The sequence below is a fragment of the Haemorhous mexicanus genome, chromosome 1 (genome assembly GCF_027477595.1).
Source record: "Haemorhous mexicanus isolate bHaeMex1 chromosome 1, bHaeMex1.pri, whole genome shotgun sequence".
NCBI classification, from domain to species: domain Eukaryota; kingdom Metazoa; phylum Chordata; class Aves; order Passeriformes; family Fringillidae; genus Haemorhous; species Haemorhous mexicanus.
The window spans coordinates 123,106,541-123,683,256 of NC_082341.1; the positions used below are offsets into that span (position 1 = coordinate 123,106,541).

Genomic DNA, 576,716 nt, shown 5'->3' on the forward strand with positions numbered 1-576,716 from the left:
GATGACAGATTTTTGTCATTCCTAACGTGTTAGTCATTTGTTTGGCCTAGTATTTCTGCCTAGGATACCAGTATGTTCAGTGACTGTGGGTTTTGTACATGACACACCCTTCATCATAAATCTCAGTGTTTCATGCCATCACCTGCAATATCTGTGTTTTCTATCAAAAAAACAAGCATTCAAAATTAACATTAAAATAACATTAAGAGCCTTGTTTTATATGGGGATGAAAATGAATTATGTATTTAGAACTTCTCTGTAAATTTACAGTTTGCACATAATTTTTATGTTTTAAATATTTTTGAGCAACTTAAAACTGGTTTCCTTTTGTCAATGCTGCTGTAAATTATTCCTTAATTTTAAAATAAATTGGTCTTTTAGACCCCTGTATACTCAGTGGAAAGATAAATATTTCCAAAGGACAGTGCTCTACACCTTCCTAAGCAATGTTTTGTAGATGAGAGAAAGTGCTGTGCTCAGGTTCAGCTGGTTTAGACTGGAAAATTACTGTCTAGGCGGTTTGAGTTCACACAGACAGACAACTATGCAGCTGAACACAGCATACCACAAGTCATCACACGTGGCAGACACTTTCCTGGCTCCTCATACCCTCCTGCATTGGTAACATGGCAAGTATTGAGTTTGAAATTTAACATGGGAATGAGAAAGGACGATTTCTTTATGAAGTGTTTCAAATACACACAAATGTGTGTGCGTATACATTTGCACAAATATGTGTAAAATGAAAAAAAACCCAAACAACAAAACCCTGAGTGGTCTTCCTAAGACTATGTTTTTTTAGCTAAGACTGCTTAATCCCATTTTGAGCATAAAACTGCACCTAGGAAAAACTCTGGATCGTTACAATCACAAAATGGAGTGTTCCCAGCTCTTTCTTGCTTTTCCTGGTGCAGCGCTCCCCGAGGAGCAAAGCGGGCCCAGCAGCGCGTGCCCTTCCACAGCCATCCCAAGGCCATTTCCACAGACTTCACCTCACTTCTGCACACAAAACAAAGGCTGCACCCTTCCCATGGGGAGAGGCACTGGAACATCCACACCAGCTAAGCTTTCTCACACAGCCTGTTTGAGCAGATAGCTCAAGGCTTGTCCTGCCAGACAGGTATCGCTGCCCGGATTTCAAATTTCAAAGATAAAACCCCTGGGGCAGAGGAGTGAGAAGCTGCTTGAAACAATGCGATGAGTTAGTGACAAAGCAGGTTTAGGAGGGCCATTCTTCAGTGCCTCAGCCCTCAAGATTATGGTTTTCCTGGTTCCTAAAAAGCCTTGGTTTGTTAATTATGTTATTTTTGCCTAATCATGTTTATGGGAGCTAAAATGTCTCTGTGTTACTACTATCATTATATATATATATATATATATATATATATATATATATATATATATATATATATATATATATATGAAAGCCTGAACACAGGGGAGCTAGTTCTACAGGCTAATTTGAGTTCAGTGAAATAAAGACATTAATAAAATAATTTCAGGGCTGTATCAGAAATTCCTTTCATGGGAAGAATAGGAATAAACCCAATAGTAACACATAGAAACACAATCTTTTATTTTTAGAAGAATGGTAATATTTCTCTGAAAGTAACACCTGATTCAGCAAATTTATTGAATAAGGTCCATTATGTCTGCTTGAAAAAGCTATAAGTTGAGATATTTTAAGTTAATCAGATTGTAAAACTGCACAAAATTCTTACCATTAAGCTACCTCACCTTCATTGAATCCTGAATTCTCATTACAGCTAATCATATCTCCATACAAAGTAAAAATAATTCAGGTACTTGAAACTCAGGTATATTCTGCTCTCAATAACCATATACATCTCCTACTAGCAGTAATGGTAGTTAGACACAAAGTGGGAAAAAAAAATAATATATATATATATACACACATACATATCTCCCAGGTTGGCAGGTACAGTGATTATATTTGTGAGAAGAAGAAACAGTAAAGATACCTATATATTCCAAACACCAGCTCATCTTCACAGTGGAGGTTTTAGACAGAGTTTATTTAGCTGCAATTGGCAGCACAACTTTTCAGGGGATGGGATTTATCTCATTTAACCTAAGCCACTAAAAGTTAGATTCTATATCTAAGCTATCTGTATGTAAAAACCTCTTTCTTGTCACCATCTTGTGAGCTGAGACAGTGGTTTTAAAAGGGGTTTTGGATCTCTCTCTCTCTTCAAAACATCTTAAATTTGAAATAAAAGTTAGATGAAGCACCTGCTCGCCTAGATATCCTTTAAAAAATTTAACATGCATAGGGGCATCTTCATGTGAAGTAGTGTAAGCAAAGAATGGGGGCAATCTCCAATTTCTAAGTGAAAAATAAGAATTCATTTGTATTTTCTTCTACTTATTTCACCAATTTCTGAAGACTGATAAAGGAGAGAAAGATATATCACTTGGCAGAGTCAAAAAGATGAGATGTACATAATAGCAGTTATATGTGTCTGCAGCTGTGGAATCTCATTTCCAAGGTTTGCCCTCATGTGGAGTTGGTCAAACAACTACTTGAAAGTCGGATTTATTACTAGTCTCCCTCTGGGAACCAAGTTGTTTCAGTCACCTTAGCTGGTATCAAAAGGAAGTCAGATACAACATTCTCAGCTGCCTGTAGCTCTTGTTTCCTTCATTTGTTACATATGACTGGTCAGTGAAACTATTCCTAAAGGGGGGATTCTTGAATCTAACCATCAAATTTGTTGAATTTCAAGTACATAATCAATCTTAATTTTAAAATGAATTTACATTTCTACCTGATATATTTCTATTACTTTTCTACTTGTTCCCCACTGAAGTCTGAAGCTTGGTCCTTCAATGGCATACATGATTTATCTGCTGAATGTATCTCATCATCCACTTAAGTTTACCTAATGTGTTTATTTGTTTGAGTGTTGATTTTCTCAGTTATATTTAGACTAGCGAAGGATTTATTTGAGCAGGTAATTTCAGCTGTCTCTGAAGAATTTATATCCACGTGATGATCTCATGTTTAATATTTTTCGGAAACTTTAACTTGGCAAGTGGGTTTTTAGTGACTTCAGCAAGGCTACCACACCAAAACCCAGTTTGGTGTTACAGGGCACTTTCAGGGTGGAACTCAGAAGGGAAGTTAAGATCATCTCTCAACTGCTGTAGTCCATCTTACTGTAAAAAGAGCTGCACTGTGTAGTCTTACAAATTCTCTGGTGGAGTTGACATGTTTATTTTTTTGGCTAAAAGGAAACATTTTTACTGCTGAAATGGAGCCTTCCTGTCCTGCAGCATGGCTGAAAAGAAAGCCAAGCTGGTTAAAACCAAAACAACACAATGAAACCAAACAGTGTGCAGCTGCCTCCTCAGGAATATCCCTGCAAGGCAGACAAATGGATACATTTATTTCCCAGATTTGTTTGCTAATGTAAACATCCCAGTGCAAGCATTAGCCCTTCAAATCATTATATAGTTCTGGGGCAGTCTTGTGAGGAGTTGGATTTCATTAAAACAAATCAGTCATTTGAGATTGCACTAACTGTATATATATTCTTGTTTCAATATATTTCATTATGCAGTGCCAAAGAAACCATCCTTCAGACAAACACTCAATAGCTATGCATCATCTTTCTAGATGAGCAAACTGGGCATAGTACACAAACAAAAGCTTGACTTCCTTTTAAGTTTGCACCTCTGTTGACAAAAAAAAAAAAAAACAGGTATCACTTTCATATTTTTGAAAGCTTTTGAAGTAGAAGATGAAATAATTGAATGTTTCTTAGATGGAGAAAACACCACATTTATCAATTTAAAAAGAGGAAATTGTATTTTCCCCTGCTATTTGCACTCTAACTTGCATGTCTGGCAGCAAGCAACCTTGGTGTGAGGTGTGTCTTGCACTGGAGCCAGAGGCAGTGGCTCAGCAGGGCATGGGCCAGAGCACCACCAAGGGCACAGCACCTTTCCCACCTCCCTGCAGCCACCCTGGGCTGCCTGTTGCCCCTCTTCAGTCCTTACAACCCATGGTATTGGCTCTTTCAATGACCCCAGCACAGCTTCACTTCCCAGATTCAGCAAGGTGCTGTCACTGGAAGGAATTGTGTGTCCAGGCTGGTGACTGGGACAACTGCACAAAGGCAGTTCATGCTGCAGGCAGGAGGGACATGGCCTCTCTGCAGGGGGAGAGGGAATCAGGCTTTCTCTCCACAAGCACTGAAGCTTGTGGAGTGCCCATGCCACAGCCTGGGCTTGTGTCCATATGCTCATTATAGTATAACCATAGCAAATGAAACTCATGTCCCTCCAGAAAACATGTTGAAGAGGCTTAGAAATATCCACATAAAACCACATCAGATTTTTAGTCATACCTTTTTAATGTACCATCCTCAAGCAATGGAACGCTGAGGGGCAAGATGGTTTTGCCACCACTGTGTGAGTGGGAAGGGCAGTTGAGACAACCAGTGAAATTTTGACTGCCCACATTCCCCATACTGGCAAGGCAGAGCCCTTCAGCCATCGTTTCTAATTAGGTTCTGGTGCCTTAATCTGGACAGTCTTTGTGGATAAATAAATCCTTCCCTGGGATATCTTTAACTTTGCATTGTTTGCTCTACATAGGTGAGACATTGCCTATGCTTTACCATTTTTTTTCATGTTGTTTTATGGCCTGTAACTCTGCAGTCTCTGAGACGTTGCATGGTACAACCTAAACTTCTGCTTTCTGTCCAGGGTGAAAGCTAACTGCATTCCTCAGTGAGAATGCAGCATGCAGCATGCTGCAGCATGCAGACAGACAGAGGCACAATTTTCTCTGACATGGGAACAACCATAGATAAAATAAATAGATATAAAATACATAGATAGAAAAAAACCTCAAACTTCTTCTATGGCTTCTTTTAGTGAATTAGACTGTTCATGTAGTGAATTTGTGAAATTTTACAGGGATTAAATTGTACAGGGATTCACTATGGATAAACCCTTTGGCTTAGACCAGGAGTGTCAGATCTCAATCTATGTTAAAGTGGGTTTTGATAAATCTACTACACAAATTTTGTGCTTCATTTCAAAACCTTGCAGAATGTCTTACTCTGCCTAAATTAATAAGGTGTAAACAATGTTTAAATAGATGGGCAAAAAAGCAAGCCAGTGACTAAAAACCAGGCTCCAGCAGAAGGACGAGGGAGCGCAGAAGTTTAGCCAGCTGTTTCCATGAAATGCAGAAAGAAGGCAGAATGCCACTTGACAATTTTTAATTCTTCTGGAAGAAACAGTTGGAGATCATATGCTCTCTAGCAGTTAGAATACCAAAATAAGTACTCCTTTTGCCAGCAGCAGTAGGAAAACACGTTTTTGTCCCTTCTGTACTTTGTGCTATGTTTCATAAAAATCACATACTGGTATCACAGCCGTGTTCAACCTATGAGAATACCATTAAGCTCAAATTTTAGGATACTGCTGTCTCATGGGCACAGTCTTCTTGTATCATTTAAAAAGATATAAAAAAATTAAATATCTTCTCTTTTTTATATGCCTGAAGTCCTTTGGAGGAAACAGTTCTTCAGAAGTGCTTTTTTTGAGTCCTGAGGGTTAGTCACATCTGGCAAGGATGGGGAACCAAATGTGGTGTTTTCATCCGTAAAAGGGAAATAGACTAGTTTGGGTTCTTGGAAGTTTCCAAGCATTCCCCCAGCAAATGACTGAGCTGGAGAGCCACAGAAATCCTCAGTGTGTGCCACCAGAGCTGGAAACTTCATCACAGCATCCTTTGTTTTATGTTAATCACATGAGAGAAATCACACCAGAGCAGGGAAGTGATATTTCTCAGTTGCTCTAAATTATGTCACCTATGACTAGGACCAAAAACCTAGCCCTGGAGAAGTCTTTCTTACTTTTTTTTCAGAGACAGAAAAGGTAAGTGAGCTGAGAATAGGGACAGAAACACTCCCTTGATTTTCAGGAACCACATGAAAAATCCAGATATTTTTCATCACTGTCTGCTGGGACCCTGTCATTACGGTAAGCAGAGGTTTGCTATATGAATACTTCCTGAAATTCCCCTGCTTTTTCAGACCTCATTCTGTTTCGGTGGGAGCAGTAAATTGCAGCCTACCTAAAGGAAAAACAAGTAAAATTGTACACTCTCTGATTATGGAAAATTAAAAATAAGGACATTTTCCCAACATTAAGCAGATAGTGCTTTGACATATCTTTTTGTTCATTCAGAAGCTGACTTTGTCCTCTGACTCATGCCTTGATTGCTGCTAGCAACTGCTGAAGCCCATTTAGCACTCAAGGTATTAGCTAAGGCAGAGAGGCATTGTAAGCACTACAGGGTGCTGCTTAGGTGGGACAGCTGATTCAGCCTGGAAGACCACGTGGGAGCATGGCAAATCTTCTAGCACAAGGAGAACTTTCCTAGTCTAGAAACTGGTCTCAGAAAATGTAGACATTCTGAAAGCCATCATGCAGCACAAAATCAGCAGGGAAGAAGGGAGCTCTGGAAGGTTTACGAAGCTGTGCGCTTGCAAGTGTCCTTTCCCACCATCCTTGGTGAAGGTTGGTATGAAAAGTATTTTCTTTCAAAAGATTCTTTCCATCAGGTAATGTGTTCTTTAAGCTTCCAACCATTTGCTTCTCCTTGACATTCCGCATGAGATGATATTTCAGGGTTAACAACAAAGAACAACTTCTAACTGAAAACATCTGTGGAAATGGACACAGTCTGCAAATACTGCACGATACACAATGGCTGATTTGCACCACAAAACTTAAACACAAGTCATGGGGAGCCACTTCTTTTAGTGCTTAAAGTCACAACATGAATTGTCCTTGTTCCCTGTCCAACAGATTGCCAAATGGTAATAGTACATGGCTTTTTTAATACTACCATGTTTAACTGTAAATGGATCAAAAGTGAGCATTTATTGTTTTGAAATCCATATTCTGGGTCTGGCTTGTTTTGTTTGTTGTTGTTGTTCTTGCTGTTGTTACTATTCCACAAACTAAAGAATTAAAGAAACAATCTCCTTTGATAGCATAACCCCCCTAACATCCCTCCCACCACTGCCTCCTCTTTTTTCCTAATTTTAATGCCATAACCCTAGGCCAATTACCTCAAATGGCCCCATTAGTTCCTTGAACAAGTCTTTTCTTTATTAAGCAGCTTTTGACAGAATGAAAAAAAAAAGCAATATTGAGGAATGTCACCATAACAATGTAAATTGTATGCCTGCATTTTTTATTAATAAGGTTGGGCTCTCTGAGGGACTAAGTTACATTGTTTTATGGGATTAAATTATTAGACCTGGAACTGAGAAGGGCCTTGTCCTATTGTTGAAGAGGCTGCTGGGGAGCATGGAACTGCAGGGAGCATTGGCGAGTCATGGTGAGATCTTATTTCTCCATAGAGAACTAATATCCCAGCTGCTCCAAATGCACCTGAATGGGTACTAGAGAGCTGAGGAAGCTAACTTGTGGCAGATGGGACCAGACCAAATGGTCAGTGAAATGAGCACATTCAACTAATGCACTAACCATCTCTAAACTGTTCTCCATCAATAATTTAGGGCCTTATGTCATAGTTTGTTAAAAATTATCTTTGATTAGTTATGTTATTAATACAATATGCACATTACAATAGTGTCACATTTTCTATTCATCAGAGTCAGAATAAGTCAATATGAGTGCATCAATAATTTATATTGGGTATACTAGTCAATTTTCTGCATGCAATAACATTGCCTGCTGGCAGTTACTGAATGCAACTGGTGCTTTTACCTCTATATTTTTAATTAGGTCATATTCATTTTCCAAAATACATGCAATACTGGAGTGTTTGGGGGTTGATGATGATTTTTAACAGTGGAAGTGGGGTTTTTTTAATGTAAGACCCAAAGGAAAATGAAAGAGAAAGTGCATTTCAAAAATAAAAGCAGACTATTTATGACTTCCTGCACTTTGCTTTCACAAAATCTAGAAAGAAGCAAACCCCTCTGTTGTTTTTTCTGGTGCAAGTGTAAATAGAAAGCAATATCCTTCATTTACATGCATTTCCAGTATCACAGAACTGAATCTGAGCCAGTGGTTTGTGACCCTTGCATATTTAGCTTAAATGTAGAATAGCAGCCCACTGAAAACCTTATTTGCATGACAGCCTCTGGGGAAAAAATAGTTACAACTTCTTTAGGGTTTCTAAATATTTTTTTTTTGAGTTTTTGGGTTTTTTCATCATTAAGGAAGTATCTGTGGAAATCTACCTTTGCAGAATTAGCCCCCTCAACTGGAAAGGTAAAGTCACTCTGTAAACCTGTAATGCAACGTGCAGAGTAAATAAGTTTATTCTGCTCCATCTAGAACTGAGGGTACTGCTGTCTGTGTCAGTGCTTGGATAATCTGAGACTAATTTTTTAAAAACAAATATTCTTTCCTTGTGATTCAACAAGTTGTGAAAACCTATTCCTGAAGGCAAGTTGTGTATGTTGATAAGCTCAGGCATTTTGTCTTCATGACACTTTTTCCTGAGTTTTGGATGCTTCTGTAAGGCTTTTCCCTTTTTCCACTCACTTAGACATTGATTTTTGGAAACTAGGAGCACTTCATATGGATTATGGTGGGAAGGTACTTGTGTGGTTCCATGTATTGCATACTAAACGTGCAGGTCAGTAAAACAGAAATCTTCCAGAACCAAATTCTTTCCTCTGCTTTTTCTTTTACTTTTTCCTTAGAAAAAATCAAGGGGTGGTTTGTAGAGGCAGAAGACACAAAGTCCAGTAGAAATGCTGCAAATCAGCAGGTTTGCCTGGTGGCATTACTCATGGATGATTGAGAATTCTCTCTTGTAAGGCAATGAAAGAATCTTCAAAAGCAAGTCCTCTGGGCATACACAACTGTATTACACAACTACACAACTAGTATTACCTGATCTGTTGTTTTATCTTTAAAATAGAAATATAGACTCAGTTATTGTCTTTCTTTTACCAAAGGAAAACAGGTACAGATGAAGAAATAAAAGAGGAAGTAGTCAACGCTATTCTCTTAAATGAAATAAGTTAAATTTACTCCAGAACTCTGTAGGGTTAGCTACTGAGACTAGTTTCTGGTCATTTCTCTCTAAATATACCTCTGTAGCAGGTAGCTCAGCAGCTCAATCCTTACCTGTAGCATAGGCACAACAGAGGAAATAATGTAACACTTTTATTGAATAAAGAAGATTTTTCAATTGTAACAGAAATACTCTGGCACTCACAGCCTATACCCCAGTGATAAGGGATCTACATGTCACTTCAGGAGCTCTGAGCTGCCTCAGGATCCTCTCTGGTTACAGCAGCCTTCTGCTGCTGGAGCATTCGACACGCTTGAAGTGGGGTTAAGGTGCTTGGCCCCCATAGATTCCCACCTGCTCCCTGAACATTTGTTTTCATACCATCAGCCCATTGCTTCCTGCTCGTGTTGTGCTCTTTTCACTCCGAATGGTCTTCACCCTCCCAGCCATGAAACATGACAGAGTTCAGGATACCAGCTGACACTTGCATGCCATGGAGCTTTGGTAACTCAACTTAAGGAGCTTGTTCTTGCTCTCTCTTTTACTGCTGGGATATGAAGCTTCCCAGAAGTCATCTCCTCTGTCTTTCTTGTGTCAGGTGTGACCTGAATTTCATACAAGCCACAGCAACCTGGTTCACGTGTTAGAATTCCCCAACTTAGGAGGACTGCATCCATAGCATATGCTATCAGCATCATGCCCATCAAAAGCAACATGTATTTCCCTATAAATGTAGACAAGTGGTGTGAAGCAGAGATGTGCAATGCAGCACCTCTCTGAGAGCTGGAGCCCCTTGGTCCCATGCTGATTGCTTTGATTACTTCATTTTCCTTGTACCAGAGTCATCCTGTAAATGAGTTGGAGGCCTTGTGGCATGAACACTAAGAAAGAAAAATGGACTGTTACTCTCTATATCAGACTGGAAGCACTATACTAAGCTTCCATTTTTGCACAAAAACATACTGCTTAAAAATATTTAAGCAGTTTTTAAAGCTTTATGACAGTCAATTTTCATTTCTGTTGATAACGAATGTAAAAAAAAAAAAAAAAACAGAAATTACCATGAAAATAAATGATGAAGTTTAAGGATTTTTAGAACTCTTAATTAAAACAAAGCTATTATCATCTAGGAAGTAGAAAGAGAAAGCTGAATCCAATAAATAGTTCCACATCAAATTTCTGTAATAAAAATTTTACATCATCATCCTGTTTTAGTCATCATCATGAAAAACCACTTAAATTGCAGAAAAATATCCACTCAGGTTCAAATTTTGGCTAAAGAACAGAATATTCCTGTACTTCTGTTCATTTCTACTGATCACCAGACAACCGGAGACCAACCTTTCCAAGGCAGAGTATGAGTATTTTGATCACGGTGGACCAGTCACCTTGGTCACAAATTCAGGATAGGGGCACATGCTCTGAAGCCCATTCTGAAATTTGCACTGCAGAGAAGAAGAAAAGTCCTATGAAGAAAGTAAATGATGTTGAGCAGAAGTCTGTACCTCTCCAAACCCCCTATAAAAGCAGATGGCTTCGTTGTTTGAAGTAGATGCCAGTTGTATTAATAATCTCAGAATTAACCTAATTAATTTATGATTACAGAATCAAGAGTTCTCATAGCAAAGGGAAATTAAGTCTTCAGTTGAAAACAGCCATTTCTATTTTTTATGCTTATCTGCAGAGCATACGATGCCAGTTCTGGATCTTAATCAACAGGTATCAAACACTGTTATTTCATCAGCATTTTATATTTAATGGACTGTGCAATGCTGGACAACCACAGAGATAACTGTAATGAAAATGCATTCTTAAAATAACTCCTCAGCATATACTATGAAAGATCATAGGGAGTATCAGAATATTTTAAAATATTTGGTTAAGTGATCAGAATTCATAAGCATACTATTCCTCTCTTCCACAAAGATGCTTCCTCTAAACAGCTGCTGGTATGAACCACACTATAAAGAGGAGCTATCAACAGAAGGGAATTTTAATAAACATTGTTCTTTGTTCCCTGTATTTTAATGACTGATATAATTAGAATGAAGGTTAAGGGAATATTTGTTTTCCTTCCCCTCAGGGCTACTTTGAAACAGTTTGACTTGCAAACAGCATTTCAAACTCTCGCAGTTATAATGCTTAAGCATTCTGGTGTTGTACAAGGGAAAAAATAAAAAAAAGAAGAAATGCTTACACAGCAAGAGCATCACCCAAACTCTTTGAATTTAGCAGAGGAATACATGGAAATTAGCACTCCCACACTCCATTGGCAAAATATCCCTTATAGATCCAGCATTGTAAATCTCCCTTCCACAATATAGGAAATGATGATACATGTTCCAGAAATGTCTTAATGCCTGATAGCTTAGGTTTTTGAGGAATTTCATAGTTAGAGATGAGCTGCGTGTCAATACTCATATTTACTTCCACTGGTAATTAAAATAAAATATTTCACCTAACAGCTTAAAGTAGACATCATCTTCCACTACTTCACGCAAACTGATATCAAAAAATGTGAAAATATTTTTTCTAGACTTCACCATGAACAGGTCAGAGACTGAAAATTCCTTCACAACAGCCATCTTCATGAGAGATTCAACCCTTAATAAAAGCTTGATCCAGGAGAAGTGTGGATTCACAACCACCTGTCGAATTAGTTACAACACAGGTTTTGTTTTGTCCATATTTTTTATGAAGGTCTGTGGCAGCTGGGGGAGACAAGATGATGCCTGATTTAGCAAGCTGCGTGCATAGACAGTGCTTGATCTGTCATAAAACCTGCTGTACAAAGACAACTCTTCAACAATTTTTTTGGGATTTTGAACTGGTTAGATCAGTTCATGCATCAGCACTTCTAGTATACCCAGAGTTTGCATTCAGTCAAGACCGAAATCCTTTGTCACTCCAAAAGTTGTGAATCACTATAAATTTGTAGAGAATCTGGAACTGGATCCAGCATCACACCTAACTTTGGGTCCTGGCCTGCAGAGTCAAAAGTTCAGGTTTTTCTCTTTTCTGGCTGAGATCTTCACCATGAAGGTATGAAGAGCTCCACACTTTTCTAAATGTTTTGAAGGTAGAGTTATGCGGAGAGAGGTATCATTTGGCCCTACCAAGTATTTATACTAAAGTACATCCAGAAACTGCCTGTAGGTATGCAGAGTAATAACAGTGTCTTATTCTAAAACTTTCAAGAACTTTTAGATGGATCTTGCATGTCAGATAGAGTTAGTGGGGACAGAGATATTTCTGGAGTGGATGGCGCAAGCAAGATCTACTGGTAGTTGTTAGACAGCTTGTCAGTGAGATCATCAGGGAGGTAAATAACCCTGTAAAATGCGGGGTAATTTTGAGAACCAAATCTACTACAAAGCAACTGGAATCAGCTGGCCAAGATGCACAATAAGTAAATACTTTTCCAAGGCTTTAAAATTACTGTATGCCAAATAACACAGCTGGACGCAGAAGCACAGAAAGGCAGCTTGTAGCACTGGGAACAAATGTAGCAGGATGCTCTGCCCTGGAATGTGCACAAGCAACTCAGACCATGTCCTATTTCCCCTTGAAGTGTAGAGATTCCTTCTTTGGGTAGGGGGTACCCCACAAGTATACTCCTCAAAGTTAACAAAAAGAGATCTGCCCACCAGCATTGGCATGGTGACTTCCATCAATCTCTATTTAAAACTTGTTTCTTTTTGCTAGCTTTAATATAATTGCTGTGATACAGTGCAATATGCTATACTCTACCCTATTAGTAGCTCTAGGTTTTATACTGTGCAGTAAATAATCCTGATTAAGACATTTGGTCTAATCATTTGCCATAATAATTCATTTTATGTAAACATATATGATTTGCCATCTGTAATCTGGTAGAACGTGGTAATTTAAACCGTTAGCAAACTTTGGGGCTAAGATTAGACCCAGCTGCCCCAGACTCCTCTCTGAGAAGGAATTTAGAAAGCAAGGAGGTCCACTCTGCACCTCATGGCTCAATGGCTGGGCTTCTCTAACAACCTTTGAAGCTCCCACTCCCAACCACAATAAAAGTCAACTTATTGTCATCATAATAAAGGAGGTGACAGGCTCCCACCTCCAGTAGGAGAGGAGGCAAGGATTTGGGAACATGAGTATATCATATTCACTACAGAAGGCTGGACATGTTGGGGTGGGAATGCTGTTATAAATAGGCTAGACAGGAGAGCAGGTGATTCCAGAAAGAATGTTTCTAACAGTTTTCTTCCCATACTAGGAATTTTAAGTAATTTGATAATTGAACTGAATATAGTTGACCCCTTCCCATCCACTCTGAAGGATCAAGCCCAGTGCCTTGCACTGGTGGTTGGCTGCTCCATAGAAAAAACCAAATGTATAGTGTATGTACAGGTCCTTATAGAGCATTTTCTTCACCACACCATCTTGATTCATATTGCCAGAGTTCCACTTCCTAGACTTACTTCTATGAAATTATATCCATGAGATGAACAGATGTTTTTGCTGTTGTTACAATCCTTAATCTGTAGAAATAAGAATCATTTGTTAGCTCACTCCTGGGTTTTGGTCATCACAATAGTCAGGCAGTACAGTACTTTACCTGATACACAGGACACAAACAAAAAAGATACAAGGACACAAACGAAAAGCTGATACTAACAAACATTTTTGCAAGGAAAAGAAAAAATGAAGTCCCAGGATTTTGGTGGCTCATATTGCTACAAGATTAAATGAGATAACCAGGAACCATACAGCTTTTGCAGATATCTCCAATTTTTGCTATCTGATACATATCTATAAGGTGAATTTTAACTAAATATCAAGAAATAGGTAGTGTGTTTTTTTCTTACTGAGGTAATATTCAATGTATCAATGACAAAAATGAATTGCTTTTGTTTCTATGGTGCAAAAAATGTTGTTTATGAAAGGGCTTGGTATGAACATTCCTAATCTAAAGTCATGTCCTTTATGTGTGATAAACATTTATATTTGAGTTTTGGGGTGAGGAGCAACATTTATTACTGAGAAATATAAAACAGCATGCACAAGTTGCTTCATAAAGGTGCTCTGAGAGCCTGCTGAAATCAGAACCTTCACTAGTTATGGAACAAATCTGATGTGGTTTTCCTGCTTGTTTTTATAGAAGTACTTCAGCTTCCCACCTCACTATCCATTTGAATCCATTTTTCTTTCATATTTAAGCAATCTATGGATTTGGTTTATGTGTTTAATCAGATATAAATTATTAGCATCAAAAATACAATTAAAAATTTCTCCCTCATATCAAGACTAAAGTGACTGCTGTCTGAAGTAAGAAAAATTAACTCCACAACAGCATCAAGGAATGGCAACTTTTGTCAGCATTTCCCTGCAGCCAAATCTGCTGGAGCACCACTGAGATTAGAGTCCAGAGCCACCTCACACCCCTGGGTGAAGCCACACACTTGGGGAAAGTGGAACCAAATAATAAATAAAGAGTGGCAATGCCAGGAGGAGCTCCAAAGAACCAGCATCCCCATGCTCGGCTGCCAGCTGCACATGGTTCATGTGCCATGTGCTTGAGCCTCTGTGGCAAGAGGTCTTTCCCTTCCAGCAAAGGGTTGTTGCTTGGGTCAAACCCTGTCACGGTGCCTGTGCTGCAAGGTCCCAGCAAATTTACAGGAAATTAACAAAACCAGACATAAACATAAGAGAATTAAATGACGGAGTTTAACTTCCTGGGTTTAGATTGCACTTGCCCTCCTGGCACAGACGTCCCTATTTCTTCTCTGGGAACAAAGGCAGCAATTTGCAGGATTCTTTCTTTTCCAATCTGCCTGAATCCTTTGCCAAGCAAGGCCCTCCAGAAACACAAAGGTTTCTCCAACTTCACCCCATCCTGTTCATGATCACACTTTCCTTGGTCCTGCAAAAATCTGGCCAAAACTCTATAGCAGGAGCAAACCTGGACTTCAGTAATTCCTAACTTTTAGAGATTACATTACATCAGTGAATCCCCACTGAAATATTTATGGTAGTGGTAATTTGTCAGTAAATGTTACTAAAAGCATGAAAAGGCTGGAAATACCTTCCAGCAAGATTCCATCAGTAATACCAACTGATTATTGCTATAACCAATGCTTGTACATTCTCTTGGACTTATTAATATATAATGCCTCCATTCAGATTCAGATTAATATTTCTACACAACATTTTCATGGGACATTTTACATTGTGTGAATGACAGATGTTGTTACATTTATAAGAGCTCAAGCCATGGCTGGATAAGTATAATTGCCACCCAGTATCTTTAAAAAGGAGTTTCAGCAACTCATCCAACGTCTGAATTTGGCTGCACACAAATACAACTTTATCCCAGGCCAGTGATAGTTTGACCCTACTTAATAACAATTTTAAACTCTTATCTCATAGCTGTGATAAGAAAACATAATTTTTGCAAGAACATGATGATCCACCCGGCTTATGTTCTGAAGGGTGTTTGGTAAACACAGCCTCCTACTTTAGATATTTTTTTTTCTCCTCCTACAGAGTGGCCTGAAAGGGAAATTCCAAAAGTTGCACAAGAAAAGTTGTCATTGCTTCACCAAAATGTAGCAGTCTGATCTCAAAAAAATGCAGTCCCACTTTTAATATTTTGTGGTTTGGATTTTTTTTATATGGAAGGCTGTAATTGGAATATTCCATTCATTTTGGGTGTTGTTGGAGACAATCTGCTAGCCACGATTTCACCTGGCGCAAACTCACATCGCTCTCCCAGGACTGATTCAGCTTCTCTGGTTTGTAGTGTCTGGAAATCTGGGGGATTTTCTCCATTATTCCATTCTGATTCTGCAAAGTGTTCTGCAGGGCTGCTCCCTGTGGGGACTTCTGTGGCTCTGTGACCCCCAGTGACACACAGCTGGCTGGATGTGCAGCTGGCCCCTGGGGCTCTCTCCCTCCCTCCAGGTTCAGCGTGGCTTGGAAGCACTGCTTGGATGGTGTCCAGCTCAGAGGTTTTCTTTGCACTTTGCTTTAAAGCAGCTCAGTTTCTGCTATTATTTATGCTGTAGCATCTTCCCTCATATACCTCAGGCTACTGGCATGAAGAAGCATCACTTAAAAAGTAATTTAGCAAATAAGTATACTTTCCCTAGGGTGCAAATAAGAGGAAAAGTTGTAGTAAATAGCTAATGTAAGCAAAAGGTGCCTTGGGGGAACCCTAAGAATCACTTCTTTGAAACCAGCAATAACTTCTGGTGCTATTGGTCCTGAGGCAGCAGCAGTCAACATTGTTTAAAAAAGCTCCCTTATGGTGTACTCATTAATTAACTGCACTGTTTGTTGATTCTAGATTGATTCAGTTTGTTCTCAGGAGAGCATTTTTGGAAACTCAGTAATGCCTTGATGCAGAATTTCATCTTCAGGCCCTAAATTCCCAGGATGATGCTTTACTGGGACATATAGGAGATGAAGTAAAAAGGAGAATTTGTTAGACAAAAATGATAATAAAAATATTTTAAATTCAGATGTAATTTTTGAAGATTTTCCCTACAGAGCTAAAAAATTACCTGCAGCAAAGTTTGACTGACAGGCAGGCTTTATCAAACAGAGAATAAGACAAATGGTATGCAAAATAGAGAGGAAGGTATTTGCTCCTAATTACTCGAGAAAGCATTTTAATTAAGTTGTTTGCCAATTAATGCCTCATTTTTAACATTCCATAAATATTTAAACACATTTCATAAACTTTTCTTCAAATGCAAACACTTGCAAATATCGTTAAGAGATTCTTGGGGCTCTCTTAATGCAGTACGCTTTACAATTTAGGTCTTATTTGCTCTTTTTGTGAATAAAAAAGAAAACAGAAAAAGATGTAATTACATATCATAAATGGCATATCTATATGTCTATATCAAGCCTATATCAAGAAGATATTTAAAATATCTTTATGTGAGGACTGCCTTGTATTTTACAAATGAGAAACTGGGAAACATTGGACTTGAACTAGACCAGTAAAATGCAAAAGCAGATAAATGTAGATACCTCTCTTTTTTTATACTCCTTCAAACTGATCACTCAGAGCTAGTTCTGCTGCTTAAAAGTATTTCTGTTCAAGAAAAGTTAATTAGGAAAAAAATAATAAGCAAGGGGCAAGGAGAGGAAATGTAATAATCTCAGTAGTGCTGAGGCTTGATTCAGCCTTCGTCTTAACACACACACAGCTCTACCCTTCATCCACAGGGACTTGCTCAGGCTGCAAATTGAGCCCTGGTGTCGTAAGAGCAAAAACCTGCTCCTACACTCCTGTGCACCAGGAGTGGAAATAAAAGTGTCAAAGCTCTTTTCTTCTGCATACCGAAAACAAATGCCTCTTTCTTCCCATATTTTAAAGGCTTCCTGTTTTTATAGAACAGCTGACTCTATTTAAAACCTCACACAGGCTCTTTATCTGTTTATTTATTCATCCATTTATTCTCCCCAGAACTTTCCTTACTCATCCAAGGTTTGTTTGCTCAAATGACCAGAACTTCCCTTATCTCAGAGCTTAACCTTGAAACCCAGATCCTGCCCCACCCCCTTTGCTGTCATTAGTCATTTGTGCCTGGATCCAGGCTCTGCCTCATTACACAGGAGAGACCCAGCCTGGTCTGAAACACCAGGGGTCTGGATCGAAGGGGGCACAGGTAGCGGGACAGGACAAGACTGGGGAGGAGGAGAAGGATGCAGCTGGGAAGTCAATCTTTGGGTAGATTCATTTCAAGGGCTTTCCCAGCCCTTCAGCATTCACTGGGTCAATTCTTGCAGAGAGTGGGTCCCTGGTGGCTCCCTGCCATCCAGAGCTGCTGCTCAATCTGTTTGCTCAACTCACAAACAGCAGCAAACTCTGACCCCAGAGCAGGAGAGGCCAGGTATGGAAGGAGGCACTGCAGTGTCCTCTCTGTCTCACTGTGTGCCAACAGGGATCTGCAGCTCCGCAGCCATGACTGGGCCATGGACAGCACAGACTGTCAGCTGTTCCTTCAACAGTGCTGGACTGAGAGTTTTCTTCCTAAAGGCTTGACAATCTATAGCAATAATTAAATTGGAGCACAGTGGAGCTGGCTGGTTTCACTGCACTCAAGTTTTTCTCAGACTCCATATCAGTACCTTGGATTGAAAGCCTGGAAATAATGTTTCCTTGGATGTCTCAGCCAAATTTATAACCTGCCCTCTCACACTGCAGTTTTGTCTCGTCCAGTTCCTTACTCAGACTTTGGGCAATTTATACCTGCAATGAAGCAGCCCTCAGCTGTCCGTGGACATAGCCAAGTTACAAAATGAGAATGAAGATAAGTTTGCAAAACAGATTAATAAGTTATTCATTAGTTCAGAGGGTAAGTTTTGCAACCAATACTCTCAATGTCATAAGGGAGTCAAGCAAAAATTTCCAGCTAAAATTGTTTATTCAGAAAATGCCTTTTAAAAGAAACAAAAATCACTGCTCATTCAAACAGTTTCCTATTACAAAAAAAAAAAAAAAAAAAAAAAAAAGAAAGATCTCAAAGGAAATTTTCCCTAGCAGGGGGTGTTCTTTCATTCTTTGTAACTTAGCCACCACATAAAATCCAGGAAACACATTACATTAAATATTTTTTCTATTTTCTCTACTGATTTTCAGAAACAAAACAAAGAAAGAGGTGACAAGCCCCTGAGAAAGAAATTATAAAAAAATCAAACAAAGTTGTAAAAAACTAAAAACAGGAGAGGAGACCTTTTAACAGGTAAATGGGATAAAGGACAGAGAGTGTTTGAATGAAGGTTAGCACAAGGGAGCCCTGAGGCTGACTCAGGCTCCTGGGTCCTGCCATACTATGAATATTAAGCAATAGCTTGTCTTTGTCTTGCAACACACAGCTCCTCTCAGAGTCCTTGCCAGTGGAGATGCTAGGGCTCTTGATCACACTTAGAGCCCAGAGAAGGCACATACCGAAAGAAGAAGAGCTGCTTTTTTTCCCCATGATTCCTAGTGGAGTGTTTCCCCTACAGAAATCAGCAGCTTCTGCCCAAATTGTCCTCAGAAAGGGACACAGATGGTCTCCACAAAGGGCCTGAAGCCAGGCTGAACAGAACACCTCACTTCAGAGCAGCAACACCTCCCTAACCTGGGAACTTTTAAATTCAGCTCTTTAGAGCTCTGAGACCAAGATCTGCAGGACTTCACCTACGCTTTCTAACTTTTCACTGCTGAACTTAGCCAGAAAATTATCTTCACATCTACCTACTCACAGAGCAAATATACTGACCAAAGGGCAGAAGCTCACAATACCTGATAACCTTGATATTTCACTGGGAATGTGAGTCTTGCTTCTCCCAAGTCTGTGGGAGGAACTTGGTGAGGCTGGGGAGATGGGGGAGAAGCAGCTGTGCTTGATCTCAAAAATATGCCTCCCCTTTGAAGACAATTAGAAATAGTAAAAATACATAATAATACAGCATTCACAATTTTTCTTTTACCAGGGTCATGTGGAGCAGCCAGCTGCCGCCAAGTGTACTGCAGAGCAGGGACTGCCCATCCTTGCTGTGTTTGAGGCAATCCAGCCTTTCTTCCATTTGCTGATTTGACCTGCAGCTCCAAGCAATGAGCAGACTCAAGAGAGAGAGAAGCATGGGGACATCCATATTTGTGTATCAAGCACAGATTTACCACAAGGCAGAGAAACAAGTTTTAGTGTCAGGCAATGCCTGTCTGAAGTCTTTCCTTCTCCTGCAAGAGCTGTATGAAAGTGACAAGTCTTTTGCTTAAGGACTTGTTTTTCTGAGTCTGGATTTTTCTCATGGCAATAAGCCAAGACTTCAGGTTTGGAGGACTGGTTTTGTGTGGTCCTTTGAGCAGAATGAAGAAAAGCCACACACAGTTTGCAAGATTTTGATAAGATACGTAGGAAGAACATTTCCTTCCTGTCACACACTGTGCTCATTGACGTTGGTTTTTTCAAATTTTCTTCAACCATTGGTTGGAATTCAACAGAATTCAAGGGGTTTAAGGAAAGAAAATTGCTGTGTGTCTTTGTCATCAAAGCTAACCCAATAATCAGTTTCAGAAAACCACAGAATATTCTGAGTTGATGGCTGAAGCACAGCATGGGAGCAAACACAGATCTTTGGCCCCTCTCACACATTTGTTACCTTTGCCTGCATTAAGGAAGACAACTATGAGAATCTGGAGTAACTCCAAACATTTGCCAGCTGGTTTTGAATGTTCTCAGCTGTGTGTGCTGTTGGATAATCTTAGACTTGTTGTGTGCTGTTTGTTGCTGCCAGATAGTGTTACTGTTTAATGACAGTGTTAGAGGAGGCAAAAGTAGGTCCAGCTTCTGAACTAGAAATAATCCAACATAGCTCTGGCTGAAAGTTAATGCAGTTTGAAAAGAGAAAAAAAAAATTCTCCAGTGCCTTCATTTGGCTGGTCCGCTTAATACTTGTGGGAAAATAAACAATTTTTAAACCCTTAGTTTTGGTTTTCTTCCCTGCCATTATCAAGGCCAGTACTTTTCTCTGATGTGAAAAAACTAAAGTACAGACTGAAAGCCCTTGCAGAATTTCTGTGAGATCAGTCTGCTCACCAGGAGAATTTTCTTGGTTACTTCAAAGATTCACAGACCCACGGAATTACTGGGGTTGGGAGGGACTCCTGGAGGTCATCTGGTTAAATATCCCTTCCTAAACCTTACCACAAATTTTAATGATTTTCCATCCAGGTTTATGGAATTTTTCTGATGTACTCCTAGATCCAAATAGAAACTTGATAGACAGTCAAATAGTCTTGCCTTTTGAACACTTTCCCAGCAGTTCAATGACCCACTATTATTCTCTCTTAAAAATAAGATGTTCTATCTTGACCCCTAAAGTCACAGTCAGCTTCTTCCCAGCACAAGGTCTAATTAAAGACACAAGTGATCTGATCAAAATTTTGCCAAGCTCTATGAAAACTGCATCAGGATTTGCTTAAAAAGGCAATGATTTTATTCAGTTAATTAATTCAAAACAGATTAAACTCTCAGTTAAAAATACCATGGGTCTGTTAAAAAACATATACTTTCATACTTCTTTTATTTTAAAAAATGTCCTGCTCAGTTTGTTTTTTTTTTAAATCTTTCCTTCAAATTCTCCTTACAGTTTCAGCTATCATTTTGCTTTGCCTTATAGAAATGCTCTACTCTCTTATTTTAAATATGGAAAGTAATCAATAATTTGGATATTATTGACCTGTTCACACCTCCTCAGTCAGTCTGATCTGGGGGAAATTCATGCCGCCAAAATCTGTAGTTAGCTGCCAATAATCAACTCACATTTCTAGAAGCGTCTAATAAATCAGCTGTGTTTTTGCTCTCAGAATCCAGAAGTAGACTGGACTCTGTTTTTCTAAACCTAAAACTTGTGGACATTTCTGGACAGCTAGCTTCTACCAGTAAATAAAAATATGTCACTTCTTTCCAGAAGAGAAACATTTCATTCCAGATCTCAGCTGTTTTGGGAATGCTGGAATGTTTATTTTTGTTCCTTGGAAACAAATAAACAAACAAATGTGAAGTGCGTACACATTTCAAAAGCCTTTTTGATTTCAAATATGTGATAAACTAAAAAAAAATGATCCAGCATGTGGTTCTGAAAATATCTTTTGAATCTATAGATACTATTGACCCTGAACTGAGATCCTGCTGGATGAGGGGCCTGTTAAGTCTAGAGAAGACTGAGAGAGGATCTCATCACTGCCTGTAAGGATTTCAAAGGTGGTTGTGAAGAGGATGGTACCAGCCTCTCTTCAGTGGTGCCCAGTGACAGGACAAGGAGCAAAGGCAGTAAACCAAGTCATGAGAAGATCCATTTCAATAGGAAGAACCTCTTTACACTGAGGATAGCAGAGCACTGCAATGGGCTGCCCAGGGACGTTGTGGAGATGTGGTCGAGTCTCCCTGGAGACATTCAAGTCCCACTTGGAGGCATTCCTGTGTCACCTGCTCTGGGTGACCCTGCCTTGGTAGGGGGCTTGGATGAGGTGATTTCCAGAGTTCCTTTCCAACCCTAAAAATTCTGTGAGATAGTTTTCAGAAGGTCTAGTGTGACAAGGTTCACAGGGGTCCCAGGATGAGGGAAGAGATGAGAAAGTTGACTCCATGTTCAGAAGGCTGGTTTATTATTTTATGATATATATTATGTTAAAACTATACTAAAAGAGCAGAAGAAAGGATTTCAGCAGACGGCTAGCTAAGAATAGAAAAAGAATGAATGACAAAGGTTTGTCTCTGACCTGAGACAGTCTGGACAGCTGGACTGTGATTGGCCATTAATTAGAAACAACCAGATGAGACCAATCACAGATCCACCTGTTGCATTCCACAGCAGCAGATAAGAATTGTTTACAGTTTGTTCCTGAGGCCTCTCAGCAACTCAAGAGGAAAAAATCCTAAGGAAAGGATTTTTCATAGAACATGTTGGTGACAGTCTAGAAGTGCCCTTACAACTGGCATTTCACTCTTACATCTAGGATACTGAACAGCAAGTAACCACCATGAAGGAGCACAGAGGGAGACTCTCTCAGGGAGACTTGAAATCGTAGTTGTGTGCTGTCCTCATCAGCCTGACACAGGCTTAAGAATTGAATAGTAGTCCTGTTCAAATAGAACAGGAAAATGGTTCAGTACTGAAATGTTCAGATCACTGCATAGACACCATGAGAGCTTCTGTGTGCATCTGGTGCTCGGGAGATGTGCAGCTGGTGCAGGGGGTAGGACGAGCAGCAAGCAGCTGCTCTCCGAGGTACATTCCCCTCAGGACTGGGCATATCTCTAGTCAGAAATATGTCAGGGAGTTATTCTGGCTGAACCAGAAGTCCCACCCTGCTGAAAGAGCCAGTGGGGACTGCCTGGCAGTGCTGCCAGGGGAGTCACATTGCATAGGGATGGAGAAGACAAGGAGCAGCACTGGATGTCTCTGTATGAGTGCAGCCCTGTGTTTCAGACTCTTCAGTGTGTTTCAGACTCTTCAGAGTGTTTCAGACTCTTCAGTAGCCCACCTAGACCATGAGGGACGGAAAGGTGCCAGCCCCTGTCTCCCCCCTAGGCTCTCCCCATTGCCCTCCTGCTAGTCCCTGGCACAAGGGAGCTTCGTGCCTGGAAGCTCAGCCCATTCAGCACAAACCCCTCATTTGAAATGGTCTCACCTGCTAAGAAAAAGCCCAAGCATGCACAGTGAGACAAGTCCACAAGAAAAATCCTGACCAGCCAAGCGGGGGAATTTAGGGATCCATCAAATGAAGGAAATGTGATGGACCTAAGCCTCACACTTGCCAGCTTCTACTCTGCCCCAGAAATAGGCGAGAAGGGAAGTGCCCCCTTCATTTGTTCCTGTCATTTAATAAACCGTTTGAAAGGAGACCAGGCCCCTGCTTTCATTAGAGACCTCTATAACCTGGTGCTCAGTATTATTTCCATCTGTGGTGTTCCCTTAGTTGTCTGGGCTTAAAATGTTGCACCATGTCTTCTCTCAGCTCCTTGCTTTGAGCTGTGTCCTTTTTAAGCCCCTCTCCAAGACTTCTGACTCATCCCACTTCCCACATTTGAGGCCAGTGTCTTCCCTACCTGAAGGCCTCTATCATTTTTAGATGCCATACTAGACTTGACCTGCAGGCCAAAAACTATAAACCATAAATAAGCAATTTATCCTTCACCTTAAACAGAAACTTCTTTTACGTTCCAAAGGAAGCTGGGTCTCCTACGGAATAAATGCAACTTTAGGTAATTGTAGTTTCCAGTTTAGATGTGCTTAGATTAGGGTAACAAAAGAACCTTTCTAAGGCTGTCCTGACTCATTAGCAAAAAGAACCCTTGTGCAAAGGGAAAATGAAAGTCCATGCTGTTGCATGTAGTTTTCAGTCAGTAACTCACAGAATTGCAATAAGGCTCCCATGCCCCAGCTCTCATTAGAAGCAGCTTCCAGTGGTCCCACATATAATGTGGATTTGCTTTCCACTCTTCTCTTCTTAAACTCTGGTAGATATGACTATTTGGTGTTGTCCATTTCAAAAGATACAAAAGACTGAGAAGATGTAGTCCATAGTTTCCTTGGCCCTCAGCATGTCTCCCATATCCTCCTGGTTTTTAAATTGCTTCACCTGTATCCATTGATATATGGGCAAACATATGTCAAGATAAATCTTTCACCTTACCCTCCACTGACACATTACAAAGGTAACAGCTGCCAGGAGATTTCGATTAACCTTTTTAGAAGATTTTTTACTAACCCATCCCCAATCCAAATCAACAGTAGGAACTGCTGAGTGTAATTTGTTCCACATCCAGACAGTAAAAATATATATGTTAATATATATGTTCTGTTGAAATGAGTCTTACATAAATTAAAAGTTAAAAATTTTCAAGTTGATTTTAAGAACTAGGTGTAAAGAAAAAATGCTGAAGCATCTGTAAGTGGAAAGGGGTCCCCCATCTGCATCATTGTCCTTTAAAACCTGTCTCCTGGGTCTCTTAGGTGCAGCTAGAAAGAAAATATCTTATGCTCTATCTGCATATATTAGATTGCTGTCTGGATTTTGCTAGTGAATACAGTTTTCATTTAAGCTTAGTTGAGAAGACAGGCATACATCCATTTTTATGTATGTCATCTACTTCTGCAGGGATAAAGATCAAAATCCTTAATATCCTTCTTCTAGCCCTCTTTAAACAGAGATTTACACACAGATTTATTTCAATTCCAGTTGATAATGACTTGTAAGAGTTTTGATGTCTTTGGAAAAATCAGCCTTGGCAGTTCTCCATTGACCCCCATAGTCAAGAGCACCACATCAGTTTGAAATGGCTTATTTCTGTGCCTGAAAAGAAAATCCAATCTACTTACATATTAGGTCAATTATTTAAATTAAATATTATCATAAGTCTTCCTTTTAAGTGTGCTTGGCATGTTTTGGGTTTGTTATTTTCACAAGATATCGGCTAAATATTTATTGCATTGTTATTTGTATTTAACATAATCTGCCATCAGCACCAGGGGTTAATGGATTTATGTTTTGCATTAGGGAAAACCAGCATGTGGGTTGTATTTCAGCTACAGTGAGTGGTACTATGCTCATGAAATACCAAAAATATTTGTGCAGCCTAAGTTATTTAGAGGAGAAAACAAATCAATACAGCGTAGAAAATATAAAGAGTAAACGTGCAAATTAACTCCTAGCACATATTTTGTTCTGGGCTGTAGTACTCCTTTTAAGATTGCCCCTTTTTAATAGCTTTCGAAAGAATTTCTTGCATAATGGCATTTTAGTCATCATGTTAATGTCAACAAACAAGGCAGATTAATGCTTATAATCCTGAGCTGTCTCACACTCTGCTTATTAGAACTGTAGGCAGATCTTCATTAGGATGAATGACATCTGAATCTATAAGCTCATCACAACAGAGGCACCTTCTTGCTGCGGTGTCACCCTGCAGATGACAATGTTGGCCATTATGAATGACACTCCACAATTCGTTGCTTCCTGCCTCAAATTGCAGTTAATCTTTCATCCAAACTGTACACATGTGCAGCTTTAAGTGGGCTATCACAGCAAGTACCCAGTAATGCTGCAAGCACATGGAGAATGACAGAAGGTAAATTGCTTGTCAGGAGGTCTGTATTTCAATTCACAGCATATTCCAAACACGTTGTGGTGAAAGCTCTCCACAACAGCTGCTTTCATTGCTAACTATTTTTGATGTAAATGTCAATAAAACTCCAGGCCCTTTCATATTTTTGGCCAAGACTGTCCATCTTTCCCTATGCAGGCTGGCAGGTTGAGCTCCATTTATCTACTCTTAGGAACATGTCCTATAATAATGATTGTCTCTGGAGACCGTTTAGAGTGATTGAAAGCAGTGATTGGGACAATAGGCTGCTGAATTTCATTGCTGGATTGGGTTGACAGGTGACTGCTTTTATACCCTCTGAAGGAGAGAAGGAAATAAAAACACAGTTATATCTAATCAACAGACAGGCATCTACCAATTTTAAATCTATACCTTCAGTTTACCCTTCTCATCAGAACAACTTAACCACAAATTATTACAGGACTCATATTTCTCCAGTGGTCAGAGTGTTTTCAGAAGAAAGGAAGATGGGGAAGATATGTGTTGCCTCACTAGAGGTGAGTCGTAGGGAAAGAACAAGTCACAGGCCATATAGCTCTACCAGTTTCAGCGCCAGCTGCTGCTTTTAGTAGCTGCAGTTAAGATCTTCATTTTGCTTTAATGAAAATCCCTGGGTGTTACAAAAAGAAGGAATTTCATTTTTAATCAAAGAGGTCATGAATATTATACATTGCCTATGAATTTTAACACACTCTAACAGTGTCATTTTTTTGTCTTGCATTTAAGCAAAAGTTCTGTAAACTCATTAAGCTTACTGTGTATATTTTTTCTTTTATGAAGCTGATCATTAACATACCACTGGGTTTTCCAAAGGAGATGGGAAGACGATCAGGTAGAATTCTGAAAACAGTATGGCAAAAAGTCTAAAAAATTCACTCTGCACCAGCATCTGGCTCTTTGGCAGACCCCAAAGACTGTTGTGCTGGCACCTTTGAAATTCCCTATGAGTCCATGTAGTTGCCCATGGTTACACAGCAGCTGGGATCTGGCTTCCTCATCTTCCCTGCTACCACATTACCCCCACCTCCAGTTACCTTTGCTTTTGAAAATCACATCCACTTCTGTCCGTCAGTGGTGCTCACTGCAGTGTTGCATCCATTGCCCTCTCTAATTTGCAGACCAGAAGGTAGAGGGTAAGTAGGAGTTTACCCTTGCCCATTTCCTTTTGCCTAAATCTGCATCGGCGTAGCTTTGTTCACATTTTACGCTGATTTTTGTTTACTAGAAACTCTACAATACTGAGCAGCTTTCTGTGGCTCTAGGCAATGCTGACACAAGTTGTGAGAATAATATGATTAAAAGCAGCTAACTACCCAGCTGTTAGAGTCACATCTCTAACAAAAACCTAATTCAAAAAACTCGGTGCTGTACTATCTGAGTTCTAGCATTCAATTAAAAAAACCCAAATAACTGAGTGCTTTTTGACTCCTGTAAGCCTTATATAACAGCAGTTTTATTTTGAAACTTTGGGGATATATTGGGTTTGCATGACAAAGTTTTGGTTGTAAGGGGACTACCAGTGTGGCTTCTGTGGGAAGCTGCTAGAAGCTTCCCTCACGTCCAGTGAAGACAATATCAGATGGCTCCAAAAAGGACCTGCAGCTGGCCAAGGCCAATCAGTGATGGTGGCAGCACTTCTGGGATAACCTGTTTAACAAAGGGAAAAAGAAAACCATGGAGTAGGAGCAGCTGGAGAGTAAGGAGTAAGGTTATGCAAGAGTAACATCTCTGCAGACCCCAGGGTCAGCAAATAAGGAGAGGCAGGAGGTGTTCCAGGTGCCGGAGCTGAGATTCCCTTGCAGCCTATGGGGCAGCCCATGGTGAGGCAGGGTGTGCCCACACCACACACGGAGATCCATGGGGGAGCAGAGATCCCCCTGCAGCTCACAGAAGACCCCACAATTGAGCAAGTAGATGTACCCAGAGTTGGCTGTGACCCGATGGGAAACCTGCACTGGAGCAGGGTACTGGCAGGACCTGTGGCTCTGTGGAGACAGGAGCCCACGCTGGAGCAGGTTTGCTGGCAGGACTTGTGACCCTATGAGGATCACACTGAGGCAGTTTGTGAGGAGCCTGTGGGAGGGAAGGACTGATGTTGAAGAAGGTCAGGGAGGACTGTCTCCCTTGGGAGTGATGCCATGCTGAAGTAGAAGCAGAGAGTGAGGAGGAAGGAGCAGAGACAGCGTGTGATAAACTAACTGCAGCTCCCATCCCCCTGTGTCACTGAGGGGGAGGAGGTAGAGAAATCAGGAGTGAAGTTAAGCCTGGTGAGAAGGGAGGGGAGGAGGGAAGGGGTTTGAAGACTTAGTTTTTATTTCTCATTACCCAACTCTGATTTGACTAGTAATAAATTAAATTAATTTTCCCCAAGTCAAGTCTGTTTTGCCCATGATGGTAATTGCTGAGCAATCTCCCTGTCCTTATCTCGACCCACAAATTTTCCATCTGATTTTCTCCCCACCTTCATCCCAGCCAGGAAGCAGAATGATAGAGCAGCTTGGTGAGCACCTCCAGCTGAGGTCAATCCACCACAGTGGGGAAAATACCTACTTTGTGACAAATATTCATAGAAACTTTTATTTCTCTGTGGGAATAAAACCAGCTCATTTGAATAAGGCTCACATTATAGATTCAATGCAAATTTTATTTGGAAAGAGAAAAAGAAGCAATTCTTTCCAATTCTTGAATAAGAATTTTATATACACTTTTGCTTAAATAAATGTAGCTGATATGTTGCCAAAAGAATACATTCTAGTTTAAGGCCCTGAAATAAGTTTTGAATGCTCAAAACCTGATTAATATTATAAACACTGGGCCCTTTGTATCAGATCCTCAATGCCAGATTACCAGTTTGTGCAGGCTTCCAAAATATGGGGGTAGAAATACTCGATGTCTTGCAGGCCATGTGAAGAGGCTGGATTGCCAAAGAGCCTTATGCTTTGCTCTTTTTATTGAATGTTCTAGTTTTGTCCAGGGCAGAGTTCATTTTCTTCTTAGCATCTGGCACAGTGCTGTGCATTTGGATTTAGTGTGACAATATTTGTAAACAAAGGAAATAAAGCACCTGAAACTTTGGTAAATCTATGCAAAGAGGCTAAGAGACAAATTTCTTTTAATATACTGGTTAAACTGACAGACTATAAGGATCAAAAATAAATTCCAAAACAAAAAAATAGATTGTCCCCAAAGAGAGGATACGTGAAACAAACGACCCATGCTTTGTTTACATACCAGTTTGAACCTCTGTGCAATGGGAGGTTAACAGTTGGGTTGAGAGAGTCTAGCAAGAGGAGCCCATTTCACACATCTGATAATGTAGCTGTCATTCAGGCTCTGTGTCTTTCCTCATCCTTACCCCAAAGAAAATTGTGTGAGAATCCAGGCCTTAAATCATGCTGCCTTTTCTTTGATTTTTCTTTTAAAAAGTTGTCATTTCTTCCTAAAAAGAAAACTGGATGCAAGATTGATTACATAGACAAGAAATGCACTAAAAGCCAGCAAATTCATAATATTTAGAAGTTAGGAAGTTTTCTGCGTGCAATAACATCCACCAAGACATAAAAATAGAAAGTTACTGAGTTTCACTACCTCACTACAGAGGCAAAAGCATTACAGTGAAAATGCAGAACCCTGTTCTAATTTATTTCTTAAAAAAATAGTTTTATTCACAGAAGTATGGAAATACATGATCTTGCCATCAGCTGGGACCAAATTGCCCTAGAAGGGCACTCAGAAAGAAGGAAAAGCAGGGAAATAAATATCAAGGTATTTAAACAGAAAATGTGATGTCATTTTGGTAATTTGTAGAAGTGTGATTTTTTTTTTTTTAAGTAATAGCTTTTAGAAAAATACTGTCCAACCATTTGCAGTAATTGTTCTCAAATTGTTTTTGTGGGCAAACTACCAAAGGAATATGGCCAGCTGAGGCAATTTCATTACTTGGAAACAACTTAAAAGTGAAGAAGCTGTTTATTTGCTTGCACTGTATTTTATGTAACCTGAATTACTGTCAGATGTCTTTTGTAACCAGCATTCACCTTTGATGCTCTCTGCTTATTGAGAGCGATATACAAAATATTTGACATATGGTCCCATGTACATTAAACAATTTGGTTTTGCTAGGATCTTGTGTAACTGTTTTGTATATTTTCCCTTCTTCGACATTGCTGTGGGTTAGATAAGCTCTCTCTTGAACTCTGTGCAGAAGTCATTCAAGTGAAGGCTTATGTTAAAATCATTATCCCGGAGTAAATGTCTACCAGGACTAGACAATACCTGTCATCTCTCATGGAGGTGTCCACTGGGTGGAATATGTTAGATAACGCATCTGTGTATCCCCATACCTCTGATAAAAGGTACCTGTTGAAGATTTTGAAATATCAGTGTTAGTAAAAGTCCAATCAATTGTCCTCCTCATCAGAGGAGATTTGATCTGGTATTTCAATTGTTAAAGGGTATTCTCCTTTAATAATTACAGGGTCTTACATTTTTTTTTCAGAATGTCGTCAAATTTTAATTTAATTTATCCCATGTAGCTTTTGGCACCTCACTGAGGCAAACTAGGCTCAGTGGAAAGGAAGAGAGGCAAGGGAAGGGAAGAGTTCAAGGACGTGAACCTCAATGCACCACCACAAAATTCAATCAACACTAAGTTGTAGGGCACCTAGACTGCTAACTTAGTCACTTCAATGACACATCCAAACTTAAACAGAATGAATTGGCCTCAGTAAGGACAGAGTCAATGTAGATATAAACACACTTTGCAGCTCCCTGGCCTACTGGTGTGTCACAGGCTAAGCTGATGTGAAACGTTGTCAGCCCTGAGGAGAGGGTGTTTGGTGAGTATTCCATACTCTGCCAAGCACTCTGTGAAACAGCAGCCTGATGCACCATGCCAGATCTATAGTTTCCTGCTAAAAACATTTCTCTGAGGAAGGCAAATATTTGTGTCCTTCCCAGGTGTGGAACCCCACCAGAATAATAGCCAGTTAATATAAAGTGATTGATTTAAACTTCTTCTATGTATTTTCATTCTTCACCAGAGTCTACAATGAAAAAGTTCAGTAAAAATATTCATCGTGTAAAATGAACTCTGGCTTATTAATATATTCAGTAAGCCAAAGAATGCTTTAGCAGACCAACTTGTAAGTCTGATAATAGTCTGTGTCACATCAGAATGCTGTAGCTGCACTGTGGTACAGAAAGAGCATTTGGCTTTTGGTGAGTGTATTTAGCTCACAATATTAGATGAATAATTAATCTAAACTTCTCTTAAAGAAAGCTGCAAGGCATAGCCTGGAAAATGTCGCAAGCAGTAAAGCAAAATTTTGATATATGAGGATATGAAAAAGTCTGTTAGGCAAAGTGTGTAATAAGGACCTTTTATTTAGAGTAAAGTGACTTTTTATTGTCTTTAATTTTCTCATTTAATTGTTCACAATGGAGGAGTTAATGTTCAAGAGAGGAGTTCCAATTAGCTCGCATCAAAAAGTCAGAGAGTTTGTCTCCAGAAAGGTGTATCACTGTCCTGCAGCTCCTGCAGTAATCCAGTGCGGTGTCAGACACGTGTCTCCTGAAATCTCAAGTCAGCTTACTGGAAACACGTCTACCATGCTCTTACAACAAATCATTGAGGAGGCAAATTTATGCAGTAGTGACTGACTGTTACACAATTAAATGTGATGGCATGAGGTATCAGAGTAACATGGAAAATTTGTCCATTGCTATACGTTATGTAAGGGATGATTCATCCCTGAAAATATCTCAGAGAAGAGGTGCAACTCAATCATCTTCATGCCAACTGCACCTCTGACATGATTATTGCTCCTTTGAAAGCAGCTGAGTTCTTTTCTAGTGGCATCATTAATTTGTGCTATTATAAGGCCAGTCTGAAATTTATGAAGAGGAGTTGGCATATAAATACACGTCCAGAAGGAATGTGAAAAGGAAATACATGGAAGTATGCATGATTTCAGGCATCTATTTCATTAAGTAGGGCATGTCTTGAAAAGAACATTTATGAAAATGTTCCAAATGGTGATTGCTAGGGCAATGGTGGCTTGGTGGGTTTTTTTTCTTTTATTTTTTTTTTTAAATTTTTTTTTTTGTTGCTGTCATTGGCATGATGATAAGGAAGAAAATGAAGAAATGTGAAAGGAGAAGCACAAAACTGACAGCCTATCTTTTCTAACACTGATACATGTATTTGCTATTCTAATACTCCATAATATATTGTTACAATGGGAATTTCAATTGGTTCCCCCATTCACACATGTGGAGTTGGTGGATTTGGACAATCTTTATTGGAACAGAACATTGTAAAAAAACATTATAAAGCCCGTTTTCATAACCAGGCAAAGTTTTAACTTTGTAAAGTCTGCAACTGGACTACAGTTTTTGACTCCAGCATAAATCTCTGCTGGAAATATGCTGGAAAACCAAAACAATGATTTCAACTGCTTTGATTGCAACATCCTAATGAAGTTTTCCTGTTTGGCTGGTTAGAGCCCTTATAAGATTACCCAGTCAGAGACTGAAAGTAGTAGAAACATTATCAGATAGAAAGCTTTAAGTTGTTAGTACTTTTTAGAAACATTTTATAAATGTTTTATAAGCAGGTCTCAGACTCCCATGACCCATTCACAGAAAATCTATGAGAGAGATTAAAGTCACCCTGTGTGAAGCATCAGGAAAAATGTAAACCTCAGAAAAATTCTAGTTAGGTCCTGAAGTTCACATGTCTCAAGAGGACTCTCTGCATGAAGCTGAATCACAATCCAAAAAAAAAACCAAAAAACTATGGCATGAATAGCACAGTAATTGACATTATCTATTTATCACTGCTTGCAAGGGCTTTTGTTTTCAAGAAATGTACTGAATTCTTATTAGAATCAGTGATAGAAATAGGAGAGAGTAGGCATATATAAATTTCTTTTAGGACATAAGAAGAGGTAAGACACACACTTTTTTCATCCTGCTGGGGTATTGATCAACCTTTCGCATCTTGAATGCTGTGGGCATCACAATAAAGCATTTCAGTCATTTTTGACTTGCAAAGCTTCTGGCACGGGTCAGAAAGACCAGGCAACAGATGCTGCATAGATAAGGTAGAATGTGTTCCCCACAAAAGAGTGAAAAAGTTTAAAAGCCACAAAGGAGAAGTGAGAGGAGAGAGCACCCTCCTTGCTCAGCGTATGGGAGTGGGTGAGTCAAGCGAGCACACAGCGGGAAGCTGACTCCTGATTTTCCCAGCACGCAGGATTGTGTTTATTAACAATTCCTCCTCACTTTTGTGCAGGCACCAGGGCTGGGCTCCGTAGCTGTCTGCCAGCAGGACAGTGACTGGGGAGGGAAGGCTGAAGAGGGCACGCAGGAGCCCTTGCCCTGGCATGGTGGCATGGGGCTGCCAGGAGCGAGCAGGCGGCACCGCAGACAATCGCGAGCAGGGGGAGAGTACCCGCTTCTCTCGTGGCTCCCTTTGATGCCTGGATCAGATCGTCTCTTGGACCAGCAAACTCTAACACCTCTTCTGAAATCAGCTCCAACTGGTGATGAGCTACATCTGGCCTGTGAAATGAAAATAGCAAAACCTTTGATTGAGTCCAAGTTAAGTGGATCTTCATCATCTGCTCAGTCAACTTTTGCCAAGATGAATGATACTATGACAGTATTCTAATAATTTCTGAGGTGGATTCCCTCCTTTTTTCATCCATCTGCAAAGAACAAACTGCAAACACTTTGAAAATTTACTGCTCTCTAAGGGAGAAATTTCACTCTTTTCAAACACATCCACAGCATTTCACTAACTGAAATGGAGTGTTATATTTAAGCCTGAATCAACCTAAAAACACAGACCTCAGTGCTGAAAGATGAATCACATTTTTAAAATTTTCGCGGTACCTGTTTTTATATAGTTTGTATGTCAGTGTTTTTCCCAGAAGCTGTTATATTTGACTGGACTTGGATATTTTCTTTTCAAAGAGGGCAAACTAGCCTGACAGAAACAATGGTCTTCCTTTGCCGCCTCTATTACAAAGCAAATAAAAATATATTTTCAATAACATGTTCACAATGGAGGTTTTTAAATAAACAGAAACTTTGGCACTTACAGGGCAGCAGTACAACAATCATTTGTGCTATTCTGCAAATTTTCTGGAAAGCACTGGATTTCTGCACTTGCTGTACAGTGCATTGACTCTCCAGGTGCTGAAGGTAACTATTAAATGGCTCCAACAATTGTCCATGTGTCAGTATTTCAGTTCATTGGAAGATATTCAGCAGCCATGCAAAGCAGACACCCATGGCTTGCTTGCTACATCTCCTGTCTGTGGCAGGCACAGAACACGCCAGAGCTCTGTTTCCCTCCTGGCCTTCCAGTTTCAGTGTAGGTCCTGGTATTTTTCCAGATTAGGTACCCAGATATCTACATACTGATAGGAAAACTCTGACACCTCCTAAATACAAGAGAGTGTGACCCCCTGGAACCTGAACTTGACTTTCCCTCTGAATTCAGGGAACAGTGGACTCTTCCCCTGCCTCAGTTCTGCAGAGAATGCAGAGAGCATTTGCTTCACAACACATTTTTTTAGGACAAGATTAAAGCCACAAGAAGTCAAGCAAATCAATACAGCTGTCTTTTTGTCATGGGACCATAGTAAGATCTACTTTCTCTCAGCTCCCCACCTTACTGAAAATTAAGAGTTTTACCATCCTGCAAAATAGCAGCCCAGCTGCTATCTCTTTCTCCCTGTCTCTCATGGTCTGATGCCTACCCTGACTGGTTAAACACTAGCAGCTCTTTCCTGACACAGGAGAGTGGAATAATGCTGTGGCCTGTCACAGATTTCAGTAATGGGATGTTTCTTTTGCCTGCATCAAACAAAATCATATTGAGCTTTGTTTTCCTTCAGCTGATGTAAGAGATCAAAGTTGTTATCTGATTTTCCAAATTGCTCATTTGACACTATCTTTCCCCGTATCCATCCTCTCACTGGCTTCAATTCCCTGCTTTCCATTTTTTTTTTTTTTTTCTGTGCTCCCTTTCCTTTCCGCTTTCTCTTCTTGTTCACTCTTTCTTAATCTCTTAATTGACTACTTTCACCTTCTCCAGCCCCACCTGCTGGCCCTGTCTGTAGGAGGTAATTCCCGAGGTGCTGCTGGCAGTCGTTTTCCTAAGGGAACTATAACCACGGCCTTTATTTACTTCCTCCTGCCCCAACGATGGACTGCATCTGACTTCCAAGCTTGTGCTATTTTCTTTCAAAGATGCTTTGCTGCTGCCTTATGTCAGCATTTCTCCGGGACCATGATTTTCTTATGCCATGAGCTGAGATGGCATCTCACCGGAGGGTTTACAGTTCTTTAACCACGTTAGATTTGACCCAAATTGCTTTTCAGATTGTGGGGACCAGTTGATAGATTTGGAGATGTGGATAAATGCTTTGAAGAAAGGAATGACAGTTTTGAACAAATCAGATTTTTGTTTAGTTCTGACCTGATATAATGCAGTCTCCAGCAATAGCCATACAAAATTGTCTTGTCTTTTCTTGTGTCTGGCCTTCAACACTTGGAAACAATAGTATTGATAGATGGTTAAATAGATAGTTATGCATTGTATTTTGTTATGGAGATGGAAAATACAAAGAGAAAAATTTTATCACTGGGATTATTCAGAGCCAGATTTTAGAGGGAAAGAATAGTAATTAGTCTGAGTTTAATCGCTGGTGGGAGATAGTTCCCATTACCAAATGATTTGATGTTTCAGCACAAATGACAAACTGTGTTCAGAGAGGTCCAAGACTCTGTCAGCATGGCTGGAGACTAAATCACCTCTCCTCTTTATAGTAGATTGAGTTGTCCTTCCAAATCAGGGTTAAGGTCATTGGCAGGGCAGTCTGAGAATGAGAGCATCTGTCTGAAATATACCTGGACTGCGGATGTATTCAGAAATTCAATTTCTGACACTGCCAGTCCCTTGACCTTCACAAGCAAAATAAGCCTATGAAAAGGAGAAAAAAAAAAAAAAAGAAAAAAAAGCCTTGATATTTTTATTTGACTTCAGGTTCAAACTCCTGAATGGGCCATCAAGATCTGCTGGATATATTAGAGCCAAAAATACTCACATGCCATGCAGAAAAAAGTACATGCATTTTATCTTAATTCAAACATAGCTGCTCTGTTTCCTTTCTCCACATGCACACACCCCTCTGTCTGCAAATTATTTCAGGTCCCCTCATGCTCCACTGATGACAGCTAGACATTTTCCTAAGTCCTTGAGCAATCATGCCTTGGAGTAAATACGGTGAAATCACCACACCAAATAGACCAGCACAGGAGCCCTAAACACATGTTTGAGTGTTTTCCCCACAGGTTGAGGTTGGGAGGGATGTTTTGCATATGCTGATGAAGTGCAGAGTTCCAGGCGCCTGGGGAACCCGTGTCCCTCGCAGCCGAGCGGCGGTGGCCGGTCCCGGGGGGCTGCAGGGCTCCCAAGGGCTGTGCTCCTGGGGACTACCTGCTTCAGCTCCTCACAGCAACAGTGAGAGCCATATGTGGAGCTGCAGGAAAACAGATGCTGTTTCTCCATTTGTGAAATCAAGTTGTTGGAAAGTAGTCAGCTTTCCGATGTACAAGAGAGAGCTCATCCGATCAACCTGCAGAGAACGCCTGAGCTTTATTTTAAAAGAAATATTTGTCAATATCTCCAAATTATTTGTGGATAGAATGGTGCAAGGAATAATGGTATGGAAATAATCGGCTGATAAATGGCTTTGATAATAGGCAGGTGATGATTTTGATGACCTGTGATTTTCATAAACAAAGGGGCTGTGTGACTTGTCTGCCAGATCTCTTCCAGGCGTACATTTCTAGAGGCACTGTAGGTTTCCTGTAGCATTTTGATTTATTATATAACAGACATAACCATCCAGTTTGATTTCTTCTTACCACCAAAACAATAATGTAATTCCTCTAGAATAAAATGGACAGTGTTGTGTTCTCAGAGAAGCTTCAAACATCTTTGTGTTAAAGCCAAAATAAATAGCTTTTCTTTTGTTATCAATTGAAAACCTGTGCTATAATAGCAAAACACCTAATTATTAAAAAAAAAAGCTAATAATCTGAAATTATATTCCAAGTCACTGTAACATAGTGAAACATAATTGTGTGCAATTTTTTGTCCTTATAATATGTGTTTTATCTTATCAGAAATGCAAAGATTTAAAGTATCAGCTGCCTCTAGAGACTCCAGAGCAGTAAAAATTGTCTTTTCTATTATTCTGGTTAACAGAACAGTTTAAGATACTAGACACAAATAAAAAAGATTTACTGGAAAGTAACAAACAAACAATTTTACCAGGATTATACTCTTTAAGACTCTCTGCCAAGCTCCCTAGGATATTCTGTCAGCATATTAGGATCCTTCACATTTCTCTGCCGTGTATCTATTTTCCACTGGTTCAGACCTATGGGAATCTGTCCTAATTTTAGCATTAGGTCGGCCTCTTTTCAGCAATAAAGCTCTTCTGTTGATTGTATGAGGAATTTAGGTTTATTAGTCGTTCAGACTACATCTTGGATATCTAAAATAGATGGGGTAGGAGGTATGTAATCAAAATCCAGACTCCAGACTCCTTTTGAATTTGTGTCAGAAGGCAAAAATTATGCCAAAATTAACTCCAAAAGATTGATCTGCATGAACGCTTTGTCCATGTCTTTAGAATTTCTTTAATTAAATAAACTCTGTTAGGATGCAATCCTTGTTAGAGGTGAGGATCACAGCCACACCAGTGCTGACTTTTGTGTTCAAACATGGGCTTTTTTACAAATCATAAAGGGTGCAACACTTCAGCTTACCTTGCCTTGGCTCCCAACCAACAATATTACACAAATTGCGTAAATTGCTAATTCAATGTTAGTGCCTGGTGTAAGAACCCACTAGCACAATAGCAACTTCTATTGAAAGGATAAAAATCATCTTTGCAGAGAAGGAAGTGCCTTCTCTGGTGCTGATCTGACACCAGAGAGCCTCAAAAGCAAATCCTTGCATTTGGTGAGCAAGGAGATTGTCCCTGACTTTGTCTCCTCTAAGCAGCAGTATGTGCACTCTGGGGAGGTGTGTATGGGACTGCACACATGAGTTCATCTGTTTCTCTCTCTTGAATACACACAGGGGCAAACATGCCTACAGCTAAACAAAGGGTAATGGCTTTCAACTGAGCAAGCAAAGGTTTAGATAAAATATTAGGAAGAAATTCTTTATTCTCTCTGTGAGAGTGATGAGGCACTGAAACAGATTGCCCAGAGAAGCTGTAGACACCCCATCCCTGGAAATGTTCAAGGCCAGGCTGAATGGGGCTTTGAAGAACCTGGTTAGTGAAAGGTGCCCCTGTCCAACACAGCTGCAACCTCAGTCATCAGTCTGGTTACACAGAGGTCAGGGGAAATGTGAACCAGTCACTTGCAGTGTAAGATGCATTTTCCCCTGGACAGTGTGATCAGGGCTCACTTAAAAGGCAGCCCATCTGTCAGAGTACAGGGCAAACGCAGTCTTTGTAGCCAATTACAAGTCACTTGTAAATGAAATTGTGTCCATCCCTAAAATGCATTTAAAAGATTTAAACAATCCCGTGAATGAGTCACTACCCTTGTGTGAGGCTACACAGGGTAGGTAGAACTGGTAACCTCTCAGTCAGAGCACTGCTCTGTGTGCTGTCAGTGCCAAGTTACTCCTGAGGATTAACTATGACTAATAGAAATATTCTTGACCTTGACTTAGATTTTGTTTCTTATTGTTGCGTGTGCATGGGGTTGGTTTTTTTGTTGTTTTTCTGTTTTAACTTTACATCATGTTGGTTTCGGGTATTTTTTTTAATCTAATATGAAATAAAGGAAAAACAGTTTGAATCATGTGTCCTGTTGTGGGGACCAAGTTAATTAAAATCCTGATGTATATATACAGCTGATACTCCTCACCCTAATGAAGAACATTAATTCTAGAACATGTGTGGCTGTAGTCACATTGCTACAAATTACTGGACTCTTTCCTTTATCTGTTTCCAAGAAAGTCTCCCCCGGTTAGTTAGGAAAAAAGAAAAATATGATGCCTTAGTTCTAAGCAGCATAAATTACATGCATCAATCAGAGGAAGCTTAAATTAAAATACACATTTGGCAAACAAATATGAATATGTTGATCTCATCTGTGAATCAAAATGATTTAATGCCAGTACTGACCCCCCACTGATCAACATGAAGGTCACTGCAAACTGCTTGATTCTCATTGAGAAATGTTGTCGTGCCTGTTAAAGATGCAGTTTTATACATTCCCTAATGCTCAATCTAATCGGTAATTCCAGTGTAGCAGAATTGATTTATTTTAGAAAGAAAATACTGAATTCATTTTTTTTTATTTATGTAATCCAAAACAGATAGCTAAATTAAAATGTTAAAAAAATACATGTGGCGGATGGGTCTGGGCTGAAGGCTTTCCAATGTGTTTATGATGTTTTCTAATCTAGAGGAATACTATTTGTTAAATAGAATGCTACACCTTTCAGATACCAAGTGACCATAAATCAGTCTTCCCTTATCATCCTGTTCATGTGTTCTGGCTATAGGAATAACTAGTTGTTTAACTCAATTATCAGGTGAAATGTGGCTCTGAAGGGATAATCCAAGGCCGGTTGGTTGTCATTGCTCTCCAAAGGTCTCAAGCAAACAGATGAGTAGGACATCGGTTTTACTGAAACTTGAACCACTTTTTGCCTTTTAAAATCTTTTTTCCTGCACTTAGGACTTTTTGGATTAGAGATGGAGAAAGTCATCATGGCCCCAGGGTAGATGGAAGTAGGAAGGAGAAGGGACACACTGTGGTGGAATGGTACACAAGATCAGGAGGTCCTGATGGGAGCAGAAGCAACAGGGAACCAGATCAGAATTCACCCATGGAGACAAAGTCAAAAGAAAGAGGTCGGTCCAGGAAATATTCTTGCAGCTGACACAGTGGATAGAATTAATGATGTTTAGATACATTCACACAAGTATGGAAATGGGGTTTTCCCATAGGTATGAATGTTTTTACATTGTCGTTTGTGAAAAATTGCACTTTCTAAGTAAACATTTCACACCTCTGCAACTGGGGACTACAGCAGTGATGAAAGCCAACTTCTCTGTTCTGCTAAAAAAGAGAGTCCTTTTTTGCTTACAGTGGAAAATTATGACTTTTGATGTCCAGGACTCAAAATTTTCTTTCTTAGATAATCCTTGCCAGGGTCTCTACTTACAAATTATTTCTGTCAGAGGATTTTTGCTATTTTTTTCCTTCGTCTTCTCCATGTACAGCTGACACATTCTCTAAGGATATTCAATAATCAGGTCTTACCTTCTAAAGCTCCCAAAAGCCCATCTATAGTGTGAAAACCTTTCAAAGCATATTCCAAATTAAACTATCTACTGGGGAAAAGCAGGAAGAGACATCTTAAGAATTCATTTTGACAGGAACAGATCAGATGTTCACTAAAGAAAAAAACCAATTTTGAAATTATTTTTCACCGTGAACAAAGCTTGATTCATGAATCTTTGGCATTTGGATGAGAGGAAACAAGAATTCACTCACCTTTTGTTCAAAAAAGAAAACCGTCAAAAGCTCGTGCCATTGTAAGATTAAAGTGCAAGACACAAATGAGATGGTTGCATCTTGGGGTTTATTTAGGTCTCACTGGCCCTGATGAAATTCTCAGGTAAAGTATTGCAGAATGCTTTATGGAGGGATGATATTTTTGTGCTCTTCCTACCACATAAATACACACTGCTTAATATAATAAACCATAAAATTATGAGAACTGCAGTTTATCACACATCTTTGATTGACTTTTCTAGCTCCCATTTTGTATTATAGGTAGATTTTTTTTTGGTCCATCAGTCAAAAATCCCTGAGAAACTTCTAATATCGATTGGATATAGAGATATTTTGCATCTCTTGATAAAGAGAGGATTTTGTCATTGTCAGCCCTGTACATCTGTACATAGAAGTCAAACTGGATGGCCACTGTTCAAGCGAGGCATCTCTGAGTTCTAGGGATAATGTTTGTTTTGAAAGTTGGAGAGCATATAACTATGGCTCTCAGGCTGCTCTCTGGCCCTCACTTTTAGACCAAGGCATGTTGAGATAGCAAGCCACTGAAACCTGGCCTGGATTACTAAAAGGCCATTGTAGACAGAGCTCAGCAACAAGAAGAGGATACACATGTCTATTCTGCCCCTTTAGGCAGAAAGAATTTTTTAGTAAAGAAATCAAACATAAGAATCCACACGCAATGACAGAATGAACGATGGCATTCTTGGACCACTCCAACACATCTCAAGTTGCTTCATATTAAAGCCTGCTGAGCCAAGGCAGGTATCAACTTCCCTCAGTGCCTCAGAAAATTTCAATGTCCATAAATTCCGACAACTTTGACAAACCTGAAGGTCGTGACTGTTATGTAAAGGAACAATTTTCTTATCTGAGTTTTGATCAAAACCACATATCATAAATGTGCATAATGTTATTTCCAGCTTTGTGCCTTCAAAGCCAAAGCTCCTCCATTACCAAGCTGTCAGAAAAAAATCGGGCTTTGATTATTTGCTAAAAGTCATTCTTTGTTGTCTATATGGAGCCACTTTGGTTCAAACTAATCCTACTTCTAACCCTGTGGAGTGAGCAAGCCTCACTGTTCACCAGCAATCACATGTAATTGACTTCAAATGAAGTGTGAAGACACAAAACCAACTCTAACAGGACCATGGTATGGACACACCAATCTTCTCTGCTGCAGTGTTTGCAGAGCCAAGTAGAGAAGCAGAGCTGGCAATCCATTTTTTTCTTTGAAACTTCACTTTCCTTCTCTGAGGAAGAGAGATGACATGAGAAAGCATCCCTGATACAATCATGCTGGAGCAGAAACTGATGGTACTTCTGCACTCTGTGCTGAAGTTTGGTGTGGTCACACATACAATCATGACAAACTGAAAGATCTGACCACTGAAAGTGAGACAATCCTTTGAACATCAATCCTTTGAACTGCACATGCAGAAACCTGCACTCTTTGCCACGGTTTACACTTTAACCAGCATCAGTACCAGATCCTTACAGGAGCTGTATTCTTGTTGAAGCTTAAGATAAAAGTGCCAGAAACCAGAGACATCGTTTCAGTGTATAAATGAAGAAAAAAGAGAGAAAAGAAAGTGGCAAGTCAGTAGTAGGTGACTTTGCAGGTGACTTTCCTCCATGAAATTCTACATCTTGGTCAAAAGTAAAATTGTTGTAATGTCAAATGTCTCTACTTTTGATCTGCTATGGTATGAAAAAGGAAAGAATCTTTTCCTCCATATCATTTTAGTTTCTTTCAAGTGGTTCTAGTTTAGCTATTATTCACTTTGTTAGCCAAATTTCAGACTACTTTCAAAGCAAGCTTTTCTGTCTTTATTTGCAAGAGGGAGAAGAAAGATAGATTTTATCTGTTGCAACATATCAGGGTTTTTTGCTGAACAAGAGCCACAGAACATCATACTAAGATCTCTTTACTCAGCAAGTTGACTTTGGGATGAGTTTTGAATGCTTCCTGTTTGCTATCAGTCATAGATTTAGTCAAGACGATAAATCCTCACAAAATAAACATTATCACTTGCAACATTGATGGATATTTATTTATCAGTAAAAGGAACATTGCGCTTTTATATATGCAGATTAGCTCCTAAATAATAAACAATTTCCCAGCTATGCAGCTAGAACTGGTTGATCAGAAATAGTTTTATGTTTTCGAGTGAGTTGACCTTCATCTATTGATCAAGGATAGTTGGCAAGATCTTAAGTAATAACATTCTTGGCTTCACACATCACTTTCATATTGATAGGGTGGAATTGTTTCTGAGTCCAATACTTATCTGCTGGTGAAATATGGGAACATATGAGTCTAGTCAGTCACACCCAAAATATTGTGGAAGCTAGAAGCAACATATGTACTTCCTTGAATTTCTCCCACTGGTATGGAGCATTTGGAAATGCAGCGACTCTTTGGAGAGGCACTTGCTTAGTATCTATCTGGTGTGTGGCATCCCCTGCTACAATCTGGAAATTGCTTAAGCCCTTGTGGAAAATCAGCTGGTTGAGTGACAACACAAAACAAAATGAGTGCCCCAGCTAAAGCTTCATTGCCGAGCCTTTCAAAATGTCTCTGTTAACTCTACAAAGGCAAAATGAACTCATCGTCCTAAATGCCTTAAAAAGAAGGAAATAGGACCACTCTTCTCTTAGGGTGCAAATGCATCCTGCTAACAAGGATCTTCTCTCATGGGTTAGCATCTTCATCCTCAAACAGACTGTTCTGTAGGGTGGTTTCTGTGCATTGCTTGGGAATAAACAAGCCTTCAGCATCCCACCTGGCACCCACACTGGGTAGTGGAAGAGAAAGAATTGCTCTCAGTAGAGTTAACTTCTTACCCCTTCCTGTCTTCTAGCAGAACAACATCACCCTCCTCCTTTAAATTATATAAAAAATACTTTTTTTATTTGTTCCAATCTCTCACTGAATACAAATCAGGGTAAATAGCTTTGCAATGGCTCTACAGCTAAGAGCTATTATCTATGTGTTTTGATCAGTTTTAACAGCAATTGTCTATAGACCTCAATTTCCTGTTCTGAAGTGCTAAAACTTATGAAAATAAATTCCAAGGCTTAGCAAGCATCCTTTAATCAAATAAAATTGTCAGTATGAATCTACCTATGCTAGCATAACCTTATAAAAATGTTTGATAGTAGCTTTTTGCACTGCAAAACCTATAACTCCGGTACACTACAAATTTTGCTGGATAAATTTGATACATCAGTGGTATTTTGTGGGGTTTTTTTTCTTATTTACACACTTTTTCTCCTTTTCTGCCTGTTTTACAGTGTTTTCTCATCCTTCTCTGTGTAATCCTCACAATTTTAATTATCTGTGTGTTTTATAAAATCATGTCTAATTAGAAAATTTTAAATTCCTCATTACGGCACATTCTCATACAGAACTTGAAATAAGAATGATTATGAACTGTTTTAATAAGCACCAGCTTTGCACTCTTTAAAAGATTGGAATTGTTGTTTATATCTGTATGCACATTAGTTTACCTCAAGATGTGCTAGATTACATTAATTATCTTTGCATCTGCAACAGAGAACATCAATGATTGATGCCAACCTCATTCTTCTGAAATTTTGAAAAGTTTTGTTGTTTTTTTTTCCTTGACAATGTGTATTTGCAATACAGGGAAATTTAAAAGGGATGGACAGAGCTTGCTGCTGGAACCTGCAAGACCACTGTGTTTCATTGTGCTGCAGACTAATTGCAAATACCTTTACCTTATTATGAGGTGGGAGAAAAACTCTGATTTTGCAACTAGCTGTACTTTTACAACATTTCAATCCTGATCTGTCTCAAAAGCAGGCAGATTTATTGCAGCAGTGTCCCCATGTGGACTTCTACCAAAACAAATGTGGCCAACTGAATTTTGGCTCCAGTTTTGATGCAAACAAATCCTTACTAAGCAAAATACAAATAAATGGTTTAAACAGTTTTTAACCAAAGTAGTTTAAGTAGGAATTTAGAGAAAATAACTGGCAGCCAGTGTCTGGAATTAGCTTTCTGGAGCCTGTTCTCAGCCCCTGCCTGCTTAGTTCAGGCTGTACAAATCCCTGAAGCTGCTGTTATCAGAGGTAGCATTTCTCTTATATGCACAGATCAGCTCACCTAAGGACATGGGTTTCACAGTCTTGGTGTAAGTCTTCACAGCACTTGCAAGTCTATAAACAGGCTCAAGATACAAGGAAAATAATTTGCTTTATGGCTTGTGAGAGTAAGGACATCTTGTCAGGTCTTTCTGCCCATGGCCAGAAACAAAGGTACTGCATCAAGATGTCAAAATATTCTTCTTTACTATTGTTGGGCATTTTCATGGCAAAATTTTTATATTGCAGATTGAACCAGTACTGATCATCCCCTTGAAACCAGTGGGATAAACTACAAAGGAACTTGCTGCTTATAGGATATGAGAGTACAGCAATCTAAACCCTAGTTAGCACTGAAGAATTTATTTAAATCATTTTACTGAATTTGCTTTTTTGTGAAAGTCTGCATTCAGACTGTAATTCCACAACATTTATTTGTTATTCAAAGCAATTTAATGAATAATTCTGTAATAATTTGTCTCAGCTTATTGTGAATATTCAGGATTTGAAACAAGAACTGTGATTGCTCTCCTAAATCAAATGCTATTTTATTATTCCTTCAGTGAATGACAGTCTTACAATCAAGTGAATGACTGGGGGAAAAAGAAAGGGAAAGAAGAGAATTAAACTTGAATATTATCCAGAATTTGCATAAATTAACTCATATGGTGGGCACTCCTGTCATGACAAAAGCAAGCTTGTTTATGAGAAGCAAGGATAAATGGCAGGCATATTGTTAAAATGCAATTGTTCAGCAATAGTGCATGCAACCTGGAATTATAGTATTTGTTTATTTATTAGCTAAGGCCTAAAATTTGGTGGGAAACAAAAAGGGGAAAAGACAAGCAACAGGTCTGAGAAGGCATTTAAAAAAACATTCTTGAAAAGGAATCCTCTGTGCTGATAAAATCTGTTTAGATATTTCCCCCAGGCTCTGGAAAACATTACAACATTGCACTCAGGAATTTCAGTGATTTATGCAAATGTAAACATATATGCACTCTAAATGCAATGACCTCAGAGGCAGAGTCTCCTGTTTGGCTGATTTTTACCTCCTGTTTGGTAAATTTCTAATTTCTGCATGCTTCTGCAGCGAGCCTTCCACTATTTTCCGGATGACTGAAAACTAAAGCTTGGCTGATCTCTCGTGAGTTTGGCCTTTGAGCTGTGATGTACTGATGCTTGAGCAGCCACCACTGCAGCCCCAGAGGCAGAGGTGCTCCTGTTGGGTGGGCATCAGGCTCAGACCAGCCTCCCACTACCCTCTGCCCTGGGGAGGAAACAAACTGTGTCTGCTTGTCCTTGAACATTCCTGGGCTGCACCAAAAGCACAATCTGGGGGTTTAACTCTGGTTGGATGCCAGGTACCCACCAAAGGTGCTCTGTCACTCCCCTCCTCAGCTGGAGAGGTGGGAGAAAATATAAGAAAAGGCCCATGAGTTGAGGTGAGGGCAGGGAGGGATCACTCACTGTTTACCGTCATGGGCAAAACAGACTTGGCCTGGGGAAATTATTGGAACTCATTATGAATCAAAGTCAAAGCAGGAAAATGAGAATTAAAACACACCTTAAAACCACCTACACATGACCAGCACATGGAGGGACGTGATCAACCTCCTCTGTTCTGCTTCTGCAAGACCCCGCTGGGAGTACTCTGTCCAGCTCCGGGACAAACAACATAAGAAGGATGTGGACCTGTTGGAGGAAGCTCAGACAGGGGCCATGAAGATGATGAGAGGGATGGAGCACCTCTCTTATGAAGACAGGCTGGCAGAGTTGGGGCTGTTCAGCCTGGAGAAGAGGCTCTGGCTTTTCTAGTACCTTCCAGTACCTAAAGGGGCAATGAGACAACAGGAGAGGGACATTTTACAAGAGCATGTAGTGATAGGACAAGGGGAAATGACTTTAAACTGGCAGAGGGTAGGTTTATATTAGATATTAGGAAAACATTCTTTCCTGTGAGGGTCTTGAATACACACAGAGCAGGCAGTGGGCAGAGGGGGTGGGTTAGAGGAGATGCTGGGTGTCAGGACTTCCCATGGAAGCCTATGAGACCAGAGTTGTGCAAAACATGCTGCAGACTGGATGTGGCCCAGGAGTTTTTGCACACAAAGCTTCACATGCTTTCAGAGCATATTAAGGCAAACAGCCTTCTCACAGTTTAGATGTGATTTACGGTCAAAATGATGAGAGCCACAGAAAAGGTATGACCAGGTAGCAAGTCCCTGCAGCAAACCAGTGACTCTGGGACTGCTGAGGACACAGAGACTGAAGAAACATCTCTGACAGCCTTTAAAATGTGTTACATGATGGTGCTTGTGACCCTGCCTTTGCCCCAGGCTATGCTATAGCTGCTAGAATTTCAAATCTCTTCCAGTGAGTGGTATCTGGGCAAAGAAAAGAAATAAATAGGTTTGGACATTATACATTTTCTGTTTGGGGAAAGTTAACTTTCCTCAACTTTTTTTCCCCTGTGCTTTATTTTCTTTCTTTTCCTTTTAATATTTGAAAGCCTTATTTTTTCACATTTAAAAAGTCCTGTCATTACTGGTATCTCAGATTATAGAATCCCAATGGCTTAAAATGGTTTCATCTGTTAAGGATGGAGACTACCACTTTGTCATCAAAGCCTGATAATATTCAAATATTTCAATTTTTCACACACACACACACACAAAAATGGGCATCCACATTTTTAAAGCATATTTTATTAAGACCAAAACACTGACTTTGAAATTGAAGGTCAAAGTTTTTCTGTTAAAAGCCAGAAGAGTGACACAACCAGCATGATGGTAGCACAGCATATCTTGAACCATGCTCTGATTTAATCCTGCCCCTTTTGTCCACACCTTTGGGTTTTGTTACATTAAGTGTTCTTGTTAGATGTGTGTGGAGAAGGGGGCAGGAGGCTGGAAGGAGTGTTTTTTTCATTTTAACAATAATATCCTTCTTCCATAAAAGATATGAAGCAGAAGACTGAACAGAAAATCTAGCTATTTTATTGCCCCAAGGCATTATTCATTTTCCTGACACATTATGTTTTTAATTAAAATTGCACATGAGTTAATTAAAATGTTCATTCAGCTTTTTTTTTTTTTCTTTTTCCCTTGCATGGGTGCCTTGTTACTCTCCTAGCATTTTAGTAGAAGGCCGTTACATTTCAACAAACTGCTGGCTTTATCAGCTCAGACTTCTACTGACAGACTGTCATGTTTGCTACACCTTTTTATCTCAGATGTTCTAATTTTTTTAAGTACCTTCTCTAGTCTGGGGTCTGGTTGTTTGGGGTTTTTTTAAATGTTATTACTATTATTATTATTACTATTATTATTATTATTATTATTATTATTATTATTATTATTATTATTATTATTATTATTATTAATATTATTATACCAGCACCTTCCACTAGTGGTTTGAGCTCAGGTTTATTAAGGAGACATTGTCAGGAACGGGCAGGAAGGTGAACAAGAACCGTGAACACTGTCAAAGCCCACTCTTATGGAACCTGCTCAGATTAACCTGCAATACAAGTGCACTGCAACACCAGTGCACAGTTCCTTGGGAGCAACATTGAAGAAAAGGAACATTCAGAGAAAGTAATCATCAGAATCCTGCAGACACCTTACTTATACTGACCGATGTGGAATCCTTCAGATTTATGGGTTACAGGTACTGAATTTTTGATCACTGGTTTGGAAAAAGGAAATTCTAGGAGATAGACACAGACTTTTGTCCATCTTGTCTAGTCTTAAGCTCTATTTTTAAAAGGTGTAGCAGTACTTAAACAGTTTGAGAAAGTGTTTCTGTTTTAGTTTTTTTTTGGTGGTATATTAGGAAGGGCAAGAGAGGTTTCTTAGGCTGTGGACTAGCAAAAGCTGCTTTACTCAGTTTTCAAGGAACCTGTTTCTACACTTAAAATTCCTAAGTCATGAGTGGAAGTCTGTCCTGCTTCCTTTGTGCTGGCTACATAGCATGGTGAAATCAGTTATTTCCCCCAACCAGATTCACCAGTGCTGACTTTGGGAATGGAGCCAGTGTAGGAAGAGTTCTTTGTCCCAGGGGTCAACCAGCTCTTAGAAAGAAACAAATTTCACAGATGGATCCTCTCTGCTTTCCACAGAGGTTGTAAATATACATGGTGCACTTGTTAAATTTACCCTTATTGAGCATCACAAGTCAGAAATGCATACAAGGCCAATAAACCAGGGTAAAAGGTAGAAGGCATGTCAAACAAATGTTTTCTGAAGAGGTGTACAGTAAGCTGCTGTGCCTTTGCTGAAGTCTTCAAAGCCTGCAGAAACACATTGATGTTTGTGACTAACACCTTGCATCCTGGCTGCTGCAGCGGCAGGTGCCTGGACAAACAGAGCCTTTGAGCAAAGATTTATGTCGTGTGGAAGTGCCACACATGCATTCCAACAGCAACACTGGAACCAAGTTTGAAAAGCAGACCTCAAAGCAACAGCTCCCATAACTCAAATAGAGAAGGAGGGATGGGCTATGGGGTTCAAACTTTGGGCTCAGCTAATATGCATTAGTGCCATTTGCTTTTTTCACACAGCATGAGTTAAGGACAGGCTGTCAGCTGTAACTTTGAGCTTCCTGGATGCTGTCAGCTCTTTTCACAACCTTCATATTACTGAAGTGGAGCTTTTTACATTTTATTCTTTGACTTCTTGTTGTATCTTCATGAGAATAATGTGATTTCGGGGGAAGTGTTGAAAGGTTTGAATGTGGTAACTAAACATTTACAAAAGATCTTTAGCCTGAAATATGTAAATATATTTCTCTCAATGGTTCAGATAGCAATGTTTAATTTTGCAGAAAAATTGCAAAGTTTTTTTAAATTTTTTTATACTGAATTTATGCTCTGATGAAAAGCCCTTCAATTCAGGAAGTAGAAGAAATTATTTATTTTTAAAACTGTCTTAATATGGCATCTTAGATATCTTGCAAAGGGTGTGAAAAATAAGGTTACCAGTCAGGAATAATGTTTTACAACATCATTACCCTGATATCACCCAAAGCAGCTTTCTTTGAATCATTTTGTTTGGTATATATCTATATTTTGATTCAAATAATACCCTCCTTGGTTATACTAATATTGCTGTGTGATATTTACTTAGGCATCAAGAACAACTTCACTGAAACTCAGCAAATAAACCCTATTGATTTCTAAAAGGTCCTTTAGTTTGAAACATACCTTGACAGTTTTTGTTGTAAGACTATACCTAGTTCACAGCTTATTAAAAATTCACTCCTTTATTACTTTATATTATCTACACATTGAGTAGGAAAAAAACCCAAAAGACACAGACATGAGAAACCTTGAATACTCACTGGAATTCTGGGCTCCATAATTTAACAAGGATGTAAAGGTTCTTGAATGAGCCCAGAGGAGGTCAACCAAGCCGGTGTGAGGGTTGAAAGGCTGTGAGGAGCAGTTGAGACTTTGGGTTTGTCAGCTTTGGAGGACAAAAGGAGGCTGAGGGGTGGCTCTCTCCAGATTCCTGAGGAGGGGAAGTGAAGAGCAGAGTGTGGATCCCTTTTTGCAGTGAGAGGACACAAGGGAATGGTTCAAAGCAGCACATGGGGAGGGTCAGACTGGACACTGGAAGCATTTCTTTACTGGGAGGGTGATCAGATGTTGGAATAGGCTTCCTAGGGAGGTGGTCAATGCCCCAAGTCTATTTTCATGGCATTTCCATTTTCCACTACTTTCTGACTTGTTCAGTAGAAGTGTTTTTTCTTTCCTGCCTCTATTTCCTACTTTTACTGCAGTCTTCTGGTCCTAGTAAATCCCTAGCCCATCACAGACCAAGTGCCTGTCCCTACCACAGACAGCTGTTTGAAATTCTTACAAATTTGTGTCAGTAAAATTCAAACATCTTGTTAAGTTGAAATTCTTACAAATTTGTGTCAGTAAAATTCAAACATCTTGTTAAGTTGCATTATTTTTACCAAATTATTCATTTAGGAATATTAAAATTATTTAAAGGCATTCTGGAGCAAACAGAAGTATTTTTCTTCATCATTTTTAAACACAAATTTGAGTTTGTGGGTTTGTAATTAGTTCTTGGTTTAAAATTTTGTTTAACACCAGTGAAAACAAAGGTTTTATCCCACAATTTTTGTAATAGTTCATCATGCTAACAACATTTCAAAAACAGTGGTTTTGAAATGGCCTGGAACATTTTTCCAACATTTTAAAAGGACTCTAGAATTAAAAAAAAATAAAAATTCCTTTTTATCCTTATTTTTACACCCTGTAATCTGTGTACCTTAAACTTCCCACACAGCATCAACCTTTTGTGCTTTCATGTAGGAAAAGTCAACATTTAATCATAAAAGGGTTTGAGAGTCTATATTAAGAATACAATCTAACTTGGTAGCTGCTGTTTGAGATCCTGCACGCTATGAATTTCATACAGTAGAAATTAAAATCTGGTATAATTTCATGACCCATATCACCTTCCTTCTCACAGATTCCAACAGTGTGAAGTTATTTCCATAAAGAAATGTGGGGATATTGTAGGAAGCAAACTGGATTTACCAACAGTTCAAAGCTGTGGTGAATATTACGTTTAAAGCCAACTCCTCTTATTATAGATACGTTTCACACTTCCCGAAAATTCCCTTCAAAGAAGTAACAGTAATTTTCATCAGCTCTGGGAAAAGAGTCATCAAGTATCTCCAGGTGTAATGTATTTTTAGTAGAACCACCCAAACTGTTAGCCACAGTTGTGAACTCGGCTGAGGAAGTCTCTCGGCGCTGCGGTGGCAAGCTATCTGCCCACAGGCAGTTTAAGTGCTCCAGATAGAGGTGCAAGACCTTAAAAAAAATCTAAAGCCATGCCATAAACAGGAAGCATTTTTAAAAATCATTTTCACCAGTTTGGAAAAGAATGGAATAATAGAAAGAGAAACAAATTGTTCAGAGAAAGGAGCAGCCTGAGGAGACTGGCTTTGCTGCAGATCATTGGTCCTCCCCTGCTCTACCTCTCATTTTCTCACATAGGCTCTTACCTAATTCTGGCCCCTTGGCTTTCCTCTGCTCACGCTCAGTCTCCCTCACTCCCTTTATGCTTTCCTAGCAATTCCCAGGAAGTTATTTCCAATAATCACCTAATTTCTTGCATGAAGCAGCACAGGACGCCCCAAGACTCCCATCATCTTGCATGACCACTTTTAGCCTGCTCAGACTTGTAAAGTCCTGCTGCTCTCTGCCCTTGCAGACACAAAGGTTAACAGAGACCAAGCAACTTCTCTTAATTGTCAAACTCCAGCCATTTAATTCCTGAGACTGGTAGAAGAGGATTTCTAAGAAGGATATTAACAGCTCTCTCAACATTTTCTCCCATTAAGGGGCAGGTCTGAGTTGAGAAGAAACTCCAGACTGACCCCAAAAGCTGAGCTCTGTCAGAACAGATTCCTTTTGGAGACAGTTTCCTCACCTAGAAATACAGGAGAGCAAGCAAGTAAGCAGGCAAAACTGCAGCCACCTTGGACACATTTCCTGCATGCTCACAGATCATCCTGCCTAAGCACAGCAGTACTGACAGCCCCTGGCCAGGCCACGGCAACACCATCCAGACCTCCTGGAAATGCAGCAGGTGGTAACCTCTGCAAGGGAGATAAAGACTTGGAAATGGCAGTGATTTGTACCCTATGGAGATAACGCAGACTCGCTGCTAAGGATGTATTTGGGTTTTTTCTCTATTTGCTCACTCAGCTTGAGTAAAGACATTTGGGGGGGCTTTGTGTTTTCTTTTTTCTTTTTATTGCTTTCATTCATCTACATCATTCAAAACTGAACCCTTGCTAGGAGGGAAAATATGGAGCTGAAAGCACTCTTTTTTTCTATGCACAGAGTGACAGATCCATGGTGCAGACTTGCAGCTGTTTCTACCTGTATGAAGATGCAGCAGGACCAAAGGAGAGCTGTCACCCCCTAAACTCTCAAGCTGTCAGTACAAATGGGTTTGCTTCTATACTTAGAGAATTTGGGGTTTCTGTGTATGTATTTTCATCTTTTAAGTTCTCAATAAATGTGGATGGCCTCAGACAAGTAGAGAAATAAGACAATAAAATATCTGGTTTGATGTTCTAAATTTCACTATGTATAGTTTTAAGGCCTTGCTGTATTTCTTACTCCCATTTATCCCCCCCCTCTCCTCAGTAGGTGTGGATAGCAGGTTTACTTTCTGACTTGCCAGTTGTATATGTTCAACAGCTCTAACTCAATGACATCACTTATTAGGGAGATAAATGAGGGCAATTAAGCATCATGGCCATAACTGGTGAAACTTTCTGCAATGAGAGCATTATTAAAATGACAGAGTGCTTGTCTGTGCCTGTCCGAGGTGTATGATTCAGCCTCTCTCTGGTAAAGTGACCCCCGGCAGCACTTCTCACGTGCATTGTTTCTGCAGGGCTATATATCACCTCTGGTGTAAACTGGCAATGTATATTGATTGATGTCCATTTCATTTTTAACAGCCATCTTCTTCTATGTTATTTAGAGTTAAACAGGACAGCTGATAAACATTACAATTTAGTTCATGTTTGTTAAACTACTCACTTAAATAACCTCCTCAGATGCTGATAAATGGCACCTTCAGAAAGAATAGCTGTTACTTTTTTGCATAACATACTGGTGTTTAAGGCTTTTTATAGTATATCACACACACAGCCTTGCTCTGTCATTCAAAACCCAAATGACATTTTATTAAAATGAGTCCTTTTAATCCTGTTTGGCTAATTTTTCCAACAATTTTTAATACTGGATTTGAGCAAAGGAGGGAAATTGCCATGAGAAGTGGAAAGTCCATTTTGAAAAAACAGAAGCTAGATTTCAAGTTAGAGCTTGTTTCCCTTAAAAATTAAGTTCTCAGTTTTGGGCAGAAATGTGGCTATAAAGATCTGGAAAAATAAGACCATTGCAGGAAAAAGAAACAAGTAGGAGTAATACATGGAGAGAAGTAAAGATGGTCAAATATAGTCTGAAGAAGCAAGAAAAAAATCAGTGAGAGAGGACAAAATCTAAATATAAAACAATTATGATGCAATGAGAAAACAAACTAGACAGAGTGCTCCCAGTAACACCAGGATATAGGACTGAGCTATGGGACAGCATCTTCACCAGTCTGGGGCATCCCTGCCTCTCCTGCCTGCCTGCAGGAGGGATGTGATCTGCATCCTCATGCCAAAAAACCCCACCATCTCACAAGGGTTATGATCCCAGCATGGAGCCCTGTTTCTCGGGAGCCCTGCAGACCTGCTGTCCATGTATGGAATACACACAAAATGCATATAGATGAAGCAGCTGTGATGGCAGATCCTTGCCCTTTTGAAATGTCATAAAGTAAATGTATTGCACAGGCTGTGATGTGGCTGGCAAGCAAATGGAGATGATGTCCCTCTACTCTTGGATCGAAATGCTTCGTTTTATAGAGCACATGATTTACCTGTGGTTTGTATCCTAGCACACACTGCCCAGAACACAGTGCCCAGAAGCCTGTTTCCAACACAGCTCCATCGCCAGGAACATCAGGGAGGGTGGAATGGGAGCCAGGAGCAGTGGGGTAGTGCAAGCTAAGGCCAGCTGCACCCTAGCCCCCAAGAGCTCCCTGGGAGAGGAAACCTGAAGCAAAGCATCACTTCTGAGGACTCTCTTCCAGGTGTGTAAAGAGGGGTATAACCCTGGGGTCAAAAAACAGAGAAGAAAAAGAGGCAAACCAAGGCTGGGTTTGAAAACAGACAGGTACCTACCTTGGAAAGATTTTGCAGATATGCTCAGCAGAAATTAGAGAGGCCATCCTCTTCCTCTGAATTGCTGCTCTGTCCCCTAGATATTAGGAGATTTGGAATGCATTTGTTGCCATTCTTTGCATCCCTGCCAAGTCTGCTACGGTGGCAAGCCTATGGAATTAAGGTGCAGAGAAAGATGAAAATGAGTTAATAATTTATCCTTTGGGCTGATCTTTAAATGTTGTTTCACAGAGTTGAAAGGTGTCAAGAGTTAAGGAGAAATATACAAAGGGACTCTAGGGAGAGGAGGTGGGTTCAGACTGTGACAGGAGGCACAGAGGGCAATGGGATAGGGGCAGCTAAGGTGTGTGAAATAAAGAATGTATTTTTATGTGCTCAAGAATGTACCTAAATTATGAGAAGGATAATGGTAAAACAGCCACAAAGTTAAGAACCATCATAAGGAATATAAGAATAACCACGCCACATCAGACCAACTGCCCATCTAGTTGGCCTCTTACATGTCACAGCAAAGTTTAAAAATGCATATTAAGCCATCTCCTGCACTGGAAATAATGTGCTAGCCAAAATGAGCAGGCAGTCAGTGTAGCTCCTTCTTTAAGAGAGTAGTGCTCATACTGCTAGAAAATAATTTATTCTAATGTAATGTGACTGAATGCTCTCAATAGGCACAGAAATGTTTTATACTCTTGCTTAATCCTGCTGATTTTTGGCTTAGTAATATCTATGGAAGGTGTTACATTAGTTAATAAGGAGTTACATAAAGACAACATTAAACATTAAACTTTGATCACTGTTAAACCATCTGCATTCATTTATTGCTCCCATTTTTTACTCTTGAGGAAAAGTAAGAAATAGATTTTTTTTTAAAGCCTGGAACAAATGTGTTTGTGGGGAAAATGTTGCTTGTCTAACCTCCACTTTTTGCTTACCACCCCAACAGTCATCTTTCTCCTCAAAGAGCCAGAACTTCTCTGCTGTCCATGGTCAACAGGTTTTTTTTACTGTTGACTTCAGGCAAATAACAAAGCCAATTCAACACTTATGTTTCTTGACAGGAGAAATCCATGAGGGTAGTGGTTGTTGCTATTGTTATTTCATTGAGGGTGCTATCCATATTTACCATATGGTGCTATAAAAATGCAGAATCCCATAATATGTATCTTTATTGTTTCCTACAGGAGATAATACAGTGGGAAAAAAAGTATTCTTCAATGACAGCAAATATACATGTTCTGTGTTTCCCTGAATCTGTGTTTTTTGAATTAGACAGCCTCTGTCACACAATGAAAACAGGATACTTGTGTCATAGGTCAACAGAATAATAAAGAAAATCTCTTTAGGGAGAAGAAGAACATATCTATTATTTTAAGTTTGCAAGAAAGTTGTCACCTGTTTACTTCTATCACATCTTTAACCTTGGTTGGTACCTGTTACATCTCACTTGACCTGCACTATAGATGAGTTCCTGCTCCCCAAAGACTGATGAAATTTCAACTTTCACATGCAAAAAAAAAAATTAATTTAGCTATATAGATGCTAAAGGATAGATACTACACTAAGTGCCCAGCTTTAAAATGGCAAAGTAGATAATGGGACCATTTCTCCTATGGACATCCTTCAGCTGAAAGTTTTATTCTTATTCCTATTAAAGGAAAAAAAAAGTTTGGATTATTCTCTTTCAGAAACAGATTAATACTGCAAGCCCAGAATAGGATGGTCTCACAACAAATTATAGCACAGGTTTTTCATAAGGAGTTTATTCAATAACAAAATATAATATGCTAGTACCAAGCCATCACTTTATCACATACAATTCTTTATGCAGTTAGAATTCACCCTGTGCGTTTAGCATTTGTCCTGCACAATGAATAGATTTTCATTAAAATATTTAAAGTAAATCTTATATTTTCTCAGGAGCAATGAGGAGAGGTGGGTGTCACATTTTGCATTTCACCTGCATCCTTTTGCATTTTGATGTAAAGGAGCAGAATGCCTGCTACTATTTAATTAAACAGGAATCTGGATTAACTCCAGCTGTGGGCCGTGTAATCAGGCCTGGTGAGCGTGTTCAAAAAGAGGTGTTTTCCCTGGCTCATATTTCATTCCTGCATGGAAATCTGCTCTCACTCAAACCTGTCCACATGCTGCACTAAATGATTTTATGATTTTCCCTCCCTTCTGAATCATATGCTTAGGCACCCCCACTACAATTCTTTGAAAAGAAACAAAAAGGCACAAACAGCTTGGCTGGTTCACTTACACTAACTACTATTTAATGATGAGAGGCTTTGCTTGTTCATGTATAAATCTACCATTTATTCAAGTTTATACCGTAATGACTGTAAGATCTATTAAATTGTTTTGTGCAGATTTATCTTATTCTCTCCAGATGATGACAATTTAATTGCTGTTGCCCATGACTTAAGATGAGCTCAATTCTCAGAAGTGAATTTACCTTTCCTTGAACATGCATATTGCCATCACGGATGACAAACACCCTTCCAATGCTTTCTACTTCTCTAAGTACTTTTGCTACCATTCAAAATGATAAAATATACATAAAATAAACATAAGTCTGGCTGAAACAATTTTTTTTTCCTAATAGAGGAAAATTATCCCAAACCCACATATGTAAATATATATTTTGTGGAGAGTTTACCCCATCTATGAACATCAATGTATTCAAGTCTGGGTATAAATGAGCAACAGTGAAAATGTGTGTATAAATTCACTAACTTGCACATCCATGAGAGTTTGTGATCATATTTTATTTTCAATAGTCTTTTCTGAGTATGCACTTTGCCTCTTTAGATGTCATCGTTGATCTATGGTGGTGCTTTTGACAGAGTCTATCTCAACCAATGTAAGAGACAATTGTCAAATAGATGTTGCTCATTGTTCATTTCCATAGGCTGGACATCTTTTTGTGGTAATTTGATATGGCAAGTTTTCTCAAGCTATCAGCAGAGATTCAGACTACAGATGATAATGAAAACTAAAGCAGAGCTCATCATGCATAAAAGATTCTGAAACTTCGAATTTTTTAAATTTTGTAGCTTGTGTGGATGTTACAGATGGGTAAACTCAAAAACATTTGGCCTTACCACAATATTAGATTTGCTGGCCAAACATCACCTGCCAAAACAAACTAGAAATAAATGGCTCTCCATTTTCAGCAGAACAGAGCCATTTTCCCTCCCTTTTTTATTTCTATTTTAGTCTTTCTTCCAATCCACCAGCATGAAAAGACTGTTGAATGTAATTCTGGAAAATACATCCAGATATTTTAGACTTTCTGATAAATTTTCTCAAGGAGATTGGAAGTGGCAATTTTGATCACTACAGATTGCATATTTGAGTTATACAGAGTCTTACAGGGACAAATAGTTGCATGTGGAAGGATGTTTCTTTGTCTGCTATATAGTCCCATAATCAGTCTCTGTGGAAAGTGAAATTTTAGATCTCAATCTCTTTCTGTTCCTAGGGATTTTTTTTAATTGAAGGAGAAAAATTAGTCTACATTTTCTTCAGAATGTTTTCTAATTTATTATCTAATGGTGTTCTTCACTTATTTTCCACCTACCCTTCATGCCAGTCCTTACAAAATAACTAGTATTGCAGTACTTGTCCCTACAAAGTTTCTCATCAAGACAGTGGGTGAGGAAGTTTTAATGTCAGTCCTAGAAACTTCTCTGATGAGATTCTAATTAGGTTGCCAGTATAGAGAAAATTAGAAAATCACAGCAGTTTAAAGCTTAACCTTCAAGGAAGCTTGAGCAGATATGAATAACAGTGTTTCTGAAGGATGGCGTGAGTGCAGTTGCAGGCGCTAATGTGAAGCGATGCATGTTCAGTACATCATCTTTCCACACTGCTAAGTGGAACAAGTCATAGTGCAAGTGTATGTTTAAGTCCTTGAGGATGTAAGATATACTCTTATTCTTGAAGGAAATAGTGGTGACCAAGGCAGTTTAAATGAAATCATATGGTCAAGAGTACTCTCTGTACTTCTTATTTCTGTCTCCAATCCAGGTCATGGTTTGACTATACCTACATCATTTCAGTGTTACCAGCTCTCACTTGCCATAAACAACCAGATAAGTTCGTATGACATCTGAATTTTTGCAGCAAACTCAGATTTATGATTACATGTATATCTAGTTTCTCATTCTGGATGGAGAGCTGTTTGTCTCAGATTTTATATTATGTTCACGATTGTAATATTTAATTGCATATGTACGTAATGCAACAACTGCATATATGCTTACATTTCACTCATTTGGCGATCAGGAAAGCAAATCTGAGGTGAAAAACTGCTCATACACATTTTTAGGTACCATCCTTTTATCCTTCTTCTGAGTGAATAAACACGGGGACTGCTCTGTGCAGATTTACTTCAGCAATAACTTGCAGCTTTAACAACATTCCAGATCTTTGCTTCCACCTCTGTTTCTAATACTGCTGTTCTTTTCAGCCTCAAAGGCAGCACAAGTCAGCCAGGCAATCCCGTGACAAACTCCACTAAGGACTTCACAGTTAACAAAACAATGAATGAAACATCATTCTGGCACACAGAACAGCTTTCTGCTGTCTTCTGCCGCCTTTGATTTTTTTTTTTCCCCAAGTGGAAAAGCAACTTCAAAAACAAGGTGCTGTCATTTTAGCAAAGGAGAATTAGGACTGTGAAAGGATGAAGTGTCCTTGCACAGAAAGACTGCAGCTAAAATTGTATCAATATTCCTGTTATAAACTGATAAACACAGAGCTCCGTGAGGTCAAGTTGTACATGCTTGAGCTGACATGCCAATCTGCCAGCAGTCATATGGTTCTCATATGGCGACACGCCACAGATGCCAGGAAAATGTGAGAAGTTTCTGGCTCATTTCATTTCACTCTCCTGAATGCCATGTTTGCCTGCACACACACACACACACACACACACACACACACACGCACACACACACACACACATACACACACTCACAGAGTAGATTTTCTGTTTTAAATAGAGCTATTGTAGTCCATGTATTTCCATTTTCTTAAAGGATTTGCAATAACTCACCCAAGCTGATTCCTGAGTCTTCATAGCAAAACTTGTCTTGGAAATGAGAGCAGGTTTGTTGTTTTCTTTTTTGGTGTGGATTTTTTTTTTTTTTTTGCAAGCCTTCAAAACACTCCTCTAGCCATTTTTAAATGACATCAAAAGACAGAATTAGAAAAAGAGACAGACAAGATAACAACACATCATATGTGGATGATTTATAATATACATTTAGGGAAAGAAATCTGAAAAGTTTCAGTCGTCTCAGAACATGACGTCTTCCATTCTCTAACATTAAAACAGCTCTTATTAATGCTTGAACAGCAGCAAGTATTTCTTTCTTTGGTTCTGTTTCTTCAATGTGCATTTTTGTATCAACAATATAATGCCTCTGTCTCATGGTCTGACATGATAGTACATTAACAATTGTCTATATTCATATTTGGTAAATAGACCCCAATTATTCATTGAGTATATAATGCACAATTTACAATTTGTTGAAATATGTATTTCCACATCAGACCATCTTTCAAGCTTTTACAGTCTTTTGTGTCAGGTTCAATTGTCTTCAAGAGGAATTGTTTTCCTTTTTTTCTTTTAAACTGTTACTAAAGGGAAAAGGCTGAGACAAATATAACTTCAGTTATTTTTAATGAAAAGGCTTTTTTCTATGACTGAGAGTGTACACTTCACCCTTGCCTCACCAAATCCAGATACGGTCATTTTAAATGAACTTACTTCTAATTTTTAATGAAAAAACATAAACTGGTCTTAGGCTTAAAACATGAAAAAGAAAAAATGCACAATATGTGTGTGTGTGTGTGTGTGTTTGTGTGTGCGCGCGCGCAAGTGTGCACCCACATATGCAACTGTGCAAGGAATGATGACTTCTCCATGCAGGACAAAGTTTGGAGTTAACTCACCTCTGGCAGCTCAGAAATCTCTCTCTTCAAGAGCATTAAAAATATCATATTTCTGGCAGCTTCAAACACATGAGGCTACAGGAAAATAATTTTTTTCTTTTTTGGTATTAAGTTTTACCTCCTTAGGCTCACACTTTATAGAAGTTTGAGATAAGGATACTGAATCAGGAGCAGGCAATAACTTTCTCATGTATAAAAAAGGGCAGATTTGGTGCTATTACCCCCTAAATTTATAAAACAAGAACAATAAATAACAGAGAATTTTCCTTGCTGTGAAAAGGTGTGCATTTAAAAAACACATTTAGATTTTTTTGGTTTTACTTCCATTTATACATCACTTGTAAATCAAGAGAGAAAGGTCAGCTCAGATAGTAGCCTACCTTTGAGGAAAACCAAGTTCGAGTCCTTGCTTGGCCTAAAGTTTCCTGCACAATCCTGTTCCTAAGTCTTTCATTAAAATACTGCCCCCCATCCCTTTCCTTAAACCTCTTATGTTTTTGCATTTGACCTCTAAATGTAGGGAAGCAGGAATGGTTCTGATCTTGTGGGTTCAAATGAATGTCCTTTCTGCATCCTGATGCTGGAGAGATGCTCATATTGCTGTCTCCAGTGCCCTAAGTTTCATGGGAAAGTGAGTGCAGCTGCCAGTGTGAGCACAGCTGGGCTCTGCTGTGGTCCCACGTGCTGCCAACAGGGAGCCCATGACCTCAGGACCAGCCATGGCAGAGGTCAGAGTACAAACACCAGCATGCCTCACATGGATGCTCGGACAAAAGACAAAAACGCGATTTAAGAGTTCTGCAAGCCCTCACATGACTTCTATTAAGTACCTGAAAGACAAATACTGATTGAATTAAAACTAAGCCAGATAACGTTCCTATTCAGAAAGGGAGCACTGATGGAATACGCTCCAGTGACAAATCCCTATTTTCCTTCCCTAAAACCCATGGGTTTAAAATCACTCCCAAAGGGCTTTCTATTTTTCCAAGGTGTTGCCTAGTTTCTCAGGCTTCAGTCAATGTAACTGGCCCATAGAGATTGCTTTAAAAATTAGCTATTCTCAATAGACTAATGAAATATTCCTGAAATATTTTGACTTTCAAGTGTCATCAAAAAATGGAGTCCTTAATACGTTTGGAGTTTCTTGTTCATCTTTTTCCTGAGGTCAATAACTGTGAAATATATCACAAACTTGGATCTATGTATTTTTTAATAAAGCTTTATTTTCCCAGGTGCTTTCACTCAAGGGACCCTTTTCATTGCAGTAAGAATAACAGAGAAGCTGAGGAGCAGAACTCCAGTTTGTTTGTTGCTCCATAAAACACACACATTTGCACAAATGTTTTTGAATAAACATTAGTGTTTGTGCTTGCACAGCAATTAACAGATTGTAAATACCATCCAAAGTACAGCATCCACTTAGACTTATTGTATATACAGCCCCTGCTTGGATTTTGGTACATAAGACCATAAGTGAGTCCCAACTGGATTTCACTTTCCTTTTTTTTAGATGTTAGCATAGGTAAAGGACTTCATAAATGGAGCCAGTCTGATTTAACTCAAGGTACTTGCTCTTGAGATTATATTAATGGAATCAAGACAGCAGCAGTCTCAAACATTGATTTCAGCATTGTAGACATTGTATATTGTATATATGCTGTCAATACTACGATCTCCTCGGAGTGATCAGAACAATTTCTGTCCCCAGACAAATTAAAGCATTAGAGCATAATTCAGATGACAACAAACATAGTACATGTAGCTCTATCTTAATACTCGAATCATAATTTTTTTAAACTTAATTTGTCAAGTTCATAACCATCACTTAGAACTTGCTGACAAGGAACCTGATAACACATCATATCAAATTCCATTTTACAACTGTTTCCTTGGAAACACAGGCATAAAAATGGGCCATGCACAATGGAATGCAATCAAACAAATTAAAATTAACCTCAAATAATTCCCACGAATCACAAACTCTTTGCATTGTTAAAATTCATGCAAAGCCAGGGATAATGATTCTTTCAATAAGAGCATCATTAGTCCCCATTTTGCCATAGACTCTACTTGCTTTGGCCCTGATCCATCAAATCACTTTAGCATGGAGGAAACTTTAAATGCATGAGGTATCCCACTCAATAGAATGAGTCATGTGGTTAAGGTTATTCATGTACTTAAGAACTGCACAAGAGGTGGCTTTGTCTCCAGAGGCTCACTAGTTATTAGTGAGAGCACACACACACACACACAAAATATATATATATGTGTGTGTGTGTGTATATATATATATATATGTATATGCATGCATGTATGTGTGTGTGTGTGTGTATATATATATATATATATATATATATATATATGCATGCTGCAGGCTATGCACACATCTTTGGAAGTCATGTTCAGGAGTGAAAATAATATATAAAGCACTCAAGTCTTCATATACCATAAGTTATGACTTCTGACTATATAAGTCATGTTCAGGAGTGAAAATAATATATAAAGCACTCAAGTCTTCATATACCATAAGTTATGACTTCTGACTATTTAAAACCATGAGAAGATAACTTGATAAAGGTAGGAAGACATTAATTTTGAGCAATCTGTTTATATAGGGGTATAAATTTTATTTATTGTGAAAATTACGTGTCAGTTCAAAGACGAAAAATTACTTTTTTTTGTTAATTTTGGGATTTTATTCCATAGGTTTGAAGTGAATTCAGAGTAAGATTACAGGTGATCTGATAAGAGAGCTGTCCTGAGATTTACAGCTCCCTTCCTAAAAATACCCATTAAGTTTGGTTTTTATAATTATCAAGCAAACCCACATTTTTCTTCCCTTTTATTGTAATAATTGAGTATGTAGATTCTTGTGCTTACATTTGAGACTTAGTGCATCAAACTTAAATGGCAGGACTATCAAAATTCAGACATTATGCTGGAAAAAGTATTCTTTCTCCCAGTAAAACACAGTACCAATGACCAGATAGCATTTTAATTCTACTACTTCTTGCATAGAAAAACAAAAAGCAATCTAGTCAGGAGATTTTCATTCAGAATATCACTCTCTTTTTTTTGGTTTTTTGGTTTTTTTTGGGTTTTTTGGGGGTTGTTTTTTTTGTTTTTTTTTTTTGGTCCCATCTACATTTAGGTAAAAATGTCATGGATAAAAAAGGAACTTGTCTTGGAGAGTTTATTCCAAATTGTACATCACACAACATCTTCTGTCTTACTCCAAGATAACTGCTACCAACAAGTCACTAACTGTTAACTAAACCTAGTTATTTTATAGTTAAGTACTTAACTAACTCTCATTAAACCTTTTTTCCCAATAATTTTGTCTCATTAGCAGAAAATGTGGGATATTTCAGTAACAATTTTATAACATGAGATTTCACAAACAGATATATGTTTGATTTTTTTTTGGTAGTACACATCTAATTTTTCAGAGTTCAGACCCAGTTTCAGCAGTTTTTTCATATGTCTGGAGTAAACCAAACTTCCATTCACTTTCATTCATTTTAATTTTTCCTTCAGTCTCACCTATCCTTTGCATAGCAAGTTGACACTTAAACTTCTGAGGATAAAGCTATTTCTCACTAAATATTTGTAATGTCTCCTAGCTCTCACAACATTTCCTTAACAAAAGTTAAGGCATAAGAATTCATAGAATCATTTCAAAACTCCAGAATGTCTCAATTTTTTTGTCTGTTGTTATGTTTACTTTCACTACAATAGCAGCTACCTGAGGGAAATCTGATTTCCAGAGCTTTAGGATAAATGATTAAAAGTGTAAAACATCTCAAATTCTCTTGAAATTGAGTTGTTTATAATATATTCCCTTATTCCTGTGTAGAGTGGTACACTATTATATGCTCTCAAATCTTTTTTACTGCTGTTTTCCTCTTATGATTTCTTGCAAAATTTGTACATGGAAATGGAATACTGTATGGTCATTGTGAAAGTGAAACTTAAACCAGGTATAAATAACATGAAGGAAATAATGAAATACACTTTTTCTCCCTACTGACATAAATTCAAACTGGCCAAGAAGGATGCAGAGAAAAGTGTTCTTATCCACTGCCCTCACAGCTAAATGTCACTTGAGTGTGGTTTGATTGTTTGCTACCCAAAGGTTTAGAACAGGATTTGAAATTGTTTTAATAGAAGTCAATAGGAATTCTTGCCAGCTATAGGGAGAATCCACAAGGTGCCCCATTTCTTTATTTCATGGGATCTAATTTTACATAGGATTTCATGGTCATTCTTGGAGATCTGCTATGAGCCAAAAGAATGTTATGCCACTTGCACATTAGAGCAATTCATTTGTATTTCTTGGTTACTAGTAGGTAGAAATAGCAGGAAAACTGAGGGCTCAACCCATGGATTTAATTTTAGCAGTTGCTAAAATATGGGTAGAAGCTTCAATGAGGAATGTATCTTTTCACAACTGTACATGGCTATCACAGTATTGCAACAAAAGTTACTGGTACTTGGAGATAATTTTGTGTTGAGAGTTGTGCCAAAATCAGCACGTATATTCTTGAATATTTCTGAAAAATTGCAAAATTGAGCCCAGTTAAATTATAGGATTTAATACAGAGCTGCCATTTCCTACCAGGGACTAGAATGGCTTTTTCTGGCATAGTGGCTTTTGGGCTGTTTTTAGTTATTGTCAATTTTGATCCTACACATTTGTGCAAATAAGTAAAATGATGTGTCAGGAGGCTTCAAATGATGTTAATTGCTACAAGTTGTGTACAGCAGGTCTCTGTAAACCTCATAAGGCCTTTCTGGAAAGCCTCCCTGTTGGAAGTCCAACAACAAAGGTTTTAGGGCTCCTGTTGCAGATTTCAGTCTTTTTTTGAGAATTAGTTTTTCGGATATTTCTGTTGGCCCTCTTTGCTCATGTTGTTTCTTCCCCTTCAGCTGAAACCACTGCATTTATATCTCAAGACCATGTGACATTCCTCACCTCTGTGGGCAGTGTTAGCAGTGTGAGGGCTGCCTCACACCTCCTGATCCTGAAAAATATTGCTTTCTCAAAGTCTCTGCAGGTTCTGCAAGGTATTGATGTGGCTGCCCAAAATTTGTAGTAGGATCTCCAGTGCAGGATAGAACACCAGCACAGTGTAGACCACCAGCAAAAAATCTTCCAGGGTTTAATCCAGCAACAAGACCCCAGACTTCTTGGCATGACACAGAAGATAACTGCAGTCACTGTCCATGAAACACTATCAAAAATCTCACCATGTAAAATGTAGTTAATATCAAATCACCAAAATTATACATGCACCTCTTTTTTTTTTTTTTAATAACCACTGCTTCTCACATCTCTTTTGTTACTTAATTTTTGAACCCTTTTCCTTATCTCGAGGTCCTTAGGCATTTATCTGGTCACACCTTAACGAGAGTGATGCATGGTGACTCAGAAAGCCAAAAGTCATTAAATTACTGCAGGACTGAAGCATTAAAATAAAATCTCCCTGAAGGTTGTTGATTTCTAATTTTGTATACAGAGAGGAGGAGCAGAGGGGAAGGTTTTGCTTTTCCCTTAATTCTGCCATATTGTCTGATTCACAGCCGGAGACAAACTGAAATGGCCATCTGGTTGATGTGCATACAAAAGGAGTGGTTTGCCAGACAAAGAAAGTACCTTTTATCATACAAAGCAATGCATGTCCTCTTATCAGGCTTCCACTCTGTGGCTCTGGTGGAGCTGCAGGTATGTAGGAGCAGACCCCACACAGCCCCCAGACGTAGCAGCTGCTGTTAAAATAGTAATGCAAGTACTGAGGGCTCTGTGGTATATTCATAACATAAAATACACTGCAATCATTCTGAATGTTTTCAGCTCCTGGTTTCTGATTTTAGCTAGACCATTTCAGTTCACTAATTTGCTCCCATCACAGAAGAAAGTACAGTTTTCTGCTTAAATAACAATTAGAAATCAGCAACCACTGTGTAAATGGACCTTTTTAAACAGGAGTATGGGTTTTGCAGCTATTTAATAGCATCCACAAATGTATCTGTCTACTTTTTGTAACATTAATTCTGTGTCCAAACGCCTGAAAGAAAAAATTGCTTGCAAAGCATCCCCTTTTTGCCCATATCAACTTTTGCATTCTTAATAAACATACCCAAACACTTCCAAATGGACACTCCATACCAGTTTGATTTCATCTATATTTCAGTTCAAAATGCTGATCCCAGTGTATCCACCACCCAGACTATGTTGAACATCCCATAAATGTTAAAAGAAAAATTTACAGTAGAACATTATGATAAACATTCCCCTTTCCTGCCCATAGCTGTTCAGAGGAATGCAAGAAATCTTTATTTCACATGCCCAAAATATCTGCTGTGTTTATGACTTAATTTTTCCCTTCCGTGAGGTACCTTCATTAGATGAAAGACAGTCATATCTATGAAGCACAGGCATTGTTGTTTAAAAGCAATCCTTTATTTCAATTTTCTCATCCTCTCTTCTCCATTGAAACCTCCTGCTCTTGATACTGGGCTCTGTTGACCTCCTCTTAAGGGGGTGTTTCATTGCCTTTGCTGCAATGATAACTATGGAAGTAGAACATCCTATTTCCCCATAAAGCTGTCCAGGGAAATGGAATGGAAATTGCCCTGAACTGGCAATGGAAGAGACTCCACTCCTGAGAGTGGGTTGTTCTATGCTGATATTCCCCTTCTCCTGATTTCATTCCATTTTAAATGATTTGTAAAAATGATTGAAGCAATATGGTTTTCTAACTAGAATGAGGGTCAAAGAGATAAAGCCAGCAAACAAAAGGAGGGTAAGGAGTGATCCCAGGTTTCTAAGCATCACTGGGAGGTTCATTTCCCTGGTATGTGGCAGGCATGGCAATATTATTAAATGTTCCCCAGGCAACGTTGCTAGGCTCCAAATTCTGTATTTTACTTCCAGAAAACAAAACACTTTCCTTTACAATCAGCTATCCCCTCCATCAATAAGTAACAAAATACCCAGTATAAAAGCTGTTTCATTTCAGACAGTGACTTTCACTGTATTTATGCTGTTGTGGTATAAGGTCATGTTAAAACAAGAAGCAACCAACTTAAATATTACTCACAGAATATGGAGGTGTAATTGTAGCAAAAATATTCTAATAAGGCTTTACAGGTCCAATACATTATTTTGAAATAAATGTGCACAAAGGATGCCTTGAAAGATGGTGCTGAACTCTAAGTATCAGTCATGCAAGAAGCAGAGATTTAAAAGCAGTCTCTGTATTCACAGGTCCATGACACAGAGTCCCTATTTGGAATAAGATGAAAGAACATTCAAGGACAAAAGCATTTCTGGCCCTAAATTTCCCTTCACTTCATTCAATTATCTAGAAACCTATCGTTTTTTCCTCCTCATAATATATGACATCAAATTTCTATGCATTAAGTGAAACTTCCCTCTGTTGGGCAAAGACCTCCAAATTTCTCAGCTGCGCAGTGGCAAATTTCAATTGGGCCAGGCATTTTTCCCATTGATCTAATGCACATGTGTATTGAAATGTACCGTGCATTATGTGTCGTGCATTCTCACCCACTGAAAAAGAAATAAAACCATTTGTTATACTCGAACCAGACTCTGAAGGTGATTTCACATTCATCTTCCCATGGAGGGAGCAATTCAAGCCTCTTCTCCAACAGGAGGTAAGAGTCCTTGTAGAGACCCACTGGAGATAATGGTAGGGGAAAACAAACTCTGTGACAAGGGGTCTCCACAGTGTAGCTGTAGACTGGGGCTTGTCAACTAAACCACCTGATCTGGTCTTTTCCCTCTTTACCACAGGAGCAAAGCAGATTTCCCTGTTAGTCTTTGTAATCAGCATGAGAAACAAACAGAAAATAAAACAGAGAGAGGAGGTAGCCCAAGACAGAAAGCTACCAGAGTTTAGCTACAATTTAGAGAGGTCCCAATTAGATTTTTCTTGGTGCAAGTGCATTAATTTTTCACAATGTTTGAGCTCCAAAATCTTAGTGTCCAAATGCCTAAATGTCTATGGTATGCTGTAATAAAGATGTCATGTATTCAGATATTTTGGCAAGGTCTACAGAAGAAACTCAAGCTTATAATACTTTTTTTTTTTTTTTTTTCTGTTATATTGCTCTGTTTTGGGAACTGTACTGTAGGAAATGTCTGTGCAGCTCTCCCGTTCTGGGAGAGGTTGCTATAAACCTGTTCTGTTGTGTTCTCTATTACCACATAGCAGAAAAAAAGCACAGCGGCACCTTGTAATCTCAAATCAAATTTTTCAACAGAGCGAGCAGAAACCCTCAGGAGTTTATCTGTAAAACTCCCTCCTCATTCTCCTAACAGCACCTCTTGGTCAGATCAAGGTTTTGCCACTACCTCTTTAACCAACTTCCAGAGCACTGGAGCAACAAAATACCATCTTGCCTGGTCAAAACAATAGCCTTACACTGGGCCATTTCTGTCACAGTGTCCTGGCACCTGTGTACTGGTGAGAGGGTGCACAGCTCTTTTCCCATGCATGCAAAGTCATATTGGTAGAGAGGAACAGAGGTACAAAGGAAACCTATTCATTTGTTTTGCAAGCATAAAATGTGCAAGACAGGATGGTCAGCTATATGTGCAAAATTAGTCAGATGGAACAGAAACTTGGAGTTCAAAACCTGACCCATACTGAATCAAAAAAACAAGATTTTTTAAAAATTGCCTTTGATAATGCTCTGTTTTACAGAGAAATGTGTGCCAAGAACTTACTCAAACACAGTGAAGTTGTTGAAAAGACTCACTGCTGTTGAAAGACTTTGAACCAGGCCAAAAGACTTTCCAGAATATTTCACTAGAAATGAAGATAAAAATGAGTAGCTGGAAAGGCTAAGGGCCATAGGGATCTTTTAAAATGTGGTGGTAGAAAAGCAAACATGCAAGCGAGCAAACCGAGAAAGACAGTGACCATCTGCCGCACGGAGCGGGGACGCAGACGTCCATCCACTCCTCACACCAAAGCAGGCCAGAAGGATCTTGGGGCAGGATCCCACGGGCAGGAGGAAGGCTGCCCATCCTCTGCCTCCTCTCAGCGTGTCCTTCTTGCTTCAGGCTGGCAGTAAAGCTTCAGCCTGGAAGCCCCCCATGTGCGAGCTTGAAAACAGCAACAAGCACGTTATTTTACCTTCCCTTAAAAAAAAAGAAAAGGGAGATGATCAAGACAAGGACACGATAAAAAATAAGTATAAAAAGTAGAAAGAATTAGGAAAAATAAAGAAATGGATATGTTTCTTCACCAGCAGTTCCAGAGAAGTTCACCTAGAACCCTTGGCTACTCATGCAGTAGGACAAATGACAGAAAACACCTGATGGGTGGGTACTGCCCTGCCTGACCAAGGGTAGAAATTGGGCAGTTGGGGCTGCTAGTGGTGTGGCTGGTGGCCAGGGAGGGCCAGAGTATTGTGAAGAGTCTGACCTGGGCAGGCTGATCCTGTAGGGCATGTTGGGAATCTTGCAGGATTGGGCTCTGAATGCCTGTACTTGATAAGCTGTCATGGCAAAAATGGTATACTGAGATATTCATCCAAAACCAGGGAAAAAAGAATCACTGTGGTTAGCAGTGGAATTTTTAGCATAAATGGGAAAACCCAGCATTTAATACATAACACAAAGTCCATTTGCAGCCATATAATTGCTGTCAGCTAATGTCTGATAAACCCTGCCTAAATTGGGATTTTATTATATCTATTTTATTATATATCTATATTTACTCTGTCAAAAGTTGGACAAACTTGTCCAAAAGACTAGGGGTCCATTTTATGTGCTTGGGTGTCCAAGCACCTGCCAGCTGTTTGTCCCTTGAATTGAGGACATCATGTTTTCAATTTCCTTCAATAAAGCTATGAATCTGGCAATTTGCTGGCCTGCTTCAGCTAAACAGAAAGGACAATTTGAGAAAGATCATAGTTCAGGCTCAGTCAGACGGAAACGATTGAAAACAGAGAGCTGGCTGCTATGTTTCCCCAATGCAGCTTGCTGTCGCAGTTTGACTGACAAACTGACTTTTTTGAGGTGCTCATGCCCATTTCAGTCAGAGTTTATTGAAGGTGATTTTGATCTTCTCCATGAGGCCACAGCAGCGGCCATGCCATCTGTCACCTTGATTGCATCGTGGATTCTCTGGAGAGAGTGCGATGGCTCCTGATCATTTACAGATTGTGCTGCTTTCGCCTCCATAAGGACCACATGCACAGAGCCAGATGGTGAACATACACGCTTATTATAAGTCTTTATCTCTGTGCAGGAAGGAGAGGCACCATTAGATCTCCCTCAGGAGCTCCGCTCCTCTCTACCATCATGCTGCTCTTCAGCAAATACAGTCTTCTTCAGCTGTCATCAGCCTACCTCTGAAAATTAAAAAAATAAACAATAATTCCATCAGCGCAGGCACGAGACGTACAGACAGTGCCACAAAGCAGCTCCCCCCGCCCCTTCCCCCGGCACACACACACGCTCGGGCTCCTGCGACTGTCAGCGTTAGGTGGAAACAAGTTTGTTCGCGAAAAGACAGTTAATGTGCAATTAGGAGAGACTTCTTTGTGAAAATAAAGCAACGCCATCCTGGTTGTTCTTGGCACATTTTTAATTCAGCGCGTTCTCTCTCTTTAAAGCAAAGCCTGAGCAGGCGATTGCTGTTTTTCCAAAGGCAGCTTTGTGTTTGTGTCTGTGTTTCTCCTGTCGGAGAGCGGCGATGGGGTTCTGGTTGCCACGGGTTGCGTGGCTGAAATCCGGCTGTCGGAGCTGGGGAAAGAGGAACCGGGGCTGCAGGGAGGAGGGAGCTGAGCCGGGGCCGAGGCCTGTCGGGCGAGGGAGAGGTGATGGCAAGCGCTGAGCCTATCGCTGGACCGCTGCAGACAGATTTGATGGGTGCTCTCAGCAGAGAGCTGCCCCGCGGTCCCTCCCTGCCCAGGAGCGGGGAGCAGCCGGCGCGCCGCTCGGACGCGGCTCCTTCCCCGCGAGTCCCGCACGCCTGACCCCGGCCCGGGCTGCCAGATTGCACGGTCTGAGCTCCTCTCCGAGAGCTCCCCTTGGTTTGTGCAGCTCCTGCATGACAAACACTTCATTGCTGCTAACGTGGTTGGGTTTTTTCCTTGCTGGATGCTATGCTCCCACTAAGCTGCGGTTCCTCCTTTAAGGAGCTGTAATTATTAAATTTCAAAATCTTAACAGAAGAGCCATTGCAGACACACATTTCTGGGCTTTGCCAAGCACAGAGCATCCTTCAGAGTGAAAACCTGGCCTACTTCCAGCTAGAGTGTCTTTCCTGAAGCACATGGAGATTAATTGTTTGTTTCTTTCTTAAAAGTGCTGCTTTTCTGAAGACTGGATGTCAGGGAAATAAGATTCAGACACGAGACTGACACCTTCCGAAATGCTTCAGGAACTTGTTAAGGTCACTATCCCAGAACTGGGGAAAAAAATCAGGAAAATTAAAAATAATGGCTTAAAAAGTAGCGGGTGATTGATGAAGATAACGTCACTTACACTGATTATTTTTTGATTTTCTTTTTATATGTAAAAACAGGGATCATATAAATGCTTTCCATGATTTCTGTCTATAAATTGTTCATAGAAATACTACAGTTGTCAAGCAACTTCTACTGCAGGAAAACCTCAGTTTCAACATGCAGAGATTCCACCCTACTTTTCCCTTTATTCAAACCATGTGGAAGAGAAATGTTTTCTTTTAAAATAGTAGCTTTCTCTACAGGTGAAGCCATGTTTAAATACTAGCTTTGGCAGCTCTCACAGATGACAGCAAATCCTTTTCTTTTTTCCTACTTCCAATTAATTTACTGTATCAAACTTCCAATTTTGCCACAAAGCTTTTAATATTTTACAGAGGTGTTCACAACACTTTGTGTTTCAGATCCTGGATGCTGTAGTATCAAAAGACAAAAAAAAAAAAAAAAAAGAAAAAAAAGGAAAAAAAAAAAAGAACTCCCCACAAATTAAAAACAAGGTTTCAAATATAAAAGTACGTAAGTAGAAACACACACATGTGTTTACTGTATACCAATATCTCAAGTTTATTATATCAGGGCATTATGCTATTCTTGCAGTATTGTATAGGCTACTGTCTGATGATAATGCTGTATTTTGTGAATTTGTAATTCCACTAGAAAATATAAAGTCTCTTTGCAGTATTACAAGTGCAGTAAGTAGAAAAATCCCTGTGATAACTAGCGATTTTTTCTACACCCTTTTGTCTGGGTCTGTCCATCCCTAGTATCCCTTCCCAAATTAGGCTAGCATGTGGCTATAATGTATCCCCTCTGTGGATAGAATTATATATTGTGTTCAAAATCTCTATTAATCTGATTAAGCTACTGAGTGACTAATCCTTTAATCTCCTTGAGAGCACTGTTATGTCTGCTGTGTGTCAGATTTGTAACTAGTAATCAGTTAAGTAAATGCTAAAAGTTAAGCAAAAACTACTTTGGACCCACTTTAACAGCTGTTTTTGGTTAGTGACCTTTATAGTTGAAACTGTATGGAGAACATGACTGAAAAGAAGAAATGGATGGTGGTGGCAAATCTGCTGCTCCAACCATGAGTTGTAAGGACCATCTTGCTACTGTTCCCCCAGTCTTTAGTTAATTACAAATGAACAGGCCATTTCTCCTTTGCTTTGTTTCTTTCACTCTGGAAAGAAAATACATAGAATGTTTTCTGTGTATTTATAATTTGGAAAGGAAATTCTGCTGCCAAATAATTTCCAACTCTTTGCTTTATTCCTTCTTTTCATTGAAGTCATCACTGCTGTGCTAGTTTTGGATAGCATAGAGTTAATTTTCTTCGAGGTAGCTGGTATGGAGCTATGTTTTCATTTGTGCTGAAGCAGTGCTGATAATTCAGGGCTGTTTCTGTTATTATTGATCAGTGCTCACACAGGGTCAAGGCCTTTTCAGCCTCTCACCCCACCCACCAGCCATGGGGCTGGAGGTGCACAGGGAGCTGGGAAGGGACACAGCCAAGACAGCTGTCCCCAGCAGACCAAAGGGATATTCCATTAAAATATGGTGTCACACTCAGCCTGTTGACGTGGGGGAAGAAGGAAGTGGGGGGCACTCAGACTGATAGTGTTTGTCTTCCCAAGTCACCATTATGTGTGATGAAGCCCTGTTTCCCTGGGAATGGTTGAACACCTCCCTGTCCATGGGAAGAGGTGAATAAATGCCTTGTTTTGCTTTGCTTGTGTGCATGCAGCTCTTGCTTTACCTATTAAACTGTGTTTATCTCAAATCACAAGTTTTCTCACTTTAAATCTTCTGATCCTGTCCTCCATCCCACTGTGGGGATAGTGAGTGAGCAGCAGCATGGGTTTTAGCTGTTGGTTAAAGCACAATTGCTAAACCTTTTCCTTGATCAAACACAGGCACATTTTAAAAGCTGCACTGAAAAAAACCCCACAACTGTTTTACCTTAAAAAAAGGAGACTGTGTGGAAGGAGATTTGGGGCAGGGGAAGGAAAATGTGCAATCTTCAAATAAAAAAAATGTGTAGACCTATTGCTGGCAGATGTAGAGGCATCAAGTCAATATGGTAACAAGGATCAATATGCCCTCAGGCAAGATATGACTATGACAATGCTGAATGCATGTATAAATTTCCCACTCCAACTAGCTGCCTAGGAATAAAATGAATTCAAAGCAGCCGTGCAGAGAGGAGTAAATCTTCAACCTGGGATCCAGCTCAGAGGTGACCAGGGCACCAGGAGACAACCAGGGGGACCAGTGGGAATACTTCCCAGATGAGCTGGCCCTTTGTCACCCTTCCTTTTGTCACCCCTGCAGCCTCAGGTCCACATTCCCCCCAGTAGCACCCATCAGGAATGCAAAAGATATGTTCAATTTGATTTTCACTGGGGCTACACTGTTAAGCTGGCTTTCCCTGGTATTTTATATTTGCAAATGACTTCTCTTTAGTCCCAGACTCCTTTACCTGAGTGAAGAGGAGGCATGTTCCTGAGTCACAGAGGCAGCAGAATTTTTACTGAATGTCTCTTCTCAGGCATTCTTTCAGAAGGGCAGCAACTGATGGGCAGCTGAGGATTAGCAGAATGAAACTTGTGAGGAAATGATCACGTTTGGTTGCTCTTAGGGGAGATCAGCCAGGCCTGGCTGATCTCAAAAAACTCAAAAGGCTGCAGAAACATTAGATTTCTGTAAATCCATTTATATAGTGATTTTCAAGGAAATCTTGGATAAAGAACATCCATTAATTATAGTCACAGATCAAAAAACTTTAGAACTAAAGGTCTTTTATACATTTTTTTTCTTTTTTGTAAGTTTATCTCTAAATGCAGTCATTTAGCCTCAATTAAAAAGAGAGTAAGTCAAGCAGACACGAGAAATATCTAAGTAAGAAGGAATATGGGCACAATAGGTTTTAGGCCAGATTCCTCTTTGGATGCACAAGCTGGTCTCCCACAGATTTCTATGACAGACACATTGACAGCAGTGGGAATCAGGCATACTCATCCAAGGGCATAATTTGGCCCATAATGTATGAGGTTTGTCCAGCTTATGAAAGCAGCAAGCAGTGTATTACAAACACTGCCTCTTTATAGCTTACTGGGGGTTTAAATCCTCAGTGGCATTTCCTGTGCCTCTAAAATGCATTTGATAAAAATAGCTGAGGCTGCTTGAATCAATACCTGTTGAAAGAACAGACCTGCTAAAAAAATTAAAATTTGTTGCAACGAGATTATCCATTTAACAGGTTTCTACTTGAATTACCAAGCAATCCTCATTTTATAGCCTACCTAAAGCCATGGTGCATCCAGTGGAGAAAGTCTGATATTTTCCACCCTTGATTCTTAAGCCTGTCTTTGCAAATGTTTTCTTGCCCTGCATGCAGCAATTTCTTTTCACCCGTACCATGGTAATGGCTTGTGTAATTATGACTTTGTACATGAGCTGAACTCCCTATGGGTGTTTAGATTCCTATTATCTTTAACCTCAGCCACCTCTGCCAGTGAACTCTCACCTTGGCAGCTTGTTGGAGGATCAGCTGGTGGCTGAGAGGGGAGCAGGGCACTCTCAGGGGCTGGGAACTGGTGGGCAGTTCCTTAACCCTTATGGGGCATCACTGGCAAGGAAGGGAAGGCAAGCAGCAGGCCTTTTCTCCCCAGTTCTGCCCAGATGACTGGCAGCACTAGAAGCCATTTGCAGCCATCTCTGAGAAACCAGTCCACTCAAATGTGGGATTGGAGGTTAAGCTCACCAGGCTCTGCTTTTTTTTTTTTTCCTAAGAGGTCCCATTTATTGCTTGGGACAGTTTGACAAGCCTATTTGAAAAAAAAGTTGACTATTAATTTCTGTTGCTGTTTTTTGCAGCACCCATAAAATTAATTGTTTCTTTTCCTTGCCCACATGCACTGGACAAGAGATTCAAGGAGCTCTTACTGGTAAAAAATGCTCACCCTAGGATGCTATTTGCATTCTACTTCACCCTTTCTTTCTCTTGCATATCCATTCAGCCTGTACTATTAACAGCAGAGGTAGAAGAAATCAGTGTCCCCATAGTGCAAAGGTAAGGCTTCCTTCTGGCTAAGAATGTGGTTGGGAAACTGGTGAATTCAGCACAGGCTGGTCCTTGTAACAGATGGAGAAAAGTCCTGTCACTGTGAGGAACTGACCCCCCAGTTTGACCTGACTATACTGAAGTCAATGAGAGAAAGTAGGTCTGAGTCTAAATAAAGCACAGTTTAAAGCTACTGAATGGAAACCCACAGAAAATTTTTCAAACCCTGCTGAAGCTTTCTGCACGACACAGTTATATGTTTAATTTCATTCTGAGGGTCATCAGTTCTTTTAAAATCATTTTCCCTTCTTACAGCCAAATTACCCATTATATGAAAAATAAAAATCACAGCAGAAATGTTACAGTAAAAGTTTTCTGAAACTGAAAAACCACAGGAGGTGTGATAAACCATCTGTAAAATTTTTGACAATTAATTTGAGATCTCAGTCCAATTTCTTCTGGCCATATTAACACGGAGCTAAGTAGAGATTTTCTTTCCCAGGAAAAAATTCACCAAGACTGAAAGACTGAAGCTTAGTTAACAGGGATCCAGACTGCTAAGATACAGCTTGTTTGCTGAGGCCATTTCTAGTCCCATTGAGCTGCTGGCATTTTTCAGTCACAATGTATTTGCTGGTAGGTTTCAACCCTCATCAGCAATTCTGTATTAGTGTATGAGTTCTAGCACTCATCCTTTTCCATGGGATTTTGAAACCGACACTGAATGCTGATTTATAACATTGAACATAAGCTACAGGCATGGTATGTTAAGTGACCATTGAACCAAAACTCACAGTGATTTAAGGTCCAGGATTTCACCAAGGTGTGCTCTCATCCATATGGGCAAGCAAGATCTAAAGTCAATAAAGAACTTGCTTTTTTTTCTTTTGGACATTACTAAGCTTTGGATTTTGTGTATGTCACCAGAAAATGAGATCCACAAGAGCAGTACAGCCTGCATTGTGTTTTCACACTGTTAAGGGTATAAATGACCTCTCTGTATGAGAACCACATGTTAATAAATTTTTGGTAGTCTAAATAACTACTTTCTTTTTTTGTCCAAAGCAAAAACAATTCAGCCACAGTAACAGAAGAATGAAGTCAAATAAACCTGTAATCACAGTATTGACCCATTTGGATATTGTTAGAGCAAACCCCCTAGATCAATTAAAAAAGCACAAGTTGGTGCCCCATTAAAAAACCAAAACCAAAGCCAAATCAAAACCAAAGAAACAATAAACCCCATATAAAATCAGATTATGCCTAGTTCCCTTAATCTAACAATTTACCTAATTTTTTTCACTACGATTTTTCTCATGACCTTTTTATTCATCTACATTTATGCAATTCCAACACTGCACTGAGTTCCCCTTGTCTTCTTACTCAAGAATGAAGTGTGCATACCAGTTTTGCATGGATGTGTGGGGATGGCTTGACAAACTGTTTTGGGAGGAACACAGATGCATTGTGTATAGCATGTTCTTTATGGTGGAATCAATAGTCATGTCTTTAGATTTGCTTTGTGCATCTCATTCTCTGATGAGATTAAATGCCCATCGCTGGTGCAGCAAAGATAGTTCATTTTCCTATGAAGTTCTGCTTTAATTGCCAGAGAGGTCTGCAGTTGCTTTTCTCAGAATTTCTGACCCCAGCAGGATTTCCTTCTGAAGCACTCACGATCTCCATGCGCCTTTTCTCTTTCCTATTAGCTGTGGCTGTTCTCTTCTGAACACTAGCTGGATACAAGAGCACTGCAGGGCGAGCAGTAACTCCAATAGCCAGTGCTGATACGTGGTGTCCATATGGACAGTATAACTTTACATTAAGGCCTTTCTTTACTGAGTTTGATCTTGGCCCCATGAGTCAGATTCTAGCTGTCAAGGGATTTGTTGTAAGTAATGGTCATTTGTGTTTCATAATTATCTTGAATAAACACAATTAGTTCCACATTCTGCTGTTTTCTTCCTAAGGCATCTGTAAACATTCTGTACTATTCTAGCAAATGGCTTTTGGCAATCATTAGAAAATAAAAAACCCAAAGCAAAATGGTTCTCAGTGGATCCTTTTAATTTATTCTAAGGAGTGTGCCCAGAGGAGTAATGAGACCTACTAGACAGTAATGGCAAAGGGATATTATCTTTCACTTAGCTAACCATCGTAACCCACTTTGAAGTGTCTCCAATCAGAGTCCTCATGTGGTTTAAACAGAACACACACTCAAGAGTTTTCACTTCAGGGTTGCTCCAATAAGCCAACCTAATATTAGGTATAGGAATAATGTGGGCATTTGCCATTCTTCAATAAAAGAGGATATCCAAAAAAGCTAGGTGAAAGTGTTAATAAAATAGCAACAAAAAAACCCAAACCAATCCCCTCAACAAAAAACCCAAAAACCAACCCCAGACCAAAAAACAATACTCCCCCTCCCCCGCCCCACTCAAAAAAAGGAGTGTAGAAATTTTTGACAGCACCAGGCATGCAAAAATCTGGATTTTTTTCTACATGCTACTGATTCTTTCTAGACTTTGGGCACTGGACAATTTACTTGTCCTCTCTGTGCCCCTTTTATTCTTTCTATGACATAAGGATGCGTAGCGTTTGCACACTTTTGCAATTCTCTTTAGATTAAAAGCATTGCAAAGTCGTAGTAATACCATTCCCTATATAATACTGGCACCATGTTTATGTACAAGTTAAGTTAATAGGATAATATTTCTTTGAGATAATGGATTCTTTTTATTTTTTTACCTTGTACATTAGAGAAACAGAAAATCAATAGTCCCAGTCTATTAAAAATAAATAAAACATTGAAAAAAAGGCTAATTGAATATGGAGGAAGAAGTGTTGTAGTTCTTGTTCTAGTAAACAGGCAGTTAAAACTAGGAGGAAAGTGTCAATTGGTAAAATTAGCTAAAAAAGTTACTTTGAGTTTTTGCCCTACATTTGGACTATCAAAACTGAGGCAAACTTTTCAAAGCAAATTGCTGAGGATTGCCAAGTTAACAAGCTGTTCTGTGCTGCAAGGGACATATTTATGGACATACTTTCAACAAGACGTACCTAGTGCTACCAAGCTGTGCTGTACTAAAGAGCAGTAAGTATCAGATAAACTGATTTTTTTTTTTTTTAATAAAGGATTTCACACATGAGAATGATTAAACACAGCTCAAATACTCAGAAGTGTACAAACCTTTCCCTCCCCCCAAACCCACTCATCTTTTCTGCTACAATAGAGTCTAAACAAAGTAAGAAAACCCAGGAAATTCAAAGGTAAGAAGATAGAGAGTTTTATAAGAATCTTATTAAAAGAAGGCACTGCAAAGTTAATTATGGGTGAGTACTAGGTCTTCAGTAGTAATTCTTACTTTAGTGGGGCTGTGTGTAGCATCTTCAATGACATTTCAGAATATGCCTTTTAAATCTATCAGTTCTTTAAGGACTGTGTTTTTAAAATGTTTCACAACCTCTTTTCCAAAAAAAACATTCTGAAAACTATTTCTAGCTTACAAGACCAACAATACCAAGATGGAAAGCAAGAATAGCTTGGCAAAGGGCTCAGTTCTGGACAATTTTCATAAGGAGTCCAGATTTTAATGATAATTTTCTTCAAAATCAGCCTTTTGTATGCAACAGGCCAAATTCCAGCTACCAAGGAAAATGCTATTTCCAGACACAGGATTGTTTTACACATTCAGGTTCCTTTGCAGCTCCCAGCCCTCAGGAACATTGCTGTTCACAGAAGGGTAAAGTCTGGATATGTGTACCTTTCCCATTGCTGGGAGCTAAGGATGTGCATGAGAGAGCCCATTGCTGGGAGGACACTCCTATTCAGAAATTGTATGTCTAAACCCACCTGTGGCATTGCAAAACCTGCTAGAGAAAGTCTACATAGCTCATAAAGAAAGAAAACTTTAGCTAAATACATAATTTGTCTTCAACTTCATTTCTGCTTCCTGGTTCAAATTAGAAATGGTGCAGTGAATAGACAAAGATTTGTGTCCGGGAATGTGTTTCAAAGCTAGCTGGGCATTTTGGATCTACTTTGTCCAGAAAGGCTGTGAGCTTCACTGGTATGTGTCAGATCACAATCTTTTTCCTAGAACGTTTTTCTGTCTTAGAAGAGACCTATTTTCTGTTGTTGTGCTTCTCAGAGTATTTTGCAATGTCCTTCACTAAAGTGCAGGAGCTCAAGATGAAGCTTATTCCAACCAGAACCAGAATGTCACTCACCAGGAGGTAACTCCAAGATATTAAAAATGCTTGTAGTAATTTTATTTTTCCTGTAGTCATTTTCTTTCATGTAACCTTAGCCATGTTTCCAAGTATCTGCATTCTCCCATGCCATTTGTACATTGGAAGTACCATATAGAAAACCTATCTGCATCTTCATTTTGTCTGTTTATCAGATGAAGTAACTCTATCCAGTACACCATTAAACGTTTCTGAAAGAAATAAGTCTATCAAAATTTGGGGGTTGTGAATGTATTTCAGGTTTAGTTTTCATTATTTTAAACCACAGAACTCCTAATAATTGAGAAGAAGCAAAAAAAGAAAAAAAAAAAAAAAAAAAAAAAAAAAAAAGAAAAGGAATTTGAATCACAGGAGTGTAAATAACAGAATTTAATCTAAGTAAGGGATCTGCTTGCAGCACAAAGCCCAGAAAATTGCAGAATGTTTTCACACTTTCCTTCTGGACTCCTACTGTTCTCAAAAAATGATTTAGTATTTACCTTTAAGAGTAACCTTAACCTTAGGGGCTTTCAGGGAGATATATTGATTTAACGATAGCAAACATAATAGTATCCCTTACTGAAACATCTGAAAATACATTTATTCCAGGGCCTGAAAGTCAGATTCCTTCTTTTTAAATACGAACTTGGGTTTTGGAGGATTTTTCCCTCCTAGTTCTGGTAAGAGATATTTAAGCAGAAAGAGCAGCTTGTTTCCTTGACAGCAGAGAACCAACTGTTTTGGTTTTCTTTGTTCCATGTCTGTTCAACATACTGTATCCATAGAAATAGCTGCTGTCCCAGAAGTTCAAGCATTTTGTATTATTTATACCCAAAGATTGAGTTAATGCTACCTTAACTTTGCAGAGTTTCTATCATAAAATTTCAGAAAGGAAAAAAAAAAAAAAAAAAAAGGGAAGCAAAAGTTCCCAAGGCAACGTTGTACATTCTGTATGTTTTCTGATTTATATTTAACATTTCAAAAATATCGATATCAAGCTATGCATTTAAGAAATAAAGACAAATGTAATGTGGTGCTTATAAGCCACGTTACTGACTGTGACAATGGAAACTGCTGCTTTTGCTTTTGCCATTTTTGTGACACATAATGTGATGAACTGCTAGTTTTCAGTAGACCTAATGCTTGGCTAAATATTTCCTCTTGTTTCAGAAGTGAAGAAAGGTGAAAAGAAGCACTCTAAGTTTTATATTTGTCTCACTTTTGAGACAAAAATGCCGCTGATGAACTGTACCTGCAAGCAATCCCCTACCTTCCCTCCCCCCTTCTCAGCCTCATGCACTACCCAGCTCCAACCCTGCACATAAAAACCATGTAAACTGCAGCTTTTTCCACTCTGTGAGCTGAGGGGACAAATATTTTGAAGACAAAGATTGGAAAGGTCTTAGCCAAGACAAGGGTGAGAGCCTTGGGTTCCATGTTCTCCTCTAAAATGGCATTTTACAAAGACACCTCCTACCACGTGACAAGTTTTTCAGGGAAGGATGACTCCCAAAGAGCTATGAAACAGTGAGAAGGGATATGGCAACGAGGTTATAACTGAAACAGATTTGTAACTTCTGCTCCCATCTCCTTTGCCCGTAGTTGTTTACAAAACACTGGGTGTGCATGTGGAAACCACAAAAGCAGCTCCTGCCCTCCTGAAGAACAAACCACCCTCCAGGTTTCAGAATTCAGATGGTTCCCTGTCGTGAGCACCCAGGCTGCTCCGTGATGGCTGGTGTATGGAAAGAGGCTTAATTAAACCACAAATCACACAATTCCAGGATGAGGCCTAACTGCTATTTGACTCAGGATAGGCTTATTTTTCATTTTTCTCCAGAAAACAAGCCACCTCCCAGCACTGCTCTACCCAGCTCAGAGTGGTTCTCTTGGCGACCCTCGGGTGATGAAGCAAGGAGGGGGATCTGTGATGGGGCCGGCTGTGCCGTGGGAAGTGTGAACCCCCGTGCACGCCTGGCCTTCCTGGGCTGTGGAATATTGATGAGCTGTGAAAAAAAAGCAGTGAGGTTTGCTCCTGTGATCTGCTGTGCCTGCTAGCTGCGTCTCTCTGTGTATATGTATACATGTTTACATGTGTGCTAGTGTGGGTGTAAGTACATATTCTCAAAATACAAATAAATATAAATAAGCATGCGTGCACGTATCTGCACAAATATTTATACAGATTTTTAAAAAAAGAAAAGGGAAACAGTGATGGAAATCAGTATTTTTGCAAAGGACCCCCTCTGCACAGTGGAAAATATATTGGCAATGGATTTTTTTTTCCCCTGAACCTCAGCTCAACTTCACAAAACCGGATTTCCAACACGGCCTTCATACAATTGCTTTTATCGCTTTCTCTCATTGTGTCCTTATGTACAAGGGTAAAGACTATTCTACTGCATCCAAGTACAGTGTGCTAAAGGGAGGGTGAGCAGTGGGGAGCCGTGCCTGTGCCACTGTCCTTTGCCTGTTCCTGATTCCATGGCCTGAGGCAATGGTTTGCATTTTTAGGACAACAGCCGGCTATCTGCAAGCAGGAGACCACTCGTCAGGCTTCATTACTGCACACAAAATGACACTAGTGAGCCTGTGGTCACAACTGTGCTTATGGTGCGCTGAAAAGCCATTACATCTCATTGCAACAAAAAACTGCACGAATGTACGGGCTGACCAGCCCCATAAATTGCCAAAAACCTGACAGGTCAGCTTATTTATGCAATGTAGTACCTGCAGTAAAATTTTCTGGATAGAGCAATAGTAAGGGATTAGGAATAAATAACCTTTTCATCTAAGGTGTTATAGTTTAATAGGCGATGCTTCTGTTTCCTTTATTGAGTACTGAGAAAATAAAGAATTTCATTCTGCTGCATGCTTGCTGCATTAGGCATGGTCAGCTGAAGTGTCTTCCCCTTCTTCACATTAACAACCCTGAAGCATAGTTAAAATCTAATGACTATCATGAATGGATTTTCATGTTTGATTTTATTTTTCATTGTTTAAATTTTTGGTATTTTACAGATCACATTGACATATCTGACATACAGCATTTTCCTTAACTGGTAACTGGTTTCTGCTACAATTACAGACATTATTACTTGTTTAAGTCGGGCAATGAGTATATCTAATAATGTTGCATGTAAAGGGTAAAACCAAAAGAGACAAAGAAAATGCAGCTATTAGGATTCTGGAACATTCCCTTCTAAAGGAAATTCATATTGTAATGTGGCTAGCATTTATTTATGTTGCACATAATTGGTACTCATTGGCAAGGGCTGTGAACAAAAGAATTCTGGGCCAGATTCTGATCTTGTGTGCATGTTTACGTACGCATATAAAGAGAGAGAAAGTATAATTTTATCCTGGTGAAGCAAGATAAGAAGAAAGACCAGTTGTGTTTTGGGAGGTCAGATGCTATATCTGGAGAAAGCAGAGGGTCTTCCAAGTCCTTGGTGGCTTTCTCAAGTGATCTTACTTCCTTGGCATAATTTGTTAATTGTAGTTATAACAATGTTGAGTAACTTTAGATCTGTGATGGAATTGTGTCAGTGCAAGGGCATTGTAATTGAGCTGAGCAACAGGATGTTTCCTTATCAATAAAACTGTTCCTGTACCCATCAAATGTTAATACTTGTTTTCCTTTCCTCAAAAATATGTTCCTCTTCATATTTTAGGCTACAAATGCTCCTAAACACGTGTGTGATAACTGGTGATTGTGATAGGAAAAACTTATTATTGTAGTCAAAAGTTCTAGCTGTTTCTTCCAAGTGGAGGGGTTTAACCATAAGTCTTGCACCCAGCTTCTTAGTGGATGGCAGAGCTCTGTAAAGCACATATTTCCATTGCAATAATATCTGGCCCTCAAGCTGAGCTCTTCACTTTCTTCAATGTAAAGGACATTGGGTATATTAAAATATGGGGGAGGGGAGTTGTCTGCAGAAAATACTTCAGGGGACTCAGCCATGTGGATTGAACTTTACCTGGAAGCTGCATTAAAGTTTTCCAGGGCCTCTGGGGTTCAAAAAATGTAGGATGCTGTCACATTGATTAAATATCTGGGTCTTGACAGAAGGTCCATCAGCTCTAACTTTGAAGGCCACGGACATGATGATGGAAGTATAAAAGCAGGCCATGGACCTGTGAATGGTAATACATTACTTTAAAAAGATTGATATACTGACACAGCAACACTTATCAGTAAGAGGGACTAACCTGTCAGAGATTTTTCTGTATTTGGTTATCGAGTTTCTCCTGTATTGACTCTTGTCACAGATACCAAGTCATGTAGACATTGGCATCCCGTAATGAGCTTCTTCACAGCACATCCAGAGCAACATAGAGGTAACTGCTTTCAGCAGTTCACACTACTGTCAACTAAGTGGAAATTCTGTTGAAAACTACAGTTGCTGTCATCGAACTTAGGGATCGAGGCTCCATGAACTGGAGATTTTATAGTTCATTCCAGCACTGCTTTTGTCTTGATAGCTTACATGCAACCTCTAAATAAATATCATCATTTCAAGAACCTGGAGTGTAGAATTGTGCAGTAGCTAGAAAAACTGGACTGACCATTTGAGAGCTACACTCCTATGACCTGCATTGGCCAGGGCTCACCAACTGTCCTTGGGGATGTGGAGAGCTTTGCTTTCTTTTTCCTGCTTACAAAAGGAAATCCCTTTTGTGCTTGACTTCACCCAGGAAAGTTGTTGCAGGATTAATTGTTTTTTAAGAACAACATTACACAAGTCTCTTGGCATGACCAGCTGGGCACATTTGCTCCTGGTTAAAAAGAATTTCACCAGCTGAAGATCCCTGGCCTGGCCGAGATGAGTAATAGAGGAGGTACCTGGGGCTAACCAGCAGCTCTATGAAAGAACAGGGAAGTTACCCTGTGATTCTGCATAAGCCATCTCCATGGCACCTCATTCTTATTTTCAACAGAGATGTGAGCTTACCCATTTCCCTTAGGTTGCACAAGAATCACATTTGAATAGCTCCACTGGCATGGACTGTGTTGTGGAATTAATGCAAGGCTAACAGGAGATAGGGACTCTCCTGGTCACAGCATCAGAATGTTTTAGAGCATGCTTTATAATGACTGTTTTAATTTCAGGAGTTTAAACATGGACCCAACTCTGACCTCAAAAAAACTACAGGTGTATAGACTGTAGCCAATTAGCCTCATCAGTTCAGAAGGGGAAACCTGCACCTTTAGCCACTGAATGTTCAGCAACATCTGAGATAGCTGCTGGGCAGTAGGATGTAATCCAAATGGATTAAACAAAAGAAATACCAGCAACTGGTCTATTGTAATTCTCCACCCATAGCACCTCCTGGAGCCCAGGATTCTGGAGTTTAAAGGTAGGGATAAGAGTAACAAATGCTTAGAATTTGCATAGTGCTGCATTTTATGTGGTACATATGCTGCCTGTATCTTACTTGAAAAGTGACTGCAACATCCCAGCGTAGGAAGTGGATTTCGAGATAAGGAAAACTAAAGTAGAAAGCAAGTAATGTGTATTTGCATGCAATAAAAGCAGTACTTCCTGGGCCTGCTGAATCTCTTTCCCAACCATCTTCCAAGGATCCTATTGCTCTAAAGCCAGCTCAACTGCAGGCAAGACCAATGATGACAGACAAGGCTCTTTTCACAACTTAACATCCCCATGGTTTCTCTTCTGGCATTTGTTCTCTATTCCTCACTGCTCTGGGGTATATGTTGGGATATATTTTTATGGAAAGTTAAGTTGATCTATTCAGTGAATTTAGGGAACAAACACACATGCACAAAGAGACATGATAATTTGATTTCTGTGTTTCTCAAGCTGCTGAGGTACTGGGCCTCTGGAACACCTACAATAAGGACAGCAGCTGAACTCCCTAACTGTGCAGTGGGATGAGCATTGATATCCTCAGCAATGCAAGTGGGGGGAAAAAAGTAGATTTGACAAGTCTTCTGTGCGGGTATTTGTGCAGTACTAGCCCATGTACTAATTATTACAGGTATTATTATCACATGCAGGGCTTGGCAGTTCAATCTCTCAGCTCAGCTGTGAGTTATAGCTCCCTGCTTCAAGCACCAGTCCCTCAAAAGCAAGTGCAGATAATTTTGCAGAAGAGGAAAAAATTTCAATGTGATTTTACTTCCCCTGTAGCTGGCAAACAAAGTATATCAGTTATGATGTGTGATGGGAAGGCCCCACAACCTTCAGTTGAATTCAGGATCTTTGCCCCATCAGGAGTCCTAGGTCACTAGAAATGCCCTGATTCCATTTAATGTAGTTATTTTTCCTCGAGCAGACACCCTTCAAGCACCACATGATTGAGTCAGCAATAGGTGGTTGAAGATGAGAGAGATATGCCCCACAGATATTTCCAGCAGTTGGCATGAAAAGAAGAACCCAGAAAAAGAGAAACGAGATGCTAGACCCTGGTATCCTCCTATCTCACTTCTACTCCTGCATCAAATCCTGAAATATTTTCTGCAGCCAAAAGGTCTGGCTGAGTTTTTGGTTGTCATCAGTTTTCCACTCATCCATGTCTTCAAAATTTTAATGCCTTAGGGATAAGAGGTTTTTACACTACCTACAGAAAATTATGACATAATAGTGGTGCTGTAGAAAACTCTCAAATATACAGATATTTCATCTTATTTTAAGTGTTCCATCTGGAATATCATAATGCACTATTTACTGCTGTTCCTATATTTAAAACTGATAGGCTCCACTTAGAGTAGCTGTTAAGATAACAACCAATGGGGGACAGATTGATGTATAACTTAATATGCCAGCCTTTTAAAAGCTCTTAAAATAGTTCAAACTCATTTCAACTTCAAGGTTTAAACATGTGCAGGCCTACAATTTCTAGGGCAAAAATCCTTCCTTGAAGCCCAAGGGTATGACCTAAAACAATCTGGCCTAGGAATGTTGTGTTTGCCAAATACCCTGATGTGTTGCCTTTAAAAACATGGGTTCCGGGAATGGCTTTTTTTCATCCTATCAAAAGTTATTCCTCCTTTCCCTTTTCCTTCCTACCCCTTTATAATTCTGAATAGCTAGTCTTCATCACTGGGATTGGTTTTTCACTCAAGATTACACTGAAAACTGCTGAAGTCAGCACAGAAGTACAGACCAAGACCCATGGTTGTCAACTCAAAATTCTTTGTTCTTCTCTCAGGGCACTAGTCTGCTTTCATGAACCAAATATGGGGCAAAACCACCATGCTGATATGAATTATATGAACACTAGACTGGCATGTAGAGATTTATCGCCCAGGAGACACCTGGAGTCATCTTTCTATGCTATCAAGACCTCAGAAAATGTGCAGAAGAGCAGCACTAGGAAAACCTGTCACCACCTTTTTCCATGGCAGATGAAGCATAAGGCTTTTCATGGTAGAAATGGAAAATTCTGATTGGATAAGCTTTATTGTATCAGGGGGCTTTAAAGAACAGATTAGTAAAACACTCCTTTGCTATCACTGCCACCTGCACTCCTCAGCTGCATAACCAGTCCTGTTTGAGGGCAGGCCACTTGGACTTTTGAACTCCTGTTTTCATTTGCATTGAAAACTATTTTGATTTGGGAATTTAATCCATTACTACATGGTAAAGAGAAATGTAAAACTGGAGATGATCAAATAGTGGAATGCAATAGTCTGCCTTCACTTCCTTGGTCCACAGCCCCCTTCTCTATCACTGCTCATCACTTTTTCATCTAGTCATTTCCTTCACCTGATTTTCAGGTGCTCTGATCTCTCACTTTCATCTCTGGCTTGAACGGGAACAGACAACATCCAGCCCTCAGAGTTTCTGATGAGACTGGCTTAAAAGGAATTACTTCTCTGTCAGTGAAACTGAAAGCACATTTTTCAGCTCCTTCTCTCTCGCACCCTCTTTTTCTCAGCACTCATCCCCCTCCTGCTTTAGGGTACTTTAATGTGATAAGGTGTGATGCACAGTTAATCTAAGCTGCTGGTTTAGTTATTAGTGAGGGCTGGCTAACACATGCACGGTATGCACATATTTTAGCATTACCTTTCCAGCACAGTCAAGTCTGTCAAAGGAAGTATGGCTTTATTTTACAGTTTTCCATTATGTTTAATGTTTTACACCTCAGGAATATTTTATAAGTAGGGCATAAGTTGTAAGAGCAATTGAATTCGAATCAGATGCACAGTCCAAGTCCCCTATTAACTTTTTCATCTCCCTGCAGAAGTTGTTTCTGTCCATATTTTTATTTCAGCTGGGCTGAGTGGGAGAAAGAACTCTAAGGGAGGTCTTAGCAGATGGTTGTCACAAACTGCATACGGCAATTGAGAATTAGTGTGCAAGCATATGCAACCTGGTACAGTATGAAACATTCCAGCATATGAACACTGAAGTAAATCAAGCTTGGACAGGATTTTTTTTTTTTTATGATGAAAATTAGGATTTAGTTTCTCTATTCATCTACGCATATGGATCTCAGGCTTTCGCAACATATGGGGCCAAACTCTGGACTTCGGCGTGACACTTGGAAATCTAGGTAGTCTAACTTAATATGAATTTGGTTCACTAACTTTAATGTAAAAACAAAACATGCACAAATACAAACACAGCCATTATGTTTGTGTGTGTGTAGGTACGTATATATGGGTATATATAAAACAACTAATTTAATCTTCATCATTCCCCCTACTCCACACTGTCTCTAAATAATCTGTGAAAGAAACCTAGTGAAGAAAATAATGAAGAGGAAGGTGGGTTCCAAAAATTATAACTTTGGTACATATGTTGTTGGGTCTCTTTTTCCTTTAGAGAAGCAGCACATTTTCTGAAAAAAAAAGACTAAAAGAGGAGAAATATCAAGTGGGTGAGCAAACACCCTTTTGTAGGTCATGCTTTAAACAAGCAGGAGAAAGCTTTTTGATATCCTGCCTTGAGATACAGCAGTGCTCAGGCAGGTCTCTGGCTAAACTGGGGTTCAGGTAGCATTTGTTCCCCTGTGCCCTGTTTTCCAGGCTGCAGGAGTGACCCTGATCCAGGCTGGTATCACTCACCTCCCCCCAGCTCCATCCCTCTCTTCTCTATGTGTTTGGGATGCAGAGCAGGGGAGCAGAGGAGGGGTTTCAGGAACAAGTTTTGCTCTGAGGGAGTCTTCTGGAAAATATGTCTTACTTTCTTAACCTTGCCACATGTCCTTCTTGCTCAGTTATAGAGGAAAAATAGAACTGAAATGGAGGCAGGAAAGAATGCAAATACTGGCACAAAAGGAAATACTGAATTACATATTGGTCGACCAAAACACAAATCAACTCAAAACTACAGGAGTCCACCAACATGCACATAAATCATTTATAACGATAATCCAAGGCTGGGTCCAAATCTCATTAAAGTATATGAATCCTTAATCTATTTTGGCAAAAAGAGCCAATACACATTTTTTCTTTTTATCATAAATTACAGTTCTGTGGCACTGTGCAAATATTACCAAGCTGTAAGACAGCTGTGCTCCATTAAAATGTGTAATGGTCGCTGATTTCTTACAGCACATGGTCATCAGGCTGAATCTACAGCCAGTAATTAGGAAGATGAAATGTTTAATTGTGCCTTAATTTTGATAAAATTTATCTGTCACACATCCCGTAGTCAAGCAGTATGCTCACAAATCAATGTCATCAGGCCTGAGCAAGAACTGAAGCACCACACTCTTGTTTCTGACAGATTCATTTGAATATCAAACTGCTCCGGATGAGCCACCAGACTAGCAAAACAAATAGAAACTTTCCTGATGAGCACAGCTTCTGTGGCCCATCTCACCACCTAGGCTAAAAGACACAGAGGTCAAAGCAAAAGGCAAGTAGTTGCCACTCAGCTCGTGCTCAGCAAGTTCCCTGGGCGCAGTAAACCACTTAAAATGTTTTAAATGCAAAAAAACTTCTTATTGACCTCTTAAACCAGGCTCAAGGGTTGTGAGCTGAAGGAGTCAGGCAGCAGTTCTCATTTCTTTTTTGCGCGCCTCCCCCCCTCCTTATTTGTTCTGCTGGAAAACCATGCAAGGCAAAGCCAGTGCCCATTGTGTAGGCGAGAGGCAATCACTCACTTCCCTGCTGGCACTACAGCAGTGCACATTACAGCAACCACTCATGTGCAGATTATTACCACACATATGCATTACTATTTTCTTTTTTTTTTTTTTTTTTACACCAGAGTCTGCATGGTATGTCAAAATGGCAGTGCCCTGCCTGAATAGTGCCCAGTTCCATTTTTAAAAAAAATGCATACTGTGTGTTTCACACATTCAAATATGGGACTCCTTTTCTTTCTCTTTCTTTCCCTTTCTTTCTTTCTTTCTTTTTCTTTCTTTCTTTCTTTCTTTCTTTCTTTCTTTCTTTCTTTCTTTCTTTCTTTCTTTCTTTCTTTCTTTCTTTCTTTCTTTCTTTCTTTCTTTCTTTCTTTCTTTCTTTCTTTCTTTCTTTCTTTCTTTCTTTCTTTCTTTCTTTCTTTCTTTCTTTCTTTCTTTTCCTTCCCAGAACCTTCCCGGAACCTTCCCTTCCCCTCTTCCCTCTCTTCTTGCTTTCTTTCTTTTGCTTTCTCTTTCTCTCTTTCTCATTTATTCCTCTCTCTCTATTTAAATCTGACTAATAGGAACAATACCCAAGATAGACCAACTACTTTACCATGCTGGTGGGCACATTTACCCCTGCTCCAGAATGTTTCTTAATTGTTTTCAAAGAATCATTCTTGATTCTTGATATTTCCCACCTGTGCTACCGAGGATACAGTTGCAATATTGCAATACCCCCACTACAGGTTAATGGACATAAGCCTTCCATTCCCTGAGAGAAAAGATAACCCATAACTTGAGATTGTGTAGGTGACCCACAGCAGAATGGTCCAGAGAAACTCAGGGAAGCAAGGAAAACATTGGTCTTCTTGTGGGTCACAGCACACCAGAGCCTACACAGTGACCAGGGTGGTGTGAGTGGGAGCAGCTGTTATCACCTCCTTGGTTTGGAGCAAAGCCACACCAATCCTCAGTTATCATCAGATTGTGCTGAGTTTGGAGAAGCTCACCTCCACTTGTTCATTGGAACAAACTTCCAGGTGTTTGGAATCTGGTTTTATCCCTTTTGCACCTACTGAAGCATAAGTTTGTGTGTCCAAGAAGAGGCCAAGTGTGCCATTTTCGTTATATCTGTGTACATACAGCCATGGAATGTGCAGAGAGCTGTAAACAGAAGGGTATTGAAAAACAGGCAAGAAAGACAGCTTTGGCAACACCTACAATTCTGATACTAACTCAGACAAAACCTAGGACAATATTCAGTCCATTTTTAAGACAGGAGATTGAATTTACTGGGTTGCTTATTCATTTTCTCTACAGTACAGTCGGGTATTTGTCCTTGTTTTCTTCAATCTGAGAGCAGGTTTTGCTAACTCTCTCCTGTTAACCTTCAAGCTGATTGCAGTGTCTCTACAGCTTTTCTACCATTCATACTCCAGACTCAGAAGATCATCTGGAATGATCGATCAAGTGTCCTGGCTGGGTTGTTCTGTGGTGCCTTGTTATCCCTCTCTATGCTTGAACTTCACATGAGCCTGATTTTGAAAAGTCTAAACATGAGGGACCAGAACTTCTCAGCAACCGAAGTCATAATTAATTGTATGAATACGTTACTGTCTTGTTTGCAATCATCTCTCTGTTGCATTTCTGCTTTGAATATAAAATGTGTATGTCTTATCAATGATGCCTCTGACACTGCTACAGTCTTACTCTGAAGCATGCCATTTATCTGAAATGAGAGGCTTTTTCTCCTGATAGAATTCTTGTATTCTTTTCCACAACCAGATGCCAGCTTCAGCAAATGTTGGAGGATCACAGGCTTGGACTCTGTTATCTTCTGTAACATATTACATTACATTTTGATTTTTCAAATTTTCAAATAAAATTTTATATAATCAGATTTGCAATCTAAGAAGAAGGTAAATTCTATGAAAATCATTTAGCTGCTGTGAGCAGGTCGGTTGTTGGGGTTTCTTTCCTACTTAGAAACATAAATTTACTGGTAGATACTAACTGCTTGCATCAAATAGAAAGCTCCTGCCTTTCTTTAAAAAACACACATATGGAATATTCAAAATATTGAAAATATTTTAAATTTTGTAAATATTGAAAAAATATCATGGGTGACAAAAAGTCCTAAAACCACCCAAGGATGTTATCTTCATTGAAAATCTCACAATTTTGTCTGCAAAACCAAAAATAACTGAAATATACAATCTAGTTAAGCTCACTAGCTCTTTCTACCCTGTACAAAAGCCTAAGAACAAAAGTGCTGATTTTGTGTTTCTAACCTATTAGGTAATTTTGATGTAAACAACAAGAATTTACTAAAATAATCATTTTATATTAAAAACCATCTAATAGATATGAAGGATTTTTAACAATGGAGAAAACTATCCTCCATTCAGTCCTCTTGGATTTTAGTAGTACTGTTATACATCATTTGGATACATCTCCTGTACTCCATGACAGAGAACTCTTAACAAACCTCAGTTTGGAGTAGATGTGATATCTTCAATTGTAAGTGCTGGAAAGGAAGGCAGAAGATAATTCACCACAGATTTCATTTCATCAACCTCTTCTGAAATGTTCTTGCTCTCCTTTATTCTTTCTTATATTTCACAACAGTACTGGAGGCTATAATAAAAAAATTATATCTTTTTTGAATGGTTTTTCAGTTTTGTTTGATTGGGTTCCAGTTCTTTGATGTTAATAAGACTACATATTTTAATAGTGATTATGACAGTGTTAGAAGCCTGTAATCTGTCAAATCCTGTAATCTCTTTTAGCTAAGGTTTCTTATATAATTGTCTGGTTTGCTTATTTACTTAATTATATGAACTTAATGCCTTTTTGTAACATCTCAAGAAATAAAGTTGGCAATCAAAATATTTTTGATGACTAATCTCAAGATCTTTGAGGTAGTCAAGCATAAAATTATAAATTCCATCTGAGGAAGACAAACAAGCGGGTAACTACGCTGCTACTGTTAGCGTCGTCGGAAGATGATAGTCCTTATTTTTCTTTTTTGCAGTTATTGGGATTTTTTTCTCCAGACAATCTACGACAGGGTAACTTTTCAACTCAGCATGAATAAAGTCTGTGGTACTTTTTTCATCAGTTTCTAGATCAATGTATATGATCTGTAGCCAGAATCTTAGTGCAACCTGTTCACACCCAAGCAGAAGTCTCACCACTTAAAAGTTCTGTTGCTTGAGGAGTGTCAAAGACCTTTCATTATTTATTTATTTTAGACTACCTACCCACACAGAAAATGAAAAATGGGTGCCTGCCACAGACAGTTCACAGCCTGGCTTCCTGAAGAGACAATACAGATGATGGAAAGAGACAAATAGTGTGGGTAAGTGAGGAAATGAAAAAAAAATGAAAATGTTTTGCTGCATAAAAAACAGACTCCTCTCTCTCTGCTTAGTCATTGTCAATGGGCATTCTTCTGCTGACACTGTGTTAAAAACTAATTGTAAAGGTGCAGTTACAGGAGCATAACATGGCAGATTTCTGGATTTAGACAGTAACTTTTCCCCAAGCATAACAAGAGTTATTAAGAAGAGAGTAATGATGCTCATTGTCGAAATCACTGAATTTCTGAGTCAATATCAGGACTTTCAATATAGTAGTCTGTGATTAACTTTTCAAATCCCAAAGTATGAATTCCTTCAGATAGCTTCCAACTAAAAGAAAGATTCCCCTGTAACCATAAATATGATCATTCTGCAATTTAAATAAGGTCAAAGCTAATGCCTTTAATTATTCCTTCACACCATTCTAGTCCAGTTCCAATTTGCAATGGCAAAAAACAGTATGAAATACATCAAATATGAACTTGGGTTAGTTTGTGTCCATCCATTTTGCTTGCATATTATGCCTCTTCCTCAGTCTTTTTCTCCCAACTTTGTGACTGGCAGAATATGAAGGTGACTGTCAGAATATGAAGATGACTGGCTTTCCCATGAGAAGATCCTTTAAGGTCAATCAACGGCCAGTGGATGAAGCAAGCTGCTCTAAATATTTCCAATTGCAGGAGTGCTCTAGGACTGCAAAGTTTGTGATGTTAAAAATCAAGTGCTCATCTAGTTTTGGTGTTTGCAAATGGGGTATCACAACGGTACCTCATTGATCTGCAGAAGTTACAAGCATGCAAATTGATCATCAGTAATATAAAGATGTTACACAAACCTACCTTTCACTTGGCAGCAACTGAACCAAAAAAAGTCATTAGAATTCAGCAAACATGCTAAAATAGTCTGACAAATTCTGTAAATTAACATATTAGAGGTCACAGCTACCACAGCCAATGTCATAATCTTTCTTCAGAATAGTTCATTGTCCTGCTAAGACACCAATGGAAGGAAAAAAATCTGTATGTTTTTAAATCCTCACCTACTGGGGATCTTTTTAACAACTTTTTTAAAGATCTCAGGAAATCGGTGTCCATGGGTCAGTAGAGAGAAAACTAAAATGTTCAGGAATGACTGCAAGGAGTAGAAAGTACACTTCAAAATTATTTGGAAGGAAAATAATGTGCTTTGCATAAAACTCAAACTAATCATTTTACAATAGCTTTTTAGCATGTTTTCCCTACCTATACCCTTTGGTCATTTCTTGATGCATAAAAATACTAGTGTTCAGCTATATATGTATATGAGTACCACTATTAAGAAACTATTGATAAATAATGCCTTTTTTGTGTATTAATTTTTAGCTCATCTGATCAGAGAGGAGGAATAATGCAGGACAGTGAAGCCCCCAAAGAGGGAAAAGACATTTCAAATAATTTGCAGTTAAGCAAATAACTTTTGCTGTTTGCAATATCAGGATAAAGCATTTCATGTGCTGAAAAAAATCTAGAAAACATCAACTGTTTTGAGGGAAGCCCTTAGAAAAGAAGGGTGAAGTCTGTTGAATACATTTTCAACATAAACTGTTCATCCATTTCTATTTAGGATTTATTTCTTAGCACCCTGGTTTAGAAGGCTACAAGCCAATACTTGGTTGTAGTCCAACAACATCCCACATCCCCCAGGCAGATGATTTTACATTATAATAAATTAATATATTTTAAAACCAAAGCCACACATGAACCTAAAAAACCATCTGCCAAATCAGGTGCCCCTACTCCTAGGGCAGTATTTGGAGCCTTGCACAGCAAGGTAAAGGGAACGCTAATTTTAAGGAATATGCTTAAATTCAGGATTTTCTGGATTATCAGAACCTGGCACAACCCCAAATTTCTGAAAGCTGCTTCCTCAGAAAAATGGGCTCCACAGTACTGACAGCAGGAACAAAGCCTCATCTCCAGCCTGCGTAACGCAGTGTCCATCTGGACAGTGGCCACGGCAGCGAGTGGCGGGGGCCAGTGTGGGAGTGGGTCCAGCTCCAGGTCCCCACTCCAGTGAGCCGGTGGTAGCACACCTCAGCAGCGGAGGCGAGGCTCGGGCCAGCCAATCTGCCTCTCTGCAGTTGTATGGGCTACATACCATGACACCACAAGCTGCCAGGCTGCTGCCCGCAATGCTCTTCCCTGGCCGCGCGTGCCCGAGCCCGGCAGCGCCTCTGCTCTGTGGATTTGCCCTCGCTGTGGAGGGGGAGCAGGGGCTTTGTCCTAGAAAAGGACAAAACCCCTCTCAGACCTGTTGGACCTTTTGTTACCAGCTGTAAAAAATGAAAGTAAGGAAGCAAATGCAGACATCATGGAGCAGCTCCACAGTTACGATAAAAAGACCTTGAATATATACCGTGTCTTAGGACAGGCCCGGTGTCTAAATTCTTAACCTGCCTGGTGAACACGACATTCCCCAATCCAACGGTGTGCTGGGGACATATCTGCCACGCAATCACAGCGTTGCTCCCTCTGACAGGGAGCACTGTTAGGTTTGTCGTATGCGCAATAATTGGCTTTTGTTTGAGCTACTTGGACCAGAAAAAAAACCCAACTTCTCCTGCGCTGACCCTGGGCGCCAGCCATATTGAAGAGTGAAGGGTTGTTGGCCTGCGGTGCCAACATACTCCACCTTCACGGGGAGGCCGTGCCCCTCACGCTCCAGCAATGCCAGACGGCGCTCGGATGAGGCGGGCTGGGTCTGGCAGGTGGCGGCACAGGAGGTAGTAAGTGAGAGCAGCACAGCATAACTGGCTGAAGCGAAGCAGTAGAATAATATTCTCGCGTCCTCAAAACTGTAGGAGTGTTTTTGACTTTGCTTCCAATACCTAACAAATATGAGATCATGGCTTCTGGCATAAAAAGGACGAGTTCGTTGCCATGCCAGTGAGACTGCCAGTGGTGGAAGGAGGTGTCACCTACCCTGTCCCAACAGGTAGTCCATTGACTCCAAATCAACATCAGCTCCTCCTCCTAATGCTGCCCCAAAGGGCTTTGTATTCACCCAGTCAGCACCCATGCAAGCCAGCAGCTCCCCCAAAGGGATCCTTCATGGAGCAAATCCCCTTTTCTTTTGGAGTGGGAAGGGCAGTGTGGTATGCAACCTCCTAGTCTGGCTTTGTTTGCTGTTTTAATTCTTTGAAACAAATAATTCTTTGCTTTCATAATGTGCTCCTTCTGAGGAACACAGACCTACAGAAGCAAAAGAGCAAAAATTGAAATGTGAGAGCACAGGCAGATGAGCTGACAAGCACTGGGACCAAACAGCCAGAAAACTTCACTATGCAATAAAAATCCATGAATAATTTATTTCACTAGTTGAAATGAAGATTAGTTTTTGAAAAGCTGGTTTTGGTACAAAAATAGAAATACACTGGACAGAAAAATGTTGCAGTGCAACCTTTTAAAAAGGTCATTCTCCAAAATGTATACAAACAACCCATTTTCCAGTTCTAAATATTTCAACACCTAAATTTTTTTTTTGCCAAAAAATTATTGTCTCTGCTAGATAATTTAAAGGAGAGCAAGTTTGAAGCAGGGTTTTGCACTGTGGAAGATCTATCTATTCCATCAGTAACTGTATCTGTGATTCATGGATGAGACTGCCAGAAGGTAGGATAAAGGGAATGGCTCTAAACTTCAGCAGCACATATTGTTCTGTTGAGTGCCCAAAACCAGATGTGTGATGTGTGTAAACGTGTGTGTAAAAAATATCACAAATTCATATCATTGTGCTGATATTCTGGGATACTATTAGAAAATAGGATATATTTTAATGCATTGCAGTTATAGTGAGATTATAGTAATGACCCATGCTTTATGAATCCTCCAGACCAATTTGGCCTTTCCTCTGGCTAAACATTTGGCCAACACAGTTCTGAGATGCTAAGAACAAGGACCCTGGTCACAAATGTGCAGGCACAGTAATAGGACAAATAATGAGACATCCAGTTTGCATCAGGAAGAGCATCAGCCAGTAAGGATTCTGGATGACTTCTACATACACCACCTGAATCAAATGAGCAGTCTGAAATGGGGGGGCTTTCCATTCTCTTATTTGGTGTTTAAAGCATCAGAGAAAAAAACATTGCTTGAAAAAGTAAATTTCTTGCCGTTCTTTTTGCAAAGAAATCTCCCACCAATGGAGTTTGGCCCAGGCACAAGAACCACAAGTATGCCAATGGAAGGTAATCTAGGAGTTGGCCAGAAAACCAATAAAGGGCCCACGGGAACTTGATCCAGAGAAATTTTGGGTTGTCCTAAAAAAATACTTGCAAAACAGAAACTCATTGCTATTTTCATGGATTTGCTGCTGATTTGATCCATTTTCACTTGCAAGCCTTCATTGGTATTGGCTGGACTGATATTTGCCTCTGAGATCAAGGTGCATGGTTCTCTCCTCTCACAGCTAACTTGGGAACATTCAGCAGGAAAGCCTGAGGAATGGTTTTGCACTTTTAGGAAGAACTAAAGGGAAGAGAGGAAGTGTAAGGTAAAACCAATGAGATGCATCTGTTTTGGAGAATGAGTCAAATGTGAACAGAGGAGAAAAAAGGTTAAGTCTGCAGAAATCAGAAAGCTGATGTGCAGCTCTGGGCACAGAGCTTGCACTTTATGCTTCTCTCATCTGAATCCTTCTGCTGGTAAGTGTCATGCATTATGGTCAACTTCTATGTTACCATGGAGAAAAAGAGAGACAGGGAGAGAATGAATGTAGAAAGACAATGATGAAAAACAACTTACCAAAAAAAAAAAAAAAACCACAAAAAAAGACAAAAAACTTTGCTTTTAGAAATACATTTCTTTGAAGGTGCAGTGAAATCACTCAAAACCAGCTCTTTACTTTTAATGGAAAATTGTCACTGAAGAGTATTTTTAAAGTAATACCACAGCAGAAAGGTACTTCAGAAGATATTCCTTGCAGCTATGGAGCTATGTAATTGTGGTTTGGGTCAAACTACACTTCTGTTCTGGGGAAATATGCTTAAAAAGTACACAATGATTTTCTGGGCTTTTCTTTTTTTTAGAATTGTCAACTGAATTTATTTAGTTCCTATGGAAGAAGGCGCCAGGCATTTGTTACTGATTATAAATACAATTTCTGCAAATGTTATCTCAGATCTGATAAGAAAAAGTGATATTCTTTCTGGATTGAGTATCACTTCAAATGGCAAAAGGCTCAAAAGGCATATTCTGTTCCTAGTTTACTTCCACGCAGTGCAAAAAAATTCAGATAATCTAGAATGCAAAATGAAAGTAAAAATCCATTTTGCACTGAAATCTGTGCTAATTCCTCGTTGAGTATGAAAAGAAAGAGAAATCAAAGTGCACCCTTCTTTTTGATAAAATATGTATGATTCTGATTCAAAGCAGGCAAAGATGTGATGCAAAAGAAGGTTCTTGATCTAGAATGGAATCAAGCTTTATGGTGCAGTGAAATTACCAGGTCAAAAACTCTATTACTTCCCAATAGGAATCATGCCTTCTCTTGTCAACATATTTTCAAACTATAGAACCATAGAATCATTTTAGCTGGAAAAGACCTTTAAGATGATTGAGTCCAAGCATTACCATAACAAACCAAGTTCACTATTAAACCATGTCCCTAAATGCCACATCTACAGGTCTTTTAAATACCCACGGGGATGGTGACTCTATCTCTTCCCTGGGCAAGCTATTCTGATGTTAAACATACTTTCATTGAGAAGTTTTTCCTAATAATCAATCTAATCCTCCCCGTGTTCAACTTGAGCCATTACCTCTTGTTCTATCTCTTGTTAGTTGGGAAAAGAGACCAACCCCCACCTGGCAACAACCTCCTTTGAGGTAGCTGTAGAGAGTGAGAAGGTTTCCTCTGAGCCTCCTCCAGGTTAAACAGCCCCAGCTCTCTCAGCCACTTCTCTAAGTACTTGTTCTTTAGACTATTCCCCAGTTCTCTTGCCCTTCTCTGGACACTCTCCAGTGCCTCAATGTCCTTCTTGTAGTGAGGGGTCCAAAACAGAACACAGGATTCAAGGTGTGGCCTCACCAATGCCTAGTGCTTGGGAGCAATCACTGCCCTGGTCCTGCTGGCCATGCTATTGCTGACACAAATGTTGGCAAGTACTTATGTTTGCCTGAAATTCCGCACCTTTTTTGTTTTTCTATTTATAATATTGCATTTGGAATAATAACTATTTTATTGGGAAATAAGTTCTGCAAGTTTGACTCAATCATTTTACTAAGGTTGGGCTAAGGAGTGTACATTGTTTATCATGCCACACACTGGAGCTTATAGATCTGGTCTGGTATTTTTTTTAATACACTACATTCGTTGGGTGATGAAGTCCTGCAATAAAGAGAAACTAATGGAAGCAATTAGGAAAGAACACCTGTCGGTAAAAGACTGCAACCCCTACATTGACCATAGCCAGAAATTGCTCCCAGTTGTTATTCACAACAATGGAAGACCTCTGGACTGTGAATACAGGCAATGATGGACTGCAATAAAATTTGCAAATGAGTTTTCATATTGTCCCATAAAATTGTATGACTTTGTCAATCTGTGTTGATATAGACCAACACATGGCTAAGCAATAAAATGATGTAAGAAAGGTGCTGGTCACTATTACTGGTGAAAAGTATCTTTGCACTTCTGAAGGATCTGTGACCAAATTTTCCATTGTTCAAAAAGAGGTCTGAGGATATCATTTCTGTCCTAATCATTGGTGGAATTTTAGCCTTATGGAACAGGCTAGGTCAGCTAGCATTCTCCATTCCAGATCCACAATAAAAAAGTTATTTGTCAGTCAGCCACAGCAGCAAAGCTGTAAGGAAAATGCCTTTCTGCACTGCATGGTTTAGCCAGCAGATGACACAGAAGTGCTCATTTTACTAGAAATACACATAGACATAAACTGTCCACAAAAGGATCCATTTTTGACTTTAAGAACTAGAGAGATTGTTAGAAGAAGTTATTCATATTATTCAACACATGCTTCTTTTGCAGTTCACAGTTGGACAATAAATATTTGACACACATTTTAATTACTCAGTTTTCCCTGTGAAAATAGGGAAGTGAAGAGGAGGGAAGGGGAGGAAATACAGCAGCAGCATTAGAGTGAGGAAGAGGTGTTGGAGAAAAGAAAAAGAGATGCTAAGAGGAGTCTGTTTGCAGTGACATCAGCATGCTGTGTGTGAACCACATGCATTTGCATGAGAACCATGAAAGACCTATGACCATCAGATCTCCATGTCCTTCAAATGACCATGGTGTCAGCAAGGAAGAGACTGGTAGGGTTGACACAAGATCTCCAGCAGAAACCTGAGAAGTCAATCAAATGCTACTTTTGAAATTCTTGTCACCAAAACATCCAAGAAAAATATTCCTTCTAGTTTATAATTGTGTGACTGGTTTTCAATTATTGCTATTCTCTTGTAAAACATGTATATAGCAATTGTTTTAAATAGAACAGGCTGTTCCCTTTCCCCTGCACATTCTTCCCCTTACTGCTGTAGTGTAACTAAATGAGACTATTTCATGCCTCCAAAAAAGCCCAACCACAAAATGAACATTTAATCAATAGACTTAATTTAATTCAATAATGATGAGCTGACTCTCTTCAGGGCCTAATTTTCTGTTCTCTACAAGAGAGTAAGACCAAATTTTTTTGTTATTGCTACTGTTTACATACAATGGAACACAAACCTATATATATAAATTGATCATTTAGAAAACTATTAAAGAACTATATATTGTAGAATATTTATAATTAAAACAATGCTGATTTTCCTCGAGTAGAATCTTGCACCCATAATTTAAATGTGATTTTTCAGAAGGCGGAAAGTTACTGCCACATTTCATTCTCTCTCCTCTTTTCTTCATCTTCTCTTTTTTCATTTCATTTTTCATGAATCAGGCACAGAAAAGGGTTTCTGCAGATGTGCTCACAGCCTGATATATTTCACAGAACCTTGCAGTTCAGAAGACTACTATTGGGAATATCTTTTGCTCACAATGTAGAACAGCATCAGAAAGAGGTAGCAAGACAGTTCTCTCTGTCTTATTTGTTCTCTCTTAATAATTTCTTGAAATCCCAACAGTGATTTGTAGAAGAAACATAACTCTCAATTCCAACCAGTCCAAAGTAAGCATGTCTGGCTATACCTGTCTGACAATTGTATAATTGTCACACAAAGAAATACATTTTACTGAATTCATCCAAAACTTTTCTTAAATTCCCACTCATACTGAAGAGGAAAACAAAAGATTAATTGAAATAAAATTTTCAACAACAAAGAATTCAAACAACAGATTTACTGAATGTTCTGTAGTACAAATGAAGACATCTGTAAGTTTTTTGCTTCCTCTATAAGGCTTTTGGTTTCCTCTGTCTTAGTCTTTATTTGTAGCAAGTTATGAAAATGGTAAATAGTAGAAGGGAAATTAACATGTTCAGCTTCTTCTCCAAAATGGGGAAATTTGTCACACATTTTGTGAGATGAGACAAGTGCACAAACAGTCAGCACTGCACCCGTTCTACAGAGGTTCAGCCACACACAGTCTGGAGAACAGATCTTAGCAGCACACAGAGAGTCAGCACTTGGGCAACAGGCGCAAGTTGTAACAAGGAAAACTGAAATGAGACACCAGGAAACAATGATTCACTGTGTAGTAGGTCAAACACTAGAACAAGTCAGCAGAGAAAATGTGAAAACTCCATCCTTGGTGATATTCAGACTTGCCCAGACATGGTGTCTGATGCAAATAGTCTTGTGTAGAGCAGGGCTTTAGATCAGATAGGTGACCTAATTTTCTTCCTAAATTTCTCTATGACTTTATGACCCTGTAGCATGACCTTGCAAGCTGCTGGACAGGGGAAAGCCCTTCCCCAACACTTCCCATAAACCTCCTTTTAAAAAGTCAGCAATATCACCCCTTTCTTGAGTCATTGTGAGACAAATGAAAATTATGTTTATGATGGTGCAATCTGCCTATAAACTATGGTCAGGTCCACAAATTTTGTTGTAGTTAGGAGGAAGATAAAGCCAAATTGCTCACTGCTAATTCTTGAAATAAAATGAAAACTGAATAGGAGGCAAGAAAAAAAAATACAAACCTCCCTTTTTCCAGGAATGGAAACCTGTCACATATCTCTGGACATGGAACTCCATAATGAGACCATGGTGAGAACACATGAGTCATGATTAATATCTCTGGGATTCATTTTTTTGTAAGAATGGTTCCCAATCCCAGATAATGGCAATCACATTTAATGATGATTTCACTAAATTAGACATTTTAACCTTTTCTTTGGTCTTTTTATTTTTCTTTAGGGAAATTCTTGGGAACAAACAAACATGAAAAATAGATGGATGGATAAAAGACTGCATGGGTGCCAATACCTTATTATAACCTTAAAATGAAAAATAACCCTTGAAGTTATAGGTGATTATTTTACCTGGGCCACATGAGACATTATTGTTCCTCCTGGGAATGTTTCCAGCATAAGCCTTATTCTGAGACATGCTTGCCATCTTTGCTCTTTTGTCTGATGAAGTGCTAATGAGGAGCACGGATGGGTCTGTTCACCTGGAGGTTGTTGGAGGTCATGTAAGAACTTCAGTCTTCTCTCTTAGGTTTGTATCTTCCTCGGCTTAATCTAGGTTACAGCTGAAAAACTAGGAATAGTTTCTTTTCAGTATCACAGGCTGGCAGCCTTATTCAAATTGAACAGTTCTTTGCTTTCAGCACGATCTCCTAAAATGTGGAAACTCAGCTTGTTCTGCACAGGACAAGGTGTGAGGTTAGAGCTTGAGGTGGGACATCTGGCAAGCAAGTGTGGAACACTGCAGTACTCATGTAGAGTAAAATTGTGTAGAGCGAAATTACTTGTGATCTGCTTCATGCACAGAAGTCTTCCTGCATAAAATCATCAAGAAAGGCCTCACCAGGTACTTGAGGAAACAACCAAAAGACTGAGTTTTTATTTTCACCACATATGTGTAAGTATTTAGAAGCATATGCATTTAGCATGCTAACTGATCCAGAAATTATGGCTAAGCTCTTTAGTTCAAAACAACAGTACCAAACTTTCATTTTAACTTTCCACTAATGAAAGGGAGTAGATCAGGTACGAGAAGGGGGAGGGAGAAGGGGACAGGGAATATGCAGAAAATCTCAATGAAAACTATTTCTTGAATAGGAAAAGATTTTGCTGGCTCAAAAGAGTAAAGAAATCTGGTAGCTGCATTGCAAAGCAGTATAAGAGATGTATACTAGGAATCAAAAACAAAAATGGTTGGTTATAATAATGGTATGTTCAGTGTAAGATAAGGTATTCTTATGGAAGTAACAGAATTATTGAATCTGTCTGTATTTTGAGGTCAGTATATAAATTTATATGCAATACCTTCTTCCATTTAAATCTCATTAGTTCTTATATTGCATTTCTGAATTTACTCTTTATGCATGATATCCAGGAATTATCTCAAAAAACAATACTGAGACATCCCCCTAAGTTCCTGATTAGAAAGTATTTACTAGGAGTTGGATTAATCTCATCTGAGCATTAGCCACGTCTAATCAGTCACTCTAGTAATTGGAGAGAATCCAGAATTTCCAGTGCATGTTTCATCTGGTCTCTAGGACAAGAACTTTAGAATGAGATGAACGCCACTAAAGTGCAACTTACCCAATCTGCTTTTGTTAGGACAGAAAGCTTAGTAGTCATCTAGTTCTCTTCAATGCCTTCAGAGAAAGTGTACACAATTATTTGTGATTCAGTGTCTGACTTTCAGGTGACTGAAGTATATGCATAGCTTAGTAAATATTCACCGAATGTTATCCCAAGAAAATCCTACCACTTACCAGCTGTGGTAAAACCAAGTTCTGTTTCCAGAGCAAAACTCATTATATCCTTAATATAAGCCTACTAGCATAATAAATACGATACAACTGAGCAAAGTAACATTAAGAGAGAAATAATTTAAATTTTGCCAGGAATGACATCCAGGTTTTGCATTACTCTTTCAGTTCCCTAATGCATGGAGCCCTTTCCAATACGTCTCCTGTCCCAGTTGCCACCTACTGCAATGACTGGCAGGCAGCAATGGCTCCATATGGCCTTTTCATTTCTTATTGTCATTTCTGGCATGTGTCACAATAATTTTTGGCCCACCAGAAAGGTGTGGCTGTGCTGGCATACAGCAGTAGGACAGGAAGAGATCACTTTTGTGCATGTTGAAAAGGCCCCTCTTTCTGGTCACAGTCACCCTGGGCATCTGTGATTAAGCAGGCTTTGTCAGAAGCCTTGGATCCACTTGCTCTGGCGTCCTATTCACTGTCTTAAAAAAATAAAAGCAAATTATTAGCAGTAGCAGCTCCACTATATTATATATTCACCCCCATAATAGCAAGATATAAATTATCAAAACCAAATTATTGCTCAGGTTTTGAAAATTGTTTGAAAGACTTAATATCCTTTTATTAAATTTAGTTGATGTATTTAGTTTGACCAAGAATAATTTTTAATATTTAGTAGAATAAAACTTACTTTTACATAACATGGGAAGAATTTATTCCAGACATTGACAAACAAAGAAATGTATGCAGGATATCCATGCACATGGCAAAATCTCAGTCTGCAGTTGGCCTAGTAATAGAATACTGCTGAGAAGTCAAGGTCATTTCCAGTGTGTTAATCTCAAAGCATCAGGACATGATCATGCTTTTAGTTTGGTAAATATGGAAAATCCACAGAGTTGTCTGGGTAATTAAAACATTGGATGCCCCACTGGTCATTCCTAACTCAGTTATCAGCAAGAATCTCACTAATCATAAGTCAGGGATGAGTCTGTGCATGTGCTGTACATGTGGCTTTCTGCATATGTCTGCACATCATTTCACAGGAAACTATTTCACACTACACCAGCTTGGTGAGTAGCTGTTGTTCACACCCACCAAGAAATAAGTACATGTGAGAATAATACCTTTACAACTTTGAAATGTCCTTAGACAGACTTTTAATCTCCAGGCCATCAACCTGCTGTGAACTCTCCTCCTGACTTTTCACACTTACAGAGAACAGGAGTCAAGCAACACACCATAAGGCAATATGAAAAGACAGAAAAATTCTGGGAAGTGCAAAATTAAGTGCAAATAAAAATATGTCATCTTTTAAAAATATGTGGCTGTTTTATCTTATATTTACACATAAGCATGCATATACTGATATAAATTTGATTAGTAAATTAGATTGCAGTACTCAAAATGCAAGATGATACTGATGTATTCTAACAATAGTCTTCAGTTCCATCTCCTTGGTGTCTGCTCCATATGTCATGGCTGGCACAAAAACACCAGTAGTTAAAACACCTGTGTTTTCACAGATTTCCTACCAACGGTTAAGTTTAACCTCTGAAGGTCTTTTCCTTCAGTCTGCTACTATTATTTGTATATTGAATGAAATATATATCTCAGTAAGGATATAGCACAACAAAGTTCTTGACCTCAGGGTTTTTTAGCTCAAGGCCTTGATATGGTGCTAGTATAAACCTTGGTATCAACACTGATTGATCATTTTTACAGACAAAAACTAAAGAAAAAATAAAAGGCAATGCCTACTTACATGCATCATTCTAAAGAGAGAAAATGCAAAAATGAAGGGCATATCATGCTGAGCAGGAGAGTTAGTATTTAATGATAACAGATGATAACATTTGCAAATCTTGTGTTTTAATTTATCTTTTTCTGGTTTTGTTATTTCCTTTGTGAGTGGTCTACAGTCCATGATATAGAGGAATGGTCACTGGCAGGTGAAAAGCAATAATGTGAGTTAAGGATGAATTTGAAAGGGGAGGGTCTTGATGGGTGGCACCGTGGAGGTAGAAGGTTGTTTCAAGGACATGGACAAAGCTCACACAAAGGATAATGGGAGGAGAAGAATGCATAGAAGGAGAAATTAAATAGAAGGCACACTTCTAATAGGAAACCAGAAGGAGGAGGAGAGAAGAATCCAACAATTTGAGCATGAAAAATCTGAGTCTTGTAAAAAACAAAGATTTCAATTGAAAAGGAAGAAACTTGAACAGTGTTTTAAGACCTTCAAAAATTGGGATAAAGGGAAAGGGAAATGGGAAGCAGAATACTCTGTAGATAGAACAGGAGTAACCACAGTATCAAGAGATGAAAAAATATGAGGCAATATATTTTAGCTAGAGAATTACTGAAAGACTCAATTGAAGAGTTATGTAGCTAAATTTCAAGGAAAATATTTGTGGGAAGTGAGTAGGAGTGTATGCCATGTCAGGTTAGCTTAAAACCTAAATTTCTGTCCGTGATGGTAGGGGTTTACAAAACTTATTTTCTTAGGAGGGAGAGTTCTCTGTTCCTTAGTTTGCTACAAGGGAGCTAATCCTTGACCCCAAGACCCTTGATTCTTAATATAATTTGGATTCATAAAACCTGCAGGATAACTTTAATCCCTTTAACACATTAACATTGTTTGCTAGCTAAATGGGGTTTTTTGGGGTGGTGGGGTTTTTTTAGTCTATTTACACAAGACAGCAGAAAGTTGAAAATATGATTACCAACCACGAGCAGCCAGGTAGAACTGTGTTTTGCACACACTACTAAATGCCCCAGATTCTTCAGATTTCTCATTTCCTTTTCCTCTCAAATTGCATCATAACACAAGCTGCATCATGAACAAGCCTGTGTCCCTAGATTTAGCAGATGTATAATACTTTCTAAATTACTCAGTTAACCAAACATTCTGTCTAAAATAGTTCTCACTCTTCCTTGCCACCATTGCCACTTGAATCATCCTGGTCTGGATAGCAGGGGAAGTGAACAGAACATCTCTCTGCACACAGTGCACAGATGGGACAGCCCATCCAATTTAAAGAAGTCAAAATTGCAGCTGTTTCCACTGGACTTTAGATATTTTCCTAGAATGCCACTTGGTAGGACAGTTTTGGTTTACTTTAAGCAATTCACAAAAATTCCACTCTACAATTGCCTGCTACAAAATGTCACCTCCCTGTAAAGAACGATTAAGACAGGCAACACTGAACTTCACAAACAGGCTGTCTGACAATCTTGCTCCATCAATACATGCTAGGGAATCATCATCCAAACAAACTAGACAAGCTGTCTCTTTTGACATCTGCTCCTGTTTCAGTACATGAATTATACTCTTGGGTTATCCCATTTTCAGCTGCTTCCACACTGGTGTCATCTCACAACTTACCTATTCCAACAATTTGTCCATCTTTTTAACTGTATGCATAAAGGAATAAATAGTATAGAAAGAATACCCAGAGACATATCACTGGCATTTTCAGGGATGACAACTATATAAAATGGGAGCTATGGGTTTACATGAATTTCTTAGAAAATCTGTATATGTCATTAATAAAAAATTTTAAGCAGACAGTACTAATAGCCTGTAAATATGTGAAACATTGAGATTATTCTGTTTATTGACATTGCACTAGTAATGAAAACCTCTGCCCTCCTTTTGGTATCTTTTTAAATTAAATAGTAAGGATTCTGATCAAGGACAGCATCTCTCTGTCAACTTGAACAGTTCCAGGGAATGATATTTCAATCTCATGTTGACTTTTAGGTTCTTTTAAGGCCATTGTTATTTACCTTCATTAGTGACATAGACAAAAGAATCACCCTCAGCGGATTTCCAGACGACAACAGCCTGAATGATGCAATTGAGACACCTGAACGACAAGGTGGAGAAGCTTGAGAAGTGGGGCCCATGGGAATATCATGCAGTTTAAAAAGACCAAGTCTAGGTGATTTACCTGGCTCAGAAAAACCCCCAGTATCAATCCAGCCTGGGGGATAAACTGATCAAGAGCAGCTCTGCTGAGAAGGACTTGTGGATGCTGGGGGGTGAGAGCCTGGACATGAGCCAGCAATCACAGGATCACAGAATCTATTAGGTTGGATAAAACCTCTGAGATCATGGAATCCAGCCTATGATCAAATACCACCATGTCAGCTAGACCTTGGCACAGAATGCCACATCCCGTTTTTCCTTAAATAAGGTGACTCCCCCATCTCCCTAGGCAGTTTATTCCAATGTCTAACCAGCCTTTCTGTGATGAAGTTTCTCCTGAGGTCCCACCTAAACCTCCTCTGGCACAGCTTAAGGCCATGTACTCTTGTTCTATCATTAGCTGACTGTGAGAAGAGGTCAGCCCCCACCTGGCTACAGCCTGCTTTCAGAGAGTTGCAGAGAGCTATAACGTCCTCCCTGAGCCTCATTTTCTTCAAGCTAAACACTTCCAGCTGCCTCAGCCATTCCTTACTGGACTTGTGCTCCAGACCCTCCACCAGCTTCATTGACATTCTCTGGACCCATTCCAGGACCTCAATGCCCTTCTTTTTTTTGCCCACTCTTTTTTTCCCCTCAGTTCCTGCAAAACTCCCTGCTCAGTCAGGATGATCTGCTCCCTCTCCAGCTCATCTTTCCACACAGGGATGACCAGCTCCTATGTCTTCAAGATTTCTTCCTTAAAAGATATCCAGCCTTCCTGAGCCCCTCTGTTTTTAAGAGCTGATTCCCAAGGGACAGTCCGAATAGATGTCCTGAATGGGCCAAGTCCACCCAGAAGTCCAGTCCAATGTGCTCGTGCAGCCCAGAAAGCCAAAGGCAGCTTGGCCAGCAGGTTGGTGATTCTGTCCCTCTGGTCCCACCTGCAGTGCTGCATCCAGGTCTGGAGTCCTCAGCACAGGAGGGATATTGACCTTTTGGAGCAAGTCCAGAGGTGGGCCAAGGGGATCAGAATCATGGCGTAAGTCTCCTGTGAGAAAAGACTGACAGAACTGAGAATGCTCACCCTGGAAAAGAGAAGATTTTAGGGTGAACAGAAAGATTCCATATCAAATTACAGAAGGGGCAGTTTTGCGTACTAAGTGAGATTTTTTGGGAGTAGAGTGATAATTTTTCTTAGGGCATGATCTAGTACAAAAAGATGGAGAATCTGTACATGATGCAGATGAAAAAAGTTTGGAGATTCCTTTAAATTTTTATCCATATAGATGTACAATGTACAAAGCGGTAACAGTTTCTCCCTTATTTAAAAATTAAACAAGATTATTGATCCACAGCTGAGTTCTGCAGGGCTACTTAACTCACTGGACAACTGAAAGATCAGGTCTGGAAGCTAAAGTTAGCAGCATCCAAAATTAAAAGCTTATCTTTTCATCGCAACACGATGTGCCTCACAAAAGGCACTGACAAGTGAAGTTTCCTCTAGCAACTGAATGACACAGCAAGCAGGGCTATTAATAAAATGTACTTTTGACCAGTATCTAAAAGGTCCTTTACCATTTTTACAAAGATTTCTGAATTTGAAGTTGAATGATAAGCAAAGGTAATAGATTGGTGAGTTTCCATTTTAACATACCTTAAATTTTCCAAGGGGAAAATGTTCCATATGCAAAATTGCAAGCACCAATTCTCATTAATAACCCTGCCAGGCCAAATGACCCAGCCAGAATGTCTTACCAAGAGTGCTCACTATGCAGCAAAAGTAATTTCTACACATTTAATAACACTTAAAGAGATGACTGATAAGTTACTTTCGTTTTTCACTCAGCTTTCTTATTCTGAGGCACTAAAGTTTGGAAAACACTGAGAGATGGAAAAATTTTCTTTTGTGCTTTTCAGGAGGTAATTTGTCTTCTTTCTTATTTTCCTTGAAGTAGCACTGCAGGAGCTAAAATACTACAATTATTTTTTGGCCGTGAAGCATACATGGCTGAATTAAGAGTTCAGGAGATGCTTTGTGAAGCAAATCCAATGAGAACCAATATTGGTCTATTATTTTTCAACTCTCTTTACAATGAAATAAAATCTATGTAGCAAAACTACTTTCATGTACATACACTTTACTCCCATAGTCATCACAGACCTGGAGGTGAAAATTAGGTTACAGCAAACCTTTCTGCTTTAGTATCTGTAAATTAATGCAAATGTAATTAATTCTGCAGCAAAAAAATTCAACAGGCTACAAGGCATTATGGAGAAGTAAAAATGGAAAGCATATCCAATGCACTCACTGAAATTTTAAGCCCCTGTGATGAGACTTTTTAATTTATAGCAACCAATTTTTTAGGATATTTTTTCCCTGCTTGGATAATCAAAGAATTTTTATACTAAAAGTGCGGCTATACTGCCAGATTTTAATTGTAAAAAATGACCAGATGAATGGTGGTCTTTATTCCCCAAGAAGTGACACAAGTTAGACAAGAGAAGATGTGACTGGTTTGGTGGATGAAAAAAACAAACACTAGAGTTAAATGAAAAATTGTGCAAAATACTGTCAGTTTCTCAGAAAACAAATGAATATTGACAATGTTTATTTTCCTATTTCTAACTTTTTCCTTCATCTCAACAAACTTCAGCTTCAACAAGCAAGATCTACCACTGCCTAGAGCTCATTGTCCAATCACTGAGAAGAGGCAAGGGAGCATTAAGCCTGGAAAGTGTAGCAGAGCTGGCAAACAATCCCCAAATCCCTTCTGCTGAATCCCCAAAACCCAATAATCTCCACAGAGCATAAATGAGAGATTCAGCAGGCTCTGACTACAGAATCATGAAAGAAACATCCTCTAAAAGTGGCCAAAGATTCCTATAAAAAGGGGTTTTTTAGTAGTGCAGTAGGAAATATTCCTAAGAGTAACAAATATTCGAGTATACATGAAACCACACTGTGTAGAGGAAAGGTTCAAAGTCACAGGTAGACCTGACTTAGTCCAAAACCAAAGATGTGAGTTCAAGTCCACGTGTATGACTTGGCATTACCATAAGCTTTGCCCCAATTCTCAAGATGCACAACCCCTGAAAAAGTCTCAACATCCTGTAACTGAGAGAAGTGTCATGATTTCATGATCTTCTTTATCAACAGGAAATGATTCTTGGTATTTCTGAGATGCAGTAACAATACAGGTAATAATCTCAAGTCTGAATGTTATCAGCCTCTCCATTTAATATTAAATTGTTAAAAAGTGAAGAGCTGCATTGATTTTTTTTATTGTGTCTGTCTAATTTCTTTATTATTTCCCCCTTGTAGATGGGGAGATCGGGCCAAACGGAAGAGTAAAAGTAGAGATCAATAGTATAGAATCAAATTTCCAAAGTAAATCACCCATAGGGAGCAGAATACCAATGCTCCTTTCTTCATTCTCTTAGTACGAAGAGATTTGTATTATTACAATTACAGAGCAGGACCAATTAATGGAATTAGACTGGAACAAACCCCACAGATAAACCACTAGTTTGTTGGGTTTTTTTCCTTCTCTACAAGACAGTTAATAAGCTGAGTATTCTTCACGCTCCCTTCTTATTATTTTTCCTCTGCAATGGCATAATTCCATCCAACACTAGGCACACCTTACAGTCTGAAAAAGGATCACAACTGGAGCTACATGGGATTAAGAGTTCCAGTGGAAGGACTGAAGCCAAGAAGTTGGGGTTTGCCACTTGTATTTTAGGTGGAGGTTGACATTGTCAGATGAGGGTTTCACGTTAGTGAGAGACAATTTCATTAGACATACAGATAGAGCATTATTCCAGCACTTAGCCAGAGTGCAACAAGGCTGTACTCTGCCCCCACAGGGAGGAGCACAAATAATAAAAGCTACAATGGAGTTGCACTAGTACACAAACTATTCTGGGGTCAGAATGGAGCCAGACTTTCATCAATATCTATAGTTTTTCCCTGTTGGGTGCAAATGTTTCTACTGGTTCACATTATCACATAACCTGCTAATGTTCTAGTACAGAAGAGATCATTGTTTTGTAGTGTTGCTTGGCTCCTGAAAACTTCTGTACTGCTTTCTTGTCACTCACCACAACTTGAGGTCTTTATTTAGCACTCATTCAATCATCCTATGGAATAGGTCACAAAAATCAACTAGAGTTTTCTTTTTACTCTTGAGCCAGAACACAGATTCTTGGACTGCTGTGTGGGTTGAGAGTTTTTACCACGCAGCTATAAATGATGCAGAGCAGTCAGTGTGCATCAGAACTAGCAAAGTAATTCTCTTTCACTGATCATTTTACAAATTACATCAGTCTCTTTCCAGGAGGCTCTGTGTATTTATTTATTTCCAGTTGACAGTCTCTTGAAGTCATTGCATGTGCAGTAGCTCTGGAGCACGTTCTGAGCTGGGTGTTAGCCCATGATTCCAGTGGCAATCTCTCACAAAGGAGATTTCCTCCCTTGGATATCACAATTTCCGTAACAAATCTATATATGTTTTAAATCTTTTACTCGATGACAATATTTCAGATTGAAAAACCAGAAGGTGAGGCCTGATGAAGGTTTGCATGTATCTCTAGAAAGGAAACAAGGAATATCAACAAAAAAATGCTCAGAGAGATACATGAACACATATATTCTGATTCAATCTTGCTTGAACAATACAGCCAAATATAGTGCTCCTGTCCTTAGTATAATTCAAAATCCAGCCTACAACTTGTGTTGAATTTTATATATTTATTTAATTACTACTTCCTTTTTATAGCACTGAAATCCTCTTTAATTTTTTCATTCCTCTCAAATTTCTGTTTAGAGAACTTTATAGGCAGTCTTTACATAAAATTAAAGTTTTCTTGCCGAAATCTAAAATTATGCTTTTTACCACCTTTTAATATCCAAGTTATATTTTTCCCTGTTAACCTGAAAATTTTCTATAATTATGATTTTTATTTTGATACTAACAAAGAACATCATTAATATGAACCCATAAACATGCTATTACAATGGAAAAGGCTACAGAAAATAAAAGTTGTTATTCCTTATACCAAAACTCTGCCTTAGGAAGGTTAATTATCATATTCTACTGAATGTGACATGTAGTGTTATAATGAGAGTGCCTTGGTACTAGAGGATTAGAGTACTGTACACAGCTCTAGCAAGCAGAATGAATAATTGAAATCCAGTGCTTTTATGCTTCACTGAAAAAAACCAATATTTCATGGCACATAAAGTTATTCAGCTTATTTGCATTAAGGTTGAATGATTACCACTGACCAAAACAGAAGCAATGATGGTACCTTGATGTAAGTGGCAAAGAACATACATAAATATTCTTAGGAAGCAAGATGTACCTACATTTAATCAGTACTTATTAAAATTTTATTCCCTATAGTTATTCAACAGGATCTGTGGTATAAAAACATAATTACAAAAATCAGATTTGAGCTCATTTGACAACAGAAGGGTTTTATGGTGACCTATCTCCAAATGTTCCTATTTGTAATTAAATGCAGCGATCAGCAGTAAGGATTTTGAAGCTGTTTTAGTAGTTCCGCTATTCTGCTTAACATGTGGCACCCGTAATAATTAAAATGATACTAACACATGCACAATTTTATGGCCCTTATGGTGCAACCCATTATGCCAAATAAGGGCCTCTGTTTTCACAGCATACTGCACATGGTCTCATTACACCCACTTTTCTTTTCCTGTCTTCACACTAACAACTGTTAAAGTGAATCAACACACGAAACGTACTATAACAGCTTAGTGTTTATGATATGTGTGCTGTTAGTCAGTGAACAGGAAAATCTAAACATTTACTGTTTATGTAAAGAATAGCGTTAGTGTTAGTGAATTGCTTGGGTCTGCTTCCTTTATTATCTAGATCACAAACATAATGATGGGTGTCAATGGTACCTATATTTCCCCTTTGCTTTGCTCTCCTGTGTAGATGTCTATAAGAATTAGAGGAACTTCATATTTGCAGTTCTAGAAAAGTTTTCTCTTAAGCAGTTTTCCTTTTCTGCATTAAAGTGCAGAAAAAATATTTCTATTATAAACTCCCACCATATAAAAAATATTTCCATACATTTTCTCTTCCTCTTCACCATATTGCACTTGGACCAGTTTGGTTTATCCAAGGTGTTACAAAGTTACACATTTTTTCTGCGGCACCTCAGGAAATTCAACAAGATCCTGTGAATTCTAGTTTAGTGCTTTTTTATCATGAATAATTTTGCAATTACGCAGCTACTCAAAGACCTCCTACACTCATTTTACAGTCATCAGTTTGGAATGGCTTTCACTCTCTTGGTCTGGGATTCATTCCAAGGGAAGTCCCATAGGTGGGACACCAATGGATTGGACTAAATCTACCCTCTGCATTTCATATTATAGCTTTGTGTGAACATTAGTTGAAAGTTCATATAAAGAGTAACAACCTGTCCTTTCATTTTCCCCCCTTATCCCCCGAGGACTGCCACTTACTCCTAACAGTTTCAGGAATTTCAGTGCTGTATTATCAGTGCTAAGGGGAAACTAAAGCCCCTGAATGCAAATGGCAGAACAACTCTCTTGATTTCAAAGACATAAAGTGAAAATCATCACAAAATTGCAGCAGTTGGGATCCAGATATGATGGAAACAGAGAAATCAACCAGAAAACACACAGGTATGTGATATATAGGGGGCACATACACACTGAAGTGCACCTTTTTAAAAAGTACGTTTGGAACCATGAGATTTCAAACACCAGCAGCAGTGCCATAATGCAGAAAAATGGAGTAAAAGGCAGCACTGGACTCCTTTCACTGTTCTCTTCATGCCCAGTGGAGAGTGATACTGAGCAGGAAACTTGCAGTTTTGCTCTGTGAAGATTCAGGGGGAGGATGTGGTGGAGGACATGCGAGGGAGAGGACCAAGGCAACGAAGGAGAATATCCATAATATTGTAACAGCTTCTCCTTGGCCTGTTCTGAAAAATCCTTGCTTAAAATAAACCAAAAGAAACAAAAAAAAAAAAAACCTAAAAAACTAAGCACCCTTATCACTGACATTCAAAAAGACTAAGGAAAAAACCCCACTTGATAATTACCTTCTGTCTGAACTTCAGGAAAGTTGACTTCCACGATCTCTTTTTCTTTGATTAAAATGAATGTTTGTTATCAGCATTACTATTTACTACCCCATGATCAAAAACAAATAACCCACTTTGTTTGTTTCTTACTGCAAATGAATTAAATTAGACGCCATTAGGAGCACTAGCTGTTTATATCCTTGTTTCAGCAGTGGTAGTATTTGAAGTTTCCTGCGGTAAGTTCATTACTCGTATTTTGTCCAGAATTAGTGAAGCGTGCTGAAAATTGCTAATGACAGATGTTTCTCCACTCTGTCACACTTCTTGTATCATTTGATTTGGAAAGCAACATACGGTGTTCTGCTCTATCAGTATGTCACAGACTGTCTGTAAACAGCTGGTCATAACTCAGTTCAGTGAAAACCATTACTTTCCAATGAAGTGCTGGACACCCTCCAAATTGCATTTTGGCATGGCCTGAGCTGCATAATGCACAAAGTTCTTCTGTTCTGAGGTTACCTAAGGAAGGATTTTTCTCCCCCTTCCACTAGTTTATTGTGTTTCAGGAAAAAAAGTATTTTCAAATCGTTAAATAAGGGATAAAAAGAACAGGAAATAAAAACATTTTTTCTTCTCTCAGGAGCCCATAAAAGCTATGACTGGAGCTGTGCTAACAGAAAAAAAAATGCAGCCCTACCTCACCATTTCTGTTTGTGCCTCAGGTTGAATGGGGTGTATTATCAGGGTCAGGGCACACAAGATGATGACAGATTGAAATGTCTCCTATCAAATAGTTGTGGCATTCTAACATTGCTATGACTATGGGGCTATTCCACAGCTCCTAATCACAATGAATCCTATTAAAAACACCACCCTGCGGTTTATGCATTGGTCAGATGCAAAGAAATCCATTTCACTTATGCATGTGAGAAGCACAAAATGCAGAGGGCAGATTTAATGCTGCGCACATGGGGATATAAGGGACAATCTGCTGTTTCCTTCTAACAAAACCACTGCCTTGGTTGTTTTAAGATGATATGATATGTTATTAGCATATATTTAACTGAATATATATATCATACATTTCAGGAATACCAGTATCCATTTCTGAGACAGAGACAGTCAGGCATATTTATGTTATTTATAAAGTATAAAGCATTTAGAGATCAGGTACTAATAACTGTGCTTACTTGACAATAACTACCACTTGTATTACATTTATGTGAAATCTTTACATAGATCTTCTTGTTTTAGAGCATGACAGTAGGAAAAGACATCAAAGCCAGCTGCAAACCCTGGAGACTTCTTCAATGCTTGTACATTCCCTAATGAAGAGCATCAGCATCTTTCCAACTACTATAAAATGATGATTTTGACACCTAAATTTAGGACAATAAAACAAACATTTGGAATCAAGAAATCTGAAACTCAAAGATCCCAGTGGAAAGGGTAGAGATGGATGTCTAGATATCCAACCATTTCTGCAGCCTATACCAAGGTTAACATCAAAAAAGATTGGGGAAAAGAAAAGCAACATTACCACTTAATCATTTGATAAAACAGCATAACATTCTGTCCAATCATAAGATGTTATCAAAAGTTATCCTTGAAGAGGAATCTACTCAGATAAAAAGAACTCTTATGTGAGAAATAAATTTTCCAGAACACTAACACTGAGAAAAAATTACATCTCAATGTCCCTTTTGTTTCTTCAAAATGCATCAATCTATGGGAAGAGCAAGGCCATTGTATTAGGTTTGGGTTTTTTCTTTACACGTTGAACACAGATGAACAGATGGGCATTAGTGAGATATAGTCTTACAGAAAATGTTCAGCTGAGTTTTGTTGGAGAGGATGCAACTTCCCTTTTGGTGTAGGAATTTTACTGGGCTCAAAGTATAAGCTTGCATTGAGAATCTGGAGGACTTTAGAGTCAGTAAAAAGAAAGTCACAAAAGTCTCTACCTATTTTTAAGCCTGTCATACATTACTTCTGCAGAGAAATCATGCAAAATGTTTCACAGGCCGGTACAAAACTAAGGACCCTGCCCTTAAGAATTTGTTATTTCAACAAAATAAGCAGCATAGGAAGAAAAAGGTCACACAAGAGCACCACAAAAACCAGAGCAACTCAGTTTTGCCATGTGTTAACATATTGACTAATGCCCATTACCAGCATCTGTTGATTTCAAAAAATCAACAATTTACAATTATCAAAAACTGCAATTTACATTAACAAAAATTTAAATAAATAAATTCACTTTTGCTTGTCAGTAAGTGGGTACCTGTTTTTAGCTTTACAGAGGCTGCCTAAAACAAGATTATTCACTCCTACAGCTTTTACCTTTTCAGAAAATGTCAGAAGTTTTTCATTTGTCATGGTATCCCATCCCACACAATAGGTTAGATATATCGTTTAACTTGTGTTATAGCTTATAACTTATGTTGTATAATAAAATCTAATTAAGCAACTTCATTTCCTTTTACAACTATTTTCCTCTTAATTTTGTGACTGTGCCCTCTGGTCTGAGCAAACTGCTGTAACATTTGTAATCCAAAAACATTGTAATTTCTGTTCATCTTTTCCATCAAAAATAATTAGTCATATAGTTTTTTGAAGTTTCACCAAAATTTGGGTTTGGGCAGAATATTTCATTCTTGTTTTTGGAACTGCAGCGAGATTTTTCAGCATAAAAGTCCAGTTCTATCAATTAAAAGAAGCTCAACATTCACAAATTAGAGAAACAGATGCCACAAACTCTGTCTTATACTTACCACTCAATGCACACTAGACAGAAGCACAAACCAATCATGGAAGACTTCTGTTCAAAAGAAATCAAAACTAAGCAAGATCACCCAACGAGAAGTCTCTTATTGCTTTACCAAACTATCCCTTTTTCTGTCCACTTAACTCCTTGGATTTCCTCGGATTTATGGCATCCTCTCACTTATTTAACCCTCCAAGACCAACCATGTTCTCTGAGGGTACTGAAGAGATCTCATTTAATGGCAGAAAATGCAAACGAACCTAATGATTGAGCTGTCAAACCATCGCCTGAGATCTCAGCAGCTCTCTCCTCCATGCTACCTCCAAGCTTGACTAAAATAACCTCCAATGCTACAGTACCACTGAGTCTCCATAAGTTTTGATCTAACTAGGCTGAACACATTTAGGTAGCCAGTACTATACATTACTGGGCTGAGTTTCAAGTTCTTTGTTCACCATATGGAGGCAATCATAACAAGACACAAAAGCATGCAGAGTAAGGGGGGGGCTGTCTCATATCTCCAATAAAATTTTGCCAAAGTGTGTCAATCTCAGCACAAGTTGCAAAGACACATAAAAAGGAAACATATTCATGAGTGCACCACAACAAGGCAAAGCTCGGATGATGTTGATACCAAAACAGAGGTCTTTGTTGGGTCTGTTGATCAAAGCAAAATTCTATAACAGATTGGCTTTGTGAAAATGGAAATAACCAGTCAAAGTAAATTTCAAAATAGATACTGGAGCTAAATACATTATCATCATTCTAAGCACATGCAAAATTAAGATTGACCTCCCAGTACTGCAAGCAAAACCTAAGTTTTCTTCATAAAGCAATCACAGAAAGTAGACAGGGCATAGAAAGTACAAACTCATACTGGCACAAGATATCTGTTGAAAGATATAAGATGAAGAGAAGTGGTATAACTGTCTACAAATCAGTGTTCAAAAGCTATTCTTAAAGAATCTGATGAGGCAGTTAGCAATCTGCGAGGCTCTAAGAATATAATATATCACAGTTGCAGAGATTTCAGTGTGCCATGAAAATGCTTGCTCTGTTAGTACTAGGAGATAGAGTCTGAACTTGAGTGAATGATAAAGTGAGAAGTTACTGGGCACATTCACACATCAATTGGCTAGAGTAGCAGTTATGTTGCCATAACAAACCTAACAGTTAAAGATTGTCAAAATCTATAAGATTCCAACATGATTATCAAATATTATCATTAGCCAATAATGACAGCTGATACAGAGTAGACCCTGACACTCAAAAATATTGTGATTTCCAAATCCAAGCCATAAGCAGTTCACACTGAGGAAAAGTCATCAAACTGAGCAACTTCCCATGTCCTCCTGGTATCTGCTTAAACAGAAGACTTTTTTTCAGACTTCTACCAGTCCTGAAGGTTGCTTTCTTACAGAGGCAGATTAAGCCCTAACATTTGTTGCCTGAAGTCTTAATTTATTGATTTTCATTTGTGTTGTGACCCAGAACACTTTATACAAATAATTTTTACAAAAATGTCCCTTACTCCAAAAATGTAAAAGCTTAAGCTTTTCAACACTTAAATAAGAAGATGCTTGAAATGCTTTAATAGAGAAAAAATAGTAATTTTGCATTTGTTGTGTCTATGGAAGTTTTGATTGTCCAAAGAAGTCATATATTTGACCCAATGTTGGATTCAAACCAACTTTTTGAATGCTGGACTTTTGCCATTCAGCCCTGTAATGTATACCAAAAAAAAAAAAAAATCTAAGAAAGGAGACCAATGCAAAACAAAAAGTCCGAGAACAATTCAAAAAATGTCATATATATATATTAGCTCATATTTATGGAACATGTCTAACTATGAAACTTGAAGGAGATTTTGACCCAGCCTTGCATTTATACCGGGAGAACAAACTGCATGTGACAGGTTCTACTCATATTATTTAATGCTCCAGGGGAAAACTCAGGTACCGTGGTGCTGTGTGTGGTAAAGAACCTGAACAGACTACAGCAGCTTTGAAAGATATTTGAATTACCTTTATCTATAACCATAGATTTTTAGCAGGTCCAGAATACCCTATTTACCTTGCAAATGCAGGTCTCGCCAAAAGAAAACTCAAAAAATGAATATTACACAGTGGGATCTGATTGCTTCATTACTGTGGACATGTATATATCCTTCTTGCACTCCCTCTTGGATTTTTACATGTTCCATTATGAGGAGGTCAGATGCATGAAATTCCCAGGTAGGGTTTTCTTCTGTCACTATGGCATTGTCTGAAACATGCAACAATTTTCTCAGTCTGAAGAGCTAGTGAATTTTCCCATAAATTATTTGTACATTTTATTTAAAAGCTGTCAAATGGTACTTGGCTCAAGAAAGGAACAGCAACTCATTTGAAAGTAACTCCTACTCAGAACATCAGGTTTTATCCTTTTATACCCTACATTTTTAAAGAGCAATGAAAAAAAAAAACCAATATAACTTATGGAAGAAAATATGATGAAAAAATCTGCTAGCAAATTTTTCTCTTTGCCCAAAAACTGAACAAGTTCTCTCAGTCCTCCTTACATTGCAGGGTACTGTTTCAAGGACGATTGCATTAGGCTGTTTTGCTCTCTCCTTAATTACTGTTGCATAGAGTTATAAATAGCAGACAGAAGGTGAGTGGAAAATGACAAAACAAGTTTATTCTGAAGTCTAACATAAAACACTACAGGCTAAATATGTACAGGGAATTACACAAACAAGTGTTGAACTATATACACATGTTATAACAGAAGGAAAGACATTTCATACATGCAAGGAAAATCTTCCCAAAATAACTTCAGCGAAAATGCCTACTTATCCTTAACTAAACTGGTGATCTGGGAGACCAGAGAAAGCAGTTTCTTTCTCTGGAGACTAACACCTTCCTGAAGGTAGTCTTTTGGTGGATTCCCAGCCTCTAGAGGGTTTTCTGCAAGCTTCTCTTCTAGTCTACCCTCTCAGTCCTTTTGACATGGCTGCAGTATCCAGGCGTCTGTACCCAGGTAAGGCTGTCTCATCTCGAGATAGGCAGGAAATATAGATGAGTTTGCCAAGCTGTGCTGAATCCTTCCTCAGAGCAACCAGTTGTACCAGCTGGTCTCTTCAGGCACCTTCCAGGCCCGTATTTCAATTATTCTTTTGCCCCTAGTAGAAGATTGTCATTTCAACTCAGTGACTCACAGCAATCAACCAACCTCTTAGGCTGGATTCCTGGTACAAAATAAATGTTACAAGATTTGAACTATCAGATACAATGATGCATTGAATCTGCCATCCTCAGTTTCCATAGAGATGCCATACGGATGCCTCCTCAGGTCTCCTGGTCCCAGCTAGAGCAGCATTCATATTGCAGAAAGAAAACTCTACTAAATTGGTGCCTTGTCTACACAAAAGAAAGCAAAGTCATTAGGATCTTTTTTCCTTTTGTTCAGGAGTGGAAGATCTCCACAGAGTTTTGACTACAGTACAAAATAAAATAGTCATAAACTAGCAGTATAAAGCTGCAGCACTCAAAAACTATGTAGAAAACCCACTGATTAATTTGACATTAATTATTAGGCTTGGAAAATGCCATGTCTTAGGCACAAAATAAAATGACAGAAAATTTCTTGACTAGGAATCAACTAGTGACACAGCCTTTGCAATGACATATGTGGATTTATTTCCTACACTCCAATTCTCTTTCTAGATGTGATTCTTTAGGTGATTGTATTAGGACCAAGGTCTGGATTAGACACCTCTGATACCTTGCCTGACAAAGTTTTCAGAAAACAGACCTCAGAAGAGAAGTTTCAGGAAACAGAGTAAAGCAAGTTAGGAAGATACTGTTTTAAGGAAAAAATTGGTTTCAAGCTCCATCAGATTTGGTGCTAGAGCTAATTTATCTTAAATTATGAGAATTTTATCTCTCAGTAGAAAAGGGCTTACATGCTTAACAGAAGTATTAAGTATTAATAGAAGTCTTATCATGTTTATATCTATAAACATGACTCATCTAAAATCCCAAATTTGTATGCCTACTAATATCCTGCACTTTTACAAGACCCTGCACTCTGATATGAGTGATGCAAAGAAGCTTCTTATGTCAGATTTAAATGCATCACTTTCCTTACCTATCTCTTTAAATATCTCTTTTGCTATTATGAAGAAAGACAAATGTGAATGTCTGGTTCACCTTCTCTTAACCATTCATGGGTTGCAGATACGTAATATTTTTGCTTCCATTCACAAACCCAGGCATCCATTCCCTTGTTAGATAGAAGTTTGACATAAAACTAATAATTTTCTTCATTTATTCCAAGACCTAGCATTTATCTCTTAGACCTTTTTTATAACAAGATTTATCCACTACCTTTGTGGCAAGGTGCATCAAGTGGTAGATATTTATATGTGGATGTAGAATGTTTCCCTTTTTTTCTCTCTTACAATTATTTTTATGTGCCAAAATTTTCCTTTGCTATAATAATAAGTCAATACCATATATTAAAGAGAATTTTTCATTCATCTTTTACAATTTGAGCCTGGATATGCAAATTAAAATTCTTATCATTCTTGGTGGTATATGTAACTTCACATTTACCAACACAGCTTAAAACTGGTATTTTTTATAATTCTTCTCAGATTGGTCTGTACTTGATCCATTTTCTATATTTGATTATCTAAATATCATCATCCTACTTACTCTCCAAATCTTGCCACAGAACTCAGATTAGATCTGACCTAGGCATGGGATGAAGCCCAAGGAAATAAGTGATCCCTATAATAAAAGACTGCATATTAATGTCTGCCCTTGGAGGTGCCACAGCTTGCCAGACAGCTTTAGTTCTGACATTCAAAATTCTACTTTGCTGTGCTAATAAAATTCTTTTAAGCCAGGGGGATTTTCCTGGAACTCTTCCAACCTACTCCCCCAAAAGATCTGAAGCAAATGCCACAGTGTGATTTCAGGAATGGATCCTGGGATGGGCTGCAGCCCAGTGTACAGACCTGCAGCTCACCTGAGAGTGATGGATGTGAGAGCAACAAAATCTTCCCTCAAGTGCATCAGCACAAGGATGGCACTCCAACAGGGACTCAGATCCTTCCCTCACTAGGGCCACAGATTCTTGCCTGTAACACAAACATGGTGATGCTCAGGAACCTCACTCCAAACACAGTTAAGGCACTGTAATGGGGGCTTCCTTTTTTAATTCCTATTATTATTATTATGTTGATTAGTTGCAAAAAAATAAATCTTTGAATGTAGCTTTTACAAGATATATGGAAATTATTTCCTGAACAATATAGTATTCAGGGTGAAATAATTTATAGTGCTTAATGTTCATGTTTTTTGTATTTTTTTATTTATGAAACACTATGTTAAATCATCTTTCCTGTATCCTAGATTGTGTCCTTACTCACATTTGTGCTTTTGGGTCGATAGCCAAATTCAATTAACAATGCAGAAAATTAACATTGCAGGTTTATGGTAGTGAAGTAAAATTATTTCAAATATGCAGTATAAAAATATCAATACTGACTTGCATTTCTAAATGACTGATTTTTTATAAAAAGTGTTGATGATCTGCAGTTATAAATCCTTCAAGACAAGATAACTTACTGTTCTTAGACTCTTAAACCAATTTTTAAATCCTCTAATAAAGGAACAAATTTTAACATTTCCCAGAATTACTTTTATTATATTTTCCTCTTCTAAATAGCTTTTCTAGTTTCCATTCAGTTATTCAAGAATTTTTAAAAATCTGACAATATTGAAGTCAAATTAGTAAAATCTCCAAAAAAGGGTACAGCTTTCCAAAGCAGGCAATTTTCCCCAGTTTCTTCAGAACTAATGATTTCTCCAGGTTTAATAATCTGATTTACTCCAAGAGATATGCTGTTGAAGTTCTACTGATCATAAGTTATTTAAACAGATTATTGGAAGTTATGTCTAAACATATGCTGTCATAGTTTCTAGTTTAAGTTTTAATATGTTTATATTTGCAAGGAGAGATGTATGCAAAGGCAGTCAAATTGCAGTAAAACACAAATCTTAAAAAAATGATTAATTTATTCTGCTCCACAGTCAGCAGTTATGACACAAACTTGCAATCAGTGGTGCTTGCACAGTGATGTATGGAAAGACCTCTACCAAGACACATTTAGTCAGATGGCCTCAGCTGTACATCAACTTCCCTAATGAAAATCTAGACACTAAAAATATTCTAGCTAACATACTTAGTATAAGAGGATATACAGTTTACATATCAGCTCAGTTAGTTCTGCAAAAGATAGGCTGTTTATCCAGGTTTTGCTATAAGATCAAAGGGTGTGACTGATAACAAAGCCATCTTGCCAGTTTTCTAAGAGGTCCTCAAAGCTATTTCCTGAGAAATAGTTACTAATACTGCTAACACCTAGGTGTAATGATTTTATGATCTTTTCATTTCAGGATGGGTAGTTACTTTTTCCAAAACTTGAGACTTACATGGTCTTCTTATTTAGAACCTTATTTTTGATGTACAAAAGCACTCAGAAATCAATCACAAAGACCAAAAAAGAAACTAGGACAGTAACACTGAAAGAATATCATTCATTTTAATTGTAGGCGATTTGTCCTAATTTATTCTTTCCCAAGCCCACAATATTAAGAAGAAAAAGCAGAAATCAAATGTGTCCTATAAAAGGCAATTTAAAGGACAAGTAGGGAGGTGTGGCTTCTGTTGGAATGAAAAAATGATTTATTATTTGCAATGAAGTTGCTCACATTATAGAAGTGCTATATAGAGCCCTTAGAAATAAATAATCAGATTTAGGGAAAAAGAAAATTAAGTTACGGAGGTGTGCTCCATGGTTGCTCAGTACAAGACATCTCTCTATTCAGTACAGATGATTTAGCACATAAAACCATGGCCAAAGGCTGAGACAGGTTGAGAAAAGAGCCCTTTGTTCGGTGCAATTGCAAGCACCTTCAGTGTGTCACCTCTTGGGCCTGGCATGCTAAAAGCAAATTGCAGTCACTGTCTCATGAGGCTTCTTAGGAGTTGTTGAAAATAAAAATTTTAGCCACTAACAAAAATAACGTGGCAAAGTGACCTTGGAGACAAGCAACAGGACTGCAAAAGGTCAAGATTTTAGTTCAGCTTCTTCTAAAATGTGGCTATTCAGCAGCTGCAGAGCTTGCCTTGGTATCATGCAGCTGCACAGATCTGGTGCCTACAATGGCAGCACAGGAAGTGTGAGTGATTCCTTGACCCAAAATTTGTGAGTTTCTCCATGACCCAAAATGAGAGGGGAGAAGGAAGCAAATCAATGCACTTTTTTCCCCTTCAAGAATCACAAAAGTCTGAATTTGAAAGAGAAGCATAGCTTTATCCAGTGGTTTGTTAACATATCTGTTATAGCAAATGGCAGTCAATATCTGGCAAATAATTGTGCTATCAGCCCATCCATTATGGAAGTGAATGCTCAGCTTATGTAACCAAATCCCTTCTCTGTTTGGGCACGTAGGAAAATCGAGATGATTGGAAGGGTTCCATTCTCTGTGTGACATCAAAGCTAAGAAGCCCTCACCTGTACCCATTACCACAGTACATTTCTGCTCGACCAAGAACCAAGGGGTGCTAATCTCACCTGTAAAACAAAGCTGCTTGTAAAATGAATGCTGCACTCCACCACCCAGAGGACACATTCCTGCAGGAGCCCCTGGAGCCTGGATCATATGACATCAAGCACGCCAATGAGGGAATGGGATGCTTAGGGCTCTGGCAGACCAAAATTTTAACTAAAATTAGCCTGATATGTTTGCTGAGGCAAAACAGATATATTGTAAAGCCCTTTGGTGTCGTTATCCAAAAATAATGGTGTCACTTCAGAGACAGGGTTGACATGGAGAGGAAAACTTTATGGTCACTGAAAAAACAGACACTCCTGGGATGCTGAGTAATATTAAGCAGGATAGAAGACAAGAGCTTAACTTTTGATAATCGTGAAAGCAAATGTGTAGTTTTGGGTGCCCCATGGAAATATTTTTTCATGCCTTGCATTGGACATATGGCCCAGAAAGAGGCTGTGCTCCCACGTTGCACATGGAGTGAAGGATAGCCCTGGATGTTCAGTGACACTTAGCACCCAGCTCACTCTAACTCACATGTTGGGGTCCTGGCAGGCTGAGAAAAAGTTTGAAAGAAAGCTGTGATCCTAGAATAACAAAAGCAGCATCTTCTAGGACACCTATATACAGTGGAAAAGAGAATGGCACAGATACCCTCACCCCATAAAACCCCAACAAAGAAGCCTGTATCACACAGTGGAGCTGAGCAATTGCATCAGCCTATGTCCAAGAAAAATTTAGTTATATTTGTGCAGCTCTGTGCCCAAACCACGAAGCTCTGCATCCCAGTATGACCAGATGGCTGAGAGTAGTCTGCAACCACCAAAGCCTTTACACACACTTGTTTTAATCATGCTGATGAGATAAGTTCTCCTCAGATTTTAAAGAGCTTCAAATTTGTCTGTATTTCCTGTATCTGCCACTTATCTTTTCACAAGACTATTCCCCCATGCCCTCCAAGGGCTAAATCCATTAAAATATGCAGATGGATTGAACTGATTCTCTGATATTTTATTTTCAAGGAGACTGCAGTCCCAGGTCACCCTGTAGCCATGGATATTCTAGGCTACTGGTGAGCACAGTTTTATGTGATAATGAAGATACCTCTGTTTGTCCAGAGATGCTCTCAAATAATGGAAATCAACACAGATCCTCATTCAATAAAATAGAAATTGTCACCATTTTACTGTGCTTCCGCCAGAGCAACATATGGTAGCACAGCTGACAAATATAATCTTTTCCTTTTTTTTTTTTTTTCCATTTCACATGCACATTTCATTTTGCAGAATACTAAGACTTTACATAAATTGCCTGTTAACCCCTTGTAGTCACAGCATTTGCTGCTTGGGCTCCCTTGAGCTCTCAAATATTTGAAAGATGGAGTTAAAATGCAGTCAACAGTCAGGGAACAGTTCATGCCTTCAACATACAGCCCACTTGCACTTTTCACAGGGAAAATCTGCTCTTTTTTACTTTCTATCCTACCTAACCATTCTTTTTAACCAGAAACAGTATACTCTGGCTGCATGAAAGCTTATTGATATAATAAATTGATACTCAATTCGCTTGCTGCTTTTTTAGGTGTTTTTCAATGCCAAAAGCCAAGTCACAGGTTCCCAAGCCAAGTCAGTGACTTTACACTGGTGGGACTCATTTACATGGGTTTTAGGAATTTAGTTATATAAAATTGAGCAGTGCCCGCTTTCCAGTGCCAGTTTAAGATACTTTTTTTGTTAATCATTGCATTCACATCAATATCAGATTTTCCCCATTCTGGGCAGGTACACCCCAGTGCAAAAATCTTCTTGGTGCTCTTAGGCCTTTTCGGCAGTGGAATGTCTACAAGGACTTCTGCGTCTAAAGAAATCTCATGGGCTTTCTTGACTCTTTGCCAGAGCTGATTCAATTACTTTACTCATGCCAGTTTGCAGCTCTTGTCCAGCCATCCAGGTGGTAAACTATGAAAGCTCCATTCAAAATTGTCACGGTCACAATCAGGATTCACTTGAGTTTTGCAAGGGGAGGGAGGTGTCTTTGCTTTTTCACAGGACTTTTTGGCACCCAGTAATAAGGCTTAGGGCTGCAGAGGGCATTGAGAGAAGGCATTCACGCTGTCTCACTGGAAGTAGTGACCTGGCTGTGTGAATTTGCCTAACCTAATTAACTTCTGCTCTCAATCACTCTATTGAGGATCCTTTCCTCTCTCTGCTGAACATGCAGGGAAACCAGATAAACTAGCCCCTAATTTCTGTGTTGTACAAGGAGCCTAAAGCTGAGCTAAATTAATGCCATCTAACAAGGATGGCTCCACTCAGAAAAGGTGGTTGGATATGGGGGAAGACTCAGAGGACTCTGAAATGGGCTAGTGTGACTGTAAAGAAGAGAAGACCAACATAAAGTGAAGCTGCTTGCCCCAAGAAGGATGACTTAAAAAGAATAAAACTCCTAATTTCTTTGATTTAAAGTCAGATTAACCCCAAGTAACATTGTTTTTCTTGGTGTATCCTTGTATATATACAAAAAGTAACGTCGTGACACAGATAAGGCATAAATCATAGCTCTGACCACTCCTTAAGAACATTTGCGTTCAATTTGCGAGCAGAAAAGAAAAACCTGCTTTTCACAAATGTCATTTGCTTCCTGACAGTTTGCAAAAGCACACTCCAACAAACAGTTGCTTTTAAGGACTGAGAGCACCTGCACAAGCTAAAAGGGAAGAGTGGGGGTTGAATAACAAACTTCTGACATGCATGCTAAGTATTCCACAATTAAAGGCTAACACCACACATTACAGGACTGCTATTAGGAAGAAGAAATATGAAGGAAAGTCTAATTAGGCTAAAATCAAGAGTCAAATATGACTTAACTGCTTGCCCAGATTAACTGAGTTTTAGATGCTTTCCTCCATTTAAGTATTAGCCAGCAGTGACACCATCATATCAAGCTGGATGGGACCTTTGGTCTGACTCACTGTGTGTACGTTCTTATGAAGTGCTACTCTTATGAATGCTTTGGCATATCCAAGAACTTGAGTTCTCTGTTCATTACCTGAATTTTCCCCTGCTGGAGCTAAGTTTTGCCTAGAGTAGGAAGGTCTCTGTCTCAGTAAAAAAGAGCCTCATTAATGGGAATCAACTTCAAGATATTAGACACTATCAAAAGGGACCCATTTTAAGGGAAAAAATATTGTTGCTGAGGCCTCTGATTTTCACTTGAATAAGTGTTCTTGAACTTGCCCTTTTGTTAGCTAACATATCCTGACCATTTGGTTACTTTTTGTGCTGTTCATTTCACAGACTGATACTTTCATATTATATCTAAACAAATTCCCATATCCCATCTCCATGAAAAGCTGTATCATATTTTATTACATACTGTAAGCAAAACCTTTGGGACAATAGGCACATTATGTCTTTTTCAAATAACTGCATTTTTCCAGATGTACGGTATGTTAGAAAACTGACACAAAAGATGTGAATTGAGTTAACGAGCCCTGCTACATTTCCACCAAAATGAACCATTGGTTCATTTGAATAACTTTGACCTTTTTTCTGTTTATTGTCTTTGGGAAAAAAAAAAAAAAGGAGAAGAAAAACATGAACCCAAAAAACTCACCAAAAAAAAAAAATCCACAGCCAATCATTATGATGACCACAAGTCTACTCAGGCACCTTGACAGCTGAATCACCATCTCACATCAAGAGATTTAGCCTTGGGCATCTGGCTGAGCTGACACACATTAGTTGTCCTTTTTACACATTAAATATCTTTACAGTTTTCATATTTCTTCTGTTTCTACACTCTCCGGCTCTGCATTGTTGTAGAAAGAAAACCTAACATACACATGCACAGTGAGTACCATTAAAATGTTCCAATTCTTTGTGGTCTTTAAAAAAACTAGATACAAGGGGGTTGCCTAAATTTTAAAAATACCAGAAAGTATATGTTACCATATATTTAAGCAAGAACAGAATGAAAACAGCAATCTGATAAAAGCTTAAAATTATACAATTCACTAGTTTTCTTTTTAGTCACACTTCAGGAAAGAAAATTGAGAGAAGAGCTGGAAGGATATTATGTTTTCTCCCCTCCTGTACTTTGCATTTCCAGGCTTTTGTTGTCTGGTGCTCTAGAAGTTTTTTTTTTGCTAATGAGTTGGAAAAAAAACCCTTTGGGAGACAGAAAGATTCACACATGGGCCTGATTCAGCAACCTGACTCACTTCACATGGGAATAGTCCCAACTGGTTTCATCTTCTAGTTATGACTTCAGTGATAGCCACTTTAGCTGGTTTACTCATGCAAACAAACATTATTCCAAGTGAGCAGAGACTGTAGACTGGAAATGTCCCCCTCTGAGATATGACCAAATAGAAGAGAAAATGGAGAGAGGCTGAAATATGAGCATTGAAAGGTATTTTTCGAGGCAAAATTCAAGGGAAATTTTCAATATAGTCAGAAATCTATTTAGTAGTCTCTTTGCATTTTAAAATCTTTGGAAGGAAAAAGTCACCTTTCTTAGATTCTACCTCCTTGCCAAGATTTGCATATCAGGAATTAGAGAGAAAACGGAGCAGATAGAAATAGGTGAAAACCCTAATGCATCAACTTGGTCAGGCCACATTTCCTGACTGTAATCATTCAGATTTTTCTGACCTTTGGAAAGTTTTTACTCTAAAACTCACAACAAATCTTTCCTTTTTCTTCAGTGCCATGGTTTTGCCATCCATAGCTGTGTCTTTTGCAGTCAAAGCTGGAGACTGCAAGCTGCAAAATGCATTGTGGTTTTGATTAACTGAATTAATTAACAAATATGAATACCAGGAATGAGGCTGGCAAATTTGTTTACCTGTTTATTAATTTAGGGGGAAGCCAAGCTACACTCTTTTTCTTGAAAGTTAATGTATCACATCCAGCTGATACGGCATGGTTTTTTCTTGGACTGTCTTTAATACTGGGTGTGTATGAGTGAGGCAATCTATATGGGCTTATTTCTTTTACTCCCACACATGGATGTGTCTCACAGAAGCAGGCATTTTAGACCTTTTCTGATTTTTAGTGTTTCAATCAAACTTTTTTCAGTTGATGTCTCTATTCTGTGTGAAAGATGTGAATAACATAAAATCAAACAACAAATTTTCAGAATTGAGGCTCATCCTGTTCCAATTTTAACTGTTCTGCTTAGATAAATGAAAAATACTTCCCTAATACAACATTTCTCAAAATCGACAGTATATTTTTCTTGACAGCATGATTACAAAATTACAAGATAATCAATCCAGGGCAGGACCAAACTGTCTTATTTTTCTAGCAAATTCCTCTGCTATTTTCCAGCTTGGTATAATTGCCAGAGAGAACTTCAGCAAAATAAATAGGTAAATAAATATAATTAAAATAAGCCATATAGACAGCAGGGGAGTATTTTTCAGGCACCACTAGAATCCTATTAAAATATTTTAAATGTCGAGGCCCAAATTATCAGCCAAATGGAGCAACAGGAAATATGTAAGACTGTATGAACAGATATCATTGTATGTTTGGGATAACGTTCATCTGTTTTGTGTACATCCACGTTGTTCTTCCCCCGTTTAACACCTCTGCAATACTAAAAAGTCAGTCACAAGTCATGCCCACTGGTGGACGCTCTGCAAGCACAGCCACTGCCTCCTTCCTGCTTCAGCCTCAGCAGGAGAGGCTTCCCAGCGCGGCCCTGCAGGGACCACCACCAAGGGTAATTGAATTTCCACGCCGATTCCGCCCCGGCTGACACTGCGGGCTCCAGCTCCGTGTGCCTCTGCAGAGCACTCGCCACGGCGGCTCCGAGGGCGGCTGCCCAGGGACGGCCGGGCCGGTCTCCTGCCAGGAGAGTGCTGAGCAACGAGGAGCTTAACCAGGATAACCACACATTGCAGAAGGGCTCTTTGGTAGGCTCTGTAGGAGCAGTCTGGCTGCTATTGACTCCAGCTCAGTTTAAGTCTAAAGGTTACATCTGAGGGAGCACACATTTATTTTTGGTTTCTGTGAACCATTTATTCCCATCTGTGTTGCTCGTCCCTGTGTACACACACCCCGTTAGATTTTCTTCTTTATTTTCACAAACCTGCTGAAAGATAATCCAAAAATTTAAAAGGGCACTGTCATTAGGACAGTGGAGTAATTCTCACTCGACAGGAATGTTTAAAGTTTAGCCCATTAAATACATACTTTACCTGCTAAATAAAAACATTCCGTGCAGATGAAAAGGGATGCCTTTCTTCCCCCTTATCACCATGGCTAAATATCCCCATTTTGTAAAACAGTTGAGCTGTTAAGTTCTATGCTAAGGCACGTACACACTTTGGAAAGGTAATTTGAAAGCGAGTTGAGCCATGACAAATAGGGACAGCTGGCCTAATTGAATCATTTGATCTAAGACAGCTCAACTTGGTTATCCTCACTGCAGCCCACATTGATATTAGCGAGTGAATCATTAGCCATGAAATCATGTCGACTTTCCCGATGCAGCGTTCTTGACATGACAGGGAACGCAGTCTGCCTTTCATTACAGCACCAATGAGTTCTTCAGTCTGTCATGAAGGGAGAAAAAAAAATTTAAAAAAGAAAAAAAAAGTGCTTTGAAAACTTTTAGGCTCAGCTACAGAAAGTAATTTACTCCTCCGTACATTGTAGAGCAGTTAAAGGAGGAAAGATCCTTTCTGGTGGGTCTCAGGTTAGCTGTCAGCCTCAGCCTCTCTCAGCCTCCTGAAGCAGGCACAATCTGCACTGGGACAACAGGTCACCATTTAGTAGCTGCTTCTTTATTTCCTAGGGCTTAATTCCTTTCCTTGTGGCTGTGAGGATGAGAGAGGCTGCAGTGGCCTATTCCTTTGTACAGGCTGTTTCTAGGAGCAACTTTTTATGTCATAATTTTGTCTAGATTAATTAATAGCAGGCCAAAGCTGCAGTTTTGCATTTGGGCCACAATTTTTGGCTATTCTGAATGCTAAAGAAATGGCTCCAAACCTAACTGTCATCTCAGCTATTCTAACAAAAATAATCGTTACCAAACGATTATTATTTTCCAAACATCTCCAAGGTATTTAGGAAGAGAGATCACTCTTTAAAGTCCTTACTTGCCTGGCAAACTAATGGGCTCATCCAGCTGCCATTGAATGGAAGGGAAATTTTCTATGGACACCACCAAAGCCAGATCCCAAGCTCCTTCAGCAGGCATAGGTGGACAAAATTACCTGATGGTCTAGGTCAGGTTACTGGCGGCAGAACCAGACAAACATAATTTGAGCAAAACTAGGAGCCTGATGAAATTTGGATAGTGTCCAACTAAGGAAGATAAACAGACACAGGCTTGTTTTTTGGAAGTCATAGAGATGCCAATACTGGAGAGGGATGAGACTCAGACCTTGGAAAAGAGAACTACCATATCATATTCTGCCAATAGTGGTCTGAATGGTATATCTGCAAACTACCAGGGAAAGAAAAGAAAGAAGGAATAAGCATGAGGACAGGAGTATTTATAAATCAAAGCTATACTGTCCTTAAGAAAATGTGAAACAAATTGCAAGCCTGACAAGATACCACAAAGTCTGATAATGGCCAAAAAAATCTTATTTTCTTTGTGAGGGGTTTTCCTTCCACTCAAAATATGAAAGATAAGTGCAAAGATTTCATTTAAGAATCTGTTTCTCTGTAACAAGTGGCTATCAGTTTTGTAAGTAGAGCTCTTTCCATCCCAAATGTGGGGTTACATTCTGTGTCATGACATAGGGAGGTGATCATTATTTACCAGAAGGGGAAAACCTTGTCAGTCTGCCTTCTGGAGAGATGGAAATATAACAGTAGCAAATGGGTAAAAGCCAGTCAACATAGAATTTAGACATACAGAAGGGGGACAGACCTTTTTTCAAATAAATAAAATAGTGAGAATCTTTCAAGTTGTTGACACCAGAGTTCTTCTCAATTTTTGCATTAAAATAGCTTTGTCAGTGTGGTTACTCGGGTTCAGGGTAGGATTTCTGTTCAGTACAAATCCCTGACTGCTTAGGAAATTCATTTCACTGAGTTAGTGTCCTAACTGCTTGGTTGTAATGGGGTAGTAACCCTTAATTGAGCTGTTTTGCGTGAATAACTATATAAATCATAGAGAAGGCAGCTATTTGTCTATTCTACTGATTAGACTAATCACCTGGGAAGTGGAAAACCTGTGTTCAGGCCTCCCCTGTGCCTGATAAACCATGCTTACACTTCAAATACCACTCACATATCCCTGTGGTGTTTCAGAGTGTGCATGGGAACAATCATGCAGATTTGGGAAGTGTTCCTGGTCTTGGACCTGAATTCCTAAGTCCTGCATAGGGGCTGTGCTCCAGCCAACAATTCCAGGCTGTGCTGGGGATCTCAAGCCTCCTTGGTCCAAGCAGAGATGCTGAAAGTCAGGTATCTGTGTGCCACATCCCACTGCATGCATAAACGTAAGGTCAGCACTATGGGAAACCACTTCCAAGAGCTGCGTGTCTTAAAAGCCTTCAGAATTTGAGCTACCATGTTTCCCATATGTATGTTATCCCATGCTTACCCATTTCTCTTGATAGAAAGATTTATTCACTCTGCAGCATTTGCCTTAGCTGTGCAACACCTTGAAGACTCTTGTATTTCCCCAGTCTTTCAAGTGAAGATGAAGACATCCCTTATTTTCCCAACTTCTTGGCAAAGATAGGGCTGAGGTAAGTTTGTAAATCTAAGTTATGCATTTTTAAAATAGTTTATTGTTCCGCTTTAGAAAAAAGATAGCATATATCTGCAAAGTTTTGGAAAAGGATTACTTCTTCACTCTTTTCAAGCCAGGTCTCTAGTGAGATCTACTTACAAGTTTCCTGTCGTTGCTCATACCTTCTAGCACCTGATTAGCTGATGTGGCATATTTGTTAGTATGTCTGCAAGAAAGGCACAAAGATTATATGTAGGTCAGCCCAAATGTGTGTCAATGAAACTTTCATGGCATCATTGTCTCGCATTCAGTAGATGTCAAGATGCTGGTCCTGAAAGATTTCATTAGTTCTGAAGTTTCTCACTAGCAGTGTATATGTGTGTGTCTGTAAAATATGTCAGATTCTCCTATTTCCTAGGGACAGAAAAACATACATACTTCAGAAATTTCTGGAATGGTCTCAAATGCCTTCTTTAAACATCAGGAAAGTGACAGTGGCTCTCCTGAGCTCTCCCAAAACAACCTATGCACAAACCTTTTAGTTTGAAAAGTAGATTTCCTGCCTTTCTAAAACACAAAGCAAGACCATTTTTTCATTTTGAATGTTCAGATGGTGATAGGCCTTAAATCCATCCAAAATCCCATTACTATTTCTGTCTCTGAGCTGCAGGATGGTTTTTTAGTGCACACAGCCAGCTGCAAGGAAAAACATTTCCCTGCCAACCCTTTCAAACCAACTGCTGAAGGAACCAGAATTTGGGTTAATTTATGGTGAATGAGATGTCTAGGCTGCATGGATCACATGACTCATCCACATGAAAGCTTTCATGAGTGCATGAACACATGTGTACACCTTCACAACACAGATTCCCACCATTACCAACTCCAAGCATTCAGGTCCCAGTCATAAGAAGAGCTAAAAATTAATAAATTGTATTTATGTCTAAATATATATTTGACTGTATTAGGGAAAAGAGCTGAAATGAGTGAAATTGCTTAATTGCTATTGACCTTTTTTGCAGATGTTGCTGTTGGAAAGCAGTTCCACCAATCCAGCACAGCCAGCTAAGCTCCTGCTGATTTTTCACCAATATAGAAGTAGAAAATAATTAGGGTAAACTATTCCCTTCATGCATATGCTGTAAAACTTTTTTGACACCAGCTAAGATTCCATTTGGTTTGTGTTTTCACTGAAAAACAGAAGTCATTAGTTTCCTGTACCTTTCTGCCCTCCATCTCCATCAACTTTCTGATTTTTAAAAGGTGTAAAAGAATGTCCTCAACAAATACAATTTTCACAGTATTTTCTCAAAAAGTACATACAGCTTCACTTTTTGATGCTAACAGTCAGCCATGAAACTCAGTCAATTTTATGGGTGTTCTTCAAAAACCTTTCAAAATTGCAGAGATAACACTGGCCCTGATTTCTTCCTCCGTCCAACTTCTTCTCAGCTAAAGATGCAAGGTTTATTTGCCACTTAAGAAAAGTGAATGTTCACTGTCTTGGAAGAGTCTGATTTAGTAGCTTGTTTCAGCATGAACCACAGTAATGTAATGCCTTTATTCACTGATGAATTTGAGCAGTATAGTGTTAATCACTCTCACTACCGTATGCCACTTGAATAATCAACAAACCCCAATGATACATGTTCCCAGATCTTGCAGAGTGCCATTTATCACCGACACAGAGCCTGTTTATTCCTGACATGTCTTATTTGTGCAGAATAAGCAGAGAATTTACTGCATAAATAATGTTAGGTTGGTATCATTTCAACCAAAATACAAGAGATAAGAGATTTGAACCTCCTCAGAACCAGATAAGTCTGAAAGGGGTAGAAAAGGTGGGAAAATGGATCTTCAGCAGTAATCATAAAAATACATTTAATTGATTTCTAACTTTCAGGAATAAGCTGGTGAACTCTTCAAGATGGTTCCTACAACTTCCATAGGTCATCAGATACCCCTGTGTTGACAGCCTCAGTCGTTATAGAGCACAACACAGCACAAAGTACCACGACTCCATCAGAAGGGTGCAAGAGAGATTTATTATAGCAACATGTTGCTTTTATACTTTTTCAAGATATTTACATTCACTTAACATACACATTCACTGCCCTTTGGTTATAAGAGAGAAACAAAGTTCTCAGTGGGTGACCAAGAGCCATGTCACTCTGTGAGCCAGCCAGAGTCCGTATCTCTTAGCTTTCTCTCCTTCATCACGTCTCCATGGTGACAACCTTGTTGTCTTCCTCAGGAGAGATATGGGACTTCTCTTTATCTTCAGAAGGCTTTTGCTAGCTCACAAGAACAGCACAAAATGTCTTTCCTATAAGTCTCAAACATGGTTCAGAAGAAAGTCTCTCACACAACCAGTCTCAGCTTTTATGCTTTGTTGTGCGGTTTTTTTGTAATGTCGTTTGCATATCTTTGCCTGCCTGTGTAAAAATGGTTTTATTCTTTGCACAGTTTTGAGATGGTGACAGGCAAGTTAAACAGGCACCAGATGACAGGATGGGGACAAAGGTGACAGTGACACTGCTGCCCACCTCTCGCACTGCCCGATGCACAGGGCTGAGTTCAGTCTCTGTGTCTGCCACCACTCCACCCTCCAACACAGACCACAGCAGATGCAGGATGTCACACATTCTGTGTGTGTTGTTTCCTAATCTCCTACTGGAATTAGGTTCCAGTCCCCAAACTGGAAATCTAGCTCCAGGCTTCTGTCTCCTAGAGATTTAAAATTGCATTTCAAGAAGAAATGATGCAAGATATAATAGTATCTGTCTTAATATTGAAAAGCAGCAAGAGAGGATTATGAAGCTTTGGCAAAGAGACAAAATTTAGGTAAATTTAGCCACTTGTATATGTGAGTGTGAAATCATCTAGTCTGGCAACAGGGAATATATAACAATGCTAAGGTGACCCATCAGATAAAGAACAGCAAAGATGGACAAATATTGAGACAACATGTTTTTATCACCAAACCTCTCTAAGCATCTGATTCAGGAATTGCCTTTAAAGAGCATAAATCAGGTACTCGGTAATCCCTCAGCATTTGTAACTCTCATATTTCTTAATGTCAAATATTTTCTGAGGTAAAAGCTGGTCCAAAATCCAAACTTTCTACGTCTGAATCATGCTGTAAGCCTAAGAAGGTTGCTTGCAGATAATGAAAAGGCAGAACTATGGAAACATGACCAGCCTTTGAAGGGGCAGCACCGAACTCCATAGTTTTACTGAAAAGTCCTTCAAATGGTCTTGAAGAAGTCTCTCTACAAGCTCTGCAGCCCAACCTGGGACAAAGTAGTTCATCCTGCCACAGATAAACAACTTTATTTGGAAATTTGAGGGCTATTAAACAAGGTGAATTTCCCCAGTGGATCAGCACAAATTTATTAATCCAGGTGTTACTCTAATTGTGATTCATTGGGGATAGAAACTCTGTTCAATGGTCCTCAAACTTGCTCTTCCATTTAGTGCTATGCTGGAAAGGCAGCACTGGGAGCTGCAAGCTGCCTTAAAATCTTTCACATTTTGTTATATTTTGCCATTATTGGTACTTAATTGTTTTAGCAATTCTATAGCAATTGTTCTAGCAATTGCGGTTTTATTTGCCTAGTTATGGAAAGGTTTTTCACAGTGAGGTTTGCTGCTGTGATGTCTTTTACCTGATTTTTCAGTATAAAGCAGTACTTAAAAAGAGGCAAATCAACACCCCATCACAAAACAGGACTGGGACAGACCTCAGTCAGTTAAAGCAGACTTTACTATCACAGACAAACATGTAACACTAATCCCATTGCACTTGAAAACCACAATTCCTATTCTTTCATTTGCAGTGGAAGACTGTTTTAAAAACCCATCCCTACTCTTAACATCTTGTCTGAGTTCCTGACTATGAGTTTTTTACCATGCTGTTGATTCAGTATAATCTGCATCTTCACCCTTTTAGCAGTCTTTTTCCCCCTGCACTTCTGTGCTGTGACAAGAAAGATGGACAAAGTGCTCACTTTCAAAAGCATCCTAAAATGCCACTTTACAGCTGTGGACCTGCAAAACAAAGCCCACAGACACCATAAAGTGGGACCAGATATCACAGATCATGATCACTCAGTGTGACACTGCTTCAGATCTGTGCAGTGACAGAGGGATTCAATGCCTTATTTTCCACATATGTGGAAAATGTTCAAAGCTATGGTGTTCAAGGGAGATGGATCTACCTTGCATATGCATACAGATATTTAAAAGAAACTTAAAACAGAGGGGAACACAACATACATAACAATTCTGCTCCATTGGCATCCCCTGTAAAATGCTGCACATAGCTACAGCACCATGAAAATGTGGAGCTCAGAAAAGTCCAGTTGGACAGAAACATTTACCCATTAGACTGCAGAAATCAGGCTACTGGATAAGCAAATACATTCCTGACAGTGGCCTTTCTATTGCTCACCATCCATTCACTCCCTAAGCACTGTGCATCTATGGGTTTAATTTTATTTGCTGAAATCATTAAACAGGCACATATCTGTATCTGGAATGTGTGTGAGGTCAAGAGAGACCTTGAGATTTAGCACCAATATGCTAAAGATAAAGAAGCATCACTTCTTTTAACAATGCCTCTCACTCTACTTGAATCTGTCCAGCATAGCTGTTACTTGCTGCTGTTGAGAATACACTTCCAGATGTAGATGTTTTGAGTCTCCAGTACAATTTTCCCTGGCTCAAATGGGAAGTTTATTTCAGTATTATACTTGTCACTCCCAATGATTCATCTATATTGCTTAAATGAGCTGTGTAGGAAATTTATTAAGAGTACAGACATACCTAGGTTCAGCTCTAGAGACAAGGCAAGGAAAACTAGTGCTCCCTGGTGAAATAACCACATGGCACTATAAGGTAAAATCTCCCATATTAATGCACTTAACTCAGTGTGTAATAAGGGACTCCAGCTCTCTGTACTTTCAAGTGGGTTAACACCTTCAGGTACTATTTTCCTTCATGTTTGCTTTAAAGTTGCTAATACATCATGAATATTCATAGAGTGAACTCTAATTTAATTCCTGGAGGCTAAAAGAGAGGGACTTCTGACAAGGGCATAGAGTGACAGGACAAAAGGTAGTGGTGCTAAAGAGAAAATAGGCAGGTTCATGTGAGAGACTAGGATGAAATTCTTTACTGTGAGGGTAGAGAGGCACCGGAGCAGCTTGCCCAGAGAATCTGTGGTTGCTCCTTTTCTGGAAACGTCCAAGGCCAGGCTGGGTGGGGCTGTGAGTAACCTGGTCTGGTGGAAGGTGTCCTTACCCATGGCAGGAGGTTTGGAACTAGGATGACCTTTAATGTCTCTTTCAACCCAAACTTTCCTGTGATTTTGTGAAACCACTTGCCTACTGCACGAGTGTGAGGATCTCTGCAGTGTCCACTCAATCAGCCAGGTATCCCATCTGCCAGCAGATCAGTGGCCTCACACTTCAGCTGAGAACCTCTTTTTCTGTTTCATCTCTCATAGTTATCCAAAAACCAGGGCAGGCCAGAGGGCTCTCTTACCCTATTGAAGAGTTTGGGGATTTAGAAGGATTTGTGAAACACAAAACACTGTTGAGTTTAGCCCAGAGCCTCGCTGGTTCCACCAGATTAAAAAAAATAAATAAGTGTTTCTAAAAGTGGCATGTGGTTTGACACATGGTTCCCCAAAGTCTAGGAAGAGGAAGAGGAAGGTGTTTTCAGAGGAGCTTACAAATTCATTTGTAAAATTCGAAAGCCAGAGAGCCTCAAGAGAGGAAGAGAGAAATAGGGAAAGGCTGTGAAAACTGAAAGTAAAATGAGACATATGATTTATCTATAATGTAATGTTGCCTTTGTAATTAATTTGCTTTCATGCATATCCCCAAAACCCCTATTGCAGATTTTTTCTTAAATTGGCAATTTTTGCTGTTTGTATTTCTTTGTACCTGATAAGGAAATGAATAGGATTTTTACTGGAACTACATTTCAGTTGTATTTTTTTATAAAGTTCCAAAGGAGATTTCTGAGCCTGAAACAGCCCACAAAGTCAGTCATGTGCTCATAGCTACTCAAGGAAGTCCAAATGAAATTTCTTTGTACAATATTAGTTAGCAAAGAAATTTTTATGCAACTGCTTCCACCTTCCATCATGAAAAATCTCCCAAAAAATTACATGTAAAAAAATCTTACCCACTTATACCATTCTCTTAAAGTGCAAATATTAGAAATTGGGAGGAAAATTCCTACTTTTATTGTCATTTTCCCTGCAATTTTCTGGGTAATATATGAGTGAAAAGACATTCACTTTCATTTTGTACACCAGACAGAAGCTATAGCTGGACTCTAAGCACATATTGCTGCAAAATTTTAGTTACTTTTATCAGTCACATATTTTGTTCCTTTAGAAAGTTACACTAGTTTACTAACACTTCAGGATCCTGCTAAGGATTCATGCAAGACCAAGAATGGAAGGGGAAAACCTGCTTTGCCTTCAGCTTAAAGGAAAAAAACAACCAGAAGTGGAATAAATTGATCCTGTTTTGAACATTTTTCACCACAGCTAAGATGAAAAGTTTGATACCACTGTGAGTGCTATAACATTAATGATTCACCATAACACACAAATTTTTTGTTATGCTACTTTAATTTAAAACTTTTCGTTTCCTTATCAAACTTACTATCACTGCAAAATCTAAACACCAATAGCTCTATTCAAATCTCAGCTAAATGCAGTTTAACATCCTAAAATTGGAGAGCTTCATTAAGTATTAATTTAATGTGGGGAGGTTTCCAGATTAATTTCAGATTAATTTGCATACAGGTATTTGTGTAGCTAAAGCAGTATCTTTTCTTTATGTCATTTCCATCATCTGATGGATGGTGGAAAGAAGAAAATGTATAGAGAAGATGTACAGTGATAAAGTAAGTTGAGTAAGATTTAATTACAGACTGTTATTACATATTCTGCCCTGGCAAGCACTCAAAAGGTAAGAGAGCAACATAAATTTGCTAATGACTAGAGTGATAGAAGATACTGGAACATTTTAGATAAATAAAGTGGGCAGTTTGAAATAGCATAGCAAGGTACATGACTATTAATGCTACTGCATTCTCTGTTGAAGTTTAAAAATGGTTTGACAACATAGGATGCTTTATGCACATCAAATGAATTGAATATTTCTACAAGCACAGTTAAAAATACATAAGAAATTTCAGAAAGTGGGTTTATGGGTGTCTGAGGGAAATCACCACAGATGGATATGGGAATTCTGAACTGTTTTGAAAATTGCTAACACTTGCAAAATACTAGCTGAAAGAAAACAGAAAAATATTCTTGCAGCTCCCAGCACAATCATTTATTTATTAGGGACATGGCATTTGTGTTTGGAACTTTTTCATATGTTTCCAATAGAGTATGTCTACAGGGAGGTGTTAGAATGAAGTAAGTCAGGGCTGAATATATAATGCAGTACAATTCAGCTCCAGAATCTTACTCATTATTTGTCTGGAGGCCCTGTCAATCTGATCTCCATACCACAGCTTGGATTTCCATTGGTAGCAGTAAAACCCAAACTAACTTTTGCACCACTTGCCCCCCTGCAGGTTCATACAATACAACCTTTTAGTTTTCTGCTAGGGAATTCATAGGTGGTCTTTTAGAACTCATTAAGCACGTCACATTCCCACAGCAGGTGAATGTAATTATTGTTATTGTTGCAAAAGTGATTATAATTCCTTAAGAATAACAAACTTAGTGCTTTGCCCACTGGAGATGTCAACAATGGACACCACCTGAGCCTCCTGTACAGAATCTGGGTTTGATGGTGGACCTCCACACTTGCACATCACCACTCATTTCATCTTTAACATCTTCAAGATCAGGGCACAGAGGAGAGCAACAATTGCAGCCCAGAGAGCCACAACATCCCTTCCATGTGAGGATATTGCAGACATAACACCAGGGACATGGGAGGGAGCTCTCTCAAGAGCAGATGATATGGTTTGTCCCTTAAAAAGAAAAACCAACCTTGTGCAATAGGAACAACGGCTTAAATCACCAACTGCCAAGAAAAATATTGTTTTGATTGGGGGTTATAAGAGAACATAAAGCAAAAATCATTAAATATCTAGTGTGGGGTGGTAACTACAGGAAAACAATCTGCTAAAAATGGAAATCAAGATAAATCATTCTTACCATTGTACCCTATGAGCTATCTCATCATAGCTCACAAAATAAAACATTGTCAATCTGAGAAACGATAAAACAAACAATGAAATCATACCAAAATATTGACAAAATGTAAGATAATCAACAAACTATTAGAATGGGCCTGTTGACTCAAGCAAATGGAATGTAGTAGAACAGCTGTTCGCTTTATCCTGCCCATAAAGGAAAACCTTGGTGACTCATTGAGGGCTTTATAAATTACTGGCTTCTTTTTTTTCCTTCCCTGATATAAATAGGATTCTTCAGTCCTGTCTCCTGTGCCCAGTCTGCACCTATCTCATCTCTTCTTGCCATAGCAAGTGCTGTTAAATACTCCCTACCTTCCACAAGGAATTCAGATAAGGAAATCACTAATCTATTTTCAAGATTGTTAACAGCGAGTTAAGTGATTTAGCTTCTACCAACAGGCAAAAAAGAGCCTAAGAGCTTTTGGGAGCCTTTTCAGCTTCCACATCAAAATGTAAAGAGGTCCAGTGGGAACAGAAATGAGGTTTCGTTGACTGATGCCAGAAAATATTCTTGTTCGTGTTTTCAGGAAGATGGTATGGTAATCAGCATGACTTAGGGGAAACTACAGTCCATAGAGTCAATTCTAGATCACTGCTATAATCTCAGTCATCATTTTTCCTCATTCAGGAACTTGAAATAATGATGCAGATATTGTAGACCAAAACAGATGCTTAGAGGCACTCCTTAGGGACTTTGGATTTTCCAGACCTTTTTTTTTTTTTTTTTTGGAATTGAGTCACAACATGGTGGAAAGACATTTATTACCCCAACAACTTGCACTTCATAAAACAACAAAAAAAAGTTGTTTTTATCATTGGTCTCATTGCTAAAATGACTTTCAGTATGTTATGTGTGAAAGCACTCAAACTCAAAGATGTTGCACAGCAAAATAGGATATATCTAAATTGTTCCATCATTACAATTATAAAAAACTAGTCAAGGTTGGAAAATTAAACTAGAATAATTCATTTATATAAGCATGACTACATTCATTTTTGATGGCTGATACAGAAAAGCACAGTGAAGATCAAGCCCAGAAAAAAGCAAGGACCTGGCCCTACCATTTGAGAACACTGCTTTGAGATTTAACCCAGCAGCCCACATGGGGAGCTGTGAAGCTGAACCTAACATTTTAAAAATTGAGGGTTTGGGGGGAAACTAAGAAACCAAAAAAAACTCACAAAAAAAACACTTCATAGGGCATTGTAACTCATAAAGTAACTGAGAAAGGAGAAAATTCTGCCAGTGTAGGATTGAAGAAAAAAATCCTGAAAATCCAAAACAAACTTAAAACCTCAAACAATTAACAAAAATAAAAAGCAAAATACTTTTGTGAATATTTTTTATAGCATATGTAGTATTTATAAATGTTCTTGTTCAGCACGTGCAAGCAATGCATTGATGTGTGTAAGCTTGTGCACTGAGCTACTGTAAGGCTCAGGTGAGGCTCTTCATCAGGTAGGGCAAGCAGCTGAGTCTCAAAAGACATAGTGTCATCCTCAGAGCTCCACCTTTCCAGCCACAGCCAGGGTCTGCTGCTGCTGCCATGAACAGGTCAGACCCGCCCGCCCAAGCTAACGCATCCTTCTCCTCTGGAAAACAGAGGTGGTTTCCAGCAGGTAACTTCCAGGCTTGGTGGGAGGCAGGCAGGGCTCGCCCAGAGCCCACGCTGGGTGGCCGACGGGCGGGGTGCCAGCGGCCAGCCGGGACCATCCGTCTGGCAGTTGCTAAGAGACAGCACATGGATTGAGCAGGAGCCAGCTGAAGCGACAGGGCTGCGGGATGGAATGGCTCGCATCCGCAATACCAATGCCTGGCATCCTTTTTCTGAACTTCCCACAGGCTCCTTAATGTGGTGGGAGCTGGTTTTGATTGGAGAGGCCTTTCTGGGAGCAGCAGCAACTTTGCCAATTCTCCCCAGTCCTGCTTCGTAGCATTCATTGATAATAGCAATGTGTTAATTATAGGAGGCTGTTCACGAGCTGTGAATCCAGCAGGAAGGAACACGTTACGGTACAAAATGTTCCTCTCCCACCAACCTGCACCCACCCACCCACCCATCCACCCACTTTTTTTTCCTTCCATTTGAATTACTTTCCACTTGTCTCTCAGTGTTGCCACTTCTCCTTTGTGTTTGCCAAGGAACCGGGGCTAGAGTCGGATGGCAGAACGAGGCCTCCAGATGAAAACACCACATTCACCTCCCAAGAGGTCTCCAAGAGAGTGCTGGGAAACCACCAGGCAGCTCAGAGAGACCTCACAAAACTCAAGAATTCCTTGGTCTTCAGCCTCAAGGCCAGTCCCCAAAGATAAAACAGAAACAGCTCATTTCAAAAATTTCAAAAATTTCAGGCATGCCAACAAGAAGTCCACTTGTCCACTCCTTTCAGCAGACACATTGGTATAAGCCACAACTACTTGGAGAATAAACAGCAACATCATTGTCTTAGAAATATCTTTCCAATTGCTGCAGATTCTAGCCAAGAATGTTTCTGAGTTTTTAAATTCATTTACAAACCTGTGGTAGTGTCTACAGCAAAATAGCTGTTTGGAAGGCAGATTGCAACAGTGAAAAAGGGATAAATAAAGCGAAAAAATTATTTTAAAATTTCTGTATACTATTCAATATATAGTTTACCGCTGATCAAAATTATGTCTTTGAGATATTTCCCTACCATTACATTTTATACAACTTTTCTTTTTTTTCTAAGATGCTATGTACCCTTCTGCAGCAAAAACTAAAAATACACAAAATTTAAATTACAGAGTCTTAAAACAGATATAATAGACCTTCCATTAACAAACTTCTGTTAATATATCTGTGTAATCACACACAATTCACATGAGACTATCCAAAAATAAGGCTTCCTAGGAGCTAATCTCTCACTCACATACTTGATCATTTTTTAGATTGTTTAAAAGCCTACAAGATAGAAGCTTTAAGAGTTTTAATAGGCACTTGTGCCAGTGTAATAAAATTCCTTTTCCGGATTGCATATCATCTTATAAAATCAAACTTTAAAAAGACAAACTTAGTGTCCAGGCCTGCAATTCTTTATCAGAGCAGACCCACTGAGCTAAATTAAGTGTTGCAGTGTCAGTGAGACAATGGGACGGGCTGTTCAAGTCTTATGAAGGCTTGCCCTGAAAACACATCACTTTTCAACCTTATAGAGACAGAATCTTTAATTCACCCTTGGTTTGGCAACTTCCCCCAGTCGGGAGAGTTACAGACAAAATGACAGTGCAATAAGGACACAGTGGCAGCTTTATCTCTGATTTCACTGGTTTTTGTCAGTTTTTGTTACAATATTAAAATTATTTAAATCTGGGGTTAGTTTTTCTGCAAAGCAGACAGGCTTTTGACACCGTGTGACATGGGTGACTGGGGGAGATTTTGCATGTCACAATATATTTGTGCTTTGACTGTTCTACCTTTAGATAGATCTGTTTTCAAAAGCTTCAGTTTATCCTATGTTTCTGCAAGCCATTTCTTTGAGTTGATGAAGCAAATAATGGGGGTTTTTGGCTTTTTTAACACAGCTTTTAAGGGTTTGTCAGAGAAAGGCTGATGAGGGGTTAAGATTTTCTATTTGAAGTTGTACAGAATTACTAATGAGTTGATTTCTTTGATGGGTCTTTTATATTTGGCTGCAGCTGTACAAGAATCAACCACAAAGGGATCTTGATTTTGTTCATCGTTAATTCCAACTCAACAGATGAAGCCTGGCTATCATTGTCACCTTCTCAGTTTGCCTTTCTATTATGTGAAGCTCATGTACTCAATTAACAATCTGATTAGCAAGTTCTTATATTCTTCAAGTAGCTTTCTTTATTACTGCCAACATATTGGGTCCTTTGAGCAGGATTTAAATGCATAATATTTTTTTGGCCATGATATAATTTATAATGCTAACATTTAAGATAGTGAAGCACACAGGCCAGCAGGGGAACATAGCAATGAACTTAAGAAAGATATCAAGAATCATGAAGGTTTAAATAGAGTTATTTCACTATAGGCTATAATGAATTAAACTTTTTCTCCTCCTTTGTACAATGCCTAATGAGGTTCTTAGTTTTGCCATTTTTGTTTAAATTATTAAGGTCTTAGAGAACCAAAACAGAACAAGAACGCTCTGATGTTCTGGACTCTGGTGCAAGTTTAAATCCTGCTCTGGACTGGAAACAGGTACTGATAAGTGCTTCACTACAAAAAGGCAGCACAATCTTCATGGCCCCTCTTTTCCCATGTGAAGCTTGGAATCACTGTTTCAGGAAGTCAAACCAAATGGAAACAATGAGGCAATGGCTGAACTTAACATGGTGTAGAGCTTTATCTAAAATTTACCTGTTCTAGAAATAAGAGTAAATATCTGAATATTGGATATCATTTTGTTGGTATTTAAAACTTATGTCAGACTTGTACCTGGAGGAGGTACACTTGGCCAGAGAGAATATGCATGAAAATATTTTAGTTCTTTTTATGATCATATTTAGCTGAAGACAGAATCAGCAGCTAATGCAAAAAAGATGTTTATGATTTTTTTAAACCAAGTCATCTTATTGCAAACACACAAAGAAAAAAAAAAAAAGAAAGACAAAAGCATGGGAGTGAAATCAATTGCACTTACAACATAATTTACAATTATGTGTTAATGTTTATATCTTTTTATAGCATATCTAACAGGTACAAATAGAAATATTCCATTTCTTTTCTCTGATTAGCTGAAATTTTTGCATCTGCTAAATTCCACAAATATTCAGAAGCTCCTGTTGGTTTGATCATCCCTGCAAAATAAAACAGAATAAGTATGAAATTTCTCTCTGTTCCCTTTGTAACATCACACCATGTCCCCATAACACATGATGAGGCTCCCCTGCTACACTAGTGTCTACAAGTTTAAATTCACAAAATTTTGAATACAGCACAGTGAAAGCAGTCCCTTCCTTCACCCTGTCCCCTGGCATAGGCCATTGAGATATGATGCTAGGCTGGACCCTGTGTGCTTCAGAGGATGCTCTATTCCCTGGAGAAACATGAAATGACAAGCTTTTCTAGAAATATAAAGGTGAAAAGAAATCACAGTTTTTCAAGGAAACACTAGCACTTTTATTACTGCTTCTAAAGGTTTATATACTACTTTGCACTTGAACAGCACTCTCTACTCAGTGATCCCAAAATCCTTTGTCGTAGTGTATTTCACTTTGTGACAGCCCAACGAGACGGGCAAATAACACCATCTCCTTTAAATAAATTGGTCAGTGAGTCTGAGAAAGTTAAGCACCTAATTCAAAGCCCATTAAGGTAAATGAAAAGACTCCCAACAGGCTTTTGGTCAGTTGTTAATGAGACATCTCAGGTCATACAAAAAATTTGTGACAGAGAGCAGAACTCAAGTGTCCTTATTCCAATTCATGTGTCTTAGGGTAGACATCTTCCACCTTCCATATAAAAAGATTTTTCAAAGGGCAGATTTGTGGCTGTCATAGCAGTGTCAAATCTGTAAGGTGATATTATGCCTATTAAAAAAATAGCTGCACAGCAGAAGGTCCCAGGTGGGCAAAGAGGGGTCTCTCAATGAACAGCTATCCAAATCGCAGTTCCAGGAAATTAAGGCCATATTTCAGACCAAAGTGACCCAAGTGTGTGCTGACCACTTTTATAAGTACAGGAAATCTTCACCAACTGAAGCATGGAGAAATAAGAGGAGAATAATAATCTGATGGGAGGGGGTAAAGGCAGCATAGCCAGACAATTTTCAGAGATTTCCAGTGACAGAACAAGAGGCAATGAACACAGATTGAAATGCAGTAAATTTTATTTAAACACATGAATTTATTTTTTTACTGTCAGAGTAGTTGAACACTGGCTCAATTTGCCTCGAGAGGCTCTGGAGCCTCCATCCTTTGAGTTAATTAAAAAATAACTGGACAGAGCCATGAACAACTTGCAGTGATCATACTTGTTCAGAGTAGTTGGACTAAATGAGATCCAGAACTAACATTATGATAAAAAAATTCAGTGCTACCTAAGGCAGAAGAAATCATCCCAGGCTGCTCAACATTTAAGCGTGGTGTGCAGTGGCAGAAATCCTTGCAACCAGTTTACAACCACAATAAGTAGTTTTGAAGAAGATGCTTCCTCCTCTGCTGACCTCAGAGCTCTCCATGCACCTTGCACCAGACCTCCAGGTCTCACACCAGTGCCATGACACTGCAGTGACTGCTGGGGAGCAGGGGGCATCCAGGGGCACTGCAGCTCTGCAATTGAGTGACACTGTACTTTAGAGATCCAGCCTGCCTGGGGTGACAAATGTATTGCTCCTATCCAGCTGCAGTGAAATAACTCTCTACTCAACCATTTTTCATAACATTCAAAATGGAAAACACTTTTTCAAATAACCATTTAAGGTAAAGAAATGGTGGGGTATTAGGAGCAGGAAATACCTTATTTTAATCTGCCTACACTTTAACTGGAAAGTTTTCCCTTTATAAATTCTGAAGGACCTGCTTTTTGATGGCTTTCACCTTCCTGTATATCTTGCTTCTTGGGTTGCATATTTCAGAAAAAATCTTTCCTTGTAGTATGTATTCCATTGTCATTCCATTGTTAGTTTAACTAAGTACCAGGATCCCAGACTAGTTCATACTTTATTTCCAAAACTTGTGTAGTTCTTTCTCTTTAGAGACAGAATCAGTTCATTCCTTTGGGGATACAAATGTCTTTCATTAAACTGCAGAGCTGCTGTAGTGACAAAGCAGTTTGTAGTCACTGCAATGATTCTTAAGTCCTTTTCTTAGATGTATCCTAATCCTTTCCCTCCTGAATCAAACATATTTGTTCAGTAGAAGCAGAATTTTTCCTTTCCTGAAGGGTTTGACCTAAGTTTACTTTCATCAGCATACAGCTTGGAAAAAGGTGGTCATTACCCATGAATGAGCATATCCAATATGATACTGCATAAATCCCATCAATTTTTTATTTATGAAGAGACTTATGAAGTATACAGTTATAAGGAACATATTCCTTAGAAAATAACTCTGCTGACCATGTATCTCTGCAGATATTAGATATATTATTAAGTTCAGGAGAAATCTTTTTACTAAAAACATAAGTGATTGATATGCTTGCATCTACTTAAAGCTAGCTACAAATACTCTGCAAAATCCAGCTTTTTGAAAGCCATGCCCCCACCTCTCATGAGTGTTTTAGTCACCACAACCCCATACTGAGTGCTAAAGGTAGAGTTAAGCAACACATTTCCCCGAAATGGCAATGAAGTGCAGCCAAAATAGAGATAATTATTTTAATTAATGGTAATGATTTTAACGGTTGAACATTTTAACTAATTAATTATGATTGATTGCTTGTTACTAATCAGGAATGTGATTCAAAGTTCTAATTGAAAACCTGAGAGCAACGTGCACTAAAATATGATATACTTCTGCAGAGAGAACAGGCATTTATTTTTTTATAGGAAACACTTCAAAGTAAAATTCATTTTGACATTTAAGATGGCCAGAAAATAATGTTCATCTCCTCCACAGGAGGCTTTTTACCCTCAGACGCAGGAATCTGAAAACACCTTGATAACCAACCTGAAAAAAATGGGGTAATCTTTCTGATCTTGTTTGAAATCTGTTTAATCCTCCTGTGTTACATCCCATGTTGCTCCCTGTCAACATGGCATCACACTGTTGTACTTTAATACACAGGGGAGAAGCTAACTGCATAATATTTATTCAGGATATGAACTCACTGAAGTGGCTTTACAGATCTGAAGCTGCTCTAAGGATCTCAGCGAGGCATTTATTGAATTAAGTAGCCCTGCATTCTATTCTAACAGAAGCATCTCTTACCAACACTCCACTCGTGCTTTCCTCAAGCCTGCTGTGAGGACCACACGAGTAGATCGGCACCTCTCCTACCAAAAAATCTCACATTGCATCTGTACACCTGATGGCACAGGCAGCACTGTTCCCCAGAGCCATAGGGATGTGTGCCAGGAACCAGGGGCTACAGTTTGCCTCTCCACCAGTGGCCAGGATTCTGGGGCAGCAGCAGGGTTTACAAGTGACCGCTGCCTGCCATGCCACTGCTAACCAGAAGGCTGGGCTGCTCCCAGAGAAGCTGCTGGACCACCACAAATGACAGCAGAGACAGCTTTCCAGGGATGCCAAGGCTGGCACAGCTGAGCCATTAGTCCTGCAGGCTGGGCACCACCATGAGGATGGCTGCACAAGGACTGAGAGCCCTCCATCTAAATTGTTAGGCTGCAAGGAGAGGTAATCCAGTGCCACTGGGAACAGTTTGATATTGTTTCCTTCGTGTAAAGGCAGCCCACCTCTGAAAGGGGCAGCCCTGTTCATACAGTTATCCTGGCCTCTTTTCCTCTTCCCTTCTCCCAGCTTTTCATCAGATCTAAACATCCCATGGCAGCAGGGCAAGTGATTTCAGCAAGCTGATCTGGCAGATAATTTATCTTTGTGGGGAAAGAGAGGCAAAAGCCTCTGTCAACAGCTGCCCAAAGTCAAGGGCTTAGGTGGAAATGTCAGCACAGAGAGAATTCTACAAGAGGCAGCAGCCCCAGGAACAAGCACCTCACGCTGGGAGCGGGATACATTGCAGATCAGGAAGGTCAAAGCAGTCCCCTTTCCAGGACAGCGCATCAAATGTTGGGCTGAAAAATGGTCATTTCAGCCCAAATGATCATTTCAGCCATCATGTCAAAACTACAGTCAGAAAAGCCTCCCTGCTACCAGTGCTTCCCATCAATGCAAATCTTTATAAATAAAGAAAGAAATAAATGGTCTGACCTGGGCAGAAGGGAGTTGTAGAGCCATCAAAATGTTTATAGAAGAACCACAAATCTATTTCACAGTTTTTAGAGAAGATTTGTTCCCTTGTTAGCTGATTTTAAAAAAGGAAATTCCCCAAAGTACTACTTGTCATCTACTATAAATAAATGTTGCAGACATAATACTGCTTTCTTCTTCCAAAAAAAAAAAAAAAACCACATTAATTCACAATACATGTATGGGTTAGAGACATGTAGAGCTGGAGTAAGAGAATGTGACATTTTAAACACAGGCTTGATACTGCTGGTACCAGTGAGATGGCCTGAGGTAGGCAGAGCCTGGTCTGAGCTGCTGGTGGTTGCAGCAAGGCAGGATCCAGTCTCACACCAAGTGGGCAATGCCACAGGACTGCACAGCTCTGCTTATGAGCATGCTGACAACAAGCACCACGCAGAGAATGGAAACATGAGGGCTCTGGCTGCCTCCATCCTGTAGCCAAGCCCCCAACTCTGGGTCTTTGTTTCCTTTTTGTCTGATTTGGGGGTCTCAGGATGCCTACCTCCAAGTTCAGACAAACCACTGCAGTGATTTACCCTGGGAGCATGATTTTAAGACTGTTCTGAGAACCTGAAAGTTGTTTTAATCTAAGCAGATGTTTTCATCATAGACCTTTCATAGGAAACATGTGTGTTGTGAGGATCAAGCTGGAGCAGTAAACCCAAAACTCTAGATGTTTTAAGTCATCAGGCACTTCAATGCAGAGCCTGAGAATCCTTGGGCACTTAAATCTAATCCAACACACATGACCAAAACCCAGGTATCTCATCATGACCCAGTCTTAAGCTGTCATTCCACCTGAGCTCCACCTAAACCTTCCCCATTGTCAGATTTATGCTTAATTATGACACTAATTACTCTGGGATTTAGAGGCTTGACTGCTCACATGTGCAGGTGCCCCATGCCCATCATCCTGTGCTCCCTGGGGACACTGCACTTGAGCCCCAAAACCCAGCCAGGAGTGGCAGCTCAGGAACTGATTCATGGGTGGACCATACATCCTTGATTTAGCCATAGCAATTTCCATTGATGGAACACGGGCAGGAACAAACTCATTCACCTCAATCTCCCATCACAGACGTACCAGCACCCCAAATTCAGCCCTGGAAGTTGAGAGGCTTAATTCCACCCCAGACACTACACATTTTCCTGCTGTGGTAAACCATTAAGTTATTCTTGAAACAAAACATAAAAAGCAAAATAAAAGGTAGACAGCTTTGCTGATCTAAAGAAGAGAAGGGAGTCAGTGTCAAGGACAAAACACCCACCTATGTCTATTTACATCACAGGCAGAAAGCATTTAGCAACTTGACCATGCAAACATCTGTAAAGATTTTAGAACATTTCCTCCATAATGAATTACATAGTAGAGGTATGACTTTTCTTCCACACCACTCCTATAGCATAAATTCCGTGGCAGAGCTGACTAGCAGACACTAATACACAATAGAGCACTTGCAATTTTATCTTCAGAAGGAGACAAACCAGAATGGATTCTATCCTGACATTATCCCACTCCACCTCCAAGCAGCAAGCTGCGAGAACCAGAATTCCAAGGAGCATGGCTGCCAGCTTAAAAAGAGGGGGGAAATGGCAGTACAGTGTGGAAAGGACTGTGCCCTTCAGCTTACTACTTGCATGTTGAGCAATTTAGCTGGGAGGAAAAAAAGTCATATTTGCTGATTGCATAAATAAGCCCCAAAGCTGCTGCCCTATGCATTCTGCTCCTTTGAAGGACTGCCGTATCATATTAGCAGTCATCAGAGGAAACCATGCCTAGAAACTTCTCAGAAAGCTGCAGCACTTCAAGAAGGATCAGAAAGAAATGTCACCAGGCAATACTCCCTCTTGCCCCTTTAGCATAATGGCTCAGGAGAGGGAGATTACAACAGGTTTTCATCATGAATATTGTGTGTTTGAGCAAGGAGCAATTTCCTGACAGCTTTGATTCCAAATTTCAACATTATGTCACTTGCTGAAGTATCAGACACATCATTAACCAGCTCTAGCAGGTTTTGTTATGATATGATGAGTCAATATCTGCCTAGAAAATTTAACCCATTTTTCTCTCTCATACACATTTTGAACAAGTTCTTGGAAATGCCTTTCTGAACAGCATTTCAACTGAGTCATAAAATATCCTTTGATGCCTTATTATTTACAGAGCACTTGCACATGCTCATGCCTTATTCTCCATCATTTCCATGAAGTAGGTCTACACAGGATTCAAGGTACTTTCCAGATTTAGCTTTAATTCTATTCTTTATTTTAGGCAGCTAAGCACTATCCTCCCACCCCTAATTTCAGAAAGAGGGAGAGTGCTGTGGTATCTCACTGATTTCTGCTGGATGGCTGTGGGTTCAGGCCCTCTGAACAGGGCAGCTGCTGGCATGCACAGCCAGGCCAGACCCTCTTGCTGTGCTCCTGTTCCTGGACCCCCTTTTCTTTCTCATTGCACAGTTTCTGGGCACTACCCTGAATTAAAGGAGTTGACTTGCTGGAGGATTCAGTTCATTTGCAATTGGTATATATTGTTATGTTCAGTGCTTTGCAAGACTAGGACCTAGAACAGGTGATTTTTGAAACTCATATGTTTTAATTATGAAAAGGGCTAGCTGAAGACAATGAGTACTCATGCCAGAAAAAGATACATCAACATAGCACTGAATCTCTCTAAACTATATTCTTTAAATTCAGTTTCAGCCAGGCTTTATTATATACCTCTGCTAATCTAGGAGCAGAGAGGCTGTCCAAAACCAAGGATGCTAAATTATATTTTCCTCACTACTGCGTTCATTTAATGCATCTTTTCTGTTTCTTTAAAACTACTACATGAAACATTTTCATCAAAATATGTTTGTCTTTTTAAATGCTCTGGAATGTGCTTAAAGCAATACACTTGGGTTTGCGTAGCTGTCAGCCCAATTTTATTTTCAGCAGGTTAGGATTATTTAGAGAACTGCTTTCCCCTTTCAGAGAGGGTCTGGGGAAGGAGAGCCTGGGAGGATCTTCTGGGAATCTCACTCACCATGTTGTAGACCACAACAGCCTGGGTATGTGTTGAGATAACTTGTAGGTTATGCTCAGACAGCACAGTCAGTTCTAGACCATTAGTCCTGAGCTCTACTGAAAAATACTTTTGGATAAGAACATAGATATTTTTAAATGAAACTGCCCAAAATCTGAACTGGATATGAATTTATTTTCAGGTTCTCCCTGCTCTTTCTTGTGTTGTTTTTGAATAACAGGGTTGCTCACAAAATGCATGCAAAAATATTTCTTAGCTAGTAGACTGAAATGTCAGTGCAAAAAAGCAGGACTTGGGCAAATATTTTGCAAGGTTTTTCACATTTTTTTCTGGCTCCAAATAGAGCTGGTTTTCATCAGTACTGTATTTTATGTATTTATGAACTTGTTTGACCTTTCTTCAAAATACAAATCAGAAAAACAGAGCCAGAGGTAGTAAAAACACAAAGCTAGTGGTAAGGTGAAAATTCAGCTTTACCAATATCAGCTGCTCTCCTAAAAAGTGTTACAAGCATATAACCTCTTAAATGAACAGTGAGTAGGAAGTTAAGAGGTACAAAGAAGGATCTAGTTCAAAATTTATTCCTGTTGGGTTACACCTACATCTGCTATGTCTGTTAATCATTAATTAATATCTCTAAAAGTAGCTACCTAAATTAGCTTTATTAGCAAAGAGAAATATAATTGCATTTTTTTTAAGTTGGCATTCAATATGTCAAGATGTTACAGAAGAGTGAAAAATAGATTAAGATTCAACCTGGTGCCCTTTCTCTCTTACAAAGCTGCCTTGAAATGGGCTTGTTCAATACAACAACAGCCTAGATCTCAAGTTTCTATTGAAAACTACCTTGGAAATGAGTCATACTGCAAAACTCTTGTAGAAAAAGTGAAATAGAGACAGAAAAAAGCTCTGCCTTCACCTGAGCATCAAAGAGATACAAAGTCCTCAGACTGAAGCATTATTATTTCAGCAAATGACTGGCAACTGAAACAGAAAACAACAACAGCTTGCTGCTAGCCTCAGTAAAAACACGATAATTCAGCATATTAAAGCTGCATTTCAGCCTTACTGGTGATTCATTGGAGGGGAAACTGAGGCATAAGGCAGTTTTGTAATCAGCACTCAGGCCAGGAGGAAAAAACCTTTACCAGACTGCTGGCCTGAAGCCTTCCAACACTTCCAGCATTGAATATTTCCATCCCTCTTGCTGGTCCCTACCCCCAAGGACAGGAAATTGTTCCAGCTGGTACCCAGATTTTCAGCAGTTAACTGAAACTGGGTCCCAAAGGCACAGTGGTAGAAGTCCATGACTGTCAATAGAAAGCCATTTCCATTTTGTTAAACCTGTGAACTTATTCTGATTTCTTTGGCTTTTGTTTTGTTTTCCTCTCCGAATAAAACAATACTGAGAGCTTTCAAAATTTCTGTTACAATTTGAAAGATCATCTATAATAGCCAATTCTCTGATAGCTGTATTATTAAGTCAGTAGGATGTCACCAGCTTATATCATCTCCTCTAAAATATTCCAGTAAGAAAGAGAGGAAAGCAATGAAAAGAAGCGGAGTTGGAAGGAGACAGAACTTACTGTGAAGAATGCAGAAGTCTCTTTGAGTGTTTAATAGATAGGAATGAATGCTGCTGTTTAACTAGATCCAGCCACTGAAATATCTAATTAAAACTGATGTGCTTATTTAGTTTCCAATTCATCACAGGTGGGCCCACATTAATGTGAAAATGAAAGTAAATTACCAGCATTTGGCAATCTCACTGAATGTCATTCACATTATTAGCTCAAATCTCAGAATGCATTTTAAAATATGGTGCATAGGTAATAATGTGCCTGAGAACCAGTGAGACCTGCAAGAGTGAATTCAAACTACACCGGGGGAGTTGCCGAATAAGGCATGTGATGTTCTGTACATGGGTGCCTTTAGGCAGAATCTTCTGGGGGAGTTTCACCCACTTTCTTACCACTAATATCACTTGGGAATGGTTGTTTATATTGGCCCCACTCCTACCCGTCCCCCTCCAGCTAGAAGCTCATAATAACTTCAAGCCATTTAATTGTAACCAGATTTCAAGCTCACACAGATCAAAGAGACCCTGAGTGCTTCAACTGTGGTGTATTCAGCTTCAGAACTGCAGAACAAAAAGGGAAAAATGGGCTTGAAAATAACATGTCTTCCTGAACATTTGTTTTTCTTTTTTGTGCATATTATATTTATAAATTTTACCTGTTATATGAGCCTGAGATGGTTGTAAAAAGGAAAACTAAAATACATTTTAGTTTGACTGAGAAAATCTCTGCAAATTTTCAAAATTTGCAAGGATGCATTTAAGCCACAGGTTTTGATAAACTCAGTGTTTACCCAGAGCTCAAATGGGGACTGCCCAGAAAAAAAAAAAAAAAAAAAAAAGAAAAGAAAAAAAATATATTCCTTCAAATCCAGTTAGTAGCATTCTACTAAACTGAAACCATTATCTGTCTTTGTGTTTGGGTCATTGTAACCAACAGCTCTTAAAATTAAGTATTACAATCAGGGACTTACCTCAGGTGCTCAAATTCCATGAAATACCATAATGCCAAGCTTTAGATCACATTTCTCAAGCACAGAGAAATTTATTTTCTTTAACATTTAATCTCAGCATTGTCTTGAATATTATTGGCAACTTAGAATTCTAACACATGGTTACTATTGTGAAAAGGGCAATTTCAATTTCTATTTCTATTTCAAGACTTCAAAATAGTTTTTCTGCTGCTGCTTTCAAAACCACCACTTTTTATTTTAGAAAATAATTGTAAAAATATTTTACTGCATTTGAAAAATACTTTTGCAATCTTTTCTTGTTTCAACAGTCCTCCCCACCAACCCTTTGCCACTAAAAAGAGGAACTTAAGGGAATATAGTAAAATGTGGGGGGGAGAGATATAGACAAATTTCTTCACTAATCAATTGTTAATTGCAGCCTGTGGTTTACTGGAAAAAGCTCTTTCATCCTTGGCCAAACCCCTATGTCAAGGCACTGCAGCCCCTTGCAAGCACTATTTTAAACATCATCTCCCATTATCAACCACAACAAAACATTCCCAAGACTTGTATTGCAAAGCCAACTAGGCTACTAAATCTATTTCTTTTTAAAGAGAGAAAGTGATGAAAGGCATAAGATGAGGCAGAGCACACAAAAGAAGAGAAATGAATGGGAAGAGAGAGAAAAGGGCTGAGAAGAAAAATAGTGTGCCGAATAGAAATCAGCAGAAACTTAGTTTAAGAAGAGAAAGAAAAAATAAACAAACAAGGGTGTTACATCACCAAAATAGTCTGGGGAAAAAAAGCACTATGTGGTTTTAAAAGCAAAGAAACTAAGGAAAGGCATAAGGTCAGCAGATTATCCAAGGGATGTGGTGGACCACCATTCTGTGTTTGACAATGTAAAACTGATCTCAATCTGACGAGTTGCAAGCCAAGCTTTTCAGAGTGTGAGGTGAGAACATCCTCCAGCCCCATCAGGAAGTGCAGTCAGGATGCTGCCAGTCTTCCAGCAGGGTGAGGAGAGGGCACTACCATCCCTAGGAATGCTGACTACACAGCTGCTGGGGATCAGGCTTTCTGCCTCTACCCCACCACAGACTGTCCTTTCAAAGACTCATTTGCAGTACATGTAAGGAGAGGAGGAGTAAGGCCAAGAAACTGGTGGGAAATAATAGGAAAAAGGTGCTGTAGTTTGATGAGGATAATAACCTTTTTAACTGGTGTCCTATCATATTAGTTTCCCCATGAAATTATTTAAAACAGCAGGGAATCAAACATCCCCACATTATTAACCTCTAGCTCGTGCTTATTGAAGAAAATCAGGCAGATATTTTATGGGTGGCTTCCCAGATGATGCCACACAGCACGGTGGGGAGCACAGGACCAGGCACTCATGCTGATGAGGACATCCCTCTGTGTCCCAGCTCTGGTGGGCTGGTTGCCACCCCATGCAAGCCCAGGTTGCCCAATGGCCACCACCACTCATTGCTCCCTGTCCCTTCCTGACCAGCTGCTCAGGGCACAAGGTTTTCCCCATTAGCTCTGGGAAGGCAAATACCCTCAAGCAAGTGAAATCCTCAAAAGCAAAGTGTATGCTGTGAATCCCAACACGACACCAGGATGATGCCAGACCTGGCTGTCAGCCCCCACTGCTCCATTAACTCAGCTCTGAACAAGGCATTTGAATATGGCTTTTCAGATGAAAGCTAGTCTCATGCTAAACATTTCAGGGGAAATATTTTTAAAAGCAAATGAAGACCATTTATGAAAAAATGCAAAAGTTCCAATCCAAAAACTGGAGAAGCTGGGAAACCAAAGCACTGGATCATCTCTTACATCACTTGCATATCTTCCAATGCATGACAAAAGAAATTTAAATAGTAGCAGCCTTCAAAAGCAGTTATTAGATAAGTCTGTGAATTTATATCATCTAAAGACAGAGCTGAATCATCTCAATGATAGGTTCTTCCTGCTTATTCACAGATTGTGTTGGGAAATAATTTAGCACCTTTTTTTTTATTGTAGTCCTCCCTCGGAGCAGTACTTGCTTGGCTGGGGATCCACCACTGGTTTTTGTGTTTAAACATTCTATTTTACTTAAATGCTTTGTAGGAAATATTTTTTTCTGTTGCCAAAAATTCTTTTCTTTATTCTCAGCAAAACTCATATGATATCTATTTTTCAAATGCTTATGCTTATTGACTAAACCTGCACTTTTGTAAAATACTAAGGAATTTAGAAACACAACAGAAAGTCATTGAAGTGCTACTTTGAATTATTTAAACCTTCAGAGGGCAGGTTCTGTTTTTAAAGGTTTATTTTTGACATTTGTGAAGATATACATACATAAATTATTGGTAGGACTGAATTCCAGCACTGGAAATACAGCGAAGGACCTTGGCGGCACCACCGCGAACAGCTGCTTGTGAGGAGCCTGCCTTCCCAAACACCCAGAGGAAGGTTGGGAGCACTGAAGTGTTGGCTGAATATTCAAAAAAATTGCAAAGAATAAACTTCACCATGAAGCAAAATGCGAGGAATACACTTAAGTTCCTAACACCCCTTGGGCAACACTGCAGGATGGACCTGGCTGTACATTTTACACCTCTGCGATGTGATCATACAAACACACTCTTCTGAAAAACAAACAAAAAGAGCCTTATTACTATTTCAGTGTCTCTGAAATAGGACTGGTGTCCCATAGAAAATAAGTATTTCTCATGTACAGCATGGCAGGAGGTATTTGCCATCTCCTGAAGTGTCACTTATTAGCCTGGGCGGGGCTACAGCTGGCAAACAGCTCCTGTGTGATCAGCCTGATGGTTCGAAGGTGCTGGGGCCAGATGAGCAAACAACTTCTGAGAGAAAATGCATTTTAGCATTTGAATGAGAAGGGCAGGAGAGCTGTATGGTGGTGAAGGGTCATTTCTGAGAGGCACAATATTGATCACCTTGGAGCAATGAGATGCCTGTCAAGAACAGGGACTGTGGCTACATCTGGGGCTGCGCGCACACACCACAATAAAGACAGAATCCTCCACAGAGATTTTACAAGCCAGGTTTATGACCAGACAACACACAGATGTAATACACAAACACAGAGGAAGAGAGGAAAGGAGATAACAGTAAAATGAGCATGCATTTTTCATAATAGGCAGTAATTTCATGGCTTAATTTAATCAATGGTCTAACTTAGTGCAGTACCTTACTCTGCTCCTGTACTCATAAGTCTTAAGGCCTCATTAACATAGGATGTGTATGGAATATTTTATGGGCTCTTATTCCATCTTAAGTAGTGGCCCCCAAAAAAAGTATTTACTAACCATAATTTCAAGAGATAGGTGAGGTGCTCTGCAATAATTTACATTTTTTGTAGTAAGAACAGTGTATGAGTGCTGAATTTTGGACTTTGGTATGAGGCAAGTGCAAACCAAGGCTTTTAAGAACAGCCACAGCATTGTATCATCTGACCCCTGTCTTACATCTGGAAAGGGCTTTGGGACCTGCTGGCAAAACAAGATGTTTCAGCACCACTAAGTGCTGTTGTAATGAAACTGTTTCCACAGAGAAGAGGAAAGCACTGTGTCAGTTTAAAAAGTTAAAATAAGCTCTAATCCTGAGGATGCAGTTTTTGCTAGGGAAGAGTGCTCACCATGTGTCCTTATTTTCTGTAGAAAATCAGGCTCTGTGTGACTTGGCAATAAGTCATTAACATGAATATATAAACAAGGTGAGAGGTTTAGCCTTTTATGTTTTATATGCCATCACTATTCCTATTCTTACCTTCCAGGCAAAGACGACCTTCCATCTCAGGCTTACCTGCACAGGCCTGGCCGAGAGACTGACTATGGATATATATGACCATACAGTTTTAATTTCATTTCAATATATTACCTAACACATAAGGAATTTTTTAGTAACTATCTTGATAGGCCCACAAGGCCCTTAAATATCAGAGGCAGAACAATCATCCTCCCACCTGTGTTGAGACCAAAATATACGTTTGTGCTACCAGAATTGATATATTTCAAATTCATCATGCAAATTCAAGAGTTAAAGAAATTGGAGCAAACTCAACTCTGCTGCCTGCTGTAAAGGGCTCCAGAGTTAAAGAAGAAGCTAATTTGGCCTAATTGTTTTAATGTGAATTTACTGCTCTTGAAAGACACTGCATTTATAATAACACTTTATTTATCCTAAAGAGTACAACTGAGGGACACAGAGGCTCCAGGAAAAGTGTTTGCATCCCCTTCGTGTTCACTGACATCTTTGGGCTTCCTGGTCTCACCAGCAAAGCCATCATCATTTTATCAGCGTTTTTCACACAGTGGGGAGTTAGGTTTACAGAAAAGAGATGAGATCAACTGTTCTTTAAAGGCTGTAAAAAGGCTTGTAAGAGATCACAAAATCTCAGAGCTAAACTAAATCATGAGCAGAGTAGAGAGACATTTCTCCACAGGCTACCACTTTCAGCTGCATGCATGTCTCTACTCACTTCATCTTGCCAGTTGTGAGAGCAGCAGTGTAACTGCAAGTTTCTGAAGAATATCCCAAACTTCTAGAAACTTGGTTGGAACCAGGTGTCTCCTCCAATGAGAATATCCGGTCTGGTCCTTTAACAACATTAACAGTTATGTTTTAATTAAGATCACTTTATAGCAGAAATTTCATTTCCAGTTACACTCCATCAGTCTTCAGTGCAACTTTTGGAAGAAACCTATTGAATTGTTTAGATTTATTTTTTAGCAGATATCTCTTCAAGGAAATATGCATGAGCAATTACCACACACTTTGTCACAGACAAGTCTGTAGAGTTGACACTGCCTGTGCTTGGTGTCTATACCCATGATACAGTGCAACAGAAAAAAGTGCATGTGTTTGGTTTAGTGCTAATTCATCCAAGATCAGGCAGACAAATCAAAAGCTAGAAGCAGGAGGTCAAACACCCTGCCATGACATTTGGGTATGAAGTTCAGCAAACTTTTTTGCACTCAGAACAGAGGGAAAGAATCTCCCATGAGCCAGATAAGTCTTCCAGCCACTCATTTTTCTACCGTGGGGAGCAATTCTTCACTCGAGGCCCAAAATGTGTTTCCATGGGAATTTCTTACTTCTGTAAACCACTTTGCTAAGTATTCAGGTCCAGCAGTTGTGAAATTCCTCCAGACAAATGCTGAACAGTACAACCCATTTTTTCTTTGTGTTTTCAAACATGATGTTTTGTAACATCTATCCAAAGGACAGAGTCAGTTACGCCATTTTTAACCTTTCCTACAGATTGAAAACATGAGATAGGATATACTGCCTTACGATCATTAGGAAAATTAAGTACTCAATCTGATATTATTACAACTTTGACTGAGAATTCCAGGCCTCAGAATTTCTATAGAATCTTATATATCCTTGGTCTGCGCTCTCACTCCAGTTACACAGAGAACATTTGCAAGCATCTAAACTGGTATGTCAGCCCTATTCAGTATCTGTGATATCCATCACTGGTGAGCTGTAATAATTAGACTGCTGAGTACTCATATCCAGTACTCAGTACTCACTGGATAGTGCAATAGGCTTAAGAATGCAGTTTATCTCTGGGATTTTAACTAATTTTAAATCAAACTTTGAATTTCATGCCCACCTTTTCTAACAGAAGGGTGTTATGTACTAGATGAGGTAGATGTAGCAGAATAATACACATTAGATGTTTGGCTTCCTTACTTCCACACATTTCCTCCTCGTTTTAGTGTTAGTCATTCACCACCATAGACTTTAGCCCAGAATAATGTCTTTTCAATTAAAACAACAACAACAAAATCATCAATAACAGCATCATCATTAACAATCTGCAATTACAGTCTAGCTGCAGCACTTGTTCTGGCTTTGGGGCGGCGTGCATCCCCGCGCTGATGACGGCGATGATTGCGGTAGCAAAGGTCAGGCTTGCAGCCTCGCCGAAGCCAGTCATCCAGACGATTACCATCATTGACAGCTTTTGCCAGAAGCACACTTATTGAAAGCAATGTGAATGCCACAAGGACTGTGTATAAAAATAGAGGAAAATTGTTTGCAGTCTTCCCTCATCTCCTGGTTGCCAATTGTAATTAGATCTTCAGGCTGCTTTGTAATCAGCCATCAATTCGGCAATATAAAGAGCTCCGCAGCAGAATATGCACTCTATGTCTTTATCATCAGAGTCCTCCAGTCATTCAAAGGGCTTACAGTGTAAATATCTTTTCCATATAACTTAGGACATCCAGGTAAAAATCGAAATTTGAGTATACCAGGGCTGTTTCTAGCAGAAACTAGAAAAAAATATCAATTGCAATTACTGTGCACCATTTCCTAATGCAACCTTACACTTAGTAGAGGCCCCAAAATAAGGTCAGAAAGAATCTTCATTTATACATACAATGTTCCATTCCCTTTTGCCTTTTTCAATACGTGGGATTATGTCCCCTCATGCAACATAGTTAATTTTTTGTTTACCACTGATTTAATATTTCTAATTTCAGTGTTTTGAGGAATCTAATCCAGTTCTACTGATACGAGAAAAAGAAATACAAGTGACCTCTAAGATTGTATTCACCTACATGTTACATGATATTTCTGAACCATTTTTTCTCAGGAAATAAAGTTTTTTCTTACATATAGGCTGTTTTTTAAAGAGGCTGAATTACAGTTGTATTGATTTATAAACAGATATGTTCATAACCAATTTCCACTGTGTTAAGATATTAGATGCGTGCATAGAAGACTGTTCATTTTATTGACCTATAAGCTATGCTCTTTGTATTTATTGCTCTTAAGGGAATACATATGGGCAAAAACTCTGATTTGCACCTTTGCACCAGTGTCCCGGTTTTCATCATTAAACATATTGAATAAATACTTGTTTTAAGCCCCTGTCAGCTAATTGTCCTTTAAAATGTATTTAGTATAGCAGAAATCTCTCTCAGCAACACATCTCCTACTAGGAAATGCCAGAAATTACAGTAAGACGTAATTCTTCTGTCTCTGAAAATGCTGCTCTATGCCTCTCTTTAGAGGAACTCCATGTGAGTGGTGCAAGACTAACTATGTCTACATCTCATAAAGCCATAGACTACCAGCACAACCCCCCAAGGTGAGTTTCAACCACTCTATAGCTGCAGGGGGTTTTCACCAGCAGAAGACTTCAGGGTACAGAGAAAAACTGTCTGTATCTGCTGGGCCTGGTTGTTGGAGCTGGGAAGTCCCATCTCCATCTTCTCAGATGCTCATTCCATGAATAAAAGAGAGATTCCATAGTAAGGATGGGACTGACTGTCTGGTCAACCTAGACACAGATGCCCACTGCAGTTTTGAAAGCTGTTTCTTTACTAAATAGGAATAATAATGACTCTGCAATGTAGAGTCAATATAGTAACAATTATTTCTGCAATGGAAGTTCCTGCAACTTTTGTCCTTACTTCTAAAACCATTGTTAAGAAGGAACTAGTGCTATACTCCCTTGTTCTTACCTTTTCACTCTAGATGAAGAAGATTGAAGAGATGGGGGCAAAACTTAAGAGTTAGACATTTAAATAATGTTTCATGTTTGGAAAATGCCATGCTGAGCTTTTCAGGTGAAAATTTAGTTTCTATGCATTCCAATCTTCTTTCACTATGCCCATCTGACACTCCAGATTCATTAACTGAGCAGCCACATTTTCTAGCAGGTTTCCTATAGTGATTGAAGTTTGCAACACATCTATTTCTGCATATAGCAATTCCAACACTTCTCAAAATGATCCCTAAAGTCCAGACTTGTGGCAGATTGTCTTTCCAGCAGGACAGCACTAGATGGGCTCTGCTATGTGTCTTGAGATGTAGTGGTAATGCACGTTGAAATAAATTAACTATTTATATGGAGAATTTCATCTTAGGAAATGTTTGAGCTATCTACCTTACAAACCATGCATAAAAGTAGCAGCCTCCAGAATGAGACAAGGAGGTTTATGCAGGTCAGGATCTTAGGTGCTGACACTACACCATGCTAAGGAAACCTGATGCACTTGAGTGGTTCTGAATATAACAGTGATGTTTTTTGGATCACTAAATTGTTGTGTAAAAAGAAGTTTCCAGGATCAGGGATTAATGGTTCAATTTAGGCAATGAAAAACAGTTTTTACACCTTATACCTTTATATCTTAGCAGAATGACCTTTAGGCATGACTGGAATGTTCTGCTTTTGTTTTTTAGGAACCAACAGTTTTAACCAACCTGTATTTCACCAGTCATTGACAGAATTAATTGGAAAGATAAAAGTTCTCAAAGTACTCCTAAGTCTTTTTTTTCCCTCCATCAGTCTTACTGTCTGCTATGGCAAAGTTATGAAAAACATCTGGCTAGCAATTCTATAGAGTCACATCAAGTGAAAATATTTTAATAGTTTTGTTATATTGTGGCATCTACAACCCACATTTAGTGGTTAATAGACATAATTTTGGGTTTTTTTCACCTACCTCCTCTCACATTTACCAACTACCAGTAGGATATAATCAGACTTGTTTCTTACAAAACTCCAGCCAGCTGAACCCAAGTGACCTTTAGAGAAATGCAAGTCAGGCCAATAACATGTGAAATTTCTTTTTAATTCCTGTATTTCAAGTATTAAAAAAAAAAAAAATCCAAACAAAACCAAAAACAACCACAAACAAACAAAAAAATCCCAGGCTAAGATACACAGCTAGTGCTGAACAGCCAGGAGTTCTACTCTCAGAGAACGTCCTATGCAATGAGCATCCAGTTCCAATTCTTCTTTGTTTGTTTGGTTTTTTTTTTGTTTTGTTAGTATTAATCATAAAATCATATAAAAAGTTGGGGAAGACCTTGCGCATCACTGAGTCCTACTGTTAACCTAACACTGTCAACCAAGTCAACCACTTAACCATGTCTCCCTAAGTGCCACACCTACACTTCTTTGAAATAACTTCAGGGATGGTGACTCAACCACTTCCCTGAGCATCCTGTTCCAATGACTGACACCCTTTCCATGAAGAAAATATCCAGTCTAAAGCTCTCCTGGTACAACTTGAAGCCACTTCCTCTTGTTCTATCATTTGTTACCTGTGAAAAGAGAACCCCACCTTACTACATCCTCCTTTCAGGGAGTTGTAGAGGGACATAAGGTCCCTGCTGAGTCTTCTTTTCTCCAGGCTAAAAAACCTCAATTCCCTCAGCTGCTCCTCATGAGACCTGTGCTCCAGACCCTTCCCCAGCTCTGCTGCCCTTCTCTAGACTCACTCCGGTACCCAGTGACTTTCTTGCAGTGAGGGACCCAAAACTGAACCAAGGACTCAGGTGTGGCCTCCCCAGTGCCAAGTACAGGGAAACAATCACTGCCCTGTTCCTGCTGACCACGCTATTGCTGATACAAGCCAGGATGCAATTGGCCTTCTTGGCCACCTGGGCACACTGGTGGCTCACGTTTACCCAGTTGTCAACCAGCGCTCCCAAGTACTTTCCACCAAGAAATTTTACAGCCACTCTGCCCCAAGCCCTCATGGGGTTGCTGACACTAGAGTGCAGGACCTGGCACTTTGCCTCGTTGAAGCTCATACTGTTGGCCTTGGCAGATAGATCCATCTTGTCCAGATCCTTTTGTAGACTCTTCCTGCCCTCCAGCAGATCACCACTCTTGACCAGCTTTGTGTTGTCTGCAAAGCAAGTGTGCCCTCTATCCCCTCCTCCAGATTATAGATAAAGATACTAAACAGGAGTTGCTGAACCCTGGAGAACACCACTTGTGACTGGCCAGCAACTGGCTATAACCCCATTTGCCACCACTCTCTGGCCTGGCCATCCAGCAAGTTTCTTGCCCAGTGAACCCTGCGCCCATCCAAGCCGTGATCAGCCAGTTTCTCCCAGAGAATGTGGGAAATTATGTCAAAGGCTTTCCTGAAGTCTAGGTGGAAAATGTCTACAGCCCTTCCCCCACTCACAAAATGGGGCACCTTGTAATAGACAGAGATCAGGTTAGTCAACACCACAAACTAAGGCTATAATTGGTACTGCAGTCCATAAAACACACTGCCAAATTTACCAACTTTTTTTATGGGAAATGACATTAAAGCAGCCGCTTCTCTATCTCTGGTAAGCTCCACATATTGTACAGACAGCTCTGAAGTTGCCTTTAGATCTGTCATATGGTGCAAACAGCTGTCGATGAGCCATGTGAACTGCTTTGACCTCCTGCATGCCATTTTCCTCTGGCTTCCCTTTGACTTTGAGCATGCGGCCTCTTTTACACAGCTCACAGGATTGCAAGGCAAAAGATTTCTTCCCATTTGAATGGACCAGTAACTTTTCTTGGAGAATACAAATCAATAGTTTCTCATTTTGACATAAGGGAAATGCTTTTTTTTTTCAACAAACTCTGTTTTCACCCCTGAGACTAGTAAAAGCAGCAAGAAGAGGCTACATTAGAGATGCATGGGGGATTTTAAGACTCTGCTTCATTTGCACCCACTTCACATGGTCAAAACATGTAAAAACAAAGGATTTAATTTCACTTACAAAAGACATGTCAGTAAGTGTACAGCTTCAGAAGAAGTTTAATTGCATGATGAATTCACAGGTGACAAGGTGCTAGCATTTGTATATATAGAAACTGCCTGACTTTGTATATATGAAACCACCAGGCTTTCAGAAGGGTTTTTCCTTCAACATGAGGAAATTAGGTCTACAATATCTCACATTTATTTAAGGTCAAGATCTCCAGTCAGATGAGCACATAAGACCCTGGGCTGACTGAACCAGAAACAAAATAAATGCAGAATGTCCCCCTTGAATGGTACATTCACTTTTTCCTCCTGGACACCACAATGCTGTGGTTTTGACATGTTTTTGGGGTTTTTTTAGGTTTATTTTATCTATTTAATATCTGACTGATTCACCTAGGAAGTAAAGTCATCTTTACACAACATGCCTCAAACACCAAGTGGTCTGCTAGGCAGAAATTTCATCAGAAACTTCTGCCCTTTAAATTCCTCTTGTAGAGAAAGAAGCAGCATGAAGCCATAGGAATAGAGCAGAGAGCTGTTCTGGGGAGCATTACCAAGCCATGACCCTGGGTACAGCTGGAATTAGGAGCAATGGATTTCCTTGTGGGCACTTTATGTCAGTTCAGGAAAACGCCCCATGCCCCAGCTCTGCCCCACCTTCTGCCATGGGGGAAAAGGCCCCAGGAGGTGTCAGTGCCAAAGTGCTCAAGTAACACTGTAGTATCCTGTGCTCAGGGCATCACTGAGCAGAATATGATATCAGATGCAGGTCTGGAACCCAAATTTTTCTCCAGTAACCTGTGTGGCTTGCTGAAATCCCGCAAGTCTTACACAGGACTGAGCTGTTTAAGACCAAAGACAAAATTTGTTTTCTTTTGTTTAGACTTAACAGAGCTACATTTCATTTCACATTCCTTATTTGTACAGCAAAGAAGCAGATTGATATTTCAAAACCTTTTCCAAATGTTTATTTTAAGCAGTGATACAGGAACTCTGTATTTTTACATATGGTTAGTGGTGCTGTTTGCAAGTTATCATTCATCAGTTTAACTTTTAATCAAAGGGTTTAAAACATTTGTGTATCTTTGAAAGTTTCACACATATTTAAGTGAAGCTTGATGAGTCGCAAAGTTTTAATTGAGCAGGTGTTCAGGGATGGATGCACATTTCCTGATAGCTCTCCTTGGGGCTGTCCCTGGGTAGCAAGACACTGAGTGGCTGAGAGTACAGGTAGCTGACAGTAGGTGTGCTGACAGTGCACCTTATTTAGTTCAAAATCTCTAAAGCAAAAAAAAAAAAAAAAAACCCTAACAGGAAACAAGGACAGGCTTTAATGATTATAAAAGTTACAGTGATAATTCTACAGCTACCATTACATATTGCACATACTGCATAAATTGTATTCTATTCTATAATAGAAATCTTCATATATTCAAGTTTCCTGTGTTTTTTGTTTTGCTACTGCACTTTCTGACGATTGTCTTTGATTGTATTACTTCATTGGAGTTGACTGTTTATTCCTCTGCTGCTAGAAACAACAGAAAAGGATGCAAATAGTGCAGGGAAATAATCTAAGCCTGGGGTCTGAGGACCAGCATTTCTGATTCCTCTTACTTCTCTCCATTTTGGGTCACATGTATAATATACATGCCATACACAGCCATTGAGACTTTATTCTTATTAAGTAAAATGTCTTAAATTCCAATGCATACACATTACACAGCTAGAGAGACAAGAGCGGGTATTAAACATTCACAGGCAGATATGAAGATTTAATTATACAAGCAGTTTTGAAGCCTTGGAATCAATGTATACACACACACACACACACGCAGACATATACACATAATCATAAATACACTTAAGTGCAAAGTGATATCAATACTGGATATTGTTTTCTAAGTGACAGTGAAAAATAAGTAGATGTCTGTCACATTCAAAAGACAGAATTCAGTTCCTCTAATGAGTTAAAATGCAAATACACAAAAAAGTAAAGACGAACAACAGATTCAACAAAGGAAGAATTAAAAAAAAACTTAGCTTCACAAAAATAAAATATATAAAAGTGGCTCCAATTATTTGAAAGGTGCTTGATGTATATAAAATTCTAAGCTATTAATAAATATATCTGATAAATAATGATGATATTCTCCATATTTCTTTGTTTAATTCTCAGTTTTCTTGCAAGATCTTCTTGAAGTTTGGTTGTAATGGATCATTACGTCCATAATGTGCTCAATGTTGGAGTGAATTTTGAACAGTTTTTCGGCTGCATACTGTTTTCTTCCAGATAATTTACTGGATTAAAATTAGCAGTGTGAAAAGCTGTAGAGAAATCTAAATGCCTGCCAAATCAAAGAAATAATCACATTTTTATGAATATTTAATATCATAGTCATGGCAAATAAGGCAAGTAATTAGTACTTACCATAAATTTGCAAAGTATTATTTTATGTAAATGTTACATTCTACTAGTTTGATATGAATTATTCATTGTATTACCAGACAGTGACACAAACCAGCAAACACTAAAATCTATGTGTTATTAGTTTACTTACCTTTAATGATGTTGTTGAGAGGATATTTTTCTGAGATTATTACTTTTTCCCAAACGGGATGGAAACAATGAGAAAGTCATTTAAAGTCACCTACTCCACATTCCAATATTGGAGGAACTCAAGATGCAAATCAACAGAATGCAAGTTCTTTCATGTGTGCAGATGAAGAGCTCTCAGCTATGTCTCCAATTGCAAAGACTGCACAGGTGATTACTATTAATGAAGTATGGTAAAAGCTGTTTATAAAAATAATGGATGTGGGAGGAAAACACACATCTTTACAGATAACCTCCATAGCCCCTCCCAGTCAAGGGGCAGAGTCCTTGGGCCAGGTAACTAAATGGTTAAAAGAGAGTCTAGCCCTGACTATAACACACAATATCCAAATAGCACTTCAGGACAAAGAGACCCACCCCCAGTTTATCTACAGGTCTGGGTTAACACCAGTTTTTCAAGCCTTGACTCCTGACTTTCCTTGATTCCTAAAAATATCTGTTCCTTTTCCTGATTTGTGATTGGCACCTACTGATCCCTGAAAACATCAATCCTCCTTGTGCTTCTAGCGTTACAGCCTTCTAAATGGCCAAAGCCACTTAAAACTCTTGCTCCATCTTAAACATAATCTCCATCTCCTTATGGTGTTAGTAAAACCTTTCACTTTATTGTAAGTGGCAAATTTTCACTGATACTCCTTTAGAATCACCAATATACAGAGCTAGTCAACACTAATTACTGAAACATACACCCCTTTGCAATTACCAAGTGATGTGAAAAATAACCAGTAACTTCCTCATCTATCTTTCACCTACCAAACTATTTTATTGAATCTTGATGAGCAGCATCTGACTGTTTTTCTCATACAAAGTAAGTCTTCTCCAAACAGTAAATCTTTCAGTCTAAATAAATTACATCCACTGCTTGTCACCTTGCTCTGCAACAAACTTACCAAAATTAAAATCAGCTTATGCCATACATGCTCTCCTTTGGTAAACCCATGCTCATTTCCTGCAGACAATTTTGATCTACTCTAGTATTCAACTCTCCTAGTATAAACCAATTCATTGCTCATGAGACTTTCAGACTAATTGGTTCTGGAGTCAAATTCTCACCAAAAAAAAATCTGGTGTTCCTATACAATAAAAAACATACATTGGTCTTTTGGATCACAATTCAACTTAGAACTACCACAATACACTTAGGATCTACCAAGGGATATTACAACTTTCAGTGTCTGCTTCACTCTTCATCTTTCCGGCAGTGTTTATGGGCAATAGTGTTCCCAGTATATAGTTGAAAAGCAAAGGTACTGTTTCTGGTTTTTCTTCAAAATTCATCAAAGCAGCAAAGAGTTTTCTTGTCCTAATAGAACTCTGAATAATGAAAACATTAACTACCTATGTACAGTTAAAAGCAATATTGCCATCTTTGGACAGAGATTGGAGCAACTGGAGTAGTTGTTTTACTTGTGGTGAGTAAATCAGATTACAGCCTGGTAGAAGTAGTTCTTTCTGAGCCTTTGGCACCTCTGAATGGGGAATTTGCAGGTATGAGCAACACTGGCGTAAATTTTTTTTTATTTTATTTAAATACAGCTTTCCTTATGAAAGCTTTGTGTTATGTGTGCTTTCCACTGATTGATATCTGGAGTTTTGTTCAGCAAAGGCCTTTCCTGCTATCACTAAAATTGCAGGTGTGATTTTGAACAATGTCATGTCATGCTAAGGCACACACCAACCATAACACTTCAACAGCTTCTCAAAAAATTTCACAAAATTGAAAACATTCCATTTCCAGAGAACTGAAATACAAGGAATTTAGCTAAGGGAGAAGATGAATATCAGATGAGGCTTCATAAAATGAACTATTTCAAAGTACAGAGGAGAAGGTGCTGTTACAATATCTGCTCCCTATGAGCTCATGGTTTCATGCTGTACTTGGGAAAGTGCATCAAGGAACTGGCAGCTAAGCTTCCAGTATTAGAAGCAGCTTTAGAAACCACAGCTCAGTACCCCCCCATTTTAAATAAAAGCTTGCCAGCTGGCAAGTGGGAGAGAAGGAAATTTCTTGTCCTTGTGGGTGGTTTGGACTGTACACCAGTAAACCATTAGTCTTTACCCTAACAAAACTCTCATCAGTCTTTGGAAGTTGCATGTTTTCCCTTAAAATCACCCTTGTGTAACCTATTTTATTTAGGTTTGAATTTGTTTCCACCTCCAAGTAAGCAAGGTAGCAGGGTCTGTAGAAAGCATAGAGAAACAGATGCAATGATCAAAAGCTCACATTAAAGAATCCTTCAATTCCTGACTCCTTCTCCCTTTGGTATGGACACCCCTGCACCCACTCTGGCCTCATCTCCCCCGATCATAATGATAAGCAACATGTGCAAAACATCCAATTAAAAGCAAAATTTAAAGTGATGATAGAGAAGAACACAGCACAATGGACAGCAAAAATGTGGTTCACATAAATGTTTGGTTTTAGCTTTAATATTTTAAACAAACATTTCCTTCCACTTAGACTCATCCTAATCTGCAATCTCCACCTGGTGTTTTTCAAACCAGATGGAAATGTAAATTATTTAAAATCATGAAATTCCATTAGCAGTTGGGCTTAAGTGCTTAAAAAAAAAAAAAAAAGGATAAAAAATAACTTTTCAGGGTTCCAAAATGCGACTGCGCCACCCATTGTGTGTGGTTGTGGCCACAGAGCAGGGTCCAGGAGTGCTCTGCTCCGTGCATGCCCTGGCTGAGCTCTGTGCACTGGGGGAGAAGCCCCAGATCCAAGTTGTGGCTGAGATTTGCACTGCAGCAGCACCTGCAGCTTGCTCACTCCCACAGCAGCAAGAGTGTGACCCCTGGAGAGCCTGCAAAGCAGACATCCATTTCACCTTCCAGACTGCTCCAAGCAATGCTACCTATTTGCTTCTGTTCCATGGGGAGAAAGAATTTCCCAAAAATGTTGTTATTTCCCAAAGTGCAACCAATGCCCATGACGATGGCTGCTCATTCCTGTTTGTAGCATAAAAGGCTGTGAAGAAATCCCATATAAAGAACATGCCTGTTTGAACAAATGCCACAGTGAAATGAGAAGGACCACAAAGAAGAAAGTACAAACCAACTTCATCCTTCTATATGCATGACTTTTGGCCATGACAAGTCATAGCAAAAATTACATTTGGGGGCATGATATTATTTTAATTCTCCTCTTTGTTGAGGCCTTGCACAAAAGGAGACTAACAAGAAGAAAATGCTGATGCTGTTGAGCTGACTCAGCTCTCAAGTGCTTCACAAGACAGGAGCTTACAGCCACTAACACCAACAGGCTGAGTCTCAAGGTCTTCCCAGCTCCCATCTCCCTTCCTTTAAGTTGATTGAGTTCTGCCAACCAACATTCCTCTCTGCTGAGCTCCCTATTGACCTGTACAGCAAGAATCAAGCAGAGATCTCTTCACCACTGACTGAAGGACTTTCTTCTTGCACTCTCAATATCTGCTTTTGTGAGACAGGAGTTCTCTAACTAATCTTTCCTTGGATTTTCTACTATTTGGCCACATCATACTATAAAAACTATCTCTAAAGTTCAATTATATTAATTAATGTACAAGTACTTCAAAGTATTTACAAAATGTGTAAGAAGGAATATGTACAAGAGTCTATCCAGTGGCACGGACATATTCTATTCACACTCAGTGGTATCCTATACACATGTACCACTTTCAAAACCCACACCAGACATACCCATTCTGGCTCTGTGATTGAACCCCAGTTATTAACAAGAATACTATTCTTACTAACCTCCCAACCAGATGGTAACCACACCTCCATCTTTAATCCCACTTTCACTGACCAGGGAAGAACAGCTGGATTTGTAAATTGTTCATGGACCAAATTCACTGAAGGAGACTCAGGCACTGTAACATTATCCTAGCTGTCTTATTATGAATCCAGAGCTCTGTGAGAGATGGCTATGGCCCTCTTGCAAGGCAGGAGAAGAACTTGATGCTTGTGAAGGGAGTTCACAAGAATCAGTTCACTGAATGACTGTTAATGCCCCTCTTACACCCCAGGCTTCTCAGAGTACTGAGCTGGTGCAAGCATTCCTCTGAGGTGGCACAGATCTCTCACTTGATTTGGATCACAGGTCTGAATCCAGGTCTAGTCTAACAGAAAATGACTACATAAGAAATCTTAAGCCATACAAGCAGAGGATACAGCAGATTGTTAAGGGCATTGGATAGATGAGTGGCAAGAGAGCAAGGAGCTGGAGTTCAGGTTTGATTTTAATTTCTTTGTTTGAAGGTGGTGCCAAGTGTGTGAGTTTGGCCTTCTGTTTGCACATTGCCCAGTCCAGTATGAGTCCTGTCTGCTGCAAGTTTATATGCTCCATGAAACTCAGAGAAATCGTGTTTAATAATGATCATATTTACTGTGGAAACAATCACTTTGGATTTTTTCTTGCTTTTCTCCTTCACACCAACACTTGTGCAAATCTTTTATGCCTTTGGTGCCTAGGCCAATGTAATAGAAAGACTTCCCTAGAAAACATTGTACCTTCCTCTTACTTCTGAAAAATTGGCATATTGGCTAAGGAAAAAACTCCTGAGTCAGAGATATGACCCTCTACAAGGCACTATCTACCTACAATTCCTGGTATTTCATACCATTGGAAAAGAGAACTCTCTTTCATAGGGGAAAACATATTAAATGTTGTAGCACTAAAAGCCCCTAGAAGTGGCAATGTAATCAACAATCCAAATTTCAGTGTCTCCAAACAAATTTAAGAGTAGCTGCCTTATGGAACACAGGGCTTGTTGCTTCATATGGCTCTGCTCTTCTCTGGTCTGCTCCTTTTTCTCATTACATCATTTAAATTCTGGAGATGTTCTTGCCATGCCTTTTTCTCTCTCTGATTTCAAAGAATGCACCCAGGGCTTCTGATCAGGATGCTGAAGCAAAGAGAAAAATAAGCATTTCTATAACAAAGAGAACCCTGTCAAAACACATTTTAAAATAAAAATAATATTATATGTATACCTATTTTATAGGTATACTTCAATTGTATTTGTTGCAGTTTGGGCAAAGAGAATTGTATTCACTCTCTGGGTCCTGGGGGTGATAGCTCTTGTTGCACAGAAATTGGTGGGACTAAATTTCTCAGTGTTTGTTGAGTTCCTCAGAAGGGCTTTGCAGCCTGCACAGAGCTCTCTTTTATGTCACCAGGAGCATCCATGCAAGCCAGTTTAAATCTAGCTAGGATTTCCATACTGCAGTTAGCTCAGCTGCAGAGTAACTGCAGTGTAGTCTCTCCTCCCATGCAAAACAATGACTCTATGTTGTTAATTTTCTATAAGCTTGCATACCCCACAGGTAGTCCAAAATTATCCTGCTTCATGGAAAGAAGTCATCAGCCATCTGCACCAGAGTGAATGGCACTCAGCATGAGAGAGGTCCCAGCTGGGAGCAAGTCTTCCTCTCATTCTCATCTGAGACTTTCCCTCTTCCCCTAACAAAACCCAGAGAAGCCATCAAAAAGTACTCTGAAATTTCCTTAGCTTTATATCCACATAAATCTTCTCTTGTACACTCTGTGTAGAACAGCTTGCAATATTTGGGGGTATTTCCCTTTTGGGGGTAGAGCCTCCAGAAATTCAGTCAGTTTGGCCACAGCCCCCAGGGACAAACTTTGCTGTGGTTCCTTCATCATCATGCTGCAGATGATGCCAAAGGAAAAAAGGCAAAAGAAGGTCCAGCTGGGGTTGTACTGTCTACCACCTTTGACTCAGAGTTGCAGAAAGAGAAAGCTTCTCTCCACTGCTTTAGGGAAATCAGAATTAGGCAGGGATTCCCATCCACCTCATGTGAATCAGGGTAATACAACTTCTTAAAGCAGGCACAGCTATGGGATCAGGTGATGTTACTCATCACACACAAATTCCAATTCTCTCAACATGGGAGTGAGCAGGTAGAGCACCCTCTTCCGTGGCATCACTGTTCTCATGGTGAAATAGTTTTTCCTCATATCCACTAGGACATGTTTTTCCTTGTTTTATTTTCTCTCTTTCCAATTTCTCTTTCAACACACACTGCTGGTAATTCCTTTCTGCATCTTCTTGATAAACTCATTGATTCTGGTACACTTTTGATAGATCCCCCAGAAGTCATATCTTCTCAAGGCTGAATGAACCCAGACTCCTCAACCTCTCTTCACACGACTGGTGCTCCAGCCTCTGTCAACCTCAGTGGCCCCCTGCAGAATTCAGTTTATTGAATGTTTATTGACTTCAATTTATTGATGTCTTACTCATGTTGGCATGCCCAAAACTGGGTTCATGAATTAAGTTCCAAGGAAGATCAGAAGGAGCCAAAGCAGGAAGACATTCTGAGAACTCTCTGTGGTTTTGCCTGGGCATTTCCCTGCCCTGTTTGATATGTTTCAACATGAAATCATAAATGATGGCACACTCAGGATGCAATAAGTTATCCCCTTCTGGATAACAGGAAGCCAGGAACCAATGGAATGCAGACATCTTTTCCCAGTGTAGCCTAGTTGTAGCCATTTAGGAATCTGCACACAGCATTCTCACCAGTGAGCCGATGGGTAAAGCCCATTAACCTTCAACTTTAGTTTGTCTGCTCAGTCTGGTTTATTTGACCAATGAATGCAAATTAATCTCAGTATTGTCTCCCTGTCTCCTTTCCTGCATTGCCTTTCAGCTCTTCATTCCTCTAAGCTGCCCAAACTTTTTCTTCCTCTTTCCTCTGCCGGCTTCCTTTCTGAAACTGGTAATTCCAGCAGCAATTGTCAGCACCCCCTTACCCTTAATATGCAGTTTGGATCTAATCCATTTCAGTGACAATCTTAGTGGATATGGGACCACTGGCCACTTCAGTTCTGACCAATGTCTAGAGTTAGGTGGCTTCTTGGTTTTCTCCATAGGAAACACAGTTATTTATAATGACAAGAGATGTCACAAATTAAGCATATGTAGTACTATGGTTGTATCTTTAAGATAGGTCCAGTACAGGGATGCCAAGGGTGGATTCCTATTCAGATTGAGGGATCTGAAGTTAGGTGTTTACAGCTGCATCACAGACCTAAGCTCCCATTACAAAAAGCGGATAGTTGAACCAGTTAAGGTTGTGAGCTTCCCACATATCACTGCAGGCTGGTTTTCCCACATACCCTGCAGGCTAATTTTATCTCAAATCAAATCCTAACTGAAGAACTAAAAAATGGCTTTATATAACTTTGAATTTTCTTTTCCTACTGCAGACACAGGAAAGAAGGACCAAGTTAAGTAATTACACTTTTTGTGCTAGCACAGGTCTCCCAGTGGCTTGCTCCAAATACCAAAAGTTAAATGAAGCAAATCAGCTCCATTTAAAAATATTTCTCAAAGCTCCCACATGCTTTACATTTTGCTACAGGCCAGCTGTGGCACAGGGATGCAAGACCCTCCAGGGGCCTCCAGCCCACCAGGCTCCCCAGTCCTGAGGGCACATCAGTGAGCACAAACTCCACCTGGGGAGTCAATCCTCACCTGGGGCAGTGAGTGGGGATCCCTTCCACCAGCAGGTCCCAAGGAGAACTTTACTAACAAATGGAGGTAGAAAAGAGATCCCAGAGGAAGGGGTCTGGCTGAAGCAGTTAGCTGGGACACAATATCAAGGGGGAAAGAATGCATCCTCCCCAGTAGTCACTGTGCCATCACTTTTGTTTTCCTCTTTGTTTGGATCCAGGGCAATTCAGGTCCAGATGAGACCACATTCAGGGCCAGGGGACTGAAGTATTTTCCAGTTAAACAAAAACCATTCAAAGTTAATAAACAAGTCTCTGCAAATAGGAAGAAATAGATTCATGCATTAAAGCTGCATTAAGAGAGCAAAGAGAAAACAAATAATTTTCTGCCTGCCACAAGCTTCACTTTAGCTGAACACTATTGGAAAAGAAATGCTGTTGGTCCCCAGTGCAAAAGTGGAAGGGGTGGGAAGGTTACGTGGGGAGAAGAAGAAATCACTTTATTTCTATCACGATGCACTAAGATATAAATACAATCAAAAGGGGTTAATCTAATCCTTTTGTGAAGCACTGAGTCAGAGAACAAGACAAAAACAAATCTGTGATCTGGAACTTCCTGAGCACCCACTCAGGGTGGATTAATGAGGAGTACACGGCTGTGAAATTACGTGCCCTCTGAGTCAGGAAAATGGTCCTAGTGGTGCATGACCTTGAAATGAGGGGAAGCAAACTTCACCTGATCCACAATTATAAAGACCTAAAAGGAGGGGGACTAAGGAGGAGAGTGAACACATTAAGAGCCGAGAAAATGTTTCTGAATATGAAACCAACAAAATATTAAACAAACCCAAGGCTTGAAAGATGAATTAAATGTAGCATAAAAAAATCCAGAGGCTTTAAAGGATACTGGCATTAGTGTTTGAGCATTATAAGGAAAGCTTGTCCTCTTTATTTACATGAAGTGGATATTTTGTTGCTGTTGTTATGGACTTAGCGATGTTTGTCTGCCTTCAATTTTCTCTTTGCAATGAAAAATTGTTGTGAGATGATTTCTAGTCTTAGCTGCTTTACATGACAGTATTATCAAGGATTCATCAAGAGGCCATCTGTCGAATTTATGAAAAAAAATGCAAAAACAAAACAGATGAAAAGGAAAGAGCAAGACAGAGACTAGTCCAGGGGACGATAGATGTGGCAGCATGTGCCTCAGTGTGAAAATTACAACATTTAAATACTGTAGAATAAATTACTGTGCCGAAAAATTAGTGATGCTCTCCCACTTCAGATTCTCTCCTTATGATGAGAACATAATGAAATAGATCACAGACCAAATCATTTTTTCCTGTGGCTATTATTATCTTCTAATGAAAAATTAAAATGGAGTAAAGACATAAAACCTGTAAGGGAATCAAATAAGCTTAGCTACTGAGTCATTTCTTAGGTATCTCCAAAACATACAGCTGATGTGGAAACAATAAATTCATAGCTTTTTATGTCTGTAATCAACTGATCTCCCCCTGTTTTTCATATCTTCTTGCATCTTTATTGTTGGTATGTGTAGACTCAAATACATGCCTGTGACATAGAAAAGATAATGAAAGGGCAAAAAAAAATTACTTGGCTTCATTACAACTGGTTGAATTGCATAGCAAAGTAAGTAAAATAAAAACATCTATTCCCAAAAAATAAATATTACATATAAAATTCACTATTTGCTGTTTTCTAACTACATTGATACTTATTTTTACATACTGTGTGTAAGAAATAAATTTGAATGAAACATGTGTATATTGAAATCAGGCTGGATTTAATCAGAATTTAAGAGTTTTAATCCAGCTTGTAGTTTATTTTTAAAAATTCCATGTCCTTCCTAGCCTCTCCTTTCACCTGTCTTCCATAAGGAATGCACTTGAACTTATGTGAAAATTTGTGATAAGCTAAAAGGGGAAATATTGCACTGATTATTGCAGAAATTCAAAATTTTCAACAAGCTTTCCTCAGGTGTAATTTGTATTTTACTGATTATGTTTAAAGTTAGGGAAAGCCAGCCATCAGGCTATACCCATAAAAGTGCAAAAAATCAGAATTTTCAACAAGCTTTCCTCAGGTGTAATTTGTATTTTACTGATTATGTTTAAAGTTAGGGAAAGCCAGCCATCAGGCTATACCCATAAAAGTGCAAAAAATCAGAATTTTTCATACCATATATTTTTAAACATAACTGTAATACATAATGAAAAAAATTTAATTCCCCATGTCCACAAAGGAAGAAAAACTAAGAGAAGAAAGGCTGACATTGCTGTTACACCACACTCAGAAGGACACTCACAATAGTTAACTCTGACTTTCTTCACCAAAACCTCTCCTCAAAAGTAGCTGGTTTACCAGCAATGACCTACCCAATGATGACCCAAAGCTAATGAAATTTCCCTCAAGCTTTATTAAAGACCTTCCTCAGCTATTCTAGTTTATGTGTCAGAAGCCAACTTCTGTACTAATCTCCAGGAGTCCCAATTGTTAACTAACAAGTAAAGGCTACATCTGGAAGTCCATCAAACAGCCCTCAAGCACACAATCATTCAATTTAGATGATGAACATTCTTGGTGCATGGAGAAGGCAACACCCCAAAACCTTCAGTTGACTTGAAAAAGAAAAAAGTACCAAGATAATCATTAATTTTAACGTAATTGAATTGGGAAGATCATCTTGATGCATCAGTAATTAAATGACAGCAAACACCATAAAAGCAAACTGTGCATATATCTTAATGGCACAGAGCAAAGCAAAACTACTTACAAGGTCTAAACTCTGTGTCCTTCCAAAACTACAATAGAGTTTATGGCTAAAGACCACTGTATCATTCACTGGAGCCTGGGGAGACTGCATTAAGGAGGATTTGTAGGTTTTGACCTGGAAATATATGCTTACTTATTTAACTTTACTCGTGAGGATAAGCTCACAAATTTCTGTTGTACTTGACCCAACTGTTAGGGCAAGCACATACAAATCCCTCTGAAAGATGAGACATAAAATTTACATTCTGGAAACTTCTTTTTAATACAATTATGCAAATATTACTCTCATGTCATTATGCTTTAAGGATCAAGTCTTTAATTGTATAAGCATCAATATTCACTTGACAACTGTGATGTAATTACAAGCTAAAGAAGAGGTAGCTATGCTGGGTGGGGCTAACAAAGTAAAAGTCTGTGGAGTACTTTCTTTTGAATCTACTCAAATATCTGAATATTTGTCAGATATTTGAGTAGATTCAGGAGAACGAGTCTATTACAAAAACATTGTCTGCAGGACTTGCCTTCTGATTTAAAAGAAGTTTGGTATGTGAATACCAGACTTGGTAGCTTTTTTGAAGAAGGCCCTGTCACGCAAATGCAGTGAACCCAGAGTTTCTCAGGGATCAGTAATCCTGCTTGTGAAAAATAACAAAGAAACCCACAGCAATCAAGTATATTCTATCACATATACTCTATTAACATATATGATATGACCAAGCATTTAGATAAAGATTGTGCCATAGTAAAAGAGAAACAAAAAAATTTGTTGACAGTGACTTTTGATCCTCATTTCACTGCATCTCCAGGAAGAGTTGAGAAGCAAAAATGGCATCAACAAACCACCAGTGTCCTCTGTGACTGATGTTTAGTAATCCAGCTGCCTTGTTTAGGGCTGACCATTTCTTTTTCCCTGCATTCTGCAAGAAAAAAAAATTAAAACCTTTGCCTGAACCAATGTGAGGACCAGCTCATGATGAAATAGCACAAAACTCCTTCAAGTTTCAAAGGAGTGGTGTTTCTCACACAGATGCAGAATTCTGCAGCCATCCAGCCCAATTCCTGCTATTGATGGATCATTTAAACCCTTCACCCATGCCAAACCATTATCTCTGTACTGTGCAACAAAATCCAATGGTCACATACAATAACAATCAGCAACAAAAAAACACTGTCATGCAAGCACTGGATGTCCAGTTTCATCAGGAGCAGAGAATTCCTGGTAACTCCAATTAATTTCCTGGGCTCAGACTCAGTTGTTTCACTGGCAGCAGATTTACCACATAAGCAGTGGTCCCATTTTGGGAAAATCAAGACCTCTTGTGCCATTCTTTACCTGTCCTGAATTGCTGGCACCCCGAGAAGAGCATGATGCTCGGGCAGAGCTGTGTGGGAGAACATGAAAACACATTCCATTAAATTAGTTACTCAAGTGTGTAGCCCTGCCATGCACAGGAGTCAATTACCCTGTTAGCCCTGCTCTGCCCCACTCCCTATCACCATATGACTGAAGATCCATTGTATAGTAATATCCTGCAATAAGGTGTCAAGAAAGGACATTAGGGGTCTCTGAAGCAATGAGCATTAACTGGGTACAACATTTTCCTGGGTCCATTTTATTGGGATAATCCCTGAACTGTTCAAATACATGAACTCCCATATGAAACGGGTGTCTCTCCGTCTGCACAAGCCCCGTTACTGATGAACAGGCTGGAAATATATGGGAAATGATGATATTTTAAATAACTGTTCCATAAAATAAATAGTAAGCACACAGCTCAGCATTTCAAGAGCCATAAAATAAACCATCATCAAAAAAGCTTGTTTTATGAACCCATAAATCGCCTGAAAATAAGCGTTTCCTTCATCTTCCATTGTTTTAATAAAAAATTCCTTTTTTTACTCACTCAATTACAATATCACTATCAGTTCAAATTACAGGTCAAAGATATGGGGCTTAATGTATGTACAGCCAGTTCTCTTCTCCTAATAACCTGTCATTCCCAGGATTTGAATGTCAGAACAGAGCCTGCCGTGGTAATGCTACCCGGCAGCACAGTGATGAAAACTTTGGACAAATCATGAAGAACATTCCAGATCCAAATCATCAGAAGGTTACTGGGGAGAGCCTTTCATCCCGCTCTGACCCCTTGATCTGACAAGTGACACCTACAAAATGAACAGCTCTCCAGCTTAAATTGTTTAACTGTAGCCTGATCAGTTTTATTATCTTGCTAATCCGGATATCAGCCATTTCATCAGAATGGAAGATATGCATATCATGAATTATTTTGACACCAAGACCTTTTAATTTTTGCCAGCAATATTTCACTACACCAATCAGGGCCTGCAGTCAGTGATGCTGTTCGCCTCCTGGGATGTCAGAGGACAGTGCACTCCTGACAGCACCAAATCATCTGGGAGCTGTAACGAGCTATTGCTGCAATTATTATTATCTCTTGTAGTCATGCATTTCATTACAGTGCAGGCAGACAGAGGTTTCAGTTTCAGGCCGCTGTTATTTAGGAATCTCTGCCATTTTATGGGCTGTAGGGCTCTGTAGTGTAATTTCTTTTCTCCTCGGTAGACAAGGATAGGTGAATTTCTAATAAAAACAAAACACTAGCGAGGTACTATAGAAAGAGGGAGCACAATACAGTACATTAACCAGCAGTGAAACAGCTTAAATGGCCCACTTGTAGTTTATGAAAGCAGTGGTTAATCAGCAATATGGTTTGCTGCAAGAGAAATAAAGAACAGTTTATCTTCAAATACATATATATTATCCTTTTCCAAACTACCCACTGCTAAACTTTTTTGAAGGCTAACACTAAATCTTGAAGGGACAGATCTATGGCTTTTAGTGAACTTTTTTCTGCTGCTTCATAAAAAAACCCTAAAATAGTTTAGTGCATATGTCTGGTTTTTTGTCTAAGCAGCTTAGTGCCCATTATTGCAAAGCGCAAGTATGCGAGCATGCGTGTTGGAGAGAAAGGGGAGAGGAGTGATCTCATCTAAAAATTAATAAAAATTACAAAAAAATTAAAAATTTATATTTACAGGTAGAACACACCATGTCTTATGAGGAAGAGCTGAGGGAGGTGGGTTTGTTTATTCTCAAGAAGAGGAGGCTCAGTGGATCTCCACAACTCCCTGTCGGGGGTTGTGGTGAGGTGAGGACCAGTCCCTTCCACCATACCTGCAGTGAGAGGACCAGAGGGAATGACCTTAAACTGAGATAGGAGAGATTCAGATGAGATATAAGAAAACCTTTTCACTGTTTGGGTGGTCAGGCATTGGAATAGGTTGCCCACAGAGGTGGTGGAGCCACCATTCCTGGAGGTGTCCAAGGGCTGTCTGAATCTGGGTGATGGTTTAGTGGTGTAGGGGTTACAGTGGTAGGGCTGGGTTGATGGTTGGACTTCATGACCTTAAAGGTCTCTTTCACCTTTGATAATTCTCTGGTTCTAAGACCAGGAGTCCATCCCAGAGAAAGCAACAATCACCATTTTGCTTCTTTCTTAAATCTAAGGACAAGTAGTGGCCCAAAAGACCTTGTCCTGTCTACCATGTGTTGAACATCCTTTGGAGGGTGTCACCAGCTTCCACAAGCATTACAAAACAAAAGAAGAAAGATGACACAATGTGAGATTACTCTTTTTCTCTTCAGGAATTCCTTTTCCACAGTTTCCTTGCTCCTTTTCAAACCTACTCCTCCTCAATGTTTAAGCTACAAATTACTTAATTTCATAATAGAAAAAGAAACACCAGCAAAAACAGGGATAGAATTCATCAATTTCCATGCTCTTTAGTAATGGTATGTAATACAATGTGTAAAAAAAACCAGGAAACTTTCTCTTAAGTGTGAGGAGTGCAGCCAAGCTCCTGGCTATCTGTGTACACATGATAAAACACTGAAAAGTCACACTTTCAGAGAATCTAAAACTAAGTTACCACTGATACAGACAGAAATTGCTGCTACACTAAATAAAATAATAATTTGAAGAGGCAAATTTAAGTGTCAACAATAAAAAAACGACTTCACACCACCTTTCCCCACGAAAACTACATGATGTCTTCTGTGCTGAGGTAGTTAATTATGCACTTTCTGTATTCAGCCATCTCCTCCACATGTATAGTTTCTTTGACAGCAAGAGAGACAAAGTTCTGAATATTAAACTTAAAGTAACATATTCTGCCTCATCACTTGTGTAAAGACAGCTGATATTGCCTGAGAGTTTGGCACCAGGGGCCAGGCACCATATTTTCAGCCACCCACACATAAACCCTTTCAATACAATCACTAGCAACTTGACTGTGAAATTTCCAGACATTGATGGCTAGCAAAGACTAATAGCAATGCTCCTGTGATGGACTCCCGTCATGAAAAAGCAGTTCTTCAGCTTTTTGATCCCATCTGTGTGATGTGAAGAGAGCAGGGAAGACTTTGCCTCAGCAAAGATAGGATAGTGTGTCCAAAAAGGAGCAGAGCAGCACACCAGGGTCTGTAGTGTTGTGTTTATTTACAGATGCCATGCAGTTCTACATAAATCCCTTGTTAGTTAAGGGTTGCTGACCCTACAGACTCTTACACATGTGAGCAGTTCCATCAAAGTCACTGGGACGTGCATGAATTAAGACTCCTCCTGCAAGAAAGGCTTAGCAGGATCAAGGCTGGTCCTTGTGGCTGCTGAAATCTCTGAGATTGACTAAAAGGAGAAGCTAAATCCACTCAGCCCTAAATAAACAAGATAACAGTTTCTCATGACCCAAGTCAGTCTCTCTTTGTCAAGTGAGGCAGTAATTCACACCTCTGAGGGACTGGCTCTGCCAATCCCTGCTCCTGGTGTGCAGCTGTGGGGGAAGAGACTGGACCACAGCCCCAGAACAGGCAGTTGAGGTTTGCATGGAGAGCATCAGCTCAAGGCACTGACATGGGCAGCAAAGGTTGCTCTATTGCCTAAGGCTCATGAAGCACCCTGCTCTGCCAGGGCTGGCCTGTGGGTGACTTGGAGCTAAAGTCTCCAAATCACCCATGGGTAACTTGCTAAAAAAGGCAAGAATCATCCCCCTCCTCCTCTCTTCCCCTGCAAGACCTCAGAAAACAACTTTTCTAAGTCACTGCTCTCTTCAGGTCCTTTAACAGGAGCTTTACATTGGCTGTGCCTATCACAAGTCAATCACAAGTGAAGACATTTAACATGCAAAGCAAGACAGCTCAGCCAGGAGGATCTAAAAGCATCCCAAACTCATGCTGGGATATTTTGGACATTTGCAGCTTTTTCTCCACCTTGAATCCAAACTCTGTGCTTTGCTTCATCGCAGCTAAGAACAGGGAGCAACTGAACCAAAGTCAGAAGTGTGCTGGCTGTGCCAGGTGGCTTCTTTTTGAGAACAGGTGGGAAGGCACAAAATTTCCTTCAAATTACTGCAAAACTTTAATGTAAAAGAAATTTCTAAAAATTAGAACAATTAATTAGAAAAATTTAAGAGGGAACCCGGGCAATGGAGTTCTCCCACTCCCACTCTACAACCTGTCACTGCTTTCAATGTCCCTTATTTTATAATCATTTTTATTCCCTTTAAGACAAATGTTTTCCTAAGTGACTGTCAAATCCCCTTTTAAAATCATCTAAAAACTACAGTCACCTCTTTATTATCACTTTAACTTGATATACTCCATAAAAAGTCTTTTTAACTCTTGGAAAGCTGTAATTCTTCCATGTGCATCAGGAAGAAATTAGAAATGCAATGTAATAAAAAAAGAACCATGAAAGTTGCCATTCTTCAGGTCAGAGAGAAGCTCTTCAAACACATTCATGCAAACACACAAGAGTACAGACTGCATACAGAATCTTCTTTTAAGATAGCTTTGAATTCCACATTATTGTGAATAAAAATGCATAGGAAAATATGCTAATATTGTCAAAACCACCTGCATTTCAAGCATATTTTGGTGTTTAGGTGGTGGTTTTTTGCTTTAAAGAACACAAGAGCACCTGACTGTGAGGAAGTTACACAACAGATATAATTACTTAATTGCATTCTCATAATATTTCCAGACAATCAGTTCCAGAATTCTCAGAAACATCGGGGGTCAAATTCCACGACATCCACTGAAGTGAAACAATGTGGTTCATTGATCTGGCTCAGATCACTCTCCTTATATTTTTCAAGGATTTCAGCATATGTTAGCATGTTGCTTAAATCTTGCAGTGATTATTACTTCTTGTTTACTACATATTTCATTGCCTTAGTAACATCTTCTTTTGTTTATTTACCCCAAGAGCCAGGTCCTTTGCATTATAGCCTAAAGAGCGCTTTAGCTTATAACATCAGAATTTGAGTTGTCTTTAATGGCAACACAGCAGATTTGCACTAATATAAACATAAGTTCTTCATTAACTTTAGAATGTGTACAGACTCAGCTTTTCGTTTTTCACAAAATCAAGCATGACAGATTCTTCCCAGTACTTTTTAAAATAGAACTTGACTTCCATCTGAGTCCTGATGATGAGCTGCAGTGTAACATTGCAGCCACCAAATACGGTGCATCAGCATTTACCATCTCAGCTTAGAGGTGCATTTAGCCATCTAAATGATTCAACAATAATTAAGTAAAAAACTGCAGGGATTTTTTAAATTCTGGCTCTCAGCAACCTGTCTAAAGCTTTATCCTTAAATCCAAGGTAAGAATTCAGTAATTCATAGGTATCATGACTGAGCTTCAGCCATCTATTTGTTCCTTGTGGTAACTCATGGGAAATTTTTTCCTTCCCCCTTTGCCCTCCTGTAATGTATTGTGTCTTTCATTCTTGCCATGCTCAAAGGTTAAGGACACAGTGTGCACCAGTAAGAGCACTTTTTACTTTTGCACTGGTGACCTCATGTCCATGCAGGGAATGTAACACAACCTGCTTAAATTCCAACCACTTCTACCTTGGGGGAATTTAATTTCTTAAATATCCTGCAGTTTAGGCCATATTTACAAGTAAAAAAACCAATTTAATGAAAACTTTCATGGTTTATGTATCACACAGACATGAATACTCGTTTTAAAAACAGAAAGAGAAATCTGCAATCCAATGACCTGATAAAGGCTGGACCAAAGTTTCCAAATGCAGTTCTTGGTGGCAGGCTTCCAAATCCACGTTAGGCTCCCAAGCCCACATTAATCTTACAGCTTCCATCCAAAAAAAGGGGGTTAAGCCCTGTGTGAAGGAGCCTTACAGCATTTCAGTAGGCACCTGCTGTTCTTGCAGAGAAGGAGCCAAGCACTGCCACAAACAAGCCTTGCTGGATCTGTGCTGTGCCAAGGTATGGGCTGGGAATGGAGCAGCTCTGCTGGCTGTGCCAGGAAGGAGATCACTCTCAGCATCCAGGGAAGAGCTGCAGGTTTTAGGGAGTCAGTAAACCCGAAAGGCTAGGTGATCTGGAATAATGTTCTCAGCAGAAATCTTTAGGGGTAAAATGTTGGACTCTTAAAGCAAAACTCAGAAATAATTAAATGGCCAGGCTCACATTTGGTTTGACTTAAAGCCACTAAGTGCCTGTATGTCCCACTAATGCCAAAAGCTACTGTGGCTTTTTTATGGAAGAGACAAATCTGGAATGTAAAATAAAGCAAAATATTTGAAAACTTTGGCCTATAAACCTTGTGTATATAGCCAGTCTAAACTAAACTCCTAAATATTTAAAATCTTGTTTGCTTTTTATTAGACATAATTTTGATTTTAGGAAAAAGAAGAATGAAAATAAAACCTCTTATTTTGACTCATAGAATTCAATTTAGATGACTCCATGAGATCCCAGTCAGATACATAAATTAAATTAAACTACAGAAATAAATCTTCTTAGGCTTGAAAAGAAAGCTAGGGAAGAAAAAATGACCACTTTTTCCCCTTCTGCCTTATTCATTTTTAACCATTCTTCCTTGTGCAACCACCACTACCATTCATGGCGAAGTTTAAGGGAATTAAGAAAAAGAGTGCATGGCACTCTGCTGCATCTACAACCACTTACTTAATTTTAAATATTGCACATAAAATTTTACAACACTAAATCTGAAAGAGTAATCTTGAAAACCTGCTCAGAATCCTGACCAGAGGAGGGACTCCACCACTCTCATTTTTCAGTGGAACTAAGAGAAGGGCCCCAAGCTGCGAGCCAGTGTAGGGTGATGACATATGTGCCTTCCCTCAGAAAACCCCCTCTTGGCTGGAAGTTTGGCAAGTTTAGAATCAACCCCCCTGTTGGTGTTTACATGCTGCAGAGAACCCAACAGCTTCTAAAATAGCCTGTGTGAAACTTCCAGAATATTTTCTTCCCATATACTGGGTGTGTTCACACTTTTCTTTTAAACCTGAGGCAATAGCACACTTACCTGTGCTGTCAGTTTGCTGTTAAGCCACCACACTGGGCAGAGAAGCCTTTTGAAACAGGGCTGGTTCAGTACAGCTGCTGTCTACTTTATGGAAAGCTTCAGGCTTTCTTTTGCCTTTCTCATTCACACGAGGAAGTTTTTATTTCCAAACCACTCAGAATTAACTCCTATACTACTCCATGGACAAATTTATAATTTTGTTTTATCCTAACAATGTTTCTTTTTAAAAAACTAAAAAGCACTTAGTTGGTATAAATCAGTAATTCAGATTTGCTGTTGTCATTCTATAGTAAGTAACCTTCTGAATTACTTGTAAAAGGAATGGTCTCCTAAAAAGGGGAGAAAATCTCTTCAATTAAATCATTAACATTTCATAACATATACTGTCATCCTGGGAAAAAATGTATACACTTTTGTAAAACCACGCTATCAAAGTTGGGAAAAAGCATAATGCAACTCAAATCTTATGAAAACAGTTTTACTGATGCATTTTACTTTGTAAGCAGGTGGGCAACTAGAGATCTCACACACTATTACAAGATGCAGGGGGTGGGCCACTTCTTGCAGAGGTGTTGAAATTCAATGGCGTGTTCAAATGCATGTTCATATCCAAGTGTATGTAACCAGTTTGTTCAGGAACAAAGTTACTTCTAATTACAGTCTTCATGTTAAAAGCTGAGCATGTACTTGTCTTTGCAGAACTGTGGCCAAAATGATTTTACAATGCAAAAGATGAGGCAGGTCACTCATTTCTCTGGTGAAATGTACTCCTGGGTTGGGTAGACAAAACAGTATTTCACTGTCAAATTCAGATCAATCATAGTTTGCTTTATTTGCAACCATTCTGCCACAGGAGCCTTGCAGTTCAGTCTTCATTATTTGTGGGTTTGGAAAGCAAAATTAAAATGTGAAACCCTATCAACATGTGAACTCTGCACCCTCTGACATATGGGGCATGCCCCTCATCCAACACAATCTTTGGTTAACAGCTGTGAGGAGTTTTACCAGGCTAAACAGCTTTTTAGTCTAACCCAGGGGAACTGGCATGTGTTAGCACAGCTACAGAAGGTCTCTACAGTCCCTAAATGCAAAAACATATTGAGGATTGCAAAGAAAAAGTTACAAGGGGGACAGAGTTCAAATAAAATTTGTTCTCTGCTTCATGGCAAGATCAATCTATGCTCACAAACACATTCCAGACAGGCTCATTTGCTGCAGGTTTGCATTTGTGAATGCTCAGTATGAAGAGCTCCCATTGACATCCCCAGGAACACTGGCACACAGAAACACCATTCCTCTGTAGAGTGCAGACAATTTGAACCACCTGAGGATTCACTTCAAAGTGCTTGCAAGATGAGGTTAGAGGGCTGTGTTCCATTACAAGCAAAATAAGAGGCAGCATCACTTTTGTTTCATTTTTTTTTGGGGGGGGGGGTTGGTTCTTGCCAGTGGAATATCCTTAAAATTCATCCTGGTATGCAACAATCCATGGGCATAGCAAGACCTGAATATGGCAAAGCAAAAAGATTCACCTAGGCAATTTTTGGGTGTGGCCACTGTCTGAAGGTAATCCTAGGAGCTGCAGACATTGATGTTTCTGCCCTCAGAGTAGCAATGGAATATTAACTGCATGCAAACTGCTGTCTGTGTCTAGGGCTGCCATACTTCTGCACCCGAGTTTTCTATAACGCAGGGGATGCATATGGATCTTAACAAATCTGGTATGCAAATATAGGCAGACCATTATATCCCAGAACCTGAGGTTTACTGTACCTTTAGAGCTCATCTGTCATGCCCAGCTGCCCTCCAGTGCACACAGAGTCTGGTCAAACCCAGTGGCCTGAGCAGGCATCAGACAGCCTAAAACACTGAGTAAATGGCAAGGTGTTCTTTTCTTGCCAAACAAAGGAAAAAATAAATTATTTTCAAGGAAAACCAGATTTATGGCAGTTGTGTCCACATGATAAAGAATCCAGACTAGTTTAAGTCTGACAGCAGAGCAGTCTGCTCAGGCCAGTGTAGCCTGTACATGGCCCACTGACCACTTCAAATCACCACTGTGCTGCGTGGGGGGGACATGAACACTTATGTGCCACTGACACATGAGAGCCTGAGAGAGGGGGGGTGTTTACTCCCTTGTCAGTGTGAAGGGTTTGTTTCATTATTCTGGCTTTGACTGAGTTCCTCTGCCTCTTGCCAAGTTAAACTTCCATTATCACAATAATTCTAGGTGCTGCTAAAGGCATTTGGCGAAGCATGAGGAAAGCTAATTGACATGGAAAAGGAAAATTTGCAGGCCATGTTTTCTCCTGTGGAAATTATGTTAAATTGTTGCTGCAGCATTACACAAATAATTTTAATGCATTAACTTGTCTTTTGCTTGTCTTTACCTCAATCTCACCCAAATATTATGTTTTTTTACATACCCTTTTTATTTCCTAATTGACTGGTTTCTGGAGAACTCACAAAGTCATCCTAGAGAGGAGCAGCTTCCTTCGCATCGCTTCGAATGCCGATATGGAACACCAGTTATTCAGCAATACAATTATTTCTCTAAAAAGGAGCAACACTTTATCAAGCCAACCAGCATTTCTCTGAAGGATTGACAGCACTGACTGCAGTCAGGCTCTGCTGTGCCTTGTGCCATGGCACGGGCTGAAGCTCTGCAGCGCAGCAGGGCTGCTGCCAGGTGAAGGTTAAGTCCTTCGTGGCGGCTCTGCCGTGCCCTGCTGAACTATTTTTGCCTGTCATCATCATCCTCATGCACCACCTCAGGTAAAACCCTGACCTAGCCCGTGCTGCTTGAAAGTCATATTCACTGCTCCTGTGGTGACAACTTCGTGCGACAACAGGGTTGCCTTCCTTCCCCATCAAAGGCACAAACAGCATTAGGCCAGAAAACAGCAACATTTCTGTAGCATTTAGTTCTGCTTTATCTCTGTCTTTGTTCAGTGTTCACACACACTGTCTCTGTCATTAGTTTCTAACAGTTTAAGGCATTCCTGTTTTCAGCTTTCTCTGAAGCAGCATGCAAGCCTCTGACAGTCACATCTCACTGATACTTTTCTGTAATTTAGGAAATCTAAAGATAGATCAGAATCTGACTCAAAAAAAATTGAATCAACAGACACTTTATAAATTTTACACAATTTTCACCTACCCATTGCAATGACAAAAGCAGGTACTTTTTGTTTTTTATAGCGTTAAAACTATACAACATTTATAATTCAAATTTATTTTATAAATACATAAAAGCTTAAGCAAATTACTTCACTGCAGAGTGTTGAAATACATGCACACTAAATTGTGGCCAAATCTGAAGATGGCTATGAATGAGTCCCTCAGAAATTTAAAATAAAAAACAAGAACAAATATTCTTGTTAATTTATTTTTAGTTATTTACATCTCTGTTGTTTCATTGTATCTTAGATGTCATTTTAAAATGAAGTGATATTTTATCTTGATTACTAACAAATATATTATCACTATTTTGCTATGGACTTCATAATGCTATCTGTCCCGCTATTTAGAGAAAATGAGAACATTTCTGTTTTATTTAGAGAACAATAATATTCTTGATTGTTCATCCTCACTGTTCTGGAAGAACAATGAAACAGCACTTACAAAAAGGATTTACTGGTTTGCATGCCAGGACAAAAACAGATGGACAAAACAAGTTTAGACAACTGAGTCTGAAAAATTGGATGACCTTTATTTCACAAACAAAGTTACTGAAATCCAGAAAAAGCCAAACACTATTTTATTGCCTTCAATGAAGAAATTCCAATATTTGTACTAGAGCAAACCACTTGAATTTAAACCTGATGATGTAAGCTAGTAGCTAGTCCTTATGACAAATACAGTATCATTTCTAAAGCACAAATATCTCAAATGCTATAAAAAAAACCCCACTCCATTCCCCAAAATACTTATAATTGTCTTAGCTAAGGGTAAGATGGTAAGATCAGACCTAATGAAGGAGATATATGGATTTGGTTTTTTGGTGGTTTTTTGCATTGATTCACAGCCAAGATCAAGTGACTTGCAGTGACAATGTCAAGCTTGGATTGATCCAGACTCTGGCAGCTCGGGGGTGAGGATAAGACAGAAATACACCAGGCAGATGAACAAGAGGTCTGGTAGGCTGCTAAAGAGTTAGGAAGGAAAGAGAAAAACACACCCTTGTTAGCCACAAAGCATAAGGTTCAGATCACTGGCTTTAAGGTGTGCAAAAGGAAATTACACAAAGGAAGCCTTCCATCGATGTTTCTAAAATACCCAATATTGCTCTTTGCTGAAACCATGAGAATTGAAGCAAGCCAGGCAGAGGGCAAAGATATGGTAAGGCCACTGCAACAAGTACTGTAACTATGCCCATTTATATTTATATTACAGATTTGGAAGGTGTATTTAAACTCTGTAAAATCTATTGAATACAAACACTGAATTAAAAATATTCCCACATATATTCTCTACACCCATTTGAGAGCACAAGTGCAAACTGAAATTATCATGAAAAGCTCATCAGTGTCCTTTCAGCTTTAAATACAATGTGTTCTAAGAAGCTGGAGATTCAAACCAAACAAAAGGAAAATTAAAACCTACATAGGAGAATCACCTTATACAGAAGCAAATAGGAAGCCTTTCAAAATATGGAATAGTAAAGTTTGGGAATCACCGTTCATCCAACGATCAAGACCCAGAAACAGCAAGGGATTGGGTACATTTGCAGGTAGACATAGAAAATTGCTTCCTTTTCATCTACCTACTGTTAAGAGATCACTATATTATTGACACAACACACTAGAAATCAGCTGCTATTGTAGGAAACAATCAAGGCCACTTCTCATGTTCATGTGGACCTCCTCAGAGAAGTATCCTACTCACTAAGGATTCCTGTCAAGCTTTTTGTCCCTCATTGCACTGATCACACTGGGAGCTTACGTTCCCACACAGCCAGGGATGAGCATGGGCTCATGTGCTCATGTGAATGGGTGGGTACTGCCTCCATACAGCTCTTATGCAAAAATCAACTTTAGATGTGATGGAAAGGGGAGCCCTCATGAGAATACATCAGGCAATGTGGCAGAGGGACAGCCTTGCCCTGTCATTTTTTAATGGACACTTACATTCCTACTGGGGAATACAGGTTTGTTACGTTCTATGTGGTTTTGAGTGAATTCCATATCTAGAAAATTCATCTAGTGCCATGATTTTTCTGAAAAAAGAGACATTTATAAGAGCATGAGGACATTGGCCCTTCACTGCCTGTCCCAGCAGTGTCTCGTCTACAGTCATGTCACACACAGAGCACAGACCTATGCACCCATTTGAAGTGGCTGGGATTCTAAACTGGACACTGCCATGTCAGAATATCATTTTTAAGAGACCCCTCTGCCTGGATTTCTTGTGGTTATGACTTTGGTTCTGACTCAATCCATGTACATCCCAATGCCCAAGTTGTTCTCCATTAACTGTAATGGGACTCTGCCATGGCTCAGGAGAGACAGGATCAGGCCCCAGGAACAATCTGTGACTGCAATAGAACCAAGAACTTTTGCTTTCAAGTGAAAGCACATTTTTTCACAATCATTTTTCTGTCTGCTTGAGTTGTGAGCCAGGAAAGATGCTGAGGCAGACCACATAATATTATGACCTAAAGGATTTTTATTTTCCTTATAAAATGGCAGGGATAAAGTGCTCCCTCTTCTGCATCTCTCAGCTCTATCAGCCTTTGTTTCTCAGAGCTGTTCAAAGATCCAAAAAGACAGAATCCTCCTGTTCTGCCTTTTGCTAAACAAGCTGCTGTATTCAGAACAAAAATTCTCTGCAAAGACACAGCTTTTTATTCTCAGTAATTCCGACTTTCTTTTTTAGCAGAAAATGGTTTAATTCTGCCTAACAAGCAATTAATATGTTCTACCAAACAAATCAGAGCTGGAGAACCAAATTAACACCCTTCAAGACTGATATATCAGCGCCGGATTTCACAGAATGCTTTATGACCCTTCCACCTAATCTAATGGATGGATTTTAAACAGAAGAAAGCTTTAACATGGCTTGAATTTGAGCACTTCAACTTCTTCTAAGTGTGTGTCACTAATTACAGTGATACTTTATTAAACCAAGTAGTCATCTGTGTATTTCAAAGACAATAAAACCTTTAAAAAAAAACAGCAACCACTAAACATTACATTCACTGTTATTTTTATTGAGAAATACCCAGTGAAGGAATATTTACCATTTCAGAACTGCATACATACCAAGATTATTTGTAAATCTAAAATCAACTAAATATTAAACACATAGCAGTATCTAGTCAGAACCAGGGATATCAGCTGCTAATTTTTTCCACTTGTCTTTCACTTCCTTCAGCTCATAAACAGATTTAATAAAAAAAGAATCATGGAATCAAAACAACATATTCATGGGGAAGTATGTTCATTTAAGCAACAGGCTGTTCCAATGTAGCTTTTAATAAGATAGATGAAATTGAGTAAGTGATAATTTAACCAATGACAGAAATGGTTTTGCATACATTGCAATAACACCAAGCTTTGAATTCTAATGAATCCTCTGTTTTTCACATAAAACCTCAGCTCTTATAGTCAGTTAATTAGTCAGTAATTTCATTTTTTATTTGGGGGAGTGAGAAAAATGTACAATTCTAGGGGTTGATTTAACAAAAAAAAATTATATGAAGGAAACACCTTAGAAAAAAGACAGTAAAGGAAAAAAGAGTAGAATGTTCAAAGCTGTGCAGGTTTTGTGTTGTATGGTGGGCAGAGCTCATGATTATACATATATTCAAAGCATCCACACCAGGATGTAGATGCTGGGAGTCCAGGTGGTACCATTGCTGCAAAAAAAGATGAGGCAGACTGGGAATATAATTTGTGCTACTGAGCTCTTCATGGACTAATATCCAGGATAAAATCCAGCATCAGGGTACATAGCCCCTAGGAGAGTGGTCAAATGTACACTGAGTTAAATAGCCTAAATTAATGGGCAAAAGCAGGGCAAGATTCTAATGATGCCTCACTCACTTAGGGTAACTTTGTCCTGAAGAAGTGCCTCTGAAAACAAGACTAAATCAGCCTGCATGCCTGTACAGCTTCTGCACTGCCAAATCTGGCAGCAGAGGTTTCTGCCAATTATTTTTTGTTAAGGGAATTGGACTGCAGCCTGCGATTCATTTTACATATAGTAGAGCAAAAGTTGGCCTACATATAAAAATTCACACTGGTAAAACTGTGTCAGTTTGGGGTGTGATATTTTGCTGACAGTTTTACCTTTAAAAGACCTAAAGTAGATGTGGTGAAATCTGTGCCGAGATACCTTATACTCACTGATGTTCTTTGTTGGGCTGGTATTTTTTTCCTGGTTTTCAGCTAGAATAAACAGGCTAAACTATACAACTATGGCACCTTGCAGCAGGCTGCATATTTACCTGTTCTTATCAAAATGATACAGAAGACATGCAATCCAGGCATGTACCAGAAGCTCCCTTCCAAAAAAAGGGAGGATCATTAATAGCCCCTTTGCACCAGTCATCTCTTTGCAGAATCACAGGATAGCTAAGGCTGGAAGGGATCTCCAGAGGTCATCTGGTCCAATGGCCATGCTCAAGTAAGACCACCCAAAGCTGGTTGTACAGGACAATGTCCAAACAGCTTTTGAATGTCCTCAAGGGTGGAAAATCCACAACTGTCCTGGGCAGCCAGGGCTCAGTCATCCTCACAATGAAAAAGTGTTTCCCAATATTTAGACTGAATCTTTACGAGAAGAATGAACTTGTTGGGTACAGATATTTTTAAAAATCTACCAAATACACCAGAATTTTAGAGAGGTTAACAAATATACATAACACCTAGTATTACCAGAAATGAGTCTATGTCCGTTCTGAAAATGGTACCAATGCAATGGCCTCATTATTCACACTTTCTAGAAATCAGTGTTTATACTGAATAGGGCAATTCACCATATTTAATTGAAAGGTAAGGAGTCTGAAAGTAAATCCTCTTCTTGGATATCAGCAAAGTGAGACTTGTCAGGAAGGTACAATCAATAATGAGCTTATTTTTCATGTGCAGTCCCAGTTTATTTCTCATGTTAGTTGTAGATAGGAAGAGACCATAATGCAATACAAATGTTTTAAGAGTCAAGATTTACATGGGGAAAAATTAATTTGTTAACCAACTACATCTTGTTTTATTAGAATCATTATTTCGAAGAAGACTGAGCAATGAAAAAAAGAATTGGTTTTCATTTTTAACATTTCCTTCCCCATTAATATTCCTAGTCAATTGCAGTAATCAATTTCAGTTTGACCCACTGAGACTTCAAATTGTAGGGTCTGGAGGGGGTAGATGGCTTTTGCATCTTTTCCATACACTATTTCCTCGACAAAACTGGTTTGGCAACCGCATGTCAGGCTCTTGGCAAAGGATCTGACCTGAACATTTTAAGCACTGTTTTCTTAATATAATGTTGACATATGGCTATTGTGCTCTTAATGTAGTTATTTTGTGTCTGCTGTGTTGTTGCTATCTCATCCTCTGAATTTTCTTCAGGCAATTACTGTCAGAGGCATTTAATTTCTTCTGCTATGTATTAAGCAGTTGCCAACATTCCCCTCTCTTTGGTGTGGAGGGGGCATTTGTGAGGCCAAAACAATATTATTGCAAGGTGTCCTAGGTATATCTGTATACTTGCAAGGCCATCTAAAAATATCCTGATCCCACACCAAAGAAAGGTAGAGAAGCTTTGGAGAGAATAAAGCTGTTCTTTTGGCCTTCACATGTCATGAAGCCAGAAAAAAACCCACTATGTTGCTTTCATGTCCAATATGTTGAATAGTTGCCTGTGGTTAATTACACTGCATCATGGAAGGTGCCACAATCAGGCAGTAGGTTTAAGTCAGTTGAAAGTGATGTGAGGAAACAGATGGAAAATAACTCAGGTAACCATAGAAAGCAAGTACAAGAGCTCTAGTCATAAGTAGGCAAAATACCACATTTAACCATTTTACACGGTGAAAAAAAGGAAACATCCCTGCAAGAAAAAAGCAGTACAAGCAAACACACAGTGTGCACTACCACGTGTTGACAATATTTTGACCTTGAGCATGCAAGACCGAAGTTACATATGATAAACTGAGAAATGAAATAGCTGCTAGGCACGGATTTAACACAGGACAGGGGAGGGGATGTCCTTCACGTTAGCCCTTGCTGGTTCACCACACACTCCACATCCAGTGATGGGGAGCAGCAGCTGCCCTGCTGCAATGCTGCCCTACATCCATCAAGGCTGCATCCTCCCTGACCAGCCTGTAGGATTTATTAAAGTGCATGCCTTCTGTTGGGTTCTTGTTTTAATGTCCCTTAACTCTAAACTTTGAAAGAGCTGCCAACAGAGTACGAGATCATGAAGATTTTATTCTACTAGTCTTCACGGGGATAAGTCTGAATGGTCCTCTGAGGAGCTTTTCTCTCTTTCCATTACTGCAAATAATTCACCTTACAGACACCTAAACTGTGTGAGGACCTGCCATCATCATCATTGTGTTACAGTGCTTCATTCACATTCCCATGCATGACACAACTTCATTTTCCTGTGTCTCTACTTACAGAATGGGGTGGCAAGACCTACTTCACCAGCTGCAAGTATTCCAGCATGTTATCAGGGGATCAGCTTTGCCTTTACAGGCATGGCTCATGGTCATAATGTTTGCTTTCACAGAACAAATTGCAGATCTCTAGAAAATCGGCATCTAAATTTGTTGCAGAAACTCATTCTGAATGCAAGCTAAGTCCTATGTTTTCAGATTGTACCCCACAAATACTAAAATAAGCATTTCCTGGAGGCTGGAAAATAAAACTTGAAAAAAATATACCCTTGATTTCTCAGAGAATCAAGAGTAGATATTTGAAGAGAAAGAATGAAAGGTATGTGATCTATTCCTATACTTTTTAGTTTTCCAGATTCTGTACTGAAATTCAACCAACCATTAAGTCGTAGGATAACATGCACTATTTACAACAACCTAAATATAACAGTTGGTTTTACTCACAAATGCTCATACTTTTCTTTAGTGATTTCTAAAGGAATTTTTATCATGTGACCATAGGTTTCACAAATGCCAGTTAGACAAACATGACAAGGGTACTGATAATGTCATGAAAGCAGCAGTTACACTTTACTTGAGCACTTAAAATAAATTGTATCTGTAGCAGCTAATCAGACAACTGGTAAGCAATTTAGAAACCAGTTTATTCATAAAATTAAATGTAGCATCAAAAACAATGTGGCAATATGACTAAGCTGTGATCATATAGGTTGAAGCATATTGGACAAGAGACCTGTTTGCAAAGTTCACGAGAATTCGTCTGTACCGCAATATTCTATCAGCCATCATCATTATCTTGTACAGGTACCTAGTGGACAAAATAATAATCTGAACTACAGACAAACTGTTAAAATTCACAGTTGAGTAAAATTCTGATTACAGTAGCAGCCCTCTTTTCTTCTCCCTGTCACTCCCACCCTTTTGTTCTCTTCCACTTTGCTTTTCTCCTCGGAGCAGCAGAGAGCAGTACAATGGCACAGGTAACATGTGGTATATTGGTCTTATTAGCACTCGTTTACACCGAGCTGCTCTCCTCCCACACCCACACTGCTCAGCATCCCTACTGCCACGGCACACACCTGCCTGCACAAGGGATCAGGACACCTTCTTCTCTCATGGGCTGTCTTCTTGTCTGCCGCAGCAAAGAGGAGATGCTTTCTGCCCAGTTTGTGTATTCAAATGACTCATTGTTTAATCAAATTACAAGCTTGCATTCCAGCCAATTTCTTTATCCCCTGAAACCAAGTTTGAATGGATAATACAGTATTCTCCATAACTATTACTCTGTTCCATGACTGTATTTTTGTCTCTTAATTGAAATATTTCTTATTTTCCTTTCCTCAGTGAACTATTTTAAAGAATAGCTGAATGAGATTGTGTCGGAAGACACACAGAGTTTTGCCCAAAACAGAGATTTTTTTTTTTTTCAGAGTGCAAAATATTCCAGTTCCAAAATAGATTTACCTGATATGGACCTGGATTGTTGAAAATTGGCCTTTCCACCAGCTTTCATAGCCAAGTCATTATGAAAGCAGAACTCATTAAAAGTTATCTACAGAACACCTATATGTCACAGCTGGAGATGATTCTTGTGTGAGGACTAGCACTACATAGACTACAAAAATATCCACCCATCTGAAGCATCCTTTTGAGTGCCACAATGTTGCTTGCTGAAGGAGAGGTCTCATTTTTTATGAGATGTTGTAAGATCCCTTAAACCTCAGCAAACAAAACTTTGCTCAATATTCTTACTTCAAAATGTAAAGAATTACTTTAAATTTTTCACAGTTATCTTAAAATAGGAAGCTATGGGGGAAGAAAATAATTTCAGACAACAGCCCAGCAACTGAACAGATTACTTGATGCCATCCCCAAAACCTGGTTCACGAAATACTTGGCTCGTTGGTCAGGGAAATAGGAAGTCTGTGCAGTACCTGATCTATTATTCTGAGCTGCTAAATTTTTCTTCTTCTCTTTCCATCCCTGATGCATTTAAGCTAGCACAATCAGTGTGATTAAGACAGTGCAAGTCATCTGTGAGACAACAGCTACATAAAAGCAAGGGTCAGGAAAAGGAGCTGCTTTGGGGCTTGGATGGAATTGCCCCTCCATCAAGCAGCAGAGTGAAAAAACAGGTGTCTGCTTTAGGACAAGGGAAACATTAAGAAAAAGAAAGGTATAAAAAAGGGAAAAATACAACTGGTTCATTTCCATCTTCCTTTTGCTTTCCTGCCCCCTCACCACCAACAGAGAGATAATAAATTGAAAGACTTGGTGTTGTCAGTGAATCAGGGTCCAGCCTCCATCGGCGTCTAGAATCCAATTTGAAATCATCATGCCATTTTCCAGGTAATAGATATAAAAGTTTCTGTAGGAGACAAAGCACCTGAAGTTGGATCACATCATCAGTTTTGTACTGATGAGACATTGGATGGGTTTTCTATTACATATCCAAAGAGTGAACATCTGTCTTACCAGAAAGCTTATTCAGGCTCAGCCAAAAGCTTTCATATTCAGGGATACATGTCATAATTCGAGTCTAGTGAACTGGAGATATTCTGGGGGAAGAAACATGCCAGCACAGAATATTTTAACACAGCTGAGATTGATCTAACATGGAAAGGACACTCAAAAATATCCAGAATTTTTGAGTTTTCTATTCCTGTTTAATTCTGAGAAATTTTATTTTCCCAGTAATTCTAGTCTGCTATATACACACTGGCACCTAATAGGAGACAAAGCCACTCTCAAAAAAAAAAAAAAAAAGAGCATTAAACAAAAGAACAGTAAATTTCAAAAGTATTGGCTGTCTAAAATAAATTTAAAGTATGTGAGTTTTTTTACAATGACATTACAGAAAAATTCTCCCAAGATAAAATAGACCTCCTGAGACTCAGTAAGCCTCCAGAAAGTGTTTCTTTCTGGCCATCAAGGAGATCAGGCTTCAGGGAAATTTTGCTTTAAAGTACATGGGGAAAAGCAAGCTTTGAACGTGCATGCTCTGGTTTGCTTCCTGAAGGCAGCTGTCTGTGCCGTGACCAACCTCCACACCACACACCTTCCCTGAACACCTAAAGTCACCTGGGGTCAATATTGCCCAATGTGACCATAAAATAGAAGCTTCCTGGAGTCACACCATGCTATACATCAAACAGCTTTTGGAAAATTTATCTTCCCAAGAGGACTTTCAGAAGACAATCCATTTTGGAGGCTTAAGTATTCAAGTACAAAACAAGAGGGTCCAGCCTGGAAATAACTTCTTCACAGGGGCAGCACCATCAACTTTAATGTAACTATTTGCATGAGAAAGTATTTTGCAGACTCGTGACTTTATTTCTTAAGTACCTTTTGTAGAAATGGCATCCTAAAGCCCCTTATAGAATTAAATAATGCTGTCCACTCTCTAGTATCTGATATAAATTACAGAAAACAGCATCATAAAGATATTGCACGGTGAATAAATTAAACCATTCAGTCGTAAGGCAAATGACCAAAGGAAAGAAAAATTAAGAGACATAGGCAAAGGAGGAAAGATATGTTTAAAGCCTGGGTTTGAAAAGAGTTGATGAAGCAGAGAAACACATTCACACAATGGGAATGTGTACCAAGAAAAACTTTCAGATGTTCTGATAGCCAGAGCCAGGGACAGGCTTGACTAGACACATGGTACATGGAGGCTGTCACAGATCTCCCTACACAAACAGCAATTCTCACACCTCACGAATTAATTATAGGGAGAAGCCTGGTGATTGACTGGTCTATAACTTGTTATGTCTCTAGTTTTTCAGTTCACTGCCCTATAAAAGGCATTTATGCTAGTACAAATCCAGCAAGGCACCAGGAGTATAGCTTCAACCCATAAACCAGAGACATACGGAGTGTTTCCTGAAAGAAAGAACAACATTTGTGAAGGTACTCCAAAGCCTTGTGCAGTTATGTGCAGCCTTCTTGGGGTGCCAGCAATCCAAGGTGCTAAACAGGTGGACAAGATGACTGCAGTCACAGCAGTAGTCACAGCAGAAACTCCAGCCAGGTGGCATTGGGTTTGATTTTCACTTCTATCAAACTCATGGGCCGTACCCATGAGTGTCCTGTGCCACTAATTTCAGTGGACCTAAATACCTCCATGAGAACAGGTTTTATTCTTGGTCTTCAGCAAGTCATTTAAAGATTATGTAACTCTAACCCTTGCCTATCCAAGGGATGTTAGCCCTTGTTACCAAGGGATGTTAGCCCTTGGTAACAATAAATTAGGCCAGTGAAAAGTTCCTGTAATAACACACAGCACTAGAGCAGTAATATCTGCCTAACACTCCCTGTGTCGCATCAACCAAGAGACAAACAACCCAATGCCAAACTTAGAAACAGTCACCAGATAGGGTTTATTGCCCCTGAAGGCAGAGAGAGATGCTGTCAGACCCAGAAAGAGATTCTGAAAGTTCATTTAGAACCTGCTAGTATGTCAGTTTCACCAGAGCTGATGGAATAAAGCTGGAGTCCACAGGAAGACAAAAACAAATGATTCCTTCCGTCAGTGCAGAGATAAAAGGTGTATACCCTTTTCCTGCTGCCATACTGGCTGTTTTCTCTCAAGGGGGGAGGGATCAGTTATATCATTGTAAAAGACTCCTTGCACTATGTGCATCTTCACCCCAGGTCCTCTTGCCCCTGTTCCCACATGCACCTTCTCCCTGTCATTATGCTGATCAATGTCCCAGAATTTCTACCCTTGCTACCTCCGCCAAGAAGACTCCCAACCCCATCTGAATTATCTAAATTTCTCTTTTTCCCTAGAGAACTTATCCTCTGAAGTTTCCACTGATGACAGACAGCCTAGGTGTGACCTAAAGAGCAGTGCTGCAGAAAAGGCCCTGGGGATCCTGGCCAGTGGCAAGCTGAATATGAGCCAGCAGTGCCCAGACAGCCAGGAGGTCTTGGAGAGCATCAGGGACAGCATCACCAGTTTGGCAAGGTAGGGCATTGTCCCAGTCTGTGTCACTCTGGTGTGGCCTCACCTTGAGTACTTTGTGCAGCTTTGGGTGCCACAATATGAAAAAGACATTAAGCTATGAATGACATTAAGCTATGAACGTGTCCAAGGAAGATGGTGAAGGGCCTGGAGAGGAAACCTTATGAGGAACAGCTGAGGTCACTTGGTTTGTTCAGTGTGGAGAAGAGGAGACTGAGTAGAGTCCTCGTTGTGGTTTTCAGCCTCCTGATGGGAAGGAGAGGGGCAGGATGAGGCTGGTCTAGTAGACTGCCAGGTAGTAACCTGGCTGCCCATGGCAGCAGGGTTGGGACTAGATCATCACTGAAGTCCCTTCCAACTCAAGCCATTCTATGATTCTGTGACTTCAACTGGGAAACCCACAAACCAGTCACACTGTTAAGCTGCTTCTAAAACATCATGCTAACTTTTAATACTCTATGGCGATGACTGCTGATGAATAATATGGTCTATCCTCCTAAACAGAAAAAAAAGAGAAAAATTAGTTGTCTTGTTTTTGTCTGAAGACAAGAGGAAAATGTAATCGTATAGGTCTATCAGTAGAACAGGTAACAAGCATTTAGGTTCTCAGCTTTGGCAAAGACTTTTCACCTTTCCCAAGCTGAGGCACACTGGCCTATGTTTTCCATGGTACCTTTTTTTACATTATGAGACACCATAGGCTTTGACTCACTGAGAACTTCCAGATTCACAGAATCATAGAATTGCAGAATTATCAAGGTTGGAAGAGACCTTTAAGATCGGCAAGTCCAACCATCAACCCAGCATTACCACTGTAATCATACTGTTTTCTCTGGAGGTACAGCCAAACTGTGCTTCCATGAGCACTGGTTGTGAGGAGAGTCAAGTAGAGCAAAGAACTCCTTGTGAAAATGCACCACTGCTTTTTAAAACTTGGATATTAACAACCCTTCCTCTCAATTTTGTCCCCTAGTGCAGAAATGTTGTACCTGCTCAACACACCAGGGCATAACGAAGCTGAAATCAAGCCTAGAAATAATATGAGACTCTTGGAAGGAGCTGCCTCAGAGGAATGATTGCTTAGCAAATTCTTCCTAGGAAAGGGAAGGGAGACATGTTATGTCTTATTGAGCCTGGCTGTTGAAGTGAGACCCCAAAGATTGTATGGTACATGGCCAAGATTGTATGGTACATAGACATTTGCAAAACAGACACATTCTTAATATGTTCTTTAAGTCACATGGACACTCCCTAATTCTTCATTAGGCTGATAATCCCTCAGCATGAAAGGACAAAGACTACAGATTTTTCCATGTAGCCTGGGAGCCGTGAGGTCAGCTTTACTGAATGAATTTATCAATAGAGTTAGAGTTTCAATTTATCTAAAATGTTTTACCTAAAAAGGCAGTTCCTGTCATAATTGCTGCTGTAGAGATAGGAGGTTAATCTTTTAAGTGATGGCACTGGACTCACCTGCTGAGAGATGATCTGGAGCTCTCCAATAAAACATTCATGGCTTCATGCCTCCTCTGCTGCACTTAAATCTATGTTAACAGTTTCAAAAAGCTAAAAAGTCAGGTCTATGCTCTGCAGTGATCAGTGGCACCACAGCTAGATATCATTGCGTTCGGCTCAGTCGAGTGAAAGTTCAGTCTTTGGTAGATTTAGTAGTGGGTGGAAATGACAGATGGAATTTAGGTTTTTTGTTCAAAAGCTTTGTTCTCCTCCTGCATTAGTGCAAAGAAGTTTTCTGTGATGTTTTGCTTGCTATCCAAGAGACCTGAAGCACCGATCATTTTGCTTTGTTCACCCTGGAAAATAAAATAAAAGAAAAATATCATATTTACTGAGTACAGTGTGAGGAAACAGAAAGGGCAGAAAGGGACACACAACCACCCCTTCCCTACCGAGGGGACCCTGAGAAGATTACATAGGGTAATTGAAGGATTTAGGAAACAAAGAGCTAGTAGTAACTGATAAGAATGGCAAACTTAACAGGAATGACTCTGCCATGTAATAAAAGTTACAATGTGTTTGAGTAGAATTTACAAACTAGTTACACCCTACTATTAAATATTGGGGAGAGAGGTTGCTTTCTTCTGTTAATGACAGAGTTAAGAAAGATTAGGATTATCAGGTGAAAGATGGTATTCAAGTGTGAATCATCAAGCTCCCAAAACTATTGGGTTTTTTCTGAAAAATAAGAAGCATCTCCTCCACAGTGGTCTTGTTATTAGTGCAGGTCAAGCACAGAATATGATTTATTGGATTATCATTAGATGGATGTTACACTTTCAAATTGCTTTTTATAAAAATGAGGTAGTTAACAAAGATCCAATGTACAGGATTTTAAACTTGTGACCCAGTTAAGGTTATAGATACCTGCAATCTCAGCAAATACCAGACTGCAGTGGGGAATCAGTAAACTGTCACCAGGTCACCATGGAATTCAGCTGAAGAAAACTCAAAAGAAGAAAAGCAAAAAATATAACAGCTGAAGGTTAAAGTCAAGCTAGCAGTGGCAAGGCCAAATAAAGTCCTGGGCAATAATTTCCTCAGAAATATTGAAGTTGAAACAAATATCTCTTACTAGGCCTTTTCCAAGCCATATTCAGAATAGTTTTTTTGATGTGCTTCTTCCTGAAGAAGATAGTCATGTATAGAGGAAGAATCTAAAGAACAAACAATTCAGCAGTAGACTGAAACAAAAGGATTAAGATAAAGTTATCAATATTTCAATCCCTAAAAGGAATGCCTTTTTTTTCATCAATAAATTTTTCTATGAACAAAATGGAACTTGAAAAAGCCTTGAAAAATCCTACTAAAAAAAGGCACACAAGGGTTAGCATAATTTGGAAGATGCAGCATAAGTGGAGCCATACTGAATATGAAGATGAGACACATTTAGTTTAAACCTCAGAAAGGGATTTTCTCAAAGGAGGATGAAACATAATGTTTGCTATGTGCAAAACATAAAGATTGCATCACCATCCTTTTAGATACAGCATATGAACATATCTGCTGAAAGTCAAAAGTGAAAGACTCTAGGAAGCTGCCAGACCTAGGGAAAATGAATATTCTGCAAATATATTTATTTTACATGTAAAGCAAAGCAAAGAAAAATGTTGTTAAATATTTACTCATCACCCAGTAGCTTATTAATCTTTGTTGCAGCAAATACAGCTGACTATAGAGTGTGGGCAGAGATGGTCCTTACCAATAAATAAAGCAGAAGATGTACCACCAAAGCCTGGGGCTCCTGGGTAAGCACAAGCCCCAAAAAGGGCAGTGACTCTGCTGCACAGGCAAATCTGGCCATTGCTCTTACATCCTCTTGCTTCTGTTTTTGCTCTGTGGTTTTGTTTTTGCTCTGGCCCCCGGAGCTGTCCTGTTCTAGCACACATCTCACAGCTATTGCACAACCTCAGAGCCACTGGAGCCCACGAAGACACAGACTATATTCTGATGACCTGCTCCCAGCACTTCATATTGAGGGTTGCAACACCTGGAATTCAAGTGCCTTGTCCTAGTCTGATGACTCAGGAGCAAAGGCTCCTCAGCTGGTCTGTGGGGAATCTGATTCAGTGATTCAGGTCATCAAATGTCTTTTTCCCCCCTTGGTCCTACAGGTGTCCCAAACATGGAACTTTCTGTCTCTACCTAGTAGGAAACACTGGTTCCTAGCAGGTTGGCACTGGAGCTTGGTGCATGCCACTGCCTGATGAGAGAAGGCTCAGAAGTTCAAGCATTCTTCTGCTGGATCGAGCAGCCACAGTGACTCCCTGCCTTTGCACAACAATGTGGTGGCAGATCCCCAAACCCAGGAAGAGGAGACTTAAAATCTGAACTCTGCTTCAGACTGAGGCCATCAATCCCTTCAAAATCCCATTTCCTTGGGAATACCTGGCTGTACAGGTTACACACTAGGAGAGAATGTTCCCTTTCTTAAAACTGTGCCTTTTCATGTTCCTCTACACACTTCTGTGCAGGACTCACAGCACCAGAGAATAGACAGGAACCTGCACCATCCAGAAGTCAGAGAGGTCTGATTCATGGTTGCTGTCATTCAGTGGAATTGTCATCAATTCAAAAGAAAAATACCAAGCCTCCTGGAGCAGGAAACAGATGACCTTGAGAGAGTCTCATGGACAGCATAGAGGCATAGAGGAAAGTCCTTGATTTGCTTTTGATTAAAAAAAAAAAATTAAAAAATTAACATATCACACATAGAAAAGACCACAAAATAGTTAACAGAGAGCTTCATTGGAAAATGTGCTAAGAGTTGCAGTGGGCTCTGGCAATAAAATCATGATTGGCTCTTTTCCTTGGGGATACACTGGCCTTCAAGTGTGAGTTATTTAGCAAAAGTCCAAAGGTCTATGTTATGCAAGAAGTCAGATTAGATGGCCATAGCAGTCCCTTCTGGTCTTTTGCAATTAATCTATGACATGATGTCAGTAGGTTGGTTCATCACAGCCAAAAAAAAAAAAGCAATTTCCTTGCTGATAAATGAAAAAGTAAATCAATTTTTAGTCCTGAGGATGGGATTCCACTGGTCCCTAGGGGCTGTTTCCCTGTTCAGGCCCTGAGCAAATGAGCAAGGGACTGTTGGACCAAACAGCATGTGCTTTTTCCAGGACCTGGATTTATTCTCTCTGTTTCCAGCAAATTCACAGCCACAAAAGGTGAATTCTGGCTTTTGAAGACACTGATGAATTTAGATGGGGTCTTGGCTTCCAAAAGAGTACAGAATGCTCAATGATACTCAGCTAAACAAATTATGGAAATCAGGGGAGGAAAAAATGGGCTGATATTCATGCTGCAGGATCACAACCTCACTGGTCTACATTTTCCCCACTAATTTTGGTTTTTCCCCACTAATATATGTTCTTCAAGTCAAGAATGGACACTGAAAGACATATTTCAGGAAACCTCACAACAAAATTGTGCAGGTATTGAATAACTGACTCTCAAATACTTGTGTGACACCAGGGGCAATGCTCTTCTTACCCCCAGTTTCCCAGAGAGGGAAGTAAAACATGAGAGGACATGGCCAAGGGACAAAAACCAAATAAATAAAAGAGAAGGAATTGAAAGTGGAATAATCAATTCTCCCAGTCCCATACTCCTACCACCAAGTTTCACAATCCCTCAAAGGCGATTCCTTCCATTTCCAAGACTCATGCAACTTAAATCTCCATGTAAGTTTAAATTTCCATTTAGATAGCACTGTTTTCTCTTCCCTGTACTGGGATCTTACAAAGTGAGAAAACAACAGTGATTAGAGCCTGTTCCTTTTTCAACTGAGTAATGCCTGTAAAACAAAATGGCAGAAGGAAACCAAAACATAAAATGAGCTATGCACCATCATCCTCAAGAACAGAGATTGGGTGGATTACACTGCTACTACATTCTTCATGATACCACTGCCAAGAGGATTTCTCTGCAGCAAATGTAAATTTTTCATTAATGCAGTTGCAGAAATTATATAATTTGTTACATTTTTAAAATTTCTCATTGCTTATCTTTAAGTGTATAACAGAATAATTGATGTGCAGATTTGCAAAGGACAGATGCAGAAGAACTGCTCAGAAATAATGTGAAGTGGAGCCACAGTGTCTTTATTTTGTATTTGAGGCATCTTCCCAGTCAATGAACCTCTGTGGAAGATTAATGTCATTTGAACATTTATTGTGGAATATCATTCGTGCACTGTCACACTTCGCACAAATGGTGCTTCAGTCACAGTTGGGTAACACTCCAGCATATTATTTCCCAGGCATTTGAGAGTTCAGAGAATTATTGAAGGGCAAACTGTACTCATTTGGTAATAAGGCAGAGTGCAGTTGCAGTCTCCATATGAATTCAACAAATGGAATCAATGTTAATTTCATTGAACGTAGCAAAATAGTTGTGATAATAACCCCAGTGAAATATTTCACTAGAGAAAAGAGATTAAGGATAGTGTCACAGTGTTTTATATTATCTACACAAAGGATTCTAGAAAATAGACAGAAATGGGTATGAGAAAAATACCTTAATAATTTCTGAAAAAATATACTCATTTGAAAAATAAAACTGGTATTTCTTTCCGTCTTTATGCTTTGATTTTAAGAATTTGCTGCAGAAGAAAGACTTAAAGAAACCAACTGAGATTCACTTCCTATTTTTACCAACCACATCCAGATTTGAGGCAGTCTAGATGTTTCAATTTGGCATTACTGTTTGTGCAAAAACATGTTATACTGATCCTGAAAGTAAACATTTCCCAAAGCCATGATTTGTTAGCACTGTCTTCACATATTATAGTCAATTAGTCAATAATTACTCAAATAATTAAAAATATAATTATGCAATGATGTTGCCTTATTTTTAAATTAAGGACTCATTCACAAGCTAATTCCTTTTTCTGATTATATGTTTCTTTGCTGCTTAGCACAGAAAGTTTAAGTGTGCAAGCCTTGGTTGCTTTTTCTCCCTCTTAGATTTATAACAGGATTCTGTTAATAAACAGACAAGTGCTTATTCATATGCTGTCACCAGCAAAGACACAAATATGCAACTAAATACTTATGCATCTCCCACAGATACAAATATATCTGTAAGAACCATCACTGATGTGTTAGAGACCTCTAGAGCTGTAGCTCTTCTCATGAAACTACAGTTGCTGATATTACCAATTATTTTTTTAGGGCTATGGTTCAGGTATGCAATATCAAGCTTTCATTTAAAAAACTAAACAAACAAACAAAAAAACCCCTACAATAAACCAAAAAAACTCACTAACTAAAAGTGACAGGTCCCTTGTAGAATTAGCAGAATATCTCCAATACACTATAATAAACTGCACAACACCTCAGCAACCGCCATGGTTTCTGAATCTTTAGACACTTGCTTGAAACAGAGGGATGTGAGTCTTTACAGGTAACTTCTACATAAACATCACAGCCATAAGACAACCAAAATCAGGACTTCACTGTGTCTTTAACCATCCATTCACTTATCTGGTTCTCATCCATCTATACCAAGGTTATAGGACTTCCAGCTTGCAAGGTCTGCAAGGAGGGACAAGGATAGCTTGAGGGGATACCTCACCCTTCAGAGCTAAATCTATGTTTCTAACTTAGGAATAGAAATACATTGCTCCAATGCTCTCCAGTGACTAGGTTCACTCTCCTATCTGACTACCTTTTGTAGTAGTGTTAATGACACACAAATTCTGAGAATTTCTTTCACCTAGGCACACATTTACCAACAGGATTGCATGGTGCTATGCCATGCTCCATTGCAGCCACCTCCTGCCTCTTCACCTTAGGGCTGTGAAGAGACCTTGTCCTCTTCAATCTCAAGAAGTTAGAGCTGGTGGCACAATCAAAACAGACACAGGACTATTCGTTCACCTGTAGATGGAAATGGAGACTTATGCAGAAGAACAGTTAAAATTTGAACAAAACGCCAATCACCTCATGTCTTTAAAAATGCTATTATTTTATCAGATGCAAACCATTCCTATCAAAAACTCGTAATAGTCACCTTACATTATTCTTAAGGTCATATAAAATCGCCAAGCCCATAATTCAAGCTGTCTTGAATTAACTCTCATCAACAAATGTATCCTAATGATTGGACAGTTAAATACAGAATTAAAGAACCACAGAATTGGTCAGATTGGAAAGGATCACAGTGGGTCATCTGGTCCAACCTCCCTGCTCAAGCAGGATCATCCCAGAGCACATGGCACAGGGTTGTGTACAGATGGTTCTTGAATATGTGCAGTGAGGGACACTCCACAACTTTTCTGGGCAATCTATTCCAGTGCACAGTCACCCACATAGTAGAGGTTCCCAATATTTCAGTGGAACTTTCTGTGCATCAGTTTCTGCTCATTGCCTCTCGTCCTGTTTCTTGGCACCACCAGAAACCTGGATCTACCCTCTTGACATTCCCCATTCAGACACTTGTATACACTGACAAGGACCTTTCTCTGTTGTCTCTTCCCAAGGCTGAACAGGCCCAGCCCCCTCAGCCTTTCATCACAAGAGAGATGCTCCAGACTCTTATTCATCTTTGTAGCCCTTCACTGCACCTGCTCCAGAAGCTCCGTGTTTCTCTAGTGCCGAGGAGACCAGAACTGGACACAGCACTCCAGACACGCCCCAGCAGGGCTGAGCAGGACAGTTACCAGCCACTTCAGCCACACAGGTGAGTGGGATTCTTGTCTGAATGAGGACTGAGTAAAGAGATCAAAGCTTGACTGCAGTTATGAAGGCAAACGTGCAATTCCAGTCACACGTAACATAAACTTCCAAACTAAATGCACCCAATACACTATCAAAAAGATTCATTTTTGTAATATGGATGCTTTTCCAAGAAAACTCTCAACCATAATTGGTACCAAGATGTGGGCTTGGCAGGTGTATAGAAAACTTCAATTTTTGTCTCTTAATACATGGTACTAGAGATGGGAAACATTTCTGCCTTCATACAGGACCCAGATGGCAAACCGTGAAAGCTTAATTTCAAGAGCATTCAGGCTGACAGCTCTACAAGCAGCTAGCTGAATTTAACTTATGTGATTATGACACATACACAGGACTCTTCAACCATGTGGTCCAACACTCTACCTATTAGAGGCACAGCTATGAGATCTGTGTGTGCTGCAGGAAAGCCTTTACTGTGCAGATCAGGTCTGGATTACTACACTAGGAACCCCACGTGCACGTGCATACAGCAGATTTCCATGGTCTAGCTTGTCAACCAGGATATTGGTTCTATTTCTGCTTTTGCAAAGGGTAGTGAAGAGTCTAAACTTAAAGGGTTTTGTTTGTGTTATGACTTAACTCCACGCTGGCACACCACCTACTGACAGCCTAGCATTGCTTTCTGTGTTTATTAAAATCCTGTCCCGATGTGAGCCCAAGACCTCTGACCCTGTGCTGTGCAGCAGTACAAACCAGAGCAGCAGCATTTGTCAAGACTCTAAAAAGAAAAGAGTGGCCTGAAGAGAAAGGGTCTTCGGGCCACTGGTGGTATATTGATAAAAATTAATAAGCTCAACTGTTCAGCATTTCAAGCCAAGCAGTGGGAAATGAATTGTCTCCCAGCTGAATGAGAAGCAAGCAGTAGGACAGCTTATCAGCAAGCAGTTAATGAGACTCTGGTATGCTGAGGAGCTCTTTCATCCAGGCACAAAGTTAGCAAAAGGAGTAATAATTGTATGGTTATATCTCATCCTCCATTTCAGGCATCTCATCATCTCCCAGGTGCAAAAGTCAGTTTAAGATTATTTTGATTCCACATTATTTTAAGGTATTTGTGTATTTTAATGGTTGCAGATACGCAGCTGGATTGTGGTGCACTGAACAGAAATGCATTAAAGCATCACCCTTTGTCCTGACATTTCTTTGTATACCACTACTGCACAGCTCCAGAAGGCTGAACTTCCTGTCCTTATTTTGGCAAGGTTTGACATTCTTTTCCATGTATTTACTTTGATGCTCCATAAGTAGCACCCTTGAATCTCACAAGCTTTTCTAAGAAAGAGGAAACTATGACAAAATAGTTGATCCTAATAGTGAAATTAAGCTTGTCTAGAGAGAATTGATAGCAACTAATGAGCCCTTCTTTCTCCAGGTTGCAGCTGACACTACATTAAGTTAACCAAGCATTCCTGAACTCAGTAATGCTGGGATTTGACAGATACCTCACATCATCCTGTCATCTTTAACACTATTTAAGGTATCCTGATCCACCAACTTTGCCTCCTTCAGCAACCCACTGGTAGCTACTCATCTCCCTTTCCCCCTACTTCTCATGACACCTTGATTTGGTCTGGATCTCTAGATATCAGCCTATCTGTTTTACCTTAACTCCAAGAATACCATAAAAACACCATTTCTGGAATTTTCAGTGCAAGGAAGACATGAGTGATAAAAAAGGAGAGAGAGGCTGTCACATATCTGACTGAAGAGCTGCGTGATCATCCTCCTTTCCCTCTGCTCACAACACGAAGGGTACACAGTCACATCAATGGAATTCCAGTTCCTCAGTGCCAAGGACATCATGTGCTTGTCCCTGTTAGACGCTAAATAGCAATTTAGGATAATAAAGGGAGGGATATTTCCTATGGAGGTCGCTAATGTTGCAGTCTCTTTAAAAGATTAGTCTCCAGAAGTATCTAGTGTGTCTAATCATCTCAAGGGTCGATTGGAAAGAAGAAGATTAAGAGTGGTCTGATCCAATCAGAAGGGATTTGAGGAAGAAACAAAAAAAAGTTGTAGATTAACCTTTTATAAACCCTCAGGCACAAGTCTGAGGAATTGATAGAAGCTCTGCATAGCTGTGCAAGTATGTGTTCATTTTGGTGTGTGGTCTTAATGGGATCACTGCTGCAAGGGGCTTTGCCCTCCAACTGATGTTTCCCTGTTTGGTGTGTGTACCTCAGCTGAGATGGCACAGGGCATCCAACTCCTTCTGCAGCTACATCCAGTCTGGAACACCGTCATTAACCACCCAGGGGGAAAACCTGATGCCTTCATTTGCCCTGCTTAGAGCTAAAGGCTGAAACATTGGCTGACCTCCCTAAGTCACACAGGTACTGCAGGGAACACAGCCCTGGGATCTCCAAACAAAAATTACTGTCAACAACAAAGAACTTTTCTACCTGGAGACAGAAGAAGCATTAATAGTTAATCCTAAAGCAGTATTGCAAAGACCATCAGGGAATGGGCACAAGTTTCTAGTGCACAAAGATATTTGCAGAAAAAGCACCCCCTTTACTTCAGTTTTAAGTGTTGCCACTAAAATTCCATGAAATCTAACTGTAACAATTAAACTAATGAAGATCCAGCAGATGTTGGATCTGTGATATTTTATAGCATTATTTTAATTGGGGAAAGAATCCAGTTTTGTTAAAATATTAATGAAAGCATGCTCATTTTGCTTCTGGATTCACAAAATGCTTCTCTTCAATAGCTTGTTCCTGTTTCCAGTTCCCACTGTTGCTTCTTCATCTTACTAGTGAGACTGCAAGAGGCAAAAACAAAGAATTAAGAGTCTTTGTGCACTGAACTGTTGAATGTTCACTGTGAAGAGGACAACACAGAGGCTGACATGGGCATATTTTTTCCTCTATGAGTGCACCTTGGAAACATGTCCAATGGAAGCCAAATTTAATTCAGCCTCCCCGAATTTCCTTTTGATTATGTCCATACTGTATGAACAAAAGTCACAGGAGACTTTCCAAGTCTTGAGCTTCAAACTGCAAACATCATTATGGACAAAATATCCCAGAGTAAACTAGAAGGCTTTCACATAACAACTATGTTTGACTTGTTATGAAAAGGTAAAAAAACTTCAAGTTTTGCACTCAGCCTAAGTCATGGGATCACAACTATCTAGGTTTGCCATGAGGCCTTGCCATTTGGAACATTTCTAAAGGCCTAGACTGAATTCTCATTTCTGACTGACTGTCAGGAGAAGTTCTCTTTTCTGTCCCCACAACAGAAACCTCAAATTCTGTCATTTCCATAACAAGCAATCCTGTGCATTTTTTTCCTGAATCACTCTGCTATATGTGCCTCTCTCCTGTTATACATCTGTTGTGGCACAAGCTCATTTCCCCACTGTCATTCTCTGAGTCAGTATTTGTACTTCTGTCTCATATTATGAAGAAAACATCTCTAGTGGCACTACATTTTAATTGGTATGAAAATATTTGGTAGCATAGTCAGTAACACCCACAACTTTCATTTATTGCTTCTCTCTCTCTATGGAATACTGGTATTATCATCCACTTTTAAATGGCATTATTCAGTCCCTATTTTTTATTTCACTGATGGGACTCCAAGTTTTAAGCAATCCATTTTACTAATATGTCAGACTCTTTTCAAGGAAATAGCCTAGAGACGTGAGAAGGGAATTTAATCATGACACAAACATCAGTGGACTTTACACCAACATCTTCAGCTGCACTTACAACCAGAGCCTGACACAAGGTCAGATAGGACCATAACACAAAGCTATTTCTGAAATTTCCATGGGCAGGTCTTCTTGGTCAGCAGCTCTTGCCACAGACCAAGCTGGCTTCTCTTGGAAAGGCCCCATGAGGGAAATAATCACGACCATGTGCCCTGTTGATTACACACTGCTAGAATATCAAAGCCTTTACACCTGCAGCACTTTTATGAAGTTGTACTTATGTATAACATAGGGTATGGTAATGAATATGCACTGTGGGGGGCAGGAGGAAGTCTACAAGCAGACTGCTGTCCATCCAGAAACATGCAGGTAACAAAAAGAGCATTTTGAATGAATGCACACAACATTTCTCTCTCCTACACATACATCCATGCCCAGCAAGTCAACTGATCTTCCAGTAATACATTTTAAACAGGCCCTACAACAGAAAAAATACTTGCCTCTGCTTTCTGTCCTTTGGAATAAAAGTGCCTGCATGGCATTGTGAAAAAATATCTTCTAGGTTCCAAATTAAAATTCCTTTTTATGCCCCTTCTCTGTTGATCATCTCCATAACAGTGGTACTAATTTCCTCTAATTTCACAGTTAACTCCTCTGTTTTTTGGAAGCTAAGCAAAACAGAGTGGAAGGGCATCGCTTTCTAAAGAAGAAACTTGGAGCTCAAATTTTGGCTGCATTAACCTGGGCCTAACTTTATGTATCCCAGCACAGCTAAAGGGTGCAGACCTCTCCTTTGCCTCACTCAGCCTTCCACACACCCATGGACCAACCCCTCAGCCACAGCAGCCAGGAGGCTCTCGTGGTGCCAGCACCATCCTTGCAGGAGAATCAGCTCCCTCTAGGAAGGGAGGAGCCAGGTTGCCATCCCTGCTCCCGGTGCTGAATGAGGCACAATGCAGTCCAAAAGAAAAATAAACACACACAGACTAAACCTTAGCCACTTCCAGGAAACAGTTTTTTTGTGCTTTTCTCTAATTCCTCTTTTAGATTATTTAGATGGACATTCTTCCAACATGTATCACCATGAAAAACACCAGAACAGAGGAAGAGAGGCGCTGCTCACATTCCTCTATTTTAAAGTTGGCCAGAAGTGACGACAGTGATGGGGCATTGGGTGAAAACCTGTTACAGCAGCCTCTGCCATGTGCTGGGCAGGTCTGAGAGCTGACCACTGCTCATGCAAACTAAACTTATAAACCTACTCCTTGGCAATTCTTGGGGCCTGGCTCAAACATGGGTCTGGAGGCTGAACCCAAAGGAACGTCCCTTCCTCTGGAACCAAAGCATGGACCTAGAAGAGGGCATTTATTTGCAAAGAACTTGGGCTGAATCCTGATTTGTGTTACATTTGGGATAAAACTAGGATTAAGTTATCCTGTACTTGCACTGCTCTCAGGTAGATCAGCTCAGGACTCCTGTCACTCAAGCAGGTGGCACACAGAGCATAAATCTGCAGACATTTACACACAGACGTACAAAACCCACTATCCATTCCATTTCATGGGTCATTAAGATCGTCTGTAGCGCTTTATATGCAGTTATGAATAAATTAATTGTAAAAAATAAACAGTGGTCTTTATTTAGAGACAAAACCCACTTCCAGGGGTTTTTCTAAAAAAATCCAAACCAAAACAAACCCCAACAAAATAAAAAATTGAAGAAACGTAAGCATGAGACCCATTTGAGAACAAAGAAAGTGTAATGCTCCATCTATGAAAACCACACAAAGTTCGGCAGAAAAGTGAAAGAATGCATTTAAAACAAACAAACAAACAAACAAACAAAAATCCAAAAGAGTCAAAAGATGGTCAGACATCTTCTGCCTCGCACCCCAGCCGGGAAGGACCCGGGGGGGCTGCGATGCCAGCATCCCCGGGCGGGCTGCCCGCTCTCTGGCTCTCTGTCTCCTTCCCTTCCTCCCTCCCTCGTTCCCGGTTCCCGTTGCCGTTCCCCGCCGCCTCCCGGCCATCGGCACGTCCATGCTGCCATCTAGTGCTGCCGCCCCGCTGCGCACCCGCCGCGCCCGCACCGCCCGGCACCGCCCCGGCAGCACCGCCCGGCACAGCCCCAGAACCGCCCGGCACAGCCCCGGCACCGCCCCGGCACCGCCCCGGCACCGCCCGGCACCGCCCGGCACCGCCCCAGAACCGCCAGGCACCGCCCGGCACCGCCCCAGAACCGCCCGGCACAGCCCCGGCACCGCCCGGCAGAACCGCAACAGGTGCGAGACCGCCGGGACCCGCAGCGCCGGAGGGAGGGACACGGGGGCGGGAGCGGGGCCGGAGAGGAGAAACGGAGCTGGTGAACGGTCTGGAGCACAAGTACAGTGAGGAGGGGCTGAGGAAGCTGGGAGTATTTAGCCTGGAAAAAAGGAGGCTCAAGGATGACCTTATTGATTTCTCCAACTCCCTGAAAGAAAGCTGTGGCCAGGGGAGGGGTTCAGCCTCTTGTCGCACGCAGGTAGAGAGCACAAGAGTCACAGTCTTAAGCTTCACTAGGGGAGCTTCTGGTTAGACATTAGGAAGAAATTATTCAGAGAAGGAGTGATTAGATATTGGAATGGGCTGCCCAGGGAGGTGCTGGAGTCACCATCCCTGGAGGTGTTTAGGGAAAGACTGGATGTGGCACTTGGCCACAGTCTAGTTGACAAGGTGGTGTTTGGTCACAGGTTGGACTCAGTGATCTCAGAGGTCTTTTCCAGCCTGTGATTCTGTGACTTACTAGCTTTCCATCTTGCTTAATGTGCAGAAGTGGTTTCAACGGGATGGCAGAACGTCTCAGAGCTGGCAGCATCAGCTGCCAGCCAAGGGCAGCAGCCCCAGTGGCATTGCTGAGGCCCAGGATACAGCTCCTGTGTTTGACACGGGTCCACGAGTAATGGGAATGGGCACAAGCAGCTGCAGCCAACCGATGGGCAAACACCTGAGACACAATACAAGTGGAGTTTCTTCCTAAAGTCTCTTCCTATGCAACAAGAAAGCAGCATGGCCATGCAGACCTTTTAGGACTTTGGACTCTAAAGGCTCAGGAAACTTCAGGTGTTGCTGCAAGCATCTGTTTATGTGGGGAGTCAGCCAGTCCCTCCTTCCCACTGCCCCTTCACACAGGAGGTTTAGCATGGTCAATGAGATGGAGATGGAGCATCAGCCAAGCCAGAGGTGCAGGTGCACAGGCTGGAAGAGGAGGAGGGGGGGAGCATTTTCCCTTGGCATGCCCTTTAAAAAGTGCCTCTTCAGAGTTTTCATAGCGTTTACACAGTCATCAACCACTAAGTAGCAGCTTGGGGAGTAAGGCCAGACCACCAGCTACCAAGAATACCTGAAATGGTGGTAGTAGAAGTCCTGGAGTCCTTCCTGCCTGCACTAGTGAGTTTCACAAGCAGCCACCCAGGCTCATGGCTGGAGGAGAGACTAATACTTTCAAACAGAGAATAAAGGAGTTTCCTATTTGCCACATTTTCATTTATACAAGAATCATATAGGAGGGGAGGTAATACAGCTTCTCTTCATAATCTTCACATCCCAGAGACAATTTCTGTGATTTCATATGTGTGGGGTGAGATTTACTGACAGCCCCCTCGTATCTTGGCCTAGTGCTGCTCAGTCAAGTCTCTCTTGACTTGTTTCAAATACTTCACTTTATCAAATACCAAAGGGGCAGAAATTCTCAGTCCTGTTATCCTGCTTTGCCTGGTTGAAAAGTGAGATGTAGAGATATGGCAAGCAAAACAGGCAGAAGAAAACAAAGCAAAAACACAAACAATCCAAAAGACAATGAATGCTTCAAAACCAGGGAAACAGGAATAGGTTGCATGAAACAGCAGGATGAAACTGAGGCCAGTGAAGAATTAGCAAAGCAAGAAGGATGAAAAGCTGTTTTAACTTTTTGGTTTGTTTTGCTTTTCTGATGCAAAGCCCCAGTTTGTAAGGAAAGAAATTCCACAAAGTCTCAATTTTCACTAAAAAACAAGCATCCCTAATCCTCACAGCTGCAGAAATTATGGGGAAAAAGCATGGAACTGCACTCTAGTATACCCAAGCAGCATGATAAAACAAGAAACAAAATTATTTGGTTTGAATCCTAGGGGAACTTAAGTCCAGTTTCTTGTGGGAACTAAATGTCTATATTTAGTGTCATAAGGACTGAAAGGATGAAAGACTACAATGATGATGACAAGAGTATTATAATAAGAGCAAAAATAAGGAACAAAGTCTGCACTATAAGGAGGTTTGTACAAAAGAAAAATACTTGCTTAAGGATCTCACACTCTGTGCTGACAGACACTGCACCAAGACTGGAACTCCCAACATCCTTGGATTTACTTTTTTCTATGAAGGGAACTGTTAATTTTAAGTGTCTGGAGTCAAGGTCCTGAAGAACAAGAAGCGCAGGTCGCAGAACCCAAACCAATGTCCCTGGTTCATGCTGATCAAGCCGGCATTTTGCAGCATGGCCCAGCAAAAAGCACTGCACAATTTTGGTGTGTGTCCGGTGTGTTGAACAGCTCTCCCCTTGGCAGGGGACAAATTTAGTTCTTAGCTTTGCCTTCTCATGTCTCACACAGCAACTTTCTTTGTGTAAACAGATACCCTCATCCACTTTATATTATTTCATAATTCTTGGCTTTAGAGAGTGGAGGCCCTTGGTTATGCTGGAATTCAGTCACCTTGTAGGACAGTCCTAGTAGTACTGCCCTCTCCTATGGAAAAAAGGAAAAACTCCTTTATGGAGGCCAGTTCTGGTTATGTCTTAAAAGCTGGTACAAGGAGCAATCACCAGTAACTTTCTTCAGATTTTTAACTTTTGCCTGCCAGATTTAAGGGCCAGCCTCAGAAAAGTATGAAGGAAATATGTTCCTGCCAAGACACTATTAGAAAAAACTATTCATGGAACAGCCATTGCTTTGGGGTATTACGGCGGCACTGCAAACTGCTACTGATAATTAATAAGTGGCTTAAAAGAGCTTTGTCTTAGGAAAGTGAGAACACATCTCCCATGGATTAAATAAAAACATTTTTATATTATTTATTCCTATCAAAGAAAGTTTCCCCACTAATAGCAGGGGAAGATGTTGATCAGCTCACAGACTTCTTTAAAATCAGCTTAAGGACAACATTGCAATCACAACAGCATTATGTGGGGGCATTTTTGTCAGCATTGACAATTTTTATCCTGTACAAATGGTGGTGTTTAACAAAGACATATGTTTACACAGATGGAGGAGGGAGGTTGTAGTAATGGTGTGATTGAAAGTAAATTGGATTGGTTGAGTAGCTGATGCCAGCTGCCGTTTCAGTCTAGGAGTAGGTGGGTACTCGAGATGAGCTGTAGTCACTGGGACCAGATATTGGAAGTTTGCTGGGTACCTCTTATCATTCATTTGGGTGATCCTAAACCCATCACTCAGCAGCTGAGAGCTGGCTCAGGGTTCAGGATTCAGTGAGGCATTTTGGGCTTGGGTGTTCCAATCCTGAAGGAAGGAATGGCATTTAAGTACACATCTCTTTAGAGGTGGGCACACAGCATATAGATGAAGGCTAAACTTAAGTATCCTTACATCTCCCCAAAAGGAGAATTTATTTAAAGACCACCCTCTCTCTCTTCCCTGATGGTGGCTGACTGTCCAACAAGCCAGACACACAGACAACTGTACTGTTGTTTAGCCAAAATAACATGGCATTGACCTTGCAGAAGAAACACTGGTCCTAGAGTGCTAATGTTTTGGCTGGTCAAAAAGGGGTTTCTAAAGATAGAAGCTCAGTTTCAGAATTTGGGTCTTTATGAGCTACCACTGCTGGAATATTGAAGTATCTCAGAGCTAACGCGAATGACAACTTCTTCCACTCATTGCCAGTCTCACATGAGCAAAGGGTCTGCTCCTCCCCACATCTCTCTTTACAGACCCTGCTGCAGTCTAGTGGTGTTGGGATGAGGGACAGAGAAGGACCAGGAAGGGCTGGGCTACATTCAAGCTTTTACTTCATTTTGTGGCATTAGGTTTTTTCCTTCTCTTCCTCCCACTCAATTTAAATGATGCAGGAAACTCTTACACATTCAGGGTCTTCAGAAATAATAGTCAGGTGTAGCTCTCACTGTAGTTAACCAGATATCCATGCATTCTACAGACAGGTCTGCATCATGCTTCCCTGTGTATATTATGAACAGTGCCTCAAAAAAGTGTTTTTTAAAATTTAGACACATTACAATTTTTTAAATTTCTGAAGTTATTTTTGGTGCTTTACCCTAATAACTACCATTTCCTTTTCATAATTTCATAATTATGAAAAGGACTCATTGAATTGCAACTGACTATTTAGCTTTACCTACCTCAGGTTCATTATACTGGGGGAAGTGGTGTGTGGAAGGCGAAGAAAAGGAAAAGAGCACAATATGACATTCTTCACTTCTTTAGCCAGTCACACAAATATGAACTACAAACATAATATTAGAGAGGACATGACTTCTGAGACATTCCAGGTGAAGAAATAGCCATTGCCAGCTTTTATTTACAGGTTTCTAACTTTGAAGAGGGCAGCACACACCTATTTGATAATAATCACTGTGAAATTATGTATCAAGAAGCTGTTTTCACAGTGAAGGCTTATATCCAAAAATCCATTTACTTTTTTTTTCTTAGAACAAAATTTTGCAGAATGGCAGAGAATTTTTATTGTTAAAGCTATAACAGTGAAAATGGTTTCAAAAACCAGTCATTATTTATTTTATATTTGCTTAGCCTGTTGTAAGGTTCAGATATAACTTCATTTAAAGAGTATCCTTCGAGCACACATAATTTACTGTTACAAACACCAATGCATTTTATACACCAGAACATCTACACATATGGAGAAACAAAAGCAGCTACATTGACTATAACAATAAGATTGCTTCAGCAGCCTAAATGACAGAGTTAATGCTCACCTATGTTAAATGGCTGCTATTTCCCTATTATAGTGGATGATATATCTTCATTGTTTCAGTAATGTAGCCAACAATTGAGTCCTAAGTAGTAGCCACTCTTCACCTTCAGTAAGCTTTACAGGTATTTTATATGCAAAGAAATAGACTCCTTAAAATATGCCATTTACTACATCCCACTGAATTACAGTGTATAAATAATAATGGTTATTTGCTAAAACATTACAGTGCATATTTGTTGTAGCAAAGGAGGCAAAGCCATGAAATCCAAGGACAACGTATGAGCTTCTAGTTTTATACCAAGATTATGAACCTGAATGGCATTGTCAATATTGAATGTGGGACTTCCATACAAATAATACAGGGACTTACAATCAAAAATCCATTATGGCAGTTTAAGTTTTTATTCAGAAAAAAAAAATTAATCTTGCAGTACTGCATATTAAATCCTCACCTTTAGACAGTCTAATGTAGAGCTAAATTAGCGCTGTTCCTCTGGCCAGGAGGAGCAGCCATTTGCAGATGCAAAGTCTCTTTGCTCGTGAATTACCTTCCAGCTTCCTTCTACTCCCTCTCAGCCTTCCCAAAACCAGGACTGCCTGTGCTGGATCATCTACCTACCCTTTAAAGTTAAATACAAAACAATACACCATGGATACTTGCCCAGTGAAGAAAACACAGCCAAAAGGTCACACCACAAAAGGGACACTTCGGTGTGCTGTCATTTTCTACTTATGCTATATACAGGGGCAGGAAGGGAGTTTAACCAAAACACGCTCTTGACAAGTAATTTAAAAGTAACACCACATTTATATTAGATATATAATACTGTGTATATGGGGAGGACACACCACCTCCTTAGAGGAATGTTAAAGATTAAAACCAACTAATAACATTAATTGCTGGAAAGAGCACAAATACCACGGTCAGTGTGGTATTTAACTCCAGTGAAAGCAGCAGATGCCTTGGGCACCTTATGCAGGCAGCACTGCTGAAACAGATCATGTTGTGCAAAGCTTTTGAAATACAACATATGCAAAGATAGCTGGTTTTTTTTAAACAATTTAAAAGGCTATTTGTTACCAAAAAGGGTACTTGCTACCTAGAACTTCAACGAATCAGTAAGAACTATTTTGAGATGAAAATTAGCTTTTGACCATGCCTTTCAACATCCTGATAGCAAATGTAAAACTCAGTAAGGAAAGTTGCTTGTGACAGGTTTGACTTTCCTACTCCAGCCCAAAGAAGTTGACAGTGCAAAGGTCTCTCTTAAAATGGAAAGTGTTTCAGTTTATTTATGAAGTGAAGCATGAACCAAGAATCCGAGACAGCTCACAAAATTTTGCACTTCCCAGGATTCCTGAGTAATTTGGGTAAACAGATTCTGTTGTACAGTCTGTAAAATGAGGTCAGTAGAAAAACTCTTTTTTAAAGACCTTGTGTTACGTATGTTCATGTGTCTGTGGGATCTTAGGTGTGAACAGTGTGCCAGCTGCTGCCTGCTAGCTCGCCATGGGCTCGCAAGGGATCTCACCCTCCCTTCACCAGCAAACATCCAGAGGGGCAACTCCCACAGAGAAGCTGACACAGCAATTCCCTGCACCGGTGGGTTAGCATGCCATGATCCTGAAGGACTTCCAGGAGAAGAGATTTGAAACAGCAAAGTATTACCTCAAACAGTACCCCCTTATTTTCCGTATTTAAACTTAACTTGGTGCTCTGATAGGAAATGAAAGCACTCCTGTCATATGGTGGGTTCGTGGCATTCAGATTTCTATAACAGCTACTTAAAAGACCTTTGTTATGCCAGACATAGTGCCATGCACTGCTGGCACAGAAGTGCTTTTGACATAAGAAGTCTGGTTTTGCTTGTGATTTTATCCAGCTCCTTAGAAACAACAGTCAGAGTAGCACAAGCAGCACTGGCTGATCAACCTGAACTGTAGCCATTGGGCAAGTATTAAACACTGGAGAAATTATTTAGCTACCAAGTTCTGTATCTTGGTAGCCACAAAGAGAGAGAGCTGCTGGGAACTTGATCCAGATAGCAGCCTTCAGATCCTAACATAATAAACAACTTCTACCATGACAACTGGCACAAAAATCTGTTAACAGTGTGCATCTCCTCTGAGATGTGTTTGTATCTTGAGACTTTAACTTCTTTAAGGGATCTTAATTTATTCCACAGAGGAAGCTCTAACTCTTGCCGTCACTTGCATAGCGCAGCATGCGCATAAATGAACAATAACTTGAAGAAACTTAAAATAATGTAATTCTGATGTGGCACATGTGTCAGCTCACAGAGGTAGTCTTGCTCTCCATGTGCTCTCTATATACATGCAAAGTACTGCAAATTTAAATCAGCTTTTTTCAACCCTTTTCAAAATCTGCAATGCAGGCTAAACAAAGACCATTGCCTGCCCTCTGTAAACTACAAATGGGACAATTCCTTTTTCTAATAGCTTTATACTAAGCTTTAGAGCAGGAATCTCAACAGGCAGTCACCCCTGGGGCTAATTAGATGCTGTACCTCACTGAAGAAGTCTCCAGTGACCCCTCCACTCACTCCCTTTTGCCAAATCATGTGCTTTCAACTTTTCCTGAAGAATTACAATCAGCATCAGAGATGGGTTGAGACGTTACTGTCATCTCTATCTGTTTTCAACCCTTAATTTTACCAGGCAGAGGTTGTTAATGTTTTAAAACTCTGAATAATTAGGTACAGACAAAGAAACAGGAAAGACTGTATGATCCAGCCTTCTGCCAAAGGAACATGGGAAGGAGTGGTGTTGCTAATTTTTATTAGGTGTGTTTTTAAACTCCCCAAGTTGACAGCTAGAACGTTGTCAGAGGCAAAAAGGCGCACCCACATTTTATTTTACATTGCAGGCACTTTCAGGAGTACTTCACACCTGCCAGTTTGCATCTGCCTAGGTAGTCAATGTTTTCTTCCATATTAGCCCTACACAGTACCCCCCTCACCAGCTTACACGGCCTGTGGCAAAACTCAGCCACATCAGCTATTTTTGTACAGAATAAGCCATAGGTGATGTGGAGTGGGAAAGCCAGAGTATAATTTATTTCACTGTACTGCAGAATGCTTACAGTGCTTTGACAGCTGCACACAGAGGCACAGCTATGAGCCTCAATTTTGCCTCTACTTATCCCATCAGCATTTACTCTTATTATGAGGAAACGTGGTAGTGATTATTCCATTATGCTGTATACAGTGATAGCCCTAGGACAATTCAGGAACTTCCACCATGATGTAAGCAGTGACTTCCTTGGCAACTGAGTACTCTGCAACTTGGCAATGCACTACCAATGCCCCATCTACCAGTTCAGCTTGTTTTTAGAAGCCTCTAATTTTGCACTAATTTTTTTTTTTTTTGTCATATCCTTAGGTCAGATCAAAAGGGTTTTCTTATTCTTCATCTGACCTCTAAAAAATACAAGCATAAAATTAATGAGTCTGTGTCAAGACTTTGCCCCCTCCCCCTAGTTTTATCAAAGCAATTTCTCCAGAAGTGTTGATTTTTCTTAATTTCCCTAATGAAATCTGACCTACATAGCATCAGTTATTAAAAAAAAGCTAATGTCCAAAAATGCCCCCTAAGAATCAATTTGAGATAATATTGTCAAGAATCATCTGCTTATCCACTTTTTACAGGAAACTTTGAAATGTAAACATGTTCTACACACATACAAAAGACCTGCCGTGACATACAGCAAAGGAGTCACTACAACTGGACATGTGCATTCCTCGCTGTCCAATTTAAGATGAATACACTTCTAAAACCACAAGTAGCTTAAAAGAACGGCAGAACATTTAAGAAGGCACCAGATTTTCTTTAGACATTTAAAAAGGCACCAGTCATGCTTTGCTTAGTTATATTATCCTTTATTATTTTACAATGTATTTCAAAAACTTTTACAGATGCCTTAAACTGTTCTACAAGAGCTGCAATACTGTCATAAAAGCACACCTACAGACCAAATGCACAAACAAACTGTAATACCTACTGGTATTGAACCATTAATATCCAAAGGGTGTAGTCTTTTAGTAAATAGATGTGCAGTAATGCAAATGCAAACAGATGTTAATGCAGAAAAACAAAACTCTGCATTCATGGCTATAGAACAGAGGACTTTTCAAACACATTTGGTACTGTAACATTCTAGACAGCAATATGAAGAGCATTACATATTTAAAGCAATACATGCCCTGAAAAGCCTGTATTTTCAATCTGTGCGTGTAAACCTGAATCAAAAATAAACTAGATATAGTAAAAAACATGAGACATCTAGTCTGCCAACAAGATTTTGGTTTTTTTTTTTCCTTAGAATGACAGTTAACCTGGGTGGGTGAACTCTGACCTGCATTATTATTATTATTATTATTATTTTACATTATCATATTATTAGCATTTCTGTAGTACTATGACAGCCTGTGGGTTTTTATTTATTCCTTGTGCATAGGCACAGGAGAATAACTTTGATGCATTAAATTTTTTTTTCTGAGTCTCCAAGTGGTAAATATGATTCATATTATAGCAAATACATTACCACAAAAAAGCACTGTATAACAACGTTTATAACATGTTTCAAAGTTCTCAGCTGTATTTCTCTGGTGCAACAAAGCAGGGGCACTGCAGCTTTCAAGCACTGTGTATAGAATCCTCTCAGGCACAGTGTTTACTAACAGCTCAGATATATGTTATTCTCTACCTACAGAAGTTTTGCTTTTATTATCACTTCTGCTCACAGGAATTACTAAGACATCTTTAGAATTATACTGTCTGTAAGTTACAGGGCAAAGCCAATTGTTTGCATATGTTTTCAAGCCAAGCTGATGTATTATACTTCATGGGAGTCTCATGAAAGACATTAGGAGGAAACAGTAATTGCGTATCGGGATTGTTAGGGGGAAACAAATAAAAAAAAAAAAGTCAAAATTTACGAGTGTGGCACTATGGCAAAAGAGGCATTCTGTCCTGCTTTATACTTCAAGTTTAAACTTTTAGTTACCATTAAATATTTCCTAACAGTAAACACCATTTCTTAATCAAATATAGTCTACATTCCTCTATTCTCTGCAGGCAGAGCTGCAATGGGTCATCACTACATTAGACCACAGCTTTTTCTGCTAGTCTTCCCAGCTAGCCTAAACAGCAGTCAGTGGTATTTATTAGTTATATATATGTATATATATATAAGTCAGTCACACCCATCATTACAAATATGTTCTAGTTTATTTACTGTACAATGTATGTATACATATTTGTGTTTTTTCAGTCCCTTTTTTCTTAAGCACTCCAATAGTTAAGGGCAGGCTGGGAAAAAAATCAATATACATAAAAGGGTTACACATTTAAAGTCTGTAGTGATTCTAGTTTTAACAGCAAAAGGGGATCCTCGTGCTCATGCTGTGAACACAGCTGGCAAAAACAAAGGCCAAAATAAGAGGCAGACTGTATTTTCCTCTGGAGTCAAAATCTAGAAAATTGAACAAAATGTTAGTTCAAAGGGATGTAGAAATGAAAAGGGAGTTTCATTCAATGTACAACTGGAGCTATTAAGAATTTTCTTTCACAGAGGCCCTGAGACGAGTTGAATGGATTCTCTCTACCATGTGTTTCATGTGAAGTCAAACTTAACTTAAAGCTCTACAGGTATAGCACAAACATTTGGTATATAAGAGTGGACCCATTTTTAAAAAGTGAAGCAATAAAATCTACATGAAAAACTAATGAACAATTTGATTGGAGGCCTCTGTCCTTTGACCCCTGCCCTGTCAGGCTAAACGTCCAATAAAATGTAAAATGCAGCATACATTTGCTTAATCTAAAATTTTCGCGATGATTTATTGCAAATTGCACTTGGCAGTTCACCACACCAATGGAAAACTGGCCCCCTTGTTGGTTCATTCACACAGTCTTTCAACACCAAACACATGTCACCAGTAGAAAGATCTTGATAGAAAGTTTGCTGCTGTGCTGAGCCAACTTGCTGCACCTTCTGGGTGTGACCCAACACGAGACACTGCTTTGTCCTGCTCCTTAGTAGGGCTCTCATCTTCTGGCAAATACTCAGGTAGATCTGTGTTCTGCTCTACTTCCACTGGAGTATCTTGGAACGGAACTAGCACCTGGTAAAACACAACAGATTATGTCAAATGTTGCAACTTAAAAGAATGAATCAAAGTTAAAATATACATGTTCATAATATATGTAATATACATGTTCAGATTGATAGGCATGCACATTGTGAGACTCCTCCCCATTGCCCTATAGAGCAAGGACACAAATGGAACCTCCTATGCTTAGAAGATACACAAGAAAAGCTTTGGCTTAATAGGGAAAAGAAAGTATCAACTAAATACAGACTACCTTTTAGTGTAGTAGTTGTGAAACAAAAGCACATCAGCAACACCAACCAAGAAAACTCACCACTTCCATTGTGACCCTTTTCATATAATCATAATCAATTACAGTACTTTTATCCTTCTTCTGAACAATAATTTCTGTGTAACTGTTCTATGGATTCGTATCCTAACACAGGATATCCTTGAGTCCTCTTGTACTTGATGTGTAACACTCATGCTTAAAAAATTTTGCCTACTATCAGACGTTATGGGCACAGAGGAGCTGATATTGAAGATACAGCTGAGCTGTAACAATTGGTATTTAGAAAGATAGAGATCCTACCTCCTCACCACTTTCACTTTTCACAACTTGCTGTGCCTTCATAACTTTGGTTGATGCTATTGCTGTTGCCAGCGCCTATAAACACACAGAAAAAAGCAAGAGCTCAGTGCAACAGAATGCAATAATGTGAGGATTGGGAGGGTTACAAAGCACTTACCTCTGCTTTTAAATCTGAGCGAATTCGGACCACACACCTTTGAACAGCCATTTGAAAGGTAAAACTAATAACACCTTTAATTTTCAACAAGGCTTCTTCACAAAGATTCCTTCGAGACTGAAAAACAAACAAAGTTCCACAACTAAAAAACATACCATGTGACAATGCTCACTATTAACTGTGTTCCTGTATGCCTCAAAGCACATGGTTACAAACGTGTGCTTGAGTAACTGAAAAACTAAGACTTACATTTTAGTGCACAAGTATTAGACTCTCTTGCCACAAAAGAAAATTTGCTTACACTTTAGAAGTCAAAGAAGGATGGAATCAACTGTAAATAATTAGAGAAAAGTGCTGAAAAGCAAAGAATGTTTTTCTCTGTGTGATCAGCTAAACAGTCCCCTCTGGTTAAGTTCTGATTGACTGAAGTGCTCATTGATGAGTAGTTAGTGTTTAAGTTGCTATTTATCAGACACCTTGGCTCCACACTGACTGAATGCATCAAAGCAGCTGTTGTATCTTTCAGCTGCTTCATCTGTGGCAGCTCACAGACATCATGGCACAGCACAGGCTCAATTCTTATTTTAAAGGGAAAATACTTGGTTGATAACCCATTGAGTGTTACGTTGAAAGCAAGTGACATCACCTACTGTGCTGTAACATTACATTGACCCGTACCAGTTGCATCTGCTACATATTACCTTAGAATGTTCCATTTTTTTTTCCTTTTAATATTTGCACAACATGGTTGCAACGAAAAGAATTAAAGTATATTTGGAGAGACTGCTAGCACAGAAGGGGATAAAAAAAGATGGACTGTATCAGAAATAAACTGACAGCCTTTAAAACAAGTTTAAAATAATTATTCACCTTTTTTTTCTGCAAGTTTTTAAATAATTAGTTATTTAAAAGTATATTTGCATTAGTTACCAAATAATCACTAGTTAGTATTCACATGCACAACAAGCAAATTCTTTTAATCTCTGGAAGAATGAACTGAAGCAGTTTGGGGTTTTTTTTTTTAGCAGTTTGGCATATATATTGAAACACTTCATTTGTGTAAGTTTATGTATTGAAACAGCTAACATTTTTGCGTTTTCCAAAAAATAACTTTGTCAGATAGGCTACCTCTACTATAGAAAGGAAATATTTGATGCAAAGATGATTGGCTGCCTTACTCAAGTGAAAGTTGAAACCTACATCTGGACACAGAAAGCAACACTTTCATAGCTTCCTAGCCTAAAAAAAAAAAATTCATACATGGGTGTATAGTAATTTTATGACAGAATTCAGCTTTTTACTCTTAAGATCCCAGGTGAATCACAGGCACCTCAGTTTAATTCGAAATGAGGCTTTCCATGATCAGAAAACTGGTGAATAATTTCTAATAATTTCTTAAAAGAAAAAAACCTATTAAGGTCCACACAAACTCCGTAAAAAAGCTGGCAGCTTGGCAGAAACCAGCTTTGCTGCACAGACATACTTTGCAAAAGGCGTTTCACAGGCAGGTAGCCACAAACCCAGCAATACACAACTAAACATACTTCTGCATGGTACTCCTGAAGCATGGGCACAGGTAAAATTTCGGTTATTTCCTTACACATCAAACCCTGATTACCATGCTGCTCACAAATACTACTATAATGAACAGACTAGAAAACTGACTGAGGGGCATGCCACGAACTCCTGAGTTACTGCCTTGTTTTCTACCTTTATCTCCAAATTTGATTATTAGATCTTAAAATTAAAACACCACATTAAAGAAAAAACAACCTTTCCCCTCTCTTCCTGAAACAATCAATTATCTACTATTTGAGGTTTCGAAATCCACAAGCATTTGTAGGACCTGAAACCATTCCTGACAGCAGTTTCCATTTACAAATGTAAATGACTGAGAACACAGTGTCTAAAGCTCTGTGTTTACTCACTATGCCTCTTCAAACTCATACATGCAAGCTAATATTCTCTGCTACTTAAGTCAGGAATAAACTATTGAATGAAATTAAATGGCTTTTTTTGCTCTCAAGCTTTAACACCCTCCCAGTCCCAACTTATCATAACACTTAAAACAGCATTACAGGGATGTTTAACTTCTGGTGAGCATCTCTTAACATTTCTTTAATCATCTGATGAAATACAGAGCTACATACACCAGCTATCTCAGCCTGTGCACAGACAGACCTTCCTTTAACAACAAGCTGGTGGGATCTACCTGCAGTTTTGCTCTCTAAAGATGAATGTCCAAATACGCTATGCTTTTTCACAATACCTTTACTTCGGCATTGCAGAGAGAAACTCCACAAATATTGCTAAGTTCCATTTGTAGAAGAAAAAGACATGCTTTTAAGATAGAATTGGACTACAGGCAAAATATCTAAACTCACGAAGTAGAAGAGGATGAAATTTCTTGCTTGGAGATACCTGTAAACAAACAAATCAACTACAGGCTTAAAAACAACAACCTATGGGATTGAATTTAAAAAATTTCACAGAGTAGCAAAGCCAATGGTGTTGACAAAGCACTGCCTTTCTAGATAGAGCAAGTGCTGGAAGGCCAAAACTGTAAAAAATATTTGTATAAAGTGAGCTAGAGCAGCATGTTATTTCTAAAGGAATTAACTACGGTCTTGTGAAAACAGAACAGTGGGTATGCTGTTGGTAAACTGGGCCCGTGTACATGCTTACTTGGCAGAATGTAAAGCAACAAAGCAAAGGATCAGGTTTGATCATTTAAAATGGGTACAAAACTGAAAGATACAGAGTCCGGAGGGCACTTGTGGATAACATGCTTAAACAGCCTACATGCTGTTTGGCAGCCGTAAAAAGGCAAACATGGCCCTGGGGTGTTATCTACAGGGGTATGGTAGATAAATCTGTAGAAGTTATTCTGACATTACATAAAGAAGCAGTGAGACCTCATTAATTCAAATGCCATTCTGGTCACTACAGTAGAAAAGATCTCACAGACAATGAAAAGATGCAGCAAAACCAGCTCAAAGAAAATACGGAATTTCTAAATTAAGAATAGTAAAAAACCTCCCAGTGTCTGAAATCTCTCTTAACTAAAAGGAAACTTTTTTTAGATCAACACACTTATACAACCAGAAGAGTTCCTTAAGTGAAAAATGCTGAAGGCACCTTGTTCACTCTATTCTTTCTTGAAAAACCATCAAGAAAACTTCCTTAAAGCACCTTCTTCAGGTGCTCTGAGTAAGCCCAATTTATGCAAAATTTTTATACATATCTCACGCTTCAAAATACAATCCACAGAAATTGCTGACAATTGATGATGTCACACAAGGAGCCTCACTGGGTTTCTGGGGTTAAAATAAATCTCAGTACAGCATGCCTTATTTACACAAACTCTGAAGGTTTCCTTACCGAATCATCAAGGCCATCTATATGCAAAACCACTGTCTTGGCACGCTTATTTGTGCTGCCGAGGAAAAACTGTGCTTTCCGCCGACGATAATTCATCTCATTCACATTGTCCATGTCTGACATGTTGGAAGACTGAAGGACATCATAGACTTCAGAAGCCAGAAGTTTAGTCTCTCCTGGTGTAGTGGTCCTTAAAGAAAAAAAGGGACTAAGATTTCCACATATTTGTTTTCACGTTAGTAATGTAAAAAGCTATTGATTACATCCTTGCAACAGGAATATTCCATGGGTACAGTCAAGATGTGGCAAAAATGTTACGTGGGGGGAGCAGAAATTGGGTAAAACTATTTTCTTTTCCTGATTCCAAATTTCTCCTGATTCCTTTATGTCAATTTGCTGATTCTATGCTCATTATAAACAAGTTTGTTCTCAAACAACATGAACACAGTTTACATGAGTTTGACAACTACAAGCCAAACATGGTAGTACACGGTCAGTGCTCCAGGGTTACTTTGTGTTGAGTTTTATTTTTTTATAACACAACTTCTACAATTACCTTGTGACATGTTTTGTTTCCCAATTTCCTTGCTACATAATATAAATAATTTCTCTGTAGAACTGGCATCTTTCCCAAAGTTTTCTTCTCCAAAGTTACCCAGCACCAACAGCACAGAAGAAACACAAATTTTCTTGAAGAATCCAAAGGTTATTCCTGATTAGACTAAAATTCATACTTATGGTATGAATTATATTATAGCCTTTTTTTAGATAGAAAAAAGTAGACAATAGACTCAACATATATTGAATTGTTAAGATTTAATTAAACTAATTTTAATCAGGTGCTAATATAAATCTGTTGTCCAAATTCAGTCCTGTTTTAATTATGCTAGTGACTTTAAGCTTTGTGTAGAAACAAAATTATTACTGCATCAACTTGCAATTAATTTTAAAATGATGAATGACAGCTTTGCTGCTTTGTTTAGCAAACACTAAGTAAGTAACAAGTACCTTTAGATTTTTTTTTTTTTTCCATTTGACTTCCTTAATTACCAGACATTAAACACATTTTCCATCCTACCATATGGACAAGAGAGAACACTAAAGCAAGCATGTTAGGAGTTCTCGGCTTGTGGGGGTCTCAGCTAGCCTTTTTTTTTTTTTACTTCTCTGCACTTTGTTTTGAACAGCACCCATTTGGAAAGGAAAATGTCAGTTCTTGAGATAATTCAGTAGATTAACAACATTCAAAAGGAAAAAAAAAAAACACAAGAGAAAAAAGTGGTAATAAGCAAATAACCAAGACCTAGAAAGGGAAAGCATTCCAACATATGTTCAGTTTTAAATACATGCTCATGTTCTGCTTTCCTATACTGAGAAATCACTTATGTTAATTCACAGAAACAAGTGCTGGGAACTCACAAAGATCTCAACTTCATCCTTCCATAATTTCTTAGATAAAATAATAGAACTGATGATAAAGCCATGCAACTGGATGTCCTGAGGTAGTAATAAATCAGCTTTTGCTAAGGTGATAGCTTATCAAGAGATTAACGAATTAACCAACCTATTAGTTTCGCCAATTTCTTTCAACAACAATCCTGTCCATATAAAGTGATTTACAATAGACAAGTTTTATTTTTGGTAAGTTTAAATACAGCTCACTAAGCAAACTATTGAAAATGTCACTATTCCACCTACAGCACCCACTATGCAGTTGGTAAGGGGTTTTGCTTCAAAACAATTGTACTATTGCATCAGATAGGTAAAAAAAGTCAGAAAGACAAGTGAGAAATAAAAGCATCCTTAATACTTGCCTTACATATTATGTGTGTGTATATATATGCATATATATACTAACCTATGCAAAATAAAGAGGATTTAAAGCTGTCACTATGTCAGCAAATATAAAATATTCAAGTGCCTAAAGCAAAAATCAACAGTGATGTTCATATATGTTTTATTCTCCCAACATTACAGTTGGCCCAGTTCTTGAAAACTAATGATCTGCTATTAACTGCATATCTGAAACAACCTGTTGACTTTAAAACACAGAAGTAAATTGGGTCTTACTTGACAGTTATTCCAAGATCTTCCTAAAACAAGTCTATACTGATAAATTTTATGAGCATACACACACATACACACACACACACTCCCAAACAAGATACTCAGATAATTTCCTGTATTTTTCCAAACAGAGTATGTGTTTGGTAAAATACAGAAAATCTACCTACCACTATTTACCACTAAGTTACCCCTATTACCTTAGGAAAAAAAAAAAAAACCAAAGGCAAGACTTCAATCTTATTTAAAGAGAATCAGTAATAAGCAACTGACTGTGTAATAAAAAGCAGTAAGAAATTCAGACACTACACTACAGGGGCAAGAACAATGGCTGCCACTTAGAAATATCAGACTGCAAAACAATCCCAAGTGAAGGTGTACACCAGTTTTACACTGCAGAAACAAAATACTATACTTTCATCAACTCAGTTAAACAAAGATGCCAAAAATCCTGACAAAACCTCCTACAATTTAAAATATACTGGTAAAATGAGTGAATACAAACTTTCAGCAACCTGTTATTCTTTCATTAAAGCAATTTCTGCAACAGCTGTAAAAATAAAAGAAACATTTATATCTTAATATCAGATCAGATAAAAGGAAATTTTGTATGATAAGCATGGTGAAACACTGGCATAGATTGCCCATAGAAACAGTAGATGCCCCATCCCTGGAAACATTCAACATCAAATTGGATAATTCAGTTGCAGATATCCCTGCTCACTGCAGGGCATTTGGACTAAAGGATCTTTAAAGGCCCCTTCCAACCCAAGCTATTCTATGATTCTATGATCTTTCAGGAAAAAAAAAAAAAAAAAAAAAACAACCAACACAAAAAAAAAAAACAAACTATCTGGAAGCAAGTACAATAAACCCTCTTAGCTGCAAAAGCAAGGTGATGTTCAATGGTGAGTCTGTTTCCTTACATACTATATTCCTAATAACATCAAATACAATGAAACTGCACATAAAATGAAACCACAGAACAGTGGAAGTTGTTTTTTAAAAAAAAACAAGCTAAAAGAAAAAAAACCTACTGTAACTCATGGGCTGTGGTTTTTTTGCCTAAAATGAGAATACTTTGAGGGCACTGACACCAGTCCTCTCACCACCTGTGCGTCAGCAGTTTCAGATAACACTGTCCACAGCAGTCTGACCCAGCCTCCTGCCACCATCAGAGCAGCACAAGGGAATTCTTGCTCTCTCCCTCTCCCACTCCAGTATGGCACTTTAGTCACCACTGAAGGTGCAGGTGCATACTATAAATTTACTGTGCAGCTAGAGCTTGTTTGAGAAGAATCAGTCATTGAAAATCTCACCAAGGGACACGGTACAGCCCCCATTGCTGGAGGTTTTCAAGATACAGTTGGACAGGACACATGATGATCTCACCTAGGTCCCCTTTCCCAGGAAAGTTTGGACCAGATCATCTTCTGAAGTCCCTTCCAAGCTGGGTTGTTCTGTGATTCTATGACTAGTGTTCTGCTACCCTGCTAGGGAAATGGAAGCATCTACTTAGAGCAGAGTAACAGTTGGCAAGAGTTGGTTACCATCTCTTTCAGAGGCGGTAACATCTTACATTACTTCAGCAAGATTCAGAAGATGCCTGTCAGAAACCCAAGCCTTTAATTTTCACTGTCTTCCTGAATTCCTGTCATCCTAGATTGCTGCCTGTCCTTCCATCATATTTACCCAAAACTGGCTGTGTAAGAAATATGAACACAGAATCCAAGTGACAGGTGCTGTATCTGTCATAAGAGGATACAAGAAATAGTTCTCATTTTCTACACTATTATTAGAAATCACTTTTTAAACATGGTCCAAGTACTGCAGAGGTTTTATTAGCATGGTAAGATATTTTTTAAGATTTTTGCTAACCTTAAAGGACATGAAAACAAATGGCTACAACTCCAAAGGTATATGGGATGTGGGCAGCATATGGATGCTAGGAAAGAATGTGTAAGCAGTGTACAGCATTATGGCTCTGACTAAAGTAAACACAAAGTATCATAAATTATAACAGAAGGGCATAACAACCTTCCTACCATAGCTTCATCTGATGCAAAGGTAACAGAGACTTAGTTTCTTCCTTTAGAACAAGCACAAAGACTGAGAAAGACTAATATAGTGATTTTCCCCTTTTAGAGAAGGACATAGACATAAATAAATTTATAAATACATACATGGGGGCGTGAGTCTGTAAAAGATAATCTTATCCTTTTTTAAGCTATAATATTTTATGCATATTTTTAAAAATAAACATGTGTACATACTTGTAAATTACATACTAACTCCTGCACCAGAGGAAACATGCAACTGTAAGTCTGCTCAAAGTAGAGCAGAACCTGTGCACAAGCACAGGAACTATTAGTGCCTTTCCTTAGTGGCATCTGTTGTGCTCTAAAGACACATTAGCCAAACATCTAACACACTACAACAGCATTTCATTACTGCGTTGCTACTGAGTTTATAACCTTGACACAGGAGGTTTCCAGATAAAAGAGGGGATTTTTCTTTACCCAAGATTCAATTACATCCCAGACTCTATCGAAAGGAGATTTATGTAATTTAATCCCAGAAGTTTCACTTCTGTAGTAATTCTGCTTTTGGATGTACTTGGTCAGTCTGCCCACTACCCACAATAAAGATGGCAAAGTTAATTGTCCATTTATGAATTTCAAGGCCCTGAAAATATCTGAACCCCTGGGAAGGTGATGGAAAAAATCTGAAGGTGCTCAAGAGGGGTGAGCCCATATTCACAAAGAGAAAGTCATGCCTGAGCACCCCAGGAACCTTCTACAGTGAAACAACTGGCTTCACTAGGACAGGAGAGCAAATGGATACTGTCTGTTGACACTGGCCCTTACACGATCCCCACAGAGAAGCTGATACAGGATGGACTGGCTGACCAGACTGTGATGGGGACTGAAAACTGGCTAGATGGCCAGGCCCAGAAGGTGGTGATCAAGGCCATGAAACCCAACTGGAAGTCAGTATCTAGCAGTGTGCATCAGGGATCAACGCCAGGTCCCATTCTGTTCAGTATCTTCATTAACTATCTGGGGCACAATGTACCCTTAACAAGATGTGCCAATGACACAAAACAGGAAGGAGTGACACATACATCAGACAGCTGTGCCAGAGAGACCGCAACAGGCTGGAGAAATGGGCAAGCAAGCATCTCATCAAGTTCAACAAAGGTAAGTGGAAATTCTTCATATGGGGAAGAATAGCCCATATGAATATGGGCTATTCTTCCCCATATGAATTCTTCATATGGGGAAGAATAGCCCCAGGCACCACTCAGATCGCGCACAATCCCAGAGTGAGCAGCTGGAAAGTAGCTTTGCAAAGAATCTGCTGAACACAAAGATCAGCAACAGCCAGCAAAGTGCTCCTGCAGCAAAGGTTACTGGTTATCCTGGGCTGCATTGGCAGGAGTGCTGCCAGGAGATAAAGGGAGGTGATCCTGCCTCTCATCAGCAGTGGTGAAGCCTCAACTGGAGTACTGTGGCCAGGTCTGGGCACCCCAGTACACAAGATGTATGAACATGCTGCAGAGTCCAGAAAAGGAAGATGATTACAGGTCTGATGAGAGAAAGGAGAGAGATCTGGGATGGTTGAGTCTAGAGAAGGCTCAGGGGGAAGCTTATCAATGTACATAAATACCTGAAGGAGGTGCAAAGAGGACAAAGCCAGGACCAGAGACAAAGGGCACAATCTGAAAAATCAGGAAACACTTTTCCACTGTGAAGGTGATTGAGCACTGGCAGAAGCTGTCCAGACAGGTTGTAGAGTCTCCATCCTTGGAGATACTCAAAAGCTGCCTGGACATGGTTCCGGGCAATGTGTTTTAGGTGTCTATGCCTGAGTAGATGGGAGCTAGACCCATGACCTGCAGAGGTCCCTTCCAAACTCAATCACCCTGTGAGTCTGTGAACACATATCAAAAAGTCACGAACTAAATTCAAACGGCAACATACATGGAGCACATCCAATTTTACCTACTTGTGGAGCTCTAATCTTTCAGGTTAGGAATATTTTAGAAGATAGGCTTTTATGTAAGTAAAGCAAAAATTTATTGAATTTTCTGCCAACTATTTTCCTTACACATTGTCTTCCATAGAGTTCTGCATGACAGCTTACATAATTCTAATGCATTTGATAGTTAGAGAGACTGATTTCAGAAACTTCTTGCTCTCATATTTAGACTTAGAACAATTTAGGACTGAGCAGTGAATTCTATCTTAAGGCATCATGAACTAAAGGCAAGACTAGATGCAAAAAGGAAGGCATCGTTCTCAAAGCCATTAGAACTTGGCAGTTGGTATTGCTGCTGTTTTCATCTTCACAGAATCATCCCTGAGTGGTTAAGGTTGGAAGAAGAGCCTGATGATCATCTAGTTCCAACTCTCCTGCAGTGGGCAGCAATACTTTCAACTAGACCAGGTTACTCAGAGCTGCAACCAACCTGGCCTTGAACACCTTCAGGAATGGTACATCCACAACTTCCCTAGGCAACCTGCTCCACCTTAGGTTATAGCAAGACCTTATTACACGCAGTCATCACAGAAAAGCTACACCTTATAATAACAATTTAGAAACTTTCAATACAAAACTTAAAAATCCAATAGTTCACTGGTTCAAACATGACACTGACTTCAGGAGCACCCAGGTCTCTCACTCAAAATATATAATTTCTTTGTAATTCTACTTAGTGCAGTAACTGTGTTCAGTAAATAAGAGTATAAAGCCAAAGATGAGATCACACAGGCAAACTAAAGAAATATTTTAATCTCAAGTAACTTCACAACATAGATCAAAAAGTCAGTGAATATATATATAAGCTCACTCAGTTTACACTGTTACTCTCTGAATCTGATGTAGCTCAAGAGTATTCAATTTGTAATTTATGGACCAATTTCAGCCTTGTACTGATGGGCCTGTTTTCCCCAGGGTTAATCGTGAGCAAGAGAACCAAAGACAGACAGAGAGACCATTCTCAGCTTCTAGATTGAGAACTGGGCATCACTTGCATCTCAAGGCTGACCTGTGAGGCTGTCCTGTGCAGAGCCAGGAGCTAAACTCGATGGTCCTTGTGGACCCCTTTCAACTGAGGATGTTTTACGATTCTCAGGATACATAGAAAAGAACTAAAGCTCATTCCCCTCCTCATGGAGAAGAGCTACAGCTCATCAAAAACTGAGAAACCTCTGTGAGAAAAGGGCAACCAGAGGTAGCCTCTATGAGAGAGCTCACGGCCCAGAACTCTGTTAAGATCCAAGCAAGGAAATTGATACAGGAGAATGGTACATTTGCAGTACACCACTTACATAACAACACTTTTCACATAGAGAGTGTCTGCACTATATATATTTTCAGTTAGCATGGCCCCATAAGTAAGGGACATGACATATAGCCTTACAAACCATGGACAAAGGCTGTGGTACAGCCAAACAGAAAAGGAGGATGTGCACTGTATGGCTCATCACTGAGCTCTTGCTACGAATACTTGGGAAACCAGCAAAAAGAAAAGAGCAGCTCTGTAAAAACAAAAAGAAAAGTAGCTAACAGTGGTGAAGGAAAGAAACTCTAAACACAAAATAAGGAAACAGATCTAGACATTTTAAAGTTAACTCAAGTAAAATTTCCTGTATTGACATCTCAAGGATTTTACATAGCAATGGAAAGTAGAACCTTAAAATGCAGATCTGTAAAAAGAAAACACAACACAATTAAAGTCTAATGAATATGAAGAGTTTGAAGATGAAAAATATCTTCATTATCCAAGTTAAGGCTCCAATATTTGACAAGACCTTGGCAAATGCCATTCTAAATAACCTACTCATAAATTAAAAGTATAAACAACTCTCTGACTTACAGAAGTCACAGAAGAATCCTAAATCACTGAACATAACAAAGGACTGAAGGTGTAATTTTTCCTTCTAAAACACTGGTCTGAGAGACCTCACCTACAGAGTGATGCAAGCACCCTTCCAAAAAGTTAGAGAAAACCTATCATCACATAAAAGCAAATATTTTAATTTGATCCCAATCCTCTTCATACATGTAAGCACTGTCCCTATATTTTTCCCTAAGAACCTAAGTAGTGATATTTTCAGCCATCATTTTATTACCATAACAAACTTCATTCATTGCAATGCATATAGTCGACCACATGACAAAAAGCACCAATAAGAATTTGTGTCAATCCATGAAATTCTATCACTCTGTTTTATCACTGTTGGGCAAGTGCATGCATCTGAGAACATTTAAAGTATATACACAGTAGAGATTTATCATTTAGTCATGGGTAACAAATGGCTAGTCAACATATACTCAGATCACTATGCTTTAAGACCACTGATGTATTTGTTTCCAGGTGAACAATTTCTTCTGGAATACATTCTTCCTATACTTAAAGACACAAGTTGTTTCCAGCAACTAAAGGGAGCAGTAAGCCGCAAAGAGTTGTTACATTCTGAAAGAGGGGGTTGGGAAATCACTACTTTGACTTCAGAAGTGAGACACAGTGATTGACATGGTTTTGATGAAAACTTTGAGTTTGAATGACAACCCTCAAGAAAGAGCATGGTAATAGAGAAAAAGCAATCTGTTTCAAGACAGTTATCTGATCTAGCTGCTTTTCTGCCTGTTCTGCTCCAGTGCCAGGGCAAGGTTCTTTCTTATCTCCACGAATGCTGCTCTTTCTTGTAAGCTTTCAGAGCATCCCATGATGCAATGGGCTCACTCATAAGCACATGACTGCTCTCCTGACTCGTTCCAGGCAGCAGGCATGTTATTTGAAAACAACTTGAAGAGTAGTGTTACTTCAACACATACTTTCTCAGAGTCCCAGTATGGTGCTACTACCATGCTACACCTCAGTTCCCTCTAGCCCCAAAACCACAGCAAAGACCAGAAAATATCATAGAGTGGCTGATAAAATGATTACCACCTGCTTTCTGAAAAGAAAAAAGTCAAAATCCTCAAGAATACAGACAGCAGGATCCTTATGTTGGTCAATAACAATATAGAAAGCATAGTAATGGATTAACAACCGGAAAACAACTGGAAGGTGTAGAACAGGAAAAACAAAAAAACCTGTAGGACTGGGTAAGCCTTAAGTGACAGAAAAAGCAGCAGCACTATGGATCTTCAAACTCCAAAACCAAACAAGTGGACTGCTCAATGAACCTATGCCCACCCTGAGTAAAGCAGTGTTTTGTGCCTACACTCGAGTGGTATCAACCATGTGCTGCAGGGCAGTTCCACCATGGCAACAAGGCAAGGTCACACAGATTTTCCTAGATTGTTCCCTAGAATTGCAAGATACCTGTCACTTGGCAAGCCTTCCACATGCTACTTGTGTCATAGCTGTGACAATGTGACCAGGAGACACTAAACTAAAAAGCTTGTAATGAACAAGGAAATCTGATGTCTTAAGGCGGATTTTGTTCTTAACAAGACATACCCCACTGAAATTAGGAGTGAGGATTGGATTTCTCAATGCCACTTCCAGCTCAGTTTATCATATACCTACTGACCCTGAAGATGTACAAAAAATCCATGAAATTGCTGGAATGTCCTGAAGACTGTTGAAAATAAGCAAACAAAAAAAGCCTAAATATTTGAAAAGTTGTAAGTAAGAGTAAAATCACAGTACAATCCCACTAACTGCTGTAAAATCAGCGACTGTGATATAATTTAAACATTTAGCAAATTGATTAATTACCCATACTTAACACATTTTCCTGATTCATTCTATTGTCCTCTGATCACAAGAAGAGAACAAACTTCCAAGAACAGGATAACGGATTTGAACATATGCCATATGCTTAACCCAGCTATTCATCCAATTTTGTTTAACTCTTGCTATTTATACACTAAATGGAAAATCAACTTTTGATCTCCCACAGCTTGGTATCTACCATATGGACATACTCTACATTAAAAAAAAAAAAGACACAGGGCCTGCTAATTCAACTAAACGCAAAAGGCTTCATAGCAGTATTTGCTAGACAAGAGTCCACATAAAAGACAAACTCCATGTTGAATTTCACAGTAGCTAATTTCAACATCTTGCCTGCTAATGAACAGTAATAATTTCATGGATGGCAAAAATCATGTTTATTATAGGATTCCAACAAACAGCATCAGGGCTTAAAAAAAATAAAATCTAAGGGCAACAACTGTCTCTGGTCCTTTACAATGAAAGATGTAAAATGTTGGCATTAAAAAGCCAGCTCTTCCTGGAGATGATGCTGTGGTGACCAGGTAGAAGTATTGGTAGTGCTGAAATCAGTGTCAGCATAGAAGCATTTTAGAAACATCTTGGAGGAAGCCAACCACTTTCTTGTGTTATCAGCATGCTAACAGCACTAAGTATATAATATAATAATAGTTGATTATAGTCTATAATTATCTGGAAAATCCATTTATATCTTAAAATCCCCACTGTTTATTTTGGCTTTTAAAGGTTCATCTGACTATTTCCCTGAAATTTACTGGAGAAAAGTTTAAAAGAAAGAAAACAAAGGGTTTGAAAGCTCTAAGATTCAGGCTTCCCTGAACAAAGCCTGTATAAATAATAAGAATTAAACTTCAGCAGTAACCTATCCCAGAGGAAAAAAAATGCAGGTTTAATCCATGTAGGCATATCTATGTCTAAGCTTTGTATTCAATTAATTTGCTAATATAGTTAATATTAATTCAGTAGAGACTCAAAGTAGGTAACTATTGAAACACCATGTTTTCCTATTCTTAAACTACTTATTTATTAGCAAAGAACTGACTTTTTTTATTTTTAAGTAAGCCAGTATTAGCAGCTTCATTTCTAGTCAAAGGGACTGGAGTGTCCATGTAAAATAGGTTGAAGCATACCACAAGGTTTAAAAAAAAAAGTGTTGTGGGAACTTGATGATGTACTGTATAAATACAGCATGTGCTAACAATTTAAATTTGTTTCAAGTTATTGGATAGGACTTTCTACTGCAAAATCTAATGGAAATCTGGCCAAAAGATATCATTGCAGGTACTGCCAAACAACAAATTATCAAAACATATTCCTGGAGAGAAATACATCCAATTGCAAATCACATAAAATTCACTTCCTTCTGAAATAACAGCTCCATCCAGAAACTACTAATGAAGTCTGTATCATCATTAGTAAGTTCTCAAGCATTTCCTTCTGTAGTGTTAATTGCCTGTAATATCCAACTGAAACCATGTAAGCGCTAATCACACACCAGCACCTTACTATGTTTATTGATCAAGCAGCCCTCAGGAAAAAAAAGAATAATAAAAGGGTAATTCACTTAAGGTTTCTTAGAAAAAAATCTGCAATTTTTTTGGGATGCTTACTATGAAGGTCAAAGAAAAGGGACAAATACCACCTGTGGACAAGGTCACTGTAAACCAAATGTAGACATTTGACACTGGCGTGAGAAGGTGAGAAACCTCAGTGTTAAGAATGTATCAATGCCCTTTTTGTAAGTTAATTACTCCAGCCTACAATATGTCAATCCACACCTGCACTAGTATTAAATACTTCACCACACAATTTGTTACTTTAATTTCAAAGCATCTTAAGCCTTCTTAGCTCTTAATTTTAGTAAGCATCAGTAAAAGTCAGCATACTGAAGAATTTACCTCAGTAGTTTTTCTTGTAAACTCAATAGCAACCAGAGAAGGTCAGTGTATTCTTGAAATGCTTTCACCATCAGCTGATGACAAGGTTTATCGAGCACTAGAGGCGTCCATTACCATTAGAGTCATTGCCACTACTAATCCTGACTCTTCTGCCAATCCACTTAAATCTCTACCCTTCAACACAGGTACAGAACTGCACCACAAAAAGAAAAGAAGCTGCCTTTTGGCACACCATGTCAGACAGATCTTGAGGCACTAAGTTCAGTATTAGTATTTGCTTCCTATCCTACAGTCAACAGTTATTTAAATATCAACTCGGATTCTATTTTTTTTAACATATTATAATATTGTGTCTCACTCTGTAAACCCCTTCATTTTTTTATAATCAACATTTCTGAGTTCCCTATTTGTTTTAATACAAATTCTGAAAAAAAAAAAAAAAGGAAGTCAAACATCTTAAGCTTCAATGACTTCCTAAAATATTTAACTCCCCGTTTCAGACAATTGCTAAAAAAAGAAGAAACTGGATAAGACAACCTACTGAGCACAAAAGGCTTTTAAACAGATGTAGTTTTAATAAAGTTATTTTATACTTAATATTTTTCCCAGTGTTTCAAAGTTCTCTATTTTTTAAATTCTGCAATACTCATCACAATATTTTTTGCCTACAGTGAAAAGCAACTAGCTCATTTTTAACTTCCCAACTAATTTTTTCCCTAATTTGAACAGAAAGCACTCAAAGCAACTATAATTGTGGCACTCCCTCTGTCAGAAAAGCAAGAATAATGCCTATTTACTAAGTAACAGGCATTGAAAATGCTCTTCCAGGTTTAGGAACAGAAGATTTGGTAATTGTACATAAATCACCACTGTACAACTTAGGCACCTCAATGGATAGGTAGCTACTTTCATTGCTTATCACATTCTTAAACCAGTCATTGTAAACCAGCCAAAGGCCATGATTTAGAAGAACTTGCAGGTACTCTTTACAAAACACTGCATTAACAACTACTTACTTTGTTATCTCACGATTTATCAATTAATATGAAATACTCAAAATGCCAAGAAAACTGAACATTTCTATCAAAGAAAAGAAGCAAAAGAAACTGTTGAAATGCAAGCAAGCACAGTCGTGTCAGAGAAAGTTTTGAATCAACTGCAAGTGCTGCACAGAAACCAGTAACAAAAGTTCTGCTGTTTCATGGCGAGTGCAAATGTTTTAACGTAACAGAGTAAAAGCTGCTCCATTGAATCAGTATGTACTGAACTGGTACTCTGAAAAAGCCCATGGAAGCACAGTACCTGGATAACAGTGAGACAGACATCAGGCAGTGTAAAGCTGCCCAACCAACAGTCCTGATAAAAGCGCCAGACAACAAGTGGAACATTGGGAGGTAAAAGCAGTAGCTTGGAGAACAGAGAGCAGAACGATGCAGTATTTCTGATCATAGTCAAAAATACTGTAATAGGAATTAACCACACATGACAGAATGAAAAAAATAAAAAATACAAAATCCCAAACTAGAGATTAACAAACACCTAAACTGTTGAGTACAGAAACAGTACTGATCATGTAGAGCTCACTAAGCAAGTTGCATGAAAGTAGAAATGATGACTGTATTGTCTCTGACTGCAGAGAGGTTCTGAGATAAACAAAAAATTTAAAAAATCCCCCACTAACATGAAAAGTCCATTTTGTAAGGGCAGAGAGGAGACCCTTTCATTAGGTCATGCTTTTCTATCTTTTTGTGATCAATCTACACATAAACAGTGAGCTTATCCTAAGTTGTACCTCTCAAAACAAACTTTTAGAACAGTTACTTACATAACTGCTAATTTCTATTAACCCATGCAAATATAAACTCAGAGCAGTATTTCAACACGTAAACTGCTAGTTACATTTGAATTGCTGATGATCCAGTCTTCCACTACTCTTACAAATTACATCCACCTTTACAAGACTTTAAACCTTATTTCCTTACCTCACAGCAGCTGTAAAATTCTCCCAGAAAGCCTATTACATTACGACTAAAGTCTAGGTTAACACCAATATTGCAACAGTAGGATTTTAACTAATGCATTTTGTGTTTTATTTGTCATCATTTGTCCCTGTGCCAACACCTCCACATTGAGATCATAACCTTCTATATGGTTACTAACACTGAAATACACTAGAGGAAACAAAGACTGCTGAACCAAAGACATTAGTTGTTTTTTTGTTTGTTAGTTTGCCACAAACAAAAAGAGCAAAACTCGTACTGAGAACACATCTAACTAACTGAGGTAGCTCACTACATTAAACCCTCTCCCCTAGATATAACCTCCTTCAAATACCAGAGAGCCTTTGACGGACAAAAGGAGCCTTCAGTTATTTAGAACAAATAACATGGTATTTTTAAAGAAGACATACTGAGGTCTCCCACATTCTGTAATACTTCATTGTTTTGCTTTTTGGGGGGGAAGGGGGCAGAGAATGCTTTTTCAAAAGTAACTTCAAGAAACAATCTATTTCCAAAACTTGCACCATTTAGAAAATATACAATAAAAACATTCTTTAAAGAAACTCAGGGTATCTAGAGGAGAGGGGGATATTAAGCTACTTTGCTTAACAATGCTGAACAGAACAGCCTGAAGGCATCTTCCTGCTGTGACCTTCTATTATTAATAAACACATTGCTCCAGCAATAAATACACTGGAGCCCCACAGCCCAGAGATGCACCAGCAAACAGGGGTGTCATTTTATAGGGAAAAATAACAGGAAAGGAAAGGCCAGGAAAGTTAACATGGAACAGACAGATGTGTATATTATTCTTCCTTCAGGTGATACAGTACAATTTGGAAATAGTAACTAAAACCAAAGTTTTTGGAGCCTACTGCTCACATGAAAATCCAAGGCCTAGGATAACCCTATTTTTCTCCAAAAATACAATGTCTCAGTGCCAAATCACAAGTATTGCAGAGTTCAAAAATAATCATGCAACAGAATCATGCTTCCCATTACCCAATCTCAACTGTTTCTCAACTTTGACGTGTTAAAGAAACCCCACATGCCAAGGACTACATAAACAGCATTACTAAGTAATTCAGGCAGAGAAAAATAAAATCTCTACAGTCTATAAAAAGCTGTTTCCTTCTCCTTTGCAGATAAGAATTTAAGCATTCCGCTTAATAACTAAATGCATTAAATGTAAGAAATTTACAGTTTTTTAACTGTAATTTCTCACAAAGTATTATCTTGAAGCTATATTATGGTAACTTCCCTTTAATCATCAGATATCCCTTTAAATACATAGTTTGCCTACCTCCTAATTAATATATGGCATTTGCCCTGTCTTTCTCCAACCATTCATCCTCTCACAAAGAAGAAAAAATAGTATGCCACACAACAAAAAAATTATAAAACTGTTGTGATGCAACATCCCTACTATTTTAATTTCAACAAATACTATCTGAAATACTTGGCTCTTGCCTTTTTTCTTTGTCAGATATCATAAATTTAAACTTTGCTGGTTTCAATGAATAATTAAATTTTCAAAAAGTGCAGGTAATTAAGACTACCAAAAATTAAAATTGAGTAAGAAGTCAGCAATTATAGACTGCATGTATTTTACCAGATCTGCAAGGGACTCTAATTAAACACATATTAATTGCCCTAATCTTCTTAGGCAAGTAATAAATTGGAAGAGCTGATTAATGCACTGGATTTAGTTCAGCTTGTTAAATCTGACAACCTGGCAAAGGAAGACTATCTTGAAAAGCTCTTTTAGCTAAGTAATTGGAATTTTACTCTCAGTAATTTGCCATTCCATAATAAGAGCTATTTAGTACATTGACTCTTCATCAGCATTTTTTTTAAATACATACTAGTTATACTGAAACAGTACCATTATGCTACTCATAAAGATTATGAAAAATTATGAACTTTGACCTTTATTGTCCATCAAAAGACACTTTCACTCTGAACACAAATTAGTGTATTTCCTTGTAGGCAATAAATCCTAATTAATTTTAATTCTAGAAGCTGCTAATAACATTTTAGAAAGTCCATATGGACACATTAAGTCCTCTACACAATTCATAAAGCCAGCAACTAAACCAGTTTTCAATATTAAATTACTGTTGATGACTGCTGGAATACAATGAAATACCAGTATTCAAAAAGCTTCAATCTCTTCTCTCTTTTTTTACCTATTTATGCAAACACTTCTGCATGTACACATGACAAGGGAGTGTAACATTTTTGTAATATCAGCCATAAAAAAAAAAAAGAGAACTTTGGAAACCTTCAGGTAGAGATTTTAAAGGTCTGCTATCTCTCCAACACAATTGCTTATTTCTAGCTTATAACATGGAAAAATGCCTCAAGTGTCACTTAAAAGCAAGCAGATGTAGGTGAACAAAAGAAAAAAAAATCTCCCTTGCTAAGGAAAAAAGCAGCAAGTTAAGAACAGGGAATCAGAAATTTTTATACTTGAAAAATGTTTTGAAGTATTCCATGAAAGCTGAAACAGCTCTTCATATGTCCTAGAAAATGTGAAAGTATATAAAGTCTTTCACATGAATAAGCTTAGAAAGTCATGTGTTCCAAATCAAGTTCAGTCAGAAAACAAATCCTAAACGTAACAATATCTAGCTGCCATCAAATTTTAATTCTGTACTCCTCAGAGCTGACATTCCATACTTCTCCTGTAGAACCTGTACAGGATCTACATTTAAAATTTGTTACTCTTCTGTTGGCAAAATCTAGTGTTCATATGCTTTGAAAATCAGTCACAGTGAACCTGAAACCTATTCTTTGTTCTTTAAGTGTAGTACCAACTAAGGAATCAGCCAGACATCAGTTTTGAGCAGCAACATCATTTTCACAACTAAGCTTTAACACTTAGAATAAGCAAAACAGCAAAAAGTTGATCAGATAACACTAGAGGACTGATAAGCCACGGAAGGAGACATGAAGGAACCTCAAAGAACTGTCAGATTCAGATGTCCCAAATATTTCCTACTCATTGTTCACGATGCAGTGCAATTTACCACTTATCACTGAGGTCCCTACCACAAGAGAAATTCTTTACTGTGAGGGTGGTGAGGCATTGGCACAGGCTGCCCAGAGAAGCCCCATCTCAAGAAGTGTTCAGGGACAGCTTGAATGCAGCTCTGAGCAACCTGGTTGAGTGGAAGGTGTCCCTGCCCAAGGCAGGAGGTTGGAACTACATGATCTTTAAGGTCCCTTCCAACCCAGGCCATTCTATGAGTCTATGATTGGATAAACATGTGGCACTTAATTTCAACTCTCATCCTCAATAGTCTTCATGAAAGAAATAGTATTTTGCCATCATGATATTGATTTTAATTAAGTGGCATAGCCTTTTTCCATTGGTTGTGTATTACTTGCAATGGAAGGGGTTAGGGCTTGTGCCTGAGGCTCCCATGTACTACTAAAAGATGCCAACAGTAGAGAACCAATTCCAACTACTTTCCAGTTGATGGCATTGACCATCTAAAGATCTGTTAGATTTGTTAGCTGCACTTAGGCTATGAGAAAAAATTCCGTATCTGAACCTGAGGTCTCTAACACAGAAACCTTCAAGGCTTATAAAAAGACACACAACGAGAAAAGCCCTCAAATTTCAGGATCTGCATAACTGAAAGCAAAAGAGAACTGGAGTGCTAAAACACCTCAACTTCCTAGCACAGCATCAGTTCAGCACTGCTGAACATAAAGTTAAGTTTGAAATATGACAATTATTCAGTTTTTGATTTGCCTGCACTCCATTTCCTTGCTTGAGAAGACATACCACAGCTTTACCAGTGGCAGAATACAGTTTGTCATAAATCAGCATTGAACAGGGAAAGCCACTGAATATTATTTAGTTAAGTGAGAAAATGGACAGTGAGAGTTGAAAAATCCTTGGTGAAAAGGAACTATTCAGATGACAGGATGTGCGTCATCTGTCAGGAGCAAGAAGCAGTGACTGCAGCTTCTGGTCCAAAAGATGCTGGGCTCTGTCTCACTTGAAAGAAAGAAACAAAAACAGGAAAAGCAAAATTCTGACAGAAGTTCCTATCTTTTTTGTATAATTTGTTTGCAGTTTTGTACCACACTACCAAAAAAAAAATTTAAATCCCAAATTAAATTCTGAAAATAAAAAAATATTTTAGAGCAATGAGTTAAATATACAGATTCTGGAAAGTACACAGGAACAGAGAGCATGAAGTAATTTAGACCCAAGCATCCATTAGTGTCTATTTTCAGTTCAACAGACTACATCATCTTTGGAAAACTGAAATCAATTAAAAGTTAGAACCTGCATTTTGTAAAGCAAATCAAAGACAGAGATCTTGTTTTCTGCCCTACAGCCTTTCTAACAAAAAAACCCCATAACCCAAAACCTAATTGTGATAAAAAGAAGTCTACATTTATCTTCTCGGCACTTTTCTACCATCTTTCCCCATATTTATGCAGGCAGTACAAAACTCAACTTCAGCATTTCCTGTCAACATTAAAACCTAAAATCCTGACAAGCACATGACAAAGTCTTGTGGTTTAAGATGCTATGTATTTAAATTTTCATGATGTCACACTTTCCAAATGTTACAAGCACACAAATCCAACGTATGTTCTTACTGCTGCCAAAGAGCTTTCTAGGGGAAAAAAAAAAAGAAACACCTACAGGATTTCCAGTTTTCATTGACTTATCTCTCATTTTCTGCACATATCTGAACTTTGCTCTTTTGGCCCTTGAAACTGAAACCTAGAAGAAAACGTTGTTGAAGACATTTCCATAAAATTCTTTAATGTTTCCCAAGTAATACTTGCAAGCTACAGGGACTGATAATGAACTACCATTCCCCTCTCAACTTTTACAGAATGTCTCTGCATTCTAAACAGACATGTAATCCATACTAAGAATAAGTTCTTTTGAAACACATGCTTCTGTTATTACCTGTTTCAGGTCTTATTGTTATTATAAAAGTAGCAAAGACTTTTGTATATTTCACTTAATTATGCTTGTCCTTAGAAAAGGTGAATATCTAAGACTTAATTCCATTTTTTTCCTCCATACATCATATTAGAACACCCATCATTTCAAAAGTTATAATTTTTACATTATTTTTTAAAAATTGACACACCTCTTCTAAATTTTAGTAATTTTGTTCATTTTTCTTTTTAAGACACATGTTTTAAATCCTTGTGTTTTGCCTAAGTGGTGAATCACAAGACGATACTGAGGAATAATGCTGAATTCCATGCCAATATCTAATCATTTTTAGCTTTAGCACAATTAAAGAAGTGCTTAAAGGAAAACAGAAGTAATATTTCCTAGATCCCACAGAATCTGAGTACAAACCATAATTTCCCCTCCTTCACGATCACACATATGGATAAGGAGTGTCAGACAGAGGGAAATACAATAATCCTGCAATATCCAATAATAATCCCAAATCCTGGGCAGCATCAAAAGCAGTGTGGCCAGCAGGTTGAAGGAGGTGATTCTCCCCCTGTACTGTTTTCTTGAGACCCTACCCAAACTGCTGAGCACAGTTCCAGTGTCCTCAACATAAGGACACAGAAATGTCAGAGCAAGTCCAGAGGAGAGCCACAAAGTTGGTAAGAGGACCGGAGCACCTCCCTTACAAAGGCTGAGGAAGTTTGGGCTGTGGGTGGAAACCTCATTGTAACCTTTTGGTTTCTGACAGGGCCTACTGGGAAGCCAGAAAGGGACTCTTCATCAGGAACTGTAGCAATAGGTACAAATGGAAAGAGGTTAGATATTAGGGAGAAATTATTTACAGTGAGGGTGGTTAGGCACTGGAACAGGTTGCCCAGGGAGTTGTGGGTGCCCCAACCTTGGCAATGTTCAAATCCAGGTTGGATAAGGCCTTGAGCAACTTCATCTAGTGTAGGACACACTGCCAAAACTGGTGGGGCTGTGGGATGATGGAACTAGCAAAGGCTAACCTTGTGTTTTTCCTAAAAGAAACTCGTACATCTACAACACAAGTGACAGAGGTTCAACTAACAAATTATTCAAAACTTTTCTACCTAAATATTTAATATACAATTCCACTTGTGTTTCACCCTATTCTAAATAATTGTTTTAAACATTCATCTGAGGCATCCCAATGCAGAAACATGACTTTTCTCCACCCCCATGGAACAGCTCCTCACATCTCTAGAGTCCAGAGCTTCAACAGAGCACTACCAAACTGTGTGTAAAATAATCACCTTCAGATAGTTTGATGGCAAGTTAATTTCTGCAATGACAGAAAAATCTTTGAAGGAGGCTATTGGGGTTTCTTTTGAATAGTGATTCACCTTAGTTAATCACAAATTTCTGTTGATTAAGTGCATCATCTCCAGTGTGCATGTACACAGAGATCTTCCAGTACTCAAGACTCAGCAGTTAGAAATCTTGAAAAAAATCAAAAAACCACAAATTTTAAGAGGCATAACCCATCTGACACCTCATACAAAGATATCAGAGACCACTATAAACCTCAATTTCTACTCCACCTGCAAATGTTCTCTCAACACAGAATTGCAGATACTTACTTCCAAAAATACACTGAAACAAATTCCCTACCCAAAGGTAGGGTTCAAAGAATAAACGTGGCAGATGCCAAGCAATTTCTTTAACTGCACTACTGCATGGCAACCTTATACAATAATAAGAAAGATTATAAGAGAACCTGAAGAAAAGGGACAAAATTTATTATCTTGTAACAAGGCAAAGAAAATTTGTTGTTTGGCAAATGAGCTGCAAATTAATACTTCTTGCAGGCTATGGTCTGACTACTTCAAAATATCGTAAAATGAAAATCTTTAATTGTCGCAGCCACATAATTTCAAGAAGGCAATATTAGAAACTTAGCATACAAATTCAGTCCACATTGCACTTTGTACCACAATTATATGTTTACACTGTTTGGATTAAACATTCCATTGTAAACTTACTTTTGTATTACATTCTGTAAGCTGAGCATCATACCCAATTCACTTTTCATCTTTTCTCTGTTGACACGGCACTCAGCCAAGTAGCGGAGAGCCTAAAAGAAAGAGGAGCACAGCAGATCAGAAATACATCCAGTACATTACCAGCCATTGCTGTGAGTGCACATCTGCAAAACAGTCACAGAGGCAGGTCTAACAGGAAGAGAAAGAATTATCACCTACTACAAACATTAAAAAAATATTTTATTTTCATATATACACAGAAAGCACAGAGAATCTAATCTATGAGAAAGGGCTGAGAGACTGGGTTTGCTAATACCAGCTGAGAGCCTAAGGGACAATTTAACAGCTGTCTACAGCTATGCATGAAGCCTTTACAAAGATGGTTGAGCCCAACTTTCCTCTACAGCAGCAGACAAGGGGGAACTGCCACAAACTGTAGCTTGGGAAGCTCAAATCAGGCATAATAAAAAGCTTTTTTCCTCTGAAGGTAGTACAACACTGGAACAGATGACCTAGTGGAACTGCAGAATGAACGAGACAAAGCTACAACTGACCTGATTGAGTGCTGGTGACAGTCCCAATTCAAACAGGAAACTGAAGTGAATGACTTCCAGAAGTCCCTTCCAATAAACAATTATGTGACCTGAGATCTAAAGTAATTTTTATACATGATGCTTCCAGTATAATTTCCATCAATTCTGTGGGCTCCCCTAGTACTAGAAAACTAGTAGAAAACTCACCACTACAAAGTTCCTACTGTCCACAAAAAGAGGTCTAAAACATGTATAAGCTTTTGAAGACTAAGTGCAATTTCATCATTCCATACAGGAATAAGAACACCAGCAGCAGCCAGCCTCTTAGGTTACTGTGACCTAAACTGGGAAATTACACTTATTTGTTGCTCAAGGTTTTGTTTACTTGACTTTCAAGGTAGACTCTTTGCACAATTTTACACTGTTAACCCCAGCTGGCAACTGCATATTCATATGATCCTCCTAACCTAACACTCTTCCAATTAAAATGTCGGTCCTTCTTTTCATGAGACATCTCTCAATTGTTTGTGCTGAGAAAGTTTTCTTAGAAGGAGCCTCCAAAGGTGTTTTACTGATGTAGGTACAAGAACTGCACTTGAAAAATCCTGGAATACACAAATACAGTGATTTATAAAATGGGGTTTGTGACACAAGGTTTAGAAGCACACCAACTCTTTATATATAGCCATGTAGTAGCTACACTGCACAGTAACTACTTTAAAAATAACACGCTCCTTAATCCCTTCAGAAATAGAGGACTAATCATCAGGGCTTGTTTTTTCCAAGTCATCTTCTGCACATAACAGGTAAAATTAACAAGACTGCGTTATTGCCTTTCAATAAACTGCTGCTGTCTGGCATCTCACCTGAGATGTGATTTTTGTTATTTCCTGATGTGGACCAGTATCAATAGTTGCAGGTTATAAATGTTGTATATCCATTAATTATCTTACTTTTCAACTATGGGGAAATACCTAAATTATATAGCTCAAGTAACTTGCATGCTATGAAATGTATCCTTCCTGGTGTAACAAGTTTCTTTTTTTTATTCTGGCAATTTAGTAAGGGTACAACTCAGCTGGACAAGGAAAAACCTATTCTCTTAACAGCTAATTTTTTGAGTCACAGCTCAAATAAGGCCAAAGTCATGAGTACAACTTAATTGACCCAACTTTTTAACACTAGGAAGTTCCCATCCCTCCTGCCTCCCACATGAGATAGAAAGGTATCCCTTCAAAGAAGTGAGATCATTTACACTTATTCAATCCAATACATTGAAAGCATAAGGAAAGTTATTAACATGAACTTTGGCTCAGCCTCTGTTCAGCTAAACACCTGTGTCAGCTTTAAGGCTCATATAGGTGAGTTCATCAAGTAAGGTCAACACAATGAAAAGGGCTACCTGCATACTTTAACACAAAACACACTGCTGCTAGTCTTGATAAAAAGACATCTTTGATGGTTTTTATCTGAAATTTTAAAGTAGTTCCTTAACTTCAGGGTTCTATTTCATAAAATTTTAGTCCAAATTTCAGGGTGGAAAAAATAGTAGTATTGCCTGTGTTGCTCCTGATTTTTTAAATTCATATAATTCAAAAATTTTAATATTTGAAGTATATAATAAAGAATTTCTGATATCAAGACTAGAGAAAAACAGAAATAGAAATATACAGAACATACATATCAATTCTTCATCAGATATAAAAAAACCACCCTCTCTGAAAAGTTCTACAACACATCAAAAAGTTAAATATGGAACTATTATGATTCATACAGATTATTACAATTTCAAGTACAGGAATTTCTGAGCAGTATGAGAAGAAATTTAAAGTCAGTGCTGCACATCCTTTTATTAGGTTCACAGTTAAAGGAAGATCATTACTTTTAACTATTCCCACTCAAATGGAAGCACTTTTTGACCAACAGGACGACTACAAAAAGACTTTTTAGAATGGAAAAATATAAAACATGAAGGCTAAAAAGTTGTCAGCAAAGATATTTAAACCTTCAGAACCTAAGCAGTTCAAGAACTCATTAACACAAGAAGTCTGAGTAGCAGACCAGAACACGTTTTCACAGTAAACTGATCCATTTCTCATCGCAGCCACATCCTGGTCTCTAAATCCTGATTCTTAATCCACTCCAGCTGTAGGTTATCACTACATGGAACCATTCATCTGCCTCCCATCCCCACCCAAGGAGATTTCTTTTCAACACAACTTGAGTACTATCAGGGGCTGTGGAGCCACACTGCAAACTGGATTACTGCTCATCACTCTTGACAAAACCAGTTCTTTTATGTAGAACTAGTTTTTTTAACATGATCAAGAGACTGATTTGTGGATCTCATGCAAGCAGTGAGAATACACAGCCCAACATAACAAAGGAAGGAAAAAGACATTGGGACATGCAAACAAGAACTTCTTTTAAGATCACAGCCTAAGGAAACTACACTGGGAAGAAAATCAATGCAACACATTTCAGAACAGTAAACACAAATCTACATTCTCCTACTGAAGAAAACTATAGTCTGTCAAATGCTATGGCAAAGCTAACCTAAAAAGCAATTAGCAGGACACAGGTTTCCTTATGGGACCTCCCTCCCCAACACAAAAGAAATCAGTCACTAAAGTAATTTCAAGAAATCCACTAATATCCACTAAGAAAGCAACACAAATTAAAAACAAAGAATTATGGTACAGATAGGTCTCAGTGATATAAAGAATAATGTACACCTGCCATGTACACATGTAAAAACCAGAGCTCTTTGCTCTTTCACATTCTTTACAATTAAATAATGACATAATTGAAAAAGAAAAGGAGCACCACATAAACTTCAGCAACTTAAAATTTTAGAACTCTAATTCAGCTCTTGAAATGACTAAATTCTGACTTTCATTTCTCCCATTTCTAAGCAAAAAATACATTTTTTAAGGTAGTATTAGAATTCAGGATAAGAAATCAGGACTTCAGTGTTTTTGATTTAGAATGAGAAGAAACAGTCAAAAGCTGGAACAAATTGTATTAGATACTGATAGATTTTGTTTGTTTCTAATACCATGAGGCTGCTCAAACACTGGAACAATGTGCCAGAGAGGCTATGGAATCTTCATCCTTCAAGGTGTTGAAGATCAAGTGAACACAACCATGAGCTGTGATCTGAGTGCACCTAATTTGGGCATGGGATAGGACCACATTGCCTCGGGAGGTTGTTTCTAACCTAAGTTAGCCTATGATTGGATTTTGATTTTTATAAAGTGAATATCAAGTCACTGTCCATATTTACCAAGCTCTATGGCTTCATCTTAAAAAAAAGAGATTTAAGGGTCCTTACCTCCCTCCACACAAAAAGTGAAATAGCTGTATTAGGGGAAAAATGCAAAGTAAATTAATATCTTTATATTAAAAAAAAATCCCCTGGAACAATGTGTCATTTTTGAAATACATGCTTTAAAAAAAAAAACAAACCAAAACCACATGTAATGAATATAAAACCATTCTTATTCACATTTTCACTAGTTTAAACACACTTGTTATTCACATTTTCACTTCTTTAAACGAATTGTTTAAACAGTTTCATTTGTAAATTGCTTGTTTAAACAACTTGCTTAACAAAGTTTAAAAATTCCCTACCAACATAGAAATTTATCTCCAGAATACTTACTAGTAAAGCTGAATGAACAACCTGAGGGTTGGGATGGTCCAAGAACAGAATAAGACCTGGCAGGCATCCTTGATCCTGAACAATGGCCCGTCTATTCAATGGATCAGCTGCTAGATCTCGGAGTTGGTTAACCACAGATAGTGCATCAGGCTCCTCACTCATAGCAGAATTCATCTTTTCTGCACCATTCATACAAAATACCTGCTGAAAAAAATTATTACTACTATCACAACATTTATCATCAATTAAAACAGACAAAAAAAGCTCAAGGGCAATTATTTGCTCTAAAAAAAAAGGTATAAAAAACCCAAGGACTAGGATTCATGGGAGGTGGATGGAATTGATAAGTGTTGTGGTGTGAAGCTCTGCTTTCTCCTTGTTTCCCCCCTGCCCTCTTCCTAATGGCTGTCTGTCCAGTTCCACATTCCAGCACAGTGCAATCAATAGATAAGGATGTGGGTCCTGAAATTTATAAACTGGAAATCTAAACTTCCTATGCAGAGAACAGATATATTTGGATAATAGGGTTTTTATTTGTTTCCTATATGTCATTTCAGACCAATCAATCTTTATGGGAGTATTATGTGTCAGTTTTTTTCTCCTTACAGTAGTGAAAAATATTTTCAATAAATCCAGTCTTCTCACAAGAAACCCTCGAAGTCCATAAAGATACTTCTGTGCAAGGGTGCAAAACCAAAGTATTTACAGAGTAGCTTTGGCAATCAAAAAATTTTACAAAAAATGAACCACAAAAGTCAACAAAACATTAGCAGTGCATCAAGAACAGTGAACGTTAAGCTTTATTCTTCATCAATATATCAAATAACTAGTACAATGCCATACACTCAAAGGCAGAAAGGGCTTTGGAGGCTGGGTTCAAGTTGTTTTTTCTCCTTTCCATAAGTATCCCTCGATAAAAAGAGAGCAAGCAGGTCGCGCCTTGCTGCAGTCGAAGTCCAAACCGCCAGATCAATTTCAAAGGAGACACGTGTTAGTGTGAGAATATCAGATTGCAGGGTTGTTTAATAATAACTACTTAACAGGCAACAAAAGCATAAGTTTGCTCAGAGAAAATGCTAAAACCTTTGTGCAAATAAAAGTGTCTTTGTGCCTCAGAAACTATTAAATGCAAACTGTAGTCCTGGTTGTTGCCAGTACCAACTCAGCCAAGTAAGTTAAGGCACAAAAGTGGGAGTGAATGCATTTTGTAATTTGTTAAATCACTCACTGTCCCCCAAATAAAGAACAAATACAATTTTTAGGCAATCACATTCTTTTAACATCATTTGCCAGCATTAAATAGTTTTTCTTCACTGACGGTTGGCCTCCAAGGAACATAAATTCATCACACTCATCAAAACCAATGAACCATAAACATGCATTTAGATTATGATAATTTCTGAAATTTTCACAGAGAAAAAGTGCTGTTAACTCTAAGTCAATGTTTCTTACTTCAGGAGACTGCTAGAGTGAAAAGTACAGGCCAATTATTAGTCTCCAGACTATTTCTCTGGACTATCAGAAATCAAAAAGATATCAACTGGGAGATACAGTAGCTCAACCAATACAAGTTTGTGTTGCCAAAGGAACAAACTCTAATATAAAAACAAAACAAAACCTTAGCAAACAAAACCACCAAACAAACAAAGCCAAAGCAGCTCTGATGAGTATTATTAACTATTTTCCATAGTACACAAAGGAAATTATTATTCAAGACTTAAAAATCAAGTCAGTAGTGGAGCTGATACTAATCAAAGTTTCTGACCTCCAAGTCTGTGTCCCAAGCACCATATCATTCCTATAACTCTTTCCATCCTGATGACCTTTTGCCTTTTTCCTTCTAATACTCTGAAAAAACCCACCCACAAAACCAAGTTTTACCCCACCTAATCCATCAGACTACACTCATCTGAAGGGAGCTACAAGATGGAGAGGGACATTTGATAAAGGCATATAGTGGTAGGACAAGGGGTAATGTCTTTAACCCGAAAGGGGGCAGGCTGGGATTAAATACTGGAATAAACTGCTGTAAGAGTGGTGATCCATTGGAACAGGTTGCCCAAAGAAGTTGTTGATGCCCCATATCTATGAAGTGTTCAAGGCCAGATTGGATGGAGCTCTGAGCAACCTGGTCTAATGGAAGGTGTCCCTGCTCAGAGTAGGGGGTTACAACTAGATGCTCTTCAAGGTCCCTTCTAACACAAACCATTATGCGATTCTGTTATCCCCAGACCTTTCTCCATCTCTCCCAAGTCCCAACTCCGGCGACAACTCTGAAATCCTCACCCTCCTCCATGACCTGCAACAATCAATTCCACCAAAACTCACGCCCTGGCCCACTTCCCAGAGTTTTTTAATTAAAAAAAAAAAAAATAGGTGGTCTTAAAAGTTATAATAAGATATCTATAATTCAAGAGTCTGGCAGAGAATCGAGCCAGACGCCTGCTCCTGTCTCCTCTTCGTAGCTTTGAGATCAAAGCCTGACCCAGGCAGCACAGCCCTGTCTCTCTGCCGCTCTCCCCTCCGCTTTGTGCTCTCGCCGGGGCGGCTGCCAGCCCTCCCTAGGCGGCCGAGGCCTCAGCCCAGCGGGGACCAGGCCCCGGGACTCAGCTCCCAGGCCCCGCAGTCAGCGGAGACTCAGCCCAGCAGCCACCGGGCAGCAGGAGCTCCGGGATGTATCGGGAAGCCGGGGGGATCTCGGCCGCACACGCCGCCCCCTCACGGCCCTTCCCGGCGCGGCCTGTTCCCCTCCCCGGCAGGGCAGTACCGTCGCAGAAGCCGTCCCTGGGCGGACTCGCAGCTCAGCTCCGCGCCCCCATGCCCGCGGGGCGCGGCGGCGCGGCCTGAGAAGAGCGGCGGGAGGAGCACGGGAAGAGGATCGGGAGGAACCGCGGGCTGAGCACCGGAACGAGAGCGCCTGCACCACCCACCGGAGCCCGCTTTGACCCGGCAGCGCGCTACACCGCGGGGCGCGATTGGCGCGTACCGAGCGCAGCCCTCCGCCAATCGAGGAGTTCTTTGTTCCTGGGAGGGGCGCGGTGCAGGCCGGGAGGTGTAGTCTGAAGGCTGTAGTCCAGAAACACGCCCCTCGCGCAGCTCCATTTGTTTCGGATTTATTAATTTTTTTTTCCTCCAAAGACAGTTACCACGAGAAGTTGGATTTACTGCTCAAATAAAGTATAGCGTGTACTGTAAAACAATCTAGTGTGAACCACACCTGATGCTGTAGGGACAGAGAATGCTCATCTCCTGGTTCGAAACCCGAAGTGGGTATTCCCCACCCGACGAGATACCGAAATTAGATTTGGTTTAATATCGAATCAAGGCGTCGGTAAGGCTGAAAAAACCTCTAACAGCACGAGGTGCAGCACCTTGATCCTGGTTTGAGTCCCCATAAAGGCAAAGGTTTTCTGTTTCCTCGTTCCTCCACGTAACCTTCGCACCTTATTTTAAAATGCTTCAGTAAAGTTCTCAGTAGTTTCTAAAGCTGAAAACACCGGCTAAGTAATGCTTAAATTAATTCAGCACGAAGAAACTCTCCCTGAGCTCCCCTTTATCACGCCTCTGCCCCACAGCGAACCCGACTTCCCGCCCGGTTCCACAGCGGTCCCGGCCCTCCGTTCCGCAAGGTTTTAATGGGACACGGCCGGCGCCAGCCCGGGAGCCGCCGGCGGTGCCGCAGCCGACAGCCGCCCCTCAAGGAGCCGCAGGCCGCCGGCAGCCACGGCCGGGGCTGCAGAGGAGCCCAGAGCAGCCCTGCACCACACGAGCGCGGTTGCAGGCGGACACGGCAGCGCTGCCCCGGCGGCGACAATGCAGGGCCGCTGCCGTTCCCCACCGCCGCAGAATGACGGAAACAGCGAGGCTGGAAAGGACCTCTGAGGCCATCCAGTCCAACCTGTGGCCAAGCACCACCCTGTCGTCTAGACTGAGACACGGAGTGCCACATCCAGCCTTTCTTAAACACTTCTGGGCTTGGTGACTCCACCACCTCCAAGGGCAGCCCATTGCAAGGTTTAATCACCCTTTTTGTGAACAAATTCCCCCTGCCGTCCAACCTGAACCTCCCCCGGCACAGCCTGAAGCTGCGTCCTTTATCCCATTCACTAGGCTGCCAGGGGGACGAGACCAACCCCCACAGGCCAGCGGCAGCGGGACCGAAACCGCCCGGCTGCGCTCCTGGTGTCCCGCCCCTATTGGCGGGTCCCGCTCACGTGACCGCGCGGGGGGCGGGGCGGCTCCCCCGCCCGCTGCCGGCTCGGCGCCTGCCGGGTAGCGCCTCACCCCCGCTGCGCGCACCACGTCCCGCCTCCCTTGCCCGCTGCCGGGTCTGCGATTGGCCGGGGAGGCGCCGAGCCGGCCGCCGATTGGCTGCCGGGGCAGGGTCGCGAGAGGCCGCGCGGGCAGCGGGTGAGGCAGCGCGTCGGCCGCGGCGGCGGGTGAGGAGAGGGGTGGTGGCGGCGACAGTGGTAGTGGCGGCGGCCGCGGCCGAGGTTCTCCCCTTCCCTTTGGGCACCCCCTTCCTCCTGGCACCCCCTTCCTCCCTCCTGGCACCCCCTTCCTTCCCCCTGGGCAGCCCATCTTGGCGCGGCCGATCCAGGGCGGGGGGCGGTGCGGAGAGGAAGCTTGCCTGGAAACCACGTACAGGCCGCTCGGGGCGGCCCCGCTGTCCCCGGGCAGGGCAGGTGCCGGCAGGACCGTGGAAGTGCCTCGGGGTGCTGAGCCGAAGCTTTTGTTCGTGCAGGTGAACTGCTGTGATGAGAAGGTGACAGGTCACGGGGAATAATGTAAATACAGGATCATGTGGAGATAATATTTTAAGGACTCTTTAAAAGAGAGTTGGCATATAAGAGGAAAAATGAGCCCTAAGGGGCATGGTGGTTTAATTTCTCTTTTCTGTAAACTTACACTGCTTGCTGTGTGCACCTTTAGTGATATTACTGCCGTGCTCAAGTTCTTCTGTAGTGGTCATAAATAAGTAACTTGCTGGATGTGTGCTTTCTTTTTGTTTAACAAGCTGTTGAAATTCCAAATATTGAGGGTGAGTAGAGTTTGAATGCTGAAATCAATCGTAGTGCATTGATCTCTGCCTGACAGCGTCAGCAGTACTTCATTAATACTAACGTGCTGTCCTCAGAGTGCTCTGCAGCTCTTGTGAAGTCAAGACTTACAAAGATTAAATGAATAGGAATTATTCTGATCCCCACTGGCTTTTACCTAGGTAATAAAAATAAGTCAGCTGAGTTATCTGCACATCAGGTCTAAAAGTTCTGGCTACTTGTTGCTGAATGCAAATAATGTGCTTTGTAGGGGTCACTAGCTAAAATATGATTGCTGTGTGTAGGAACTCAGCATTGTTACACAGAGAGATATCTGGGGGGAAAATTGGACATTTTAAATGCTTTTTCAGACAAACACACTCTTTTGTTTGTTAGACTTCCCTGCTGTTGTCTCTCAAAGCTGTAGCAGAAAGACTGACATTCTCAGCACCTGGTGGGGAGATCTGTCTGTCTGTCCAGCAGGAAAGTGCAGGTGTTTGGTTGTCTCTATCATATAATACCTTGTGGTCTGTAGGTGTTGAAGGGTTTCACTTACCTCTGAGTGGTATCATAGTGCACTGTGCAGGTATAATCATTGCTGAGCAAAGGCTTTTGATTAAACTAGTGCTGAAACATGGATTATTTTTTTCTCTGTCCTTAGCTGACAAGATGAGGTAGCATGAATGAAATCTGATTAATTGGGTTTTGCACGTTCAGGTAAATACGATGGGGCTATATTTTTAAGGAAGCTTTAGCAACTTCTGTTGCAAGTATGTATGATTTTCAATTCCTACTTTAAATTTCATACCACTACTAGCTTAGATTGTCCCTGTAGTATTTGCTGACTTTTATCTCTCTCTTCATATCTTTCCAAACAGGTGTTTCTGTTAGTACTGGGATGCTCCATTATTTGTAGCTTCCACACCAAAAAAACAGACTCCTCTTCCTGGCTATGTTGCCAAATGCATATTTACTTAGCTTGTAGCTGGTCTGTGTCAGTTTGGGACAGAGTCTGGTCCTTTATCCAGAGATTCTTCTGCCCATTCGGCTGTTGTGATAATGGCTTTTTTTTTTTTTTTTTTGCTTTATCTTCTTTTATTACTTTTTAAATAATGTTTCCTTATGGATGTAATTTTATTAGATGGGCTTGGGTCATGTGGTAGTTTAAAAGACTGAGGAGATATGCTTGCCCTAGTTCTTGCTAAAATAAGGAGGAGCCTGGTCTTTTTGCATTTAATTTTTTATGTGGCTGGTATTCCTTTGAACCTATGCTTCTTTGAAAATTTTATACTTCTTAAATTTATGCCTTTTGAATTTAGAGACTACACCTTTCATTTTTAAGATTTCATACCTTTGTTTATTCTTTGTTAAGGCTAATCTGCTCCATCAATCCCATTAAGTCGCTCTCTTTAATGTTTGTATGTAGCTTAAGTGAACAAGAGAAACCTTCAGTAAAAAAATATGAATATCATATTTCTTTTAAAGAGCAAGAACTCATGCTCTGAAGGGGATTTGGATAAATACAACATTGCAAAAACTCATAAAAGAATTTCAAATTGAAAGGAGTCGCATCTGATTTTCTTTTAATCTTTTGTGTGTAGGACTCGCAAAAAAGCCTGGCAAAGGGCTTCTGTTCATATTTATTGGATACTATACGTTATGTGTAGAGATTCCAGAGCTTTTATGTAAGTGGTATTATCTCTCAGCTTTGTTGACTTGCTATTTGATATGAGATTATTGAACAGAGCCTGCAAAAGTGGTTGGGAAAAGTAGGGGCAAACAAGCTCCAGGGGCTTGGAAATGTAGACCTCCTCATTTCTAAACCAAGGAATTCCTCCATATTTCCATATCTGTAAGAAAGTTCTTCAGCATTGCTAATTTCTGGGTTTCATTGAAATGAACCCATGAAATTCCAACCCCTTCATGCTTTATGCAGTGAAATGTGATTCTTTATGTTACTGCTCCTTGGACATCTTGGTAATCTTGTCTATGAGTGCTGTGCATCCTTGTAATAGTTTTGCTGAGGCCAAGCAGTAGGACTATTTTTTATGGCAATATTACTGTCACTCAGGGCTCTTCATTTTAGTAATTGAGTTATAGAAATTTTTTGGGAATTAAGCTATTTTTACTGTAGATAGGACCAAGAAGAGAGACGATAAATATCAAGAAGGTCAGTATTTTAAAAGAGGTATTATTCTGTTTACTAAAAGCCATAAACATTTTAACTTCTGCTTCTGAAAATGGCATGTATACAGAGCATGAGAGGTGAATTTGCTAAGGATTTCATTCTTGCTGTCCAGCAGTTTCTTTTGGAATGAACCCTGTCTGTTCTTGGCACATAAACCAATTGTGAAATAGTTGAGTTTTGTGAAGAAAGGTATAGTGCAACATAGTCTGAAAGAAATAAGTATTAAGTTTGCCTGGAGATAATTCTGTAAACTCATAATCAGATAAAAATACACTTAGAAGCATTTTTTCTTTTAGATAACAGGTTAACTGGAGGTTGTCCAGACCTGGTGGTTTTCCTTAGAGCCACAAATTAAGGAAGCTAGTCCAGAAACTGGGTGGTACTCTGTGCTCTTACAGATTGATTTCAGTCACTTTCTTCTGCAAGAACAGACAGGTCATTGAAAAGAGCAAGATGTTGATAATCCCAGTCTCAAATACTTTAAGTATTTAGGCTACAGAGGAAACAATAATTTACAAACTGAACTATAAATACTCATTTACAGAAGTAGTTGTTTTGTTGAATGAATGCTCTTTTGTGTTCAGTCATCAAAGCTGTGGATCCTGGAATTATAAAGGGTCACCTTAATATTTTAGGGCAGGATAAGTGTTTTGGACTATTTCCAGTGCTTTGTGTCATCATTCTCCTTCTTTTATTCCTGGTGTTTTGAATCCCATTGACCCAAGTTTCTGAAATTAATTAACAATATTTCAAGAATTGATTTGACAAGTTTCTGAAATTTGCAAGGTTAAATTCACTAGATACTGTTGTCCTGGATGCTTATAACTTCTCAGCACTGTCTGTATTCCGTGCTAACACCTGTCTGTCTTACCTGCCACTGTCAGGTGAAAACACTGAATACATACTGACTATCCAAATCTCACACTGCTTTCTTTCCTGTTGCATCATGGTTGTCTCTCTTGCCTCTTACTGCTAATACATGTAGGACTTTTTTATGCCTGTGAGATGGAGCCCATTTTGTAGCTTGCCTTTTTTAGCTTGCTGCTTCATATTTATACTATTCTGTCATGTTGTGCTACTTTTTTTCTACGTCTGGTTTTGTGCTTTTTATTTGTTATCCTGTCAGTTTTTGTGTTGTTCTTTTACCTGTTTGCCTTTAAGTTTCTTAAATTCTTGGAAACTTTCTAGACCTGCTCTGATTTCTTTGGAGGAAGTTCTAACACTCACTTTTCACTTCTGTCCAAATTGTCTTTGTTGTTAGACTTGGACCTCTCATTTAATCAGGAACAAAATCATACATTTTCTTCTCTGCCTGGAAGAAAACATGACTCTTATTTTAAACCTATGAGCTGGCTGAAGGACCAATGTGTCAGGATACAATCACTCCTTTTAGTTCTATCACTTGCCTTTTTCAGCCAGCCCTGTCTTTGCAATTGCTCAGCAAGACTATTACAAATTTTGTACTTTTTTATACCTTACCTTTTTCTTTTGTTTGAATTTGTCTTGATGCAGCTTTCTTTTTTCCTCCTTTGATTTCCACACTGCTTGTTGAACAAGTCTGGACTTTGGAATGAGGTGGAGTATATCACATGTAATCACACCTTTGGAACAGGTTTCCCCTTTTAAAGGAGCATTCCTCTCTTTTGTGTCACGGCATGCTACAGTGCCAGATACAATGCCAAATCCAGTGTGGGGCATTGTATTCTTCCTGTTTTAAGAACAGTGCAGGTGCAATGACATCCAAGGTCCATACAGTAGGTTGTGTAAGGGAAGAATAACAGATACCTAAAGGAATAATAGGTCAAGTAGATGGTGATGTTTCTCTAATAGACTTCTCAAGCATTCTATAAAGAAGTCCATTATTTATTTATTTACTGTGAATGAGTGTAGCTTGTATTCATGGCTGTTTGGTAGCTAGCCCATTAGTCTTCCCTGTTGTTTTTCCTATAACAGTTGCCATTTTCATTCTAATCTCCTGGTGTAGATTAATAGTTTCTTCTAAGCTTAGTCACAAACAAAAGAATATCCTGTGATTATGAGAGACTAATATCAACTGTCTTTTAAGCCCGTCTAAAAAAAGATAACTGTAAGATTGTACTGTTTCTGCCAAGTTTCCACAAGAGGTACGTTATTACTAAGGAACTGTAAACTGTTGAAAAAATTTGTAATGGAAACAATGATGGCTTAACTGTAGGGCTTGTTTGGCTTCTCCAAACAGCAGAGCTTTTCCATATCCTGACTTTCAAATTTCCCAAGTACCAGATCCTTGCTGCTGCATTGCTTTAGTCATCCCTGTCTGTATATAGAGTGACTGCAGCAACACCATTGTTCATACTACAAATAAGTTGCCTGGGGTGGATCAACAGAGTGTTGTTTCCAGCCTGCTACACAAAAGAAATGGAAACCCAAATCTGTGGCTTCCTTTCCTGGTTTTGATGGCATACACTTCTCAGTGGTGTCCAGGTTATGACCCGTGTAGAACACAGTTAAAGAAAAAGTACACTATTTTTGCTAGAGGTGCAATAAAACCATCTTAAGTCAAGTGAATGGAAGTGTATATGAATAGACAAAATTTGAAATCTGTCTAATCTTATAAACTGAATATTTTCATGTCCTACATCTACAGTATTTCATGTCATTTTCCTGCATTAGTCATTTTTCCATGTTTCCTTTCTCTCCTTAGTTGTAGGAAAAAGGAACAACAAAGCTGTCAGAGAATGTGAATCAGGAGAGGTGATCAGCTTTCTGCAGTCTGTTCCTGCATAGAAATGAGTTTTAGACATGAGTATGGCACTTCAGTCTTAGTGCTAATCCCCATCTGCAGACGTTCCATAGGGCTTGATGCTCACTTAGAGTTGTTGATCGCCATCATCTGTCCAAGCTCAAGTGAGCAGTCATTTCCCCAACTTTTTAATTGTTAACTTTACAACAGCTTAGATTTCTTTCCAGTACCTGAAGGGGACTACAAGAGAGCTAGAGAGGGACTTTTGCAAGGGTATGCAGTGATAGGATAAGGGGCAGTAGCTTTAAACTGAGAGAAGATAGGTTTGGGTTAGATATGTACCACCATGAGGGTGCTGATGCATAGAAACAGGTTGTTGAAAAAAATTGTGGATGCCCCATTCCTAGAAGTTTTCATGGCCAGGCTGGATGGGGCCCTGTGCCAATCTGATAGTGGAAGGTGTCCCTGCAGATGGCAGGAGGGCTGGAACTAGATAACTTTTGAGTTCCCTTCCAACTCAGACAGTTCTATGATTCTATGAAAACGACACCACTAAAAAGTCATTGTTACCTGTATTAAGTAGATGCCTTCTGAACACCTTTGCTTTGCAGTAAAAGGTATTGGTGTCATCTAATATGTCTTGTATCTTAAACTTATCTTTTTAGGAACCTAGCAGTTCTGTACATGTTCCACAACATGCATCTAAAATTCTTATGTGTCTCATTTCAGAACTACTATGGAACCTTGGCAGCCTTGTAGGTTTGGAAGGCTTAAATCCAAGTTCGGAAAGGCCTTTTCCAGTCCTGATGATTTGCTGGCTGAAGCGCTTAATTAGGATGGCTTTGGAACAAATTGGATTGAACATGGAATCAGTAAGTGTTTCAAACTTCCTTTATATTTTCAGAAAATAAGGTATAGAAAGCACTTAATGTGATTTAGTTTCTGCTTATCTAGAAGAACACTTTAGGTACACTCAATACTGGGGTGATTCTGCATTGCTGAAAAGTCATCAAGTTTATGACTTGAACACTGAAATACTGAGTAATAAATGTGTTAAAAGTTCTATGCAGTTCCTTGTGGTTCTAATAAACTGTTTACTTTGTAAACACTGCTGTTCATGCTATACTTCTGTGTGTGTTTTGAAGCTGAAGGAGAATTCCGTCTTATTTTTAACAGTGATAAAAAAAGTAATCTTATTGCTTGTTCTTACCTTGGAGATACAAAAGCCCCATGAAACTGAGATGATTATAATTGGGCTACATTTACCTCTTCTGTGCTATAGTTACCTCTTCTGGAGGTGTAACAGTCCATGAGAGCAACCCAGCTGTGTTCTTTACTGGGTAAACAGAGGAACAGGCCTGCATAGCTCTCCTCTCTGAGGAGACTATATAGAGAGCTTTGAATGCTTAGCAGAGGGAGACAGAGCACTGCTACACATCAGCCTCTCTGTCACTGACCTTTAGGAAGCTATTTTGAGTACAATTGTTGACCTCAGTGCAGTAATCTCTGTAAGTTTTTGAAGTATTTTAATGTTTTAAGAATGGGGAAATCCTTAACAGCTATGTGCAGTATTCAGTCAGTATTATTGTGGTAGAACCTTTTATCAGTCTTGGGAATCTATGGAGAGCAAATTGTTTATACAGTGTAAATGAAGATTGACAACAGGAATCTGTATTTAAGGATTTATTTGAATTTTGATCTGAGATTCCATGTAATTTTGAAAATTCAAAGTATGAGAATGTGTTGCATTATAACACTACTAATTCGGCAATTTCAGCCTAAATAGGGAGAGAAGCAAGTTTATAACCTTTTTCTCACCATTCTCTACTTGTATCAAGCTTGTGATAATGCAGTTACATTTCCAAATGTCAGCTGGTCTAGACAAGAGCGAAGCACTGACGCAACAACAGTGTATGACTAAGTAGCATTTTGTAGACTTGCTCAGCCAGTGCTTCAAGTCAACAAGAAGTTGTGTGAATTTGGTTAGAGCAGTGCTGAGACCTCAGCTCAGCTGAGCAGGGAACTGATTTTACTTGCATCCCTTGTGGCACAGTTCTGAAAATAATGTCCTGGCATATCTTGTGGTACCAAAACTGACTCACTCAGCGTTTTGGTGCACCAAATCACTGTTGTTGAAGAGCCCCAAGGGCATTTGGAAACCAGATATTTTTGACTGCTAGTCAACAACTTGTCTGTGGTCTGAGCAATATCTAAACAAGTTTTACTGCTTGTTTAAAATGCATTGCATTGTGTTGGTAATAGAGCATGTAGTCTAGACCGTCTTGCTGTCGTGGAAGTACTTCTGCAACTTATTTAGCCTTCCTTTGACTGGCATTATTTGTTCCAGTGCCCCATCACTTTGAGTCTCTTGCCAACAGTTCTGCTTTAATCAGAATCAGTTGTGAATAATGAGACTGTATTACTGTGGTGCTTTTTGTAAGTGACTTGTTCTTGAAGGCCACTGATCTACCTGCTGTTTGCTCAGACGTGTAAACAAACAGGTGATAGGCACAAATGTGAGGTCTTGGTTGAGGCAACCAAAATGCAGCACCAATAGACTACTCTGCATTGAAAAATTTGTGTTCAGCTTACTGTATTAAGCAAGAGAATATTTTTTTTTATAAAATGGGAAAAAAAAAAGTAGATCTGAGTGATTATACATGGCAAAGTTGCAGCTCTGTGGTGAGGATGTAGCATAGCATATGTGCAGTGTACATTTATTTTGTCAAAATTTTCACATTCCAGTAAAGCCAGTGGAAGGAAGGATAGAAATTAGAAATAGGCATGTTTGTGTGAAGTTTGTGAAATAATCTGGAGATCAATACCATGGAACATAAAGTTCCCTTTTTATTAGAACCTTCAACATCTACGAGTAGTGATCTTTGCTTAGTATATTAAATTGTTCAGCTGTGTGTAATGCAACTCCCACTGCACCACTACAGTCATCATACAGGCAATATTGCCGTTGCCAATCCAGAATAGCCTGAATTTTTCCTGTTTTATTTGTTGGGCAGCCTTCTACCAGGATGTCAAGTTTGCTTGAAGCTATGATCTTTTAAAAACTGAAGTCTGACTAGTAAATTCATATTTACAGCCATAATTAAACACTGGCCAAGTTTTTAAAATTACCATACAATGTTCTAATTGTTTACTAACAACATACCCTGTATTAGAGTCTTCTCATTACTCTTTTTCTTGTTTGCATTGGTTTTGTTGCCTTTGCCTGTGCTGAAATCTTTACTACTTCTCTCCAGGGTGTTTGCTTCTGTTCTGGCTCATTTTGTAGTGTTCTTCAAGGATTAAACTCCCATTTTATTTCCTTTCATAAGGCTGTTGTAAATACTAAATACAAAAAAAAAGAAGCAAATTTAATCCCTGTTGAAACAACATAGAAAAAAAATGTAAATTGAAGTAGAAACAGTTACAATGAAGCCGGGTGTGTTAAGCTGCTGTGGGCAGTTTTCTCTAGGTGAATCTATTTTTTTGGGACAGGGGACAAAGTTCCTTTCTTACAAAAATTTTGTCTTATTTTCTCCATTTTACTTTCCTTTGCTCTTTAATTTCACAGTTACATTTTCATATTTATTGTAGCTGGTACTTACTTTGATTATGATGTTAGACACTATTCCTGTTAGAAGAGCTCGTAATTAAAAAAGAAAAAAAGTATTTTGAGAAACGAAGAACTATGTGACTTCAAGGATTTTTAATGATTGAGTGGCTTTTCTTGAAACCCTATAAAAAGAGGTGTCTCACTGAATGTAGGTTCTTTATTGTTTTGAAAATTTGCATATTGTGTTTTCGAACATACTTTCAGCTCCTGGAGTCTTCTGCATTACCTGATTTATGGTTTTGGCTTTAGACTTAATCCAAAGGCTGTCTTGACCTTAAGCAGCCCTGACTGTACTGTACTGATGATGTGTAATGTGTTTGTGCCAGTTTGGGGATAGAATGTAAGGAGTTCCCTGGGACAGAATTCAGTATATAAACATTATATCCTACTCCAGCATGAAAGAAATTACTAAATGTGTTTAGGAAAAGCATGGTATAGAAGAGTAAGGGAGAGCTATTAAAATATGATACAAAACTCAGTTTCCTTAACAGCTGGCTTCTTTATTTTTCCCATGCAGGTGCTTTGGTCAAGCAAGCCTTATGGTTCATCTCGAAGTATTGTAAGAAAAATTGGTACTAACCTCTCTCTTATACAGTGTCCAAGAGTTCACTTTCAGGTAGGTGTTCTCAGCAATTTAGAATCTGTTTCTCACTATACTGATAAAGGGATTTGCTCATGACTAGAGGGTTTGTAAAAGTAGAATATGGTAAGACTAGATATAGGAGAATTAGTCTACTTGACTTCTCTCTGCTTCCAGTTCAGATTTTTTTCAAATAAGAAAGTTGAAAAAAAAAATCATAGAAGAGAAAAATTATTGAAATTTATTTATATAAACAGTACTTATAAGCTAGGCTTAAGAGGCATGTAAAGATGAACAGTATTAAAAATACTTGGGAAAATAAACAACTTTATCAGAAATCAAAAAATTAGTTACAAGATAACATGAGTACCCTGTTTGCTTTTGTTTAAAATACAAGGCTAGCACTGTGTAGGTGAAAGGGTAGGGTAAAGAGCAAGTGTAAAAGTTTAGGAAGAGAAACCCAATGCTTTCTATAATGAGTCTTTCAGGAACAGATGGGAAAGGGGAAGCTGTTACACATAATCTCTTCAACTCTGGAGTTAGGGGTAGGGGGTGGGTATAGAATTGGAGTTTGAAATTCAAGCTGAGAGAGGAATGTTTTGTGGGCTGAGCAAGGGTGGGGAGTGTAAAGATGAATGGAGGGAATCAGCTGCCACACTTAAGATATAGTAATTTCCACAGTGCTAAATTTTTCAATGTTTATATTAATTTCTTTATCATAAATGAAATGTATGAACAGTATTTAGACTTGAAATTGCAGTAGCAAAACCAGATAGTTCAGATTACCATAGAAGCCTAATTGGTATGATAGCAAAAGCCATGCTGACATTTTGCCCCTTAAAAAATACATCAAGAAAGCTGGGACAGCCATCTCATATTTCTAGTGGCTTGATGAAAAAAAAAAAAAAGAATGTGGAGTTTTGTGCAGGTGAGGACAACAAATGGCATGCTGGATTAAACTTTTGAATATATAATTAGTAGGTATTTTGCCAGCAAGAAGGCTCCCTGTGCCTCAGATTTAAAAGGTAGTGAAGTCCTCCTATGTGTCTGATTTTCTGTGCTGTAAAGGCCATACAAGGGAAGATGATGCTTGTTTGCAGATAGTTAGCCTTATACTGACTTCTCTTAATATGGTACGTTAAAGAAGACATTTCTGGTTTATGTTCTTTCAAGGTAAGATATATCTGAGGAATCTGTTCCTGAATATTTTTAGTATTTAAGCAAATAAATAAATAAATACATAAGTATGTTTTGGCCTGAATTCTGTTAAAATAAATATAATATTTGACTTTTTAGTCCTCTTAAAGAGACATTCATTCAGCTTTGTATGTACACTAATAAGAAGCATTCACCTTCTATGAGATGAAAGGAAAGGATCCTGAAAACAGAAGTACTTGTGAGAGTTGATTTAAATAAAAATAGGAATTCCAAAATATGAACCTCGAAATACATTAAAATGTATATGGTTTGTGTGGACTCTATTTTAATATATAAACTGCTGAACATGTTAAGTGTGATGCTAACATCTGCTCTTTGTGTCTTTATCTCAGCTTTAAGATTCTATAGTGAAGTTCAGTACTGATCTGGATCGTTTTCGTGCTGTTGCAACTGACACTTTCCTATAGCTGTCTCTTCCTCTTTCTTTCTTGCCAGCTTTAGCTCTATTATGAAAGGACCATGAACTGAACCTTGCTGTAAGTTATTCTATTTAAAAAACAAATCAAATCATACTTGCATCATCTGAGGGTGCATGTATGGAATCAATGTTTCTAACCCCAGAGCATCAGGCTTTTCACAGGTCTGCATTTTCCTTATGATAAATGGATGAGACTCATTGAAAGAATATCTCTGTAATGTCCCTACTTACCTTCTAGCATGCTTTTGTTCAGCTAGTCTGAAAAAAAAAAAAAAAATTAGCCAAACATTTTGATGTTTGAAGTCTACATTTAAATTAACTGCTAAATACTAAAACTCAGCTTACATATTCAGTAAGAGGTGGCAGAGCTTATGTACCTTATGCACTCTATATGGCACGAACAAATGAAAATAGTTCATATAGATCTTTTGTATGTCATATTTTTTAGATTTATATGTAGTATTTAGGAGAAAATAAAATTAAACTTACCAGTATAGCCTAGGTAGATTCAAACCTACATTAGTGTCTCTCAAGATAGCATCCTTTAGCTACAGCATCTCTGTTTTAGTCCCATGTTTCTCCTGTCTGTCTGATGGATACTTGATAACTCAGTGGAAGTCTCCTAATAAATTGGTGTGCATGTAACAAACATCTGAATTTACTGGGCTAATTTGAAAAAGCACAGCAAGTTTGTCTTATTTGAAGTGTTTCCAAATGTTTAATTCATAATTGTATTAGTAATTTGAAACAAGAGGCTTTTATTCTGTTGTTAAGTGTTTAAAAATATCTGTTCTGCTTCGCGCTTTGCGGAGCAAAGAAAGAGCAGGGAGCCTGCCCTGCGGTGCTGGTGAGCAGCGTTTCCGTAGTGTAGTGGTTATCACGTTCGCCTAACACGCGAAAGGTCCCCGGTTCGAAACCGGGCGGAAACACTGGCGAGGCTGACCCCTTCCTTGGGAGTTGGACTCGATGATTCTTTATGTATCCCTTCCAACTCGAGGTGCCAGAGCAGTACAGTGTGTGTCGTCTTCAGAAATCCATGATGGGTCTGCAGCCCTCAGGCGTGTCTGTGTGTGCAGCATGCATGCACACTGAGACAGGCAGAAAGCCTGGGAAGGAAGAAGTGGGGGAAGCAACTACACAGTTTCTAGAGAAAGAAAAGCAGGCTGCTGCTCTGATTCATTCAGTTCCTGCCATCCAGTAGAGAACTGGGCCCCTGTTTTCAGTACTCTGTTCTCCATTTTAGGTGCTGGCAGAGCAGTTTTTCAGGTTTTTTTCTGCTGGAATTGACTGGAATATAGGGGTAGGCACAGAGGTGTTCATAGGAAGGTGAAGGTTTTGAGAGATGGGTATTGGCTTTTCACCTTTAAATTAAAGTAAAAATCTTGCATTAACTTGAAATTCAAATTCTGCTGCTGAGGAAGGCTTTCTCGTTTTTAGGGATAGAGAAAAGAAACATCTGTATATGGGGTAACAAGCAGATTCTGTTTACATATAAATATGAATTAAAATTAAGAAGAAACTTGTATGACAATATAACAGAAGGCTTACTACTAAATCTTGGATTAGAAGTTATTTATCTATGCGGGAATTCTGGCAGTGGTAAATATATTCTTTACTGTTGATTTAGAAAATTATTTTTGATTCAAGTATGTGTAGTGCCTTTATTTAAAAGTGGCTTCAATCTTTTAATGGAATATTACTGCCAGAAAAATCTGTATCACCTGCAAAAAGCGGCTAATGTATTATGGATTTTTTTAAATTGCCATTAATATTAATACAAACACTCTGGTCCTGAAAATTTCTATTCACAAAAAAAAAAAATGCCAAGGAAACCTCAAAGAGCAAAAATCCTAACATGCAATATAGTATTCTCTAGACTGCTTTAAAGAGAGGCAGACTGTAATGGTATTAGGCACAACTGTTAATGTGATAAACATATTACCATCTGTGCTGATGCTACCTGGAAAAAACCCTGTTGTTTCCAAATGATCTGATGGTGCCAATATGCACTCCTGGGAGCTGTGATAAAGACTCTCATACAAGTGAGAGTGTGAGGTGAAGGCAACTAATCTCAATTTCTAAGGCTTTTTGCAACAACTCCCAGGGAAAAAAACAGCCTCAAGCCCACAACTTCTCTTTTCCTGAGACTTCTGTATCAGAGGCTACTACTGAAATATGTTTGGATGTTCTTCTGAAATGGTTTCACCTCATCCAGGCTGCAGTCCTACTGTGGTTGGTCTGCTACAAATTCAGATTAATGGTAACATTTCATAGCAGTTTGCTCTTACAGAGTGGGGTTGCCTTGAGAACTGACCTCAGTGCTAATGGTCTGGGTGCAGACTGTCACCTACTGCCACCATCTTTGTCAGTATTCCCAGCTTCTTGGCCACTGCTGGCCACAGGCAGCACTCGAACAGCTGCAACAGCTTGGGCAGATTTGGCTGTGGGTTTGTTTGTAGTGTTGGGTTAACAGCTGGACTCAGTGATCTTGGAGAGCTTTTCCCACCTTAAGGAGTCTGTGATCCTGTGGAAATCAGGTAAAAGCTGGGGCATAGATGCATTGGAGATATGGAACTTAAGGTGAAAGACTGAGCAGAACAAATTACTGAAAGTTGTTTCAGTGGCTTTTATCTGCTGAGATACTGATCCCAGGCTGCTCAGGAGTCCAGTGACTCTGAACACATGGCCTCATCTTCCTGGGGAAGCAGCCAGTATTTCAAAATAGATTTGAAACCATTTTGTTGAGTTGTGGAGCAAGTATTGATGGTTGAAACAATTTTTCAAATCACCATTCAGGTCACTTAACTGGAAACTGAAGAAAAGTTCCAGTCTCTGAAGCCTTGCTCACCTTTGGCTTCAAACAGTTGTAAAGCTAATGGCCAGAACCGTGCTGGAAAATGGTCCATTTGTTTGGCATGGTGTAAATAAGATTGTTAGCACATAATGTATAATGGTATGATTGCATCCTACCTCTCACTCAAAGTCTTTGTGATTACTGAGCTCTTAGAATTGGCTTTTTGCCTGGTTTTGGGGTTGCCTTGCTTGTTTGCTTTTCCCCCTGTGCAATGTACATCTTATACAGAAGTTGTAAGGAAAGGAAAACTGGCAGAATTTCACTTTAAAAATAATACTAAATTAGAGCAAAATACTTAAGAAGTATTGGCAGCCTTAATGTCTTTTTTAACTACTGGTGATGAATATAATTTAAAAGCATACTATTTGTATTAGTATAAAAAACTGTGTGAGAATGTTGATGTTTGTTTGTCTTAAAGGTAACAATTTGCATTGGATTTTTAGTATTCATTAGCATCATGTGATGGTGTATGTAGTTAGCCATGAACTTCTGTGAAGTGTTCAGCAGAATGGATTGAATAGTTTGAAGTCAGTGAAATGATTCTGGACTGAGCACAGGTCAGAAATAAGTGTTTCAAGTCTACAGATGTGTTTTGTGCATGTATTAATAGTTACATGTAGCCTAGTAACACATGTGATGTGTTCATAGTTACATGTAGCCTCAGTAGAAGTATTGGGTAACATAAATGTGACTTGGGCTGAAAATATTGACTCTAAAACCTTCAATCTTGCCTTTAAAATTTAGCTTATTTCTCATGTCGCGGAAGGAAACACTCTTGCTCACCTCAGAGAAGATGCAGTGGCCTCCTTCGCTGATGTGGGATGGATTGCTGAAGAAGAAGGTGAAGTCTCTACAAGGCTCAGGTATGTTTCTAGAATCTTCTCTCTGGCCTTCTGAACTAAGAGGAAGAAACTTCACTACTCTCCTGAGACTCTGCTGTGCAGTACAAATTAACAGAGAGCACTTGAATGGTGGGAGAAGAGACAGAGGTGGGGGTCTGGAAAAGAAGTAGTAGAGTTAGACTAATAGGATTATGAAACCAGGACTTGTTGGAAAAGATACAGGACATTGACATTATACAAGGGAGACTCTGGATTTTATTTATTTATGTATTGCAAAGAAATGCACGCAATAGCTTCAAGCAATGAAAATGTCTGCTTTGCTTTGGCAAAATTGCTAACAGCGATTCTCCAGTTCTCCTGAGATGATCATTACCATGGGGCACTGAACTGTACAGCTTCCTCATTAGCAGCAATGGTCATTCTGGCAATCCAGTAATTGGCATGTTGTTTTTCACCTTTCTGGTTAAGGCTCTGCAGTCTGCTAAGTACAGTGGTAAAATTGTGGTTTGTGTTTCACATCTTTAATCTTCATAACAAAAACTGGCAGGGAAGCATGTGAACACCTGTGTCCAGAATGCTGGGATAGGTACTGCTCTGTTGGACCAAGGGTTCTGCGCAGCACTGTCCCTACATGAAACAGTTTGGCTGAAGGGATGAAGTCCTCTATTCCATGCTACTCAGGTTGCTGCTCAGACTATGCAGAAACAAAAGTACAGTTCTGTAGTGCAAAGGAGATTTTTCTTCTAAACAAACGAATCTGTCAGAGAAGGGCACAGACTGTTGGCTTCAGAGACTACAGGAGGATACTGTTCTTAATTTGAAAGCATAGGTTTGAAAATAGGTTAGTAATGACCTAGATGCCCTCCAACTTGATTTGTTACAGTGAAGCTTTGCATAACAAACATTCTGGCACCGCCACATTAATTTCACAAACTCAGAGGGGAGTCACAGAAATCAGCACTTGCTTGGGAAACACTATTCCTGAAGTCAGTTTGATATGAAGGAAATTAACTGTCCAATACTGCTTTTGTTTGCACAGAAGTATTTTGTTTAAGTATTGAACTGTTAAGCTCTTACATTTAATGGAGACAACAGGGAGAATGGCTTTTTGGTGCTTCAGAGAACCTATTGTGAAAGATGTAGGACTGCATTTTTGCTGAAATGTCTGCAAAGGGAAGGGAGGAGCGGGGACAGATGGATGTGGGATGGGACTAAAATAATCCTGCAGATACATAGTGACCCTAAGGCAAACAGCTTATGATGGAGCACAGGAAGTGAATTACTTAGCAAATGTGACTATTTCAGTGCGCACTGTTTATTACGTCTGTGCACAGTATTAGTAGTGGAGCTGGTATGCATTAGGTGTTTTCCAGGCATTTGAAATTCCCTGTTTCGACAGGATCACATAGGTGTTACTGTTCAATATTTATCCACTGTAAAATTTAGTAAACAGTCTTGCAGATGTAGTTGGTTTTTTTTTTTTCTGTGAATACAGTTTTATAGAGGAAGCAACTAAATGACAAATTATGTTTCCACTACCTCTAGTCAGAGTAATAGTGACAACTCAGGCATAATATTTTTCCATAGTGTTAGATTCCAGTTAAGACATCTCTATTAATGCTCTGAGCAGAAAATACCCTTTGTTGTTTAGCTGTTCTGCTCCTTTAAAGAATTTCTGGAAGGAAGGTTTTAAGGAGTGAAGTGACCACTGGCTCCTTGTACCTTACTAGGGAGAGCAGGGAGGTGGCTGCTATAGGAGGTATCCTATTCTCAGCTTGAGTTGCTTTCAATTCCTGTCTAGATAACACCACCTAAATTTCATCATCCATGATGATATTAAATTCTCCTTGATCAGATTTCAGCAAGTTGTGCTGATGGTTTTTGTCAGTGTCATAGAAGACTTAAATGTATATCTAATCTTGGTTTGATGTGGTCAGAGCACAGGGCTTGTTCTGGCCTTAAATCTTGAATCTTGCTTTAGGTCTAGCACAACTGCATTTCTAACATGATGAGCACCCACAGCAGCTTAATCTACCCATTTCAAAAAGTCCTTTTACCACACCCTATTCTCACTCTCCTGTTTATTTAAACAAAGGAATCCTGGCATCCCTGAGAAGTTTGGGGATTGACATCAAGGAGGGTTGAGGAGTAAAGTATGTGGCCACATTCTGTGTTTTAAAGTTTATGATAATTTGTTGTCATCGATCCTTATCAATTCTACTTACAGAATCGTAGAACAGCTTGCATTGGAAAGGACCTTTAACAGCCATCTAGTCCAAACTCCCCCAGCAATGAGCAGGAACATCTTTAACTGCATCAGGTTCCTCAGATTCTTCAGATAAACAGTCTTAAAATGCTGGTGTCTTTGTAAGGGCTTATAGGACTTGTTTGAGCAGATGCTCAATAATGCCTCAGTGTTTAACATGGCTTGAGCTTTGGTGGGTATTAAGGGAAGGCAACAGAGTTACATTCTCTTGTGAGAAGCAGAGGGAAGGTCATGGACTCTTTAAAACTGTATGGAAATTTTCTTCTCTGTAGTTCTAATTATTGTGTTAGAAAATTTGATATGAGACCCTTTCCCATCAGCTGGCAAGCAGTCTCTGCATCATTAAGCTGTTTCATGCACTCTGTATTTTCCAATGCTGCTAAAATTGGAAAGTTTTTTTAAAAAATTTTTTAAAAATTCAGAAATCCAAACAGTACAAAAAATATCATGTGGAACCAAGAGATTCTTCTTTCTTCAAAGGAATCAACTGCAACTGGCTATTTGCTGCCTATGGGTAAAAATGGTAGCATTTAAGGGAAGAAAAATCTGAATTCAAACGAAATATACAATAGGTTTGAGGCAGAGAAATAGATTGGGATAAGAAGAAATGTATTCCTTTTTTCTTGCTGAAACCAAGGATTCTACAAAATGCTGTCTGGGAGAAGAGGAGAAACGGCTCATGATGCAAAGAGAAAGAATGTGAAGCTCTTATTTACCTGAAACTATTTAAGGTCTTGTTGAAAGTGATTTGTATTAAAACAATTCTGAAGTCAAGTCTTTAACTTGTACCCCTTATTTGTAGGTAACATTGCTTTAGTCTTAGTCTATTTCAAAGCCCTTAAAATATGTTGTGATATGTTTGTTACAGGTCAGAAGTTTGGTTAAAAACAACCCAGCCTGTTCCAGGCGAAGCACATCATTCCAGGAAGCCCCTACACAGACAAACGTCCTTGCAAAGCCCATCAGGAGAGGAGCCAGTGCCCAGGATTGCAGTGATGGCAAACGAAGAAGCAATGCAGAAGATCAGTGCTCTAGAAAATGAACTGGCCTCTTTAAGAGCACAGATAGCCAAAATTGTAACCTTGCAAGAACAGCAGAACTTGACAACAGGTATTAAATTTGCTGCCCTCTTAGTAAAAATTACTTAATGAATATGTCCTTTTATAATTACTACTGCGTTAATTCTTCTTTTGTGAGATACTGCAACACCAAGCACTTCTCCATATTGTTTTAGTTAGTTTGGCACAATAACCAAGGGGTAAAGAATAGGACTTGAAGACAAGTGACTTGCCAGATTTTCTGGTTTTTTTAGTATTCCTAAAGTCGTCATGTTTGTCTGTAAATCTGCCAGAGCTCTGAATCTGTGAATGAGTAAAGAAGTATTAAACAGCTTTCAGAGCAAAGCTCATGATAAACATGATGGCTTAAACCAAACTAAAAGAATGTAACTTAATTACTGACACTGAAGTCTTTCTATTCAGTAAGGAAATAGGCTCTCTGATATCATTAAGTATTCATACAAGATGCTAATTATGCTTTTGGAATATGTAATATACATCTCAAGTAACAGAAAAGGCAATTAATTGTTTACTGCAATCATCTCTGGGACCAGACACATTGTCCATATGGAACCAAAAGTGGTGCACTGTTTCTGGTAGTAAACAGAATCATTCTTTTCCTGAATTTCTTTCTCCTCTTTCCATCACCTCTGACTCCTTTCAATTTTAAGTCTTCAGTGATTAGCAGGGGAGGGCCCTTGTCGGCTGCAGATGACAGGCATTTGGTTGCCACTCTTTCCTAAGGTCACTTAACAAGTACAGCTTTGCCTATGTTTGTGTATAAAATCATACTATGATTTTTCAAATGCTCCTTTAGCTGTTAACTGATAGAAGTTACTTTATTGTTCCTGAACTGCTCATAGTCAAAACTATGAAATAGTTTTAAGGATCACCTGGTTTCACTCTTGAATTTTAATTATGGGGGGAGGGTGGGGGCATGTGAAATAAGTATAAACTTTTTTTTTTTCCTCCCCCTTTACCTCTATTTAGTCTGGAAACTAAATTTTTATTTTATCATCTTTATCTCCCTCTTGTGGTAGAACGTGGTAATGTTGCTGTGTGTTTTCCTACAGATTCACAGAGTAGACTCTTCTGTTCTATTTCTATAAATATCTTTACACACTTTATACTCCAAGCCTCAAAATTCTGGTTTGATCTGATTTTTCTCGGTTTTTTTAAAGGTGCAATTAAACAGAGGCTTCTTCATTTATTTGTCAGGTTATTACTTACTGTTACTATATTAATAACACACATTTTTACCTAAAGTATACATGGAACTCAAAATCAAGATTATTGTGAGAATCTCTATGAGTAGAGACAGATGAGTAGCTGGCCTAAAAATCCTCAACCTCGGACAGCTGGAATAAACTTCAATTTAAGCACTGTTTGAGCTCTGAAATTTACATTGAAAAATCTTGTATTCAAATTTCTTGCATACAAATTTCTTATTTGTGATGATAAGTAGGGAGAGACACCGCTCCTGTGTCAGATTGTGACTTCCAGCTCAGTAGCTGCCTCTGAGAAGAAAGGGAAATACTGGTAACATTAGGGGCAGGACATAACTAGAGGATGTCACGGCATCTGTCCCACTGCAGTAAGGACACAAATGCACCTAGCATTAGGACTGGAATGTCGAAGGACACTTCTGACTTTTCAAGAAGTATTTTAATGTGGTTTGTTAGCTGCCCCTGTTTAGGTGGTTTAGGAATGGAGAAGTTATAATCTAAAGGTGGTAGAGGGGACACAATTGAAGTTATTACAGTGATTTTCTTACTTGAGCATTTGTGACATGTGAAGGGTAGTCACAAGTAAACTGACTTGTATTGTGTGTTTTATTTGTAGTTGGGTCAAGTCCACTTGCTTCAGCTGCTGTCCCTGTTCTTCCATCTCCATCACTGCCACCACCACCTCCTCCTCCTCTGCCTCCACCCCCTCCCTCAAGTCTGGGTCAGAGTAAGTCTGCAATTGATCTCATTAAAGAGAGGAAAAACCAAAAAATGAACACTGGCCAGGATGTGGTGGAAAATGGGCCAAAGAAGCCTGAAGTACCAAACATGCTAGAAATCCTCAAAGATATAAACAGTGTGAAACTGCGCTCGGTGAAAAGGTAATAAATGTCAATGTACCAAGATTGGCATTAATGATTTGTTTTTATGAGTCAAAGCTATTTCAGGGTGAGACAGATACTGATATCATTTTCTTTTCTAGATCCTTAGAAGGTACAAAACCTAAAGTGTCTCAGCCTGCAGATCCGGCAGCATTAATAGCGGAAGCTCTCAAAAAGAAATTTGCGTATCGATACCAAAATGATAGCCAAGGTGAAACAGAAAAAGTGATTCCAAAGGCTGAAACAAAGACACAGACTGAGGTAGTGCTGGTGAGTATTTTGATTCTGAACACATCCTTGAACTAAATTATAGTTGCGCAAACCAACCTACATCTTTCTGCTAACACGTGCAGGTGTTACACTAGTTAACATCTCATTTGTTAGGTCCACAAAACCCTGTGAAGTACTGCTGATATGCCAGGACTTTGGGCAATCAAATGTTTTCAGTGGCAAGTCTTTGGATTGTGTACTGTCTTGGCCCTAGCTTTACAAAGTCCTGTCACAGTTTTGTTATTTTTAAAACAAAAATGTTTTCTGTTGCCACAGCCTCTGATATTCAGAAAATCTTTGCTAAGGGCTCACATCAAATCCAGTCTGAACTGAGTTTGCCTCTTATTACCAACCTTAACCATTCAGCTGGTGCAGGTGAAACTTTGAAGCAAGATCCTGAAACATATCAGAGATTCCTAGGAAATTGGAAAACAAATTTTTCAGAATGCCTGCTGGATCTTGATTCTTTGGTATAGGGAGTTTCTTCTAATGATTGCAAATGCTGAGCATATGAAAGCAGTTTCTTTATAGTGTGAGAATGTTAAAATGAAACTGTATTTGAAGTTTGCCTCCTGGCAAAAGTTATTAATGGCTTCTAGTTTATTTCAGACGGTTTTGAATTTGGTTTTTAAGCAATGTACATTCAAAATACAAGTCTCTATCAATGTACACTTAAAAACCAGCCTAGTATAGATCAGTTTTGTTTTTGTTTGTCAGCAATCCTTGAAGCCTTGTGCTATGGAACCAGAGAGGAAGAGTAAAGAGTGTTTGGTTTTTTTTTTTTCTTTTGTGCAATTGAAAAAATGCACATTAAAGTCCAAAAGCTGGTTCAGCTCTGAATTAAGTTTTAAGGAAAATAACATTTTGTTGCCACAAATCTCAGGACTTTTGAGTACTTCAGCTAATTAATGTTGACCTACTTACCTTTTGGCCTGTACTGGTTTATTTCTGTAATGTTTAGGGTGTTCTTCTCAAATAAAAGGCTAAATGTTTCCCAAGAATTAATCACATTTCCTCAGCATCTCTGGTGCATTAAGAAGAAGAACACAAGTTGGCAATGTTTATTCATACAGGGTTTTTTCATTATTTTCTATTTTTGAAATTTAAAATCCACCTTTTGAGGTAAAGGATCATCAAGTCCTCAAGAGCTAAGAAGACTGAAGATTTTCATTAAATGATAGAATGTTGATCCATTAGGAGCTAATAAAATCTGTCCCTCAGTTACTTTCCAGTATCTAACTTTGTTAGGATTTGCACAGAAATGCAGGGTAGAGTAAGAGCAGCAGCACTGTTAAACTGCTGCTGGAGCAGTTGGTTGTCAAGGTGTAAGGATAGCCGTGTCTGTCTCCTTATTTTACTGTGCTGGAGCAAACTGCCTCCAGCCCTGCTCCAGCAGGTCGTTGGCTCCCTCCTCTGAGCAATTTCAGCTGTTAGTAACACAAGTTTCCCTTTACTTTGTGACATCCACTCACAGGATGTCAGAGTGATAAAGGAAATTATTTCTGCCCGGGTTCTGCTTTTACTACTTGGATGGATAGATAGTTCAACAAGGGCTCTGTTCAAAGCAATCTGAACATGTTTCTGGTTTTCTTTCCAGTTTGGACCACACATGCTGAAGTCTACAGGAAAGATGAAGACTTTAATTGAAAAATCTTAGTGTTAAAGATTATTCTGCAAAAGACTGTTAAGCTGCTTTGTATAAAATATTTTACGTTGCAAATAGCACTAGTACTGAGAGGTCTCTTTTCTAACAGCACAGAAAGATCTGATGTGAAATGCAGAAACGAGGCACTAAATATGTTTGTACGTAGGTGATTTATCAAGGGGAATAAATTGGACCTTTATACTCAGGTATTAATTTTGTATTCAAGCTTGGCTTTCCACTCAGATTTATGTGATGGATTTAGTTCATTAACACTAAGTTATATATACAACATTTCTGGTGCATAACTGACCAGCATAAAAATTTGTGTACATGTTATTAATGATGGTGATACACCCGTAAGTTAATACCAGTTTTATGGGAGCTCTACCTATAATTTGCACTACAGTGTGTAATTTTATACTGAAATCTTCATGTTGAAGTCTTTCTTTTAAACTTAACTGTAGCAAATTTTTAGCCTAAAGAAAACCTGAAGGCACTCTGCTTCTTACTGACTCAAAGTGAAAACTTGAACCTGCTGCAGAGGTCCTAAATTAAAAAAAAAAAAAATCCCTAAATTATAGAGTAGTACATTTTTGTGCAGGGTTTTTTGTTTGTTTCACCCGAGCTTGCAAGGGTAAGGGAGTAAAACCTGGTTGCATCATCCTGTGGCCATTATAAAGAGTAAAATCATGCTGTGGGAGTCTTTGTCAGAAGGTAGTCAGGGGAATTTGAAATAGTAAATAGCAGCAGATTAAAATAACAAAGAGTATGTGTTAGTTGGCATAAAGTGCTGTAGGTAAGAAAACAAAGGTACAAAGTACTGTGGGGTGCAAGTTGCCAAAAGCAGCTCATCTCTGCTGCTCTAGGAGATGCTCGTGGGCACCTTCTCCCCAGCTTGGCTCCCTGGGTACATTTCTGGCAGATGGGGCTTGCACAAGCCCTCGTAGCCCCATTTGCAGGGAAGAGATGGAATAAGCTGTTGCCCATAACCATTTTCCAGGGGAAGCCCTTCTGATGCAGCAGCTGTTTCCTGCCACACCTGTACCAACCACCTGAGCTCATGTTCTCCACAGGTGTAGAAAGGCTCAAGCTGAAAGTACAAGTCAGGGTGAAAAAAGCTGTTGAGGTGCACACTGAAACAAAGCCAGGGTTTGCTCTGACCATGGATGAGCGTTTAAAAGCTGAGCTTGGGTATTTTTGGTGCTCTAAGCTGCTCCTGGCTACTGGGACAAGTACAACTGCCTCTGGGAGCTTCTGTTTCCTAGGAAAAGACAAAAGCAGCACTTTTTAATAAAGACAGCTTCAATGGCTCTGACAAGGTTACTGAAGATGGGGAAGCTTTGCTGCTTATAACTGGAATGTAGGTTGTACATAGAGGAGCTTTGTTTTCTGGTATGGAACTCGAAATGGTGTTAATACGTACACAATGTAACTTCTTTCCAAAGTGCTCTGCCATCAGTCCTACTGATTGGTCATTCAATCCCTCAGTTCTTTCAAGTGCCTTTAAAACACCTTTGTGAAAGTTAACTTTGGTTTTAAGTTTTGTATTTTATGCTCTATTGCCACTATATAAAATTAAAAGCAGATAAAATAAAGATGGTATATTTGATTTGTGGTACTCTACAAATGATAGCAGCCACAAAAATGGAAGTTTCCATTCTGTTAACAGTGACTATAAATCAGTGTAGTGACAACCTCCTTGTAGTGATCCTCCTTGCATCTCCTCCAGGGCTGCTTTGCTTACCTTGCTGTGCAGCAGGAGTAATAGGAGGGGTGGCTGTGAAACAGCCCCGCACTGTTAATTCAGGTGCACGCTGGTTAAACAAACAAACAAACAAACAGTGGTTCTCAGGAACCAGAGAGGAGTTTATGCCTCACCACAATGATAGCAGGAAGGGACTTGTTCAACAGCTTCTCCATCCCCTGGTACACTCAGTTCCTCTGGCAGCCCAGTTAAATCATTAACCTGTAAAATTCAAGATGTCACTTGACCTGTTAAACCAAGCTAAAGCCTGAAAATCATCCACACCAGACACTGCTCATCTGAACTGGGGTGTCCAGCACCAGAAATGAGGTGAGCTTTAGCAGTGATGTAAAATTACTGCAAAAGAAATGTCATCTGTGGAGAAAATCACTAAGTTGCCATCAAATAACTTATCTTACACTGTACCTTAATGTGTGTATTATTCCTTGAAATCACACACAGTGCCACTGCCCACTGAAAAACACCTCAAGTGCTCTAAGGCCGCCCATGGAGGCTGGGCCCCCTTGGACATAACCTGAGGCCCGTTTGTGCCTGTGTACAGAACAGTGCTGGGAGCAGATCTGTGACCTGGAAGAGCTGGGGGGCCTGGCCCCCGTCCCCAGCAGGGCTCTGGGCTCCAGGGGCTCCCAGTGGCCGTGGGACTCAGTCCTGTGCCTAGCGTGCGTGGGCTCTTGGCTCTCATGTGAAGTGCCAAAGCTGCAGCAATGTTCAAGTTGAGTGTGGATTTGTAGAAGGCACTCCGCCCCAGCATGGAAAAAGCATTTTTCTTATTTCAAGTCCAATGCCAGACACTTCCACATGCATGAAGAGGTGGGATTAGAAGCAGTCTTTCTATCTGTCTGGTAGAGGGACCCTTTCCAGGAAGGGTGGCTTAGAATAAAACTACTCCTGCCGTTTTACACTTTGACAAGTTCTTCTGGGTCCTGTCAAAGGACAGGAAAGGACAGCAAGTTTGCACAATGTTAAAATCACAGGCTCTTTATAAATACTATGTTGAAATACTCCATATACCTATTTATTATATTATTATTCCTAATTTTCATTAAAATTACATATTAACATATGCCTGTAACAAGTAGCAAAACTTAAAAGGCAGTTGATACTCTTTAAACCCAGTTCATTTTTTACAAATGTGTCACAGAAGGCATCATCAGACTGATTTTAGTTGTCATTTTGAAAACAGCTGCAGGTTTGGCTGCAGGTTTCATTCAAAAATGTCCAAGAGGAATCAGTACTTTTCCACACTTAACCCAGATAAGTGCTGCTCTGTAGTAAGTTTCTCTCAGTTTCTCTGTGCTGAGTTACATACAGTTCTTACCTCTGTGTTCTCCCAGCTTTAAGCACCCTTTGAAAGGCAACCTGTCAAAAATGGCTCTTCTCTTCTGAAAATTATAACCAGAGCTCCTTGACCCATCTGATTCTTCTGTGTTGGGGTCAACATCAAGAACTTGCACTGACAGCGAAGGAAGGAAGTTCACGCAGGCTCAAAAGAATGGTTTCATTAGAAATTTATTTCTTTAAACATGGCCACTTTGAGATTAATGATACTACTTCAGGGAACATGAAAGAATAATAAACAGTTTTAGAAGGGAAACAATCAGGTAAGTCAGGATTTGCTTTTCAAACAGTAAAAGGCCAAGCTCCAAGAGGCAATAAATTTTGGCATACGAGGACTAGTATTTTCAAATCCAAAAGTTGGCTTAGTTTTACAGTGGAAGCTGACTGCAACCTTAGCTACCTTTCCACAACGCTGGACTCAGTCATAACTTAAATGTACAGGAGCATAATGTGAAAAGATTTTGTTTTATTAATTAAAAGTTAACAGCAACAGGCACATATTAAAATGAATATGGCAAAGCCTTTACAAATGGCTTTACGCTGAAGCTCTCTTCCAAAAATGGCTGTTGCAACAAACTGTAAACAGAATTAATAAACAGTCTTTTACAATAATAACAGGGAAATACAAATGAACTAAAAGAAAGCACCAGTTTCTCAAACTAGATTACAGTTGTGCTTACTGTACTTAAAACAATGTAAAACAAATTACAAAAATGGAATGTTTTAAGTTTAAAATTAGTCCTTTAATTTTGTCCTAAAAAACATTTTCTTCTTTTCCCATCAAAAACCCATCAGTGGGTAATGTTTCAGTAGAGGGAGGAATAAGTAAACAATGCACTTTTTTATTATTATTTTTTTTTCAAATCAAAAACAAATTTGGTCACTTAGCTTTGTGCATAGTTTAAGGCATCTGTAGCAATTTGTTACAGTTTCCTCCCCAGTGTGGCTGTTCATGAAATTGTCACATTCTAAAAGAATAAATTAAAAAAAAAAAAAAAGAAAAAGAAAAAATGTTGCCGTTCAAACCCTTCCCCGAGCCCTCCCGCCCTCCCCCGTCCCAAACGTACTCACACACCCACACATACACACACGCTGCAGCGAAAGGGGCATTTGTACCCTTGTTCTGAAGGACACGCTTCCCATCCCACTTTATTTCAGATTGGCAAATACCCTGAGCTGATTATGGTGTTTAGACATTCCACCTTTTTCTTGCATGTGCAGTTCAAGTGTACAATAGTGAGAACAACATGCGATGTTCCCACTGCAGAATCGCAATGCAGTTCGGACGCTTCCCCCCCACCCCTTCCCTTCCCAGATTCAGAAGTGTTTTTGCTGTTAAAAAATTGCATTCCCATATAGCACTGGAGTAAAGCTTGGCTGTGCTCTATGATGAATGCTCAGTTCCCAGTGCACAAACAAAATTATGGCAAATGGGAGGCTTTTCTGGCATCCAAAGAAACAAGAGCTGCAGTCTCAAATTTGATCTTTTTCTTTTAAAAAAGCAAAAAACCCAAGTTAGTGGTTCCTTCACAGCCATGCGCAAAGGTTAAGTCTAGAACCGACAGTTTCAGAGTACATTTGTAAACATCAAGTCTTGCCAGAGGCAGCAGAGGATGGGCACTTCACATTTCCGTATTAAAACAGGGACTGAGTGGAAGGTATGCTTTGACCACATTTATGCAAGTCTTGCTAAATTCCAAGGGAGCGGAACAATCCATGTCAAGTTTTAGATTTGAAGACGGTATTCCAAATATCATGAGAAAACCCAAGCCACGGGGCACGATGACGCCTTCGTCCCGTTGCTCCGAGGCTCAGTCGCTGCTGTGCTTTGCATATTCGAGGTTCCGAACGACAACCAACTGAGGCGGGTGCATATTGCTCTATGTTCAGATCTGGCGGCTTAAAAAAATTCTGGGTCAAATGGTCTGTGTCAAAGGAAAACTTGGAAATAAATAATGCTGGCATCATTTTACCACTCTACCAAAACCTTGGGCTGGCATATGTCTCCTTTAATCCAACCATGCAGATACCGAGGGAAGAGGCAGTTTTGTCATGGAGATTGAGGTCAGGACAATCGAGGTTCCTGAGGTAAAATGTCTGAGTCCATTTCCTCAAAAGTGGGGTCAACATCGTCACCGCGGCCCAACTGTTCCCTCTGCACTCCCTTCCAGCTTGCCTTGTTCAGTCCCAGGTGGCCAAGCATTGTCTGTGACAGCCTCGTGTTGGAAAACCGGGCCCATTCCCCAAACAGTGGTTCCACCAAGTACGTCATAAAACCTTTGGAAACAAGCAAAGAGAGGCAGATTAAATAAAAAAACAATACAGAGAAAAAGTAAAATACTCTAACTAAATACTTTAAATAGCATTTAGTAGCAAACAATAAATGTGTCAAACTACTGTTCTCCAATGTGCATTTAAATATTCATTTAGATATTTGGGCACCTTTACAAAAAATATCTCAAAATGTAGAAGATTTTACAGATCAGTCAGAAGAACACCAATACACTGCATTACAAATTAACATTCTTTCTTTCACAGCAATAACCAAATGAAGACAAATACTGGACAATATGGAGGGGAAGAGAAACCTAAACATCAGCAACTAATACAATTTAGAAAACCTAAAGTTCTAAAAGATTTTATAATTAATTACCCTTCTGAATTATACAACACAGGGGAAAAAAGAATATATTTTCACAATACTAGGGTGACTAAAAATACTTTAAAATACAAATTTTAGAAATTTTTTAAACAAGGCCACAAAACAACACAGTGATGTACTTTGTGTGTATGCACATGTTCATTTATTTGTAATGTCTATTTCCATGAAGCAAAAAATCAATGGTAAGATGGCCAAAATTGAGTCTTTTAATTAAAAAATATACGATTTCCTAGCATTCTAAATTAAACAGTGCAGCTGATTGAACACAGCTTTTGTGTCAATCAAAAGCATTAATTCATTCTGTCCTTGTTGTTAAATTTATTCTTTTCTTTTACTATGTTTTTAACTGAGTCCCACTTCACCTCCATCATCAACTTTTATTAGAATTAACTATAAAAAGACATTTTACTATTTAAATCCAAGTCAGGTTAGCAAAAACTATTAATATAATGGCTATCCACCATTCTCCATCACATCTGCCCACCACCTTCCTTAAAGGCTGTATTTAAAGGGAATGCTGACATTCCAAAAAGCTAAACCCAGCATGCCCAGTTGTGACAAGCTCACTGCAGAAGGCACCCAAGACCACATGGCAAGGGGAAGGGCCCCTCCTCTTCCCAAAATACCCTTCAGATGAGGAAAGTTCTGGGCAGCAGTGTGGAGAAGTCAGACAGCTGCCTCCCACACTGAACCCGCTCTGTGAGGAAACAGAGGGGCTCCAGGACTGTCAGGGCAGCACCGTTCATAAACAATCCAAGAGAGGTTATGTAGCAAATAAAAATAAAATTGCTCTTTATTATAAAGAGCTGCCACACACAGAGTATGTTCAGCCTCTAGAAAATGTATCCAAAAGATGCTTTTTTTCAAATTGCATGCTGAAAGAAATTACTAAAATGAACCGAATTGCAGTTACCAATCTGGATGTTGGCAATAGTTTCTGTCTGTCGGTCACAAAGTGGACTCACACCCAAGTGATATTTTTTTTCGATATCACCTAAAGAAACAAAAGTATAATGCAACCATTAAATCATAAAGTCACAACCAAATCAAACACTAACAGAAGCAAGCTGTGAGCATTGGTTAACAAGGATACTACCCTGCAGCTGGTGGAATGCATTTACTTCTCTTCCCAACTCCCAAAAAACCAAGCAGATCCATCAGACTAACAATACTTAAAACTACTGTATTTAAAGACTTGGTATTTTTCATCAAACAGTAATTACAGAAATCCCATAGAACCACAAGTTTCCTGAGGATTACCATCCTTTTTCTTGCAAAACCTACACTCTCACAGAAATGACAAATTAATCCCCCCTCAGCAATATGGAAGAGGATAGCTTAGCTTTCAGAAATTTCTCACTTAAGGCAGTTTGTGTTTCTGCTTCCCTATCACCTTTACCTAAGATTAAGTCTCACATGATTAGCACCAAATAAAGCAGTCTGTTCCCCATTTACCATATTCATGTGCAAATTAGCAGGTCTCAAGTCCACCAAACTACCCTTAATTTTCTTACAAAACAATTTAATAACAGTGGAGCAAATTCACTCCATTTGCCAATTACAGGCTTTATTAACTGCTTACATAAGTAGTCTAAATTGCACAGTAACTAAAAATCTCCCTGGCTCTTACCTGCTTACCAACAGGCCTCACAGCTGAAGCTTAAATATTGAAGACACATGATGAACACATTCTGTAATTTGCTGAAACCACTAGGGCAATTTTAAAGTGGCCATAATTATTAATCTGCAGCACCTTTCAGCTGAAGGATGTATTGCATCAGCCATTCTAGGTTCAGATTCTAAGCAGATTCTCTGCTGAGTTTTAGTAACTCTAACCTTTTGCAGGAAACACAAGCCATGAAAGTAAAAAAAAATCCTATACTGTACATCTCTGTTAGTGCTAAATATAAATAGACTAAGGCTCATGGACACTCTCTCCACACTAAATACATTATATACTAACACATACTTCTACTCTTACTTGCCTTGATGGAAGAACTCCTCTGTTACTTTCTCACTCCACTGCTTGCTCAGCTCCCATGTCCGACAGGGGTTACAAATATCTGCACACTTCAAAGCCATCTAACAAGATAACACACAGTGTTAGATCACCTTTCCTTCAACACAAGTGCCTGTAATTACTTAACTCCTGAGAGCAGATTATTTTAGGTTTTGTGAATAACAAGCCTACCTACAATTTGTGCTCCAAAGTTATGTTCTGTAATATTTAAAAAACACTCAGGGAATTGTGAGATCTCATGATCATCCCTGAGTAATATGGAAATTCAGCCAACTCAAAAATATTTCAGGACCCCTATATTTAGTATACTCACTGGTACAGGAACCAAAAATAACTTCAGAAAAAGAAGCATCAAAGCAAGCAAGCAGTATTTTCCATTTCTGGCTCTCATGCCCGTATTTTTAGCAATAGCTTACACAAGACAGAACTTCTCATCTGTTAGTCCACTTTCTCTTATAGCCCACAATATGAACCTAGTAAGAAAATGCCTACAAACCTAAGAAGATTCTCAAGGCTTTTGTTTTTAAAGTTTGCTAAAGCTCACTAGCACAACTGCAAACTGATTCACAACAGCAGTGTCTCCTTCCCCAAAATATATTCTGACAAAGCATTTCACAGTTCTGGGGCTGCAATGGAGTTGTTAGAAGAGCTAAACCTTGTCTTGGAAACACCTCGATTCAGCAGCTCCAAGTCACCAGGCGTACCAACACACCCCATCACTTGGGAGAAGTGCGGGCTGTGGGAATTGAAGTGGAGGGAACAACCTCTTTGTAATGGAACAGAAAGACTAAAAAACAGTTCTGCTCCATTTTGAATGGGGAGAAGGCCTGGCAGAAGCAGTATTTAGTATCTTAAAGTAAATTAGTTTTTCCACTAAAATTTTTCAATGTTTCAAAAATACGAGCAGCAAGATCACCTGTAAGATGAAGTGACGATGGTTTGGGTTCTCCAAACATAGATCTCCTCTATCCAAATGGGATCGGAACATGGACAGGTACTCGTTTTGTTGACTGATGTCTGTGGCAAGAATGAGATCACCTATCTGGCTCTCCATCAGCTGCCTGAGATAAGTGACACCAAACATTCAAAAGCATATCAATTAAGAACAACAGTCATCAGTAGATCTACGTGGCATTTTATCATATTTATTATTATAGAAATATAAGCTTTATAATAAGCATTTTCACTGAACTGTTTGTTTTCTTTTCCTGAAAAATTCCTGCAACATTCACAGAAATATCAGAATATTTCATTGGCAGCTTTCAGAAAGATTAAAACAGTTTTTAGCTTTTTTCCTCCCCCTCCTTTTTTTTTTTCCCCTTAAAAATGCACGAACTGATTGTCTCAAGATTATTTCTTGTCAAGAGTAGGTGAAGATGGTCTATTTTAAACTACAGTTGTGGTGGCAGAACGAGAAAAGACTGCCAAGTTTAGTCTGAACAGGTGCTTGACTACATGAATACACTCCTTCAATGTACTTGCAATACATGTTATTTTCTGAGTATCACGTTGCACCATGAACTGCTCTACTCTACCAGCACAGTATCCAGGAATTCTTAAAATAGATCTCTATATCTTGTACTCAAAACTGCTGTGCAATAACTTATCTTGTTTTGCAGGGCTGTCTTAGCTGACAGATTGCTTCTATCTGAAACTAATCTGTACTATGTGGTATAAACATACCTGTTTTCTAATGACATATGTGCAAATAAACCAGATTCTCTCAGCAACCCCACCGCCGATCTCCAGTGATGGTTCTCTAATACTGAGGTATTCTGTGAATTAAAAGAGAATAACACATATCAGTCAATGCTTTTTTCTTAAACTAAAGAGCTATATACAATTTGGCTGTGTTTTGGGGTTGGTGTTTTATTTTCTTCTCTTCTTGTTTGTTTTTCCCAGAGGTTAAAACCCACAAATCCTGAATACTTACTTAATTTGCACAATTCTTTATCCCAGTGACATGGAAACAATGTCTGCATTCCATCCTACCGCTAGCTAAACATATCACAATTTATATTCCTTTTCTATACTCCTCTCCAAACCTGGATTTAACAAAACAACTGATTTTATCCTTACCTTATATAAAGTCGCTAAGTAATGATTTGTTTTAATTAGGAAAGGTTGGTTAACGCCTGGGTGATCCAAATCATGTGTGGCAGCTGCTATTAAACTAAGCAGGACATCCCATGGAGTTAAAGACTTGGAAAGCTGCAAGGCAAACCCAACAAACATTAGTAATGCAATAAGGCCTTAGAAAAAGTGCATGAATGTTGCATTTTTGGTTTTCAGTAATTAACAGCCAATAGAAATTTGAAGAAAATCTTGAAGATGTAAAACTAACATTCCACTGACTTTTCACAGTATTTCCCCCCCAAAAGCCACAAAATTTCAACAATGGTTTAAGAATTATTCTTTCTGAATGGCGAAGTCCACTCTTAAAAAATGCCAGCACACAAAGTCCTTTGTGTCTGGTAATGAAGCATTCCTAACCAGACCCCATAAAAGCAGCAAATTCTTAAAATCAGCTCTCCCTCTCATTCACCAAGTCCATTTGTGTCTACTCTGCTTTAAATTCATTCTAAATTTTAAAAAGCATGAAAACCTTACCTCCTAAGAGGAAGAAACTAATGCTCTGGAAGACTTAGAACTATTTAGAATATATTTCTACTCTATGCAAAACTGTATTTCAAGGTCTACCAGGAACAGAACCAAAGGAGGAAAATCTGCCACAAATATATATTTTCCATGAGCAAGTCAATTAACTCAGCATGCATCTACATGGACTTACTGTCACTGTTCATAGGTGTTCCTTCTTGTGACTGAGAGGTTTGAAAGTTTAAACTCAGTAACAAACTCTAGTTTGCACTAAAACAGAGAGGACAGTTCTGTCCATATAAAGGTGAACTGCAGCAAACACCCTGCAAGGACAGACGTTTATGTTCCCTGTTGCTTTTGCCATCTATCACACCTCACATGTTTATTATGTACTTTAGTGCAACAGAGCTGTAGTTCAGTACACTGAACTACAGCTGTACATGTTACTAAAAATACCAAGCCTATTCTTGTATCTGAAGCTTTACAAAACTTCCATCACGAGTATTAAATTAAAAATGCTCAGAGCTTCCTAACTGAATGCCATAAAAAAGCTCATCATGTACCAGCTCTGATCAGGCTCACTGCACCAACTGGTCTGAGAGCAGCCCTGAGAAACTGAGTGGGAGGAGTGGGCAAAGAAAACCTCTGAAAAAAGTTTTATGGAACCAAAATGTATTTGTTTTTACATCAGAAGCAGAATAAGGAGCTATGCTATTCAGGAGAATACCAGATTGGTGATAATCTGCAGAAAGGTAGATAACTTTTCATCTAGCTACAGAGGACTACAGTTTTCAATTTATTACAGGACAGGACTTTGCCCTGAAATTGTCCAAGACCTGACTTGAAGCAGCCTGACAGCCGTCTAAGTAGTAGAGGAACAACCACTAAATTAGTTTAGCTCCTTAAGGTCTGTCACTCTACCCCTTTCTTAAAAAGAAAGCCAAAGAGAACTCCTGATGTATTGCTATGAACTGCCTCTCACAGAAGTAAACTGTTCAGTAACAGCAAAGATGAGCAAAGCAAGGGTAATGACAATTTATGGAAGAAAAAAACCACCTCAGATGACAAGTACACAAGTTTATTGTTGCCAGCTCTGACTCAGGCTGCAGTTCTATACAAATGTCTTGGGGCACATGCACTATATTAAACAGCTGCAACTTTAATTCCCTGCTCTAGTTCAGCAGGAAGTCACACAAAAGACAATGTCAGCTCAGGGTGGGGAAAAAAGAAAAGCACACTAAGTGTGAATCCACAGCCTCAGCAACAGGGAGGGCAAGGGAGAGTTCAAGAGTGTTTCTTGTTATGTTCTTAGGTTTCTTTACTTTTGATAAAACCTGTATATGCATATACACATACATATATGCATGTAGGTTTATATATAGATCAATGACCTTACTGCTCTCTAGAACTGCCTGAAAAGAGGCTGTAGCCAGGGCTGCTTGGCTGCTTCTCCCGGGTAAACAGTGACAGCATAGAGAACACAGTCTAAAGTTGTGCCAGGGGAGGTTTAGGTTGGACATTAGAACAATTTCTTCACTGAAAGGGTGATTAGACATTGGTATGGGCTGTCCACAGTGGTGAGGTCACTGTCCCTGGAGGTGTTTAAGTCAAGATGTTTAGGTGGATGTGGCACTCAGTGCCATGGTCTAGTAGACAAGGTGGTGTTTGGTCACAGGTTGGACTCTATCTCAGAAGTCTTTTCCAACCTAAATGATTCTGTGATACGTGCACACAATCCATTCATATGCATATACACACAAACACATATTTCTGTGTGTATGAGTGATGTAAAAGTGAGAATGCTCCTTACCTTGGGCTCTTTTAAGTAACAGTGCATGGCCTGAGTCACATCAGCAGCATGAACTGCATTATGATAAGGATTTTGACTGTGATAATCTTCTTGAACCATAACTGCAGGAAAAAAACCAAATACCCAAATTTAAATAAAATTGCCATTTTTCAAGGACCATTTTATATGCCCCTATTAGGCACAGAAATATGCAGTATCACAAGTTACATGCAATAAAAGCATCAGAGTCAATAAATCGTCAGCTGAACCATGTAAGATTTTTATGCAAAGAAACAGTGTTTGCTAAAGGAAATCAACTACATGTAAAGTCACCTCAGAGCAAAATTAAACAACTTGAAATCAATATATAATCTGAGATACTCTGACTTTGAGAACTTCCCAGGAAAGGCTGTCTTTGACAATCTGTCTGAATGGTGAGGCAACACTGAATACAAAATGAAAATTATGCTGTTTACCAAACCATTAGGATGACTTCATATCATGACCTGAAAACAAACAGGACTTTAGAGGGATTAAGCACTGCTTTCCCATCATATGAAGTGTTTTTCTTTCCCATTCAGCAAAGTGGTCATGGAAAACCACTTCTATATGTATTGAGGCATTTTCCCATACTCGCTACTCAGGCAAACGAAAGCCCGTATGCAATTTAGAAAAGAGTCTCATTTAGATGCTGGTCTGACTAACTACATCTAGATTAAATATTCCCTATTTAACTTCTTCTTTGCTTTCCTTCTCTTTCCTCCATCTTCCTGACTGTTCCGGAACATTACAGGCAGAATTCTTTGAAGGGCATCAACATTAGCTCAAGTACAGGGAATGAAAAAACTATAATGTTAAAAAAGGATTGAAGGGAAAAAACACAGCAATCAAACTATATTCTAAAGTCTTGGCTACTACCTCTAAAGTCTTGAGGTTTGCTTGGAAGAACTACACATTAGTTCTTCCAAGCAAACCTCAAAAGAACATTTTCCTGTCTGACTACAGTCTGTCAGTCCCACCAAACAAACAAGCCCACAAGCTTCTTTTCTACTCAATGTACAAGGCCAAAGGATCCATGTAATTGTGAATGTAATGTTACAGCATTACTGACATGGTGTTTGTGAAAGCTGAGGTTCAGGAAAAGTCAAAACACTGTCACCACCATGTAATCTCAATAGTACTCAATGGAGAGGTGACAGCTCATATGAAAAATAATGAAAACCAATATAAATGTCTTTGGGCTTCATTAACCTGCACTAACCTTCATTAACCTCACACCTATTCCTCACATCAAGTGCATGAATGCATATATCCCTGGCTTTTTTTTTAATTTTTTTATGGCTTCATAGGCTGATCCAGCACCTGAACTTTACAATTTTCCTAACTTACTTATTTTATTTAAGCAGACCTAGGTCAACATTTTGATCACAGTTTGCCAGAATCAGAATAGCACAACTACTCTGTTTTCAGGAATGCAGTACTTTGCATTTTCTCTCCCCTGGTTTAGGTCTGGAAAAAGAATCTGTAAAGACACAGTAAGAAGATGCAGATCTCCAAGCAGATCATGGAAATCACTGAAAGACTATGTGTGCGTTGTGTGTATGTATATGTATATATATACACATACACAAAAAAAAAAAAAAGAGTTAAGATCCCATAGGGGACTAAAATCAAGAGTATTCAAAATCAAGTATTTCTCTACTTAAAAATATTCCAGTAGATTCTCATATAATGTGAATTTTGTGTAGCACTGGACCATTTGAGCTGTCCTGACCATTTGAGCTGATTCCTTCCTGAATTTGATCTTCAGATTGCTATGGATTAGCGTATAAGAGGCAGCAAAAGAAAATAATTGTGTTCATGGTAAAAAGCTGTATTTGGAAGAAAGTCCATTATAAAATCAAAGAACCTAAGACAGAGCTTTTTACTGATATTAAGTAGAAGGCATTATCAAAAAGGAAAAGGTATTGAATTTCAAATTTAGAATAAATTTTGTCTTCTTCAAAGTCTAATCTCATTTTAGTGGGTTATGACTTTGAATAGTCATATCTAGTTAGAACGCTCATCTTCTGATAACCAGTTAACTAAGCCAGTCATTTCTAACTGATCTTTCAAGTATTATCATTTGCATAATGTCAACCATCCAGATGAGAAAGAAAAAACTCATTCAGTTAGAACTCGAGAAGCCTAAAACCAGATTTCTATAATCATTTTCCTCCATTCCAACCTATCAGTCATTAAGGTCAGCTGATTAACATTCCTGAAACTGGACAAAATTTAGTCTACCTTAAAACAACATGAAATGCAAGACAGAACCAATTTTTTTTTTTAAACTGAAAGAGAACTAAATTGTGAAAACAAAAACATTCTCTTATTTGAAAGGGGAGAAAAGACTTCCAAATGTGATTGCTCATCTGTTAATTGACAAGCTTTGTAACCACAGAATTGTTTTCTCTGAAACTGTGAAAAACTGCTGAAAAGGATCAGAAACTTGTTTCTCGCAGTCATCCCACTTCACAAAATTCTTCACAGAAGAACCAAAGGAAGGAGGTCTCATACCAGCACATGTCTATGTAGTGGGATGCAGGCAGCTCTGACAAGTGAATGTACTGCTTGGTTTGAATATTCTACGTTGCATTTACAATTATTTTCAAAGAAGCATTCCACTGACACAGGCCCAGACATTAAATTAAAATTGTCCTTTATTCTGTCTAGGGAGAAACTATGTCCACAGTGCAATGCTAACTTGTAGGAGAATTTCAGCAAGACAGAGGTTACACCAAATTGGCACCAGAAAGTGTTTCTGACATACTCCATACAGTTAGGAAACGATATAATTGGGAAAATTAAAGATCAATATAGAAAAAAAAAATCAGAACAAAGAAAGGAGCTGTCTAGCCTTTCCCAATACAAATGTCATACAATGGCACATAGATACTAAACAGGTTTAATGAATAGAATACAGTGTCAGCTATGAAACTACTAAACTTCTTAATACTTATTTGGATTTAAAATGGAAAATTGTATACTCATAAAAACTTTGAGAGATCATTGCAACTAATGTAATTTAAATCACTGCACAATGTAGATTGCATCAGTACTCTTCAAACCTTATTGCTAAACTACAACCAGAACTTCAGTTAAGGTATAAAAATGCAGATAAACAGCAATATTCATCAAAATAAAAAGCTGTATTTACCCAAAAATCTACGAAGTTTCATCGTATCTAATTGGAAGTGTTCAATTAGTCCATGTAGATTAAACAGATGAAAGGTTAAGCTGACTAGACTGTTTCCTAAAAATAAGATGAAAATACTAATTCATTGGAAGCCATAAAATCAGTGACTCTTCCACAAGAAATGTATTATTTCAAACAAATTGGTCACAAAAATTATACAAGTGAAGTTTTTTTACACTAAGTCATGATATTCTACACCAATTCATAAATATTTAACATGACAAGTTTCCATTAGCTGTCTCTAGTAACCAGTGGTTGCGCTTAATTCTAATGCATTCACCAACTGTCCAATGGCAACTGACAGGAAGAAAATGTTACTGAACATTAAAAAACCTGTTTCAACATGCAAAACCATTATAATTATATTCCATTTTATAATTATATTTATGCAACATATACAAAATAGAAATGTAATCATTAGGCAAAGAGAAAAGCTAGACAACACTATTGATTAGAGGACATTGCAAATATGCTTTCTCTCATTTTCATCATGTATTTTGCTGGACTTCTTATTTCACCTGGAACTCTATAAAAAATGTATACTCTTACAAGCTTATAATATATGTTGTCTACTCATAGCTTTATTATAATCTTTTGCAGTGCTAAAATAAGTAAAACTGTAAGAAACACAGTCCACAATGTTTATTTTTTAAGAGCTTGTCCATTATTTGCTCTGCAAATGATGTCATGGCTGCGAATCTTCATTTAGCATTACAAAACCTAGCACAGACAGAAAATGAGGTACAAGGAGACAAAAGTTTCTTCTAAATCAAGTTTATTACTAGGCTAGAATTAATGTATTCTCATGTCACATCCTCACAATGAAATAAATATGCAATTCTTGGAACAACATTTACTGGGGAAATTCCTCCACAGAGGTTCATCCAGGGCAGCTCATCCAGCAGAGTTTTATATACAGCATTCTGTCCTGACAAACTTTTAAGAACAAGGCTACCTGATCAAAATGTCCTCCTAAAATGATTTAATTAGAATGCAAAATGGATGGTGGTATTGTAAGGCTTCCCTAATAGAAGCTCTCCTGGTAGTACTTTAAATGTAAAAGCACATCTAAAAAGGTAGAGAGGTTTCTTATGAGAAGGACGACTTCAGATTTCTCCCATTTGATAAACTAATCCAAAAGAAGCTATGCTTACATGCTAACTTGTACGCACAGCTTTTTTTTTCATTCAGTTATGTAAAGTTTATCATTATCTATATAAACATTCTATTTTTACAAGTCCTTGCTATTTTCATTTTTTTCTGTCCATCTTCTGTGTTAAATATAACTGTGAGGTTACTACTTTTACACTTGGTTAAGCCAAGCACCCCTTCAATGAAACAGAAGAGAAAAAGATCTTTTGGTGCCACCTTCTCCTATTTGAACTTAATTTCTTGTGCTGGCAACTTTAATTGCAACTTTGCTACCTACTCCACATGACTGTTGCAACATCTGCAAGAGCTGCCCTCCATTCTCTTCCCACACTGTCATAAATGTCAGTGATTTTGGACTTGCTCATCTCCTCCTTCCATTCTGTTCAAAACCGAGCTGCTATTGCTGAGATTAAAACACAAAATTTCACCCTACCCACTGCAGCAGCCCTGCCTCCTCCTTCCCAGTACTTTTACAGATCTCTTTTCTGCCTCCAAATGAACAATACTTAGGGTTTGGTTTTTTTAACCAACTATTCCTGTAGTTCCTACTGCTATTTGTAATGGGCACATAAAAGTCACCAAAATATTCTCTTCCTTTTTCTATGTCGTGCCAAGTGATGTGTACAGCAGCCTCCTTCTGCTCAACTCCCAATTCTCCAGGAATTCTATGTCATAATTATAATGGATTAACACCAACATGTCTCTTACAGCACTATAAAGTAAAGAACTATTCTATCTAACACTACATTTATCAGAAAAATACTTGATCTTTTGGACAGAACCATAAAAATTACCAGCACCCCATAATTGAAAAACAAAGTCAAAGATCATAAAATTATTTGTTAATTTGTATTCAAATTACTACCTTAAATTACTAAAAGAGAACAGCAACCTATAAAGTACATCAAGGGCCTCTTCTAAAAATCAATTATTAGTATCAGTACTGACAGTATCATTATTTTAATGGAGTGACCAGGCAAACTAGGACTCAGATTAAAAACTAATTATTTTAAAAGTACTACCTGATGGAATTTGCACTTTTTAGTAAACAATCACAAACAACACTGCAACGTAAGTGCCATAGTTCAGTTATGCTAGAAGATAAAGCACAAATAAAATACCAAAAGTAAACTCACCATTTGTCAGTCTGTCAAAAAGAAAAATATCAAAATTCCAATTTCCAACCTTCTCCAGCATACACTGAAAAGAAACACAAAAGCTGTCATTTTTTAATCAGTATATGTCTATCTTCATGTAGCTTGGAGGAGTATTTACAATTTCAGAGACAGATCAAGGCTTTAGAATTTCTACATAAAAAATAGTAGTAAAAGAATAATTAAATTTGTCTGATAACTGAACAACATCACACATTTACAAAGAAAAAGAGTGGAGGGGAAAAAACCAGACAAGAAGTGCCTTGACTGAACTGCTTGGAGACCTTTCTTGCAACATTTAGGCAATTTCTCAAAAGACAATTAAAAAAAATTAGGTTCAAATCAGAAAGAGTATGGCTGAATGTCTGTGCATTCAGACTAGCAAATTAATGTGTAGTCATTTACCTTTTCCTTTTTTTCCCTGCTTACAGAACAGTATCTACATGATTCACTAGATATTTGAGCCACTGTATAAGCATTTTAATTTAAGAACCTGGCTTTTGACTTTTCATCCCACTGAACTGGCACCTCTTTATCACAGCTGTTCCACATGAACTGCTCTTCCCACAATAGGAATGACCAAGAACAATAAAGAGTGCAAGAGGGCTCACTAGAGTTGAGCAGTCCCAATCTTTGCCTCCCCTACCTGTATCAGAAACACCTGTCCAGCACATTTTACAACAGATTCCTGCCTTCTGTTCTCATTATATTGGTAGAGCTGTTTTGTGACCTACTTATTGGTTCTAGCTTTTGTCTACCAGCTGCTAAAACTCTACTATCAGAAGAAACAAAAGCATTAACAGTATATTTTTATTATTAAATTGTATGTACATTTTTAAGATCCATTCTCCAGGTTCTCCAATATTTTTGTACACCAAAGCCTGATAATATTCAGCATGGATACATCCATTGTATTAGAAATATATTCTTTTTCTGTGTTCAGATGACAAAAAAGCACTGCATGCAGTGACATAGCCTTTGGGATATTGAATAGCCTGAATAACCTTTGCCTGCTCAGTCCCCTTCAGCACCTTCCATCCTCTGCTACAAATACAGCAGCCTGTCATCCAGATAGCTGCTCCCTTAACACCAACTCTCTTCCCAGTATCTGCTTTCCCTGCTTTAGTGCTGAACAAGTGTATTACAGCTATCACTTTTCTTCTCTAGAAGAAGTGCCTACCAAAGAAAAAGTCAGTTTGACATAAGCATGTCCTGAGAAATCCATTTACTGCACTTTATTGAATTCAGGCAGTCACTCTTCTAGTTGTTCACTAGTGAGGTTAGACTAAAAATCAAAGGGAACAGTTGTCTAAATTGCTTCATTACATTTCTTAAACACAGATAAATTTTCCTCTCTTCATTTTTTTTCTTCAATTATTCAAGGGTATCCATAATTTACCAATTATTTAAAAGAAAAAAAAACAACAAAAAAAACCCCAAAACAACAACAACAAAAACACTAGCCACCTAAAAATCATTTGAGCAAACTTGTGGGCAGTAGAGGAGTTTGCTACAGACCATGAAGTTTTGTCTGGATTTCATTACAATATATACATATATATATAAAAACACACAAAAATACATACATGCATACATTAAAAAATATGCTTAAAATTAGTGTTTGGTTGCACTTTTAGGATGTGATATAGTTATATATACTAGCAAGCATTTAGAAAAACATACTTTAAAAAAACAAAAATCAAGCAACCAACCTTTGCTTGTCCATTATAATCATCATCTAAAATGTTTGAAGAATTTGGAACAGTGATACCACGGAAAAAACGGGAAGATCTCAGGTATCGCTGGAAACTAAGCAACCTTCTCACATTTCTTGCAGACACAGAGACCTCGATTTCAGAATTTGCTACAAAAAACAAGAAAATAAACACTCTCTCTAAAAAACCTTTATCAAAAAGACAAGTGCTCGGGGAAGTTTGGTATAAAGATAATGCAATTTTTTTTGAGTATCAAACATTTCAGCACAAATACAGATATTTTTATTAATATTAAATACAAAGCCATGGATTAGAAAAAAATATGTTCTGTGTAAGCATCCTGTGAAGAAAAACAAATACATAAATCATAGCTGCAACTCATCTTTTTAAGGAACTCTGTTATTGAAAGGATAAAAATATTATGGATATTGTTTAAAAACACACATAGTACTACAAAGAAATTATTTTTGGAAAATTGGTGCCATAGATACACATCCAATGCATGTCCCTAACAAATCACCTAAGATGACATGTACATCAGCAAGAGAGTATCAGAAACTGAGTGTTGATACAGGAGATACAAGTAGGCTTTGAGCAAGTACAAATTGCTTTTACACAGTTTAGAGCTCAGAAAATCTCTTAACTCTACTATGCTGAAACTTTAAACACACACAAGTAATTTTGATGCTTTTGCAAGTAACTACACTCTTCTTCCAAACAATTACAACATTTGTGTTCACAGCATATCTAATTCTGTTTCCCAGAACAGTGAAAATACAACAGAAAATTATTTCAGCCTCTTTTCAAAGATTAATCTAAACATTTTGCTTTACTTTTATTAGGTTAACTGATTTACACAAATGACCAATACTAGTTTATGTCCAGTTCTATTTGATATGCTTGAAGTGTTTAAGAAACCCCAGCATCAAGCCACTCAGAGCTACAGTTCCTTTGTAGCAAGCCAGATATATTTTGAAATACCTTAGGCCATACTCAGCCTTTACTTTCTTAACAATGCCCCCCAATAGCAGTTTTATATAACCAACAGGAAGCCAATAATCTTATCTTGATATTCACTCAACCTGCCTGAAATGACTTATGTTAAATAGTAAAATTTTAAAAAGAGGTATTAAGTAAGGAAGTCAATGCCAACATGCTCTTTTTAAAAAATGCAGATAATAAAAAACATTATCACAACTCTGTAGCACAGACCTCTTGTCCTTCCAAAAATGAGACATATTAGAAGTTGGTGAAGTAAGGAGTTACAACTTTTATTCTTAAAGTCAGTCTAAAATGTACACAGGAAGGTGTTACTGACAATCTGAACTAAAAGTCTCAGTGATTCCTAGTGACAGCAACTTAATTCTGCATAACATATATCTTTATCCATTTTAATTCTTCTCCCTGCAGAAGTTCCAATTTACTTTCTGTTCCATGCTAGTTCATAGCAATTACAGCGATTAAATTAATATATTAATTCCCAAAATACACTAATAAAACACCTCTAAATAGAGCTGTCTGTGGCATGATCATAGAGTATCTAATCAAACACAGCACCCTTCCCTACCAATGGTCTGTGCTTACAGAGATTAAACTGACACAACTGAATGTTCTTTCAGACATGCCTGAAATACTTCATCAAGACACTGAAGTTCAGGGCTAACACAGAGATCTCCACATGAAGTATCCTTCAAACTATCATCCTCAAGGCCAAGGGCTCTTCCTTTGAAGACACTGGTACCTATAATATATCCCAGAGTTTTTTTTATTAAGCAAACATATGTAGTACATATGATAAAGGTTGCTTACAAAGCAACTTTCATGTGTACAGCAAGAAAATAAATAGATTGTGTCATGCTACATTACTCTACCAATATTTCTAAGCACATTTGTGATCACGAGGTTACAGTCTGAGCACTACCAGTCTGCATAACAGAGAAGCAGGGAGCAGTATAAAACTGCTGCTGCTAATGCAGTGTATGCTACAGGTAAGAACTCTCTCTCCCTCACTCTTGATCTAATTTCTTCAGAGCCAAATTTCAAAACAGAAATTACTGAGTTGAAAATAAAATAATACAAAATTGTTATATTTAGGTTATAAAATTATCTAAAATATCCACAAAGTCACAAACAAAAGCCAGAAACTTCACTAAATCTCAATAAAACAACATATTCAAAGCAGGAAAAATGAGTACTTTTCTGGAAGCATAGATAATTTTCTTGTTCTCCAGTGGTCTTCTACAGATCTACAGTTAAAAAAAAAATCTTGTTTTTGTTGTCATGCTACAAATTAAGTTTCACTGTCACAGTTACCATCCGTTAATCTTGGAGGGAATAGTACACTGTAGGTACAACAAGAAAAATAGCAGCTTCTGGCAGCAAAGTACGCAACAGAACACAGAAATGCCATAACTTGGCAGTACAGGCCTGTACGGCACCTCTACTTGTATTCAAAGTCATTTAGGAGGGGTTGCACATCTTTTTGCTTGAGGATTTTTCTGATGATGATAGAGGTACAGAGGCAAATGAGTTACATGGTTTTCCGTGAAGCTGAACCATCATTCTCTTCACAACATGCTACTGACATTCATCTTACAAGTATGTTTAAACTCTCTAAACTATCACCAATTTGCCTGGCTTGTAAACCACCACTACTACACGTTAATCCTAGTTTTTCTACCCCTCGTTAAAAGAAAAAAAAGCAAAGCCTACATTATTCCAGCTTTCTTAGCAGCAAAACTGCTTATTACAGATTCGCAGCACTGGTGAGGTAGGAATGCACCAGAAGAGGCTCATCTGGTCAAACTCCTCTGCTCAAGCCGAGTCACCTAGACCAGAACCATCTCCCACAGGCTTTTGTACACCTCCAAGGATGCAGACTCCACAACCTCTGTGGTTGTGTCAACACTTGGTAACCCACCCTCACAGTGAAAAAGCGTGTCCTGATGTGCATCACTTTGTGCCTATTGCCTCTGGTCCTCATGCTGGGCACCAGTGAAAAGAGTCTGGCTCTGTCTCCTTTGCACTTTCCCTTCACGGATTTGCATACATTGAGAAGTTTCCCCTTGAGCTTTCTGCAGGCTGAACAGTTCCAGCTTTCTCAGCCTTTTCTCATCAGCCCTTTAATCTTCCTCACCCTTTGCTGGACTCTCTCTGGTATGTCCATGTCTCTCTTCTACAGGGGAGCCCAGACTGGGATTCCAGGTGAGGCCTCTCCAGTATATAGGAGAGGTATCACCCCCCTCAACCTGCAGGCAACATTCCTCCTATTGCAGCCCAGGATTCCACTTGCTTTCTCTGCAGCAAGGGGATATGGCTGGCTCATGTTTAACTTGGTGCCCACCAGGAGACCCAGTTCCTTTCTGCCAAGTCACTTTCCAGAGGGCTGCCCCTGCTTGTGCTGGGGCTGGGGCTGTTCCTCCCCATGAGCTGGGCTTTGAGCTATTAGTTATTGCACGTGGATAGCCCAAGCTAAGTAATAACACCATTACTAAATAAATATCTTTATCCTTTAGATCTGAAATGATCAGAGTAACTTCCAACTGAGAAAAGAGATTTTGAGCCTTGCCATCCCTTTGCAGCTCCAGAGCACCTGATTTGTGGGACTACACCAACCCAAAACCTAAATTTCTCTCTTTAACAGTGAAACATTTACCCCAGGACAATTCAGAATAAGCAAATCAGATGTAGAGGTTTGACAGGTTATTAATTCAAAGGGGAGGCTGAAACAGAAAATAGCTGGCTTTCAAAGAAGGGGGTGAGGGGAAGATACATTCTCCAGCTGCAGGAACACTGATAGCTACTGTGCCTGCCTTTTCCTTTCCCTCACAGATAAATTATTATTAAGGATACAAAAACCAAGCGCTTTGTGGTTTTGGCAGAAAAGCTAAGGCCAGTTAATGGAAAAGACTGGTAAAATGAATGATACAGTTGTGCAATGGAAATTTGGCATTTCTCTCCTGGCACAGTCATTCTCTTTAGATGCATGATTAATATGAGAATGACAACCTCCCCATTTCTATCACGAGTCATGAAAAGAGATGCTAATTTCAGAGACCCTACCAAATCAAGGTTCAGTAACGTACAGATCATGGAAAAAAGACAGTGAAGAATGAAGAGTGCACTGCATTTGCTCATGAAGCATGCTGCAAAAACATCTCCCAGCCCAAAGATCCTTCCTTTCATTTGGAGCCTTTGTGCTAAATGCCCTTCTAATATCCAATATTGACTATTTGCTCACAAGGACAGTTTTAGGACAAATTAGAACGATAAAATACATTTGACATTTACAGCCTTTTGAACTGAAAGAGAATGAAAGCAAAGTTGGGACGATGGGCACGTTAAGAAGGACACTCCAGCATTGAGAAGTGCTTTTGATGTAGGGAAGCAGAAGGCGAACTGTAGGCCTTGGTGCCTACTCAACAGCAGCTGTCCTATGACATTCTTCCTGCCATTCCTTTATAAATTAAAGTTCTCATCCAAAGTATCAATCCTAGGTTTTGGGGCTTTTTGTTTGTTTGATTAAAATGGTTATATTCCTGTTTCTAAGCATCTTAAGTGAGATGCTGGTATAATAAAAAAAATCCTTTCTCTAAAAAAGAGAAAAAGAAGTAATTCTGGTTATTAATACCAGTTATTTTGCTAATGTGATGCATATATAGCAATGAAATAACACAAGTCGCCTTCATGCAACAGATTTCATCTGTATTCTGAGACGCTAATTTTAATCTCTTCCCACTCCCAATCTTTTAACTTCATGAAAACCTAAAATAAAATGTTTTAGCACATTTCACAGGGATATTAAATATTTATTTTTCTCATGCCAATATAAAAAAACAAAGTAAGTAAAGACAAGTGACAATCACTTAAAAGATCACAATATACTGACAGATTTAGTTTCAAAATTATTCTGTCTTTCGTATATTAAGGACAGTCCACAAAAGAATGACAATTATGATTTGGTTTAATTATTAATGGAACCTTAAATCCTAGCAATATACTTTAATTTTTTTATAAAAGACAGACTTACACCCTGTGATGGCAATCTGGTTAAAACAAGGCTATCCAGCTATAAGAACTTTACCTCCATTTCTTCCTTGCTACAGCCAAAAAGGCAGATAGAAAACTATCAATATAAAAAGCACTGAGTTTTGCTACACACCAATAGAAAGAGCATAACTAAGGATGCTGGGTACCACTACCACCAAAAAAAAAAAAAAAAAAAAAAAAATCGAGGGAAAAAAAGTATTTGAGTATTTGATCCTTCCTATATCTGGATGTAAAAATTGAACTTTGAGGTGAGCACTGGCCCACCAGAGGAGGTTTTTCCCCCAAATATATGAAGGAATTATCTTCTTTTAACTGAAGTGATCACTCATGAATTTTCCGTATTAATAACCCAACTGCACATTGAACAGTTTTACACAGTAGATACTATCATTAAACCTGACACATCATCTGAAATTTTCCACGACCTGTAAATATTTGTTGGAAAGAAATATTCCATTTCACATGCCAATTAAAACCACCGAAGGATGAACCTTTTTAAAGATCCATCTTTCCCAGATACAAATGATTTTCAAATTATGAATAATTTGAAAGTATGATCTAGCATTTCACACCACTAGAGGGACCCATAAGCATTCTAATTTCACATCTATTCCCATCAAACCATTCAGAAATGCACTATATTAGATCCATGAATGTTTGTGAGGTTTTTTTAATTAAGTCCTGCTATTTAACTCTCCTGCATGTTTACCACTCATGGTTTGAATTTTAAAATATTTTTATGGCATTCAGTATTCAAGTTTTATATAAAACTATTACTTCATTTGGAAGATATAATTTTAATAAGGATTTTAAAGTTACATAAAAAGACTAATTTAGATTATTGGGGTCTAAATTACCTCACTATACTTCCTGTCTTTCTTAGAACCACTTAGAAGACTAGCATCATTGTAAGGCATTACACTTCTTTTGCTGCTGCTTAAAAAAATACCAAGCCATACTGTTTTGGTTTTAATGTACAATATATAACTATATACACATTCATAATTTTTTTCCAAATATTTTCCAAATAATAATGACTGCTGGAAAATATGCTGTGGGTTAAGGATTAATGAAATAAACATGGTTTTGCAAGTGTCTTCTGAATGGAATCAGAAAAAAAAAATTAAGTTTCAAGAAAGTCTAGCAGTACCACGACTCTCTTAAAAACTCTAGCGGTTTTCATCAGATGCTCCCCAATGGAGGGGGAAGTGCTAGGCATCACCACCACCAAAGAAAACTTTTCCTGAAGGATCTTACAGAGCAAAAGGATCTCACTGCCTTAGCAAAGCACAGAACCATAGAATAATTTAGGTGGAAAGGGACGGAAGAGACTTCTGAATGTCCTTTAGTTCAATCCTCTGCTCAAAGCAGAGCTAATTTGAAGGAATTTGCCCAAAGTGAAGGGATTAGACTACTTCAGTATGAAATAAGTGCCAATTCTCCAATGGCACTATAAGTCATTGCACAGCAGGAGAAGTGTCAAAAAAAATCATGAAAAGGTATCTACAGGACTTTACTAATTTTTCTCTTTTGAATTTTGGCTCATCTTAGAATTTCTGTAAATACCTCAGGAAAGATATAAAATTAAGTGAATTAAACACTCCATTTCTGTGCTCAAATGAGTAACATTTTGCAATAATTTCAGGACTAGGAAACAACATACAAGGCAGTCTTTCCATACCAGTTTACTGAATCATAAGCCCAGCAATCCTGCATTTGTGTTTTTCGAGATTTTTTAACCCTAATCCACTCATTGGGCATGGCAAATCTGCAATTCACAACAGCATACTGTAAACTAAGAAACCTCGCTGTAGCTAATTATTTAGAGGAATATCATCAGAACACAAATAAACAAAATATAGAGAAACACATCCTTTTACAAAATGGGTTATGCCATGTTAATCAACATACTGATCCTCCTGAAGAACTCAACATATAATGGTTCCAAACTCTTTTCCCAAAAGGATAATATATTTCAGAGTGTTGCCAAATCATTTTCTTGCTGTCTTCCCAAAAAAACCCACCTCTCTTTGGTGTCCTAGAAATCTTCAGTTCTACAGTAAATGAATGACAGAACCCTCAACTCATCTTTTTTTGTCTATTTTTCATCACCAGAAATAAAAGAAGAATTGAAAAACAACCCATCATGGTTAACAGAAAACGAATTTTCTTTACCAGACTTTATGATGGCCAATACAGAAAGTCAAACTGGGAGCAGAGATGAAAACAAAAGAATTTTCAGGTATTTTCTACCAAATTGTCCAGCATACAAAAAAAAAAGCCTTTCTAAATAAGGTACTAGGAGAAAGAATACCTTGGAGAGGTTCAAAAGAAATGGGGAAAAATAGAATATATCTCTGTCTTCTTCTACTGTCAAACTTAAGCCAGCAATGAAATACACAGTGACCTGTACCTGTGCAAGACTCCAGAGCACACATACTGTTTTACTGTAGCGTGGAAAGAAGAAACAGCAGGTAAAACAAACATCTAGAATAACAAACCAAAAAACCAAACCTGCTCTATATTCTCAATTAGAACTTTTTATCCCCACATCTTCCTTAACCAAGCTCACTTCAAGCTCACTCTTTTCATTTGGCCAATACAACTGTATTTGGAGCATTTTCTGTGATTTCCCCTTGTGTAACTACATTCTCCAAACTAAATCAAAGTCAAAAATTCTCTCACATTGTGAAACACAATTTATTTGAATAATCTGGACTGTGAATAATTAGAAGACAAATTCAGAAAGTCAGCTTTTGAAGTAATCTCTCAAGTACAAGCTTTTTACTCCTCAGTGATGGTATTTTCAAAAGGAAACAAATACTTCAAGCTATGATCACATAAATCTTCCTGCATTACTTTACTCACTGTGAAACTCACCCTTCTTCACAGTAGACTGCTGAACAAGACAATTACTGTTAAACATAACCAAATAGGTAATTCCTCTATTTTCTTCAAACAAAAAAGAGCATTGATATTAATCTGGACTCTGCCAAGTTTATCTCAATCTTTAGATGGTATCACCAAAAGCATCATTTGCTGCTGCTACACAAGAATTTTTCAAATTGTTTCAGGCAATCAATTTGGATTTGCACTCTTGTCCCTTCTTTGAATTCTGCATCTCAGCCAAGGGAAGTCTAAACTCACTGTTGAAGGTAAACACTTTGAAATGGCTCATGAGCTAAGAACCAGAAAGTTAAAAACATCCTTGAAACAGCACATGCTGACTTTTTGCCAGATCTCAGAATAGCTTATCATACCTTCCACAAATGGTAATTTCCAAGTAAATAGTCTGAAGGTTGTATAATAAAGGTAAACTCTGAAATTTCATCATGTATTTGCACTCTTAAGGAAGAGAATTTTATTTATCCATCACCTATAAAAATATCTCTTCCCTTCTTTCCATTTTCCCCTAAAAAGGCTCCATGCACAGCTAAGGAGAATCATCTAAGTCTCAATGAAGTCTTTTACTGTACCATTACACTGTATGCAAGCAACTATTTTCTTCAAAGTTGAGCATTCGTGAATGTTACCAAACACATACTGATTAATTCAAAATCCGTTCTTCTAAGATATTTTAACTCACAGATGTGACAGATTTGGTTATCTATAAAACACAAAACAGAGCCCCATGTATTGGCAACATCATCATCCCCCCATAGAAACATGCTCAGATGAGACTGGCACGAGAGAATTCTGAAAACCTTTTTGACAAGTTCTTACTTATTCTAGGCCGGGCACAACAGGAGAAACAAGAAGAAAACCATGTTTCTTCTCTGCAAAACCAAAGTATTCATTTTTCTATCTGGTTCCTCCAGACTATATCCAACAACCCTTTCCTAAAAGGAAGCTTAAAAGCATTAATTTCAGCTGTATCTGTATATGACAATTCTCAATATTTTTTCTGTTATCTTAATTCTTGATCTTTATTCATTTTGACTTCACTTCCTCACCATAACATACTGTACCTATCATAGTGCACACTCACTGTATGAGGGGTTTTTTTCAGGAGAAACAGAGAATGATTAGGGCACTCATATATGCCTTTCTTTGTGCATGCTAGGATCACCTCCAACAATCAAAATTTCCTTTGTGTAGTGTGTATACATACATACATACATACATATATATATATATATATTTAAAAAAATAGACACTATTGACAACCTCTCAACAGCAAGAAAACAAAGCCTAAAACTTTATTGCTGGTTTACTATTTCTGAAAAAAAAAAAACCTACTATTTATATCTTGTAATTTACCAATTCTTCTATCAAAGATTTTGTTTCACTTTATTTTTTATCAACATATTCTGACAACATTGAAGACTGAATTACTGGATATGATGTCTCAAGTAATGTAAAGAAAATTTTGAAGTATTCATGTAAACCATAGCCTATTTGTAAACCAGAAGACAATAAGAGTGATTATAACCACTGCAATCACTTTTTCAATAGCTTCTCTGAAAACCAAACAGTACATGCTGCATTCTCACAGCAAACTGCAAAACTCCCTTCCTTTCACTCCTCACAGAGTGAAAAGCAGATCTAATGTTCTACAGTCAATTCAATAAAACATTACAATGTATGCATTTTACAGTGCAACAATTAATTCAGAGGAAGAAAGTTGTGGAAGAAATTCAGAGGAAGCTGGCTGCTCTCCCCTTTCCAGAAATGGTGGATTTAAGATGCGATCTTATGCCCATGGTCTCACACAGGCATAACCAACACAACACAGTAACAAAAAACCTATTAACTGATAATATTAACCAACTGCCAACCAACAAGTAGAATATAATCCTGACTTTACCCATTCACCGCGAAGCAGTGTTGTTAAAACAAAAATTTATTAAGTTATTCTTCTTGGTAGTTCCTGTAATTACCTATAATAAGAAGACTTCTGGAATAATAGATAATGTAGAAGGAAAACTACCACTGAACAAAGTAAGCTTAATTGTCAGTCAAATCCTGCATTTAATAATCCTCAGATATTACTCCCATTACACTGTCCTAACAACAACATTTTTCCAACCATCTTTCTAAAATCAAACTTCCTAAAAGTTACTGCTGAGAATACTTCTAGACAGGTTAGAAACTTGAATATTCATGTATCAGTTACAGAATTCTGTGATGAAGATATACATGCTGAGCTTATAATGCCTAAGAAGATACAGAAGTGATCTTTAGAAGTAAGTGCTGACAAACTTTACTTGGCAACACTGGTTGAAGTTGCAATTTCAAACAGTGTCATGAAGCAAAGTAATGCATTTAAAATTCACTACTCTTCTAACCTATCAGTAAAATACTGGGTTAAGAGCCTATCAAATATAATAGAAAAGACTGGTCAGCATATTATTAGCTACCCCTCCTCAAAGACATTCAACCTCTTCTCAAAACATCATTTACAGAAAAAGAAAACAATGCTGAACAATAAAGTTAGCAAAGCAAAACACAGAACAGTTCTAATGCTTCAGCACTTTGACTGACAGCAACTATGTAAGTTCTCTGCAAAACACATAAACAATGACCATTGCAAACAATTTAGAACCACAGAATATAGCAAGTGGATACTACAAGAAAGTTACAGTGAAACTACACAAACACAATGAAGGAAGCAAGTCCATGCATTACTGATGTTCAGGATACAGCTGTGGTGGGGAGAAAAAAAAAAAAGGCAATATTCAGATGGTTTAGTCTGCTTCAGCTGCAGAAGAGACCCTTTCCAGTTCAGTATTTGCCCAAGGAAAGAAGAGATGACTGACTCCTCTCACATGTTATTGCTCGAATGGGTGAGTATTTTTCAGTCATTTACCTGTGTGTGGCAAAAACAGCTCCTTCTGAAGTAACCAGGAGAGGGCAGAGGAATGGGCAGGGAGAATATCCTAAAAATTAGGTCAAGTCTGATTCCTGCAAGTTCTCTCTACTGGCAGTCTCATATTGCATTACTAAATCTGACTTAAAACAATTAAGGAAACAATGATCAGGACTAAATAAGCATTGCAGAGAGGAAAAAAAAAAATATGGATAAAAAAGAATCCCACATTTATGTAAATTACTAGATAACCTACTAATATGGTGAGAGATTGTGCTGAATTCCTGACTTTGAAAGAAACTCCACAATGTGGCAGGAGCCCAGAAGGCAAAGAGCACCTTTTCAACAAGCTACAATTCTCAAGTGCAAAAAATCTTACTATAATATGACAACTCTGAAAACTGACTTGAGAGGGAAGTTAAAGCCAAAGATTTTTTTGGGCCTCCTAGCAATATTTTTTGCTGTCATTAAACACCACAGGTGATGTTGCTAAAAGCTGGTGGCTGTGTCTCAACAAGTAGGGGCAAGGAGAAAGGGTGTGAAAGTCCTTTTCCTGACTAGTCATGATCTGCCTGATGCACAATCATCAGGATGGAAAGAAACAGTGTGATGAGGACCATAAAAACAGTTAATCTGACCACAGCAGTAATATGTTGACTGCCTTTTAACAGGCAGTTATTTTAATACTTCTGTTAGTATTTTCCTATATCAGCATGAAATGCTACATATATATATACACACTCACAAAAAAAACATTATGCACTTCATAAATGGCATGCTATTTCTGCAGAGAATTCATTATACTCAATCAGGACTTGAGATGAAACTCTTATCCTCTGTATTGAAAAAAATCTACATAGCACACTCTTCAAACTTTGTTTTCTCACCTATTTTTATGAAACTTTTGAACAAAACTAAGAGTTTAAGAGTTTTAGAAATTGTCTACTTTTAAAAATTATAACTTCAGTTAAGATCAGAGTGTAAGACCAGTTTCTGCCACTCATTTTTATTCAAAAGGTAATTACAACAACCACACTTACTACCACGAAATCAGCTTTACTAAATCTCTCCACTGCATTCAGAATACTTGGAATTGTGCTGATACAATGCTGGTATAGATCCTTTATGACACTTAATACCTTAATTATTGGCATAATTTAATTAAGACTCAGATCCCCTGCACTTTTGCTGCATATTGGTTTGGTGGTGTCAAAACTTTATATTACGACTACTGACAAATTTAGTTGCAACAACATAGATGGATAATTTAACTTTTTTCTCTACAAAAATTTTCTTCTTGTTACACTTCTGAAAAAAATAAAAGATTCCTCAAACAATTTTTATTTAAGATCTGTCTCTGTCCAAAAATTTAAGTCCGAGCCATGCACTTGAGTAGATGTAAATGTTAATTCATTATGATGAGGTCAAGAATATTGATATTACTGTAATTCTGTTCAAGCATCATCCTGGACAGGGCCTTTCTAGTGCTTTATAAAAACAGAAAAGTATTCTCCTCAACTGATTGTGTCTGCCAAGTAAGCACACAGCACACACATCAGTAGCTGTTTAGAAGATACATCTTCATTTCCATATGGATTTAGGTCTAAATTCAATAAGTTTAAAATTATGAATTTTTTTAAAAAAATATTTAGTAGTGACAATTTTCCTCTTCTATTTTTGGCAATGAGCTAGAATGAAAGATTTTCCTAAGAAGTATAAAAAATAGTCTTGCTATAAGAGCTGCTAACTTTACTTCAGAGGTTCAGTAGTTAAAATTGATGGAAGCCTTTGTTTATTTGTCATTTATCTGCTTTTAAATACTTACAGTGAAAAATACGGAAATCAATGTATGGATGAGAACCTCTTCTCTCTGTTTCAAATCCTGCCCGACTTCTTACTCGCACATCTCCTAGAAACAGGGTCAAGAGTGAAATAAAAGTGTGGAAGAGTGGCAGAGATAAAATGCAAATGAACATAGCCTGGAGGGGTTAAGATTCATGTACTTAATGGAGGAGAGTAATTCAAACAATAGGCCTACTTCAATGCTTTTTGTTTTAAAGGTGAAATTCAAAACAAAGTTTGAAGACTTTTTAAACATGCAATCACATGCTTTCTTGCCAAAATCTCTCCTGCCTAAGCATACGTTGCCAGAAGCATGTGATAAGCATTCAGATGAAATTAGGAAGAGCTTGCTACACCAGTATGGTAAAAATGCACCTTATTATGACAGAAAACAAGAACATTTAAAGTTGATTTGTTCCTCAGTAACACACATACAACAATAACATTTTGTAGAATACAAAAAAGATTCAACTTCTAGAAATGGTAGCTTTTAGCAAATAAGCTAGTTACAATATGGTTTTGTATTATATTTTCCCACTAGCATTTACTTACTTGCGCTCAGCTGTTTGAATATTACACAAGAGCCTATTAAAATACCAAAACTCAGTATTAAAATTTGATCAAACTATTTGGCACTCTAAATAGCTTCAACCTGAATCTCTTAGCATGCTACTTGATTTCTACTTATGCATTTTACCAACTGAAAGCTGATCAGTATTCTTTCGTTAGATAGTATGTATTAATATAAGCAGTTCACTTGCATTAAAAGCTTTCACTTGAAATCCTTTTGCAATTACAAATTTGGAGAAATCTTCGAGAATCAAATCCAATACTGTTTCCCTCCTCAAACCCCAACAAAGATAAATGTAAGATGTGCAAATGTTGTGGTTTCTAATTATGAAAATCTATCAAGTGTCGTATTCGCCTCACTTCAAACACAGCACCTCCCATATGAAACCAAAATAAGTAATTAACAAAAAGCACTATGATTGAGTTTATAGGAACTAAATAAAAATATAGCTATTTATTTTTCATCAAGTTATAGGCATCTTGAGAGCATTTTTTTCCTTTTTTGCTTTTCTAACCTGCAACGTGTAATGCTGAAGCAGTCAACTTATCAAAAATAGCTAAAGGTACTGACTTACACTTCAGTAAATATGCTTTTAAATACTTAACAGGTATCTTTCTAGAGATACATATCTATAAACACTGACACATCTACAGTGATGCACTTTACATGAATGTTATCTTGTGAGGCATGCTTGAAGGATCACAAAAGGGTAAGAAGGCCCAGGGCTCCCCTAAAGTTTACACATCAGTAAAAACATAGTAAATACATGTGCCTTTCAGTTATTAATTTTTTTTTTAACTGAAAACCTTAACTGAGCTGCAAGGGAAAGCAACCCAATTACTATCTTCAAGTATTATTTTTCAGACCACTTACAATATATTACTTATAAAGGCTTCAAGCATTCATTTGAGCAGAGTGCAAGAGACTTGTTTTCTTCCAGGCAATACAGAGGCAGCAAATTGTAGAACTCTTCTGTTAGGCACAAGCAACTGGTGAGTTTGATTTACAAAATAAATTAATAAAAATGAAAAAGAGAGGAAACTTTGGAAGAGAGGGGGCAAATGCATTAGTAGCTGTATATGAAAATAACAGTGTGCATGGAGGAAAATTCGACTTTCATTACCTTTCACTCATATTTATCTGGGTAATCAGGCATAGCTACAGCTGTGTGAATGAGTTCACCAGCTAAATTAAAAGAAAATAAAAGAGGTTTTTTAGTGGAGCTAATTTTTTACAGAAAAGGTGATACAGCTTTCGTGATTTATTTTTAGTTTAAAATGCAGTTTTTTACTTTTAAAATTTACAAACCACAGTACCAATTAGCAAATAGTTTCAGATAGTGAATGACTAGGTTGTGGCAAACAATTTGTTTTAAGTGTCAAGAACAGGAAAAGTTCACAGAACAATACCTGAAGGCCAACATGGAATTCTGCAAATAACAAAATGTTATGTATGTTCATCTGATAAATGATGTCCAGAAAGTTTCCCTCTGCTTTGTTCTTTTTCATTTACTACCCTTGACTAACAGCATAGACTGAATAATAGTACCCTTGGTACCCTTGAAATGCCTGCAATGTTGAGAACTTTAGGGAGGAAAACAACAAAAACTGTAAGCAAAATGAAGAAGTGCAACTGACTACATTACTTTAAAAAAGAATTATTAGAATGTCTATTTACAGGAATATTTAGCCATAGGAGGCATTGTATACTAAAAAGGCACACGGCAAACTAAGGAAAAGGCAACTGTAATAAGATAAAGCTAAAATCAGTGTATTTACTTGCATACATAAAAAATGATGAATTCCCAACTGGAATTCATTACAGCAAACAAAGCAGAAAATTCTCTTGTGCCAAACAAAAGCAAACGAGATGTCTCCATTATCATGGTACAGAACTGCTGCATTTTTCAAGATTTCAGACAATAAATGTACTTGAAAAATACTGGTACAAGTGGAATTTGATGATATCATACATCCATCTGAAGTTTCTAAATAAACAGAAGTAGAAAAAGGGATAACTGGCTGCACATTATGAAATAATGTGCTATTAGCACAGTGAAACTAATCTCTAGTGCATATGTATAGTTAGTTCCAAAACATCCAGAAATACTGGATCATCATTATGCATTCACTTTGGTTAATGTAACCTGCAGAAGATTAATGGATCCCAAATGCACCCACTTCATTGTACCTTCACACAACATAACATGTTCACATCAATTTGCTTGGGAAATCCTGCACAAGTGTTTTGCAACCCTGTGACTCTGAAGTTATGCAGGCTTTAATTTTAAGGAAGAGACATGTTTACCTCCACAGAGAACTTCACAAAAAAGCAGAAGATATTCCAGATTTGAGATTACTTTTATCAAACAAAAGGACACTGTAACATAATTCCTTCAAACAGCAACAGAAGTCCAACCTCAGAGCCAACCATTATTATAGTAGCCAAAAGACAATTAAAATTCAACACCTAAAACAAAAGAACTTACAAGTAGTTTTTGTTTTTTTAGACCCTTACAAACATATTGAAATGCTTACACAATCTTTTTAAGCCATCAGATCCCACAGTCTGCTTACAGGTAAATTTCCCTGGGGGAGAGCACAGAAGTGACAGCAAGCTGACTGACAGCTTTTTTCTGAATTATCTCTTCTTGAGCTACTTTCAGCCACACTGGAAAGATTCCGGCGTCATCTCTATGGAATACATTCAAGTCCAGCATCTTAACGATACTGGACTTCCAGGAACAATTTTTTTCCTTCTTTGAGAGTTTTGCTGATTCAAAAGAATCAATAGAAAGATTTAAAAAAATGTGAAGCCTTCCTTTCCAAACTTTATTCTGAGCACAAAAATGATACAATATCTGATGGCTGAGTATTTAGCTACATTTTTTTTTTCCAGAATAGTCCTGCATGATCAGGATTACTTGCATTTTTTAAGACAATGATCATACTGGCAGAAATTTAATTGAAAACTAAGTAAATCATGGAAGAAGGAATGTAAGAGGGAGGTTTGCAGCTATAACTGAAAACTGAAAAGTAATTAGGGCTGTAATAAAACTTACCTTGAAATAGATTGTTTAATTCCTGCCCCTCTCTCAGATTCCTTCTCACACCACAAGGACAGCTCTGATACTTACGAGGCAGCTGAAATGCCACAGCTGACATCCCTGGGCGTTAGGGTTACCCAGCACATACTTGGTGCTACCCTAGCACTGCAGTGTGGCACAGTAACAATGCAGCAGCTGCTTGGGGAGCTGAGGCCATCCGGAACAGGGGCAGAAACCTCAGAGACCGTGGAGGACAGCTGGGAGCAGAAATTGCGACAGCCACCTCAAGGTAAAGGACTCAAGTCAAAGCCATGAGGTTGTGAAGAGCAGGATTTTCCGACAGAATTACTAACTTCTAACTTCACATATTAAAATTCCTATTAAATTTGTTGGAGAAATAGATGACAGGTCAGCTCAATGTGCCAGAATTAAAGCAAACAGAATACAACATAAAAACCACTACCAGAGAAGAGCGTGCACAGTACACAGTAGCTTTTCTCCAGTGTTTCCTATTTAAGTGATCAAGACCTCTAAAGGAAGATAAATGCTTCAATTGTAGCTGAGAGGTGCATGCTCACCAATACAAGCAGTCAGTGCCCCACACTTTCTACCCCATGCACAGTAGAAAAACTTTCAGTCAATATAAAGCAACAAGAAAAGGAAACCAGAAAAGCAATAGAAAAATCAAGAAAGTATCAAGATTACACAGAAGCACTTACAAGATATTTTGAGAATTCCTCATAGCTGCTGAGAAAAGTGGCTGAGGTGATGCAGATGTTTTAGCCTTTCCAAGGTCTTAAAAGAAAAATTCTACAATGCTGCATCTGTATCTGTATTTTAAAATAGTAAATAAGCCACACAGGAGTGGCTTAGTGTATATTTTAGGAATGGGGTATGACAGATGAGTCATTACAGTCAGCACTGCTTGTTTATAACGACACACTGATGAAGGCAGTTAGGAGTGAGCTTTTTATTTTGCATATTCCTAAAACAGGATCTCTTAAACTGAACCTGGACACACTGCCATAGCACAGGAATTCCTATTTACTTAATGGAAATGAATTTCCATTGGATTACCATTGGAACAGCCTGAAAACATTGAATGAAGCAACTTAATGGCCAGCACGACTAAACAAAGGCAGAGGGCATTATTGTAGATACTCTCAGCCTTACATTTTTGGTCTGCTAAGATAAACACCTGACCAAGGTACATTTTATTACTAGATATGTTTATTCCATTAGTATGGAATAAAACCAACCAAGTAAAAGGCAAATATTCTCATGACTGTGCCTAACTTCCCATTAAGTTACAGCTGAGGATTCCTTATAGCTTATTCTGCTCAAGTGCACTGAGATAAATAGAACAAAACCAAAACTCTAATAATACTGCAGGAAAAGCAATGCTTCACATTTCTTGCAAGAAATTGTAATGGAATATATTAACCCTTGAATCTACTCTGATATGACTCTTTCTACATACTAATGAGTCCAACTGTTCAGCTTTCAGGCTGGTCTTTTTTACAGTCGATTTACAAGTACAAAAATAATAAATCTGTATATAGTTGCTAACTTGTACAGTATAGTACACATAACATTTGCGTAAACCAAATGATATCTATTAAGTGAGAAAATTACACAAATTTACCACATAATGATTCAAACATGCCATGAGCAATTTCTTCTTTGCTTGTTGGTACCCTCCTCCCCCACCTTAGTTGGAAGTCAATTCTTTAAAAGATTTACTGCTTCTGAATAGCAGAACAGCATGAATGAATTATGCCAGCAAGAATTATACTATTCATAACAAGCATCAATCTCATTACATAATAATTAATTTCAATGAGAGTACAAGTGAAAAATTAATTTACTTAAGATCGTGTTCTGAATATTTTCCAGTTCTACCTATGAGAATAGTGGAAGTTTTCCAAGACAAATTAAATTTTTCTCTCCAGTCAGACTTCTATATCAAAAACTAGAGGAAGCCATGCTTTGCTTCTCTCTAGAATTACTTGAGCATTATCACAAATCCTTCTGCAGAAGTGATGGGCCTAACTACTTCATTTTAACTTTTGAAAACAAAATAAACCTATTTACAACAACAACCGAGCAGCTTTTTCAATAAGGATTTAGAACCCAGTATCTTCTGTTCTCATCTTAACAAATCCCCAAAGTAATTAAATTCTCTGATCAAAACCCCTTCAGTAGACAGTCAGTGCTACAGTATTAACAACTACACAAATGTAAAAAATCGAAATAACTGGAAGAAAAAAGTGAAGCTGCTAAGTCAAAATTGAATTTATATGTATACATGACCATATATTCCTACATATGTAGGTTAGGACTATAAATTCTTAAACACACATACATATAGCTTACAACTTTAAATTCCATAGACAATGCAGTTATGAATTTCTGGGGACTTTAACATGTACAATATACAACCAAACTGATAAGACTCAGGGCATAAAAAGACATGTTCTGGCTGATTTAGTTGGAGATGGTTAAGAATTTGTAATGAGTAGCTGCTGGTGTTCATTGAGCTGTGTGAGACATCATGCAAGCATTCATAGTCCATTTCAACACAGATTCATAGCTCAAGGTGGCTTATATTAAGTGGTGCCACACAGCAGTGAAACAGACTTAGAGCACATACACAGTCCCTACGCCATCTGCACCACCAGCAGCCTCCGGAAGAGGTGTAGGATATACTGAATCTGCAAGAGCCAGATCTGCAAGAGCTTTGCATCTTTCTCCTCTCAACATATGACCTCAACTCCTTCTGTGCACTCACTACCATAGAGGGTCTCCCTTGGATCCTTTCCCCTCCCAATACCATTCTTTTGTTTGAACTTGGCTTTACCCTTTATCTCCTTGCTACTCTGGAAGCACTCCTCAGTAACTGACTGAACTACTCAGCCCTGTCAAGCACCCTTTCCTTTCTCAAGTCACCTTCTAGGATTAACGAGAAAAATATTGTTTAAAATCACATCATTATTTCCAGAACACCTCGCGCATTTCATAGCCTCAGTACTGAAGTTTTTAACAGTGTGTGGCAACTTTCCAATAAGTGTTCTCTAAGCTACAGTTTTAACTAGAAAGATACCATGCAGAGGTGGTAAATTCCATTACAGAAAGTAAAGTTTTCTAAGTGACTCATGATTGATCTTCTACCAAACATACTGGGTTAATTATAAGACCTTTCCTTTTTCTTCAATATAGGAGTAAAACATCCTACACAATGTTTAACTCAGGAAAAAAGAAACTAAAAAAGGCAAACAACCAAAAAAACCCACGTCAACATGTAAGAACCCAAACTCTTGTAGAGAAGCTAACCAAAATATTATCCAGGAGAAAGAGAATGCTAAGTTTATCAATTCAACAGAGATATAAAAAAGTTATTATTTAAATCAATCATAAATGTTGGAACTTGCAATATAGAAAATGGTATGCTTACCTAGCATACGAATGTACAACGCAGTCTGATCAGAGCTGTCATAGGAAATTGCTCCACGTCTCTGAAAAAAATAAGCGTATTTTAGAGCAAGTTAGAAGCAAATAATTTTTATATTGAAATGAAAATAAAGTATTAATTGACACATTTCTATTTTAACTCTTAACAATAATTTTAGAAATTGTGCGTCTTTCATGCAAAATACATTTTTCTAGAATACGTATCAACTGATTTTGCTTTAAGAGGGAACAAAGGAAGGATAGGAATTGGTAGTGAAAAGATTATGAAACCCAAGATCAGAGCGTGGTTAAAAACACCTCATATATTCCTTTCCAATGCTCCTCAATCATTCCCCACAATAGGAAAGACATAGAACGAGATTATGCAGACACAAAAAAGTGCTCGTTATGGCCTTCTAGAACACCATACTTGAAACAAATACTTAAACTTCCTTGTTCATATATCTACTTTTACCAAAGGTAAGAGATGTAAAAACTGAAATTACACCATTACTACAGCCCTAGGATGCCACATGCTACTTTCATTCTACCCTGTATTTTCTGTAGGCAAAGCAAGGTATCACTGAGGTAAGATGCTATACATAAAGGCATTTTAGAGAAAGCCAGCAAGCAGTATTTCAAATTTGATGATAAAAGTTCAGAAGAATCATCAAGTTATCCATGTATAAGATTGAGATACTCCCACATAAACTGTATTTTTTACCTACATGGGACACATGTTTCATACATATTCAGCTACTCTGGTAGTTACAATCAAGGAAGTCTCCCACAAAGTGGTGAACTTCTCCTCCAACAGCTAAAAACTGGAGGAATGTTCTCACTGGCATCAGATAGTCTTCAAAGCATGACTCCACCTAGCACCCAGCCTCACATGGTGCCTTTATTGTACTTTGACCATCTTCTGCCCCTTCCTAGGGCCTTCATTAATGTTACTTGTTAATCCTAGGATGAGATGATCACCTTCACAATCAGACTTCCATTTTGTTTTTTACAGAAACAAGACTTTTTGTGGGAGGTGCACATCAGAAACTCCTATGACCTTTCTCTGTATACCACACTTCTTACACTGAGGACAGTGAAGTCCTTGATGCTATCAAGAGTCACCACACACATTTGAGAACTTCAGATAAAAGTCAGCCTGGTGGCAAACACAATCACCCATTTTTTAATGTACACATCAGGAACAACACTACCTCAGGGACACACAACAGCCTGAAAATGTGTAAGTTCAAAAGATAAGAAATCAAACCATGTTAGGAAACAGGATAGAAAAAATAATGTTCCCTATTGAAAAGAATTCTGAAGGAAATGAAGGAAAGAAAAATTACATGGAAAGGAAAAAAGGCAGAACTGCTGATATGCATCTATCTACAGAACAACCTAAATGAACTCAAAGACAGACTAGAGATAAGCAACCTAAATCACCATGATCTGCACAAGTGATGGGCTAAGACTCTAAACTCATAAGTTACACTTTTTTAAAAAATATTTTTCATGCCAAAACAAAAAATAAAACCTTCTACAACTTCCAAGTGTAAGGTTTTTCCAAAGGTAAGATTAATATGCAATTACAGAAGTGACCAAAAGACCTAGCTCCAAATAGGGTCCAATAATAATAATGGGGTCCAAGCTGTTGCAAAGACTACAAGGAAGAACTCCCTGTAGAGAACTTTTATGTTGTCTCAGCCTTTGTTCTATATTTTCGTGGAAGATCATAAACCATGCAAATAATTCCTCAATATATGCTTGTACAACATTTCTCACAGCATTATGCCTGTCCCGATGGGAAAGGCAGAAATACAACTACTCAGCCAGAAAATGATGCTGATTTCTCACTAACATTTTCAATGTTTTTCATTAAACTTGCCTTTGAGTTTCAGAAAATCTCAGCTGAATATATTTTCCACAGCCTGGAACATTTCGTATCACTGACTAGGCACAATCAGTGATGTAATTTAGTGCTAACTTGCAATTTGCACCTGTCTATCACAGATTTCTGGACATGTCCAGTACAGTTCTGTAATCTAATACAGGAGAAACCTAAGCACACATGCAGCTACAAGACCCACATACAACTGGAGCATTAGTCTCCAAGAAAGAAAACAATATAAAAAAATTTACTGAAAAATAAATTTTTTTGATATGTCAATTTTAAAATATTACTTGCTCCCCAAAATAAAATATTGTTAGATAAAGCAGCATATATAAAGTAGTGCATCCATGAATGATATCGAATACAAAGCACATTTTAAAAAATATACAGTAGTTGCTTATACAGGCAAGTGATTTTGCTCTGCAAGGATATACTTGAAACAATCAAATCTAGTAAAATTATCTTAGTAAGTTTAGTTCTCTAAGGAAAAACAGAGACAATTTATTGTACAAATTTCACTGGCAGTACTACGCAAATAGCAGGACAATTTCAGCTAATTCTGCTAAAAGACTGAGGTCTCAAAGATATCGATTCATTGAAATTTGTTAAATAAAACAGATAAGAGGAAAACATGCACTAGCAAGTTCCACCAACAGATGTTGGGGGGTGATGAGTGGTGAGATCTTTTATCTTTAGACCAGGCAAGTAAGTGAGGTACAGAGAGCTAAGCATTGTAGTGGGCAGTCAGAGACAAAGGACAAAGCTAATGGTACAGAGGCTTTTTAGCAACTTGTGATAAGTAAACAAATAATATTGCACTCATACAGACACAGATTGCTTTGTGTCAGCTTACCCTGCAAATACGTAACAGACCATCTCCTGCAGGCTGTGGTGCACCACCTCTTTTCCCACTTCAAATAACACTGTCAGTGCATTTGTTATTCTACCCCCCACAGTACTCCAGAAAAATGCAAGGAAAAAGGCAGAAAGAGAGAAGTAATTTACCATACCCTCTATGGGGTTCTTTAGGATATATTGTCCAGATTCCACTACTTAAACCCAGCAAAGAGAAAAACCAGATTTAATGCTGCAGTTTTTGCTGTGATATGATCAGACAGCAAATTCATAAGGAAGGCAAACGTGTCTTGAAGAACTAAAATTACTGTCAAGCACCCAACTGTTCAAACAACCTAATCAGCGGGATTTTACCCTTGTTGATGACCAAAAAGGCCACCCTCCTCATGGCTAATTAAAAGCCCACTCTCTGTAGTCTACTCCAAGACACCAACACCATACTTACCCTAAAAATATACCTTACTTACCCAGCTGAGACAACCATAGCATACACTGAATAGCATACCCTACAGACACCTTGGATCAGAAAATATTACTTGTTGTCATGTTATGGTCAATATTTTTAATTCATTTAGCATAAGAATTTATTTCTAAATCTCTGCACCACCTCTCCGGTCTACCTGAAGATTTGTACCTGTTAATAACAATACTGACCCTCTGTACAAATATCAAACAAATAAGCACCATTCCAGCAAGCAGACAGAATTACTAGTGCTCAAAGACAAGACAACCCTAATGTGTCTGTGTTTAGGCAGGTTCCGTTTGCAAGCACAAGGACAACTTGGAGGGAATGTGCTGGATCCTAAGTGATTCAACAAATTCCTCAAATGATTACCTGAGATTCTCAACTGCTCTGCTCCCTTCCAGGCATGAGCACAGCCACTTGAACTGGGTGGGCTGTTTTGCTTCAGCATTGAAGATGGATGTCAGAGAGATGATTGGGAAGGATTTTTCCTCAGTTTCACACTAGAGTATCATTTATTCTTCAAAAGGGTGATACAGTCAAAAAAGCTTCCTTTTTTCTTCTCTTTTGAGACATTTGTGGAAAGTGAATGGAAGAAGTTCAAACTAAACTGGAAGATCCATTAATCCTCTAAGAACAACACAAATACAAGGACTCTGCAAAAACATGCAAAGGGAGTATCTACCAGAACTTAGATTTAAGTCAAATCTCTCTGAATATCTTTTCACAGAGTATAGAAAGTTATTAAAGGCCACGCAATGGGAACAACGTGCCAAAATAGCACACAGATACATCTTCAAAGGGAAACCGCTTCAGTGATGCTTGGGAGTACAAGCATTTGCATGTACCACTTGGAAACGGAGCACCTGCTGCTGTTTGTGTCAAACAGAAATGTTTCCATTGATGTATCAGTTTTATCACAGACTTCCCAATCTTGTTGAGAGCAGAGCACCAGCATTACCGCACTTCATTTTGGCAAGGGCCAGTTTGTGCACTGTCTAGCAAAACAACTCCTGTTCTCATTCTCTAACAACACCTGCTAGAGCTGTTGGCCTTCAAAATTCAGTACCACCCATCAAAAGAACCATCCATGCTTTTTGAGGGACTACACAAGCCTCATTTTGCTACTCAGTTGTTTATTCAGAAGCTGGGAAAGAAAAGACAGAGGACAGAAAGCAACACAGGCAAGTGTTTTTACCTACCTGACTTTCTAGTCCAAGCTCTTTGCTGAACTATCAGAGCATTAGTCTCAACTGCTCAGAAGACAAGTGTGGAGAAGTTGTTATACCGATTGCAATGTACTGGTTATGCTACCTCAAATATACACCCTTGGAAAGTATTTAAGATCATAAGACCGTTTATGAACTAGAAGTCTTGAGAATGACAAACTAGTTAAGACCTTACTTCTCCAACTATGATTAGATTTCAGAAGCAAGACTGTCATGTATCTTAGACTTATTTCAAGTATTTAAAAGTTCCATGCTAAGATTCACAGTTTTCCAAAAAGCACCATCAAGTTTTTAACTCACTAAAGCATAGAAAAACGCTCTTTAGAAGCACTTAAATTCACGCTGAATTCAGGTAAGCCACTGCAAAGCGGTCCTACAACTACTTTAAAATTTAATTGCAGTTCAAAGCACTACTCTGAAAGTTTATCAAACCAGCAGTAAGAAAATGTCATTCATACTGCCTTTCTGAAATTTAATCAGCAATAAGATCCACGCCTTTCCTTCAACTATTCAAATGCGATAATTTTAATATTTTCTTCCATATAAAGCTATTTCACATGATCACCTCCCAAGACAGATGGCAACCATTTTTAAACCTAGCTATCATCTGAGTGATAGTTATCAATGTTAGTGATACATATATCTCACAAGCATCTGTAAGCTATTTTTTCTTATATACCTCAGATGCATATCATGTGGCATAAAATGTATCCAAAGCTTTATTAACATAAAAAAAAGACTTAAAAATATACAAAACAAAAGCTTGACAATTGATCAGAAAGACTGTACAGTCAAAAAAGCCCCACAAGCAATTAGTTTAAGTGAGGGCAGTAATACACAGGGGTATTGTCTAAGGAAACTAAATCAGAATAGCATCAAGGCAATGGCAAAATAGGTAAATGAATGAACACAAAACCACTAATTCTTTAAAAGAAACCACCACTAGCACATGTAAAAACACAATCATAAATAGCAAGGAATTTTATGCTTAACTGTATTATGTCAGCTACTTGGAATTTTTTTTTTCCCCCACCTTAAAACAATCTCTGACCAAACTGGATTAGACATAATCCTTGAACAGGTTTTTTATGTCAAGTTCCAAAAAGCCAGCAGTTCAACAGTATACCAGTAAAATGCAGATGATGTACTGGTCTAGCACACAGGCTGTAAATCTGTAGAATCTGCCTTCAGTCACAAGCAAACATCCATTGGGCATCCTGATCTTTTTCTTGATGTGACAAAAGTTGTCACAAGTGCTAGCAACTAAGCCTGACCATTTTTGCTTTTAATAAATTTAGAAACACGTTATTGGCAATGACTGAAGAGTACAGGCATGGGTGCCTGGCAAAGCTTGTTTTCACAACAAACTCAAATTCATGCTTGTTTAGATTCTCCTGTTGATTGTACAAAAATTTTAGAAGTGTGTATCAGTAGCAATAACAAAAAAATTATCTACGAATGCAGGAACTCTATTTTTTTTTCCAGCTTCCTTAATTCTCTCCAATTATTTTGCCTCTCCTTCATAATCGTACATTTAAATTTATTCCTCCTTTTTGCAGTGAGCTATGCTGAGAAGAGCCTGGTCTCATCTCCAGACACCAATCTCATCTATATCCTACCAGCACAAATATCCATTATGGAGATACTTTCATTCTTTGGAATGACAGAGTAAAAACTTAATCCTAACATTAGCATGCACTTTGAAAAACACAGGGATCTCAAATGAAAGGCTACAAAGTAAAGTAGATATTTCACATAAGCAAACAAAACTGGTATTTCCACTCCTGCAACTCTGAAATCAACAATACAAAAAGGATATCCTGTCCAGGAAGCAAAATACACTAATTTGTATTATTCTCGCTATGTTTAAAATTGTTTTCCCTTATTTTCACAAAGGCTTTAAGGTGCTATAAAACTGGAAATCTGTTGGTAACACAGGCAAGCCAACTCCTGCCATTCAGAAGCCATTTCAGATCCCTTTTTTCACCCTCTCCTAACTGGCACTGCTACAAACACACTCCTTCCCACTTCAAGACAAGCAAAAGTCAAGAGCTACAAAATCATGTACGAACAATTAAGAAACACAATCTTAAATGGCAAATAATGTTTCCAAAACAGATTAGATTTAAAAATGAAAAATAAGCACTTGTGAAGTTCTTAATGACTTGTTTTCTCTCAGACTACTTATAAACCCAGTTAGTCAAAACAGATTTTAAAAATGGCCTACCTTAGAAGTAATCCATTTGATAAGGATCAGAGCAAAACACCAGATCAATGCAATTCCCATTGGATCACCCCAAATACCTGAAGCATACTCCTGCCCCGATGGCCGCCAGTGCTGAAAGCAGCAGGGTACAGCAGTGAGGCACAAGGCAGGCAGCAGCTGTCACCTGACAGCCCCTGCAATGTGCTCTGCCCCGCTCCTCTCGCTGCCAACACTGGACTCAACAAGAAAGTTTTACAACCAGAGGACATGGCAATTAGTAAAATCTTACTAAACCTCACAGAAATGGCAACGGAAATGTAAAACCATGATTACATCCTTTCATCACCTTTAAATACAGCAAAGTGTGCCAGACAATAGGATCAAACTCCAGTAGTCAAAACACCCAAGCTAAGTCAGGATACTGCCTTGCCTTCAAATGCTATGAAGAGCCTGTTTCCAGCAGATTCCAGCACTTGTGATATTCACAAGTTCCTTTTATCTCTGCCACCTGGAGAAATGCTAAGAACTGAACTTCAAAACATATTTCAAAATTGCTTTTATAGCAACGTACTATAAATAATGCTAATGAAAGTTAATGCACCAAATATGTGCAACTGTTCAAACCAATTGTCATTGTCTAACTTCTTTTGTCCACTAAATACCAAACCATCCTTCATACTAGCCATTCACACTCATGCCTGAACTGGCATGGGGCTTTTATTTATTGCTCCAAGGGTTGAACCTGGCTACAGTCTCCCTAGCCCTTCCCAGGGTTGGAAAGCAGTCTAACTTCCTCCAAGAACACTGACTGTGCAGCAAAGTGTTCCTACGTGCTTGGTGCAGCCTTAAGATTCATTCTAATAATTTCTGTCATTTTAAGCTGACAAAAGTGTCTCATGTCAAAAATACAAAGAAATCTTAAATACTTAGGGAAAAAAGGAGCTACAGTGGGGGAGAATAAGGAACAGTGTAGGATAATGAGGAGTTTAAAAGGATGACACTGAATAACTGAAAGCAAAATTATATGAAGATCTGCTCTTCCAATATATATATTTTTTTTGCAAAAAAATCAATTCCAAATTCCAGTATGTGCACAAAACACAAAAGTTAGTTCAGATCACCAAAGGAGTAGTTTTAACAAACTAATTTCCTCCCCTCCACAGGAAAAGGGGACACGCACAACAGCGGATGTTTACTAAATTAAGGAGAAGATTTGTTAAATGGGATAGACCTCTTTGTTATTTTACATCATGATTCTGAATATTTATGATGTCTTTTAAGCTATAATCATGTTCTCAGCACAACCTGTGCATCCCTACAGAACCACTACATTCCAAACATTTATCTTCTGCCCTGTCCTCATGCCCCAGAAAAACAGTCAGATCAAAACCAAAGGCAAGAACTTTCAGAATGGGCCTTTTGGTACCTCACTTCATGAATGCAGCACTTATCTAAAGGTCTGTTAAGTTCCACATAAAATACCAACTGTCACAGAGATAAATTTAAAAACATTACCACCTCCAAATAGTTGACACGGTTAAAACACCCTAACAATTAATCACCACTAGTCTGATGTTTCTTTAAAAAAATAAACCCACAATAAATGGCATCAGGCTATATTTGCATTACAATTTGGCACAACTGGAGCAGATCAAAACACACCTGCTGCTCAGGTCTTTACACCTATACTATATGAAGCCCAGGAGTTTTAATTTGTTTTTGAAGGCCATATTTACTCCAACTTCCTGAACCAGATCCCACCACAGGAGGTTCAAAGCTGCCAAAAAATGATCCAATAACTGATCAAACCTCTACAACCTTATTGAGGGTTAAGGCACACTAGGTGCACACAATGAGTGAACGATTTAGTTTCTTTTGGAAGAAGCCTGGTTAGCACATACCAAAACCACACCAGAAAACAATCAAATGAGCACAGCAAACAGGAACAATGAGGTGATCTGCTTCAAGACTGAACTCTCCTCTGAGTAAAACTCAAGCATAAATAGCCTCATACTCTTTGAAACGTCAAGCACTCCTCTCTGTCACCACTATTATCACTCCCTGACAAATCTTGTTTTCCTGTTTCAAAACACATGAAGATGTTTTTGGGAGTGTGTGCATAGTCTTGCCCCAGGTGCATGGAGCAAGACTTCTTCCACCAATTTCAGAAACACAACATAGCAAACAGAACAATACAAAGTGATCACCCTTTCCTCTTTTGTCTTCCATGATTAAGTGGTTTAATTAAGAGGCCTTTTCTTACTGGAAGTTATCTTACAACTGTCTCATGCATAAGTATAATATGAGAACACAGAAATAAAAGTATTTGACCACTTGTTAAGCACCACTAGATTATTATTTGTTTTAATTACAGCTTGGAAATGGAAAGATTGCTTTGGCAATACAATTCTGAATTAGGAGACAGAGTAAAATCAGAAAGTGCACTGGTTTGTATGAGAAGTTTAAGAAAACAACACAGAAGCTAAAGTGCCTCTTTTTGGAGAAAGTGCTGCTTTGAATAACCCCACTAACAACTGCAAGGTGAAAGTGAAAGACACTACATTTTACAAAGAAGAAATTATTTAAAGTTATTAATAAGTATGGTAAACCCACAGGTAGAAGGCTACATAAAAATGCGGTAATACTAAATTCCATCTGTGTTAACTACTCCCTGTTATACTGCCTCAGTTCTGGGATTGCAGAGACCCTTCAGCTGTGGACATCACCATCAGTCTCAGCTTCATCTTGAAACTAAGAAGCACACAAAAAAGAATAGCTATCATGCATTGCATTTTTTGTTTGTTTTTAATTGGGGAAGTTGCTAATGCTGTTTCATTTTCTTTCTTCTCTTTTTCTTTACTGCTTTCTAACAGATTTTTTTTCAGTTTTTCTAAAACCCATTTCCTTGACGTCTGCAGAGACACCACGCTTGGTAAGGCAAGACTGAAAGTACCTAACATTCATATACAAGTTGTTACCTATTCCTCTCTCCTTACCGTCAGCTCACATATACAAGTGCAATTGCTGTCTCTTACCATTTCTAAAGAAACAGAAATATCCCAATGGCTTCAATGTAGACTGGATGATATGCAGCATTGTGTGATGCATTTAAGCAGTCAAAGGCATGTTTTGCTATAATTTTTGCATTTACTGAACAAACTTCTCTGTGCTATTCCTGATAAAAATATCAATGCATTATTAATACAGCAGAAAGCAGTTGGGGTCTTGAAACAGTTGCTACAAAGATTCCACTAAGGAATTTGCTAAAGATACCAGTTTGCTCTCATTGGGAAACAGGCATCACATGGGACCAGCTCCTACCCAGTCAGAGTAGCTCCCCCCATTAACAGACCATGATTATTTGTAAGGCTCCAATTATTTCCATATACACTCCTAGAGATCTCCAAGGCTCCATGTGGAAACCCATTATTTCCTATTACATACTCTGCTATTTGAAGTACCACGTACAGGATCCCAATTTTACTTGTATATTTCTAAATACCCATCTATTCCAATACTTTTCTGTATTTATTTATTTTCCTGAAGTTCATCAGCCCTGAGGATGGCTCAGGATTGCCTTACAAAGCTTAGTAATTACTGTTTGTGCAGAAGTGCCTTTAAATGCTCTAACACCCCCAAAACACATTTCAGTAAGACCTACAAGAAATCCAGAGTAGAAGCAAGAGCACCAGATTTCAGATACACTGCTGGGTCTCAAATGATGCACCGTTTTAAATACAGCAGGGCTTTGTTGATGTCCATCACCATCTGAGTTTTTATGCTCAGTTAGAGGCATAAAGTTGCTTATCACTCCTACTTGCCAGAATGACCTGATTTCATGTGCATGCACCTGTACACCCGACCCAGAAAAGAAATCTCCATGGAATCTCCTTTGCCCTTCAAACACCCCCTTCCAGAAGAGAGGCCTGTGGCACACTGATTTCTAGGATACACGCCTGACTGACCTATTACTTGCTGTGAACCAGTCTGGGAACTTCACTATGTTAACAGCATGTAATGACAGTAGAGGAATAAGCCTATCATTTACAAATTCATCAGCACACAGTGGAAAAAAACCCAAAACTCATTTCCATCTTTTCTTTGCTTTTCTCCCTGTCTCATTATATATCATGTGTGATCTCTTTCTCCAGCAGACTTCACTAAAAAAGAATAATTAAATGGTAATCTATGAATATTCTTGTAACAAGTGTGGGTAGCTACTGCTGCAGCCCAACCCAACCACTAAACACTGCTCTCAAGGGAAAAAATAAGAAAATGCACCATTATTTTTACACTGATACAAGATACGGAAAGCAGAACTTCTAGAATTTCACAATAATCAACTTTTACAAGTGCTACTTCTGTTTACATCTTATTTTAAAATGTTATCTAACTTACTTCCAATTCAGCTTCTTATTTTAAAGATTTGCCATGTTAGCCCAAGTTGCAACTAGGTACAAGATTCCAAGTACTCCTGCTGTTTATTACAAAATCATAGAATCATTTAGGTTGTTAAAGACCCTTACGATCAACCGCTAACCCAGCACTGCCAAGTTCACTACTAAACCATGTCCCTAACTGCCACACCTACACATCTTTTGAATAATTCCAGGGACAGTGACTCATCAACAAAGCTACATATGAGCTAGCAAGCCATAAGCAAAGATGAAAACCTAAGAAAGTTAGCAAAATTCACCTTCACAACCACATATTAATCACCATTGCCTCACTTGTTGCAACTAAACTCAAAAGGCTGGTTGATCTTAAACCAAGGACTGAGAACTCCAAAACATGAATTTTGAAAGTCAAGAATGGCTACGAATCCAGACAGCAGAAATTACACCCTTAAAAACCACTTTTCAGTTTTAGAAATCTTTCACTTCAGCCCTCAGTAAGACAGAAAAGGAAAGAAACCCCCCCTCAGAAAAGATACAATCCCAATGAATGAAACAAGTCGACAACATGCATTTCTGTACCATCACCCATTCAGTGAATTTTCTACTGCTACTGCAACATAGCAATAGAAAACAATCAGGATCATGCTGTGTCCTTTATTTCTAAAAGGAGTAAGAGGTAGTCTATATTTTATATGAATAAATATATAAATATATGATATAAATATATAAAATATATAATATAAATATATAAAATATATATTAATATATTATATAAATAGAGACATATAGTATATAAATATATAATAAAATATAATATAGTCATATTTTATATAAATAAATCATATAAATCTTTATCCAAAAAAACACATTATTAAACATTGCATTTTTCTGTTGGCTGTTTTAAACCTTTCCTCTTATTTGCTCAACATGTAACACTGAAAAAGTCAAAACCATACATACCGTAGTTGAGGGGTATATAAGAACACTTTAACTTCCTCACATAGATTCAACACCTTGAAACAGTTTACTTTTTTAAAAAATTATTCTTTTGCAATACAAATTAGAACACTCCCACTTCCTCTGTCATATCATGAACTTCAGTTTTTTAGCTAGATGCATTTCCATAAGAAAAAGTGTTATATGGTATAAACTGTCTCAGTGACAAGCAATCCAATTTAGATAATTTAAATATAGAAACTCTGAAATTTACTGTTTTAGGTAAAACAAATCACCACAAGATTAACTGAAGTTCGACAATACCGTATTCTTCCTCTAATTTATTCAGACACATGCTTTCAAAGGATGCTTACTTACTGTGGCATTTTAGGAACTTTCTTAAATTCACAGAACTAAGATTTCTGCTTCTCTCCAGAGAGGAGATTTTGGAGAGGAGTTATACATCACTTTTTTAAAAGCCTCTTTAAAGAAACAAACAAAAAAAAAAAAAAAGAACAAAAAAGTTAAGACAAAATTGACACACATGTATTTTTCATTTACTTTTTTGGAAATATTCATTTTTAACCACTGGATGTAGTGAGTATCTCTTGGACAGAGAACCATACTAGGAGCTGTACAGATGCTCAGTCAGGACTGGTCTACAGCAGCCTGTATCTGCCCACGCCTGTTGGCAGGTACTCCCAACCTGCTCATTCGCAGCAAGAAACAAGGCCCATTTTAGAGTTCAATACAAACACCTTCATCTGTGATTTCAAAGAGTTAAACAGTACCATCGTTACAAGACAAAGTTCTACTAGGGTCTGAAGACTGCAACCCACATGGTAAAGGTAGATGTAAAACTCAAGAAGTTGAGTTTTATCTGCTCCAAGTTACTATGTTTCACTGTTAAATACACCTTCAGTGAAGACTGAATGGTATACTGGAAGCAAATCAACAGTAATTTCAATTCCCACGTACTTCACATATTGCAAGTAACCCAGCTATGTAAGTGAGAACAGTTGAACATTACCGTGTGACAAGAAAAGCTACCCATGTTTTAGACTTTGGAATAAAAAAATTTATGTTCTATTTCTAAAGCATATCCTTTGAACAGTGAAAGATCATCTTACTGTGCTATATTTAAATGGGAATCTAAATAAAAAACATTGAGTTTACAATCTCACAGAAAGACACGGCAAAACTGTCAACACATCACAACAACCAGAAAAGAAAATTACAGAACTTAAAGTCACACAAGTTGTATCTTATAACTCTTTACAAACTATCAATACAAGACACAAAGGATGCAACAAGTCTGTCTTCTAAAACCTCCAAGATTTAAACTTTTTGCCTTGGAGAGAATCTTTCCCAATAACTTTATGTGAACACTACTAGCTCAACTGTGATTCTTCAGAGCCTCCAGAAGCCTGTGTGTGGAAAGGGGGAGCACAGGAAGCACTCAGGGTCTCCCCACACAACAGCTCATGTATGAATTTCTACAGACGTCTGTCCAGTTCATGAATTCAGAGAAGAGAGCAATGCAGTGCAGTAAGTGAAGGCTAAAAGGCAGAGGGGCAGGCTACAATGTGAGATGCTCCTTTTCCCTTGCTCCCTGGGCTTCTTTCTCATTCACACATGAAAAGGAAAGAAATAAAATTTATAATAACAACTAAAAGCCTCTATTTGACTAAGTGATGGGTAATCGCATACCTATGAGGGCTCACCTCTCTCTAAGCCTAGAGTAATATCTTCCTGCCTGGTTCTTGTCTAGCAAGTTTTTCCTAATCCAGCACTGCTAAAAGCTACCTTTAACCCCTTCACTCACACTTCAATTCACTTCAGAGGAAGCATTTAAAGAACAGTTTACACAAAATGAAAATATTCACGCTTACTAAGACTCCCCAGGCAACACAGCTACCAACTACTTTAAGCAAGGATTTTCAATTTTCAAATCTCATTTTAAAAAAATTAACAATTTCCACAGGGAAAAAACAAACAAAACAAAACCTAACACATTTCAGCAGTTCCCCAGGCACACTGGCATATACTAAAGCTCCAACAGTATATTAAATATTAGAAAGGCAGTAATAAAACAATCTTTGTTTCTGTTTCTTTGCTAGCCATCACTTAAAAATATTAGATTGTCAAAAAATATTATATTTCAAGGGGAAAGCTGGAAGATTCACTTTTACAAATTAAGCAGAGAGCACAGAACATCTGAAATAAATAAAGTCTGCCTTTCATTCTCTTATTTTGTGATTATTTCCATTAAAGTAACTGAAGAACTACAGAGGACAGACACTGAAACTGGCTACACCATTTGCTGCCAAATTCACAAATCAATATTGTATTTAATTTATGATAGTAAATGAAAACAATAGTTAACTTAAAGTCATCACAGAGTTTATGAAGAATAAAGGGTGTCAAAGAAAGATTGCCAAAAGGCAAAGCACAAAACTAAAAAGCCACACATGGTCTCCTAGTACATGAAATACAGAAAAGACGGACCAACTACATTCAATTTCTTTCACCTCAACAAAAACCCCAACATTCCAAGCTTAAAGAAAACCCAAACAAGTGAAACTAACAAAAAACCCCAAATTTAACAAAAACCAAACAAGAGAAACCCCCTCCCCACATCTTATACAAACCCAAACCATAGCAGTTAGTTTCTGCTACAATGTTCTTCCTAAAAGAAATTCATCTAGAGATGCATCTGCACTAAAGACTTGTTGCAAAATCTGCTTGCCCACCATCCGCAAAAATGCTTTTGGTCTTCCAATTAAGGATAAACTGACCAATTTCAAGTGAATTGGATAGGCAGATCAATTTCAGCTAACTCCCTTAAACTTGAAGAAGCTCTAATGAGACAGTAAGCTGAAAACCCTAGTCTTCCCCATGGCACACACCTGCCATTTCAACACCTTCCCTCACTTTTCAGGCCACAATATATTATTGCCATCTTCCCACCTTTCATTTTATTGAGCTACCAATACTACCCTTTCTCACTTCTAAATTCTAATTCTCTGACCTGTAGCAGATGCAGATTTCTCATAGCAAATGCTCTAAAAATTTGCTAATGAAGTTTAACAAAGGGATTTTCATACAAACTTTATGTTTCATAGGCATCTACACAGCTTTAAACATGTAAATATTGCCTAGCATTAATATTCTGTCAGCATGTGGGTGCCAGCAATCCATGCGTCCAAACACTTTTCCTCAAAACCCAAATCTACTTATTTCAGCTTCTCACCCACTACAGATAAAGCTGACCCTGAAACAGAGAGAGCTTTTCAGTAGTGTTGTGCCTGCAGGTGTTGAACTGAAAAAGACTACTGTGTTTGAGACTGAAATACACTGAAAAGGCTCAGCTTTCCATTACAGAGAAGTCAGTTTAAGAAATATTTTCCTGGGCATTAAAAAAAAGTGGATTTGGTTTTGTTTGGTTTGGCTTTTTTTCTAATAGGTCAGCATGAAGAAAGAAGCAGCTGACAAAAGAACAGAAGAATTACAAGCTCAAAACCAATATAAAAAATTACAAGGCAAAAAACAATGTATGATTGCAATCCTGTTAGCAGAGGCATGGAAGGAAGTATGGAAACAGGCATACAAAGAAAGTGTTCTTTTAACAGATTTCTACATTTTTGATAAACTTCACTGCTGACATATTGACATAGGAAAAAAAGGTGGATACTGCCACTAGTATCTTTCTACAGCCTTCTCTCAAGTACTATATCCTTGTACAGACTCCTCATTATTCAACCTGAGTGTGCACTTTATCACATTTACAACATTCCAAGACCTCCTACAATTAAAAACCACTTTCAAGTAATTTTTCTTACAGCGATTTCACAGCAGCACACCTCAGAATTTAATACGCCGTTTTTGAAGGTAACAAGATGCTACTTTCATTGTCAGGATTTTAACACTAAACAGAAATTGAATTAAGCATAGGAAAGACATTATTTCAATAGGATTTATAAGGTCTACATTCGCAAAATTACGTGCCATTACCATTTTACTTAGTTATCCTGCAGAGATGCTGAAAACAGCCCTACAATTATTACATTGTTTCTTAAAGAAGCAAGAATTGTAGCAGTACCAACAAGAATGTTTATCTCTGAAGCTCCTTGCCACCCACTGGACACCTGTCAGTCTTGGCACTGGCCTTTATGTGCCCATGTAAAGAAGATTTTGCATGGCATAGCCCTCTCTTGACCAAATTAGGCTAACCTCATCTGCATTGACATCAGTGCCTACAATTTTGGAATCTCATCGACAGAAATAGCTTTATCACAGGGCCCAGCATACAAATTAGGTATCTGTATAGGGCATGCTGAACTTGTGGAAGTGATAAAAAGCTGTAGTGGAAAAATCTTAGCATATACTTTGAAGCTGTAATTAAGTCAACAGTTAGTTACTCTGGGTGAACTTGTTATTTGAAGTCTGGGGTTTAGTCCGCTTGCTGTATTCTCTGTTTGCACACAAGTTAATGAAAAAATCTTATATTGTAACCAAGAATCATGACCAGTAGCTCTGTATGTATTTCAGGAATGCAGAAATTACACACATTTTTGATATCAGATTCCAGTTTTGTCTTCAAATTTGGCATCACTAATCATCCCATTATTCTGTAAGAAGCCATTTCAGCTTGCTACAGGATTATCTCCAGGACTAAACTTCTGCTGCCTGCATAACAAACTAAAACTATCAAGACACAATTAATTTCATTAATGTTATATGATTTAGGCAAGAAGGGGGAAATCTGGTATATTGGATCATAATTTTCTTATTAATGTAGTTAACTAATTTTACAGAGGAACTTTTGGAAAGGAGCAGAAGGACAAAGCAAGTTAAATAAGCAACCCCCAAAACACAGTTGGAAAATGAGGTAAGGAAAGGAGAGGAGTTCCAGGCTTCTCATCATTATGTCAGAGCTGTGAGTTCACAGATCAAAAGGCACACAGCATCAGTCGCCCCATTTTCCAGGGGAAAGGAGGATCTGCTGTCAGTTACTTTGCCAAATATGATGGAAGACAGATACAAGACCTCAATATAATTAAAGCCTTTCTCATTTTGACAGAATTTGAAGACTCATAGAAATACTGATGATCATGAAGAACAAAAGAATAGTAGAATACATTAAAAATATTTTTCACTTTAGAATAAGTTACTGAATATGGATGTTATTGCTCCTATAGGGAACAGTACTGGAAGTGCAAAGACTACTCCAACACAGCTAAGACATAAAGAAAAAAATGCAACCCAGCCTGTAGCTCAAAATCCCTGGGTTTCTCGAAGTTCCATGGAGAGCCAGCTTATGACACACACAACAGAACCTTGCTTCCCATGCTGCAAAACAGCCTAACCCCACCAAAATTGCCTCAATGTCTTTCTTATTGCTTTCTACACAAAAAAAAAATTACAAATTGCCCTCATGCCTCTAATCAAAAATTTCCAAACAACTCACTCTCCTTCTAATGTCCCTTCTTTTGCATCATATTCCACCAAATAGTGTAGGGAAACAGGAAGAGAAAGGTAGCACATGCTGTGGCTAACCAATTAGCCTGGGTGAAGTCCTATCACATACCACACCAGAGAACTCCTTGAAATCACCAGTGAAAAGCCCAATTCTCAGTCTTTCACTTACTTTCCAAACTATGAAGAGCAAAAACTTCTCAAATCCTAGAAATAAAATTCTTTTTCAACACTGAACTTTTTATTCTGCTTTGAGATACACAAGTATTTGTATTAAGTAGTTTTTATGTCTTTCAAGGAAGTTGCAGACATATTCTTCTAAACAAGCAATACAAACATTTTGGAAAATATCCTGCATTGAAGGTATATTTGGCAACAAATCATTAGCCAAAACATTATCATTATTTATTATAATCCATACTTATGATGCTCTTAATTTTAAACTCATCTCAAAAAATACACATTAAAAAAAAAAAGATTATTAGGAATTCTCCTACAGCATATACTCACTCTTGTTTAATAGACCAAGAGTAAGATTCCATTCTGGTTTTTCACAGAGTTCCCAAGTCAATTTATGCACATAGGTTGTTGCTCCCATAAATAAGTCATAATTCTTTACTTAAAAAGTGGAAGGTCTGAAACAACAATAGCCTTCACATACTGCAAAGGGCTCAAACGCCAAAGGAAGAATTAATTGTTTGAGTGGTTTCTCTGGAGCATTCATCAAAACTATCAGAGCACCTCACAAGTTGTTGCCCAGAGAAGCTGAGGATGCCCCATTCCTGGAAGTGTTCAAGGCCAGGTTGAATGAGGCTTTGAGCAACCTGGTCTACTGGAAAGTGTCCCTGCCCCTCGCAGAGGGGACGGAACTAGATGACCATAAGGTCACTTCCATCCCAAACCGTGCTATGATTCTATGATAAGTATTCATCCTCAAATTCCAGCCCAGCATCAAGATGACAGCCCAAACATCAGTTCTTCTGGACACACAATTTAAGACTGCTAAAATTGTATTCTTCAATTTTTTTTTAATCACATGCAGCCTACACATAAGCATGGTGCCTGAGCCTAAGCATCCCCCTCTTTAGAGGGGGTGGAGAAGAGGAAGAGAGCAGGAAAGGCAAATCAGGCTGCAAGATCTCACATCAAGCACTCAACGAATGAGAAGCAAACAGTTGTGATCTAGGAAAAGCTTGACGTATTTGTCCACAATAATAAGCAATTATAAGATGGAAGTATGGGAAGTATCTTTTTCTCCAGAGTGGCATTTAACTGCCCTTTAAATACATCCAATCCTTCATTCTTCCCAGACAAAAAACACAAGGTATGGTTAAAATGCTTTTCACAACAAAAGCAAGTACATTTTTAGCAATAAAGGAGGCAGGGATTTCCTGTAAAACATTAAAAAAACCTAAAATCTCACAATGCGTTCATGTAAGGATGTTAACATGGATTGCAGAGGCAATTGAAATGCATATCTCCTAAATGCTGTGATTATCTTTAGAATTACATCCATAAGGGAAGAAAACGTATTTAACAGCTCTTCTGTTTTACTTCAATTGGGAAAAAAAATACAAAAAAACCCCCCACTAAAAAAAGAAAAAAACACACAAAAAACAAACTAACCAGAAAAATCACAGAAAAAAAAAAAAAACAAACCAACAATCAAACTAAGAAGCTATTGGTCAGAACATACTTTACCCACATAACTTGATAAATTAAAAAAAATCTACAATTATCTCAGAGACCACTTCTGGTGTTTTAAGATATAAACTACATATATAACTCATAATTTCTAATTATAGAAAACAAAAATCTGTTTCTAAAATTAACACCATTAAAATGTATCTTGAGCAATAGAGAAATCTTTATACAAATATACAAATATACTCAGCATGTAAGCTGGAACCAAATGCACAAATTTAAAGCAATCATTCTTAACCAGTGAGTACAAACATTTTACATAAAATAGTACAATGCAAAAAAATTAAGGTAGCTCTGTAAACTGATACATTTTTATCCTTTTAGACCTGAGATACACTTTTCCAGGAACAACTGAACTTTCAACACTGGACTGGTTATTTCCATTATCTACAAACCCTACAGCTCAATAAAAATCTTTAAAACTGTGGGTCTGGAAGTAGTCTGAAGCTGTTTCCCTAGGCACACAATGCCTTCTAGGGTTTAAAGCAGTGTAGTAATCAGGGCTAGGTGTGGACAGGGCATTAGCAATAAAGCAATCTGTCCTTAATGATGAGAGTAAGTTTCCAAGAGCAAAGTTTGTGCCAAAATGCCTTTGATCCTGAAAATTCAACATGGTACAAAGCTTTGAACAGGTTAGCCACAAGAGCACTGCAGAGTGCTCGAGAGCCTCCTCCTTTGTAATAATTGAAATGAGACTAAACACTACTAAATTTCCTTTTTTAGTGAAAATAATTGCTTGATGTCTTAAAAATTCCCAAGTATAGCACGGTTTATGTGAAAAACTGATGCCTCTCATTCTCAGGTTATGGCTTTTTAGTGGTACAAGAGTACTTCAAATACTTCTAGCCCACCTTGAACTCAGAGACTGCAAGGGGTACAACAGCCAGGGCTGGCACTGACTGGCACCTCAGTGCATGGACCTTGTTGTATCTTCCTTTCATTCCCAAATGAAATATGCAAAACAAGTTTCAATGTAACACTCAACATCGGAGAAGCAGAAGTATGAGTAATAGGCTGAACTCCTTTCCTGGATCCAGCTTCCCCCATACCACGGGCACATGGCACAGGAGGCTCGCTGCCCTTCAGCTCTACACCTTTCAGCCTTTCACTGAAGTATGGCTTGTCCTAAGGCAATATGTATTATTCCACCTCTTCCTGAATCCAGACATGTTCTGGAGGAGTGGGACAAGCTCATACAAATGCAAGGCTCCTGAAATGGGGAACTGGAGGAAAAAAAAAATTTCTTTTGCAAGTAATGCTGGAAGACTACAAAACCACAGCTTTGAAATCAGAACTGTAACTATTACTATTGTATTACAGAAAAATACTGTTTGAAAAGCAGTGTACATCTGTGAAATGCACAGGATAAATTTTAGTTTGCATCAAGCAGTACTTTATTATGCTAACACTTTTCCCTTTTTATGTAGAAAAACAAAATAAAGACATCTAGAATCTAAAAAATGCCTTTGAATGCAAAGTTATAAAGGTCACACCAATATCCCCCCACAAAACCACATGAAGGGACAATAAGCTACCTTTCACTGGCAGAAGAGATTACTGAAATTCTCACAATATTTTCATGGTAATCACTCCAAATATATTGGTTTTCTATAGGTGAAATTAAGCAAGTAGCTTAGCAAAACCCAAACCCTGCTTCTCTCTATATTAAATTATATCACAAACCCCTTGAAAGAGGAATTTAGCTTTTATTCTCTAAACAAATATCATGACATACTTATTTATTTTGCTTTAATTTTTCCTAGATATTTTGTACATAAAATATATTCTGACAAACTCCCTGATGGATTAGTTTGCATTTTTTTCTCCTAACAACTATGTATAATTCATGTGCCACATTTTGATAGTCTCCCTTTAAAACTGAAAGGGTGGTGACTGCCTGTATTTTTATTATTTAAAACATAAAGGGTGAAGCATAAGAAGCCCAATGAAAACTGAACAGAAAGCCTCCTTGCTACACTATGGATAAGACTAAAAGTATGAGAGAAAGCTTAACACCAACATTACTTATTTTTGTTTGCTCTTATGACAGAAAAAAATGGGGGGTGATGGAGGTTTGAACAAATCTTTGAGACAGAAATATAATTTTCAAGGAACCACATTCTGATTTACATCATTGTCAAAGCTGGGGAAGCCCACCTCTGGCTTGTAGTGAGGCACAAGAACCTCTCCTGAAATATGAGGAGCAAGCATTCTGCAAAGCCAGAAGAGTAACTCATCTCTTCACAGAGGCTGGGAGAAGTGACTGAATTCCTACATCTCTAAATGTCAACAGCATATATATTCTAAGAAAGGGGAAGACAACTTTCACAGACTTTTCTTTAGCTCATGACAATTAACTACTTGCAGGTCAGAGCTAAGCATCACCATTACCTGCTTAATCCAGAAGAAACTTGGGCTCCATTTCAGAGTTCACACAAAGGGATCCAGAAGTAAGTGCCTGAAGTCAGGCATACTCTTGCCTCCCTCAACGAGCAGACTCTTTTTTCACCTCTGACTGAGTTTACGTTTAGGCATGTATATGCAACAGCACACCAGTTTGGGCAAAGTTTTTTGAAAGTAACTATCTGATTTTCCTATATTTATCAATCTGAAGTGCCAGATACATGAAAATCCTTCAAAGAGCAACTTGGCATCACGCTGAGCACATCAGCAAGTTCTGGGCACTGAGAGAATTTGATACTACAAAGTCTAGAACAGACTCTCAGCTTATGATTATGGGAGCTGCCTCCATGTATGTGCTAAATCTGTGCATGTCAAAGCCTGCTACATGTGTGCAGAAGACTGCTCTGATTCCAAACCCCTCTCTCCAATAGCAGATACCAGGTGACTCATTTCCTTGACATGCGCATGCATGATCTCAATGTAGGTAAGAGACCTTTTCTTTCCAAAATGCAGGTGGTGTCAAACTCCATCAGACCAAATCAATGTCATACCAGTGATGTTCCTTAGAGTGACAACAGTCCTGCTAATAATAACTTGGCATATTTGTTGTCAATACACATTTCTGAAAAGCGTATGGAGTGGGTTGGAGGACACACGGACAAACAGCTGGGAGGGAGGTAATCCTGCTTTCTAGGCCACTTTTTTGTATCTGTGGTCAAAACTGACAGGCAAGCTACCAAAAAGTATTCAACACTAAAGTATGAAAAAAATCACCAAATCAAGAGGAAAAAAAACCTAAAAAGTGCGTAATGCCAAGCATTATACAGATTTTTATCTTGAGCTTTGCAAATAGCTGAGAACTGTGATACTTCTTAAAAGGCAAATCAATTCTGCAATTATTACCAGTGAAGTAACATTTGAATTATCATTTTATATCAATACATTACATGTATTGATATAAAATGATAATTCAGCACCCATAAAGACAGTTCAATCTTTAACAAAACTGATAAAACTATCTGCAGTATCTTGATATAGTTGCCATTTAAATCTACAAAACCCTACTCAAGTAGGACATCAATTTTTTTTTCTGTCACGCTCCTGTCTAGATTTCTGCAACAATCAACAGCCCACAGCTGAACTCATATGACACAATGAAGGCCTCCAAGACGTCAAGGCTGCCAGATTCTGAAGGTGTGTGATGACTTTACATTAGGCTCTTCATTGTGCTGGCAAAAGAACACTCTGTGTGCTGATGGAACTGACATCATTAATACCCACAAAAAGTTTTTCATTATAATACAGAAAAGATGTAGTCAGGCATTAACTAGCAAGGCTCTTTTCATCCCCCAGCCACCTCCGAAATGAAGATCCTCACAGTCTCTTAGAAATCTTCTATCAAGGGACTGCTTTCAGGAATAGCACCAAGCCATGCCAAAATACTATCAGAATAATATACTTGGTCATAATGGAATGGCTAAGATAAAAACCTATTTGAAAAAGCACAAAACATTTGAAAACATAATAATCACCCATTAATTTTATGACACAACATCTACCTATGTTTGCAACTTAAAGGCATTAGACTTCCACTTTTTCACAGAAACAGAAAAACACTAACAAAAGTTAATTGCTACAGAAATACTGAGAATTTTATCTGAAGTGTTAAGGTATTGAAACCAAGTAAGCTTGAAATAAAAGTTAAAAAATGAGGGACTGAATAAAAACTATGACCTCCACTACTATGAATAAAAGCCTAGGAACAAAAAAAAGTAAATTCCAACAGCTGCAATTATGATGCTTCACCTATTGAATTTGAATAAAAGCAACAGGATACAAAATTATTTTTTATTTGTCATGATGCAAAAAGCATTTTTAAATAAAATTATTTAAATCATTCTCATCTGCAAATATAATGAATTCATCATATTATGTAACAGGTATAAGGGTTAACTTCTAAGGAAAGTATTTAACTAGTTTATGTGACCTTCGAAACTCTGAGTAAAAAAAAAAAATATTCAAGTTGCAACTGGAGTTGTTACATTTGTCAGTCCAGATACAATTTCTGTACAGTTTCTCTGCATGGCCATACTTATATTCCAGACAACATCAACAGAGATAGTACTACCCATAAAATCAGTTACTTCACTTCTCCAAACAACAAGTAACAGACACCACCGAAAACTACCAGCCTAGAAGTTCACTTCAGAAAAAAACTTTTCTTTTTTTTTCACTTACCTGCATACCCTGAAAACAGTTTTCAGAAAGAGACACAATACTGAAAACATCATGTAGGTCTCATCTGCCAGAAATGACCTTAATCATTAGCTTATTCAGCTTCCATTCTTTCTGCTCAGTTTCTTACAACCACACTTTCCTTGCCTATACATGAGGTACCACAAATTCTTAAGTAACTGACATCATTTCCAAAAACAAATCACCTAGATGGCCGGACAAAGCTGATTAAAAAGATACAGTACATCCACACCAGCTTCATTTGAATGCGTGGGAGGAACCGACAGCCGAGCTAGCACATTTATGTAATGTGGTCACTGCAGATGTTCAGAGCTTTGAGCTGTCAGCTGGATTTGGAGATACACATCACAAAGCAGACTGGCAATTTAAAGAAGAACCCTCCAGGTGGTGTTGTTTGGATTTTAGCATGGTGAAACATCTTGAAAAACATGCTGGGATATCTACCATATAGAACAGGTTTTAAAAACCTCAATGACATATTCCACCATGGGCTAATTAGAATTAATTTGTGCCCCATAGCCTCAAGAGCCGCTCTTGGAATACCTAAAACTCCTTAATCGTCTTTAAGAAGGCACCTTTTTGCTATAGTTTGATCCATGATTGTACGACAATTTAAAGTAGCAAACCTGAAAATTCTAAATTCCAAAATTTTTTAATTTCAAAACTTGTCCATCCTCATATACCATGTTTTAAAGCCTTTATTTCTTATTGAAGTGTGTGCCTTACAGAGAGAATGAATTAATAACCTCATCTGTCCCTTTACCACTGCCAACAGAAGCCAGAGGGCTGCACTTAGGCCACCTTTGTACCCTTACAATGAATCAAAGGACAAGAGCAAAGAACGCACAGTTCTTCAACACCAGTACACAGGAACTCCTCTTCCAAGTATGTGAAACATCTACCCATGAAAATCCTCTTCCCCACCTCTATTTTTTTTTCCTTTTAAATTACACAGTCAGCTATGCCTTTTGCCTGGCCTTCCTACTAGGTTTACACATCCAGGCTTCTTTCTCCTTCGCACTGCTGTTGAAATATTTTACCTCAGTGTTTTTAATATCAAAAAGTACAGCTCACACTTCTACCACGTTTGCTTGCTCAATTCTAGTTGAAGTTGTGAAGTTAAAAAAAAGACAAACCAACATTCTTAGACAAGAAAGTAGGAGATACTAAATTTATGTGCTTCGTCTTGTGAGTAAAAAGGACAGATTATTGGAGTTTACACACATGATGAAGACTCAGCATTACTGAGCACAGATCTTACACGTCTGTCCACTAGCTAGTTTCATTCAAGTACTGCTTGAGTACCTTAAAAACAAGCAGCTAGGCAGTCCTTTCCTCAAAATGATTACTAATACATCATATAATAAGTTGATACTTTAATACTTGAAATATACTCAGGAAGGTGAACATTCATGAAAGATAAATGAAGTTGCTTATCATGGCAAGAGTATTTTTATGTCTATGAATTACTAAGAAAACATTTTGTTTTAAAACCAGAGATGCTTTCTAGTTTAAAACAAAAAAGAAGACATCATGTTGCTCTCCATAGCAAAAAACATCCCCAGTAATCAGAATAACCCATGATGTCTGCTGGAGGCTTAATAAGTCTTGGAGATACAGCATAAAAAAGTTATCATCAAAGACATGTCCTTCTCTAACAGAGCAATTTTTCACAAATAAGCCTAAACACATTAATTTCATTCAGTGAAAAAGCAATACACTGCATTTAAAAGTGAAAGTAACACTAAAGAGGCCAGCACTAATGCCTATTGCAGTATCTGCCCCAGTAATTCTGTATTACTTGCTCTGGGCACCCCGTTTACATGCTCAGACCCCTGAGTATTTGCCTTCATTCACAATCCTTTTCCATCTCAAACAGCAACATGAAGGATTACAGACTAACCAGACTCTTCTTCTCTAAGCATGAGCCCCTCTTCCCCTCAAAAATATAGGAGCAGAACTCCCAATTTCTATGGTAGGCAAAACAGCCTATAGGAGAGCCATTAAGACAAGGAAAGGGAACTCATGAAAGAGGAGAGATTACAAAAACTTCTAAGTGAAAGGATGCACTTCTGTGTGCCTGTGTAGCTGAGGTTGGAACAGAGATGCTGAAGGAGACGGACACTTCATCAGTGCCTTTCAACCAGATCACACAGGACGTGAGAGGTCACTGCTTTTAGGGCAGAGAAAACCAAGTCCCTTATCTCACCTACAATCTATGTTTTTCAGCCATAGAGCAGAGGTTTAACAGTATTTTGACTTCTAATTTTACTGCAGTATTATTTTTCATAACAGTACTGAGAAAGATTTAAAATGCAGACAACCCATCCACATTTTAGCCAAGTAAGTGTATCTAGCTAGTTCAGAGATGCAAACTGAAAAAAAAAGAAAAATTAGATACATAAAGTTTAGATCTGCATACTAAAAAACTAAAGAAAATAATCACTTCACTAATTATCTATTTTAACAACACAACCATTTCACCTGACTAGCAAACTGCAAATCTCCCACCTTTGTTTAACCCAAACATTACATTCTTGAATGCACCAAGGAATTTTCACTAATATGTTTCATTTTCCTGAAACATAAAATGCAGGACCATGGACTCACAAAACAGTAAAAGCCTGCAGGATGCCTGGGATTGACTATTAAAAAAAAAAAAAAAAAAAAAAAAAAAAAAAAAAAAAAAAAAGAAAGGTGGTATTGAGAAAGTACTGCAATGCTGCAATGACAGGATATGATATTAATTCCTTTTTTGCATATAACCAAGTTTTGCCAGGTCAAGGATGAAACTTGACTTAGAATTATTTCAGTTTGTTATGGGTCTAATTAACCCATATCAGAAGCTTCCTCTAGATATCATTGCCCTGGTGCTTTTATCAAACCCTTTCCAATTGCTAATCTGTGGACTAAGGACAAAATCACATTTCCAGAGTCTCCCTTTGTAAGCTATTTCAGGCCTGTACTCCCTACCGGTTGATTTCGATATTGAGACAGCAGTCAAAGGAAGAGTACGGTTTCAGAAAAAAATACAGAAAATAGAAATTGTAAATAAAGTCTCCATCTGCACTTTCAGTAGAATGAGGCCCACTTCCAAAACCAGGATTCTCTCTCTTTCACTGCGCCCCTGCTTTTTCAAGTCACTTCAACCCTAAGTAAAAACTACTTCTCTTTCCAAATTACTAAGCACTTTAACAACCACACTCTGAAAGATCCTGTCACTCCATAGTTAAGAGTACAATTCTCACACCTGCACTCACCCAAAGTCAGCCTGCCATCCAGAAGCAGGACTGCTGAAGCTGCTGGTGAATTATGTGCTAGGCACACCTCAAATATAGACCCTTTATCCCAGCTCCATGCAGTCAGCAGTCCTGGATATGGTGGAATTCGAGACAAGGCAGCAGCACAGGGGGCCCAAGCTGGAGGCAGAGATAATGACAGCACCTATGAGAAAACACCATGGACCAGACACATGTGAAGCTGTTCACATCCTTGTGAGAACCCATGAGAGGCATAAAAGACCTCTGGAACAGAAGAGTAAAGTCTGTCACACTGCACTGAAAGTGCTAGAGGCTACTATATGGTTTCAACATATGAAAAAATTAATACAGAGGCTGAGAAGAAGAAGAAGCAACTGAGAAGCAAGCTCAATGTTGGAAACTGTAACTCAGCAACTACTGCCTCACTGGAGGCCTCTATTGTGTAGGCGCTGCCATACTCTGCACACAATCTTTTTTTTTCTCATTCCCTGCAGAGAATTAGCAGCACAGCCCATACCCACATGCAAAGAATACCAGGTCACAAGAAGCGGGGATGAAAGTATACACCACCATTACATGACAACACACAAACACCTAGGTGTCCATGGAAGATTTAAGAGCTCACAGCTTTCTCTTACTGACAAGAGCCACTTCCTTCTGTTTCCAAAAGCACTGATCAGTGGAAGCCCTAAAGAGCAGAAATCTGCTTAAAACCTTTTTACATATTACTCTAACAAATAATCTATACATTCACAATAGGTCCACCTTCTTTATTTACCAAATATTTCCACTGGCACTTTTAGAGTGAAGTGAAGCACCAGGCCTCATAAAGACACCTAAAACTTTCACGGAAGGTTTTTGAGAGGCTGTATCTGGGCTTAAGCCAACATGTATGAACACGAAGAAAGCAATGCTGCAAAGCAGGCAGCAGAGGGAAGAAGATACAATGGATAAAACAAATGTGGATCAATGTGTGCATTCAACAAAACCACATTGTTTTCACAACAATCTCATGACAGGGTAATATTCTGCTATCACGCACATCACACAATTATCTGATCTTCACCTTCTCCCAAGAGGAACAAAGCCCAAAAGGCACTGGTGGCACATCTCTCATAATGGCCTTTGTCAATCCTCAGTCTTTGCTCTCACAAGTACTACAAAGGAGATTTCAAGCATAACCGTCATGAGGTAACTTCTACAGCAAAGAAGAAGAGTTACTAAGAGAGGACAGCCATGCTCATCACCTTTTCCATCCTCAAGTTTTGCTTCAACTGAGAGCCATTACCTGCTACTGATCCATTCTCTCCTTAAATGCCAGAATGCATGAAATAGAAGCCAATACATTTACTGCTGCAGCTTCTTCTCTTCTATCATGGTCCAGCAAACTTATCAGCAGTATGGCCTATTTTATCTCCTGTATGTTGACAGTTCCCAGGAATGCTCTCCTGGTGCTACTCTGGGCAGACAGCATGTGGCATCCCAACTTGCTCAAGGCACTGCTCTTAGGCCAGGGGTTGAGTTCCCCACAGACCTCTAATGAACCCACACACAAATACCTCCACAGGACTGGATGCACTTCAGGACACGATTCAAAATAATTCTGCCAATCAACATAATCAGCATACTGTGATCTCTACTAAATTCAGAAAAACGGATGGCTGAACAACTGTGCACACATGTACAGTCAATCCAGATTTGTTTGACTTGGCAACATAAAGGACAGCTATTATGGTATGACTGTCCTTGGCCTAAGACATGCTTCAGGGCAAGCTCTACAAAGTTTGAAGGAGAGAGATCTAACAACATGTAACCTGGAAACAGGAAAACCAAAAGGACTAAGAATCCCAACAGTTACCTGACATCATCCTGAAACACTCCCAACTGTAAAACCAATGTGTCATTCTGACCAAAATCTTCTAAAACCTCACTATAACTGATAAAGGCTTGCAATCTAATAAGTAAAAATTTCTTACTTAAAAAGATCAACTGAGAGCAACAAATATTACCAAAATTGTTAGCTTTAGGATATTATTTTGTCTTATGACATGACTGAGACAGGACAACACAGAAGTAAATGCTACAATGAGTACTGGTTTTTATACTTTTCTGAATCTACGCAGCACCCACCATATCCTTATTCAGTTACCACATTTTCATATATATCTATATATTTATTTTCATACGAATATATTTATATATATACACACTCACTCCCACATACAAACATACACTAGTAAGCCTTTTAAGTATGCTAAACAATTCTCCAAAAACAAATGACAGGATTGAGTGCCATGTTCTCACACACTTAATTTATAAACTGTAGCGACCATAGCTACTTTTCATTAAAAATATGCAGAAAGGAAAGACACTTTCAGTTTCACAGGAAAACAACCTTTAATTTGTACATTATTTCTAGATCACTACTTGTACAGACAAGAAAACAAAAAAATTTCATATTTTGAAGTGAAACAACCCAAATTTTGAAATTGGATGTTTTATAGGGAAAAAAAAAACCCCACAGATTCTTCTGACTTAATGTACTTAATCAAGCATTTGTTCAAAAGTTAGCAAGAATCCTTTTCAAATGTTTTATCGAGCCAAGTTTAATACCTGAAACACACCGAACCATGGACTCACCTAATAAAGATGAAATTACACATTTTGAAGCTATGTGAATAATAATATATAAAAGACACAGAGTGCACAACGCATCTTTGGAAATACTAAATACCTGAATACAGTGCATTACTTAATTTGAATAACACCACGGAATTCATCAGGCCACTCTTGTTTGCCAAGAAAGTGAAACAATTCCACACAGTTCAGCTGTTCTGGACATTCCTCCAACTGCAATGGAAACAACTTGAGTCAGTGTTGCCACACACGCTGGGTGGCCTCTGCCCGCACATCCCTGCTCCTTCCCCTGCGCCAACACTCCTCAGATCCTGCAAGAAAACCAGGGAGAGACAAATGAGCAGAAAATTACTGCTACAAAAATTAAAGGGCTTTCTGCTATTGCAGCTCAGCAAACCAGCTTTCCGCAGGGTCAGAGGAGTGCAACTGTCAGCACTAGAGCAGGAGTAAAGATAGGCAGCTAAAAGCAATTACTGTGCAAGCAATACTGCCTACATTTAACAACAAAAGCACCTTGGAACTATGACTGTAGACATTAAATAAAACTCATACCTGAAAAAGAATTTCCATTTAAAATAATATTAGTAATAAAAACTATGGCTCCTGTCAACAATAATCATCCACCACAAAGCCTCTCCAAGCACCAAGCACAGCATTACAACGTGTCAAGGCAGAATTAAAAAACTGCCCTTCTCTTTCTCATGACACATTAAACACAAAAATCATTGTACTTAACTTTTACAATCTTAATTTCAGGAGTCAGAAACAAAAACCTTCTGTAACATGTATTATTACGCTGAGAAACGAGCTCAAGATGTATTTTCTAGCCTTACTGACCTTTCTTTTCTCCCACCTTAACCAGACCCTTTGTCACCCATGCTCAGCATTAGAGAAAATTTTGATCTCCTGACTCACAAATTGCTTTCAACACAATCATATTTTTCAGCATAAAGCTTCTTTCCCATGTCCTCATATAAATACAACAATATTAAGAATGATGAGAAATGTCCTAAACTTCATTAGTCTTAACTGTATTTCCTATTTATTCAGCCAATCATGAATAATAGCTCCTTGGCTAATCCTCTCAAAATCATCTTTGCTAAAAAGCTCATGAAAATGGATTAGCCTTGTAGAGCACAGCTGATTATTTCACTTACAGTCTATTGTATCAAAAGGTGATAGGTGGAGAATTTTAACCAGAGGACTTTAATTAAAACAAACAAACAAAAAAATCCCTTCAGGCCTGAACTTAAGATGGAAGGACATGGCAAAAACAACATCACAATATCACAAGGAAAAGAAAAAACACAAGGTAACCATAGCTTCAACCATTCAACACCCTTATGGAGACAAAGCCTTTCTCCTCCTTAAAAGAACCTGAAAGTCAATACAAATCACAAAGTACATATCCAGCATAAAACTTCAGGAATTTAGTACTTGCAATTTGCTAGGTTTGATTTCTAGTCTTCACTTATGGTAGGTTGCAAACCTCCTGCAATAATCTGAAGTGACAAAGATATAAGCAGAAGGACTAGATGCAGAGGACAGCCACCATCCTTTTTCAAAGGAGAAGGAAAAAATATTGAGGGGATAACAAATTTTTTAGCATTTGGGACATTATGAGCTTCTCGAGGTTAAAAACTCAAGAATATTTTTTTGTTTTAATTCAGGCAATAAAGCTTTACCATTTCATCTGCCAATCTGTGAGCTAAATACTGTTTTATCTGGACAAAAATATAACCAGTTTATTTTGTCCAAAAGAAAACAAGCTAGGACAAGCTTATTAAATATATTGTTTGAATTAACTGGAAAGTGCAGAAATTCCTATTATCACAATGTTACAAGAAATGTAGTTCAGACTTCACAACAGAAGAAGCAGAACAATGGCAAAACTCCATAACAAATGTACAGTCTAGATCTCAAAACAAACAAGGGCATCAAAAAAATCTGACCTTTACTATCCATACATAGACATCTATTATTTATCAGTTTCACATTATGTTTGCAGCGATAAAAATCTACAGATTTTTTTTCTCAATACCTGAAAAAGCTCAATTATTGCAGCTGAAGTCTAAAATTCCACAGGTAATAATCAAGGAAATTAAAGTGTTACAGGCATTTTGAAAACTGGTTACAGGACTTTACCATTGCAAAAGAGAAGACAAGGCACTACTGATAAGACACACACCCCTGCCACACATACACATTTCAAGAGATTATTGTGGCACATGAACTTTACTGGAAAGTTTAAGAAAATGGAAGTACAAGTTTATGCCTGACTAAACATGAAACCACCTCCTCTGCATGTGATCAACTGCAGCATCAATACATGGGGTGTATTAGCTACAAACACAAAGCAAGAAGCAACACAGGCCAGTGCTGCTCCTGCCAAGACAGCTACAGTTCCTCCACTACCAGAGTATTCTATTCAAAGTATTTTTTGTGAGAGTGTTAACTTTTTCCTGATCTAGATATAACTGAGTCCCCCGGGAAGTTACTTGCTTGCCATCATCCCAACACTGCATGTACCTCCATTCTTAGAACAACGAGGAACCACCACATCAGACAGAAATTTCACACGAAGTTTCTAAATCCTTTCTGTTCCAAGGTTAATCCATCTACTGAAGTCTCAGAGTTCCCATTGTGATTTTTTCCTTCACAGACTTGGAATAGGTTTCTGTATATTTTCCTTTGATTTTCTTTACCCTGTGAGATAGAATTGACCCCTTGCCCTAAAGGGGGCAACAGGTTGTATTTCACATGTATTAAATATCCAGTGTTATTAGTCAGAGTAGCCTCCAGCTGTCTGTCATGGGGGGAGAAACAGGAAAAAAATCCCTGTGACTGGTAAAGGAAACAGTGTCTTTCTTTCCACATATCTCATCTGGCAGATAGGAGAGGAAGAAATAGTAAAATATTCTACTAATACAGACCTTTCTTTATTACTCTCATTGCTGCACACTCCTTCTGATGCTCACACAGGCAGACGAGAAAGGCCTGCTACAAACCTTGGCTCCTTCACAACTTCAGCTACAAGCTGAGAAAAGAATTCACCTTCTACCTTGTGATAAAAAGCAGACTCCAGGAATCTCTAATTATAATTATTGTGGGAGTGTGGTCAGGAAGATAATAAATCAGATTGCCATATCAAAGGTGTACAAAGAGGGGGGAAGTGGGAGGAAAACAGGAGTCAGGCTGCTGTAACAGAAGTAAAAAATTCTCAGGGTATGGAAAGGAGGAGGGCAGGGAAGGCAAGATAACAGCCACAAATTTATTTTCAACTAGAAAGAAAACAAAATATTTGGCTACAAATTCCTTACAATACAGCCAGGACGCAAACATACAAATAAACAACACTCCAACTAACCCCTAAATCTAGTTTCCCATAACTGCATTTTTATAACAAGACATTTTTTCTTTGGCAGGCTGCCTTGTTGGATTACACAGGGTGGTTATTTACACAACAGTTACTTGTTAATGACATAATCAGAACAAACTGAAGAAAAATTCAAACTCAATGAAACTCAAACTCTTTCAAGGTTTCCAGTGAGGATTTTGTGCATAACTCCAAACTTGAGAAGTCTGTGTTCAATTCCTGGTCCCAGACACATGCTTCTTGTGAGACCTTACATGCATGTGCATGCCCACACCATCTATTTGTGCTTGTTTATATAAAAGATTTTTTTCAAGCAGAACTGAACATTTCATTCAGCTATGAATGCACAGAAATGATGATTTACACTAAATGCTTTATGACTACCAAGATTAAGATTCCAATTTTTAGCCTGTCCATCTTCACGCCTTCATTTACAAAGAAAAGACATTCTAACAGAACACACTACATTCCTTCAATCATAAGATAAATGAATTTGTATCTTAGACACAACCGTATATATTCACATGAGGAAAATACTGGCACATGTTAATAAATATTTACACAGTAAAGGACAACCAAACTACTCTGGTTCCACATTTCTGGGAGGAAAAAAAAAAAAAAAAAAAAAAGGCAAGCCATCAAACTAACTTGAGCTGTCAAATTATTCATTATTCCCATGCAGGTGCAGTGAATAAAAGCAAATACAACAGGTTTACTCCAATCCAAAAGTGCTTCACATATGTGAGCCACAACCTGGCATGACTTGGAAATGCATTCATGAATCTGAGATCTTCAATGCAAGAAAATTACTGAGTTAGTGTAGAAATCTACAATTTAAGCAGAAAACCAGTGAAAAGTTGCAGATACCAAGTGATGAGAGAAACATAAGAAAACAAGAAGCCAATGATCACTGACCAGATAGAGAACTGTTCTAACAAACAACCATTCCATTACCAGCATTTTTTTTCCACTGTAGGCTTTTCAAAACCAGAAGAATCAAAGAAATAAAGATTCACAATGCAGCCGTCCTCAGCATTGTTTTTCACATGCCAAAACTGTAGAACAGATGTGTCCAAAAAATTACATTATTTTATGATTTATTATTAACTCAAAACTGAGCTTATTGACTCAGAATTGACTGAGTTTGGACACTGTTGCTTTTCTCAAGCAACCTACAAAAACACACTTACCTAGCAAATAGGGATTTTTTTCAGGAAAGCTGCTGAAACAGACATCCCACAGAAAATTCAAATTCCGAATTCCAACAACCCGTATTTGCCTGCTATTACTATATAATTAGTTAATATAAAATATTCATATACTAATGCTGACTTCTTGTAAAATTGCTTTATGGTTAAAATTCAATATTTCCCAACTTGGGCACATAGCTATAATCTCTCTTTTCAAATCAATTTCTTTTGAAAGATAGCATCTAAAAATTGAGGCTCATACAAAGCACAAAACATACTATTACACAATCTGGACAAAGAAGAATTGAATTCTGGTGATTTAAGACAATCTAAATAATGGGGACTTTAAACTATTATTCTGTTTAGATCTTACATAGACAATTATAGGCCATGAAAGAAGCTGCTATGACCTTTTTGCTGAATGAAGTACCAATGTTGCTTTACACCAGAACATATGAAAAAGTTAATTGGTCATAAAACTCAGGGCATTTTAAAAATGAACTGCAACATAAAATTACTGTAGCGCATGAAAGCCTCAATCAGAACTCGTCTGTGCTGTGCGTAGAGTCAGCGTCAGTCTCTCCCTCTCATATGAATAGATGCAATCTCAGCAACCAGACACAATAAATACAAGATGAAGGGAATGGTAAGCAGAGCAGCAACACAGAATTAATTCCAGAGGCTAGGAATCACAACATGAAAATTATTTCATTATTTTAACTTGTTAATTATTCATGCAGTAGAAATACAGGAAATGGCAGGAGAAATCTAATGAAAGAGCCAGCAATTGAGAAGCACTGATGAAGAGGATTAGAAAGGTACAGAAAATAAGTTATGAAAAATGGTGGATGAGAAAAGAAAGGGGTTTAGAGCAAGGTTTCATATTCAGCAGTAGGGCCAATGTAAGGCATTCCTTCTGCTGCTCCACTGCTCGCTACTCCTAGTCTAGCATCGTGGTGTGCTGCTTCCTCCTTACTAACAGTCACAATCATTTATGAAACTGTACTATGAGTCAGCCATGGCTGAAAAATAACCTGATGAATAAAAAAAAACAAAAAAATTGACACAACTAAGAGGAAGACGCAGGAGTAGAAATAAGCAGCTGCAAGGGGCAAGGGAAAAATAGGTCATGCCAACACTTCTTTCAGCAAAAAGGTGAAACCATGGGTTTAAAGACCAATGTCTACGTCCAGACCATATAAACACATCTCTCAACTGCATCTTTTAACTTACCATGCTACGTGCAAAGCAAAATATGTTTGGATCACATCAGGTGACAGTGGCAAGAAGAAATACACTGGAAAAGGTGGCCTAAGCACTTTGCTCATGCTGGGAAAGACGAAGGATAGGTCTTTCACTGAAGAATCAACGAATGCAGTGTATTTCCAGTTGCTCTTAGTGACTTCTCCTCCCACTTCATCCCCCAGGTCAAATCCAGGATTGCATATGCGTGATCTACAATCTATTGTTCAGGTATGAGAGTCACCAAGTCGGACACTACATTGCTTACATGCATGAAATGGAGATACAAAGAAGGGTCATGAAGCGGGCTACTGAATATCAGGCAGCAGGACGTGGTACTGCCTGGTACACAGCAGTACTTGGTACTTCAGGTGGAGACAGTGCCCACATTTCTGAGATTCAAATGGAGTTTTCTATTATTTGCTCCATTACCTCTTCATACAATTTCATCATTAGGAGACATCTTTCTTTATCATCATCAATTTCAATCATTTAAAGACAGAAAGGCTAAAGCTAGATCTTTACTTCTATTCAGATACTGCTACTAGATAACATTGATGCCATTTTTGGAGGAACTGAAGAGAATGCAGAACCAGTTACAAAGTAGAGGGATGGAAATGAGTCAAAAATAGCAGGTTAGGCCAAAGTTTTCATACTCATTTGTGATATGTTTATGTCAATTCAACATGGGGTGAGGGGGAGTGCAATGCAGGACAACCTAAAAGTAGCTTGCAGCTACATTTGTGAAGTGGTTTTCATTATAAACCCTTATTCATAAAAACACAGACTAAGAATTTTCACACTAAGTACAATTCTAGAAACTTTTTTACTGCTATTAACAACCCAAGTTAAAATCTAGATGAGGCAATAAATCAAAAATTGTTCTCTGAAAGCTCAGCTTTCATTTGAAAAACATAATTTTGTAATATATGGAATGAACACCCTGAATGTATGATCCAAGGTACTAGTTAACATCCACCTGATCTCACAGTGAACGGAAATTCACATCTCATCAATGTGAAATGTCCTGGTGATTTCAACACTTACACATTCGAATGTCCTTTAAAACAGCTTTTAACATTAATACTTTAAAATGTTTCATATTTAAAAATGATTATTAACTGAAACATTTGTATATACCCACACAACAGCAGCTTTTCACCTGACTGGACTTAAACAATAAATATCACAAATAACCTCTAGATGCTGCCTTTATCATTTTTACTGTAAAGACTTTGAAATTGACAAAAATTAGGACTATAGGGAAATAATTCACACATAAAAGAAAACTACAAGGAAAAAGGAATAAGCCTTTCTCTGCATTTATTGCATACAATAAAAGGTGCAAATCACCACAAAGAAGACTTCCAGTATTAAGAAAGATTTCTTTTATGACAAAAACAGTTAAGCACTATTAAGAACAGTTGACTAGTGAGATTGAGAAATTTATATTATTTAAAGCTTTTATGACTTTCAAAAGCCTAGTGGTACTATCTCTTCCTTTAAATCAGTTCTGACAAACTTAAATAAGCCTGTTTTATTCAAAGCGATGGCAGGAAGCTACCGAGTTTCCTGCTTGTGTTAGTTTTGTGCTGTTTTAGTGAACTGAATGAGCAAACACTTGACAAGCATCAGAGATGGCAGAGAGGAAGCAGTAATAACACGTGCCCAATGTCAGGGCTTTTAACCTTCAGCAATAATGAGTTATGTCAACTCACTGCATCTCATAAGACTATATCTTAAAAAACAGATTAAGCAAACAGATTAGACAAACATCTGCCAATAATGCTGCAAGTACAAATTATCCTCCTAGGGCTGAGAGGAGTAGACCAGAATCCTCGAGGTCATTTCCAGCACCACTTTATTTAAGCTTTAAAAAAGCAACATATATTTTGAATTTTGAAAATGTTTTGAACCCATGCAGAGAAACTTCAACTGAAATTCTACTTAATAAATTAAGAGATAAATATTTGCCTGCTTAGGACTGTCCAATTAAATGCTACATCTACTGTAGTGTGCATTTATCTCATGTATGTTTCCTGTATAAAATACCTTCTTGCTGGAAGAATAAGCGTAAAACATCTTATGACTCAATCATGTCAAGTAACTTTTAATCTGTAAGTGGGAATGTAATTTTCAAGGCCTTACACTTTTCAAGAAAATCTGCTAAATGCTATTAGTTGTAAAATGCTGGCTGTACATACCGGCTCCTTGGGTACATATCTCCAGTGTTACTCCTATTGCTCAAAGCTAGCTGGAGAAGGAGACTGAAAATTACAAACTGCTAAGGGTTCAGCTCTCTTTGGACAGGAATGAAACTGGAATGCCTTACAAAAGACTTGTAAGGTGAAGCTACATTCACAAGTTACACAGAATCACTAATCTCACTAGTGACGCTTCTTAATCCATCATTTACACCAACCTGTAATTGCAGGTCTGGTAGACCTATTCACATCCTATTGTTTGCAGGAGACTTCAAGGAAAGAGGAAAAAAAGGTAAAGCTAATCAGATGTCGGATAAATGCAAAGGCTTCCTCACTTAAATATCCTAATTCCTTATTATTAATGCATAAACTTGGTTACTTGCTAGTTTATGCAGACAAAATACTACTTGGTTAAGCACATATAGTTTCCCTTTTTACAGATTATTCAAGTACCTCTTCTTGGAGCAGCATACTAGCCAGAAAATAAGCAATCCATTGAGAAGCTTGAAAGTTAGAGAAAAAGCACTTTAAATGTCAATACCCGATGTAATTTGGTAAGCTTGTGTACACTTCAAGCATCACCTGTTCTGGAGACCATACAGAAAGAAATACAATGTATCACCTTGACCATTTTGCCTATTCCTTTTCAGAAAACCACGAATGCTTCAAACAAGGGAGACTCTTATCTCCACAGAACAAAATGTGCTATATTAGGTTGGACTTTCAAGACGACTTATACATATGGAAAAGCCACCATCATCAAGTACAGTTCAGAACAAGTAGTACGAATGGAAAAGATCCTAACCCAGTTGCTATAAAATTAAATTTGCCATAAAAATTAATTTTGCCATGGAAAATTAATTTGCCATAAAACCAAAGTTTTTTGGCAATCATTACATTTATATCAGGGAAGGAAGCATTGCCAACATATGTTCATCTTCATCTGCTTGCTAATAATTGTTTCCACATGCATTCAAGTTCCTGGTCATTAACACAGTATTTTGTTGATTTTTCCTGTCCAAACATACATGTGCCTAACGCTCACACACACACACAGAGCTCCACTGCTATGAAACAGGGGAAGAAGCCAAAAGCGACTGGCAGCTCTGTACTTTCTACAAAGGCGTATGTGTAGCACAGCAAGTCTTGAAAAAAAAAGTAGAATAACTTAATAAGATACACCAAAAACATACAGAACAAAAAACTACCATTATACATGCAAAGACAACATCTTTTGTAAGGACAACATACTTCACAGCACTTAAACAGACCTTTCAATCTCGACATAGGAAATCCCTCGAAGCCAAAACGGGCTGACTCCACCAAAACATATGCTTTCCACCATAATTCCAGATTTTCTCCAGAGACTTCCGCCAGAATATAATTTTATCACTGGGTGCTGGGAAACCATACTAACGCACATCCAGAAATTTAGGGCAGTGATCACAAGAAAAACCTGCCTTTTGTCTTGAGAGTTATAATGACCTTTTTCACAGTATTTCCAACACGATCAGATGAAACAAAACTCAGTACAGTTCACATTGTGACTGATGTAATAAGGACTGGGAGCAATACCGTGGAAACGAAAAGCTAAGGATCTTTGTCTCCTTCTAGACAAATTGCCAACCCTCAATAGTTGGAGAGAGAAAAAACAGAGCATCCCAAATAAAACACTGCAGTGCATGTTCACCATTTCAGTAAAGTCGCTGCAGCTTTTGGCAACCCCATAGGAAATTTGGACCCTTTAAGGAAAGCCCAAGCTAATAAAAGAGCTAAAAAACAGTCCTAGCTTAAAAATTATAGGATAAAAAAAATAACGCAGTGGCTGTAGAAATAAAAATAAACCCCACGGAACTCACCGTTCGCATCGCAAGCGATGCTAAATAGATAACCTCGGCAATAACTAGTCATAAAAATATTAAATGCTGCATCTTCTCGCCACCGCGCCGGTATTCAGGGGCAGGCGGACAAGGGCGGCGGGCCCAGCGGCAGTGCCTACCTGCGAGAGCTGCCGGGGGTTGGGGCAGCCGAAGAGCGCGGAGCTGGAGCTGAAGCTGATGGCCCCTCTGCGGCTGAGGACGTGCTGCGGCACCGGCCTGTCCAGCGGCAGCACGGGCAGCTGGTAACATACTTCCATTGACGAAGCCTCCGTGCGCCGGCCCGCCGCGGGGCAGCGGCCTCGCCCGCCGCACCTGCCCGCGCAGGGCTCGCCGCAGCGGGGAAGGACGGGCGGCGAAGCCCCGCGGGGGCCCGGCGCCTCCTCGCCGCCCCCGCGCCCCCCGGGGGGCCGGGCCGGGCCGCGCCGGGCCCCGCGCCTTTGTGCTTCGCCGCCGCCAAAGCCCGGCGGGAGCCGCCGGCGGGAGCGAGGGGGAGGCGGCGGAACGGGACGGCTCTGTCAGCGCCCGGGGCGGCGAGTCCCGGCCCGCAGCCCGCGGCCGCCGCCGCTCCCTCCCTCGGGCGCGCTGCCGCCGGCGGGAGCCGCTGTCAGCCCCGCTGCCCGGCGCCGCGCATGGAGGGCCGGGGGCCGCGCTGGGGGAGACACGCGCCGCACTCGCCCCTATTGTCCGGCACAGCCGGGAGCGGGAGGAGGAGGAGGAGGAGGCGCCGCTCTGCCGAGGGGAAGGGGCCGGGCCGTCAGAGAGGGGACCCGGGGAGGAGGGGGAGGAGGAGGAGAACGGAGAGAAGGAGGAGGTGGTGGAGGAGGAGGAGGAGGAGGAGGAGGGATGGCGCCTCCGCCCCGCCCGCGCGCGGCGGCCCGGCTGGAGGAGCAGGCACGAGCCCGGCGGACCGTGCGTGGGTCGCGCGGCTGGCGACACGCGCAGAGCGGCGTCATAACGTCACCGCTGCCCACACTCTCCCCGTCCGCGCGCACCAGGCAGGGGCGGCTCGGCGGGCCCCGCGCGCCGCGCGCATGCGTCCTGCCCCCTCCCCCTCGCGCCTTCGCAGGGGCGGGGGGCGGCACCGCCCTCCTTCCCTCCCTCCGCTCCTCTCGCAGGCACCGAGCCTCCGAACGGATTGGCCCGGGAGAGGCCTGAGGGGCATCGAGTCCAACCTGTGACCGAGCACCACCGTGACAACTGGACCATGGCGCAGAGTGCCACGTCCAGTCTTTCCATAAACACTTCCAAGGACGGTGACTTCACCGCCTCCCTGGGCAGCCCATGCCAGTATCTAGTGACCCTTTCTGTGAAGAAATTCTTCCTAATGGCCAGCCTGAACCTCCTATGATGCAGCTTAAGACTGTGTCCTCTCATCCTGTCGCTGGTTGTCTGGGAGAAGGGACTGACCCCCATCTGGCTACAACCTCATTTGAGGGAGCTGCTGAGAGCTATAATGTCACCCTTGAGCCTCCTTCTCTCCCAGGGGGCTAAACACCCCCAGCTCCATCAGCTGCTCCTCCTAAGATTTGAGCTCCAGACTCTCGAGCCACTCCATTGCTCCTCTCTGGACTTGCTCCAGCACCCCAATATCTTCCTGAATTGAGGGGCCCAAAACTGGGCACAGTACCCAAGGTGCAGTGCTGCTCGGGTGAGACCCAAGGGGTCCTGGAAGCCCCGGGCCAGAAAGTTGCTAAGTGGGGGTTTGACTCAGTGCCCCCTTGTCATAACATGTCATCCAAGAGAATGGCATGAGGTTTGTCAGGAGAAGTTTAGGTCAGATATTGGGAAAAGGTTTTTTACCCAAGGGGTGGTTGGGCACTGGAACAGGTTCCCCAGGGAAGTGGTCCCAGTGGTCACCAGCCTGGAAGTTCAGGAAGTGTTTCAGCAATGCTCTCTGCCACATGGTGACTCTTGTGGATGGTCCTGATGCACAGGGACAGGAGATGGACTATGATGATTTCTTCCAACTCAGGATATTCTGTGTCCATCAGCCCTCAGTTCCCCATTCCCCATCCCACAGGCTGTGCCCTGACGCTGGGGGAGCAGCACTCAGGGGGCGGTGGTGTCACCAGGGTCAGATCTGGATTCTCTGGCTGCTACTTCAGGAGGCTGAGCACCGGTCAGTACAGCCTGGCCTTGAAAACACAGCTTGGACAGCTGCTTGAAAATCAAACATGGAAAGACAGTTTTGTTTCAAAATGCATCATCCATCAGATGCAATACACTGGGGAGTTTGTATTTGCATTTGAACCCTTGTGGTTCATTTTTAGAGTGGGGAGAGTGGGATTTTTTGCAAGACAAAGAGGTAAAACCATGTAATTTTTGTTAACATAAAAAATGAGGTTCCCACAAACTACACAATTCCACAATTCCAAGAAGTGATCTACTAGTCCATAGCTATGTACATCATATTATAGCTGGGACACCTAGAAATAAACTTTGCTTTTTCTTTTTTTATAGGACTAAGCCTCCCTTTGTCTCTCTGTAACTGTTTTTTTTCCCATGCTTTCATCTCTTTTATTTCTCCATCATAAAAAAAATCCTAAATATAGCATGATAGGTAAGGGAACGTTTCTGTTCTTTGAATAATATATGAAGTGCCTGTACCCACTTAAAAATCAGATTTTGCAAAATGATTCATATGATTTAATTTTGCATAATACATTGTTCTTCTCAGTGCTTGCTTACTGGCAGAAAGGTTTAGATTTCACATGATACTGGTTATTTATAGGCAATGACACAGCTTTGGAGGAACCCATTTGGAAAGAATAGGTGGTTTGTATGGAGGATTTTCATCTGTTTGAACTAGTTCTAGAAGCAAGTAGTTTTATACATGTGGACTGATGGCCATTTCACCTTGAGCTGTGAAGTTAACAAATGCACCTCATTCTTTTGCAGAGCTGTAATCCCACTTTGTCTCATGGATACCCAAAAGAACTTATGGACACATGAGGACGACACTGGATCAACTGCTGTGTCTTAAGAGCTTTTTTCAACTGTTTTTTCCCTTTTTTAAAAAAATAAAAATCTCACAAGCATTCTCAGTATGATTTTATAATGCCTGCATGCAATATTTCGAGATACAATAAGCACATGGTAGTTCAAAGTAAAATAACATACTCAGCTTTTTTTTTCCCCCAGTAATTAAGACATGTCAGGTTTTCTTCTGCATTCTTTGACAGTTTACTCATATTTGGCATGCTTACATTAAATCAGCAGTGCATTTGAGTTACTGATAGAACTCCACCAGCTTCACTGGTGTCAGGATTTCCCTCTCCCAATAAGTTTTCAAAATTACTTTTTGTTCTTTTCAACTGATAAATAATTTGTTTTCTATACTCAGGTAGGATGGATTTTTATTCTAGTCAATCTGAAATTCAATTCCTCAAAAATATGTAATGTTTTTTAGGGGGGGGAAAGGTATATTCTTACTTTCAAAATACAAGTAGTGTAAATCGCAATCCTATATGGCCAAACTATAAGTGAAGATTATTGATAGTGTGTTTTATGGTACCTATCAGCTCTGCATACTTTCCATCTGAAGGACACTTTAATTTTCAGTCTGAGACAGTATATCCTTTAATAACATACCCAGTGTTGCCCCTCAGATTATCTTTGATCTCTAATTAATGTTACATGAACACCTTCAGGAAACTGAAATACTTTATTATGAAGTAAGAATAGATTTTCCAGACAGTGACTGTTTCCATAAGTGAGATGTTCTCAGGACACAAATTACTATTTTTTAATAAATACAGAAATTATTATTATTAGCCCAATGTTGCTTTCTTGAGAAAGACTCTTAAAGACTCATAGAATGGTTTGGGTTGGAAGGGACCCTAAATATCATCTAGTTCCAACCCCCAATCTTACCTCAGGATGACAGACAAAGCCTTAAAATTATGGGGTAAGTCACATATTTTCAGCCTCAATATGTTTGTTGCAAAAATAATGCATATTCTGTGACTTACATTCTGCTAATTCTGTCAGTTGTCTTCACTTGCCATGCACTAAGATCTTGTAGAAAAAGAGGGTTTTATTGATTTTTGTCATAGAAGTTAAACAACTCCAAAATATTTATTCAGAGCATTTTGTTTGAAATAAATTTCAGCCATGGAGTTCTTTGAGTACCATGGTGGTGCATGTCTTAAATGCATCAAAGGATATTATGAGGTGCCATAGTTCATTTGTGTAAGCCCTGTGTCTTGTGAATTCTTTATCATGGCAGATACAGCTACTAATTAGAATATTCAAATCTAGGGAGCATCAATAATGTTTCAGTGTTTCTTTTCACATTTGCATTAATGTCTTTTACACATCATTATTATTTTCAGGGTGCTAGCAAGGAAGAAGCATTACTGATGGCCAGATTTATCACAAAGAACAGCGCTTGTGAAACTGGAGAGATGGAAGATCACAAAATCAGAGTTAGTTTAGTTTCCTGGTTACAGTAAAAAGATGAAACCACACAGGTACTCCAACAAGACATCCTGCAGGATTAACTGCACGGCTCAGAGTGCCTCTCTGGGGCACACCCAGCTAACACTAGCAGAACTGAACAGTCTGAGCAGAAGAGGATGCTTTTCCTGTATTCTCTGTGCAAAATGGAAAGTAAGCATCCTCAAAGGCATAATGTGCTTGTGTTTTGAAAACATCCTGAGAACAGAGGAAATATTTATTTGTACAGGTACATGATCAAAACAAGCACAAGACGCTTTAGCTTTTCTTCTTACCTGAAGAAGTTATGTAGTCTAAAAATCAGGGTTATTCTCTAGACAAGTAAAAAGTGTCTTTGTTTGTTACATCCCAAATAATGCATTTTTAGACATTGTTTTTGCATTTCTTTGGCATATGACCAGATAGTCCTTTTTTTTCTACCCAGAGTTATTGTCTGAGTGAATACTGTACATTTCCATAGGAATTTCAGACATCTGGCAGCTCAGTTGAAATGTACTTCTCTCCCTGTTTGGTGTGTCCCTTCCCTCTGCCTTGCCCTTGGTCTGCATTGGGCTCCTTTGAATTGTTGGGCAATCCAACATTCTTGTCTCCGCTTTGGTTTGACATCCCCTGCACCCTGGATATTTTCTGCGGAACTTTGCATCATCCCCTCAGTGTGTTCATTCTTCCTGAGTGCGATAACTTGCACTTGCCTTCGCTGGAGTGTATTGTGATTTCCTCAACCCATTTTTTTGGTTGGTCAAGACTGAATACTAGTCCTGTCCTTCAATATACTTTCAGACTTTCCTGGCTGTCTGTCATCTGCAATTTTAATATGCATGCTCTCAAAACAGCTCAGCAGTAAAAATTCCATGCATGAGTTAGTCTAAGACCTGGAAGAGATCTGAAGAATGGTATTTAGTATATCCTGTCAACTCATGCTAACTCCTCTGGGAATGTTTTACAGTCATTTTTTGCACCCATATTGCAGTAGCTTTATCTTTTCTAGGGCCTAGGTTCATCATTCCTGACTTTAGAGGCTTAACTTGGAGAGTAGTTGCCTAAGGCTAATTTCATAGTCAATAATTAAGGGAAAGACAGCAGGCCCTTCAAGTTGTTCTTTGAAGTTGTCTTTCTCTTCACTGAAAGGAAGGAACATGGCGTAACCTTTCTCCTAATTTAAGTGTGCTTCAGTTAGTGTCTGTGAAGTCAATCAGATGAAGTGGGATATGTGATGGTGTTTATGGCACTGTCAGGGTGGGCCATGGAGAAGGACGGCGTCAGCGAAGACAAGCTAAGTCACGTGTGCTGTGTTCCCATTAGCTACAGGTTTTGTCACTCTGCTGGAGAGGCAGATAAAGTTGGTTTGACTTGTCTGGGCAGACTGCTTGTTTGCTTTTGCTTCACTTTCTGGTATTTTAAATATTATATTGAAACCTGTTCAGAATATTTTCAATGTTTGTAATAACTTTAGTTTCACTAAACTGACAGTGGCTAAGAGATATGTACCAAAACTATGCCAAAACCAGCAAGCTGAAGCAGAAAGTTAAAGAGTGATCCCAGAGCATTTCAAGTTTTAATTTGCTTCCAGCCCCAAGAATCATCCTCTACGCTTAATTTAAGACTGGAGTTTTACTGACAAGTCATAGCCTCCAGGAACAGGACTGACTGTGGAAACAGGCTAACAAAAGTCAGTTCCAAACACAGCTACAGACTGTCACAAATTTAATATGGGTTCAAAGCCAGCTTTTTCTAACTCCACTGAAGATATGATTGGGAATAATTCTTTCTAAATGCACTTCTTAAAAGCTTTAGCTAGAGTGCACGTAGTTTAACTGGTTTCAGCCAGTGGAGTTCTTATGATTACGTTTACCTGGACTAAAATCCTTACACTACATTTAAATGACTAAGGGCGTTGGTGTCAGCATAAGCCTGTGGAGAAAGCTTCTCTTTGTGTCATTTTTACATGAATAATAACAGCTGATGTGCAGAATATTTTTAATATCAGAGTGGGAGGATATGAGAACCCCAGGTGCAGTTTCTGAGGTGCAGCTTATAAGTTTAATGGTGTTATTAGAATCTGAAAATTCATAGCTTTTTGTGTTGGTAATGGAGGTGGGTTTGGACCCCTATGAACAGATGTAGCAAACTTATTGCACATTCACCAGATGAATCATTTCTTAGAATGCCACTCAGTGTACAGTACCAGGCAACCTCCATGATAAACTGTAGAGCATCAATCTCCCATTCTATCTTTAGAAAATCTAATGATTTATTTTGATTTGGTTTGGTAGCTTTTTTTTATGTTTTATGCCTCAGTACCTCATTAAAATTGCACATCCTTCTAAATTTCTTTACATGAAGGCGTAATTTTTAGCACAGTCTTTGCAAGGATTTTCTAAAGCAATTTTGACTTTTATTTTATAAAAAATTATCTGTAATTATGGATTAGAGTTAGGTTTGGATTTGGAAGTCATGTTTAAGTTCAAAAGATCCCTGATGTTACAGCTGATCCTTTACTGGCCTATTGATATATAGTAAAGATGTCGTGTAATATTAAAACTGAGACTATCAAATGCTGACTGAAGTGAAATAATGAGCTAAAGTTGCTGCTTACCACCTAGGCTGAAGCAAGGGTTTCATTAATCTCATTGTGTTGTGTTGTTAAAAATCACAGGAAAGCACTTTGCTGTTTATAGGTCAAAAATTAGACCTTTCTTGGGGTCCTGCCTTTTTCTAGGGCAGAAGGGGCTTTCCACTGAATTAATTCTGCAGAAGGTTCTGTGGTGAAATGAGCCCACAGGAGAAGCAGCTAATGCAATTCCTGTTTAAAAAAATAAATAAATCAAGCATGAGCTTAACTAGTCCTGGTTTTTATAGGACCAGTGCTGGCAATAACGCTAGAATTTCTTCAGACAAAGAACATTTTAATTTATATCTGGTTGTATTAAAGATGAGCACACTCCCTTGTTGCGGAAGCTTATTTGTATGAAAATGTAGACTAGTTGCTTTTTTATATATGCTAAAATTAATGAAAAATTTCTAGCAACAAAAGGGACACTTTAGCAACAGTCTCTCTTTGGTATATGAAGCAAATCAGAAATGGGAATTGGAGTAACTTGCAGCATTTGCACTTCTGATAATTTGGATGACTACATACAGGAACCTGTAGTCTTTCCCTTACACCTACATTCCTCTTGCATTTTGGCTTTTTTACTATTCAATTTTATTTTTATTGAAGGGCAATTGTGTGCAATTATTCCCTCACAAAAAAGTTAAATTGAAATAAATATTAACTACTATTAGAATTAACAGACTCATTCAGAGGATCACGTTAGTAGTAAAACTGGATACTAATTAGTATTCAAATAAAATTACTTCATTATATTCCAAGCAGTCATTTTTCTGCCTTTTCAAAAAATGCTTAAGCATACTACCTCAGTTTCTCCATTAAATTTGAGCTTGTTTCAGAAATTAATCAGGATTTAAATCTTTTTTCTTCCTTTTCAGCTCATTGGTGGAACTGCTCTTCTATCAAAACCTACAGCAGTAGAAGCATGAGGATTAAATATTTGAAGCTACTCTTGTTTTTCTGCCGTGTAGCATCCTGACATTTCTTTGTGAAGGAAAGAATGTGTCAGGGTTAGCATTAGCATGACTTCTCCTGCAAGTCTGGAAAAACATCTGTCATTCTGCCAGTCTTCCCATTAACTACCTGAACAAATGCAGCGAGAAGATTTCATTACTTTCAAGAGACTAGCCCTGCTTTTATTTAGGTTTATTCTTCGCTAGACCTTTTGTTTTCAACAATTGCAAAAAGGTAACTGGCATCCTGTCACATTTACAACTCACTAAAGTTCTGTGTGCTTAATGCAATTAAAACTGGAAGGAATATTGCCAGTATGTAAACAAAAATGCAACAAAGTAATGGGAGGATTGGTTTACAGAAATTCCTGAGCTCCTTTGTCTTGACCAAAAGAAAGAAAATTGTTCTTATAAGACAAGTGCATTCTAAAAGGATTAGGTCTGCTAAACTTTTATGTTCAGATAAAAGAGAGTCTGAGTATTAGGAGAACATTTTTTCATCAATTTCTTAAAAGAAGCTTTGCAGTTAGTTAGAGACAAGTCTAGTGTTTTAAAAGCTGTATGGGGGAGGGGGTGGGGAAAGCGGGCAGTAGTGCAGTAAAGCAAAGAGGCTGAGCCCTGTAATGGTGTGAAGCGCACTGGAAATGTGGTTTTAAAATACACATTTTGCTAATACACGTTGTGCTAAATCCTGCTGTGCAGAGAGGCCATGCCCCTCCATCTCACTCCTCCTGGCTGTTTGCTCCTACCACTGCTGATGCTCACCCCTAGAGTTAGCCAAGAGAGTTTTAGAGAGTTAAACTGGAAAAAAAATTACTCTTAGCCCCACCCCCCTTCCTCACCCCCCATAAAAGGTGGGACCAGCCAAACAGCACAGCTGGTTCAAGGTGCAGGTATGTAACTAGCCATGGGAGTGCCCCTTTTGGGGTCAGCCTATGTTAGACCACATCATCTGTATCATAAAAACTCACCTACATGGTGTAAATCAGCATTATGTAAGGAGTTACTCAAATACCATATAATTCAAAAAGTGGTTTATTTTAGAAAATCTAGTTTTAATATCTCACAGAAATATATTCATTGAAATACATGAATAACATATTGAAATATATAACAGATAAGAGCTATATGTAATGTACGTATGGAATATATTACATATGTCAAATATTTATGTAATATATTTATGATACAAGATAGACATAGCAGAAATTGTGGGGAAAATATGGGTTAATTGGAATAAAGTGTTAGTGGTACAAAGCATATACTTATTTTTATGCGTGTTCTTACATGCTTTGCTGAGCTGGGATTATGGAGAGCACCCTCTAGTCATGTCAGAACATCAGTTAAATCTACATAAATCAATACCATGTCAGCAGTTTTCTAGATTAAATTACATTACTAGGAATTTGTAGACTACTTTTATACAAGTATAGACCTAAGAAAATAAGCAGCTTTTACAATGTTTCATCTTACCCTGGACTCAGAATGTTTGTTAATAGAATTCTTTAGTATGAAATTTCATGCTAAAATGTATAAAATCTGAACAAATGTACTAGTCTGCAAATTGTTCCAAACCTGCAAGGCAGTGTGTTTTATAGAATACAGGAAAAACTGTGATGTCTGCTTAGCTCTATGCAGGAGGTTTTACTTACACACCCAACTTTTGACTACACAAAATAAGTAGAAAGCCCTGTCTTAAAAGACAGAATTAGTGTAAAACCCCAGAAGAAATGCTGACATTTCTGCAGACTATGAAGAATTGAGAACAGGCCTAAAAAGCTTAACTTGGTGAAAGATTGCCTATCTTGCTGTGATCTTGAAATAGATGATCTGTGGGTAAATGACATGTCATTGCGTCTGTAGCCAAAATAATCAATTCCCAGATGATGGGAGAATTTAATTTGTTAGAAGTCAGAATTAATAGTAATACACTGCAAGTCAATACCATTTGCATTACAGGTGCCTGTTTTATTGCAAAATGCGGATAAATGTACAGTGTGAAGCTATGCTCCCAAACAGCAGATAAATTCAAAGCCTAAATTGCTTTATAATTTAATTTTCAGTTTTATTTTTGTTTTCTTGTCACTTTATCATATAGGTATGCATGGATGTCCATTTGTGGAAGCAATTGATGAAATAAATCTTTCTAAACACTACTTGAAAAAAAAATAAACAAATGTTCATCACTCAAACTTATTTTTATTGCTACTTATCAAATGTAGGAAAAAACATTGTTTTGTATGCAATTTGTAACAATACATTAATTTAAATTTCATGTGACTTTCAAATTAAATAGGAAAAGGAAAATAGGTGAAATCTGCTATTGCCTGGCACCAGCAAAGGAGATTGTGATGTGAACCAACAGTAGCAGCATATACTGATCAAGTAATGTCCCCAAGTGATACATAATATGGATCCTGTTCTACTGGGATTTGACATACATTCTGCAGAAAACCATTTCCCCTTTCTATGGCACAGACTCCATGCACACCCTGTAAGTCTTTATGATACTGCTACATTCCAACCAAAAAGTTCTGGTGGCCAATTTCTACTTGCTCTAAGAAGGGCTTTTACCCTGCTTCCCAGAAAAAGCTCCACATCTTCAGATTTGTGATTTTGGAATAAAATTAACAGTGGAAATCTGGAGAGTTAGCCGTTATTTGATAGTCTGGTTTCCAGTTGTTAGAACTGTACAAAGCTTCATGCAGAAGCCGATGCAGGGTTAACCTTGGCTGGGGACTGATGGTGCAGCAGGGCAGCAGTAGCTCCCATGCCTTCTTAAGTAGCTTAGGTAGTCTGCTGCTAGGATACCAGAGTTTGGGAATCCCTGGCTAATATTTGCAAATTGTTTTGAAATAATATTTTGAATTGTTTTGAAATAATATTTTGAAATACCATATAAAAGTTTGAAGAGCTGTTTTTTAAGGAAAGCAAGAAAATGAAGTAACCCAATTCCTCTGAAGTGAATCATCCTCCCCCTGCCACTTTTGGAAAAAAAAAAAAAACCCACCTGTAAAGTTTATTGTGAGTAAAACCCATAAGGTTCCCCAGTCATGTACAGTAATTTATGGAAAATTTTATAAAGAAGACTTGCAAATTATTGGGTGCTCATTATCTGTCAATCTCAACTGTGAGTTCTGTCACTGATTTATAGAGCGTTGGGATCTCACCTTCAGAATCAAGAGGATGTAAAAAATTATTTTGTAGAGTTTATAGCAATCATAAAAAACTTTCTTGAATTCTGGACAATTTCCATAAAGCCCATAGGATTCCCTGATATAATAGATGCTTTGTAATCCACTTCCCTGAACTAAGAAATACGAGTTATGTTAAGGCCTGTGAATATTTCCCTCTGAAAATTGTTTTCAGGTAAAACGTAATTTATTGATAGCAATTACCACTGCATTTTGTGGCCTGAATTTTCTATTGCAATCAATAGATAAATCATAAAGTTGAAAAGTTCAAGATGTTCTTTGGCAGAGAATAAATGCCAGCAGTCTCTACCTTTATAGTTATATTGACCTTATTATTGGCAAATCAGCCGACTTGAAAATAAGCAAGTACTAAGCAGTGGCTTTAATTTCAGTGCTGTTTTCTTGCTCGGAAGGACAGCCCGTGCTCTGTTGTCACAGCTGCCTAATTGAAATTTGATCACACAGCTGGATCACTGGTCACGCACCAGTGACTGCTCAGCAGCTTTGGCAGCTCTTTGCTGTTACACTAACTTTTTGTTTCCCAATCATAAGCAAATTAAAGCAGGCAGCTGCAAAATCATCAATAGGTTAAATTCATTAGCTGTTCTCTCTACGAAATAAACAGGAAAATGAAGCTCTTCTTGGTCTTAATTAGTTCTTATAAAAGTTGGCAGGGAAACAAAGACATTTGTACACTCCTTTATTTTTATAAGAGACTTGCCCGAAGGAAAAACCTCAGACATGTAATTTCCTTTTTTTTTTTTTCCCCCCCATTCCCGTGCTTAATGCTTTCAGTCAGAAACTAACCCAGCACTCTGCCTCTGAGGGTAGAAAGAAAGGTGGTTTGGCAAGGGGTTACGCTATGTCTCTTTTGTGCGGATCAGGGCATGTTCGGGGGAGCCTGCACAGGCTGTTTCCACAGCGATAGGCCACACTCGCTGCTTGCCGTCTCCTGCACGGGTAATTCCTCTGCAGGAGAAGCCTTAGCCCAGTGCTGTGGTTCCACAATCATTACCGCTGGCTCTGGGCCATGCCACATCACCCAGCAGTACAAATTTGATCTGGATCAGGTGTGGGCACATGATTACATTTCTGTCAAATTAGCAGGGCGCTTGCTGAGGATTCTCTGCCGCCTGTCTGCTTTTATCCTGGTTGCAGAGGAAATGCACTGGGCCGGAACCACGGAGCGTTAGGGCCGTGTGGGCAACCAATACCTGTTGCAGCACTAATCCTGCTGGGGCAAAGGTAACCTGCCAAAGTTTTGTTGGAACAAATTGAATTGGCAGAGCACATTTCATCTGGAACAGCACCTTGTGTCACGTACCCATGGCAGCGTTAAGCTGGCAGCAGAGGCCTCCAATGTGTTTAATATATAGTTAAACATTGGCCTATCCTTTAGCCACAGACTAAGTCCAGAGCAGTTTTATTTCTCCTTGTTTGTACTATTTTCCACAGAATTTACTTGTACTTCATGCTTGTATGGTGTTCTGGCTCCTATATCCTTCTTAAGGTGCAGTTCTGTGGTGAGCTGAAAACAATGTAAGGCTTTACTGCCGCTGAAAAGGTGTGATGTCACCACTTCCATTGCATCAGCTCTAGTAATGATGCCAGTTGCGGAGTGAGTCAGACTAGAAAGCTGATTTTGCTGAAAACTAAGGAAAAAAAATAATAGTAAGAAAGAAAATCAGTGAAAGTTTGCACCACTCCTTTGCTGGCAGCCCTAAGATTAACTTGAGCCAGCTGTGACCCCACGAGTTCAGACTTTGAGTTTCAGCTCTGGCTATTTTCCAGCTGAAAGGCCTTGTCATAACAAGGTAAGGAAAAAACCCCTTAAGAACAGCTGTGATAAATGGTTAACAATGAAGCCACTAATTTACTGAAATGTTAGTCTTCTGACCATTGCAAAATATTTCCAGTAGCTATGTGCATAATAACATTCATGTTTATGGTTTTGCTTATTTACTTTACTGGTGAAATATTTATGCTAATGAAATACTTTAAAAAAATTTTTACTTTCTCACAGTAAGTAACATTCAGGAAAGAAAAATATCTTAGACTTCTGTCTTCTCATCCGTTAATCTGTAATTCCTCAACTGGAATTGCATTTTGCTTTAATTCTTTGACTTGTAACTCAACCACTGAACAGGCATTCCTTTCTGGCTCTAGATAAGATAGTTACTCATCAGCACTTTAGAAAGAATTTACCTTTCTCAGGCATCAATTAAGTGAGCATTTCTAAGACAGGGCAATAAATCCAATGTGGGGATTAATGAAGCTTTAGAGAGAAATGGCTACTGCCTGCTATCTCCCCTGCTGCATGCCCTCCCTCCTGGGAACTATGTACGTAAGCAGCCAGCTTGCAGGAATTTTGGAGAGAATAGCTGAATGGTAGGTGCAGGGTAGAACTGAGGACTATGTGGGGATTTCAAGAAAGAGCTTGCATAGACAAAGACTGCAGGAGATGTCAGAGGGTGAATTAAGAAAACTATGTGAAGGAGGAGCAAGTGGGGAGAACTGTTTGGTGATGAAGAAACGTTGTATTTGGTGGGGGGGACAAAAAGCAAGTCTTGATTCCCAAAGAACAGGTACTGTGAAGAGGTGGTACTGCTGTTTCCTAGTGTGTTGCTGGTAAAATAGCCTGAGAAATAGGTCAAAGCACTGATTTATACTGTTCAAGCTAATCTTCCTGATTCTTTGCTGTAGCCGATTAGGCCATGCTAAAATGAATGACCTTGCTACCAGAACTGTAGATTTGTAAATTTACTATAAGAAGTTGCAGAGTATTGCCTTAAAGCACTACAGCTGTTTGCAAAGTAAATTACCAAGACACTGCCTAAATAAAGAACTAGGGAACTCTCTTACTTCACTTTTACTCAAAGCCCTAGAAAACTCACCTCTGAGTTGTCAAAGTTAAATAAACTTCCTAGTCTTTGCTTTTTGGAAAGTAATTTCATTTAAAGATGGACAGGTTATTGTGATTTACATCTTAGTTAAGGCTACCTCCATAACCCACTTTAAATTAGGGAGGATAGACAAAACTTTCTCCTAAACTACAGATGGAAATAAAATTCCTGGTGTTTCCTGAGTAAGTTGTTGAAAAAGTTAAGTCTATTACTATTACCTAAAACGTCCTGTCAGGGGCCTCTAGTTTAAATCGCCAGGAAAAAAAATGTTCATATCTTGTCACTTAAGTAGTCTGCCAAGGCTTTGAATTGAGTTTACTGGAATGAACAAGGAAGTTATAGGTCTGGATTGCTTCTTTGTGTCAAACTGACCATGTAAAGGCATGAGAAATTTAAATATGTGACTGATTGTTCATTTAAGGCTTCTGCTTCTTGAGTTTGCTACTTTTTTCCAGTACTTCAGTTAAAGATATTAAAAACCCAAGCTATATTTAAATTGAGATATTCTATGTGAATAGTAACAGAAGGTCACAATATGTTCAGAGAATTCAAATATATGAATGTTCTCTTATGAATACTTACTTTATGTATAGATGGAGTTGCAGATGGGTTACCAGATGGAATACCTTCCTTCAAATATAGTTCCATGTATTTAAAAATGGATGCAATGCAATCATATTATTTAAATCAATTCTGTTATTGCATTCGAAGCCATAATGACAGTAACTATTCTGTAACAGAGAAATGTGGCAAGAGGAATGTAACTTCTTGATGTAAAATTGTTGGGCTTGACTGACATCTAAAAAGTCTCTCTCTGAAAAAGGGACCTTAACCCAATGCTCTTTTCTTTGGGAAATTGCTTGAATGTCTAACAGCACGCAGTAAAGTTCAGGCAGGGCACCAGATGTCCAGGAGCATGTGAAACAGAACTGGATAAAAAGAACTTACAAGAAGAGCATCTAGGGACATAGCAATTCGGAAGTACTCTTCCTTCTTAGCAAAATTCAATCCCCATGCCTTAACCAGAGGCCCAGCACATCTTGGCAGAAGCATTCTTTTTTTTGAACTGTCCCCATCGTTTGCCCTTTGACTATCTTGCTTAGCTGAATGTTACAAATATTGATATCACCAGAGCGTAAAACAAAAGAAAAATCCTGCCCAGAGAGTGAAAAACTAGAACACACTATCCCTGTATACACCTTTTCTGAATTCACATATTATCAGCCTACCACACTTCACTTATATCCTCATGCTCTACTTGTGTTGTGTCTTCTTTTTCCAGGCTGCCATTCACTCACCAGTGAAAAGTCATCAGCTAGCAAGAGTTTTTGTTCCAGTATCCTCACATGCCTTCTTTTTATTGGCATGTCTGCTCAGTCACCAATATAAATTCCAGCCTCTTTGTGGACCACCATTTTGTTGAACAAGGCACAGAAATTAGTGATAATAGTAATCATAGCAGGGAAGTTTCGGGGAAAACAAACAGAGACACCTACAGCCAGTTGCCCAGAACCACGTCTAGATGGCTTTTGAGTATCTTCAAGGATGCAAACTCCAAACATCTCTGGGCAACTTGTGGCAGTGCTCAGTCATCCTCACAGTGAAGAAGTGTGTCCTGATGTTCAGAGGGAGCCTCCTATGTTTGGGAGTTTGGAGTCTGGGCCCATTTCCTCTGGTTGTGGCACTGGGCACCACTGAAAAGAGCCTGGCTCTGTCCCCATTGCTCTCTCCCTTCAGACATTTGCACACATTGATGAGTTCCCCCCATGGAGCCTTTTCCATCCTGGACAGTCCCAGCTCTCTCAGCCTTTTCTCACAGGGCAGATGCTCCAGTCTCTTCATCATCATCCTTGAGGCCCTTTTTTGGACTCTCTTCAGTATGTCCATGTGTTTTTTGTACTTGGAGGCCCTTCTCTGGACCCAGCACTCCAGAGATGACCTTACCAGTGCTAAGTAGATGGTAAGGATTATCTCCCTTAACCCGCTGGCTTTACTGAAGCATGTCAGTGAGACAGTTTATATCAATCACCGAGTTCCTCAAAGTAAAATCTGAGATTATCTTTCCCTGCCACAGCTGGAAGAAAGAGTCAAAAGCTGTAGGTTCTCCATAAAGGTCAGGAGTGCTTTATCTGATCACCTTTATCTCCTACATGCTTTGATGTTGTCAGTATTAACCCTATCAGATTCAACAAACTAAGAATATAATTCAGCTTTTAAAAATTGTCTTTCCTTGCCTTGGAAGTTAAAATTCACACCGCGGTTAAGCAATGATGCCAGTACTTTCATGCATGTGTATCTCAGCTCCAGGCTTTAAGTTCTTGAACTCGCTATGAGCCTGGAAAAAGAGGGAGTGGTAGGAGGAAAGACTGAAGTGACTCAGAGTCCTTCAGTCCTTAGCTCTGGTTATGTGTAACTGGAGGCTTCTGAAGCAACCCCAGACCTCCTGTTCTGTCTGCACCATGTTTCAAATTTTTTATGTCTGATATTCAACTTTCAATTTCCAGGCATGTTCTGATTTGCCTGTTTTGAAAATACATGCAATGTATACATGAAATGTAAAGTATAAGCCAGATTTTTCAGATAGAAGAGCCTTTGGGACTAGAACTGTGTTTTAGTTTTGCATTGCCTGCCACAAGTGGTCTTGTGGTGCCCTATCAGGTGTTACAATACAACCCATAAAAATTAATGAGAAGTATGAACAGGTAATAAATTATCTGGTTATTCTTCTAAATTGCATAGATGATCTGACAAAAAGATTTACGACAATTCAGCAAATTTTGAGTCTTTTAAAGATTATTTAGAATGTGTTAAGGATACAGAACACCAAGAGGGACAAAACTCCCTAGATTTGCTGGGATTGTGTTCATTTCCTTCAAAGAAATTAGGAGCGCTAGCCGGAAAAGCAAGGCAGGTTGCGGAGCGGTCCCAGTTCTGCGCGCCAGAGGGAGCTGGATACACACGAAACTGCAAATCCCAGTGTGTGCCCAGGAATGCAGAGCAGGGATCTTGTACTTTTAAGAGGATGAATATAAATACGAGGGATTTGGATAACCTGGAAGTGATTTTATTTTCTGCCTGTTTTTATTTCTTTTCCCTAAATTTCTTCTTACCATTAGAAACAGTACGTTTTCTTTTGGTTTGTATAGCAAGAATGATAAAATCATTTCAAAGATAGCAGTCAAGCATGCTGATTGAATAATCTGGTTTATTGTGTTCATGCAATGTAATAGAATTAGATATACCTACTCTTATTGTCCTGGGAAAGACACTTTGACTATGCTATTTTGACTTCTCATAACTATGAAAAACATTCACATTTTAGATTGAGATGTCCTTTGCCTTGTCCCCATACAAAACTGAAATTTGAGGGAAAGTTTGAAATTAAGAATATCCCTAAGAACTAGAGAAATGTTAAAATCATATGCTTCACATTAAAAAGCATCCAGTTAACAAATTTTTTATCAGCTATCCTGTTGTTGTTTTGTTTTCATATGGTCATAATTCTATAATCATAAATATACTTTATGTATATGTGATCATAATATACTTTATTACTTATTTGACCATAATTGTATAATATATGTGATATATATATATATATATGATCATAAATATACTTTATACATATATGCTTCATATGATCTTAGCTACAACCCACGATTCCTGCCCTCCTGGCTCTGCTCATGGATGGTGGGGGATAGATGTGAATGAAAGAGTGAATTTGAGCCTGAAAACAGGGTGGTGAGGGGAAGGTGTTTTAATTTTTGTTTTGGTTTCTTACCATCCAAATCTCTTCTAATTAGTTATAAATTAAATTCATTTTCCCCAAGTTATGTCTGTTTTGCCCATAACAGTAATGGATAAGGGATCACCCTATCTTTATTTTGATCTTTGAGCTTTTCTCTTTATCCTCTCTTCCCATTCTGTTGAAGGGGGGATGGTGGATGGTGTGAGGTGGGTCGAGGTCCAGCAGCCAGCCAAAGTTGACACAGTACAAAGGATATGGTTTGGAATTGGGTGATCGAGGAAGTTTTTGAGTGCAAAGGATGAACTATTTGGTTCCAAGGATGATATACCAAAAAAAAATGAGGTTTTTAAGTCTCTAGCATTTAAAGTCTTCCCTGTTTCAAATGGAAAGGAATGGCTCTCTAGGTTTTCATGGTGTAAGGGGAGAAACTCCATCAGAATAAAAGACGACACCCTACATCTTCTGTATTGATATAAAAATTTACAGGAACTCAGGACTAAGTCCTAAAGGGACTTCTTCAATTAATCCTGTTTTGGAAGAAATTATGTAGTAAACCTAAGTCCTGGCTGGTCTTAAAGAAGTGAAATTTAGAGCAAGAGACTGTTTTATATTTAAAACAATTTAATACATCTGCATGGGAAAAAAAAAGAAAAAAGAAAAAAGACAAACTCAATACCTATCAGAAGTAAAGCACAGAAGAACTAACTCAAAATACAGTTGTCCCAAATTTTTTGGTGTCATTAACTCTTGGATATATCAGCTCTTAGACTCATGAATGTTTTATTTGCTCTTTCATAGATCTTCCTGAGAGATAACCAGCTGGATACAGGACAACAAAAGACGTAATCAGACTCCGCTGACCTGTTTAACCCTGATTGTGAAGGATGAAAAGCAGCAGCTGCTTTCTGTGGAACAGCACTTCTGGTGGCACCTGCTTCTTTCCTTTGGGATGATATTGGCATAAAGACATCAAGGTATTGAACTCATAATGTTGTGAGTTTATACATGCCAGACTGTGTGCCACCACTTTTGAAGCAGGTATGTTATTTGAATAACTTTGCCTATTTTTCAGCACAAATCCAAATGAACTATGGGTATTGTAAGAAAAAAAGGCATATTATTACAACCTCTGTATAAGATGCTTAATGCTGGGTAGTGTAAAATTGGCACAGAAGGAGCTGAAGTTAACTGGGGTCCCATCTTCTTACGAGATGTGGAATTGTTACCAGAATTTGGATTGTGTTTTAATAATTTTATTGTCATTCAAGGAAGAAAACAACATTTTCTTGACTTTGTTCTACTGGAACAAAAATAAGTAGCTCAAAAATAGGATTCTAATGTAATTTCAGCCATGAGTAATGGCTTTTAGTATCTAGTGACTGTTAAATTGTTTAAATTGTGATTGTTGCATCTTTCTTAATAAGGAGAGTTTAACTTTTTCTAGAAAAGTATTGTCTCATTGCACTTCTAGTATTTTTATAGAACTGCCTTAAGTTAGTAAGAAATAATTTTGAATAGCTAAAGTTAAAGCTTCAAGTTGATTAATCACTAGAAGACTGAATAGGCTATTGAGTCTGAATTTCCATAGCTGACTAGGTTATTAAAATCATTTTATGAGAAAGTACAAATTACATGACCTTGTAGTTCTTCAAAATTAGATCCACCATAACTTTATTTTGGTTTATGCTTCAGGGCTGTCAGGTAGCTGATCAGCATTATGTCACGGATTTTTAACTAATGCTGTATATCTGTGACTCCACATGATTACTACTATTAACTAGTGCATTAACAGGCTTCATGTGCTTTGCATGATTCCAGTGCCCGGATAGATCCCAGGATTATGCTAAATATGCTCTAGGCATGCCATCATGAACAAAAAGTATGTGTTTTATTACTGCAGGTGGTAAAGTAATATCTAGATACTCATATGCAATTTCATTTTCTAATTGTTAACTTAAACCCAAAAGTTCAGTACATTTAATTGAGGGATTGTTTACCACACTTCAAAGTAGAAAGGTATTTTTTTTCAGCAGGTCAAAGGACTCTTAATTGTGAGTTCATTGATCAGAAAAAGAAAACATCAAAGTAAATACTATGTGCCAGAATTACTACTTGGATTATGTTTCTCTGTGTACTTACATGGTATTTGATTTTCTTTTTCATATTGAATAATACCAAAGAACTTAAAAGTGTTACTGAACCAAAATGTGGCTTAGTAAATAATATATGAATAATGTCATGATAGTGTTTCTAGCTCAGTAATGAGAAGGGTGTAATAAAAGAGAGGGTAGTCTTACCTAACAAAGCTGGTTTACAGAAATTTTTCTTATGACTGGGGTTACAGCTCACTTTTAGGCTTTCTCTGTGATCACTTTTCAACATTTGGAGGGGGGGGTCCAACATTCAAAGAAAAAAGTTGTGGTGAGAGTTTTGTTGTGGCAAGTCTGCTATCAATGTGCTGTAGCTTTCTCTTATGAATCATAGGTATCTATATCTTGTGGTTTAAATTATGGTTTATGTAGAATCCCAGAATGGTTTGAGTTGGAAGGGACCTTAAAGGTCATCAAGCTCCAACCCTCTGCCCTGGGCAGGGACACCTTCCACTAGATCAGGTTGCTCAGAGCCTCATCCAGCCTGGCCTTGCAAACCTCCAGGGATGGGGTAGCCACAGCTTCTCTGGGCAACCTGTTCCAGTGCTTCACCACCCTCACAGTGAAGAATTTATTCCTAATATCTAAATTTAGCCTCTTTCAGCTTAAAGCCATTCCCACTTGTCCTATTACTGCATGTACTCATAAAAAGTCCCCTTCCACATCTCTTATAGGTCCCCTCTAAATATTGGAAAGCTGCTAGAAGGATTTTCTGCTCTTTGAGTTATTTTGTGTCATTGCCTAGCATTAGCTAGGTTTGGTTTAAAAATCTTTCATTCTTCAAATCCAAAAGGATGAACTGCACACCGTAAGGAGGTAGTCAAACCACTCAGTGAAGAATCACTGGTTTGTCTAATTCTTCTCTGCAATAAAGGAAGGAAAAAATGTTAGATCTGAAGTGGACTAAATCTGTCAGTCTGTGCTTGCACTATACTGTAAGCTTGCACTATACCGTAATGATAAATTTATCATTAATTCATTCCTAAGTCTTGTATCTCAAATAAGATAGGACCCTGATAGAGGTCAGTATTTCCCATGAAGAACTTTTTTATAAAGTTACTTTTATAATACCAGGGTCAATTCTTGGTATCTACTTTCATCATGTAGGTCCAGATTCACTCCACTGGTTCTCAGGGTCATGGTTGGGAGTCACAGAATCAATCAGGTTGGAAAAGATCATCAAGTCCAATCTATGACTGAACACCACCATGTCAACTAAAACATGGCACAAAGTGCTGAATCCAGTCTTTCCTTAAACACCTCCAGGGACAGTGGCTCCAGCAGCTCCCCAGCAGTCCATTCCAATATCTAATCACTCTTTCTGTGAATAAATTCTTCTTATGTCTGACTTAGACCTCCCCTAGTGCACCTTAAGAGTGTGTCCTTTTGTCCTGTCGTTGGTTGCCAGGGAGAAGACACCAGCCCCCAGCTGGCTACAATCTCCTTTCACAGAGTTGTAGGGATTGGTAAGGTCACCCTTGAACCTCCTTTTCTCCAGGCCAAACACCCCCAGCTGCCTCAGCTGCTCCTCATCAGACTTGTGCTCCAGAACCTTCACCAGCTCCATTGCTCTTTTCTGAACTTACTTCAGCATCTCAATGTTCTCCCTGAATTGAAGGGCCTGGAACTGGACACAATACTCAAGTCATCCTGAGCGCACTGTGGCGATAATGGGGAGAAAGTGCTTGGCCAGTTTTCTTGGAGTCTGTATGTCTGTTGACAATATAAGGAGTCTAGTTTGATTCAGAGTCAAATTTAATCACAATTTAAGCGCCTAAGATTGGTTAGACTGAGCCTGAACCTTTGCATTGAGAAAGCAAAATTTCTCCATTGCATTAGGTAATACTCAGAGGCACAAAGCTCTTACCCCACTGTAAAAAGTCAATAACCTCAGCAAATAGTGGAATATTTCTCCTAAGACTTAGTAAAGAAAAATGTAAACAAACACAAATAAAACTAGGTGGAAATATAATGTTTGCGTATAAATGCTATAGCAAATTTATCTATTCATTTCAGTGACAGCAAGACATCAAGTCTTTAATATGAACAGTTCTACCCAACACAAAAGCTTCTGTTCTTTGTTTTTTGCTTTTCCATTTTCTCATTTTTTCCTAATTGTAAAATATATTAAAATGACAGAAGATAATATAGAAGAGATTTTATTCTAGATTCACTTTCATGTATTTTTAACCATTTGCTGCCTGAAAAAAATCTATTAAAATGAACAATAAGAAGTACTATCTCTATATACTTGCAGTCCTTGGTATTTTAAATGATGTTCTACATTAGCAGCTTTGGTAATGCACTGCTATCATGGCTGAACAAAGGCAACGTGCTTTGTCAACATCAGGTGAAGCATTATACGAAATCCTGGCACTAGAGAAGGGAGCAACACATGATGAAATTAAGAAGTCCTACAGGTATGTAAAATGTGCTTTGCAACAGGTCAAAAAATGCTTATTTGTCTGGCATGATTATGATGGTAAAACCTTTTGAGTAACCTGCACAGCAGACATTCATTGTCACAATCCTTTCTTCTTTTTAAATTTGTGAGTCTGAAAAGGATCAGAGATGATGCAATGCGAATCTACTGATTTCATCCCACAAGCAGTCTGTGAATAACATGAAATATTTTAATCTAAGTGAATGAGAGGTCAGACTGCTGGGATAAACTAACCTGGGCTATTTGAATACTGCACCCAGTTCTTGTGTTAGTATTTTCCTGAGGTTTGTTGAAAAGTAAAGCTAATGCAATGCTGTAATGACAATCTGAGAACTAGAGTAAGAGACATAAGGAGTTAAATCAGTTTATCTCATCAAAAAATTTTAAAAATATTATTTAAAAGAAAAGATAGATTATTTGATTAGAGTGCGTAATGTCCTTGAAGGGGAAAAGTGCCAGGTGTGAGATTTATGAAGGCAGATATAACCAAAAGCAGAGCTTGGGATCCAAAAATTATTTGAGCTGAAAAAGAGGTACATGGTTTTAACTGTGAGTGTAACCAACTATTGAAAAATACTGGCACAGGAATGCTTGTTTCTCTATTGAAAAAGAAGAGAGGACTTTAAGAATAGTTTGAGTCAAACACAAGTTATCAAAATGGTGGCAAATATTTTATTGTTGAAATGTAACAAGACCTAGAAGTAAGACCAGAAGATTTTATGGGTAATTTTGCCCTTAAATTTGCTCAGCTCCTGTTGAAAGAGAAAAAAAAAATTCAATGTCATGTGTGAAGTAGATGTTCTTGACACTGAAATATGTCAGACATGTATCACAGGTTTAATAAATATTGTAAAACATTTATTAGAGCATATTTCTGGCTATTATTGGTTGCACTGTATTACCAGGCAAACTTAACACAGCTTACTTTTCCTATCAAATGTAAGAATATATCTGAACTCAAAAAGGTTTAAGAAATAGGTCTACTTGCATCATTTAGCTTGAATTTTGGCAAGGTTCTGTCCTCCAAGTTTTTGAACAAATTGCATTTCTCCTGCTTTCTGTTCCTAAAGGCACATATAAATGAGGGCACATATTCAATGAAGGCAAAGGTAGTGAATGTCCAAACACTTCATACAATGGAAGGAGAACTGTTGACATCCCATGGTTCTGTTGTCTTGCATAATTATACCATTGGGAAAAAAGCATACTATGGTATCAAATTCACTTATGACTTGCACCTTCTGTGTCCCTGTAGTACTGCCTGGCTATAGAAATCATCTTCTGTCTCAAACTTCATGTTTTCCAGTTGCTTTTACATTTAATTTCCTGGAAATCCCCAAAGGAGAAAGTTGTCATGGAAGAATGTAGAACACAATTAACTCTGTTTAATGCTGAGCATGAATATGGATGATTTACACAGTGATCTATGGCAAAACTGACAGCGGTGCTTCCTCCATCTTTATTAGTAATTAAGAAAAAAAAGGCTGCTTCTGACTAAAGTGGAAATGTCAGAGGGATTCACTTTTAATAGAGTAGCTGTAAATATTTGTAAGATAAAATGATGAGTCAGTCTCATAGATTTGCTTTAATTATAATTTAATTTATCTTAATCCAAAAATCTGCTGCTGAAATGGTATTCTTTAGTACAAGGTATAAAACCAGCCATACCTGATTCTGAGTTTTCTGCCATTATTAATTAAGTCACTGTTAATTATACCACCACAGCCCAGGGCAAAATTTGCTTTTTAATAAACATGACAGACATGACTCTGTGATTTTATTTGGAGTTTGGCACAATCTAATTTATCAGGGAGTAAAGCTAATGGGCTTTTAATCAGCAGAATTTCAAAGGAGATCTGTTTATTTTCAATATAATACAAAAATAATTTTAGAACCTTTTTTATGGCATAATAAATGAAACTGTACTTTGACTTATGCTTTGTTGTCTGACAGTGAAGTAATATGCAGAGAGATAGATACTAGATTTCTTCAGAAGTTTCAAAAGATCCTGTTTGATAGACTACTTAGAAGAAAATCATAGAATAGTAGAGTGGTTGTGTTGGAAGGGACATTAAAGATCACCTAGTTCCAATCCTCTGCCCAGGGTTGCTCAGACTAGACCAAGTTGCTCAAAGCCTCATCCAATCTGGCCTTGAGCACTTCCAGGGATAGGTCATCCATAGCTTCCCTGAGCAACCAATTCCAGTGCATCACCAACCTCACAGTGAAGAATTTCTTTGTAATAACCTAATCTAAACTTTGTCTCTTTCAATTTCTAGCCATTGCACTTTGTCCTGTCACTACACACCCACGTCAAAAGCCCTGCTCCGGCTTTGTTGTAGACCCTGCCTAAGTACTGAGAAGCTCCAATTATGTCACAATAAAGATTTCTCTTTTCAAGTCTGAATAGTCCAAATCTTCTGGCCTTTCCTCCTAGGAAAGGAGCACCATCCTTCTAATGATCACGGTGTGCCTCCTCTGGACTTGCTCCAAAAGGTCAACAACTCTGTGACGGTACAATGGTGATTAAGAAATTTATTAGAAAATGTGTACAGCACTCTTAATGCCATTTAATTCCTATGAAGCAAGGAGGGATAATGGCATAGTCAATGGCCTGTTCTACTCCTGATACAGCCTCTGGGTCCACCCCAGGCTCCCCGCAGCCAAAAGCGGACATAACACCTATGGTCCAGGAGGGAAGGAATGAAAAGCACTGGAGAATGCGGGCATCGATCCCGCTACCTCTCACATGCTAAGCGAGCGCTCTACCATTTGAGCTAATTCCCCACCCTGCAGCCTCTGGCCAAGCTCCTCTCCCCTCCCAGGCACCCAGCCCCGACCCAGGATGCCCTGCACCCAGAGCCTGAGCCTCCCATTCATATCACTCTCATACCACCAACCCAGGTCGTATGAGTATCACCGTCCTGCTGGAGGTGACTTTGCCCTACTTCAGTGCTCAAAATCACCATCCCCTGCACAAAGGTTCATTCAAAACTGCTGGGGCAGTACTATTCCCACAATTCAGACAAGAGCTCACAACTGAGCAGCTCATTCTGGGGAGTCTCCTGGGCAGGACCAAAAGGCAGTGCCAGTGCCAGTCTGGGATGTGTGTCAGAGGCAAAAGGTGACTCCTTCGAGCCGGAGTTGAACCAGCGACCTAAGGATGGCCATGCCTGGGAGCCTACAGTCCTCCGCTCTACCAGCTGAGCTATCGAAGGAAGCATGGGCATACACCCAGGACCTCGCCCAGCACTGTGGCCAAGACACAGTGCACCATCATGCCTCTATTGCCACATCTTGCTTCAAACAGCCTCAGCTCCAACATCACAGCTCCTTGCTCAACACTTTAGCCCATCAGTCATGCAAACCACAAACAGAAATGCTCCATAAGCTCCTTGGACATCATCTTCTACACATGGACTCTCTTCATGCCCACACAGATCTTACCTATATCCTGCCGCATTTTCCCTTGATTCCTCTTTACTGTGCTCTTTTTTGCTCCCTGCTCAAGCATAAGTCCAAACAAAATGACTGCCATTTCTCTCTTCTGCAACCTATGCCTAAGCACTGCAACAAGTCCTCCAAACATCTCTTTCTCCAAATTGAACATGCCCACTCTCCTCAGCTGATCCTTAAAGAGAAATCCATCAGTTCCCTGAGATTCTTAGCAGCCCTCCACTGAGTTTGTCCTATTTCACTGATGTCCCTTTCTGTATTTGAAAACTGCCAAGCAAAGAGAGAGAACATAATTTCTTCTGTTAAACTGCCCATAGGAATCTTGATACAAGCCTAGATGTCTGCCTCCTCAGTAAATTCAGGGCACACCATAAATCTCCACAGGAGACAGATGGATCCCTGACAAAGGGCCCTGTATCCAGGCAAGGGGAATGAAAAGCACTGGAGAATGCGGGCATCGATCCCGCTACCTCTCACATGCTAAGCAAGCGCTCTACCATTTGAGCTAATTCCCCACCCTGCAGCCTCTGCCCAAGCTCCTCTCCCCTCCCAGGCACCCAGCCCCGACCCAGGATGCCCTGCACCCAGAGCCTGAGCCTCCCATTCATATCACTCTCATACCACCAACCCAGGTCGTATGAGTATCACCGTCCTGCTGGAGGTGACTTTGCCCTACTTCAGTGCTCAAAATCACCATCCCCTGCACAAAGGTTCATTCAAAACTGCTGGGGCAGTACTATTCCCACAATTCAGACAAGAGCTCACAACTGAGCAGCTCATTCTGGGGAGTCTCCTGGGCAGGACCAAAAGGCAGTGCCAGTGCCAGTCTGGGATGTGTGTCAGAGGCAAAAGGTGACTCCTTCGAGCCGGAGTTGAACCAGCGACCTAAGGATGGCCATGCCTGGGAGCCTACAGTCCTCCGCTCTACCAGCTGAGCTATCAAAGGAAGCATGGGCATACACCCAGGACCTCGCCCAGCACTGTGGCCAAGACACAGTGCACCATCATGCCTCTATTGCCACATCTTGCTTCAAACAGCCTCAGCTCCAACATCACAGCTCCTTGCTCAACACTTTAGCCCGTCAGTCATGCAAACCACAAACAGAAATGCTCCATAAGCTCCTTGGACATCATCTTCTACACATGGACTCTCTTCATGCCCACACAGATCTTACCTATATCCTGCCGCATTTTCCCTTGATTCCTCTTTACTGTGCTCTTTTTTGCTCCCTGCTCAAGCATAAGTCCAAACAAAATGACTGCCATTTCTCTCTTCTGCAACCTATGCCTAAGCACTGCAACAAGTCCTCCAAACATCTCTTTCTCCAAATTGAACATGCCCACTCTCCTCAGCTGATCCTTAAAGAGAAATCCATCAGTTCCCTGAGATTCTTAGCAGCCCTCCACTGAGTTTGTCCTATTTCACTGATGTCCCTTTCTGTATTTGAAAACTGCCAAGCAAAGAGAGAGAACATAATTTCTTCTGTTAAACTGCCCATAGGAATCTTGATACAAGCCTAGATGTCTGCCTCCTCAGTAAATTCAGGGCACACCATAAATCTCCACAGGAGACAGATGGATCCCTGACAAAGGGCCCTGTATCCAGGCAAGGGGAATGAAAAGCACTGGAGAATGCGGGCATCGATCCCGCTACCTCTCACATGCTAAGCGAGCGCTCTACCATTTGAGCTAATTCCCCACCCTGCAGCCTCTGGACAAGCTCCTCTCCCCTCCCAGGCACCCAGCCCTGATCCAGGAGGCCCTGCACCCAGAGCCCACGCCTCCCATTCACATCACTCTCACACCACACCAACCCACCCACTCACTTTCCTGCTGGAGGTGACTGCGGACAGCACCCATGGTCAGAATCACCATCCCCTGCCCAGGGGTTCACCCAAAAATGCCTTCACTGGCTATCTCCCACAGCTCAGAAAGGAGCTGGGCACTCATTCTGGGGAGTCCCCTAGGCAGGAGCAGAAAAAGGCAGTGCCAGTGCCAGTTTGGGATGTGTGTCAGAGGCAAAAGGTAACTTCTTTGAGCTGGAGTTGAACCAGCGACCTAAGGATGGCCATGCCTGGGAGCCTACAGTCCTCCGCTCTACCAGCTGAACTATCAAAGGAAGCATGGGTGTGTGTCCAAAGGGACCTCAGCCTGGACACACTCACCACTTTGGCCAAGCCACAGTGCACCATCATGCCTCTCTTGCCACATCTTGCTTCAAACAGCCTCAGCTCCAACATCACAGCACTTTGCTCAACACTTTAGCCCATCAGTCATGCAAATCACAGAAATGTCCATAAGTTCCTTGGAAGTCATCTTCTACACATGGACTCTCCTTAGGGCTATACAGATCTTACCTATGTCCTGCAGCATTTTTACTTCTTTCCCTTTTACTGTGCTCTTTTTTGCTCTCTACTCAAGCATAAGACAAAACAAAATTATAGCCATTTCTCAATTCTGGAACCTACTCTGAAGTACCATAAGGTCATCTGCAAGTCATCAAAACCTCTCTTTCCTTAAACTGAATATGCCTACTCTCTTCAGCTCACCCTTAAAGAGAAATCCAGTGATTCCTTGTGATTCTTGGTGGCCCACCACTGAGGTTGTCCCATTTCATTAATGTCTTTTTCCATACTGGGCTTGATATTTCAGAGCTGCCAAACTGTCTGGGTTTAAGTCAAGCTAAGGGGGTAGACACTTTAAAGCGAGTTCCCTCCCATTTATTTTTAGCCATTCCCCTTCCACCAATAAGTAGAGATGAACATGAGTAGATATAAATGAAAAATAAGTTTACCAACAATGTGAAATAGCAACAGACAAGGAAAATAACAATAATAATCACTAGTTGCAAAATTTCTAAATCTCACAGACTCCCTGTAAACAAGGAGAAATTTAAAGTGGCAGAGAAAACCCTCTGCTCAAGATGGCACCCTCCATGAAGGATTGCATGTGGAGAGACAAAAAGAGTGGCAGCCCTCACCCTCTTTCGACTGCATGTGGACAGAGAGAACAAAAAGAGAGAAAAAAACCCACAAAACAACACAGATACCAAACCTCCATGATTACCAAAACTCCCCCTAAACAACAAGCAACAGATAACAAGGGCAAAACAAAAAGAAAGCCTAGAGTCCAAAACCAGACAAATGCCCTTCCTATCTCTCTGGTGGCTGCAGCTCTGTCAAAAACAGTGCTCCAGCCCATGAAACTCAATCCAGCTGGAACTCATATGGGGACTTCACCTTTTCATGAGGAGAAACAGCAGACAGTTGGCAGGGACGACTCAGACTCCTTGCCTTCCCACTTCCACTGGGCATTGCTGCAGGTTTGGACAGCCATGTAGAGTGGGACTGCTGCACTTTTCTTGGTGCAATGTTGTGACTGTAGACAGGTGAAATACTCTTTGAAGCACTCCAGGACCACAAAATGAGGCTCCTTGGAATTCTGAAGAAACTCTCTCAGAAAAGAAGACAAAAGAAAACAAAGGGGAGCTTCTACCCATGCTGCCTCTGCTCTCTCCCTGCGAGAACAAAAAGGAAAGAGCAAAAACCAAGAGGCAAGAGAGAGCTATGCCTGAGAGATCCTGGCTTTTAAAAGACCTGGCCATGCTGCAGCCCTGCAGTTCCATTTCCAGCCACAAGGTTTGCAAGAGAGAGTAACAATTCTGGGCACAGATGGATATGGAATATCGGTAACATTTTGGGTTACCTAGGACACAACCAAAGAACGAGAAAATCAATTAACCCATTAAACTTCCCATAGTGCTCTTGATGTCATCCTCCTCTGCAAATCCAGGGCACACCATATATTTCTCTACAGTCTCTACAAAGGTCAGATGGATCCCTGGCAAAGGGCCCTGTATCCAGGCAAAGGGAATGAAAAGCACTGGAGAATGCGGGCATCGATCCCGCTACCTCTCACATGCTAAGCGAGCACTCTACCATTTGAGCTAATTCCCCACCCTGCAGCCTCTGGCCAAGCTCCTCTCCCCTCCCAGGCACCCAGCCCTGACCCAGGAGGCCCTGCACCCAGAGCCTGCACCTCCCATTCATATCACTCTCATACCACCAACCCACCCACTCACCCTCCTGCAGACAAGCCCCATGGTCAGAACCACCATCCCCTGCCCAAGGGTTCACCCAAAAATGCCTTCGCTAGCTGTCTCCCACTGCTTAGGCAGGAGCTCATGGCTGGGCACGCATACTGGAGAGTCCCCTGGGCAGGAGCAGAAAAAGGCAGTGCCAGTGCCAGTTTGGGATATGTGTCAGAGGCAAAAGGTGACTCCTTTGAGCCGGAGTTGAACCAGCGACCTAAGGATGGCCATGCCTGGGAGCCTACAGTCCTCCGCTCTACCAGCTGAGCTATCAAAGGAAGCATGGGCATACACCCAGGACCTCGCCCAGCACTTTGGCCAAGACACAGTGCACCATCATGCCTCTCTTGCCACATCTTGCTTCAAACAGCCTCAGCTCCAACATCACAGCTCCTTGCTCAACACTTTAGCCCATCAGTCATGCAAACCACAAACAGAAATGCTCCATAAGCTCCTTGGACGTCATCTTCTACAGAGAGACTCTCCTTAGGGCCATGCAGATCTTGCTGCATATTTTCTTAATTCCCTTTCACTGTGCTGTCTTCAGCCCTCTGCTCAAGTATCAAATATAGGACAGCATTTCCTCTACTCCGTAATCTCCTACAAGCATGAAGGTCATGCCTAAGTCCTTTGATTCTCTTCTTGTCTGAACATTTTCACTGTTCTTGCTCGTCCATGTAGAGCAGTCCCTCCATTCTGTGAGGTTCTTGGTGGCCCCACCAAGATTCTTCCTTTCCATTGATGTCCTTTCCTGTGTATGTGATCACCTTCTCCCAAGCATACTGATGGCCTTTTTCTGAGGTCACTGCACATGATCCACATGTGTCTTCTATACAGAGGCACAAAGTTGGGCACTGTCATGGCTTTATTTTGCAGGCCATTAAATATCACACAACTGATCACTCACGCCCTTCCTCACAGTGGGAATAAAATTCACAGAGTGAGAAAAAGATGGTTTATTAGGGCAAACAAGAAATGGAAAGTGAAATAACAACAACAATAATTATAACAACTCTAATATTAATAGAACTAAGTCATGTGATGCACAACACAGTTGCTTTACACTCAATGAATGTTGCCCAGTGGGTTCTTGAGCAGCAGATCCCAGCCATTTTTCCCCTAATTTATATACTGAGCATGACACCATATGGTATGGAATATTCCTTTGACCAGCTGGGGTCAACTGTCCTGGCTGTCTCCTCCCAACTCCTTTTGTCCACCAGCCTCCTTGATGGGGGTAGTGTGAGAAGCTGAAAATTCCTTGACTTACAATGAGCACTGCTCAGCAAAAATTCAGCCATCAGAATGTTATCAATATTATTCTCCTCCTTGATCTAAAACACAGCACCGTACCCACTACTAGTAAGAAAATTAACTCAATCCCATCTGAAACCAGGTCAATATTTATGCCTTATTTTTAGACCATTTATGTCATGCCAAGGTACCACATGTTCCAATGCCTCTTTTCTGGTCTTTTTATATACACATGCAGATATAATTCCTTTAGCCTATGGGCCATTCCTCTAAAATATCAGTTGAGTTTGTTTAGTCCATGACTTTGGGATCTTTAATAGTAGTTCTTTGGGACAGGAGACATGATGTGTGATGTTGGACTGTTGCATTCTGAAGACAGTTCTGGTTCTGTCATTGCTCCACTTAGCCTGGTCTAATCAAAATTCATTTTCCATAGATTAATAAAGCTAAAAATTTATTGTAATAATTTTGATATGGCATATAGCAACCATAGCAAACATGTTGCACATTATTATACAGCAATTAATATAATATAATTCAAATAATTGCACGTTCTTACACAGAATCAAATTCCCTTGAGGGACACATCATACTTCTCCATTCTTCTGCATTACTCACCAAGTGCACCCAGGTTCTTGATCAAAAGCAATATCAGGGATGGGTTTGCCTTTGCCTGAAGTAGGAATAACCCAGCTTGACTTTCACAGCATAATTTCTATGTGCACTACAGGGACTTTTCCCTTTTGTAAATGTACATCAAAATTTTCATTGAGCGGAGCCAGTTTGATTAGAAGATGTTCTAGTGTTGGCTAACCATGGACTTTTGCTAAATGTGTATTCCAATGTTAAAAGTCCTAGCACCCCTTGCTGTCTGTGTAGTCTTTAACAGTTCATCTGTCCAATTTTCTGGAGGCTGGTGCATGGTAGGAGGTGTGATTTACCCATTCAACGCTATGCTGTTTGAGCCAAATGTCTAAGAGGTTGCTTCTGAAATAAGTGCCATTGTCTGACTCAGGTGTTCTCTCTGGGGTTCATTTTTACCTCATTTCTCAAGGCCCAGGATAGTATTCCAGCCAATGGCATGAGGCACAGAATATGTTTCCAGCCATCTGGTTGTAGGTGCCACCATAAATATTACTAAAAATTTATTTAAGCAAAGAGTAGTCCAGCCCTGGAACAGGCTGCTCAGGAAGGGGGTTGGGTCACCATCCCTGGAGGGATTTAAAAGATGTGTAGATGTGCATTTAGGGACATGGTTTGGTGGTGGACTTAACAGTGCTGGGTCAATGCTTGGATCTGATTATCTTCAAGGTCTTTTTCAACCTAAATAATTCGACAGTTCTGTGAGTGTAAGCACCTGGCACTTGCATTGGCACACTTCTGGGAATGTGATATCATCAATCTGCCAGACTTCCCCATGTTTATATTTCAGCCACTGTCCTCCATTAGAGAGAGGCTTTCACTGTCTGCCTTGCTTTACTTCAGGTCATGTTTCATATTCATGGATACTCATGGATAGTGTCTGTGGTTAAGTCCACCCCTCAGTCAGGAGGTGATGTATCTGTTGTATTTCTTCCTTGATGGCCTGAGATATCATGGGCTCATTAAGTTATAAATAGTTCACGCTTATGTTACCAGTCCAGATCCACCTGATCCATTTCAATCTTAGCATCCTGACCTATCAGCCGGGATTTTTGATGTTAGTCAGTGACCTGAGTCTTGGGTAAATGACTATATGATGTACCTCAAGTACAACATTCTCTATCCAAGCAAAAATATCCTGCCATAACCCAGCAGTCCAGGTAAACCCTAGGTGGGTTTACATCTGCTCTGCCAGTTGACCACCTGCTTCAATTTCAATACCCCCCCACCCCAACCCAAGCATTTGCCATATCTATGAGTCTGTATAGAGGTAATGTACTGGCCATTTTCCCTTTCAGCAATGTCTAACGCCAGCTGGATAGCTTTCACCAGCAACTTTGACCTCCTAAAACTGACTAGATTTACCTTGTCATTCAGCAGTGTCTGTGATGTTTATGGGACTCCACACAGCAGCTTTCCACCTTTGATATTTCCCAAAATATTCCAGGACTCACCAGGGCATATTGTTTTCCATCTTCTGGTATTTCATTTACAATGGGGCTTCGTCAGCACACATTACCTCCTTTTCAGGCAATATTCCAAAATCTTTGCCTTCTGGCCAGTCAATGATCACTTCCAAAATTCCCAGGCCACTGGGATTTCCTGTTCAAGCACATTGTATCATTGGTGTGCCCCACTTATTCCATGGAGCATCAGTGTCATGATGTGTAGAACGGACTCTCCCTCTGAATATCCTGCCAAGCACTGGCAGTCAGGGTGCCAAGAAGAGCTGTGCTTCAATACTAATAATGCCTGAAGCAGCTCAAACTCCTTCATATGATGCCAATATTTCTTTTTCAGTTGGAGTATATCCAGCCTTGAATCTTCAGTGTCCCTGATGCCAAAACCCTAAGAGTCAACCTTGAGCCTTCCCTGGATGCTTTTTGCCAATGGCCTCAAGTAGGACCACTCTCCCCAGCTGCAGCACATTTTCAACACCTTGTCTTGCAAAGAGCAGCCTCAGGGCTACTTTCAGTACTATTTCTTTTCAATTTGTTCAAAGATTTGTCATTGTTCAGGGCCCAAATGAAATAATTCTTCTTCCAGGTTAGTCAATAGAATGGGCTTTGTATCAGACTATAATTTGGAATAAATATTCTCCAAATACCTCAAAAGCCTAATACAGCTTATATTTCCTTTTTTCTAATTGGTGGAGACCTAGCTGTTATTTTGTTGATCACATTCATTGGGATACAATGACATCCACATTGCTACTTTATTGCTAATAACTGGATCTCCTGTGTAAGTCACTTGAGCTTACTTTGATTTATGGCAAAATTGACTTTCAGAAGATTTAGACAATTTTCTTCCCCTTCTCAAAAACTTTGTCTGCTGTGTTTCCCCATATGATGAAGTCATCAATGTATTGCAGGTGTTCCTGTTCTAGTGCAGTCTGGTTAAGTCCATGGAAAATGGTAGGGCTGGACTGCCACCTCTAGGGCAGGTATACTGAAAGGCCCTCCAAGGGAAAGCAAATTGTGACCTGAACTCTGCTGCGAAAGGAATTGAGAAAAACATGCTAGTGATATGATTGTGGCAGGCCGCTTGGCTGCCTTTGATACCAACTGCCTCCAGTCCAAATTGAAGTTCTCGCCGGTCTGGCACAGCAGCACTTAGCAGCAGCATGGCTTCGTTCAAGGTACTATAATCTACTGTTGATCTCCGCTCTCAACCAGACTTTCACAGAGGCCATGTGAAACTGTTACAGGGTGAGTGAGTCCTGCTAATCCCTCCAGGGTTTTCCAGCTGGCCAATCAGCTTACACATGGGAATCAGGGGGTCTTGGTTGGTGTGATATAGGGATGAGATGGTCAACACCTCATTTATGAGTTCTTCCTCTTCTTCCTCCTCAGTCTGCAGCCACCTCTCTTCCTCCTCTTGTTCTCATAATGGCTCTGCTTTGGATCAGTCTTCTTCCTGCTGCTGACTCTTAGTAGAGGCTCCTTCATCCCTTACTAAAGGAGCTGACTTCTACTTCCAGTATTTCTTCTACTGAAGATGGTATCTGTACAGATGGGTCCTTTGGTTCAGATGCAGTGTCTGTCGCTGGGACTGCGGCAGCCAAAGTGCCTGACATTTTGTCATCAGATCCAAAGACCTTATCCCCTTGAGGATACTGAATAGTGTTGAACAGGACTTGCTAGGCATGGGCCAGGCCCCAGCATGTTGCAGTGATTTGTTTCTCTCTGGAATTACCAGGTTGGCAGCATACTTCTTCCAAATATTTCACTAGTTTTTCAGGATTCTGAACTTGTTTGGGGGTGAAATTACAGAATATTTGAGATGCCCATTGTACATACTTGCCTGTATTATCCCACATATCCTGCCACTGTATATGTTTAGGGTCAGGGCAGTTATCTGGGTGGTATCCTCAAATAGTTGTTTAGTTCTAAACAAGGCCTGAAATACAATCAGGAGACATAGCAATAAGAACATACTGTTTTGAACATCCTGACTATATTCAGAATTCTCAAGAGCTATTGTAATTACCCTGGAGGAGAAGGGGAAGATGTGGGAAGTGTATGCCCCACCAATTGGCTCTAGGAGGAAAGATAAAGGATGTAATTAGGAATATTTTCCAATAGATGGCTCTAGAAGTATGGAGAAGATAACAATACTTGATTACAAATAAATTAGACTCATAACTATCGGTTTTATCATATCCTAAATCAGTGTTACAAAGTTCGACAACATGATAATCTAAGCCCAGCCCCCAGAGGTGATAAACAGCACAACAAGAAACATTCATAGCGAGTAAGATGTTACATAACCCAACCCTGAGAACAGAAATTTATTTACTTTCAACTCTGAGAGTAAATAAATCAACATCAGGATTAGCTATGATTACACTAATATAATGAATGCTTAAAATACATTTTTTTATGTACTCTAGTCCGATTTGTCATTATCTCAACCCTTTGAGCACCATGTTGGGCACCAAAAAGGGCTGTTGTGGTTTAACCCAGTAGGCAGTTAAACTCTACACAACTGCTCACACACCCCACCCCCAAGAAGGTTTTTGGAGAGAACTGGGAGAAAAAAAGCAAAATTTGTGGATTCAGAAAAGAACAGTTCAAAAAGACAGAAAAGGAAGGGGGAAATATCAATAATAATAACAGAATTAGATTACACAAAATAAGTGGCATATAACACAATTGCTCAACACCTATAGAATAATGCCCAGACAGTTTGTAAGCAGTGGGCCCCAGCCATTTTCCTCCCTAGTGCATACTGAGCCTGATGTCATGTGGTATGGAACATTCCTTTGGTCAGCTGAAGCCATCTAACCCAGCTGTGTCTCCTCCCAGTTTCTTGTGCCCCACAGTCTCCTTGCTGATGGGATGTGGTGCAAGAAGCTGAGATGTCCTTGGCTTTGCATAAACTCTACTTACCAAGAACTATAACAGTAGTGTGTAACCAAATTTATTCACACTCTGAATCAAAACCATAGATATTACGAAGAAAATTAGTTCTATTATAGCAAAAACTTATATAAACCTATTTATGACAGGTATACAATTCTAAATTGAATATATCCAATGAAGAGGAAAGTCAAATAATAACTTCCCTCAATCCAGAGGCCTTGCTCTTGGAGAAGTCCACGATGCTGTCCTCTACTTTGCTTCCCAGGCTTCCTTACCCTTAAGAGGACAGGGGGACCCTCCCCAAAAGGCCATGCCTGTATCCAGGCAAGGGGGATGAAAAACACTGGAGAATGCAGGCATTGATCCCACTACCTCTCACATGCTAAGCAAGTGCTCTACCACTTGAGCTAATTCCCCACCCTCTAGCCTCTGGCCAAGCTCCTCTCCCCTCCCAGGCACCCAGCCCTGACCCAGGAGGTCCTGCACCCAGAGCCTGCACATCCCATTCATATCACTCTCACACCATCAACAACTCACCTGATCATGTTCCTGCTGGGTGTGATTCCAGACAACACCAGTGCTCAAAATCACAATTTCCTGACCAGGGTTGGCCCAAAAATGCCTTGGCTGCTCAACTTCTCAAGGTCAGAGGGGAGCTCATGGCTGAAAATACTTTTGAAGGGGAGCCACTTGGAAAGGACTAAAAGGCAGTGCCAGTGCCAGTTTGGGATGTGTGTCAGAGGCAAAAGGTGACTCCTTTGAGCTGGAGTTGAACCAGCGACCTAAGGATGGCCATGCCTGGGAGCCTACAGTCCTCCGCTCTACCAGCTGAGCTATTGAAGGAAGCATGGGCATACACCCACGACCTCGCCCAGCACTTTGGCCAAGACACAGTGCACCATCATGCCTCTCTTGCCACATCTTGCTTCAAACAGCCTCAGCTCCAACATCACAGAACCTTGTTCAACCCATCAGTCATGCCAACCACAGAAATGCTCCATAACCTCTTTGCACATCATCTTCTACCGATCAACTTCCTCACAGCACACAGAGCTTACCTATATCCTCCTGCATTTTCCCCCGACTCCCTTTCACTCTGCTATCTTCAGCCCTCTGATCAAGCAGAAGAAAAAACAAAATGACAGCCATCCCTCTGCTCTGGAACTGAGTGTTGGAACATCATGTCTAAGTCCTCTGAACATCTCTTTCTGTAAACTAAAAGCACCTACTCTCCTCACTCTTCTTTAAAGGGAATTCCTTGAGTTCCTTGGTGGCCCTCCACTAACGTTGCTCTATTCCATTGACGTCCATTTCTGTACTTCGCTTGATACTTGAGAGCTGTCAAGCAAACAGGGAGAATATAAATTCGTCTGCCAAGGTGCCCATAATAGTCTTGATACAACCCTGGATGTCATCCTCCTCTGTGAATCCAGGGCACACCTTGAATCTTCCCACAGCACCCAGAGAATAGATGGATCCCTGGCAAAGGGCCCTGTGTCCAGGCAAGGGGGATGAAAAACACTGGAGAATGCGGGCATTGATCCCACTACCTCTCACATGCTAAGCGAGCGCTCTACCACTTGAGCTAATTCCCCACCCTGCAGCCTCTGGACAAGCTCCACTCCCCTCCCAGGCACCCAGCCCTGACCCAGGAGGCCCTGCACCCAGAGCCCATGCCTCCCATTCATATCCCTCTCACACCACACCAACCCACCCACTCACTTTCCTGCTGGAGGTGACTGCGGACAGCACCCATGGTCAAAACCACCATCCCCTGCCCAAGGGTTCACCCAAAAATGCCTTCTCTGGCTATCTCCCACACCTCAGACAGGAGATGGGCGCTCATTCTGGGGATTCTCCTGGGCAGGACCAAAAGGCAGTGCCAGTGCCAGTTTGGGACGCGTGTCAGAGGCAAAAGGTGACTCCTTCGAGCCGGAGTTGAACCAGCGACCTAAGGATGGCCATGCCTGGGAGCCTACAGTCCTCCGCTCTACCAGCTGAGCTATCGAAGGAAACATGGGCATACACCCACGACCTCGCCCAGCACTTTGGCCGAGCCACAGTGCACCATCATGCCTCTATTGCCACATCTTGCTTCAAACAGCCTCAGCTCCAACATCACAGCTCCTTGCTCAACCCATCAGTCATGCCAACCACAGAAATGCTCCATAACCTCTTTGCACATCATCTTCTACCGATCAACTTCCTCACAGCACACAGAGCTTACCTATATCCTGCCGCATTTTCCCTTGATTCCTCTTTACTGTGCTCTTTTTTGCTCCCTGCTCAAGCATAAGTCAAAACAAAATGACTGCCATTTCTCTCTTCTGCAACCTATGCCTAAGCACTGCAACAAGTCCTCCAAACATCTCTTTCTCCAAATTGAACATGCCCACTCTCCTCAGCTGATCCTTAAAGATAAATCTATCAGTTCCCTGAGATTCTTAGCAGCCCTCCACTGAGTTTGTCCTATTTCACTGATGTCCCTTTCTGTATTTGAGAACTGCCAAGCAAAGAGAGAGAACATAATTTCTTCTGTTAAACTGCCCATAGGAATCTTGATACAAGCCTAGATGTCTGCCTCCTCAGTAAATTCAGGGCACACCATAAATCTCCACAGGGAACAGATGGATCTATGACAAAGGGCCCTGTGTCCAGGCAAGGGGGATGAAAAACACTGGAGAATGCGGGCATTGATCCCACTACCTCTCACATGCTAAGCGAGCGCTCTACCACTTGAGCTAATTCCCCACCCTGCAGCCTCTGGACAAGCTCCTCTCCCCTCCCAGGCACCCAACCCTGACCCAGGGGGCTCTGCACCGAGAGCCTGAGCCTCCCAATCATATCACTCTCATACCACCAACCCACCTACTCACTTCCCTGCTGGAGGTCAGAACGACCATCCCCTGCCCAAGGGTTCACCAGAAAATTCCTTGCCTGGTCATTCTCTCAGCCTCAGACAAGAGCTCATGGTTGGAGAGATCTTTGAAGGTACGCCTCCTGGGCAGTATCAGAAAAAGTCAATGTGCCAGAGGCAAAAGGCAACTCCTTCAAGCCAGAGTTGTACCAGCGACCTAAGGATGGCCATGCCAGGGAGCCTACAGTCCTCCCCTCTACCAGCTGAGCTATCAAAGGAAGCATGGGTATGTTTTGTGCACATCCTCTGATTCTTCATAGTGTTGTTGTATCTGACCCTATAGAGCATACTTTCCTGTCTTCAAAATATTGCTATCTTCATTCAAAAGCACCCTCATCAGACCCCCCTTGTGTCAGAGCCTGGACTGATCTCGCTTTTTAGCCTAAGCCACCAGCTGACAGAGGTCTTGAGTTTATTTCACTGACTTTATTTCCCTAATTGCCTTATCCATCTAAGGCACACTTATCCGTCTTGAGGGATAGCTGTTTCTCTGTTTGCTGTCACTTTTCTCTCCCAAACTTGCTTGCTGCTGAGGAGGGCTGCAGTGGGCAGTGGTCCTAAGGCAGTGAAGGAGAAAGCCATTCACCATGAGAAAAGCATGAATAGACACAATCCCATGGTTTTGGTATAGGAAGTAGCCTACAAAGTCCTTTGTTCATTTCACTCTCTACTTTTTTGTCTTCTGCTTTTTTGTCATAGTGAACCCTATCTATTACATAACTGGGAATGTCACTTTTCCAGGGAACCACAAGTACTCACAGTACCATATACCTAGTACTTTGTGTTATAGCACATAGTTTTTGTCTTTACTTTTCTTGTTTCTTGGGTTGGACTTAACAGAGTCATTTGTCTTACTTGCATGAATTGCACTGCTAATATCTAGATCTTTTTCCCATTGCTAAATCATTTCAGTTAGTATATATCATCTCAGTGTGCAGAGAGTTGTTTTGGTAATGTACTCTTTTTAGTGAGAACATTTGTCCCAAAATCAAACTAAGAACATAGATTATCTTTTGTTAATTGCCGAAAGTAATCCTGTTAGTAGTCTAAAACAATACCAGGTAAAGTGAGAGTGCAACTACTGTCTTTCATTTTTTTAAAGCTACATTTTGTTCAAATTCTTATTTTTTATAAGATTGTTTGGGATATAGGTCCGCCAGAAGATGTCTTTGGGTCTCTGGGAAAAGAAAGGCTGGAAATTGATTGTCCAAGCCCTGCAAACATACATGGATTTTTGAAAGTAATACTTCTCTCTTTTTTCCTTTATTTCTTTTGATTTCTAATTGTTGGGCCCGTTTTCAGGTAAGAAAAGGGATAGATTGCATCATTTACTTAAATACTTGGATGACACATAATATCATTAGTCATGCAAGATTTAGCTTGTCTTTTCAGTTCTTACATTTAATTTTTTTATTGTGTTTAGGGTACATGTTAAACATGACCAAACTTTGTGTTTAAGGCACAATATGCACAGTGTATTAAATATGACTGAACACGAACCTATTCATGCTATTAGACACATGTTTAAGGAGTTATTTATGATCTATGATTCTGTGACTTGAGTGCAACAGAATTGAAGAGATCGTTGGCAGAAGCTGTTCCCAGGCTGATATCAGTCTTGATACTGGCAGAATGTCTTCCAGGCAGGAACTGTCATCAGGAACAAAGCAGTTACTTTTTATTGGAGGAGTAACCTATACTGGGACTTCAGAAGGAAATCAAGTAGGACTCTATTCTGAGGTTAAATTTATTAGAGGAAGTGTAGGCACACTGCCTTCACACCACAAATACTATTTTTGGTCATAGAAATTATGGATAGCTCTCAAAATATTTGGAGATAATATTTACAAAAAGAAACGTAACTTGGCTGTGATTAAATCAGATTAGAACACTACTAAATTACTTTCGATGCCACTAGAGGTCAGCACTAGTCATTAAATAAATGTCCGGGAGACTTTGCAAGCTCTTTACCGGGAGTATTGATTTTTGAAAAGATATAGTTCTGTCTATGCTTGTTTTCCAAGTGTGTGAGTTCACACTACCAGTGCTTCACGATGGTTGGAAGCAAACCCCTTCTTCTCGGTGCCGTGCTTCCCCAGTGCTGGGAGCCAAGAGTCACACACTGCACTTTTCAAGCTGTACCTCCCCTCAAATGCCAGAGTGCTGAGTACAGTCAGCGGCAAAAAGCAGTGACAAACCCTGACCTAGTAAAGGCTTCCAATGGCATAAGCTGCCCAGACTAGTTGGCACTACTCCATGCTCACACCACACAGGGATTACTGCATTTAGTTCTGGGCACCCCAAAATAAGAAGGATATGGACCTGCTTCAGCAAGTCCAGAGAAGGGACACAAGGATAACCAGAGAGATGGAGACAGGCTGAGAGAATTGGTGTTGTTTGGCCTGGACAAGAGAAGGCTCCAGGGAGACCTTAGAGCACCTTCCAGTACCTAAAGCAGTCCTGCAAGAGAGCTGGAGAGGAGCTTTTTAGCAGGGCATGAAGTGATAGGACAAGGGGCAATGGCTTTAAACTAAAAAGGAGTATGCTTACATTAGATATTAGGAAGAAATTCTTTACTGTGAGGGTCACAAGGCACTGAAACAGCTTACTCAGGAAAGCTGTGGATGCTCCATCCCTGGAAGTCATCAAGGCCAAGCTGGATGGGGCTTTGAACAACCTGGTCTAGTGGAAGCTGTCCATGCCCATGGAGATGAGCCAGACCTAGATGATCTTTAAGGTTCCTTGCAACCCTAACCACTCCACGATCCTGTGAAAATAACCATTCTGTGACGGTTCCTATGACAATGCCCTTTTACTCCTTTAAGGATTGTCTCAGAAGTGCAGCAGTGGGGAACTAGGCCAAAAGACAGGCACTTGAAACCGGGATTAACTCATTACTTGTGCTTCAAAAAGATGCTTGCCTTCTATTGTAATTCCTAACTGTGCTCTCCATCATCACTGTCTGGGCTTCTGCAAACACAGACACTGTTTACAACATTTTAATGTAGCTACTATTGATAGGCAATTGAACACAGAATTTCCTTTGCTATAAAGAAAATAATGTTGCTTGGATAAGCAGTGTGATCATCGTGTTTTTAAACAACCTTTAAAAAATCTTTATCTTTGCTAAAACCTGCTAAATGATGCAAATGAGTTGGCAATCATAATGCAACAAATGCCTGTGATTTATTATCATGTTGCAATCTGTGCTTTCACCATATATCACTGTCTACTTTAACACAGTAGCTGACTAGGTATCAATACACAAAGTTCATTCTCAGTGTAATAGGCACACCTCTTTCATCAAAACTTTCATGTTTGGTTCCTTTGTGTCACTTTTCTTCCACTGAGTACATCAGAGCTGGAAAAAAGAAGGTTGAACACACAGTTCAAAATTATTATCACTCTATGAAAATTATTATCACTCTATGAAAATATTTTTTGCAATGTTTTGTGTCTGTATACATGCACATATGCAGATGACTTCTTTTCCTTCTGTTTTGGGTTTTTTTTTTTTTTTGTGTCTCATATTTAAGAAAACTAGCTCTGAAATATCATCCTGACAAGAATCCAGACAATCCAGAGGCTGCAGAAAAATTTAAAGAGATCAACAATGCTCATGCAACCCTGACTGATGTGTCCAAGCGAAACATATATGACAAGTATGGATCATTAGGGCTCTATGTGGCAGAACAATTTGGTGAGGAAAATGTTAACACCTACTTCATGCTCTCCAGCTGGTGGGCAAAGGTAAGCTGTTATTCTCTTCTGGAAATCAAATGCTACAATGCACACTGATAATCACATACACAAGGAACACCCCGAAAAACATGATCTCTCTACAGGCTTAAAAATTAGTACGCTCTGACTCTAAACTAAAAACTTTATAAAACAAAATTATCTGGAAAATTGACGGTGGCAGAATGTAACATAAGCTCAGACTACTGCTAATATAGAAAGTTTTGTCCTTTTTTTTAACCTGGCATATAATTATAGTACATGTTTTGTAACACTTTCAGACATTAATTAGTTTTGAATCTAGTGCTCCAGGTTAATTTTGACTTTCTTTTCTGTTATGACTAAATAACAATGACTCATTATTCAAACACAAGAAGTCCCATTTATGTGACAACCAATTAATTAATTATTAAGGTACAAATTTAGCTGTCTTTTTTGCTATATATAGTACACAACGTAAGTAAGCAATAATAATACATAACACTGTGATTATGGCATTACATATGTGCCTTGGTGATGGAGTGAGAGAAAGGAACTAAAAGAAAAGGTTAGGAGAGTGGAATGGAGGAAGTGAGTAGGACAGGAAGAGAATGATACACCAAAACCCTGCATATTGCTCAATAAAAAACACATAATGGGCTGTTCTAGTCAGGAAGGATTTGGGTTCATTTGCTCCCTTATCACACTGGTATCCTCTGATGTGTGCATGTATCAAATTCAAGTGTTTCCGCAAATACTGAAATGTGACAGATATGCAACAAACAGAATTGCAAATATGCAAAATCCACACAGTTTCCATCCCACCTGTCTCCAGACACAGCAGCACAGGAAAGCGCTCTGCTGGACTGTGACAGAATACACAGGAAGATGATCTGTACTGCTTGAAGCAATGTGATGACAGTTTTTATCTGAGAACTGTGAAACACAGAATTCTCTGTTTGGCAAGGAACAGGCCAGTGCTGCATTGCCCCACATTCCCCTTTTAAGCTGGGAAGTCACTTGGGCACTTTGGCGGTCTTAGAAGCTATGATTTGACTTCTGAATCAGGATGAGGCAGAAGCTGCTCAAATGCAGAACAGTGCATGAAACCAATGAATAAAGTACTGGTGTTAGATTTAAACTTGCAAAGGTACTGCCCCTCAGAAGCTGTTTGGAGGCTATCTGCTTGCAGCTGCTGTAGCTGCCTCCTGCTGCAGGCTGGACACCCCACCATAGCTGCTGTCATCTCCTGATGGATCATTCCCCCTTGTCTTTGCTGTCCACCCTCTTCTTCTGCCTCTTTGTCACAGTTAGGTGGCCTCAGCACTGAGAGGGCAACAGTGTGGACTCCTTTAACAGTTTTTGGCAAAAAATATTTTCTTCACTGTTTCTTTCTCTTTTTTTTAATTTCTATTTTTCTTTTATTTGGTGATCTTTAATGGAGATTTTATTGAGTATAAAATCCTCTGGGGCCATAAAATCAGGTACAGAAATAACCACTGTGGCTTTGACTCATAAAGAGAGCAGTGGGGAGTAGAGAGAAGCTCATAAGTCCCTAACAACTAAAGGAGAAATGTGAGGATTGCTTCAAGCAAGCTGTATCCCAGAGGTGAGACAAGACATGCTGAAGAGCAAAGTAATCACTGCTTCCTGGTTTTCAAGAATTTTTTACAAAAAAATTTAAAATATGCATATAGAGTCATTTGAGGATTATCACAGGTGGTCCCTCTCTGTCTCCCCCAACCCAAAACCCACCACCTCCGAAGTATAAAGGGCCCACCAAGTGGTTTTGCATGGTTTTGTTACTTAGTTTGGTTGATGGAGGATCAATTTGAAATTTTTATATTGGTCATCATAATACTAGTTGAGTCTGAGGCATCATCTGCAGATGACCTCTGGACTCCTGATTTACTCCATTCTGGTGGAGGGCAGTAGGGACCAGAGCCTTGGCTTGTTATCTTCCTCACTGACTGCACACATTCCTCCTCCCAGCACATTCATACTGGGAAAATCTGACAGTTGCAAGGAGTGTTATCATTAGCAGTAAGGAAACTCAAATGAAAGGAGAAATGAAAAATAAAAATTACTGTTCTTTTTGAGAGTGCTAGACTTTTTAGCAGGCATATTAAACTGGGAACATACAGACGTGTAATGGGAACTCAAATTGCTTCTCCACTGGCAGGCATAGAGGTTGTTTTTTTAGCTGTTTTAGCAAAAAACCAATTCACCCTCTACCATGAAGACAGTTCATTGATAACATAAATAAACTGATTTTGGATTTAACAACTATGATAATATAAGCACAAGAAATATTGAAACATTTAAGGTATTGTGAATAAACTCAATGTGTTTTTCCCTCTACACACTTTCATTCTGTTTTATTTTTTCATTCTATACATTGTGGTGATTTATTCTTCATAACGGCATAAATGATAAACAGTCAGATAACTTACTTTGGGAATTATGGCACTGTTTCAGGTGTCCATTAGAAGGAAAGCGATTTATGACAAAAAGTCTGAGTCCTTTTCATTTAAAAGCACCTTGCTCACTCTAGACACATGCTTATATTAAAATTAGGCATATAAATAGTCTTACTACATTCAAAGGTGCTCCAGCCAGCCCTCATTAACATTAGCTCAGACATGCATGTATAATATTATCTTCATAGCTCCATTGTCTGATTTTGACAATATCCTGACATTTGTACTTACTTTCTTCCTCAAGCAGCATGTTGTCTTAGGAACATGACAAATACTTGGCAGACTGGAAAACTGCAATGCTGAAGCCTGGCTGTACCTCCAATCCCTATATACCTGGTAGCCACAAAGCTGTGCTGCTTTTACCCACACATTCAGAGAATCATAGAATGGTTTGCTTGGAAGGGACCTTAGAGATCATCCAGTTCTAAGCCCCCTGCCATGTTCAGAGAGACATCCCACTAGACCAGGTTGCTCAGAGATCGATTCACCCTGGTCTGCAACACCTCCAGCAATGGGGCACTCATAACTTCTCAGGAAAACCTGTTCCAGTGCCTTACCAGCCTCACAATTAAAAATTCCTCCCAAATATCCAATCTAAATCTACCCTCTTTTTGTTTATTTCTACATATCAGCTTTGATTTGCTTTCCAGGAATGTCACTGGTTTTCCTTTGCTCTTATACAACTGTGTCCATGAAGAGATGTCCATGGAGATTTCTTCTGTGTCACAAACATCTCCATGTAGTCCTGGATCTACCTTGGGTCAGGAGCCAGGCTGCTGTCATGTCCCTGTGGAGCACAGACTGGCAATGCCAGACTAAAGGTTCCCCTCCTACATGTCCATTGCTGTGATGCAGCACACACTTGAACATCTGGGGTGCTGTGCTGTGAACCCAGGCAATGACTTCGTCTGAAGGAAGAAAGCTCTGTAAATTTAAATTTTCTGACTCTTGACTCTTTCCAGGATCTCTAGTCTTGGCCCCAGGCAATGGTGTTGGCTCTCCTGAATCCTCTATGCTTTGTGCCATGGGGATAAGAGTGATCAAAGGTGGGAACTTCTTGCTGAGTCCCCAGATCAAGAAACCATAGTCTGAGGATTTTAATTTAGGAGATGTCACCTGTGTGGTCCTGCACAGGCTAATGGGGGAGAGAGACACCTACAATGGGCAATTCAAATACTCTTATGGCTGAACCTTCCCCTGGAAGGGCTTTTAACTTCTCTTTGACTGTGTGGGGAGTCACAGCAGCGACATCCAGTCCTAAACTGGATGCCTCATTTCAGTGCCCAAAATTATGTGGGATGCATCTGGGTCTTTGTTTCTTTTTCTCTCAGCTTTGTTATTGACAAGAGCTTGCCAGTAAATAAGTGTTTGCAAAAATGATCTTGGGCAAATGAATCATTTTAAAGATGGAAATGAGTCACGTTAAGGTGGGTGGAGTTTTGCATACTGCCTGGAGGGTTTTTCTGAGGGCCATCAGCAGAACAACAGACTTTCAAACATTGAGCATGTGGGGGCCTGTTGGTTGGTGTCTTCTTTGTGGATTTGGTCCTTAGTGACAAATAGGAGGTAGTGGGCAAGGAGGGCTTTGGAAGATCTGGCCCTCATTCAGGCACTGGGACAGCAGGTGGACTCCTCTGAGTGCCAAGCACTTAGGAACCAGAGTTCTGCCTTCAGGTGTAAGAGACAGCCACGAGTTTGAGGAAGGTCACTGCTAACAGGACTTTCATCCTGCTGTGTTTAACCCAGGGCCTGTTTGCGGTCTGTGGTTTGCTGACTGGCTGCTACCTCTGCTGCTGCCTCTGCTGCTGCTTCAACTGCTGCTGTGGAAAGTGCAAACCGAAGGCACCCGAGGGGGAACAGCAGGAGTTCTGTGTGTCTCCAGAAGATTTGGAAGAGCAAATTAAGAACGACATGGAAAGAGGTGTGTATTGTAGGGGCTTACCGTGTGGCAAAGCTGTTCAAAACAATCTTTAAATCCTGTAGTCCAGATGTTCTGCTCACAATGCTGAGGCTGCTTCCAGACTTCAGTGGAGACATGCCAAGTCACTCTAGCTAAGACCACAACCTAGCAAACCTCCCAAATTATGTATTAATGCAAAACCAAACTTGTGGCACTTACAACTAAAAATCTCCTGTATCTCTTATCAGACACACACACAATAAATGTCTTAGGGCTCATTTTAAGAGACAATGTTCACCCTCTAGCCCCCATGACCACATTCCTTCATATCCTAGATCCTACACTCATACAATAGGCTCTGCTGGACTGGTGCCTGTCACATCTGATTGGCCTGAATAAGGTCTCATACAGACTTTAGCTGTGTAAAATTTATTCCTGCTTGTGGTGGATACTGTATCCTTTCAAGAGAGGGCTTCAAGAAAAAATGCCAAGTTTCCTACAGTGAGGTTGTCCAGTAACCCAGGGGAGTATGCATGGGAGCTGCCATGGTCCTGTCCCTCTCCCATCCAGCCCCTAAGCTTCTCACTCTCTTCTGCAGTAGCAATTCTACCTTACTCAGGCCTTGGATAAAATCCAGGTGTAAACTAATCCTCTCAAAAATGTCTGTAGTTCCTGGCCCATTTCATTCTCTGGTGTGCTTCATGGTGGAGCAAGCAAGTGCTAACTTAGGGGCAAGAGGAACAGGAAACTTAGGAGCCAGGAACATGGGCCTGTGGCAGCAGAATGACCTTCACAGCAGGTCAGCTTCTTTTTTTGGCTTTGCTCCATTCTCCAAGCTGCATGTTCAGGTTTTGGCTCTGCCAAGGGATGATGGAGGTGATTTCCTAGTTTGGCACTAGTATGGGATACATGCCCTGAACCAAGAGTCCTGTCCCAATGTGCTGAAGAGGGGCAGTTTTGCCTTCATATTCAGGGGAAGCAGAAACATCTCAAACTGGATAGATATATACAGGGTGAGAGATGCAGTGACCCTTGCTCCAGCAATAAGAACCCAAGGTACCAGGGAAGGACTGAAGACACTTTTCAGATGCAAATTTATATAAATTATGATTAAGTTTACAGGTTTTTTATGAGGAAGGACCTAAGAAGTCAGCTCACTCTTTTTCTCTTCCATTGTTATGGAAGATCTTATACTGTTATATTCTTATACTGTTATATTCTTATTCTTATACTGTTTATTATGCTTATTATGCTTAAAATAGCACTGCCAGATTGCAAATGTCATGTTCCCTTAGCAGTAAGAAAATTTTTTCCCCCAACTTTTCACACAAATTTACCCTTCCATAAATATGTAACAAAACACTTGTAGTAGTTGAAACAAATGCTATTTTTATAACTGCTATGCCAACGTGTGGTGGTGTTTTTAAACTGATTTTGCCTAGAGGCATATCAAGGTAAACACAGCTTAAAAATTGATCATACTTAATCAGTCTCTGAAAAGGCAATAAAAATTACTAGTGAAAACTTTATAACCACAATACCTTGAGACAAATCTAATAACTTTTACAACATTAGGCACCTGAAAAGTGCAAATCTAAAATGGGTCTTGTTCTTCATGAGTCTCTGATACCAAAGCCAAGTCTAAAGTAGAAGGATGGACCTTTGAAGAATCAGAATGTTTAATTTCTGCTGGTTTTCTTCATTTGTTTATTTTTAATTTGGTTTATATTTATTTTAATTCTCCCTCAAAATCCAGAACAAAATTCCCCAGTGGTAGAAAAGAAATTGCTCTTTCCTTCCGGCACAGGTACCAGAAGGTATTGGTATTCTTTAATTTTAGGCCCCCTTGACATCCCTTTACTCCCACCGAGTCCCACTGAGACCAATTTTAAAAATTAATTTTAAATGCTTAGCAAAGTACCAGTCTGAAAGAAATAACATGGATTTTCATGTTTTAAGTATTTGGAATACAGTATTAAATACATAGGTAGGGTCCAAAGAAAACTAGATCTTTATCCCTGTTCTACCCTCCTCTTCAGTCTTGGTACATTTTCCTCCTAATCAAAACCAGCAAGTCTCAGTAAAGCAGAGTTCTCTTTATTTTAAAAAAGATCAACCTATAAGGAATAAAAATAAAAGCTTTATGACAAAGAGTAACATGAGCATCTTTTCTGCAGCTGAAAGGAAAACAGGCTATGCATTTAGGAAAAAAAAAAAAAAAAAGAATGACAACAAGATCCCTTCCTCCTTTCCTTGTCATCCCAGCTTCAGACATGCTGGCCAGAAAGACACAGCTGACTTTTAGAATAGCAAAGACTGTGCATTTTTGAATGTTGGGCCATGGAAATTAATACTCATGCCTTCTTTTAGGTAAATAATAGAAATGTTCCTGTATGTAATTCAGAAAGAAACTGTGTAATTCAGAATTACTTGTGCAGCAGATTTAATTTTGGAAGAGGAGATTCTATTAGGATCCAAGTTCTTTGCATGCCCTCTGAGCACAGACTGAGCATTCCAGCTAGTAATTAATTTCTTTGCTTCCTGCTGTCCCCAGCATCTACAGTATTTCTAACCAGAACTTCTCACTGAGGTCAAAATGTAGATTTTTCAAGCCAAGGCCACACTAAAAACTATCCAGATATTTTTTAATCAGTCATTGCTTTTCTGAGGAATGCATCATTGATAAATCATCAAAATTCCTGAAGCTACAAAGCTCTGAGACTGAGCCCTTAGCAGTTGTGCTCAGTGGGAGCTGCCTGTTGCTGGCTGTACTGCCCAAAGGAGTTGAGATTTAGACTTCTACTCTCAAACTGACACAACTATGATAATTTTTCAGTTCCTCACATTTCTCATTAACAAAACTATGGTTTTAAAGAGTTTATTTCATTCCTCAGACTAACATACCATAAAACATAATTATTAGTGAAAAAGAAAGAGGCATGAGGCCAAAGATTCAGTGATCCATTCCCTAAAATGTAAGAGCAAAGTGAGTTGCCACCTAAATCAACACAATCATGCCAAAGGCTTCATTCTGTTGATATGCCATTTCTCTAGAAAAGTATAATTTCTAGGGGAATTTATATTCCTCTAGAATAAGGTTTTAGTCAAATAAATGTCACTTGTTCTAGTGCTCAGCTAGGTCAGTGTCACCCTTGAGAGCCTCGTTTTACAGCATGTATTTCCAGGGGTAAGATGACCGTCAGAACTAAAGGAAATTAGGGGCTTGCAAGCCCTGGCACATACTTAGCTTACAAGGATTTCTCCTCATAACTATTGATTTGTACCAGAAGACTCTGACCTAATATAGAGCAGAAGACCAAAAATTAAATGTTATGTTTGGGCTATTACATTTTAAAGATGACATTTTTTAGTGTCTCAGATCAAACATGACATTAGAAGGGTGCAAAATAAGGTAATCTATGGTATCATGCCATGATGTTACAGGGAACCTGTCAAAATGCACTAGCAGAGGAAAGTATCACTTGCTTGTCTGCAGCACAGGCACGTGCAACACTTCATCACTTTCCCACACACATGGGGCAGGTTGACAGATTTTGCTTCCACTGAACTTGATGGCAAAATTTCTGTTAACTTTTGTGTTCCCGGAGGAGGTGGCATTGGAATTTGGATTGCCTTTGTACTTCAGGCTGTAATGATGCACTCAAAGCAGTTTGGCAGGTCTGTTCTCTCCTGTTCAGTTATCGTTGTAAGAACAAAGAAAGGCATTTCTAGACCAACTTTTATTTTACAGAAAATGAATTCTGGGAGAGAAAAAAAAGGACAAGAATAAAAGAACCTGAGTAGAAAAATACTTTCCCAACTCAGAAGCAAAAAGTTTTTATCACTTCATTGTCTCCTCCACACTCCATATGATACAAATGTAGGCGAACAGTGAGCAGGAGCTATCTATAGAAGGCAGTTTAAACTGTGAATTCTGCCTCACCTCCATTCTGCAGCTTGCCATTAGCAGACTATATTTGTGCAGTTTATTATGCTATGGGTCCCTGTTCTGCTAAAAAACCCTATAATAAATCTTAGAAGGGTGCAAGCAGCAAAATGCTTGGTGAGGGTGTCAGCTAAGAGCTGTCTGCAGATCAGCTGGAGGCAACGCGACAGATTTGCAGTGGGTCCTGTTCTCCTGTTGCACACCTGGGTATCACAGCAAAATGAACTGCTAATCTCTGCCCTCCATCAACAATCTTCCCGAAAATGAACAACTTGGAGGCAGAAGTGGGTGGGAGAGAATGCTGCTCAAAAATCTAGAAAACACAAAGCAACTTAAAAATGGATTGGAACTGCCAAACAAATATGAGCCTGAGCTGAGCTCAAAGCATTAATTACTCACATACTTTTAGAAGTTATGAAACACGTCTGTCTTTGACCTTGTGTCTAAATATGGAATTGCCCATACAGAGAAGCTGCTTGGCATTTAATCATTCTTGCCTTTCACCTTGACAGAGTCAAAGTTGTTCTACCCCCACCGAGTGGAAGCCGTATGGCATGCAATTAGATTCCTGCTCTGGGTTAAGTTACTCCTGTACATTACATCTTTTGCCCATGATTCATCCCATCAACTGTCATGTAAACAGAAGGAAATGTCAGATGAGATTTTTTCCCTGAACATTTGGTCATTTGGCAAAAAAAGTCATAATTTGTATTTGATTACTGTGAACACTCTCTTAGTATCAGGATATAGACAGTCCAAAGCTTTCATACGAAACATTTCACTAAGATGGCTGAACTTGTAAAAGTCAGTCTCTGAGACTTGAGTACTTCCCTCCCTCCAAAAAACATGTGGGTTGGAAAGAGGCCCAGAAGAATCTGTCTTACTGCACTTACTAAACCTTATTCTTTATCAGATGGAACACAGTAGCCATCAAGGAACTCTGTAAAGACTTCACTTCTACTTTCCTCCACTCTATAATAAATGCATTTTTAATAGATATATTGGAAAAGCAAACACAAAATTGCACGGAGTGAGAAAGTACACAGCAGTAAGGATTTATAAAGTGATAATATGAAGTTTTGGCAGTTCCAAGTTCATTAAAATAGTAATTCCCAGAGTCCTATTGCATTTACATTACATAAGACTTTAAATTAAAGTCAACATTTTTATTTAACTAGCTGGCTCTCAGGATGTATATTATTTCTCTCCTCTCAAGTGTATTACTATTACTGCTCACGCATTTTTCCTTTTAACTCTCCTCTTTCTTTACTGTTAACTCTGCCTTCTTCAAGACTCATTTCTGTCCCATTCTCACAAACAATGTCAAGGTTAGGGCTTGCTGACTCACAACAGCACTGATTATATTCAGCCATTTGTAGGAACAAGCACTTGCTATTAGAACAGGCAGGAACCTTTAGCCTGCAAGCTCTGCAAAGCACCAGGAACAGCAAATGTCCAGTCTGACAGCAGCAGCAACACCCAGAAATCTGCCATTGTATGAGAACTAGGAGGAAGAACATTTGTAGGCTTGGTGTGGGCAATGTCACCTTGTTGGTACCCACACAGCTGTCTGTGAAACCAAATTAAGCTGTAACCAGAAGAGCAAATGAAATGTTGTGGTGCTAACAAGAAATTTGAGTTTGGTAGCAAGTGAAGGTTCTTAAAGTAATCTTTTTTGTCCTCTCCAATTTAGATGGAGAAACTCCTATTACGCTTCAGCCGACTAACGTCACTGAGAAGACACAACTGATTGGGGACAGCCATCGGAGCTATCGCACAGAGTCCTAGGGCACGCCAGGGACCTGCTGGGCTTCTCACTGAGTCTCACAGTGAGAAAAACGCCTGATAAGTTCTGCAGCCTGTGTTCATAGCAGTCTTTAAGCTAATAAAAAGTAACCTGAGAGTGATTTCCTACCAAGGCAGAATGTCGCTCTATGCTACTTCCAATAGGTTGATACCTGCACTGTGTAGGGAGATACCCATGGCCTGCACAGAGCATGCTGGTCTCTCAAATCTTCAAATTGTCTTTCCCTCTAATAGTGTTCCCTTTGATACAACTGGTATTCTCCCTGCATGCATCTGTAGTTTCACCTCCCAGACACATTCTTGAGTCCCTTTATGGACACACTGGCTGTCTCTCCCTGCCCCAGGAACTTTCCTTGCATGCAGCAGTTTTGCTGGATGGGAAACACTCCTGTCAGGGACCCCCAGAAGTGCTCTTTAGCAGGTCTCAGAGAGAAAGTAGTAAGCAAGACAGACGGGGCTCTCCTTCCCAGAGAAGAAGTGCTCTTTGGAGGGCAGCTAGTGGCTTGCTGGGACCCAGCTCTGGCAATTATAAATCCTGAGCCAAGACAAAGTACTGGGAGATTTTTCTGATGGTTGTTACAGTGCAGGTCACTCCAAATCCAGGAGTCTCATCCAGAAGCACACATAGGCTCTGTTGTCTTCTCCAGCAAATGCTGCAAATCCGTGAGACAAACCCAGGGCTGTCCCCGAGCCTCTCTCCTCCTCCCACAGGTCTGTGGCAAAGCTCCTCCTTTTGGTTCCCAGCCAACAGCTTTCTGCCAGCTGGCTTACTGTACCGTGCCCTTGGCTTGTGGCCCTACTGCCCTGCTGGCACTGGGCTGGGAGCCATCACACCAGCACAGGTACTGGGGCTGTGGGAGCAGCAAGGACTTGGCAGGGAAAGCATGCAGCAAAGGAGTGACCGTCCTCCTCAGCAGCTCATTGGGGTAAGACTGAAACCTCCCTTCTGTGCCAGGCACAGGGGCTTTAAGAGCACATGGCATGATTTTAAATAAAGAGGCAGGAATGAAGTGTATGTTCAGGTGCACCACTGCACAAATCAGTGGGGACACATGTGGGCATGGCTAAAGGAAGCATGAAGAACTTAGGCCACTAATTTGTAAGAGCTAAAGGAATACCTCTTAAATCTTAACCTTAGCACCTCACTGATTTGATGTAGTAGCTTAAGCCTGAGGCAGCAGAATTTCTCCTTATTGATCATTTTACATCAATCATTGTCAGTTCTGTGTATTTGCTATTTTTGCATGCTGTGGTCTAAAGGGGGTCACAGTGTTCCACTAAATTATACAGACTTGTGAATATATAACTATCTGAAAGTGTTGTTCCCTTGCTTAAAATTGGATCCTGCAGTTGTGAAACATTATTATCTTCCTTCTATTCTCACCTTTGACATCACGTCATTCAGCTAAATATATTGGGAAAAGAATGTGTTTTATAGAACCAGCTGTAACTCCAAAGTCAAGACATACTACTTTCAATGTTTCTTTAAAAGTCCCATAACGCAAGGATATTTTCATGACCATTACTTCCTGTTCAAATTATCTGTTCTCTGGATGCAGGCACTGGGGACAGCCAGCATGCACATTGCCCTCACAAATGGCCCTGGATTTCTGCTTCAGAAAAGAGGGAAGATGCTGGCATGGCCAGAGTGCACAGGCACTCGTTTCCCTCCTACCCACAGGCTCCTCTTTGTCCTCAGTTGCAATGATTTTGGAAACCACTTGTGCGTACATAATTCCTGACCCCCATCCTACCTGCCCACTGAGGATGTGCCCATCCAACCCAGCGGTGCCAGGAGAAGGGGCTGGTGCCACCATCCTGCCACTGAGGAGACATGAGCCCAGAGGCTTGTCTTTCCAGGGGCAGCCGAGTGCTTCTCATCTTCCCATCAGGGGGATGGATCAGACAGCACTGGGGTGCTGTGAGATGGGCAGAGCCCAGAGACTTGGCACTCCTCTTTTGGCTTTCTCCACCATGCCCCTTTTCAGGGTGTTTGTTCTGGCGTAGGATGTTATCCCCAGTGAAGGAGTAGGGAGAGCACATAGTACATAACAAATCTTCAGGTGAAGTAATTCCTGGGTTTCGCTGTCTGGTAGAGAAATTTAGTGTGAAAATGTCTAAATGTTACCTAGTGACTGTTTCCAGCAGAGAGCTGAAAGAGGCACTGGGAAAAAAGTCTGGTGTAAAGTTATGTTTTATGTGTGGAATCCTTTCCCATGTGAAATCCATCCTACTTTTCCCATGGAAGTCACCAGGAATTGCACCCTTGCTTTCAACAACAGCTACAGAGCAGGCCTAAAGCCAGGGAGGAAGAAGTAAATCCCATAATAGCAGAAGCAATTGGGGAATTTTTTCACATGCAACACCTCTGATGGGTCTAGCGGGCCAGAGCCAAAGTTCACCAAAAACAATAAAATTTTCTCCATGGGCTTGAGATGCACTGCAAGTCATGTGGTTCTTATTTACAGTTTCTAAATGAGAGCCTTTTCTTGGGAAAGATTTATGACTTGATCTCACAGTGTGAAGCAAAGATGGACAAGCTGCTGCATGTTTTACAGACACAGGGTTCTCTACAGAAGAGCCACAACGCATTAGGTAGCATGTCAGTTAGCAAAAAATCTCAGAAGGAACCAGTGACCAAGCCTCTGAGGGGGTTGTCCAGGAGTTGCAGCTTAAAGATCTGAGTGTCTGAATTCATGGTTTAATTTCAAATGGGTAACTTAGTTTAAAGTACCAGAGCATTTGTGTCTCTCATTGATGTGAAGATCAGCTATTCTGAGGACAGGTGGAGAGAGAATGATAAAGGATTTCAGGACTTAGCTCTTCAATGGGATTTTACTCTGTTTGCTTTTCAGAAAAGTTCCTAACATAAACACATGCTAACATTATCTGCTTTTATGTACAGTTCAGTTGCACACCTAGAAATCTTAAAATTTACAGATTCCAGATTTTTTTTCTCTGTTTTGCAACATTTATTTATATGTAAACGTCCATGTATTCAAATCTACCTTGTCTGTCAATCACTGACTAATAAAAGTTGTATGTATGAATTATAGCACTCCCTTTACCTTGCCACACTATCAACAACTTCATTCCAGTAACAGCTAGAGAAGCTGTTGAGACAGCTGGCCCAAGTTATGGCTCTGCTCCCTGGCAAGTGTCAAATGACAGCTCAGGGTTTCCCCGAAGAGGAACTAGCTCTTGGATTGCAGCAGATGTGCCCGCCCATGCAAAGCAGCCAGAGCCATGGCCTCACATTTTAAATCCTTTACTTAATGCAGAATGCTTGTAAAAGAAATCATCAGTGACAAAGTGATGTAACACAGTCGTTTCACTGGAATCAACATCTCTAAGGAACAATTTCCCCCAGCAAAAGGTGTGTGCAGAGAGGGGAACCATGGTGCTGTTGAGGACGACAGCAGATACTCTGAGACATCCAGCACCTCACTCTGGGGTTTTGCATCTGTTCAAGAGCCAGCACAGAGTGCCAGATAATCTGGGCATGCTACGAGACAGGAATATTTGTCACTAGGTTGGTATCCAGCCTCTGTGACCACAAAAGCCCAAGCATTTGAAAAATGGACAAGGGGCAGCTGTTTTGGCTGTATGTATCCTCAAAGATCTGTTCCTTTGTGTGCTTAGATATTAACACATACCCAGATTCACTCAAAACACCAAACAGAAAAGGCAGCATAGACAATTTAGGCATACCACCATGTAACTAGTTATTTAGGTAGTTTGTGCACTTTTACTCCCCAGAACAAATTTGTGGGATAAGCCACAATGCTTAATACAAAAAACTTCAAATATAATTGTATGTCCCTTAATTTGATTGCCTACCTTGTATAAGAATGAATATCAATATGTTTCAGTCAAAAAAAATTACATCTCTGCCTCTTTGTAGAATAAAACAATTAAAAATAATTGAAGAAGCATGCTAAACTGAGCACAGTTAAAATTATTGATTTTTTCCCTATGTTATTATTTCCTGTAGAAGAGAAAAGAGTGTGCTGTTACAAACCAGTGAGAAAGACCACAGATGACCACAACCCCCTTCCTTCCCTCCACAAACTGAAGTCAGCTCCCTCATCACATCTGGCTTCTCCTTTCACTTTGAGAGATGAATAGGTAGAGAGTTTTGTAGAAGAGCACTCAGTCCTTCGGGCCAGTTTCACCCATCCCAGGGCTGGGAAGGCAGTAAGACGGGACAACTGTGTGGTAGCTGACACCTATGATAGACAGACCCCGTAAGGACACAGAATTTTCAACTAAGGAAGAGCATCAATACATGCTAATCTTGGAATGAATTGGGTAGGAAGGGCCCTTAAATATAATTCAGTTCCAACCCCCAGCCATGGGCAGGGATGTGTCCTGTCCAGCCTGGACTTGAACACGTCAGTTGGCTGGATAAGAAAATGTGTTCCTCTTGTGGCAGTGTATACAGATACACTGTAAAAACAGTGTCTAGACATTTGGAAGAGAGAAGAGGAGACTTGGAAAAATGACCTTCAGAATTTCAACATCCTAATTAACTGCGATGAGACAAAGGGATCTAGCCGGTATCCTCCTGCACTGACTTGCTTTGTGGCACGTTGGAGTATGAACACACATCTCGTTTTCCTTTAGAAATTCAGGAGGTGTTGGCAGTCCTGCATTAGGCCCGGCATTCTCTGCACCCGCAGGATCAGTCGCTCCTGAGAGTGAGATACAGCGCACAGGCTCGGTTTGCGATGCGGCCGGAACACGTCTAGAAAAGCAATCGTATCTGCAAAAGGCTAAAGAGACAGTTGCTTAAAAGCATCTTTGCATAGAAGGAAGAAAAACAGAAAAAAAGTTTTACGTCTCCTTCGAGCCGGAATCGAACCAGCGACCTAAGGATTCCCGTGGGGCGCAACCGCTACAGTCCTCCGCTCTACCAGCTGAGCTATCGAAGGGACCTGCGAGTCACGTCGCCGCCATGCACCAAGACCATGGCCGGCCCGCCCCGCGCATGCGCAGCACGCAGTGCCTTCGGGCGGGCCCTACGGCCGGTCACGGGGCAGGGCGGGAACGCCGGGAGCGCCCTCTGCCGGAAGGGCGGGGCGGGATCCGGGCCGTGGGGGATACCCGGGGGTGTCGGGGGACGCGCCGCGCCCTCGGTTTTGGCTATACAGGACAACGGGGGAAGCTTGCATACATGCGGGGCCAGTGGCGCAATGGATAACGCGTCTGACTACGGATCAGAAGATTGTAGGTTCGACTCCTGCCTGGCTCGCATTTGTTTTTTTCCTGTTCTCAGCCGTGATGGTGCGTTGAAGGGGTCATGGTTTGCCTTCTGATCTCACCATCCTGGCTTCTTAGATTTCTCTTTCCTTTTGATTTCTCTTTTTTTTTTCTCATCTGATCTCATCATCCTGACTTCGTCAGGTACTGGAGTGACAGGACAGGGAGTTACAGGTACAAAACGAGAGGGGAAATTCCGATTAGAGATCAGGAAGAAATTTTTTGCTATCAGACTAGTGAGGCACTGCAGCAGGTTTCCCAGAGAGGCTGTGGGGGTCCCAGCTCTGGCAGTGTTCAGGACCAGGCAGGATTAGGCCTTGAGCAAGGCCTGATAAAGCCTGAACACGACAAGCATGTCTTGGTGGGAGGTGTCCCTGTCCCTGACAGGTGGGTTAGGACCAAATGATCTGTAAGGTCCCTTCCAACCCTTTAAAATTCTATGATTTAACCCCATTTGTCTGCCTGGTGGTGCTGTGTTTTCCAAAGCAAAACACCACCGTAGGCTTAAATTTTTCAATTTTTTTTTTCCAAATTAACCCGATTAACACACCATTACATTACATGTGGGAGTAACCTTCTGGCCGTGGGAGAGGAGCAGGGTACTCCACAATGGCCTGACATTCTGTGGTTACTCCCACAGAGGACATCAAAGAAAACAACCACGAGGTCTCTGAAGGCAGCAGGCAACGTTGCTGTGATTAGGATGTTGTTTACATTCTAAGTCTTCCGAGGTGCAAGAAGATCTGTGTTGTGTAGTTGCATGAAAAGTGTGTGATTTTGCAACAAAACCCAAACTTTTTGCATTTACATAAAGGCTATGCAGTGTATGAAGAAAAGCTTGCAAGCAGGAGAGGCGAGGAAGGCATTCCCAACGTTTAGACTGAAGAGCACACCTTAGCTTCAGAGTAGCCACTTATGGAATCAGAATGGTTTGGGTTGAAAGGGATCTGTAAAGGTCACCTACTTCCAACCTTCCTGCAGTGAGTAGGGACACTGGATATCTTCAGCTCAATAAGGTTGCTCAGAAGCCGAGACCTTGAATGTTTTCAGGGAGGGGACATTTGCCACCTTTCCAGGCAACTTCTTCCAGTGTTTTCATGAAACCCACTGTAAATTTTTTTTTCCTTATATCCAGTCTGAGCCCACCCTCTTTGAGTTCAAAACCATTACCCTTTGTCCTGTTACTACATGCTCATGGAAAAATCCCTCTCCAGCTCTGTTGGAACTCCTTTAGGTACAGGAAAGTGCCCTGAGGTCTCCTGGGAGCCATCTCCAGGCTGAACAACCAAAATTCTCTCAGCCTGACTTCACAGGAGAGTTGCTTCTACCCTCTGATCATTTGGTGTCCCTCCTCTGGACTCGCTCCATGCCTTTCCTGTGCCCATGGTACTGGATGCAGCAGTGTGTGGATTCACATGTCCCAGAAGAAGTGATTCCTGGTAGTATGAATAAAAAACTGCAGTAGCTCATGAGTGCAGGTAACACTTGGAAGCAATGTGTGTGTGCTGCTGAAGGGCCCTGCTTTTGCTTCACGACACACAGCTGTGCAAAAAAATACACGGCGCAGGCGGAGTCAAACTTCCACTCTCCACATTCGTAGTTAGCAGGGTAGGTAAAGGCCATTACGCCATTAGGTGACTCCCTGACACAGCTCCGGCCCAGTCACCGAACCCGCTTCCCGTCTCTCGCCCCGGTAAGGGCCGAGGCTGCCAGGAGCATGCGCAGAACTGCGCGCGGGGCGGGGCGGGGCGGTGCCTTGTGCGGCCGCTGGGGGGCGGTGACCATGTCCCTTCGATAGCTCAGCTGGTAGAGCGGAGGACTGTAGTGGCTGCGCCCCGCGGGAATCCTTAGGTCGCTGGTTCGATTCCGGCTCGAAGGAGACATCCGAATTTTTTTTCTGGGACAGGAGAGCGGGATCGCTCCAGCTCAGGAAGACGCTCCTAGAGCCGTTTACAAACATGCGTGCTGCACAAGCAATTCACCTTTTTTTATTCACTCCTGAGGGGAAACAAAAAAGAGAAAACACCGCAAAGAGATCGCATATAAGAGTATATGCAGTAAATACTGATATGCATCTTGTAGCGATGCTCTTGGAAGTGCCTTGGTGTTTTCCATAAAATACTAGTGATTATTATGTTTAATAAAACTATTATTAATTATTATTTAATGAGATTTAATAAATAATATATTATCGTGATCACAGAATTGTTAGGATTGGACGGGACCTCCGGAGACCCCCCTGCTGAGGTAGAGTCACCTAGAGCAGTTTACACAGGAATGCATCCAGGTGGGTTTTGGATGTCTCCAGAGAAGGAAATTCCATTACCACCCTCAGCAGCCTGTCCCAGTGCTCTGCCGCCCTCAGTGTAAAAAAGTTCTTCCTCATGTTGAGCTGGAATTTCTGGTGCTTTAGTTTATGGACATTGCTCCTTGTCCTGTCACTGGGCACTGCTGAAAAGAGTCTGGCACCATCCTCATGGCACCCACTTAGATGATTTAATGAGATCCCCTCTCAGTTTAATAATACATATTTGGCATTCTCCTATGTGAAACCAAAAATAATTAATAAAATAATAAATAAAAATAAAAAGTTAATTTAGTTCAGTCTTAGCTAGTTTTGTTAGGTCTTCTTTCCCATGGTGATCCTTTGTGTTCCACTGAGGACAGCCTCTCCTCATTTTGCATGTTGCTTTATGTGATGCCACGATTGGGCTTTCTGTGATGGCAGATAATCCTTACAAAGGAGGGCTGTGAGCACCCTGGCTGATAGGAGTGGATTAAAGTCCTCCACTGTCTGTTGACTTAAGGCAACAGATGTGATGTTTGGTCCTTTGGATGTGCCAAAAATGGTGACATGGGATGTTCCAGCAGAATGTGGAGCAGAGGGAGAGGGGTCATAGAGGTCTTTCCATGGAAGGGGTTTGATGCAGACTGACATGGGCTTGCTTAGGACATAGTTAATAGGAGAGCCAGCACTCATACTCTGCTTTTTTCTCTCCTGTGTTCTATTGTTCCTTTTCCCTTCAAGTCTTCTTTTCCATTACAGGTGCTACGTGGGGTGCAGAGAAACATGCTTGGCAGCAGCTCCTGGCTTGGAGAGAGTAGACGTGTCTGAAAGTGTCCAAATCTGTCTACATAGCAAGGGGAGAATGGAAGTGAAGTTTTCTCCTTCAACAGAACCCCGGGTGAGTCTTCTCTCTGAGTGGGAGTGTTTCTCTGGGGTAGATTTCAGATATGAGAGCAAGGAAGACCCACTCTCTGTGGGAATATAGTACAAGCAAGATTATCAGCAGGGAAACAGATTTATGAAGCTCGGGAGGAGTCAGACCTGCACACTGCTTCTCTTTGTGCATTTCGTCCCTGGCCCCCAATACCCCTTCATTCATTAGTGTGGTTTTGTGCATGTGTATGGACACGCACACTGACACCAACAACAACCTTTTCTTCCCTTCTCCTCCAGCATGGTGCAGTGTATCCCTCTCAGGAACTGTCCCATGAGAAAACTGTCTCAGGCATGAAAACTTGCCTTTTAGAGAACAGAGGCATCTCAGTGAGCACAAACTGAGGAAAGGCATCCATTTCCTTAGCTGTCTGTAATCCACACAACTTCATACTCACTAGCAGTCAAATCTGAATCCACAATCCAAAAGCACATCCCTGTGCCATTCCCTAGTGTGGGACAGGGCACAGACTCTCTTTAGGGCCAAAGATTTATTTTATTCCCAAGATTCACCCCATCCTATATAAACGTCTCTAAACTCCTTTGTTCCTTTTCACTGATTCGATGGCAACTCTTTTCACTTCTCCTAAAGGATAGCTTCCAAAATAAAAGCACAGACAGACTTTCTTCAAGAGAAGGGATCATCTCCTTTCTCCCTCTGTCTCCACCGCTAAGATATTTTTTCTCTCCCACCCACTCAGAAAGAATTGACATGCATTTCTGTGTAAAAGTGTAATACTCCTGAAGGATAATGAAAGCCAGGAAAGAAAAAAACAAAACCAAAAACCCTCACAAAATGTCCTGGTCTCAGGACTTACTTTATGCTAAGCACCTTTTCTGCCTCTTGAACTACAGCCTGTTACATTCATGTGACTGTTTGGCTCAGCTTCCCAGTCTTGTAGGACATGCTCATGGATCTAAAGGTACTAAATGTTTTCCACTACAGAAGCAAACTATTCAGTGCTTGCTTTATAGTGTAATCTGTGAAATACCTCATTTAGGTGCAAGTTAATACTGACAGTCACCTGCAAGTGTATAAATATTTTTGTATCTGGTCTCCAGCAAGGGCCAATAACGAGCTCTGTGTGTACAGTCTGTTCAATCATTTGTATCATTTAATAATGGAAGATGCCAGAGATCATAAAAACCCCAATCATACAACATTTCACTCTGATACACTGGGTTGGTGGGCGCTTCAGGCAAACAAGGGATTAGGGGATTTTAAATTGCCTGATGGGTACAGGGAGGACACCTGCTGCAACAGAAAGGAAATTTTCAGGTCCTGTCTTGTAAGAAAAGGTTTGTTTGTATTTCAAACAAAAGTTGTCCCTTTTGCTGGAGAAAGGGAAAACAGAATAAATCTCATGGGAGTATGAGGGCAAAAAGTTTCAGTCTGCCTGGATTTCAAAGGAGATATGGTGAAAATGTTCCTGCACAACAAGGTGCTTCCTGATGGATGCAGTCTGAGATATGTGGCACATACCAAGACGTTCTGCTGTTTGCAAAGGTGGGAAACCACTGGAAACAACAAAGCACTTTCCTGATTTTGTTAGTACCTGAAACTTTATTATTCCTTTTCTGAGGAGCTCTTTGTCAGTGTATTTATTTTGAATATTGTAAACACATACTTCCTTTTGTACCTACTCTTCACCTGATCTAAGTGGGATTTCAGGGTTACCCAGCTATCAGCAGCTCTCCCACCTCACATCCTGGGCACTTAGACATGATTTTTATCTCCTTGGCACATTCACCTGCCTCGTTTCAGCAGGAGGAGTTGGATAAATGAGCATCCTCCAGGGTCAGCCAAACTGGAGTGCAACAGTGGAAAACTGGAAGATGCTGGGAATAGATGTGAATATTGAAAGTTCCCAGGGGGGTTGGGAAAGATCCATGTAATAAAATCTTTTCAAAAATAAGTCTGTTTGGAGGTGGAGTTGACCTAATTGAAAATTCTCAAGCAGAATGAGCAGGATGTGTGAGTATCAAAATAAATGAACACAAAATCACTTCTCCAGCTTTTAAACTGCTTGGTTGTTGAGATTTTTGGAGTTTGTTTTTAATTACCCAAGCTTAGTTTCCCCTCCACTTATGCTCAGGGAGGATGGGTGGGAACTAGGGGAAGACCGGGGTTAGGAGGGCGAGAAAGAGCGTAAGAGTGTAAAACTGAAAAGAACGAGCCAGGTAGGAGTCGAACCTACAATCTTCTGATCCGTAGTCAGACGCGTTATCCATTGCGCCACTGGCCCCCAGCTGTTCTTTGGTCAACATGAGGGCGGCCCTGTAGACTTCCAAAGGGACCTAGAGGACACTTCTCCTAATGCCTAGCACCACCAAAATGCAGAGGTTGCCCAATATCTGTGTCCAAGCTCCATACCTGATATTGCTTCACTGTGAGGAGAATCTTTGCAAGTGCAAGCTGAGAATAAGTCCCATTGTGTCACCTGCTCCAATATCAATGCTGAAAGGAAAACAGGAAAAACATCATCATGTCATCCAGTTCCCAAATTGTGGCAGATGTGTCATGCCCCTTCACTCATAAACTGTTGTCTCCCTGCCCCTAGCAGCCGTTTGGGCCAGCACAGTCTGCCTGTTCCCACGGTGTCTGGAGGAGGAATCTCTGCTGGTGGGAGAAGGAACAGGAATCTGCTGTTTCCATAGTTCCAAAGCAGACAAGCCTTCACTCCACGTCCTCCGAGAAGGACCCCAGATCAGACAGACAGGGCCTGGAGAGCAGGGACTGACACAGAGCTGATCTGCTCCGAGGGATAAGGGCATCTCTGAAGGTAGTCAGCTTCAGCACCTCATCTTCCAGGGAGCCCTCACGCCACTGTCACATCAATGCCTCTCCTGTTACAACACACCTGACTCACGTCCACATGTTGGTTCCTGCCCTGACCTCTGAATTACTCTTGGTCTCTACCCCATAATTTTTTCCTGCAGCTCAGCTGCTAGAGATGATGCTCTTTGAACTGTCTGAACAGGCTTTGCTTCTGAATTCCTGCAGTGCATCACACTCGTGCTTCACAGAGGTGGCGAGGTCTTGGTCACTTGATATGCTCCACAAAGGCCACAAGGTCACAGAACTTGTTTTCCAGTTTTTACTCATCAATCACACGCAAAATAGATTTTTCTTTTCCAATAAGAGATGGTGATTTATGACATTTTGGATTCAGCTTCTGGACCTCTTGCTGACACTTGCTGCCTGCTTTACTGAGCCCTTTGCTTACCTTGCGGCAGTCAAATGTGTTGATCCACCACTGATAATAACTCGAGGTCAGTAAGCTGCAAGCTTCGTTCCTGTGGTAGCCTTTGTTTGATGTTTGAGTTCTGGCATGACAGTTATCCATTCAGGCTTTCATAGACAGGTCTGTACCAGAGAGAGCCAGGATACTGGAAAAAAAAAACCTCTGCATATTCAGCCCTAGTTTCATTAGGCCAATGAAAACCAAACCAGTTAACCAGCGTTGTACATTAGGGAGCTTGGGAAAGAACATGATGGCACTTTTTCCCATTCCTTAGAAGCAGGATGGGATTCATGCAACCTGCTGCTACAGAAAATGTTGGGAGCTGTTGGAGTCAGATGTTAATTACCACAACCCTATTTGAACATGCATTGCTACTGTACCTTCCTGGCAGCAGTGACTTTGCCTGACTACTGTGGTGATGGCTTTTGGCTTGACTTGCTTGTGAGTGCTCCTTCAAGTAATGGATTCTCTTCTGGGGTACTGAAGGTATTAATTATGTTCTGGGTAACAATAAGGAAGTTGAGGATGAAGTTTGAAAGGAGGATGAGCCAGTTTGGCAGCTCTTTAGTCCAAAGTAGAGAGATCCCACTTCTGTTCCCCTCTTCTCCATGGCTCTGAAGTACAGAGCTTGCCTTGACCTAGCTACAGTTGTCTGTGGGCACTCCAGGCACCTGAGTCACCATGACGATCCAACAAGGTGGGTAATTTTCCAATGGTCAGTGAAGTGAATCAGCTCAGATGGTGCTAATAAGGGGACCAGACCTTGCGTGAGAAGCCCAGGCTGCTCTACCCTGCTGGCCAGGGCAGCTCAGCCTCTTGCAGGTGCTTGCCAAACTGCAGCCTGGAGGAGGAGTGTTGTGCTGAGGTAATGAAGAAAAAGGCATGGAGTGGGAACAAGGAGTGAGAAGTGGGGAATGTATTCAGTAGGTGAGAGGCAGAGCCACTGTCTGTGTCCACAGACAGCTCACTTTAGACCTCTTATTCAGTCCAATCTCTCTTCATTTTCGTCCTTGCTCACTTTACTTTGTGAGGTGCCAGTAAGGTGGGTAGTGAAGATGAGGCCAAATTATTCCTGACTGCCTCAGGCTAGTGCAGGGGGATAAACTGGGAGGAGCAGATCCTTCAGAAGCAAAGACTTGCAAATAGCTTCTCTCTTGCAAATGTTTTATTTTCCCCTGAATTAACCAGAAAAACCACAAAGTGAATGAAAGGGGGTGAGTGTGTCCAAATGGGTGGTGGGTGTATAACAACAGGAAGGGTGTAATTGCAAACAGGAGTTTGCAGGGGTGGAGGTGTTGCCTTTTTCTGCTTGGGCATCTTGGACTCATACCTATTCCTCCAGTTGGCAGCGAGAGAGATGATCCACTGCATGCCCAGGCTAGGCAGGATAGAGGGCTTCCATGTATGAGCTTAGAGATCCCAGGGATGCTACCCCTCCTGCAGTGATGGGATGAAGAATGATGTTTGAGAAGGATAATTTCTTGGGTTTCCATGTAGTTCCAAGAGAATTTCTCTGAGCAAACAAGGCTGATCCATTTTGCCTAATGCAGCATGTGCTGCATTCCAAAACAGCTGCAATGTGGTGTCTGGCAATTCTGAAAGCAGGACCCAGTGAGGTGGGCCCTGCTTGAGCCATAGACAGGGTACAGCCAAAACTAATGGTTTGAGACAAAGCCTTGGTTGTAGCAAACACTCCAGATGCCTAAAGAAAGCTGGAGCCAGAGCTGGGAAATCAGGCTAGTGGACAAATAAGGGAGTGAATACATGTAAGAGCTAGAAATGAGAAGGGGTAATACATTTCTAGAATGCTTCTATACTTCTCCTTGCCTGACTCTTGGCCAGGAGAGAGCATGGGGGCTGCAGCTGAAGGAAGGGACATTGCTGTGGATGTTTGCACACAATGCTGTGGATATCTGCACACAGTGCTCTGGATATCTGCACACATTGCTCTGGATATCATGGAGAACAAGCTGGCAAGCCAGAGTGCTGGTAAGGTGCCCCAAGCTCTACGTGGAGTTTTACCACATCCTTTGGCAAGGAACAAGTCATTAGTATCCAATTACACTGAAATCATACTTAATGCAAGACAGGTTAAGACAAAAAGAAAATAAAAACATATACTCAGCTGCCAAGGCAGATAAACTTATAAAAGAGGTAGGTGGGGAAATGAGAGAAAACCAGGCTTCATTTACTGGCTTTGAAGATTAAATCAGCGTGGCTATTCCCTCATATCCAGGCATTTTGCTGCAGGCTCTCCTGACACAGTAAGGAGCAGACAGCCTACCTTCCTCCACACCTTACACCTCAGGCTGTGTTGACCAAGAAACTTTTCCTTGTGGGGGAGCAAAGCACTACTCACATTCTAAAAAATTTTCTACTAAAACCCCAAATTCTTCCAATCCTGAGAATTTCACTAATTTGGTATAGAGCTCTTCCTATTTCTTCCCTATTTAAGAGACAGGATGGCCTTACTTCTTGGCAAAAATAAGAATGATTTCATTCCTTTAGCATTACCTGGCCAGCTAACAATACCTTGGCTCCAATGCTAAGCCTGAGTGCTGTCATGGGAAAGGCACTGGCTTGATATATGAATGCCATTATTTTCTTTTTCTCTTTTTGTTTTTTCTTCTGTAATAATGTAAACATCTCTTCTTTTCCCTGCCTGCTGTCATTATTCTGGTGTGCAAAACCAGAATACAGCAAAGTGTGTAAGCCTAGTCAGCCTTGGTTTGGAGGGGATGTGTTGCTTCAAGCTATTGCTGGGAGCAGAAGCAAGGGGAGCAGTCCTTACCTGCTCAAGCTGTCCTTGCCTGGTTGATGGGACTTGTCTTTTCAGGGAGAGGGTCAGACAGTTCACCCCTTCATGGAAGAGGATAAGGGAGATGACAGTTGGTGTGGGACGGATGTGAAGCAAGATGCTGTGGTGCTGCGAAGTAGCAGAGGAGGTGGAGGCATTGCGCTGGGCTTGAGAAATCACTTTTAAAGGACCTGTTCAATGCAGACAACATCCTGGGACTTACAGCTGTGCATGCACACACAGTCTCCTTCCTTATCCTCTTGTGTCTTTTTCCCTTTGCATCTTCCACTTCCCTCAAACATTCTCCTGCCACTCTTACAAAGTGCCCTCACACAGGGACCACACAGAGATACCCTTTACCCAGCTGGCAGCACAGTTTCCTTCCTAAACTGGAAAGAAAAGGTTCAGCACTTTTCTGCCCTCCTGCATGGCTCCTACAGCATTTGGGGTGGAGGGAGGACTGGGGACAACACCAGGCTTTTATGCCTCCCAGATGCTGGACATGCTTCCCTAAGAAAGCTGTAAAGTGAGGGAAGGGCTTAAAATGAGAACACCAAAGTGAAGAAAGGTGGAGTTTCCTGCTCTCCCCATTGGCTCCTTGAGAAGCTCTGTTTTTCACTTTCCATCTCCATGTACCTTGTGAGGTCAGGAATAAAAACCATTTCACATAGAAACATATTAACAAGTCACCAGAGAAAAGATGAGAGAGTTGGCAACTTCTTCCTGCCTGACTGGATGACACCTGGCTTGTTAAAGAGACATACTTCCCTGAAAGGGAACGATGCATGACTTCAGTTCTGGGAATAAGCATCCTGTCTGGACACATTTCAGGAGCCCAAGGGACTAGTTATGAGACCTGACATATCAGGAGTACTCCACTGAATGCAACCTGAGATGTTACACGCAGAGAAGGCTTCTAAGGAAGCATCGCCCCTTCTCAGGAATACCACCTGAACACCTGATGATGAGTGAGAGGTCTTGCCAATTAAGATCAGCAAGGATAGGAGCCTGTATAGTTTTTAAAGTATTCCATAAATATAATCTATTTTGGATGGATATTAATGGATTTTTCATGGATGAATTATTTTATTTCCATTCTTACTTCTTCTCTTCTGGATTAAGTGGGATTTCAGTGTTACTGATTGCCTGCTGACATTACTAGCTGAAGGGGACAGTGAGCTGTTACTCTGTGACCACCTAGCTCATGTCAGGCTCCTTGCCATGTTCCTTAGGATGCTAAAGGTTAGCAATAGCCATGCCTGCCCCATTTTGGCTGCAGAAATGAGGTCCCTGGTGAATATCTCTGATGAAGGTCAGGGATGGCAGAGGCATCCTCTGCTGGCAAAGGCAGCTGTGGACGCTGGTGTGGAATGGGACAAAGGCTCTGGGTATGACTCCTGAGGTTCCTCAATGTGTCTGTCAGGGGTACAATAAGAAGCTTAGTGATGAGTAAAAAATCTTACACCCCTGCCAAGATCCCCTCTCCTCTGAGCTGTAATTAGAGCCAGTGACTTAAGGATTCCTCTGAAGACACTGCAGCCCTCTACCCTGGGAGCTGAGCTATCAAAAGATGAGAGATGCAGTCCTTAGAGAAACTCCCAGCAGGATCTCACAGCAGTCCCAGTCCCAGCAGCATGATGGCAAGTAGCAGTTGTATCACTTTGGGATATGGGGGACCAAGGCTCAAAATACAAATTTTTGCACAAAACAATGCTGCTGCAAAGCTGTCAGCCTGTTGTGAAGTGCTTCATAGCACTTTTTATGGATGGAAATAGCACCAAGGCCATACTATGTGGGTAACTGGAAGAGATGTGATTTTTAGTCTACTCTTACATAAATCTATTATCACCCGTCTCATGTTTACATTACAGGCTTTGGAATTATCAGAAGCATCAGAATAAGGCCGGATACTGCTCCAGCTTGTCATTTCTTACCTAAGGATTATCTGAAGTAAGAGTTTCTGCACACATACAACAGGATAAAGATGAAGGGAGCTGACCCCACAGAATTATAAAAAGAGCAACACAAGTGACATGAGGAAGCAAAATTTGCAATAAGCAGATCCATCTGAGGCTCTGTCTTTACCTCTCCTTGTTTGCAGGCTCCATTAGCAGTGCAGCTCTAAATGCTGTGACAATGGAAATGCACAGCAGCTCTGGCACTGATCCTATGCTCTGTTTTGCCACCACATCCCAGCCCTCCCTGTGCCCTGCATATGCCTGTTCTCTCCCGCACCTGTCTTCTCCTGATCCAAAGGGTGCAGTGACAGGGAATGTGAGGTCAGCACTGTTTTCCCAGCTCCTTGACCACAGTCGTGGGACAAAGGAGCACGCTCAGCTCACAGCAGCACACCTTCCCTTACATTCAATGCTGGAACAGCCTCCCTCAGTGCTGATGGCTGGGGTCACAGGGGGGTCACCCTCCAGGCTGAGGACAAGCTCTGTTGGCTGCATCAGGGGGGAGACTTTTGGAAGGAGAGGAGGACAACCAGCGACAACTCTTTGTCTTCCACCCAGATCATCATATCAGACTATTATGGTGCTGTCTGTTGCCATGAACTATTGGTTCATATTGCCCAATCCTGACTGCAGAGGGTAGAACTGTGTAGTAAGAGATGTGCATCCTCAGTCAGCACTGGCAAAACACAAATCTTATTGCAAAGCTGCCCCCTCCATGGCAAGGTCAAGGCCTTTTAGAAGACACACAAAATCTGAGTTGTGCTATGGTGAAAGGACTTGCTATGCACCCTTTCTTCCCTTGCATTCCCTAAACTCTGCCAGAATCAGAAGGGCTGACTCTTAGGGAACAGCCTGGTGTGGGGAGGGGGTGATGCAACACCACGTGTGTGGACATGGGCCGGCGTGCTTGAGATGCTTCCTGAAGTGATAATTCAAAAGGACATTAATGCAATAAACTGCTGCTTGGTAGAATGAACACAATGTCACAGTGGATGGCATTTCTGATCATAACTAAAAGTGCCTGGCTTGAAGGCTTTTCCTGTTGTTTTCCTTGCAAATGCCTGCATCTCTCTCTCAACTGCTGTGCTCCCCTATGCTCACTAAAATCTCATGTAAAGGAGTGGGTGAAAGAACCTGACTGGAAAATGGCCAAAAAGAAAACTTTGTCTTCTTATCTGACTTTCAAAAGGGAAAAAAAAGGTATTGGTACTCAGGAATGAAGAGTCATGCTGGTTTTGCTACATGCCCTGCAAATGTTTTCAAGGCATATAGCAAAATGAAATAAAAGGAAAACAAAAGAATTTTAGAAAACCCTGAAAACCCCAAAACCCTAAGAACATTTGTTACCTCTGAAACCAGCCACTTAATAAACAGACACTTTCCTGGTTCTGGTAGCAACTTACTGTGTGAAAACCTTTCTGCCCCAACACACAGTATTTTTCTTTAGCTGTAATATGGAAATATTTGACCCTTTATCTTCAAGCACTGAATCTCTATTCTGTCCTGAAAGAATGACCCTCAAGATGGGGTTGGATGAGAACATAAACTAGACCATCCTGGGGAGCTGGGATGGAGTCTCAGCAGGTCTCTGATGTGATATAAAGTTTGTGCTGAGTACAAACTTAAAATCAGTCTCTCCTTTGAGCTATGGACCTGAGCATTGTCCTGGAAAAAAAAATATCCGCAGTCCTCTGCTCTGCCAGCTGAGCAATGGAGAGCATACTGAAATAGCATCAAGAGTGGCTTATGTCAAGCAGACCAAGGCTAGGGAGAAACCTGACACTGGGACAGGGCTGTATCCCTGTGAAGTGATGAGCTGATGCCAGCTGGGAAGCCTGAGCTGGATCTGTGCTGTGAAACACAAGTCCCTCTCTACTGAACATCACTCTCCTTTCCTACTGACAGAGCTGGGGCTGTAGTAGTGAGAGTTGGAGTGCTATGGCCTGTTAAGTCCAGAGCAGAACACAAATCTGTCACCCAGTCAAAATTCCTGTTGTTAAAGCTCTGCAGTGCCTTTTTCCTTAAATTCTGTTATGCTTAGGAGGCCCCCTAGCACTGCGCCTGCTGTGCCACCTCCTGCATTCCAGAATCAAACATCCCTGTTATTCCACCAAATGGGGGTACCTGGGGAGGATTCACCATTCCTGCCTTTCTGCTAGTAGAGGAGACATCGAGCCATGATTTACAAACAGGCTCTCATGGCATGCTGCAATAGCAAAGTAGCAGGGAAAGGGTCAGGGGTGCATTTGAAAAGCAGAGGGGTTGTGTTAAAATAGCAAAGTACTTGCTTGCTTACTCTTCAAAAGGAGGTGGGATTTTCCCACTTTTCTAACTGGTGTGCTCTCCCCTTTTTCTAACTGCTTTTGTTTTACCTATATCTTTTCTTTCTTCATGTCTCATTTTCACTGCAGGGTAGGTTTGAGGGTATGGAAAAGCAAGCCTGTTCCTGTTATCTGTGAAACTTGTCCCTAGTCCTAGAAAGGACCTATTTTTAGGTAGGCAGTAGTGCAGTGCTATTATTTCCCACATGCAATACTTCCCCAAGTCCTTTGGACATACTTTTATGCCTTGGCTGTGAAATACAGATCTCTTTCTAGCAGTGATGTGTGGAGGGGAAAAAGATTTGGGAATCTCCAGGTTTGTAAAGTTGCATGTGGTTTGGGGAGGTGCTGAACTATTCATCTCATGTTTGTTACCCTACATCTGGTCTTTTTAAGCTCACTGATTTTGAGACTTAGACAATACTGATAACTGCAAGGAACATGGTAAATGTCTCATGTTAATCACCTCACAGGGTCACCCTGTCTGCCTGAAGGGTATGGCCTGAGCACCATTTCTCATCCTGATGTTGAGGACTCTGAGGAAACCAGGGCTTTCTTTCAGGAGGGCTTTGTTTCCCTGTGTCCACTAAAGCTGGGTGACAGGTTCATTCTGGCTTGCTGGCACTGCTGGAGGACAGAAGGAAACCAAAGGATCTTCCTTCTCCCAGGCAGCCACATGGGGCAGTGACCTCATGTCTTGTGTCACAACAACGGCAGAACCACAGCATGCAGGAATGAGTCCTCGGTGCAGTTTGTCCACAGACTCTCACTGTTTCAGGGTCTTTTAATCCAAATCTCTGAGGTTTATCTGCTATAATTTATGTTGGCACCATTGATTAATTTGGAACAGAAGTTATTATCTAATTCATATGCCCTTTTATCCCATGTTTCTCCCGGTTTCCTACAAATTGTGGAAGGTTCTTGAGCATGGACAAACCCAGAGAAGGCTGCTTTTGAGCACAGTTCAGCTCAGGGCAGTGTCCATCCTCTTTTAAAAATAAAAGGGCAGACATCCTCCCTCTGTCTGGTCTTTGTAGCTGGTTCCTGAAATCTCATGTCCCATACATTTGATGTGCTCCCAGTGACTCACCCTTGGAAATGCTTTTGAGCTTTCCTCTTCTGTTGTGATTTCATATGTGCAAAAGAAACTTTCTAAAGATGTCATTATCTCCTGTGCTGGTCTTTGTTTTCCTGGAGATCTGAAACCAACCCTCAGACTGTTTTTAGAAGGTCTCCAAATACTGACCGCATATGGCCTGTCATCACATATGAGGTACACAAAGACAGATATATATGTATATATATGTGTGTCTCTGTGTGTGTGTGTGCTGAATGGAAAAAATGTCAGTCTCAAAGGCAAGTGTTTTTGAAAGCACTTGTCTCTGTTGCAGAGTCTCTCTTTGGCTGCATAAATTGAGTCACACACAAGGGTAGTCTCAGTATGGCGTGTATATCGATTACAATAAAATCATGAAATGCAAAATAAAATTTGCAGTTTGCTCTTGTATAGGTAGGAGGGCTTCATCTTATAGCTGGCTTGTCGGCTCCTGAAGTTGTTGCCAATGTAAGTGAAATCTGAGTCTGTGCAGCATGCTCACTTGTAGGTGGGAATGTCATGCTCACTTGTAGGTGCTTGCCACCTGCTCCCGAGGGACTGTTCACGGCAGGGTAAATGGGCACAGACAAAAGGTGAGGTTGATGGAGAACCTCCCCTAGCCTCCCCGAGGCATGCTTGGCTAAAAATGCAAATCTTTTCAGCCAGAACAACAAGCAGACGTAGCAATATGGGAAGAGGGGAAGGATGCATCATAATTTTGCCCTAAGTCTCACATTTGGGTAGGCAGAATTGGAGATGGCAACCTCATTTTTGTTAGGATGTTGTATTGCTCAGGCACCCACCAGCTCTGTCCTCTTCCAGCAGCTGGGCTGTTGTGGGAAGTATGCAGGTGAGTCCCACCAGCCTCAGCAGTGTGGGGAGCTGCTGGAGGCAGTGGGGTGGGGAGGGGGGGGGTGTTGATCCCTGCCCAGGGAATGATGGGCAGCTCCCAGCTGTTTTAGGCAGCTGCCAGTGTAGAGGTCTGCTGGCTCCTGGGCTGAGTGGCGGGGTGCTTGCTCATGCCCCAGGACAGGCAGAAGGTGGGGTAGCAGCAGGCCAAGGCACTGTCACCCCATGGACCAGGATGCTTCTCACCACCCGCCATGTCCGGGGCAGGATGCCTGGAGAAGGAGTCTGCTCCTTGCAGAGTGCACTTTGTCTCTGCAGGCTCCTTGGAGAAACAACTCATGTGAGAGCATATTTTTGACAGCATCCTCTGGCCAAAATATGATTTTTCTCTTTGTTTTCCAGTCATGCTAGAGAGCCACAGGGCTGATTTTCTGAGTGACACACAAGAGCTTCACAACTCTGGTATAAGATAAGAGGTTGCAGAGGGGAATTCTGTGAATGCAAAACCCAGAGATGTCATTATGGCATTGAAACCTGAACCTGGACATCACTCAACCACTCCTTCCTCCTCCAAATCCCTCTCCTAAGCCCATTGCTTTGCAGCCAGCTTTCCAGGTTCCAGGCCATCAGTCCACAGGCCACAAGCTGTTATTTGGCTGCAGAATAGAGGAGTTAGAAGGAATGTCTGTAAAAGCAAGCCTATATTTAGGAATTAGTGTTCTGGTTATGTCAACAAAGCCAGGTAACACTCCTAGACAAGCAATACTGAAAAAAAAACCCTTATTTCTTCTTGGTGATGGCTGGCAGACATCCAGATTTTCTGTCCAGCAGGAGTGTTAAAGCAATTTTTCTTGTCCTTTGTCCCTGGAGAGATGGCTTGATTTGGTAACTCTTCAGAGGTGGACAACTGTGTGTGCTGGTGGCCTTCCTCTGCAGGAGTGGAAGGGGAGGAAGAAGAGGGGAACAGGGCTGCTAAGAAGACACAGGAAGGTGCCAGACTCTTGCTCAGTGTGAGTTCTTTGAAGCTTATCCTAAGTTGTCCCTGCAGAAGACCAGCTGCAGGATCTTCCTGTTTCTCCTCAGTGTCTTGAACTTGGCTCTTCTCTTCCTCTTTCTTGCAGAGTGGTCATACAATGTGTGGCTTTCCTGGCACTTCTCATCCTGCCTTTGCAAGTGGGGTCAAGCCTCTGCATTTCTTTACCTGTAATTTATTGCTGTGGTTCACAATACCTTGTCAGAAAAACCTGTACTAATTTTTCCCATGTCTGGACTACATGTTCCTGCCAGAAAAATATTTCAGCTCAGGCCTGGTTGCAAAAGGTGGGTTTATCTTTGTTTAGTTGACTCCTCTTTTTGGTTGTGCTGTTTGTTACTGGTTCCATGTCTGCATGCTTCAGCACACAGAAAGGGGAAAACCAGCAGCACACTGTCCCTCACCTTATTGTCACCAGATGTCCTCTGCAGATGCATCAGATGTCCTGCTCAGCCACTTAACAGAAGGCTTCTGGGGGTTACCGTGGGTAGGTATAAAATCCCCAGAATCACATCCCAGAGGCATGTTACACCCTGAGAGGTGCCTCAGTTTGTTCTCCAGAGGGCCAGCATGGGGTTTTTTTGCATGCCATGAACACCCCCTTCCCTACATCAGCATATGCAGGTGTTTTGGTGTGCTGACATTTCTAGCCTTCAGCTTTTCCCTCCAGAATTTCTCTGTTTCTGCCTGTGCAGAAAGGTGGAATTTCCTGCCCTGCTAGATGAGGATGACTTTTCTTATCTAATTTTTAGAGCCCCCTATTGAAGCAGGTTTTGCTGTGCAAGGGGCAGCTGACTCAAAGTGAGGAGGGCAAGAATAAGGCGTTCAGATTCCTCCAGATGCAAAAGTCACCTCTGACCCAGCTATGAGGGGAGGGAAAGAAGAGAAATATCTTCATGCTGCTGCCAGGGAAGGCTCCCTGCCAGCCCTGCCAAAAGCCCCAGCTGTCCACAGCTTAGCTGCCAGAGCAGCTTCTCCCACTGGACTCCTGGCTCTTGTCCACACCAGGCAGTCAAAGCAAAGGTGGGATTTCAGGTGGGTTTAACTAAGCTATGACTAATTTCCCGTGAATGCAAGACTTAGAAAAATCGATTTGTTTCGATGGGACTGCTGACAAATGTGCGTAAGTTTACACAGGGGAATTTTCAGCTTGGTGGGGTGCAAATGAATTCAGGAGTTCACTCAAACACTTAAGAAGCATGTGAGGCACTGAAAATAAAATAGTCAATAATACATTTAATTTCATGTTATTTATTAGAATTGCATGCAGAGGATTGTATTTATTTTCATGCAGAAATCCATGAAAACCTTCACTTTTATATTTTCCTGAAGTGCACAGTTTCCAGACTGGTGTTGCATGCAGACTGAGGGCCCTGCTTTAGAACTGGGGGTCTGTCCCTGGATGCATGGGGCATTCACTCAGCTGCTCTACTGCATTTTTCAGATGCTAGCCCTATACAGTCATAAGGCAGAACAAACACTAAAGGTTTCTACAAGACACTGAACTGAGAAACTATTGTAGTTATTGACTGAAAGAGAAGAAAATATTCTGATTACATGTACAGTAAGGTGGCAAAGTGATTTTATACAGTAATGTGGGGACTTTGGCTTAAATTTGAAGATGAGATATTTATTGCTTGTACAGTTGTGTGATAAATTATTGGCAACTAGAAGCACAGATGGCTTTCCCTTAAGATCAGGCATCACATGTCACAAATTATCTGGGAAATTGTCATTTTAAAAATAACTCTGGAACAAGTGCCAAGCTGAAAGGGATATCAGTGTCTAATAAACAGATATAAACACAGCAGTGCCCAAAACTAAAATATATTTGAATCAAATTATCAGAGAGAGAGCATATACAATTAGTACCTATTCTCTAGCAGCACAAATGAGAGCCTTTCACACTGGATTTTTTCTCATCAGGAAATTCAAATGTTTTTCATGCATATTTAACCTGCCCATGGAGTTAATGTGCACAAATGGCACAAAGTTACAATGGATTTTTATGTTATAGCTCCTGAGACCAAAATCTTACCAGAACAAACTTAACCATAGTTATAGGCGGGCAATTTTGTTTGTCTGGTGTCAGACTATACTCTTTTCTGACCCAGAGATGGGGCAACTGAGAGGTGTTTTAAAAACTTTTATTCTATTTTCAGTCTCACGAGAAGGGTGAGACAATACAGATGTTATAATTCACAACAAGTCTGAATTGTCCAACAGTCTGGTTTTCAAGGTGGTGAGATGCTTACACCCTGAAGTGTTCAAGCTCCAGAGCACCCATCACTCCTACTGTCTTCTCCAGGAACCACATGTACTTCACACCTTGAAAAGGTAGGATCCTGGTGCCTCCCAAAACACATGGGCAAAATGACATCCTGCCTCAGTGGCTGCCCACTGACAACAGAATGTCTCTTAGACTGCAGGATGTGGCTGTGCAGGCTGGGGCAAGCCCTTCGGTCTCCACTGACCCGCAAAGATAAGGGAAGGGAGCAGATGGCCTTTGCTTATCACTCCCACAACTCCTCAAGGGGTGAAGGCTGCCATGTGTGAGTGAGGAGAGCCAGGGCCTCTCCGGCCTCCCCCCTCCCCAGCAGCTGTCACCTGTCCCAGCCTGTCCTGCTCTCACGCGCATATATGGGCACGGCAGGACGGCAGCTCGTGACGCAGCACTGCTAAAAACAGCCCCGGCTCTGCTTGGCCCCTCGCTCAAACAATGTCCTCCAGCCTGAGCAGCACAGAGAACCTCTGATCACAGACAGCCTTGGACTTATTTCAGGGGAAATTAACCCCAAAACCTCTCCACAAGGCCGTGGCCCTGAGCGCATGCCCCAGGAAAAGCTAGGGATGAGCACCTCCCTGAGCTACAAGTCGTTCTCCAAAGAGCAGCAAACTATGGATAACCTGGAGAAACAGCTGATCTGCCCCATCTGTTTGGAGATGTTCACCAAGCCAGTGGTCATCCTGCCCTGCCAGCACAACCTCTGTCGGAAGTGTGCCAGTGACATCTTCCAGGTAGGTTTTTCCTACAGACAGCTCTGCTTCCCAAGCAGGACTGGCTGGAATGAATGGGAAAGAAGATTTTTTACATGTTTTGGTGGGTCAATTTTAACAGTTGGTGAGACAGGGTGGGGGGAGCGATTTAAGGCTAAAGATGATGTATCTGGGTGCCAGGGCTGAGCTCCCAGCAGGTGAAAGTGCCACCTGTTGGCTGTGGTGACACGGCCGAGCGTGAGCTGAGGGACTGGCCCCTCGCCCAGCAGTCACCAGGTGCTTTCCCAGGGGTGACATGTCGGAATTACCCTCTCATTGGGCATAGTGACAAATGGTTTCCTACCATTTGGTGCTTTTGGAAGAGGTTTTTCACGGCCATACCTTCCTCTCCTTGTGCTGCTTGGCGAGAACAGGCCTCCAACCCCTACCTGCCGACCAGGGGAGGCACGACTGTGGCATCGGGGGGCCGCTTCCGCTGTCCCTCCTGCAGGCATGAGGTGGTCCTGGACCGACACGGCGTCTACGGGCTGCAGAGGAACCTGCTGGTGGAGAACATCATCGACATCTACAAGCAGGAGTCCACAAGGTAACAGGGGAATGCGTGTCCTTCAGAGGACACGCGTGAGGTTGATTTAGTTGTTTTGTCTCTTGGAAAAACGAAAGGGATTGTGCTGCCATGCCTCACTGTCTGCTGCACCATGAAGTCAGCTCTCACTGAGGACAGAAAACTGTATCGAAATAGATGCTGAGCTTCCCTGCTTCCACTTACAGCAGAGGATTGGGCCATCTTTATTCACATGAGCAACACTTACCCGCACAAGCAAGGCCCTTGAGGTCAGCACAGTAACGTGATTAAGAGAAAAGTATCTTGGTTACATCATTTAGTGCAAAAACAGTTCAGACAATTATTTGTGTGTTCTTATGCTAAAGAAGGGAAAGGATTTCAAATCTTATTAGGAAATCCTGAGGTACAGACTGTGCAAACAGAAAGAAAACTGAATTTCACACAGAAGGTACCCTGCATCATAATGCCAAATGAAAATTCTGTTAAAAATATCTCTGTTTCTGTCAGTTTGGGATGTGAACTTATGAAATCAAGTCTTATTTATGAGACCATGAAAGAGAAGGAGGAGCAGTAAACAATACATTTCAGAGCTGTGTGGCTGTGCACAAGAATCAAGACCTCAGAGCAGAGAAATAGGTCAATTCTAAAAAGTAATGGTAATGGTCAGTTCTAAAAAGTAATGGTAATGATAATTTCTCCTGAATGGTAATTTCTTGCATGTTATGTATAATGGATCCAGAAACAGAAAAAAATGTGTTCTCATCTTTATTTCCTTGGGATAGATAGGATTCATGGTACCACTGGGGAGAACTTAGCTGGGGGGGAAGGTGAAGAAGATAATTCTCTCCCTCTACTTTGCTCTTATGAGACCCCACTTGGGATACTGCATCCAGCTCTGGAGTCCTTAGCACAAGAAAGACACGGACCTGCTGGAGTGAGTCCAGAGGAAGGGGTACAAAGGTCCTTAGAGGGCTGGGGCATCTCTCCTCTGAAAGAGTTGGAGTTGTTCAACCTGGAGAAGAGAAGGCTCTGGGGAGGCCTTAGAGCACCTTCCAGTACCTAAAGGGGAGCTGCAAGAGAGTTGGAGAGGGACTTTTGACAAGGGCATGAAGTGATAGGATGAGGCTTTGAACTGAGAGACAGTAGGTTTAGATTAGATATAGAAAGAAATTCTTCACTATGAGGGTGATGAGGCACTGGCACAGGTTTCCCAGAGAGGTTGTGGATGCTCCATCCCTGGCAGAGTTCAAGGCCAGAAGGGATGTGGCTTCACACAACCTGGGCTTGTGAAAGGTGTCCCTGCCCAAGGCAGAGGCACTGGAACTACAAAATCTCTCAGGTCCCTTCCAAACGCAACCATTCTGTAATTCTGTGATTCCATGTTGGATTTAACCTGGCCCCAGGCCACCAAGCAAGGAACTCTCGCCCAGGGAAGCTGGATTTTTTGTCACCAGCATGGATCGTTAGAGTTGGTTCTGTATGGCAAAGTGTTTTGTTCACCTGGAAGGTGTAATCCTGGCCATGCTCCCTGATGGTCTTCTGATCCCACCACAACAAGGAGCTGGACTTCCCAGGGACAGAGAGATGGCATCACTGGTGCAGGTGGACACAACCAACAGAACCCATTTTCTAGGATGGCTGAGGACGCTTTCTCCAGCAAAGGAGGACAGTCACCAGCAGAGAGAATGCTTAAGAGCCTGACAGTGGCTTTGGCTGTTCTCACCTGCTTGAATCTCTCTGAGGACTGTGGCAGCTGGGCATAGGTTGGAGCTCCAAAGCACTGGAGAGCACGAAGTTGGCTTAAAATTGTCCTTTCTGCTGCCCTTTGCGCTCCATGCCAAGTAAAGGTCAGCTACCCCCGTGTGTGTCATTGATACTCAAATATTATTTTAGTCAGGAAAATCTCAGAGGAAATGAATCAACAAAGCTGCAAGGGTGGACTTTGCTTTTGATCAAATAAGCTGGATATGTTTGGCCTCATGTCTTCCTTGGTTTTGTTTTATTTTAGCTCACAGTTGTATTTAACAAACAAAACAAAACAAAACAAAACAACAACAACAAAAAAAAGGCAGGTCCTCTTTTCTGTGTAGTTCATGGGGAATTGGAACAAAATACAGTTAGGTAGAAATGTAAGAATAGACTTAGTAGATTTTTTTTAAGATCCACAAAAGTAAAATACATGATGAATAAAATGGGAGAACAGGAAAAAACCACAAAAACATAGATTTACTTATATATTTGTCCAAAAGATTTGTTTATTTAATCTGTTAAGGTGCTTATTTAACCTTCATGTATGTCCTTAGAATGAAAGTCATTGTCAGAGTTACATAGTAGCAGCACTGCATAGCAGCATTATCTAAACTATTCGGCCCTTTGTGGGCCTCAGCTGCTTATCTCCCTCTGCCTAACATTCCTTGGACTCCGCTGAGAGTGTGAGCAGATCTTTCATGGCGTCTCCCAGTGCTGTCCCACTGAAAGCAAAAAGTCAAGGGAAATCAAGTCTTCCCCACTTCTTCCTTTTATACCAGTCTCTTCCATGGTGACAGCTGGGGTCTGGCAGAGATACATAGGAAGAAGGGTGAGATGTGATATTTGCCTCCTTGATCTTCCCAAGACAACTCCTCAAACTGGCAGCACGTGTGGTTTCCAGACAGGAATCTCTTCCCATCGAGTTCTCCTGTGGGTATAATTCACTATAACTGCATATGCCAGAATGAGGCCAGTTCCCATCTGCATTTCACAGGAACTTAGAGTAAAGAGAGAGTAAAGGGAGCAGGGGAGCAAGATTTGACTAGCTTATTTCAAAAGGTTTGGTTGTTTTATTTTATTTTATTATTTTGTAATTGGACTTTCTATTTGAATTAAGGAGTTGGGGTTTTTTTTAAATAAAAACCAGGGCAAGAGCTGGACTGAGGTTGGGAGAGTCTGCCTAAGCCCTCATATGCAGCCCCTCCTATTACTAAGTATCACATCATATGGTCTTTTATCCCATTGCTCATCAAATTCCAGCTGATGGCAGCATAGCCTGTTGCCCAATTTAGAATGCATTAGCAACACAACGGAAGAATTCTTTAGCAGGAGGTGGCTTGCAAAAAGCTTTAAAAGACAGCAAAGGACTGAAAACAGTGGAAACTGAGTTGGCTAAATATTAAACCAGTCTTTGAAAATCCGTAGGCTGCTGATCACCTAAACTATCTGAGGAACATCAGGATCCCTGCTGTCACCAGAAAAGGGTAGCAACAGGAGGCTGTGACTTTTTGTGAAATCTGGCAGGTTCTAATGATCTCAGCTGGCTATTCCAGATCAAAAGGTGCTTTGGGCTTTGTTACCAGCTGAATCCTGATCAGGGAGAGTCGAGCACTCTTTCTGCCTTGCACTTACCAGGGAGAGCCTGAGGAACGGGCTGTCCCTGCAGCCCCCAGCACAGGTGGAGCAGAGTGTGCAGCAGGGACCAGGCTGTGCTGAGAGCAGCCTACATGGGCTCTGTGATGGTGCTGACATCCTGCAGGGCCCCATAGCCAGCACCACCAGAAGTGTCTGTCCCTGACACCTCCGAGGTCTTAGCCCAAACTCCCAAGGCAGGATGTGTTTCTCTAGGCCACGCTGCAGGGGCATCTGGGGATCTCAGACAGGCTGGGCCAGGGAAATTTGCTCCCTGAGCACAGGTCACCAAGAGAGAAGGAGCCCCACAAGCTATGCAGTGAAAGAGATGAGGAGTGGGATCATCTGGATCTTCTCCAACTCCCCACAAGACAAAGCCCCAAGCTCACCTGCACCAATAATTTTCTTGGGCTGAGCACCTATGATAGTAGTGTGACAGAGCTCCAGGAATCCTTATGTCCACATGAACTTCTAAGCCTTCTCATTTTTCAAGCCCCATTTCTACCCTGGGTATTGGTGGGCTTTCCATTGCTTTTGAGAGAGTCCATCATTGTGGTTGATTTTCAAGGACCACCTTCCAAGGCCAAAATGGTCTATCCCCATATACAGGAACTCAAGCAATGGTGCCAAAACACCTCTGTTGATTAAGAGGGAGCTCCTGATTAAAAATGAAAAAATTAAAAACAAACAAAAAGAAGATGGACAGGTGGATCAGCAAGATTTTGAGATACTCCCCAAGCACATGCAGATGAAGAAGAAAAGCCAAGGTCCACCTGGAACTGATTATGATGAGGGACATGGAGGCTAATGATTGCTTCTACAGCTTCATCAGCAGCAGAAGGAAGATGAGGGAAAGTGTGAGTTCACTACTAGACAGAGCAGGGCCTCATATAACACAGGAGGAAGAAAAGGCCAATGTACTCACCTTCAGACTTCACTATTCAGTTGAGTTTTATGGAATCATAGTACTCTGAGACCAGTGGAAAATTCTAGAGCCAGGAAGACTCACCTTTGGTGGAGGGGGATCAGGTTAGAGAGTATTAAAAAAACCCTGGACATCCTGATGTGAGGCATCTATAAGTGGTAAGGGAGCTGACATATTATTGCAAGGTCACCCTCAATAATCTTTGAAAGGCTGTGGTAATTGGTACAGTTTCCTGTGGACTGGACTGGAAGAAAACAAATGTTCCTTAATCTTAAAGGAATGCAAGAAGGAGAATCAAGGGGACTACAGGCTAGTCATGCACACTGATCCCTAGAAAGTATTTCATGCAAACCGTCCTAGAAACCATTTCCAAATATATAAATGACATGAAGGTGATTAGAAATAGCATGGATTTATGAAGAGCAAATCAGCATGACCAATCTGAAAGCCTTTTATAGTGAGATGACTAACTCAGTGCATGAGAGGAGAGCAGTAGATACTGTTTATCTAGACTTTAGACACTGTCTCCTGTGACAGAGTGGACAGTGGAAAGTGAACTGGACTAAAAACTGGCTGTACTACCAGACTTAAAGGGTCATGGTGAGCAGCATGAAGTCAGGTGGAGGCCAGTCCACTGTATGCCCAAGATTGATACTGTGGCAAATGCAGTTTCATGTCTTTACTAATGACTTGGCTGTGCCTCATAGAGCCATGCAGATCCTCTCCATTCCCTGACCAGGTGCAGACAGTGGGTGATGTGATGCCACAGAAAGGGCTACAGCTGTCTCAGGATCCTCATTAAAAACACTGTCATAATTGGATTCAGGACTTCAGTAGAGGCCTTTTTGGATTTGAAAAATTCCTACAGAAAACATGCTAACAGCAGTTTTCCTAAGGGTTTACTATGTTTTTAATTAAAGTGTGCTTCTTTATGTGTCCAGCAACTTTGCACTTCCTCACCAAGTCACAGTCACAGAATGGTTGGGATTGGAAGGAACCCCTGGAGATCATCTCGTCCAACCACCTGCTGCTCAAGCAGGACCACCTGGAGCCAGTTGTCGGGGGCCATGTCCAGATGGCTTATGAGTATCTTCAAGGATGGAAACTCCACAACCCTCCTGGCAACCTCAGTCGCTCAGTCGCTCTCACAGTAGAAAAGCATTTCCTGATCATCAGAGAGCACCTCCCATGTTTCAGTTTGTGTCCATTGCCTCTGGTCCTGGCTTTGAACAGTGCCTGACTCCATCCTCATTGCACCTTCCATTCAGATATTTAGATAACCAAAGGCATTGATAAGATCAAGGTCATTGTTAAGATTCCCTTAACCTTCTTTGATCCAGGCTGAAAGTTCCAGCTCTCTCAGCCTTTCCTCACAGGAGAGCTGCTGTAGATCCTTAATCATCTTCAGGGCCCTTTTCTGGACTCCTTTCAGTATGTCAATGTCTTCATGTACTGGGCAGTCCAGAACAGGACCCAGTCAGTTCTTCAGCCGTGGTCCAAACACAATTTCAATGGGCAAGAATAAGCCTCTGGCCGTCAAACAGAGGCTTAGCATCTCAAAAAGCATCTCAAAAAGAAGAGTCCAAGAATGAGACCACGAAGTTATCAGGACATTTCAGCAACCTGACATTTCTCTCATCACCAGCACAGCCGTGGTGAGCCTTTTGTGTTACTAAAGCCATGCAGTCATTTTCCTATCAGCTACTCTTTAGTCTCCTGTTTCAGAAGCAATCTCCATTTTAAACTTAGAGGTTCTGTTTCAGCCTTTGTTACCCCAACAGATCTAGAGGATCCTATCTAAAGTCAGGGAGTGGTGTGCTAAAAATCTCTCCTTTTGCACTGCCTGGGGAGGAGACTGTAAATCTGTTTATTTCTAGTCTTCTGACACTGTCTTCAGGGCCCCACTAGTTCAGGGAGTTCTGCCAGGTTGCTTCCAGCTCTCTGCGGCACCTTTGAAGGTTGGCTTGCTGCTGGCTGAACTTGCTTGACACCGTCACCTTTTTGCTCTATGTAGTGTGTCTTTCATGCAAGTGGCACCATTCCAGTGTCCAATAAAATTCTAGTAGTTTCTGGCTCTGATCTTGTAAATATTTGCAGGAAGAGCTGCTATCTCAGGCTTAATTAATCACTTTGAAATTCGTTGTATTGCACTCACACATGGGCCCTCCCACTGCTGCGCTATGGCATGAATATATTAGGGGCTGTTTGCAGTAATCTGCAAACAATGTAAAGCATCTGTTATGAAGGACACACCCCTTTTGACTAGCATTGAAACAATGCTTGATTTAACAAAGTGCCTTATGTTAATGAATGCTGGAAATCTGACCCAAATAATGCAGGCATTCTTCAGAAGTGTTTGTCTTGTTTTATTCTGGTATATCAGATTATATGGCAGATTATGGATTTTCCTTATGAACCCTTTAGATCCCAAGGCACCCTTGAATTAAAAAAAACCACAAATGTGTAAGACATTTGGTTTCTTGCTAGATTTTTTTTCTAATGCATCTTACGGATCAGATTCCATTCCCTTCAGAAGAGAAAATCTGTACTTTGCCATTGAAAAATAAATGCCATATCCACTCTACCAAACGGTATGGAAAATCTCTACTGTAATATTATATAAAAATAAATTTTTTTCCCATACATTTTAAGATTTAATAGAATGGCTGGTTGCCTCCTTTCTACAGAGCTCTGTAGAAAGGCTTTTAAAAAGGTTCCTATGTAATTCCAATAAATTCCATCATTTCTAATGATGAAAAAACATTTATTTGATGTCATTGTTCCACTTGTTACAGGCAAGTCATCATTCTCTTTCTAAACAGTAGCAGAAGGGGATAATGGTTTGTGCTGAAAATATTTAACATTGCCACAGTAACAGTGGTGGCTTTTGAAGGCTTGAATCCCAGACACACTCTTTCCATCAGTCTACTTGGTCCCTGTCTTCTGTACCACATGCTTACACACTCATGTGTTTGCCACAGCTGTGCTCAGGGTGCTAAACCTGAAATGTGGGCTCAGAAAAGCACCACCCTGCCCACACACACCAGACCAGAGCTGTCACTTGCACTGGGAGTGTTGGTTGAGCGGCTCATCTGAAGGAAGCTACAACTAAATTATCCTAAGATAGCAGGTTGTGCAGACTGGTGTGTATACAGCCAAATGGCTTTGGTGAAGAGAAGATCAGACTCAGCTATAATGTGGCAACAGTTCCTGGCTTAGCACAGGAGAAAAGCACTTGTGTAGCCCATGCTTTTTCTGCTTGGTACAGATGAATAAACTACTGCTAAAACATTGGCACTGTGAAGTCAGACATGTGCCACCTGGCTGAAATCAGTTTGTGTGGCGCCTTATTTTGGTTGCTGGCCTAATGTAAAGGCTGTAAGGACCCAGTGCTATTTGATATTGACAGTCCTGACCAGGGCCTCACAAAGCTCAGCAGCAGAGATTTAGAGTTACAGGCCTAAAGGTTCATCAGTATCTTCAACTCTTGCTTAAAGTCAGTCTTCCCCATAACAGCTTTGCTGTATTAAGCCAAGTGCACAACAATTTGCATGATGAACCAGAAAGAAATTACATATGTTTCATATTTCAGACAGATGTTAGATAACATGCTAATTAAAATACATGAGTAGTCTGAGTCCAGGCTTAGTGAGGTTATTTGAATTTTTAAATATGAGCAGGCATTCTGTCACACTCCCAGTCACATTCCTCATTCATATGGGAATCTCCATATGAAGTCATGTTGCTGTCTCATCATCACATCATATTGTGTCGTTTGAGCTGTATTAAGCTGTACCATCAAGCTGTACCATTGTCTCTTCAGTCATCCCATGGGGCAGGTTTAAGTCTACTCTGCCTATTCAGTCAGCCTTGGATGCTGCTATATAAATGTACCATATTTCATGCTAACACTCTAAGTGGTGATATCAGAAACTCATGAGCACCATCTTTGTTTTAAACAAATGTTTTCTTTTGCAGACCTGAAAGGAAGTGTGACCAGCCAATGTGCGAAGAGCACGAAGATGAGAAGATTAATATTTATTGTTTGAACTGTGAAATGCCCACCTGCTCCTTGTGCAAAATCTTTGGTGCCCACAAAGACTGTCAGGTTGCTCCTCTCACAAATGTTTACCAGCAACAAAAGGTAAATATCTTTTTGTTACTCAAAGTGCTTGAAGAAACTGGCAGGACCATCAACAGGAAAGTATTCCCATGACCTTCCTGCGAGTTTCCAAAAGGGTCTGGGGTTGCCTTTGCCACCCGTCTGTGTGACTGAAAGGCTCCTATAAATCTGTAGAAACTGTTTAGAAACACAGAAAAAAAAATTTATGAGAGATCACACAAAAAGATACTACAATTTGCCCCGATTTTGATGTGGAGCTGAGGATTTCTCTTTCGAGTTCCTAATCCCTTTTTTGCAATTCTTTTAGATGAGACAAACAAGTGGTATTTTCAACACTAAGAACTGGAAAGAGAACAGACCATTTCAAATCAAATAGTTATCTGTCAGACACTTTAACATTTAAGCATGCCATTTTTAAGAAAAGTTAAGTGAAAAACCTCCTCCTGCAAGTGAATGAAGGAATATTCAATAGTTGGCAGCACAGGATGTACCTAACATCTTCTGCCCTTGCTGTCACCAATAAGAGACTTGTTTATTTTTAATACAGTGTTAATTTAAAACCTGACTCACTGGGTTATCCTCCTGAGATAAACAGCTCATTTTTCTGGAGGGCCCCAGTGGGGCAAGCAATCAGACAGGCCAAGTTTGCAATCCCAGCCTCCAACTTCGTCACACAGATGCATGTGTGCATGTAAACTACAAATGAGGAGTTACTTCAGGGAAGGAGTTAAAAACATCCTTTTCAATCAAAAAGAGGTGGGAGAAGAGGGAGAAGTTTTTTGGACTGAATCCATGCCCGCAATCACTCATTTTGGATGGAGATTTGCAAGCTGTGTCTTCCTTTGCAGAGTGCCCAGTGAAGGGGGCTGTCATGCCCAAGATGAGAGGCATAACCTGGAGGCTGCAGGATGCATGATTCAAAGGAGCCTTTACAGAGCTGTGGAGGCCATGAACACCGTTGTCTCTGTTACTACAGTGGTGTGCCAAGGGCCCCTTGCACTCACCATCACCCTCCCCAAGTTCCCTTGGGGAACTTGGGCTTCTTTGTCTCTCTTAGGGATACCTCACAATCATCTCCATCCCCATACTTGGATTATTTTCTATATTCACTCATTTCCTTCATGCCAGTGGCCCAGCCTCTACCTTCTTCTCCTCCTTTTCTCCTGTCCTCTCTCACCATAACCCTAGCCCCACTGCCTGCATGCCAGGGACTCTGTAACACATTGGTCACTCCAGGTCCTAGGCCACCTCTTCTCTACTCCAAGGCCAAGAGCTGCAGTCCTCAGGGGAATACCACAGTGGTGTGGCTAGAGCCAGGCACTGAAAAAACAACCCCTCAAGAGTCTTTTCCCTCAATAAACCCAAAGGAAATATTTGGAGCCTGTTGAAACAGCACTTCAGACAAAAGCATCTAGAAGAGCTTCCTAGAACAAAGTTCTTCCCTCTTTCCAAACCACAGTTTCTACTCCGTTAAAAATTCCAAAATGTCCATGTTTTCATAGTGTGTTGAGGGAGGAAACAAATGTCAAAATACAAGCAGGTATCTTGTGGGCACATAAAGCTCCAATTTTTCTCAGTTCTGGTGGAAAGACGAAGTAATATCCTCGGTATGCCTTGTTTGTCCCCTGCTCCCCACTGTTAGATGTGTCACCCTGAAGTGTGACAGAACCTAACACCCTTCTGCTTGCTCTCCCCTTACTGCCTAGTCTGAGCTGAGTGATGGCATTGCAGTCCTGGTGGGGAGCAATGACAGAATGCAAGGGATTGTCACACAGCTGGAGGAGACCTGCAAGTCGGTTGAGGTAGGTGCCACCTCTTTAAATGCAGTTATTTCAGTGTGACATTGCATCTTTTAAATTTCTGGTAATGATCGTTCTTCAACAGACCTCACTTTACCCAAATGCATTCCCACATTGTTTCACTAAACCATTCCTCGTGGCTTTGTACATTACCAAGATGTGCTGCCTCAACCAAAGGGTACATCCTGCTCAGCACCTCTGACCTTTGCTATATGGTGAGGGGTAAAGAGTAAGGATAATCCATATCAGCAAGTCTAGCTCAATATTCTTAGTGGAATAGGATCACACTGAAGTTAAAAGCAGATCCACCAAAATGCCATCAACTCCCAGTTCATTTAACATCTAAGATCAGATTCTTAGATTTACATCTAAGACCATCTAAGACCTTTACATAAAAGACCAGTTCGTCTGAAGTCTGACAGGTCCTGTGAACAGAGCCTTAGTCTCAGCCACAGGGTAGGCACAGCATGGTTCTCAGGTATGTCAGTATTTGTTCTCTATTTGGTTGCTTTTCCTTCTGCACAGAAGTATGTTTTATTTTGGTGTCCTTTAAGGAGTCTTGTTTTGTTGCTCATGGGAGAGAAGAGTTTGGGTTCTTGCTGGACTTTCTGGTGAAGGCCTCAGTCTGGAAGAGTTGGAATTAGTTTTGTGTTATTCAATAGCAGAAGTGGATTTCACTTCCTCTGAGAGCTTTTACATCAGCAAAGAAAATATAAACATCAACTTTGACGAATCTGAGCATCACAGAACAATAGGCTGAAAGGCATTCATATGAATTGATTTTGTGATCAGAATTTGATGAAACATCTAGTGAAGGAGTTGCATCCCTCTCAGCCCAATTAGAATTATATTGACCCTTCAGAGATGGAGCAGAAAGGGAAAATGGTAAGGAAAAATAAGTTAATCCAAGATGTACAGATTCTAGCTAGTAAGAAAAAACAATTACACAATCAATGTACACAATTCCAAGCAAGAAGGAACAGAAAATGTCTGAGTTTGTTTCAAAGAATACAAACCCATTGGCTTAAGTAAAAGATGGAGCAGATTAATGGCAGTCAGAACTTTGTAGCTGGGAAGTCTTCACGCTGCAAGGATGAAATTGGCTGCTATCAGGACTTTGCAGACAGAAAGGAGCCTTTCAAGTAGGTTAGCTGCAGAAATTTGAATTATACAAAAGCAAAAGCTTACACTCATTTAAGCTGAACTAGCCGAACCAGAAACAAATCTTCAAACACCTAGTCTGAAGTATGGAGAAAACACTGTGCTAAAAATACCTTAAAAAATACAACAGTTTCTGAAACTAGCTTCCTCAGAGTCATCCACTCAGTTTAAAATCTAACCTTTAAAGTCAAAGCCCAAAGAAAATGCAGCCATTTTACCTTCTGATGTTTTATCAGGCTTTTCACCTTTAAAGTCAAAGATTGCAGAAAACAGATCTTAAGAGTTTACCTTGGCACTTCCATGTTACATTTCAAGCAAATCACATTTCCTACTATGCAAGAGCTTTGTCTGAATTGACATCAGTTTGTCCTTGAAGACAAGAGACTACAGCTGGAACTCAGAAATGTTTACGCATGGAAATAACACAATCCAGGAGGGTCTCTTCTTTCTGCTTAACATATTGTAGAGAACAATAAATATCTGCTTTAGCAGAAAATACATGATCATTTTACTTTTAGCTGGAAGAAGTAATAGCCTACAGTTCTACATTTAGCCACTGCTCCTGTCCAACCTTAAAACCAGAAAAGCAAAAAAATACTTTTGTACAGCTTTTAACTGATTGAAAAGTCAACCTAATTCACATATTATACTGAAAATTGAGAAAGGAATTTAAAATGCTAAATACTGGAAAACTATAATCAATAATTAGGTTCTGTTTAGCTCTGTAAGTGAGTCTAACAACAAGGGAAAATTACAGTGTTTTTTCAAGTGCTAAGAGCATAGGCCAGTCAATACAGGTCCTTTGGAACAAGTAGTGAGATTCATGCTCAGTAGCAAGGACTCCTTTCTTTTTGATGTAGCTGTGCTTTAAAAAACAAAAAGGCTGAGAACTTTTTAGAATGCAAAGTCATGTATTTGTTAACCTCTTTCATTACACAGAATCTGATTAGAGTAATTCTATCAGGCAGAGGCTTCATATGGGAACTTTTTATGCAGAAAGAGAATATTTCAGAAATATTTCAGCATTTGCAGTTAGAAACCTGTTTTGCACTCTCACTCATGAGATTCACAACTCTGTAATATCTGCTGGCAGGAAATACTATCTATTAGTGCTTAAAGACAGGGAAGGATCTCTCAGAGCACCCTGCTATCACTTGCTTGTTCTTCTTCCCTTAACATTTGTCCTGTGTCAAATGACAAAGATAGCACACACCTGTCTCGAAATTAAGGTTGTTTTCCAAGTGATCTGAATGACATCTCATGGGGAGAAAGCTAGGAGAGGAGTGGGAGAAGATTATTTGAGGTCTGAACATAGAAGGACACTCAGAAACCTGACCCACTTGGTTTGAAAACTTCCTTAACCCCACCCTGTAATTGCACTAATCAGGAATTTCTGGGAAGTGACAAGGACTCCCAGAAGGGCAGGACAAGCCTGCACCCCCTGCAAGGAGTGCCTGTTTAGCCTAGCCCTCCTCATTGGGAAGCAGAGGTAGATCCTTGGGTCAATGCATCAAGATGTGCATTCAATCCCCTCTCCACCCTCATGTAGACAGTGATTTTTAGCCAAATGCAGATCTTTGAAAGGCTTTCTCCTTTGAATGATACAGAGCTCATGATACCACTTATAGGAATGAGCTCTGGCTGAAAGTCAAGAAAAAAGTGGGATTCTCCTCGGTCAAGTGCTGTGAATAGCAAGTCTTATCACTACTTAAAGTTCTGTGGGGCTGTTAATAATCCTGTGCTGCCAGAATCTCAGCATTATGCCTCAAGGGACAAAGATGAGAAATTGATTCAGCCTCAGTTCCTAGGAAAGAGATTTAAATAATCACCACCATCCACAACAAGGTCTAACCACAGTAAAGTCATGCCCTAGGGCACACAGATGACTCAAGTACTTCTATTTGGTAGACCTTAGACATTGTATATAATCTATCCCCCATTTCTTCCCCATAAATCCTCCTTCACAAGTGCAGTCTATTCTTTTGAGAGCACACTCAATGCAGCAGTCATCAAACCATCCTCCTAACTCAGTGAAAGATGCTGCTGTCTGGTTGGAGGGACAATAGAAGTGTCTCAAGAAACGATGTGAAAATCAGTGCCTGACATACAGTTGGAATCTGATTCCTCCTTCTTGTCTTTGTGCTTCTGTCACACCCCATTTTCTTTGCAGAACCTCTACCTCATTCAGTGCACAGTAAATGGAATATAATGGATATCTCTTGTCCAAATAGAGTCTAAGAGGGCGTATGTGAAAGTCAAGCCCAGCCAGGATTGTTCCAGGTACTCTGGCAGAAAAAGAAAATTCTCCAGAGCTGTTTGAGATGCTCACTCCTTTTAAAACCATTCTGTTCACGCAAATGGACCCAGCTGCTAATACGGTGGGAGCTTTTACTTTTTCTGCAGACTTTGATGTATCACCACAGACATCATAAATACCTTTTTACTTTTTTTAGCAGACTCACAAGTTATACAATAACCTGTTTGGGGGCTTTCAGTGGCTTGAAACTCAGAGTTTGAGAAGAGTTTTTAAACTTTTGTTCCAACGGCTTGGACTTTGAAAATTATAAAAGTCTCTGGGGTCATTCAGAATCCTTTGCACTGTTCAGAAAGAGGAATTTCTTTGATGAAAATGCTTCCAAGTAACTGTAAAAATAGAAACCCTTTTAAGAACATAACATGTTTAACATAAACCAAATGATTCACAGGAATGCTGCAAACGACAGAAAGAACAGTTGTGTGAAAAATTTGATTATCTCTATTCTGTACTGGAAGAAAGAAAAAATGAGATGACACAAATAATCACTAGAACCCAAGAGGAGAAACTGGAACACGTCCGCTCCCTGATGAAGAAGTATGCGGATCACTTGGAAGCTGTGTCAAAACTGGTTGAATCAGGAATCCAGTTCATGGAAGAACCAGAAATGGCAGTGTTTTTGCAGGTATAAAGTCCATAAGTTGAGACAGAAAAAGAATGATGGGTTTATTGATGTACTATTTAAGCATTTCTCAATTGTAGGCTCATTCAGAGTTTGTTTATCTTTAAGTGAACATGTATACAAACTCATTTTTTAAACACCTGAATCAGCTCAGACAATTACTACTCTTCTTGTGAATAGTATCCAAATCAAGAACATGAGTATTTGCTATTTGCAACAAAATATACTATCCTGTGTATGAATTTCTGGTCCCCTTAGAAGAAATAGGAATTCAAACATATTCCAGGTAATATTTCTTTTCCCACCAATACCATGGTGGAACAATATGTTCATGTGTACATGATCTTCTGAGAATTACAGGTTTCACTTGTAAATTGACAAAATTATTAACTTTTCAATAATTTGTGTGCTAAGCTACATTTTGATACCTTTACTTATTTTTTTTCTTTTGTTTTCTTACTGTAAATTTAAGAGAGATGAGTAGGGAACCATTAGCAGCCCATCTAATGAATTCATTGGTGTAGAATTTCTGTCTTTCAATTTTACAATTCCTCTATATTAAAGGCTGGAAGAGCATTTTCTAGCAAACAAAACCAAACAAAACTAAACTAAACTAAACTAAAAAAACCCAAAACAACTACAAATAAAACCAAAATAAAACAGCCAATACTTACTTTCATCAAAGAATTGCCTTTTAAGAGTACAATATTCTTCCGAGACAAACGGAATTTTGTATCTTCAAAAGGATGCCCTTGGAGATCTATATATGGATAGTCAAATATGTAATTGCTTTGACTAAAGAGGGTAACAAACCAAATACTTTCCACCACAAACACAGCAAAAAAAAGAGGAAAAATATTTCCATTTGTTTTGGTTTTTTTTACCAACTGTGCATATCTCCCATCATATTCCCATTTTAATTAAAACATATTTGAAGAACAAAAAGGTTTACTCAACTGTATACTAATTACCATCCAAATTTAATCTCATTCCTAGATGTCATGGCTGTCACTTATGAAATCCTTATTAGTGCTTTTAAAAGCTGCCATTGTAAGAATTATTTCTCAATGCATAAAATCTCTGAAAAAATTGAACCATATAAGAAGTCAGTTATTTCTTTTTTGTTTCCACAGAATGCCAAAACATTGCTACAAAAGTAAGTACATAAACTTGAGACTCTTGTTTTTCTATAATCACTTACAATTTATAAATTTATCTTCAAACCCAATGCCAATAACCAATCTCTATTTTAGAATTACTGAAGCTTCGAAAGGATTTCAAATGGAAAAAATAGAGGATGGGTATGAGAATATGAACCAATTCACAGTGAACCTCAGTAGAGAAGAAAAAATAATAAGAGAAATTGATTTTGACAGAGGTATGTAATTTATTTCACCAAAATTTCTTTTTATATAGCAGCTGTGTGTGATTCACATGGTGATACTGAGTAGGAAACCTCAAATCAGATATGTCTTTCTATGCCAAAATGTAACCAGAGCATTATGTATCAATTATAATCAAATCTAGGTTTATTTCCCTGAAGTGCTAGGATGGGCCTGCAAATTTTTTAGGATAACTAGTGTGATTATACTAAAGAGAATCCAGTGCTAGAGGCCTTCCTCTGGAAACAACCTGAGCCATGACTGCAGGCCACAGGATATGTCAGATAGCACAAAAACAATGGTTTGACCAAGTTTGACAGTCTGGTTTAGGCATGTTGGTATCTCAAACTTCCAGTCATGCATTCAAAGCACTGACCCAGTAAAGAATTATGAGGACAGCTTCAATGGCATGAAAACAAACATGCTTAGAACTGGAAGAAGAACTTTTTCCATGACAGATTGTGCCAGATCCCAGGCAGCCTCTCCCCAAAGCGTTCAGGGCTGTGGTACACATTCCTCGTGAGGATAACTGCATTGACAGGAATTTCTGTCCTCCTTCCTATGGAAAGGGCCAGCTTAAGATTTTAACCAGCATGTGTGTTCAGTGTCCTCCTTGCCCCAAAGCTGGCAGCTCCATGGTAGTGCCCAGTCCAGGCTGGTGCGAGCAGGCTCCTCACCAACACCATCTCTGCCAGGCAGAAGATTGTCAGTGACTTTGCCATGGAATTGCAAATGGCTTTTTAATTACTTAAAGACGGAAGCCGTCTTCACATGGTGCTCATCCTGTCCTTTTACACATGTTCTATCAGAGGAGGAGGGAGAAGAAGAAGAAGAGGAAGAGACAGAGGATGGCGAAGGCTTGGGTGAAGTCCACACAGAGTCATCAGGAGAGGAGGGAGAGGAGGAAGAGGTGGAAGAGGAAGGGTCAGAGGGAGCACCACAGCCACCTCAGCAGAACCCTGAAGCACAGAGTGCAGCGGGAGAGCCCCTGGCTGAACCCACTCCAGCACCAGTGCAGGCTGCCCCAGCTGGTCAGGTAAATGTCTCCGCTGCCCCACTGCCCTGCCAGCTTTGCTGAGTGCACCTGGCAGAGCCAGAAATGCCCCCCTGTGTCCTCTGGGCACCATAATTCAGGAGCAGAGCTAAGGGAGTCGATGCACTGGAGGGCAAAATTATTTATTGCCCTTGTACACATATATGGAACTTTACTTCAACATGTGCATGTGTCATTTGATAAGCAAAAAATTAGCTGCTAGATAAATTAAGATATATATGGGATGCATAAGTTATAAATAAAAAAGACTCCGTTTGGGAGTTAAGTGCATTACAACTAATGTTCTGCTTGCTGTGATTTAACTCAGACTAACTGTTATAAATGAGATGATTGTTAATATATTTATACCAAGAGAATTTGGCATTCCCTCTGGATTTAGGAAGCTTTCCACCACCAGTTTTTAGATTATACTTCTAATCTGTTTTCTGTGAATGGCCCTTGCTGCCTTCTGCTCTGATCATCCTTGGGATATGTCTAGCTAGATGCAGGAATATCATACACCAAATAGGAGAGCAAACTGCCTCTTACAAACAGTTTCAGGGTGTGAATATTTTAGGCCAACACTTTTCTTAGGGAATTTGGTTAGAATGAGACCATAATTGCTGCATATTCTAAAAGATGTACATTAAAAAATATACTTCATGTGCTACTTTAGTTTGCCTTGTGTACCATTAACTTAGCAAATTCTCCTCTTAGATGGTTTACTCAGTGAAGTTGCTGAGTGGTAAAGGCTGCTGTGAATATATTTGAGGAGGCCTATGTGAAAACAAGAAAGCACACAGAGGATCTTTGATTGTAGCAAGCTCCCCACATAAAACAAGTGAAAATAAAGGCTGTAGATTCATTCTTTCTTTGATCTAAAAATATATGTGAGTTTTCACCAGTCATGTGAAGATGATCTTAAATTAGGCTTTACTGATTTAATCAAACTTTGAAGATTTGCACTGACTTAACTAAACTTGTGTTCCCTAACTGATGCAGGGCTTTTTGCAAACAAGAACTAGGCATAAGCAATTCTGCCCACCAATGTGAATTCTCTAATTTCTAAGCCTAAAGTGAGAAAGGTACAGCATGCTGCTCTAGAAATTTTAAAATGCCATTAGGAGATAGTCAGGCATGGAGTCAGACATGGTATGTGGGTGTTGTGGTGTGGGGGATACCTGTATTTGAGTTTTTGCCTTCTGGTGTAAAAAGGCAAAGCAGAAATGCAGTGGTGATAGCAGACTGTGTGTGCAGAAACCCCAAGAGCTTGATGCACATAGAGAGCTCCAGTTCATCTGGCTGCTTCTTTTCCTGGCAGAGCAACAGTGCTTGGCTTACAGCATTGATGGCAAGGCTCGTGGGCAAATGCTTCTCTCCAATATTCCCTTTATTCTGACTGCTTGTATCAACAGACTCCTTGGCAAAAGTGTTATTCTTAACCTAAAACCCAACAAGCCATTTGAAGGTACCTACACCTGTCATTCATGGCTGGTATGGGTTCATGAGGTTCTTATGTAGAATTTAAGTTTTTAGGATTGAATTGAGGGTTTATCTGAATTGAGGAACCCACTGCTCACTCCCTTCTCAGTTAGCACACCCTTCCCAGCTAGTTCTACCTTCCTGTTCTATTTTTGGGTCCATTTATTTCCTTTCTCTCGTCTGTATTATTCAAATGATAGTTGCTTTTGCTTTGCATTTTGATTGCAATTCTTTCAGATCATATTAGTAGGACAAACCTATGCCTTGCAGTGATATCTAACAAACACAACATGCAGAACAATGTGACTACAGCAGGAAGGTAACATGGTGCACTCTGCTTGTTCTTCTCTTTATCTGTCCTGATTAAGGATGTTGTTGTGACACCAAGTGGTTCCCAACAGACTCCTGAGTCTGACACTCAAGTGCCGGCCACAGCAGAAACCACGGATCCCTTGTTTTACCCTAGCTGGTATAAATCCCAGTCACGGCAACCAAGCAGTCCAAGCTCAACCCCGGTGAGTGGGCTGGGGAAAGTAGGGACTCCTGTTTCTCTGGAAACAAGTGCAAAGAAGGCAGAAGCCCCGACAGCAGCAACAATCGAGGAGAGTGCACCAGGGAGTGGTAAGGAAAGTAATGCCACTGCAGCGACGTCCAAGGTCAGTGTTCCCAAAGTCACCGCAGAGGGCTGGGACGTGCAGCAAGGCGGGAACAGCAATTGTTAAGGAAAATGTGATTTCATTTTCCTCTGCATGCTAAAGAATAAGAGCAATTTCAAAAATGTGAAAGCAGCACAAACTGGATTTATAGATGGTTCAATGTGTGACAGGCTGACAATAGCTTTGAAGCAGCATGCTGGTGGTTGCTTGTGCTTACCTGCCAGTGCACCTTGCTTATGGCAGCTGTTACTCAAATTATTCATGCACAGGAGCTATTGGAGAGGCCAGTGATGTCGCTGCACATCAGATATTTGCATGTGTTAGTGGCAGAGAAATCCTGTGCATGAGATTACTCTCATCACCTGCTGACAGTCTCAGTATGTGCTGTCCTACCATGACTGGTTGAGCAGCTATGGCTTGGCTTCACCTTCTGCAGCTCTGTGGCTGCACCTGGAGTGCTTCCCCATGTGAACATGAAGCTATGCAAACACCCAGAGCCTTCCTGCGTGGTTGGTTGTCTCTCAGTAAGGAGTGTGATTTCCTGGTTCAGATCTGTGGCAGAGGGTTTGCTCCAAGGAGTCTTGAGACTTGATTAAAAGAGAGAGTGAAGATAATACATTTCAGTTCAGTGTTAGACACTCAGCAGCATGATGGGATAACAGATACTGATGTGTTGAGTACAGGAGGATGTTTTCCTTAAAAGGACAATATTAGGGTTGGTATAACCTGTATTTGAATATTCCTCCTTCAGCACATGTATACAAACTCCACATGGCCCAAGGATACAAGGAACAGAGTTGAGGGAGCTGTGCAAGGATTTGCACACTACACCAGGTCCTGCTCCTGGTGGAGTGTCTGGTGACCAGCCCATCGGCAGCACTCTGTAAATAGAACCATTGTAATTTACAGGTTCTAGCTGCATGTTTTAATAAAGCAATTACCTGTATGTGTGCAATGAGAGGAGATTGTGTGTCTGTGTGTGCGTGAGAGAAAGAAAAAGTGGGTATTAAGGATTTCATGCTGTTTCCTTTAAGTCTGGAGATGACTATATAGCAGACATAAGCAGCTATATAGTCAACAATTGCATGACAATAAACAATCATGTTCCAGGCAAAAAGCTGGGAGAAGGAGTTCACAGAGATATGATAAAAGGAGAACTTCTGCTAGAGGTTTCAGTCAGTGATACTTGAATTTGATGTCTGACTTTGCTGACTTTCTTAACAAAAGCAACATTTGACCACGAAATTTCAGTGGCTATTTTTCAAGTCAGGGTTTTATTTGGGAATATTTGAGTAGAATTAAAACAGAAAGTACTGTAAAATTATCAAATCTACTATGACATTGTCTTCTTAAGTATATTCTAAATGAGCTAGCAAAAAGTAAATTCACAGTGAAATTTATGGTTTTCTCTTAGCTTTCCTAAGAGCTGTTTCCTCTTATTAGTTACACTGAAGACCAGGCAGCCTAACCTCACCATAAGTAGGTAAATTCTGTACTATGTTAATTTCCTGGGAGCTTGCCTAAGTGTGGTCTGCGTCCCTCAGCCCCAGCAAGAAGAAAAGGATCAAAACTTGTGTTTGATGTGGGCAGCTGTCTGAAAAACAAAGCAGCCTGGTACCCAGCTTTCTTCAGTATCAGGAGCAAAAACAGGCACATAGGAAAGATGTCAGTTCCTGTTGGCAAGTTTGGGGGTGCTGCATCTCAGTGTTTTCCCAGATCACAGGTGACACTGGCATTTAGAAGGAGGAGGAGGATGTCGAGCAGAGTAGCTCATGGTTCTGGAGATGTGGGAGAAAGGAGCAGGGGAACAGCTGAGGATAGGACTGCCAATGGGCTGGAGACACAGCAAGAGACAGGAAAGCACAAGAAGCAGAAATGTGCAGGATAATAGAAAGAGGAGAGTGCCTGAGTGAGGGTGATGCCATGAGATGATGCTGTGGTCAGATTTAAGGTTCTGAGCTGAGATGTGTCTATGTCACTAAGGAAATGACTGCTGTCATGGGGCAGTGATCATTTTCAGTTATGTGAACTTCAACTTTGTATTTTTTCTGCATGTGATTTTACCCAACCCACTCTGAAGTGCTACATTCCTTTTTTTTTTTTTTTTAAACCCCAGCTGATGTTCTTCACACCACTGTATTTACTCCCTTCCTCTAATTAAAGTATATAATGGAAAAGTGCTGTGGAAACAGAGCTTTTACATGGAACATAGTGATAATGAGTACTTCATGTGATGACAACACTGGTGAAGCACTCTTCTTATTTTCTCACAGGAGTTAGCATTCTGCATAACACTTTTGGCATTTCTTATCATACTACATCGTCTTTGGAATCTGATTCAATACATGATTTGTACTTTCATGGGTAGGAAATATTTCATTTTACCATTAACTAACAGTTCAAATAGTGTATCTGGTGATGTTCCTATACAGCTTTAAAGGACTTTTCCCCTTTCTTCCTATCCAAAAACGTCATGCTAGTTCACAACACAAGCTGCCTAAATCATTTCTTCCTCCTCACAAATGCCACCCTTCAGCTTACTCCTGCATGGTTAAATATTGCATCCCCCTGGTTCAAAATGAAAAGAGACATTTACTCTTGCAGATATATGGGCTTGTATTTCAGTTGCTGTTCAGATGACCAGCAGGATGGAGAATCTGTTGGTTGACAGATGTGAAGAACACCAAGCTTGTTCAGTCCAACAAGTAGGGGAGGAAGAGCTGGAGAGTAATAATTGGCATCAGAGAGGTTGAGGTCAGGAAAACAAATCCACTGAATAATCCTGCTGCCAGGATCACCACAGAAAGCAAACAACCTGTGCTCCCTTGGGTGGATGGCTCGAGCCCCACTCTCCAGAGGTTCCCATGGACATAGTGGAAAGGGTGCCCTCACACCCCAGCTCACACAGCACACCACACATTCCCTTCAGGTCCCACCGCCCGTTCAAAGCGATCTCATGCACATCCCCAGTGAGCATGGAGCACCAATCATGGCCCTGAAATGCAGCATTTGCATCCCATCCAGTCTAGACAAAGGATTTTTTTTCCTTAGGTCAAATTAAGAGCTGAAATATGCACAAGATCAAGGACTAAGAACTTCACTACCAAATGAAGTTGTCCCAAATACAAACTCTGAAATCTAAACCTTAACTATTCCATAACATCGCTTCTGGAGTAACCCCTTTTTTGGTAGACAGTATCTTCCAGCTCTAAATTTGTGCCCCTCTTAGGTAAGACATATATGTGTGTTCAATTTTCAGTGTGATATAACCGATCTACAGAGAATTCTGTATTACAACTGGGATATTTAAGGTTGTTTACTGAAAACCAAAAACCTGACTCAAACCAGCTGTGGTTAGCTTCTGGTATTTGCTCAAATGACAGACAAATTCAATGTTGATCTATTCTTCAACACAAAGATGATTGGTTTTCCCTGCTCACTTTCTGCACTGTGGTCTCAGCACTGTACATGATATGGAGCATCTATGAAAAATGACAAATTATTATTCAGCTTTTATGTGCAGAACTTCCAGCACTATGGCTGAAGAATATCTCTCAATTAAAATAATTAAAATGGTGAGGGAAGAAGTTATCATCTACACTTTAGTTGCATAAATTAGCCAAAAAGATTCACTGTCTGGCAGTAATTTGAATTTGAAGAGCATTGGACAATGTGAATCTCAATTAAGTTCATGGACCATAGTTTAATCTTTATTTACTTGTGTTTGGTTTTGAAAACTTGTATTATTACTAAAGGGCATAGAGGTTGTTTTTATTCCCGAGAAATCAGGCATGTGAAGAGCACCATGCTTTCTTTCCCCTCTCTTTATTTTTTAAATTCAGAATACCTTTTAAAATTAAAAATAGACAAAGGCAGAAAGCTCTTATTTCTACCATTTGAGGCCTCTTCCTATGTGGTCTCCAGTGACATCTTTATGATTTATTTATTAATGAAGTAGAAAGGAGGTGAAGGAAAAAGACATTTTGGTCTCAGATTCTATTTGCATTCTCCTTGCATAGTGAGGTGGCTGGTTAGACAGTTTATGTGTCTTCATTTTTCATATGAAAGATCAGGTCGCTGCCCTTGTTCCTTTGTGTGATAAGCCCCGAAAGTCAAATAACAAAATTACTTTGAATAACTGTATAATTATTTATTATAACAATATAAATCTGCATGACTGTCATCATAAGAGCAGCATATCACTTATGTTCAGGCTCTTTTAATAGAATGCACCAATAGGGTTTTCATTGTTTTTCAGCAGCAAAAAGAGATCAGTTCCCCTATTAATTCCCAACATTTACTTTATTTAAGGGTCATTTCACTCTAAGATATTGTATTGATGCATCTATAAATTTACTCCAGAGTGTGGGAACAGGGATAAGGCAACAGGAGCCACAGCCCACAGGTGTGCAGATTGTTTGGTGTAAGAAAGGCCAAAAGAAGATTATTCAGCATGAACAAAATAGGTAACTCTGCATCAGACAGCGTCATCCTCCTTTGGGGAGTGCCTAAGTCAGCAGTGTGGTCGCCACAGGCTGCTTCTGCCTCTGACAGAGAATGAGAGGCATCTCCAGTAAGAGCAAGTTCAGCAGCAGCTGCTGCTTCTCACTTGGCACATCTCCCACCTGCCTGCTGAGTGTGAGGTGACATTGCTCCCAGCCCAGCTGTCTCTGCTCAGTGTCTGAAGCTGGGGAGATCCAAACCTCAGGAGATGACAACCAGCAGCAAATGATTACAGCACGGGGAGCAGGAATAGCATCAATGAACTGCCTTGGCTCCATGGGGAGGGGTGTATTAGTGGTGGGTGACACAGACATTAGCAAGCAGCCCTTTCCAGTGCATGGGAGAAACAGATCTTGGAGCCCCACAACTTTCCCTAATCTTATTTTGTCGGCAACATCTCTCATGCAGTGAAACCATATAAATTTTTAAGCGTTCATAAGGTCTTGGTTTGTCTGAGTCTGTAGTTACCCAGTTTATTTCAGCTAAAATGAAGTGCTGGACCCTGCATCCTGTTCCCTCAAATTCCCCATAAGAAAAGAGTCTGTCTGTGGCTCCAGAGGACTCCAGCGTGTACATTTAGTCTGAAATGAAATGCAAGTTAATCATCCACAAACAGTAGCCTGGTCTAATTTCCCTTTGCAGCCAGCAAGTACAGTGCTTTAATTCCATGAGGATATAAAATATAATCAGGACTGAACTGTTTGGGAGGAGAAATACTAATGGAATGGCCTATGCTAATCTTGTTTCATTAGTTTTAAAATTTTCTATTACTTTCTTGCAACCTTCTGCCATCTGCCAGAATTACCATAAGGACAGTCTTCTCTGTATTCATGTACTGTAGTTCTCTTTGCCCTGCTGCTGAATACTTCAATTTCAGCTGGTGAGCCTTCATTTTTTTTTCCATGAGACAGCTTTAAATCACATCAGAGAGGTCAGTATTTAGCTAAGTTTTAGCTGATTGTTGTCATGTCAATGTGCAGACAACATGGACAAAATAAGATCATTGAAAACCAAAATAAGGCCAAGAGATTGCACTGTGCTCTGTTCACATACCTCCATTTTTCCATTAGGGTATAAAAGGCATGGTCCCACATTTTAGCTCAGTGCTGCTCTGGCATGTTTGCACAAGCATGGCAGCAGAACACAAAAAAGAAAAGTTCTCTTCACCAAATTGGAAACTCAGTCTTGCCAATCTGCTCAGGTGAGGAAGACAAGCACCCACTTCAAGCCAGCTGTTCCAAGAGGGATTTCTTGCTCAAGAGAAGGCAGTCTTGTGAAGCTGGATCTTGTAGGAATGGTGCTAAGGGTCTCCATTCCCGACACACCTTCCCACAGTTTCTCCAAGAGCAGAACAAGAAGTTTGTTAGCATCAGCCACAGGCATGGCCCAGATAGCTCTCTTCCAAGACACCAGCTGCTGCTGCAAAGGCTCTCTCCTCCCTGCAACGAGTGTGTTTAGTGCTAATGAAAGATCCAGGAATGCAGACAGCAAAAATCAACCTGATATTTGCAATCTAGGTCTTTATATACCTGTATTTTACCTTTCCTTAGGTGGAAAATGGATGGGTTTATTCCTGTTGCATTAAAAAAACTGTGACTGAATGAAAATGAGTCATCTGTCCTCCATGAAGCAGAGCTTTTTGTAGGAGACCCTTGAATCATCTGGTGTAGAAGCCCAAATCAAACTCTGTTTCAATCCTCTTCCTAAACATCTCTTAAATATCTCTGGGGGGTGTGGGGGGTGTGGAGGGGAGAATTCAGCCTGTACCTGAACAAATGCTAGATGCAAGAAACGCAGTTAACAATCAAGAAATTCTGCCTTTGCTTCTTGGTAGTTTGACTCAGTGAGTTGGGACTCATTGATAGCAGCTACATCTGTGGCCATTCAGGCTGATGTTCAGTTGGTGGTAAATTTCCATTTTGTTTCTTGACTTTGTGCTTCAGGTGAATTTTTTCCCCTCAGTTTGGCAATACATGCAGAGGAGATCAGCAAAGTCTTGATTGTTCCTCTTTTAACACCTCCCTCTCCTTAATTTTGAGAATTATCTGGGTGATTCAGAGACAGCAGTGATGAGTCGTGAGGGCAATGCATTAAGACCAGATTTCAGACAACAGTTTCTCATAATTAATATGAGTGGCAAATACTCCACCTGAAGTTTTCCCTCAAATAGTCTGCTCTGCTGTTTGTCTGGTGAGTCATAGATACCATCTGATTTATGGATATTTCATTTTTTTTCAGTCTATTACTAGTAAAAGGATCTCCACAATGACAGTTTGGACAAAATTATTTTTCCTGTTGAAATTAATACAAAGCCAGGCTCACCTAGACATTGTCTTCCTGTGACTATCTCATTTAAATACTGAATTCTACCTCCATTCAGCCTCCTCCTCCAAGCATCACTTGTTCTGCTCATTGTTAAGGAGTTTGGAAAGGAAAATAGAATGTAAACAAAAAATTTTTCTTAATCACGGATGAACTGTTACTGGTTTACATCACATTGTGGTAGATGTATGTCACAACTACACAAACCATCTGCTTTTGGGATATTTGCTTAGTTACCTTATTGCCTTGAGACAGTCCAGGCTTTCGGTGCAGCCCTTCACTCACCTCTGGAAAGCAGCACTGGTAGTCCTGTAAGCATTGGAAATGCATCAACATTTAAATGCCACCTATCTGATTGAAATCCCAGTGGTGGCAATTAGTTAACTGGGCCTGAGCCCCTATGTTTGGGAAGGGTATCCTTCCATTTGCACGGTTTCCAGGCTTGTGAGCAGGCGAGGAGCTGGACTGCAGCACCCTGCAGTGCCCACCTGTTGTGCTTTTAAAATGGAGATTAAAACCGGGGGGCTAAAATGGAGATAAAGACCATGTGCAGCCAAAATTAAATGGAAAATGGGGAGACAGACATATCAAACAGTGATGATTCAATCTTGTATCTCTTTTCAGGTGATATATATTCCTGGCATCTTTGCAATAATCCTCAGGTCATTAAGTAAGAGACCAGTGACTAATTAAAAAAACCCTGTTATCCCTGACTGCCAGCCAAGAGGTGCTGCAATGTTCAAACCATGCTACAGATGTCAAACAGAGACATCCTGCCTTTGACTGAGCAGAGAATGAGGAGCTCACAGTCCTGGGGTATAAGTGATCTGAATTTCTTACTGCTCTTTTCAATTTAGAGGGCACCCTATAAAATCTGCCTGAGTCTATCTCAGCCACTGAACGTGGTGATCGAAATACAGATCAGTCATTCAGAGCACTCCTGGCTCAGCACTTCTCTACACAGAAGTGGTTTTTGTTCATGATGAAACACTTGCTGTATGACTTATTCTATTACAAAATACCTTACCAAGAAAATATAGCTGTCATTTCCCCCATTAGTGCTGATGAGCCGCTTCAACATCTGGCAAAATATTTGTTTTTAAAATACATTCATCTTTATATTAATGCACAAATTCAAAATTTAATTTAAAAAAATAAATAAATTTCTTTTTAAAGAAAAATATAGCTGGTGCTTGCCCAGATGCAGGTCATTTCCAAGCTTGCTTCTGGTGACAGTGACTCCATGCCCTGTAAAATACCTGGTCAATAATTGTGACTGAATCCAAAGCCCTAAGAGCAGAATTTATCACAGCTTCCTTGGACTTCACCTGGGAAGTGTGAGATGGACAGAAGGAAACTTGATTTAATATCTTGCTCATCACTTGGCTGAGTGCTGTGCAAGCAGGCCAGCATTGCTAACAGGCAGGCAGAGATTACAAAGTGAGATGTGACATGACAGACATCCATCTGGGCAATCACAGTGCTACTCTCTGAGCAATTCTGGGGTTTTGGAGCAGAGTCATAGCTTGGATAACAGCTTCAGTTGCTGTGGTTGCAGTAAGGAGCAGATTCAGGCAACTGGAGACATGGAAAAATGAGCACACAAAGAAAAAGTGGTAGCAGCAACAGCTGATGAGGGAAAAAAATGTTGTAACTGTGGCCAAGACTTATTTCTTCTGTTATGTGGCGGCTTTAAGGAACGGCAGCAGGTTGCTTTAGCTGACAATCTGGCTTTTTGTCCTGCACCTCTACTGATTTTGTCTCTCAGAGAAGCTGTGCTGAGCCCACAGCTCACATACACCACTCAGCCCCTGCAGGCTTACGAGAGCCCAGGGCAGTCAGTCATTCACAATGTGAGCAGCACGGGATGAGCCTCCAAGCATGGGATGTGTATGTCTACACACCTCAAAGCTATGCTGCCCGTGTTATCTGATCCCACAAATGGAGCTCCAGGGTGAATCACAGCCTGAACTATCACTGTGTCATTCATTGGGTTTCCAAAAGTGCCATTTGCAGAGGAAGAAAAAGCTTTGAAATACAAAAGTCCACATTATTTAAAGGAAAGACTGCCTGACAGAGATAGACAGGACATTAAACCACTACTATTTTTGCTACTTCTCCCTGAAAGCTAATAGCAAAGTTTCTGCAGCATGGATTAGATTGATTACTGCCGTGGAAAAGTTCTTGGAAGGTCTTTACTTCACGTTTAACTTGTAATCTGAATTCCTATCTATTTGTGTGACAAAGCAGCAGTAGGAGGAAGAGGGAAGAACTGGTATTCATGAGTAGCTTCCTGGCACTGGCGACCAGCGTGTAGTACGTGACCAGCACTTACTCCTGCAGCCTCTCAACAGGATCCTTCCTTTGCCAGACAGCTCTCCAGCAGGGCTGGAAGTGAGCAGAAATGGTAAAAGGCTGATTGATCAGAAAGTCCCAAAAAAACCTTCACTCTGAGAGGAATGAAGAATGGTGTGGATAGGTGCAGGACAGACTGTTCTGATCACGCAGGCTTAATATTCACAGGTTTTTAAGACTCTCCTCTAGGGCTTCCTTCATTTTCCTGGCCGGTAGGAGGACTAGGTTTCATGCAAGTATGTAGTTAATTACTCTCAATAAAAAGTTGGATCAATGAGGTGCAGCAATTATGCAAATATTACACAAGTATGTTATTTCTGTCTTCTCTTCTTTGAGTTATGAAAAAAATAAGTGACTTTTATAGGGGAACTGTATGTCATTTGTCCCAAGTAATGCTGAAAAGAAAGCTGCTCTCCCACACCATGCTCTAATGCAGTTTCCACCACAGGTTCAAGTGTCTGGACCTCCATGTCCCATGGGAGATGCATGGAACCTACACCAAAATAAGCCAGTTGGGCTGTTTTCCTCTGGAATATATTTTATCGCTTTGAGATCATTATGTAAGAGACTCTGCATTACACATTATCCACATAATGTTAATTGTAATGTAGTAGATCTATCGAAGAAAGGCATTTCCTCCCAATGGACTTTTAAAATTCATTACTGACCACTATTAAGAGAGTGATATGTCTAATTCTGTGTCTGATGGTGCTTGTCTGTGCATATAATTTTGTCTGCTACCTTATGTATTTCTGTGGCAGGTAATTGTAGCAAATATTTTGGAGAATGCTCAGTTGATTCCCACTGATAAAAAAGATCCATGCAAAATAAGCAGCCCCTTAGCTTTGAAACAATATTGTTGCGATATACATGACAGCTGCCAGGTGTTATGCTGAAGGAGCTAGACTGCATAAAAATATGAAAACAAAATGCTTGAACTAAAGTTTAAACTATTTAAAAATAACCTGTTGTGCTCCCTTTGTTTCCGCTGCCTGGAAGTGTTGAGTGCCAGAAGTGTAACACTTGACATTTGAGGCAGACAAACATAGCCTACAGATTCTGTGATTGCTTTGCAACCAGCTAGCATTTTTTAATCGTGCCTGTTCTCGTCAACACTGGGGGTTGTTTCTAAACAAACCAGCTAAAAATTGGAATTAAATTTAATTTCTAGCTCATTTTCTGAAGCTAGAGAAACCCTGGAAGCAAGAAACTTGTATTTGCCCTGCATCTCTCTCCAAGGCCCACACTTTCTAACAAATTCACACCCTTGCTCTCCTGCTGGATAAAGAGGAGGCAGCAAAGGCACTGGGGTAGTACATGTGCCTCTAAGGGTGTGGATCCAGTTTTTCTTCTGGCAGAAAAGGTGATTCAGGAGTTTTTTGCCAAATGGCCCTGCCTCTTATTGCTTCCCAGATGCCACCACTTATAGGGCATTTGTGCTGAGGGAGCTGTTTTTTGAGCTGTGCTGAAATCAAATAATTCAAATGATCCAGGTTTAAAAATATCTTTCTTCACCTCAAAAAAACAGATAAAAATTTGATGTTATTCCAGTGACATTCCCATTCTCAGCACAGCCCTTCAAAGAGCTGCAGCAATGCAAATGGACAGTGAAGCATGGAACCAAAGCAGGAAGAGGTGAATGGGGACCCAAGGGGCAGAACCTGCTTTGGGTAGAATTGTTGCTCCAGAAAACATTCACATAGGTTGTAACCAACTGCCTCATCCATCTACATTAAAGTAGATTATGAAGCCGTTCAGCCCTTCACCTTTCCTTCCCACTTCCTAAATTTAGGAGTTTGTGATCTCGTAAAATAATACTGCAGTCAAAGTTCTGAATTCCTATCAAGGAGTGTTTTGATATCCTGAAATACTTGGCTGGAATCTTTCTTGTATAATTGCTTAAAAGCCAGATGTAGTCTAACCCAGTCACCCAGAGTGTCTGTAGAGTCACTAGAGTGAAACAGGTACCTCCAGAGAGCAATCTACTTCTTTGAAGAAGGGACAAATCACCCTCTGGTTGTGCCTTTCTCTGATCACTCCCATTAAGGGGATGAACAGAGTTTGCTTGTGTAGGTATCTTGTTTCTGGATGACTAAAGTTTGTCAGTACAGATCCCAGCCTTTGTACCTAAAGGCTGCTGAGGTTAGTGCAGGTAAAGCAGAAATCAATGTGTAGACTTCATTGTATTTCAAATATATAAAAGGTCTAGACTACATATTTTCCCCCAGCATAAACAGGATAACTGCTGGGACCTAATAAATGAAAATGTTACGACAAACCATCCCACTGACCTCTTTGCTCATCTCCACACCCTTTTACAAGAACCTAATACAGATTTAAGTAGAGTCCTGCTTAAGGAAGCAAATACTGAAAGATGCTGAATATTTGCAACTTTGAAACGACTCATCAGGCTCAACTCTGAGATCCTTATACTGTTTATTCCTGCAAATTCTAGCGTGCCAGATGCTGAGGAGTGCTGAATGGCTGCTCAGTGGGAGTTGTGGTTGCTCAGCACCTCCATAGAATTGGCATGTAAACTCCAGCCTGGACTTTGCTTATGGGAAAAACAAAACCAACCATCAGTCATGCATGGTATACTTCTCTCCCCACTTCATGAGCTAGCCTGGTGAAAATTCCTGGTGCTTACTGAAAGCACCATCTATGTCATTCGACACCACAAGGGAAAACATAAATCAAAGTGGAAGTATTCAGCACTCTCTCAGCATTGGCCTAATGTGATGAATGTAATCTGAGGTAAACACTTTAGTTACTCCTTATTACTTTTAGGGACCCAAAGGGTTGGGACTTGTTATTCTAGTAATGTGAAAAACAAGTCCTACCCAGGAGATCGCCAAGGCAAAGATAAAGCTCAGGGAGAAGCTTGACAAGTTACCTAATAGCAATGGACAGACACAATGAAGTGTTGAATCTGGACTGTCTTAAAGGCATGTGGCAAGGGTTGTGCCATGCTCAGCACTGAGCTTTCCTCTGGGAGCAGAGTAGGGTTGCAGTAACAGGGAGAGCAAGATAATCCAGCATGAGACTACAAGGACCTACAGAGCGGTCAGATGCCTCAATCCCAATGACCTGCTTCTGCATTGTCTTTCACAATCACAGCCTGGTTCAAACCCGGTCTTTTTCTGTAAAATCTACAGCTGGAATTTTTTTCTTGGACAATTCCAGCACACTGTATAACTCTGAGTTGTGTGGGCTGCTGTTGGAAGAGAAGAATGGATTTAATAACATGGACAAGGTTCCTCCTGGCACCTTTTGATGGTTTCTTGTCTCACACGAAGAGAGCATACCTCAGTCCCTGTGTGATTCAGAGACAAACACTGAAGTGTCACAGGTGTGAAAACACAAGCCTAAAAGCCGAGTAATGGCCCTACTGTCAGTTTTGTGCTTGCTTCACTCCTGGCTGGGCATGATGGAAAATGATTGGTTTTGGAAAGGCACATCGAGGTATTGCAGACTAGCAGCCTGCTGAGCGCAGCAAGGTGCAGGGAGCAAATGCTTCACCCAGCCAAACCCAGTGGGAATGTGTTGGAGTTCCAACATTGTTTTGCTGACACGGGAAGATGTCATCACAGCAAAATATGAAGGAGTTAACACATTATGAAATACAGTTTTGGCAGTGATGTAGACAAAGATTGTTTTGCTTGAAATGCAGTAGCAGCAATGCTGGTTAACAGGGTAATGCAGTCAGCTTGCCAGTCTAAGTCATTGCATTGTGCTTTCTTTTTTCTCATATATTGGGTCCAAATCCTATGAAACACTCAGCATAACTTTAAACTCGTAGATAGTTCTTTGCTTCAAAGTTAGTCTTGATTTGCTGTAAATTTTTGGATAGTGGCTGGTTAGAATAAAAAGTGAAAGTGCTAAAGGAAGCCTTCCTTGCACAGGAAAAGAAATGGCAAGATACCAGTGTGGATTAAAATTACAAAAAAAACCAAAAACCAGAAATTGTGTTTAAACCTCTTGCCAGTCCTATTCTTTTACAGAGTGAGAAGTGAGGACCATGCCTGCTTACACACACTGCTGAGGGCTTGGTGCACAAAACTGTACAACCAGTTTCAAAATTACTCTTAGCTAGTCCAGGCACTCTGACTGCCCTTCCAAAAACAAATGCAAAATTTTCAGCATCACAAAAGACTAATAAACCACCTAGGCTCCTGCATCTACCAAGATGAAGAGAGCACCAAAAGCCTTATAATTCAGAGAGTCTAGCCATGTATTTACTGTAGTCAGGTTGAAAGATTTGCAATCAGCACTTTCCAGGGCTGAGAGGCAGATCTTCTATAATCAGGCCTCAATTAGTTACCTGCCTTTCAGCTGAAGATCTGGCCTCCTGGGCCCAATTCTTTGCCATGCTTTTGCATGAGCCTGGGAGACAGCCCTTCTCACCAGCATTGCTGGAAATGGGCTTTTGCATTCAAATAGTCAGCTGTTTCTCCCATGTTTTCACCATGCTTGTGGTCTCCATAAAATACATTATAAAGTTAGCAAGCAAAAGCTATTTTCATCTGCCAGATGCCTGTTTGGGTTTTGCAGTAAGTAGCAATGAGTGCCTTGCTTTGAAAATACGAATCTAAGTCAGATTGGTCCATATTTCAAGTAGTAAAGCAGTTGCTCAGATAATATTTCATTGAAATTAATAGGGCTGTTTCAATTTAGAGCAATCAAGGATATTGACAAAAATGTCACTGTGAACTGTAATTAGATACAAATAAAGAAACAGGGATCTATTTCTTTTCATACGTTCATGCTGTCTTGTTTGTTGATGACACTGAAATAGGTAGTAACTGGAATGAAGCCCAACAACTAATTTATGCTTAACACACCACTAGTTCTTACTTATTCTTGTAGTACACTTTAACAGTAAGTACTTACAAAAATGCTTAGTAAAATCATCCATTCCATGCTCAGTTCCTCAAAAGCATCCCTGCTTCAATGTTTGTTGCTGGATGTATCTATTAGCAACACTGCTTAAGCAGCTTTCTGGTTTAGGACAATTCTATGAATGACTGAGATGTTGGAAATCAGAGGACACTACTTTGTCATTTGCCCTCTGTTGAGTAGTATGTTGACATCAAATCGTTCACCTGAGATCATGGTGAGGTTTCCAAAGTAAGCTAAAACCCTGCACAAAGAAGACTGGCAGAGTGGTTGATTTAATTTTAGGAATGCACAATAATGTATGTGTGCATCTAGGAATACAAAGGGAAAAAAAGTCCTGTATATTGCAAGTTAAATTGTGGTTTTAATGATGAAGACACAAGGCTTTCCTTAGCTAGCAAATCACCCATTTTTATTTATTTTATCTTTAACAGGATTTCTGATCCTATCACAAAGCAGTCTTCATTCTTTGCCAAAGGGATCTGGAACTAGGAAAATATTTCTGCCTATTACACTGGTCTGTTAAATATTCAACTAATTTTAGAAATTCCTTTTAGTAGCAGCTACAGTATGCATGTCCAGATTCCTTTTTCTACTGTAAGTGTAGGATAGCTATGCAAAAAAAAAAAGAGGGATATAAACTGAAGTTTATATCTCTGTATTAGTTATTTCCTGATCCTCATCTGAGTTAAATTGAAGTGAAATAAATATTAGATGACTTAAAAGAAAAAGAAAAAAAAAAAAAACAAAAAAAGAAAACACTTCCAAGGCAGATTTCATAACAGCAGAACAAGTATCATTTGAGTGGCAATGCACTGGCAATAACATTTGGCTCTGGTTCACATCAATCTGGAGGCCCAGCTACACAAGCCAAGCTGGCTCAGGATCACTTCTGAACAGGCATTTATCATCTTCAGTGCAATAATATTCCAGAGGTCCAAATCAGGACTAAGCCCTTTGCACAGATGCGACACGTTCACCCAGCATAATCCTTCCTCAGACACTGGTCATGGCAAAAGTGCCTCTGACTTCTTTGGTGTTAGAAGTCTTGTCTTAGCTTCCCAAATTTCCATGCTCCCTGCCTTTTCCCTTCTTTCCCACTTCATTCTGTTTCCCTGCATGTTGCAAAATCTTATGGATTTTAATGCAATTCATATTTTCCTCTTCCACTTATAAACCTTTCCTTCTTTTGCAGACTGGTTCTGAGCCATACCCTCAAGGACGAGTGGAGGAAGCTCCCGTGAGCAGTGAGAGGGGTGACGAGCCGGCTCGTCATGTCTTCTCCTTCTCGTGGCTGAACTCACTGAATGAGTGATGACTCACTCTGGCTGGCTTCTGGTGTGCTTCTCCTCAGAAAGACCGTGAGCGCAGGCAGCCTGGCTGCAGTCAGCAAAGAAACTGGCCTGGGAAGGGGCATCTGAGCAGGTTTCATTCCTAGGAACTCAGCTGACCTCCACACCATACCCTTGAACTGACAGACCTGAGAGGGAGGGGAGCATGGGGACAGATTACTGTATGTATTGTAGTCAGAGTGTTCTCCAATATTTTCTTGCTTCCAAGGGGGAAGAAGCATCACTACAGCTTTAGGCTGAGCACTGCTAGTGTTTTGTAACTCACTTGTTGGCACGTCCCCATGTAGGTGTAAACACTTCACCAATGTTCTTAGCTAAAATGCTGGTATGATATTCTCTAGTAGCATCCTTTGCCAAAACAGTGTTTCTCCTTGGTATCCTCCTGTGTCCCCGCTTGTCAGTGCTGGTGACTTCAGTGACACTATCGTGTCCTTGGCAGCCCCAAGTCAGGGTTGTGTCTAACAGTACTGGTGCCTCCCAGGCTGCGGAGGCTGAACACGGGATGGAAGAAGGAAGCTGCCATTTCTTCCTTTGCACTTGCTCTTCCTACTAAACCACAACAGATGACGCTTGCAGAAACACATTATTTGTAAGGAAGATTCGCAGTGGCAGGAGTGAGGAAGAGACACTTATCAAGAGCACTGGCCAGGACCTCCACACAGCTCTGAGTATATGGGGCAGTTGCTGAAGTGCTGCCCAGTCTGTCCAGCTGTAACCTGTGTCCCTGTCTTCTCAGCCATCGGGGTGTGTACAAAAGGGGACATGTCCTTACGTGAAACCAGGGTGCATACGGTGGTCACAGGTACTCACTCAAGGTTTAATTTGAAGCCCCTGTGCTATGCTGTAGAAAAGGCAGATGCTGACTGTCCTGTTCCGTGTGCATTGCAGATGCTGAGCCATCAAATGAAATCAAATTCGTGTCTTAAAAGAGGCTCTACAACTTGTACTGAAGGCAACACTCTGTGGTTTTTGTCACTGGGAGCAGAGTGTCAACACTCAGCAGTGTTTAAGAGATTGGCAGGCTGCCGGGAGTGCTTGGTGCCCTAGGGGACCAGGTGTCAAGCCCTGCACTAGGGTTACATGTGGATCTTTCCCAAATCCCCGAGCCAGGCCCTCACTGCGCTGTTTTGGCAGGGGTCTGTGTGGGGCCGTAAGGCTGCGCTGTGCCCCAGCAGGACTGGTGAGCTGGCAGTGCAGACTGGTCAGCAGGCTGTGTGGGGTCAGCCCCTGTCCCGGACACCCGTTGCTACCGGCCCTCGTTGGTATCTGTTTTCTCTGGAGAACGTTCCCTGGAAGACACTCCTGCGAGAGTTTTGGAGGCTGAACAGGCGAGCTCCGCTCAAAGCTTTGGAACTCGCACAGCCCAGAACGAGCGCCGCCCAGCCCCGCCACCGCATCGCCTCCGGCTGCTGGAGCAGCTTTTCCCTGGGATTTGGTTCGGGGTGAGGGATTTACTATTTTCTCCCAGTCGTCCTGGAGATTTCCCCCAGCTCCTCCCGGGAAGTTTCTCCACACCCATTGCAGCCTCCCTAGAAGTCCCTGGGAAGGACCCCGCTTGGGCACGGCCTTCGGGAACGGGGGAAGCCGAAGCAGGGAGGAACCTGCCCCTTTGGGGTGCGGGGAGGATGCGAAAACGCAAAAGAGATGCGGGAGCGCCTCACCGCTTTCCCACCGCTGCTCGCCGGCGGGAGGAGGCGGCTCCGATCCCGGCCACAGCGGCAGGAGCCAGGGAGCTCCCTCGGGGGGCTGCAGAGGTGGGATTCGGCAGCTCTGGGGGCACCGATCTGCCCTCGACACCCCGTTCCCGGGAGCAGCCTGCGCCGAGGGTGGCGGCGGGGACAGCCCCCGTCCGGGGCCGGCGGCGTCGGGGCGCGCCTGCGGGAGAGCCCGCGGAGACGGGGCTCCCCGGGCCGGGGGGAGGAAACATCCCCGGGGGACATCCAGGGCTGTCCACGGCTCTGGGTGTCCACGGCCATGGGTGCCCCCCCGCCCCGGTAAGCGCTGAGGGAGGCGGAGCAGCCCTCAGGCGTCTAGGCAAGAAAGTCTATCAAGGCATCTTTACTTTGCAGCTTTTATTAAAAATATAAATATTAAACATTCTCTTACACAACCAAATCGACCGAGCGCTGAAAAGATGTTTTATTGTGAAAATGTTTACAGGAAAAAAAAGTGGATTGAAAGTAGCTTACAGAGATTCCCCCTCCCACCTCCCTGCCCCCAACAGAAAAGTTTTCTGTCTTCTTGGCACCATTTCTTCCAATGCTCACACATCCCTACGTAGCGATGGCACTAGAATAACTGGGAAATGGAGAAATAAATAAAGGTAAGGGAGGTTACAAACGACACTCGTGTTTCTGCACTTGGTACACGGTTGTGCATGCTAGTCAAGGGACAGAGGCTGTTCGGAGTACGCCCTTCTAGGTTTAAAGCTATATAAAAATAAAGAGATGACATCAGAGCAGCACTATGGTACATCGGACGGTGTAATTATTCTTGTGCTAACTGCGGAATCTCTTTGGCAAGGCGGGGAGGGGCCGTTTCACTTCCCGATTATCTCCATCAGTTTCCTGTTGCTGTGAGCTTGCTGCGCTAACTGCTCGGCTCGGGCCATCTCCAAGACTTCTCGCAGGAGGTGGAAAGTCAGATCCAGAGAAATAGGGGGCTCCTCGGATCGCTTCTCCCTCTCCACCGCCTCACCCTCGGCTTCTCCGTCCTCTCGGTTCCCCGGCGAGCGCTCGGGCAGCTGCTGCAGCTGTTGAACCGCCGCCCGGAAAAAGTTGCTGGCGGAGGCTTCGGGCTGTAGGTGGCTGGTGCTGCTGGGGGAGGCGGAGAAAGAGCCAGCGGGTCTCTTGTGAAGGTTGCCCAGGCGCAGGAAATACTCTTCTCCCATGCGGAGCAGGACGGGCAGAGTTTGCTGCTGCTGCTGCTGCTGTCGCTGCTGCTGCTGGAAGAAATCTGGCTGGTGCAGAGCCCCAGGGGCGGGTGCCGGGCTCTTGCTGAGAGCTCTGCACTCCTGGCAGGGCAGGAGGGCGACCAGCAGGATTCCTGTGGAGACCAGCAGCGGGATCTTCATGATGGGGGCCCAAACCTGCGGGGGCAGACGGGGGACGGGTGGTGGGTTACAAAGCCGAGCCGCAGCGGCGGGGAGGGCAGCGGGCGGCCGGGGAGAGGGCGTCCCCGCAGCCGCTGTCCCGGTGCTGAAACGCGCCGCTCCGCGCCCCTCCGTTCCCCGCACAGCACCCCCGCCCGCGCTCAGCCCGGCCCGTCCACCCGCGCCGTCGAGGCGGGCGCTCCCCGCAGAACAACCCCGCGGAACAGCCCCGCGGGGCTGCTCCGATCTGCCCCGGCAGCGGCTCCCGGGGATCAGGCTGGGCTGAGCCCCTGCGTAGCGTCCACGCGTATTCGCGACCTGCACCTCTTCACCCACCGGGGGCGAGGGGGGAACGTGGGTGCCTATGGCGGGGAGGCTCTCCCCACGAGCTGTGGGGTTCGAGCGCCCGTTCCCCACCTCCCCGCTCCCTGTCCGGCCAGGACAGTTACCCGCATCCCGCGGGACGCGGCGCTCAGCCCCGAGCAGCGCAGGGCAGCGCATCCGCTGCGCGCCCGGGCGCGGCCGCGCACCTACCTGGGGCGGCGGCGGCGGCGGCGGCGGCAGGGCAGGGCGGGCGGCGGCGGGACTCGGCAGTGCCCGGCGTCCCTTCCTCTCGCTCTCCCTCGGAGCCGGCTCCTGGCGAACTTGGGATCAGATTTGGTACTAATCAGAGCCGGGGCGCGGGATTTTTATAGCTTAGACCCTCTCCTGGAATCACGCAGAACTTGCCTAATAAGCTGACGCTCTCCCTGACAGCCCGATTGCGTGCCCCGATCTACTGCTGAATAAATCATGGGGGCCCGTCGGAGCGGCGATGGGCCGAGTTTCGCTATCGCAACCCCAAATCTCACGTCCAATTATATCAACAGATATTTATCGCCTCTGCAGTGACGTCAGCCGGGCCGGGGGCCGGGGAGCAGGATGCCCCCCCCACCCCATTGACAAAAATACTTGAATGAGATTTCCTAGCGGGCGCGTACTATGAGAGGTCACTCCGGGGAAACTTTCCACTCACGGGCCGGCCCGCGGGGAGGGACCCGACCCGAGAGGGACCGGGGCTACTATCCCGGGCAAGCTCCATCTCCATCCCCTGTCTTTCCCGGCCCCTCAGCCACCGCCGCCTCCGAGTCCGCCCGCACGGGGCGACTTGTGGCTGGTGGGCGCAGGAGGCTCCGCGGGGCGCGTGTTTTGCTTGGGTCCCGTCTTTGCTCCGCTCCCGGGGTCGGCCCGGGCCGGGGCAGCGCTCGCCCTGCGAAGCGGGCAGGGGCGCAGCCGAGCCCGCGGGGAAGAGGCAGAGCAGGTGCCAGTGCCGGGAGGGACCCGCGGCAGCGCTGGCACCGGAGCTGCCAGGGACCCCGCCGGCGGGACAGGGGCCGGAAAGGCCCTGGGGCTGGCGGGGAAGGCTGAGACAGCCGCCAGGGCCGCCTGGGAGCATCTGCCGGGGCAGGGAGCGTCGCCCGGGGGGCGCTGCGCTCCTTCTGCCCTGCCACCGCCGGCAGCGCCGCCTGCTCTTCCCGGCCCCGGCTTCCGCTGCCGGCACCCGCTCCCGCGGTCTGGCCCGGGCTCCTCTCCACCGCTTTCCCACTGTTTGCGTGGAGGCAACAACTGCTGTTTTTTCCCCTTCTCGACTCCACTAGCTGATCTTCCCCACCTCTTCAACGCCATGACCGTGTGCTTTCCCTGTCTGCCCTCCTCAGCTAAGGCCTTCCCCTCCAGCCTGTCCTAATCCCACGTGGAGCTTTTTTCGAAGCTTCTCCCATGACCAATATGTCTTCGGGCTCCAGACCATATTACATCAATGTCTTCGCCTGGGTTTCTTGCCCTCTGATCTCTTCAAGACTATGGAAATAACTTCTGCCCAACATCCATTCCATGTGCAATGTGTGTTCTTCCATTTTTGCCAATGTCTCTCAGTCCTCCTTCTCCACTGCCTCAGCTGAAACATCAATCATATCCTTCCCTTTAAATTGGAGAACTTTACAGAAAACATATTGGTTTTGTCTAGACAATAAACTCCTGGGGTCACACACTTGAGTGTCTCCCAATGTAGTGAGGAGTTGGGACAGAACAGGTGATCACATGATATTGATGCAAAGTGATAAATCCGAACTCCATTTCCTTAATAAAATAACAAAGTTAAAACCACTTAATGTATGAGATTGGCCACAGCCCAGTTCTGAGCATCTCCTTAGGGATGCTCTAAACTTCAATTTTAGTTGTACCTAGCTCCAACCTCAGATACACTTTTTGCAAAGTGCCAAAGAATCAGATCTTGTGCATCATGAAGAAACAAATGGAAAAACAAGTAGTAGTACCAGAAATTTAGCTCTTCATTACCACTTTTTGCTCAGGCATTCACGAACTGAAATGTGTATTGCAGAACAGAATATATTGTGTAGCTAGTCACAGCAGCAGTTATTTGTATGCTTTCAAAGCATGTCAGCATGGCTTTCAGTGAGAACAAGAGGTTCAAAGAAACAGGAGCTAAGTTCAATCAATTGAAGGAAAATGTAAGAGGTACTTATTAAACTCAAACCCTTCAGATGTGCTCTGGGGTAGGTTTTATCACAGTGTCTCCATTTTTAGGTTTAACATACTCTTTAAAAACACAAAAGCCTCTTAAAATAATGTGACCATAAATTTAAAGAAAGAAGAATTTTGATCAAAATATTTTTTTTTTGTGTTAGGGGTGAGATCTGGATAAGACAGAGCTGCATTTCTCCAAAAGATTGATGCCAGTGAGAAATGGCACAGGCTATTTTATGTTTTGAATAATTTACAATATTATTTAGGTCTCTTTAGGCAGACAGTTTTGTCCCATGAAAAAATCCAGGTATAGCAAATGCAATGTAGAAGCAGGCTGAGGTTCTCAAGTTTTCACAAGAGCTGTACAACCTGCCAGCTTCTTCTCCTCCATTTTTTTCCTCACTTCTGGCCCTAAGCATGGTCTGCAATGTCTCACACAAGCTTATTTCTAAGCCAACATGGTCTTATTACCCCACTTTCCTCACAGATCCTGAGTGATGTGTGAGAGGGCTTGCAGCAATGCAGGGAACTCTGTGAGACAGTCGGATGTCTTGATAATGAGGAATATAAAATATCACAGATACATAAACCAAAAAGCACTTCCCTCAGTACTTCAAATGCAGAACTGACTGCCTAGCAATATAAAAGTCCTTTCTCCAGAGTCACTAGCTTCTGAGTGAAATGTCAGCTGTCACTCCTGAAGGAGATTGCAACAGAAGAAATCTTGGCTTCCCACCAGAGGGGTGAAAAAGGAAGGCAAGGAGGATATCAGGTACATCTGGATTAGAGATTTTTGTTTAGTGTTATAGTTTGAGATTAGCATACCCTTCATAAGAAAAGTGTTCATATTTGACTCACTCTGCAAACATCAAAAGCAAACAGAAATTTTAGTGAATCACAAAATAACATTGTCTAGAAATAAAATGCACTATTGAGGCCCATTTCCTCTCCTCTGACTTGGGTTGAGTGCTCTTGCCCTTTAGCCTTGGTGATCTCAAACTCAGGCACCTACTGAAAAGCAATTACAGCTGCTCTGAGGTAGCTCAGGAAAGCAAAAGCATGCCCAGAGCATGATGCACCCGCTGCAATAGAGCACCTTCAGGCTTCTGGGGACGTTCACCTTGTTCCCTTGTCCATAAAGGGAGTGCAGACAGCCACCTTTGCCTGGCCACTGGATTCTTAGACAGCAGTGAAGAGTCCCCTCCTCACTGAGTGACCACACAGAGAGAGCAGCCAGCTCTAAGTATGGTAATGCAGAGGGGGTAATGTTAAACTGAGGGTATGGCTCTTACCCCAGGTATTTCTGAAGATGTCCAGCTACAAACGTGGGAGGACACACACTAGATGTAGATCAACTTTCTACCACAGTGCACTATTTCATTACCACTTTGTCAGAAGGCAGTAAGGATTTTTTTGCATTGGTGAGTTCAGCAAACATTTCCACGTCTCACAGTACCCCTTCATTCTTGATCCCTGTGATCAGACATGCATTCTTACAGTCTGACTATTTCAGGTGAACTCAGCTCATCTCACCCACTCTGAGATGCCAGCAATCAAGCACTGACACAGGTGTACATCATACTTCCATTTCATCCTTTGGTAGTCTAGATACAAAGAAATCTATATCTGATAGTTATAAATATTATGGGTTCTAGGACAACTGAGAGAAAAGGAAAAGAAAAATTCAGGGCATCTTACTCTGCCTGAAGGTGATAAGTCACTTTAAGAACAAAATACATTTGCCTATTATTCCACAGCAGACTGTTTGCTAGAATTATCATAGAGAACCTCAATTAAAGTGAGTTATAAAAATCAATCTAAATAAATCAATGAAATACAAAAAAGTATGTTGTAGATCAGGACGAAGAATTAAACTGATAAGGATTTCAGCTATCTGCCCTTGCTTCTGACCCCAGAAGTCTTCAAAATTCTCTCCTTCACTTTTAATTTCTCTTTCATTTTTCAATCTCCTTGCTCTGGGAAGGAAGTCACATGCTCCTGTCACAGAGATTTTCTGTGGTGCACCTCAGTCTTACAGCAGAGCTCCACCTATAACTAGTACCAGATTGTCCTACAGTCCTGTGAAAGAGAGAGTAAAGCACCTTAAATTCCCAAACTTTCCAGTGAGGAAAACAGCATTAGAAGGTGAAGAGATTTATCAGGTATCTCTCCAGGAATTGTGTAAGAAGCAGGAGTGAATCTTGCATTATCTGAGACCAAGCTCATTAGCTCAACCAGAGGACTATTTTCATTTATAACTTCATATTCATACTCTTGATCCTAGATATCGGCTCACAAGACATAATTGTTCCTCAGGAATATCCTCTTGGTTCCCCCATGTCTGGGAGGAGCACAGCCGTTCCCAGCAGTTCACCCACGGGTGGATTTGCAGGGATGGCTGACCCCCAGTTGAGCAGGGGCAGTGTGCACTGCTCAGGAATCCCAAGCACGGCCCTGCTGCCCCAGCCAGAGCCTTCCCTTTGCCCAAAGCCCTGCCTGCTCAGGGGGATATTCCCACCAGTGAGGGTCACACAGGGAGGAGCTGCTCCCATACCCTCTTGGACAACACCAAAAAGCACTTCTGGAGGCCTCACAGCATTGCTCTCTTCTTCTGAGCAGGGAAGGGACTTGGAGAAGCTGTGAGAAGCATGCAGGCAGGGAAGTGCTCTCTCTCCTCCTGACAGCCCTCATCCAGGGAGGCAACAGCTGACCTTTATATTTACCTCACAAGACTTGTCAGCTGCTATTCTTGCTCTCAAATAAGGGCTGGAGAAGGCTGCACAGGCTCGAGCCCTCTGTGCTGTTAATGATCATGCTGCAGGAACTAATCTCACAGTTTTTGGTAGCAACAAGGAAATCCTTCAAACAGGCATGTCCCAGGAGCACCGAGCAACTGGTATTCCTGGTTGTCTTGGTGTCTGGGTGCATTTGGCCATGAAAGAAATTTTGCTGGCTAGCTGAGTGCCCAGTTTGTCTGTCTGTCCTTAGTGCAGAGTGAGGCTAGGACAAGGATTTGGTTTTGCATCTGGCATGCATCTGGAACAAGCCGCTGAGATAGCCAGGTTCACTTCAGTTCAGAGTGGCAGAGATATGGACACGCACAGACAGGATGGACAGCAGGGAATGGCTGCAGTGAGCTAAACAGGGGGGCTGAGCCAGGGGAGGGCAGGCACTGGGCACAGGGAAGAAGAGGAAACCAGGGTGGACCTTCAGGGAAGGGCAGGGAGGGAATTTCACAGTGCCTCTCCCCAGGAACATCTCTGTCCTGGGAGGTTAGAGCCCAGAACTGACCCTGAACGTGGGGCTGGGAGGGGAGCACATTATGCCATTATGGATGGCTGCTGGCAGGCTTGTTCCAGGAAGTCTGTGAAGAACTGTCCACAAAAGGCCAGGAGCAGATGAGAGTCTGTCTGCCCAGCTAGGATGTTCTATGGGAAAGACCACTGGGCCAGAGATGGCTTCAGCCTTCAAACACACCACTGACACCAGGGACCCTGCCTTGATCTTATTGTGTGCAGCACCAGGGCGCTCACCAGCCAGTAGTGTCAGCAGCAAGGTTTAGTGCATTTTGCTCTGATGTTGTAGCCATGTCACGAGCATGGGGGAACCAGGCAGCTGGGGTAATGGATCTGAGCACTACTAGAAAATTCAAGAGAAATATTTGAGCACAACTGAGCTGTTGTGGCATTTTCCAGCATCCAGGCAGAAGAGATTTGAGCGAACTTTTGGATCTATGTTCTTTTCAATGGCCAACCCCCTGTTCTCCTGTTGGAGAAGAAGGCAATGGAATAAATGTTTTTCTTCATCTTTCTCGTCAGCCCCCTTTAGGCACTGGAAAGAGCCCTAAGGTTTCCCCAGAGCCTTCTCTTCTCCAGGCTGAACAACCCTAACTCTCTCAGACTTTCCTCATAGGAGGGGTGCTCCAGCTCTTTGATCATCTTAGTGGCCCTCCTCTGGACTCACTCCAACAGATCCATGTCTTTCCTGTGCTGAGGACCCCAGAGCTGGATGCAGTAATGTAAAACACGTGATATATTCACATTTAAGAGTATATACAGCATGGGAATGAGACTGAAAAATGAAAACTGACTAGAGGGGGAGAAAATGATCAGTGAAATTAAAGGACTTCTGTGATACCAAGTGCAACTCCTGCCCTGGAATCTTGTTATGACCAACTGTTGCTTAAAAAAAAAAAAAAAAATCAAGCTTAAAGACATCATCCAGCTATATCATCAGGGCTGAGAACACCCAAATAAACACCAGAAGAACTGAGAATTAATCTTCATTAAAAATCTTATGATTTTGAAAACAGTCTCAATATCTGAGAGAAAAGGAGATGAGGGCAGAACAATTTGGAGTACTTGTGATGTTGCAACTGCATTCTCACTCCTTTCAAGTGAGGAAACATAGGAAGAAATACAAATACACTATCTATCTTGAATGGCTGGGCAATGAGCTATATATAGAACCTGCTCTGTCCTACTTAAGTTATGACTAATGCCAAACAATTAGAAATTCAGATGTCTGAATATTTGAAGTAGCAAACATCTCTAATGCACCATTTGTTGTTCATTAAAAAACAGAAGAATCAAAGTCTCTCTAAGCTCCAACTAGGCTGCACTTAACAGGTGCATGTTGCTGGAAGTGGAGCCCCATGAGACTAATTGCAAGGGATAATGAACAAGATGAGGCGTTTCTTGGAAAAAAAGATTGTTGTCTTTGTAATGACCATACTCATGCCAGAGACTGCAAATTCTTCAGGGAAGAGACTTTCTTTTTTGTACCATGCCTGCCTGGTGTCTAGCACAGCAGTGCCCTAGTCTGTGACTAGGAATCCTAAGTGCTACTGCAATTCAAGCAGAACATTATAGTAAATAGTAGTATTAAATTAGCTGGGTACATGAAGTTGGTTTTCATCAACATCTCTGGTGTACAGGATCAACAAACATTTCTCTAAGCCAGAGAAACAGCGGTTTTTATTTGAAAACACTTCATTTTTTGGAGAAGACAATGCTAATACAAAACTACAGTTTACTTTTAGGATTTTGGCAGGATTTTTTTGTCTGGTCCTCCTAATTCAGGGCTGCAGTGTCAGGACTAGGTTTTGATACAGCCAAGATGAAAGACTAGGCGAAGGAATCAAAGTACAGAATAAAACCACAAATCTAGCCAGCCAAAAAGTGAAGAAATTATGAGTCTCCACCAGACAAAATTCCCACATTTCTCAGCCATTCGCCATATCGCTGTGGGTTGCTGTAATTGCAAAGCATGCACTTAATGAATTTATTCACTGGTGGTTTCCTTCATCTCTCTTCTGCTTTTTCATCATTACAGACGTCGTGGCAGGGGCTATGGATGGCACTGCCATGCACATGTCACCATATATTATTTTGTCAGTATCACAGGAAAATTTTAGTGTGAAGGGAAATACTGCCTTTATTCTTAACTCCTGATACTGGAAGAGCAAAGTCATGTAGCAATGAGGTATTGTAGTTGCCTCTTTACAACCAGGACTTTCCAAGAATCTTAGAAGCAGGTATATGTTTGGCCTGGGGATGTCATGAAGAACCCTTCTGTTCTATCCTCATGGACATGAAAATCTAGTAGGATAGATTATTAATATTCCTAAGCTCTAAGGTTTTGACTTCTTCTGCACCAGAATACAGTGCTGCCAGTGGCTTGACATCAGGCCTGATATCAGGCTACTTGATAAGAAACAGATCTGAAACTGTTTTGCAACTACTACCACTGAAGTTAATGAATAGCCACATACAACTGGTTTTGTTTAGCACTGAAATGCCTTCTGTTCTGAGATAGTCCAACACTACCCAGAATCAAGTCCCACAGACTGGGCTAAAACTAGCACCGGGACACATTTGAATGCTGCATCCAAGCAAGGCTGCAGGATGGGTGTGCTACAGGCAAGCCTAGCCCAGGCAATGGGCACAGAGATGCTTGGACTATACAAGTTTGTTTCACACTGCTCTGACAATGCAGTTCCATCTCATATAAGAGCCTTGCTGAAGGCTGGTGGCTCCTCAAGTGTCTGTGCAAGAGCAGGTTCATGGGTTTGGAGCAGCAGAGGTTCAGCACTATCACTGTGTGCTGCTGTACATGCCCTGGTATCACCAGTAAAATTGAAACTTGGCTAAAACTACCAGGGTAAATGCCAAGAACTCTTCGACACCCAAGTCTGACATAACCTAGCTCATTGTAAAGGACAGAGAAAGGATGAAATCTTTGAGTTAGCTACTGAAGTGGAGAGTCACAGTTGCCTCTTCACAACAGTTGGCCTCAAGTCCACAGCTCCTCCTAGGATGCTTTCAAACGGGAGAAGATAGCTGCTAGCAGAGGAGCCAAAGCTTTTTTTAACCTTAAAAAATAACATCAGAACAGTAATCAGTAAATAAAGTCTAATTTTAGGCAATACTTGAGTTGACAGTGTATCTTTTGAGGCAGCCACATATATGGGCATACAAAGGTTGGGAATGTCCCTATAAGGCTTTTCCAGTTCCTCCAGTGAAAGCTGTGTGAAAAATAATTTTAGAGGAGCCAAATTTAAGGTGTTAACAGTGACTGCCATTGACCTTTGAGTGTTGCTCTAAGACAGCAGCATGAATAATAATAATAAACTCCCTAAGGTTGCCTCTCTTCAGTTTTCAACTAGTATCTTGTCCCCAGGGAAGATTTAAAAAATTGGTGGCTCAACCAGACAGCTCATCTGAATCTCCAAGGGATGCCACCCCAGGACAAGGGCTCAGCAGTGCCTCTGCCATGAGATCTGGACTCTGAGGGACCTGGAAACACATCCAGTAAAAGGGTTGTCACAAAAGCACTCAGAGCTTAGTCAGGATTGCTCTCAGGCTTGAGACTAAAAAAGGTCTCTCTGCTGCTAGGGGAAGGAAAAGGATCCCTGGGCATAGTGTAGGGAGTACATCTCAGTTCCTTGTTTGCCCTATCTGTATTAGTGATCTTGAATGGGAAAAGGTACCGGTTTTGGTTCAGAGGGGATGAAATTTTGCATCCTGAAATCTAGGGCTTTGACACTGACTGCAATTAAACTTTTTTTGGCCTCAAAGTGAAAAGCACACACTCTCCTCCTATTTGTCTTGGCAAAGCTTCTGGCAGAGCTGTGTGATGGAGGCTGGCTGACTGTTGCAGAATAGCAATGGGAAGGAGATGCCAGTAAGAAGAAACTGGTGAACTGGAAAATAAGGGCATCAGCAAATGAACTGGCTTCTAAATGGCAACAGGTGATTGAACTGCATCCTCGTGTCTTTATCATGTCAACAGGAACAATGCAGTAGGCACATATCTGTGACTCAAGAGACCCTCCAATTTCACCACTACAGTGACTGTGCCTAAAAGGCAGGATTTCTCTCTGGATCCTTTTGCTATTTCTATTGATAAATAAATCTCAAATTGAAGAAATGAACATGAAGCAACATTGAGAGATTCACAACCAATCAACATTTCCAGCAGCGCTCTAGTTAGACCCAGAAAACACTCAAGGATGTCCTCCAGGGAGCAAGGAAAGAAGGCATTTATCCACTCTGAGACGGTAGGAATTGTGAAACATGGGGTTTTTGGTGTTGTAACTGGGTACTATGTCTCTTGCTGCAGACACATATTCTCCCTCCTTCAGCTGTTGAGTGACATGTGAAGACAAACATCTAATAAAAAATATGTCCTACAAACATGCTGGACATACATACATACATACCTAAGGGGTAGGTGTCCCAGTTTTGTGCCCTCATAACAGGTCTTGACTTCAAAAAATGAGTTACATGATAATCCCTCAATAAATCCAATAAAGTCAGCACCAAGCAGAGTCAAATCTGCTGATGGAAAACAAGGCATTATCTGACTCTTCTTTTGTAGAGAAGGAAAATTAAGTCCCAATTTGGGATCAAGGCCAGATTTTAAATCTTGAACACCATCCTGAAGTGCAACCTTGTCTCTCTGCATGACTCTGCTTGAGATAACACACGGAGCTTGAGGCAGAGCTGCCTCATGCTCCAAAGAACCAATGCCGTGGCTTAAATATCTTTACACACTATCTCTCATTATGACTGGAGCCACAAGAAATAAGTTTCGCATCTGCATATACTTCCACCACCTAGAGGTCCTGTTCAGTTTGACTTCAGTCCTCCAAGATCTGCACATCAATGCTGCCAGCTGCAGAGGAGTTGCAGACAACAGTTTGGTGAATCTCTTCACGCCCATTGACACCTGCTGATAACCTTTCTCTGTTCAATAACAAAAACAAATTGCCTACTTATCCTTCAGGCTCCAGTTATGGCTAGGGTGCAGCTTGAGACAGACTAAGATGTTTTCAAGAATCTAAACTGAAGTAAATTTTCCAGTGACTTCTTCCTTCTGATAAGAAATGCTATGATATCATGACATGTATAATTCCTAGTGGTTTTGGAGAAATAGAGAAATATTTTGACAGCATACTTTCAAATGGGGCACATACATATTTTGCACCCTAAATAACCTGGCCTTCTCCAATTTTCCAATTGCATCAGTATAATGCCACTCACTTCCGACGACACCAATCTCAGACTGTGTCTCCCAGATGGATTTTCCCTTAGGAACTAGCCATAAACGAGATGTGTCTTCAGTTGTGCCATGCTCCTGAGTGCTGAAGAAGTAACAACTATTGCAGTGCTTAGCATATCTCACAGATACAGCACGGGTCTGTCATTCACTTGCCAGTGCCTTCCATCAAACATGTCTCTGTCTGCCTCCTACTCCATGTCCTAGGGCCTGATCATGCAGCCCTGTGCCCAGGGGCTCTGATGGCAAGCAGGCTGTGGCTTAGGGACTTGGCAATCCAGAGACAGGTTTTGTGTTTAATACAATAGAATTTTAATGGGATAGTATAGGATTTTATTTTGTGAACCTGTCTGAGCAAAGGTTGATTGAGAAGTGCTTGGTCTGTGAATGACATCTGCATTAAAAATCAACAATCCCCATAACAGATCCTAACACGTAGCTGACTGTGATAGGAAAAAGAGAACTGCAGCTATACATCCCATCTGTAAAACTGGCAAGATCCCTTTTCTCCTAGGAAAGATGTCTTTGCATCTGACATTGCTGCCCTTACACTGAAAAAGGAAGGAATTGATTTTATAATTGCCTGTAGAAGCCCTGATTCTTCACAATATAAACAATACAGACAACCATCCACAGCTCAGCTTTCCAATGGAAATACCAGAAATTCCAATAGTGCTTTGTAAGGCTGGTAGGTTACTTGCTTTGTGCCTCTAGCTAAGGAAATAACATTTCTTCAAAAAGAGAAGAATTGAATGATTTTTATCCAAAAAAAGGGGCTAAGCTTTGTGATTTCTCATTATTCATTTATTTGGCTGGAATCTTCCCATACCTACAGGTGGGAGCCAAGAGGTGGTGCTAGAACTCAGCTGTCTTGTACACAGCAAACATCTATTCCATCTGGTTTTCAGGTAAAAGATGGCTGGATTTCTTGTGCTTTACTCTCTCTCAGCTCTCTGTGCTTTTAGGAAGACTATAACCTGTTTTGTAGTTTTAGGAGCTAGCTGTTCTGGAAAGCAATCACCCTCAATTCTTCCTGCTCATTTCTTAAAGTTCTTGGAAACTGTACATCCAGAAGCAGTCATTATCAATATAATGAGAACACCCACCTCAAATGCAAATATTCATGAGTTAATCTCATCCCCTGGGCCCTAGGCTGAGCACTAGAGCCACACACTACTAAATATGCATGAGTCAAAAAATGCTTAAAACTGACACCAGACCTTTCATCAGTGACAGTGTCCTACTTCAGGGATGAAGCACCAGAAGCTCTTTCAGTGACACTGAGTTGCACTGTATTTCATGTTAAGGACCTTGAGTAAGACAGCAAGAACAAGGCCAGAGTGAGTTACAGCATCACTGAGAGGAGCATCTGCCATGGCTGAGGCTTTTCTTGACCTGCTGGTGAATGGCTGAGCTCAGGAGTCAATCTTCTCAGAATTGTTCCCTCTGTGCACCACCCTCAAAAGGAAACTTCCATGCTGGGGTGGAAATTTGAGCAATGGTAGGAAGAGCAGGTACATCTTGGCTGAGAGAAACCCAGAATGAGGTTTCAGGGGTAGGTTTGCAGCACAGACCTCTCCCAATCAAACAAAGAGACCACAAGAGCAGTGAGTAGCCATTTTCATGATCAACTAACAGTACTTATGACTTGTTATGACTTTAGAAACTGATTTTAAAAGGTCTCCAAAAGAACCCTCCTCTTGCAGCTTGCAGTGCATTTTCCATGTTGAACTCCATTAAAATCTGGGCAATTGCACCTCCTTCATCAACTCTAATCTATGAAAATAGACCTCAAAGGACTGTTAATTCTGAATCAACAGAAGGTAGCTAATAAAATGTAGTATCATGGTCAATGGTCAGGTAATTTCTTTAAGCGCTCCTAAACAATTAGGTGTTAGAACACTTGAAGTGAAATTTTCATAAGCTGCTCATGAATAAGCCTGGTTTCATTTTGCCAGAAAAAGAGCATACTGAGATATAAATTTGAAATGCTAGGACATTACATAGTTTGTCATTGTTATAGTCTAATATCATGCATACAATATTGCATTGTTATGCACTTAGCCCCATTTTCTTTGGGACAAATGGCCACCTTCCATTTTGGGATAAATGTAAGCATCAATTGTAGTACTCTAGGGAATCAGACAATAAGCACTGCTATTTTCTGTCTCCAGAATGTTCACCAACAATGCCATATACCAGTATAACAAGCAGGGGAAGTTGATTGGACATTGGTTTTGGAAGGCTGTCCTTCTGAAAGAGGCTGAGAAGACTAAAGCTGCTCAGAAAGAAAAGCAGAAAAGCTCATGCCATGATCAGAGCAAGCTCTGGGCACACAGCTCCAAGTACTGCAAATCTGACCTGGCGCCTGCCAGTATTGGATCAAAAGTGCTGCAGCCACCTGGTGCAAAGTGCTGCTGGATCAAAATGTTTCAAAAGCAAGTTAATTTTGTACCAGCGGGGTTTGTGCTGCTCTGGGTATCATCTGTTCCCCCAAAAGCTGGCACAGAAGATGGAGGCAGTATAAATACCAAGGCACGTGATGCGAGTAATTTGACAGAAATGGGAGCGTATATTCATGCTCCAGCTGGATCAGTGGGTGATCTGGTGGTGAGCAGTTCTACCAGCAATGAATGTGGCATCACCACCAAAAAAGAGAGGGGGCTTTCAGACTGAGAACTGCCTGAAAAAGGAGTCCAAAGTACGAACAATTATCCTTTGTCGCTTTGTTCTTTCACCAAGGTTTTGACAAAGAGACACCATTTTGTCAGCTTTTATCTTTCATGTGCTATGGACAATTGTCCAAATGGGGAACAATGGTACATTTAGACTACAACAGAATATTTTGCTTAAAATAACCCATTTGGCAAAACATACCCAAGTTTCATAATAAAACAGCAATAGCCTAGTTCTTTAGTATTTTTAATTAACTGAGAAGACTAATGCATTTCAAATACGACACAAAACAACAGATAAAGTATTTTGAGCTCTCATGGTCCTGCCCTCCGCCAAAGAATTTATGACTAAACTAAGTCACAAGTTTAGGAGATTATTTCTTTCCTTTTTTTCCCCTAAATTAATTCTGTTACTGAGCTGTGTCTGAAAGGCTATATATATATATATATATATATATATATATATATATATATATATATACCTGAGCTACCATTTTCAGGTGAGTTCTTAACTAGTAATTGATGCATGCTTGCTAATACAGGATCACAAGAACCATCGCTCCAGGGGTGATCTAGAGAAAATTTTGTAGTTCCTGGGCTTTCTGCTCACCATGTGTTTTTTCAGACGTTTAATTTTCTTTTTGTGGACAGTCACTTCCACTCTTGTGTAAGGAATAAGAGCTAGATTAAGGCTAAGACTTAGAAGACCCGTGCTCCTTTCCTCTCTTGTCCTGTTGTCCTTGGTGACTGTGAGCAAGGCGTGTATTGTTTCAGTTCCTGACTTACTTAAACCTGAAATATTCCTTCTGAAGATGCTTACTGTGAAAAATAGAGGGTAAACAGATGTGCCTGTCCAGAAACCCTATGACCCTATGTGAGACACACGTGGCCTGTCCCTCCCTAGGTCATCTCAGCCATGCCTGTCCCTCAGCGCTGTGATCTCTCCTCGCCTTCTACCAGGTTTTTCTGAGCTCACAGATGGATGTCTCAGTAGAATGCCTCTAATCAGGCACAATATTTTGCATGTAGTTAATCATTCATATGGGACTCTACTTTTCAAACAGTTCAGATTTTCCTAATTAATGTTTTGCATCATGATCGTATTTACAGTAATTGGGACTGATATTTGAAGTACAGTAAAAGCTGTCATCTCATTCCCTCCTAAAGAGCCCAATTACCTTCATTTGTTAGCAAATTCATACTAACATTTGGGTTTATTACACTTGACAACATAAAGCCAGCTCCTTCTCTCACACAGTTCAGCAGAGTAACATCAGCCCAGACATAAAAGATACTGCAGACCCAGTCTTGAAGGGTAGAGTTGGCAATGCCATCCTGACTTAGATCTTGACAGCAAAATCAATCCAAAAGTGTATCCAGAAGAAGAATTTCCCTCGTGCCCATGTTAGTTGTCAGCCCATCACTACTGAGGAAGATGACAGCTTTTGTAATTAGACATTTCTCTGACGTTCACATGCTGCAGGAGACAGCCCATGCCCAGGTTCCCTCAGCCCAGCTTCCACCTAATTCCTCCTGCCTGGTGTTTTCAATTAGCGCCTCTGAAAGCCTACAGCCAGCCAAGAGGAAATATTAGGCACAGAAACTGGGTCAAAAGTCAGGCCGTGTGAACCAAAGCATTTAGTCCTTTCGGGTTCTCACATGTCTGGATTATGGTCCTAAAGGACAGCTGTGGAGTGGCACATGCAACTCATGTCACTGAAAGCCATAGCTGCTACTGCATCCAAAAGTTGATTTTGTGAAGGGGTATTAAAATGCATCTGTGAATTAATCTGTGTCACTTAGCCACAGACACCTCAGCAAGGTGTTCACAAGAGTATTGTGTGGGTGCTTCGGAGCGAGTCAGCCATTCCTCAGATGGGAAAGGAGATGGAAGAGTGCCATGCTTGCTTCTCATTCTGGGAAGTCCTATTTCAGCTACTGATTATTACCTAATAACCTAATCAGCAGTAACAGCAATATTTGGCACTTATAAACACTTTATATTCAAAAAGCTACAGAAGCGGATTAGGTGGAAAATTAATCCCTAACTAATTAGCAAAGGAAACAAGGAATAACAATATTTTAGGATCAGAAAACAGAGCTACAGAATCAAGGTCAGATCACTAGAGCACAGCCATTCATTTCTTTTGATGTTGTGTAGGGAAACAGGTGTTTTCAGCAGGGAAATAAGGTAAGCTATGATTTTAACAGATGTTAGTGGGTCAAGGTCAGACCTAGGGAGATGCTTTGAGTTGCCTAATTAATAAACATTTAAATACCCAGAAAAAAATCTGTAGATCATAGTCACCCCAGCTACATCAGAAGTTTAAAAAGGGCTTCTTACAATGTGTTAGTGAGCATGAAAGACACCTCCCTGCCTGGGGTAAACAAGATGTGAATGAGAAACAGAAATCAGCAGGTCTTACCCTTCCCACCCACCTACTAAGAAAACCAAATTTCTTTCTGCATGAAATTTCATCACAAAGTTTTCCAACTGAAATCAGTTCCATGATTCAACAGTTCAATAAGCAGAAACCCCTCTCTCAATCTCTCTCTCTCTCTTTTCTTGGTAATTTTCCCAAGAGTTTCCTCCAACTGTTTTAGCTCTTAATTTATATCTCTCTCTCTCTTTTCTTCTCTTTTTTTTTCCTACAAGCAACTTCTTCCCCAAGCACCTATCTACAATTGAATCCTACTCTAAATTCATGTCAAGATCAGCTTATGTATTCATTGCTGAATGAATTTCAAATATGTGCTCCTTGTGTTCTTTCCCTAACAGGATAGAGAGGCCTCTTGAGTTGCTTTAAATGTCTCATTACAAATGCTTCATTAGAAACTACGTCACAGATTGTGTCAATCTGGTCCACACTTTCATGCCAAAAAGTAAAGACTTTCAAGCTGTGCCTTTCTTACCATTAAGTTTCCAATCTGTTTTTAGAATCTCAATCAGTTCTTTAAGGAATGCAAATGTTACTTCTCCCTTTAGTGCTGAAACTAGCCATTGGGAAATGCACATGCATAATGCTTTCCTGTTCCTGCATGTATTGAAACAATAATCAATGCTGGAAGGGCAGGCTACCCCTGCCTGTTTTCCAAAGGACACACAGACCTCCTTCACTCTCAGAGACAGATCGCCTCCTCCGTATTGTCTGAAGAGAAATAATTCAGTTGTAATCAATATTTTGTGTGACAAGAGTTTAATCAATATCAGTGTGAGAAGCTGAAGACCATTGGGGCTGAAGTTATGATAATATAATATGAGTCAAGTTTCTTTGGGTCTGCTTTTCCCCTCAGCCAGCCGTGGCTTACACCACCATAAATGTACTTGTCTCAAGGGACTACTCTTAGCTGCCACTTTCTGCATAGAAACAACTTGGTTCCATTATTGATTCCTACACACTCAGCAGCCCTACCTGCTTTACAGGCACTGTGAGCCTCAGTTTTGTCAGAAATGCTTACTCTGCTCTCTAGTATCTGAATGGTACAGGCCTTCTCCTTCTGGGCTGTCTAAACCATGTGGTGAAAGAGTTTTTTTCTTTTCCTTGCTGATGCTGCTGCTAATTCAGCCTCAGAAACTGAATTTAAAACTCCTATTTGGTATGAAACCGTAAAGAACTTGTACAGAAAAGTGTTCTCAAGCAGATTATTGGCAGTTAAAATAGAGGCAAGCAGTGGAAGTGTGAGATGGAAAACTCAGTACCTTGGCTATTGAAAGCTCAATCCAACTGAAAATGGAAGGTAGAATATACAAAATACACCACAAATTATTCCTTGTTGACCGTGGTGGGGCAGAAGGTGGGTAGGTTACCTGTGGTGCTGGCAGCTGTGCATCCACACAGCCTCACCTGTCTGATGGTCCTGGCTGAGAAACACCACACCATTGTCTTGCATCAAGGTAGGATCAGAGACTCCGCAGCCTCTCACCTTAATCTTTCCTTACCATCACTGAGGTTTCCTAAGACCCAACCACAACATCAACACAGCCCAGTTTTCATCCTATCAAAACATTACCTGCAGACTGTGACTGTGTTTCATTTGGTCTTCTTTGTATTAACCCCTCCAGGTTTCTTTCATCTATCCACAGACACTTTGTTTCCTAGGACTGCATCCCCCATACTGTTCTCCTCTAGACTCTACATCTCTTTTGCAGGATGATGGACATGAGACTGGACACAAGATTAAAGTGATGCCTTATCATGAGTGAGTAAGACACTCCCTGTCACACACCCCCTGCTTTTTTTAATCCAAAAAAATGTCACACAAGTTCCGTAGAGATCTGTTGCAATTCCTATGCTTCTTTCAGTAGATATACGTCTACTGAAGACCCTCATTTTAGGTTTGTGTCTTTTTCTTCCTAAAAATAAAATTTTGCTTATTGAGCTGTAGCTTTTTAGTCCAGTGTGGGGCTTTGTAAAAAATTTTGTTAAGAATACTTCAGTCCTCTGTCATTCGTGCTGCCCCTCCCAGACAGGAGTCATATGCAGGTTTAACAGGTATTCTCTATTCCATCATCCAAACCACTAATGAAATATATAATATCAAGCCCAAGTTATAAGTCCTTGAATGCATCTCCTCGTTTGGAAAGGTAATCATAACATCTCTCTAAACAAGATTTTTAAAACCAGGTTTACACTGCCTGTGTTTCATTTTCATTTAGAGCAATCTTCTTCAAACTTATTCAAGAAGAACCAGTCAAGCCTTCTAAAAATAAAATAAAACAAAATAAAAATCCATGGACCATCTTGTGCAACGACACCACATGAGATTTAGGTGTGGTGAAAACTAGGTGAAAGCTTTTTTGTCCTCCTTCCTCGTGTTGCCTTCCCAACAAACAAGGAGTGTGCACACACTTCTTTTTAACTGTTGTTAGCATCCATTTTGCAACTCACCTCTGGTAGGTTACAAAAGGCTAGAGATCAGTCCACAGACTACCAGAAAGAAATGTGCACTAGACCAAGTTCTTCTACAATGCTTAAGACAAACACCCCTGAGAGAGTATTAAAAATCTGTTGGAGTCAAGTTTCATCTATTGTTTCTTGATTAACTCCGTCTCTGTGTTCTGGAGAAAACGGAGATTTTGTACACGTTGTGTCCCAACATCACAGTACTTTGGCTAAGAGGCCAAAGGATCCTGACAACTGTGTGCTTTTTAAGTTTGCATGATTTTAGGGATTGTTAGGAAATAAACCACAGTGGCTCAAAGAATGGTGTTATTTGCCAAGTGCTGGACACTGTTTGTAGGAAGGTGGTGTTCCCAAAGACAGGCACAATGCCCTGCATTGCTCTCAAGACCAATCTCCTACGACATCCAAAGCTGAGGCGTGCCTCTCCGTGCTGTGGCAATGGCTGTCCATGCCCATCTCACTTGCAGAGATTAAGGTTATCACAGATGCTCAGCACCTCAAGCCTTCAGCAGACACATCACCTTCTTTGGCTGGAAGAGTTAACCCCAGTCTTGTGACACAGATTACATATTATGTTATGCACCATTCTGTCACAGATGTTTTAACACTTCTGCGTGCCTGACATGAGTAGGAGGATCCTCAAGGGAAGCTGTAACCACAAATTCATTACATTTAATCTTCAAGGAGAGGCCATGCAATGTCTAATTAGATTTTCCTCATTTCTTCCTCACATTTGGCCAGTTGGAATGTTATGAAGTTTCATAAGATCTTAACCGAAGGGAAGGACTGTTTTCTGTTGGTGTTGTTGTGCTTCCCAGCTGACTAAATGTCAATTAAGTAGTGGAAGAAATTTAATTGAGTTGTGCTGAGTTCTCCAGTGACTAACAAGTCTGCTCCTGAGGTCTGGAAGAAAACATTATATCACCTGCCATGTGTGTCATCCTGAGGATGAGGCAGCAGAGCTGAAGGAGCACTGGAACGTGTGCAACCGAATTTTTTCCTTTCCAGATGAGGCCCAGGCAGTATAGTCCATGCATGCAGTGTCTTAAAGAGAACAGGGTAGTAAAGTTCTCCAAATCAACACATGCATATCTCATCACAGAGACAAGAGACTGCTGACATTCACAAGATCACAAGCTTGAGCACAGGTTTTTGAACATAGCGGTTTAGACACTGTGTTGAGGGTCTGTAGCCCCTGGGATGGGGTGTACTGAGCACGTTTGGGAACTGGCAGCACTCCACACTCTATACCCACATCTGCTCACCTTGCTGACAGCTGGCACTGGAGGAAAACATGGGTCACACAAATCCCAGTCAGAACAGAGACACACTCTTTTTTCATGAAAGCAGGCATCCATTGTCCTAGACTGACTATCCAAGATCAAGGCTCTCCAATTCTGACTGCTTTCAAAACAGGACTCTGTGTATTTCTAGGAGGTCTTTCATTAGACACGTTGCTGAATTCAGCTTAGAGGTGATGATGATCTGCATGTCCTGCACTTGCATGTGATCACAAAGGGTTTCAGGCTAGATGATCTAAAGATGTTTTCTGGCTTTAAATCTTCAAACCTATTTTCCTATCATCTTCATTAACCCACCTTCATTCTCCATTTTCACACCCATTTTGATAAGTTTTTTGCCCTTGATGGTACCGAGTCAGCTTCACCATAAATGTTTTCAGCCAAATGCTCATAAGTGTGTGCCCACTTAGAGTCTTTTTGAACTCACTGCCATGGTTAATTCAGAATTTGTTTGTGTTTAAGAAGTAATGTATGGATGCTCAGAATTTTTGAATGACTCATCTAATTCTTTGAGTAGGTGGATTGTATGCCTTCACACAGTAAAAGTATACTTTAATCTCAGCCACCCAATTCTTTTAATCTTCAAAGGAAGAACGACACAATCCAGCAGTGCCGTGGACTGCTGTTTGAATTTATGAAGAAGAGCTCTAGTCCTGTACCTATGTCATAAAGCAGACCTTCAATTATCCTAGAGCTTACCAACATGCCTTCACACTTATTCAGTTTTTCTCTGTCTCCAAGAAACTGGTTTAGGCCATGGAGCAATTCAAGCCGGTTTTGAATTCTGCAGGTCTCCATGTGCCTCTAGGGCTGCAGGAGCCGGTAAAGCCAATGGCTGTAATATAATTTCTTCACTCTCCTCTTTTCCCAGGCTCAGACTCTTGTCTTCCCAGCATTGACAGGTTTGAATCTGACTCCGCTTAACAGCACCCACTCAGAATAAGAGCTCGAGGTGCGTGTACACGTGTAGCTGCTCCTGTCTTGGGATCACAAAGTTGGAGGCTAACATGCAGAGAGAGAGAGAGCCTTGGAGAGCCTTGATCTTGGATATTTATGGGCAGTCAGGAGACCTAGAAGAAATCAAATGCAAAGTTTCCTGTTTCCTGTGTATGGCCATCAGATAGTCAAAACCTACTGGTAATGAAAAATTCAATTATGCCTCTTTTTTTAGATAGGCAAGATATGGAGATGGATGTTTTCTCTTCAGTCCCACCTGGTGCACAATGGTAGCCTCTGCTGTGTACTGCTTAAACCTTTCTACTACAATTGAATAAAGTCCACACTCAGAAAGGGGACATGTTGACTCCTGTGTTTAGGTTTCATTTGAGCTGCCTTGTCCAGCTGACCCACCAGCTGCTCCATATGCCAACATGCATGCCTGATTAAAAAATCAAAAGTAAATTTGCAGACAAAACAGAATAGATGCAGTAGTTCCCAGTCTGTGTTCCCAATCTGGCTGAGTGTCAGGCTGTCTAAGCACGTTTCTTAAAGCAAGAATGAAGGTGCTGTCTGCATCAGATTTGCTGGAGAGAGCCTTTAATAACTGTCCTTAATCTGGGATACATTACACAAAACCAGCAACCCCATCTTTAAAAAATAAATCTTAAAGAGTAAGAGAGCAGTATTAAATCAGCTAAATCAATGCAGCACAGGTAAATACAAGCCCTACATGAAGCTTTTGACTCATTTTTAATTAGTTAATTCCCTAAAATTAAAGAAAAATGAACTGCCTGATTGACTTTATAATCCAGGGGCCACAAATTGCCCTTGTTAATAGAAGACCTGCTGGTTTGGATAATAGAGAGAATTGCTAATTTGCTTGCTATTCACTATGCTATAATTTTTCCTCTGAACTGAATTGTTAAAAATAAACATTTTTTTTTCCTTCCCAAATAGGAAAAAAAGAGTGAATTTATTACCAAAATGTCTTGTGGGGAAAGTAAAATTTAGAACTTAGACTAGTTGCACAAAATGCTTTATAAATATTTCAAGGAGCTAGCTTCCCCTTTCTTTTAAATATGGATAGGAGAAGGGAACAAACAGAAACAGGAGTTTGGGATGGAGTGTTATTCATGAAGCCTGATGTGCTTCTGAAAAGGAGTGAATATATTCTGCTTGTGATTTCACCTTTCTTAACTCTGTAACCTGGCTTTATAAAACTACAAAGCCCATGGTAGGCAGACTGGTCAGATGGGAACCTGTTGGTGACTCAGTCTGTAGCCCAAGAACTCCCTGCCTCCTGGCCAGATGTGCCTGCACTGGTCCTTCCTCACCTATAAACTGGGGTACAGCTCTGGCTGCTGCTCCCTGGGCATGGGCCCAGGTGGTTTCCCACTGAGCCCGTGCTGTATGAACACATCTATTTGTTAACACATAAATAATTTCAATGCAGCACGCAACGCTGGCTGTGCGCTGCCCAGTGAGCAGAGGAGACCAGTCCCACTCTCATCCTCAGCCTCTCCACCAGCTGTGCCACAGCCTGCTGGGCCCTGTGCCTCTGCAGAGCCTGGCTTTCCCTGTCTGCACCTTTTCTGATTCAGCTCCAGCCAACGTGGATGTCATAAGAGTGAAACAGAAGAACGCCATCTCCTCGTCTCAGCAAGCAGGAGGCAGCTGGGAGCCCAGGAAAGCCACTCACCTCCCATGGGAAACACGTGCCTGCCCGAGTTCAGCCCAGGACACACCAGAGGCAGGCTCAGGCTGAGGTGGCTGACAGGCAGACAGGTTCTCCCATGAGCTGGTCCTTCAAGTGGCTCTACTGAAGGGGTATTTGGGGCTCTGGGATATGTTTCCATAACTCCCTTGCACCAAACTCTCTCTGAACTAATGCACCAGAATAGAAGCAAAGAACGTACATGGATTGTGTGCAATAAACCCCCAAAACTTGGCCAGACCAGAGGTTTGGATAAAAGCCTGGATCTGGGATCTGGGCACACTTTGCAGTGTATATACAGTACATGTCAAGAGTGACATTTTAGAAGAGCTTAGGAGAAGAAGAAATGATGACTTGCATCTCCCTGAACATAGCTCCAATGGCACTACTAGAAAAGAGCAATCAGCCCTTTTTAACCACACTTGTTCTCACAGAAGAGTCAGGAAATTAAAGATTTTTTTTTTTAGTCAACAAGATCAAATGAATTTTGGTCCCACACTTCAAAAAACCTGGCAATTTTACCAAACAATGAAGATTTTCTATAGGAAAGAACAATTAATTACTCCAAAGAGGCTGCTAAATGCTAATAAGCACAGAACTTAGAGATAATAATTTTCATCTGACAACCGTTCCCATTAAGAGATGCTGTGTTAAGGAATATTTAGAAATCCTGAGTGAAATTTTTAAATATAAAGATAATAATGCTGTATTGTTGGATAGACTCACGACACGGGCACAGTACATAATTTTGTTGTCACAGTGCAAGTAAAGACGAAAAAATATTGCATCAATGCAACACAACTGAGAGAAAAAAGACGTGCAGTGGTTTATCTAGATGAGTAATTAGAAACAGTTAATTACCACATACAGAAACTAATCTATAACATGTATGCAGCAGGGCAGGCCTGGACTCAAGCAAAGACAAATGTTGTCCAGACTTTTGAGCAGATCTGGTCAAAGATTTATCAGAATGCAATATTGTAAAATGGATTCCTTTCTTTTGTAAGAAACTTTGGGATTAAATATTAACCATAAACTCCCATTGAGATGATGACAGCAACCACTTGCATAAAGCCTATTATGGAGAACTATGTGTTTATGCTTAGGAAAATAAAAGCAAATTTTTTATTAATTCATGAAATGCATGTATATACATGTGCTCATAGTTTCAGAGGGAGAATAATTTAAATATGGTTATTGTCAGTCTCTTTTAACCCAAATCTTTTTCTTGTTGCTGGTGCTACTCTGTAGAAAATCAGACAAACACTTGCTCAAAGTGCTTGGGAAGCCACAGTAACAGTTATTTAATACCTGACCCAAGAATTGCACAGGGCTGGTGGTCATCAAAGAGAGTCTAAACCTTAAAGTGTCTGTTGCTGTAGATTCAGGATATGTCTGTAGCTGTGGATCAATGTACTGCTGCTGATTTCACAGAAGCAGAGAATGGTGGAGGCTGGAAGGGACCTCTGGAAGTCATTTGGTCCAACACCTCTGCTCAGGAGGGCCACTTAGAGACAGTTGCCCAGTAATGTCTCCAAGCAACTTTTGAACATCTTCAAGGAGAGAGATTCATAGGTGGTTCCTTCCTTTTCATGTCATTATTGAAGCAAAACCTGGCATGACACTACCAGGTTTCACATCAAGTGAAATGAAAACCATAAACCTAACAGCCTCATAAGCTCACAAGTTTAGACAAAATCTACATAGGTCATTAACAGAGAGTCAATTTCAATTTCTTATTTCCTCAAGAGAAAAAAAAAGTACCATTATACCATGCCTAAAACACAAAATCATTACTTTATTCAGACTTGGTCCCATTTCAGGATTAAAGGTGCTATAGAAAAGCATAAGAATTAGTACTATTAACATCATGTGACAGCTTTGTCTAGCACTTTGCTGTTTGTCCCTAGATTTTAAGTGAATTTGAGAACTATTTCTGTCACATTTCAGGCATTACCCCTCATGTGCTCTGACACATCCCACTGGGCTGCACATGTGACATCATGTTTTCCTTAAAGAAAGGAGTCTGATGTGACCTATGCAACTGCACACTGTGAGTCACAGCATGAGGCATTGAGCAGGAAATCAGAAAATAATGCTTCTGCAAAATCCACTGTTAAGAGTTAATTTTCCATCTTGGGAAACTGTCGCAGTGAGGGAGGCTCGGTGACACCTCAATGTGAGAATCAGCAAGCTTCGTTTATTGATTAGAGCATCAGACATTTAAGCACAACACATAATAAGCTCATGCATATTCTGTAAGCTAAGCAATTTTTGGTTATTCTTACTTCCTCATTCTTTACAACTTACATCTTTTCTCATGCTCTGCTCTCAGCTACAGCATCTTTGTTATCATAATACAGCTATACTCAAGGCCACAGCGTCTTCACAAGTGCGGGGCCTCAAATTAGCTGGGTCTGGTACTTTTCCACTTCTCAGCTATCTAGAGCATGTCTACGTGACCTTTGTCATGTAACCAGTCCCCAACAGGAAATAAAATTATAAAAAATAATAATTATAAAATAAACCTTCTAAAAATGCCAAATTCTTCTTTACATGTTCTGTAGATCTAGATTGGTGGTTGCAATGGATGATTTTTTTTGAAGACTTAAATTAACAGATTGTTACATAGCAATAGAAATTATCTTTTCAAGTTGTTTTCTTCAAGCAAAAAGACATTCTCAGTATGTTTTTATTTCCTAAGCAAGATAAAGGTGAAATTGAGCAAACTGTTAAACATGCAATGAGCCAATGAATCCATCTCCTTATCCTGAAATTGCAAAGAGAGCAGCTCTTTGCCAGGTCTTTTAAGCCATATTGTAACCACTTTCATAATGATAGCTGGTTGAATTTCACACTCATGTCACTTATTGAGTTGTTACCTTCATAGCAGTATTTTATCTCCTCTCTGAACTCTACAGGGTCACAGCAGAGCCTGAGCAGCATCAAGTACACAGCTGTTTTTCCTAGCAGTTTGGTGTTGTGGAGAATCTCAGCACCTTTGATTCACAGCTAGCTGGATTTTGGTTCAGCTCAATGTCCACTGAACTCAGACGCACACGAACCATGCGTCACACTCTGACAAATAAGACTCTGAACTCTTCCAGCCTGCCATGAGGTATCTTTAGAGAGCTGCAGCCCTGCTCCAACAAAAAGCACAGCGTGTCTGTGTGTGTGGGGATGCTGGAGCCAGAGACAAAGCTCCTTGCAGCCCATTCCTGTGGGCACAGCTCACCATTTCCCATGACTGTCCAGCTTACAGAGACTGGGAGGTCACGGGAATGGCTTCTCTATTGCTGCCCACAGAGCTGCTTGTGTTAGCCAAGTCAATTAAAAAATTTAAACATCAGATTTGGATTTATTTTGCTCATTTTCACTGAGGTGGGAGCACTTGCACAAGGCAATTGGGTAAGCAGATCAGAGCCATAGCTCCCAAGAGTGGGTAGCACTGAAAACCTGGGGCAATACATCTTCTACTGGCAGAGTCACATCCAGAACAAATTTCTCACAGCCTTTTTTACTCAGTGTCATACTGCTGTACCTAAGCTTTTCTGGGAGAGGAAATGAGCTTTTCTAGCTCATTCAAAACTTTCTCAGATCTCTCCAGGTTACATAGCACCGTGTAGAGCACACACCTTCACAAAAAAATCCTTCTCAGCATCCAGGAAGGTCATGGCTGCATTAGGCCATGCATTGCCTTTGTCTTTGCCTTCTCAGCAGTGCAAGATAGCTTGATGCAAGAAAAGAAAAGAGAAGTTAGCACCAATCTGTAATGCTCACACATTGTGATGGAGGATGACTGAGGGCCGAAGATGCCAGCTGAAAAACCTTGGAGTAAATTCAGGAGGTAGCAGATGGTGCATTGCCGGTCAGGGTCCAGTCCAATAAAAGTCTTTCGGGGTGAGCCCACACTGAATAACCTTACCAACTTAAGTTATTAAAAGGTTATTTAAGTAAAATTAAATGCTGTGAATTCTCACAGAGTCTTCTGTGTTGCATCCTCCTGATTTTTTGCTGGCACAATGAAATATTATTTCCCTGGATTCCTCCCTCCCCTGCCCTGGTCAGTGATAAACAAGGAAGAGTGTCTCTCCTCCACAAAGCTCTCACCCTGCTCTACCTCCTTGAGAGCTCAGTGGCAGCTAAAGATTATGCTTGGGTAAGGCCTCTCCTCTGACTCCCAGGGGAATCAGCACTGCTAATTCACTTTTTCCTTGCCGCTGCCTGCAACATTCCTCTTGGATGAGCCTGCTCCAGAAGGAACATGGTCAAGTGAACTGAATGTCAGCAGCAATTAAATTTGTGATTTTCTCTAAGCAAATATCCTCGCTCAGTAATTTTAGTTTGTTTGTTTTTCTCAGGAAGCATCTGTAGTCAACTTCTGATGAAGTTTTTTTTGACTCAAGTGAGCAAGAACTGTGAAAATAATACTTTCACTTAAGCACATTCAAGTTCCAGTTATAAAAATACAACTGTTGCCGGGTGGGCAACTAAATTTAATGCATAAATGTTTGGGAACAATGAAATCTACATATGTATTTGCAATGCTGCCTCTATCAGCTCTTGCACCTTTCTTTTACAGTGGCAGTGATTTTCTGAAAAGGAATAAATCTGTCTGCTAATTAAATTTCAGCATAAGAAAGTTTTTGGGCTTACCATCAAAATAAAGTGGTTTGCTCACAGTTCTGTAGATTTCGTTTCAAATTCAAAGTACAAATTTTTCTTCTACTATGCAATTACACATCTGCATGTAGAATAGTGTGCCCTTCATTCAACCACTTCCTGGTATTAGCTGAAGGTTAGCCATATCTTGTCATAAATTGTACCTCTCTTTAAGGAATCCATAAATTAGGCAGTAATTGAATGGCATTCCCGTTCATATTTACCTATTCTAAGTCCGCATTAAGCAAGTATTTCCTTGACTGCTAATTTTAAAATCAATTGGAAGTCATGTTTGGAAATTTCATTGCGTAATATAGCTGACTGGAGTCATTAACTTGTGCATAGCATTAATGTAAAATCCATCTGGAATCTACTGCTTGAGGCAAAGGCAAAAAGCAGTTTGTTTACAGCAATAGTGATGGAAGATAGTCTCTAAATGCTCACAGGAAGTGTATATTATTTGAAAAAGGGAATTTGAATTTACCCAAAGGCAAGCAGACTGGAAGAGAAAAACTTAGGCAATTTTTTTTTTTTTCCTGAGGCAACAGTGGACAAAGAAGCCAGCTTCCACACCTCTTCTTTCAGGGCTGGATATGTGCCCTCTGTAACAACAGCAGGGAAAGAAACACTCAGGTGACAGCTTAGTGATTTATGGTATCTAGAAAGACTGATCCAAACCTTGAAGACAAATGGAGTAACCCTCAGCTTTACACTGCTGTAACTTAGAGCAGCATTTGCGTGTGGGTAGTAGAGGAAATACAAGGCACTTATAACTGTGGCACAAAAGTCCTTTGTAAGGTAGACTCTATGTGATTTTTTTCAATAGGTATAATGTAAGTACTTAGCAGTGTCTTTCTCTGGCCCCTTGACATTTAAACAGGAATCTATTAGTCAACTGGTGTCATTAGCTAAAGTACATTCTTTCTAAGGATGACACTGATGATCTAATCGATCATCATTATTAAGCTAACATCAATCACCTGCAGCTAGGCTACAGAAGCTGCCTGATAGATAAAGTTCCTCCACTAAAGTTGGAGGCAACAGACTTCTCTATTCCTTGATGGTTTTAAAACTCATAAAATGTTGACAGGCCAAATTTTGCCACTGGTTTCAGCGGTAGTGTAATTTTAGATTTATGTTGCTGTAAGAAAATAAGAGGAATCTGTTTCCTTGTTTCAGCAATGGGAAGACCATAAAAGTGTCATGGTTATGGCATAGCTCAGAGAATAAATTAGACAGTTGCCTGTTCGGCATCAAAGACAAAATTTATTGACAATTCTCAGCTTTAGACATCAGTCTAATAGAGTGAGATGAACTCTTAGAAATTCCTAGTCATTTTCACTGCAAATTTTAGCAAAAAAATTAGAGGACATCCTAGAAATACTGAATATTGATCTGAATATTCATTCATCCACCCAGCACTGACTGCATTCACTGTGCTCCCTTGGTTTGTTGAAGTTATTTTATAGACAATTATATATGCATGTTGAGCAAAGTTAGAAACTCTTATGATGCTATTAATTGTGTTCAGGAAACGGGATACCACCAGCTTCTGGACTGGTTCTTTTCTCTGTTTGTTGATGAGAATTGTGTGAATCATGAGAGTGGGCGTGGATGGACCTTGACCTCCACCAAGGTGATACTTTGAGCAGTAAACAAGTGTGAGGAAAGAGGTGAGCTTTGCCAGGAAAAGGGCAGGCAAATATTATCCTCTTCAAGGAAGGAAACAAGAAACAGACTCTAAACACTTCTTTAGTCATTATTCAGCTATTCTTCTCCTACGATAATGTAGGACTGATTTTTTTTAGTGCTAACGAGCTCAGAGACTGCATGTTCCTCACAGCAGAGATCTGGCACCAAGCTGGGTCTGGAAGGATTATGGCATTCTTGAGCTGGTAGATACACAAGGCTGTAGCAATCTCCATTCCCAAGCCTGCGCATAGAAAAAAATCTCCTTCTGCTGAGTTCTTAAAGGGAAAACAGAGAAGTCCCTGACCATGAGTAAACAGAACGTGGGCAGAACTGACTCGCGCATTCCAAAGACCTGTGCCTTGATGGCTGCCATGGGAATAGCAGCAAGGCTGTGAAATAACCCCATAAAGGCACGTTTCCCAGCCATGGCAGTGAGATCTGGGCAAGCAGAGCCTGTGCCATAGGGAGGAGATGCCATCCCAGCCCCTGAAAGACAGGAATGAAAGGGAGAGGAGCAGCAAGCCAAGATGGGGGTGCCTGTCAGGTCTGCCTCATCCCTGTCAGATGTCAGCTGCCTCCACGGCTTCTAACTATAAATGTGACAGATAGGTGCCTGATGCCAGTGAGTGCTTAAGATCATGCATGATGGAAGGATCTGAGATTATGGTGCTGTCAGTGGATTCTGTGTCAAACTGGAAATTTATATTTAGTATTTACCTCACTTGAAGCTACTTAAGTTATTACCAGAATTCTTAGCCAATTCTGGGCTCCGCTGCCTCCACCTTTATCTCTGACTGATAAGTTATGGAAGTGATATTCAAAAGAGCCTGTGGGAGGCAGGCACCCAACCTCCAAAGAAATTCTGTAGAATTTGGGTATCTCAAAGCTCCTTCAGAACCTGTGTCCACTGATTGCCAGGTAAATTGATTGGATTAACCCAATCCCTCAGACAAACTGTAAGTGATGAAACGAGGTGCCAAAGACCTGGGGAGACAGAAGAGCCCAGCAGCAAATCCTGGAATGCCATTAAATGATGTAAATGACCAGATACAAGCTGGCCTTGCTCAAAATGCCTGGTCCAAGTGCCACCTACTTCTGTTCCAGATTCAGGACAACCTCTCCAGTTACCTGCACCAGTCTCCATCAGCCCACCTGCAACTATGCCAGGATCATCTTGTCACTGTAATTCTACCATGGTGGCTCAAGAGCTACAGTTTTCTCAGGTGGATGAGTTCTCACCAGAATAAGTCTTGCACCAGAACAGCAGCCTTTGGGCAGGCTCTGATAGCACCTCTAGACATTTATTCAGAGAATGTTTTAGTCTGAAGCAAAAAGAAGGATATGACAAAAGGGAACTTCAGCTTTACTAAAATCAACTCCACTGAGACAAGAGATTGACCATCTAGCAGACAAACATGCTTGGATGGATTTCTTTCTCTTCTTCCAGTTAAAAGTCATAACCAGTCTAGTTCTTAGTTAATTTTGACATAACCTGATCATCAGCAAATCATAGTGTCTTTATGGTCCATATTGCCAAAAATGTTGAGTTTGAAAAGCAAATAGAAAAAATGCTGGATTCTCTGTCTCAACAGTCCAGTGATAGCATGTGGTTTTCCTCCTTAATGGTGAACAAAAACAGGAGACTACTGGGCTAGAATTTTCTATTTATATTTTTAGATACGGATATAAATATTCTGTCTGATGTAAATATCTGTAAAAGATAAGTTAGTGGGAATCTTTCACCCTGTTCCTGAAATTACTCTTGGATTTGCAATAGACTCCACAGTTATCCAGCAAATAAAGCCTGATGCACTCAAAACCTACTGGTGTACAACTATAAATGATGTCCCTGAAAGATTCTAAATCTGCCTTTGAATATCATCTATATTTAACATAGAAATCTAATTAACAACAACCAGTTCACAATCCTCAGTTCTGTATGTTGTGTACAAAATTTCTTAATCTATATATAAAAAAGCACTTATAGGTTGACAGATACGCTTCTCTTGAACCGATTTTTGTAGCTCTGAATCACATTCTCATAATTTTTTAATGTGCTTTTACCAAATTGTCAGCACATTTCCAGATTAAGGTTTTAATATCACTCATTACTTTTAATGTTACAAAATGGCAGTAGGGGAGTTATTACTTTAAATAAAGACAGTAACCACTCACATAGAAAGTACTCCATACTTAATGAATTGCACTAATAAATATTTATTTAGTCTACAGCACGAGTAAAAAGCTCTTCCAGCTGCATCAAATTGACAATATCTTGCACTGTTAATTCTTAATTTTCATGGCTCCATCTGATATTTAAAAATTTTAAAAATGTTCCACACTCATTTACTGGTGGAAAAATACATATAACTTCAGTAAGTAATATTACTAGGATCTCATTTTAAAATGGTTTAGCTTTGGTTTATCATTAGACAGCTCTTGTCTAACAGATTGGCTCACCATACCTAAGAACACCTGAAAGACAGAGAATTTTCCCACGAGGAAAGCTTCCTGTGTACATCTGAACACACTCTGCTCAAATTCTAGGCAAAACTTTTGAGAACAAGTTTTAATAGAAGCCTATTTCTTTCTTCATACCCTTCAAGAGGAGGAACTGTTGCTTGCTCTGACCTTTCTCAGAATGATGCACTAGATCTATACCTGAAAGGCTCAAGCTGACTTTTACAGTACCTACTTCTGAAAGGGTGGGCTCTCAGTGCCCAACAGAAATAAATCAAATCAGTGACCTTTACTTTAAATATATCTGTATCATCTCCCAGTGGTCTAATGGTTTTTGCTTTCCCATCTAGGGTTAGAGGGGTGAAGAACTTACCTATCTGTCACAATCTGTGCAAATCCTTGCTGTTTTTCTCCCAACACAAACACAAAGGTTCCCAGATTCCTTGGGCACATTCAGCACTGATCTGCCTTATAAGATACTGGGAAGACTTTGTTCTCACTTATACCCACAGAAATCAAGCCAGTGACTCAGCATACCCTGAAGTTAATAAATCCTCTAGGACTCCCTCCCTAGCTGACTCCTTATTCAGACCCAGTTTTCCATTCCTTCCTGACCCACCATCATGATGTTCAGGAATGCTTCCTGATATTTGAAAAACAGTGTGGCATTTACAAACCTCCAGCACACAGCACTATACAATAAATTAGGTCTGCAACTTGTTCAGATTATTTGATGGGTCCCTGATCACTATTAAGACATGCAGTGTTTACAAAAGGCCTCACCAGCCTTTTCAAAGTATACAAGGAAAAAAGCAAATGTTTCAAAAAATTTTGCCTCATTGAACATCAGAGCCAAACACCTTTACTCACAGGGGTTAGTTTCTGTTCATGTGTCAAATGTTATTATTATGATCAATTAAAATTACTCCAAACACTGGGATTTTTCAAAGCCTGCCAAAGAAATGACAAGAAACTGGGTTTTACAATGAAGGATGGTACCCAAATTTTCATTGCCATGTAGAAACTGCAAGTCAATGAATGGTTCTTTAGATAATATTTCCTGTCTTCTCATCAGGAATCCTAACTTACCCTGAGAGATCACATCAGGTTGAAGCTTCCTGAAATCCTCTTGCCCAGATCCTTTAGCATGCCTTTCACTCCTCACCACTCCCCTCCTTACACTTGTCCTTGCTGACTATTATTGTCTCAATGCCTACAAAATTCAAGCTAGGAGCCCCTGTTGCCCTGAGGTCAAGCATACAGAATTCTGCTGATGCTGCTTGTCAGTTCCAAGATGTTGAATCTTAAAACACCTGCATCTTTGGGGTATCTCACTCTAGAACAGTTCATTTGGGGATCACCATGGAGAAAAGAAAACAAATCTTGGGGGGGGTGGGGGGGGGGGGGTGGGAAGCAAGGAGAAGGAAAACAAAGCCAGAGATATTAAGTCATGAAAACTAGACTGCTGGTTATACAAGCATTTCACTACTTTGCCCTTTAAAATGGACTTCTACATTTTTGTTTGGCAAGATACTGAAATTTGCTGATAAATATTTATACTTCCTTTTTTATTTGAGCAAATGTAAGTGAAATGTTTTAATTTATGCCTTGTATATTCTCATGCTAATAAATATATGGTAGAAATAAAAATGTTAAGAAAAGATAACCTGAAATAAGGCAAGATATGATGAAAAAGAAAATTAAATGGGTATATCCTTAACAGATAACAGCAATGTTTTTTATTTAAAGAAAATATACTAGTGCTCTCTGTATTAAATGTTAATTCCCAGAAGATTTTATATCATCAAATGTTTATGCATCTAAGATATAGAAACAATAACAGATTTATTCAAGTTTTCCTCTGGGACTTCATCTGGTGAATGTCTGAATGCAAGTGACTTATTAATTAAAGATGAGGAGAACTTCTGCATCTGAACTGTTAAAATAAAGCATGCCAGTTTTGTCCTCAGCCAGTATAAATCAGTCCATAAGTTTCATTCTTCATTCTTCGGCATCAATGAGGTCTGTGTATGGTACCAGTGATATCACTAGGCTTGCAACCAGCAAGAATTTATGTTAAGAGAGAAGAAAATCAGTGTGGTATACCTTCCATGCTGTATAACAGCCAGGGTTTAAGCATATTTATTTCAGGCATAAATCAAGTGGTGAAACATTCATAAATGTGATATATAAACATCACTTACCATGGAGCCTCGTGCAAAATCCATTGAAACAGATGAAAATACTTTCTTGATCTCAAGGTCATTGGATTTCTTCCCTTCCATACAATGGTGTGGTGTTCCCTTTAAGCAGAAGTCTATGAGACCTCTCAGACAGCAGAAAATACCGTGAGGACTGGCACTTCTGAGAGAGGAAAGGTCAATCAGCCCAACCTCTTTTTAAATTAAAATTATTAATAGTGTTTGCACACTAATCTATAAGCAATTAGACTGGGATCTCTAAAGATTCTTTTTGGGATATGAAACATCCAATTTGCAGTTATCTTCTTTGTCTGACAGGAGCTGAATCCAGAGACTGCCCTAAATATGAGGTGTCCCTTGAAAGGAATAGAGGATGGAGAAGGCAAGAAAAGTCTTAGTATAACTTAACTGCTTAGTACTAATTTCTTTTTGAGGGGAGAAGAAAATCTTTCCATTTTCACCTTTCTAATGAGTCTAAACATGAGGCACATTAGTCACATTCTGTATTTGTTTGTCCTGTGTCCTGTACAGCTCCCAGCTGGGATTGTACTACCCAAGAGCAGTCAACTGGAGGTAGCTGGAGTGCCCACAGAGGATTTTTTCTTATCCATGGAGGATTCAAAAATCCATAGAGGATTTTTCCTTGAAATTCCTACCCTTAATAAGGCGACCACTGGACATGAACCTCCTTCAACTGCACTCTTCTCAAATGGCCTAAAAAACAGGCAAGGGATAGCCATGCAGTTTTTCCTTTTCAGGCTGGTCTGTTTTGCAGCAAGTGATTGGAGAGTCAGAGGCTGCAGCCTGACTGGCAAAGTCTTCCCTGGTGGGCAGCCAAGTGACAGGTTGTCCCAACAGGGTGACAGGGCATCTGTGTTTGTCTCCTGTTTGTGTTGGTATTTCATTATTTGTACACAAGGGGATAACAGGGACAAGTGTAACTGGGAAACTTTTCCCACCATCTCCCACCGGCCTCTCCACCTTAAAAAATCCACACATAAAACAATCTCCGAGACACTTAGAAATGTGGGTATCAAAACTGCTTTGCAGAGGCTAAAGTTGACCCAGTATCTCCCACTTTGTGATAGGGAATGCTCTTGCCCTAGAGTTACTGGTCTAAACAGGAGCCACTGCCACCCACATCCTTAGGATTTACAGTTCCACGAAAAGGAGAGGAGTACACATGGTTCAAGCTGAACACAATTTGTTCCCCATTTTGCCAGTCATCATGCAGCCCTAATTTTGAACATTAGCAAACACCTCTATTTTTACAGTATCTTTATTCAAGAACTCTGACTTCACAGAAAATTACAGACACTTAGAAGCAAGAAAGGAGGAAAAATATTTATGCAGTGTCACTTTTGATATCACTTTATACAGTGTGCTAGAAGCATTAACTATTACAAAGGTTTGCTTGTTCAAAGTGCTGTGTTTATAGTAGCTTAATAAAGCCTGTCATGGTTTATAACTACCTAAACAGCAGCAGAATTCTGGTACAGAAAAAAGTACATAAGTACTTACTAGTCAATGGATAAACTTGCTGCCTCTTTGGTGTTCCAGAGAGGCCAATGCTAAGAGGATAAATCCTACAGTCAGAATAGAAGAAGTTAAAATTTACATATTTGCTGTGACCTTTGACACCTTGCCACTACCAGCTGCTAAACTGCATAAGAATTGCCAAGAAGAAAAAGGCCATGGTGTCAACATAAGAAGGACTGAGGAAAAAAGGTAGTGGGCAGAATGATGTAAAGATTGTCCTTTGCCACTGCAGGAAAAACAAAGGAAGGACCCCAGGGAAAGCTGTGCTCCAAAAGCCATGTAATCCCTCTCAGGGGCACTCTAAGCTTTGTCAAACACCCACCACAGAGCACCTGGTGGACAGTCTTGTTGAAGGCTCTGACCTTTTCCCTCAGCCAGCCAGAACTCCCCTTCCACACCAAACATATCTACCAGCAGCTCTGCTTACCTTGTTCCTGCAACTTGGCAAAAACTGGCCTGTCCACTGGTGTGGTTGGGCTTTACTTCTGCATCCAGATCCACAGATGGGGACTGGGTAGCTGACAGGCAGTCAACAGTAGAACTTGGAGCCACCGCTGGTAGAAAGTGTCTTGACTGAAAAGTTTGCCTGACTTTTTTATTTTTGTATTTTGATTTGATGTGCAAAAATGCCTGTAAGCACTCTGACAGTAATTAAATTTACAATCGCTATAGGATTACTCTGTGAACTATGCCAATGTAGGTATTGACAAGGTGCCCATAAAACCATACTGTTCCAGCACACAAAATGAACATTTGTGTCATGCTGAGGGAGTAGTGCTGTTGTTGGTGTACGCTCACCTCCCACATGAAATGCCATCACACCTGTTAAATGACACTTGAAAATGTGTTAGCACTTAACCAGAAATATTTTCAAAATAACACTTGAACATAAGAGTCCTTAACTGCTGGAAACTTTCCCCTAATTTCCTGCTAACATTTACTTTCTGAAGAAGCTCACTTCCCAAACATATTGCAAGAAAAAGATTAGACCTACTGGCTGAGCTGAATGGCTAGACTATGAATGCTTTTTAATAAGATCTTGACATTTCTCATTCTGACCCCACTTAACACAATGCTTTTCAATTTTGCTTCCTGAAAACATGTTTTATTGAAAAGAAAGAAACAAAAAGTGTAAAAACCTCTAGCAAATATCCAGAGCTTACCCACATCATGTTAAATAGAAACTGCTGAGAATATTAATGTTGCACAGGCAAGCACTTAAGAAAATGCTTGAATTAAAGTTGCCCACAGTAAAAGTGGTGCATGACTCTGAAACTGAAGACATAGTCATAGGGCAAACAAGAAGAGTGTGTTAATCATAATAATAAATAAAATAAATAATAAATAAATAATAAAATAAAATAATAAATAATAAAAATGTTAATAGAGTGATTGTATGGGCAACCTAATCATGTAAGTTTGTATCTTTTATGTTTGAAGCTTCCAACTAGAGTATTCTGCTCAGTTGTTTTATATATAATTTTCTAGCTCTGCTAGAAATGCTGGAAATTCTCCAGGGTTGTTTCTCAGTGACACTCACCATCAGCAGGACCACAGTCACCAGACAAGACAGGAACAAACATGATTTCTAGGAAGCTCATACCCAGACCCACCAAAGCTCCAGCTTCTGGTCAGGCTGTGACTCAGCCCTGCAGGATGAGAGCAAGAGAGTTGAAGGTGAACCAGAATCTCAGTGCAGGCATTTCACAGGCAAGCGCTGGTATGAAGTTCTGCTGGGTCGGTCTGGGATAGAGTTGGCTTTCTTCACAGCATGTCACATGCTGCCATGGTTTGAATGGTGACTAAAACAGTGTTGGTAGCACACCAATCTTTGAGCTATTGCTGAGCAGGGCTTTCTCTGTTCCTGGCTCTGCCCCCTGGGGAGCAGGCTGTGGGTAGGCAAGAGACTTGCTGGTGGAACAGCTGGGACAGCTGACTTGAATTACCCAAAGGGATTTTCCACACCAAATAACTTCATGCTCAGCAATAAAACCTGGAAAGACCAGTTTTCAAATGGCTACTTTCCAAACTAGCCATTGCTCATAGACTGACTTGGCACCTTCTGGGTGATTATTCTTCACATTATTTTTTTCTCTCTCTCTATCTCTCTCATCCTTTCACTGACTAAGCTGTATTTATCTCAACCTAGCAGCTTTTTCCCTTTTTCTCCTCTCCCCCATCCCACTGAAGGAAGGAAGAGAGTGAACGGCTGGGTGGGGACTCAATTGTTAATCAGGATCACCCAAACACAGAAGGTCCTAAGCTTGATTTTCCTGTTGCAGTCAGTGGTTAGTTAGTGCAAGAGCTGGATACAAGGTGCCCATTCATCATTGCACCACACCAACAACAGCATCGAGAAAAATGGCACGGTTGGTGCTCTAAAGCCAGTGGGGAGAATCCACCATGCTGGCTTTTCCTCAAACAAGTTGAGGAATCTGATCAGGACGCTTCTTTGACCAGTACAGAAGAGCAAACATCCCTGTGCTACTGGAATCCAGGAGCTGAGGAACCAGCAAATAGGTTGTAGAAGAGATGGTAGTCACCAGCTAAAGAAAATCTTGTTCCTCTCTTCAAACCTATAACTTTGATTCAAGATTTAAATGTCAGTGCTTTTCACATCCACTTTTGCCCACCTCAGGCTAGTCCTACGATAGAAATGTTTCCATGTTCTTCTGTGCTTAGAAATGATTTTCAGTGGACCTGACGTTTTCCTGACCGTACTGTGATGACTAATGTCATTTTCTAACTTGAGTTTGACAACAGTCAAAAAATTCAAGAACTGTTGTGCTTCAAAATGCAGGAAGTCCTGAGCCATGAGACAAATTCTTAGTCACACCATTTACCCTAGGACGTGAGTTTTCGACAGGATAACAAGATTATTTGGTTTTTTTTTTTGCTTCCAATAATGTTCCTAAAGCTTCAGATTTACTTGAAATAACTCATCATGTGGCCTTTATTTGCTTTGCAATTTTCAAAAGAGTTAATAAAGGATTCAGTGAAGAGCTCCCACAGTCAAGTGCAGTGGCCTATGGTGACAAATCAGCAAAAGAGTGTTTGTGATATCTATACCATCACCAGCAAGTAGCAGGCATCACTCTCAGACTGTCTCCCATAGGATGACCTCATGACACAGGGATTGATAAAAATCATAACCAACATTGCTACCTACAGCAACAAAACCTCTACCTATTGCAACAAAAATGAAGTAGCTGTGGAAGTTTGATAAAGTCCTGCAGAATTCTGAATGATCTTAAAGTATGCTACTGGCCCTTCCTTGCTCTTTGTAAGAGTGTCATAGTCTGTCATATTCTGAAGTTGGGTAGAATTTTTTATTAGTATCAATATGCACAAGAATTAGTCCCCTCCTAAACACACACCAAAAATACCTTTTAATATGCTGCTAAGATGTAGCCACCTTTTGAAGGTCTGGGGCATTTTGAATACGATTTAATGGCAAGTGTGAAAAACAAATGAGTGTCATAAGTAGTCCCCAGAGGTTTCCAAATGCCATAAGCAGACAGAGAGTTATTGATTGTTGCTTAACATGCCTGTAGAAAATAATGAGGTAACAGCATCTGTGCTGTAGCAAATAAAGTTATTCTGTCTGTTGTGCCAGCACCAATATTTGGACATGCCCAGAGCTGAAGACTCATTATTTGTAATGCCAGCTGCACTGTAACCAGAAGGGACAGCAACCAGGCTCCCAAGCCCTTGTGCTTTTGCTGTCTCACACCAAAATCATGAGGCAGTTTGAGGAAGAAAAGGGAAATCAATAAGTAATTATTTTACAGCCCTCACCACTCTTTGTCCATGTCAACTAATTGAACTTATAAATAATTCATGAGTTTCTTGCCACCTTGCTGGAGACAGACAGCAGTTTCCTACAATGTGTCATTGCTGTTGATAAAGAGGTGACAGGGATGATCTTTCCCCATCTCCTTTCGGTCACGAGTGGACTCCTGAGTTTGACAGTGGTGGTTCAGGGTCTCTGCCAAGCTGAGCAGGGGTGGAGGGGCAAGAGGAAGGTCCAGGGTGCTCAGGCTGCATAATAACCAGTATTATGTATTGTATTCTCTCTGCTCCTAACAGTACAGGTGGGCCTGGAGGCTGATGTACAAGGTCTCCTGTCCATCTGCAGTGTAGGTCATGCAGTAGACAACTGGGGACTGCCAGGGCACTGAAAGATCTGGGCTCTCTTGGGAAGCAGTGGGAGTCCCCCAGCACAGCAGGACAGACCCTGGCAACCCATCCTGTCCAACCCCAGACAAGATCAGGGCAGTCAGGGGGCATGGTGGTAGCCTCAGCTCCAGGCATCGGGCAACTCCCTGGGGATGGGCCAGCATTAGGACAGGATGTCAGACCACAGGTAAGGGTCAGGATCAGATCCAGTGAGTGTAAACAGGGTCAGACATGCCCAGAGAGGTTTGGTTCAGTTCTGGCTGCATCATCTCCATGACCACAGGGTTAGGGACTGCCCCCAGGTGCACCAGCACTGGATCAGGGAATGTGCTCAGGGCCCTGGCAGGCAGGAAAGATAAAACCCTCATGAGATGGGTTTGTGAGAGCTGGAGAAAGTGGGTAACCTGTCAGGACACCTTCACCCCCCTGTACTTGGCAGTGGTGAGGCCACACCTCGAACCCTGTGTTCAGTTTTGGGCCTCTCACTACAGGGAATACATTTGAGATGATGGAGTGGGCCCAAAGAAGGGCAGCAGAGCTGGAGAAGGGTCTGGAGCACAAGTCTCAAGAGGAGCAGCTGGGGGAGCTGGGGGTGCTTAGGCCGAAGGCAAAGAGGTTCAGAAGGGACCCTGTTGTTCTCTACAGCTACCTGAGAGGAGGCTGTAGCCAGGTGAGGCTCCCCCAGGTAACACATGATAGGACAAGAGGAAATATTGTCAAGTTGAAACTGGGAAGGTTTAGATTAGATATTGGGATTTACTTTTTTTTTTTTTCTCAGCAAGGGTTGTAAAGCATTGGAACAGAGTGCCTGGGGAAGTGGTGGAATAAAACAGTTTATTTAGAAGATGCCGTGGAGTTGTTTAGACCTGCAGTCAGTGAGTCTCAAATTGGCATGAGGAAGCTATGGAAAGAGAAACTGGAGCCAGCTGCACATGGAAGTGGAGATGGAGCAAACAGCTGGGAGGAGAGCAGCAGAACAATGGCTGGCACTACTCAAACTGTAATTCAGTGATTAGGTCATGGGTGAAACCCACAGTGGTTTTGCCATTGACTGCACTCTAGAGCTCCAAACTGCTGTAGGTCCATCAGCACAAGCAGGGTGTAACTTCAGGGCTGTTACAAATGCATTTGAACTTTTAAATAACAAATTGCCTTTGGCCTCCACTAACAACTCACTTCCCACTCTTTTCTCATGCTGTGCTTGTGGCTGTAGCTGTAAACTAACCATGGACAGCCACTCAGCAGGAATAAACTGTCACTGATCTTCTGGATTGAGTAGCAGCTGCTTAGATTTAAATCTACCTGAGATCCTACTCTGGAAGTTTGTCAGTTAGATGAAGAAAGCGTTAATTCTGAAATCTTTTGTACTTTAAAATGAAAATGTCTTTGTGCTCTAAATCTAAGCCTGTATCAGCTGTAGTTTACTAGGAAGGTAATATGAAACATGAAGAACAGGATACAATTCAGGTAAATCAGAAATCAGGTTTGATAATATTGAAGGACTTTTACCTCCTGCAGTAGTATGTAATAGCAAGTTGGTTAATCAGCAGAGGAAATGCACAGGAGCCCTATAAATTATTTAATTCAAAAGTGACAGGAAAAGATTGTTAATGAGTGACACTTTCATATAATGTCCTCATGGGGAGACCACCTGTAGTTTAATGAATTAACATTGTTACCAGGATCTTTGCTTAAGACTTATACATTTAATCTGATTGTGTTAAACATGCCACTTATTTATCTTTATTAATGGGATTCCTATTTTTAGATACAGGACTCAACATGAGCAATGGGACAATATAATCAAAAGTGGCTTCCATGATACATACTCTTTATGGAAAGAAGGCAGTTTTTTCTCTGGGGATTCCTTTCATTCTTCAGTTTTTCATCTGATCTTGCTGGAACTGCAAGTACAAACCATGACAGAATCAGCATCTAAAGAGCAGAAGATTATAAAGACTAATTAGCTGATGCAGGAGGCTTGATCCTATCAAGCAGCTTTGGCTTTAACTTCAGGTAATAATTTTTATTACAACCAGGGAAATGTTGTATTTAATTCCAAACCCTGCTCTGTGCAGTTATGTCTGGTTTTACCTACAGTTCATCCCATGCTTATAGCCACACAGCAATATTGTCCTTTTCATTTCACTACTCTGATTTATTCCTGGTCTGTTCCTTCTACTTTCAAAAGTTTTGTCCATCTTTCAAAGAAATTATGGTACACCTGCAAAACATACAGAAATTGAGGCGTGACGATCTCCTGCTCCTACTGCCCTTCAAAAGCAAGGCTTCAGATTAGGTTGCCAAAGTCTCCATCAAGCCAAGGCTTGAGGAACTCACTTGTAGTGAGGGAGATGTCACCACTTCTCTGTGAACCCTCATCCAATGCCTAACATAATCTCATCATGATTTTTGTTTTCATGTATCCAAACAGAATTTCCCCTGAAGTAGCTTGTGTCTGTAGTGTCTTGTCCTGACTCCATCTACACTTTTTTCCAGTTGTTGGGGCATCAGATTATCAAGTACTGTAAATCAGCACAGTTCTGCTAACCCTAACCACCTGCAAAGGCAATCCTGAGCGTTCAGGATCTGTGCTTTCCCTACCCTGATGTGACATCAGAACAAGTATCCATGGGAGTCTCAGCTTGAGAGCCTGCAATCAGGGACCAGAGGCTACTAGAGGTATCGAGCTGCCTGCCTCACTGACCTTCTGAACATCTCTGCAGATGATGTACAGCAGGGCTACTTGGCCTGGAATGTTTGGGTTAGAGCCAGCCAGCCTGAAGACTAATCCATCTTCTGCAAAAGACACAGAAATGTCAGCAGGGTGTGACTGGAAGCCAAAGAAATTGTTCCAGCAGTCCATGACCTGCTGCCTCCCTTTCCTGAAGTACTGCAGCAGCCCTTCCTGCTACATCCAATCTCATGACCTCTTCCACATACTGCTCTTGTCAATTTTGTTCATGTGACAGAGTATGCTGGATTACACAGCAGAGAAACTGCCTCTGCATGGAGCCCACGAGACCTTCCACACAGCACCTCTCTTCAAAGCCAGCATATTTCACCTGGCCCCTAGTTTATCCTAACCTTCCCCTAACTTATGTAACTGTTTAAATAAATTTCCTGCTTTGGGTTTAGGGGGTTTAGAATTTGTGGGGGTTGGGGTTTTTGGTTAGTGGTGTTTTTTGGTTGGGTTTCTTGGGGTTTTTTTGCAGGGGCAGGGCAGGCAGTTCTTAACTAGATACTTAAAGCTTGGGTAAGGAATAAATACCTTTTTGATTATTGTTCAAATTCCAGCCAAACACAGCAAGACAACTAGAAAGGTCTTTTAGCAAACGAAAAGAAGGGGCTTTCCACAGGCAAAGAATCCAGAGAAGTAACCAGGAGGCAAAGGAGCTGTCAGAGCAGTGAATGGTCACACTGTCAGCAGTGTCAGCACTCCATCAAAGGCTGTGCTCGAGCTGCGGAAGAAAACTGGAAATAAGAAATGAAAAGGCTAGAAAAGACTCCTTTCGGAGACTCACCCACAAGTAACACAGTCCTTCCACACCCTCTCTCTTACCCTAGATGAGTGATTGATTACATGTGAGGTGCAAGAGACAACTGGACACAGATTGACACAGATTGCTGTTTCAATGAAGAGATATGGCATGGATCTGATTCCCTTCACCCAAGAGATGTGGAAACAAATTAGTTCAGCCCAGGCAACAGGAAGAGTTATAAACACATAAAACTATACATAAGACTAGTTTGAGAAAATTCAATTTGAATTAAACCTAGGCAGCATGACTGAACAAGACTGCTACATATCAGTGCCAAGCACCCCATGAAAATTAACTTTTTAAAAATGCAGCCAATACCAACAAAGAGGAAACACCACACTTGGGAAATGATAAATTCTCATTCATCTGAAATTGCTGGTAGTGCTCTCAGGTCACTCCAGACTTTCTGGCACTAATTAATCTTCTAATTAAAAAAAAAAAAAAAAAAAAGTGAGTTTTCACTGTCATTCTCCCAAAGTGGGAGATGGAACTGAGGTCACAACATCAGTTGGGGTCACTCTTTGTTCATGGGTTTCCTGGGGGTACAGGGAAACACTGGCTAGAGGCCAGCTAAGTCACCTATGTTCTGATTTCTTCTACCTCAGCTCACCCATGTGGCCATCATCCCAAAAGTCCAGGTGTCTTCTTTTTTCCCTTGATTCTAACACTTTATTGTTGCATTTTTGCTATCTTGCCAATCCTTTCATAAAACCTTGCACAAGACCTAATAGAAAATGTGAGCCCAACCAAATCTAAATGAAGATTTGCCCCAAACTGGAGAGTACCAACTTGAAAAAGTCCTATCTAAACTAGCAATTAAGAACAAAAATACACTTAAAAATAGCGTCTTCCATATTCCCCAGCAGAAAACATTAATTTAGACCCCTTTTGAATACCAGTTTTGATGCAATTGGAATCAAAGAAGTTCAAGAAATACTGCACCATTTTCAATAAAAAAAAAGGTTGTAAAAAATGCTTAAAAAAAAGAAAAATCTTAACACCATTGAAAAATTTACTCAAAACCCTATTGATTGGGAAAAGAAAAGTTAGCTTTGAAAGTTTTTATCACTTTTCTTGCTGACTGAAGCCCACAAAAATGACCTCACTTGTCTTACAAAAATGGTTGTTACCAAAACTGCCCTAATCTGAAAAAGAGCTATATGTCAGATCATTCAGCATCTATGTCTGGAAGGAAAACAGAATGGCACTATGTTACAAATACAGATTAAGGTTTAGACACCTACATATAATATTGAAATTATCTCCTGTCCAAATACCCAGATATTTTGATTCATTTGTCTTATTTCTTGAATTATGCTGAAGGCTGCCTTTATTTTCCTTTCCAAGGAAGGATAGCAGGATCCTGAGGTGGAGTAAATGTTTTAATGCAAAAGTAAAAGCAGCATATTGTTCTATACACAAGAATGAGTAAGATGATCCACTCGTGGTCAAGCAAGTGCCTTTGGTGGATGTCCAGCCAATTTATTCAGGGCCTATTATCTTGTCTACAATATAAGACACAAAAAAACCTAAACCCTAAACATGGAAGATTTATCTTAAACAGTTTTTAGAATAGTTACATTCTTGCAAATAATTAACAAAGTCCCCACTACACTAGCTAGACATTCAAATCCACCTAGTGTCTTTGTTGACACCTCCCACACCTTTCCTAATGCAGCTGTGGATAAGATGGAGGATCCATACAGTTATTTTAGGAATATCTTCATCAGAGAACTGTTGCAAAATCTCACTAATGATGCAGAAATATACAACTGAAAATTTTGCAGACTGATGGTGGGGTTTGCACACCTTTTGCAAAAATCATTATGCAGTAGAAGTCAAATTTCATCCACTCCTCTACACACACGGGGCATCCAACAAGTGCATGCCCTCATAACAGGCTGTCATTTATGTCAGTAACAAAAGAATGTGTCTGAAGCAAGTTTATCATTTGAGAAAGCAGGTTCTATGATTTTGCTCTGATCTTCACTGTGTTCAAAAGGAACACTAGATGCATTTTTGGGGCAGAAATTTGCTGCTCAGCCGCTTTAGAGGGGCAGTGGGCACACGGGAATGATTGGGAAAGGAGCTGTAGAGCTCCAAGGAGCCACAGTGACAGCAGCAGCCCTCCCTGAGGCACTCCCTGCTCTGGGTGCTGCCATCAGGGCAGCTCAGGACCAGCACAGCCACACAGGATCTCCCATGCCCACAGGAGAACGTGGCCAGAACACAGCCTGGCCATCCTGGGCCGTGTTCCCACTTCCCCCACTGGGCCACATCCTGACCCCACTATGGACTAACACGCTGTCCCAGCCTCAAGCTACCCCCAGAGATGTGCCTGGGGCCCAGGGCTGCCCAGTGTCCCCCAGCTGCTGGGCTCCTGGCTGGGGCAGTGGGTCCCCAGCTGGATCCCACGGCTTGGCCCCACACAGTCATTCTGGCTTTGACCCACAGCAGCAGCTGCGAGGCATTTTGTGTTCAGTTTGCACAGAAGAGCTTTTGAGTTCAAGGCTAAAGAGCATCAGGCTTTCCATGAGAGATTCACCTCAACTGATTCTAAGGGCAGAAGCCACTCCTGAATGTGAGAACCTGGTCCCACATGAGTCCCTTAGGCTCTGCCACCCAGCCTCCTGCACTGCTGCAGCAAGAACAGACTCCCCACAGCTCCTGCAGGATACCTCCAGCCCTTCTATGGAATGGGTCATCTCTCAACACCTCTGCCAAGGAAACTACACTGAGCACTGACTCTCTATATGGTAAAAGTGAAATTCCTCTTTGGTTTCAGACAAATTTAGCAGTGACAGATGTTGCCATGGGAGACGAATGTCTGAGCCTCCCATCACTGCCAGCAGACCTTCAATCAATACAGTCAGGGGAGGTAAAGGTCTGCCCAGGCAGAATTTGTTAACTCTTTGGTGGGCTAAATCACTACCTTGGGTGTCAGGGACCAGCAAGAGTGGGTCTGCTTTGGAAGGGGAGCTGGGATCCAGGGTAGCAGCAGGATAGGCAGGGTGGAAGCCTTGCTGACACTGGGCACTTTTCTGGAGCATCCAGGAAAGAGGAGCTGAATTGACATGGCAATGGAAACCAGCATTAGCCAAGAGCCCTGTGATCCCACAGGGATAACCACATCTAAGCTGGTCCTGAGCCCAGGCTGCCAAACCTGGATTCAGAGGGATTTGCACAGTAAGCTACACTGGCAGTAAGCTACACTGTCTGCTCAGAGTAGGGGGTTGATTCCTCTGCCCAAGGGTGGATATCTTGTTGTACATCAGTGTAGCCCTCCTGGTCAGCTGCTGCTTCAGAAGGGTTGGTGTCTCCTGCAGGTCCTATAGCATGTCTGCCAGCCCTGGGCAAGTGCATTTGATTCTCTGAGGGATTTCAAGAAGCTATATACAGGAGTTTAGGCACCAGGCAACACCAGAGAGTGTCCTACTTGTAGGCACGCAGTTGTAATCGCACCTAAATCCCACTCCAGGGGACCTGCTCAGGTCACAGCTAACTGCCTGCACTCCCTGTGCCAGCAGTGGTGAGAGAAAAGCTCCAGAGGCAGTTCAGCTCATTTTGGGTGAGTTGGACAAATGCCTCTGTAGAGGTGCCTTTCATCTTTTGTAGGGAAACCTAGAAAGAATCACAGCGTTGTGAAGGTTGGAAAAGCCCTCTGAAACCAGTGAGTCCAGCAGTTAACCCAGCACTGCCATCCAACCTAAAGCTAAACCACCTCTCCATGTGCCATATTGAGACCTCCCCTGGCACAAATTGAGGACATTTCCTCTTGTCCTGTCACTTGCTACCTGGGAGAGGAGACCAACTCCTGCCTCACTACAAACTCCTTTCAGGTTGCTGAAGAGGGTTATAAGGTCCCCCAAACCTTCTTTTATTCAGACTAAACACCCCCAGCTTCCTCAGCTGCTCCTCATCAAATGTGCCCCAGACCCTTCACCAGCTCCACTGCCCTTCTCTGGAGATGCCCCAGCCCCTCAATGTCCTTCTTGTAGTGAGGTGCCCAAAACTGAACACAGGATTCAAGGTATGGCCTCACCACAGCCAAGTACAGGGGGACAATCACTGCCCTGGTGCTGCTGGCCACACTGTTCCTGATATAAGCCAGGATGCAGTGGCCTTCTTGGCCACCTGGGCATATGATGGCTGATGTGCAGCTGCTACTGACCAGCACTTCCAGGTCCTTTTCCTCTAGGCAACCTTCCAGCCACTCTGCCCCAAACCTGTACCATTGCATGGCGTTGTTGTGATCCACATGCAGGACCTTGCCGTTTACCTTGTTGAACCTCAGCCCCAAGACAGTTACCTAATAACCAGCTAGGGTGGGATGGGATTGGTCCCAACATTTGTTTTCAGAGATGTGGCTGTGCCAGAGATGACTAAAGACTAAAGCACATGATCCTAGTGCAAGTTCCTGGTGTAAGGACTAACTAACACTGAGGGCAGCTACACTGCACATACACCTGCAGTGTAAAAATCTGCATCTGGGTCTTCTCAGAAGTACCCCAACCATGGCAAAATGAATTCCCAGCTCCTTGGCTCCTGTCTGCATCCTCCTGGGAACTACAAACCAACAGCTCTCTGTTTTGTCTGCAACACTTGAATCATTCAAGAAGAAAGTCTCTGTGTGACCTAATACATAAAGGGCCCCACAAAAACAGAAAAGAAAAGCAATTTCCTCATTTATTCCCAGTAATTTAGTTGAAGCAACCATCAGTCAGCAGGTGAGAGACTTTGGCTCAGTGACCCACTCTCAGCTCTACACACCATTTCTCTAAAGCCCTTTCCAAAAGCAGAGAGAAGAAAGTGTAGACAGAAAGAATACATGAGAGCATCTAATCAGCTGTGTAGAGTACTCACTTGAGAGAGGAGAAATTAGCACTTCAGTTTCTGCATCAGCTATTATTTATTTCATCAAATGGCTGCCTGATATAAACCACAAACATTAATTGGCACGGAGAGTTGTGGTATCAAAGTTCTTTGTTCTTGCTCTTATACCCCAAGTAACTGTGGATTCCAGTGAAAAATTAGTAGAAATTACATAATTCATTTCCCTCTTTATATATCAACTCATCAAAAGCCTATTGAAATATTTCTTCCTGCTCTCTGCATCACACACCCCCAATAATCAGGCCTGGAAGTTTGTTAAGGTGACTAATACAACAATGCAGTATCTTGGCATGAAGTGATGTAAAGGTGGAGGCTGTAACAAGGACAGAGAAAGACTCTTTTCAGTGGTGCCCAGTGCTAGAAGCAGAGGCAATGGCACAAACTGAAACACAGGATGCTGCCTCTGAACATCAGTAAAAACCTTTTCACTGTGAGAGTGACTACACCCTGGCACAGGTTGCCCAGGAAGGTCATGGAGTCTTCATCCTTGCAGATACTCAAAAGCCATCATGACATGGTCCTGGGCAATGTGGTGACCCTGCTTTGAACAGGTGTCGTCCAGGTCCCTTCCCACCTCAGCCATTCTGTGAGCCTGGGCTTATTTCATTCTCTGGGTCTGGAGGAGCACCAGCTCTGCTGTCTCAAAAGGGTTATTGAAGTGCTTCCAGGCTGTGACACGAGCTGTGACCAGCAGAACTCGGGTGCCAGAGTTTGGAGACTGCTGAAGATCCCCACAGAAGAGAGAGTGTTGTAAAAAGAAAATAGATTTCTTGGGCACATGACAAATTCTGCTTTGCCCCTGGGAAAACTACTGGAAAAGGTCACTGATTCAATTTATTTTTGACCCACTTTAAACTTTGTAAAAAGGACATGATTCTGTGAGCTCATTTACACTAGGCTGAAGAGCACAGTTAATATGCCTTGGGTGCTAATCATTTCAATTAACAAAAACTAATAATTTTGACTGAAAAATGTAAGGAGACTCATATTCTCCCTCACAGCCAAATGCACAGGGTCTCTATTAATTTCTGTCAACCCATGAAGTTTGTCTCCTCTCTTTGAGGCCAAACTCAGTGTTTGGCTGCAACCTGCCCTCTTCAAAGTCTCACCTGTCACTCAGCAGGAAATCCACAATCCTGGTAGTTGTTTCAGGACACAGTTTGTCCTTCCAACAAAGGGCATCCTGTTTTGCTTTGTTAGGCGGTCTTCCTTTCCTCAACAACAACAAAAGCCTTACATAATTAAAACTGTAGCTCTATTTTAAGGTGTTTTTTAAAGGCATTCTGAAGGAATGCATTAACAGCATGGCACATAACAATGGGAGCGTAGAATTGTACACAGATTCTCCCTTAAACAGGGAGAAATGGTGAGAAACAAATTGCTGTGCTATGAAAGCTGACTGTGAATCAGAAGCAAATTAAAGCAACTATTTTTCTGGAAAAGTAGAAACATAATCAATGGCATAAGTGTCAGAAACAGTTAATAGCAGAACTCTAAAAGGTTTGCATTCTTATATAGCTCCCTCTAGCTTGGTAGCTGGACAAAAATATTTCTAAGTTTAGACCCATGATGATGAAAACTAAATATAGGATATAAAGCAACACTTTATGAAAACAAAAATCTAAAATTTTCAGCTGTGGGTGTCTTTGATAAGATGTTCATTCTTAGGTGACTTGATGCAGATCTTAGTCATTTAAATGGGAGTTGTGGAACTAGGCATTTCTGAGCTCAAGGACATTTTATCCAGCTATGTCAGTGTATGTCAGCTATGTCAGTGTATGTGAAGATGTTCTGAACCTGCTTTTCATTTTCCCAAACCATTTTTAAAAATCTTCCTTCTTTTCTCTGCTTCCCAATTTAAACCTTTTTTCTCCCTGTTCTTATCTAACAAAGGCAGACATGACTTTTGAATTCCACACATCTCCCATCTGGAATTTGTCTCTTCTTGCTACCATCCTCCTATATTTTATGTGACCAGGAGGAATGATATTCTCCTCTAGCAATGGCAGAAAATACCACAAGGTGTTGCTCAGTGAAGTATTGAGTTTTTTGTTCCATGCCCTCTTCCAGTAGCACGTGGAATGTAAATTCACAAGTTGCAACAACAAAACAGGAGGAAACAAGCACTGCAAACAAACTCCTTCCAAAAGCTGGGGAAGTTATCACACAGCTCTGCCATCACAAGCTCCCCAGGAGGCAGAAGGCCAGCCTAGCTGTTACTTAGCTGGGTATGGCCCGCACATCTTTGAAGACCTCTCCCTTCTCCAGCTGCTGCAGTTAAGCCCATCCTTCAGAATTTGTCATTGTTGGGGAGAGTCTGGTGGACATTATGTAGTGAGGAGAAGACACTTCATTATATGCATAAAGAACAAAACTCCCATAAAATTAATTGGGATCATTCTATCATCATGGCCAAAGTCAGCCCCAAGTGCAGAAAGTAACAGTAATGACAGAACAAACACCAGCCCATACTGTTTCTGTCTCAAATCAAGAAGGTTCATTTCAAAGTTGTAGTGGTCACACTTTTCCATCTAAACTGTAACAATTTTTCATGAAACTTGACTCACTGGCAGCAGAGTAAGAGCTATCCCTCTTTAGGAAAGCAATACATGACTACTATTTCCTCCTATCTGTGACTAACCCCAATCAGAATTTACTCTTTTTATAAATATTCAGGTATCATTTGACGCAATGTTGAAGGAAGATGAATCTGAAACCATTTCTGCATGAGGAAGAATCACAAAGATGATCCAAAGGAGGCAAATGCACTCATCTGTTAGAAATGGGAAGTGAAAGCTCTACAAGGATGGAACACTCAAACTAGCTGAAGCATTTGATGGATCTTTTCCCACCCTCGGTGATTAATAGAATGCATAAGCTATTCAGTCTCCAAGCATTTTGCTTAAGGAAGCTTTGATTTGAAAAATGAGACAAGTGCTTCCAATGCTGTCATTGATAGGAAATTAGGTGATAGAAGAGAGCACATTTAAGCAGCTCTTAAATATTCATAATTAGAGCTGTCAAACTGCTATACAAGCCTCTCTTTCTCTTGCATTTACCCAAACGTTCTGTCAGGAGTAATGCAAACAGCAAAGCCAGGGGGATGTGACAATACTAAAGTTCTTCAGAAGTAATCGTGGGAGGACAGAGCTAGGGGTTTGTTTTTTCTGGTCTGGACCACTGTACAGACATAACCATCAAGTCAGATAGATGCACCTAAATAATTTGCTATATTGTGAGGTTTTGAGTTGCTTTACCTTTGATGGATGGTGCCATCACAGTTCTGCTACTTCCCCTTTGTTTGGTGCAGTAACAGAGCATTTGACTCACCGACTTTTTGATTGTTTTCCTAGAAGTACATTCTAGGATGCTTCTTGTTGTGTCTCTGAAGCTAAAAAATTGAAATTAAAAAAAAATTTAAAAGAGAGATAAAAATATCAAAATAAAAATTATAATTATTGTTTTCAAATAGATAATTTATTTGAATATTATGAAAATAATTTTTATTTATATAGATGGTTTGATTCTAAAGCCCCATACTGACAGAAAGGGCTCTCAAACCAGGATATCCCAAATACAAAAGCAGGCATACTCAAAAAAATGAGGGATTTAATTTGTTATGAACTTCACTAACTTCTGTTCTATAACTATTAATTTAGAAGAATTACAACTCAGCTCTGCTTTTCAGTCAGTTCTGTGCACAGTGTGACAAGAAGCTGCAGAGCTTCACCAGCAGGCATGAGGTGTGCTTGAGCAGGCAGCAGCATGAGCAAAGCGGAGCCGTGGAGCTCAGGCTGCCCCTGACTGCACCGCCTCTCTGCCATGAACAGTCCCAGAAGAGCAGTGTCTCAAGGTGCAAAACCTCACCATTTGGTTCATGACTACAAAAACATCTTCTGTGAGCCCAGCTGCTCCTGCAGAAGGCAATCTTTGCTTCATTCATCTTATTTCATGCAGCTTGTTAAGGTATGAGTTCCTCCTGTGCTGGGAGGTCACACAAGCAAGCTACAGCTGCAGGAGCCCTGGTGCAGCTGAGGCCTTAACCTGATGTAAAGCACACTGCAGTGGCTTCCAGCTGCCTTCAGGGCCATTAGGCTGGCCCTTGAGGAGCAGAGAGGACAGATGACCATTTGTCACCTCAGATATGCAACAACTGCTGGGTCCATTTCTAAATTGAAAGAGAGTTATAAGGTGGACTTGAAACACACCTGGGAGGTAGAGAGCAGTACAAGGCAGTAATTGGTACACAGAAACATTGCCCTCCAGTTTTGGAACAGGAAATGAAGACAAATGGCTTTTGCAGTTGATGCTTCAGGAGGATGTATGCATAAAGAACGGAATTACTTCAAGACTTTTGGATAAGTCTGCATCCCTACACTAAAGAAACGAGACTAGCTTGTAAAAATTAAAGGGATTGGCATCTCATTTCTTGGAGAGATCATACATTTAGGGCTAGGGGAGAAATGACTGATTCACAAAACATATTGATATGGAAATTGATTTTGCAACAGGAAGGAATGAAAAATTTCAAATGTATGTAATTCTCCTGAAAGGGAGCAGAGTCAAGGACAGACTGTCCAGGTGGCAGATGCTGAGTGCCCCAGTGTGTCCAGCTGTGACATCCCCAGAAGGCAGACAGATTCACAGCTGCTCATCACAGACATGTGAAATGGAAGATCTGGCAGACTCAAACAAAGTGGCCCCTACTGAGGAACCAAGATCCAACTGAGTTGTTGGATCTTTATCCCAAAATGTGTGCACCCAGATCATGTCAGAAACTGGGCAAACAGAAAGGGGATTTGCAATGAAAGCAGGATGTGCTAAATGCATAGATAATGTTCATCCATGTCTGAAAACAGGTAGATTGAATGTGAAACTTGCAGGCAAGTATAATATAATTTTCTATGTTTGTGATGGTCCACATCTTCAATGTTTTTGTGCTCAATTTACCATTTCAAAAGCCTTCCTTTAGAGTCAGAGAGAGGAAGTGTTTTCCCTTCAAACTGGACTGTCCTGTACCACCTTGCACCTTCTCTACAACTCTAGGAAAACACAAGCCTTTTGACTTGCAAAACTGTAAATGACTCTAAAGAGGACTGGACTTTATGGCTTGTTAGGCTGGATCATTATGACATCATTTCTGAAACAAGCAAGACACTATTCCCTATCCCTTTGTTCAAGTGGTGGGTGAATACTGAAATATTTCTGCTGTCACTTTTTGATTTTATGTTATGTGGCTTCATGCTTATGAGCCTTAATTTGCTGATTTTTATAGCTCAAGTGTGAGGAATACAGGCGAGCAAATGTCACTAGCCCTCCCCTCAAAAACAAAACAAAACAACAACAAAAAGCAACCAAAAAACGAACCCTGCTGCAAATACTGATTTGCATTTGTGAACAAATCCACTGGGATTACACTCCTAGTTTATCTTTGACAGCTAATCCAGTGAATTCTCCAAGGAGAAGCAACAGCAAATATGAGCAGGGAGCTTTGTGTTTCAGGCATGGGGCAGGCTCAGATCTGCTGGGGAGAAGTGAAGAGGCTTTAGCCAACCCCCTAACACTGGACACACTTTCTCATGTAACAGCACCTGGCTGAGGTTGTGAGGGCACCAACACAAACTGACTTCCCCCTTTGCCAAGCCCAGGACTACTTGCCCTCACACACACACCAGCAGCACAATATTGTTCAGGCAAGTCACACTGAACTTCTGCCTCAAAGGATATTAGAAGAGAAAGTAAAAGCTACTGCAGACCTTTTCCCTTCCCCCTACATTCCCTTCATGGCTGAATCCAAAGAGCTGACCTACAGCTGTTTTAGGAATCACTCCTGAATTTCAGCAGTGTGAGCAGGAGCAGAGTGCAGCCTGGTATTAAAACAATACATAAAGCACAGTTGAAGAAGTGCAGGGACACCCCTGATTTTAGTGTTGTACTGAAATGTTTTACAGTGTCTTGGTCTTTGACCATGCAGAGTAAGCAGGAGAATACTGACAGCACTACAGAAACACAGCAGCAGGGAAACAGCGTGAAATCCAGAGCCACTGAAGACAACAGGAAATTTCTGACTGAGCTGACCTGGATCATTGTGTACTACCTGCTCACAGACATTTTCAAGATGTATATACTGCTTTTACACTGTCTTCCAGAGCACAGCGGTGCTGTACCTGAAAGCCCACAGCTTCAAAGAGAACAAAGAGCCGATATCTCCTCTTTCCCTCACAAGAAAAACTCATTCATTTTTTATGTGATTTTCTGCTGGTCCATCCTCTGAGCTGACTCATTCTGAGGTCAGACAAGTGCCACTGGCACATGGGAAGTGCAGGGTTCCACAGGTAGGGAGACAGGGCAGAAAACGTCACCATCACCGTCTTTCAGCAGCACCCAGCCCCTAAACCAGGGGAGGGTTTAGCTCTATCGCCACTACATCCTGAAAGTCCCAGCCCATGAGTCTCCTGGCAGTGGATGGAATACATAAATCTGCCATGAGAAATTCCAGGTAGGACAGAAGATCACTTGGAGGAGCTCTGTGAGCACAGGGCACACTAGATAAGACCAGCCTAACTGCTGTGCACAATCCCTTCTCCAGGTCATAGGCTGGATGACTGGCTGCATCTGGAACCTTCAGGTCAAGGACTGAAAGGAGGTGACACACAGGTGGGGCAAGAGGGGAGCATTCACCAAGGGCAGTCAAATGAGTCTGTCCAGTTTACTGGCCTGTTTTTTGCCTTTAACCCTTAGGAGATTATGCAAATATTTTCAAGGAATTCCTTAAGTAACTTCATTGCCAAGCCCATTTATATAGACTCATCATCATCTCAAAGCACTAAAGTATAGCAGAAAAATAGACAGAAATTTTAAACAAGGGATGAAAAGAAAGAGGAAAGGAGTGTGGAGGAGAAAAAATAGCTTCTTCAGAAGGAATCAAAAGAAGGAAATGAGAAAAAAAGACTCTGGATAGGGAATATATACCTCATACCTTGAATGGTCTCTACCTGTTGAGGTCCCACACAACAAAGACAGGATCATCTCACCTACCTGTGACACCTACTAATGAGGGCTATACTTGGGTTACTAAATTGTCACTAAGATTGCTGAAGAGAAACAAGCACTTCCAGGGCAAGCTTTGTCTTGTCTCAAAGAAGTTATCCAGAGTATCTTGGTATTTCTTGTTTCTCTCCACTGGCTCTACAAGAAGCCTGAACAACCAGCTCTGTGTGGCTTTCAAGAGTGTAGGCACCTAAAGCTAGTTGAGGTTACCAACACAGCAACATATCCCATGCTCCTGCATGGTCTCTTCTGCTTCTTGATGTTCCCAGGAACTCTTGAGCTCCATGTTTCCCACCTCCCAGAGAGGAGAAAGAAAAAGATGAAATGCTGCCAAGCTGAAGATCAGCTGAATGTTTTGGAAACCAGGACCTGGCACACCACAAGACACAAGACAGGCAGGCTTAGATGTCTCAGGGTATCACTGACACCTACTGCCAGTTTCTAGCCATAAAGCCTGGCCAAGTAGAAACCAGTATATTCCCTCCAGTGTAAAAACTTTGAAAAATCATGTAGAAATAGCAACTATGCCGCTTAAATTTATAAAATACAGCTGCCTGTGGTAAACTGTCCTTCACGGGCTGGGTTCAGGTCTTGTGTAAATTCACCAAAAATCAGGGAGAAATTGTAACAGGAACAGAGCACAAACCCTAGCAGAATGACAATAGCAGGCACATTAAGTAGCATACTAATTCAGTTCACTAAACTGGGCTCTATCCCACTTTATTTAAATAATCAGAGCAAAAGAGACATTTATAGAATGAAAAGTTTGGAACAAAGTTAGATTTAAACAAAACTGAATGAACTAAAAAGGTGCATTTTCAGTTGGCAGAAAGAAATAGGCTATATTTGGATTTTGGTCAGAAATGCAAGGACTGTTTTTATCTCCTCTAAATATGGTAGCAGAACTCTGAGGTCCCCGGTACTGGAAGTGATTCTGGAGGCACATCCTCTTTGGAAGAAGATTAGGGTAATTTTCCACACATTTGTGTTTATTAATAGAGGGGGGGAAGAAAGACTCAAATGTCTCAGAATTGATGGAACCTTGTAAAAGCCTCAGAGACAGAAAAAGCTTCTCTTCCAAGCCTGTGCTATACACTCTAGCGGGCATCTTGCATCAAAGTATTGCTGCCTTCAGCCATCCACCTCTTCATCCCAAGAGAAGTTGAAAAATCACCAGGAATCCCTAATACATTTGAGAACATAACTTCTGAATCTGTTTTCAGGCAGGTGTTGAAGTAAAATGACACGGAGTTCAATTCACAACTATCAGCTCGGCAAGGAACAGGGACGGTCCCAGTTTCTACCCAGGGTGGCCTTCCAAAGAGTGCTAGCAGAACCCAGATACCCTTGCTGAACAATTACATGGCTCAGTTATTTCCATGGGGTTTTTTGGGTTTTTGTTCTTTTTTTCTTTTTTCTTCTTCTTCTTTCTTTTTTGAGTTGATGGCCTGACTAATTGCTGGGTTTTGGGTTTTTTGGATGGATTTGAGCCAACAGCCAGGTGACCTTGAGCTCACCATGCTCCGCCAGCTGCTCCATGATGCTGTCTACCTACTTCTCACCTCTCTCTCCGTTCCCACCTGCAGAGTGCAGGGGTATCAGCTCATCCCAGCAGAACATTCTCCTTGTTCCCTTCCATTCTGCATAGAAAGGTCTTCAGACAGACAAGGCCACGGTTTTCAAGCTTATTGACTTCAGTGGAGTGACTTCAGCTTCTACCTGCACAGCAGGCAGAGTGAGGATGTGCACAGAGCACCACTGACATACCAGTGAGGAGCTCTGGGGTGATGTAGCTCTCTTATCACTTTTGTGCCACCTTGTGCCCTCCACAACATCTTTGACCTGAAGTTTCAGCAGGATGAGATACCTGCCAGGGCTGAAGAAGCAGTGAAAATGGGAGCATTGCCATGATCCAGAGGTGTGACTGCAGCTCATACTTGAGTCACCTTCAGCTGCCAGCTCTGGTGCTGACAGCAATATTTCTGCACAGACTGTGCAAATCTGCCCAGGACCCTGGGTGAGCTCTTGGCTGAGGATGTCCTCGGCATCACAGCTCCCTTGTTATTTGTACCCCAGCCAGGAAACTTCAGGTGCTCTCAGGATGGAAAGCCAAGCCACAGTCCACCCCCTGAGCTGCACAACAGCAAAGGTGTGAACCAAAATGCATGGAACCCCTTGGAACTTTGGAGATCCAAATGCAGTTGTTGGCTTGCTGGATGGAAGGGATGCAAACAGACTACACAACCTCCTGAAAACATCCTGTAGATCAACACACGCACCAACCTCCCTGTGAAACAGTATCAGGTTAACTACATGCATTCACAGAATCATTCAGAGGCTTTTAAACCTTGTGATCTTACTGGAAGAGGAGAGCTTAAAGCAGGGCATTTATTTATAATGAAGGCATTTACAGAAGACTCTTTTATCTGTTTACTGTGTGGTACCAAACGGAGGATTCTGTGAGCATGTGCATTGGATAACACTGAAAAATGTATCTACATTATTTTTGTTAAATATCTCACTAATGTGAAAGAAAGACTAAAGGTCATCTGTCAAATGTAGTTGTGAGGCAGGAAAAAAATCCTCTCATGTTTCATATCTTGAAACCTTTCAGCTCATGATATTTTTGTTGAACAGAGAAAATGTGATCAATGAATCATTCAGAGTCCTGTGCCTAATAATGGAAATCAAGAGTGCCTTTTGATGATGAGTTTAAGACGCTTTTATTAACCTGTCTCAAGATGGTTGATTGCTTCCTAATGTGATGAGATCCTCTCCAGCACTTGAATTTTAAATATTTAGAGATCTTTATTGTCAAATGCTTCCCAATAATACTTCCCAATAAATGAATTATTGTGCAAATTAAGCTCAAGGTAGTTTCTAATAAAACTTCAGTATTCTGTAAAGACTAATCATGTCCTACAAAGTACTTACTAAAATAAAGGTAACTAAAAAGAAGATGCCTGGAAATTAATCAGGGATTAGGTAGATCTCATTTTATTTCCCGACTAAGTTTCTGAGTATGTAAATACTCTAATTTCTAATTCTAACTGCCTGCAGGCCTCCAGTTAAATTTTGGCTCACCATAAGAGTGCATATGTGAGTAGAAATTAATTCATCTATGCTCAGGTCCTAAGGAGCAAAGCCATTTTCAGCCTTAATGCTTTCTGATACAAAATCTATTTTGCATCTCATTGACTATATAGATTACATTCACATTTGTTTCACAATTCTGTTACACAGTTAGAGAAGTTCAAAGTGATGTCTTACTAAATGAGAATCAGGCCATTGCACATAAATTTTCACTCCTGTTTCAGGATGACAATTCCCATTTCATTTACACAAAAGTGAAAAACAAAGAAATCCATTTAAATCCACCGGACTGTACAAATGGGAAAACAGAGTAAGAAAATTTTCAATTAGATGAGATGAGGAGCAGTGTTCCACATTTAAATGGCTACATGCTTTGTAGAGTTAGAATAGATGGTATTTTGTTCGTACACACTTTTCAAAACTCTGACAGCTTAGGCCTTCTTCTTGAAAGACAGTTCCAGTACCAATTCCGAATTTATAAAAGGAACAGAGCACAGCTTTCCATTAGGTCGTGCCAGCCCCAGCTATTCATGGTAGAGGAGCTTCCCATACCCTGCTTTCACCTGGTGATATGTTAGAAGACAAACTATTAATCGAAAATTAGGCTGCTATCTGGTCAAATTCATTTGACTTTGCTTTATTGTGCAGCTTTATGACATAGTGCTCAATTGTCTCATCTGCCATCTGCTTTGGTGTCAAGATGTGCTTTTTCCCAAGTGACATTCTGTTCTCAATTGCAGGATTCTTGACATTTCAAAATGTCTTTGTTGAGAGCTTTATGGTCTACTTCAGGTTTCCACAAAAAGCATTGTTGATCACCACTGTGGGACTTGCCGTTTGTGGCAGCCAAAGGGATTGTTCACCCTGCCTTTTCTAGCAGCTCCCTAGAAAACTCTGAAGCTTTGCAGTCCTTTCTTCCAATTCCATGCCAGTTTCACAATTCCCTGCCAGTTTCACTTCTGAGTGAAGAATTCAGATGGGTTCACTCGGTCTGTTTGCTATTTTGCTCTTCACTTGATCTACATGTTCAATATTCTTCTATTCATCTGTACAATGCAAGCACAATATCAGAAAATCAATGTTGGTCCCATTCCATGAGGCCTCAGTCATCTCCATGTAGGTCTGGACTGCAAGAGTTAATGTGTTATTGAGATGCTCATCTTATTGTTCCCAAGATAATTTAATGTGGACTATATTTTACTGTGTATTGTATTACATTCTGAAGGGGGAACCTCTCACTAGGCAGCAGTTGTGCACAAAATGGTGTCATGAGACATGAGCTGAATATGAGTCAAGCATGTGGTGCTGTAAAAAAGAAAAAAAAAAACAAATCCAAACCATTCTTACCTATTGGGGTACTAAAAGGAAGGCAGGACATTCATTGGCCAGATTTGGGAGGTATGTTACCGATTTTCATTTGGGGTATCAAAGTCTAAGAAAGATGTAGGCACATTTGAGAGCTTTCAGGGGACAGAAAAAAGAATAAAAAGTCTGGGGAACTAACCACAAATGAGGATGGCTTAGAGGCACAATTATCATCACTGCAGCTTCTGGAGGTCCTTCCCTTTCACAGTGCTGTAAACATGTGATTTTTGAATTCTTGATGCAATCCTTCTATCCCACAAACACCAATGTGTTCTCTTGGGAAAACTTTAAAAAAATCTCAGGAAAGTGTAGGGAATAGGTGGGAAAAGCTGCCTTCCTGAAGTCTCATTCACAGTTCCTGTGTGAGTATGTAATGCAAGTTACAAGGATGTTACTACTTGTCTGGAGTATCTGCATAATTTTTTTTCCCCTTGCACACCCTTTTCAACAGCTTATCTTAATTGTACTCTCTGAGGATACCTGCCTGTATCTTGCAGACACTCAGACAATTAGCAAGACCTTTGTACCTAACTGTGCCCTAACTGTACCCTCAGAAACAAACAAAACAGAGCAACTCTGGCCAGATGCTGTAAATCTGTGCCCTTCTAATCAGTCTCACTGAGAGGCTGTGCACAAAAGCAGGCTGGGATAGCTGGCAAAGCTGATGTAACTCAAGCCAACACCAAGTCACACCTGTCAAGGCTCAGGCTCTAGACCTGTACAGTAGCAATGAGATAATTTGGTTTGTAAAAGCTTTCTGGATAAAAAATCCCACATAGCTTTCATAATGAATTTAAATAACCTCTCAAAAAATAGTTTGTACCATACACAAAAAGGTCACAAGAGCACTTCTGCTTCCAGAAGTGGTAATTAACATATTATGTGGCCTTGTATTTTTTAATTCTTATAAAGTGACGTACATGGCCAGCGGTTACTTGAGGACTCTGTTGTACTAAGGTTAACAAAGAACAATTTTACTGAGAAACTCTATAAGGTGCATGAGTGGACTCACACTGAGAACAAGTACACAAAGTGTCCATGTGAGGCACTTCCCAAAAGTTGTGCACATTGAAACATATCACACATCCAGCAATCTCTTTCAAATGCTCCTTCATGTTGATATCCTGGTGAGAATGCAGGGCTTTATTTTGCAGGATTTTGTACTCAGTGATGTACTGGAGGATTTTGCTTTCAAAACATGCAGTTAAACGCAAACCTCACTTCAAACCCTTTAATCAGTAGGATTCTTCATGTGGCTGAGTACCTTCTTGAATGAAGCTGCAAACAAGAGGAGTTTCCCCACCTAGTTTAGCTAAAGATGAAGCTGAGAGATGAAGCAAGGTAGCAGTCAGAGTATTTTGATTTGTCTGAACAGCTCTCATCTACACTAGCTCTCATTATCTTGGCAAACCCCCTCACTGCCCACAGCATGTGGGAAACCTAGCCAAATTTTGCTCTTCTCTATCTAACACAAGTCGTAATATATTAGTGTGCTTTTAGTGCTACTACAGCAAAATCTTGCTACAGATTTAATGTCAAAACCTGTTTTCTGGACCCTAGAAGCTCTATCATCCCCTCCATTTTCAGACAGAAGCATAATGTGATAGAAACTTTTCCTTGAAAACTGCTGTCGTGCCAGTCCCCTGAAAGACAGGAAAACAAAGGAGTATTTCAAGTCACTTTGGGGGCTTGTTCATCTGGGCTTTTTGCAAAGAGCAAGTTTGCAACAATCTGCTGAATTTTCCAAATTTATAATGAAACCAACACAGAAGCATAGCCTGTGTCCTGTTTGATCACATCTCAGCTAATCTGCAGATAAAAAAATGGGTGGGTTTCTAAAAAGAAGGATGCTCCAGTTCATAAAACTCTTAAATTCATGCTTAGTACAGTCTGCTCGGGCTAACACAAGTGGCTAACTTGGAAAACAAAAGTAGCTAGCTGAAGGGAGGCAGGAAAACAGGTTTGCAAGATTATATTCTTTTTATATGTATGTAATTTTAAAGTAGTGTAATTTACACAGAAAATGCAAACTTAAATAAGAAAGCATAAAAGCAAGATCCATTTTTTGCCCCAGAGGACAGCAATCAATACTTCAGTCAAAGTACATTTTCCCTGTGTTAAAAGCAAAGATTTCATGCCACCTCAAAAACCACTGCTGAATACATTGAGATGATGATCACAAATCTTTCAACTTCCAATCCAAATCCAGCCTTTTTGTCTAAATAGATGTTTGATAGTATCCATCTACTTTTCTTTTTGTCCAAATGGTTTGAGTTTAGAGGGTTTATTTAAAAGACAAGCTTAGTGTCAGATGCTTCCATCATAATAATCGATAGCCTGAACACAGTCTGTGAATATTCTCCATCCAGTCCTAAATTACCTACTGGGTTGCTTTTTTTCTTTCTCTAATCAGCAAAAACATAATGAGAATATTCTTTACTCAGAGCTGTTTTGCACAGCTTGAGTAAATTGGAATGAAGGAAAAGCTGTGATCATTCAAACCATTTATTTAAAGAGATGTTGCTCACCTCCTTCTTCCCTACTGATCTTCTAAGAGGCATTTATGAAGTATTTTTCCATGTAGCTTTCCTCTTCTTTCACCTAGAAGAGGAAATCTGTAGAAGTCTGAGTGGAAAGCAATTGCTTTCCAATACACAACACTAGCCACAGCAAACCTGCTGCTGGGATTTTCCATGATCCTGTAATTGACCAGTAACATCAATCAGGGTTGAGTCACAAGCTTAATTCACAACTCAACTATTTCTCAAACTTACCATCAGCTCTTTCTCAAACTTACCAACACCTGTTTCTCACACTTACCACACCATTCACACTTACCCTGCATTTATATCAGGCTATTATAGGAAAGTTCAGCCTGCCTTACTCACACAATTTAGTAGGTACACTTGCCAGGTCCCCAAAAGTGCTCTGCAGACCTCCACCAGAAACTCATGCTATGACACACCTGGACACTGAAAGTGCCTGCTCTGCCCACCAACAAAACAGTCCAGAGACAGGATGCAGCAAGATTTCCTCACAGATCATGGGAATTCAAGCTTGGTGCATCACAGCAGTAATTAGAAACACTAATGAGCATGATCAGGGTAGAGCACAGGCTATGAAGAGAAGCTTCAAATACAGGGGCAAGTAAGTAAATACAGTAGGGTTAATGGGCTTTCTGGATGGAATCGAAGATGTCCTGCCCAGTGCAGGCAGGAAGGACAAAATGGGCTCTAAAGGTCCCTTCCAGCCCAAACTATCCTATGATCCTGCACATGCTTTAAAGCAGTGAAGAGGAACAAGAGAATTGAATGAAAGTGATGAGGGGAAAACAAAGATCCAGGTGATTGTTTTTGTAGAGAATCCCCAAGGCATTCCAGAAAGCAAATTCTGGAAGGAGCAAAGCAAGTATTTGAAAGCCCAGAGAGGAGGCAGGTGTAGCATCATCTTCAAGAGAAAGGGAAGGTGTCCTTTGTCAGAGCCAGGCATATTTTGGCAGCTAGAGAATGTACATGCTTGGCCCTGTAAATGCTATAGAGAAAGGGGCAACAAGGAGCAACAATGCAGCCCAGCAAATATTTGTATTTCCATTCAGTACCTCACACTGACAGGTAGTCCAAGAAGCAAAGTTGTAGGAGAAATCTGCAGGTTTTAAACCAACAGTTAACAGTTTTGTGGATTAAGTCATTCATGCACCATTGGCTAAATAAGCAAACCTTCTATTTTGTCCCTTTAGTTTATTGTGTGAATATATATATATATTTATTTTCATTTTATTGCTCGTAACTACTGCTACACACAAATTCACCCTGCCCTGCTTTAACATTTCCTTAGTAACTCAGAAAAATTACAGATTGAGCAGTTCCCACAGTACCTGTAGAATTCTGGAAACTGAGAATCTATCCTGTTTTTTCCCCTATCATGTAGTGCAGTTGCTGAGGAGCAGAGGCATACTGCAGAAAACAAAAAGAATAAAGATGCACCATGCAGAACAGCTGATTTGGGTTTGTGGCAGCATCAGATAGGCTCTGAGCAGCTCAGAGAGTCTCATCCCCTCCAAGGACTCAAGAGCCCTGACTGCAGATTAGGACAGGGATTTCCTGCCCCAGCTCTGAGGGTTCTGATTCAGCAGCAGCAGGGAGGTTACCTTGTGATGGCCAACGTCATTGCTGCATCCAGTTATTCCCACTCCACCCATCTGAGATGTTCCCAAACCTTTTGCAGGAATGACTGAGCAGTCTGTGTAGCAACTTGTTTAGTTTATAGTATATTATAATAAGGTAACAGCAAATTGCTTCCATATTCCCTCAACACAGCAAGCTGTGAACTCTGCTACAGGAAGAGCTATGGGAGGTCTCTGCAGCTACAAGAGCAGTTAAGCCACCTTTACAAGACAGACTTCTTCAAGAAGAGGTTTGGTAGGATGCATAGGTATAAACCAGGATTGCTTCTCCAAGGAAAGCTATCCCTGACTGTGAGTCAAGCTGTGGCTGATTCCCTCAGGATAAAAAACAGTTTGAGAGATTGCTGTTCCCTCTCAAATGCCTAGCCACAAATTCACACTCCCACCCCACCCCAGAAGCTATGCTGATTCAGCTACCCAGTGAGCGTGGCCTGAAACGTGTGAATTGACTACGTTAATCTCCAGGTCTTCTTTTTCACCATAAGAACTATTTTAACCAAATCTGTCGTCACTTGGTAATGATGTAGAGCCACAGCCCTAGGCTGTATGACATTCAAAATGAATAATATTTGTTTAACAGAAATTCTCCTAATTTACTCTAAGCCACAACATACATCCTAGGTAGAAGCTCACAGAAATTTACAGATGACTCTTGTCTTGCAAAAGTCACTTGCAGTTACATGTGGTTGAAATCCTCCTTAATATCTTGGACTGAACTTTTAAAGTGCCCTATTTATGTGTACAAAAAATCCCAAACCAAGACTATTTTCCCATTTCATTAATAACTATCAACTGGAAATGTATTAGCAAGACCTTGAAGTCTTGAATGTAGCTTTAAGAACAAAATGGTCTGAAACCACACTGAGGGCAAAAGTCCATCCTGACAGATCAGCCTTGCTGATGAATGGAAAAATGGAGGATAAAAAGTTACAAACCATGTTTGGGAAACCTTTTTCTTGCTGTCAAGTAGTCCTGAGGTGTTGAAGACACCTTTGGCAAGCAGGACATCAGCAGGCACCTCCATGTCATCCAGCAGGGGCTGGGGGAAGATTCAGGCAGCTGAGGTGCATTAAATGGTTGTGGTGTGTGTATGAAATGATGCTCGGACCTATGTCTAGTCTCAGGTTCAAATTCCCCCAAAAAGATTCCTGAAGAATCATGGTCCTGAGTGCACTGTATTGTCTTGCTTTAAGATCAGGCCTCATATTTTTTCCTTTACCAAAATCAATATTTGTATCTCTTGCCTATGTGAATGCTGTTATTTGCATAGGTTTAATCACATTCATGGAGTATCTGTACATGCACATAAAAGGATGAGATTTTCTATTGAAAACACGTCCTAAGAAGGCCAGTGACTGGGACAGGGATTATTTCTGACTCAAAAAAGCAAGAGAATATAGGGACTGGCATGGTCATTGCCAGCAGACATACATTTACCTTTCTCTCAGATTCATGGTATCGAACCTCTTGCTCCATTTACTTTGTCTTATGTGCTTCTGTCAGCAAAAATAAGTAATGACTATGGCCCATCTTTTATGTCATGGATGGAGACTTTCATGTTTCTCACTTCCAGTGTTGGAGATAATTCCAACCCAACCCAAGAACAGAGGAACTTGTTTTGTTCTTATGTTTACAAGTGCAGACTTAGTCAAGGACAAATCTCTGAGCATGACAGATTTGTTCTAAAGAAGGAAATGTGTTCATTGGCTTTTTTTAACTTGTAGAAGTAATCTTATGCCAAAAAGTAGGTCTACTCTAGACAGATGATAAGAAGGACTGACCCTGGAACAGGAATGTGTTACTATGTTGCCATTCTTTCCATCACTGCCTGATAAAGTTCTCATTCTGTTCTTTAAATTATCCTAAAAACGCCCAACAAAACCAAGCCACACCATTGCTGGTATTTCTAATATTAAGACTGTGCTACAAGAAAACTTTCTCAAACAAAAATCAGGTCACAGTTAAGCTCATAAAAAAAGCAAACCACATCACAATCTGTTCTCAGTCTGATTCCCTAATGCATAGCAAGATAGGCATCAAGCACTTGGGAAGGCCTCAAATTAGCTTAGCTTTGTTTTGTTTACCCAAAATCAGTTCAGTGAAACCCCACAGTCACAACCAGTCAAATGATGAAAATAGATTCTGGCCCACCCATCACTTTCCACAGTGCCTGCAGTCATCCAAATCTCCCTGCTATCTCAACAGCTATCTGTGTTCTGGCTTCTGCACCAAAAATCAGGCTCTGCTTAGTTATCCACTTGTAATTGCATTCCAAACTACCTAGTCTTAGGTTTTGGAACTAGAGCTATGGCTTCCTGACTTTCACCTGCATGGCTTTTGAGGTTTTTTTCATAAATACAGCATTCTGCTATAATCACATTAAATCTTTGGACAGGAATTTAAACCTGCTCATTTACAAACCAACCACAAGGGTTTTGGTGTGAGCACAGATAATGTCATCCCCATCAACACAACTTGCTTAGAATTAAGCATGTCCCCTATGAGGTTCCTATAAGGCATGGTGAAACCATGGGAAGGAATGGCCCATTATCTCTCATGAGTAATATATTTCTTGTAATAGGAAAACTCTGACTACCAGATGGATTTTTGTTATACTGCTGAAGTCAACTGGCACATTTTATAAAAGAGGGTGCCCTAAATCTTTGTAGTTTTTTTTTTTTATTATTCTTTACAGACAGTTTTTTTTACATTACATGGACTAGTGACTAGAAAAGAGTCTGTTTAGCCAAATTTGCATTCCTGTGTTTTGTTATTTGGACTGAAAAGGCACTTATATGTCCCAGGAAATAGGACATATGCTGAAATATATGAAATGTAAGTTACAGGGGTTAAAAAAGTGTATCAGGAAGCAGAATTGGGTCCATAAATTGTTGTACTTAATATAGCTTCAGTGAGCAAACAACTTCTCCCTTTTACAAAAAAATCCAACAGCATAGATTTTTACTTCAAAATGTACCGAACAAAGTCAGTAGAAGGGAATTATTCTGAGAGAGTGTGGATATTTTAAGGGCACTTTCTACTATTTTCCAAAATTATCAGCACTTTGAGTTTGCCTGATAAAAGTGTTCTTCATAACAATCCTCACAGCAGGCTTATGAATTGATTGAATCATCTTGTAACTACATCTACTGCCATCCAGAGGTAATTGGCAAAAGTTTGAAGAGTAAATCTAAGTTAATGGTATCACTAACAGTGAGACATGAATCCTGTACATTACAGCAGCTCCTATCAAACACAACCTTCAAGCTGCAGCCCAGCTGAACAGAAACTACAAAAATAAAAGTTAAGTAGGATAATTCATTATTCTTTCTCACAAGAAAAACAAACCTGATGGTATGTCACGTTGATGCTGTAGTTCTTTTGGTGCATCACATATATCTTGCATTATGCTTTCAAATAATCTTTTGGACAAGTGTTTCTGTAAATTATACTCTGCCATATAATGTTTCTCATGCAGCTAAATTTTTCATGTGGTTAAAAAAAAAAAAAGACCTTCTTCATCTCAAATAAGAACTGCTCTTTGCAAGAGAATCCAAACCCTGCCTAGTCACCTCCCAGTAAAGAAAGCAGAAAAGAGTACAGCATTAAGCACATATATGCACATCCTGTGACATGTACTGCTCTTGTTCATACTGAAGAGGTAAAGTACCTCAGGGAAAGGGAGAGCAATGATGAAATTGCATAATTATCTATGGATTGTCAAGCTCTATAGCTAAGCACAACCAACAGGCAGTCTGTGAAATGTGATATTTGATATGCCAAAAGGAATTCAGGAACCCCAGAACAGAGATGATCAAAACGAATAAAAACTTCTAAAAAAATCATTCTGTTAAAAATTGCTGGAAAAGTCTTTTTAAAAAGCTGAATTAAACATGAGATAATAAAAACATTCCTTTCCTAAAAGCTGGTTCTATAACTGAACATTGGTATTACCCTTTCATCTTTCGGAAAGCCCAGATTTGCAGAAGCACACACATGTCTATTCCCTTGACAGAAGCCATGTACCCGGTTGCAATCCCCAGCTCTAAGCTGGAAGTACGAGTTCAAAGCATGGCTGTGATTACTACAGTCAGCTCAGAAGCCCCCCCTCAGAATGGGACAGTTTCCCAAAATATCCATGACTATTTACAAACCTCTGTTTACAAATCTTTTCCAGTATTCTTCCAACCACCACCTTCCCAACCACACTGTGAAATCACAAGCTGCAAACTCCAAAAGCAGGGTAATGCTCTGAGGTGCAGATTCCTGGAATAAATAAAAAGGCTGGAATTCAGATCAACACAGCAGTTTCCAGAATGTAATTTTTACCTTCTAAGATTCCTCTACACGTTTTCAGGTAAAGAAAGAAGATCAATTCCTGGCATGCAGTATTTCTGCTGTTCCAGCAGTAATCATTAACAGTTCAAGTAACTTTGGAAGTGCAAGAGATGATGTCCTCTCAGCCCAAGGCATCTACCTGAAGCATTCTAGACTTTGTACAAATACAGACCAAGAGAACTCTGAGAGTTAGCTGCATAAGGATCAAACTGGAGGGTGCCTGGATCAGTGTAACGGTATTAACCAGACTTTAACAAAACAGTGGGCCTTGCAGTTCAAAAGTTCAAATTTATGCCTAAATCTAGATAGTGCCTAAATCTAGAGAGTGCCTATGAACCTCTTCAAAGAACTGTCTTTAAAATTAGTTTTATCTGCAATTCCAGGTGATAGTATGAGCTACCCAAGGCACAAAATATTATCCAATGCCATCTTGTGGTAAACAAGAAAATAGTCCATGCCAACCAGCTTGGATATAAATGCATAGGGATTCTATTGCTCCATAGTATACAAATCAGGCTCAAAACGGGTGACTTGAAGAAAAAAAATTTCCTGGTTAGACTGTGGGTAAGTTGTCTTATGCCAGCCATTAGAATTTGAGAATCAGCTAATTGTCCTCACCTTGTAAACACAGCCTTTTATTTCATTTCAACAGCACTGCTGTGGCATTACACTCAGAATCATTTCCATCACTCCAAAACTAATGTAAAGGCAAAGATGGGATAATAACTTGGAATAGAACTGTACCCTGTATAAAACCACCCATCATTGCCCTGCACAACAGCTAAGTGCTATCATGAGCTTGTTTTTAGGGCACCAGGGATCAGCTCAAAATATCATGGCCACACAAGCCAAATCACTGTATAGCTATAAAAGGATTCTTCTGTAGCCCATTTGTTTAAAAATAGCATGGAGGTATCTGTGACCCAGCTGACCTTTAGGAGCACATCATATCACCTCACTTATAATTATATCTGTTGAGATATCTGCCAGATGACACTGCTTCCCAAATGCTGTTCCTGCCCTCCCTTCTCTGCGGGGAGATTTACCCACAACACCTGTGTCAGTCTCGGTGGAGCTGCAATACAGCACTTGAATTTTGATCCTGTGAGGAGCACTCAGTGGGACTGCTCTACAGCAAGGAGCATCAGAAAGAATCATATGCTTTAAAAAAATCATCAAAAACAAACAAACAAAAACCACATGTGCACACACACACAAAAAAAAATTCTGTCTCAGTCTCTGGATGCCACCACACATCCCTACTGCAGGCAATGGCAAGGGAAGCTGCAGGGCCCTATTGACTCTCTACGATGGTCCTACCACTCTGCTTTTGATGTTTGCCTCCCCTCATGTCTTGAGTCTTTCCACATAAGTTCCACCTCAGCACCACTCATGGTGGCAGCAGGAGACAGATTTGGGACCCCCTTGAACCCCACACAACCCCAGCCTGGGGGTCACTGGGGATTTCATCATTGGTGATCATTGGTGGTCATCAGTATCACAGGTGAAGGGTCCAGAAGGTGAAGTCCCATCAGAAGCAGACAAGGGAGCCAGGGTTATTTTGCCTGGAGAAGAGGCTCAGGGGTGATCTTATCCTTCTCTACAACTAGGCAAAAGGGGATTGTAGGCAGGTAGGGTTTGGCCTCTTCTGCCAGGCAATAGTGACAGGACAAGAGGATATAGTCTTAAACTGCACCAGGGGAGGTTCAGGTTGAGTATTGGAAATAATTTATTCACAGAAAGGGTGATTAAACACTAGAATGGGCTGCCTAGCAGGGTAGTGGAGTCACTGTTCCTAAAGGTTTTTAATGAAAGACTGGACGTGGCATTCAGTTTCCTGGTCTAGTTGACATGGGGATGTCTGGTCACAGTTTGGACTTGACGTCCTCACAGGGCTTTTCGAGCCGAATTGATTCCGTGATTCTGTAACTGGAAGTGCATGCCCATAAGACTCGGCGGCGGCTCCCCTGGCAGACCAGAGCTCCTCTGGCAGACCAGGGCTCCTCTGGCACACCGCGGGTCCGGCGGCCTCGGGCCGGGTTGCGGGGAGCCACGGCTCCCTCTGGCGGGCCGGCGCGACGGGACTGCATCTCCCGGCGGGCCTTGCGCCCGTCCCGCCCCAGGGCCCTGCGGCTCGGGCCCGGCGGTTCCGGCGCGCTGACCCGGCGGAACTTTGCCGCGCTCCGGGGCAGCGGCGGCGCCGCTCGCACGTGGAGCCGCTGCCATGGCGGCCGTGCGGGTGGAGGCGGTGTTGGCGGCCGCCGAGGAGCAGGAGGCGGAGAAGCGGCGGAGCATCACGGTGGAAAAGGAGCTGGAGTTGGAGTACGACCTGGGCAATTTGCTGGCCGTGGACCGCAACCCCCCTCCGGCTGCGGCGCTGCGCGGGGCCGGCCCGCGGCGGGAAGCGCTGCTGCGGGCGCTGGCCCGCGACAACACGCAACTGCTCGTGTCCCGGCTCTGGGAGCTGCCGGCCGAGCGCGCCGGTGGCGCCGGGGGCCCGCTGGTGGCGCAGCTGCCCGAGCCCACGTTCCGCCTGCCGCGGGAGAAGCCGCCGCCGAAGCCGCGGCCGCCGACGCGCTGGGAGCAGTTTGCGCGGCTGAAGGGCATCCGCCGCAAGAAGAAAACCTCGCTGGTGTGGGACGAGCAGGCCAAGGAGTGGCGGCGGCGCTGGGGCTACCGGCGGGCGGGCGGAGACCCGTCCCGGGCCTGGCTGGCGGAGGTGCCGGCGGGCGCCGACCCCGAGGAGGACCAGTTCGCCCGGCTGCGGCGGGAGAAGCGGGAGCGGGTGGCTCGGAACGAGCTGAACCGGCTGCGCAACCTGGCCCGAGCCCACCGCGCCGGCAGCGCCGTGCCCGCCGCGCCCCTGCACCCCACCGGCCACCAGGACCGCGACGAGCTGCGCCGGGTGGCCCGCGTGGCCCGCGTCTCCACCGCCTCGCTCGGCCGCTTCCAGCCGCGCCTGCCGAAGGAGTCGGCGGAGCCGCCCTCCCGCAGCGGCGGCAAGAAGCGCCGCTTCGAGCCCCTGCTGGGCAACCTGGCGGCCGAGCGCAGCCGGCAGCTGGAGCTGCTGCGGGACATGGGCAGCAAGAAGCCGGTGCTCGACATCACCCGCGCCGTCAACAAGCAGCTGCGGCAGGAGGAAGCCGAGGCGGCCGCTGCCAACAAGGGCAAGAAGCAGTCCAAGCGCGGCAAGCGCGGCCGGCGGCAGCAGCGGCCCGGGCGCAGCGGCAAGAAGAGCGGAGCCCGGCGTCAGCCGCAGCAGCCGAAGACTGCGGGCGGTGGCAGCGGCGGGGGCAGGAGAAAGAAGGCGTGAGGGACAGTGTGCAGCACGGGCTAGGGATGCCCACCGAGGCGTGGGAAGGGACTGTCGCTGCCAGCCTCCTGCCCAGTGCTCTGTACACACACGTATCTGTCAATAAACGCGTTCTGACCTTTCTAAAACATCCCGCGTTTGGCTCTTAGCTGATAGAGAAGGAGGGCTGTGTTCTCCATCCAAGGGAAATTGGTGTCCTGTGAAGGGAGAAGGGTGCCCCGGTTCCCCCCAGGCTGGGGGTGTCACAGTGACTTGTTTCACAGGTAATGTTGTTTCACAGTTGGCCTGCAGCATTTCTGCCAGGACAGAAGCTGAGCAAAGCTCTTTTCAGGTAGCTGGGACTGGACCGAAGACGTGGCCGGGAGTTTTGATGGAGTAGCAGCCACAGGTCCAGTTAAAGGATGTGTCTGATGCTCTCTGCCTTGGGCAAGTGGCCTGATGGTGGGGCTCTTGCTCTGTAAGTCAGCTTCTGCCGCTCAGCTCTGTGGTATTCAGGTTCAGTTACACAAGGAACATGGAAACTTACTGTAAAATTTATTGAAGGGCCTAAGAAATTGTACAGATTTTCTACAGCATTTTGTTGATGAAAAAAGGTCAAAGCTGCTGACCAGCCATTGAGTTCAGCAGAAAAATGTTTGTATTGTACAGGTTAAAACCTAAATTTCTCCCTGTAGTAACAGTAATCCATCATTTTATAGAAATAATCTTACAGTATTTACCTAGCACTTTGAGAAATTCTCTCTTCTTCCCATTACTCTTGAACTTTGTAGTGTCACATGTACACATGAAATAGGAAAAAAAAAAAACAGCTGTCTCGATGTGTGGCTTAGCTGCAGGGAAGATGCTGTTCCCTGGTAAGAAAGTTAGTAAAACAAGTTTCAGTAATCTCAGTTAAACTGTGTTTTCAAACTTTGAGGTTTTTAGTGGTTACTGATACTGTAATGTATTGCAAGTTTTTGAAAAAGCTGGGTGACTTAAGCAGTTTTCTTCTTGTTCTGTAGCACTTCAGTTAGGATGGCAGCTTCAGTAAAAAGCATCAGAAAGCAAACCCTTTGTGTTGGGCAGCTGCTGAGGGCAGAAGGGCTTTGTACACCTTGGAGTTTGTATAGTGTTGATGGACTGGCAACTGCCCAGCCTATGAGCCTTACACAAGGTGTTCTTTGCCTCTCTAGTGCTTCTTGCCCATGTGCTGAGCTGTCTGCAGCACTACAGGCTGCTGTGGACCTGTCAGTGGCATGAGTGGTCCTGTGGGCACAACTCTCTGTCATCAACAGAGAGACATGCCAGACCTCTATCTTCCAGGCATTTCCATAGGGCACACCTTGTACATGCTCAGCCAGAGAGAAGGGCTCTTTTCCCATACAAATACACTCCTGATGAGAGTTCTGTGCTGCTCACAAGGCTGCTGGTCAAGTTTCTCCACCAAAATCCTATTAAGTGTGTTCATCTCCAGCAGCAAAGTGCTCACCTGAGCAGAGGTGCAGGTGCTCCAGTGGTGTTGCCACTTTCTGGCTCTCACAAGTGAATAAAGGTTTTGTAGCTTCATTTAGGGGCCTGAGCAGGCCACTAACCTGCTTTTCCAAGCTCAGCACCTTGCAAAATCCTAAGTTTTAGGCTCATCTGATCTGTTCATAGAATCATTGAATGGTGTGGATTGGAAGGGACCTTGAAGATCATCTAGTAAAATACAAAGAGTATGCAAAGGCAAAATACTTCTATCTGTTACATTAGAAAAATGATGGTTTTTTGTCAGAATCCAGTGTTTCCTTTGCTCAGTGCTGGTATAGGACTCTGCTGGCAGCTAAGCAATATAGCTTACAGCTTAAAAATTTGGTTACAAAATTTTGATCCATCCTGCACTGTAATTTACCATGATTTCACAGAATTACAGAATTGTCATGATTGGAAGGGACCTCTGGAGATCACCTTGACCGAGGCCCCTGCCAAGGCAGGGTTGCCTAGAGCAGGTAATAGAGGAACATGTCCAGATGGAATTAGAATGTCTCCAGAGAGGGAGACTGTCACAATAGGACATGAAATGAACAACACTCACACTCTGAGATGTCCAAGGCAAAAAAGGGGCAGTTTATTTCTGAACTCAGATATTTATAGAACTTCAAGAGTGACCATGGATTGGAGGATGAAATTGCCACCTCTCCAACCACACTGGTCAAACCAACAGTCCATCAATTCTCTCCTCCTCCAGAAAGGAATATGAAACAATCATTATTTACATGAAAAGTGAGTGAGAAACTCCATTACAAAAATGTAAACATCAGAAGGCTTAGAAGAACAGGGTGACATGAGACTCCACGACCTCCCTGGGCAGCCTGTTCCAGTGCTCTGCCACTCTCAGTGTGAAGAAATTCCTCATGCTGAGGTGCAGCTTCTTGTGTTTTAGGTTAGACCATTCCGAGTCAGAAAAGTATTTCACCTAATTTCAGGACCATAGGGTTTTATTTTATTATTTTCACTTTGCAATTCCATTACTTTCAATATTTTACTGTGACAAATACACAAGCACTCAGTCCTAATTAGGTTTTAGTCCCTCTTCACTGGCATTCTGTGCTGTTTTAGCAAACAGATTTTGCTTGCCTTAAAACAGGCGTGAGTTGGGTGTGACAACGCTGACCTCAGGGCCGTGGGCTGGGGGTGCTGAATGCGGACACTTGTCCCCTGACCCTGCGAGTCCCTCTTTGGGACAGTCGTGTGCCGGCTGCGGGGCCGGACAGCGGCGCTGTCCCGGGAGGAGGCGCTGCCGCCGGCCCGGCCCCGGCCCCGGCCCCGTCCCGGGCCCCGTTCCCGGCCGTCCCCAGATCCGGGCGATGGCGGCGGGGCGGGCGCGGGTGTCCCGCCTGCTGCGGCAGCTGGAGCGGGCGGCGTGAGTGCGGCGGGACGGGGCGCGGGGGTCCCTCCGGGGTCCCTGCCGGGGCCGGCGGCGGGCCGGGGCCGCGGCTGGGAAGCGAAAAGCGGCGGCCGCTCCGCCCCTGCGAACCCTCCCGTGCCCGCTCCCGCTGCACACCGGCGGGCTCAGCTGCAGGCCCTTGGAAGGGGTGCTTTCAGGAGACTTTTAGGACGTAAAGCTGTGGTTTTCTGCTTTAGTTTCCCCCCTTTAACCATGCCTTTTTTTAACATTTTAACTAGTTGTCGGTGCCCGAGCCACGGCCACACTTATTCCCGAGGTAAGACTTAATTTGTTTCTGCAAAAGAATTCTGTAGGAGGCCATGGCCCTGCAGAGGGTTGTATTCTATCCATGCAACCTGGGCAGAGGGTGCAGGTAACAGCTGGGAAGGAACAATCTAAAGGAGAAGGTAAACAACCTGTTATTTTGGAGCTGTACAGTGCTAGTGGTTATTGCTGGAGAGAGTCACTGCTCCCACATAAACCACAGTTACTGCCTCCTGTCCCGTCCCTCCCCCTACCGTGGGGCCAGTCCTTTGACCTGAACTTAGCTTTGGCTGTCATCACCTGAACCATCTCAACTTTAGATCTGCTTTTGGGTACCCACTTGTTGCACAGAAAAGAAACAGGAAGTGATGTGGATAAAAAGTAGCCTTTCACAAAGGTCTGTGTTGGCCTAGGGAATAAAATCTCCACAGGTTTTTATACAGTCAGTCCCAAGAACTCAGCTCGCTTAGGCCAGGATTGTGGACTGTGAGCAGGGGAGCTGTGCTGACTTACCCAGCTCACCCTAGGAGGAGCTTCTGTTTGCATGGGCTGTAGGGAGGCTAGGAGAATAATTATCTGTCATTCTCCAGATTGTTGGTAAGTCTCCAGATCCACTAAATATCAGTGGTTTGAGCCATAATTTTGGTAATGTGTAACTCTAAGTAGCATGGTTTCACATGCTTAGAACACTTCCTAAAGAATTGACATTGTCATTTTACATATAGAAAAGCTATTTATATGTTCAGATACTTGTTTTGCCCAAGACCATCCATACAGCAAGACAATAGTGCAGCTGAGAAATAGAATTTCATTCTTTTGCTTGTCTGCTTGATGACCTACTCAGTCAATTCAAACTAAGCTCTTGCTAAACTGAAGCCTGAGTTAAGAACCCTCTCTGAAAGTTTTAGGCAGCTATAGAGTCTATAGCGTAGCAAGATGGTATCAGTTCAGTAAATCTCTAAATAGCGGGAATTGATTGAACAGTGACTATAGCTGAAGAAAAACCCAAACTTCTTTGGGTTTTTTGACAGTGTTCAAGGAAATAGTACAATTTTTGAACTCAGTAAAATTCGCCCTGAAAGTTAAGTTTGGTTCAAGAATGTAACAGCAGGGTGTCTATTATACTATCAGAAAGCAAGAGAGTAAATGGTTTGGACATGTCCTTAGCCTGTCAAATTAATGACTGAAAGTACAGCAGACTCCAGCTCCAGGAGAGGTCAAACATGTACAGCCTGGCAAGAGGTGGCAATGAAAGAGCTGATAGCAGCTGGCCTGTGCTTGAATAGAAAGTACATAAAGGGTTTTAATACATCTATCTGTTACTGTTTTGGGTCAGTGCTTCAGTGCACCCCAGCGTTGTCTGTAAGCCTCATTATCATGGTTTCACTCATTGGATCAGAATCCAAATTGCGTATTTTCAATTAATATAGCAGACGTAAGGCATGAGTGCAGCAGGAAGAGCAGAGTGCTTTGCCTGGTGTTTCCTCAGAGAAGAATGGGCAATTTCAGTTGATGCAGTTTGCTTCACTCTATGGCAAAATCAGAATATGCCAGAAATTGAGTTTTGTGATAATTCATGCAAAAATGACATGGCAGAGAGAAGCTATGACTGAAATACTGTCCTTATAAATATCTTCTAATTAAAGTTAATATTAACACAGTGATTCTTATTTATTATTAGCAGTGCACACAGTAATTTTCTAGCAAATAATTCTGTTTCACCTGCATGTTCAGGACTAGGCAGAAGTAAAAAGAAGTGTAAATAACACCTGTTAGTATTGCTCCCATGCAAACATAAGGTGTTCTATATCCAGGTGCATAAAGAGGATGTCTCATGAATTTGTCTTAAACATTGTTCCAAAGGTTATCATGGAGCCCCTAAGCATTTCTAGCACTTCTCAGCTTGTATGTAGTAGCCTGAGTGCTCTACACATACTCAGTTCTGCTTTTTTATGTGTTGTTGTGGTCTTTGTAGACTGCAGACAAACTCTCATGCAACCTTCCTGCTAATTTTTCAGTTTTCATAAAAAATACTTAATTCTTGAAAGAACTTCAAAATCTCACTTGTTTTGTTGAATTATATGAGTCAGATCAAGTACTTGGATCATTTAATCTCATGAACAGCAAAGGATGAAATGGGTAACTCTTATCCAGACAAGCTGAGATGACCTGTGGAAATATGTTAGTGATTCTAAAAGCAAAGGAATCTGTCAACTCTAGAGCTGAGAAACAGATTGAACTAATTTATTTTTTTCCTAATTCTACTGTTTTATTTCCATTCCAGTTCCTGAACGGCCCACCCTGGGGAATACAGACTATGCATTTGAGGTAGATTTAATAATAACATATGTTTCCTTTAAAAGTCACACAGACAATACTTCTTGACAAATATGGCACTTAACAAATATCAAATATTTATATTTCACTTTGAATGAGTCAGATGCCATTTCTGTTGAGAAAAATAAATGTTCTTTTTTTTATAGATGGCCATTTCAAACATCCGATATGGAGAAGGAGTTACAAAAGAGATTGGCATGGTAAGCTGCTATGGTGTGAGTCCATCACTGGTAAAAAGTTATTTTCTGAAGGGCTGCCAGTACTATCAATCCACTTAATAAAGGAAAGCTTATATATGGTGTAGTCCAATGTATCAGCACAAAAAGGTCAGAGAAAACTTGGTTGAAGTACAGGAGCCTGGTGCATCAGTGGTGCAGTGGTATATGAAATGCAGCTCAGGGGATAATTGGGTCATTGATACTTTGCTACAAGTATGCACCAATGTTTTTCTCTGACAGGATATTTAATTCAGAAAGTTTTGAATCCTGCTGACTCACCAGGATTTTCTCAAGATCGTTTTCATCTTTCTAGAGTTCATTAACTCAATCAGAGACTTTCTATTAAATTAGCTAGATATTTATTCAGCTCTCAGCTTGCCCTGTGTAAATGTAGAATTTTTGTTTCAGCAATGTGAGATGGTTCACCTGAATACATTGTTCCAGTGTGCTTTTATCACTGCCTTTTTTCATTAATAATTTTTCTCCTTTTTGGCATTTCTAGCATTAATAGATCTCTTTTTTATTTGAAAATTTGTCAAGTAAAATTATAGTCAGACAGTAAATGAAATTAGACAGAAACTGTTTTCAAACAGCACTAGAATAATTTATATGTATTGTATAGCTATTGTGACAACTTAGCAAAGGTTAGGATGTAGCATTGTTTTTCTTCTTTTTGCAGCCTCATTTTGATTTTTCATTAATAAATAAATATCCAGTATTACATTTTCAGTATTTTAATGCTGTGCTTTGATAGGCAGTTAATGAAGACAGTCTATGAAAAGGCCTTTTTTATTCTCACAGGAACTTAGGAAAAAATATTTTGAAAAATATTTTATATTTTACTGTAGTTTCAAGTGGTTCCATATGGTTCAACAACTTTAGTTTTTTTCTGTCTTAAGACTTCAACAATATAAATTTGGTATCTTTAAATTTTATTCTGCTTTCTGTATTCTTCATGTATGTGGTTAATGCTCTTTTTCTGCAGCTGATATGGTCTTAAAATTTTTGCAATAACCAACTATTTTTAAGTCAGGGGTTTTTTATTATCAAATGGTTCAGTTGATTTGGATTAGTGTTTAAATAGTGAAGTGTATGATCTTATACCGGTTGTTTGGTTTTTTTGATTCATTATTGTAGGACCTGCAGAATCTTGGTGCTAGAAGAGTTTGTTTGATGACAGATAAAAACCTCTCCAAACTCCCTCCTGTAAATGCAGTATTGGATTCCTTGGCAAAATATGGTATAAACTTTCAAATATATGATAATGTCCGTGTGGAGCCAACAGACCAAAGGTACAATTTGCTTCTGACAGGGCATTTCTCCAAGTAGTGCCTAGGCCTTTACAGGGTTCCATATGGCTTTTTAAACACCTCCTTGTGGCCTGCATGCTAGTCTTAGTAGTTAGTTTCCCTTTGTACTGGTTTTTTCCTGACTAATTGGAAAATCTTTCTTGTGTCCTAAGTTTCCTGGATGCCATCCAATTTGCTAAAAAGGGAGAGTTTGATGCCTATGTTGCCGTTGGAGGTGGGTCTGTAATTGACACCTGCAAAGCTGCCAACCTGTATGCAGCCAGCCCTTCATCAGAATTCCTGGATTATGTCAATGCTCCTATCGGGAAAGGGAAGCCTGTCACTGTGCCCCTCAAGCCACTTATTGCAGGTAAAGCATGAGGAGAGTGTGTGGGGAATTGGGGCAAGGGGAAGGTGAGTCATTCTACACTCCCTGATATTTCTACTGAAATCAGTTTACTGTGGCTGTTTCAGCTTCCTTTGGGTTAACTTCTCCTCTTGTTGTATTCAGTAGTCATTTGCTGTTTAATTCAGTGGAGGTAAAATCAGAGGTTTTATCCTTACTTTGTCTTGTTTAGCTCAGCTAGACTCCTTTACTGAGAAAAGAGATCAAAGTAGCTGTTTCCCTTTGATCTGTTGGCTTTGGATCAGGGATACCTCCAAGATTTCCTGGGCCCTGTATTTTGGGTGGTGTTACTATTGTGGTTTTATTCTTTGAATTGCATTATTATCTATTTCTTATCATTTGTTGTTATCCTCATTCTTCCTTTTAAGTTCCTACTACATCTGGCACTGGAAGTGAAACCACTGGCGTTGCCATTTTTGACTTCAAAGAACTCAAAGTTAAAACCGGTGAGGTTTTGGTGCTTTGTTTTGGGGTTATTTTGTTTGTTTTGTGGGGGTTTTTGTGTGTTACTCAAGACAATTGCTTTTCCCATGTCTTTGTTATTTCCCTGCCTTGAAAGGAAAGGATACTGCATGTCATTTCAGGTGTCATTTTGTTTGATTCAACAGCCACAGGCAAATTTTAAAAGCTTAAAGGTTTCCTCCTTTAATTAAATTTATATCATATTAACATAATGAAATACCTATGGAATACAGTGGATTATAGTTTGAAGGCAAAACAGGAAACTAAAATCTTTCAAGTCCTTAAATGGCAGAAAATGTTAATTGCAAAGGAAATTTCTACTTATATTCAGGGTCAACCAACTGTTCCTTATTTCCTCTGTATTTTTCTTTCTACTTTTAAGACTTCTGTTTCTTTGTTGTGTAATTGCAACCAAATGTTCCTTTTCCTGACTTTGGAAACCTCAGGCCTGGGATGCTGTGCAAGTGAGGGACACTGTCTTCCTTTGGCCTTTTCATCCCTGGCAAATAAAGATTAAGGCTAAAGTGTCATCTTGAGCTTCACAGCTGTTTAAGGTTTTGCTTCTAAGCATGTGGGTTTTATACACCACACAGTCTGCAGTACTTGAGACCCAGATGGGTGTGCTAAGGAGGTTTGACAATAGCTCAAGAGTTTTCTAGTCTATACGTAGTCAGTCAGTCAGTCTGTCTGTCTCATTCAGAGCTACATCTTTGCAACATGGTTATTACAGATGCTGAAGACAGCAATTGCCAATAACAATTCATTGCAGGTACAAACCAGTTTTGCCTTCTGCCTGTCCACAGAAGATACAAATCTAAAAATACTGCAGATGCCACAGACATTTTACAAGGCTGCTCAGGGAGGGTTGCAGACAGAGAGAGAACATTGTCTGGTATAATCCACTTTAGGCAAAAGTATCAAGTCATGTAACTCTTTTAGAGAGACTTCAGCATCAGTTTACATTTATAAATAATCTAAACCCTCCCCTCTCTCTTTGCTTTCATGTTCATAGTTTCAAATAAAACATCTTTAACTGATTTTCCTCCCTTTGCACATTGCAGGTATTGCTTCAAGAGCCATTAAGCCCACGTTAGGCATCATTGATCCTTTGCACACACTGTCTATGCCTGAACGAATAGTGGCCAACAGTGGCTTTGATGTGCTTTGGTGAGCTTTCTGCATAGGCTGCTACTTATTTATTTAAATGTTGTATTTTTGCTATGGTGTTTGTAGAACAATTATATTTTGAGAGCACAAGAGGATGATCTTTTTTTCTCTGTTTGCTGTTCTTGTTTAGCTGAGCTCTGTCAGACTTTCCTCTTCCTTAGTTTCACTACCTCCCTCAGAATGTATGGAAACAAATCCTGCATTTGCAGAAATTTGAATGTTTTTGCAGTGCACTGGAGAAATTGTTTGCTTCCAGAATAGCTGTTGTCAAGGAAGAGAGTCCAGGAGTCCCTTTTTAAGGGATCATGGAGACAGATGATTAATCACAACTGTAATAGCATTTATCATGAATCACAGACATAGCAGGGAATAGAGAATAAGAATTTTCTAACAAAAGCCATGATGTGTCAATAAAAATTCTTTAAGCTTGTGAGATACTAGCAGGTCTTCACCCAGCTATGGTCATCTTCAGAACCAATCTCATAGTTTGCTTTTTACTTGGCACAAAATTTTATTAATCTCAAACCAACAGCTTAACTGTACAAAATACATTGACATTTCTTTTTGGAGAGCCAGAGCTTACTTTGCTTCTGGGTGCTATATATATTAAAGTATTAGATATGTAATGAAACTGTGACTTCTCAAGCATGGTGAAGGACCCTGGCCTGCAATGTCTGTAATGGAAAAAAGGCATTTGTTCATCAATGAAAATGGTTTGTCTGTAGTTTTGTTCATCTTAATAGAGCCATATAGGCCGTGCCCCTTTTTTATGTGGTCAGATTCATGAGTGAGACTATTGGCAGTTCCACTTAGCTTAAATATCACCCATAATTTTTTTAAGGTCAGTACTTCTAAAAGAAAAGTACCCTATGAAGTTTCCAGTGCTAAAGTCTCTTATGGTTCCTGTCCTACAGAAAGGAAAAGCACTTATTGCACATCCACAGCCCTCTTCAGTGCAAAACACTACAGGTGCTGGTGCATCCAACCAGGCTTTCAGCAGGTGTGAGTTGATAGATAGGGCCTATGTTTACATTGCCTTCTGTGTGTGTGTGTGAGAGAGGAAGTGCTCTGGAGGTGCTGGCCCAGCATTCTTCCACTGTCTGTGAGATTGTATTTCTTGTTTCAGCAACCACTGGACACCAGAAATAAAAAAGAACCTGCATTCAAAGGACAGCAGGGCAGTGAAAGGGAGCTCTCCTCCTTAAGTAATTGATTTCTCCATCTTTCTGTTAGCCATGCCCTGGAGTCCTACACTGCTCTCCCTTACAACCAGCGCAGCCCCTGCCCCTCCAACCCCATCGAGCGCCCCGCCTACCAAGGCAGCAACCCTGTCAGCGACGTCTGGGCTCTGCACGCTCTGAGAATTGTCGCTAAGTACCTGAAAAGGTAACACTCTTAACAGCCATCCCCCCTGCAGGGTGCTCAGTACACAGTGCCCCAAAAGGGGTGACTGCAAGAATGGAAATTTTAAGCTAGAATGAGGCAAGCTGAAACATTAAGCTTTTGTTTTCCAGCCTAGATTTTTATTAAATAAAGCGAGATAGTTTTCAGATATAAATCAAAATTTCAGATAAAATTGGCATTAGTAGTTTGTCTTGAGGAGGTAGCTTTTTAATGCCTCTGTGAATCTATTCTTGAGGTCCTCAGTTAAAGGTATTTCAAGCTGTTCAGTTAATATGGAGAAGCATTTACATATTTTTTCAAGAACCTCCTTTCTATGACAGTATAATGGGAATATGTAACAAACTGAATAAAATACTGCTGATGTTACTTCTGTGGCCTTCAGTGTAAATTAAGATTGTTGCACATCCATCAAGAAGGTAATAACATGCACTTATGAATGTGCAAAAGTATGCATTTATTGCAAACCTGCTCATTCCTAGAAGACCTTCCGTTTAGAATAGGTATTGCCTTATCTGGGAGTTGGTGTTGATCTCTGTCAATAAAGTTTTAGCCTCTTTACAGCTTTTGCATACCATGTGCACTTCTATTAAAGATCAGTGTGGGGTTTTTTTGAAAGAACTTTTCACAGTACCTAGTGAGTCCAAATAGTTGGTTTTTGTTCCTTTGGAATCTATTCATGGGACGTTTTCTCCTTACTGTCCAACTGCACAAGGATTCTGAGGCATAGGAAGGCAGGGAATAGTGTCTTCTTCCCACACAAGTGATGGGGTCCAGAGCACCACCTAATGAGATGGTGAGAAAGCTGGAGTGATCCTGGAGCCACACACAGAATTTACCAAAGATTCTAACTAGAATTTTTTAATTCACCACTGAATTGAATATGGTTAAATCCACTCTATTTACTTGGTTTTTGGAAAAGTGAAAGGAAGCTTGCCCTTCACTGAACCAGTATGATCTACATAAGTGATCCACATGTAGGTTTGTTCTTTTACCGAAGCGTGGCTTGATTCCATTTCCACCATTTTATTCTCAGCTTATCTTTTAGATTATTTGTGTATCTGTCCATAAAGAAGCCCTCTCTCCCTTCTCCTTCCTGAATCACCAATCTCTTTGTGAATTCATTGGTACCATTTGCCTCCATGGTGCACAGAGCCATCAGAAACCCCGAAGACCGCGAAGCGAGAGCCAACATGCACCTGGCAAGTGCTTTTGCTGGTATTGGCTTTGGCAATGCTGGTGTCCATCTCTGGTGAGTACAGAGAAATAGTAACCCCATCTGAGGTCAGCTTAGAGCCAGTGTTTGTTTCAGATTGTCAAAGACGTTGCTGTCCTTGTTGCTGAATGTAGAGTAAGGGATTGTAGCCTGGCCTGTGATGCTGAAGGACCTGTGTGTTGTGACAAACTGAAGGGCTCTTGTCATTTATGTGTGTAAGGATTGTGTGTTCTTGGGTTGTGATACTCAAAACCAGTCACGTGAAAATTACAAAACACAGCCTTTACCTTTCTTGGTAGTAAAAACAAGAGTAAGACATTTCAATGACATTTAAAATGTTAGATTCCACGCCAGCTGTTCTGCAGTGACACAGCAATGATGTAATCTTGAGTTTTTCCTGAACTGATGGAATTATCTGTAAGTTTGTCTGTGGGATAGGCAATCAGCAGTCTGAAATGAACTGTAATTAATATTGCAAGGCAATATAGTTTCATTTGGATGAAAATATCACAGAAGCAAAGCCTAGAAGTGAATTGTGTGCAGAAGTTATTAGCAGTCATTCTCTTCAGAGACCTTCCTTTCATTCCTTTTCTTTGAGCAAGTCTACTTTTATAATTATATCTTAAAATTAAAGTTTCTTTTTCTCAGACAGTGTGAACCCATAGGTATGCAGACTATGATATTTTTGGCATATTTACATTACGTTAGGAACTGAACATCTTTCAGTTCAGTCAGTGAAGTAATATAACTTCACCCTCACAAAGTAAGGAGGTACTGTTTTTTACAGCTAGGTCCCTGAGGTGCAGAGGGATGAGGGCTGTCTGTACCTAATATCTACATCATACCTGTTCATACCTTTTGAGTATCTGTACTGAAGAGACTTGCATACTGAAAACTGACCACAGAAGGGACTGAACACAAATTTTCCATATACTGGGAGAGCTGCCCTGACCACTCTCTCTCTCTTCTCTGTTCCAGCCATGGAATGTCTTACCCTATTTCTGGTTTGGTGAAAACTTACAAACCAAAGGATTATAATGTGGATCACTCTTTAGTGGTAAAACTTGTTTATTTTTGGGGTTTTAATATGCATTTCAAATATCTGTTATCTGTCATTAATGATCATTAAAGTCCATTGAAGTTAAAAGTGTATGTCCTGTTGATGTGTTTTATTCTTTTTTTCTTTTTTTTTTTTTTCCCAGCCTCATGGCCTTTCTGTGGTGCTAACATCCCCAGCAGTGTTTGCTTTCACAGCACAGATACATCCTGAACGGCATTTAGAAGCTGCAGAGATTCTAGGTAGGAACCTCTGTGGGTACAGTTCTTGTGTACAAATGGAAGTCTTTCCAAAATGACATTTTGGGATTGAAAAACACTGTATGCAAGCAATTGTCATTGGTTGTTGGGAGGGGTTTAGGTTTAGAAAAAAAGATTCTGGAATTAGATGTCATGAAAATTAGATAGAATAATGCTGAATTTTGGTATTGTATGATGTGATTAGAGGAGCAAGCTGGAGAAATCTGATTCTTGGCTAGAAAAGTGGGCAGCTGAAATTAACTGGAGGTCTGTTGCAAATCAAATAAGAGTAGCTGTGATTGTCACAACTCTTGTCACTTTATGAAGAGTGTTACCACAAAGTGAACCAGTACTTTTGTTAGCTAAAAGGAAGTATTTTCCCTAACAAATTCCCTGCTGTGGCAGTGATTTAGAACAGTGATATTTTGAATCACTCCTGCTCTTTTTTCCATGGCACACAGCTGTGGGTTTTGATCTTTCTAATGTAGGCCTGAGCTTGTTTGTAGGTGTTGGAATTTCTCAGTGGCTGATGCCAAGGAAACCTTTTCCTGGAGTAGCTCATCTGTGGACACATATGTAATGGCTAAAAAGAGATTAATGAACAAAATGTTCTTTTTTGCTTTTTAGCAGAATAAAAGTGAATGCTGCAAGCTGACAGCTCATTTAAAGTTTATTTTGTCATACAGTGCCATGTTATGTGTGCAGCCCATCACCAAAGGGTGTCCTAAGAGAAAGGATAGCTCTTTATTATACCTCCAGCATGCCTGTGTGCAATAAACCAGCTTCCAGTGATGTAGTCTCAGAGCTGTTAGCAGTCTAGCTGTGACAGCATGGCTCTGCACTGAGCTAATTTATTTGTCTAAGGTCAGGGGCTTTGCCTGCACTAAGTTTTGTGTCGTGGCTACACTGCTGCTAATACCCATGCTAGCTAAGGAGCAGTCACAGCCACATGCACAGCAGTGCAGGGAGTGGAGAAAAAGTGGTTAGGTCAACTCTCCTGGTATTTGGAAAATTTGTGTTCAGTCCCTTGTATGGTCAGCCTTCTGTAAGCAAGTCACAGCAGTCCAGTCACATGTATGACTTGCTTGTGTAAGTAATCTCAAAGCATTGGAGATCTCAAGAAGAATGGGACTTTAATATAGAAATTCTATAGTATTTTATATATAGTGTAAATATTTTATATATGCTATATTATTTCATAGTATTTTATAGTATTTCATAAAGGGTATAAAACAACATGGTCAGAAAAACTGCATTGGGTGAAAGTGTTTATTTCATAAACAGTCTGTGAGGTTCTTCAGGCTTCCTCTAATGTATGCTGTCCTGCCTATGGCCAAAACCAAAACACAAACTTAGCTGGAGTCATATACTAAGCTAATAAATATCTGTGCTCCTACAGCAATTACCCACAACTAAAATTAGTTGAACAAAATGTGTCTGGATAGCTGGTCAGTACAGCATATCAGAAATTTTCAGCTCTGGCTCTTGTTTTAAAACAAGTGACTGAAAAGCTGTTCCCTTAGGGTTTGTGGTATTAACTTCTGCCATAAATTCTGTCTCTAAAAGTTCTGTTAATTTTCTCAGTAGAAATTTTAACTATGTCATTGTGTGCCTTGTTGGAAAGGGGTTCTGCTGAAAATATGTCATGTGGGATTGAATTTATTAATTTCCATCTGGGGTGTTTACTTCTGAGTGCACTCCAGAAGCTAACTGACTACAGTAGCTGATTCAAATCTGTCATGTTGCCAAATGCAATGACTAAGAAGGTATTTTATGACATGAAGCAGATTACTAAATAGTTATGTTGTGTATATGTACAGCTGTGAATTTGGGTACAGCCAGAAAAAGCCTAATACCTCCCTGGATGGATTCTTAAACAGTTGAAATAGGTGTGCATGTGGCCAGAGATTTTCTAAGAGTAATTAAAGACTGATGTATCTTTTAAGTTGAGCAAAAAGAAAGTACTAGAACTATAGTAATATTTTAAAACTGCCAACCCCATTTACTGTCATATTTTATCCTCCTCCCTTTCCCTTTTACTTTACTATCTGAAGATAGTGGGTTTATGTCTTAGTTACCCCTCCACAGCAAAACCCAGGATAAACTCAGACTTCATGGCACAGCCCCAGTAGCACAAGACATTGTACAAGACTCTCTCATATGTTATTTATCGGTTTTCCCCAGACATTATTTACTACATTACTGCCAGCCTTACTACCTGAATATCTGAGCTCTTCAAGTGAGCTTGTAGGTCTCCTGTTCACTTAACTCCCTTTGAATGTTACACTGAGCTGTGTGAGGATCACAGAAGATATTTTTCCTATGTATTGGAAGCTATGTATTGCTCTTACTCATCTCTCAGTGTGGCACTTGGACCTAACATAGTTCTGGTGTAACATCACTGGGGTTACACAGAGAACCAATTTAGCTTGGGTTCCTTTGAAGGAAATCATATGGAGGAACTTGGGTCTCCTGTCTGGACGTACTTTTATAATTACTTTTCAGTAAGTCCTGAACATTCATTGAAGAAGGGAACACGAGCTATTCTGTAAGAAATATTTGTAATCTTTAGTTTTGTGTTGGTGTTTTCATTACTGTTCAGTAGATGTTTCAAAGAGAGCAGTTCCTCCTCTTCAGTTCTACAGTACCCTACACAAGTCAGCACATATTCAAACAGCAATAAATTTAGAATTTACTCAACGTGCTGAACACTGCCCTGCTGTTTCCTGCCTTTTTCAGCCCACATGCTGTAGTCCTCTCTGTCAATGTGTAATTGAACAGAACAGTCCTCTAGATGTCAGCAAACCCAAGGCCTTAACATGAAGTTAGCATTTGGCACACTGTCCATACAAATAAATACCACTGATGTTCATGCTTTAGCTGCTTTCCTTCCAGCAGTTAGTCAGACTAAAAAGTGCTTCTCCCTGTAAGCACAGAGGGAAAGGAAGTTAACCTCATGTGGCAGTTAGTCTTTCTGGCAGCAGTTAACGTGCCTCTGATCTTGTTTTATTTCACCTTTCACAAACCATTCCAACTATAAAATGAGGACTGATTCCTCTTTTTACTTTATGTTGCTTTTAGGGCAGTGGCTGTTATGTATGGATATGTATTCAGCTGATATTATGATTAAATTAAGTCCAGGACAGGCTTCCTCTGCTCTCTCCACCCTACAGTCAAGGCATTATGTCTTATTTTAGGAGCTGACATCCGCACTGCCAGAATCAAAGATGCTGGGCTTATTTTGGCAGACACACTCCGGAAATTCCTATTTGATCTGAATGTTGATGATGGCTTGGCTGCAATTGGTTATTCCAAAGCAGACATCCCTGCATTAGTCAAAGGCACTCTGCCTCAGGTAAGACAGAGAGCAAAACAGTTTTTCTTGTCAAATAAAATAGAGCAGATTTTGGAAAAAAAAACAGAAGTGCTTCTTTTCCAGCAAGTTTTATTTCTATTCCTGCATGAAAACTATTTAAATGGAGAAAATTATGGATAATCAACTGTATATTGTTTTACTCCACAGCTAAGGTTTTTCTTTTCAGTGGGATGGAGTGCATGCTGCAGTTTTCACATGGATACAGAAAAAAAGGGCTAAGTGTTTGGTTTGGGGTTTTTTAATGTTACAGTTTTTAAAAAGAGGATGTTTCTCATAGGCCTGAGATATTTGTAGTAGATACTGCTTTTTCATAACTACCTCTCTTAATTATGTGTGCAGGTGGTCTATAGATAAAGCCTTAATACCAAGTGCTATCTGGTAAGAATGATCAAACTCACTTTGCATTAAACTTTCCATATTGAGAAGTTGCATTTTTCTTCGCAGATGGCTTTTTTGTTCCATTGACCCCCATCAGAATTTGAAATAAGCTCCCCCGGGATGATATAGATTAAACTTGTAATACCCTTTGTTGTTTCAGTGCCCACAAAGACACTGCAAAAAGCAACACACCACTCTTAAAGCAAAATCCAGAGTCTTCTTTGTGAAAAGACAGTTTGATTCATATGCTATGGACCTAGGATTTATTCCCACCAAGTCGCAAGGGAAACATATACTATGGAGAAAGTGAAAATTTTTTAGACCAAAAGGTTATTTACTTTTTACAGTAGATCCTGTAAAAAGGATAGGATCTCACTCATAAATCTCAGAGCACCTTAGAACAGTTACATTAACAGTAAATATTAATATTCCTGTTTTATACCTGAGAAAGTGACACAAAGGTGCAACTATTTAGGATCACACACAACAGAGCAGTGACAAAGCCAGGAAGAAAACTAAGGTCTCTGAGCACCCATGAAGTAGGTTATGCATGTGCATTGTTATGGGGTATTTGGAGGGTTTGTTTTGATAAACATATTTCTTTAAAACAAACGGTGAGTGCAAGTTTTGGTTAGCTGGGGAAGGGTTCATCACCAAAAGATGTTGAAGGGTTTCTCTGTCTTCTTATGGTGTTGGTGATTCATTGTACTGTGTGAAATGAGATGACCTAATAGTTTCTCAGCCCTTATTTTTTTGTATGAGATGTAACATGATGCAAATGTATCAGTGTTCCTTAACCATCTGTTAGTAACCATGGGTTAATCCATACAGTTTCTTTTTTGGTATAATTTTTTTGCTTTTCATCTGGCAGTAGGTTTGCTTTGCAATACAGCAATGGCCCATTCACATCAGGAAAACAATGTGGTGCAGTGGTGATAGCACTAAAAAATTTACCAAGTATATTCCATGGCATGAAGTGCAGGCTGCAGGGAAAAATGTAATCTGACTGCTGGAATTTCTGGTGGGAGCTCTGTTGGGACAGACATTGAAGTTAAAACAGAATTTTATTTCCCTTCCTAAGTGAGGCTGTTAAAATTGATCTTGTTGTTCTAGCAGCAGCTGTTCTAGCAAAGAAGATGCAGTCTCAAAGTTCAAGGTGGGTGGGTGGTGGTGTTTGAGAGGAGATGGGGGCACTGAAAATAAGAGATTGTGGAAGGGCTGTTCTCTGTCCACCCACCCCCTGCTGATGTCCCGGAGGCAGCTACAGTGGGGCTGAGCCAGTGATGAGTCCGGAGCTGCTGGGTTTGGCACGGGACCAGAATGCACTGAGTCAGACTGAGGGAGCCAGGGCCCCACAAATACCAGCAAGCTTGTGCAGGGGTAGTGATGGTGCCTCTGTGTCCAGGCATACGGGAGGAACACCCGTTTGCAGCCTTCTGTCGATAGAGCTGGGAAATGCTCCAGTCTGTCAGGCTGTCAGGCTGGCTGTCTCCTGTCACCCAGTGTGATTTTACAGATAAATCCAGACATCTCAGTGCACAGAGCTGCAAAACTGGCTTTGGCCCAGATGGTCCTAATATGATGAATTTATGAATGCTTGAGCACTGTGTTGTTATATTTTGCATATTATGAGTCTGAAAAAAACAACACGCTGTTGCCCTAGTGCTGTTTGAATTTTTCATTTGGTTTCAAAACTGCATAGAAGAATCTTAGTCTTCTCTTTGTTTGGATTTCTGTGTGTAGTAGCACTGGTGTAAGCAATGGGGAGAGAGGTATCTTTTGATTGCTACTTATGCACCAGTAAAGCTTCTTCTGTAGGTAAAAGTATGCACACAGAGCTGCACTTTTCAGACTCCTCACAAGCCGTGCTAACCACGATTATGAGCTGTGAATACCTCACAGCTGACTTCTCACCACTGTTTCACGTTGATTTGCAGTGTGGTGGTCTGGCTTGCCGTGTGCCCACATCCATCCTGCCCACAGTCACATCCCGCGGGCCGGGGGAAGCGCGCGGCTGCACCCCCCTGTGCTGCGGCATGCCCTGGGCACGGGGTGGGCTCTGCTCCCAGGGGCTCAGGCAGGGCACTGGGGAGCCCCTTCCCCTGCATCCCACTCCCTGCCTCAGGCAAGGACCTCAGCAAATGATATCCACTGTCCACATGTGAAAAAAGGGGAACTGTAAAGCTGGAGGGCAGCATCTTCCACAAGGGAGATGTTGAAACAGGTTGCACCAGAAGAAACTCTTTCTTGCCAAAACACACCTCATCTAAAGCTAATGTGTTCCTAGTGTCGGCCTGGACTTTGTCTTCGCAGACATCTCTAACTGTCCCCAGTATTTCAGTAAAAGTTAAAATCATTGCTTGTTGAAAACATCAAAGTTCTAATCATAACCAGCAGGAGTACACTGATGTTGGGCCCTTTCAGCTGGCTGTTCCTGCAGTAACTGGGTACCTACACTGATGCAGCTCCTCATCCTCAGTAGCACAGGGCTTTTCTGAATTGCAGCCCCTGTCTTTGTGGCTATTTTGTCAAGCAGAGCACTAAAGCACATAGCTGAGTTTCATTGCAATCACTGAGGCTTTAGCACCTGAACATTCTGTTGAATTGGTGTCCAAATGAAGTGTCCAAATGAATTGGTGTCCAAATGAAGATCAACAATTCCTTTGAGGTGTGGGGCTGTTTATTAAGCAGTTTCATACTTTTCCTTTGCTGTGTCTCTTTTTCAGAGTTTGACTTACAGGTGCTGTTTATTCTCCCCATTTACAGCAGCCCCTGGGCCTTGAGACGTGTAGTATTTTGAGAGTCTTGGTCCCTAAAACTCCAACTCCTAATTCAGTGCTGGCAAACTAATTTTAAAATCCATATTCTCAGGATAATGTCGCCCAGTGTACTGACATCTGCAATGGAGAAGGCCCCTGTTTGCTGTGCTTGACTCAGAAACTGAACATCATTCTGATCTTGCTTCTGTGTATTTAATTACAGGGAATTTTAGCTTATCTGTTCTTGAAAGTACTGTACTGTTGATGATGCTTCAATTTAATTACTTTATTACTTATTTTGCAAAAAATTTTTTATTCTCTGTGAAGGATATTAGTATACAGAGACACATAGCTCACCTACTGTTTGATTGTTTTTATTGGTATCCATTTATAATCCAGTTTTTCTTTCATCTTGCAGGAGAGAGTGACTAAACTATCACCACGTCCCCAAACAGAAGAAGACTTATCTGCTCTCTTTGAGGCTTCCATGAAACTTTATTAGCTTAAACATGTTCTGGAAAGTGTGGTCTATTCTAACACAGAGGTAGTTTCTCATAGATATGGGACTGAATTTGTTCAGAGCATGGAAGAATTTGGGTAACTTTGACTTCTGTTCCATTGTGCACTGCCAAAAGGTCACGTAATTCATCTTTAACTAAACACTGCTTTGAAGTGAGGACTTGACTGTGGTTTCTTTCTTGCTCAGTTGTAAGTGACATTGACTTGCATAAAAGTTGGAGCAGATTTCTTGCGTTACTGAAGGCTTTTTTGTGCTTCAGAGGTGGTCAAAGGTGGAAAAATGTTCTAAGGGATATTTCAAGCTATTTTGAAAATTATGCTTCTATTTAAATTATCCGTATTTTGTTTTAAAAAGTCATGCTAGCTAAGAAATAATGAAGGTCATTTTTAATTAGGGAGGGGATGTCCCCTGCAGAAAATGTCAGCTTACTGTATTCTGTTCTGCTTTATCATCTTTTTACCATCTGGCTTTGCTAAGAAGGCTGTTGAACTGGGGTGCTTTTTCATTGTTTGATTAGGAAAAATCTGCACACTTCATAGCTGTCTGTAAAAGACTGCTTGGAAATTTGGTTTGGGTTAAAATTCTGACAGATATTGTCATATATTTATCTTTCCGCTTATAATCTCTCTAGTTCTCATATATTTATCTTTCCTTTTATGCTCTATATGAGGTGCTCACTAGAGGAGCAAAACCAGAGTAAAGCATGGTCACACACTAAACAGGAGCCATATAATAGCAAGACAGCATCCATCATGGTCATTCTGTCTGTCTGGAGGCAACATCCCCCCTTTCCTGCTGTGTTCTGTGGAAGGAAGCTCTCAAGTGTATCTTGCTTTGCTGAGCATCAATTGCTTCTGCTGAGCTCCTGCAGGTGCTGTCCCTCAGAGTGCAGCCACCAGCTTGAGGAAGTGGTTGTGTGCTGTGGTTCAATATTAAAAAGAGGTGGTGAAGCATTTGGCTGCACAGTGCCCCACGGGGAGCACTGGTTAAATGTGGGAATGAGCGTGCACCTCTGAGCAGTTAACCAGCTGGTTGGCTGTCAACTGAGAAAGGGAAGTGGGGCAGGGAGAAAGGAAACTAACATTTTAATATTATTTTCCTTTATTTAAAAAGTCCACGTGGTTGTGTGTAGAGTTTGTTTAAATCAGATTCTGCTTCATGTTGGACTCTTTCAGCATCTGATTCATGCTGCTACCACAGCACAAGACAAATGAGAGAAGAGCCCTGTGACTTCTGGCGTGCATCTTTCTTTCTGCTGGGGAAGCAGCAGAAAGTCACCCTGTTAAAGTAGGAGGCTCTATGCTTGCACCTTTGTATTTGTGTATTTGTCTGATCAAACAAGTGCTGTCCTAGCATCTGAGGACAGGTGTGTACTGGATATTGACACTGGATCCATTTCAGGGCTGTTAAACCAGGTGGATGGACACTGGTTGTTTTTAGCATCCAAGTAGGTTTGGCAGCCATAGGACTGCACTGCCACTGTGTGATACACATGTGATTTCCATGTCCTTCTGAACCTTCTTCTCTGCTGAAATTGCCCACAAGTACCTCTGTCATGAAGGCTGATGTTGTAATAGCAAGGGATTCACTTCATTATATTGTGCAAAGCTGAAATATTCAGAAAAAAAAATTGTCAAAACCTTTTGTCCAACCCTGTTGCTCAAAGTCAGGCTGGATGAGGCTCTGAACCCAGCCTAGTGAAAGATGTTCTCGCCCATGGCAGGAAGGTTAGAGTTAGATCTTTAAGGTCTCTTCCAGCCCAAACCATTCTATGGTTCTGTATAAACTTTTGGCCTGTTTTGTCTTTCCACTCCTGTCTTTCTCCAGTCTGTGGTAGCAATACAGACTCATGAAGAGACAATCTTTTTGTCCAGGAGCCTAATTCATGGCAGTCCTGCTGTGTTTGTGGCGAATGTACTGTCTGGAGAACTGAGCAGCATGTGATTTCATCACTGCAGCAGAGCACTTTGATGGGAATGCTTTGGGAAGTTGGATAACTTCTTCCAGCACACTTTTTATCCTCCTTTTATGCCAGTATGGCAGTATTGGCAGGCTGCATTGTCAACTGACAGAACCTCACACTTAACTTCTTATACCAGGTAACTGCAGCCCCTGATGGTTTGTAAAATAAACCTCATACCCCCCTTGATACCCATATTTTACAGATGAGACAAAGAGGTTTATGTTATACCCAACATAAGGAGATGGTGCTGTAAGAGGGGACATTTCTGTTTTCCTCACTTCTTTGGCTGCACCAAGGTCTTCAACTGCCTTAAACTGGTTGTGAAATCTCTCCCATGGACATCAGCTACATGTGAAAATCTGTCTTCACCACCAGTTATTAGTTACTAGTAGGGATTTTCTGAGGAAAAATCAAGAGAGCTCAAGTTGCCCCAGAATGCTGGATGTGAGTGATGATGTGACAGGGTGTCACATCCTGGCTCCTGGGCACTGGTAGTTTTATTCACAACTGAAGAGCTACATGGGGTCTTTCACGTATTATCTCACCAAATTACTCTGTACTGGTATTTCTGTGGGGAGCTGGGGTACCACTGTAATTGTGAGTGCCCAGTGGTGGTTGGGCATGTGTGTGAAATCTGGGAGGCTTGTTCTTGTGTTACTGCTGTGCTACTCAAACCCTCTGTGATGGATCTGTTAGTTTAGATTGTGCTGAAATGCAAATAACAAAAATAAAGCTTGTTTGAGAGCAGCTTTTGAATCTGTATTCTCTGAGCTCTGTGCAGGTAAACACAACCCAAAACCTGGCCCTTGTGATCACTCCCTCAGTCCATTTACAGAGATTAGATTAGCTGTGGGGAGCAAGTATGAACAAGTGCACATGTAGTGCTGGTGAAAATAGTTTACCAGCAGGTATAGTTTTATCTGGAGCACCAAATGAAAAGCTCACTCACTTCATAAGTAGAGCCTGCAGGATTGCTGCCTGGGATTTATAGTAGGTACAGTAGTTGATCCATCCCCTCATTTGCCTCGCCTCTTTCCATACCAGTGCTGGTTTTCTCAGCAGTTAAAAAGTGAATAAAGCAAAAAATATGTACTTAACATGCCTAAATCTTCAAAAACTCTCACCGTCATCCTGTGTGAATAAACTTGGAAGAAACTACATGTAGGTCAGGCTGCATGATCATTCCTGTTGCACTGTCTTGTGCCACGGCTGTCATCTTCTGTCTTGTGGTTGGCTTTCCATCTCCCTGAGACCTGAAAAAATGGAGTTAAGGGACACAGCCAAGCTCTGTCTAGGCCCTTTCCATAACCCCTGAGTAAATCTGCTTAGGCATCACTGTGCTCCAGGACACGTGCAGTGTGCTGGGATTCCACAGCTCCAACCAAATAAATCCATTGCCACATTAAACATCTCTTGGCAGAGGACCTAAAGGTAGGGTCTCCATTTTTCCTCCAATCATCCCTGAGGGCTTCCTAAGTAAAAATGAAGTTGATTTAAGTACAAGCACCATCTAGTGAATGCAGAAAGTGGTGCCACCATTTTCCTGATGTCTCCAGCAGCCCTGGCTCACACAGCGTTGCACAAGCTGCCTGTCTGCTGCAGTGAGGAGAGGGTCTCCCACACATAGCCATCTCTGCTAATCCTGCCTCAAGATCTGAGTTAATCTTTGACACACCACCTGGCCACCTGTAGGAGAAGAGATTCCTCTGAACAGTGGTGTTGTGAGACTGTCAGTGACCAAATTTGTAGAGATCTCAGCTCTCTTTGCACTTGCCTATTTTTCAGCCTTTCTGTTTACCTGCAGTGTATGTATGAGAAATCACACAGGGTCAGTGGGTCAAAAAATGCTTAGTGCAGAATTTTTAGGTGTAGTGGTCCATGAGAATAAGCAGAATCTTCTGCTGTTTGCTCTGAATTTCTCAAAGAAAGTGAGACCAAAAAAAAAAAAGCTCCACACCTGGGTTATCATTAGGAAGGCTACAGTTCCCTTAGATGCAATATTTCTGAATGCAGTTTTATACTTTGCCAGATCCAGTCTTCCATTAACCCACTAAAATGCCATTCAGTTTCTTTTTTTCCCCATAGTACTGAAACAGCTGCCAGAAGTGAGTGGGTAGAAAATGTTGTCCAGCCAAAAAAAAAGAGGAAGAACCATTTGACACAGCTCAATAGAATGTTAATCAGGTTCCTAAGTTAACTGCTTTGCTAGTAATAGGGAAGAGGATGAAAACAATGCTTTCAGACTTTGGTTTCTATTGAAAAATCACATGTAACCCATTTTCAGAGAACTCTAAAGTACAACAAATAGCAGCAGATATTTTCGTATTTCTCTGAACATAGGAACTAAAGGGGAAAATTAATTTACATCCATGTGGTGGCATAGTTAAGTGAAGGCAGAGGAAATGAGACTTCTGTCCTCTGGAGATAATTCGCGTGTTAATTTGTGTCACTCTGTAGAGCCACACAGCTTGGTTCCTCAGCCACAAACACTGGCAGCACATACACTACCAAGGTCAACTGAGCAGCAAAGGAATATTGGGTCTGCTGACACTGTAGTCTGAGCTCCCATTAAATGTTTAATTTAACCTAATATTACTTCATCATGAAATATATATCTCATAGCCCAGAATGGTTTCTTGAAGGGGAGCCTTTCCTCTGTGTTCCCTGACTTGCAGTGACTTTGACCTACTTTAACAGTGCACTTGTGCTTTTTCTGGGTGTTTTACCATACAGCCTTAAAATAGCAAGTTGACATTGAAATGCTGATTTACACCTGCAGTCAAATGGATAACACATGTTAAAGACTGATTGTCAGCAGCTCCCATACGCTATCGCTTCATTCTCTGGCATTGTTTCTTCCTTTTATGGGATTTAAGGACAACATTGGGTGGCATTGTTGTTATGGCTATGGACACAGCTGTGGGGGGCTGACACTGTGTATGGTCTTTGTCATTTATCTAAAAGCTGACATCACTTTCAGAAAATGACTGTGAAAATTTGGATGTTGCTGTATGTTTTAAGACAGCATTGGGAATAAAAAAGCCTTTTTGCGGGCATTAAAAAAAAAAAAAAAGCCAAAAGTTAACATTGAATAACTTGCTCTTCTGACCTTTTCACCTTAAGGAAGATTAATGGTGGTTTAGATCAGAACATCCCCCCTGATCAGGGTCTGAATGCTTCAGGGATTCAGACAGACAAAGAAAGTCATTTCACCCCTAGGTCACCAGCACAGCCCTATGGTGTCTCACTAGTGACCACTGGATGATTGCTCAGTAGTTTATGTGCAAGAGTTGGTGGTCATAATCCATTTTCCAATGGACAAGTTTCTTCCTTGTGAAAGCCGTCACCATGTGCTTATCCAAGCAGCCAAAAATGGGAATTACCATGAACAGCCTTCATTTCATTTGCCTTGCACTGCTAAAATCTCAGAGTCTCTGTGTTTCAGGGGATCAGTCTCTCTCCAGGACGGGTTGAAGCTGTGCTGGTGCTGTTCTGTGAGTGTTGGCACCTCCATGTTCCCTTCTGGAAGGATGCAGCCTCTGGAGCACACAGGTCTCATTCAGGCACACTCACAGTGTCACCACTTGCATTTAGGACATCCTGGAATGTCATGTCCCACAGCTTTCCTGTAGTCATCTCCCAGATTTAGTTCTTGGTGTGGTCAAGCTGATGTACTTCACACCTACAGTGCTTGTATTTTAAATGGAAGTCCTGAGGTTAGGACTCCTCCGTGAGTAAAACTAAGCAGAGAGCTGGCAGGCAAGTTCTGATTGTAAAGTAACTCTTTGTGACTTCCCATGTCAGAAATTATAATGTCACCAACCCTAAAGTCCAATTCAGGGGCCTACCCAGCAGAGCTGAGCTAAAAACACCAAGGTGCCCAACAAAGGCAGCAGGGGGTTGGCTGACAGGCACTAAAGGTCTGAGTGTATCCTTCAGACATATGAATATAGTTGTTCACAGCTGAGATGTTGAGCCTGAGTATATAACATGGTTAAACATTAGTGAGAGAAAAAGTTGGAGTGCTAGGAGTCTAGGAGTTGAGAGGATCAGACTTCAGGGGGACATCTAAGACGAGAATATGCATTTTAAAAATATTGTAAAAACCTGAAGGATGAGGAACCTAGACTTACGTAGTTATTAGGTTCCATGTCCAGAGCAAGGCCAACAAAAACTCTTTCCTGTTCCCCTTGGTTTTTTTTTTCTCCCAGAGTTAGCTCTGTACTGTACTTTCCTAGTAATGGACAGAGCAAATGAACAGATTACAGGTAAAACTGAAGTAATAAAGGGAAGTGCTTAAGTGTAAAGGCCAACAGGATAAAGGAAAAGGACACATAAAGATCATGAGTTCTGCGAAAATCAGAGATCTCAGAGGCTGCTGCGTGACTTTAAAAGTACTGACCTCTATGTAGCTTATAAGCTTGAAAATCCTCTCCTATGTATTTGCAGCATTAATTCCTCTTGTTATCTGAGGTGATCTACTTTAATCAGATTCCTACAAACAAGTCAAGTGCTTACAGCAGAAGATCTTTGACACCCCTACTGGCAGTGTCAGTGGAGAGGACAAAGACCAAACCAGCAGGAAGATCAGATCAATCGCCTCATCTCAGCAAAAATTATCTCAGGATAATTGGCATCAGAATTCCCCCCCTCCAGGCTCTTACCTGTATGCTCCATGGTCATTTGATGTACTTTCGTGGTTGCACAAAAGATACCTCAAAATGGTCACGTTTCAAAGGCACAGCAATTCTGAAGCCTCCTCTGTCGCAGTGCCAACTCCTGTGCTACCTTACTTCCTCACTCAGATAACCTGAGTCTGGATCAAAAGGGGACTCATAAATCT

At 40.3% G+C, this 576,716-nt stretch overlaps 8 protein-coding genes and 11 non-coding genes across 43 annotated transcripts; 8 read left to right on the forward strand and 11 right to left on the reverse strand.

Moving 5' to 3' along the window:
- Positions 1-226,154: 226,154 nt before the first annotated feature.
- ARMC1 (armadillo repeat containing 1) lies at positions 226,155-260,288 on the reverse strand. Of its 2 annotated transcripts, none has more exons than XM_059861208.1 (7): positions 260,156-260,288; positions 257,389-257,589; positions 253,192-253,283; positions 232,520-232,709; positions 229,139-229,255; positions 228,982-229,056; positions 226,155-228,422 (listed from the first exon to the last, which is right to left on the reverse strand). In XM_059861208.1, the coding sequence occupies exons 2-7, from the start codon at positions 257,578-257,580 to the stop codon at positions 228,231-228,233; spliced, it is 858 nt and encodes a 285-aa protein (XP_059717191.1). In that variant the 5' UTR covers positions 257,581-257,589; positions 260,156-260,288; the 3' UTR covers positions 226,155-228,230. The 2 variants fall into 2 exon arrangements, with proteins under 2 accessions (XP_059717191.1, XP_059717201.1); XM_059861218.1 differs by having other exon boundaries at positions 257,389-257,592.
- A 1,389-nt stretch (positions 260,289-261,677) lies between these two features.
- Positions 261,678-285,800, forward strand: MTFR1 (mitochondrial fission regulator 1). 6 transcript variants are annotated; one of them, XM_059861371.1, is made up of 8 exons: positions 261,678-261,798; positions 268,067-268,209; positions 271,465-271,563; positions 276,762-276,880; positions 279,994-280,235; positions 282,026-282,290; positions 282,392-282,560; positions 284,158-285,800. In XM_059861371.1, exons 2-8 carry the CDS (start codon positions 268,144-268,146, stop codon positions 284,215-284,217), a joined length of 1,020 nt encoding a protein of 339 aa, XP_059717354.1. In that variant the 5' UTR covers positions 261,678-261,798; positions 268,067-268,143; the 3' UTR covers positions 284,218-285,800. The 6 variants fall into 6 exon arrangements, with proteins under 6 accessions (XP_059717354.1, XP_059717311.1, XP_059717346.1 ...); XM_059861328.1 differs by having other exon boundaries at positions 261,697-261,827; XM_059861363.1 differs by lacking the exon at positions 261,678-261,798 and adding an exon at positions 261,861-261,881.
- On the forward strand, positions 274,020-274,092 carry TRNAV-AAC (transfer RNA valine (anticodon AAC)). The gene has a single exon. It is a non-coding gene; the product is annotated as a tRNA-Val (tRNA).
- Positions 285,801-287,463: 1,663 nt separating the features above from the next.
- Positions 287,464-363,345, reverse strand: PDE7A (phosphodiesterase 7A). Of its 10 annotated transcripts, none has more exons than XM_059861231.1 (14): positions 363,133-363,344; positions 323,408-323,468; positions 316,889-316,921; positions 316,320-316,403; positions 303,634-303,785; positions 301,904-301,967; positions 299,577-299,672; positions 296,399-296,499; positions 294,070-294,201; positions 293,674-293,765; positions 292,907-293,051; positions 291,956-292,052; positions 290,884-290,964; positions 287,464-289,585 (listed from the first exon to the last, which is right to left on the reverse strand). In XM_059861231.1, the coding sequence occupies exons 1-14, from the start codon at positions 363,268-363,270 to the stop codon at positions 289,374-289,376; spliced, it is 1,488 nt and encodes a 495-aa protein (XP_059717214.1). In that variant the 5' UTR covers positions 363,271-363,344; the 3' UTR covers positions 287,464-289,373. The 10 variants fall into 10 exon arrangements, with proteins under 10 accessions (XP_059717214.1, XP_059717268.1, XP_059717234.1 ...); XM_059861285.1 differs by lacking the exon at positions 363,133-363,344 and adding an exon at positions 353,219-353,248; XM_059861251.1 differs by lacking the exon at positions 363,133-363,344 and adding an exon at positions 330,072-330,187.
- A 12,498-nt stretch (positions 363,346-375,843) lies between these two features.
- On the forward strand, positions 375,844-433,508 carry DNAJC5B (DnaJ heat shock protein family (Hsp40) member C5 beta). Its single transcript, XM_059861480.1, has 9 exons — positions 375,844-376,043; positions 381,679-381,918; positions 385,323-385,450; positions 405,733-405,946; positions 410,140-410,314; positions 415,933-416,971; positions 420,040-421,274; positions 424,354-424,492; positions 432,441-433,508. Exons 3-6 carry the CDS (start codon positions 385,344-385,346, stop codon positions 416,025-416,027), a joined length of 591 nt encoding a protein of 196 aa, XP_059717463.1. The 5' UTR covers positions 375,844-376,043; positions 381,679-381,918; positions 385,323-385,343; the 3' UTR covers positions 416,028-416,971; positions 420,040-421,274; positions 424,354-424,492; positions 432,441-433,508.
- On the reverse strand, positions 388,603-388,691 carry TRNAY-GUA (transfer RNA tyrosine (anticodon GUA)). The gene is given in 2 exon segments: positions 388,603-388,638; positions 388,655-388,691. It is a non-coding gene; the product is annotated as a tRNA-Tyr (tRNA).
- Positions 389,787-389,875, reverse strand: TRNAY-GUA (transfer RNA tyrosine (anticodon GUA)). The gene is given in 2 exon segments: positions 389,787-389,822; positions 389,839-389,875. It is a non-coding gene; the product is annotated as a tRNA-Tyr (tRNA).
- TRNAY-GUA (transfer RNA tyrosine (anticodon GUA)) lies at positions 390,960-391,048 on the reverse strand. Its single transcript is given in 2 exon segments — positions 390,960-390,995; positions 391,012-391,048. It is a non-coding gene; the product is annotated as a tRNA-Tyr (tRNA).
- Positions 393,209-393,297, reverse strand: TRNAY-GUA (transfer RNA tyrosine (anticodon GUA)). The gene is given in 2 exon segments: positions 393,209-393,244; positions 393,261-393,297. It is a non-coding gene; the product is annotated as a tRNA-Tyr (tRNA).
- Positions 400,034-400,122, reverse strand: TRNAY-GUA (transfer RNA tyrosine (anticodon GUA)). The gene is given in 2 exon segments: positions 400,034-400,069; positions 400,086-400,122. It is a non-coding gene; the product is annotated as a tRNA-Tyr (tRNA).
- Positions 401,203-401,291, reverse strand: TRNAY-GUA (transfer RNA tyrosine (anticodon GUA)). Its single transcript is given in 2 exon segments — positions 401,203-401,238; positions 401,255-401,291. It is a non-coding gene; the product is annotated as a tRNA-Tyr (tRNA).
- Positions 420,889-420,979, reverse strand: TRNAY-GUA (transfer RNA tyrosine (anticodon GUA)). Its single transcript is given in 2 exon segments — positions 420,889-420,924; positions 420,943-420,979. It is a non-coding gene; the product is annotated as a tRNA-Tyr (tRNA).
- TRNAR-ACG (transfer RNA arginine (anticodon ACG)) lies at positions 421,227-421,299 on the forward strand. Its single transcript has one exon. It is a non-coding gene; the product is annotated as a tRNA-Arg (tRNA).
- Positions 423,096-423,186, forward strand: TRNAY-GUA (transfer RNA tyrosine (anticodon GUA)). Its single transcript is given in 2 exon segments — positions 423,096-423,132; positions 423,151-423,186. It is a non-coding gene; the product is annotated as a tRNA-Tyr (tRNA).
- On the reverse strand, positions 426,701-426,773 carry TRNAR-ACG (transfer RNA arginine (anticodon ACG)). Its single transcript has one exon. It is a non-coding gene; the product is annotated as a tRNA-Arg (tRNA).
- A 4,467-nt stretch (positions 433,509-437,975) lies between the features above and the next one.
- Positions 437,976-478,166, forward strand: TRIM55 (tripartite motif containing 55). 10 transcript variants are annotated; one of them, XM_059861393.1, is made up of 13 exons: positions 437,976-438,113; positions 438,191-438,313; positions 440,053-440,163; positions 440,249-440,844; positions 441,237-441,409; positions 449,673-449,838; positions 451,524-451,619; positions 455,483-455,716; positions 456,847-456,869; positions 456,967-457,091; positions 457,905-458,131; positions 459,979-460,266; positions 475,538-478,166. In XM_059861393.1, exons 4-13 carry the CDS (start codon positions 440,656-440,658, stop codon positions 475,655-475,657), a joined length of 1,641 nt encoding a protein of 546 aa, XP_059717376.1. In that variant the 5' UTR covers positions 437,976-438,113; positions 438,191-438,313; positions 440,053-440,163; positions 440,249-440,655; the 3' UTR covers positions 475,658-478,166. The 10 variants fall into 10 exon arrangements, with proteins under 10 accessions (XP_059717376.1, XP_059717414.1, XP_059717385.1 ...); XM_059861431.1 differs by having other exon boundaries at positions 440,639-440,844; XM_059861402.1 differs by having other exon boundaries at positions 437,979-438,113; positions 438,258-438,313.
- On the reverse strand, positions 477,752-478,779 carry CRH (corticotropin releasing hormone). Its single transcript, XM_059861493.1, has one exon. It carries the CDS (start codon positions 478,765-478,767, stop codon positions 478,234-478,236), a length of 534 nt encoding a protein of 177 aa, XP_059717476.1. The 5' UTR covers positions 478,768-478,779; the 3' UTR covers positions 477,752-478,233.
- A 69,961-nt stretch (positions 478,780-548,740) lies between these two features.
- RRS1 (ribosome biogenesis regulator 1 homolog) lies at positions 548,741-550,044 on the forward strand. Its single transcript, XM_059861516.1, has one exon. It carries the CDS (start codon positions 548,828-548,830, stop codon positions 549,914-549,916), a length of 1,089 nt encoding a protein of 362 aa, XP_059717499.1. The 5' UTR covers positions 548,741-548,827; the 3' UTR covers positions 549,917-550,044.
- Positions 550,045-552,676: 2,632 nt separating this feature from the next.
- Positions 552,677-572,620, forward strand: ADHFE1 (alcohol dehydrogenase iron containing 1). The gene is made up of 14 exons (XM_059861505.1): positions 552,677-552,797; positions 553,061-553,098; positions 555,370-555,413; positions 555,569-555,622; positions 556,778-556,932; positions 557,103-557,299; positions 557,704-557,781; positions 558,859-558,964; positions 560,198-560,350; positions 561,519-561,617; positions 562,560-562,638; positions 562,784-562,880; positions 566,075-566,232; positions 569,809-572,620. The coding sequence occupies exons 1-14, from the start codon at positions 552,742-552,744 to the stop codon at positions 569,890-569,892; spliced, it is 1,398 nt and encodes a 465-aa protein (XP_059717488.1). The 5' UTR covers positions 552,677-552,741; the 3' UTR covers positions 569,893-572,620.
- Positions 572,621-576,716: the final 4,096 nt, after the last annotated feature.

Coding starts and splice junctions, on each gene's coding strand:
- ARMC1 (XM_059861208.1), bottom strand. CDS start 257,580: ATGAATGGTGCAGAAAAGATGAATTCTGCTATGAGTGAGGAGCCTGAT. Junction 253,284..257,388: donor TTGTTCATTCAGCTTTACTA/GTAAGTATTCTG, acceptor TCTTTCTTTTAG/GCTCTCCGCTACTTGGCTGA. Junction 228,423..228,981: donor AAAGTGAAAGTGGTGAGGAG/GTAGGATCTCTA, acceptor GTGTTTTACCAG/GTGCTAGTTCCGTTCCAAGA.
- MTFR1 (XM_059861371.1), top strand. CDS start 268,144: ATGATTTGCTGGCTGAAGCGCTTAATTAGGATGGCTTTGGAACAAATT. Junction 280,236..282,025: donor ACAGCAGAACTTGACAACAG/GTATTAAATTTG, acceptor TTTTATTTGTAG/TTGGGTCAAGTCCACTTGCT. Junction 282,291..282,391: donor AAACTGCGCTCGGTGAAAAG/GTAATAAATGTC, acceptor TTTCTTTTCTAG/ATCCTTAGAAGGTACAAAAC.
- PDE7A (XM_059861231.1), bottom strand. CDS start 363,270: ATGGAAGTATGTTACCAGCTGCCCGTGCTGCCGCTGGACAGGCCGGTG. Junction 316,922..323,407: donor GTTGTACATTCGTATGCTAG/GTAAGCATACCA, acceptor GTATTTTAATAG/GCTCTTGTGTAATATTCAAA. Junction 293,052..293,673: donor CATATGTCATTAGAAAACAG/GTATGTTTATAC, acceptor CACTTATCTCAG/GCAGCTGATGGAGAGCCAGA.
- DNAJC5B (XM_059861480.1), top strand. CDS start 385,344: ATGGCTGAACAAAGGCAACGTGCTTTGTCAACATCAGGTGAAGCATTA. Junction 405,947..410,139: donor TCTCCAGCTGGTGGGCAAAG/GTAAGCTGTTAT, acceptor TGTTTAACCCAG/GGCCTGTTTGCGGTCTGTGG. Junction 410,315..415,932: donor TAAGAACGACATGGAAAGAG/GTGTGTATTGTA, acceptor TCTCCAATTTAG/ATGGAGAAACTCCTATTACG.
- TRIM55 (XM_059861393.1), top strand. CDS start 440,656: ATGCCCCAGGAAAAGCTAGGGATGAGCACCTCCCTGAGCTACAAGTCG. Junction 451,620..455,482: donor AGACCTGCAAGTCGGTTGAG/GTAGGTGCCACC, acceptor AATGATTCACAG/GAATGCTGCAAACGACAGAA. Junction 460,267..475,537: donor CCACTGCAGCGACGTCCAAG/GTCAGTGTTCCC, acceptor CTTCTTTTGCAG/ACTGGTTCTGAGCCATACCC.
- CRH (XM_059861493.1), bottom strand. CDS start 478,767: ATGAAGATCCCGCTGCTGGTCTCCACAGGAATCCTGCTGGTCGCCCTC.
- RRS1 (XM_059861516.1), top strand. CDS start 548,828: ATGGCGGCCGTGCGGGTGGAGGCGGTGTTGGCGGCCGCCGAGGAGCAG.
- ADHFE1 (XM_059861505.1), top strand. CDS start 552,742: ATGGCGGCGGGGCGGGCGCGGGTGTCCCGCCTGCTGCGGCAGCTGGAG. Junction 552,798..553,060: donor CGGCAGCTGGAGCGGGCGGC/GTGAGTGCGGCG, acceptor CATTTTAACTAG/TTGTCGGTGCCCGAGCCACG. Junction 555,414..555,568: donor ATACAGACTATGCATTTGAG/GTAGATTTAATA, acceptor TTTTTTTTATAG/ATGGCCATTTCAAACATCCG.